The sequence below is a fragment of the Mytilus californianus genome, unplaced genomic scaffold, assembly GCF_021869535.1.
Source record: "Mytilus californianus isolate M0D057914Y unplaced genomic scaffold, xbMytCali1.0.p SCAF_2, whole genome shotgun sequence".
Classification (NCBI taxonomy): Eukaryota; Metazoa; Mollusca; class Bivalvia; order Mytilida; family Mytilidae; genus Mytilus; species Mytilus californianus.
The window spans coordinates 19,757,591-20,276,315 of NW_026262668.1; the positions used below are offsets into that span (position 1 = coordinate 19,757,591).

The window sequence follows — 518,725 nt, forward strand, 5'->3', positions numbered from 1 at the left end:
AATAAATGATCCTTCAAACTTACTTGGATTTGTGCGGATTCCTACTTTTAGTGTGGTGACAAACAGGCAAAAAGTCTGCTAAATATTGAGTTTAATCTCCCCAAATAACACAATGCTAGAACTTATGTTATATTAAACATACATATGTCAACTTTAGTTTTCCCTCTGTCGTAAGAAATTCGTTATCACAATTCCCTAAAAAATCGAATATACTATTTTGTAATTTTGTCATTCACCTATTTCAAAATGTTTATTTGTCCTTATATGCCTACATTTTCATTTAAAGAATATTTGGAATAAACATCATTCATTATTGACAATTTAAATTTTTATTGGCATCTAATCTATAAAATTATACAGTTTCAAGTTGTCGCATAATTTTCGTAAAAATATAGACATAAACTTTTTTGTTTGACCCTATATATACACATTTGTATCTTATTGTGTAATAAACTTTTTTAACATCTTAAAGGTATTCCTCATAAAAATTTCAAAAAGCAGGTATAGAAAATTATAAAGTTATTGGTGATAAAAATTAAAATTTAAAACTTCCAAGTCGAGCATGAAAATTGATCACTCATCTCGGTCATTAATTTTTAAATTAGCAATCAAGTTATATTTCAATTTACTAAGATTGAGAATGGAAATGGGGAATATGTCAAAGAGACAACAACCCGACCAAAGAGCAGAAAACAGCCGAAGGCCACCAATGGGTCTTCAACACAGCGAGAAAATCCCGCACGCAGAGGCGGGCCTCAGCTGGCCCCTAAATAAAAATGTGTACTAGTTCAGTGAAAATGGACGTCATACTAAACTCCAAAACATATAAATGAACTAAAATTAAAAAAACATACAAGAATAACAAAGGCCAGAGGCTCCTGACTTGGGACAGACGCAAAAATGCGGCGGGGTTAAACATGTTTTGTGAGATCTCAACCCTCCCCCTATACCTCTAGCCAATGTAGAATAAAGAAACACACAGCAATACGCACAGTAAAACTCAGTTTAAAAGAAGTCCGAGTCCGATGTCAGAATAGGTAACAAAAGAAACTAAGCAAAATGACAATGATACATAAATTAACAAAGGACTACTAGCAGTTACTGACATGCCAGCTCCAGACCTCAATTAAACTGATTGAACGATTATGTCTTCATAATATGAAAATCAAGCACAATCCCTCCCGTCAGGGGTTTAGTATCATACCAACATAAAATATATGAGAAGAACATAACCCGTATCATGCCAACAACTGGTTTTAGAATAAATGTGTTTATTTTTGATGCAAAGACCCTATGAGTGAATCAATATAGATACCAAAATATGCAATCCTTAATGACCTGACAACAGTATCATAACTATATCCCTTCTGTTTGTTTTGCTATTATATATAATGTTGTCCAGTTTAATGTTGTTCGGTATATACAAATATGCATTTATATGTAATTTATTAGTATTTTCGCCTTTTTGTGTACAAGAAAAAAAATTGTTTATATAAAAGCAAAATCAACCACGATCTTTCGAGTGAATTCCGTATTGATTCGTCTAGCCCATTGCACACTTGCGCTATCAAGGTTCATTGTCTTTAAGGGCGAACTCTTCGACAGGTTTTACGTTAAACTTTCTATCAATATGACCGAATATGAAAAAGTCAAGCTTTACACCAGATCTAGATGTATTCAAAGTTTTCCAAGTAATCAAACGGATTTTTTCTTCCCCCAAATAGTTTTTTTTAATCTTGCAACGAAAATAAGCAATAATTACTTCAGCTTCTTTAGAATTTTATTATATATCACAACCTTAAAAAACCTTTATCCCTATAAGATATCAGAGAACTTACTCTATCTGAATTTTTAGCTATCTCATATTGTAGAACGTTTATTTTTTTGCAAGGTGGCATTGACTGTATCGACATAACCCATGAAAAGGGGGACATATATGATTCTGCACATTATCCATGTCAAAACACATTTTGGATATTTTCTTTTTAACGGATAGAACTGGTTGAGAGTGGTCTCATTGGCATTCATAGCACATCTCCTTATTTTCATATAAAAAATATCTTGACACGAACGTTTAAATTCGTCTTTTGTTTTTCTTTATTTTATTGCTTTAAAATTTAGATGATCTGTTATTTTAAACAGTAACTATTACTTTCACTAAGTACACTATACGTTACGAACTTGAACATCAGTAAGTTAATGCTTGCCTCTTGCGCATGCAATTGCATGGGCATGACCTCTCACAGAAAATGTAACATGGCGACTGTTTCAAGTTCTTAAAAACAGATGACAGATTTACAAACAGTGATATTTTGTTTTTATGAATATCTTCAGTGTGTAAGAAAGCTAGTCGCAATGTTGCATGATCAAAAAGGTAAAGTTAACAGCGTGTATAGTTGCGGCTCCTTACTAAGAAAAGGCAACAATAATATACCGCTGTTCAAAAGTCATTAATCGATTAAGAGGAAAAAAATCCGGGTTACAAACTAAAACCGAGGGAAACACATCAACTATAAGAGGAAACCAACGGAACAACAAAAACACTGAACTGCAACAAAAACAAACGCCAACATACATAGAAACGGATTATTTGATAACAACTGCCGTATTTCTGACTTGGTACAGGACATTTTAAGAAAAAATGGTGGGTTGAACTTGGTTTTATGGCTAGCCAAACACACGTTTCTAGGCAATCCGCTCCCTGATGAGTTCACGTTAGACACAATTAATCTCAAGCCCCCACCCAAAATGATTGATTCATATCTATGTAAACCACCTCCGTGATCTCCGCTAAAATTTGAACAGATTGAAGCCATTATTACTATTATTTCCAATATGTTGTATTTCTTACAAGTACTTCACCAAGTCTCAATCATGCGTTCACTTTGCTTTGCTTGAAAGCGTAGACAACTATTCTGCATTTTAATCAGATTAATTATGTCAGTAATAAGTACAAACTTACAAGTTAGTTACTTTAGAATAGAGACAAAATGTGTAGGGTTCGTGTTGCTCAGTGTTTAGTTCTCTATGTTGTGTTTTGCGTACTGCTGTTTGAATTTTTGGTAGTGTTTCGCATCTTTTTTGTCTGTTAAAAAACCGTTTCCTACGATATCTTATATAGAACAATGTTTCTCATCCAATATGCTATTGAAATATCGTAAATAGAACTGAAAAATTGAAAAATCACATATTTAAACTCGTAAAGGTTCTGACATCTTCCAGCTAACTAAACAAGCATGATTCTGACAAAACTGGTTTTTTTTCTTCGATAGTCTGCTGATTATGAATACGTTCTGGTCTTTACAAATACTGATCATTTAAATTCTACGCTACTTAGAGTTTATAAATATGTCAGAGGTGATGTTTCTCTCTTTTTCCTATAAGTGCTAGTATCTAAACCAACATATTTGGCAACCTAATCTTGTTTTCCATAGTAATGAACACGTTCTGAACAAAATGTTCTTCAAATTAGAGGTTATTGGTCATGATGTTGGTAGCAGGACTATTTAGTTTTCCGTCCAATTGCATGTTTTACCATATATGATTTAAAAAGGCAAGGGTGGAGGTTTGTGCACACCCCTCCTGAAGTGTGAATTTCATCTGTTTTTCCTGAGGAGTTTGGGGTTGGTGTTGGTATTTTTCTATACTGTTGGTACTTAATATATTCGTTTTAATGTATTATTGTTATACTCAAAAAGGTTCGTTTGCTTTGAGCAGAATCCGTCATACACAGACTGTTGTTCATGCCATGTAAGTGAAATATGTTGTGGCATGAAAACAAGTCTTGTAATGAATGACGCAAACAATAATGATGGAGTACAGAGCTGGGAACTTTTACAAATCTGTAGTACTCTGCAAAAAAAAAAGAAAGGGCTCTTACAAAATTAATGTAAGCAAATATGACTACCTAAAAGACATTTAATTCATTCAATACCCAATTGAAACAGTGTTATGGATTAAGCCAAACAAATTCATGTTGTAAACAAATATGGCAAAATCAGTAAGATGTCATTTGTAACTTTACTTTCCTTACTGCTTTTGAACTGATACATCGTATACAATAGTGGCTGGAAACATACTTTTAAGCTTTGTCTATCATTACAAATAATTTTTACGTGAAATTTAGATTATGTGTAAAGTCAAGGTCATTTTGAATTTATATCGTTGAAAACTTCATATTTTGAGTTTTGTAATAAAAAACTTCTTTTTTAGATTTTTTTGGTGAACAACTATCTAGCATTTAGTTATTTTACCAAAATCTGCTTTTACTGAAGCCGAATTTGTAAAATTTTGTTATTGGACAGAAAATATAAGAGGAAAACAAATCATAATTGAAATCCATCAAAATTTGTTTTAAATTGTGAAGTTGACCTTTAATATAACTTTTGTTTTTAAAAAAATGGACCATGTCTGATCCTCGCAACAGACATACTCTTATAGTACTTTTTTCTCTTTCAAATGAGATATAATTTAGCTGTGTGTTCGGTGGGGAGATTAAATCCAAAACATTCTGTCCTTGGTCACCGCACTATTAGCTGAAACCTCACCTTAAGGTTGGTATTGCTCAATTATTGATGTTTCGCAGTTTCTTAATATTTAACTTCGGCAATTTTTCCGCTGTCGTCAATAATACCATTTAGATAAATAATATCATCGTGTATCCAAATATGCATAATAATTGTGTTTTTTTTTTAATTTAATAAAGGAGAGGGTCCGGTAAGGGCTAATTTTGGCCTAAAATTTGAAGTAGATGTGATGAAAGATTTTTTACATTTTTTAAAACACTCAAGTGTCTACTTTATTCAATTTAATCAGTTTATGTAAAAGATTTGAACCGATTTTGCCATTAAAGACGCTCAAATTAAGCTTCAATTTGAAAAATTTATCAAACATGCCATAAAAAGTAAAATTACAAATATATCGAACTCCGAGGAAAATTTAAAACGGAAAGTCCATAATCAAATGGCAAATTCAAAAGCTCAAAACACATCAAACGAATAGATAACAACTGTCATAGTCCTGACTTGGTACAGGCATATTTTTATGTAGAACATGGTGGATTAAACCTGGTTTTATAGCAAGCTAAACCGCACACTTGTATGCCAATCACATAAAATTCCATTATATTGACAACAATGTGTGAACAAAACAAGCAGACATAATAGGTAAAAATGTCAAAAATAGGGGTACAGCAGTCAACATTGTGTTATATTCTTAATCATTACAAAAACTGCTATATTTTGGGGCAAAAAAGGGGTCTTACCGGGCCTACTCCTTTGTTAACGCAAATTACCTACTTTCGTATTTTATAATTCTGTATTTTTTTTTGTTTCATGAATCTGAATCCAAATTTTATTATATCTAAGTAAAAATCTGAAATGTCTTTAGTTATAGAAAGTTGTTTTAAGGTTTGGTCCTTTAAGTTCATTCTGAAAATGAGGAAATTTTCTCCTTATTTATGTAGGAAGAGCTTTAGGATCCAATTATCTGTCATATCTTAAGGGGGGAGAAATGGCTTTTTATATCAGTCATATTTAGCTCTCCCGGGTTATAATCTGCTACCGCTATATGTCTTTTTTACCTTTCAATTTTCTTCTTTAAGTATAATTGAGTGACTAGATACTGTAACATTTGCTAGAAAAGTAAATTGTGGTATGATGAGGGTTTTAACTATGAGAGTTTTACATAGGATTGTGAGGTTTCTTTTTTCCATGATGTTATTGTTCTTTTCATATCTAGTATACAAATTTCATTTTTCACAATCTTTTTTATTACTGCCGTAATCTATTCTTATCACTTAACTACTGTGAAATGTATTTCATCTATTTCATTCATACAATGTTTACTTATCCAAATTCCCTCTGTATTTGTGTTTAAGATGGATCATCGGTATATATTTCCTCAAATAGAATTTTCTTATACTTTGCTAAAATGATGATTTTACTATGCTTTTTTTCAAAAATATAATAAAAAGTATGGGTCACCGTGCTATTTTTCAAGCTACCAGTCGTACAAAATTGCCCAAATTTGCATAGATTGTTCATGAAAAAACTCTTTTTTGTGAATAAAAAGAAATCTATGAGATAGAATTTTGAAATAAAATATGAGAAGATGGGTTTTATTATATGCTATAAGAAAATAAAAAGAAAAAATGGGGTCACCGACTTTGTTTTCTTGCTACAAGTAAAAAATGAAAATTTCACTATCATACCAGTATAAATTTTTTACTATAAGAGTTATCTCCCCTTAAATGGCTAAATTGAAAAATTGATTCTAAAAACCACAAATGTTTGGTATTTGCTTAAACATTTTGGATAATGCAATAAATCACTAATTTTTCTTTATACAACTAAACAGTCATATAAGGTGCAAATCTGTCTCAAAATATGCAGATTAAGGCAAAGAAATAGACCGATTATGTACTGCTATTGTACAATCCAAGATGGCAGTATACAATGAATCTACTTTAATTGTATAATCTGGAAAAAAATACCAGCCATATCTAATATACTTAATGCTGTTCAGATTTATGAAAAGTACCTGTGCCCTAAGGGGTCCCTAAAGGGTAGATAACCACCCTTTATTAAATATAGAATTATTTATATTTGTATACAAGGTTCGTATATAATTTATAAAGGGTTTATTTAAACCAAAATGTTCTAAGGTGTGATACATAAATTCCATTCAAATCGAAATGGATATTTTTCACATCAAAATAGATTTGAATTGCAATATACGGTCATTTTCGTGGTAAAAATATATCTCACCCTTCTATTTTCCAATTATAGCCTTTGTATGAGGTCGATACGAGGATATATTGAACTGAAAGAAGTATATCGATTGCGTTTGAAGGCCGTTGCCGATATACCTCTTTCGATCGATATATTCTCATATCGACATCATACAGAGGCTACAACCGTTATTTTTTTAATTGCCAATTACCTCTGTATCAATATTGTCAGTGCATTAGTTTCTGTTGTTTTTTTTTTCTCTCTCAATAGTTTTATTTTGTAGACAGTATATTGTCTCTTTTACAATTAGATCATATGAGTTCTTTTCAAATCAGTGTTTGTATTTCTCATATGTATATCGACCTAATTTTAAAGCATTTCAAGATTCTTTTGTAAATAAAGGAAGACCGTTTATAAGAAATATATGATGAATTGAAACTAAACTTTTTTCAAATTTTGAAATCACATGTATATGTTGTGTACAAGTTGTAATTTCGTACAAATTATAATTTGTACAGGGTTTTTGTACAAGTTATCAGTATTTTGACACACACCTTCTTTCACCAGGTGATACAAGTTTATTTTCAATAATTATCCAGTTTGATGTTTTACTCACAAATTTATATACTTCAACCTAACATTAAGCACTGCCATCTATGTCATAAAACTACAAATAAGGTCACCTGATTGGTTTAGATTATGTTTTTATTTTTTGACTAATACCAAATTCTATGTCCACAAAATATATTTGAGTGTTTTTATATAAACTTTGTGTCAGTACTATGTGCAAGACTGTAGCATGTAGTTGTTGAAATAAAACAGTGATAAGCTTAACCAAAGACACTGTGCTTTTTTTTTTTTAATTGTGTAAAGAGATTCACAAAATACTGATAACTTGGAACAAAAATACTGTACAATTAAAAACCAATTGTTCAAAGAACAATTGAAGGTCTTTCCACATCAATTTTCTAAATAATTGATGAGAAGCTAATTCTGGTTTACTCAAAGCTACTATTGGCGTCCAATCATAGGTTTCTTCATACTGATTCAATAAACATATGGTTTCTATATACTTTTGCCTGAAATAATGGAGATAATTGCCATCTTCCTGTTTAGAAAATGTCACTTCCGGTCTCATATGATAGCTTTATTTACACAGATTCCAAAAATATATGGTTTATATATACTTTTGCCTGTAAAAAGGGAGATAATTGGCTACTTCCGGTTTAGAAAATGTCATTTCCGGTCTCATATGATAGATTTATTTACACTGATTCCAAAAATATATGGTTTATATATACTTTTGCCTGTAAAAAGGGAGATAATTGGCTACTTCCGGTTTAGAAAATGTCACTTCCGGTCTCAAATGATAGATTTATTTACACTGATTCCAAAAATATATGATTTATATATACTTTTGCCTGTAATAAGGGAGATAATATGCTACTTCCGGTTTATAAAATATCACTTCCGGTCTCAAATGATAGATTAATGTATGACCATTCAAAAAATATATGGTTTCTATGTACTTCTTCATGAAATAAGTGCAAAAATGACTACTTCCGGTTCACTCAAGGTCACTTCCGGTTGACATTTTTCAAGGTCATATGTCACCCAACATTTTGCAAAAGATCTTATGGCTTTATCATGTACCAATATGAAGTAATAATCAATTTACCTTAAAATAAAACATTTCAGGGGCAATAACTCCAGTAAGATGTCGCTGGATTGTCTCAGACCAAATGTATCATATCTTCATCACAATATAACAAACATTTTGCACTTGTTCTTTAATATATAACATTAAAAATATCGGAGAAAATGCAAAAACAAGCAAAAGACAAAATTCAGAACATGACCTTGACCTTTGACCTTGACCTCATTTTCGAAGTTAGGATTCAAGGACCTTAAATAAAAAGACTATAGGTTTATACGGCTTACAGTTTATGAGTAACAAAAACATAACGACAAATTTATTTGATGAAGGTAGATAACTCCTATAAAATTTCATCGAATCGCTTCGATCCAAATTAGCCAAAAATTTCTGAGGATGTAACAAACAATTCAGAAAAAGAATTTTGTCGATATCTTTTTTTGTTAGGAAGGAGATGCACACACTTGATAAACAGTGAATAGGGAGATAACTCTTACAAAGATAATTGTTTGGCTTAGCAGGGTGAAATTTAAAAGTGCATAAACTATACGATACAATATGAGAAATATCTAAGCGACATATTGCGAAACAAAAATTTCAAAAGTTGGCGGAAAAAAAAAAATAATAATAATAATAATCAGAACAAATACAATAGGTCTTTCCACAGAAAAGTGGAAAAACCTAATAATTAAAAACCAATTGTTCAAAGAACAATTGAAGGTCTTTCCACATCAATTTTCTAAATAATTGATAGGAAGCTACTTCTGGTTTATTCAAAGTTATAAATAGCGTCAAAGTATAGATTTCTTCATACTGATTCAATAAATAAATGGTTTCTATATACTTTTGCCTGAAATAAGGGAGATAATTGCCAACTTCCGGTTTAGAAAATGTCACTTCCGGTCTCATATGATAGCTTTATTCACACTAATACCAAAAATATATAGTTTGTATATACTTATGCCTGTAATAAGAAAGATAATATGCTACTTCCGGTTTATAAAATGTCACTTCCGGTCTCAAATGATAGGTTAACCTATGATCATTCAAAAAATATATGGTTTCTAGGTACTTTTCCATGAAATAAGTGCAAAAAGTACTACTTCCGGTTCACTCAAGGTCACTTCCGGTTTACTTTTTTCAAGGTCATATGTCAACCAACAGTTTGCAAAAGACCCTATGGCTTTATCATGTACCAAGTTGGAGTAATAATCAATTAACCTTAAATTGAATCATTTCAGGGACAATAACTCCTATAAGATATCATTGGATTGTTTCAGACCAAATGTATCATATCTTAATCACAATTAAGCAAACATTTTGCACTAGTTCTTTAATTTGTAATTTTAAAAGTGACAGAGGAGATCAAATAACAAGGAAAAGTCAAAATTTAGAATATGACCTTGACATATGACCTTGGCCTCAATTTCATTTAAATGAACCAAGGAACTCAAATCAATATACCTTAGGTCTCTATCACTTACCATTCATGCTATACATTTATATATCCCTTATGTCAAATACAGAAGGGGAAATAACTCTCATATGGAGTTTACGTATTGCTTCGGTCAAAATTGGACAAAACATCCTGAGGATATAACGAGCAATTTGGTAAAATAAATTTGTCGCTTTCTTTTACGGTTACGGAGGAGATGCACACACAAGGAAAACAGTGTTCGGGGAGATAACTACTACAAAGAAAAGTATTCGGTTAAGCAGGGTCAATTTCAAAGGCGCATAAACTGTTCGATATCATAAACGAAACATCTAAGCGACATCTTGCGAAACAAAAATTTATCGCAAAAACAAAATTTGGCGGAAGAAAAAAAAAATTAAAAACCAATTGTTCAAAGAACAATTGAAGGTATCACATCTAATTGGCTACTTCCGGTTTAGAAAATGTCATTTTCGGTCTCATATGATAGCTTTATTTACACTGATTCTAAAAATATATGGTTTATACATACTTATGCCTGTAATAAGGGAGATAATATGCTACTTCCGGTTTACAAAATATCACTTCCAGTCTCAAATGATAGATTAATGTATGACCATTCAAAAAATATATGGTTTCTATGTACTTCTACATGAAATAAGTGCAAAAATGACTACTTCCGGTTCACTCAAGGTCACTTCCGGTTGATATTTTTCAAGGTGATATGTCACCCAACATTTTGCAAAAGATCTTATGGCTTTATCATGTACCAAGTTGGAGTAATAATCAATTAACCTTAAATTGAATCATTTCAGGGACAATAACTCATAAGATATCATTGGATTATTTCAGACCAAATGTATCATATCTTAATCACAATTAAGCAAACATTTTGCACTAGTTCTTTAATTTGTAATTTTAAAAGTGCCAGAGGAGATCAAATAACAAGGAAAAGTCAAAATTTAGAATATGACCTTGACCTTTGACCTTGGCCTCAATTTCATTTAAATGAACCAAGGAACTCAAATCAATATACCTTAGGTCTCTATCACTTACCATTCATGCTATACATTTATATATCCCTTATGTCAAATACAGAAGGGGAAATAACTCTCATATGGAGTTTACGTATCGCTTCGGTCAAAATTAGACAAAACATCCTGAGGATATAACGAGCAATTTGGTAAAATAAATTTGTCTCTTTCTTTTACAGTTACGGAGGAGATGCGTGCACAAGAAAAACAGTGTTCGGGGAGAGAACTCCTACAAAGAAAATGATTTGGTTTCGCAGGGTAAATTTCAAAGGCGCATAAACTGTTCGATATAATATACCAAATATCTAAGCGACATATTGCGAAACAAATATTTATCGCAAGAACAAAATTAGGCGGAAGAAAAAAAAAAAATAATCAGAAGAAAACCAATAGGTCTTTCCACAGAAAAGTGGAAAGACCTAATAATCAGAAGAAAACCAATAGGTCTTTCCACAGAAAAGTGGGAAGACCTTATAATAATCAGAACAAATACAATAGGTCTTTCCACCGAAAAGTGGAAAGACCTAATTATAATGTGTACAACATTACAATTTGTACACAACATATATATCACAAAATCTTTTCCATTGAACATTTTGAAAGCAAACACATTCATTATTTTAACTTCTGTTATAAATTCAATGAATACATTTATGTAACTCTTCAATTATTCTATCATTAACTTCTATGAAAAAAAAGTTGCAATTAATAGTTATATCTGAACAGTTATTAAATACTGGACATTGACATGCTGGCATAGTTGTATAGAAAATGATTGTCTACTGATTTTAACTGATTTGGTGCACATGGTGACCGTTTTTGCAATCTCAATCTATTTCATTAAATCATACACACCATCATCATCAGCCCTCCTGGTAGCAAATCATTGAACCTATTTTTGGAATTTGATAGCGGCTGTAAATCAAATGTGGCAAATAACCGGTCAATATTTCCTCAGTTCTAACGGTGAATTAGTTTGCGATAAACATGAATAATCTACGTTTCATGGCAAGAAGCCGGCTATAGGACACTGGATGTCTTATATAGTATTTTTTCACTTATTGTCTCAGACATTACTTTCTTTGTTTTCACAAGTTTTCCCACTGTATATCTTTAAAGATCCTCCGACTTTTGCCCTTTAACACTCTTCATGTGTCGGCTGGGAATCTGAGCTTCCTCCAAAATTTGGACTACAGTCGCCCTATAAGAATAATTAGTATACTCTCTGGACAGATGGGCTGCTTTGCTAATTTCAATCCTATACTAGTACTCGTAGTTACCTTGATGGTTGTGACCTAGCGGAATAATGTCGTAATAGATCCTATCTATTTTGGCTGCTGCAATAATCTAAAACATTATGGATTCAGATGATGGATATTTTTGACGAATGATCTCACAGACAAATAAAACATGCGTTTATTTAGATAAGATGTTGACCTTATTGTGAAATAGAATTAAAATAGATGTTAGTATACAAATATTATGTAATAATTTACATTGTATATGTCAAAGAGATAATTACTAAAAATTAAAGACATGTTTTGTTATGAGATAGTTAGATCACAGATAATGGCCCCATATCATATTTTACCAGTAATCTTATCTATTCTGTCTTTTCTCATTGAATCTATTTTTTTTTTAAATATTTGCAACATCCGTTTACAATCTTAACTCTTAAATGATGAATTCTAGTCAAATTGAAGGATTATGTTTGCCTGAAAATATTACATGATATAACATCCAAATTGTTATTCATTTAATTATATGTGCCCAAACATCATGTTTAGTATATTCACATCCATGATATATTTGGTATTAAATATTTGTATATGATACATAAATGCACTTGTATATTTTTAGTCAATTCATCAGTGGTTCGATATACCTAAAGCGTACCATCCGGATTTCGCTAATCCTCATAGTCATTTCTTGTCAAAGTAGTCAGGTTCTTCCTGCCTCTGCGGCTTGCCTCTGCTGTTTTGGTAATTCGCCGTAAGCAGGGCAGAAATTCATTTGATTGGTTGTTAGATTGCGTCACATAGTATTGTGGTTTTTAGATTTCTAGTTAAACAAATTTTAAAAATAACTGTGCAATATAACTTTTCTATCCTCTGTTTTCAGCTTACCTTTGAAAAAAACATATGAATATTCCTGAACGAGTAATATAAGTCACGATATACAAATAAATAATATATCACAATTAACATGTACGTGAAATGAGTCAATATATCTAGTATGACATAACAAACTGCGTTATAGCACGTTTAGTACAAATAGTAAACGGGTATTCACTTTGAACGAAAAGTTTTGAAAATGGAGGTTAATGTTAAAGTAAACTTTTATGTCTACTAAAATTTTGGAATCAACTGGTCCAATATGCGCAGTTCATTTCATGTAGGCGATAATAATAGCCTTATTATCAATTTATCTGTCCATATGCATGATGGCTCGTTTCGATGCTGAGTCATTATCACGTATGTGGTTAACCTTGCGGCATTCGACGTATGATTAACGTTTCCGCATTTTTGAAGACTCCGAAAGGATACATGGGATGCAACTTTCGCAAGTAAAAAATCATATTTTCACACAACTTGAATCGTCTTGAAATTTAGTTCTTTACAATCATTTAATAGTTTCAAAGTTTTTACATCTCTCCCGAGATGCACAAATGATTGAGTTTAGTAAATTTAAAAAAAAACAGCAACATGTCTAATATCATTGCACATACTAGGTCTTTTATATGACTATCATCATTGTGTTCCTCACTTTATGATTTTTTCATTCAACAATTATTATCTAAGGTGGAACAAAGTGATACGAAAATATATAATTGTGCATCTCTGCTTGTATTTGTGTAAGGCTGCCAAGGAAACAGACCTAAAATGAGGTGCATAAAGGATATTGACCCAACTAGATGTATACGTGGCATTGACATGTACACACGACCCGGGTTAACTTTTACGTCCGTTTAAATATATTTGGTTTGCACCCGACTGTGTGTTTTACAGAAGGAATCAACAAATTGGACTAATCAGACGTACATATAGTGCATTTATAATAGTCAATAGAAAGTTTTTCCAATTTACAAAAAATAAAAATTGTATTTAACAGTTTACAAAATTTACAACGCCAAATCCTAATGCATATATGTATTTTTTTATACACAAGGATACCTCATATAATTTTTCTTGGCATGTTTACTAGCGTACTTAAACGCGTGCAGTTCTTGAAGCATATAATAACGATAATTATTAAAAACAAACATAAAAACAGTTATTTTAAAACCAGTTGTCGGCATGATACGGGATTGTGCTTGATTTTCATATGATGAAGACATAATCTTTCGATCAGTTTAATTGAAGTCCGGATCTGGCATGTCAGTAACTGCTAATACTCCTTTGTTAATTGATGCTGATTGCAGTATGTTTTTTTTTATTCCACATACATTGGCTAAAGATATAGGGAGAGGGTTGATATCTTACAAAACATTTTAACCACTCCGCATTTCTTGCGCCTGTGCCAAGTTAGGAACCTCTAGTCTATGTTAGTCTTGTGTGGTTTTTTTTTTTTTTTTGGGTTCACTTATATGTTTCGGAGTTGAATAGTGTGACGTCAATTTCGCTGAACTAGAATACATTATTGATTAGGGGTCAGCTGAAGCCCGCCCCCGGGTGCGATATTTTCTTGCTGCGTTTAAGACCCAATGGTGGTCATGGGCTTTTTTCTGCTCTTTGGTCGGGTTGTTGTTTCTTTGACACATTCCCAGTTTCCATACTCAATTCCTTATCTTGCAAAATCATTGATTTCTAACGCAAGTCTTAAATATCCTGATAATATTTCATTGCTAAAATACGATGCTAAAAAAAAAATTGTTACACCTTTTGTACCAATCAGAAAATGTAGAGTTTGAAAAGCCAAAGCATGTCCCTTAAACATTTCTTTTTTTCTAGGAATAAACGAGGGTAAATGAATCAACTGTTTCAGTATCACATACAAATTTCTATTTTTGAATTCTCCGTTGATAAACTACAAATTATGAAGGAATCATTGTTGACCTAGCGTGTATATGTCTGTTCCTTTTAGTTTCTTTTTCCTCATATAGCTATTCTAGTATTCAGGTATTGATACAGCCTTGGCTTTCTGATTTTCGTGCGTTCCTGATATCGATAAATTCAGAAAAGAGCTTAGGACTGTCAAAATTTAAAAAGAGTTATCATTTTTTTCTAGTACTGATTCGAAAACTGGTAAGTCCCTGAGAATTTTATCAGCTCATTAGTCAATTCTTAAATACTGAATATAACAAAATTTTCTTCAATTCTAAGAAATAATTATTGGAAACTAATGTTCAAATTCCCTCTGAGAGCCTTTATTGTACTTTTCCCTCAGTTTTTTTTCAGTTTCTGCACGTAGAAACATATCCATAATAAAACCTAGTTCTTTTAAATATAATAGCTGTAATAATTTAGTGAGATGTCGTATATTCAAATACAAATGATTTGTTTCTTTTTCAGCTTGTTCATATCTGATAAGCCTGGTTACCTATTGTTCTCACAAGCAAACGAGACGTTACCACGTAGAAATGTTTGGTATCGGAGGTCCAATAATCCAAACTGTAACTGTCGGTAACAAAACAGATTGTGTTTGTTATCATAATAATTATGGTATTCCGCTTTTCTGTCGCTCATTTGGTACCATACAGTTGCCGTTGCTAAAGATATTGGCGAGATAAAAAAAGTTCGAATAACGGTAAATGCCTCTCTCTCTCTCTCTCTCTCTCTCTCTCTCTCTCTCTCTCTCTCTCTCTCTGTAGTATAATGTTTGAGAAATATATTAAAAGATATTATCATTTTTTATAATTAATTTTATGATATTTTCACAAAAACAATCTTTGTGCATTATTTATTATATTAATATCAAATTATGCCAATTAGGCAATTGCTTTTTTATATACAATGAATATTGATGGACGGCGCGATATCATATCAGTAGGTAAAAAACTTAAACACTTTGTCCAGTAGTTTTGATCATTCTTTGATACTATTTGATACGATACGAATTCTTGACCTGTGGTGTTTAAGACCGTGCCTTATTGTATACATACCTGTTTTCTCATGAAATCATAGAATTGAGAATGGAAATTGGGAATATGTCAAAGAAACGACAACCCGACCAAAGAGCAGAAAACAGCCGAAGGCCACCAATGGGTCTTCAACGCAGCAAGAAAATCCCGCATCCAGAGGCGGACTTCAGCTGGTTCCTAAACGATAATGTATACTAGTTCAGTGAAATGGACGCCACACTCAACTTCAAAACATATAAATGAACCAAATAAAAAAACACACACAAGACTAACAAAGACTAGAGGTTCCTGACTTGAGACATGCGTAAAAATGCGGCGGTGTTAAACATTTTTTGTGAGATCTCAACCCTCCCCTATACGTCTAGCCAATGTGTAATAAACAAACACACATCAATACGCGCAGTAAAACTCAGATTAAAAGAAGTCCGAGTCCGATGTCAGAATAGGTAAGAGAAAAAACTAAGCAAAATGACAATGGTTGACATAAATTAACAAAGGACTACTAGCAGTACATGCCAGCTCCAGACCTCAATTAAACTGATTGAAAGATTATGTCTTCATCATATGAAAATCAAGCACAATCCCTCCCGTTAGGGAATAAGTATCATGCCATCATAAAATATACGAGAAGAACATAACCCGTAGCATACCAACTACTGGTTTTAGAATAAGTGTGTTTATTTCCGATGCAAAGACCCTATGAGTGAATCAATATTAATTCCAAAAAATGCCATCTTTAATTCTTTAATGACTTGACAACAGTATCGTTACTATATCCCTTGTGAATAAGTCTGTTTAAAGGTTTGATTAGCATTTGTGCTCTGAATAAAATATTACCATAAACGATTGGTTGTGAAGTACCCTAACGTATAAGATGTCTGCACGTTGATTTATATTTACGAATGGTGTTCTTGTACCGATGATAACATTTAGTAAAAGCTTTGACAAGTTTGTGAATTCAAATTCTTAATGTTTTGATTCATTGATTAGTTTTTTATGACAATGACAATTAAATAATTAAAAGCCTGTAATAGTACACAATAGCAACTATATATCAACATTTTAGTGTACCCGTGTATGTAAAAAAGATTATGTTATGATATAACAATCTCGTTTAAATTATTTGTTTATCAATGACCGAATGCAGAAAAGGTACAACCATGCAGTGTGTTGTTTAAATTATTCCTCTAAATATATGCAACATCTGAATAACTAAAACCTCCTGAAAATATATGCAATGTAAAGAATGGATTTCGTTACAACACTGAACTTTCCTCAATGTATTGAGAACATGATTTATTAGTTCTTATCTTATGATATTAACAATCAAAATAAGGAGATGTAGTATGATTGCCCAGGAGACAACTATCCACCAGAGACCAAATGGGGAAGATGTTAGCAACTACAGGTCACTTATAATAATGAGTTAACCCTATACCGTAAAGCAAGCTATAAAAGATCCCGACATTACAAAATGAAAAGCAATTCAAACGGGAAAACAAACGGTCTCATTTATGTTCAAAACAACAAACGAAAGTAAATATGATTAACAGCAAAAAAAAACAACCATTGAATAACAGGTTCCTGACTTGAGACAGGCACATACAGAATATGGCGGGGTTAAACAGGTTTGAGGACGCCCAACCATCCCCTAACCTGGGATATTGGTGTAACAGCAGTGCATGGTACACACTATAAAAATCATTGGGAAAGTTTTGATTCGTCAGATTGATACAAAGCACAAAAAAACCCCAAAAAATCCCTAAAGACACAAAATACCTATCTGAGAGTACTCGCAGCTATTGTAAGCTAGCTCAAAGTCAATAATAACTAATAGGAAAAACATGTTTCCAAGACAAAATATCAATCAGAACACATCCAATGGATTTAGTGTTTAGACGTCATAAACAGTCCAGAAAAACCTAATTTTTGAAATGCGAAAACATAAGTATCGACATGATGTAGAACGGAGAACCGTCAGTGTAAATAACTGTATAGGAAAACAAATTTAGTTATGTTTTAATTTATTGGAAACAACATCAATATTATTATCGATGGAAAAAAATATTTCAAAAATCTTATTACAGTGTTTAATTGATAACATTTTAGAATAAATTTATTCCAAGGATTGATAAGCTAACATGGATCGTATCTAAATTTACGGGTTCTTAAAGCAACATCACTGTAAGAATTATGATACATCGTTAGTGATAAGTTTTCGTATTCTTCTTCAGCCAAACTTTCCGATAAAAACTTTTAATCTAGAAATGAATTTAGTTAAGGTATAAATAATTTTTGGTTTCAAAAACCCTGAATCAATATTTCATCAGTGATGCATATATTACGCTCATTGCAATCTATAACTTCACTACAATCATTGGCATAGTAAATGAGTTAGGAGATATAAATACCGTAAGATTGGACCAAAAGAACATCACTGTCAAAAAAAGGAAAGTTAACAATAGGAATAAAAAAAATCGTCCTTTTTGTCATAAATTTTAGTACAGAGTGTCACGTGTGCAACTGAAATATTTAAGTCTAGGAAAGTGCCGTTATTGCCACTTTCATTAGATTCTTTTTTTAGTTCCTTTTGGTAAATTTCGGCAGTATATTTAGCGAATTCTTGATTTTTTTAAGACAAATAGCATCAAGGTAACGGTAGCTGTTGTTGAAATTATCAGTTTCATGATATTTACACGGATCTTCACTGAGTTTGGCAATAAACTGAGGTTAATAACAATACTGGAACAAGTCTCATATCAAAGCAGCGCAATAAGTGCCCACAGGAAAAGCTACATCCTGTCGATATAATTTGTCAAAGGACCATTTTATCAAATAAGAAAACTTTTGTTTAATAAGATTGTGCGAGTCCAAAATTCAAAACTGTCAATCAAATTTAAAAGACCATCAAAAGCATGTAACTTATTTTAGACATCAAAAAAATTATTTTACACTCCCGAAATAATTCATACCATTATTTTCATATAATTTATTACAGACGTTAATGATAAGTTTTTTGATAGTGGTTAGGGAGCTAGTTAAAAGCTCCGAAAGATTAGTTATAGAACACTTAATACAGGCCGAGATGAAACGACTGTTGACGGTTTTGTGTGTAATTGAGGTAGCAAATACATAGTACGGACCTTCAAATCTTCAGATGAGCCTTAATCTGAGATATGATCATGATATGATTGTTTACTATTTGACTCCCTGTGGAGCGCACCGACTTGAATGTAAAAGATTTTGTAATTTCACTCTCAAAAACTCTCGTTTCGTATTCAAGTCACACCGCCACCACATTGTTTGCTGCTTTATCTGCCCGTACGAACACAAACCGCTTTGCGAGTACCTTAAGTTTGTTTTTTTTCTTATTCTAGAAACAGGCATATAAGCAGCCCCTTTTTAAATTTCTAAATTTTTTTAAATGTGATATTCGAATATTCACAACGTTCATACATTTATATAAATAAGAACCAAGAGCTTTTTTTATAAGATTTCTCCCGTTTACACCAACTTTTATAATAGGATATGCATTGGACCTTGTTTACAAACCAAGTTATCTATAATGCAAAAATTAGGATATGTGGTATGATTGTAAATGAGACAACTATCCACCAAAGTTCAAATCAAGTGGATATAAGACCATTTCACAATATTTTATAATTGCAGGGAAAATCAGGAGAATCAACATACGGAATATGGCAATTACAAATTAGGTCAATGATTGATGGAGTGAAAAGAAAAGTTAAATGGGACTGGGGTTACGCAAAGGGTGAGGTGTATGAGATTGTAAACGGTCTAGAGTCAAGCAGTCCGTCAATAGGTACTTTGTTTAATATTTTGTCATTGTAACTATTGCTTTATAATATTTTCATATGTTTTGTACATAATCAACCGGACTTGAGTATATTGCAACATGTCAAATATTATGTCAAAATGAATTTTTGCAGGACAATTTTCTTTTTATTTGCTACACATTGCATTTCAGGGTTTTGAATATTTCCTCGTCAGAAGAATTCGCAATTATGACTTTTCCGTATTTTGCATTGCGGATAAACACAATATCCGTTTCTGATGGTAAAATAGCATTTCACTGAGTAAAGTTTTGGAATTAGATCAAAAAGGTTTTAATTTTGTATATATGTATTCTTGGTAGGAGTATGGATTTAGAGATGTGACAATTCTTTGATGGTCTGTGTTTTTTTAATTCTCAATCTGTATAGCCTCAGTCTGATTGATAACTTAAATATGGAAACCACGCTTTTAAATTTTTTTAATTAATACCTTTTCATGTCTACAATATCGTTAACAATGCGTTTAGTTCACTTAATTCTCTGATCTCATTATTTTTCCGTTCTTTGTCCTTTTTAAATTTCTAATGATTTTTCCTACTGAATACATTATATTAAAAAATCGTATTTAATACTCCTCTCTTTCTTTCAATTCGTAATTTCTATACTGATTAAGGATATGTGTTCCTCTTTTTAACACTCCTGTGATAAGGATGATTTGTAGATTAAGTTTACGTTTAAGGTTTTCTTAGATTGTGATAAAAAATATTATAGGTTTTTTTTCCAGAAGGGTGTGGACTTTGAACCAGCTGCATAAAACATTCAAATCGTGTCTCAAGGAATTGTTATAAATTAATATTTTCATTGATATACAATGTTGACTCATCAAAATAAATACATGTATCATATATACACCAAGGTATATCTTTGTTACTCACGGGATGCACATAATTCAAAACCAATTAGAGATTATTTGAATGCAACAGCAAGCCAATTGCTAAAGTTTATATGCAAATGGTCAGTAGGTTTTACTATAAACAAGTAAAAAAAGATACTGAAAATTCTTGAAATAGATTTATCAAGTCTTATTTAACTGTAAAGGAAGTGTCTGAACAGTATTCAATGTTATGCAGATGAACATGTACTGTTAACTTATTGTCACTTTTTGTAAAAACCGTTTGAGTGCAATTTGGTCGTTCGTGCTAAGAGTTTTTGTACAATAGATGATTAAAATGATTTACGTTGTTATAGATTCAAAAATATACCCAGTACAGTTCACTTTCCAAAGTAACAATACAGCTTACCTTGAAGGACAGCCATTAAAATTCCGTGACAGTGGTTTTATCCATATCTTATCTTCTGTACCTAGAGAGTCGTTTTGGGGTCAAGGCATGACGAATGTGGTCAGTTTAGAAAACATGGAAGAAGTTGGAATTAACGAAATAGGCCCGAAGCCACATAAACCGTTAACAGCAGGTAACTAACCATACCATATCTGGCATTATTGCACGTAAGGCATGCACACTCGTATTAAACAGGGTAAGGATTCGGTCCCAGTACTTAAAATCTTTCAATCCTTTATGAGGGGATTTAACATAGATAAATAAAATCGTATAACAAAAAAGCAATGAATGAGGTTGTTAAATTTGATATATGACTTTTTGTGCTTCTTTGTTACATATTTGTTTGTTTTTATAGTGATTGAGCAATGTTGACTGCTGTACCCCTATTTTTTACATTTTTACTTATTATGTCTGTTTGCTTTGTTCACGCATCGTTGTCAATATAATGGAATTTAATGCGACTGTCATACAATTGAGAGGTTTAGCTAGCTATAAAACCAGGTTCAATTCACCATTTTCTACATAAGAAAATGCCTGTACCAAGTCAGGAATATGACAGTTGTTATCCATTCGTTTGATGTGTTTGGACTTTTGATTTTGCCATTTGATTAGGGACTTTCCGTTTTGAATTTTTCTCGGAGTTCAGTATTTTTGTGATTTTACTTTTCACTTGCGAGCAATGCACTTAGTCACGGGTACCACATATTGACCAGGATCTTGTTAACCTTCCGGAGGACCTGAGAACATCCCTAGTTTTAGGGGTAGGTCATGTCGCTAAAGTGTCTAGTTTTTATAAAGTGTTTTGTATAATGTTGTTTGTCTTTTCGTTGTGTTTCGTTTTTTACCATAGAGTTGTCTGTTGTTCCCTGACTGATGGATTTTAAACATGTTGTATGTCCTTTTGGTTTCTTCCGTCTCTTCAATCATGTATAACAATTCTAGTTGTTAAAATGCCGTGAAACTCAGGTTTTGAAATTAACTTCCCGTTTTCTCTGACTGTTTTTGACCCCTTTTCACTAAATCCATTAGATGAGTACTGATTGATATTTTAGTCTTGGATACGTGATTTTTTATTAGTTGTTATTGGCGTTGAACTAGCTTTCAATAACTGCGAGAATTCTCATATCGGTAATTTGTGTCTTATGTCTTTTTGTTTGGGGTTTTTTTTGTGCATTGTTTCGATCTGATTTTTATGGTTTGTTCTTATGTTGTGCTGTTACATCACTGTCCTTGGGTAAGGTTGGGTAAAGGGAGGGTTTGGCCACCGCATACATATTTAACCCCGTCAAATTCTGTATGTGCTAATCCTAAGCCAGGAGCCTGTAACTCGATGGTTGTTTTGTTTGTTGCTGTATATCATTTTTTTTATTGTTTTGAACATAAAACAGACCGTTAGTTTTCTAGTTTAAATTGTTTTACATATTGTCATGTCGGGGCCTTTTATTGATTGTTATGTGGTATGGGTATTCATTGACGAAGGCTTTATTTTGACTTGTAGTTGCTAACTTTTACTGCTACGTCAATTTGGTCTCTTGTGGAAAGTTGTCTCATTGGCAATCATACCGCATCTTCTTATTCTCATATTCAATGAAGAAAAACATTATAAAAGTATACACTTTTTATATTTTTTATATTAAAATACTGTACACCTGATAGTGTAATTAATTCTAAAGAAGAGATAAATGATTGAAATAAAAATACATCTCAGAAAAGAAAAATCAATTCCTAGAATATATTTTTTACTCAAGTTTCATATCACGTGCTTACATTCCTTAACTTATTTACATTTCCTACAAAAACAAATAGTATTTTATCTTAACATTTATAGACAGCCTTTGTTTTTCATTCTAATATTTTAGTACTTTTCTGGCGTATGAAAGTAAGTAGGTTTATTGAAATGATGGTCAAGCATTGGTCTTTCTTCAATTTCGGCCTTATCATATAATAATAAAACAAAGAAAATTAATTACCAAGAAACAGTATACTGAAAAACTATGAACAACTGTCATACAAGTGGGGGGATAAGCTAGCTATAAAACCAAGTTGAGCCCACCTTTTTCTTCTGAAAATGCCTATACCAAGTCAGGAATATGACAGTTATTTTTCACTCGTTCCGATGATTGGTAACGTTTGATTTTGTCAGATTTTATGGACTTCCCTTTTTTGAATTAACCTTGGAGTTCGGTATTGTTGTTATACTTTTTTATAGATTTATCCACAATGTTAAATATATCAAAGGAATAACGAATACGAAAGTTATCTCCCTTATAACATATCAATTACAATTTATTCAAACGAAGTGGACATTAAAGTTCATACTCAGTAAATAATTAATATTATGTGTATTATTTTTGTCGACACATGATTTTATTTGCACTTTTGTAATGTTCGAACTTTTTTTTTCATTTCTTGTTTTAATATTTGGTCATGTATTGGGAGAATATACTGGAGGTTTAAATTAGATATTGTTTTGGGGTCGGGCAAAACATCTACCATTTAAAAAAGGAGCTGTGGTATGATTGACAAGGTGACAAATATCTTCAAGAGTCCAATGACGTGGATTTAAATAGTTATAGGTCACCTTACGCCCACAAACATTAGGAAAAGCACACACAGTATATTCAGCAATAAAAGGCACCAACATGACAAAATGTGAAAACATTTCAAATTGAAAACAAACGCCCTGATTTAAGACAAACCAATAAACTAAAAACAAATATGACAGACAGCAACCAGCGGCAACTAATGGCTAACTTGGGACAGGCAGAATTAACGGGGTTAAACATGTCTGAGAGCGCTCAACCTTCCTCTAACATTTCTTAATTGTTTTCTTAAAATATGACTTGTTATCATTTTTAACATATATATTACAACTTGTGCTCTAAGGGAAGAGAAAGCCATCATCTTTCGGGAAATATTGGGTGTTATGTGTAACCGTATTGGTAAATCTTAAGTTAGCCGGCCAATAATTTTGAACATCCATGACTTTGTTCGAATTTTTGGCCCATCCGTGTCTTCTACATGCTGTTTGTACTGTTTAAATCATAATTATATTGCATTGAATATAAAAGGTTGTTATTTTGTTTGTTCTATTTTCAGTTTGTAGTGACTTAATATTTCCACACGTAGATAAAATCAGCAAAAGGCATGATTTTGAAAATCAGATTTTAATTTCGTTTGAGGTCAAAGTCCGAGTAATTGACATCCAAATTCAGTCGAATTCTACATTGAATTTCAGCTTGTATTATCTTCATGAAGTTAATAAAACATTCGTGCAGATGGATATCGAACCAGCACAGGAAAATGTTATTCAAAAATGGTCTCTGAAATCACCGTTGTATACCAGAGGAATAAAAATAAGCACAACAAGCCAGTTAGAAAACAACACTAATATTACTGCCATGGTCGAAAATGTAAATGTTAGTGGCTGTCCAAGCGCTATATTAAACACAGGAACACTAAATGCTGTCAGTGAAACATGGACAATTGAACCTAGTGAAAACGTACTCAAGACCAGACCTTATCTTCATGTCGTGGCTATGTCAAAATCTAAAGATCCAGTTACTCTTTTCAAAGATATTCAAACTCAACTTTCCAAGACTTTTTCTTTAACATATCAATTAAAGGAATCTCAGTACGACTGTGCGTTTAATATTGAATCGATGAAAATAAATATACAAGATAGTGAGCTCCTATTCAATATTATAAACATTACTAAAATATCAATAAAGATGGCCAAAACCTCACTATAACAATTGATATCACATCGTTGAACAAGAATGATCTTAATCGTGGAATTATGTCATTGAACAGTACCATCAAGACGGCCATTAAAAACACTGTATGTTCTGGTCAACAATTTTCTTTCAGACCGGTTCACCAGCCGAAACAAACGACTCGTCTTCCTTTTTTACGTCTAATGCCTGGATCATTATCAGTATTTGTATTGTCATTCTGCAAGTGATAACCTTATCGGTTTTGTGCGTCAAAACAATTCGGGGTCGGAATATGGCGAAAGGTAATTATAGACCATGTTTATGAAATCTATTGAATTAATTTTACATTTCATAGAGAATATTTTGGGCAAAGTTTAAAAACATTTTGTTAAGAAGTTTCAATATTGCCCTATAATATAATCAACCTATTAATTGTTGACAAACATTTCCATCAAAACATGTCACCAAGTAGTTAATTAAAATAACATTATACCGGAGATCACCACCCGGTTTTTGGTGGGGTTCGTGTTGCTCAGTTTTTAGTTTTCTATATTGTGTTTTGAATACTGTTGTTGGTCTTTTGGTTGTTTTTTTTTTTTTTTTTTTTTTTTTTTTTTGCCATGGCCATGCCAGTTTGTTTTCAACTTATGAGTTTGGATATCACTTTGGTTTCTTTCGCCACTCTTTTATATAAAGTTCGTGCGTCTGAAGCATTTGTATGAATTCACCTTCATTAGGAACGTCCAAACCTAATTTGAAAACCAGGGATACGGAAGTTGAAGCAGTTGAAACCTTAGTTTCTTTATAATTTGTTAACGTAAAAGAGTTATCCACAGAAACCTTCTTAATGCTAAAAGCTCTGGAATTATGCAGGTATTTGTATATCATAAATTACACGTTGCAAATCTTATGAATGAAATGACAAAAGAACATCCAATGAACATCCAATGATCTGCCGTTGATTGAAACGTTTTAATCAAACATTAAAACCTATGAAAAGAGTATCTAGGTACTGAGAAAAAAACAAAAGATAGTCTGAAGTGTTTTATAATCATAAGCAAATGTTACTCAAAAGTGTTAAAAAGTCATCATAATAAAAAAATTCCGTGAAACTTAAGACTGAGAAACACGAACCGAACAAAAAAGCGGGATGGGTAAGCAGATACTATTTTCATGTCAACTAAATGTATTTTCGAAATTCTGCTATTTAGCATTTCTGTTTGGTAGGCTATTTCAACTTTTGCATAAAAAGCTTCATATTTGAGTTGCAGCTGATAATTTACAATCCTACATAGTAGTATATTTTTCTTATTCTTAAAGATATCTATTGAAAACATTGTTTACTAGATTGTTTTCCCGTTTTAATGATTAATTAATTGACCAAAGACGACACGAATAATAGTAAAAAAGGAAGTGTTCTTAAAGAAAAAAATTTCATCGGTCGGGTCCAGGTTTTTTTTATGAGAACGAATGTTTATAATTAATGTTTCACTGTATTTGTATGTCATACAAGTGACAGGTTCATCTAGCTATAAAACCAGGATTAATCTACCAAGTCAGGAATATGAAAATTGTTTTCCATTCGTTTGATGTGTTTGAGCTTTTAATTTTGCCATTTGATTAAGGACTTTCCGTTTTGAATTTCCCTTAGAGCTCGGTATTTGTGCTTTTTTCCTTTTCACACATTTACGTAAGAAATGTGATAATAAATGAGTAATTGAAGTGTTGAAGCTGAATGAACTATCTATATAAAAATTTGCTGACTCCATGGAGGTTTCAATAAGTCCGCGTTCCAGAGAGGGACATAGAATGGTTCCCTTTTAGTTAATAATTTGTTTTTACTGGTTCAAAAATTATTTATTTACTACTTATAACTGTATATTTCATAAAGAATTACTTATGAAAAAGTTTTCTTTTAACACCTACTATAGGAAATGAGGAGAAAAAGTCAGAAAAAGCTTCCCAAAACACTGAGTATGGCTTGCTTTGCCTTTTGCTATTCATGGTAGAGCCCTGTTTCAAGGCAATGTTCCATAAAATGTGATTTTGAGACTCAATCGACTCAGACAATTTAATGTTTGCAATATTTCAGTGACAAAAATATGAGAGTACATACAAGGTCAAGGATGCATATGTAACTTCCCAAAATTGAAGTTATACCTAAATTGTTTTCCCCTATTAGTCTTTCTTCAATTATTCCCAAACATTGCAGAATTTATCTTTGTTTGAAATAAAGAAATACTTGGCATACATAAAGTTTTATCCTGTCCAGTACTACAGTAAACATTTCTTATAACATTTCATTGCATATAAGATAATAATCATCACCTGAAGTTAACCAATTAATTTCCCGCCTTTTCTTTCCTGTTGACAAGCTGAAGTAACCATGTCACCTCAAATTCCAAAATAGTTTAAAGAAACACTTAATAAAAAAAGACATGTGCTTTAAAACACCCAAGATATATATGTTTATATATTTTTTCGGCCCTTTATGTACCGAGAAAAAACAAACAAAAAATAGTCTGAAGTGTTTTATAATCATGAGTACATGTTACTCAAAGGTGTTCAAAAGTCATCATAATAAATAATTCGGTGAAACTATTTTTTACCATTGCAAAGACTTGTAATAGTTATTCCTTGCTGGGTAGATTACAGGACTGTTTCTGTGATTGCTTGTAAAATGATTCAAAATTAATATATTAAGGAAAAAGGTTTCTTCTGTTAAAAAAAGATACCAAGGGGACATTCAAAATTCATCGGTCGAAGAGAAACTTATAACGTCATGGCAAAAAATGATAAATGACGAATAAACAAACAAAGAGTAAAATAACAAAAATACCGACTTCCAAGGAAAATTCAAGAACAAAATACTACACACAAAACTTGATACTGAGAAACACGAACCGAACAAAAAAGCGGGATGGGTAAGCAGATACTATTTTCATGTCAACTAAATGTATTTTCGAAATTCTGCTATTTAGCATTTCTGTTTGGTAGGCTATTTCAACTTTTGCATAAAAAGCTTCATATTTGAGTTGCAGCTGATAATTTACAATCCTACATAGTAGTATATTTTTCTTATTCTTAAAGATATTTATTGAAAACATTGTTTACTAGTTTGTTTTCCCGTTTTAATGATTAATTAATTGACCAAAGACGACACGAATAATAGTTAAAAAGGAAGTGTTCTTAAAGAAGAAAATTTCATCGGTCGGGTCCAGGTTTTTTTTATGAGAACGAATGTTTATAATTAATGTTTCACTGTATTTGTATGTCATACAAATTACAGGTTCATCTAGCTATAAAACCAGGATTAATCTACCAAGTCAGGAATATGAAAATTGTTTTCCATTCGTTTGATGTGTTTGAGCTTTTAATTTTGCCATTTGATTAAGGACTTCCCGTTTTGAATTTCCCTTAGAGTCCGGTATTTGTGCTTTTTTCCTTTTCACACATTTATGTAAGAAATGTGATAATAAATGAGTAATTGAAGTGTTCAAGCTAAATGAACTATCTATATAAAAATTTGCTGACTCCATGGAGGTTTCAATAAGTCCGCGTTCCAGAGAGGGACATAGAATGGTTCCCTTTTAGTTAATAATTTGTTTTTACTGGTTCAAAAATTATTTATTTACTACTTATAACTGTATATTTCATAAAGAATTATTTAACGCCTACTATAGGAAATGAGGAGAAAAAGTCAGAAAAAGCTTCCCAAAACACTGAGTATGGCTTGCTTTGCCTTTTGATATTCATGGTAGAGCCCTGTTTCAAGGCAATGTTCCTTAAAATGTGATTTTGAGACTCAATCGACTCAGATAATTTAATGTTTGCAATATTTCAGTGACAAAAATATGAGAGTACATACAAGGTCAAAGATGCATATGTAACTTCCCAAAATTGAAGTTATACCTAAATTGTTTTCCCCTATTAGTCTTTCTTCAATTATTCCCAAACATTGCAGAATTTATCTTTGTTTCAAATAAAGAAATACTTGGCATACATAAAGTTTATCCTGTCCAGTACTACAGTAAAAATTTCTTATAACATTTCATTGCATATAAGATAATAATCATCACTTGAAGTTAAGCAATCAATTTCCCGCCTTTTTTTTCCTGTTGACAAGCTGAAGTAACCATGTCACCTCAAATTCCAAAATAGTTTAAAGAAACACTTAATAAAAAAAGACGTGTGCTTTGAAACACCCAAGATATATATGTTTATATATTTTTTCGGCCCTTTTTCGTATGAAACCGAATATGACGTACTATGATTTGGTGATATTACACCTGCATATAATATCTTTCTACAATACGCATCGTCAATGACCTGTCATGTGACCTGTACACAAAGATTATAGGTTAGGAATCTAAACAGGTTTTTTTTATTATCTCCCGCTATTTTCCTAAGCGGTAGGTGACGACTCTAGATAATGAATATTAAATCTAAAACTGTTAGAAGGCTAAATCAATAACCAAAAAAAATCACGAGCTTTGAAACCGAAATTCTATACAATTGTATCAAATCTGACTTGGGTGATTTGTAATAGAGGTAAAACAAATTGAAGCGTATTAAAACACGTTATATTAACAATACATGTACAGAAATTGTCCGTATCCATGAATTTTTAGTTCTAAAGTACTTGTTATCCTATTTTGCTAGAACATGTGAACAAGAATTATTTGTATATCACTGAAAACGCTACCGCTTGAAATGGATAAACCATACCTTAACTGTGATTAGAAAACAATATCAGACACATATAGTTAGTAACTTCATAAGAATGGAGCGTTTACAACATAAAAAACTGATTTACTCACTGTCTAAATAGATCTTTGTTTTCACTTTGTCATCAGCAAGAATAAGTGTAGGTGTAAATCATACAGAAACGGTACATCTTTCCATCTACCAGGAACACTCAAAGTTAACTAAAAATACCTTTTACGGAATTGAAAAATTCATAGACATATCTCTCATATGTTAATTGTTGATCAATATGCTCTCAAGAAACGTATACACACCACTTTCAAAAGTATAAGAAGTATAAGAATTTATCATTATTTTCTGACTGTCACCTATATTTCCTAACATGAATTACTTTTGAGATTTTTCGTTCCTACTTCTAATATCACATTTATCGGTGGAAACAAAGATAGAGTAAAACTTGATTGTAATAACACATACTTTGTTTCTTTGCAGGAGAAGATCCAATCCCTCTTGTGGGGTTCAATAACTTAACATGAGGAAGATGATTTCAATGCAGAAGTGTCAAATATGAAACCGATGGATTTAAAAAGATTTGAATATTGCTAAATTCCCTAGATGATTTATTCAAGAAAATTTGTGACATGTGTCAATTTGATTTCACAAGACTCTATCTGTTTTTCATTATAATAAGGATTTTGTTGGTTTAATTTTATGTTTATTAGCGAGGTGTAGAATGTTGACAAATATAATGCCTATCCATGCCATGAGCATTATTCCGATTCTTATAGTAAAATTTAGAACCTATAATACACGTTCGAAAGACAGCCATTTTGATTTGATAAAGCCAAAACGATATAAAAAAAACCTTTTCACGTTAAAAAATTAACAGATACATGTCAAACTACTTTTAGAATAATTTTATTATATTCCCTAGCGAGCAACACCAACACAGATGTCCATTTTGATCTCCGGCGCTGTTTAAAATACAACTGACGTTGCAATTTCAATTGTGACGTCAATCACGTGCAGCCCATGTTTTATTCAAATTAGAACATGGCTTTGTTTACAAAGCAAAAGAAGAACGTCATATTAGAATTTATGTTTAACCCCGTCAAATTCTTTGTTTGCTTGTTCCACTACAGAAGGTTGTAGTGAAGTGGTGTCTTTCAGTTGCAATATAAACATTAGAAAAAGTGGTGTGATTGCCAATGACACAACTCTTCAAAAGGTACCACAATAGAATGCTGTGTATTAAATTTGTTTTTATTTTATTTTTTTGTCACAAATCAAGCAGTTGGTCTTTTGTATGAATTGTTGCGCATGTTTCCATGGCCTTTTATTGCCGACCTTACGGTATATGTTTTGCTTATTGCTGAAGGCCATACGTTTCCTATAATTGCTTAAATCAATGTTATTTAAACTCTTTTAAATAGTTGTCTAATTGGCATTCGTACAACAAACCCTTATTTTATATGATTCACACATCTTTGAGTAGTTTAAGAGTGTATTTATATTTTCTGACTGTCACAGAGCTTTGCTAAGCTAAATTCTTTCTGAGATTTTCCATTGTTACTACTGATACCCCATTTATCGTTAACAAATATATAGTCAAATTTGATTATAATAGCACATATATACACTGCCTGTAACCGAGTACGGCAGAAAGTGATTTTCCCCCGATTATAGTACTGATTTTCCTCGATTTTGTACTGATTTTTTCATGACAAATTTTACACTATAGTTCTATTATTCAATTTAAGTAGCTTGAACTAATCAATTGGTTAAAGATCATTTATTCTGTCTGGTCAGCAGTCATTAGTAAGTGATATCCTGAGGTGGGATTGCTTTGAAGTTACATCATGACCTTCCTTATTCTTTGTTTTGATGTTGTTGTAGCTGATTTGAGTAAAAAAAAATCTGTTTTAGTCTGCTTTTAGAAAACTGGGAATATAAATTAAATTTTTTTTTCATGAAATTTTGTTCAAATATAATAATCTGAAAAATGCAAGTAGAAATTTGGACAAAATAAGCATTTAAATGGGAAAAAAACTAGCAATTAAACTTGAGCTTTGGTGTACAGATTGTCCCCGATCAGCTTGTGTTGATTACAGATTTTCCCTGATACCTATACAGATTGTCCCCGATTTTGAAAAAGCTAATCCTTCAAAAATAAAGTTAATATGTGGATCTTCATTACACTTAGGCATGTGCTAATAAAAATAGTGGAATATATGAAAAATTTTCCTGCAAACCTGTAATTCTACAATTTTATATATAAAATTGAATTAGAGATTTTTTTGTTCATTGATATTTCATTGGTTGGTTCAGAAATTTTAAACAGGTTTCTTCTTGCTTGGGGTTCATAACTTACTGTTTGTATATTTCTGGATTCATAGTTTGGTGAATTTGATAAATTGTCTGAAATGGTTAGAGATTGTGATGATTTGCCTTTTTTGATAATCTTTTGTGGTGTATTTGTTGATAAGTTACAAATTATAATTTTTTCATCTTGTATTTTAATTTTTTCTGTCTCTGTCAAGAAGTTCTGGAATGAATGCATGGTATGTTATCTTTCACCACCCTCTTCAAGTCTTCTCCAAATGACAAGTTTTTCAGATGGATGTGTCTTCTGATGGTGAGCTTCTATTTCTTCAAAGATGACATTTTTAGAAAGCTATCAAAGCTATGTTGATATTTTTTTGCAAGTAACAGTTAAAAATAAAACTTAGAATGAACCTTTTTCCTTATGATACTATAAGAGAAAATCGGGGAAAATCTGTAATTAACTTCATCTTCTCTGGGACAATCTGTACACTGATAGTAGACAATCAGTACACTGCATCAGAAATTGAAATCATATTTTTTTTAGTGTTTTCCTAATCTCCTTAAAAAAGTACTTCCAGCTCTAAGTTAACTTAATTTGCACATTTGAATAAGTATTCTATAATTAGAGAAATAACATTTAGATATTTGAATAATATAAAAAAAAAATCACTTCCCATGACTTCCTTGCTTCGGAAAAGTTTCTATTTTTAGGATTGGTCATTAAAATTCATATTGCCCATGGGAGGTCAATGATAAAAATGTATGAATGAAAAGGAAGTTGCATAATTATTGACACAGATTTTCATTAATTCATATATAATTACCCTTTTGATGTTCTCTACATAGGAAAATCGGGAAAAATCAGTAATCAATCGGGGAAAATCAGTACTGTAATTGGGGGAAAATCACTTTCTGCCGTACTCGGTTACAGGCAGTGTATATAATTCTTTGCAGAACAATACCTTTCAACTACATACTGTCCAACTATATTCAAACAATATGAGACCAAAGAAATAACTGAGATGGAGCACCTTCTCAGCAAATGCTTAGCTTTGCCATGTGTTTAATAACTGCTGAAGGTTACTTTTCATTGCATAATGAATTTATTTGACAATCAACCTCAAGGTGAAAATGTTTTTTTTTTTATTTACGTGTCCGTAACATAACTTTTTATCCTTCGAAATAAGCTTTCGATATTTGAGATATCGGTGCATCAACTCAAAACGTTGTGTTGCGTACCATGGCAGGTTAGTGTCCACTAAAACACTTCTACCTAGTGTGTTTTAATTTATTTGGTTTTGGGTTAAAGGATTTCTGTTCGGGGTTCTACTTTGTTCCTTGTGTATACTTAATAAATTCTAAAAGCATCCAAATTGAAAAAAATATATAACGTTTTAAACTTTATGGTATGTATGTATAAAAATGTATTTGAATTTTCAGTACCGAAAAAAAGCTTGAAAGCACAATTGCAGTGTTTTACATCCTTAAATCTAATTAAACTCAACACAAACACAAAAAACGATTGAAATGAATTAGAACAATAATTTTTGAAATTTATAAAAAATAGACACTCATTTCGGGAAAATTTGTATTTTTCTTATATCTTTTTTTGACATCTCAAAACACATTTTCAACCCTTAAAAAAATGTTGAAATTTTTTTTAAAAGTCGGATTATTTAACACCTGAAAACTATGAAAATGACTTTACAGTTTCAGTTTATCAAGCAATAATTTTTTCTAATAAAATTTATATGTAATATCAGACTTCTGATTTTGTACTCGTTTGGATGCCACTAAAACGCAAGTTTCTCTTTGACTTGTGGTTGGATTTTAAGTTTATGCTCAATTGTAACGAAAATCGAGCGGTCGGGCCTTAGTGTTAAACTATAGATCCCTTAGTGCGTTGCTATAAGAATGTGTTTTGTTAGAATGTACACATATATAGGAAATAAAAGTTATAACTGGTGACCCTTCTTTGGTAGCGTGATACCCTGGTGTCGTGGTACTCTGGTAAGGTAAAGACTCGGATAGAAAGTGGTAAATTTGGAAATAGGTTTTTGGGCTGTGAAAGTGTCTGTGTGTTTGTATGTAGCTCTCCGTATTTATGTTTGTAGGAATAACAGACTCGTTAAATATAAATCAACGTATATTAACTTTAAGATACATTAAATATCAACAATACATATAAATATTTAATAACTTAACAGTATTCTAGTCTAAAAGATAAATATATTATTAACCTTCCGTCGTGAATTAAAGAAAATGGATAGCGGAAAAATATGTACCCAGAAAGTTTACTAATTGTATTACCAAACGGAAAATGGTAAATCAAATTCAATGCTAAAAGATAAAGTTTAACTTAAGAAGTTATTTCCGAATGTAACTCGTAAAGGAATTAACAAACCAAAATATTTACGGACCTAGTCTCCTCAGACATGGTTATCTGTCGTCTGCTTGGTAACTGGTTCAACTGACTTGGTCTGGTAACTGTTACTTAATTTTTTTTATTTAAAACGCTTAGAATTAGTGAGAGTTACTTGCCCAGGGTAAAATATGAGCTGAAGACTTAGTGAATGTTCCGCCGTATTTTTACTTAGGTAAACCAATTTACCGATTTGGTTTACCATTTACCATTTTGGTTTACCCTTTACCACTTGGGAAAATACCTAAATTACCAAAACCTGAACTGGCAATCACCAAAATTATGTTCGGGGTGTTTGGTAAAACGTTTGTGTACCCCAATTGAAATGAACAACAAAGAGGGGTTCCGAATGTAAAAACAAAGGCAAGAATGATAAAAGTTTTAGAGTTAACAATGTTTAACTGGGATTTTCACACATGAGCATGAATAATAAAGGTAAATTCAACAATAACTGAAAGCATAAATATCCATACTTTACACAATAACTACGTAACAATAAAAGTAATTTATCGGTACAATTAAAACAATGTCAACACACGAATTTTTTGGGGGGAACAAGTTTCATTTCAGGGAACCGACAATCCCAGATGACTTATAAATTCATGACAGGCGCTACATATATCAACTTGGTGAGACATACGTGAAAATTAAGTAAAATCATATATAACGACTTTAATTGCTGGACGTCAATTTTGTTACACTTTCCCCACCTTTGAAAAATAATGTATGTCCTCAAACATAGTTTACATAAGTATTCATTGAATTTTAGAAAAAGTTTAATATCAATAATATAAAATACTTTTGTAACATACATATGCAACAGTATATAACAATATCTTTAAATATATATCAGTCTTTGAAATGTTCATTGTTCATAAAATTACAGGGCTTTAACCCCCGTTCATGACAAAAGCACAAAATTTATTTTTAAACAAGTTCATCATTTCTACAAATTTTAGATATTTTTGGTAATTTGCCAAATCCAAAATCTCACACTGTGTTTCGGTGTCTTTTTTTTTCCCTTTCTTTCGAGTTGCTGGGATCAGATGCCAGGAAAGTAGTGCACGTGTACTTACTTCCATCTGGTAACTGAAAACTGGCTGAAAAGGTAGGTGTTGTAGAAATAGGTGTGGTAACTGGTAGAACCGATGTTGTGGTTGGTGGATTGGACTCTGAATTCTTAGGTTGGGTTGATGATGAACAGGTAAAATAAGTTGGAATTTCAGGTGATATCGGACACATTAAATATTCGGAGGTCAAATCTCTTGGTTCGAGACTGACAGGTGTAAGGATGGTGTTATAATTGTCATCTCTCTTTTCACTCGGCTGTTCCTGTATTAAAGCCTTACGGGGAGGTTCGAAATCTAGGTTAACACCACTTTCCTGGCAAGCATTATAAAGGCAATCAAACTCATTACCATTTATATCAGTTGGTTCATATAGGGAAATCGGAGTTGGTGATCTCAATGGTGACAACGGATTATTTTTCTGAATTAACCATGGGTGCTGTTATGTATTGAGCATGCTTTAAAACATAAACGAGGTCCGAAATGATTTCTACTATTTGATAGGGCCCAACCTATGGGTTTTGTAATTTCTGAGACAGTCCCTTTTTCCTTGTGGTATCGTGAAACCAAACCAGTGCACCCACCGCGTATTGTGTTTTATTTATTTTAATGTTATAATTCCTTTTCTGTCGGTCACTGGCACCCTTCATTTGCTTGGAGGCTTCCGTATGGATTCGATCGAGTCTATTTATCAGGTTTGTTACATAATCGGAATTGGTGCTTGGTGTCACATGTGGTGGTAGACCTAAAAGTAGATCAAATGGTAATTCTGCTTCACGACCGAACATCATCATGCTCGGAGTTTGACCAGTACTTTCATGTTCAGACGTGTGGTATGCTAGCATCACCATTGGCAATACTTCGTCCCAGTTTTTCTGGTCACGAGAAACAACTTTAGTTAGCATATCTTCTACAGTACGATTAAATCGCTCAACAAGACCATCACTTATGGGGTGTAAAACAGTAGTGAAAGTCTTGTCAATGCGAAAAGCATCACAGATTTCTTTAAACAGTTGCGAGGTGAACTGAGCACCACGTTCAGTGTGAATTTGTCTTGGAATTCCGTATCGAGAAATAAATTCGGCAATGAATACTCTACATATGGTATAGGCCTGGATATCTGGAATTGGATACGCTTCTATCCAGCACGTAAAATAATCCGACACTATAAGTATAAATTTATTTCCCTGTCGAGACTGGGGTAAGGGACCAAGTAGGTCCATACCTATGCGTGCCATAGGCGCACCAACAGCATATTGACCAAGGCCACCTCAAGCTCTTCTAAGAGGTCGTTTGCGGGATTGGCAAACTAAGCACTTTTGACACCACAGATTAACATCTCTAGAAATATCAGGCCAATATACTCTGCTTTTGGTGAGAGCGAGAGTTCTACTGACTCCGAGGTGACCAGATCCTGGATCATTGTGCAACATTTGGAGCACCTTATCTCTCCATATTTTAGGTACAAGTGACCGTTTTATTATTTTATTTGAATCTAAATCAATGTAGTTTATGTAAAGAACAGCATTGTTTAGTATTAACTGTTTCCATTTTGACCATAAACTTAACACTTGTGTTATGGACTAAAACTTCGGACCACTCAAGTTGGCCAGAATTGGCTTCAAACCATTTCATTATGATATTTAGATCTTTATCTGCTAATTGTGCCTCTCTAATTTCTTGTTCAGATCTGGGAGACAACCAGTAGTCTACTGGTTCTTGGAAGCTGGTACCTGGTACTTCATTAGACTGGATAGCTCTGATGTACTGTTCTTGAAATTCCTTTTTTTTTGGTTACTTGGTTGCATGGAAAACATTGGCGTGAAAGTCCATCAGCGTTTCCATGCTGTTTCCCTGGGCGATGTTCAATTTTGTAGTTATAAGTTTCAAGCACTTCTATCCACCTAGCCATTTGACCCTCTGGATTTTTAAATTTACAGAGCCAATTAAGGGCTCCATGGTCGGTATGGACTTTGAAATAAGTACCATAGAAATAATGATGGAAATGTTCTACAACGGCAAGAAGTTCTCGTCTAGTAACACAATAGTTACGTTCTTGCTTATTGAGAGAACGATTATAATATGCAACAGGTTTTTCAACGCCATCATAAACTTGGGAAAGAACTGCTCCTATACCACTGGCATCGGTGTCCAAGATAAAAGGTATGTTCATACAGGGGTAAACTAATATAGGAGTTTGCGTTAACTTTTCTTTTAATGTTTGAAAAGAGGTTTCACACTCCTCTGTCCAAAGGAATTTTGTGTTTTTTCAGTTAATTTATTCAAAAGTCTGGCAATGTCGGAAAAGGAAGGAATAAATCTACGATAGTAGGAACATGTTCCTAGAAAACTTCTGACATCATGGACATTTTTTAATGGTGGCCAATTTTTAACAAATTAAATTTTTTCGTGGATCGGTAGAAACTCCCTCCTCAGAAACTATATGTCCTAAGTACTTAACCATACTACTGAACAAAGAGCAGCCCCCCCCCCCTAGGGCGTCAAGGGAGTCATTAATCAATGGTAATGGGTAACAATCACGTTTTGTTACTTGGTTAATTTTTCTGTAATCAATGCATAAAAGGTGGTGCATCCCCTTGTGATTAACAATATCAGTTCTACCTAAATCTGATTTCGACTTGGAAAAGGCAGTTTGGTATTTTAATAAGAGATTTAAAACCTTGACTTGTTGTTCTTTTCTTAAGTGTGAAATTGACCTCTCATATAAATTTTGTAAATATTCAGGAAGAACCTCTTTTTGGTTGCTAATTTGATACAGTGTATCCCTAGCATTTAATTGTTTAGACAGTCCATTTATTTCTATTGTATCACTGTTGATTAATTCGCATTGACCAATAATTGCTTTTCTATATAACTGGACTGGCTGTTTACTGAGGTTGATAATGCGGACAGGTAAGTACTGCCGACTAGGATTTACCACTGCCTTGGTAATAAGACAGCCATTTTCAGTGAGAAAAGGGCCTGCCGGTTCAATTAACCCAGTTACTTTATGAGGTATACCCTGTAATATTGTTCCCTGGATAATCATTTCACAAGTGGGAGGAATTTCTACATCTTCAACAGACGAAATTTTAAAAATAGAATTTAAACAATGTTCCCTTTGACAGGTAATAAATTGACCGTCAATTTCAACGGTTCTCTTTCCCATATCTAATATACAATTATTTCTATTTAAAAAATCATATCCAATAATTATTGGTATATCTATGTCTACAACAATGAGACGGTGATAAACAATTTTTTTATTCAACTGTACTGGAAATACAGCAGTCCCCATCGGCAAAACTACACTTCCATTAGCCATGCGTAAACCAATGCATTGATTGGATAGAACTGGCTTTACACTCTTGGACATGGTATTATACATGGATGAGTTAAGGTCTGGCTTAGTGCCGTGTTTACGTCTGCCATTTTGGAATGCTTCATATTCAAGAGCCACTTGAATGGCGTTATCAACAATTTTTGATTTGGCCTGGAAAATAGCCCATTCCATGTCAGCATCATTTAGGGAATCAATAAAACAATCACGCGCTAATTGTTCTTTAACCTCTATCGGAGCTGATGGATACGCTAATCTTACTAGACGTTTTATGTCTTGGCCTAACACAGGAATTTGTTCCGTGCGTCTGCGTATTTTATTTTTCATTTGCGCCCTGTACATTTCTTCTTGGTTTTCTGGTTAAAAACGGGACGCTAAAGTGGCTGTCAGTTGTATAAAATTGGTCCGCATCTCTGGTCTTAAATCGGTTAAAATACTTGTAAGTTAATATCATAATTACGCTCAAAAATTGGTTCATTACTAATGCCAGCATAAATTGAATTACTGGTTATTTCATCAGTACGGTGTTCATGGTCTGGACCGTTACCCCCACTCTGAATCGTCCACGGGATGTCAAAGGTAATGCTTGGTACGTTGTCCCCTGATTATGGGGTACGCCCCAGTCCAAAGTTCTAGGTTAATCACCAAAATCCCTTCTACCCCGTTGGGCATCGGATTCACAAGACGTCATGACTCTTCTTGTACTCTCGGAGTCTCCCTGAGCATTTTTCATTGCTTACTGACTCCAAACCCCATACCTAGACCCTCTGGCAGCATGGTCGGGTTCCTTTGGTAAAGGAACCAAAAGAGTTCTTGACTCTTCACCAAAATTCCGTTTTACCGTACGCGCTGCATTTTTTTCCAAATGCACAACCGTTGCCCTATTTGAAAGTTCCGCGTTTTTCGCTTGGTCATTGGCCACTTTCCTTGACGGTGATACATCATCTGACAATGGCCTGTTGTCAGTATGATAAATACCATCCTTATCGTATCTATTCTCTTGTGAGGGCCATTGATCTTGGATCACTCTTATGCTTATCTCTCCGGTCGGCGTCAGATCATGGAAAATTTCACAGGACCGAGATCGGGGGAGCACTGGTCAACCCTGGGCAGTTAATTAAAGGCAACAGTAGTATACCGGTGTTCAAAAGTCATAAATCGATTGAGAGAAAACAAATCCGGGTTACAAACCAAAACTGAGGGAAACACATCAATTATAAGAGGAAAACAAAGGAACAACAGGAACACCGAAGTGCAACAAAAACAAAAACCTAGGTGTTTCAAATTTATTTTCTACTTCCGCGCTATCCATTTTACTTGATAATTATTTATGCCTTATCTTGAATATAATTAAACTTATCTAAAGAATATAAAAATGTAGATACGTGCCTCCGCTGCCACCACTGTAACGAAAACCGAGCGGTCGGGCCTAAGTGTTAAACTATAGATGTGTATCCCTTAGTGCGTTGCTATAAGAATGTGTTTTGTTAGAATATACAAGTATATAGGAAATAAAAGTTATAACTGGTGACCCTTCTTTGGTAGCGTGATACCCTGGTATCGTGGTACTCTGGTTTTCTGCATACACCCTGGTAAGGTTGGTTCCTCTGGTAAGGTAAAGACTCGGATAGAAAGTGGTAAATTGGGAAATAGGTTTTTGGGCTGTGAAAGTGTCTGTGTGTTTGTATGTAGCTCTCCGTATGTATGTTTGTAGGAATAACAGACTCGTTAAATATAAATCAACTTATATTAACTTTAAGATGCATTAAATATCAACAATACATATAAATATTAGATAACTTAACAGTATTCTAGTCTAATAGATTAATTATATATTCTGTCGTGAATTAAAGAAAATGGATAGCGGATAACTACGTAACAACAAAAGTAATGTATCGGTACAATTAAAACAATGTCAACACACGAATTTTTTTTTTTTTTTTGGGGGGGGGGGGGGGACAAGTTTCATTTCAGGGAACCGACAATCCCAGATGACATATAAATTCATGAAAGGCGCTACATATATCCACTTTATGAGACATACGTGAAAATTAAGTAAAATCATATATAACGACTTTAATTGATGGACGCCAATTTCGTTACACAAATATATTCAAGTTTTGCAAATTTATGGGGAAAACTACACATTGTGAAACTATTCAATATGGTCAGAAGTAATGCATCCATTATTTGGTGAAGCTGACATCATCCATTCAAACATTTTACAGATATTCAATAAAGATCAATCAAATGGTAATGGCGTTCGTAAATTTTTCGACTACACGAACTCTTGGTGTATTGGCTTCCATGTGAGTTGCAACTCTCTATCAAAGAGATCATTAAAGGAATAATTCGGACTCAGCTGACATCTTAGATGTAAACATACATCACAGACGTATAACACAACTGACTAAAAAAATCATACAAACACACAAATGAATATTACAAAGAAGCCAAAGAATACGTTGTTGTGGTTAATTTGACAAAGACACCAGAAAAACAACTTCAGCACATATAATCTATAACTCAAGATCATCTTGTATTAGTTGTAAAGTAGACACCGAATATCTATCTAGTAGGTCTTGAAACTTTCCAATGAACTTTTTGAGAAAAAAGGACGTTACGTATACGTTCTTTGACAAAACCCTGGCTCAATATTTTTTTTTTCAGACACCGATGACGTTTTACAAGTATAAGTAGCAGAGGAAAGCTCTTGAATATAATATGAGTGGGAAAATGTATACTCCATACTTGGGGAAATTGGTATATGTTGTGTTTTGTGTACTATTATTGTCTGTTTGTCTTTTTCTTTTTTAGCCATGGCGTTGTCAGTTTATTTTCGACTTATGATATAAAAAAAAAGATGTGGTATGATTGCCAATGAGACAACTCTCCACAAGAGACCAAATGATACAGAAATTAACAACTATAGGTCATTGTAGGGCCTTCAACAATGAGCAAAGCCCATACCGCGTAGTCAGCTATAAAAGACCCCGAAATGACAAATGTAAAACAATTCAATTGAGAAAACTAACGGCCTAATTTATGTACAAAATAATGAACGAAAAAGAGATATGTAACACAGCAACAAACGACAACCAATGAATTACAGGCAAATACAGAATGTGGCGGGGTTAACTAGTTTGAAGGCGCCAACCCTCCCCCTAACCTGGGACAGTGGTGTAACAGTACAACATAAGAACAAACTATAAATCAGTTTGAATGTCCATATGGTATCTTTTGCCTCTCTTGCTGCTAAGGTGAGGAAAATATATAATTTCAAAATTGAAATCGTCTCGTTTGTCATAGATTCAGGTACTGCGATTACCGCTGTTGTCAAATTTGAAATAAATGTCTAGAAATGAGGAGGAAAAAGTAAAATCACAAAAATACTGAACTCCGAGGAAAATTCAAAAAGGAAAGTCCCTTATCTAATGGCAAAATCAAAAGCTCAAACACATCAAACGAATGGATAACAACTGTCATATTCCTGACTTGGTACAGGCATTTTCTTATGTAGAAAATGGTGGATTGAACCTGGTTTTATAACTATATCTAGGGCTTCCTTGATATCTAGTTCAAGAGGATATATTAATGAAACCTAATCAGAAAAGTTTGGATTGTAAATGGAAAGAAAATCATCATACCTGTATGTTTAATTAAATGATTGTCATTGATCTTCATTGGTCTGAAGAAAGTCCGACTCATATGAAAATAAGAAAAGGTCGGCAGGTTTCACAGTTGGTTCCCATAAAAGTGCCAACAACCTACTGGAAAATTCTACCTCAGAATTCAACAAATATGTTTTAAAGAGAAAATCCAGCATACTGATAACTTATTCTTTGGTGAAGCTTGTTTTATTTTCGGGCCCATTTCTAAAAAAATATTCATAATATCCCTAAAACAATAAATTTGTGGCGCAGTAGAGTAACTGCGAGTACTTTGTCTCTTTAGTACTTCGTATCTTTTTTTTTCATTTTGTTCGTTGGTATTTTTTAAAGAGGGATCTGATGAGTTTACCATTGTCAATTGATTTTTACAGTTTGTTCCAATTTTGTCCTGTTAAATCCACTATCCAAGGTTAGGGGGTGGTTGAGCGCTTGCAAAACATTTTATACCCTGTCAAATTCTTTATGTTTAATGATAGGAGAATGCAATTTTAGCAGTTGTCGTTGGGTGCCGTCTATCTTATTTATTTTTGCTGTTTGGCTTGGTTTAGTTCAGGCCATTGGTTAACACGTTTCGAATTGCTTCACATTTTATCCTGTCGGTACCTTTTACTATATGGTATAGGTGCTTTAGGAATTTCAACTAAAGATTTTCTTTCACTGTATTGGATACCTAAACTACATAAGTGTCCTTATAAACAACGTTATATTTATGAGTCTTCCAAGTGCTCCACGAACCTCTTTCTAAATCATTAACATCAATTTTAACGGCAATCAAAGCAGGACTTCAAAGTTATTTTGAAACTACCTATGCTAGAGGTGGCGTGAATCAGATGTCGATATTAAAAAATCTAAAAATCATTTAGAGTACATATATACAATCTAATAAAATTGAGAATGGAAATGGGAAATATGTCAAAGAGACAACAACCCGACCAAAGAGCAGACAACAGCCGAAGGCCACCAATGGGTCTTCAACGTAGAGAGAAAATCCCGCACCCGGAGGTGGTCCTTAGCTGGCCCCTAAATAAAATTGTGTACTAGTTCAATGAAAATGGACGTCACACTAAACTCCAAAACATATAAATGAACTAAAATTAAAAAACATACAAGACTAACAAAGGACAGAGGCTCCGGACTTGGGACAGGCGCAAAAATGCGGCGGGGTTAAATATGTTTTGTGAGATCTCAACCCTCCCCCTATACCTCTAGTCAATGTAGGATAAAGAAACACATGACAATACGCACAGTAAAACTCAGTTTAAAAGAAGTCCGAGTCCGATGTCACAATAAGACTCTTTCATCTTGCAATACTATTAAAACATTTGACTTTTCTACACTTTACACATTGTCAAGTATTTCCTATTCCAAACTAAAAGACAAATTGAAAGCGTTGGCCCTGTTTTGTTTCATAAAAAAGAATGGCCAACGTAGATACAACTATCTTGTCTTAGAGAAGGATAAATCGTACTTTGTACGATATCACTCTGATTATTAAAAAAAATATCTGAAACTGACGTTATCAAGATGCTTGATTTTTTTATTGACCACGGTTGGAGGGCGTGGTTTTCAACAAAAAATTGGCATTCCTATTAAACTAACTGTGCGCCTCTTCTTAACGACTTGTTCCTTTATTCAAATGAGGCTGACTTCATACAGGAACTTCTTAGGAAGATAAAAAGAAGTTAACAGTATCATTTAACATTACTTTTCTATATGGATAATGTTCTCTCACTAAATCATTCAAAATTCGATGACTATGTAGAACGCATCTATCTCATTGAACTTGAGATAAAGGATATAACCGATATAGTTGATTTATCCCCGGGTTTGTATTCACATGAACAACACGACGGGTGCCACATGTGGAACAGAATCTGCTTACTCTTTCTGAGCACCTGATATAAATGAATATAAAAAATTAGCAGATTCTGCTCCACATGTGGCACCCGTCGTGTTGTTCATATGAATAAAAACCCGGTGATAAGTCTAATTCGGTAGGTCACATTCGAGGAAAAGAGGGCGAGATTGTGGTTACAACAATTTGAACATATCCGTTGTCATCTGTGAAACAGACATTCCATAACGGCCAACCAACTCGTGATGATGACCGTACAATTTTCTGTTTTAATTGTTCCAACTGTTTTAGTTTGATCAACTGCTTACCCTTCCTGAGCACTTGATATAAATGAATTTAAAAAATAAGGAGATTTCGTATAATTGCCAGTCAGACACTGACATTTCTGCCTTTGAATACATACTTATTCCAATTGCTACAATACTTGATATTTATTGATACCAGTTGAAGTTTTTGATAGAAAACTATGTCTACACATCAGAAATATACTTTGACAGGTTGTAGTAGCTAATCAAAACTAAAACAAAGTTTATTTAATCAGATGTTAAATATACTAAATTGGTATACCTTGATATTTAGTATGAGGAACCACAGAAAAAAGAGAAGCCACCAAGGGGACAATCAAGTACTGCAATTTGTAGAATATATGATCCCATTGTTTTGTATGAAGACATGCTTCCCCACAGAATAAGAATGTAACCTTGTTACGTATTATTCGATTTATCAATCATGCAATAACAGTGTATATAAAGTGCGAATCCAGATAGTTCATTTTCACTGCGAGTATTACTATTGTAGAATAAAGGATGATGGGGAAAACTGTGTTTGTTTACGTTTTGAAAATACAAAATAAATGATTTGAATTTATTTTTTAACACAATTTCATTAGAAAATGACTTAACAATGTACATTATATGATTAAAGTCCAAAAATATATAATTAAAGCAACAGAATCTAGAATAATTTATTGAAAGCGATTCATTTTGACATTTGGTGCGATGCATTATCACTGTAAGTGCGATCATTTCTGATGTGGAATTTTATTAGGTGCGATGGATTTTCATTGTGGTTTTATGTGATAATTGGACATGCAAAACTGACAATATTCATTTGGTGAATTAAATATTGATGATATTTACAATTTAAAAATCCAAACTTATCGTACATGCTTAACCACCGTACAGTTGATTGCGTACGTTGTGCTTTTTTAAGCGATAAAGAACAAGCTGAGAGAAGCCGATATATGATATCAAAAATATTCTGATTTATGTACACAGTTTGTATACAAACATATATTATACACGTTGTATGCATGTTAAGTCATCAACGTTAATCAAAGAATTAGAATTTTAACTCGAACTGTACTTACTGAATGATAAACGCACGTATGTTTACAAACCTTGGTCACAAAAACTCGCTTAGAAATGCTTCAAAAATGCAAACTTTAAATACCTTTGAATAGCAACTGATATATAGTCAGGTTAGTGAGCGTATCTTCCTCCAGAATATAACCCACATACATGTACCTAGTTCATTGTAATTATTATGATTTTCTAAAAAAAATCAGTTTATGAAATTGTTTATTCTGTACCGTTGGTTGCGCGTTTTCGTAACAGTACTGTACCCTTCGAGAAGAAAATATTTTGTCTCCTTTGAAATACCCATCTTATATTTTTTTGTTACGAGTCGTCGACTTAACTATTTGACATTTTTCATATTGAAAATTAAAGCACCTGAATTTTGTGTATGTTTAATGTTGGACCAAGTAGAGGCCACTTATCGGAAGCACCTGATTGCAATCCAGTTACTGAGAGATTTCGCAAAAGTAACTCTAAAAATCTAGTATTTTGATCTTGAGGTAAAGGTCACACGAAGGTCATGATAATATGCGACACTTCGTCCTGAGTTTGCTATTAATTAGTGTATCAGGGATTCGAAAATATTCGGGAGTAGAAAATCCATGAGTGCAACGCATTTTTACGGCGAATTTTCCTTAAAAAGTTGAAGTACTTTATTAAACAAGCTTTGAAAATTTGTCAATCTGTATTATTATGTTATATACATTATGTTTACCATATCGATCGGCTTTGAGTTGTCAAAATGCACAACAAACAGTACAAGGATTTGCAATGAAAGGTACTAAACAAAAACACTAAAAACACAACGAAGCATGACGAAATTTGGAGGTCTCTAAACATGTATAAATGAAATATAACAACGGGTTTCACATTCGTTGTGCCTATTTCAAAAAGACGTGTGTATAAATTACTTGTAAACATCGCGAAACAAAGATTCTAAATGTGACCGTGTGTTTAATGATTTTTGTTGTTTAAATTAATAATGGGTGTTCATATTTTATAAAAATAAAAAATGCTGTCAGGAAGCAGTAAACTTTGTTTTCCTATTAACAAGTTATACCATAAGTCTTTGAGGAAGAATATTTGAACGTTTTATCTACCAACTTCGCTTCGCGACACAGTAACGTCCGAAATCAACTGTACGGTGGAGATACCAGTGACATAGAATCATTAAAACTTTGTAACAATAAACTGTTCTCAATATGTCATTGTAATTTCAAAATTGCGTATTCTTTTTATGTCCAAGATATAAGCACTGATGAAGTTGCATTGTTACGTGATGTATAGCTCCTTAGATTTAAACATAAACTGAAGTGAAAACGTAACCAGTCACTCAAGTGTAAAATGTAGGTCGTTGTGTGAACGCTCTTCATTATCTAAGATGCATTCATTAATGACGTTTCATTAGTATGTGATGTATAGTACACTAGATATACTAAGTAGACCGAAACTCAAAACTTCAGCATAGTTTTCGGTGGCCGTTAATTTGCTTAACTGTGCAAGGTATATGTATTCAATCATGAAATATCAATGGAATGGATATATTTAACCCTTCATGTATATCCTGATGAATTATTAAAAAAATAGAATTGAATTCTTTTAGCGATAAATGCTCTTATTTTTACGGAATTCATATTTGTAATTCTTTAGACTTTCACTCACTACGTAATCATTATCAAATCATTATGACTTCATCTAGTTTTGTCAGTGAGTCAGCTGAACTAACACTCTATTTGATGAAAATGATAAAGATTCCTACAGTGAAAATGGACGCATATACAATAGAAATGAATCGCCCCTACAGTGAAAATGAAAGTATTGTATCATTATTCAACAGGAAACATGAATCGCATAACGAAAGCAGCATAGTGGAATTCAACTCAATATCAGCAAACTGAATAACAAAACCCGTTTAAAGTTTTGCAACATTTATGATTATGTCAAAAGGTATATTTTTCTGAAAATAAAACTTTACTGCTGCTTTTAAATATCATGCACGCTCTGTTCGTGAAATATTCTTAATATTTACTTTTTTGTGTAACGATTTCACACCTTGATCGCTGTATGTGCTATATAAACCCATCTGCATCTCTTACCTATATCACAAGTTTATTAAAACAATCCATTTGATATATTATTTATTATTTTACTCCAAAATCATAAAGTTTTCGTCTGTTTATTTATCATTAGAAATTTATGGCATTTACAGTGAAAATGGTATTTCAGGATCCGCACTTTATATACACTGCAATAAGAAACAAAAAGGATTGACACGAATAAAGACTTCGCATATTTTATTATCTTATTTCACTAAATGATGGTTACACAGTATGAAATTGAAAAAAAAGGTTCTCTTCATACTGCTTTTTCGTTAAGATAATTGACTCAAAATTGATACGAAAATGAGGTGACCTTTACAGAATAGTCTACTTGCCAAGTATTTAATTGACCGTGTAATTAGATATCCATTTGTGCGAGTTTTTTTCCCGTAGTAGGGACATACATTTTCATTGAAAATGAGGAGCTAGGGGGGAAAAAGCATATTTATTCTTGTGTAATGTGTTTAATCTTTAATTTTTTATTTCAAATATTTTGGTTACATTTAATCTTTTGTTTAGGTAAAGACTTATAATTTTTTTCATTATGAATTGATTAAAACGCCGATCATGCTCTGCATGGGCAGGAGAACATTTTGTCCGGTTTAAAACCAGTCAACAATTGGCAAAGGGGAACAACTTAAAATAAAAGTGGGATAAAATCGGTTGTTGGCAGACAGACTATTGTCATAATGCATTATATGTGACTCATTTCACAAAAAAATCTTACTAGAAAAAATACTCGTAAGTCATGAACATTTCAGTATAACTTACGATCAAGTTTTGATATAACTTTTTATTCTTAAGAAAAAAAATGTTAGGCTTTCCTTCGTAAATTACCTTTTGTATGATTTTAAGGTGGAGTAGTACTAAGTTACTTGTCATATTTAAGAAAACATTATCACCAACGTTAACCTTTGTGCATCTGAGACATGCTTAACATGTTAATTGGACCATTTGTGCATGTTATGTGTTCTGGCTGTCGACCGATGACCTGGGACATATTATTAATTTTCCTATAAAGCAAAGAACAGTTACATCATAACATGGAAAAAAAGAAGACATGAGGATAATTTTAATTGCATATTGTATTAATACATACGCGTTCTCATAAAGTATAAATATATATGATACCGGTATGGTGTATGCATATTAACTAATATATCCATTCGGAAGAAACTTTTGTTTGTGTTCTCATGTAGACAGAAATTACAACTTAACTTGTTATGAACCATGGATAACATGTAATGGGATGATATCATATCATTAAGGTAGGTTAAACATATAGTTATTTCAGGTTAGTACTTGGATGGGTGACCGCCTGGGAATACCGGGTGTTGTAGACATTTTCTTCTTTTATTTTTTTACTTATAATTTTTCACTTGTTAATTTTTTTTTTTATTGGGGGGGGGGGGGGGGGGGGGGGGGGGGGGGGGGGGGGGGGGGGGGGGGGTCGTGATGCTCTATTTAGTTTATTGTGATGTGATTTAGTATTGTAATTTGTCTGTGTTGTCTGTTTTAGTGCACTTTATTTTACTTCATTGATATCATCTCTGTCATTTTATTTAGTTAGTTAGTACTGTATCTGAATATTGCTTCCACTATTTGAGGAAAACGTTATATATAACTTTAAAGAAATTGATAATATTTATAGTTGTATTTCAATGACTTGACTTTGTGTATCAAAGAACGTATAACTTTGAAATCAAGTAACATATCTTGTTTTCCTACTGAATGTCGGTGGTTCTCTCCGGGTACTCCGGCTTCCTCCACCAATAAAAACTGACCGCCACGACATAGCACAACAGTGATGAAAGCGGCATTAAAACCATTCAATCAATCATATCTTGATATGAAACAATATCATTTAAATTGATCAATTTTACCCCATTTTCGCAAATGGTAGAAAGAAAACACCGGTAAAGTATTGCTGGTAATGTTGATAGCTTTTCACTTAATTCTACAATTTTATTACATAATATAATAAGAAATTACAATGTCGGCTATCTGTAGACATTTGTAATCTACCTCATTGCTAGGATTGCACACATTTTTTTTTTATTTCAGATGAGCAATTCTGATATGACGTGTACATTATGTTCAAAGAGAGACATATCTAATGCTGCAATCGTTTTGTGTGCCGTTTGTGAGGAAAGATTTTGCCTGTCGTGTAATGAAGTACACAAATACTTAAAGACCAGCAGCAGCCACGAAGTCACAGCATTAGATGTGTATACACATTTACCAACATTTATTTCGTCTTTGAAGCAGACATGTGACAGTCATGAGGAACATTTCAAGTTGTATTGTCCTACTCACAGGGAGCCATGTTGTTACAAGTGTACAACAACAAAGCACAAGACATGTCATGGATTCCAAACGCTTGACAGTTTAATTGAACACTCCGCAACACAGTTTCTAGATTTAGAATGTACGATTGATGAATTAAGCATTAACATTGAAAAAGTCTTCAACAATCGAAAAGGAGCATTGAAAACTTTAGATGATAAAATTTTGAATATAGCAACGAACATTAAGACGACAGCAGAGAAAATAAGAGAAAAACTTGACAGCAACGAAAAGAGTATCCTCCATCAACTGTCGGTTGTTCATTCAAGGTACAAGGCCAATTTTGAAAATATGGTTGGTGAACTGCAGGCAAAAAAGGTGGAAATAAAATTGATACAGAAAAATATTGAAGAAATGAGAGAATTCGCTTCAGACTATCTAATTTTTCTTGGTTCTCATAAAATCAATTCAAAACTTGAAAAAGAAAGGAACAGTTTATGCAGATATTTTGAAAATGATCACAAATTACGACAGAAAAATGTATCTTTAAAATTTACGCCAGGGCAAGTATTAAATCAGGACAGATTTCTAGGAACGTTAGAAGTTGAGGAGGTCGATTGTGAAATTCCCTTTGCCAAAAATGCGAGTTTGGAGACAGAGCTTCCGCTGGATGTATTTCATGACATTGATTCCATTCAAATTCGAACAAATTCGCAATCTAAGATAAAAGAAGGTTCTGCGACTAGAAATCTAGCAGGTTGCACATTCCTAGAAAATGACCAAATGTTGTTAACTGACTGGAGTGAGAACAAGGAGCTCTTAGTTTTTGATGAACATGGGAACATCTTGAGAAATATCGTTCTGGATAAAAGAGCATTTGATGTAGTTTACATTGGTAATGGCTGTATTGCGATGACATTTCCAGACACGAAACAAGTTGCTGTTTTGAATATGAAATCGAAACAGGAGAAAATTCACGTTACGTTCGAAAATCGAGTCTGGGGTATCACATATTCCGAGAATAAATTATTTGTTCGAGAATATTCCGTAGGGATTCATTGTCTAGATCTAACCGGTACCATTCACAAAACAATACCGGTACATGGTTATATCACTCATATAACTAGTCTAGGTAGAAAACTGTATTACACGGAACACACTCCTGATGTTGTACATTGTTGTGATTTTAACGGAACAGAATTGTGGCATTTGCCACTGGTTGGTCATGGAGCACCAAAAGGAATCGCAGTTGGAAAATATGGTTTTCTATTCGTTGTTTTAGAAAATGAAAGAAAACTTTTAGTTGTTTCACCAGACGGAACACATCATAGGGAACTATTGAATGAAGAAAACGGCCTACACGAACCACATGCAATCAACTATGACATGAAAAGAAACAAGTTACTCTTAGTAAAAGACAAAACTAGGATGGCAGAGATATATGATGTCTTGTATTGATTTCAACAAATTTTCATTCTAAGGGGTCTTTCCTGATAATATATTGAAATGTCAATAACGATAAGGACGAAAAAGGATCAAATTAATAAATTCATGACTTGATATACGTACACTAAACCAGAGCAGACTGTCTTATGATTTAGTAATCATTGTTGATTATTATTGTTTAAAATTGATTATAATGATAAACTCATCATAGATACCAAGATTAAAATTGTGTACGCCAGACGCGATTTTCGTCTACAAAAGACTCATCAGTGACGCTCGAATCAAAAAATTTTAAAAGGCCAAATAAAGTACGAAGTTGAACAGCATTGAAGACCCAAAGTTTCGAAAGGTTTTATCAAAAACAGCTAAGGTAATCTATTCCTGGGGTAGAAAATCCTTAGTATTTCGAAAAATTCAAAGTTTTCTAAACAGTTAATTTATTATTATGACCATATCAATGATAATCCCTAAAGTTTCCACGTATTTATACATCCATAGAGTCCCAATATTTAAGTTCCTGATGAAGGTAGTCTCAAAAGCGCTTCGGACGCACGAAAAATGTGTTATTTTCATTTACTAGCACAGCTTCGATACCACTGCTGATGGTGGTGGACTGTTTTGGCCAAAGACTATCATCAGCTCAGTAGTGAGTGCATTGGTTGTTACTTAATCTATAACAAAATTTCTTAAATTCTCTGTTGATAAATTTGTAGTAAAAAACTATTTGACCTTAAATTAATTTGGCTATTCTTTCTATATCCCCTTTGCCTCTATAATTTCAACGTATTTGTACATTCCTGGCATTCAATGTCTTAGGTTAAAGCGTTCCTGATAAATTTTAATCCCGAAAATCGTCTCGGACGCAAGAAATTCGAAAAGTGTTATTTTTAATTTGACATCCTCAACATACCGAGGATTTATTTTTCGTTTCGTTTCGTTTCCATTGACAAACAATTGATTAATAAAAATAACACCGTTTTAATTTCGTGCGTTAATAATATAACATAAATATGGTCAACAACATAGGTATATCATACAAAGCTCTAAAAGTACAAAATGGTGTAAAATTTCACTTTCACCAAACACAGTAAACCAAGATCATTCCCCAAACATCATAAACAATACTCAATTAAACAATACGCCATACCCTTCATAACATTCTGTAGTAGAGAACCTATTCGAAGTAGTGGATTCGCAAACGATCGTAAACGAGCGACGGTAGTCACGAGTTGATCACCTTTTCCGTATCCACTACTAATTTATAAATTCTCTTGCTTAACTCATTTCTTGTAAAACGACCGTCTATTTAAATTTTGAACATAAATCAATGGAATAACTTAAGAAAATTTCCTTGTTTATAAAAATAAGGAGATTTGGTATAATTGGCAAGGAGACAACTATCCACCAAAGTTCAAATGAATTGGATTTGAGCAATTATAGGCAACCGTACGGTCTTCATAAATGAGAAAAACCCATACCGTATAGTCGGCTATAAACGGCCCCCGACATGAAAAATGTGAAAAAAACCAATTGAGAAAACTAACGGCCTAATTTATAACAAAACAATTTACGAAAAACAAATCTGACACGCATGAACCAACGACGACATTGTCTTTTATTCATTGATGCTCAAAAATGATTGTATGCATACGGTTCACATGTATATTTAGATATCGTACAACTAAAGTAAGTTAAACATTACTTAAAATTTATAACAAATTGATTCTGTTGAAAGTGTGTACTAAGAGGTTTTACTACAAGTACTACATAAACTTAACACTATCAATGATCAATGTAAATGAGGTTAAGGTCTGATGAACCCTGCCAGACAGATCAAAACACCTTACAATCATATCATGCACCAAATATAGTTAGCTTAACATTGACCAATAAACAATTAAAATGAGGTCAAGGTTAGAGGAACCCTACCAAACAACATGCACACCATGCAATCATTCTATACACCAAACATAGTTGACATATTGCTTAAAGTATATTAAAAATAAACGTTACCATGAAAACTTAACATTGACTAATGAACCATGAAAATGAACTCAAGGTCAGATGAACCATGCCAGACAGACGTTTACACCTTACAATAATTCCATACACCGTGGCCCTATTGCTTATAGTTTCTGACAAAAGACCAAATCAGAATGAAATGCTCCGCTGGGCGCAGCTTGATACGACCGCAGAGGTCGAATCCTGAACGAACAGATGGGGCAAGTATGGACACAACATTCAAGCTTGATACAGCTCTGAATTTGGATTGTGATTAAATATTTGACACAGCATAGGTTTCTGACACAGAATGAATGTGGTCTATGAACTTAAAAAAATTTAATTTACCTATTATGGTCCAATATCCAAAATCTAAATACATACACGGTTAGATTCAGCATATCAAAAAACCCCAAGAATTCAATTTTTGTTAAAATCAAACTAAGTTTAATTTTGGACCCTTTGGACCTTAATGTAGACCAATTTAAAAACGGGACCAAAAATTAAGAATCTAAATACACGGTTAGATTCAGCATATCAAAGAACCCCAATTTTTCAATTTTTGATGAAATCAAACCATATCATTATTATTTGCCTTTATATATAAATCAAAAATAACCAACTTAAAATGGAAAATTTTAAAGAAAAAAAAAAGGGAAAAAAAGGAAAAAAAATTCCCCCCCAATTTGTTGAACACCCTTATGATTCATCACCCCCAAACTCAATCCCAGCCTTCCCTTTGTGGTATGGTACCTTGCAGTACAATTTCAGAGAGATCCATACACTTGAACACAAGTTATTGTCTGGAAACTGTAAAAAATGCTCAAACCCAGCTTTCCCTTTGTGATATGGAACCTTGTAGTACAATTTCATAAAGATCCATACACTTACACACAAGTTATTGTCCTTAAACTAGAAAAATGCTTGTTTTTTCCTCTTTGTGGCCTCTAATTCCTAAAATTTTGAGGCAATTACCCCCAAAAATCAATCCCAGCCTTCCCTTTGTGGTATGGTACATTGCAGTACAATTTCAGAGAGATCCATACACTTGAACACAAGTTATTGTCTGGAAACTAGAGAAATGCTTATTTTCGGCCCCTTATTCCTAAACGTTTTGTGCAATTACCTTCAAACTCAATTCCAGCTTTCCCTTTGTGATATGGAACCTTGTAGTTTAATTTCAGAAAGATCCATATACTTACACACAAGTTATTGTCCTGAAACTAGAAAAATGCTTGGTTTTTTTCCCTTTTTGGCCCCTAATTCCTTAATTCCTTAAATTTTGAGGCAATTACCCCCAAAATCAATCCCATTCTTTCCTTTGTGGTATGGTACCTTGCAGTACAATTTCAGAGAGATCCATAGACTTGAACACAAGTTATTGTCAGGAAATTAGAAAAATGCTTATTTTTGGCCCCTTTTCGGCCCCTTATTCCTAAACGTTTTGTGCAATTAACTTCAAACTCAATTCCAGCTTTCCTTTGTGATATGGAACCTTGCAGTACAATTTCAGAAAGATCCATACACTTACACACAATTTATTGTCATGAAACTAGAAAAATGCTTGTTTTTTGCCCTTTTTTTGGCCCCTAATTCCTAAAATTTTGAGGCAATTACCCCAAAATCAATCCCATTCTTTCCTTTGTGATATGGAACCTTGTGGTACAATGTCAGAGAGATACATACACTAACACACAAGTTATTGTCTGGAAGTTACAAAAATGCTTATTTTTGGCCCCTTTTTTTACCCCTTATTCCTTAAATGTTGGTACCATAACCCCCAAAATCAATCCCAACCTTCCTTTTGTGGTATCAAACCTTATGGTAAAATTTCATAGAGATCCATTCACTTAAACTAAAGTTATTGTGCGAAAACCAGGGTGTCTTCGGACGACGACGACGAAGCCAACGTCATACCGATATACGACCGCAAAATATGTTTGCGTCCGTATAAAAATGAACATTGATCAATGCACCATGAAGATGAGGTCAAGGTCAGATGCAACTGCCAGACGGAAATGTACACTTTATAATCATTCTGTACACAAAATATTATAGATGACATATTGCTTGCAGTATTTGAGATACGGACTTGACCACTTAACCTTGATCACTGATCCTTGAAATGAGGTCGAGGTCAGGTGAACCCTGTCTAACTGACATGTACACCTTGCAAGCAACATATATACCAAATATAGTTATCCTACTACTTTAATAGTAAGAGTATTTCACATGACATGGGTCCTATGTCTCTCATTTTTCTATTTTCGTCGACGGTGAGGAAAAAAAAACGGACGTGATAACGAAAATTAACATTGATTAATGAACCATTAAATGAGGTCAAGATCAGATAAGCCATGCCAGTTAGACGTGATGGAAACTTTATAACATAAGGCACCTTTTACAAGGTTTGTGGCATGCAGGTCTTCTACCTTCTAAAATAGAAAGCTTTATACAAATAGTCTAAGCCATAGTATCCAAATGTCTTTCGTTGTGCCGTCGCTGGCGAGACAAACATCATGATATGCCAATATCTCATCCATAATCCTCCCCATCTACCTGCCCAGGCGAGACAAACATCATGATATGCCGATATCTCATCCATAATCCTCCCCATCTACCTGCCCAGGCGAGACAAACATCATGATATTCCGATATCTCATCCATAATCCTCCCCATCTACCTGCCCAGGCGAGACAAACATCATGATATGCCAACATCTCATCCATAATCCTCACCATCTACCTGCCCAGGCGAGACAAACATCTCATCCATAATCCTCCCAATCTACCTTCCCAGGCGAGACAAACATCATGATATGATAATATCTCATCCATAATCCTCCTTTATCTAATATCTATACAATTTAAATTAATACTTCTTTGTATAATAAACGAATGGTCAATAATCATTGCACAATAGACATATAAAGAATTCATACTATAATTCACCACAAAAAAACTGAAGTATTACCGGTATATTAAATTATCTTACCTCCTATAGATTTATAGAGATATGATTGGTTAAAGGACTACACGTGGTGACTATGTATATTTGATATAGGGTGTCCTAAAAAATATAGGATTAGCAACCATACATGGTTAGTTACCATATGGGGTTAGTAAAGAGTTACTTCCCTTTCAAAACAAAAATGATGCCACAACCCTTCATAAAAACAACACGGTGTTGAGGAAAAATCTGAAAGGATTCAACAGACGAAGAAATTGATGATGAAAGGTTGAAATAAGTTCATAAAACATAATTAAAGCTAACAAGTTGTTATTGTTGGCATAACGGGGTTATTTCCCTTTCAAAACAAAAAAAGAAATCTGAAAGGATTCAACAGACGAAGTAATTATAATACATGTAATGAACGATTGAAATTAATTCATAAAACAAATTTAAAGCTTAAAAGTTGGCATTTGTTTTCTGTATAGACAAATGGAAGTAGGATCTTAATACTAAGTATTGAAGACTTGATCACTTTGATAGGCCGCTAGTCAAAATACCACATGGAAGATAGTCGGTAAGATAAATTCGTTACATGGTGTGCTGGTGACCTAATACGATATATATGGGGTCAGTAAATTCCATATGGGGATTCGAGCTTCTCTCTCACCCCATATGGAATTTACTGACCCCATATATGTATCGTATTAGTTCACTAACACACCATGTAACTAATAATATATACACATTTTTACAAAATCATATTTATATATCTTGGTAAATTTATAATGAAATTGTCGTATTTTGTCAGGTTCTAGTCTACCAAAGTTACTTTAGAATTGTTTCTCAGCCACAATGTTCTTGACCTGCAATATGTATAGATGCAACAAGATGAGACTTTTAGGAGAATTTTGAAAACATACCGATCTTCACATTGTTTGATTACTTATCAGGAAAGTTTAAAGGGAAATCTTAATTTTCATTCTACCAAACAAAAAATCTCAGCAGAAATCTTTCTATTTGTGCTAATGTATACAATTGTCATCTTTGTAAGACAATTACTATTATGGTGTATTGGAAAATATTTATTTATATTTCTGCACTAAGCATTATTGGAAATGCTTAAAGCTTCAGAAAGACAGAGACCTGCAAGTACATAAGAAGCTATCTATACTATGCTATGGATTTATTATTATTCGTGGGGTACTCATTTTTGTGGATTTGGTATAGATGAACCACAAGTACTTATATCATCATCTAAACACAAACTTCCTGTTGGCTTTTATGTTGAATTTTCAAAAGCCGTAAAATAAAATTATACTTATATCCACAAAAATTGGTACCCACAGTATACCCAAAATAAGCTTTAATAAATTGCTTCGCCGGGCGCAGCTGGATACGACCGCAGAGGTCCAACCCTGAACAGTTGGGACAAAAATGGACACAATATTCGCGCTTGATACAGGTCTGAATTTGGATTGTAATTAAATATTTGACACATAATAGGTTTCTGACACAGAATAACTGTAGTCAAAGAACTTAGAATTGGTTATATGATTTGAATTTATATTCAATTTTTTGCTTATGTGCAATACACTGTGACTGTGCGAATTGACCCCCCACCCCCCCAAAAAATTAAAAAAAATTAACCCATTTTGTTTTGCTTTTGTGCAATACACTATGCTGTTGTGTATTGAAAACTCCACCCCCCCCCCTTTTTTTGCGAAAAAAAAAGGTGAAGAAACTTTGAATCCCCCCCCCCTTTTTCCAAAAAAAAAATGTCTTTCTCCAAGATATGGTCATAATCTAAATTCAAATTACCAATGGAGTTTGCAACCATAATTACCCATTTAAATACGGTATTGAAACTTGTGGTATAATTTCAGAGAGATCCATACACTTAAACACAAGTTATTGTCTGGAAACTAGAAAAAATGCCTTTTTGGGCCTCTTTTTGGCCCTTAATTCCTAAACTGTATGGACCATAACCCCCAAAATCAATCCCAACCTTCCTTTTGTGATATTGAACCTTATGATAAAATTTCATAGAGATCCATTCACTTAAACTAAAGTTATTGTGCGAAAACCGATGTGTCTTCGGACGACGACGACGACGACGCCAACGTCATACCAATATACGACCACAAATTTTTTTTGCGGTCGTATAAAAAGAACAGCCAAAGTTATCTAAATTTAACTGCAGTTCCAATAATTGTTTTTGAGAAAAAAAGATTTGTGTCATTGGGTTGCTGGCTCATTGATGCATACCCAATATCTCCTTTTATTCAAACAAAGAATTGTGAAATGTATTTTATATTTTTTATGATGACCAGAACTAGCTAATAGGTGGATTGTACTCTCAGAAACTAACAATTAATCAGCAGAGGTATTGACCGAGTGATAGTACATCAAATCAAATTTGTTATTATTTCTTTGTTATCAATTTTCGTGCATTCCATTTGTATAGGCTAACAAAAAATTTAGGTGTTCGAACTAAAAATTCATATAGGATTATATGAAGAATTGAAGAAATTTGTCAAAATTCACAAAATCAAGTATTCATGGAAATACCATTTTTTTGTCAGTCCACAATAATTGGTAACCAAGGAAATAAATAAATCCACAATATTCTGTGATTTATCTGGATTTACATTCACTAAAGAGCTCTTATAGTAGGTTATATCAACATTCTTAAGTAGGGGGTGATGGAATGGTCGTGATTTGAGGACAAACAAGATACAAATATATCTCAATACCGTTGCAGGGGCATCGGTGGCGGAGTAGTTTAATCTAATAATCTTAGCCGTATTTGGCACAACTTTTTGGATTTTTTGGTCCTCAATGCTCTTCAACTTTGTACTTGTTTTGGCTTTCGTACTTTTTTTATCTGAGCGTTACTGGTTAGTCTTGTGTGAAAGAAACGCGCGTCTTGCGTATTAAATTTTAAACCTGGTACCTTTTGTTAGCTATTATTCGTATGTTTCTCTGTCCTATATGTTCTCCTATTTATTTGTATTGTAGTCCTGTCATGTAATGTTGTCATTTTAATGTTATATTTAACATTGCCATAAAAGCGGGAGGTTTGGCTAGCCACAAAACCAGATTCAACCCACCATTTTTTTCTTAAAATGTCCTGTACCAAGTCAGGAAAATGGCCATTGTTATATTATAGCTCGTTTCTGTGTGTGTTACATTTTAATGTTGTGTTTCTGTTGTGTCATAGTTCTCTTATATTTGATGTGTTTCCCTCAGTTTTAGTTTGTAACCCGGATTTGTTTTTTTCTCAATCGATTTATGAATTTCGAACAGCGGTATACTACTGTTGCCTTTATTTAAGCAGTTCATCTACTGTACCACTAGCCTGTTAACACTGAGGTTGTGCATTCGAAAAGCGCATGTGGCAGATGAGTTTGACTTCAATCTTAATTGACTAGGATTGCTAGTTTCCTTCCGGAGTCCGCTATTTCTCGCTTCGTCCACCAATAAAAACTGGCCGCCATGAAATAGATAATAGTGCTTAAAGTGGCGTTAAAGACCAAATTATCAATCAATCAATATTGGTGGAATAATGGTCAAAGCCTATGTGAGTAACACGAAAGTTTATTCTTGTTTTGATGGGGTCTGTCTTGCTCTTACTTAATTTTTGTGTAATATTCTGAAGACCATTATTACCTTATTTGGTTACATTAGTTTGTCATCCTTTGATTCACATTTTTTAGTACATTTTCAGCATTTTCTAACAAATTTGTCCAATAGAAATCTAAACAGAAATGACTGTAGCAAAAGTTGTTTCATGGGTAGAAACTTTAATAATTTTCTATCTTATTGATATATATATGGTACAAAATGTTATCCTAGATCATTATATTTACAGTACTAATTTTACTGCACTAGATGCGCATTTCGAAAAATTAAGGTCTCTTCAGTGATGATAAAAGGCAAAAAAATTTGAAAAATTAAAAAACCGAATACAATTTTGCAGAGTTGATAAAACAGAAAGATTCGAAGATTCTAGATGAGTGGCAAGTGATATATTTGGTAACTTGTTGTCTACTTGCAATGGCAACCGACCAAGTGATTGTTATCAGGCATGGGGCGAATTACATTGCAATGTAATGCATTATATTACAATTACTTTGACAAAACCATGCATTAAATTACAATTACAATTACATTCATTTATCAAAGTAATGCATTACATTACAATTACTTTTGCAAAGTAATGCATTGAATTACACATTACATTTGTAAATTTTATTATTAGGTGAATAGAAAAATCAAACATTTCGAAAAACAACACGAAGTCACAAAAGATTCTAGCATATGCAGTAACTGTTCCATGCATTGAATTTAAGTATACATGTAAACAGACTATTTAATTCGGCTATTACATTTTTTAATTATTTAAACTTAATGTTGACTTTACTTTTTATAAATATTTTTTTTTCTTTTTTTGATTTCAATCAAAATATTTAATTACTGAGAATTTCTTTCCTAATTATATAATAAACATAGAGCTTAATTAATGAACAATTGTCCAATTAATGAAAATATTGATTGTAAAACAAACATATTAGTGTTTTATAACAAACTTCAATAATCTTTTATTTAATCAAGACAAGATATTCTTTGATCTTATGACAACAATATAGTAATGCTTTTCAAATATCAATCTTTTTATGCAGGAAAATGTATGAAATAAAGAATATATTCAAATAATTAATATATTCTTAGTTAATCAAGAAATCTTAAATTCTGCTTTAGATAAATCTCCAACAATATTTTAAAGATGTTAATAAAGTATGTGAAAAAAGTAATGCCATGTAATGCAATGTAATGCATATAATTACACAACTTTTTGCTAAAGTAATGCATTATATTACAATTACATGTAATGCAAAAATTGCTACATTACACATTACATGCAATTACTTGGAAAAATGTAATGCATTACCATGCATTACAATTACAAATTTGCATTACCCCATGCCTGATTGTTATACAGAGTGGCTAGTGATATACTTGGTAACTTGTTGTCTATCAGCAATGGCACCGACCAAGTGATTGTTATACAGAGTGGCTAGTGCTATACTTGGTAACTTGTTGTCTACCAGCAATGGCATTGGCCAAGTGATTGTTACACAGAGCGACTAGTGATATACCTGGTAACTTATTGTCTACCAGCAATGGCATCGACCAAGTGATTGTTAAACAGAGTGGCTAGTGATATACTTGGTAACTTGTTGTCCACCAGCAATGGCATCGACCAAGTGATTGTTATACAGAGTGGCTAGTGATATACTTGGTAATTTGTTGTCTACCAGCAATGGCATCGGCCAAGTGATTGTTATACAGAGCGAATAGTGATATACTTGGTAACTTGTTGTCTATCAGCAATGGAATCGACCAAGTGATTGTTATACAGAGTGGCTAGTGATATACTTGGTAACTTCTTTTTTTCCCACCAGTAATGGCATCGACCAAGTGATTGTTATACAGAGCGGCTAGTGATATACTTGTTAACTTGTTGTCAACCAGCAATGTCATCGACCAAGTGATTGTTATACAGAGTGGCTAGTGATATACTTGGTAGTGATATACTTGGTAACTTGTTGTCCACCAGCAATGGTATCGTCTAAGTGATTTTTATACAGAATGGCTAGTGATATACTTGGTAACTTGTTGTCCACCAGCTAGGCATCGACCAAGTTGTTGTTATACAGAGTGGCAAGTGATATATTTGGTAATTTGTTGTCTACCAGCAATGACATCGACCAAGTGATTGTTATACAGAGTGGATAGTGATATACTTGATAACTTGTTGTCTACCAGCAATGGCATAGACCAAGTGATTGTTACACAGAGCGTCAAGTGATATACTTGGTAACTTGTTATCCACCAGCAATGGCATCGACCAAGAGATTGTTATACAGAGTGGCTAGTGATATACTTTGTAACTTGTTGTCCACCAGCAATGGCATCGACCAAGTGATTGTTATACAGAGTGGCAAGTGATATACTTGGTAACTTGTTGTCTACCAGCAATGGCATTGGCCAAGTGATTGTTACACAGAGCGACTAGTGATATACCTGGTAACTTGTTGTCTACCAGCAATGGCATCGACCAAGTGATTGTTAAACAGAGTGGCTAGTGATATACTTGGTAACTTGTTGTCCACCAGCAATGGCATCGACCAAGTGATTGTTATACAGAGTGGCTAGTGATATACTTGGTAACTTGTTGTCTACCAGCAATGGCATCGGCCAAGTGATTGTTATATAGAGCGACTAGTGATATACTTGGTAACTTGTTGTCTATCAGCAATGGAATCGACCAAGTGATTGTTATACAGAGTGGCTAGTGATATACTTGGTAACTTCTTTTTTTCCCACCAGTAATGGCATCGACCAAGTGATTGTTATACAGAGCGGCTAGTGATATACTTGTTAACTTGTTGTCAACCAGCAATGTCATCGACCAAGTGATTGTTATACAGAGTGGCTAGTGATATACTTGGTAGTGATATACTTGGTAACTTGTTGTCCACCAGCAATGGTATCGTCTAAGTGATTTTTATACAGAATGGCTAGTGATATACTTGGTAACTTGTTGTCCACCAGCTAGGCATCGACCAAGTTGTTGTTATACAGAGTGGCAAGTGATATATTTGGTAATTTGTTGTCTACCAGCAATGACATCGACCAAGTGATTGTTATACAGAGTGGATAGTGATATACTTGATAACTTGTTGTCTACCAGCAATGGCATCGACCAAGTGATTGTTACACAGAGCGTCAAGTGATATACTTGGTAACTTGTTGTCCACCAGCAATGGCATCGACCAAGAGATTTTTATACAGAGTGGCTAGTGATATACTTTGTAACTTGTTGTCCACCAGCAATGGCATCGACCAAGTGATTGTTATACAGAGTGGCAAGTGATATATTTGGTAACTTGTTGTCTACCAGCAATGGCATCGACCAAGTGATTGTTATACAGAGTGGCAAGTGATATGCTTGGTAACTTGTTGTCTACCAGCAATGGCATCGACCAAGTGATTGTTAAACAGAGTGGCTAGTGATATACTTGGTAACTTGTTGTCCACCAGCAATGGCATCGACCAAGTGATTGTTATACAGAGTGGCTAGTGATATACTTGGTAACTTTTTGTCCACCAGCTAGGCATCGACCAAGTGATTGTTACACAGAGCGGCAAGTGATATACTTGGTAACTTGTTGTCCACCAGCAATGGCATCGACCAAGTGATTGTTAAACAGAGTGGCTAGTGATATACTTGGTACCTTGTTGTCCACCAGCAATGGCATCGACCAAGTGATTGTTATACAGAGTGGCTAGTGATATACTTGGTAACTTGTTGTCCACCAGCTAGGCATCGACCAAGTGATTGTTATACAGAGTGGCTAGTGATATACTTTGTAACTTGTTGTCCACCAGCAATGGCATCGACCAAGTGATTGTTATACAGAGTGGCAAGTGATATACTTGGTAATTTGTTGTCTACCATCAATGGCATCGACCAAGTGATTGTTAAACAGAGTGGCTAGTGATATACTTGGTAACTTGTTGTCCACCAGCTAGGCATCGACCAAGTGATTGTTATACAGAGTGGCTAGTGATATACTTTGTAACTTGTTGTCCACCAGCTAGGCATCGACCAAGTGATTGTTATACAAAGTGGCTAGTGATATACTTGGTAACTTGTTGTCCACCAGCTAGGCATCGACCAAGTGATTGTTATACAGAGTGGCTAGTGATTTACTTGGTAACTTGTTGTCCACCAGCTAGTCATCGACCAAGTGATTGTTATACAGAGTGGCTAGTGATATACTTGGTAACTTGTTGTCCACCAGCTAGGCATCGACCAACTGATTGTTACTCAGAGCGGCAAGTGATATACTTTGTTACTTGTTGTCTACCAGCAATGGCATCGACCAAGTGATTGTTATACAGAGTGGCTAGTGATATACTTGGTAACTTGTTGTCCACCAGCTAGGCATCGACCAAGTGATTGTTATACAGAGTGGCTAGTGATATACTTGGTTACTTGTTGTCTACTAGCAATGGCACCGACCAAGTGATTGTTATACAGAGTGGCTAGTGATATACTTGGTTACTTGTTGTCTACTAGCAATGGCACCGACCAAGTGATTGTTATACAGAGTGGCTAGATCCTAAATCAATCCTATTACACCAGAAAAATAATCACCCATTTATTACATATATGTAGTGAACTTTCTCACAAAAAAATACCGAATTCAACAGAGGCATAACTATTAAAGTTATTTCTATAAAAATTGAATACAGACACTTCCACATCTACACACCTCTGTCTTAATTATTTACAAAATTTCAATCAACCAAGCCTGCCATAGTAGTTACCTTCCTAAGCTGTCTACAGGACCATCAAAATGTTAAATTACCACCTGGAAAAATCATGATTGCATTCAAATTTCAATTACAAAATATGATTAAACAACAATCAGTGAGATGTACTTTAAATACAAGGTGTGAAGAGGTAGGGTAAAATTTTTATATGGCATTATAATATTAGGGTGAAAATACTGTGGAAATCAGATACCCTTACTTCTCTTTGTACAAAAATAAAGACAATATGTAGAAGAAAAAAAGATAACTATTTGAGCCAAACTAACACCCATATATCTACCATGAACGTAGTTGCTCAAGTAAGGTGAGACGTTTTAATATCTGTTTATCTATGGCCCCTGGGAAGCAAGTTGGCAAAACTATGATAATTAAAGAACCTTGTGTGGTCATGACCCTCAATTCTGTGGTCCTTTGTCCAGCCTAAAATTTGTGTCCTTTCTTCAGATCTGTGTCAAATGACATCATGAAACTGAAATATGTGGCCCTTTTTTTTATTCAAATCCATGTCCTATTTATAAAGCAGACTTTCAGCAATGTGACGTGACATGGGACATGCACGTATAGAATGCAGTAGGGTTAAAGCATTCAACTCTCCCCCTTTAACCTTGTAACAACACAACATAAATAACAAGTAAAACTGTGAGCTACTGCTCACTGATGATACACCCGCCGAAATATTTCGGAAAACAGGAAGTTGTTCAGTGATGAATCTGAAAACGCATCACACGGTATAGCTGACTTATATAAACCCTGAAACCAAATTTCAGAAATCCTTGTCAAGTAGTTCCTGAGAAAAATGTGACGAAAATTTTCAACTTGGCTATCATGTGTAAAATAAAACAAGTGTTCGGTAAACAGGAAATTGTTGAGTGATTAATCTGAAAACGCATCACACGGTATAGCTGACTTATATAAACCCTGAAACCAAATTTCAGAAATCCTTGTCAAGTAGTTCCTGAGAAAAATGCGACGAAAATATTCATGGGACGGACGGACTGACGGATGGATGGACTGACGGAAGGACAGACAGAGGTAAAACAGTTGAGACGTTAAATCGTTGAACATTGAGTGTTAAGAACTCTAACATCAAGTGTTCAAAAATGAAACACAAAGGCATTAAAAACTGAACACCACACATTCAATTGATGAACACTAGTGTAAACATTTGGAACACCATTACACGTTCAAAAAGTGTTACAAAAAAGCGTTCAAGCAGTGTTCTGTTTATTAACACTTAGATTTACAGTGCATTTAAACGTCACTTGTGATTTGTTCAAGTTTAAATCCCTTTATGGCACAATCAATATATATCTGTTGTATGATGTGTTTAACAGTGAGTGGTTTGTTTCTCAAAATAGACTTTTTTGTTGAACAATAACATAAGGGGGTTATACGAAGGATAGTTGAATTTCAAAAGTAATTCCTCGGGAGTACCCGAGTATATAGACAATCCCAGGGTCTCTGTGTTATGGATATAACAGAAATTGGTTACGCCAAGGAGATGTTAAATATTCACAGAATTTGTTCTGAAGAGACCTCCGACTACAATAAAAAAAAATTATTGTGTAAGAAAACAAAGAGTGTGCTTATATTTTATTTGTATTTGTTGTCCGTCTGGCGTCTCAGCTTTGTCTTTTAACGACAGAACCAAATGTTTTGACAAATTGGATTCCTACCATTTCACTATAAAAATTCTAAGCTTCACCAGATGTCTTGGAAATCAGATTTAGATGAAAGAACAAAATTGCAGAGAATTTAGTTTTGATCTGGATTATTTAAGATTAAATTTTGCTTTTCTATGCAAAGCAAGTCTAGATTCGTTACCAACAGTTCTATCAAAAAATCAATACACTTTTGGATAATAAAGGACTTCTAAGATCTCTATGCATGTATTTGCCTAGTTCTGCATAGATCACCTATACTGATCTTTGGCAGTAACTGGCGACTTGATTTTAACATGTTACAATCCTTCCATGGCTTTTAAATCTAATTAAGGTAGATCGGATGTCTTTTTCTGAGCATCCCTTCTTTTTACTTTTTTTGGTTTAAATAGTTTATAGATATAAGAAGATGCCAATGAGACAACTCTCCATTCAAGTCACAATTTGTAAAAATAAACCATTATAGGTCAAAGTACGGTCTTCAACACGGAACCTTGGCTCACACCGAACAGCAAGCTATAAAGAGCCCCAAAATGATTAGTGTAAAACCATTCAAACGGGAAAACCAACGGTCTAATCTATATAAAAAACGAGAAATGAGAAACCCGTATGAACCACATCAACAAACGACAACCAATGAAACATCAGGTTCCTGACTTAGGACAGGTGCAAACAAATGCAGCGGGTTTAAACGTTTTACTAGGTACCAACCTTCACCCTTACCTGAAACAATAGACTACATCACAGCATAGAAAGACACACTATAAAATATCAATTGGAAAGGTTTAACTCAATCAAAAGACATATTAACACAAACCTGGGACTATTAAATTAGTATAATAGTCCCAGCACAAACAAGTGAATATACACTGAACGAATAAATTTGTTTATCATGTATCATTCAATATACAACAGAAACATCTTAAACTTTGAATTTTAAGATTAAACAATAAAAAAAATAAGTGTCGTTAAGTTTATTCTAACTGTTTAGAAAAAAATCCTTTTAAAATCAAGGGCAAACTATTATATATCTATAGAATTTGATAGGACAATTTGTCTTCTTTTTTATTTTTCAAGAATGTGGCCCTTACTTTTCTTTAAGATTTCTTAAGTATCTATAAAAAGCAATTCTATCCTGGAATTTTGACCTATTCTATCTCTAAATTTTCCTCAATCAAGAAAAAATAAGTTTCCCAAAAATAACCATATAGAATAGCCAGGATTTCGTTAATTTCAATGTTTTTTGACGGGAAAAAACCAAGATCCGTGATCCCCAGTTTTTAGATTGAAATTTGACTGGACATTGACCCAGAAATCCTGTAAAGAAAAATCCATCGTCGAACATTTAGACACCCCAGTTACTTTAATATATAAATAGCACAGAGCTGAGAGGGTGATTGAGCAAACATTCTCAACCGAGGCGAAGCGAAGATTGACAATGTTTTTCGAGGGGTACCAATCTGCTCTATCACCTATTTAGCTATGTATTGTTTAATTTATTATACTAGATGTTCTATTATTATTATCTTTTAAATTTTAAATTGAAAGTACTTAACTATGAAGGCATGTTCATAACAACTTTACAGTTATAAAAAAACCAACAAGTGTGAAGCAATTTGTTTTTTTATAATTTTGACAGTCTATGAAAAATTCTGAGGTCAAAACGTAGAACTTGAACAGTGTCTTTTTTATCGATGAACATTCGATTCATTATCATTTAACCTTTAAATTGTCGATGTTTGATTGGTCTGCACGAGAGAATGACATTCAAGAAATTGTCTCCCGCTGAGCCAAGGGATAGAGTAAATTATCTCCCTCGTATTAGCCAATCAAAATCTTGCATTTTAACGTGAAGTATAGTAATTTCATTTGTCGACGTCAAAAGGTGAAAGGACCTTTTTAATCCTGTACTTTTTGTCATTCAAAAGGTCAACATCTTAAAGTTGTCCAATCCTACTGGAAATTAAATATCAAAGAGTTTAGTTTTGACTAACTATGCTCTTCTTATACATTTATGTGATAAATATTCAAAATTGCGGTTATGAGCTATCTTCGGGCAATTGTAGTTTGGGGATCTGTTTAGAAATAAAAGAGAGACGTAAGATACCAGAGGGACATTCAAACTCATAAGTCGAAAATATACTGACAACGCCATGACGTTAAAGGAAAAAGACAAATAGACAAACAATATTACACAAAACACTTAGAAAACGGATTATATTCCATAACGGTCAAACAAAAATAAGCAATCATATTGTTAGAACCTTAAGGTCACAAATAATATGCATTCAAGTAAAGATTGAAAGACTTTTTGAAAATAGCCCTGCTGTAATACAAATTCAAGGGTTGACAAGTTACCCGAGTCCTCTTTGCCACGTGTAGAAACGGTAAAATAACTGAAGTCGTAGCTTTCTTAGGGTCGCCCCGCTATTCAGTCCGACACCACATTGTTCCGACACCCCATTAGTCCAACACCCCATTAGTCCGACACATGTGCAGACCATAACTAAATATCGTACTTTATAGAATCGGTAAATAAGAACTAATGTCTACTTCCAATCGGTAAACGCGAACTAATGTCTACTTCCCGTCTGGTATGTAAAAATTACCACCATCGTATGAAAATACGGCAATCGACAACCTTGAAACGGTTTGCTTTACTACTATAACTTGTGAGCTATTTCATAAATAAAATTAAAAAAAACACCCCAGGCCTTGGCGTGCACATGATCCTCAGTTTTAAGATTGAAATTTTAATGAAATCCTGTGAATAAAATTGAGAATGGAAATGTGGAATATGTCGAAGAGACAACAACCCGACCAAACAGCAGACAACTTTTAGAAAAATCTATCGCCGAACATTAAGACACCCCAGCTACCTCCAATTCATTTGTCGACGTCAAAAAGCGAAAGGACCCATTTACCCTGTATTTGTTTTCATTCAACATGTCAACATTTTAAAGTTGTCCAATCCTACTGGAAATTAAATATCAAAGAGTTTAGTTTTGGTTAACGATTATCTTCTTATACATTTTTATGATAAATATTCAAAATTTGCCAAATTTGTCAAAACTGCTGTTATGAGATATCTTCAGGCAATAAATATAATTTGGGGATCTGTTAAGTAATAAAAGAGAGGCAAAAGATAGCAAAGGGACATTCAAACTCCTAAGTCAAAAATAAACTGACAGCGACATGGCAAAAAAATGAAAAAGACAATTAGACTAATAATATTATACAAAAAGCAAGACGGAAAACGTAAGACTTTTTTAAAATGGCCCTGCTGTGATACAAATTCAAGGGAAGTTGACACTACCTCTTTTCCACGTTGGAACGATAAAATAACTGAAGTCGTGGCTTTCTTAGGGTCGCCCCGCTATTTCGACACCTCAATTATCCGTCACACCCCATTTATTAGACACCCCAGTAGTCCGACACATGTACGTGCAGACCGTAATTAATCAAAGTACTGAAGTACTGAACATCGGATGACCGCAAGATGTGGTATGATTGCCAATGAGACAACTCTTCACAAGAGACCAAATGACACAGAACTTTGGTTTCGAGTTGAAATGATACCTATTTCTAATTTGACAAAAACGTTAGTTTGACAAGTAAAATTTATTTACCATTATATTTTGGTTGTTTTTTTTTACTTTTTATACTTTTTTCTCTTGATTGCTTTTGCATTTTATTCAATTCAATTTGTATTGCTAATAACCACTACACTTACTAAGTATGTGACAAGAAATTCAAATAAGGACAGTAAAACTGAAATAACATTTATGTGCAAAATGTGAACAACTAGTAAAACATAATAACTAAACCAATCTCAATCTTCCATTACCAGAATAATCACTTTAGATGACCGTTAAAAACACACATGTGTGTGTGTCAGATTACCATGAATATATTAAAGTTAAGCTAGTCGATGTTACAAATGGACAGTCGTACATGTATACATATATGTATCACTGAACTTATCATTGTATTAAGCTTGATACATAACGACTACAGAAATTGAGTATTTTAGGGGTTTTTCCGCTACTCAATATTGATTTTTCTGTACACCTTGTATATTTTTATGACTATTTTTCAGTTTTCATCGAAATAATTTCGTATTCGATTTCGTATTCGATTGCATATAAGATATATATTGTAAAATCCCAATTCATATACAATGCACTCTATAAAAGTGCCCGTTTAACGGATACGTTACCATACCCGTTAATTATCGGGTTTAACGGAACACTTAACGGAGACGTTAACGGGTGCGTTAATTAACGCAGGCTTTGTGAATACGAATTAAAATTAGCGGAAACTTAACGGAGATATTAACGGGTCCGTTAGCTAACGGATGCTTTGTGAATAAGCTCTCAGGACAAGCGAAATTTGTTGAATCAATTAAAAAAAACAAGTAATATACAGAAGGGCTGATTATATACAATATACATATACTTTGTATATACATAGTAAACAAATTTGGTAGCTAATTCTTTTACACAAACTGACTGTTTATTACTGACGGCTAATTTCGACATCGATAATCATTGAATTCTCATATTTTGATTTATTCAGTCGGTTTTAATTTTTTAATCGTGACAAAGGTTTTTAAAATATCTAATTTTAACTATTGCATTATTTCGTCATTAGTCAGTAAACAAAATAGAGATAACACTAGAAAGAAGGCAATTAAATCCAATACACAAATAATGCACGATTCAATTATGGAAAAAACAATTATTTCATCATGGTTATTCATAAGACATAATTGTCATTTTGTTTTCAAAATAATTAAATACATAAGAGTGTATATGCCTTTAACCTTAAAGCGCCAGTTATAAATTGTAGGATATAAACAATAAATGTACATTGTCGGAAATACTAAATGTATGTGTACTCGCTAAGAAACAGGAGAAAACCTCTTCGTTCTGTTTCTAAATCTTGAACCAAAAAGAATTTTTACAGGTTAATGTAATTACAGGTGACATGTTTGTCAAAGCTTTACCTGTAATATTGCTAATATATAATAACTGCCCCCAATAAATGTTGACATAACCGGAAAAACGTAATAAAAGTTTTTTTTAAGACTGTTCAAAACAATAAATTAATTCATGCACGAAAAAGAAATTTTAAAAGATTTCTATTCCTACGGTTTCTGTTTTATCTTTTTCTCTAATCTTTTATTCTAATAATCACTTTTGACTCGAAAACTCTCATATTTTAACACAAGACATAAAATCACAATCCAGTGATAAGAAACTGTTTCTTTGATTAGATCCTGCTCACAGGAAATAAGCCTTCTACAATAATTAATTCAGAGCTCTTCAAAATTGACGAAGAACATTAAGAAAAGAAAGAAAAGAAATTTAAAATATGTTCGTCAATCCATGTACAGAGAAAGAAGGGAACTTCATCCAGTTCAACCAAAAAATCAATCTGAATTTCACAAACTTCTTGATGATATTTGTGTTATAACAAACAAAGATGATTCAGCATATTTTTTTGTATTAAAATAACTCTACCAAGTTGTAAATTGCTGGTTCTAAGCATGGATAAAGGAGGAGGGAAGTCAATTATTTAGTTGATATATATAAGTAAAAATAAATAGATTCATAAAATTGGCAAGACAAGACAAGACAATTTATTACAACTTAGGCACACGTATGGCGCTACAAGAGGATAACGATTAAACATTAACAATTACATACATGGCGCAGTTAGCTGTTGTTTTTTTTTTTTGGCGCAAATGATACCTATAATTTTTAAATTGAAGTGGCACAAAAGTAGCTTTGATCCAAATAAGTTGTGACGCAACTGAGTTTGTTTTTGGCGCAAAAAAGATATGGCCCCTAATTTGGTAGTTAAAAAGTCACACATTTACCTGCTATAGCTATAGGACCTCAACAAGTTCCTGTTATAATTAAAGGACATTAATCAACTACCTATCAATACTATAGGACATTCAACAATTACCTGCTATAGCTAAAGGACATTCAACGAGTACCTACTATACCAAAAATATATTCAACAGGTACCTGCTAATGGTAAAGGACATTCAACAAGTACCTACTATACCAAAAGGATATTCAACAAGTACCTGCTTTAGATATTGGACATTCAACAAGTACTTGACATTAAAAAAGTTCCTACTATAATAGTAGGAAATTCAATCACCACTATGTATATCTACCACCACTTTGTATATCTACCACCACTATGTATATCTATCACCACTCTGTATATCTATCACCACTCTATATATCTACCACCATTCTGTATATCTATCTCCACTATATATATCGCTCGTTTGTAAGTTATTTTTAAAATTGGAGTTATCTTCCTTTGTCCATGATTATAGTTGAATCAACAACAATCAATGCTTTATACAATGCAATGTTTAATTTTGACTTCCACTGATAAAACACAGATCAAGTTGAATTTGGGTAGTGTCACTTTAACCATTATTGAGTTATGCCCCTTTATAAATGGAAAGATTGCAAAATTTATAGTTTCCATTCTGTAACTTAAGTTTGCCCCAACCAAACATTATGAAACCTATACACAATATTCATTACCACAAAACTAGGATCAAGTACAAATTTTTTGTTTCCGTTTTCTAACTTTAGTTTGCCTCAAACAAATGTTATGAAACTTATACACAATGCATATTACTACATAATACAGATTAAGTACGAAATAAGGTGCCGACACTTTTACCATTATTGAGTTATGTCCCTTTATAAACATAAAAATTGCTGAATTTTTTAGTTTGTCTCAACCAAATGTTATAAAACTTATACACAACCGTTCTAGAATTATGCGTGTTTACAAATAGAATTTTTAGTTTCTGTTCTCAACTTAAATTTGCCTCAACCAAATGTTATGAAACACAATGCTTATTACCACAAAACTCAGATCAAGTTCAAATTTGGGTAGCGACACTTTTACCGTTCTTCAGTTATGTCCCTTTATAACTATATGATATGCAAGCGGGGGCATCATCTGTGTCCACATGTGGACACTATCCACATTTTTTTTCTTTCATAACACAACATCCAATAAGGGTAAGCAATGATGACATCTGAATGGAATAAACGGCATATATATAAACAAGTCTAAATTGAAAACAACGTTCAAACCTATGATTGCGTTGGATAAAAACCGCAATTTTTATACGTGTGCATGCAAAACAAATTTCTTTGTAGAGGGGTCTAAATACAGCACAAACAACATTTTCCAAAAGACCAAAAAAGTGACTGAAAAGTATATTTTAACAAAACGCATTTGACTAGCAGGTCGAACAACGGATGTTCTTAAACCCTGCTGACTGCCATGGCGATTGCCACATAAACAGATCACAGATGTAACACAATGGATCTTAATTATTAATTTAATACCAAACAGAAAACAATAAACTTGCGAAAAAGATGGTATACCGCAAACATGAGGTGCAAAAATTTGTACACCATATCCGGATTTCGACAATAAATGTCTCTTCAGTGATGTTAGGAATCGAAACGGTATTTGGAAGGCCATATAAATTACCTCAATTTGGGATTGACTCTTGAATTTTGAAGAGTCGAAATAGGATGAACGGATCATATAAACCCGAAGGCAAATATAATACAAACCCAAACGAAAAATACATGTACACCATATCACCCTTGTTATTATCTATCTAGTTATTAATATCATCTTTACATTTCAGTATATCGCAAGACGCCGTACAGAAAAACAAGTTGTTATTTTGCAATTCGCCGTACAACGCCCTTCAATTCTCCGTACAACGCTCTTCAATTCTCCGTACAACGCTCTTCAATTCTCCGTACAGTAACTTGAAAATTACAGGTGCATATTCTTTAAAAAAACATCTTTTTGATAGCAAATTTCAGTAAATATATAAATATGATGTCACATTATCATAATCTAAAAAATTGTCTGGAAAAAGAATGAATATTTGGCCAGTGGGACGTCGGAGAGCGATTGACCTCGAAATTTTCTGGTACCAAGCGCACAGTTTTGAAGTATTACGCAAAATCTTGTCTTTGTTTGCTACTTGTTGGCATAAAAATTAAGCACTATATATATCAGAAAATCGTTTCATAAGCGGTAACCTCGTCAAAACGGTAGAAATGGTTTAAATAAAATGATTTCTAACCTTTTTTTTGTCTCCTTTCTCTCCGCTTCGTTGGTACCCAATTTCCGTTGGCTTTTATACTTTATATTTTGTTGATGTTTATCATTTGAATTTGTCACAAGTTTCATGTTTTACTTATATATATGACAATAAAGAATTATATACTGAATAATTTAAATTCGTATCCTTTGACATGGCATTTTCGTATAAAAAACACTGCGTTTTGCCCATGTCTGATGATGACGACTACCAGCTCAAACGAGTGTCTTCCGAATCACTACCCCATCCCCACCCCCTCTTCTGCGCCTTTTATCCAGGAAAAAATACCCTGGTGTGCTTCTTGTTTAAGTTAAATAGTAAAATTCAGTGGCGGATCCAGAGGGGGCGTAAAGGGCGTACGCCGCCCCCCCTTTTTGCTTGAATTTTTTTTTTTTTTTTCGTTAAATGATGAATCAGACTAGACTTCGTGAACTTTGCCATTTCCCGGTCGTGTATTTAATTTTTATGCAACAATTCTTTACTTATAAAGATATTTTTCGCTCGTATTTACTGTTATTTATTATTGATTATGTCAGTCATGTGTTTCGCTACGGTGGAGTTGATCAGTACGTTTGAAACGTCACTCAGTCATTTTGAAATTCAAATTACAGTAACACATTGCTTAGGCGGAGGATGACAAGCATGACGCCTTCAAAGCGACAAAGGATTGAGCAAGAACGTATTGACTTCTATTTCATATTTCCACTCAACAGAAAGTAATGCTCTATTACACTCTCATGAAAAAAAAAGTTCTACGGCAATATTATTTACCTACGAAAATATGTTTAACCCCACACGCCCCAGCCAATTAATAACATTGCTGAATAATGATCCCCAGTCAGTAAGCTCTAGATATATTTAAAGTCTAAGGTTTTGATAGGGCAGTCTGAGATATTTTAGAGAAAAAAATTCTGACCCTGATTTTTGCCTTAAACAAAAATTCTGGCCGTATCTGTAATGAAAACAATTATCGTGTCCCCTTTTTTGCTATTAGAAAAACAAATCCAACAGAATTATTCAGCATTAAATGAACATGGTGAATAAAAAACGGACGTAATTTTTTTTGGGGTCGGGGGGCTGCATGTAAATCCCATATCTGACCGGAATGTCTGTTTCGCCGAACTGATATACTGAATACTTTTTTCAAGGCCCAACTGCAAACTGCCTGCTGGGTGTGGCCTTTATGTCTCCATTTGTCGACCGTCATTCACAACTTCGTTGCCATTTGATTTTCAGACTCATTCGTAGCCGTTGGTTCACAGTGATTTGGAACTCCTGACTTCCCTTGTTGAGTGAAACATTTCAACCAAACATTTGGATAAAAATTGCTTGTTTGTCTTTGTTCGTGTCGGTCGTATTATAAACTTCATTGAATAGCCGTATATCATGTTTACAATAAGTAATCTGTGAGGTTATGCTAACTAACCATACAACAAACGAGCTTTTGAATTTTCAATGTCCATTTTTTACTGACAAATCCCACATCAAATATATTAGTACATAGCTTTAGATCCATTCAATCATTTTATAATAGACAACTAATGGGGAGAATGCGACATCAAAAATGTCCAACCCAAGCTTACACTTTAACTATAAAATACACATACCCCACGTTAGGAACCGTCACTAAAAATGTGCATTTTACACTTATTTTATGTTTTGTAGCCCAAAAAAGGTCCAAAAACATTTTTGCCTCGCTCCGCTCGGCGAATTTTACATACTACGCCCCCTCTTTCCAAAATCATGGATCCGCCCCTGTATACCATGGTCCATTTCGGTTAATATCTACTATTCAACGTTTGTGTTCGGTTTGTGATTTTCCAAACAGTTTGGCCTCGAGCATCACTGAATAGACATTATTTGTCAAAATGATTATCTATTGTAGTGACATTACATATGTAAGATCATACTTTTAGGGATCATTTCTATAGTATGTATCGCCGGGACGTCAGATAAATCTGACTGGACCTATGTAGTACCGTTTAATGTTAGCACTACGACTTGATCGATACTTCTACTGGTAAACTGTTATTCTCCGAGGGTATCAACAGCGCAGTAGCTTGGTACTTTGGTACCGGCATGAAAATGCAGGTATTGTTTTATTGAAATTTGCTGTTATTAAAGTTAAGACGTCATTTGAAATTAAGTAGATATAAGAAGATGTGGTATGAGTGCCAATGAGACAACTCTCCATCCAAGTCAAAATTTATAAAAGTAAACCATTATAGGTCACAGTACGGTCTTCAACACGGAGCCTTGGCTCACACCGAACAGTAAGCTATAAAGGGCCCCAAAAAAATTACTAGTGTAAAACCATTCAAACGGGAAAACCAACGGTCTAATCTATATAAAAAACGAGAAACGAGAAACACTTATGAACCACATCAACAAACGACAACTACTGAACATCAGATTCATGTATATCTCCCTCATGCAAACACGTTATTCCTTTTCCAAGTTTGACTATATGTTTGGTCCTTTTCAGTTATGTCTGCTTTAACCTGGAATCCTGATGAAATATTTTCGATTTTGCAAGCTTCAATTCAAATATAACTATATTCGAACCGGAAGTCCGCTTACGGTATTGAGAATATTGTGTCAGGATCCCAGACTATATCCGCTTTTCAACGTTTGTATTACGCTTTTTATTTTCAAACATTTTGGCCTCAAGAATGACAGAAGAGGCATTACTTATAGAAATGCGCATCGGGAGCAGTAAAGTTTCGGATAGTGTTATTGTACATGCAAATAATCATTGTATTGTTTTACATATCAATATTTGACAAGGCACTAGTCTGTGGGTTAGCAGTAATAGAATACGGATTTTGTTTCTTGCAATTTAGGTTTAAGCCTTCAAACTGCTTGAATTACACAAAAAAATATCGTGAAAACCAAAATTCTTTATCTTTATATTTCCTAAATTTTCTTTACTCGAAAAATACTCAGCAATTAATATTCTTAATGGTCTTTCATTTTTTCTGTAAAGGTGTTTTTTTGTCTGTTTGGTTTCTCTCTATTTTCTTTAGATTTTGCTCAAAAACACAAAAGAGGGTGAAAAAATCCTCATTTAAGGGTAATCACTCCAGACCTATGAAGAGTCGTCGGGCAATTTCCGCCATATTGTCTTAATAGTAGATCTTGTCTTACTGATCATTTTTGCTTATTTAAGATTCTATAAATATCTATTCTAATTTATTTAAGATATAAGGCAAAAACGCAAAAAATAGGTAAAAATCGTCATCAAAGGGCAACAAATCTAATAAGGAATAGACTGATGATTTCGATCATGCACATTTATTTGTAGATCTTGTCTTGCTGATCATTTTTGCAACTTGAAGTTTCTCTTTATCTATTATAGTATTCAAGATAATAGACAACAATGAAAAAAAAAATAGTAGTAAATTTGTCATTTAAGGGCAATAACTCCTATAAGAAGTCGTCTGACAGTTTTGACATAAGGGACAATTAGCAGAGCTCAACATTCTGAACATTCTGCCCCTGTCAGATTTTCTCTATTTATAACGGTTTCAAAATAATAGACAAAACTTGCATTTTACCCCTACAGTGGCGGATCCAGAGGGGGGCGTAGAGGGCATACGCCCCCCCCCCCCCTTTTTGCTTGAACTTTTTTTTTTTTTTCGTTAAATGATGAATCAGACTAGACTTCGTGAACTTTGCCATTTCCCGGTCGTGTATTTAATTTTTATGCAACAATTCTTTACTTATAAAGATATTTTTCGCTCGTATTTACTGTAATTTATTATTGATTATGTCAGTCATGTGTTTCGCTACGGTGGAGTTGACCAGTACGTTTGAAACGTCACTCAGTCGTTTTGAAATTCAAATTACAGTAACACATTGCTTAGGCGGAGGATGACAAGCATGACGCCTTCAAAGCGACAAAGGATTGAGCAAGAACGTAATGACTTCTATTTCATATTTCCACTCAACAGAAAGTAATACTCTATTACACTCTCATGAAAAAAAAAGTTCTACGGCAATATTATTTACCTACGAAAATTTGTTTAACCCCACACGCCCCAGCCAATTAATAAAATTGCTGAATAATGATCCCGAGTCAGTAAGCTCTAGATATATTTAAAGTCTAAGGTTTTGATAGGGCAGTCTGAGATATTTTAGAGAAAAAATTCTGACCCTGATTTTTGCCTTAAACAAAAATTCTGGCCGTATCTGTAATGAAAACAATTATCGTGTCCCCTTTTTTGCTATTAGAAAAAAAAATCCAACAGAATTATTCAGCATTAAATGAACATGGTGAATAAAAAACGGACGTAATTTTTTTTGGGGTCGGGGGGCTGCATGTAAATCCCATATCTGACCGGAATGTCTGTTTCGCCGAACTGATATACTGAATACTTTTTTCAAGGCCCAACTGCAAACTGCCTGCTGGGTGTGGCCTTTATGTCTTCATTTGTCGACCGTCATTCACAACTTCGTTGCCATTTGATTTTCAGACTCATTCGTAGCCGTTGGTTCACAGTGATTTGGAACCCCTGACTTCCCTTGTTGAGTGAAACATTTCAACCAAACATTTGGATAAAAATTGCTTGTTTGTCTTTGTTCGTGTCGGTCGTATTATAAACTTCATTGAATAGCCGTATATCATGTTTACAATAAGTAATCTGTGAGGTTATGCTAACTAACTATACAACAAACGAGCTTTTGAATTTTCAATGTCCATTTTTTACTGACAAATCCCACATCAAATATATTAGTACATAGCTTTAGATCCATTCAATCATTTTATAATAGACAACTAATGGGGAGAATGCGACATCAAAAATGTCCAACCCAAGCTTACACTTTAACTATAAAATACACATACCCCACGTTAGGAACCGTCACTAAAAATGTGCATTTTACACTTATTTTATGTTTTGTAGCCCAAAAAAGGTCCAAAAACATTTTAGCCTCGATCCGCTCGGCGAATTTTACATACTACGCCCCCTCTTTCCAAAATCCTGGATCCGCCCCTGAAATTCAAATATACATTTTTCATAACTATCGATTAATTCCAGTACGTGGAAAATGTTTCATGCATATTCAGGACTAAAACAAATTGGCAATAAAAGGACCTTTAATAGTAAGCATTAGCTCGGATTATAGTAACTTTCTCAAAAATCAATAGAGATCTTCCGCTCATTAAGAATGACCATAATTATGTCTAAGTAAGGTTTCAATCCAATATGTAATATCTGGTTTTCAGATATTACATATTGGATTGAAACCTTACTTCGATATAAAAGTTTTCTACACAAATTGAGGTCTATATTTATGCCCCTGTCGCTAGGCGAGGAGGCATTAAGTGTAACCCTTGACCGTCCGTCAGTCTGTCTTTCCGCCCGTACTTCCGTCCGTCCCATTTTTAAATTGCAACGCTTGAGCAGGGGCATTCGTGTCCTCAGACACTTTCTTCTTTTATAAGTAACTATGATCTTGACCTTTGACATGGTGAACTAAAAAATCAATGAGGAACTTCATCTCATTACATGCGACATATATCCCAGTAAGGTTGCAATCTCATTCTGATATAAAAATTCGAGCCAACTGAGCATCTTGAAAAAAAAGAACCGACGGACGGACAGACAGACGGACATACAGATGAACGGATTGACAGGCAGGAAAAAATCTTCATTGCAATCATAGGCGGATCCAAGGGGGGGGCCTGGGGGCCCGCCCCCCCCCCCCCCCCTTTCGTGGGAAAAATTTGGTTGATTATATAGGGAATCACTGAAGCATGACTGGAGCGGCATAAATATAGACCTCAATTTGTGTAGAAAACTTTTATATCTAAGTAACCCATCAGTGTTGTTGCAGCTGTTCTTTAACGTGCAGAGTGTATGGAATTTGCCCTTCAAGAGACATGGGATTTAGAATTTGGTGAGATTATTAACTTCTTTTCTGCAGCTAAATCCCAGGCAGGATGGATAGTCTTATACTTATTCTACTTAATATTAAAACCCCCTTTTTAGTCAAAAATTTGGAATTTTGACTGAACGTTGCAATATTGCTGTATGAAAAAAAAGAGGTCAAACACGTATGAATAATTCAAATGTTGTGAAAATCTTTTCATATAAGTTCATCTTACTTTATGTAAACCAATGAACCAAGAAAATTCTAAAGAAAAAATCTTAAGTTTTTATATGCAACTCCATATTCAACTTTACATGGTTTTCAATATTCATCATATTTTTTGTTTGGCAAAAGAAGTTTTCATAAAAGTAAAAAAATCATATTATTCTGATTTGAATTCAAAATCACATAAATACGTAATGCTTCGTAGAAAATATTTTAGCTCTACTTGTCTTGTGTATGGTCGAACAATTCATAATGTTGGGATAATTTCAGCTTATTTGGTGTAATCTGGGACCAATATTTATAAATCCAAGGTGTTAATTGATATGACATAATTTTCATTTTTCATAATGTACTAAAGTTTTTGTCATTCTGTGCAAACAATACTTATTTCATGGCATAAAAAGTGCCACAAGCCACAAATATATGAGTATATGCTGCTTATTAAATGTTTCGACTTAATGTCGCACAACATTCAGCCAACATGATATTCTTCCAGCTTCTACGTTATATGACTTAAAACAAAAAGACATTTTCCCCATTCAGATTAAATTCAGCATTTGTCCTCAACATGCATGAAATATTTGCCACTGGATGTTGAGCAAACATCAACTAATCAATCAATTCAGTATACATATTTAATTAGGAACAAAATTATTGCGGAAATTAATCCAAATGAAATATGACTTTTTTTCATTTCCCTCCATGAATACAAAACTATAGTTGTTGGCCACTTTCAGCAACCTTGGCTATATATGGCAGTCAGTCTATGGTTGGTGGAGGAAGATGGAACTAATACCCGGAGAGAACCACCAATCTTCAGCAGAAAAACTCATGCAATCCTTGTTAATCAAGATCTGAGTTGAACCCTCGCAATGATCAGGTTTCAGATTTGGATCAAAGTTGAAAGGCTAGTGACTGGTTCCATCAGATGTAAATTGAGATAGAACAAATCATTATTCAATAGCCTTAATATGAACAAACAAAAATGTCTAAAATGCAAGCTCAACAGTTAAATACCTCTCATAAAAAGTGACCTACTATAATATAAGGGATCTTATAAATACTTCTGAGCATCATACATGAACATTATCATAAACTGTTAACACAGAGATATGCCTCGCCTTTTTGTTAGTTTGCTAGTAAAATGCAAATGATATTTAACTAGCAAAACTTTAACATGCAAGTTATGCAAAATATTCAGTCAATGAACCATGACTGAAGGCACAGGACCAAACATTCTCCATGGAAATAAGATGTGCCAATGCTAATACAACATACTAATTATCATTGACCTACCACTAGTTGTTACCCATAAACTGACCTAATCACAAACTTATACATGAAAACCAAGCAAAAGTTTCAAAGTCAGTAGACAATGGCCGAGGGGACGGGGCCATATAATCTCCATGGAAATGAGATGTGCCAATGCTGATACAACTGAATACCAAATATGACCTATCACTAGTAGTGGTTCCCCATAATCAGAAAGTAGGTACCTCACAGATCTGAAAAGCTCTCACATGTTTTAACTCATCACTGTCAAGCTTTGACCAAAATGGTAGTCATCCTGTTCAGCAGTACCTGAAAAAAATGTGACGGAAAATATTTGCTGGACAAACGGGCAGACAAAGGGACAGACTGACAAGGTGAATGCAATATAGCCTTAACTCCTCGAGGAGGGATATAATACTAGGACAAGAAGCCATCATTGCTGATTTTCAATATAAACTTTTATTAAGAAATATTATTATTTCAATAACCATACACAAAACGCAAAAAAAAAAATAACATGAATGTTTTGTTATTAAAATATCATGCTCTTACTCCAAATATTGAAAATTAAGAAATAATGTAATTATTTTTTTAAGTACTGGTAATCAAATTCGAAATACTTTACCCTCCTTCTAGATTCATCCAATCTTAATCCAATGGCAGGTTTTAGTAGTTTTATTGAAAATTGGTCATAAGAGATGACTACAATTAGATGAAAGAAGCACCTGCTGTTAGATTGAAACAGAATAAACCTTCACAAAGTCTTGTTCTATCTCTCTATCAAATACGCAAATCAGATGAATTTAAAATATAAAAAGAAGAATTTAATATCCAAAAGATATCATTAAATTTCAAACCAACCCATACTGCTATTTCCAATAACTTAGTTTACAGTTTTTACTAAGCTCTACAAAATGGCAAATTTTGATTACATCTGGTGTGCTCCTATTAATGTCTAATTAATTACCTTTCACCAAAGGAAGCGACCAGAATAAGGAGGTAAATAGGTATTCCCTCCCCTTGCCATAAACTTCAACCTATTAGCTCCTCATTCATCACATGGATTTTGCTTTCTGTGTTGAAGGGGTTAACAAATGACATAGATACGCATAGAATAGAACAAGACTGTGATGTTTAAAACAATGAGAGCTGATTTATTAAATTTTGATCCATGTCATATTCAAGTGTATATTCTTTGTTCATAGATTCAAGCCATAAAACAAATCAAAGAAAAAGTAGCATCTCAAAACACTATCTTCCGCTTCCAGATTTATCTTATCTAAACCAAATGACAGGTTAATTTTGGCAACTTGTTTGAGACCAGTCTACAAAAAGTTGTAAGAAGTGCCTGCTGTTTGGCTGAAAGAAAATAAACCTCCACAAAATATCTTTATCTCCCTCACACACACCAGATGTATTAAGTTGTAAGAATACTTTTCGATCCAATACAACTTATAAATTTCAGAAATCCCATACTGCCATTTCCTAGAACCTAGTTTACAGTTTTTTCTTTTTTCTTTTTTTTTTTCTTATCTTTTGTTTACATTATTTCTTTACTATTAGCTCTACAAAATGGCAAATTTTGATAATTTAGATATAAAATGAAAATTTATGATTTAAATTTTTTAGTATGTAATATTTTTAGTGTATCCTTTTTAAAAATACAGTTTTCAATACATAATGTAATACTCATCCAAGATTTATCCAATTTAACAAATTGGTAGGTGCTTGATTATTTCAATACAAAAAGTTATAAAGAAGAACCTGCTGTTTTGCTGAAAAAGAATAGACTTTTACATAGAAACAAAAAATAGCAGTGACCGTCTATCAGTCAAACAGCTCGTAAAAAATGGAAACAATATTATGAGCTTTAAGGTTGAAACAGAATAAATCTTTACAAATGAATATTCTAACTATCTCACATTTTAACAATGAATTTTGAAGAAAAAAAAAAATTTTTAATCAAACATTGAAGATAAGCAGTGAGCTTTAAAATGAGAAAAAATAATCTTCACAAAACCTAGCTGACTCTCTCTTTGCCTTTCACACATTTCATATTTTAAAATTATATTTGACTCTATAATCCTCAATTTTATAATCAATAAATAAAAAAGTTTGTGTGTGTTGATGTCCTTCCTTCATTTTCACCTTTTTTTCAAAATATCCACAATTGGATGCATCAAACATTACCTACAAATGGAATGATAAGTTTTATCACAAGGTTCTTGAAAATAAAAAGGAGAAACAGTTTTTCTGTGTCACAATATTTATTCTTCATAATCAGGTTAATCATTGACAGTTAGGATTATGTTTTGCTGCTAAGTTCTTTATTTTTTATACCATTTGGTGTCCCAAGATTGAATATCCGTTTACAATGCAAGCCAGGTGGCAAATAATTGGTTTTAAGACGACGAAAAAGTTTCAAATGGTAAAACTTGACCATTCTGTGGTTTTTGCATAAAAAAATGAATCTTACAGTAAGATCTGAATGTTATTTCAGCCCTATTTGCAAATCTGATTTGATGATGATATGATATTGTATTTATAAATTAGTCCTGAAGAAAAAAATCTCTATATAACTATCTCCCTTGAAATAATTTTCAGCAATGCATTTCCCCCCCTTTCCTCAGTATGATTGTGTGATGCACACATTTTTACATAATTAGTATATCTTCACATTGATAGAGTTATTAATGAAAAAAATTCTCTGAGCAATGAGTCCTGTCATGTCTAGTTTTGAAGCTATAAAAATATATAAACTGGTAGAAATAAGGCCAATAACTCATCTGAATGCTTTAACAAGGAAATTTTATACAGGAATACAACCAGTCTCTTAACAATGCATTTGTGTAGTGTTTTTGTAATAATGCTGACTTACCTAAACATTAGGTAAATTTATTCCCATTAAGTTTTCATCTAATAAAGGCACTTTGTGAATACCATGCAGGGCCAGCATTGAATGAAGCTGAAAAAAATAAATTATCAAAATGTTTTACTGTTCTGAGATACTTATATTTCTTCAACTTCTAATTGGTAGCATTAGAATATTAATAAGTATATTACTCATTTCTATTCTGGATTTTATTTTCTGTTAAAGTTATCCAATCTGAGCAGCCACTTAAAAATCAGCCTTCATTAACTGCAACAGTGTTCTAAAGATAATTTTTGAAACAAGAACAATATCCCTAGAATATTGCATCCATTATTCTTATTGGATTTTTTTCCTTATGCATTTTCTCAATATAGTAACAAGAGTGCACACGCTGAAATGTCTCGCCTTCTTTACTAATCATTGATATTATGCTGATAGTCCTAAATATAAAGCTTTATTACAACTGTCACATAAACTTAACTAAACAAGAAAACTAAACATTGACCAATGAACCATGAAAATGAGGTCAAGGTCAGATGAACCATGCCAGGCAGGCATGTACAGCTAACAATTCTTCCATACAACAAATATAGTTGACCTATTGCTTATCGTTTAAGAAAAATAGACCAAAACACAAAAACTTAACACTGAGCAATGAACTGTGAAAACGAGGTCAAGGTCAAATAAAACCTGCGCGACTGACATATAAATCATAAAATATTTCCATACACCAAATATAGTTGACCTATTGCATACAGTATTAGAAAAATAGACCAAAACACAAAAACTTAACTATAACCACTGAACCATGAAAATGAGGTCAAGGTCAGATGACACCTGCCAGTTGGACATGTACACCTTACAGTCCTTCCATACACCGAATATACTTGACCTATTGCTTATAGTATCTGAGATATGGACTTGACCACCAAAACTTAACCTTGTTCACTGATCCATGAAATGAGGTCGAGGTCAAGTGAAAACTGTCTGACGGGCATGAAGACCTTGCAAGGTAGGCACATACCAAATATAGTTATCCTACTACTTATAATGAGAGAATTTAACATTACAAAAAATGTTAACTTTTTTTTCAAGTAGTCACTGAACCATGAAAATGAGGTCAAGGACATTGGTGATGTGACTGACGGAAACTTCGTAACAAGAGGCATCCATATACAAAGTATGAAGCATCCAGGTCTTCCACCTTCTAAAATATAAAGCTTTTAAGAAGTTAGCTAACACCGCCGCCGGATCACTATCCCTATGTCGAGCTTTCTGCGACAAAAGTCGCAGGCTCGACAAAAATTATGAGTTTTCTAAGGTCCCAGCCAGATAGATGACTGGGTCTTATTGATGCATTGACCATTATAAATCAACCTTCTAAAGTATTTGTTTTTAAATTTAAGAAAAGATTACCTCGTGTTTTGCATTGAACCACTTCAGATTTGAGGTAACAATCTCTTGAAAACTTCCTGTTTGCTATTTTCATCCTGAAAAAAAAAATTAGAAAAATATGCTTAAAAGTTAAAACAAATGATATAATTAGAAATGCATATAATCTAATTTTAATAATAATTTAAAATTTAATTCCTATAACTTAACTCTGAAATATTTCATTCACACTTCTCATTATCAGTGATTGAAAAGTGACAAGCTCTCAAAATCCTAGCTTAAACCCTGCTCATTATTATCATGAAATGGCACTTTTGAGATAAAACAGTATCAATTTTCCAAGTCCTGCAGCAACATCGAATTAACCTTTTTGTTTAATCTTGGCATCTCAAAAAGAATGGATCAACATTTGTAAATGAAACATACTTCACCACGCACATAATTTTTCATAATCCATTAAATGGCAAATCTGCAAAAAGATGACTAAATATGACATGCAAAAAGTTCAATTTAAATGTTTAAAAGATATTACTTTAATTTGTTCTGCTCTTTTACCTTATCAGTTAGCAATGCATTACTGGGAATAATCTAATATAATTTAATCTCTTTAATGTTCACTCAGGCCTTTGCTCTCGTCATGGAGATCTCTTGCTTGGATAACCATCATAATATTCCATTCCAACTCGTTGCAGTCGGTTGATGTCCACTTGCAAATATTTTATGCATATTCAGGACATTAATTCCAGTAGGTACCTTTTGCAAAATTGGTAAACCAGGATGAAAGGTATAAGATTTAAACTACCATTGAAAAAAGGGGAAACTTGGAGGCAGAAATTCTGTCTTGCAACAGGCAAGCTACATACCCCTCAGAGTTGTTGCCAGGGTTCTTTAATGTGCAGAGAACAATCTCCTACTTCACAATCAAATCGGATGTGACTGCATATTAATATTCCATTGCAACAAAAACAGATCCCCTTCAAATATTAAGATTTACCGCTGGAGGGGAGAAGTCCAGATGACCACATATCCCACTGAACCCTTGGGTTTCCCCATTTGAATAAAATTTTATATTAATAAGGGGTTTGGGTATTGCCTCTAAATACCACCTCCCCCCTTTTAACTTTATTTGTATTTGGCAATTTATACTCTGTTGTAAAGTTTTCTTTTCTTCAATTTATTTCTCTTTTTAATATATTCTAAATTTCTGCACATAAATGTTAGGTGAAAACCTATCGAGGAATGGACAATTCATTTTTCACTCACATCTTTCTTTGTGTTATTTTATTCTCAGATTTGTTGTACTTTATTTATTGCCCAATTAAAATATTATTTTATGATACCTATTAAAATTCTTTGAAGTTTTCCCTCCATCCCAAATATAAACCACACTCTCGATTGGCACTAAAATGAATATTTTACCCTTGCCTTACAAAGCTTCAAAGTCAGCTAGAACACAACCATTAGGTCCAAAAATAATAATACAAAATACAATAATAAATTGTGTGGTCAGGTAAGAAAACTCTACCACTTGCACATAATTGCATTGCATTAAAAGGACAAGATATTAAAATGTTCCAAGAACTGTTGCACCATAAAATGACTAGCAGTGTTTTGTTTATATTAACAAAATTATTTTTTACTACTATTTAACTTATGAAATTTTGGGGGTTTTTTGGTTGTTCTTTTGGTGTTTTTTTTCATTTAGTTTTATACTTTTACTTCAAAATTTAACATTAATATTGGGAAAAACTGGATTCAGAATATTTTTTTTTTGTCATCTGCTTGACAATATTTTTTTTCATCAAATTGGGGATCAGAATATGTTTTTAGGAGAAAACCATAACCATGCAAAATAAACCGTGAATTTAAACAACATGGAGTTCAAATTTAACAGTGCATTTCTAACCAGAAAAAAATTTACTATCTGCTCAATTTTAGAAAAAACTTCTATTCTTGATCATGTTTCTCTATATTTTTTTAGTATAATTTTAAATTCTATAATATGTCAAAATGCATACTCCAAGCAATTCTTAAATGATCATGAAGAGAAGGAAATCTTACACAAAAATATTAACTTTTACAAATAATCTAACGACGTTTTTTTTTAATCTGCTTTAATTTAAGAATTGAATATCTAAAATTTGAGAATACATTTAAACAGAAACCATTAAAGAGCTGCTATCAACACAAAATTCTCTAAATAACATAAATGATAAAAGACAAATATGGACAATAAGGATCTGGCCATCGTTTCACAAAAAATCGTACAACAATCTTAGATCTTACGTCAAATCGCAAGTTTTTGACCGTTTCATAAATAATCGTAAGTAGAATTTTATCGTAAGTTTGATCGTAAACGTAAATCGTACGATTCTTTGTGAAACGCTAGCCTGGACTTTTTGTAATGAATAATATGCACTACAATGGTTATATAATTTTGATAAAATTAATTTTGAAATAATTACGAAAAAATTCAAATTGTTACTGAATCAAATGAGACCCCATAGAAAAAACTTTTTAAAAACTTAAAACATCATATAAATAAACTTCAGAAATACATAACTAAGAAACTCTATAAAAACTATAGACAACATTTCAACTATCAAATACATGTATATGAAACCATTCAAACCAGCAAAATAGCAAGAAAACGTAAACACAACTTAGAAATGACCAATGAAGTTTAGACATATACCAATGATAAAGAAAAAATGTTAGGTCTGTTAGATTGGTGGTTAAATGTTAGTATAGAAATGGCTAGTAAGTTAAGATGTATTTCTGAATTTATTATCTGATATTTATTTGCATTATTACATTTACCCTTGAATAAAAATATTTTTCTGTCAATTTATAATGTAGTGCATATATTCCCCTTTATATAAGGTAATTAATTATGGCCATTAACACCAAAAAATATCTCGATTTTATTTAATTGCTTATTATTCACCATTAACAAATTATTACCCGACATCCAAATAGAGTTTAACATGTACCTGAAAACTGAAAACTTTTTTCTTTATTTAGCAATTTGTTGAATATGGAATATTGATAGTCTCAGCTAAATTAATTCACTTTTTCTAGATTAGTGTTCAAAGCTCTTGTCGACATATTGTATAAGACACTTTTTTTTAAATTGTTGATTGTTGGAGACCATAATTTTTTATGTTGATATTCTTTTTTTTTTGTGACGTTGGGTTGCTGTCTAATTGACCAATGATGTATTATGTATATCCACACAGCTTTTTTTGTAGTTTAACAGGTTGTGTCAAATGCCAACTTTCAAAGCTGCAATTTCCCAAATATAAATGATTGTTGGTTGCTTAACGTCCAGTGGCAAATACCAAATATAAATGAGTATAAATCTCTAATCTATTTATCATCTTTTTTTTTAAACCATTCATTTTGCTTTAGACGTCCTTGAATGAAAAAATATATGTGCTTCTATACAGATGCGCGCTAGCATACATCTGATACATTAAGGATATAAGCTGAAATAAATCTGATATGTTAGGGAGCTACCATTTGATTTTTATGGGGGGGCTAGGATTAAAAATTTTGTCCTGCATTTTTTTTAGTTGTAATTTCTGTCCTGCCTTTTTATTTCCACTCTATTCGTTCCTGCCTTTTTTTACCTAAATTGTCATCCCCCCCCACCCCCCCTCCCATAAAAATCAAATGGTAGCTCCCTTAAGGATACAGGACGAAACACATCTGATACATACATATAATACATTAAGGAATAAGTAACTACTAAATAGATTTAAATCCTTCAAGAATGAAATTAAAAGTTCGGTTTGTAGATCCTGCAAAAAATACAAACAGTCACATCCTCTAAATACCCAATTTGGTTCATTCTGAAATAAAAACAAATTGGAGGCCATCTGCAGTCACATCCTCAAGTAATGGTACTCTTTTACAAGCTCTGGGTAGGAGGCCTGTAATAGCTGCAGGGACACAGTGGAACTGTCAACTACCCCGTCCGGGTCATCTACAACGGAGCCATTCTCAAAGTGTATGACTTAAGATCTCTTGGTCCATTCTGAAATAAAAACAAATTGGAGACCGTCTGCGGTCACATCCTCAAATAATGGTACTCTTTTACAAGCTCTGGGTAGGAGGCCTGTAATTGCTGCAGGAACACAGTGGAACTGTCAACTACCCCGTCCGGGTCATCTACAACGGAGCCATTCTCAAAGTGTATGACTCTCGGTCCATTCTGAAATAAAAATTAATCTGATATGAAAAAGATACAAAGTTGCATTCATCTGATACATTAAGGATATAAGCTGTGCTAAATCTGATCTATTAAGGATACAGACTGGCATACATCTGATACATTAAGGATACAGGCTGGCATACATCTGATACATTAAGGATACAGGCTGGCATACATCTTATATAGTAAGGATACAGGCTGGCATAAATCTGATACATTAAGATACAGGCTGTCATACATCTCATATAGCTTGGGTGCAGCTGGCTGGTATATATCTGATATAGTAAGGATACAGGCTGGCATACATCTGATACATGAAGGATACAGACTGGCATACATCTGATACATAAGGATACAGACTGGGATTATGTAACATCTGATATAGTATTTTTGTATACAGGCTGGCATACATCTGATACATGAAGGATAAGGCTTGCAGAGATATCTGATATAGTAAGGATACAGGTTGCCATACATTGGATACATTAAGGATACAGGCTGGCATACATCTGATATAGTAAGGATACAGGCTGGCATACATCTGATATACTGTAAGGATACAGGCTGGTATACATTGCATACATTAAGGATACAGACCAGCATACATCTGATATAAAGTAAGGATACAGGTTGCCAAACATTGGATACATGGATTTGATTTTGATTTTTGGTGTTTTAACGCCTCTTTTAAGCACCGCTTTTGGGCTATTTCGTGGCGGCCAGTTTTTATTGGTGGAGGAAGCCGGAGTGCCCAGAGAAAACCACCGACCTTCGATAGGAAAACTGACAATCCTAGTCAATTAAGATTGGAGTCGAGTGCACCGCACGAGCGGGGTTCGAACTCACAACCTCAGTGTTGACTGGCTAGTGATTACAGTAGTAACTACTTAGACCACTCGGCCACCGAGGCCCCTTGGATACATGGATACAGGCTGGCAAATATCTGATATAGCAAGGATACAGGCTGGCATACATCTGATACATTAAGGATACAGGCTGGCATACATCTGATAGGTTAATATTACAGGTTGGCAAACATCTGAAACAATACGGATACAGGCTGGCATACATATAATACTGTAAATTCAGAAATTATTGCGATGTTTTTATTTTTGCGAAAAATGCGACAGGGTTATAATCGCAATAATTTAAACTTGCATTTTAAATTTTTTAATATGAATTAAATAGGATTTTTCACAATATCGCAAAAATTAAAATCGCATTTTAGTCTAAAATGGCGAAATCGCAATAAGAAATGCACGCAATAATTTCTGAATTTACAGTACTTAAATGATACAGACTGGTATACAACTGGCATAGTAAGGATACAGGCTGGCATACATATGATACATAAAGGATACAGACTGGCATACATCTGATATAGTAAGGATACAGGCTGGCATACATATGATACATCAAGGATACAAACTGATATACATCTTATAGGTTAAGGATACAAGTTGGCAAGCTTCTGAAACATTAAGAATACAGGCTGGTATACATCTGATACATTAAGGATACAGGCTGGCATAAATCTGATACATTAAGGATACAGGCTGGCATACATCTGTTAAAATAAGGATACAGGCTGGCATACATTTGATATAGTAAGGATACAGGCTGGCATAAATCTGATACATCAAGGATACAGGCTGGCATACATCTGTTAAAAAGTAAGGATACAAGCTGGCATATAATTTGGTTCAAGTACGCAAGATGAAAGTCTGAAAAGGTTTGAAATTATGAGTTTGTACTGTCTTTGTGGTAGAATCACACAAAATGTTTATATTCAATTAAAAGGAAGACATCAAAATCTCTATTTGAAATTTTTAACATATTTGGGAATTTATAGTGCAGTATACATTTTTGTTTTTGTCTCGTGCTTATATACTTTTCAATTGAACACGTTGAATGATTGTGCAAAACACAGTAATTATGTTATCATATATAACACTGATTCAGATTCATTATCAAATATCTGTGAATTTACATGAAAATTTCACTATATTTAAAATGTTAAAGATTTACAGGTCAACAAGTCTTTCTCTTACGGTTGTGGCCTGTTTTCTATTTCTTGCATGAATAAATATTTCTTGCATCACACTGCACGGAGTGTTTTTTAAAAAAGTTATACGAAAATCTGTGTTAATTTGATTGGCTTATCCAGCATCATGAGACGATATTACGACATTTCCATTGGCTATTCGTAAGGTCATTGATAGACTTTCAAAGGTTAAGACTATGTACATTTCATCCATGGCAACGGATATATATTTATGTTATTTCTTCCAATAATATACAAAACACTTACACTTTTCACCTGACAATCTTATTTTTATCAAATTTTATTACATTCTAAAGAGTACAAAAAGTCTTAAAATGTCCGATTTTAAAGTTTCATGACATCAGAAAAGGACATATGACGTCATACTGGAATGTGCAAAAGACTAGATCAACGATTCAAGGAATTTTTAATTTAACACAATGAGAGTGTTGACCATAAGAGAAATAGGTTTAACAATTTGTGAGAATTGGATATCGCTTGATATCATCTCTGGTTATTTAATTTAAATAGTAAACTCGCCGAAGGCTTGTTTATTATTATATTGAAATTAAATAACTCGAGTTGATATCAAGCGATATCACATTCTCACTCATATGAAACCTATGAATATCATACATTACTGTGATAACGTAAATCTGTAAGCTAACATTTACAAACTAGAAAACTGGACCCATCAAATAATGAACAAAATACTGTAAATTTGGAAATTTTTCATTCATCTAATTATCACTATTTCACAGTAGACATTGAACCTGAAATAAATTGTACACGAACATTTCTCTGTTCATTGAAAGGAACTGTGGCCAGGAAACATTAAAAATAAGTGCAGTGAAGACTTAATTATCAAAACCTTAATCGTCCAAATAGGGAACAACACCTGATAATTTTTTTCTTCTAATATGTATCGTATAAACTTACAGGCTGACATACATCTATTTAAAGTAAAGGATACTGAAGTTGGCCATCATCTAATACATTTAGAATTTGGAGGCTGGTATATAATCTCTTCAAGTATACACGATATGAAAAGCCTGAAAAGAAAAGAAAACAGTTTGTAAATTACAAGTTTGTATATAATGTTTGTGTACAACATTGTAAATATCTAGGTGTGTATTTTAGTGCTTCAGGTACATTCTCCTATGCTCAGAATGAATTATATACAGTCAGCCAAAAGTTAAGCACCACCTATATATAATTGGCAATATTTTTTTAACTATTGCGAAGAAATTATTAATGTTTGGTGTTATGAATTGCCTTTAACATACACTAAGAAAATTTATTACGACCAAAAAGATTGAACTCTGATAAACCCGTCAAACAACTTTTTATTCAAGGTCATCTGCACTTTTACAAATACACTGTTTCGATACCTTTAAATCATCTTCCTACTGTCACGCGTGCAGGTGAAATTTGACCATCATCAAGTCATTGTGTATATATGGCAAGGCGTAAGTTATCTGTGGCTGAACGTTATCAAGCAATTGGCATGTCAAATGCCTGTAGGAGTACTAGGAGCATAGATAACCATTTCAATATTATTCACACCGTCATTGTCAGACTTTTACAACGTCATGTTGACACAGGAACTGTAAATGATAGACCAAGGTCCAGAAGACCCTGTTTAACTACCCGTCGAGATGACAGACTGCTTATTCGGCGTGCTAAAGCCAATCCATTTACTCCTGCCCCGCAGCTTAGACACCACTGGCCTCCAGGTGGTCGTGTTAAGTGTTCGCACATTGATCTGTCGACTTCATAGAGGCAACCTAAAAGCACGTCGTGTTGTCAAGAGACCCGCCCTAACAGACAGGCACTGTATAACCAGGTCTCAATGGGGTAATGACCATCGACGCTGGAACACGAGAAGCTGGCAAAAAATTCATTGGTCAGATGAGAGTCGGTTTCTGTTTTGACCAGTAGACAGCAGCTAGAATACGAGTTTGGCGGGAAAATAAAACTGCCTATGACCAAAAGAACATTTGCCAACGACTGCATTCGGTGCTGGTGGTGTTACAGTATGGGGTTGCTTCTCATACTGTTGTAATCTGGGTATGCATATTCTGCAGGGTAACATGAACGGACAGACTTACAGGGATTTGGTGCTTAGAAATATTGTAGTCCCTCATTTTGACAATCACCCACTTGCGTCAAGACCCATGTACATGGACGACAACGCTAGACCACACAGAGCAAGGATTGTAACCGAGTACAAAGAGCAAGAAGCCATTGACACTATATTTTGGCCTTCCATGTCTCCAGACATGAACCCTATCGAACATGTCTGGGATGCCATTTGCAGAAATCTCAATCGCAGAGATCCACCACTGCAAAATCTTAGCGATTTAAGAGTGGCAATTGTTGATGAATGGAATAGATTTCCTCAAAGATCAGAAGGCTTATACAGAGTATGAGACACCGTGTTATGGAACTGTACCAGAAGAGAGATGGTTACACATCCTATTGACTCAAATATTGACATTAAATTTGCCGAACATACAAAAGATTATTTGTAGAGAATGTTAATGATTTTGGGTGATTAATTGTTGTAAAAAAATAAAATCTCAGTGAAACTTAAATTCCGTTTCTGATTTGTGTAATTTGCTCTATTTCTATGAACGCAAAATTTAAATGCATAGAACCTGCATAAGTGACCAAACTTAAGTTTATCGTTTGTGCAACTGGTATATGTTGGCAAAATTGCTACATGATTGTTTTCTCTTTTTCGAGGAATATCTGATTTTTTACATGAAATTTTTTTCGATGCAATACGAATAGGTGATGCTTAACTTTTGGCGGACTGTATACAAGAAAGCTTTAAAAGCATATTTTAAACTTAGAAAAGATTTATTATCTCTAAATCCTAGCTTAAAAACTAGTATACATGTTTTTGATCATACTATTAAGCCTATTCTTCTTTATGGAAGTGAAATTTGGAGCTCATTTAATCCCTTTATTGCAAAATTTAGATCTGGAAACCAGTTAACATTAGATAAAATTTATTCGAATTTAACTTGTGAAAAGCTACACAGTAAATTTTGTAAATTTATTCTGGGTGTGCACAAAAAAAACACAAATTTTGCAGCCTTATCTGAACTTGGTCGGTTTCCACTGTACTTTGACTTAGTCAAATCTATTTTGAATTATTGGCTTAGACTAGAAAATTTAGACTCCTTTCCTTTATTACAAGATGCATACCAGCATTCAAAAACTATTTTCTCAGCATAAATCGTCATGGTATGGCTCTCTCCAACAAATTTTAAAAACTCTTCCTGGGTTTGCAAACCTAAATGATGGGAAAAATATTTCAAAAAATACCATCAGGAAAATATTGAGAGAGACATGCATAAAAATTTGGAAGGATCAACTGACCAAGAATTCAGAAGGGAAGCTCCGCACTTATGTAAAATTTAAGAATAATTATGGTTTCGAAAAATATCTAAATATCATGTCCAATTTTGAACTTAGGAGATCATTAACAAAATTTAGGGTGTCATCTCACCATTTACAGATTGAAATAGGACGATACCAGGGTACTCCTCCACACCTTAGATTATGTCAGCAGTGTAACTCTGGTCATATTGAAGATGAAGTTCATTTTCTCTTTTATTGCACAAAATATAACGAAGACAGACACCATTTATATCACATTATTTCGGAATCATGTCACAATTTCATTAACTTAAATTCCCAAGAGAAATTGCTATGGCTGCGCATGCATGCACGCATGTTGTCTTGTGAGAACTTAACTGTATTAAAAGAGTTGTGTATATTCCTGGTTAAACACTGCAAATAGCAGATTTATATGACATGTTTCACATAATTAGCAATTGTTGTTATTTAAAAAAAAAAAATAATAATTATTTGTTAATTGACCGGATTCAGTTTCTCTATTTATTTTGTTCATCTGCTTCTGACACGGGGAGGATTGCTGTTATTGCCTATCGCAATCAACAGTATATATCCTAGAGCACTGTCCCTTGGTGTCTCCTGCAGATGAACAAATTTTCATCTTTATAGATAATAATTTAAGTTTGTTCAAACTTTATTATTAATACCTTTTTTTTCTTTTTATTTTTTACACTGCTGGACATAAGGAAAAAAAAAAAAATAAAAAAATACTCAAGAGTACTTTTAATGTATTTTTGTTATTAATGCTATCTGCATTGTCTATTATAATATCTGTCACGTTATATACTGTACAATGTCTCATGTTTGTTGCTTATACTATCATAATTGTTAATTGTAAATGCCCCCTGTGGGACCATGATTGGAATAATAAATATTTGATTTGATTTGATTTATAATGAACTCTAGTGTGGTAAAATATATCAAAATGTTTATAATCCCATTAGTTTAACTGTCAAAAGTTAAGGTCCTAGCAAGGAATAAAACCTGATGCAAAACAAGTGAAACTGCGAGCTACGTACTGCTCACTGATGATACCCCCGCCCAAATACTTGACTGTAAACAGGAAGTTGTTGAGTAATGAATCTGAAAACAAATCACATGGTAGAGCTGACTTATATAAACCCTGAAACCGAATTTTAGAAATCCTTATGATGTAGTTCCTGAGAAAGATGCGACGAAAAATATTCATGGGACAGATGGACGGACTAATGGACGGACGGATGGACAGACGGACAAACGGACAGAGCTAAAACAGTATACCCCCACCTTTTTTAAGCGGGAGTATAAAAATGACCTAATATATATATAGCATAACATTACAGGTTGACCATTCATCCGATACATTAATTAAGGATGCAGGCTGGCATAATTTAATCTTGTTTGAGTATTCAAGATGAAAGTTTGAAAAGAAAAGAAGTTTTTTGAAATTATGAGTTTGTATAAAATGCACATGTCTGTGTGATAGAATAAATCAAAATATTTATGATAATCCAGCAAAATTTACTGTTGAAAAATGGTCCAAACAGCTAGGGAACAAAACCTAAGGAAATAAACTGTTGACACAGATATGTCTCGCCTGTTGGCATAAATTTCAGAAAAAGACAATCTGATGGACACTCACTGCAACATGGTTTATAAATTCTGTCACTGGACCATGACCTAGGGGGCAGGGCCAAAAAATAGTCTTCAAACTGATATGCACTGATTCAACAATTGTTAACGCCATTGGAAGGAAAAGCAATCCATATGTCTCACTTTACACGACTTTCATTGCAGGGGAGATAAATTACCTGATATATAAAGTTTAAACATACAGGTTAGCCATCATCTGATAAATTAAGGATGCAGGCTGGCATATAATCTTGTTCCAGTATACAAGATGAAAGTCTGAAAAGAAAATTAGGAACAGTTTTGAAATTATAAGTTTGTATAATTTAAACTTTAAAATCAACATGGCTGAACTATCTTTGTGGATGAATCCATCAAGATATTTATGATAATCCAGAAAAATTAACCAAAAGATATCAAAATATGTATAACAAATTTCCATTTATAATTTTTTACACATTTAAAACATATTGGAGAATACATATATATAGTATACTTAATTCTAGTTGTCTCATGCTTCTAACTTTCATTTGAATGATTCACTCACACTGTGCAAAACACAATAGTTTTGTTTTTAAATATAAAATGGATTCAGATTCAGAATAAAAAATCCTTTGAATTTTCATTAAGAGTTCACTAACTTAGAATGTTAAAGATTTACAGACCAACAAGTCAGCTATCTTATATATTACTGTGATAATGTAAATATGTAAGCCAACATTTACAAATCGTAAAACTGGATCCATATTATTAAAATGTTGTAAATCTAGAAATTTTTGTGTGTCCAATTTTTGCAGTAAACATTTTTCTTTGTTTATCAAAACTCATTGTGACCATGAAACATTAGAAATAAATGCAGTGAAGATCTATCGAAGTTTTAAAGTCCAAACTAGAAACAAAACCTGAAGCAAAAAATAAACTGATGTATAGTGAAAACTTACAGAATCTCTACCTTCATAAATTTGTGGCTTTCTATTGGCTCTTTGACATCATTTGTGTCGATGGAAGATAACAAAATAAAGAATAAGAGTTGATTAAAACTGATTCTAAACACTTTCACCAAATACTTTTATATAATTCCCATCCTCACCACTGACTTCCCAATGAAGCTAAGTCCTGGTCCTGTTGTGTGAACAACAATCTGTAACTAAGGAAGATAACAAACAAAACACATTATTAAAAACAATAACATAAATAACATTATAATAGCCAATATACTAATACCACTTTCCAATGGAGTTAAGTCCTGTTGAATGAATTACAATCTGCAACAACCAAAGATTACAAACAAAACATAGCATAAAAAACAACAACATTATTTTATTTACACATGTGATTGCAAAGTCAAAATTTTCTTAAATTAATTTTGTAAAATTATATTGCAGTCAAATTTTTTTTAAATTTGCAAAATTATATTGACCTAAAAATATATTTATATTTTATTCTGAACACTTTCATTAAATACTTAAGAACCAATTAACTTGCCACTCTCCAATGAAGCTAAGTCCTGTTGTGTGAACTACAAACTGCAACAAAGATAGTCTGATTAAAACCATCCCCCTCTGCAAGTGGATAGTGGGTGCTGGTTTTAATCAGACTGCTACAAAGAAAGATTACGAACAAAACATATCATAAAAAACAATAATATCATTCATTTATTTAAACATGTAATTTGCAAAGTCAAACTTTTCTTAAATTTGTAAAATTATATTGCAAAGTCAATTACTTAAATTTGTAAAATTATACATGTATTGCAGAGTTAATATTTTCTTAAATTTGTAAAATTATATTGACCTAAAAATATATTTATATTTTATTCTGAACACTTTCATTAAATACTTAAGAACCAATTAACTTGCCACTCTCCAATGAAGCTAAGTCCTGTTGTGTGAACTACAATCTGCAACAAAGATAGTCTGATTAAAACCATCCCCCACTTCAAGTGGATAGTTGGGGCTGGTTTTAATCAGACTGCAACAAAGAAAGATTACGAACAAAACATATCATAAAAAACAATATCATTCATTTATTTAAACATGTAATTTTCAAAGTCAAACTTTTCTTAAATTTGTAAAATTATATTGCAAAGTCAAAATTTTCTTAAATTTGTAAAATTATATTGACCTAAAAATATATTTATATTTTATTCTGAACACTTTCATTAAATACTTAAGAACCAATTAACTTGCCACTCTCCAATGAAGCTAAGTCCTGTTGTGTGAACTACAATCTGCAACAAAGATAGTCTGATTAAATCCAGCCACCACTGCAAGTGGATAGTGGGTGCTGGTTTTAATCAGACTGCAACAAAGAAAGATTACGAACAAAACATATCATTAAAAACAATAATATCATTCATTTATTTAAACATGTAATTTGCAAGAGCAAACTTTTCTTAAATTTGTAAAATTATATTGACCTAAAAATATATTTATATTTTATTCTGATCACTTTCATTAAATACTTAAGAACCAATTAACTTGCCACTCTCCAATGAAGCTAAGTCCTGTTGTGTGAACTACAAACTGCAACAAAGATAGTCTGATTAAAACCATCCCCAACTGCAAGTGGATAGTTGGGGCTGGTTTTAATCAGACTGCAACAAAGAAAGATTACGAACAAAACATATCATAAAAAACAATAATATCATTCATTTATTTAAACATGTAATTTGCAAGGTCAAACTTTTCTTAAATTTGTAAAATTATATTGCAAAGTCAAACTTTTCTTAAATTTGTAAAATTATACATGTATTGCAGTCAAAATTTTCTTAAATTTGTAAAATTATATTGACCTAAAAATATATTTATATTTTATTCTGAACACTTTCATTAAATACTTAAAGAGCCAAAACTTGCCACTCTCCAATGAAGCTAAGTCCTGTTGTGTGAACTACAAACTGCAACAAAGATAGTCTGATTAAAACCATCCCCCTCTGCAAGTGGATAGTGGGGGCTGGTTTTAATCAGACTGCAACAAAGAAAGATTACGAACAAAACATAACATAAAAAAAATAATATCATTCATTTATTTCAACATGTAATTTGCAAAGTCAAACTTTTCTTAAATTTGTAAAATTATATTGCAAAGTCAAACTTTTCTTAAATTTGTAAAATTATATTGCAAAGTCAAAATTTTCTTAAATTTGTAAAATTATATTGCAAAGTCAAAATTTTCTTAAATTTGTAAAATTATATTGACCTAAAAATATATTTATATTTTATTCTGAACACTTTCGTTAAATACTTAAGAACCAATTAACTTGCCACTCTCCAATGAAGCAAAGTCCTGTTGCGTGAACTACAATCTGCAACAAAGATAGTCTGATTTAAACCATCCCCCACTGCAAGTGGATAGTGGGGGGGGGCTGGTTTTAATCAGACTGCAACAAAGAAAGATTACGAACAAAACATATCATAAAAAACAATATCATTCATTTATTTAAACATGTAATTTTCAAAGTCAAACTTTTCTTAAATTTGTAAAATTATATTGCAAAGTCAAAATTTTCTTAAATTTGTAAAATTATATTGACCTAAAAATATATTTATATTTTATTCTGAACACTTTCGTTAAATACTTAAGAACCAATTAACTTGCCACTCTCCAATGAAGCTAAGTCCTGTTGTGTGAACTACAATCTGCAACAAAGTTGTCTGATTAAAACCAGCCCCCACTGCAAGTGTTTAGTGGGTGCTGGTTTTAATCAGACTGCAACAAAGAAAGATTACGAACAAAACATATCATAAAAAACAATAATATCATTCATTTGTTTAAACATGTAATTTGCAAGGTCAAAATTTTCTTAAATTTGTAAAATTATATTGACCTAAAAATATATTTATATTTTATTCTGAACACTTTCGTTAAATACTTAAGAACCAATTAACTTGCCACTCTCCAATGAAGCTAAGTCCTGTTGTGTGAACTACAATCTGGAACAAAGATAGTCTGATTAAAACCATCCCCCACTGCAAGTGGATAGTGGGGGGCTGGATTTAATCAGACTGCAACAAAGCAAGATTACGAACAAAACATATCATAAAAAACAATAATATCATTCATTTATTTAAACATGTAATTTGCAAGGTCAAACTTTTCTTAAATTTGTAAAATTATATTGCAAAGTCAAACTTTTCTTAAATTTGTAAAATTATACATGTATTGCAGTCAAAATTTTCTTAAATTTGTAAAATTATATTGACCTAAAAATATATTTATATTTTATTCTGAACACTTTCGTTAAATACTTAAGAACCAATTAACTTGCCACCCTCCAATGAAGCTAAGTCCTGTTGTATGAACTACAATCTGCAACAAAGATAGTCTGATTAAAACCATCCCCCACTGCAAGTGGATAGTGGGGGGCTGGTTTTAATCAGACTGCAACAAAGCAAGATTACGAACAAAACATATCATAAAAAACAATAATATCATTCATTTATTTAAACATGTAATTTGCAAGGTCAAACTTTTCTTAAATTTGTAAAATTATATTGCCAAGTCAAACTTTTCTTAAATTTGTAAAATTATACATGTATTGCAGAGTCAAAATTTTCTTAAATTTGTAAAATTGTATTGACCTAAAAATATATTTATATTTTATTCTGAACACTTTCATTAAATACATAAGAACCAATTAACTTGCCACTCTCCAATGAAGCTAAGTCCTGTTGTGTGAACTACAATCTGCAACAAAGATAGTCTGATTAAAACCAGCCCCCACTGCAAGTGGATAGTGGGTGCTGGTTTTAATCAGACTGCAACAAAGAAAGATTACGAACAAAACATATCATAAAAAACAATAATATCATTCATTTATTTAATCATGTAATTTGCAAGGTCAAACTTTTCTTAAATTTGTAAAATTATATTGACCTAAAAATATATTTATATTTTATTCTGAACACTTTCATTAAATACTTAAAGAGCCAAAACTTGCCACTCTCCATTGAAGCTAAGTCCTGTTGTGTGAACTACAAACTGCAACAAAGATAGTCTGATTAAAACCATCCCCCTCTGCAAGTGAATAGTTGGGGCTGGTTTTAATCAGACCAACAAAGAAAGATTACGAACAAAACATATCATAAAAAACAATAATATCATTCATTTATTTCAACATGTAATTTGCAAAGTCAAACTTTTCTTAAATTTGTAAAATTATATTGCAAAGTCAAATTTTTCTTAAATTTGTAAAATTATATTGCAAAGTCAAAATTTTCTTAAATTTGTAAAATTATATTGCAGTCAAAATTTTCTTAAATTTGTAAAATTATATTGACCTTAAAATATATTTATATTTTATTCTGAACACTTTCGTTAAATACTTAAGAACCAATTAACTTGCCACTCTCCAATGAAGCTAAGTCCTGTTGTGTGAACTACAATCTGCAACAAAGATAGTCTGATTAAAACCATCCCCCACTGCAAGTGGATAGTGGGGGCTGGTTTTAATCAGACTGCAACAAAGAAAGATTACGAACAAAACATATAAAAAAAACCAATAATATCATTCATTTATTTAAACATGTAATTTGCAAGGTCAAACTTTTCTTCAATTTGTAAAATTATATTGCAAAGTCAAACTTTTCTTAAATTTGTAAAATTATACATGTATTGCAGAGTCAAAATTTTCTTAAATTTGTAAAATTATATTGACCTAAAAATATATTTATATTTTATTCTGAACATTTTCATTAAATACTTAAGAACCAATTAACTTGCCACTCTCCAATGAAGCTAAGTCCTGTTGTGTGAACTACAATCTGCAACAGAGATAGTCTGATTAAAACCATCCTCCTCTGCAAGTGGATAGTTAGGGCTGGTTTTAATCAGACTGCAACAAAAAAAGATTACGAACAAAACATATAAAAAAAACCAATAATATCATTCATTTATTTAAACATGTAATTTGCAAGGTCAAACTTTTCTTCAATTTGTAAAATTATATTGCAAAGTCAAAATTTTCTTTTATTTGTAAAATTATATTGACCTAAAAATATATTTATATTTTATTCTGAACACTTTCATTAAATACTTAAGAGCCAAAACTTGCCACTCTCCAATGAAGCCAAGTCCTGTTGTGTGAACTACAATCTGCAACAAAGATAGTCTGATTAAAACCAGCCCCCACTGCAAGTGGATAGTGGGGGTTGGTTTTAATCAGACTGCAACAAAGAAAGATTACGAACAAAACATATCATAAAAAATTAATATCATTCATTTCTTTAAAAATGTAATTTGCAAAGTCAAACTTTTCTTAAATTTGTAAAATTACATTGATTTAAAAATATATATATATTTTATTCTGAACACTTTCATTAAATACTTAAGAGCCAAAACTTGCCACTCTCCAATGAAGCTAAGTCCTGTTGTGTGTCAACTACAATCTGCAACAAAGACACTCTGATTGAAACCAGCCCCCACTGCAAGTGGATAGTGGGGGCTGGTTTTAATCAGACTGCAACCAAGAAAGATTACGAACAAAACATATCATAAAAAACAATAATATCATTCATTTATTTAAACATGTAATTTGCAAAGTCAAACTTTTCTTAAATTTGTAAAATTATATTGCAAAGTCAAAAGTTTCTTAAATATGTAAAATTATATTGACCTAAAAATATATTTATATTTTATTCTGAACACTTTCATTAAATACTTAAGAACCAATTAACTTGCCACTCTCCAATGAAGCTAAGTCCTGTTGTGTGAACTACAATCTGCAACAAAGATAGTCTGATTAAAACCAGCCCCCACCGCAAGTGGATAGTTGGGACTGGTTTTAATCAGACTGCAACAAAGAAAGATTACGAACAAAACATATTATAAAAAACAATAATATCATTCATTTATTTAAACATGTAATTTGTAAGGTCAAACTTTTCTTAAATTTGTAAAATTATATTGCAAAGTCAAAATTTTCTTTTATTTGTAAAATTATATTGACCTAAAAACATATTTATATTTTATTCTGAACACTTTCATTAAATACTTAAGAGCCAAAACTTGCCACTCTCCAATGAAGCTAATTCTGTGGTGTGAACTACAATCTGCAACAAAGATAGTCTGATTAAAACCAAAACCATGTTTTAATCAGACTGCAACAAAAAAAGATTACGAACAAAACATATAATAAAAAACAATCATATCATTCATTTATTCAAACATGTAATTTGCAAAATCAAACTTTTCTTAAATTTGTAAAATTATATTGCAAAGTCAAAATTTTCTTAAATTTGTAAAATTATATTGCAAAGTCAAAATTTTCTTAAATTTGTAGAATTATATTGACCTAAAAATATATTTATATTTTATTCTGAACACTTCTATTAAATACTTAAGAGCCAAAACTTGCCACTCTCCAATGAAGCTAAGTCCTGTGGTGTGTCAAACTACAATCTGCATCAAAGACAGTCTGATTAAAACCAGCCCCCACTGCAAGTAGATAGTGGGGGCTGGTTTTAATCAGACTGCAACAAAGAAAGATTACGAACAAAACATATCATAAAAAACAATAATATCATTCATTTATTTAAACATGTAATTTGAAAGGTCAAACTTTTCTTAAATTTGTAAAATTATATTGACCTAAAAATATATTTATATTTTATTCTGAACACTTTCATTAAATACTTAAAGAGCCAAAACTTGCCACTCTCCAATGAAGCTAAGTCCTGTTGTGTGAACTACAATCTGCAACAAAGATAGTCTGATTAAAACCATCCCCCACTGCAAGTGGATAGTGGGGGCTGGTTTTAATCAGACTGCAACAAAGAAAGATTACGAACAAAACATATCATAAAAAACAACAATGTCATTCATTTATTTGAACATGTAATTTGCAAGGTCAAACTTTTCTTAAATTTGTAAAATTATATTGCAAAGTCAAACTTTTCTTAAATTTGTAAAATTATATTGCAAAGTCAAATTTTTCTTAAATTTGTAAAATTATATTGCAAAGTCAAATTTTTCTTAAATTTGTAAAATTATATTGCAAAGTCAAAATTTTCTTAAATTTGTAAAATTATATTGACCTAAAAATATATTTATATTTTATTCTGAACACTTTCGTTAAATACTTAAGAACCAATTAACTTGCCACTCTCCAATGAAGCTAAGTCCTGTTGTGTGAACTACAATCTGCAACAAAGATAGTCTGATTAAAACCATCCCCCACTGCAAGTGGATAGTGGGGGCTGGTTTTAATCAGACTGCAACAAAGAAAGATTACGAACAAAACATATCATAAAAAACAACAATATCATTCATTTATTTGAACATGTAATTTGCAAGGTCAAACTTTTCTTAAATTTGTAAAATTATATTGCAAAGTCAAACTTTTCTTAAATTTGTAAAATTATACATGTATTGCAGAGTCAAAATTTTCTTAAATTTGTAAAATTATATTGACCTAAAAATATATTTATATTTTATTCTGAACATTTTCATTAAATACTTAAGAACCAATTAACTCGCCACTCTCCAATGAAGCTAAGTCCTGTTGTGTGAACTACAATCTGCAACAAAGATAGTCTAATTAAAACCATCCTCCACTGCAAGTGGATAGTTGGGGCTGGTTTTAATCAGACTGCAACAAAGAAGATTATGAACAAAACATACAAAAAAAACCAATAATATCATTCATTTATTTAAACATGTAATTTGCAAGGTCAAACTTTTCTTCAATTTGTAAAATTATATTGCAAAGTCAAAATTTTCTTTTATTTGTAAAATTATATTGACCTAAAAATATATTTATATTTTATTCTGAACACTTTCATTAAATACTTAAGAGCCAAAACTTGCCACTCTCCAATGAAGCTAAGTCCTGTTGTGTGAACTACAATCTGCAACAAAGATAGTCTGATTAAAACCAGCCCCCACTGCAAGTGGATAGTGGGTGCTGGTTTTAATCAGACTGCAACAAAGAAAGATTACGAACAAAACATATCATAAAAAACAATAATATCATTCATTTATTTAAACATGTAATTTGCAAAGTCAAACTTTTCTTAAATTTGTAAAATTATATTGCAAAGTCAAAATTTTCTTAAATATGTAAAATTATATTGACCTAAAAATATATTTATATTTTATTCTGAACACTTTCATTAAATACTTAAGAACCAATTAACTTGCCACTCTCCAATGAAGCTAAGTCCTGTTGTGTGAACTACAATCTGCAACAAAGATAGTCTGATTAAAACCAGCCCCCACCGCAAGTGGATAGTGGGGGCTGGTTTTAATCAGACTGCAACAAAGAAAGATTACGAACAAAACATATTATAAAAAACAATAATATCATTCATTTATTTAAACATGTAATTTGTAAGGTCAAACTTTTCTTAAATTTGTAAAATTATATTGCAAAGTCAAAATTTTCTTTTATTTGTAAAATTATATTGACCTAAAAACATATTTATATTTTATTCTGAACACTTTCATTAAATACTTAAGAGCCAAAACTTGCCACTCTCCAATGAAGCTAAGTCCTGTTGTGTGAACTACAATCTGCAACAAAGATAGTCTGATTAAAACCAAAACCATGTTTTAATCAGACTGCAACAAAAAAAGATTACGAACAAAACACATAATAAAAAACAATCATATCATTCATTTATTCAAACATGTAATTTGTAAAATCAAACTTTTCTTACATTTGTAAAATTATATTGCAAAGTCAAAATTTTCTTAAATTTGTAAAATTATATTGCAAAGTCAAAATTTTCTTAAATTTGTAGAATTATATTGACCTAAAAATATATTTATATTTTATTCTGAACACTTTTATTAAATACTTAAGAGCCAAAACTTGCCACTCTCCAATGAAGCTAAGTCCTGTTGTGTGAACTACAATCTGCAACAAAGATAGTCTGATTAAAACCAGCCGCCACTGCAAGTGAATAGTGGGGGCTGGTTTTAATCAGACTGCAACAAAGAAAGATTACGAACAAAACATATCATAAAAAAACAATAATATCATTCATTTATTTAAACATGTAATTTGCAAGGTCAAACTTTTCTTAAATTTGTAAAATTATATTGCAAAGTCAAAATTTTCTTAAATTTGTAAAACTATATAGACCTAAAAATATATTTATATTTTATTCTGAACACTTTCATTAAAATACTTAAGAGCCAAAACTTGCCACTCTCCAATGAAGCTAAGTCCTGTTGTGTGAACTACAATCTGCAACAAAGATAGTCTGATTAAAACCAGCCCCCACTGTAAGTGGATAGTGGGGGCTGGTTTTAATCAGACTGAAACAAAGAAAGATTACGAACAAAACATATCAATAAAAAACAATAATATCATCTATTTATTTAAACATGTAATTTTCAAAGTCAAACTTTTCTTAAATTTGTGAAATTATATTGCAAAGTCAAACTTTTCTTAAATTTGTAAAATTATATTGACCTAAAATTATATTTATATTTTGTTCTGAACACTTTCATTAAAATACTTAAGAGCCAAAACTGCCACTCTCCAATGAAGCTAAGTCATGTTGTGTGAACTACAATCTGCAACAAAGATAGTCTGATTAAAACCAGCCCCACTGCAAGTGGATAGTGGGTGCTGGTTTTAATCAGACTGCAACAAAGAAAGATTACGAACAAAACATATCATAAAAAACAATAATATCATTCATTTATTTAAACATGTAATTTGCAAAGTCAAACTTTTCTTAAATTTGTAAAATTATATTTCAAAGTCAAAATTTTTCTTAAATTTGTAAAATTATATTGACCTTAAAATAAATTTAAACACAAAAATGTAATATTATATATATATATATATATATAAATGGTCCATTTCCAAAGCGTTAGTGCATAAACCTTAAATTATGTTTTAAAGCAGCTTTCCGGCCCTTCATTTAAAATGTGGCTTTCTATTTTGTAGTAGGATTACACCTCTCCATTTGTTGCCTATTTTTAGGACTACAAGACCTGTAATGTCACTCGTTCATTTTAAAAATAAGTATGAACACATTTTTACCTACCTTTTGTTATAATATTTTTCGTCTGTTTCAGATTCGAAAATGCTATTACCCTTGTTAATGGCCAATAGCTGGAAAAAAACCATTAACTCTCTGGTATTTTCTATCGATGCTCAACGTAACATTCGTGAAGGAATTGCAAACTCAAATCGTGAATTCCGTCCAAATTTATAGATGTATGCGCAAGGAGGTTGAATCTCGGATAAAACCGTCTTTCGCTTACTTTGACCTTGACCACTGACAAAGGTTCATTCGATTTGAATTTTTAAAAAAAGTGATAGCAATAATAAATTGATTTTCCTTCGACTTGCATGACTTTCGTGACAAATATTTCATGCATATTCAGGACGATCAAGTTAATAGAAACGACTGTCCCAAAAAGCAGAAACTTGATTAACAATAAACAGATGGGGGTTTTGGAAAGAGTCATCTAATATATAAAAAAATAATTCAACGTCAGATGATATATGTATCATATGATTTATCCAAAGTTTATGAGAGAAGATTTTTTTATAAGGCGTGTTTTGATCCATAAAACGAAAATAATCTAGGGAAATATCTACCTTGTATGTGTGGCTATTCGAACAGCTACAAGGATCACATCAAAACTTGTTTACTTCTCTGAAGTATGTCCAACTTGTTCGTTTAAAGACAAAGGGCTATTTGAAACATTTCGGCGGGAAGTTTTCCACTGGGAAAAAATGAGGGTCACAAAACATGAAACCAATGAGAACCAACAAAACAAGACACACCCTCGGCATTAAAACAACTCACAAATTCATTTGACCACAGTCTTGTTGAACAATTAAATTTTGATCTCAAATCGAGCATAAAAAAGTTGCCTAGGGACAAATTATAATTAAGAGAGAACAATCATTTTCTTTCTAAATAAGAAGTACGAGAAATATTTTTTTTTAATATATATTATTTATTCTTAACAATATATATAATTATGTATACCAATCGAAGTCTTAAGTACGAACTTACCGGCGAAATTGTCATAAACAGACGTACACCTGATATCTAGTTTTCATTACAGCAACCTGATTTGAATCTATTTAGAAATAATCATACATTTATTTCCTAACACAATTTGAACAACTCCAGTGCTAAGCTGACAAGTTACAAGGGGAAATCATGCAGGGGCGTAGCTACCCGGAGGCACGGCAGCACGTGCATCCACGTCGTTTTCACAAAAAAAAAAAAAAAAAAAAAAAAAAATCAAAGAGTGAGGGACAAAGTTAACATATAGGAATTGGTCTTTCTATGTATGCATTTTAAAAACTACACAAAGAATAAAAGCAAGAGGAATACACATGCAGCGGAATTTTTAATCCTGTAAGACATGTATGTGTACGATAAATACATACAACTGGTGTAAACTTAGAGGAACTTTTTATATTACGGGCATTGTTTAGAAAATACCAGCTACATAGTTGTTGGTACCACAACCATACCGTATACTCGCTTTGAGTGTAAAAAAACATAATCCCTCTAGGGTTAACAAAAAAACTTGAAAATTATTATTTTCCGCTTCGCCCCAAAGCACACATCTTACTAGAATGAAGACTCTTCAACTCGTATCGATCAGGGAATAATGACTGTAACCTTGTGAACTAGTTCAATGTTGACTAAGAATGTAGGTCTTGACAACACGAATAGTTAATTTTCACATCACGTCAACGTATCTCGTCCTGTGTGCATGTAATATTTGCTACCGGACATTAATAACCATTCAATCAATCAATAGTTTCCGTATACTAGAAGATGAGAAGTTGGAACTGCTGTTATTATAAAAAAGTACACATTTTCAAGTACATATTTTACCGTTTTTTATTTATTTTGCAAAACAAATCTTTTATATAGATTCGATAATTCGAAGTCGTTTCTATATGGGCCGGCTATACGAATGATTGATTGTAAAACCATTTAAATTGTTAATTCTAACTCGTTTTACTGGACTATTAGGTCATTCAATTTTAAAAAGAACTGTCTGTCCGAATAGGACACTAAACTGCTGATTCTTGTTCGAAAGATACACCAAACTTTTATTACACGTATCTTCACTGTTATCATCTAGATATTGCCATACAACTGGTCGAATGCATATGCATTTGTTAATTAGCTGGCTAATTAAAAACTCAGATCATGAAAAAGATCGTGATCAAAGTACCATCTACTCTGAAAAAGTTCATTAATTTCAACTTCGAATATTCCTAACTACGTAAAATTCGAAATTCCCATCTCTCTCTTGTAGAGTTTACCCACAAAATTTTTAAACATCTAAATACATATGTTAAGCAAAATATATGAGAATGTGTCCACCAAGTATTTGGTATCCATGATGTTTATGCTAACAGAAACTCCACATATAGTATTGTGTTTATGTTTATTGTTTGTTTTTTAAATCTACTTTGCTCAATACAAATACTAGCATATGGTACAAATCTCCGTGATTTTAAAAGCTTTCACGTACAAAAAACGCAAGCGATAATGTTAAGTCTTTATTCGACTCGAAGTTAAACAAATAGTTGACCAAAAAACCACGACAAAAATGTCCAAGTTTTATTTCGGTTGTGATTGTTTTGAAACGCTATATATGCGGAGCTTCTGGGGAGGGGGGGCTTCGCCCTCCTGGCCCCCCTACAAGGGCTTTGCCCTAGACCTACTGGGGGCCTTAGGCGGCCCCCAGACCCCTCGCCTTATAGTTTGTGATTCCACTTCATTAAGAAGGTAGCTACGCCCCTGAAATGTGTGTACTTACTGAGCCTCCTCATGGGGTTTTTTTTATTATGTGATTACTTGGCCGTTTTTATAGTGATTATTTGATTACTAGACCAAGTATTTCATGATTATTCTATTATTTGATAATCTAAGACTGTATTTTTTATTATTTGATTATCTTGTTTAAAAAAATAATTAATGATTGTGTGATTACATTGGCAAAACATTTGTGATTATTTGATTACTTGGACACCCCCATGAGGGACCTCCTTACTCAATGGTCACACTTTCGACAGCATGAGAGTTCTCGCCCTACCGTGATCAAATAACCTACGTATTGTTTTGTTCTTGTCTAGAATATGCATGAAATATTTGCAACTGGGCGATTACCAAACAATATAATAAATTAATCGGTATATCTAATTGAAATTGGGAAGAAAAATAACGAAGCGAATTATTTACAACAAAGCCATACCATATGACAGTAAATGTAAGAGTCAGTGTCGTAGCAAGGAATTCCTTATGCTCTGGATACTGTCTTTTGACCATAAAAAGCTTCTGTCAAAATTTCATAAAATTCCATGAAGTGTTGACAAAATTGTTGATGTTTAAAAAAAATTTAAACCACAAACTCAACCTTCATGTTGACGACGCCGACGCCGACAGAATCTATAATATTATAGCTATGTCTCGCTTTCGAGACATACATGTCGCAGGCTCGACAAAAATGCAAATTACGTATCGTATCTCAGCAGATAATGAATTGCTTTATACAATAGGAAACATTAGAATTCATAGTAGATTCAGACTTTGACAGAAAAATGAATAAATAATATATATAATATGATACCATTTGATTAAAAGTAAATTTCGTCACTTTTAATAATTTATTAATACATTCATTAATACATTCTGTATGTGTCTGTTCCAAGTCAAGAGCCTGCAATTCAGTAGTTGTCGGTTGTTGCTGTGTATCATATTTGTTTTTCGTTCATTATTTTGTACATAAATCCGTTAGCTTTTCTCGTTTGAATTATTTTACATTTGACATTTCGGGGCCTTTTATAGCTGACTACAGCGGTATGGGTTTTACTCATTGTTGATGGCCGAATGGTGACCTATGTTGTTGATTTCTGTGTAATTTGGTCTCTTGTTGGAGAGTTGTCTCATGTACGCCCAGACATTTTGACGTAAACGTAGCTACGCGCCTGATTAGTATTCTAAATTTACTGTTATCTGTTTTGAGAAAAAAAAATATGACTTGGTCTGTTGAAGATTCTATCTTGTCAAAAATGTCCGGTGGTATTGAGTTCCAGTTAAATGGTATTCGGGATAAAGCTAAATTTGAGCGAGTCTGTTCTTGATGGTGGTCTGAGGAAATGATGTATATGCATGGATTTGGTGATTTTTCCAGATATTTTCAATTGATCTGTTTGTATATTTTTTGTTTAGTACTTTATGTAGAAGTAGTATCCTACACTGTGGGTAAATTGGGATGTTTCAAAATTGCTATTATTGTTCTGGATTTATAATCTCTATAATTTGTTGAATTAAAAGGGGCCGCTCTTTTTTTAAGTTTTATAATTTCTCCTGGAGATACGTTTGATAGGGATCCCAGTGTTCTGTATGATTTGTTATAGATTTCTTCAACTTGCTTTCCACATTATAAGTTACTTTTGATGTTTACGCCAAGATATTTGATTAATTAGAGAAATACCAGTTTGGTGCCTTTCAGGGTATAAACCAATTATACATTACTATTCTTCCTGCTTAGTGTCATCATGTGACATTTGACTGGTTAAAATCTCAAACACCATGTTGTTGCTGTCTATACCTTCCTGTTATTTGTAACAATCATTGATGGTGCTAATTTATCTATAGCAAACGCAGTCATCGGCAAATAGTTTGATTCAGGATGTATTATTTTTAGAAATTTAGTTGATTTGTACAAGAATTAATATCGGATCCAAGACCAGGGGCGGATCCAGTCGTTTTTAAAAGGGGGGTTCCAACCATATGTCCCCATTCAAATGCATAGGTCGTCCAAAAAACGGGGTGCAACCCCCAGAACCCCCCCCCCCCCCCCCCCTGGATCCTCCACTGAAGACAGTGCCTTGCAGGACACCTGAGAGCACTGGTTTTGTTTTTGAATTGCAATCATTTACTACCAATCATTGTGTCCTCTGTATTTAAAATAAGTCTATCCAATTTAATATGTTTGTTCGTACTCAATATCTACTGACCTTACTTTTTAGAAGTTCGCGAGGTACTGTATCAAATGCCTTTTTCAAAATCAAATTTAAAGATGTCAATATAAATAAGAAGATGTGGTATGTGCGCCTATGAGACAACTCTCCCTCCAAGTCACAATATCTCTTGTGGAGAGTTGTCTCATTGGCAATCATACCACATCTTCTTTTTATACATCTGATATGTCTTGGATGTTTCTTCGACTTAGTTCAAGCTCAGATTTCAAGTTAAAACTTAGATACCCATTTCTGCAGAAAAAACTTGACCAAAATTTCCCAATTTGGTTCATCTTTTACAAAAGGTTATCAGAATTCAAATTTGTAAATACGTTTCAAGCCTACGTACGCTCCGGTGATATACACCAAACATAGCAACATGGCAACAATTGATTGTTGCCCAATAAGAAAAATGGTCTATGGCAGACGTTTTATACTCCCACATTATAAGAATATCAGTAAGTCATGGGATTTCATATTTTTTTAAAGCAACAATTGATAAGTTATTAACTTTAGTTGGGCTATATGACATATTTGTCGACTGATGAGTTTATTCTCGAAATACAGTTAACATATTCTTATTTGCGAACAGTTTAATCGTGGTGTTCCAGAATTAACACTGCCGTATGAGGCTCTTATGGTCCCTTTAAAACATTTTTTTAATTTATGCAGAGACATAAACTGTATATAAAATATTTAGCCAAAAGTATGTAAGGAGTTCCTCGACTTGGTCACTCCACTATTAGTCCCAACTGGCAGTATACTATCAATGTTCAAGACATGTTATTCCAATCAAAGGGCCCATGAAGAGCAAAGTAATTTATTACAATGAGTTAGATAATTGGCACAATTATGTTGATAATCATATATAAATGTGAATACTGGGACTATTATACTGACTTAGTATAATAGTCCCAGATGAATATAAACATCTTAATTCTAAGATTCTTAACTATGATTAGATATAAGAAGATGTGATATGAGTGCCAATGAGACAACTCTCCATCCAAGTCAAAATTTATAAAAGTAAACCATTAATTATAGGTCAAAGTACGGTCTTTAACACGGAGCCTTGGCTCACACCGAACAGTAAGCTATAAAGGGCCCCAAAAATTACTAGTGTAAAACCATTCAAACGGGAAAACCAATGGTCTAATCTTCATAAACAACGAGAAACGAGAAACACTTATGAACCACATCAACAAACGACAACTACTGAACATCAGATTTCTGACTAAGGACAGGTGCAAACAATTGCTGCGGGTTTAAACGTTTTAATGGTACCAAACCTTCACCCTTATCTGAAACAATAGTGTAACATCACAGCATAGAAAGACACACTATAAAATATCAATTGAAATGGCTTAACTCAATCAAAAGACATATTAACACCAGTGAACATACACTGAACAGAATAAATTTGATATATGATACAATGCAAATACTAAAAAAATAAACTAAGGGAAGAATAATTAAAGTAACATGTTATACCGCTGTGAAATGTTAAACAATTTAAGAAAAAACAATATGCTTGAACAAAAATATCAGCCATTTGCAATTACTTTAAAACACAGGTAAATGAAAATAATTTTGTTGTTAGATACTGTACATATTTTGACATCTTATCCTATCTAGACAGAATATTTTGTGATATATATAAAGTTCCATTTATATTCTGTGACTGTATCTTGCATTAATTTGTAGGATCCTTTACAATAGATATTTCAGCTGATCTGTAACAATTCCATCTTCATGCCTTATATATCATGTACTGTATTACGACGCAGTCAACCATTGGAGATGATTTGTATAGATTTTCTCTGTTTAGAACAATCAAAGGGAGGTTATGAAAATATACTCGTGATAACTGATCATTTTACAAGGTATGCCCAGGCAATTCCTACACGGAATCAGACAGCCCAGACTACGGCTAGATGCCTTTGGGAGTTCTTCATTCAACATTATTCCTTTCCCGCACGTATACATAGCGACCAAGGCAGGAACTTTGAGTCCAGAGTCATTAGGGAAGGCACCGGCATTATTGGAAGGGGCTAAAAAAGGGTCTAGTGCCAAACCTTACCTTAAACTGAAAGTGTACACATGGGATAAGACCGAAGTCAGAACTTAAAGTAAAAATTTGTTGAAAAAGGTTGAGATCAACACAAAACAGATAAAAATATACCAATAAATAGGACACAAAAGAACGATCTGATAGTACTAGCAGTTTATAACCTAGTTAAATATGTTCAAAGCCAGTAAACTTTATAAATTTAATAAGTGTCTGGTAGTTGTTTTCAACAATATTTAAAATTTGATTAAATTGCATTAAATATGTGACTTTTTTATTGGACTACAGCCAAAAAAAATTGTGATTTATAATCTAAATTGGGATTTTTTTGGGGTAACATTTAGCTATATTTGAAATGATGGAAACTCTCTCACTTCAATATAAACACTTAGTAGATAGTGGAGTACGTCTTACACTTTTTTCAAAGATCACAAATTCTATCTGTTGCCTGAAGCCCCCTGTATCTACCTCTCTTTATTTCAAGATTATGGTTACTTATTCCGAATTGTTTCATTTGAATTCCCTGATTCCTATTGCCTATAGTCATATAGGGTTCGAAACTTTTAAAAAGTCTATATATTAATTCTTAGTTTATTTCCAAATGACATATTTTTCTGTCATCGTTTAAAAATGAATACCACAACTGATTATACTTAAATTTAGTCTGTTCATGATAAATCTTTTCAAATTGGATATATTACAGGTTAAGGGTCATATGATTTGAGATTCATCATCTATGACCTTGGAATTTAAGTCTAGGTTAAAGGTCAATTTAATAATCCAGATTTAGAACTTCTACTGGAATATGTTTAAGCCATTGAATCTTTTTGCAAGTCGAAAATCATATAATCTTAATAAATTTAAATAAGCAGCCATCTAGTACAACCAGAAGTAGTCAATTATATTGCACTTACCATATCTAGAAACCATATATTTTTGGATTCTTTTTTACGTTCGATATCTGAAGATCTGAAGACACAAAGATAGTAGGATTTTCTTTGTCTCGCAATTGATAAATTATCTCTTATTTTTACAATAAATGTACTTCGAAACCATATATTTTTGGAAAGTATAAAATCTTTCTATTGAGACCGGAGTGAAATTTTCTAAACTGGTGATAGATGTACATAGTTGTGATTGATATTCAGAGTGGTGATTGATATACATATTGGTGATATATATACAGAATGGTGATAGATATTCAAGAAAGTGACAAATATACAGAGTGTGGTGATAGATATACAAACGAGCGATATATATATAGTTTAGATAGATATACAGAGTGGTGATAGATATACAGAGTGGTGATAGATATAAACACGTAGTGGTAGATATACAAAGTGGTGGTAGATATACAGAGTGGTGATAGATATACAGAATGGTGATAGATATTCAAGGAAGTGACAAATATACAGAGTGTGGTGATACATATACAAACGAGCGATATATATAGTGGAGATAGATATACAGAGTGGTGGTAGATATACAGAGTGGTGGTAGATATACAGAGTGGTGATATATATATACAGAGGGGTGATAGATATAAACACGTAGTGGTAGATATACAAAGTGGTGATAGATATACAGAATGGCGGTAGATATACAGAGTGGTGGTAGATATACAGAATGGTGGTAGATATAAACTATTATCCCCGGCTTAGTATATTTCTAGGATTTTGATTGGTTAACCCTCTTGCTGCCAAAGGGACATTTATGGCTTCTACACACAAATCTTGTTGATTGTGTAGAACGTCAAAGGTCCATAGTAACGTCACAATACTGAGGGGCACTGACAACGTCAAAGACGGCGCCAAAAGGACGATTTTGGCGGGAATGAAGCATATTGAATAAAATGCATTATTTGTATACTTAAAACGGATGTCAAAAAATGATACAGGATCATAAGCTTGTTAGTACTATAATACCAATTTATTTAACGTGTTTACTAATTATCTAGTTCGTTATTTTCATGTAAAATGTTGCATACTTTCGAGAAATTTGTTAAACGTTTTTTTCATACATCTTTCAATCAGAATATCTCATATAATAATCGCATTCCTAATAAATAATCATAGAAAAGGTAACTGTTATACTTATTTACGCGAAATATTAATATTCACAATACACGCTTTATTTAAGAGAACTGGAAAATTTCTTTAGGGCTCAAATGCCGCGATTGAATTCTCAGTGAAGATTTTTTTTTGTAAAAGTACACAAATCTTACCCGATATACTTGTATTGCCATACGATATTTCAATACATTTTATACCCGTTTCACCATTGAAGCACTAATCTAAAAATATTTATTTTCATTCGAAATGGGGATGTTAAATTAGTACGTGACCCAATGATTTCTTTATACATATCATCCTTTCCCAGTGGCAACCTCAATTTTCAGCCATTCATCACAGATCTTTTACTTTGTTGGACCCACTGAGCAACAGATTTATTGTACATTAAATTTCAGACGTCCTTAATATTGCATGAAATACTTGCCACTGAACGTTGAGAAGAGAACAATTTATCAATCAACAGATTTTAAAAGATATTTCGTGTATGCCAATTACAGTGTGTACTTCATCATAGAAAATGAAAATGAATTATTGTTTCAGGTTCACTTGTCATGCTTGTAGACAATAGAAATTAATTTTAGAGAATTTCTTCCCTCGTTTTTCTGTTTTTTTTTAAATTTGTATTTTCAAACATTTCTCAAAAATTTTGAGCAATAAGTGGTCAACAAAATGATAATAAACATGATTAAAAAATAAACAAAATGAATATGGATAGTTATGTCTATAAAAATTATTTTCTCGCCTACCAAAACAAGGCTTGGAATGAAAATTTTAATCTGACACGTTTGATACTTTACAACAAAAAGTAGTTCATAGAATCGGCTGCTCGGAGTTTTTATTTATTTTTATTTGTTCACGCATTGTTTTATTTTTATTTTTATTGGGGCCGTTGTTTTGTTTATATAATTATTTGAGAGATTTTTTTACGGTATTTATCAATTATAACAAGGTTTACTAAGCTAATCGGTTAACAAGGATAAATATATTTTAGTATTTTAGAGGTGGTTAAGAATCAGTTATGCATTTCACTTGACAAAGATAAAACAAAAGCACTTTTAAAGCTAGTAGCAATGGGTATATTATTTTCATTTTTTTTAATGACAAGAAAGATAAAAAAAAAACTACATTTCAAGGTTAAAAGTTGTATTTTTAAATAATTTTGTATTAAAAACATCGTTTAAAACAATCTTAGAGCAATAGTTTTCTTAAAATTACTTTTACATCGCTCTTCATAATTACGGCTACGTTGACGCGGGAAAAATTATGGACGGCGGGAAAGCGCTGTTCTACAGAGAGGCACAAGTTTTGCAACGTCACAGATATGAAACGTCAAGATGCTTTTGGCGCGACAAAGCAAGAAAAAAACTCGGCAGCAAGAGGGTTAACGCACGTCGTTACAAAACCCATAGCCCCTGTGTGTTGCTAACCCATATCCCCGGACGTTGCTACCCATTACATCGGGGAACTTCACGCGCGTTTTCCTTAGTTTCATGGTTGTTCCTTATGAAATATCGAATTATGTAGATTATCCTTGATGTCTGTATAATTAGATACTTAATCCACTAACGATTTTATCTTATTATATGTCGATTATTTGCACTCATTTTAGTAAATGCATCACTATGCTGCCACATTGTCAATGAATGGGACTACTGACCTAGCTATGCAAATGACCTACGTTGACGTCACACCGACTTGATGTAACTCTCACAACATTGAGCGCCAAATTCAACCCATTTCAGTTTCTCTGTCTCTAGATTAAAAACGTCTCATATTTGTCTACCTGTAGGGTTCTACCAAAGGTAGTACCCTACACCCCGTTAAAATTATGTCAAATTCCCAAATTTCAAAAAAAGATATTTAAAAAAATGATTTAAAAACGTTGCTTTCACGTTAAACTTTGTGGTCGAATTTCTCTAAAAATTGCCAGATTTAGACTAAGACCGGGGATAAATTCGTTATCTACGTTCATATCCGTAGATATGGATATTTTAACACCCTTCAGTACCCTGTACATCCTTTGTCTGCGCCTCAGGGTGTACTTGGATACTTCAGGGTGTTAAAATATCCATATCTACGGATATGAACGTAGATAACTTATAGTAGTGGTAGATATACAAAGTGGTGGTAGATATACAGAATGGTGATAGATATACAGAGTGGTGGTAGATATACAGAGTGGTGACAGATATAAACTAGTAGTGGTAGATATACAAAGTGGTGGTAGATATACAGAGTGGTGATAGATATACAGAATAGTGGTAGATATACAGAGTGGTGATAGATATAAACACGTAGTGGTAGATATACAGAATGGTGGTAGACATACAGCGTGGTGGTAGATATAAACACGTAGTGGTAGATGTACAAAGTGGTGGTAGATATACAGAGTGGTGGTAGATATACACAGTGGTGATAGATATACAGAGTGGTGATAGATATACAGAGTGGTGGTAGATATACAGAGTGGTGGTAGATATACGGAGTGGTGATATATATACAGGATGGTGGTAGATATACAGAGTGGTGATAGATATACAGTGATGATAGATATACAGAGTGGTAGTAGATATACAGAGTGGTGGTAGATATACAGAATGGTGGAAGATATACAGAGTGGTGGTAGATATACAAAGTGGTGGTAGATATACAAAGTGGTGGTAGATATTCAGAGTGGTGATAGATAATAAACACGTAGTGATAGATATATAGAGTGGTGGTAGATATACAGAGTGGTGATAGATATACAGAATGGTGATAGATGTTCAAGGAAGTGACAAATATACAGAATGGTGATAGATGTTCAAAGAAGTGACAAATATACAGAGTGTGGTGATACATATACTTGATATTAAGAAGAAAATAAAATTTTTGCAATTTTTCCATTTATAAAGGGACATAACTCTAGAACGGTTAAAGTGACGCCACCAAAATTCAAACTTGATCTGTGTTTTGTGGTAATAAGCATTGTGTATAAGTTTCATAACATTTGGTTGAGGCAAACTTAAGTTAGAGAATGGAAACTAAAAATTTTGCAATTTTTCCATTTATAAAGGGGCATAACTCTAGAACGGTTAAAGTGACGCCACCAAAATTCAAACTTGATCTGTGTTTTGTGGTAATAAGCATTGTGTATAAGTTTCATAACATTTGGTTAAGGCAAACTTAAGTTAGAGAACGGCAACTAAAAATTTTGCAATTTTTCCATTTATAAAGGGGCATAACTCTAGAACGGTTAAAGTGACGCCACCAAAATTCAAACCTGATCTGTGTTTTGTGGTAATTAGCATTGTGTATACGTTTCATAACATTTGGATGAGGCAAACTCAAGTTAGAGAACGGAAACCAATTTCGGGACGTACGGACGGACGTACGTACGTACGTAAAGACGGACAAGGGTAAAACTTAATGCCCCCACCGGCGGGGGCATAAAAATGGTTACATTAACCTAATCATCATTAACATATATATGTCTTTATACTACTAGCAGCAGTTGTCTTATTTGTTGTTAGGGCGAATTTTCAAAAGTTCAATAAAACACCGACCATTCATCTTTTGATGGGAAGTATTCTATATATATTTAATTTAAGTATAATTCCTTATTAGAAGGAAAGTGAACAAAAAAGTTTGTTTGCATTGAATATTAGGGGTGAAATGAATTATTCATTGCGTTTCGTAATAATTTTCTTGTTATTGAGAAATAGCTTGGTTTTTTTTAAGTCGGGGAAAAAATGTTTGTCACGAGAAAAATACCATGCTCCCTAACAAGAAAAGAACGGTCAGTGCCTAAAATATAATTCAACTACAAAACTCCGCAAAGGGATCGACGACTTAAGACTATTTGGTTCTTTTGTAAGACGTTTAACACCCAAACTACAACTTTTTATGTCCAAGATAAAAAATGCAACTTTTTTTATTTTCAAGTCTTTTTGTTTGGTCTAAATTAAAAGGAGTTTGTTGAGGGCTTGGCCACCGTAAGTTATTCGGTATATCGAGAGAAATGATCGTGAAAGAATGACACCCGTGAGTTTATGGGGAACCACTTATGGTTAGTCTTTGCTATTTCGTATATGCAACTATATAAGCATTGACACATCTCATATCCATGGAGTTGGTCATTATCCCTTAGTCATGGTCTATTGACTTTGAAACTTCTGCATAGACTAGTGTACATGTTAAAGTTTGTGAGAAGGTCAGTTTAAGGTCAAACGCTTAAGGTAAGTCTTTGATATTTCGTATGCAGTTATATAAGCATTGGCACATCTCATATCCATCCCTTCAGCATATGGCGTATTATAAGGGTCAACGGAAATTTGTTGGCACCACTTGTTTTTGAAATACCGTGTATCATTTGCGCCAAGAATAAAGTATACGATTGCGCCATTTTTCTCAAATAAAAAAAAGTAATGATTTCACTTCTACTTTTTAACCGGGTATGGGACCAGCGGTTACATTGGCGAAGTTATGACTACTCAATACATAATTTTCTTAATTTTTTCCGTTGATAAATTAATAATCTATTAAGAAACTAAGGTTCCAACTAAGTCAGGCAAAGTTGACCGTAGATAAGTTTGAATAATTTAGATCATTTTTGGTCATCTAGCTCTGTACGTGTTTATATCCTATATATCATAAATGACTTTTTTTCTAATTACAATTTATAAAGGATTATTATGTACGGTAAATATATGAATACAGGTGTTATGGCGCAAATGAATTCCGTAAATTGGCGCAATTGATACCTTTGAAAAATGATAATTGACGCAAATAATACATCTTGAAAATTGCAATTGGCGCAAAAGGACTGTTGCCCTTTAATCCATAGTTGTTTGATAAACGATTCTGTATTCTGTATGTTTGTATAAGGCAGCAACCATTTGATTTTCTGGGGGGATATGGATTTTTTTATGAGACAAACTTTTTTTTTACATTGAACCAAAATAACTTGTTATTTTTTCCAGGGCCAATCAAAAACAAATAACTTTTTTCACCATCTATTGAAAACAATCTATTTTTTGTCATCTCACTACTGCATAGCATCTTTCACATAGACAGCATGGCTCTTGGTGTAGGTTGGGGGAGGGATTAGTTTCTGCTTTTTTTAAAGTCCATTTCCTGTCGTGTGATATTCCTGGAGCCCATCATACATGTATACCAAGTGTTTTGAATTCTGATGGAGCTGGTGAAATGTCCACTATTTCCATATGTAATGGCTTGGATGGTATATCTGAAAAGGTAAAGTTTTCCACACTTTAATATTTAATACAATGTGTACCAGGAGAAGAACTACTTTATAATATAAGCAAGTGGGATTTTTATCAAATAATTACACTACATTCATTTGAGTTCATTTTTGTTGTAATTGATTAATGTGTCAACTTGTATGAAGTACCTTGCAACAAAATCTTAATCATTCTTACCTTGTACTCAGACATATGAAAAGCATTTGGTGATAAATGAGAGTAAAATGAATTGAGTTGTACAACAAAACATTTTAAGAATGTAAATAGACCATTTTGTATTTAACAATAGGCAATCTTTTTACCATTCTTTAATGAAAATAAAGTCAATCTTCCAATATACTTTGAAGTTATAGTAACTAGTCTTCATTATTCTTTCCAAGACCCATATGTTGCCTTGGGCTGATATTTTTAGTCCCAGTTAGGTTCTTTGACATGTTCACCAAATCCACTATTGTCATGATTGTTATACATCATAATAATTGTAATAAAATTACCATGTTTTGGCAGAGCAATCTGATCAGGCATCTGTGTCCGACTGCAACATCCAACATCTAATGGCAGTATAAGGGGACTTCCATTGACAATTTCTATATTTTATCCTCATTGGATTGTTTGTCTCTTTGACTTAATATTCACCATTTTTACATGTATTTCATCGGTCATTTATAATTTTGCCTTTGTCTCGCTGAATACTGAATAGTTTTAGTTGAACTTCAAACTAACTACATGCATTCAACCGCTTCATATTGAGTATGGTCGAACTCCTAGGTAGATGACTATTGGGCTGCTGATATTATAAATCATAGACATTTTATACTGATAGTGATACTATATACATTTGATGCAACTATATATGCTATTAAATGATTTAATAATAGAAACAAACCTTAAACTCCCCTGTCATTTTTTTGTCAGAGTTCTTTCTTCTCTTTCAGTTGGTAAATATACACGATGTCCAACTTTTTTTTTTTCATGTTTCAAATTAAGCAACAGTTAATTTTTTTTGTCATTTTTTTAAAACAAACTTTTTTTTCTCTTCAGTGATAGTCAAATTATTTTTTTCCACATTTTCCAGAAAGAAAAAAAAAATCCATAGCCCCCCCCCCCTCCTTCTTCCAGAATATCAAATGGTTGCTGCCTAACAAAAGGTTTTTTTCATGTGTTTATTTCACTATTGCTACTGTATCTTGTGTATTACTAGTATCACCTCAGCCACATTTTGGTCATTTTTGGTTAGGGTTATATTTTTTTCATTAGAAATTGTATAAATATTAAAGTGATAGAGAGAACATAAAAAATTTATCAGCAAGATAAGATCTACCAAAAAAGTAAACATTTCTGAATTTATCAATCAACTCCTTTTAGTTTTCTTTGCTCTAAGACAAAGTGATGGTTTTATTCCTGTTTTAGATTGAAACTTCTTAACTATGACGTCACGCACATAACACTGAACGTAACAGTTATTAGAAAAATAACAGAATGGACAGTCTACGAAAAAGTTCTTCTAAGGCCAAAACAAAGACCATGAGCACGATTTTCTCCAGTTAATTATTTATCTAATTTTGTGAGGAATATAATGAATTATCTCAAATATGCATTAAGCTGAGAAAATCCCGGTTTATCTTAAAATTCTGAGATAAACCGTGATTATCTGAAAAAAATCGAGATAATCCCGGTTTATCTGAGCTTAATGTAAAATAGTGAGATAATCCTAGTTTATCTGAGATAATCTAGGATTATCTATAAAAGTGGTTCAGGCGTGCCATAAACACTATATAATTTTTACTTAATTGTCAATTTTCTGAAATTGTTAAGAAAACACAGCATGAATTTTTTTTCACACCTGTCATAAATATGCCAGGATATTGCTGATTAGACGCCGTAATTGGTAATTAGAATATCAAAACTCCTTGTAATCCTTTATCTTCAATTAATTAACATGTACTGCCAGAGGCATAAGGATTAAAATTTAAATCCTTGATCATCAATAGATTAAAAAGTACTGTAATACAGATGATTAAAATTTATTTCATATGATATTTGTAAAAAATAAATAATCTATTTAAAAAGTTATTTTGATTTTTAAGATTTTATTTCATATTTTCTTTATCTTTGAACCACGATATACGGAATTATTTGTTTCTGCTTCTGCCAGATAATGGCCACAATCAACAAACTGATTATACTGCCATGGTTTGGTGCGCATATAAGACCACCCCCCTCCCCCCAAAATTTTAAAATTTAATTCAGCTTTGTCATCGAGGCTTTAAAGGCCTCGACTGACGGTGCTGATACGACCCCAGGAGGAAGAGCGTTCCAATCCCGGATGGTTCTTGGGAAGAATGAGTGTTTGCGGTAATCACAGGATGCTGATGGTACTTGGAAGGATTTATCATGCATGTTTCGTGTCAGTCTTTTTGGTGGTATTAGACGACCTTTCTTTGACATGGCCACTTTGTTGTTTTCTATTTTGTAGAGCATTGTGAGTCTCGCTTCTTTCCTTCTTTGTTCCAGGGATGTCCATTTGAGATGTTGTAGCATCATGTTAACGCTGGAGTGGTTATGATGTTTGTTAGATACGTAGCGAGCTCCTCTTCTTTGTACCATCTCAAGTCTGTCAGACTCTATCTTAAGGTATGGATCCCATACTGGACTGGCATATTCTACAATTGGACGTACCAATGTTTTGTAGGCATTCTCCTTCACTGTAGTTGATCCTATATTTAAATTTCTTTTAAGGAAACCAATTGTTCGATTTGCCTTATTACATATGTTATTTACGTGATCATTCCATCTGAGTTTGGATGTAAATGTGCAGCCTAGGTATTTTGCACTGCTGACTGACTCAAGAATATGACCATTTAGGCTGTATGAAGTTGCAATTGTGTTGTTTTTCCTGCTGATGGTGAGTACATTGCATTTGTCAGGGTGGAATGACATTTTCCATTTTGATTCCCATATTCCAAGTTTGTCCAGATCTAGTTGTAAGTCATGCGAATCTTTGTCTGATGATATCGTAAGGTAAGCTATTGTATCATCTGCAAATAGTCGGACTGTAGATTTAATTCCATCGGGCATGTCGTTAATGTAGAACAGGAATAGTGAGGGCCCAAGTACTGAGCCTTGGGGTGCTCCTGACTCTACATCAATATGAGATGAGCTTTCTCCATCCACGACTACTGCTTGGGTTCGATTAGACAGAAAGCTAGCGATCCACTTGTTGACATTTCCTTGTGTACCATAGTGTTCTAGTTTATGTATCAGGAGACTGTGACTGACCTTATCAAAGGCTTTCGAAAAGTCTGTAATTGCGTCCATATCGGATTCCTTCATTAAGTTAACTTTGTCGTGTTTCTAGAAATTCAATGATTTTTTGTCAATAAACGGGTAAATAAAGGCAAATATGAATGAGCTTGCTTACTACTGTTGTTCAAAAATTAACTATATCAATTGGACGATGCACCAAAATTACACACACCAAAATAAAACACATGCCTTTCGAGAGATAACCGCCAAAATATCCCGACGCCAAAATTTCCCAATTTACGGTATCAAGAACCGATTCTGTTAACATTTTGGATATAGTTTCAAAAACTGTTCGCAAAAACCATTCTCATGAGAGTAGAATAAATCGCAATCAGAGAAAATTTTGTATCAACAATACAAATATTTCGGACCTAATTACTAGTTCAAATAAACTGTTATCACAGAGATATGTCTCGCCTTTTTGTAATTTTGATAATGCAAATGTTGAAATCAAAATAGCAATACTTAACATGTAAGTTATGCAAATATTCAAAGTCGAAGAATAATGACTGAAGGTACATGGCTAAACAATCTCCATGGAATGAGATGTGCCAATGCTAATACAACTGCATACCAAATACCATTGACTCATTATAAGTCGTTCCCTTTAAACAAACCTAAACACAAACATTAACTTGTAAACTATGTAAAAGTTTCAAAGTCAATGAACCATGATCAGGGGTGGGGCTATATAATCCCCATGGAACGATACTTGCAAATTACCAATAAATTTGCATACCAAATATCATTGACTTAACATTATCAGTTCATCTTAAACTGATCTAATCACAAACTACTACATGTAAACTAAGCAAAAGTTTCAAAGTAAATAGACCATGACTGAGGGGGCGGGGCCAAATAATCTCCATGGAAATGAGATGTGCTAATGCTTATACAACTGAACACCAATTAACATTGGCCTACCACTAATGGTTCCCCTTCAACTGACCTAATCACAAACTAATACATGTTAACTTAGCAAAATTTTCAAAGTCTATAGACCATGACTAAGGAGGTGGAGCCAAATAATCTCCATGGAAATGAGATAATTGCCAATGCTTATACAACTGCATACCAAATATCATTGACCTACCACAAGTGGTTCCCCATAAATTGACCTAATCACAAACTAATACATGTCAACTATGAAAAGTTTCAAAGTCAATAAACCTTGACTGAGGGGGCAGGACCAAATAATCTCCATGGTAATGAGATGTGCCAATGCTAATACAACTGCATACCAAATATCATTGACCTACCACTAGTGGTTCACCATGAACTAGACCTAATCACAAACTAATACATTGTTGACGCCGCCGTCGCCGCTGCCACCACCGACACCATCGGAAACAGCATACCTATGTCTCGCTTTTTAACTCCGTCAAGGCAAGACAAAAACAACAGCAGACAATATCTGTTAACCAATCTCTGTTCTTTACCTGTTAATAAATTACATCAAATTTTAGAGGATTGCAACACAATTCCATATTGCAGTCCTAAGTACGAAATCATTCAAATTATAATTGCATATTGTTATTCTAAACTGTTTCCCAAAATTGATCGCCCTGAAGATCATAAAAAAACATTTATTAACATCAAATATGTCAATAAAGGTTTTGATTTTGTAAATATTGCTGGTATTTTTAATGATCATTCCGTTAAAGAACAAATTCCTGGCTATTTTGATAATACTGAGCTCCCTCTTATTAGTTATGTTTACAAAAAATCTACCCGGAACTATGTGTTTAATTATAGCGAAGTGTGTAAAGATGTTAATATCAGTAACAATACACCTACGTCATGAAATTGCAGTAATTCCGAATACATTTATGGCCCCAGTTCCCCTGTTATAACAGGAGACCTTAACATTGTCCATAACCGAGAGTTGAAATCATTCCTCAGTAAAGGACCTAAACAATTATAAATTGGAATGAGTGTCGTATCATCATCCACGACTCACTCCGTACTTACTGTAGGAAATGGATAAAACGAGAAAAAGCTGACAAAAATTCCTTAGATTCTTTTTTTAATTCAGTAATGAACATAGTTGATATTTGTATTAAACATTTTAATCCTAACAACAACCATAAAAGCCGTATGTCTCGTATCAAACATAAGCTAAAAAGAACTCGCCAACTATGTACTGGCTTCTGAAGCTGCAAAACACCTTACAAATATAGATTTATTTCGTCTTCAAGCCATTGTTCCACTACTAAACTGTCTATTCTACTTACTAGTACACTTGGTACAATCAAAAACCTGGTAATAAATTGTTCAAATAAGGCCTTTGAAAATAGTGGAATTAATTACTTTTGGAGTGTCAAAAATTCATTGGATGTACTTGATAAATTGCATGCTTATATTGGTGATTTTGAATCTGTTCAAAATTTTGATTTTTCTACCCTATAAACCACTTTGCCTCATAATCTCATTAAGAACAAGCATTCTGTGAGTATTGCATGGCAATACATAGTCCCCTACCGGTTACAAATTCATTGTAATGGAACGAAATTCTCACTTGATCTATAACTTGTCATGGTGTAAACTACATAAAAAATATCAAGTCAAAATCTTCAAGCATGATGAAAAAAAAATGTTGAAAACGGATTATTTAAGTGAATTTTCTATGTCCAAAGACCATAACTCTGCACAAAATTATAAGACTGGAACAAAATTCCAACTTGATCTGTAACTTGTCATGATAAAACTATATGCTTATCAAATCAATATCTTCAAGAATGAAAAACAAACCTACCACTAAATTCTTCAAACAATTTACCAAAGAAAAGGAAAAAAATCCAAAATGTCATTTTGTCTTTTAAAAAATTAGTTATTTCCCTTTGAACAGAAATCTGCTAATTAATAAGTATTTCATCAAAAATTTAATTCTAGGGAAAGGGCTTTAACTGAATAAAGAGAAAAGCTAAAATCGTGAAAATTGAACTTGACCTGTAACTTGTCATGATAAATCAAGAAACCAAATATCAAATCAATATCTTCAAGCACTAAGAAAAAAAGTCTGGAAAACTGATTTGCCGGACTGACAGATGGACAGACAGACGGACAGACAGACAGACAGACGGACGGAATGCAAACCTAAAGTCCCCTTCGACTTCGTTGGTAGGGGACTAAAAAATTCACACACCTAATTAAATGGGCATTTAAAAAGTCAGAATGTGAATATATATATTCAAACTCTTTTAGGTCATTTTTTAATAACAACATACAAAAGAACTATGTCAATTGGACATGCTTTGATACTATAACTGCCCTTGAATGTTTACTAGATAACATTTTAGTTCGCTATGGAGAATCCGTATATCGTCAAGTTATCAGACTTCCAATGGGGACTAACTGTGCATCACTTATTGCGGACCTGTTTCTGTATTGTTATGAGTTACAACTTATGACTAAAATCAGCAAAGACCCATCGAAACAACATCTTATACAAAAATTTAATAACACCTTTAGATATTTGGATGATATATTGGCTCTAAATAATGACAACCTCAGTATGAAAACTGAAGAGATTTATCCTGCTGAACTGACTTTAAATAAAGCTAATACTAACAATGATCACTGCCCTTTCCTGGAACTTGATATCTATATCTTTAAAGGGAAGCTTTATACCAAAATTTACGATAAAAGAGATGATTTTTCATTAACCTATTGTTAATTATCCATTTTTAGATGGTGACGTTCCCTTGTCACCATCTTATGGTGTTTAAATATCTCATTCGTTCGTGTATGTAACAACGTTTTTGATTTTAACAAAAGAAATCTCTGTATTACTGAAAAATTATTACACCAGGGTTTTTGATATCACAAACTAGTTTAAATTTTATCATCGGTACAAGGACATCATTCGAAAATATAAATCAACATGCAGACATCTTATACGTTCATGTATTTCACATCCAATCTTTTATGGTAATATTCTATACAAAGCACAAAAATGTCGTCATTCACCTCAAAAGCTAACCAAACCTTTAAACAGACTTATTCAGAAGGGATATAGTTACGATACTGCTGTCAGGTCATTAAAGATGGCATATTTTGGAATTATTATTGATTCACTCATAGGGTCTTTGCATCGAAAATAAACATTTATTCTAAAACCAGTTGTTGGCATGATACGGGTTATGTTCTTCTCATATATTTTATGATAGTATGATACTAAATCCCTAACGGGATTGTGCTTGATTTTCATATGATGAAGACATAATCTTTCAATCAATTTAATTGAGGTATGAAGCTGGCATGTCAGTAACTGCTAGTAGTCCTTTGTTAACTTATGTATCATTGTCAATTTGCTTAGTGTCTTCTGTTACCTTTCTGACATTGGACCCGGACTTCTTTTAAACTGAGTTTTACTGTGCATATTGCTGTGTGTTTGTTAATTCTACATTGGCTAGAGGTATAGGGGGAGGGTTGAGATCTCATAAAACATGTTTAACCCTGCCACATTTTTGCGCCTGTCCCAAGTCAGGAGTCTCTGGCCTATGTTAGTCTTGTATGTTTTTTTAGTTTTAGTTATTTATATGTTTCAGAGTTTAGTGTGATGTCCATTTTCACTGAACTAGTACACATTTTTGTTTAGGGGCCAGCTGAAGCACGCCTCCCAGTGCGGGATTTTCTCACTGTGTTGAAGACCCATTGGTGGCTCTTTGGTCGGGTTGTTGTCTCTTTGACACATTCCCCATTTCCATTCTCAATTTTACATAGGACATTGTTGAATGGGACACAGATTTGAGAAAAGAAGTAACATAGATTTGTGCAGTCTATGACAGTATAGAATAGGACAACAAATCCTAAGAAAAAAGTAAAATAATAAAAATACCAAACTCCAAGGGAAATTCAAAACGGAAAGTCCTTTCAAAGGAAGGCAAAATCAAAAGCTCAAACACATCTAACGAATGTCAAAGACAGATTTGAAGCTGGACATAGATATGAGGCTGGACATAGATTGAGGCTGGACATAGATTTGAGGCTGGACACAGATTTGAAGCTAGACATAGATATGAGGCTTTAATACATATATGCTTGTTTGTTTGTATACCTGTACCTTGTAAAGGAGATAGGTGTATTGGTGTTGTCTCTAGGTCTTTCCAAATCTTTTTGGTAATTCTTGTTATCCTTTTTATGTAAAGCTACAATCAAATTGGACTACTTACCGTAAAATTGGTCAGGAGGAACAGAAAGGCTGATTCCTATATCCTTCCAAAAATTAGTTTGAGATGGATATAATAATTAACTATGCTATTCATTTGCATAAATGTCTTCATAATATATTTTCAAATTCAAAAATGTTGCTAAATATTTTTTTTAATAAACCACAAATTCAACACATAAACAATTGCTTTTATAACATTTTGTAAAGTCTCCAATGTAAATCATTGTATATAAATTCTTCTCAGTAGGTGGTATAAATTGTTTCAGTTCTTATAGTTGTCAACCTGCTCATATCACACAATTAAGACCTATATCCAGAGAAAGACGGATTACTTCTGAAAATGAATAAATATTCAAATTGAATAAACTATTAATACAGACAAATGCTAGACATGCTTTGCAGCACAAAACAACCAGCTATAAGCTGATTGGCAGTCATATTACTGCAGACCTGCCAACTTTTGAAAACCTCCATGGGGGATTTTCCCCGGGGAAAAAAATTGTGACTGTTTTTTTTTATAATGTCCAGTAGAAAGTATTTCATGTATATTTAGGATTAATTTTGGTTTGTTTCTTGAATTTTTGAGATTGTTTTGATGCTGTATGTATCATTCTGTGTAATGATGTTTCTTTCATTTGGTTCATTTGTTTTATTTGTTTTATTTCAGTGTTATATTTGTTTTATTTCAGTGTTTTATTTGTATTTTCACTGTATCTATTTAAAATAAATTGATAAACAATGACTTGGTTGCTTCATTAATGCATACATTGCAAACTATGTCATGAAAAGATAAACAAGGTAAATGTCATATTAATAATATTTATTCAGTAGCATTTAAAGGAGATAAAAACAATACAAAACAATAATACACAAGGAGCAAAAAAACATAAAAGCTACTAATGTTCATTTTGCACTAAGTAGAAAGCACTAAGTTACATTATCATCACTTAAAATTGTCAGCACTATAAAATTGTCATTTGGCACTAATTTCCACAGTCTTTGTTGTAAGCAACACATGCTTTCTTTGCTGTCTTCAACAAGTCTTTGTCTGGTTTTAGCTGGTAGCATGCACAGTCTGAGTTGATCTTAGTGGTAAGTAGGTCACAGAGTGTTGAGTTGTCCAGTGATGACCTGTGTTCTGTGTGTATCTTCTTGACCATACTGAAGACTCTCTCACAATCTGCATTGAAGTTGGAGGCAGACTTGGTACTGTTCTGTGCTCGTAGGTTCTTAATGTGCATTGCTGTGTTGGTGTGTTTATTAACATCATTAAGGCCACCGTGGTCTATTCTGAAGTCTTTATTACATAATTTGCAGTAAGCATGGGAGTCTCCTGTGTTGGACTTGGTCATTTCAAGAAAACGGCATGGCAAACGTTTCTTCTTGCTGGGTGGAGTAACAACCATTGTGATAGTTTGAACTGTTATGATTCAATTCCATTTTTCATATCCTTTTATAACAATTGTCTCAATGTGCAAACAGCATCCAAGCCTTTACGTTTAATTTGCAAAATTCCTTTGATCAGTTATAATTAAGATAATTATTAACTATGTTCACCTGATTAAAGAATTGTTTTAACTAGTTAACTTGATTATAATATAATTAATCTCAATTAAATGATAAGTAAAAAAATTAAAACAGTTAATTATGTAACTCCCAAGCTGATCGGTATAAATAACAAAGATCAATAATTTTATTACCAATTAAGACCCATAAAACTTTGACAAATCATTGATTTTATTGAGGCACGTGTATATGTTTACATAATACTTAGTGTCAAAACAGATCGATAATCCTCAGGTAAATCAACATGACCCGAATATCAGATACTACGATGAATTTGATTGGATAATATCTCTATGTTGTCCTCCATTACCGGAAATCGGTAAGAATAAAATTTTCTCGGGTAGAATTTATGAAAATCGGGTTTTTTGCTTGTTTTAGGAACCCGATATCGGGATTCGGGTTGAGGCATGAAAATCGGGATAATACCGCCAAAATCGGGATAGTTGGCAGGTCTGTTACTGATGTCAAAAAACCAGCAATCTGATTGGCAGTCATATAACTGATGTCAAAAAACCAGCAATCTGATAGGCAGTCGTATAACTGATGTCAAAAACCAGCAATCTGATAGGCAGTCATATTACTGATGTCAAAAACAATCAGCAATCTGATTGGCAGTCACATCACTAATGTAAAAAAAAACAGCAATTTGCTGGCAGTCATATAACTGATGTCAAAAACCAGCAATCTGATTGGCAGTCATATTACTGATGTCAAAAACCAGCAATCTGATTGGCAGTCATATTACTGATGTCAGAAATCAGCAATCTGATTGGCAGTCATATAACTGATGTAAAAAACAAGAGGCTCTAAAGAGCCTGAATCGCTCACCTGTAATTTTTTGCTTAAATCTTTCATCAACGATTATTTCTGCTTTTTAATATAATTATTAATGAGTGGCTTAAAAATTCCATTGAGATGTTCTTTGTATCTGTCATATTTTCCCCAAAAGCAAAGAAATACATTTTACCCATAGTGTCTATGTTTCTTGACGTACAAGAAAATTTATACTAGATACTCTGAAACTCATTCAGCCCAAGTTTGGCTGAAATTGATTCAGCAGTTTCAAAAGGGAAGATTTTTTAAAGTTAGAAAACATGATAAACAAATTGTGTAAAATTGTCTTCTAAGGGCAATAGTCCTTAAGGGGTCAATTGACAATTTTGGTCATATAAACTTATTTGTAGATCTTACTTTGCTAAACATATTTGCTGTTTACAGTTTATATTTATCATTAATACTATTTACAAATGATTTAGGATAATAACAAAAATGCAGCAACCCAACAATGGGTTATTAGATTCATCTGAAAATTTCAAGGCTGACTGAACTTCACCTAATGTTTACCCCATGTCAGATTTGTTCTATCGCCTTTGGTTATTAGGTATAAGCCAAAAACTGCATTTTACCCCTATGTTCTATTTTTAGCCATGGTGGCCATGTTTTTTGACGAAACAGAAAATAAAACACAAACATTATTCTAGATACCCTAAGGAGCATTCATCTGAAGTTTGGTTGGAATTGGTTCTGTGGTTTCGGAGAAGATTTTTTAAAGTTAGAAAACATGATAAACAAATTGTGTAAAATTGTCCTTAAAGGGCAATAACTCTTTAAGGGGTCAATTGACAATTTTGATCATATAAAACTTAATTGTAGATTTTACTTTGCTGAACATATTTGCTGTTTACAGTTTATCTTCATCATTAATACTTTCCAAGATAATAACCAAAAACTGCAAAATTTCCTTAAAATTACCAATTTAGTGGCAGCAACCCAACAATGGGTTATTAGATTCATCTGAAAATTTCAGGGCTGATAGAACTTTACCTTACGAACACTTTTACCCCATGTCAGATTTGCTCTAACTGCTTTGGTTTTTGAGATATAAGCCAAAAACTGCATTTTAGCCATTGCGGCCATGTTTTTTGACGAAACAGAAAATAAAACACAAACTTTATTCTAGATACCCTAAGGATCATTCAGATTAAGTTTAGTTGGAATTGGTTCAGTGGTTTCAGAGGAGATGATGTTTGAAATAGTTTACACCAGACGGACGACGACGACGGACGATGACGGATGCCAAGTGATGGCTAAAGCTAACAGCAATCTGATTGGCAGTCATATTACTGATGTCAAAAACCAGCAATCTGATTGGCAGTCATATAACTGATGTCAAAAACCAGCAATCTGATTGGCAGTCATATAACTGAAGTCAACAAACAAGCAATCTGATTGGCAGTCATATTACTGATAACAAAAACCAGCAATCTGATTGGCAGTCATATTACTGATAACAAAAACCAGCAATCTGATTGGCAGTCATATTACTGATAACTAAAACCAGCAATCTGATTGGCAGTCATATTACTGATAACTAAAACCAGCAATCTGATTGGCAGTCATATTACTGATGGCATACTGTAAATCAACATACATTTTACTAATTAAGCAATTTCTGGTTCACTTTATTGAAATTCAAGTATGTATTAAAACATATGCAAGATGTATTTTAAAGTCCATGTATGAATAAACATATATTTTGCCAATTAAGCAATTTCTGGTTCACTTATTAAAATTCAAGTATGTAATAAAATATATGCAAGATGTATTTTTAAGTCCATGTGTGGAAAACATACATTTTAACGTATGTTAAAAATCCAATAAACAGCTGTAAAACATGTGTTAAAAACAAAGACATAACAAATAAGACGTATAATTTAAAACATCATCGTTCCAGAGTGAGATTATATTGGATGCCCTTTTTACAATTTTTACATAATTTGATTAGTATATTTTCTGTCATCATGTATGTTAGAAAGTATGTTAAGCACATGTTTTACATCTCTTAAACATACGTTATAAGGAAAATGTATCTTCATTTACATGTTTTAAAACATTTGTTTTGCATTTGTTTGGAATGAACATCCTTAAATCCGACATTGTTACCACATCATGTTTTGATAGGTACTTACATTTTTACTATAAACAATTTTTTTTTTTGGTTTGTTTGTAAACTATTTCCAAAGTTTTTAATTTGTTTTGAATGTGTATTGAATTTGGAGAGTTTTTTCTTGTTCTCTGAAAATTTTTATTCCCCTTTTCATTCCCTTTTTTTCTGTAATCTATTGTTTTTCAAAAATCTGGATATTACAAATTCTAATTTCATAACTTTTTTGTCAAATTCTAATTTCCTTAATTAAACAAAATTTAACATTAATATATATATATATATATATATATATATTGTACTTACGGTGGCGATGTTTGGCCAAAACCTGTAACATATAAACAGAGTATTATGGATATACTGAACAAGAATTAATAATATTATGAATATATTGAATGTCTATAAAATAAAATTGGTATTACAGCCTCTGTTGATTTAAGTCACATTACATTGAAGACAACTATACCTTCATGACTTACTTTTCAAATATTTTATTTGTTGAGGTAAAAAGACAAACTTTCATTTTTCAATACTTTTTCAATTTAATAACACAACTTTCAAGCAAAAATAGATTCAGGTATTTTCACCGGTTGTTTTTTTTTTGCAACGTGTTCATAATAAAAATAAGAAGAAAGTAAAATAACAAAAATACCGAACTCCAAGGAAAATTCAAATTGTAAAGTCCTTTATCAAATGGCAAAATCAAAAGCTCAAACACATCAAACAAATGGAAATCAATTGTCATATTCCTGACTTGGTACAGGCATTTCCTTATGTAGAAAATGGTGGATTAAAGATGTGGCATGATTGCCAATGAGACAACTCTCAAATAGAGACCAAATAACATGGAAGTTAATGTCTATAGGTCATCCTACAGCCTTCAACAATGAGCAAAACCCTTACCACATAGTAAGCTATATAGGCCCCAAAAATGACAAATGTAAAATAATTCAAACTAGAAAAAACTAACTCCCTGACAGTTTACATGCCATTAAATGAAGGTTAATGGCATTAAATTTTTGTGAAATCAAGCAATTATTTTGAAATGTTGATACACGTATATGTATAACATTCTTGGAGCTGTACACAAACTACTGTCAAAGAAATAAATGGGGGAAATGCATTATTTTTTGGTTTTTAGCTGAACACATCGTCTTAAAATGGTACTAGTTGTTGATAGTACAGAAAGCCTTTGTCTGTAACTTCAGGCCCTGCAGTAGATTTAGCATGCTTAAATAAACAGCATATCGGTTAACCCTTGCAATTGCTTTAAAATTCATGCAACCAATTTGATTAGGTTAAAATGAATTTTGGATATCTATGATAAGCCACATGTCAAAAACACTGTGTTAAATTTGAATGCGTTTATATATGCTACTCCTACTGTATCATATGCCCTTAAATGAGGAGCAGTATATAAGAGATAAAAGGCATGGTTTGTGCACCTGCAAACATGTTCAACCTATCGCCATTCTGTATGTACCTGTCCCAAGTCAGGAGCCTGTAATTCAGAACTAGTAGGGGTTATTTGTTGCTGTATATCATATTTATTTTTCGTTTATTGTTTTGTACATAAATCAGGCTGTGTCATGTTGGGACCTTTTATAGATTGCTATGGGGTTTGCTGTTTTCTCATTGTTGAAGGTTGGGCAGTAACCTATAGTTACTAATTTCTACGTCATTTGGTCTCTGGTTTTTTTCACTTGTTATCTGTTATTATTATTAAAATAAGATTTTATTCCTGTCAATGAAACAGAAAGACATCAAATGGTGTAAATATGAACTATAATGGCCATCCAAAATGAGTAGAAACCTTTCCACTTAGCTCATTAGTTGTTACTGTCTAACAATGTTATACAGAGCCTGTAGAATTTTCAGTGAAAAGACTTTTTTCAACTAAATTCACAATTTCATGAATAAGATAATAATCACCTGGTTGTTGAGTTGATCCAAACCCTCCACCTCCAAATCCACCACCAGGACTTTGTTGTGACAATGCACCAAATGTTGGAACATTACTACTCCCTGCTAGAGCCTCAAATGTTGGACTGCTTCCTGTACCACCATATCTAAAAACAAAATTATGTATACAGCAACACTGAAGCAAATATAGGAACATGACTCCTCCCTGCTAGAGCCTCAAATGTTGGACTGCTTCCTGTACCACCATATCTAAAAACAAAATTACATATACAGCAACACTGAATCAAGTATATAAACATAATCACTCCCAACTATAGCCTCAAATGTTGAACTGCTTCCTGCACTTCAAAACCTTCAAATGAATACAAGAAAATCTGTATAGCAATGCTTAATGATGAAAAATAACATTTTATAAATTTTGATACGTCCAAAGCCCTTTCCTTGATTTTCCTTCATCAGGAATGCTCAAACACAGAAGTCAAAAGCCAAGGATGTTTAAATGTTAAAATCATGTATGGAAACAAATGACCTTGGCCAAAAAGTAAATGTTATCACTTCACAAATGCCTACTGAGAAACATTATACACTAAAAGAATGTTTGATTAAAATGTTTTAATCTGAATCATTGTAAGTATGTTAATTGGAAAGTTAAATCTGAATCATTGGGAGTATGTTAATTGAAAAGTAAAATCTGAATCAATGTGAATTTGTAAATTGGAATTTAAAATCTGGATCATTGTGAGTTTGGTTATTGAAAATTAAATCTGAATCATTGTGAGTTTGTTAACATGGAAAGTAAATAGGAAAATCCCTTACCCTGCAAATCCAGCTGATTGTCCAGGTTGTGGAGATCCAAACATAGTATTACCACCTACTGGATTACCAAAAACTGGTTGGCTGCCAAATCCTGTTGCACCACTGCCACCAAATGTTGGACTACTCCCAAAGGCTTGGCTGGTACCAAAAGCTGGAGCTGTTCCAAATGAAGGACTACCCCCAAAAGCAGCAGGAGCTCCAAATCCAGCTAAAATATATACTAAGCCTTATAATTAGTCTGTAAGAAACAAATATTCCATCATTAGAAGAATATATATGAAAAAAATCAAAACTTAGCAAGAGCTATTAAAGCAAAAAATAAGTCTTGACATTAAGTATGAACATTAATACTATTGACTTATATTAAGTTGTTAAAAAGGTTTTTCTTCAACATGCTGAGAGTCACCATACACATTGGATGTGAAATATCATCTCCCTTATTCTTACTTATCATATTTTACTTTATATATATCCAACACACTCAAAATTATGCCCCTCGATAGAGGTCTTACTTTTAAATAAAGTTCAGAGGGTCCACTACTTAATCGTTTTACATTGCTTTACATTTTTCATTCTGAGGCCTTTTATAGCTTGCTTTACACTATGGGTTTTGCTATTTGTTTAAGGGTGCACAGTGATCTATAGTTGTGTACATCAACATCTTTGGACTCTGGTAGATAGTTGTCTCATTAGCATGTACCATATCTTCTTGTTTTTATATTAGCTATCAGTCTTGTACTATTAAGGTGAAATGCTTAAATAAAATATCATTAATTTGATAAAATTGAGAATGGAAATGGGGAATGTGTCAAAGAGACGACAACCCGTCCAAAGGACAGAAATTAGTTTTTAACTAGATTTGTCGGAACGAGACGAATGGCCCCGTATCAAAAAGTTGAAAAATCTGCATTTTCAACAACACATATGGACACAAACATGCATTGATAGTATCCAGCTCTCAAGACCAATACTAGTTTGATGAAAAATTTCCTTGATCAATGAGTAGTTAAATTTCACACTATCAGCAAACAGGAAGTGGATGTACTGCAGATCTAACAAGATATGTTGAAACGACATGAAAATCAGCATAGCGGAACAAAACATAACATGATCTGTAACACACAATGGGTGACTCACAAACCAAATATCAGCCCAATATCTGAAGGCGTTTAGAAAAAAAGTCAGGTTGACTGTGATTTTCAACAATTTATCAAAGTCCAAAGTTTGTAATTTCTGCAAAAATTAGCAGAGCGGAACGAAACTTAAACTTGATCTATAACTCATTATGGTGAACTCACATACCAAAAAATCATTCCAATATCTGAAGGCGTTTAGAAAAAAAGTCTGTATAACAGTGATTTTCAACTATTTATCAAAGTCCAAAGCCTGTAATTTCGGCAAAAATAAGTAGAGCAGAACGAAACTTAATCTTGATCTGTAACTCATCATGGTTAACTCACATACCAAAAAGCAGCCTAATATCTGAAGGCGTTTAGAAAAAAATTGCGTATAATGGTTTGTTGCGGAATGACGGAATGATGGAATGACAGAATGACAGAATGACGGACAAGGGTAAAACTATATGGCCCCGACAACTTTGTTGCGGGACCATAAAAAAAAATTTGAAGTAATTAATTCAAGCATCAAATGTTGAGCAATTAATTAATTATTTTTTATTTTGTTGAACCATTTAATATACCATATGGATAGACAACAGTTATTGAAGGTCAAAATTAATTATCATAATTAATGTTTGTACATATACAATTACAACTTTATATGTAAGCATTAAATAAATTCAGATTGGAATAAACACAAACACATTTACCTTTAATAGATAGGCATTTTAGTATTACATGCATACATGGTACTGTTGGATTTTAAAGCTAGTTCGTATTTGGTAATTGACTTATTACTTACAAGGACTAGTCTGTTGTGATGCAACACCAAAACCTGAGGCAGCTACACTACCTCCCCCACTGGTAAAACCTCCTACCCCTCCAAAAGTGCTGGAACTCTTGGCTCCAAAAGTTGAACTTCCTTGATTACCAAAGATGGAACCTGAAAAAAAACCCAAAATAATCAGATTTTTATAATGTCCAAGATTATAATAACTATTTTCAATTTGTTACCTTTCAATAATCGCTAACTGCAAAAAAATAAACACACACACACATTTATTAGAAAATCAATCTTACAATATTTGGGAAAATCATATTTCTCACTACTTCACTATCTGAAGCTAGAAACATTTTTGTTTTCCTCTCTACCCAGTATCAATTACAGAAGACCATAGGTTTACTTCAAGATTTCTTTTGGGTTTTGTTTGTAGTTGGGTTGCTGTCTCACTAATGTTGACATGATTAAAATATAACTGTGTAATAAACAAGTAACAAATGTTACCTGTGGAACTCGTTGTGGTAGTACCAAAGGATGTAGAACCAAATACATTGGTGTTAGCTCTCTCTGTACTCGGTTGTCCACCGAGACCACCAAAACTTGATCCACCAAATATACCTCCACCGGAACTGGATGTGGTCGCTGTCCCGCCAAATGAGCTTAAATATATATACATAGCTTAATAAATTAATCTTTAACAGCTCAAGTATATTTGAATTAAAAATTTTAAGTGACTTTGCCACTTGGTGAGATTCAAAATATTTGAAAAACAGAATATTTCTGGATTCAAATGGTTTACCTACATTTTCTGTCATACCTTTGTATCATTTAAAGATGACAAAATTTACAAGAAATGATCATTGAATTGAATTACCTGTTGATGGTTTGTAGTGAATTAGTAATGTCTAATGGAAAAATTCCAGCTACATCCTGTAAAGTGTTCATGTTGAGGACATCAAACATATCAAGCTTCAGGCATTCAATACTGTAGATTCATTATTATTCATGGTATATCAATTTTCATAGATTTATTGGGTATAGGTGAACTACAATTTTAAAAGTTTTACAAAGTACAAATTAACTATAGGCCTGTATGCAGACTTTTGTTAAACCATAAAGCTAAATATCCACGAAAAAATTTATCTTTAATCCAAGAAAATTGGTATCCGAGATAAATACATGATTCCATATTACACTTCTCAAATTGTCATATTAAGAATTTCATATTTGTTGCGAGTCTCCTTCAGATACATTCATGAAAAGTTTTAACAATTTTTTAAATAAAAAAAAAGTTAGAGAACGGAAAGAAAAATTCAGCAATTTTTCCATTTGTAAAGGAATATAACTCTAGAACGGTTAAAGTGACGCCACCAAAATTCAAACTTGATCTGTGTTTTGTGGTAATAAGCATTGTGTATAAGTTCCATAAAATTTGGTTGAGGCAAACTAAAGTTAAAGAACGGAAACCAACTTTGGGACGTATGGATGGACAAGGGTAAAACTTAATGCCCCCGCTACGGAGGGGGCATAGAAAATACTGTAAATTCAGAACTATTGCATGCATTTATTATTGTGATTTTTGAAGACCGAACAAAAAATGCAAGATTAACTATTGGGATTTCAGGAAAAGCTGAATGCAGATGTATGTATCAGATAACAGAATATCAGTTCTTATCATTGTGATACTCACCCAGTTGCATTATTCACATTAAATAATAAAATGCTCCGCTGGGCGCAGCTTGATATGACCACAGAGGTCGAACCCTGAACAGTTGGGGCAAGTATGGACACAACATTCAAGCTTGATACAGCACTGAATTTGGATTGTGATTAAATACTTGACACAGCATAGGTTTCTGACACAGAATGAATGTGGTCTAAGAACTTAAAAATTTTAAATTTACCTATTCAAACCATATCATTATTATTTGCTTTTATATATAAATCAGAAATAACCAATTTAAAATGGAAAATTTTTAAGAAAAAAAAAGGAAAAAAAGGAAAAAAAAATCCCTCCCCCAAATTTTTTGAACCCCCTTATGATTCATCAACCACAAAAACAATCCCAGCCTTCCCTTTGTGGTATGGTACCTTGCAGTACAATTTCAGAGAGATCCATACATTTGAACACAAGTTATTGTCTGGAAACTAGAAAAATGCTTGTTTTTAGGCCCCTTTTTGGCCCCAAATTCCTAAACGTTTAGGGCAATTACCCCCAAACTCAAACCCAGCTTTCCCTTTGTGATATGGAACCTTGTAGTACAATTTCATAAAGATCCATACACTTACACACAAGTTATTGTCCTGAAACTAGAAAAATGCTTGTTTTTTGCCCCTTTTTGGCCCCCAATTCCTAAAATTTTGAGGCAATTACCCCCAAAATCAATCCCAGCCTTCCCTTTGTGGTATGGTACCTTGCAGTACAATTTCAGAAAGATCCATACACTTGAACACAAGTTATTGTCTGGAATCTAGAAAAATGCTTATTTTTGGCCCCTTTTTGGCCCCTTATTCCTAAACGTTTTGGGCAATTACCCCCAAACTCAATTCCATCTTTCCCCTTGTGATATGGAACCTTGTAGTACAATTTCATAAAGATCCATACACTTACACACAAGTTATTGTCCTGAAACTAGAAAAATGCTTATTTTTGGCCCCTTTTTGGCCCCTTATTCCTAAACATTTTGGGCAATTACCCCCAAACTCAATTCCAGCTTTCCCTTTGTAATATGGAACCTTGTAGTACAATTTCAGAAAGATCCATACACTTACACACAAGTTATTGTCATGAAACTAGAAAAATGCTTGTTTTTTTGCCCCTTTTTGGCCCCTAATTCCTAAAATTTGGAGGCAATTACCCCCAAAATCAATCCCAGCATTCCCTTTGTGATATGGAACCTTGTGGTACAATATCAGAGAGATCCATACACTAACAAACAAGTTATGTCTGGAAGTTACAAAAATGCTTATTTTTGGCCCCTTTTTGGTCCCTAATTCCTTAACTGTTGGTACCATAACCCCTCAAATCAATCCCAACCTTCCTTTTGTGGTATTGAACCTTATGGTAAAATTTCATAGAGATCCATTCACTGCAACTAAAGTTAGAGTGCAAAAACCAATGTGTCTTCGGACGATGACGACGACGACGACGCCGCCAACGTCATACCAATATACGACCACAAAAATTTTTTGCGGTCAGAATAAAAACCTCACAATAATTTCTGGATTTACAATAATAGAATTTTTTTTACTACTGATCAGAGGATACAACAAGATAATAAATTTAAACCAAATGACAGTCATTTTAACAACTCGCATACATGTAGCCATAAATTACCTTGATGTTTGTCCAAATGCAGTCTGACCAAATGCAGTCTGCCCAAATCCTGGAGCTGTTGTCTTCTGACCAAATGCTGATGTCTGCCCAAATCCACTACTCCCAGATGATACAGGTTGCCCAAATACACTGGTTCCAGTTGATGAAGTTGGTTGCCCAAATACACTGGTTCCAGCTGGTTGCCCAAATACACTGGTTCCAGCTGATGAAGTTGGTTGCCCAAATACACTGGTTCCAGCTGGTTGCCCAAATACACTGGTTCCAGCTGATGAAGCTGGTTGACCAAATAATCCTCCAGCAGGAGAGGAGGTTGTTTGTCCAAACATACCACCAGAGCTAGGAGTTGAAGTTGACTGACCAAAAAGGCCTCCAGAACTAGGAGTAGAGGTTGGCTGGCCAAAAATACCACCGGAGCTTGTTGCTGATGTTGTCTGACCAAACAATCCTCCAGAGCTTGTTGGTGATGTTGTCTGACCAAACAATCCTCCAGAGCTTGATGCTGGCTGACCAAATAAACCACTAGAGCTAGAAGAAGGTTGTCCAAATAGTCCTGTTGAAGTAGTTGTAGTTTGGCCAAATAATCCCCCTGAACTTGAGTTAGTGGTCTGTCCAAACAAGCCATTGGAGCTAGTAGTGGATGGGGTCTGTCCAAACAGACTAGATGGAGTAGAAGATGATTTTTGCAGGAACAGATTTTCAGCAGTGGTTGTGGATGTTTGTCCAAATGGGCTGGAAGTTGATGTTGTTGTACCCTGACCAAAAGGAGCAATGGTAGAAGCTGCACTACTAGACTGTCCAAACAAGGTTCCTGTTGTAGTGGTCTGACCAAACAATCCTAAAGCTGGTTTCTGACCAAATAAACCTGTCCCTGCTGCTGAAGTTGTCTGTCCAAATATTCCAGTTGTTGCACTTGATGTTTGCCCAAATAATCCACCTCCACTGGCATTACTAGTTGTAGCTGGCACATTTGAACCACTGATTTCATCTGTCACAGCTGATGAAGTTGTCACTGTTTCTTCACTTTCCTCTTTTTGTTGGTTTAAGGTCTCACTGTTGGCAGTAGCTTCTGAACTTGTAACAGTGGTAGTTGGTGTCTGTCCATCTGTTGACACTTTTTTCCCAAACAGACCAGTATTGTTAGATGTACTTGATACACTTTGACTGACCGCTGTTTTCCCAAACAGACCTGTATTGTTAGATGTACTTGATACACTTTGACTGACCGCTGTTTTCCCAAACAGACCAGTGTTGTTAGATGTACTGGATACACTATGACTGACTGCTGTTTTCCCAAATAGACCTGTTTCACTTGAAGAACTGGTACCAAATATTCCTGTGCCTGTCGAAGATATTTTAGGATCATCTGAAGATGTAGCTTGACCTAAAACAGATGATGTGGCTCCTGTATCAGGAGAACCAAATAAACTTCTAGAAACTGAAGAGCTTGGCTGTTCTTTCTGTGTTGTCTCCCCTTGCTTACATCCCGTTTCTTTTGAAGTCTTTGGTGTTGTGTCTACTCCACTGCTACCAGTTGGTGGTATGGAACCAAATGACTGCGAAAAAGAAAATCCACTCACTGGTTTGTTTTCATTGGTGGCAACTGCAAAACAAATCTAAAAGTATACTTTTATAAAATATATAAAGCTATAAGTATATTTTTATAAAATATATAAAGCTATAAGTATATTTTTATAAAATATATAAAGCTAAAAGTAATTATACATTAGCTTCATAAAATCACACAATTAGGCAATAAGACACCTAACATTCATCTTTTGTGGAGGAAGGGGGAGGGGGGTTCAAAGGATAAGCAATTTTTTTTTTACTTCAATCAAAAACTTACTTTTTTCAATAGCATACATAAACAAGAATTTTCAATGGAAACACATTTTTTGTCATTTTCTTACTGAAAATATGTATTTTTTCATAAAAATAAGTTTTGTTTGTTTGTTGGTGTTTAAGGCCACATTCAGCGACCTTGACTTTATCATAGTGGCCATTTTTTATTGGTGAATGAAGCTGAAGAACCAAAAAAAACTACAACCTTCAGCAGGAAAACTGGCATTCCCCGTCATTAAAACTCAGAGTCAAGTACACCTCGCCACGATCAGGGTTCCAATGTTACAACCTTATGTTCTTGAATGACATTCGTAAGGTAGCTCTTGAGTTCTGTATCTAACACATGATTATAAAATAGTTATTGCTCATAAATTTTCTTTTCCTCTTTAATAGAAAATTTTAGTGTGTAATCATGGCCGGGTGTGGCTCATTGGTTCAAGGCAAGGTGGATATAATTGTCAATAATGATAAAATAGCATAGAGCATAGCTAGGAGATGAAATTCACGTAGATTGCACATGTTTTAAGTTCATGTAAAAATTTTTAAAATGAAATTATTTTTTTTATAATTTTTTAATTAGTAATAGTGCTCAAGATGGATGAAAATTTAAACACAAGTCAAATGTTAGAAAATAGTCGGAAAAAGAAAATAGGATACAAAATAAATAAAAATTTTATGCTTGAGCTCATTTCACATTCATGAATACCCGGTACATTTTACATGATTCTTTTGTGAGCCAATAGACTATTTTCATATTACCGACCTTTGACTCTGGATTATATAATTTTTCAACAGGTTGCCTAATCTGTGGTAGGACATCCTGGTACTTGGTCAGGTAAGAGCAACCAAAAGAAGGAAAATCAAATATATAATCGATGCAATTTGGGAAGGAAGGTTTACTGTTGGCAGATTATTTTTTTGTGTATAGAAAAAATAAAACAGTTAATTTCTTCCCAAAATTGTACTGATTGAAAGCTTGATTTTACTTCTTAACGTGGTTCTTGCTTGACCGAGTACCAAGATGTCCTACCAAAGAGAAGGTAACCGCCAAAAAAACATAAACTCTGGAGTCATAAGTCGGTAATATGAAATTGTCTATTTGTCCTTGTAGTGTTTCAACTAGTTGCTGTTATGGTTCTGACTACCTTCAACAGTTTCCTTTGACTTTGTGGTGCTTTCACTAGATGAAGTCTTCTGAACATTGTGTTTACTACCAAATAGTCCTACAAAAAAAAATGATAAGATACAAGGCTATCTTGTAAAATTCATGGTTTCAGAATCAGAAGGATTATGAGTAATATCATTATTTGTACACCAAATTAAAAACAATGCGACACCATTGGTCAGAAAACCATTGCTTTGGACCATTCAACACACTTTGGTGTAGGCTTTTGAAAATATTACCCAGACTGCATTAGATACTTTAAGTCATGCAAGGTTGTAATGGTAAATTAGTGAATTATTAGAATAAAACACAGTACTGCTTCAAAACATAAAACATTGGAATATTTGGATCTTATTTCAATTCATTTAATAAAAATAGAGGCTCTTAAGAGCCAGTGTTGCTCACCTGGATCAATGAGCATCTTTAACTTACCACTCTCCAACATTGTAGACTAGAATATAATTCATGACTAAAATCTCTTTTTAGTTGATAACACAAAAAATAAGTAAAAATCGTCATTCCTTGGCAAGAACTGCTGACTGACGGTTTTGGCTATGCTAACCTATTTGTGGACATGATCTTGATTTATAGTAGATCTTGTCCTGTTGATAATTATTTGGATTTTAAAGTTTCTACCAAGTCGATTTTTCAAGACAATAGGTAAAAACACAAAAAAATAGTAAAGTTCATCATTTAAGCAACAACTCTTATAACATATATAAGGAGTAGACTAACAATTTCAGCCATGTTGCCTATTGTAGAAATTGTCTTACTGAAAATTTGTTTCCTATTAAATTTCTCTTTATCTTATAGTTTTAAAAATGATATTTCTTACAAAAGACTCAAAGACAGGTTTTGCTGTTCATCTGATAGGATAACAGGTATGTAAATGTGCAATCTACAGATTTTCATGAAATCACCAATCTGTAAGATCCCACTTATATGTACATGTAATCTTAAGCAGACAGCATTCAGAGGACAAATGCTGGTTGGCTTAAGAAAAAATAATGTGCTGCCTGGTGATCTAGCACATTAGAACTCTAGTTCAGCATGTCAAACAAAGCATTTGTCATAGTTATGGTGTTTGCTTTAACTGACTTAATCACAATCTTTAACATTTATACTAAGAAAAAGTGTTTAAGTCAATGGACAATGAATGAGGGACAGGCCATATAGTCTTCAGGGAAATGAGATGTGCCATTCTTAATAGAACTGCTTACCAAATGTTACTGAACATTAGTGGTTTCCATTTAGCTGACCCAATCACAAACTTCCGTAAAAGTCTGCCTAAGTCTCTCCCCTCCACAATGATGACACCTAGTGTTTACCTGTTATGTTTTGTGAACTGGATGCTCCTGCAGAGAAGGAAAACGAAGAACCAGTAGGCTTAGCTGTAATAGTGGTGCCATCTAGTGACAACTGTGATGCTGACTTAGAAACATCAGCTGTTGATTCTCCACCCCCTATAAAGATAGACAAAAATATGTTTCATCACAATTCTGTCAAATTGTGATGACGAAAGAACATATCATTTTCTTTAAAACATATGTGCTTTAAGAATTTTAACTCTTTAATGTTTACTAAACATAACACAAGTATATATGTGTGTTGTTATAAAATAAATGTATAGAAGCAATATAGTAACAGTAACAGTTGTACATCGAGATAAGACAACATCCCAAAACCAAACATTTTCCCTAATTTCAGTCTATGAATAGCTGATATGACCTTGGCCTTTTACCTATTGACCCCAAATTCAATAGAGGTGTTCCTCTGCCAATGGGAAATTAGCATGCCAAGTTTGGTAAAGTTTGAATTTTGCTTTTATATTTGAAATATTTAAATCAATTGCCTATTTTCCTACTGCACAATACAAAGTAGATCTGGAAATATAGATTTTGACCCCTCTGTTAGACAGTTTTTCTGTCAGTCTGTGAGTCTGTCCATCATTTATTTTGACAGTCAGTCAATCAGCTAACTCAAGTACATTATATCCCATTACAATCTTATGTTTATATAAAACCCTTTGATTATTTGTTTTTAGTTAAGACAGGTTACTACTACTACCAAGGTATACCTAAATCTGAAGTGCTTTTATCATTTTTTGTTTCATCTGTCTTTCTCCCAGCCGAGAAATCAAATCCTGCTGAGGATCCTGTGGTTGTAGAAAAAGATTCAGAACCAAAGGCAGAGGTACCAGTCTGTCCAAACTTATAACCAGTAGAGGGTATGTTATTAGTCGTGCTGCTGCTCGTAGATGACACTTTCTCTGCTAAACCTGTTGCTATGGATGCATTTGATTTAAAGGCAAATCCATTTGGATTTTTTGGAATGGCTCCACCATTTGAATCTGCGCTACCTCCAAATGAAAATCCTTTAGTTGTATCTGTGCCTCCAAATGAAAATGGTTTGGTTGTAGTGCTGACGTCTGATGGTTTTGGAGACCCAAACAAATTTCTGCTTGTTACTACCGGGCTTGATTTGGGCATATCAGGTCTTACAGAGGATAATGGAGTTGATGTTACCTTCCCTGAAAAATTAAAAAGATGGATGTTAGTAAATGATTTCTTTATCCAATTTTTTTCTTTGTACCTTTTCTTATTCCACTGATGAGGATAAAAGAGGAAAGGTTAGGTACTAACAAACTATTTAAACCCGGACACATGTTTAACAGATAATACCATCAACAGTACTAACAACATCAACAGTACCAATACCATCAATGGTACTAACAACATCAACAGTACCAATACCATCAATGATACTAACAACATCAACAGTACCAGTACCATCAATGGTATTAATAACATCAACAGTACCAATACCATCAATGGTATTAATAACATCAACAGTACCAGTACCATCAATGGTACTAACAACATCAACAGTACCAATACCATCAATGGTACTAACAACATCAACAGTACCAATACCATCAATGGTACTAACAACATCAACAGTACCAATACCATCAATGGTACTAACAACATCAACAGTACCAATACCATCAATGGTACTAACAACATCAACAGTACCAATACCATCAATGGTACTAACAACATCAACAGTACCAATACCATCAATGGTACTAACAACATCAACAGTACCAATACCATCAATGGTACTAACAACATCAACAGTACCAATATCATCAATGGTACTAACAACATCAACAGTACCAATACCATCAATGGTACTAACAACATCAACAGTACCAATACCATCAATGGTACTAACAACATCAACAGTACCAATACCATCAATGGTACTAACAACATCAACAGTACCAATACCATCAATGGTACTAACAACATCAACAGTACCAATACCATCAATGGTACTAACAACATCAACAGTACCAATATCATCAATGGTATTAATAACATCAACAGTACCAATAACATCAACGAAACCAATAACATCAACAGTACCAATAACATCAACGAAACCAATAACATCAACAGTACCAATAACATCAATGAAACCAATAACATCAACAGTACCAATAACATCAACGAAACCAATAACATCAACAGTACCAATAACATCAACAACACCAATAACATCAACAGTACCAATAACATCAACAGTACCAATAACATCAACAGTAACTAACATCAACAGTACCAATAACATCAACAGTAACTAACATCAACAGTACCAATAACATCAATGGAACCAATAACATCAACAACACTAATAACATTAACAGTACCAATAACATCAACAGTACCAATAACATCAACAGTACCAATAACATCAATGGAACCAATAACATCAACAGTACCAATAACATCAACAGTACCTAACATCAACAGTACCAATAACATCAACATTACCAATAACATCAACAGTACCAATAACATCAACGGTTACATCAACAGAACCAATAACATCAAGGATAACATCAAAAGTACCAATAACATCAACAGTTACATCAACAGAACCAATAACATCAACGATAACATCAAAAGTACCAATAGCATCAACGATAACATCAAAAGTACCAATAACATCAACAGTTACATCAACTGAACCAATAACATCAACGATAACATCAACAGTACCAATAACATCAACAGTACCAATAACATCAACGATTACATCAACAGTACCAATAACATCAACAATTACATCAACAGTACCAATAACATCATTGATTACATCAACAGTACCAATAACATCAACGTTACTTATAACATCAACAGTACCAATAACATCAACGTTACTTATAACATCAACAGTACCAAAAACATCAACGGAACTAAGAACAACTACAGTACCAATCACATCAACGATAACATCAACAGTACCAATATCATCAATGATACCAATATAATGACTACTTAAACATTGTAATTAATTTGTTTAAGCTGTCAAAACCTACTGTGGAAGTTTTCATCAGTAAAGTTTAGTTAACGATGATCGATTTTGAGGTGTGTAAAATCGGGAATAGGGGTGGTATTTGAGGGGGTCACATAACATTCCCCCCAAAATGTAGAAAATATAATACTAAAAAATACTAAATGAAAAGTACACACTAAGCCATGTGAATGTGGGTAGGGATGGGTAAAAAGGATGGGGAAATAAAGAAGGGGTATTTTGGAACTAGGGTAATAGAAAGAATTGAGGAATGATAACAGAGAGCTACTGTCCTATTGTTTTACTATGGACCTACATCTTGTACTAGTTACTACATATATGCTTTATATTACTTCAGTTAATTTTTATGAGACTTTTGAACAAGCAAAACATTTAATCATATCACTTATTTGCATATATAATTTTTAATAGAAAAACAAAGGATATGGGGTATCCATCCATGACACAAAATAAATACATGCACAGCAACAACAAAAAAACACACAAAAAGCAAAGGAACAGCGCTTTTATTTTATTTTAGTTTTTTTTCAAATATATAGATATTAGTCCTAGGGGAAACTAAATTATCTTTTTCAAACAAGAAGATTAAAAAATCAAATTCATCATTTGTAGAAGGGCATACAAAATCATAGGTAAAGAAAAAAAAACTTTAAGGTAAACAACAAGAAAAAAAACACACAACATAGAAACAATAAAAGTCTGAAGGGGTAAATCTATCAGATGACCCAGTAATTGTATAAAATTTAAAAAGTATCCAAAGGTGGTAAAAATACTATTTTAATTTCTTTTCTACCCATAGGTAACCTATGGTAAGAAAGTCACACTTGAAGGTAGAATGTGATTAGCCAATGTTCAACCATGATTGATATTTTTCTTACCCAAAGGTTGACTAATTTGTTGCCTTAAACAGATTTAGACATAAAAACACACCCCTTATCACAAACAATTGCAAGTTGAGCACACCTTTTTGCAAGTCAAGCACACCTTTTTTAAAAATTCAACTGTACCCTTGTTATCCATTCATAGCCCTCCAATTGATATTCCATAGGAAGAAAATATTATTCACTGTACTGGTTCACTGGTCTGATTAATATTGTTCATTTTATGCAAAAATAAAGTTATCACAAGAAAATATAAGACAGTTATAATTATAATACCACATTGGGCATAAAAAGAATTAAATGTCTTCAATTGAAAGTATATTCTGACAAATACCTTGCACTACTTTATTAGAATTTGCACATTTCAGTAATAATTTGTACCAATTTAATTTGTGCTCCTATTTGTAGCCTTGCTATCTATTTTCATAAACAGTCATGATATCAAATAAAATATGTAGATTTAGCATACTTGGTCCTAATTTATTTTCATTGGTTAATTGTTCTAAAGTTAATTTCATTCCAAATAAAAACTGTGTGCTGGAACTTGTGGGGATAAATATAAGATAACTGTGGTTAATAATTCAACATTCTATCACTAAGGGGAGATAATCCAAAGTGTACTTAACATATATAGTGATTTAAAAAAGAGATCAATTTGCTTAATGTTGGTTCCATTCAGAATTATTACCCATCATCAAACTGAATTTTCAGTAAAAATATCTCACCAAAATTAATGCTTTGAAAATGTATCCCAAATAATAGCTTTTTGATAATAGTTTCCCCCTTAGCTATTTGTCTAATTGAGGTCTCATTCCTATTTTGTTTTGTTTCACCTGTACATAATTGTAAGAAAAGTTTAAAAAAAAAACATCCTTCTTGAATTTTGAAGTTTGTGGAAGAAAGTGGTTGTTGTGTTTTTTTGTTTTTTTGTTGTTTTTTATTTTTTTTTGTATACAAAACATGCATTTTAATTTCAGAATAAAGTAAAGCAAAGGAATCAAGACAATCTTTCTACTTCATTTGTATTTTGAAACTGTTATATACAAAAAAATTAATAATGTATGCTTTATTAGAAATGGAGCATAGTACAAAGGGATGCAACTCTTACTTACAAACGACATATCAAATGAACGAATAGGAACTGCAACCTATGTGCCAGCTGCTATGAAGATTCTAAATTACCTATACAACCAACAGTCATACATTTACAGGATGAGGACTACAAATGAAAGCTTATCCTAAGTAAAGTATATTTATTTTGATATTTTCATACCCACTCAAAAAAATGCATGAACTACTTGATGTTCATAGCTTCAAATCACAGTGTTAACTTTCACTTTTAATTTCAGATTATGTTAAAAAATGAAAATAAATAACAATTTATAAATGGCATGCGTCCGAAGCACATTTTTAGATTCATCTTCATCTGGAATGCTCAAAGCCAAATATTTTAAAGCCAAGGATGTATAAGAACTGAAACAGTCAAAGAGCTATATGATCAAAAGGACATGAAAATAGCCAAATCTATCTAAGTAGATATAAGAAGATGTGGTATGAGTGCCAATGAGACAACTCTCCATCCAAGTCAAAATTTATAAAAGTAAACCATTAGGTCAACTTTGCCTGAGGGAGTTGAAACCTTACTTTCTTAATAATTCATAAATCTATAAACGAACAATTCAAGAAAGGTTTAAAAGTGTTTACAATATCTTCATATGTACTGAAATCTCTGTGCTCTTATTTTAAGATTTTTTATCTTTAAAACTGTGAAAATTCACACTAACCAGACTATTTTTCCAGCTAATTCTATAACTTTAATAAATAGGGGTTAAAACAACTCTCATGGAATATAAAACTTATGTTGTCTTCCTCAGTTTACCATTTTAATGAAGTGCTCTAAGGAGACATGATCCATACCTGACTATATATAATACAAAGCATTTTATACAATGGAGGAGATGGGGATATTATAGGATTAAACGCCTTTTTTAAAGGAATTTATTGGTGTATAAACTCGACCAATTCACTCACAAACTTCGGACTTTATGATATGTTTGTGAGTGACTTGGTACAGTTTATACACCAATACATTCCTTTAAAAAGGCGTTTAATCCTTAAAATTGGAGATAAGGAATTTTTTTTTCCACACTCTTAACCTCTATGACACGTAAATTGTATATTTGTGCCATTGAATAGGCCTGGCGCATGAATATACTGGTTAACGCAAAAATATGTACTCCATGAAATTTGCGATCTGATGAAAAATAAACTACAAAAACTCTTAGTATCATTCAAACGAATGTTTTATGTTTATTATTTAATTTAACTATTAAGACCTATCAACGCGAATTTAAAAAAAAAATTTGTTAACGTCGATCCGGATTGTGTCTTTATCGTCGCCATCTTGTTTACATTGGTCATGAAAAGAAGTTCGGTCAACGTCGTCTATCGAAAAATAAACAACGTCAAGAAAAACTACCGGAAGTCCTCTCAACCAATCGTATCAACGTATTCTCTAATATGCAAATCATATAAGAATTATTTAGGATTAGCCTTGGCTTGAACTGTTACACAATTTTCAATAGGAAATTCCCATGTGGTCTTGATGTCATACAGTTATAGCTTATGAATTACCATTCAAGTCTCCAAAATGTAGTGATACTCCTTTGACAAGACATTTAGACCAAGATTTCTGTATTAAGCCATTTTTTGGGGGGAGAGATTGCATTCACCCTATACAAGTGCTAAACATGTCATGGATTCTGTAAACACAAAACTGTATTAAAATCTTTCATAGATACAAAGATTTGGTTTGGCAATTTGGCTGTACCTATAAATGCATTATTACAAACAGGATATTACATTCTAATTTTTAGGGTGAAGTTGTTTATAGAGCCATACATTTAGATAAAACCAATGTAAGTTTTTGATCCTTTCAGAAATTTTGTGATGATTTTAATTATTAGATAAATTGCGAGGGTACAGTGGTTGTTGTTGGTAGCTGTCAATCATATTTGATTCTATTTTTTTTTTTTAGCAGAACTTAGGCTGTTTGTTTTTTTTTTAATTTTTTTAATAATTGATTCACATTTTGTTTGATGTGTTTGTTTTTTTTATTTTGCCATTTGATTGGGGACTTTCCTTTTTGAATTTTCCTCGGAGTTCAGTATTTTTGTGATTTTACTTTTTTTGTCATGCTGGGGTTTTCCATAGCTTACTATACAGTATGGGTTTCGCTCATGGCTAAGGACGTACAGTGACCTTAAGTTGTTTGTCTTATGGTCACTGGTGGATAGTTGGCTCATAGGCAATCATACCACATCTCTTTTTGAAATTTACACTTTTAACCTAGCTACTATAGTTTTAAAGATAACAGCAAAAAATGTGGAAATTGGTATAAATGGATATTTATGGAGCAATAACTCCAAAATAGGTTGCTGGATTTTTTTCAAATTCCCCAGATAGAAAGATCATTTTGTGCTGGTCATTTTTGCCATTTACAATTTAAACCTAGCTCTAAAAATATAAAATATTGACAAAACTGCAAAAATCGGTCAAATTGGATATTTCAGGGGTAACTACTCTAAAGCCAGTTGTTAAATTTCTCTAATGTTCAGGGTAGATACATCTTGTCATGATGACATTATTGCAATTTACATTTTTAATCTAGCTCCTTAAGTTTTTAACATCCAATGGCATATATTTCAAGCGTGAGAACAATTCAACAAGTCATACTATAGGAAGGTTATGCGAATTATAGTCATTTCGTACCCTAACCATTTTGTACCCCCATTTCGTACCCTGGCAAAAACCATTTTGTACCTTGACCATTTCGTTCCTTGACCATTGAATATTTACATGTATACCATTTTGTACCTCATGGAAAATTTATAGATATAGTATTTCGTCCCTCATGGAAGTTTATATGTATGCCATTTCGTACCTCATGGAAGATTTATATGTTTTTGATTTCTTGGTAAAAATTGTCTCATTGATGTGCACCCTTTCGTACCTTACGGAAGATTTATATGTATAACTTTTTTGTACCTCATAGAAGATTTGTATGTATACCATTTCGTACCTCATGGAAGGTTTGTATGTATGCCATTTCATACCTTGTGGAAGATTTGTATGGGCGGTAGAGGTCACGAGAAATACCTAAAATTTAAAATTAAAGCACCTATGAGATATTGTATCTGAAGGAATATAATAAAGTCAATAAACGAAATTTTTTGAAAACTGTAAAACTTTGTATTTAAGATATTTATTTCAAATATTAGCTAGCGCTTTAGTAACAGTTCACATTTCTGCCGACAACATTGATCTTGTTACTTTGGTATAAACTTGTAACTCAAGACACACGCCGTACTGACATATAGTTTTAAAAAGGTAGCATTCTATTTAATTGGATTTAAAATGTTTATTGAATGCACGTGCCATTTGAAATTGCAACGTGTGCCTAAATATTGAGATATATTCAATTGATTATCGTAAGATGTAGTTGAACCTAAATGTATGTATCATATGCATGGATTTTTTTAAAATAATACTTTTAGAAAATATGCAATACAAATTAAAAAAAGATATTTACCAAACATTTTTGAAATTTAGAAGGTTAGATATATATAAGGATACAAAATAAATGAACTTGTAATTTCTCAAATTGAAAAAGCCATAGCAAGTTCTTTGATTGGTCACAAAAGGTGCAAATTCTTATGCAAACATTTTTATTCATGGCTTCCTTCTTGGGTGAATATCAGCTTGTGTCCCTTTTCACTGCATTTCCTGACAAAAACAACTGTTAATAACTATAAAAACAGTTGCAGATAATAATTCCTTTGTTGGTTTATTAACCTCATACTAGTAGAGTTCAAAAATTCATTAAGGATACATCCTGCAAACAAACACATTAAAGTGTAATTAAAACTATTAAAGTTTCCAAGTGCTGCTTAATCAAACCAATCATCGGTCTTTATAACATTTCTATGGCTGGATGCATTTTATTTAGTTATATTTAAAATAAAATGCTCCGCAGGGCGCAGCTTGATACGACCGCAGAGGTCGAACCCTGAACAGTTGGGGCAAGTATGGACACAACATTCAAGCTTGATACAGCTCTGAATTTGGATTGTGATTAAATATTTGACACAGCATAGGTTTCTGACACAGAATGAATGTGGTCTAAGAACTTAAAAATTTTAAATTGGACATTCACCTATTATGGTCCAATATCCAAAATCTAAATACATGGTTAGATTCAGCATATCAAAGAACCCCAAGAATTCAATTTTTGATGAAATCAAACAAAGTTTAATTTTGGACCCCGATTTGGACCAACTTGAAAACTGGGCCCATAATCAAAAATCTAAATACATGTTTAGATTCAGCATATCAAAGAACCCTAAAAATTCAATTTTTGTTAAAATCAAACTAAGTTTAATTTTGGACCCTTTTGACCTCAATGTGGACAAAGTTGATAACAGGGCCCAAAAATCAAAAATCTAAATACATGGTTAGATTCAGCATATCAAAGAACCCCATATATTCAATTTTTGTTGAAATCAAACAAAGTTTAATTTTGGACCCCGATTTGGACCAACTTGAAAACTGGGCCCATAATCAAAAATCTAAATACATGTTTAGATTCAGCATATCAAAGAACCCTAAAAATTCAATTTTTGTTAAAATCAAACTAAGTTTAATTTTGGACCCTTTGGACCTTAATGTAGACCAATTTGAAAACGGAACCAAAAATTAAGAATCTAAATACACGGTTAGATTCAGCATATTAAAGAACCCCAATAATTCAATTTTTGATGAAATCAAACAAAGTTAAATTTTGGACCCTTTTGACCTCAATGTGGACAAAGTTGATAACAGGGCCCAAAAATCAAAAATCTAAATACATGGTTAGATTCAGCATATCAAAGAACCCCATATATTCAATTTTTGTTGAAATCAAACAAAGTTTAATTTTGGACCCCGATTTGGACCAACTTGAAAACTGGGCCCATAATCAAAAATCTAAATACATGTTTAGATTCAGCATATCAAAGAACCCTAAAAATTCAATTTTTGTTAAAATCAAACTAAGTTTAATTTTGGACCCTTTTGACCTCAATGTGGACAAAGTTGATAACAGGGCCCAAAAATCAAAAATCTAAATACATGGTTAGATTCAGCATATCAAATAACCCTAAAAATTCAATTTTTGTTAAAATCAAACTAAGTTTAATTTTGGACCCTTTGGACCTTAATGTAGACCAATTTGAAAACGGAACCAAAAATTAAGAATCTAAATACACGGTTAGATTCAGCATATCAAAGAACCCCAATAATTCAATTTTTGATGAAATCAAACAAAGTTAAATTTTGGACCCTTTGGACCTCAATGTGGACCAATTTAAAAACGGGGCCCAAAATCCAAAAACTTAATACACGGTTAGATTCAGCATATTAAAGAACCCCAAGAATTCAAGAATAAAACCCCATTGAAATTGATCAAGAAATAAGCAATTTATACGAAGTATCTTCTTTTGCACAATCTGTGCAATTGAATATTTCTTGCTATTGCGCAATACTGTACAATTGACAATTTCTTGCTATTGCGCAATATTGTGCTATTGGATATTTCTTGCTATTGCGCAATACTGTGCAATTGAAGATTTCTTGCTATTGCGCAATACTGTGCAATTGAAGATTTCTTGCTATTGTGCAATACTGTGCAATTGAAAATTTCTTGCTATTGCACAATACTTATTAGATAATAATTTACACATCCTGTTTGGTGTGTATCTCCTACCATATCATTATTATTTGCTTTTAAATATTAATCAGAAATAACCAACTTAAAATGGAAAATTTTAAAAGAAAAAAAAAAGGAAAAAAAGAAAAAAAAAGGAAAAAAAAAAATCCCCCCCCAAATTTTTTGAACCCCCTTATGATTCATCACCCCCAAACTCAATCCCAGCCTTCCCTTTGTGGTATGGTACCTTGCAGTACAATTTCAGAGAGATCCATACACTTGAACACAAGTTATTGTCTGGAAACTAGAAAAATGCTTATTTTTGGCCCCTTTTTGGCCCCCAATTCCTAAACGTTTCGGGCAATTACCCCCAAACTCAATTCCAGCTTTCCCTTTGTGATATGGAACCTTGTAGTACAATTTCAGAAATATCCAAACACTTACACACAAGTTATTGTCATGAAACTAGAAAAATGCTTGTTTTTTGCCCCTTTTTTGGCCCCTAATTCCTAAAATTTGGAGGCAATTACCCCCAAAATCAATTACAGCCTTTCCTATGTGATATGGAACCTTGTGGTACAATGTCAGAGAGATCCATACACTTACACACAAGTTATTGTCTGGAAGTTACAAAAATGCTTATTTTTGGCCCCTTTTTGGCCCCTAATTCCTTAACTGTTGGTACCATAACCCCCAAAATCAATCCCAACCTTCCTTTCGTGGTATTGAACCTTATGGTAAAATTTCATGGAGATCCATTCACTTAAACTAAAGTTAGAGTGCGAAAACCAATGTGTCTTCGGACGACGCCGGACGACGACGACGCCGGACGACGACGACGCCAACGTCATACCAATATACGACCAAAAAATTTTTAATTTTTGCGGTCGTATAAAAAAATCAAAATGATAACTTTTACAAATATATGATACGAAATAGTAAACATGTATTTAGTCTATGAGGTACGAAATGGTTGATGCAATGGTATGGCCCATAGGGTATGAAATGGTTTTTATTGTGGGTACGAAATGGTAAATGTTGGGTAAGAAATGGTAATTTTGGGTACGAAATGGCAGAGATACGAAATGGTCAAGGTACGAAATGACTTGCTCGGTTATGCAAGGTAGGGAAGAACTGGCATAAAGGGCAGGGAAATTTAAACTGACATTGAAAAATGAGGGTTAGTTGTATAGGGACAGTAATTATTGTATTTACCCGAGCCAAGAACTTCAGTTTCACTATCACTGGATTCTTCAGAAGGAATATTGTACTGGGGCCCAAAACCTTCCTCATCATCATTAGTTTCTGTCTCTGTCTCCTCGTCCTCCTCATCTTCTTCATATCCTGTAGAGGAGGGAGGTGTTATGTCCTCTATACCACTCAGGGTGGGTCTCAAATCTGAAATTATTTAATCTTGGGCATGAGATGTTCACCATTTGTGAAATAAAACAAAAATGTATGCATGAATACAAGTACTTCTTTCATGAAATATAACAGGGTTTAACTGAATTAAAATTCCTTTCTCACTTTTGTTCATTGTTTTAAAACAAGGTTAGAGTATTTTAAACTTCAAGTGATTTCTACAAGACATACTGATACTTAAAATAAAGAAAAACCTACAATTTGTTTATTCTTTGTATTTTTTGGGGGGTATAACTTAACATCATAAAACTGATATTTTCCTAATTTAAAGATCACCTGCTTTTGGTGGTTCCTAATATATATATTATTTCAAAATTAGAATTAAACTGATGCATACTCAAGGTAACGATCATAAATGTCAAATTGCTCTCTTTTCCACAATTACTATAAATGGACATATTTATAAAACGTAAAATTTCATCTATCCTCATACTATATAGGTTTCTCATATTGTGTTTAATAGCATTACCAAGGGACAGAACTCTGGGCAACTGATATTCAAATGTGTCACATTTTAACTTGACCTGGTTCCTTTGTTTTCAAACTTCTAAATCAGTTACTTAATATATTGATTGGAAACCTAAATGTTTGGTTATTGTTCTTCATTATCAAGGGACATAACTCTAGCACAACAGATATTTAAATGTGTTAGATTTTTAATTTTACCTGGTTCCTAATATGACAAATGTGAAACTGTCAAATCTAATGTCAACATGTGTTTTATAGTCCCTAACAACATTAATGAATTTCAAATGATTTTGTAACGGCTAAATATATTAGTTACCTAATGGAAAGCAATTCCAAGACATATGGATACAAATGGACAAGGATAAAGCTTTATAAAAATGACTATGACACAAAAAATACAAGAATGATCTTTTCAAAGAATTTTGTTTGAGAGATATATGTGCACCAAACGTTGATTGCTCATTATTGATTTTACCATCAGGAGGTAGTACACCATAGGAACGTTTCACTGCATTAAATCCTTCTGTCATTCTTGGTTGACTTTCAAATCTTCCACCTGACTGATTTCTGTCACCTGATACAGTCATGCCTGATTGACCAAAATTCATATTCTGTGAAGAAAAGTGAATATGTTAACAGTACATTGTGTTAGCTAATAGATATATAGATAGTTTATTCTCATAAAACCATGTAAGTACAAAGGTTACAGAGAAGTTAAAAACATGCATACAAAATATAACAGCATGTCAACAAAAATAAATTACTAGCTAGTAACAGAAATTATTTCATAGCAACAACATGTTTCATACAGCATGTAACCAAAAGTTAGTGAGCAATAATATATCACATTGCATTAGTGTAAATAAAGCTTTAAATCAGTGATGTCATCCCTTAGTGCTAACACCCTGCATCATATACAAATTATAGTTGGAAATCTGCAGGAGGATTTTGGTAGACAACCCATGTACCCTGCAAGCATAATTTCACCCAAAAAATGGAAAAAATTGAACATCCTATTATTTGTGAAAAATTTGAAGAAAATCAAAATCCTGACAATGTGCACACTCTTAGTATAGTATAAAGGTTCTAGCTTGAGAACTGAAGGAGAAGTAAGCAAAACAATCCATGTACCCCACATCCAAAATTTCACCAAAAAAGTTTAACAATCTGTCATATGTAGAAAAAGTCTTGGTAAAACTTAGACATTAATTACATAACCAATTATTTTCTAATTAGTATTGATTGGTTTTGACAGGTTTTTATTGCAATAAACGTTCGGAAAAGAGACTTCAAAGAGATTTTGGTATTTAGTATAGACAGGGTTTAGTTGTAAATAACAATATGCAAATAGGGAAATACCAGGGGACTGAAATTAGGAGGGTTTAGCGTAAATGTCTGTTTTGTAAGACTTCAGTTAAGACAGTTTTCACTGTAATATATATATATGCACACCCTTATATGTTCAAAGACCCAGCATGATATAAAAGTTTCAGTTTGAAACTGAAGGAGGAGTTAACCAGACAAACCATGTACCCTATGTTGGACAGATTGATGGATGGAAAGAGGTAGAAAAATATGCCCAGGACATTGCAGGCATTAAAACCCTGCCTCTCATAAATGTATTAAAGCATATACCAAACCTAGAATTGTGAATTTTAAGAGATGCTACTGAATGTTATGCATTCAAAGGGTTTACCCAAGATGTTCATCATTTTCACAAATGTCAATGACATCTCCAGACCTACATCAGATTAATAAAAAATTCAGGTTTTTTTTCCAGTTTCCAAGGTAGGGTGGGAAATCGGAAGAGCAGGAAGTTTAGTCTTTTGGAATTTGACTGATAGCTTACATCTACACACATACATTTAAGGTATAATCTGTCTGAATGGTCTATTTAAACTGTTAACTAACTGTAAACCCAACAGGTTGTCTATTTTCACTTACAGCAGGTTTAGTCTGTTGAAATCTGATAGCCGATCCTGTAAGACTCCTGGCCTGTTGCTGTATTGATGAAGTCTGATATTGAGGCCTGACATCAGGCTGGTCAAACTGCTGTTGAACTTTGAACCCATTTGTCACTGGAGCCTCATTTTGTACTGGTGGTGCTGAAAAAATTATAAAAGTAATGACATGAAAAGTGACAAAACTAAAACTTTTAAGGAATGCATATTTTGTTCAATTTTAACAAGTGTTAGCTTAAAAAAGGATCAATTTGAAGCAGGTTTTACAGTGTTTTCCTTCAAAAACTGATTCATGATCACATGATCACAAAGCACCTGAGATCACCCTCAGTTTTTGTTTGGGTTCGTGTTGCTCAGTCTTTAGTATTCTTCGTTGTGTTTTGTGTACTGTTGTTTGTCTGTTAGTCTTTTTCTTTTTTAGCTATGGCATTGTCATTTTATTTACGACTTATGAGTTTGAATGTCCCTTTTGTATCTTTTGCCTCTCTTTTAGTAGAACCGATCTATGGATCGTGACAAGCAAGCATTCAATGATTGATGCAATAATTTCTAAACTTATATAAATATACCTTTCTGTTGATTCCTGCTGGCAACTGTTTCCACTGTCACAATCCTTGACATTGATAAATTCTCTAAAAATATAAAAATCAACAATGTTAGAGTTTCGGTGAGTGCATAAAGTATAAAATGGTAATCTTTTCTGTCTATCAATACTACATACTAAAATAACTCTACATATGAATATTGAGTTATCAGGAAACCAAAGGCTATCTGACATAATACTGTAAAAAATACTATTTTGCAGATACTTTATTCTGTGTTTAGCCTAATCTAGTAGATCTTGCAGCAATTTATTTTCACAAATTTCTAATTTTCTTAATGTATTAATATAAAGAAAGATTTCAATTTTTACATATTTGTAATAATTTGTATTCACATTATTTTTCTACTTGCAAAGTTTGCAATTTTTAGTTGGTTTATTAGTATTGTTCAGTTAAAAGAAGCATGTTGACACCTGTAGGGTATTAGCTGATGAATTTCAGGTAAACAAATTTTACATCAGCATAATAATCATATTTTTTCATAATTATGATATTTATGAAAAAGACTTCCTCATTCTTTGTTCTGTGAATATACAGTGATGTAAAGTTGAATTATTGGCAATCAAACCACATCTCTCCTTATTTTCATATTCCTCATTCTTTGTTCTGTGATGTAAAGTTGAATCATTTGTAATCAAACCACATCTCTCCTTATTTTCATATTCCTTTTTGATGTTCTGTCATGTATAGTTGAATCATTGCATTGGTAATCAAACCACATCTCTCCTTATTTTTATATTCATCTTTGAAAATTTCAACAACAAATGCCCTTGAGCAGTTTATATAAAATCATTTGATGAATAATAAATTACCTGGCCTAGTAGATTTAATCCTGGGAACAGATCTCCTGGACAAATGTTCCCTGAGCCGAGCCATCTTTTGTGGACTTGTTGTTTCTGTGATCTTACTACTGGACAGGGGAGCAGACTTTGATTCCAGTAGTGAATCTGCTAAAGAAGAAAGCTCAGCACTCCTATAAATATAAGTCATAATCAAAGTTAATTTTCAGTGTCAAAAACAAGATGTACCATGACCAAGGTCACTAATAATACCACTCATATATCTAGAAAGTATAATTTACAATTGCTAAAATAATGTGACAAATATTTCATTCATGTGCATGACATTTCAGAGAAATAAGTTTGGGCAAACAGGAACAAGAATGCATGCCTTGTTGCACTAAGCATACCCCCGCTTGTAATTCAAAGTTTTAGTAATGACTAACTATAAAGTCATTCTGTTCAGTAGTACCTGAGAAAAGTATGACAGAAACTTGTTGGACAAAGAGATGAACAGGCAGACAGACAGATGGAAAAACAGATGGACAGGTTAATGCAATATAGCACCCATTCTTAAAGTTGGGATATAATAAATACAAACCAGAATACTTACATACAATACATTTATATTTAGCCATGAAATAACTTATCAAAATTCAATAACCTAAAGTGACTTCAGCTTTCTGTACAGTAAAATACAGAACTCGAAATGTATGACAACATACCTAGATTCATTTTCTCTACTATACATAAAATTTCTAAGGACCTAGATTTACTTTCATACCCTACTGTAGAAAACAATAATATTAACGTTTGCAAGGATTCACTTCAATTTTCTACTACTCAGTACAATATCATAGACTTACCTAGACTCATTAAAAGTATCCTGCCAAGATGAGGTCTTGTTATAAATCTTTAGTTGTTTTAATTTACTTTCAAGGTCACTAAGTTCTAGATTTTGATGAAGAATTACATTTCTGTTACTTTTGATACTACGGTAGATCAAATCTGTGGTAGGCGTGTTTATCCTGTAACCAAAAAAAAGATTTAAAAAAAAGTGAAAACTGAAGATATTTTCTTATTATGTGAAAGAAAATTCAAATAACAAAGAATTTCTGAGGTAAGTAAAAAATATGGAGCAATAATTGAATTAAAGAACTTATATAAAAAAAATGCTTTCATTAAATACTGCAAAGATCTAAAGCTATGGCCAGTAAAAAAAATGCTCATTTCTTTAAAATTTTACTACATTATACAATAGGCCAGGTGTTTTGAGGTTTAAATGTTTTTCTTATGCATATCGTATATGGTGTCTAATAAAAGGAGGTGTTTTTTAATTGAAACATGTTTTGAAAGAAGAAAAAAAGTATAGCATGAATCTTCCATTTCATATATCTAGTTATTTTGAAAATAAAATAATTAGTTCTTGTACAAAAACTGCTGAATTTTGATTGGATGATATCAAATGCTTTTTTCACAAATTTCATTCCTTCTAACTGTCTCAGTAGTATTTACCAGATGGCAATTTCATATGATGTGGTATTTTTAGCAAATAAATTTGTAAATGGAAATTAGCAAACCATTAGTATCTATTAAATGTGGTAAAGACACGGTATCTTGGTCTTTTGTCAGTTAGTTGGGGAACATTGGTATTTTTCATATTACTACTGACATCACCTAATTCAATTTACCATAACTCTATCATTCAAAAACTTCAAAGCAATTATATTTTGCTTAAAATAGCCAGATAAAAACTGTTATTGGTGCATCTATGTAGGGTGAACATATTCCAGATAACTGCAGAAGAGATTTTATCTATAAAGATTATTTTGGAAAATACAGATTGAGAGGCAATATGAACAAAGATACATCAGAAGTTTGACAATAAAATATTCATTGATTTTTACTTTCATTCAACAGAAAAATATTTGGTGGATTATAGAAATTATTTATGTTTGTGGTATTTTCCCACAAAAAAAAACCGTACAAGTTATGATGTTGGAGTATACTCAAAACAAATATTTATACAAAAAAGATGCATATATAGACAAACCTTGCATGCCTTTTATTTTTATTTTGATATTCTTGCCACTGATTATCAAGGATAGTATCACACTCCCTTAGTCCACGGTCCAATATCTGGTACTTCTGTTGTAAGGACCGAAGCCTTTCTTGGTTAGCAGGGTCAAGGGTTTTAGATCTTAACAAGTGGATATACTTTGGATCTGTATTTCTCTGTTCTCTCATCTTACATTCCTCAATCATGCTGTATGAATCTAACAACAAAGATTTGGTATCTTCAATCTCCTTTGTTTGATCCTATGTAAAATAAAAATGAAATCGTCAGAAAGTCATCTAAATATAATAAATCAGTCACCAAAGTTTAATGAAAACTGCTCAAAGCACTTTAAGGAGATCATCCAAAAAATTGAATATCACCCCTTTTTTATGAATAAAATCCCATAACTCGGAAACATAAAATCTAAAATTCATAAAAATCAAATGGGAGCTTACAACAATATATATAAACAATTTACCAAAGTTTCATGAAAACTGCTGAAAGCACTTTTGAGTTATTGACCGAAAACTGGAAAATCCCCCTTTTTTTAATGAATAAAACCCCATAACTAGTAAATGTAAAATCTGAAATTTATAAAAATTGAAAGGGAGCTTATGTCAATAGATATAAACAATTCACCAAAGTTTCAGGAAAATTGCTCAAAGCATTTTTGAGTTATTGTCCGAAAACTGGAAAATCCCTCTTTTTGTAATGAATAAAACCCAAAAACTCGGAAATGTAAAATCTAAAATTTATAAAAAACGAAAGGGAGCTCAAGTCAATAGATATAAACAATTCACCAAATTTTCATTCAAATTGGATAAAGCGTTTTTGAGTTAATGTCCGACATGTTTAAAACGGACAGACGGACAACGGTATACCATAATACGTCCCGTAAACGGGCGTATAAAAATTAAAACATATTTGCAGCAACAGGTTTCTTAAACAGTATATAATTATTATTTTTCAATAATGTATTCATACCAGGAAACATCATTAGACATATTCACAATAATTCATATTTTAGCATTAATTTTCTACTCATGAAAGTTGGAAAATAAATTGCCAACGAAAATTAGTTGGTTTACAGTATATACAGATCATTGATTCTTTAAACAAACATGTACATTAACAAGTAATACATCAAATTTTCTTTAAAAGGTAGATAATATCTGTTTTCTGTAAATTAAGGGTGAATTTATGTACTACACTACTGTTATTTTCTTTGAAAATTTACTGTTAACACAGAGATATGTCTCACCTTTTTGTTATATTGTTGGTAAAATGCAAATTTTGAAATTAAAATAGCAATAATTTAACATGTTAGTTATGCAAAATATTCAAAATCAATGAACCATAACTGGAGGTACAGGGCCAAACAATCTCCATGAACATGAAATCTGCCAGTGCTAATACAACTGCATACCAAATATCATTGACCTACCACTAGTTGTTCCCCATAAACTGACCTAATAACAAACTAATACATATAAACTATGCAAAAGTTTCAAAGTTAATAGACCATGACAGATGGGGGCAGGGACAAACCATCTCCATGGAAATGAGATGTGCCAATGCTAATACAACTGCATACCACATATCATTGACCTACCACTAGTGGTTCCCCATAAACTGACCTAATCCCAAACTAATACATTGTTGACACTGCCACCGACGCTTGAAACAGCATACCTATGTCTCGCTTTTTAACTCGATCAAGGCGAGACAAAAAGCAGATAAATGATGTGTCAAATTTTAAAAACCTGATTCAATATGTAATCATTCACTGTAAGTAATGTTATAGCAAATTTGCTGCTGCTACTTTATGGAACAGCCTTCCAAACCATTTCAGGACTGAAAATAGTTTTTCACATTTTAAAAGTCTTGTTCAGTCCTGGAATGGTTTGGAATGTCGATGTTCTGCTTGCAGATAATTCTTGAGATGTTTATTATTTATGTTGCTTTTGTTTGCTCTGGTCTAGCATGTTTTATTTCATTTTAAATTTGTTGCTAAATTTTTATTGCATGCTATGTAAGTGAGATTTAACTTCGTATAACAGGTTGTTTTATATGTCAAATTAGACTGTTTTTATGTTATGTATATGTTTTTATATTCGGTCAAAAGCTCCTTAGAGCTTGTGTTGTGTCTTTTAACTTATGCCGAATCAAAATAAAGTTTTCTTATCTTATCTTATAGCTACAAAAGAATATGACTATTTTTTTTTTAAATGGCCATATTTACAAGGTAATTTGTAGCTAACATATATATACCTTTGTCAATTTTTTAACTTCTTCATTAAACTTTGTCATTTCTTCTGTCGTTTTCTTTAATTTCTCCATTTCTCTTATATCACCAACAGCAACTTTGTGAGATAAAGTCCTATTTCGAAACTGTTTTAGTTCTTCTTCAAAATGGGTCATCTTAAATATAATAATCAATACAATCTATTACTCATGCTTCAAAATGGGTCATCTTAAATACAATAATCAATAAAATCAAATACTCATGCATCAAGATAAATAAATGACAAAAAAAAATTAGTTCTAAAATAAATGGCATGAGGATTAATATTTCAAAGTATATAAGAAATTCATTTTTGCTGAACATAATAAAAAGAGATTTAACATGTATGACAAATATACTCAGAACTTTGGTGGATAGTTGTCTCATTGGCAATCATACCACATCTTCTTATTTTTATATCAATCCACAAAAACTGGCACCTAGTAAAATAAATAAATTCAAAGTATCTGACAATAAAACCTTACCTCTTCCATAATACTTTTTGTGTAGGTGCTGTCAACTGTCTCTTCTGAAAAATTATTAAGAAAAGTATGATCAGAAATAACAAAGACAAGGGGGGTCTTTAACGACCTTGACTACCCAGGAGGACTACCACGGTCGGTAGAAATAACATATGACACACTCCATTTTTAATTAATCTATGGCCAAATAAGTCATGTAAGTAAAAAGTAAAAACTTGACTTATCAATTGTTTAGTTCAGACAGGAACGCACAGATGTTTCTTGTTATTCCAACAGCAAGATAAACAGCTGTGCCAAGAGCTCATGATATGCCTTATTGTGCAGATTAAAATTGTTTCAAGAATAAAATGGGATATTTTGAAGGCATTTAATCATAATTTTGTTTACCAATTCTAACAATTACGTAAAGTTTCCAATGAATCAATCAAGGCAAACTCCGACAATTCAAGCCTCATAACTCTGGAGTGACATTTGGAAAATCAGGTTAATTAAAAGGTAGCTTCCTTTCATCAATCCCAACAATAAAGTAAAGTTTCTTTGAATACTGGAGTATTAAAGTGTGCTATTGGTGAAAAATTCCCTTAACAGTTAAACTGGAAAATTAAAAAAATCACAAGGGAGCTTGTTTTCATCAGTCCCCACAATAATGTAGAGTTTGGAGGAAATCAATTCAGGAATACCAGAGGTAGCAGGCGATTTATGAAATATTGCCTTAAATCTAAGGGTCAAGTTCCATAACTCTAGAATGACAAATCCACAAATATAAAACTAGATATGGATGATGCCCCCCTCTGCTCTGCCATATGCATGAGTATAGTTCCACATACTTTAGATTTGACAAACAGTGATGATGAAGTACAACTTGAAATTGTTGCGCTGTCTGTAAGACACAAATGATGCCCCCGCCTGACCATAAGAAATTATAAATTTAACACTATGTATGATGATCTATCTTTAATTTTTTTTTCTGAGTACAAAAAAAATAACATTTTGTCGCAGGGCATAAAAATTGGATAGGAAGCTTTCTGCGGTCAATTCTGATGTTGTGTTAAAGTTATATGAATTGGTGAAAGTGAATTTGAGTTATCGTAAGAAGTGTTGATGGACAGAGGGACAGACCGACAAATTGATGGACTGACATTGGTATACCATAATACTTCCCATCTTTGAAGGACATATAAAACACAAGATGTGGGAAAATAAATCCGGAATATTCAAAGGAAGCCTCTAACCCTCCAATATCAATTTTAATGGAACAGCCCTTACCTTCTTGTTGAGATTGTTGAGACTGAGATGAAGGTACTCGTGGTTGAGATTGTTGAGACTGAGATGAAGGTACTCGTGGTTGAACTGTTTTGTGTTTTGATTCTTCCGTTTTAACATTTGGTTGTGGCTGACTTTGTTGGGAACCTACAAATATTAAATCATTATACAATAAATAAAGATTGTATGTATTGGTGAAAAAACAATTTATTTTACTGTTTGATTCCAAAATGTAAAGACAAATATCATGACATAATTATTGCAAATACAGGATAAACCTATTTAATTTTCTTTACTACATCCGTAAAGGGCCTGTCTCATGCCAGCAGCCTTCAGTTCAGTGTATGGATTTTGTCTTCCTCTAATACTGTGGATTCATTTATATTTGTGAGTATCAATTTTTGTGCATTGAGGAAAAACTGTATTTTCGAGAATACTTGATTTCATGGTTTTGCCAAATTCCCTATACAATCCAATAGAAAGGTTGTATTTCCTTGAACAGTTAAATTGGTGGTCCATGTATACCAAATAAAATTGGTAGACCACGAATAATAAATCCCCAGTATTCAATTTTTGTCTCCCTTTATTTTTTTGCTTTTTTTTTCTTCTTGTCACAACCTATAGGTCTTGTGACCCTTTTAAGGGACCTTGGTAGCCAAGTGGTCTAACAAGTTCATCTACAGTGGTCACTAGCCAGTCAACACTAAGACTGCTCTCGGCAGTTGGGATCTCCATAATCTAGAATGACTAGGACTGCTAGTTTTTTCTGCCAAAGGTCATGGTCCTCTCCAGGTACTCTGGCTTCTCCCACTATAAAAAATGTCTGGCTTCAGACATTTTCTTTTGAGTCTTAAAAATTTATCGTGAACATCTGTGATATATTAATTTAGCGAACAAATAGCAATAAGGTGTATTATGATGATCAAACTTGAATACAGATACGAACCTTGCTTTGACACCTCAGGTTTCCCGGGACCTCCTGTGGGTTGTTTTGGTAGTAGCGTATTACCTGGTGTAACACCACCTAGTCCAGGTCCAAGTTTATATCCTGTCTCATTAGATGATGCTGGGGTGGAAAATGATTTACTGGCCACTGGGGTACTAAACAAAGGTGTTTGAACATTGCTGCTGGCAGGTGGTGCTGATGATGATACAGTTCCACCAGAGGGCTTAGCAAAGTTAAATGAAATTGGTGTAGAGGATGTAGAACTACTAGCTAGTGTTGAGGATGTAGAATTACTAGCTAGAGTTGCAGAAAAACTAAATCCACTTCCTGTTCCAGTAGGTGCTGCAGAGAAAATGGATGTAGGAGCTGCTGTAGGAGTTGTTTTTGGTGTACTTCCAAAAATTGATGTACCGCCAACTGATGTCCCAAATAGTCCCTGTTTTGTGGATGAGGATTCACTAGTTCCTGTACCAGAAGTTCCTAAGACAGACCCATTGCCAGCTGGCACACCAAACATACTTTGTTTTGTGGCTGATGGATTACTGGATGGTGTACTTCCAAAAATTGATGCACCACTAGCTTGTGTACCAAATATACTTGGTTTTGTGGATGTGGGTTCACTTGATGGTGTACCAAATGAACTTGGTTTAGTAGAGGAAGATTCACTTGTTGAAGTACTGGTAGGTTTAGCGCCAAAATTAAAACCTGATGAAAATGTAAAAGCACAAAAATAATGAATGTGAATTGACGAAAAGTTCTTAAAACATTTTTTTTCTTTATCAATTGATATTAAATATAATGATATTAGTATGTTACTGTTTTTCCCTATGTTGAGAAAATTACCAGTTAGCATTGATTTCAAAAAGCAATCTTTTATCTTTTTGACAATATGTAAAAGATTGCCATAAAAAAATCAAAGAAGTACATATATAATAGCTGAATATCATCTCAAAGAAAAAAGTAAGCTAAACAAGTTTTGTAAAATTAAAAGGACCCCATTGGAAAGAAGCGGAAATGCTTTTATGGGCAATCTTTAAAGGCTTTTTTGCATAATTTTAGCTAATATTTTTATGTTTCATATTTTAACCACACTAGTATACATAATGATAATATCATTACTAAAGGATTTTGACCTTTTACCTTTTACCTTATATAAAGATACTTTACATTTACATATTGAGGGTCATACCTGTTGACTGAGGTGTTGAAATACCAAACCCTGAACTAGATGTTGCTGCCGATTTGTCTTGAGATGCAGCTGGTGTCACTGTAGGTGGCGCCATAGTGGACGACGTGAAACTAAACGGTGATGCTGTACCTGTGGGTGCTGGTTTAGTTGATACAAACTGGAAACTTGGTCCTGCAGGCACTGATGGCTGTGTTTGCTGTATGCCTGCTGATGGTTGTGTTCCTGGAGCTACTGATGATGCTAGAGAAAAAAAAATATTAGTGATTTACTTAAGTCAAGATTATCAATATTTTACTAAAACATACTAAGGATTTATTTCAATTCTTCAGATAATAAATTGTCGAATTGGTGGGTATAAGTAAACTACATTCAGTTGTTAAAAAAAACTACAAATTTCCTAACTACTGGTATGCAGAATTTGTTATATCAGTAAATCCAGTATCCATTAAAATTTCTATTATACCTCAATCCATGAATAAATGAAATGCACAGTTTCCTTTTAATGTTACTTGTAAGCATCAACATTTAAGATACAAATAAATAGATTTGTAAACTAAATATCATTGCTACTTTAACTTTTCAAAAAAATTTTTTACTTAAGATTTTCTAGCTTCTTCTGTTCATTAGACAATGCTATATAATTATTTCAACTTAAAATTGAATTTTATATGTTGTGCGTAAACAATGTTTTAGTGACCTGGCTCGGCAGATGCTAGTTTTTTTTTAACTTTGAAATACCTAACAGCAATTACACAATTACATTAAAAAATATGCATGTTTTAAAATTGACTTCTTCTTTATGTGTAATCGCACTGTAAGATATAACAGGAGATTCTAATGATACTTAAATTTTATTTTGTCATTGGTATTTCAATAGGAAATTTACAAATCAGCAGATTTTAAACAGTGTAAATTCAAATTTTGTTAAATCTGGCCCAAACAATTTACAAATTTTCAGTAATGTGTACTAATATGTTTTCTTGCTCAATCAACAGACATATCTTTAAATATCCTGGTTCCATCAGCAGAACTAGCAACAGGTAATAATGTCATGATGTGTGTAGATTATTTCACATCCATTAGGTTTTCTGGCTCTATCAACAGACTTTTCTTAGGTTTTCTGTCTCTATCAACAGACATAGCTTAGGTTTCCTGACTCCATCAACAGACTTACCTTTAGGTTTCCTGGCTCCTTCAGCAGACAAAACAGCAGCTGCTGATGTCAATACTGGAGTTTCTGAATGTGTGTAAACCATATAGAAAGGAATTAAGATGCCTTCTGATGATAAGACAAGTAAAATTGGGCATGGTGGCAACGTTGTCTCTTCAGCTGAAATAAAAATATTTAATTTCAATTCATGAGTGTGCTAAAAAAAATCTTGTTTTAACACACTTTATGTTAAGTGTTTCCCTGTTTGCCAGTGATTTTTCACATTCTCTTTTGACATTATCTCACAGTTTACTGCATCTGTAATTTCTCATTCATTCAATTATTAGATTGTACAATAGATGTGAATTTGAATTTTAACATTATATCTAAAAAAAAAATTGGTTTTATTTGTAGGGTTTTTATTTCTTAACTTTTCTCTTCTTTTGGTAAAAAGGGGGAAGGGTGACTTGCTGTTAAATATACAAATCAGGAATAAAATAAATTGCATGGCTTGAAATCTTGAAATCCAATGGACAGATATATAAATATCGTTTCCATGGTTACATTTGAATTGCCTTTTTTGAGGAGTAGAATTTTACTTTTAAATTGAAAGATTGTTACATGAGCTGCTAAATAACTCAAAAAAAGGATGTGTGTGTGAGAGTATCATTGTACTTCATGATCACTTATAAAATAATTTGACTCACAAAGAGGAAGAGGCATCTGAGATGAGAAGTCAATAGCTACGCCCATTGTATAAGCTTCACAATGATCTGCTGTCATTGGAATCTCTGCCCTTGCTGAATCTTCTAGATTCCATCTCTCCATTATAGTCTGTAATAACAACGATATCCTTTGGATTGCAATGTAATTTACATCAATGACAAAGATATCCTTCAAATGACAATGTTAATTAACATCAATGACAAAGATAACCTTCAAACGACAATGTTAATTAACATCAATGACAAAGATATCCTTCAAATGGCAATGTTAATTAACATCAATGACAAAGATATCCTTCAAATGGCAATGTTAATTAACATCAATGACAAAGATAACCTTCAAATGACAATTTAATTTACATCAATGACAAAGATATCCTTCAAATGACAATTTAATTTACATCAATGAAGAAGATATCCATCAAATGACAATGTTAATTAACATCAATGACAAAGATATCCTTCAAATGACAATTTAATTTACATCAATGACAAAGATATCCTTCAAATAACAATTAAATTTACATCAATGACAAAGATATCCTTCACATGACAATTTAATTAACATCAATGACAAAGATATCCTTCAAATGACAATTTAATTAACATCAATGACAAAGATATCCTTCAAATGACAATTTAATTAACATCAATGACAAAGATATCCTTCAAATGACAATTTAATTTACATCAATGACAAAGATATCCTTCAAATGACAATTTAATTTACATCAATGACAAAGATATCTTTAGAATGACAATGTTAATTAACACCAATGACAAAGATATCCTTCAAATGACAATTTAATTAACATCAATGACAAAGATATCCTTCAAATGACAATTTAATTTACATCAATGACAAAGATATCCTTCAAATGACAATGTTAATTAACATCAATGACAAAGATAACCTTCAAATGACAATGTTAATTAACATCAATGACAAAGATATCCTTCAAATGGCAATGTTAATTTACATCAATGACAAAGATATCCTTCAAATGGCAATGTTAATTAACATCAATGACAAAGATAACCTTCAAATGACAATTTAATTTACATCAATGACAAATATATCCTTCAAATGACAATTTAATTTACATCAATGACAAAGATATCCTTCAAATGACAATGTTAATTAACATCAATGACAAAGATATCCTTCAAATGACAATTTAATTAACATCAATGACAAAGATATCCTTCAAATGACAATTTAATTTACATCAATGACAAAGATATCCTTCAAATGACAATTTAATTAACATCAATGACAAAGATATCCTTCAAATGACAATTTAATTTACATCAATGACAAAGATATCCTTCAAATGACAATGTCAATTAACATCAATGACAAAGATATCCTTCAAATGACAATTTAATTTTTATCAATGACAAAGATATCCTTCAAATGACAATGTTAATTAACATCAATGACAAAGATATCCTTCAAATGACAATATTTATTATCATTAATGACAAAGATATCCTTTAAATGATGGCAAATGAGGTTGGTCCTTAAAGGGGATCACACATTTTCTTTACCATCTAGAGGCTCTTAAGAGCTTAAATGGCTCACCAGGCTAAAATGTTAGTCAAGACCATAGCCATGGTGGTCATGTTGTTTGATTGGTAAAAAAAAAAACAACACTTATACTTAATACCCTAAAAGTTTGGCGTAATTTGGTCAAGTGGTTTCAGAGAAGAAATGCCCCTTTATTGAATTCTTCAGAACAACCACAATGGTTGTTTGGTGTTTGGGGTTACGGATACTTCAGATAAATCATTCTTAACAGATAATTGAATATAAAATTTGTCAGAGGTCTGATCAAAGTATTTGATTCCAACTGATAGACAAATGGTTTCAGGGAAAAACATTTTCTAAAAAGTTAATGACTATAGATTAATGCGGGTGCAAAGGTCACTTGATGACAATGGATCACATTAGCCCTTTGAGTCAAATAGTGAATAACTTGGCAGTATACCTTGTTATCAAAGTGTTTCCCCAACACAGCTATTTCTATTGCAGTACTTGATGTAGCAGTTATCATCTCCCTGCAAGTATAAACAATACAGAATTACAATACAGAGTATAAGCACGATAAAATAAAATAGGAACAAACCAAACTACTTATTATCAAAAGTGTTTAGACTTTGGCTGTTATCTCATTCCTATCAACCAAATAGTCTATTTGTTAAGAAAGTGTTTCCCTAACACAACTTTTGTTACATTCTTTTATTTAATACAGGTGCTTCATTTTCCATATTTCCATTTCCTGCACATAAAAACATAGATTTATTTTATTGATATTACTCCATGGCTCTTCAATTCACAGATGTGGCATTATCATCAGTTTGCAAAGAATTCCTCTCAAACCGGTGCTAGGGGCCATCCTAAAGTTGCAGTGAGGTGAGAATTTTTGCGCCATGCTGAAGGCTGCACGGTGACTTTGAGATGAAGAGCAACAATTAACAGTGCTGTTCCTTTGCTTTTTGTGTTTTTTGCTGTGCATGTACTAATGCTGTGTCATGGATGGATACCCCATATCCTTTCTATTATAGGACACCTATCACTTCTCATACTGTCATGGATGGATACCCCATATCCTGTCTTTTCTATTATAGGACACCTATCACCTCTCATACTGTCATGGATGGATACCCCATATCCTTTCTTTTCTATTATAGGACACCTATCACTTCTCATACTGTCATGGATGGATACCCCATATCCTGTCTTTTCTATTATATATAGGATACCTATCACTTCTCATACTGTCATGGATGGATACCCCATATCCTGTCTTTTCTATTATAGGACACCTATCACTTCTCATACTGTCATGGATGGATACCCCATATCCTGTCTTTTCTATTATAGGACACCTATCACTTCTCATACTGTCATGGATGGATACCCCATATCCTGTCTTTTCTATTATAGGACACCTACCACTTCTCATACTGTCATGAATGGATACCCCATATCCTGTCTTTTCTATTATAGGACACCTATCACTTCTCATACTGTCATGGATGGATACCCCATATCCTGTCTTTTCTATTATATATAGGATACCTATCACTTCTCATACTGTCATGGATGGATACCCCATATCCTGTCTTTTCTATTATATATAGGACACCTATCACTTCTCATACTGTCATGGATGGATACCCCATATCCTGTCTTTTCTATTATATATAGGACACCTATCACTTCTCATACTGTCATGGATGGATACCCCATATCCTGTCTTTTCTATTATAGGACACCTATCACTTCTCATACTGTCATGGATGGATACCCCATATCCTGTCTTTTCTATTATAGGACACCTATCACTTCTCATACTATCACTTTCCATAATCAGTCAACTATAAATCTGGTTAAAATTCTTATTGGGCATATGATCTTAAAATTTCACATCAAAATGAACATGTTTACTAACTTTCAAGTTGATGTGACAACAATTTTAAATTATCTGAACCAAAAAACTTAACCTGGTTTGCAGCATCACATTTTAATGTTCAGTGTACCACAATTTGCAATATATTTTAAAAGGTTCCTAGCATAATGGAAAAGTTTTCTCAGTTTCATGCTGATGTGACTACAATTTTAGGGTAAACTACTTGAACCAAAACCTTTAACCTGATTCAGGGCAGACGAATCAACGAATACACAGATTTGAAAACATAAAATGCCCCCCCTACTATTTTAGGTAGGGGTGTATACTATATAGAAGACATCTGTGTCACAAGTAACAACATATAAATTTTTCTATGAAGCAGATAACTTAGTTCATAGATTTCAGAATGACAAACATCTTAAGACTAATAGAGGGAAAAATGGCTGACCAAAGTGTACTTTTTTGGCCTGTCCTATGGTCCTGCAGGTTTATTGGAATGAAAAATCTAATGATGCCTAATTCTTTGAATGTCCAATGGTCCTGCAGGTTTCGTGGAACAAGATTTCTAATGAGGCCTGATTCTTTGAATGTCTGATGGTCCTGCAGGTTTTCGTGGAATGAGATTTCTAATGAGGCCTGATTCTTTGAATGTCCAATGGTCCTGCAGGTTTTCGTGCAAACAAGATTTCTAATCAGGCCTGATTCTTTGAATGTCCAATGGTCCTGCAGGTTTTCATGGAACAAGATTTCTAATGAGGCCTGATTTTTTGAATATCCAATGATCCTGCAGGTTTTCGTGGAATGAGACTTCTAATGATGACCCAATCTAAAAAACTTACCATGCAGGAATATAATGAAAGAAAAATTTCTTCAGTCTCTCTTCACCTCCACCATAACATGGATCTTCAAGTGAAGTGTACTTAGGTGGGGCTTCTTTCTAAAAGATACATCACAATACTTCCTTTAAAATCTGTCTTAAATGTACAATAAAAATTAAAATAGTTTAGGGGACTTTATCGATGTGTAAAGTATAAATTACAAAATTTTAAATGACTATCTAATAAAAATTAAACTGATAATAAATAGTTAATGCCTCTATAAGTAACTTTTTTTAAATGAATAAATAAATATCCCTTGGCTCTGAGCATCCATCAACCAGCTCTAAATTAAAATGATGATACTATCTTTAGTCAAAAGTATATTACAAGTTTACAACACAGAAGTCAGTTTCACAAAAACACTTACAAGTAAGATTGATTGTAAGTCATGAACAATTCAGTATACTTACGATCAATCTTAGTCATAAGTTTTTTTTTTGGAACCAACTCCAGGTATTTACTGATGTACATTCAATGATGCTTTAAATATTTAAATCCAACCTCCAATTTACTCATTATCTTGTTAAATGAAATAAAATGCTTCGCTGGGCGCAGCTTGATACGACCGCAGAGGTCCAACCCTGAACAGTTGGGGCAAGTATGGACACAACATTCAAGCTTGAAACAGCTCTGAATTTGGATTGTGATTAAATATTTGACACAGCATAGGTTTCTGACACAGAAAGAATGTGGTCTAAGAACTTCATTTTTTTTAATTTACCTATTATGGTCCAATGTCCAAAATCAAAATACATGGTTAGATTCAGCATATCAAAGAACCCCATATATTCAATTTTTGTTGAAATCAAAAAAAGTATAATTTTGGACCCCAACTTGGACAAACTTGAAAACTGGTCCCATAATCAAAAATCTAAACACATGTTTAGATTCAGCATATCAAAGTACCCCAAGAATTCAATTTTTGTTAAAATCAAACTAAGTTTAATTTTGGACCCTTTGGACCTTAATGTAGACCAATTAAAAAAAACGGGACCCAAAATTAAAAATCTAAAAACACGGTTAGATTTGGCATATCAAAGAACCCCAATAATTCAATTTTTGATGAAATCAAACAAAGTTTAATTTTGGACCCTTTTGACCTCGATATGAACCAATTTGATAGCGGGCCCACAAATAAAAAATCTAAATACATGGTAAGATTCAGCATATCAAAGAACCCCATATATTCAATTTTTGTTGAAATCAAACAAAGTTTAATTTTGGACCCCAATTTGGACCAACTTGAAAACTGGGCCAAAAATGTAAAATCGAAATACATGTTTAGATTCAGCATATCAAAGAACCCCATATATTCAATTTTTGTTGAAATCAAACAAAGTTTAATTTTGGACCCCAACTTGAAAACTGGGCCCATAATCAAAAATCTAAACACATGTTTAGATTCAGCATATCAGAGAACCCCAAAAATTCAATTTTTGTTAAAATCAGACTAAGTTTAATTTTGGACCCTTTGGATCTTAATGTAGACCAATTAAAAAAACGGGACCCAAAATTAAAAATCTAAATACACGGTTAGATTTGGCATATCAAAGAACCCCAATAATTAAATTTTTGATGAAATCAAACAAAGTTTAATTTTGGACCCTTTTGAACTCAATATGAACCAATTTGATAGCGGGCCCACAAATAAAAAATCTAAATACATGGTAAGATTCAGCATATCAAAGAACCCCATATATTCAATTTTTGTTGAAATCAAACAAAGTTTAATTTTGGACCCCAATTTGGACCAACTTGAAAACTGGGCCAAAAATCTAAAATCGAAATACATGTTTAGATTCAGCATATCAAAGAACCCCATATATTCATTTTTTGTTGAAATCAAACAAAGTTTAAATTTGGACCCCAACTTGGACCAACTTGAAAACTGGGCCCATAATCAATAAAATGCTTCGCTGGGGCGCAGCTTGATACGACCGCAGAGGTCGAACCCTGAACAGTTGGGGCTAGTATGGACACAACATTCAAGCTTGATACAGCTCTGAATTTGGATTGTTATTAAATATTTGACACAGCATAGGTTTCTGACACAGAAAGAATGTGGTCTAAGAACTTGAATTTTTTTAATATACCTATTATGGTCCAATGTCTAAAATCAAAATACATGGTTAGATTCAGCATATCAAAGAACCCCACATTTTCAATTTTTGTTCAAATCAAACAAAGTGTAATTTTGGACCCCAACTTGGACAAACTTGAAAACTGGGCCCATAATCAAAAATCTAAACACATGTTTAGATTCAGCATATCAAAGAACCCCAAGAATTCAATCTTTGCTAAAATCAAACTAAGTTTAATTTTGGACCCTTTGGACCTTAATGTAGACCAATTTAAAAAACGGGACTTAAAATTAAAAATCTAAATACACGGTTAGATTTGGAATATCAAAGAACCCCAATAATTCAATTTTTGATGAAATCAAACAAAGTTTAATTTTGGACCCTTTTGACCTCAATATGAACCAATTTGATAGCGGGGCCCACAAATAAAAAATCTAAATTCATGGTTAGATTCAGCATATCAAAGAACCCCATATATTCAATTTTTGTTGAAATAAAAAAAAGTTTAATTTTGGACCCCAACTTGGACCAACTTGAAAACTGGGCCCATAATCAAAAATCTAAACACATGTTTAGATTCAGAATATCAAAGAACCCCAAGAATTCATTTTTTGTTAAAATCAAACTAAGTTTAATTTTGGACCCTTTGGACCTCAATGAAGACCAATTTAAAAAACGGGACCCAAATTAAACATCTAAAAACACGGTTAGATTTGGCATATCAAAGAACCCCAATAATTCAATTTTTGATGAAATCAAACAAAGTTTAATTTTGGACCCTTTTGACCTCAATATGAACCAATTTGATAGCGGGGCCCACAAATAAAAAATCTAAATACATGGTTAGATTCAGCATATCAAAGAACCTCATATATTCAATTTTTGTTGAAATCAAACAAAGTTTAATTTTGGACCCCAATTTGGACCCCAATTTGGACCAACTTGAAAACTGGGCCCATAATCAAAAATCTAAATAAATGTTTAGATTCAGCATATCAAAGAACCCCATATATTCAATTTTTGTTGAAATCAAACAAAGTTTAAATACTGGACCCTATCTTGGACCAACTTGAAAACTGGGCCCATAATCAAAAATCTAAACACATGTTTAGAATCAGCATATCAAAGAACCCCAAGAATTCAATTTTTGTTAAAATCAAACTTAGTTTAATTTTGGACCCTTTGGACCATAATGTAGACCAATTTAAAAAACAGGACCCAAAATTAAAAATCTAAATACACGGTTAGATTTGGAATATCAAAGAACCCCAATAATTCAATTTTAGATGAAATCAAACAAAGTTTAATTTTGGACCCTTTTGACCTCAATATGAACCAATTTGATAACGGGGTCCACAAATAAAAAATCTAAATACATGGTTAGATTCAGCATATCAAAGAACCCCATATATTAAATTTTTGTTGAAATCAAACAAAGTTTAATTTTGGACCCCAATTTGGACCAACTTGAAAACTGGGCCAAAAATCAAAAATCTAAATACATGTTAAGATTCAGCATATCAAAGAACCTCATATATTCAATTTTTGCTAAAATCAAACAAAGTTTAATTTTGGACCCTTTGGACCTTAATGTAGACCAATTTGAAAACTGGACCCAAAATTAAAAATCTAAATACACTGTTAGATTCGGCATAACAAATAAATAAATGTGATCAAAGATTTTACAAATCTAATGCGCCATACTGTGCAATTAAAGATTACTTCTTGAAATTTTTCAATATTTGAAATTTGAAAAAAAAAAAATATTTGAAGAATAATTCTTTTTAATTTCTGAAATCTGAAATGAGAAAAAATTGACCCCCCACAATTTCTTTTTATCCCCCCCCCCTTTTTTCCCCAAAAAAATTCTTTCCCTCAAGATATGGTCATAATCTCAATTCAAATTTCCAATGGAGTTGGCAACCATAATTACCCATTTAAATTTACCATAGTGCTAACTTAATCTATTTTATAATAGAATTAAAAATAGTGTCAAATTTTTCATATGGATTTTTTTGTAAAAAAAAAACATGCAACATTTGCAGATATTTTTACTGGTCTTCCTTTATAAATATGCATTTCTTTAAACATAATTTAAAAGCAGTGTAAGGGAAGTAACCAAAACGTTGTATTTGGATTACCTCCCTTACACTGTTTTAAATTATCTTTATTGTTCATTAACCATTACTTTATACATAATTTAAAAGCAGTGTAAGGGAGATAATTTCAATGATGTATTTGATTTATCTCCCTTACACTGCTTTAAATTATGTTTTGTACTAAAGTATTTGTCCATTAATGAGGACAACCTTGTTTTTCCCCCTTTTTTGCCCCTAATTCTTAAACGGTTTGAGCAATAACCCCCCAAAGCAAATCCTAACCATCCCTTTGTGGTATGGAAACTTGTAGTATAATTTCAGAGAGATCCATACACCGTTCCACAGTTATTGTCTGGAATCTAGAAAATGCTTATTTTTGGCCCCTTTTTGTCCCCTAATTCCTTAACTGTTGGTACCATAACCCCCAAAATCAATCCCCACCTTCCTTTTGTGGTATTGAACCTTATGGTAAAATTTCATAGAGATCCATTCACTTAAACTAAAGTTAGAGTGCGAAAACTAATGCGTATTCGGACGACGACGCCGGACGACGACGACGACGACGACGCTAACGTTATACCAATATACGACCACAAAATTTTTTTTGCGGTCGTATAAAAATTAAAGGTTTCTCAGAACCTTTTGTTGAATCACGTCACTCTTATAATTAAAAAATCCTAAACTTAATCAAATTAGTTTAGGATATATTTAGATAGGTTTAATAGACTAAGTTTATTGGGTTACAAGATCATCCTCTGCATAAAAAAGAATCCAAGTCATTCAATTTGCATTTAATTCAAATCATGCCAAAGAAGTGCTTTCATTTGTTTAGTATCAGTTTGGTGGTAGGTTTTCCATAGTTTGAGATTAACCAAATAAAATCATATTCTTTTCAAATAAAATAATTCAGATTTTAAAGGAGACCTCTGAACATATATATACATGTATATATGGCATATTTAGTGTATGGGGGTGGGGTACTTTTGCGTGATTTCCTTTCTGGCTGGCTGGAAGGTTTTGAAAATTTGACTGAAGGCACAACAAATAAACAAGAGTGCACACGCTGAAATGTCTCACCTGTTTTACTGACCATTGATTTTATGCTGAAAGTCTAAAAAATATAGGTTTTACAACAAGTATCACATAAACTTAACATTTTTGACGATTCATTACAACGAGCTTGAGGTTATTCCATACACCAAATATAGTTAACTATTGCTATTAGTATTTGAAAAACAGACCAAAACACATAAAAACTTAACATAGACCAATGAACCATGAAAATGAGGCCAAGGTCAGATTATACCTGCCAGACAGACATGTTCACCTTACATTCATTCCATACACCAAATATAGTTGACCTATTGCTTATAGTACTCGAAAAACAAACCAAAAAACAAAAACTTAACATTGACCAATGAACCATGAAAATGAGGTCAAGGTCAGACGAAACCTGCCAGACTGTACCCTTTACAATAATTCCATACAACAAATATAGTTGACCTACTGCTTATAGTATCTGAGAAACGGACCTAATCATGAAACATTAACCTTGATCAATGATCCATAAAATAAGGTCAAGGCCAGGTGAACTCTGTCTGACAGACATGTAGATGTTGCAAAGAACCCATATACCAAATAGAGTTATTCTATTACTCATAATAAGTGAGAAATACACATGTCAAAAAAGCTATAATTTTTTTTCAAGCAGTTACTGAACCATGAAAATGAGGTCAAGGACAATGGACATATAACAGACAGAAACTTTGTAACATAAGGTATCTGCATACAAATTATGAAGCATTTAGGTCTTCCACCTTCTGAAATATAAAACTTTATACAAATAGTTTACATCGCTGCCGCCGCTGTCACCAAATAGTAATCCATATGTCATGTATGTCTAGCATACTGTGATGAAAGTTGCAGGCAAGACAAAAACAGAAATGGCCTTATATACCAGAACAACAATTTGTTATTGGAGAGTTTTTATTGGTGGAGCAAGCTGGAGTCCTTGTACAGAGAACCACTGACCTTCTGCAGGAAAACAGACAATCCAAGTCAATTATAAAGATTGGAGTCAAAAGCACCTGCTACAAGCCTAACAGCCTAAGTGTTGACATGCTATTGACAATCCTAGTCAATTAAGATTGGAGTCAAAAGCACCTGCTACAAGCCTAACAGCCTGAAAATGGGGACAAGGTCAGATGAAACCTACCAGACTGACATGTACACCTTATAATCATTCCATACACCAAATTTAGTAGCTACCATACTTATAGTATTTTCAAGCAGTCGCTGAACCATTAAAATGAGGTCAAGGCCAATGGACATATGACGGATAGAAACTTCCTAAAATGAGGCTTCTGCATACAAGGTATGAATCATTAAGGTCTTCTGCCTTCTGAAATATAAAGCTTTATACAAATAGTTTACGCTATCAGCGCCACCGCTGGATAGTAATACCTATGTATTGCATTTTGTTACTTTCTTCACAGGCGAGACAATAAAAAATTTTAATGTAATATGCACTACTTTTTAAATATTCTGTCAGTTATCACCCTTCAGCTTTATAGGAAAGGGAAGTAACTCATATATAGTTATACTTACACTTCCAGTGATTAGGACAACTGTTGGTTGATCACTGGCATCAGCATTATCAGCGATGTAGGCCACCATAAAACTAAAAGTTGACAGCCAAATTATACCAACCACTGTAAAACACAATAACATTGTTCATGTTTACAGCATAACTATATAAAAGAAAAATACAGCAAAGTTTTCTTGTTGCTAGGTGACACATTAAATCATTTTTACCATTTTTGCGACCTACTGAAATAATAACATTTGTTAACATAATTTATTATATACTTAGTTGTCACCTAAATAAATATTTTGTTGAGAAAAACTGTTAATAAAGTTCAACAGCTGAATAGGTCACCATAGTCCTAGTCAACAAAACAAAGTTAAATAAACTCTTTGTATTAATTTTCTGTACATTTGTCATTTAATTAACATTTTACCTCTTTGTGGCCCAGATAATATGTTTGGACACGTCCATTCCTTCTTTTTCACTAAAGCTTGATCATATTGTGCTAAAAGTCCATCATGCTGTCCTACAACTAACTGTTTTCCTTTTGGACTCCAGCATACTGTAATATGAAGAAAATTATTATGGTAACTCAAATGTTAGGTACTGATTTAAGTGCAAGAAATTTAATTTTTTTCAAGACCTTGAATGGTTTGAATGGTTTTACACTAGTAATTTTTTGGGGCCCTTTATAGCTTACTTTTCCGTGTGAGCCAAGGCTCAGTGTTGAAGACCGTACTGTGACCTATAATGGTTTACTTTTGTAAATTTTGACTTGGATGGAGAGTTGTCTCATTGGCACTCATACCACATCTTCTTATATCTACTTGAGATAAAAAGTTCTGTAAGTCAAAATACATAATACAGCATGAAAATCAAAAAGGTCTTAAACAGAAATGATAAAAACTTTAAGACGACTTCTGCCTTTTTAAGCTACCTTCATTTATGTATAGTTCAACAATTACAAATAATGATAATTTATAGTGACAATCATCACAGTACAGTTAAGTTTTCAATTGTTTATCATATAACAAGGTTTTATTAAGTTTAGGAATTATTATGAATTCTGGACTATTTGACCATGTTGACCCTGACAATTTTTTTATAACTTTTTTTTTTTTTTAATTTGTGCCACTTCACATTTGTGAAACAATTACTCTGAATGCTGTTTATAGCATAGAAAATTACTCTGAATTCTGTTTATAGCACAGAAAATTAATCTGAATTCTGTTTATAGCACAGAAAATTACTCTGAATGCTGTTTATAGCACAGAAAATGACTCTGAATTCTGTTTATAGCACAGAAAATTACTCTGAATGCTGTTTATAGCACAGAAAATTACTCTGAATGCTGTTTATAGCACAGAAAATGACTCTGAATTCTGTTTATAGCACAGAAAATTATTCTGAATTCTATTTATAGCACAGAAAATGACAGGAATTTCTATTCACCACACTGGATTTTACATAAACAAAAATGTCAGGTGAAAAAAAAAAAAATCCATAAGTCAAAATAATTCCAAGTTCAATTAATATTTTGTTACTTGTAATTGTATACACTTATGTGTATGCAATTGCTCATGTTGTTTCACATAGTTTTGATTATCCTAAAATTATTTTTCACATTTTGGACAACTGAACAAAAATAATGTCTGTTTCATTGACTTTTCATCAGATGTTTTAAAGAGATAAAAGGTATGATTTATATTTGCTTTAATTTTTTAACAATCACTAATTTCAACAGGCAAAATAGAAGAAATGCATCCTGGGAAAATGATATTTATGACAATCATATACCAAAGTGCTGATGCAACTGTGTGCTTTGATACTGTTTGGCTTTGAAACATTCTCTCCATATTCTTATAAGAAATAAAGATTGATTGTCAGTTAAATTCGTAGTTTTGTTTGAACAAAAAAATGCTGATAAATAACAATACAGTGTTGTTTTAATCTTACCACATGTTGCCTTTGCCTGGGCAGGTACAGTTGCCTTAATATTAAGATTGTCTCCAGCTTCAAATATAGACACACTGCCATCTTCCATTACACATACAAGCATTGTAGGATTTTCTGGATTCCATGCTAAATCTGCCAGACCACAATTCAATCTTATCCTCAAAAATGGAGGAGCCTGATCACCCTGTAACAAGAAAAATATAGATTTCAGATAAATAGTTGCCAGACCACAATTCAATATGAAAAGATCTGAAAAAAAGGATATTTTTTTTCTGTCAGACCATCATATAGTATTAAAAATATTGATTTAAACAATATGTGTAGGATCACAATTCTTACTGATCCTCAAAAATAATAAAAATTCACCCATAACATGCATAATAAAACTTCCTTTATCTGATGTAATAGTGATTGTTAATTATAAATTCAGTGTTTCTTTTTTTTATTCCTGTATTTTCTTTTTAAAGAAGGGGCAGATTCAGTAAATTGTGACAGTTACTATACACCTGCCAATCTTTTTTCATTGTTGAAAAAAAGACATTCATTTAAAATATTGCAACAAATAACAAATAGATGCCTTCAAACAAAAATCTGATTTTTTGTTCCTTTTACTGCCAGATTCTGGGCCAAATACCACTCCGATCAAACACCCATGACTTCTTTCTATTGTGAAGTAACATTTAAAAGCATGGTCCATGGATTTTTCTTTAATTGGTCCATGTAGTGTATATGTGAAATGACCATAGTGAAGTAACATTTAAAAGCATGGTCCATGGATTTTTCTTAAATTGGTCTATGTAAACCATGTAGTGTATATGTGAAATGACCATTAGAGAGAATATAATTTCACAGTTCTCAGAATCTTTTTCTCACTAGTGGTCCTGGGAGAAAATCTGCTGGTCCTCGTTATTATTTCTATTGCAAAATACCATGAATACCATAATTTTGTCTGTCCTTTGGAAAATTTTGGAGATCAGGACCTTCCGATCACAACTTTTTGAGAACTCTGTTAATAAATAAATTTGAAATCAAATCTAATTTACTAGAAATATACTGAAAAAGAAAAGGTCAATCATTTTAAAAACCAGAGCATGATTGTATAGCATTTACAAAACAAAATAAAAATCTATAATTTTGTTCATGGGAAAAGGATACTGGGGAACCAAATAGAATATTTTGAGATTCAATTTAATGATATAATAACTAACGGTTAAACAAGAATACATCAGGTCCATGAAAAAAATCAGGTACTGGCTCTCTTTGGAGAAATCCTTCTCTTTAATCAAACCTATCAATTTGAAAAATTTCTATAATAATTTACCTGACTGACAAAACTTCTAGTATCATATATGTAGACTTGTGACAAATCTGCACTTTCTACAACAACAGCCAAACTAAGACTATCACAACTAAGTGCCAACAATGATGGAGGGGCAGATAACTCTATTGATGCCAGGCAAGGATATTCTTTCACAATTATTTTTGTTCTGTCTTTAGCATGTTCTCTATCTATTCTACTCAGTTCAGATGTCTGTATCACTTTAAATCCTATAAACATGATAGATAGAACATAGAGCTATGTTAATGTTAAAAGTCATTCTTTAACTTTACTTAATGATCTTCAAAAATACAACTTTCACAACATTTTACTTCAAAAAATAGAAAATAAGACTGCATTGTAATAGATTTTAGCCTTTCATTGGTGAATTACTATAATCATGTTCATGAATTGCATTTACCTTCTCTAACAGGTCTTCTAAAATATGTCGGGCATTGAAACCTAATCTGCTAATCTTTCCCAAACAATATTCATACCTTTACTTGTCCCAACAAAAATTACTCCATATTTTGAGGAAGCTGCAACTAACTGAGGACTCTTTCCCTCTACTGGTGAATTGCCATCATCTATCTGAAATCTGCATAGCTGCTGATATCTGAAATCCTGAAACAAATTAATGGTCTATTAATGTGTGAACTGTTTTCCATTTATCTGAAGTCTATATAACTCACCATTGTAGCTAAATTCCTGAGAGATTTTAATATACTTATACATTCATATATTTTATTATAAACAAAAGTGAACCAACGCCTGGTAAATCTGTGGTACGATAGAATCCCTAAAGTGGATACCTCGGGTATGCAGGGTCGTTACGATAAAAACATAAAATGTAGAAAGTCTTATAAAGACAACACTTTAGTGATTGCTGCAGTAAATTTATTCATCGACATGTTTCGGTCTGAGGATAAAAACAATACAGAAAATTGCGCCTGAAGTACAAAATCAGGAAGGTATAAATTACGTCACAATGTAACCATGGTGAGTATAAATAGAAAGTGAAAGTATACATGTATGAAAGTAAACTTGAACAAGAAAGTTGAATAAAATATGAATATCATTGAAATTAAAATGTTTGTCGATATTATCCTGCCAAAGTCTGTTACTTGCTAATAAAAAAGGAATGAATATGTGATTGTCATCTTGCATAATGGAACTGAAATATATAATAAGTTATTGTCCGACTGTGTTCAGTTTGTGTTTTACCCAAATTTGAACGGCACTTGACTTGCAATTCCGTACCATTTCGACTGGCTTCACCTGGGCAGAAGTACTTTACTTCCAATCGCGTCGGGAATGCTGTGAAGTGTATGGCCGCTGCTGGTTTGGAAAATGTTTATTTCACAAGTTATAATAAATTGATGAATTTTAATTGCACAACAGTTCATTTCAAATTAAATCAGGAATGGTGTCACCAGTACTGGTTGTTGCATATTTCATTCAGAATATTTAGGGATCACACTTCTTTGTTTCACATCGATAGGAACCGAAACATGTCGATTAATAAATTTACTGCAGCAATCACTAAAGTGTTGTCATTATAAGACTTTCTACATTAACATATTTTGTATAATTATCATGATTATTAGCAAAATTATCAATGTGTGAGAAAATTAAAGAAAATATTAAATACTTTTTCACCAGAAATAATTCTTGTAATTTTTTTTACAATAAAAGTTTATTATATAGATCTGCTGTAAATGGGATATCTAAAAGTATTCTAAAGGTTTGCTGACTTCATCCCCTTTCACAGGTTACACCTGCCTCATATTGTGGGGAGGAAGTCACCAATAACAGTAATAAATGAAATTGAGAATGGAAATGGGGAATATGTCAAAGAGACAACAACCTGACCAAAGAGCAGGTAAGTAAATCAATACAACGAAAAACGAATATATTATAAAAATCAATAAACTAATGAAATCAAAGTCATTGACTTTTTTCTAACAGTTGAGTTTGAGTATTACCCTGTTCCTGTTCTGTTGACAGACCCTGTCATGTTGTAAGTCATACGATTTTCCCATATTAGTATAACTGATTACCATAAAATGAGGTCGAACATTTTGAATTTATTCTGTTTATGTACATAATAAAATGAGTCTAAAGCTTATTCAACATACAATTTTATAGCAAACATAAAATTCTCTGCTGGGCGCAGCTTGATATGACCGCAGAGATCAAACCCTGAACAGTTGGGGCAAGTATGGACACAACATTCAAGCTTGATACAGCACTGAATTTGGATTGTGGTTAAATATTTGACACAGCATAGGTTTCTGACACAGAATGAATGTGGTCTAAGAACTTAAAAATTTTTAATTTACCTATTCAAACCATATATCATTATTATTTGCTTTTATATATAAATCAGAAATAGCCAATTTAAAATGGAAAATTTTAAAGAAAAATAAAGGAAAAAATAATCCCTCCCCCAAATTTTTTGAACCCCCTTATGATTCATCACCCCCAAACTCAATCCCAGCCTTCCTTTTGTGGTATGGTACCATGCAGTACAATTTCAGAGTGATCCATACACTTGAACACAAGTTATTGTCTGGAAACAAGAATAAACTGCTTCGCTGAGCGCAGCTGGATACGCCCGCAGAGGTCCAACCCTGAACAGTTGGGGCAAAAATGGACACAATATTCAAGCTTGATACAGGCCAGAATTTGGATTGTAATTAAATATTTGACATATTATAGGTTTCTGAATAAATGTAGTCAAAGAACTTGAAATTGGTTATATGAAATAAATTTATATTCAATTAAAGATTTCTTGCTGTTGTACAATACACTGTGTTGTTGTGCAATACACTGTGCTGTTGCGCAATACTTAGTTAATCTGTTGTCAGACTATAAACAAATAAAATATTATAACTCGGAAATGTAAAATCGAAAATTTATAAAAATCAAAAGGGAGCTTACATCAATAGATATAAACAATTTACGAAAGTTTCTAAAAAATGCTTTCAGCATTTTTGAGTTATTGTCCGAAAACTGGAAAATCCCCTTTTTGTAATGAAAAAAAAACCCATAAATCAGAAATGTAAAGTCTAAAATTTATAAAAATCAAAAGGGAGCTCATGTCGATAGAAACAAACAATTCACCAAAGTTTCTTGCAAATTGGTGAAATTGTTTTTGAGTTAACATTATTGTCCGAAAACTGGAAAATCCCCCCTTTTTTAATGAATAAAACCCCAAAACTCGGAAACCGTAAATCTGAAATTTATAAAAAACGAAAGGGAGCTCATGTCAATAGATATAAACAATTCACAAAAGTTTCATGCAAATTGGTGAAATTGTTTTCGAGTTATTGTCCGAAAACTGGAAAATCCCCCCTTTTTTAATGAATAAAACCCCAAAACTCAGAAACGGTAAATCCAAAATTTATAAAAAACGAAAGGGAGCTCACATCAATAGATATAAACAATTTACCCAAGTTTCATGCATATTGGTTAAAGCGTTTTTGAATTAATGTCCGACATGTTGACGACGGACGGACGGACAGACGGACGGACAACGGTATACCATAATACGTCCCGTAAACGGTATAAAAATGCTTGTTTTAAGGCCCCTTTTTGGCCCCAAATTCCTAAACGTTTAGGGCTATTACCCCCATACTCAAACCCAGCTTTCTCTTTGTGATATGGAACCTTGTAGTACAATTTCATAGAGATCCATACACTTACACACAAGTTATTGTCCTGAAACTAGAAAAATGCTTGTTTGTTGCCCCTTTTTGGCCCCTAATTCCTAAAATTTTGAGGCAAATACCCCCAAAATCAATCCCAGCCTTCCCTTTGTGGTATGGTACCTTGTAGTACAATTTCAGAGAGATCCATACACTTGAACACAAGTTATTGTCTGGAAACTAGAAAAATGCTTTTTTTTTGCCCCTTTTTGGCCCCTTATTCCTAAACGTTTTAGGCAATTACCCCCAAACTGAATTCCAGCTTTCCCTTTGTGATATGGAACCTTGTAGTACAATTTCAGAAAGATCCATACACTTACACACAAGGTGTTGTCATGAAACTAGAAAAATGCTAGTTTTTTGCCCCTTTTTTAGCCCCTAATTCCTAAAATTTTGAGATGATTACCCCCAAAAATCAATCCCAGCATTCCCTTTGTGATATGGAACCTTGTGGTACAATGTCAGAGAGATCCATACACTAACACACAAGTTATGTCTGGAAGTTACAAAAATGCTTATTTTTGGCCCCTTTTTGGCCCCTAATTCCTTAACTGTTGGTACTATAAACCCCCAAATCAATCCCAACCTTCCTTTTGTGGTATTGAACATTATGGTAAAATTTCATAGAGATCCATTCTCTTAAACTAAAGTTAGAGTGCAAAAACCAATGTGTCTTGGGACGACGACGTCAACGTCATACCAATATACGACCACAAAATTTCAAGGCCAAGGTCAATTGTCGTAAACAACGTTATTGAACAATCGGTTCTTACTGTGCATAATAACATAAGCATTGTGACGTAGGAAATTTATGATAAATGCATGAATTCGAAAGTCATCTATGGGATATCCTTAAAGATTCTAAAGGTTTGCTGGCTTAGTCTCCTTTCACAAGTAAAACCTGCCTCATATTATTTTTTTTGCTTCAGATGTCTTAACTTGTAAAATGTAAAAAAATTGATGGCTTTAGTAAAAAGATTAAAAATCATTTCACTGTAGGCCTATAACAGGGACTGCGGAGGGTGTTGCCAATGTCGCAATTTGCGATTTTTTTTTCAACTGGCGACAAAATATGGCTCCTGCCGATATTTCAGGCACCAACATTTTCCCATGTCAAAAACTGTATTTCTTAATTGTAACGGTAATAAAATCGACATCAGGGCAATTACATGTAAAGGTAAATAAGGTAAGGTCTGGTAGCACGTGCCAATAACCTTCTACACAGGTAAACACATTAACAAAGCGTGAATGTGTGAAATCATAATCATGGTAATTACCAATGATTGTTAATAAAAGGTGATGATTAGATGGTTACTTTAAAGTAATGAGCACTGATTAACAGGAATTTGTAAATCAATAAACATAATAAATGTTAATTAAACATTGTGGTACATTCTTTGTAAGCCGACCCTTTATAACTGCAAACTCTATCCTCAATGATTGAAAGTTCTTTTCCCTAACTCGAACCGGAAGAAAAAAGTCACAACCTTGGAGCAAATATTATCCACTGTGAATGTAAATATTCTTTACTTATTTGCAAACAGTCTGATACACTTTATTGTTGAATAGCTATAGAAACATGGTCAATCTGTCTGTTTCATATTGTGACCCGATTCCGTAAAATATTAGTAGACATGCTTGTAATTTCGTGACCTTTGTGAGTTTGTCTTAGACGGTGGCTTTTGCGCATGTGCAATAATATATAGGTCAAGGATATTGTATTATGTATTTGAACATAAAGAATAAATTTGAGATCAAATAACAAATGAATATCTCAATAAAAAGAGGAATTACCGGTAGATCATACTAACTTTTTTATTCTCCCTACAACAATTATTCTAATTTTTACACATGACTTTCAACATGTTCAATGGTCAATTGGAAAGTCCAGAATTAACACTTTAAACACGTTTAAGATAACCGTAACGATGTCACAATGTCATTAATGCATCAAAGTATTTTTTCATTCAATTTGCATTCAATGGCACAGGATTAAATCACTTTTAAGAGCTAATAATCAGCATGTTTTGTTTTATCAAAATACATCAAATCATTTTCTGATCTTAAAAAATCCGCTCACATACATGTACTCTTGTAAAAATAATACTCTTGGCCTCAAAAAACAATGAAAAAGGAAAATGAGTGCACATAACCTTAAAATAGATGATTCATTGTTGAGATGTCAATAACATTGCTGAAAGGATTTTCCAAAGAATTCAATGAAATTCTAGGAGAAGATTAAAACAGTTATCATGGTTATAGTGAAAATAGATGTTTAAACAAATAATATGCAAGACATACACAACTTCTCTTTTTAAAGCCGATATTAGTTAACATGCAATGAAAAATATCCATTAAGTTTTTTTGAAGTAGCACGTTGCCGATGATAAATAGTTATGCATGACGTCATAAAGTGGAAATCCCCAAATGTCACGAACTTACAAGCATAACGAACTTGCAATCATCAACGATATACCAAGCTGAGTAAATTGTATCAACAACTCAATTTTTTTCAAAACTGGCGACAAAATATAGCAGCTGGCGATTTTTCTGGCTCCAACGTTTTGGAGCCAGAGGCAGAGCAGCCATGCTATAATTTTATTTTGCAAAAATTAGTATTAAACATGTTATAGTTATTCATACGACTTTGTAACACCTGTCTCATTTTACACATAACAAGCAAAATTGTAGTACCTTCACGTCTCTTTCCGGAGGAAGTTCGCCAGCTGTTGCCATAATGAAAATCTACACTTTCGTTTTAAATCCTATTGCAAAATTTTATAAATATCCCATTGCAAATTTTGTTCAGTGTTAAATTCAATCTTGATAATCCTATTATTTCAATTATTTCGCAAGTTATCGAAAACGTATAAAAGATTTCGATTTAATTCCGTCAACGTTTTCATTCATTTCGAGGTAAAATCTGGAGGATAATCGAATAACGTTGTCAGGAAAAATTAACTCATGCGCACCAAACACTTCCATTAAATTCCTATACTATTCGGTACAAAAAAAATTAGAACGGAAGGTAAACAAGGTAAATCATTCCTTTATTATCGATAGATTATCGCAGTTAATTGTACTGCAATATCAATGACTTCATTTATGAATACTCTGTTGAAATTTCTCCATTTCCACCAGAAGTTAGAACAAAAAAAAAACAGTCCATACCGTATCATACAGATAAATAATTTGTTTTGGCAAAATTGGGATTCTTTCCAGCATATAATACCCTGGTACATAATATCCTCAACTAACCCCTTGTGCAGTAGACATCGCTATTTGGATATCTGCGACACTTGACCTGGGAACCTGCAACACTTGAACTATTGACGTCGTACACGTCAGGGCACACGCTAGCAGGCGACTGGGGCGAAAAAGTCGCTTTCCCGTCCGTCAGTTCGCTTTGGCTGACCGTCAAAAGCATTATCTAGTCGCCCTGGTGTTCACAATAGTCGCTTGCAGTCGCTTTCGTCATCGGCAATTTCCCCTTTTTAACAAGTCAATGAAACAGCATATTTTTCATTTAAAAGCGAAGAAATTCAGACATAAACGATTTATTTCTCCAGATTGGTTGTATGTTATTTCAGAGAAACAACTTTTATGAATCATTTTCTTTCACTTCCGGTATCTGTTACTCGAGATCGTATATATCAAAACATTCTGATTTTCAGAAAAATAAGTTTGTTACTTCGATAGAAAGTAATCAAATCTGCCTTTAGTTAATGCTTGATCCATTCATTGCATTAAAAGCGTCATATTCCTTTCCGAATCGCTTGTCAAACATTGTTTATTTTCGTAAATTTTCTTCGTCCGCCATTGAAATATTTGTACAAACCACAGATCGGAAGCGGACCAGCTATAACCGAAATCCGTATTCTTACTATAATAACTACAGACGCCTGAATTGAACAGCTGACAAAAGAATAATGACCTCAAAAGTGAAAATTACACATTCCACACGCATTAACAGACTTTTGGTTAGATCTCCTTGCTAAATGTATATATCATGTATATTTCCATGTAAATGCATGGTTTCAATTTATTGATTAAAGTTGCTTAACTTTGTTAAATTTTATATTTTTTTAATGAGAAACAATGAATTTCATTAAGATGATAAACAACATAGTTTTTTAATTGCATTTTAATTGATATATGATACTTTCTTTTCCTTTTTGATATTAAAAAGTTCTTTGTAGTGCTAGATATTTAGTTGGTAGATTCTGACAAGAGGACTATAAATGACTATAAGACATAAACTGAAACAACTGTTACTTTAATTGACTCTGGTATGAATTGAACACCTATACAAAAAAAAGGATACATATGGCCCTTTATATAATAGTAAAAACCAAATATTGTAGTGCCGCAATCGAACTAGCACTTCTCTTTCAAATCTCACCACTTCTCCCTACCAGTTTCAAAAAGAGAAATCACTTCTCCCTATGATTTTGAAGTAGTGTGAGCCCTTAATTGTGACGTCACAATTTTACAGGAACCTTTGTGATGTCCATTACACATTCCACAATTTGGAACAATGTGGGTTGAAATTAAACCAGATTACAAAAAATCCTTTTTATTATGTTTTGTGTATAGGCCACCAAAGTCACTAATAGATTGGGTTGATGATTTTGAAAAAGAAATAAGAGTGGCAATGACCATGAATTCAGATATAACAATTATGGGTGATTTTAATTTTAATTTTAAAGCACCAAACAAACCTCCTCAAAAATGGCTGAATGTTTTAGAATCGTACAATTTTCAACAACTGATTGTAGATGCCACAAGGGTAACAAAAGATTCTAGTACATTGATTGATCATATTTATGTCAATAATCCAATTATGGTACATGAATCACATGTGTGTAGATATGCAATTAGTGACCATTACCCTATCTGTTTAACAAGGAAAGAAGCAAATATAGGAAAAAAGAATACACACAGTACAATTACTTATAGAAATTTCAAAAATTTCAACCAAAATGAATTTTTATTAGATCTGCAAACTACACCTTTTCATAAAATTGAATTTGAAGAAAACCCCTCTGACTGTCTACAATTGTTTTATGATATGTTGAACAAAGCTTTAGATAAACATGCTCCTGTTGTTAAAAAGAGAGTTAAAAGGGACAGACAGCCTGATTGGTATAACAGTGAAATCATTTATGCTAGGAATATGAGAGATAAATATAATGCACTTGGTTTATGGAGTGAGTATAGATTTTGGAGAAATAAAACTAAACATGTCATAGATAGCTCAAAAAAGAATTATTATAAAAATATGGTAAAAGACTCCAATGACCCTAAAACTTTATGGAAATGTCTTCACAGTCTGAACCCAAAAGTTAAAAATACACCATATGAGTTAGCCACAGAAGATAACAATACAACTAAAAGTAAAAAATCAATAGCAGAAACTTTTAATAACTTTTTCACTTCCTGTGCTGAAAAATTAAGAGAACAAGGAAGTTATACACCTGTAAACAAAGCAGATTTCAGTAATCTTGGCAAATTTGTTAAAAATAAATTACATAAACATGATAAATTTTCTATACCACCAGTGATCATGAATGAGCTATTTAATGAGTTAACAAAACTTGATATAAACAAAGCATCTGGTATGGATAATATAGGACCAAAAATCCTAAGATTAAGCGCCCCTGTTATTGCATCACCTCTCACATACATATTTAACCGAATGATAGATACTGGTATATATCCTTCTTTACTGAAGAATGCTAAGGTAACACCAGTTTTCAAGGATGGTGACAAGCTTTTAGCAACAAATTACAGACCTATATCTGTTCTTCCAACTTTATCAAAATTAATAGAAAGGCATGTTTCTAATAACATGTACAAATACTTATCTAAACTTAACCTTTTACACCCTACACAATCTGGTTTCAGGCCGCAGCATTCTTGTCAAACTGCACTTATTAATATCATTGACAAATGGTTGCAAGAAATGAATGATGGTAATTTAAACCTAGCAATTTTATTAGATTTTAAAAAAGCTTTTGATTTGGTAGATCATGACATTCTTTGCTTAAAGCTTGAAATTTATGGATTTAGTGAGGCTACTGTTAGTTTTTTCAAGTCATACCTGAATAACAGAAAACAGCAGGTAAACATTTGTAATGTTTACTCTGAACAACAACATGTAAAATTTGGTGTCCCCCAAGGTTCTATACTTGGTCCTCTATTGTTTGTGCTATTTATAAACGACCTTCCCTTATGCATTGAAAATTGTGAAACAGACCTATATGCTGATGACACCACTCTTCATAAATCAGGGAAAAACATAGAAAATATACATGATGATGTTCAAGAAGATTTATACAGGGTTGAAGAGTGGTGCAAAATGAATAACATGTTCATTAATGCAAATAAAACAAAATGTTTGGTTACTGGAACAAAGCAGAAACTATCAATTCAGACTTATCAACCAAACTTAATAATAGATTCAAAAGTATTACAAAATTCTTCATGTGAAAAATTATTAGGTGTTAAAATTGACAGCACACTTAACTGGAGAAATCAAATTGACCAAGTTTGTGCTAATATATCATCCAGAATATACCTTCTTTCTAAAATAAAGAAATTTTTAGATATAAATGCAAGGAAAACATATTACAATGGATATATTCTGCCCCTGATTGACTACTGCTGTATTATTTGGGGTGAATGTAAAAATGAAGGGATAGCAAGAATTTTAAAACTCCAAAAAAGGGCAGCAAGATTAATTCTAGATGCAGATCCTTTATCCCCCTCAGCCCCCTTATTTAAAAAACTTGGGTGGATGACAGTTGACAATAGAATAAAATACCACAAATATTTACTTCTATATAAATGTATGCATATGGAAGCACCAATGTACCTAGTTCAAAAGTTTAAACTGAAATCAGATAATAATCCTTACTCCCTGAGAGGCGTCACTCAAGGTAATCTGATAGTTCCTAAGCCAAAAGCTGAGCTATTTAAGAAATCTTTTGTTTATTCTGGATCAGTGTTATGGAATGGACTACCACACAAAATGCGTAAAGCTCAAAACACTTATACTTTTAAACAAAGTATCAAGAAGTACTTAACACAGTCCTGATAAGATTATATTTTCTACAATGTATTTGTATATTCTTTTATCTTTATTTGTATTTGATTTTTTGACTACATGTACATCTTGAACAGCCTTATATCTTATCATGTTAGTAATATTACATTGAACTAATTGACTGTAAATTAACTTTGTGTAAATATCTGTTTTTGATTGTATTGTAATTTGTATGTGAGGGCCTCAGGGAAGATTAGTTTATTGTAACTAACTGAGTTTACCCTCTTTAAATAAAGAATTTATTATTATTATATTATTATTATTAATGGCGCACAAAAAGCGATAAGGTGTATTGAAACCCAAAGAATGCAGGTGTAATATTCCACTGCTCTACCAGCATTATTCAAACTTAAATACTGTATTGCTATTAATTTGACACTTGAAGTTGAACCTTATTGCTATTTTGGAATCAGCGACACTTGACATGAGAAATTGCAACATTTGAACTATTGAATTCATACAACAATAACCTAGTCAATAGACCTTTTGTCTTGTGACTTCAAAATTTTACGGGAACGACTGTGATGTCTAGTATTGTCAGTCAAACAGTGATAAGGTCTACATTTAATAAGCTTGGCATTTACCTACATGAATCTTGATCAAATCTAGCAGCCAGCTAATTGGCTCTCCCTCCCACATGTCTAAGTCGTCTTATAATTCTGAATTTAGAGTGTGTCTTTCTATGTTACACTTTTGTTTCAGGTAAGGTGAAGGTTGTCGCCTATTAAAACGTTTAAACCCGCTGCATTTGTTTGCACCTGGCCTAAGTCAGGAACCTGATGTTCAGTGGTTGTTTTGTTGATGTGGGTCATAGTGTTTCTCGTTTCTTGTTTTTTATATAGATTAGTCCGTTGGTTTTCCTATTTGAATGGTTTTACACTAGTCATTTTTGAGGCCCTTTATAGCTTGCTGTTCGGTGTGAGCCAAGGCTCTGGTTGAAGGCCAAACTTTGACCTATAATGGTTTACTTTTACAATTTGTGACTTGGATGGAGAGTTGTCTCATTGGCACTCATACCACATCTTCTTATGTCTATGAAAATTTTTTATACCACCGCAAAATTTTTGCGGTCGTATATTGGTATCACGTCATCGTCGTCAGCGTCTCCTGAAGACATTTGGTTTCCGGACAATAACTTTAGTATAAGTAAATGTAAATCTATGAAATTTAAACACAAGGTTTGAAACCACAAAAGGAAGGTTGGGATTGATTGTGGGGGTTATGGTCCCAACAGTTTAGGAATAAGGGGTCAAAAAGGGGCCCAAATAAGCATTTTTCTAGTTTCCAGACAATAACTTACCACAAGTTTCCATACCACAAAAGGATGGTTAGGATTGGCTTTTGGGGGTTATGGCTCAAACCGTTTAGGAATTAGGGGCAAAAAGGGAGGGAAACAAGGGTTTCCTGGTTAATGGACAATTACTTAAGTATTGGTCTTTGGATCTTTATGAAATAGATATTTTACCATTAAGCATTATATAAGGGATAGCATTCGATTGATTCATGATATTTTACAGTATATAGAGGAGAACAATATTTTTGGAATACTGCTCTTTATTGATTTTGAGAAAGCTTTGATTCTTTATGTTAGGACTTTTTGCTACTTGACTGCTAGTTCTAGTATGAATTATTTTTTAGCTGTTTCTAGAAACATCAAATACTGTGATGGAAGTATATATATAATATTATAATAGTGTATATTAAAGGGTTCAGTGGTAATATTTTTTTTTACTCAGAATTTTTTTTTTGCATTAGAGTTACCTCCCTTACATTGGTTTTATTATAAAGAAATGTTGTATTGTCTTGAGGTGATTAGCTGTCAATTTATTCATTTTTAGCTGTTTCTAGAAACATCAAATACTGTGATGGAACTATATATAATATTATAATAGTGTATATCAAAGGGTTCAGTGGTCATGGTGGTAGTAAATTTTTATACTCAGAATTGGTTATTCTTTGATTGGGGTTTTTTTTTTTTTGCATTAGAGTTACCTCCCTTACAATGGTTTTGTTATAAAGAAATGTTGTATTGTCTTGAGGTGATTAGCTGTCAATCTATTTTTAGAAGTTACTATTAAATGCTGATGAAGGTATATTATTTTTAGAAGTTACTACTAAATGCTGATGAAGGTTTTTGATTCAGCCATGCTGGATCTATGCGATCACTCTGGTTTTGGAGATGGTGCAGAATACTAAGTTGAAGACATATCATGAAACTAATTATGTGTTTTTATGACTTGCAGAAACTTTCTACACCATTTTAATCATCAACTGCCAACTTTTGACATGTTATTTGCCCTTAAATTAAGAAAAGATTGGTCGAACAACCCTTTTATTTTAGGTATACACTTGCATATAGTTCCTTTGTAAATCAAAATTTATAATGATTTCCTATTTATGAATTAATTTGAAATTTTTTTTGTACATCAATTGAATCAGTTGATAAGAATTTTGAAAGTATTATATAAGTATCCTTTGCTTGTGTAAGTTATTGTTCAATGAAATTTGGGTCAACATGTGTATTTATATATCTAAGTTGATTCCCACACTTTTTTGAAAAGGCAAGTAAGAGTTAGTTTGATTATCAACTGTCATGATTTTCAAATAATTACACTCAAAGGTGTAAGTATTAATTGGAAACAACCCCAGTCTTAATTCAGCACAATTAATATCTCAAAAGAAAATTCTCTTCAAATATTATTTTTTTTGGAAAGGGGGGGGGGGAATTTTTTTTCCTCAAGATGTAAGAAATTGTCAATTTTCCAAAGAAAAAAATTGGGGGTCACAATTTATTTTGCAAATTCTTTGTATATAGTCTGAAAATAGGTTTATTAAGTATTGCGCAACAGCACAGTGTATTGAACAACAGCAAGAAATCTTCAATTGAATATAAATTCAAATCATACACATACCTGTCAACTGACCCGGATCCTGCGGGTGTGACCCGAGATTTTCACAATTCTGAGGGGTCACCTGGAATACCCGCAGGGTGACCAAATAACCCGGGAATTAGGAAAATAACCCATTTTCACCAGGATTCCTAAGCCTTCAGACTTATTAGATATAAACTGATTTCTTTAACAAATACCAACAAATTCGTAATTCTTCCTGGACAAGAAGTTCAACTAGCTGTGTAAACTCAGCTCAAGTGACCCATTTCAGTGCATGGCTTCACTTGACAGCTTTGGTGTCAAACACACTGTTAATTAACACCAATTACCTTAGCTTTAGGTCGTAAATAATTTGTGTATTTCAAAGTTCTTTAAAAACAATTTGAGTTACTTCCCCTTTTTTGTCAATTCACAATATTCTCCTTTAACTTATGTTTTTTTTTGTAAAAAGATTAAATCTAAAATGAATTGAATGCAAAAACATATAAGAATAATACTTTTACTATTGTTCTACCTTAGAACAATTAAAAAACAAAAATTTTGAAAATTACTTTTTTCATCTATACCTCCTTTAATTGTTTAACTTTATTTTATTATACTCTAATATCAACGTCCGATATGTTCTTCTGTTTAAAAGCTGCACAAATGTATGCAAAGAAAACACAAATTGGCACATTGTATGTCATGGACTGAATATGAACAGGAATAAAGGCAATGTAACACAAATCTATCAATGGCCTCCAAGTGCAATGAAATAATAAAATGTACAATTTTAAATTACTTAACCATGTGGACATGTTGGAAACTTTGATATAAATTATAAGAAAAATGTCCCCTAAATACTGAAATTCAGCTCGAAAAAGTTTGTACGCGTTATGACCTGAGATTTCATTCTTCTATGCAGGTCATCACCTGCATTTTCATTGTCATAGGTTGACAGGTATGCATACAACCAATTTCAAGTTCTTTGACTTCATTTATTCTGTGTCAGAAACCTAGAATGTGTCAAATATTTAATAACAATCCAAATTCAGACCTGTAACAAGCTTGAATATTGTGTCCATTTTTGCCCCAACTGTTCAGGGTTGGACCTCTGCGGTCGTATCCAGCTGCGCTCAGCGAAGCAGTTTATTTTGTATGCAGAGTTATATAAAAGTCCTCTCAAGAAGCAGAAATGGATTAAGAGGAGGGCTAATTAGGCCTGAATCAACGGGTTAATGCAATTAGAATAAAAGTAAAATGTGTGACCCACTTTCTTTTGAACACCCTTTCCTTTACATGTATGTCTATGGTTATTCTGTCAACAGAAAAGGTTTAAACATGTTAAAAGGAAGTAGTTCTTTCTAATTGTGTTTACAGTGCTCTTTAAATTACATAAATTGGTAGGTTTTCAAGATCTGAATGGTCCAGGGGTTCAAATTTACTTTAGGCAATGGAAGGTCTAGGACCTTTCACCAAAATACTTAAAGGTCCTCCTTTATTCTTTAGGAGGTCCAATTTTTATTGAAAATTCAATTTATAAAAAAATAGAAAATGCTTACCATTCCAAAGCACTCATCATATCTTACTATATTAACCTCATTTTGTTCTGAATTTCATTAATAAATTCAGTCAGAAAAAGGCTTTACGCTGTGTTAAATAACACTTTGTACCTTTTAAATTGATTTGGTTTCAATTGCTGCGTTAGAACACACTGGCCTAATTGTGTGTCAGATAACAGGTTAGTTTTCAAACTTGGCAGTGATATTGTTGTCTTTTTTCAAAACTACCTCTACCGTTTTTTATTGGGAAAAATGCATATTTTTTATTGAAATTGGGAAATTTGTATATTTTATTCTAAACACATTTCCGATTTTTTGCCGACCTTTGCAGTCTTTTTTGCACTGTTTTTTCATGTATATTTTGGTTGTCAGACATTTTCAACCCGAAAGGTACTTTTCTAAGAGGGGAAAGAAACAAAAGCAATGATGGTACTTAATGCATTGAAAACCACATGTGTACAAACACCATGATGATTCTGATCAGAAAACCGGATCTCAAAAGTGCTTTCTAATATCAAAATAATAACATGAATACGATATTTACAATCATTACTACCAATGCCATCACTGTTTGGGGAAAATGTAAAACTTTTTGGGAGGAATTTTAAGCCATTTTTTTTAGTAATTGGGAATTTTCTCTAGGGGAAAAAGCCGAATTTCGGCTGTAATTTGAGGCAAACAATATCACTGCTTGGGGTCAGTGTCTTTTAACCACATCCTCATGCACATATTTTGGCAAGATATAATCATGATAATAGATGCCGGGAGGACATTTTTCATTTTTTATGGGGTAAAGTTTTAAAATTTGGTCCAACGAACCAGGGCACTTTCCTTTTCACTGTGTGTGGGAAAAATCTTTGTTCACGTTTTTCCCTGTCATATATTTAGTCTTTAGTCAGATCCTGTCTTTGGGCTGCATTAAGCCGTTTCAACAATCACACCCGCTGTATCACCCGTTTCATCAAGGTTTCTTTTGGAAGAGGTAATCCTAAAACCAAACAGACTCATACCGTGTACTAGTAATGTTCTAATATTATATTCTCCAGTTTCCCAGTATCTTGTATGATGACCGGTCACGTGACTACACATCAAATCAATTGTGAAGAAATTAAATTTAAGCAATCACATATAAGTTTCCTTTCAGTATACATTTGTAGTTGCATATTATAAGATTATTTTTAATCTAGATTTTTATTTTTTTGTTCAAAATGCTTTTGTAATTTTTATACGACCGCAAAAAATTTTGCGGTCAAATATTGGTATCACGTCGTCGTCATCGTCAGCCTCGTACGAAGACATTTGGTTTTCGCACAATAACTTTAGTATATGTAAATAGAAATCTATGAAATTTAAACTTAAGGTTTATAACCACAAAAGGAAGGTTGGCATTGATTTTGGGGGTTATAGTCCCAACAATTTAGGAATAAGGGGCCCAAATAAGCATTTTTCTAGTTTCATGACAATAACTTGTGGAACAGTGTATGGATCTCTCTGAAATTATACCACAAGTTTCCATACCACAAAGGGATGGTTAGGATTGGCTTTGGGGGGAAATGGCTCAAACCGTTTAGGAATTTAGGGGCAAAAAAGTGAGAAAAAACAAGGGTGTCCTGGTTAATGGACAATACTTAAGTACAAATTACAGTGGAAGGGAGGTAATTCAAACACAACTTTGAATTACCTCCCTTACACTGCTTTTAAATTATGTAAAAAGAAATGTTGTATTGTCTTGAGGTGATTAGCTGTCAATTCATTTTCAGAAGTTACTATTTTAATAATTTTAAAAATGCTGATTAAGGTAAATTAATTTTAGCTATGATTATGTACATGTATGTCATTTTCTATTTTAAGACTTTTATGATGCATTTAAATGGGTTATTATGGTTGCAAACTCCATTGGAAATTTGAATTGAGATTATGACCATGTCTTGAGGGAAAGAATTTTTTTTCGGAAAAAGGGTGGGGGGTGAGGTTTAAAAAAATTGGGATGTGGGGGTGGACAATAGATTTCAGAAATTAAAAAGAAAATTTCTTCAAATATTTTTTTTTTTTAAAAAGGGGGGAAGGGTAAAAAAAAAAATTTTGAACAAGGAGGGGGGTCAATTCACAACAGCATAGTGTATTGCACAAAAGCAAAAGATGGAATATAAATTCAAATCATATAACCAATTCTAAGTTCTTTGACTACAGTTATTTTGTGTCAGAAACCTATTATGTGTCAAATATTGAATTACAATCCAAATTCAGACCTGTATCAAGCGCGAAAATCATGTCCTTTTTTGTCCCAACTGTTCAGGGTTGGACCTCTGTGGTCGTATCCAGCTGCGCTCAGCGAAGCAATTTATTTTAACCTGCAGAAGTTAGAAAGTCTGCTAGGTGTAACTAACAGTGGTCTCGTTAGCCCAAAATAGAAGGGTGCCGCAGGCTGTGAACCACTTGTGACTTTCAGAAAATATCACTATCAGTGCTCAACAATAGAGGTGAAATGAAGACTGCATCCCTTGTACGTCAATAATGATAAACCATGCCTGTACTGTAGTACTGACTACTGAGCTGGTGATACCCTCTGGGCGATCAACCTATTGCTATGAAAAATGAAAATAATACTTTATAGATTTAAACATGCTAAATGGATTAACCTTCATCAGGAACGCTCAAATTCAGATATTTTAAAGCCAAGGATGTATAAGAACCGAAACATTTGAAGAGCCATATCATATGACCAAAAGGGACCTAAACATAATAGACAAATCCATCTAAGGTCAACTTTGAAATTTGTGAATTATTTTTGTGAAACAAATTATATTTAATATATTTTTACAAACGAAAGTGAACCAACGCCTGGTGAGTCTGTAGTGAGTTAGAGTCCCTGAAGTGGATACCTCGGGTATGCAGGGTCGTTATGATGAAACACAATAATGTAGAAAGTCTTATAACAACAACACTGGAGGGACTGCTGCAGAAAATTTATTGATCGACATGTTTCGGTGCCTAGGGCACCGTCATCAGGACCTTTTTTTTGTTTTGAAATTTATATCCTTTATATATCATGTATATATTTGTAAATATACAAGTTATAGATTACCTATAATGTAAAATATTGTTAATATACAAGTATATATATTTCTAAATTTAGAAATTTCAAATTTTATTTTAAAACAGGAGGTCATCATGGTCATACATGAATATATAAAAAATGTACTTTGTTTGCTATTGCAATATGAAATTTGATTAACTTTTGAGTAAATTGATCCATTAATTCCTTAATTCCTTTTCATGTTTAGTAGTTTAGTTGTTTAACCAAAATGTGTAGGTCCTATTTAATTGTTTATGTGTTCAAGTCAATAGCAAATTCAAACTGAAATATTTTTTTAATTATTTGTTAATGCTGGCCTTATCTGTTTACAAGTAGTCTTGTCTGACATGTTAAGTATTTTTTTAGAACTACTGTGACATCCTCTGAAAAATGGTGGCCAAGGAATTATTTGAATCTGGAATAATTTTGAATTCTGGAAAATTGAGAAGAAATGTATGATGAAAACTAACTAATAAAGTAAAAAAATGAATTGAAATGTTTCTTTGATCCTATGACAGTATGAAATGAAAATACAAAGAATAAGGATGGGCAAATGTAAATATAAACAACTCTTTGTCACAGTCAGAGTGGAATATCACATAAACAAAGCCAAGGTACATTTGTTACACAAACCCCTTTAAAAAGACTGGTTGAACTCTGGTGTTCATAGCTGCTTAGTGTCCAATAGATCCCAACTCCTTATTTTTGCAAAATAAAAAAAAAAAAAATATGTGTGTTTGATATATTGTGCATGACCACCATGAGTCAGAAGCTTTTTTGTTCAGGTTACATTACATTACAATATTTATTTCATTTCAGGTTAAAGGCTACCAAAATGGCTGCCGGGGGTATGGAGCCAATGGATTTAGAAGGCAACCCCTCCCCTATTGATGAACAGGACAGTAAATATGGCTGCCTTGCTAACTTTAAAATAGATAAAAAGATAGGGAAGGGACAGTTTTCTGAAGTATATAGAGCTATTAATAAAATAGATGGCAGTGTTGTAGCCTTGAAGAAAGTTCAGGTGAATATTGATAAATTGTAGAATTGCAACTTATTTTACATGTTTTACAAAATATCTTATGAGAAAAATACTTGAACAGTTTAGTAGTAATATTTTTTTGTGAAAAGAGCCCCTCGTGATTAAATTGTTAGTCATGTTAGTAGATAAGAATAGAGAATGAAAACAGGGAATGTGTCAAAGGTACAATAACCATGACAACCCGACCAAAGAGCAGAAAACAGCCCAGTATTGTATTGATGTTGAATATGAAAATAAGAAAATATGGTATGATTGCCTATGAGACGGCTATCCACCTGTTTCCAAATGGTGTGAATGTAATCAAATATAGGTTGACCACTGTATGAACCTTCAACAGTGAGCAATACCTATACAGTATAGTCAGCTGTGAAAGACTAAACACGAGATTTTAAACTAATAAAAATACTCATTTTAGTTTGATTTCTTCCATGCAGACTGCATCATATATATGAACTGCATATTTTAGATTCCTAAGTGCAATTTATTTGGTAATACATGTACCAAAGTATACATGTGGTTGAACAGTTAAAGTTTTAATGTATATGCAGAATTTACATTAAAACTGTTAAACCTATATATTTCAGATATTTGAAATGATGGATGCCAAAGCAAGACAGGACTGTATAAAAGAAATAGGTCTTTTAAAGGTAACATCAGTTTGTTTCTGTAAATGAACAAAAGGAGATGTGGGGAATCTGAGATAACAACACAAATAACCAAAAGTCATCTCAGAGTATTCCTGTTCATATTATTGTTGTGACATTCAACTCAAATTATAATGGATGGTTTAATTTTGGGAAAACACCAAGTTTATAAAGTGCTATCTTCATTATCATTAAACTATGGCAATAGATTGTCCCTAAATGTTTAATTATTACAGTCCTACTTTATAATGTGTTGTAAATCTGATTGACAATGGATAGCAATGTGATCTATGAATAATTTAATTCTCGTTAAGGATGTATTCTTCATACGTTTCAGTCTCGTTGAAATCTCGTTCTGGAATCATTTCCAAAACATGTGTTACAAGTGGAAAATAGTAATGAGTTTAATTAATATCATAATTAAACTTAACTCTGTGAAAAAATTGTGTATTTACAATAAGTAGTTTTCGAGTAATAAATTTTTCAAAGTTTATTACCAATCAAGTCAATCTTTTTAGCCAAAATTTTGAGAAAACAGGTGAGGGGTACAAGAAATGATTTTACCAGAAACATGTACATCCCATATCACATTTATAACAAAGAAGTTGAAATAATTTGCATTTTGTTCTTAAAACAGAGAAAAATCACAAATTTTCAAAATTGACAGCAAGGTAAATTTGACACGAAAAAGCATCAAAATATGATAAAACTTTCTTATATTAACACCTACCTATAGTTTTTTATGCCCCCGCCGTAGCGGTGGGGGCATTAAGTTTTACCCTTGTCCGTCTGTACGTACGTACGTACGAACGTCCCAAAATTGGTTTCGGTTCTCTAACTTGAGTTTGCCTCAACCAAATGTTATGAAACCTATACACAATGCTTATTACCACAAAACACAGATCAAGTTTGAATTTTGGTGGCGTCACTTTAACCGTTCTAGAGTTATGCTCCTTTATAAACGGAAAAATTGCAAAATTGTTTGTTTCCTTTCTCTAACTTAAGTTTTGCCTCAACCAAATGTTATGAAACTTATACACAATGCTTATTATCACAAAACACAGATCAAGTTTGAATGTTGGTGGCGTCACTTTAACTTTTCTAGAGTTATGCCCCTTTATAAATGGAAAAATTGCAAAATTTTTATTTTCTTCTAAATATCAAGTAATTTTTATAAAAATTGGAGTTATCTTCCTTTGTCCATGATTATAGTTGAATCAACTACAATCAATGCTTTATACAATGCAATGTTTAATTTTGACTTCCACTGATTAAACACAGATCAAGTTGAATTTGGGTATTGTCACTTTAACCATTATTGAGTTATGCCCCTTTATAAATCGAAAGATTGCTAAATTTTTAGTTTCCATTCTGTAACTTAAGTTTGCCCCAACCAAACATTTTGAAAACACACGGCTGATTTTTTTGCACATTATAGGAAAATCATTATATTTTACAATCATGATTGTCGTCGTAAGTGCCCGTGGTCATGATTTTCTAAAATTTGTGTTTTTACAGGGTACCACCAGATACCGTGTTGTACGGGGAATCTTGAACATGAAAAATAAAATTATTGCGTTCTTTGTTGGTAGTTAAAACAGTACCTATTATATAGTTTATATATTAAATATATCATATAATCAAATGTATCATCACAATATTTTTTACTCTGATTTAAGCATTAAGAAACAGTGCATGTGTGTGCCAAATTGCATGCGTGAAATAAAAATCTATTTGAAGAAATTAGCAATCCAAAACACAAATTAAGTCAACATTTTGATATTGATTAAACACGGATTATCTCGTGCCATTAATCATTTTGTTGCTTACACTATTAGGTCATTAACAAGGACAGAGGTCACTCAAAACATTTGTCTTTTTTGCTTGTTGTGTGGTTGTTTTATTTGTTGTGAATAGCGAGCTAACTTTATAGATTGTCACTTTGTTCGGAGAAATCTGTTTTGTGTCTGTTTTTCAAAACTTTAAACTTTTTATTGAATAAATATTTTGTTATAATTGTAGTATAAGAATCAAATCGGTCGGATCGAATCAAAATCCGGAATATGGCACATCAAAAGGCTTGTATGATGTTTCGACCTAAATCCCACTAGGTGGGAACGACAACAAAAATATACCACCGTTTGTGCAACAAAAAACCCGGATACAACAGACAGCAACCAACGGCAACCACTTAATTACAGGCTTCTGATTTTGGACAGTCATATACAGAATTTAGAGGGGTTAAACATGTTTGTGATCCTTCAATCCTCCCCTGACCTGGACAATGGTATAACACAGCATAAGAAAAATCTGCTGAAAAACAGTTTGAAATGGCTTGACTTATCAAATCGGCATGAAGACAAAAAACACAAAGTACCGATATAATAGTACTCGCCGTTAGAGTAGAATATTTTATATTCTGAAGAAAGGGATTCGGGCTGGTGGCGCGAAAATTTATTTTCACTTTTGTACACATTCATATCCTCAACTATCCTGCATTTCATGTTGAAGAGTGTTCATTCTCATCATGTCTTGTGCAAAGTCAATTATTTCAGTTCATACCAGGCCAAGTAATTTATTTTCAAAATTCTCATTCCCTCCCTGTTTTCGAAATCAAATGGGTGTTCCCTTACTGAAAACTAATGAAAGGACGTCATCAATAGTCTGAGAAAAGTATGATCATAAACATCATTACCGTAAAAACTAGCTTTTGTTATAAATCAGGCCGTTAGTTTTTTCCTCAAATGAACTCGTTCATTTTTTTCATAACTGGTCTTTTTATAGCTGACCATACGGTATGACTTTTTCACATTGTTGAAGGCTGAACGGTTGCCTATAATTGCTTGCTTCCACATCTCCTAATTTTTATACGACCGCAAAAAAATTTTGTGGTCGTATATTGGTATGACGTTGGCGTCGTCGTCGTCTGGCGTCGTCGTCCGAAGACACATTGGTTTTCGCACTCTAACTTTAGTTTAAGTGAATGGATCTTTTTGAAATTTGACCATAAGGTTAAATACCACAAAAGGAAGGTTGGGATTGATTTTGGGGGTTAAGGTACCAACAGTTAAGGAATTAGGGGCCAAAAAGGGGCCAAAAATAAGCATTTTCTAGTTTCCAGACAATAACTGGAACGGTGTATGGATCTCTCTGAAATTATACTACAAGTTTCCATACCACAAAGGGATGGTTAGGATTTGCTTTAGGGGGTTATGGCTCAAACCGTTTAGGAATTAGGGGCAAAAAAGGGGGAAAAACAAGGTTGTCCTGGTTAATGGACAAATACTTTAGTACAAAACATAATTTAAAGCAGTGTAAGGGAGATAAATCAAATACATCATTGAAATTATCTCCCTTACACTTCTTTTAAATTATGTATAAAGTAATGGTTAATGAACAATAAAGATAATTTAAAACAGTGTAAGGGAGGTAATCCAAATACAACGTTTTGGTTACTTCCCTTACACTGCTTTTAAATTATGTTTAAAGAAATGCATATTTATAAAGGAAGACCAGTAAAAATATCTGCAAATGTTGCATCTTTTTTTTTTACCAAAAAATCCATATGAATGATTTGACACTATATTTTTAATTCTATTATAAAATAGATTAAGTTAGCACTATGGTAAATTTAAATGGGTAATTATGGTTGCCAACTCCATTGGAAATTTGAATTGAGATTATGACCATATCTTGAGGGAAAGAATTTTTTTAAGGGAAAAAAGGGGGGGGGGGGATAAAAAGAAATTGTAGGGGGCAATTTTTTCTCATTTCAGATTTCAGAAATTAAAAAGAATTATTCCTCAAATATTATTTTTTTTTCAAATTTCAAATATTGAAAAATTTCAAGAAGTAATCTTTAATTGCACAGTATGGCGCATTAGATTTGTAAAATCTTTGATCACATTTATTTATTTGTTATGCCGAATCTAACAGTGTATTTAGATTTTTAATTTTGGGTCCAGTTTTCAAATTGGTCTACATTAAGGTCCAAAGGGTCCAAAATTAAACTTTGTTTGATTTTAGCAAAAATTGAATATATGAGGTTCTTTGATATGCTGAATCTAAACATGTATTTAGATTTTTGATTTTTGGCCCAGTTTTCAAGTTGGTCCAAATTGTGGTCCAAAATTAAACTTTGTTTGATTTCAACAAAAATTGAATATATGGGGTTCTTTGATATGCTGATTCTACCATGTATTTAGATTTTTTATTTGTGAACCCCATTATCAAATTGGTTCATATTGAGGTCAAAAGGGTCCAAAATTAAACTTTGTTTGATTTCATCTAAAATTGAATTACTGGGGTTCTTTGATATTCCAAATCTAACCGTGTATTTAGATTTTTATACGCCCGTTTACGGGACGTATTATGGTATACCCTTGTCCGTCTGTCCGTCCGTCGTCAACATGTCGGACATTAACTCAAAAACGCTTTAACCAATTTGCATAAAACTTTGGTGAATTGTTTATATCTATTGACGTGAGCTCCCTTTCGTTTTTTATGAATTTTAGATTTTACGTTTCCGAGTTATGGGGTTTTTTTCATTAAAAAAAGGGGGGTTTTCCAATTTTCGGACAATAACTCAAGAATGCTTTCACCAACTTGCAAGAAATTGTGGTGAATTGTTTATATCTATTGACATGAGCTCCCTTTTAATTTTTATATAATTTAGATTTTACGTTTCCGAGTTACAGGGTTTTATTCATAAAAAAAGGGGGATTTTCCAGTTTTCCGACAAAAAATCAAAAATGCTATCAGCAGTTCGTATGGAACTTTGGTGAATTGTTAATATCTATTGATGTAAGCTCCGTTTAGAATTTTATAAATTTTACATTTCTGAGTTATGGGGTTTTATTCATTAAAAAAGGGGGGATTTTCCAGTTTTCGGACAATAACTCAAAAATGCTGTCAGCAATTCTCATGAAACTTTGGTGAATTGTTTATATCTATTGATGTAAGCTCCCTTTACATTTTCATAAATTTCTAATATGACATTGAGAATTAATTGAACTTTATTTGTTAACAGTCTGACAACAGATTTACTAAGTATTGCACAATAGCAAGAAATCTTTAATTGAATATAAATTCAATTCACATAACCAATTTCAAGTTCTTTGACTACGTTTATTCAGAAACCTATAATATGTCAAATATTTAATACAATCCAAATTCAGACCTGTATCAAGCTTGAATATTGTGTCCATTTTTGCCCCAACTGTTCAGGGTTGGACCTCTGCGGGCGTATCCAGCTGCGCTCAGCGAAGCAGTTTATTAATTTTGGGTCCTGTTTTTATACGACCGCAAAAAAAATTTTGTGGTCGTATATTGGTATGACGTTGGCGTCGTCGTCGTCGTCCGGCGTCGTCGTCCGAATACGCATTAGTTTTCGCACTCTAACTTTAGTTTAAGTGAATGGATCTCTATGAAATTTTACCTTAAGGTTAAATACCACAAAAGGAAGGTGGGGATTGATTTTGGGGGTTATGGTACCAACAGTTAAGGAAAAAGGGGCCAAAAATAAGCATTTTCTAGTTTCCAGACAATAACTGTGGAACGGTGTATGGATCTCTCTGAAATTATACTACAAGTTTCCATACCACAAAGGGATGGTTAGGATTTGCTTTGGGGGGTTATTGCTCAAACCGTTTAAGAATTAGGGGCAAAAAAGGGGGAAAAACAAGGTTGTCCTGGTTAATGGACAAATACTTAAGTACAAAACATAATTTAAAGCAGTGTAAGGGAGATAAATCAAATACATCATTGAAATTATCTCCCTTACACTGCTTTTAAATTATGTATAAAGTAATGGTTAATGAACAATTAAGATAATTTAAAACAGTGTAAGGGAGGTAATCCAAATACAACGTTTTGGTTACTTCCCTTAAACTGCTTTTAAATTATGTTTAAAGAAATGCATATTTATAAAGGAAGACCAGTAAAAATATCTGCAAATGTTGCATCTTTTTTTTTTACAAAAAAAATCCATATGAAAGATTTGACACTATATTTTAAATTCTATTATAAAATAGATTAATTTAGCACTATGGTAAATTTAAATGGGTAATTATGGTTTCAAATTGGTCTACATTAAGGTCCAAAGGGTCCGAAATTAAACTTTGTTTGATTTTAACAAAAATTGAATATATGGGGTTCTTTGATATGCTGAATCTAAACATGTATTTAGATTTTTGATTTTTTGCCCAGTTTTCAAGTTGGTCCAAATTGGGGTCCAAAATTAAACTTTGTTTGATTTCAACAAAAATTGAATATATGGGGTTCTTTGATATGCTGAATCTAACCATGTATTTAGATTTTTATTTGTGGACCCCGCTATCAAATTGGTTCATATTGAGGTCAAAAGGGTCCAAAATTAAACTTTGTTTGATTTCATCAAAAATTGAATTATTGGGGTTCTTTGATATGCCAAATCTAATCGTGTATTTAGATTTTTAATTTTGGGTCTCGTTTTTTAAATTGGTCTACATTAAGGTCCAAAGGGTCCAAAATTAAACTTAGTTTGATTTTAACAAAAATTGAATTCTTAGGGTTCTTTGATACGCTAAATCTATACATGTGTTTAGATTTTTGATTATGGGCCCAGTTTTCAAGTTGGTCCAAGTTGGGGTCCAAAATTAAACTTTGTTTGATTTCAACAAAAATTGAATATATGGGGTTCTTTGATATGCTGAATCTAAACATGTATTTAGATTTTAGATTTTTGGCCCAGTTTTAAAGTTGGTACAAATTGGGGTCCAAAATTAAACTTCGTTTGATTTCAACAAAAATTAAATATATGGGGTTCTTTGATATGCTGAATCTAACCATGTATTTAGATTTATTATTTGTGGGCCTTGCTATCAAATTGGTTCATATTGAGGTCAAAAGGGTCCAAAATTAAACTTTGTTTGATTTCATCAAAAATTGAATTATTGGGGTTCTTTGATATGCCAAATCTAACCATGTTTTTAGATTTTTAATTTGGGTCCCATTTTTTAAATTGGTCTTCATTGAGGTCCAAAGGGTCCAAAATTAAACTTAGTTTGATTTTATCAAAAATTGAATTCTTGGGGTTCTTTGATATGCTGAATCTAAACATGTGTTTAGATTATTGATTATGGGCCCAGTTTTCAAGTTGGTCCAAGTTGGGGTCCAAAATTAAACTTTTTTTGATTTCAACAAAAATTGAATATATGGGGTTCTTTGATATGCTGAATCTAACCATGAATTTAGATTTTTTATTTGTGGGCCCCGCTATCAAATTGGTTCATATTGAGGTCAAAAGGGTCCAAAATTAAACTTTGTTTGATTTCATCTAAAATTGAATTATTGGGGTTCTTTGATATTCCAAATCTAACCGTGTATTTAGATTTTTAATTTTAAGTCCCGTTTTTTAAATTGGTCTACATTAAGGTCCAAAGGGTCCAAAATTAAACTTAGTTTGATTTTAGCAAAAATTGAATTCTTGGGGTTCTTTGATATGCTGAATCTAAACATGTGTTTAGATTTTTGATTATGGGCCCAGTTTTCAAGTTTGTCCAAGTTGGGGTCCAAAATTAAACTTTGTTTGATTTTAACAAAAATTGAATATATGGGGTTCTTTGATATGCTGAATCTAACCATGTATTTTGATTTTGGACATTGGACCATAATAGGTAAATTAAAAAAATTCAAGTTCTTAGACCACATTCTTTCTGTGTCAGAAACCTATGCTGTGTCAAATATTTAATAACAATCCAAATTCAGAGCTGTATCAAGCTTGAATGTTGTGTCCATACTTGCCCCAACTGTTCAGGGTTCGACCTCTGTGGTCGTATCAAGCTGCGCCCCAGCGAAGCATTTTATTATATTATACAACAAGTATTACATAAAATTAACACTATCAATGTTCCATGTAAATGAGGTAGGGTCAGATGAACTCTGCCACAAAATCACGTACACCTTGTTACCATTCCATACAACAAATATATTTAACCCACTACTATCTGAGCTTTCAACTTAATAGTAGACAATGAAACGTAATAGCTACTACTAGCTTCGGTAATTTTTATACGACCGCAAAAAAATTTTTGTGGTCGTATATTGGTATGACGTTGGCGTCGTCCGAAGACACATTGGTTTTCGCACTCTAACTTTAGTTTAAGTGAATGGATCTCTATGAAATTTTACCACAAGGTTCAATACCACAAAAAGAAGGTTGGGATTGATTTTGGGGGTTATGGTACCAACAGTAAAGGAATTAGGGGCCAAAAAGGGGCCAAAAATATGCATTTTTGTAACTTCCAGACATAACTTGTGTGTTAGTGTATGGATCTCTCTGACATTGTACCACAAGGTTCCATATCACAAAAAGAATGCTGGGATTGATTTAGGGGGTAATTGCCTCAAAATTTTAGGAATTAGGGGCCAAAAAAGGGGCAAAAAACAAGCATTTTTCTAGGTTCATGACAATAACTTGTGTGTAAGTGTATGGATCTTTCTGAAATTGTACTACAAGGTTCCATATATCAAAGGGAAAGCTGGAATTGAGTTTGGGGGTAATTGCCGAAACGTTTAGGAATTGGGGGCCAAAAAGGGGCCAAAAATAAGCATTTTTCTAGTTTCCAGACAATAACTTGTGTTCAAGTGTATGGATCTCTCTGAAATTGTACTGCAAGGTACCATACCACAAAGGGAAGGCAAAGATTGATGAGGGGGGTAATTGCCTCAATATTTTAGGAATAAGGGGCCAAAAAGGGGAAAAAAACAAGCATTTTTCTAGTTTCAGGACAATAACTTGTGTGTAAGTGTATGGATCATTCTGAAATTGTACTACATGGTTCCATATCACAAAGGGAAAGCTGGGTTTGAGTTTGGGGGTAATTGCCCTAAACGTTTAGGAATTTGGGGCCAAAAAGGGGCCAAAAAACACATTTTTCTAGTTTCCAAACAATAACTTGTGTTCAAGTGTATGGATCTCTCTGAAATTGTACTGCAAGGTACCATACCACAAAGGGAAGACTGGGATTGAGTTTGGGGGTGATGAATCATAAGGGTGTTCAAAAAATTGGGGGGGGGGGGGGGATTTTTTTTTTTTTCCTTTTTTTTCTTTTTTTCCTTTTTCTTTTCTTTTAAAATTTACCATTTTAAGTTGGTTATTTCTGATTTATATTTAAAAGCAAATAATAATTATATGGTAGGAGAAACACACCAAACAGGATGTGTAAATTTTTATGTAATAAGTATTGTGCAATAGCAAGAAATTTTCAATTGCACAGTATTGCACAATTGCAAGAAATCTTCAATTGCACAGTATTGCGCAATAGCAAGAAATCTTCAATTGCACAGTATTGCGCAATAGCAAGAAATATCCAATAGTACAATATTGCGCAATAACAAGAAATTGTCAATTGTACAGTATTGCGCAATAGCAAGAAATATTTAATTGCACAGTATTGTGCAAAAGAAGATACTTCGTATAAATTGCTTATTTCTTGACCAATTTCAATGGGGTTTTATTCTTGAATTCTTGGGGTTCTTTAATATGCTGAATCTAACCGTGTATTTAGTTTTTGGATTTTGGGCCCCGTTTTTAAATGGGTTCACTTTGAGGTCCAAAGGGTCCAAAATTAAACTTTGTTTGATTTCATCAAAAATTGAATTATTGGGGTTCTTTGATATGCCGAATCTAACCGTGTATTTAGATTCTTAATTTTTGGTTCCGTTTTCAAATTGGTCTACATTAAGGTCCAAAGGGTCCAAAATAAAACTTAGTTTGATTTTATCAAAAATTGAATTATTGGGGTTCTTTGATATGCCGAATCTAACCGTGTATTTAGATTCTTAATTTTTGGTTCCGTTTTCAAATTGGTCTACATTAAGGTCCAAAGGGTCCAAAATTAAACTTTGTTTGATTTCAACAAAAATTGAATATATGGGGTTCTTTGATATGCTGAATCTAACCATGTATTTAGATTTTTGATTTTTGGGCCCTGTTATCAACTTTGTCCACATTGAGGTCAAAAGGGTTCAAAATTAAACTTTGTTTGATTTCATCAAAAATTGAATTCTTGGGGTTCTTTGATATGCTGAATCTAACCATGTATTTAGATTTTGGATATTGGACCATAATAGGTGAATGTCCAATTTAAAATTTTTAAGTTCTTAGACCACATTCATTCTGTGTCAGAAACCTATGCTGTGTCAAATATTTAATCACAATCCAAATGCAAAGCTGTATCAAGCTTGAATGTTGTGTCCATACTTGCCCCAACTGTTCAGGGTTTGACCTCTGCGGTCGTATCAAGCTGCGCCCTGCAGAGCATTTTATTCTATGTTGTTTCGCTCTTATTAAAATTCTGATCTTTATTAACTCGCGTACTCTTATGTATAAGCTCAAATGAGGATAACGAAATCAGAGATCTATATTTTAATTAGATTGATGTTGTTTACAAGTGTTTGTAAAATACATCGATGCTGTACAAAACTTTCTTTTTGTAGATAATCTTTAACTTCATGTCAATTGTAGGCCAATTTATGTTCGATAAGTTATGTACATTACACTTGATATAAGTGTGCAAGATCGAGTGATTAGCCTGCTGTTTCTAATTCTCATTTTGTTTTCATAACTTGTAACATAAACCCCTCCCCTTTTTCACCGTTTGCAGTTTTTTTTTTTTTAATTTCTGAAAAGCAAATATATACTCAGACCAGCTAATTCAATCAATTCTGCGTTAATATTCATCAGTTTTGGAACTAAGTACTATTTGATGTGCTTCCACGTTCACCAAAAGAGAATTGGATATTTACCCAGAAAATCATGAGAACACCTTCTATCAAAAGACGGAAAAAATAACATTTTGGGAGGGCAACTCATAAATGTTAATACCTAAAAAAACATCTCTAAAGATCACTTGTATCGAATCTTATGTAAAAATTCCGATTTTGGAACTTTTAAGAGGTCAAGGTCACTGTTATTTAACAGCTGAATCAAAATTGTAAATGTGCACCCTATAAGTACAAATGTCAATCTCAAACCATATCTGGCAATAAAATTATCAAATTAGTCCTAAATATAAAAACTTTAGTTATAATCCTTTGAATTATTAAGTCTCCCAAACGAAGTTTGGGAAGACTTATTGGTTTTGCTCAGTTCTTCTTCTTCTTCTTCTTCTTCTTCTTCTTCCGCCGCTTTTAAATTTGAACTTGTCTCTTATTATTATTATTATTCTTCTTCTTCTTCTTCTTCTTCTTCTTCCGCCTCTTTTAAATTTGAACTTGTCCACACCCGTTCTCCAAAACCGCTTGTCAGATTAACTTAAGGTTTCACAATATGTTAGACTAACATGTCTAGTGGTGCAATCAGGGTTTTGTTTGTGCAATGGGGTTTATAAAGGGGTACTTTGAGGGGCAAAAAGAAAGGAGGGTTTTACTATAGAACCCTATGGGATTTTATTTTTAAAATTTTCAAATGATTATAAATTGAAAACCGTTTGTGATAGACACAATCTTTTTAATTGAAAATGTTCTAAATGATAAAGCACATTAAATGAAATACGGGGTTAGTCCCAAGGGGTCACCCCCACCCCCTGCCATTTAAGAAAGTTCTAATATCTTTAAAATGGTTGAGATCCCCACCACTAAACCATATATATTCTGGTTTGTCATGCTAAGATGGTTTGAATGATATACAGGGTTAGTCCCCAGGGGTCATCCCGACCCCCTGCCATTTGAGAAAGTTCTAATATCTTGTAAATGGTCCAGATCCCCACCCCTAAACCATATATATTCTGGTTTGTCATGCTAAGATGTTTTGAATGATATATAGGGTTAGTCCCCAGGGGTCATCCCGACCCCCTGCCATTTGAGAAAGTTCTAATATCTTGTAAATGGTCCAGATCCCCACCCCTAAACCATATATATTCTGGTTTGTCATGATAAAGAACATCAAATGAAATACAGGGTAAGTCCCATGGGGTCACCCCCACCCCCTGCCATTTAAGAAAGTTCTAATATCTTGTAAGTGGTCAAGATCCCCACCCCTAAACCATATATATTCTGGTTTGTAATGCGAAGATGGTTTGAATTGTATACAGGGTTAGTCCCCAGGGGTCACCCCACCCCCTGCCATTTAAGAAAAATCTAATATCTTGTAAGTGGTCAAGATCCCCACCCCTAAACCATATATATATTCTGGTTTGTCATACCAAGATGGTTTGAATGATATACAGGGTTATTCCCCAGGGGTCATCCCGACCCCCTGCCATTTGAGAAAGTTCTTATATCTTGTAAATGGTCGAGATCCCCACCCCTAAACCATATATATTCCTGTTCGTCATGTCTCGAACATATGAATGACATATAGGGTCATTTGGGAAAGTTCTAATATCTTGTAAATGGTCGAGATCCCCACCCCTAAAACCATATATATTCCTGTTTGTCATGTCTCGAACATATGAATGACATATAGGGTCAGTCCCAAGGGGTCCCCCCCACCCCCAATGTTCTAGTATCTTGTAAATGGTCGAGATCCCCACCACTAAACCATATATATTCTGGTTTGTCATGCCAAGATGATTTGAATGATATACAGGGTTAGTCCCCAGGCATCACTAATGCATATAACTTTACTGGACCAAACCAATTTTCACTGGACTTTGTCCAATGTCAGGCGACCCTGGGAATTACGAATTATGGGAGCTTCGTTTGGGAGACTTCGTAACAGCATCCTGTTACAATCATTTCTTGTCAGAATTTATTTTACTATAAACGCAAATATGTAGGGGTGGGCAGCTGTCTAAACGTGACTCTATGTTTTCCTTGAAATTTTAGATTTGACCTTTGACCCAAATTTAAGAAAATCGTGACCACTGTAGACAATGACGACATCAATATTTCGACGAGGCTTGTTCTCCTCTTTCCAATGATATAAAATATAGCCGTGTGTTATTCCGTTAACCCGAATCGATCAAATTTGTTGACTGGGCACCCTACTAATAGATACTACTATATAGATACTACTATATATGATTAAAATCATCTTCTCTTTATTTACAGCAACTGAATCATCCAAATGTGATAAAGTACCTGTCTTCATTTATTGAGAACAATGAGTTGAATATTGTGTTAGAATTGGCTGATGCTGGTGACCTGTCCAGAATGATCAAAGTAAGTTCCAGTAGAATAATGATATTCATATTGTGTTAGAATTGGCTGACACTGGTGACCTGTCCAGAATGAGAAAAGTAAGTTCTAGTAGAATAAAGTTCTAAAGTTATCTAAGAATGTACAAAGGACTGTCAGAAAAGAAATTATAACTTGCACACCTTTGAAGCATATTGTCATCACTTTCTGATTAACACAAAGTGTTTGTAATGATTGTAGTAAGAATTCAAACCTAAAGAATGTGTACAAAATATTCAGTAATGATTATATACATATAGTTAAGTAGGCAAGACATTTCAATTTGACCTCTCTTGCTTTTTATTATTACAAAAGAACCCATTGAGTTCTTTCAATGATTATATGTATTTTTTGTTATTTCAGCATTTTAAGAAACAGAACAGATTAATTCCAGAGAAATCTATATGGAAATACTTTATACAGATCTGTAGTGCTTTAGAACATATGCATTCCAAGAGAATTATGCACAGAGGTCAGTTCTTCAGGGTTTCACACTGCATTTATAACACCATTGAAAGTCTTTGTTGTCTATTGATAGCCAATGGCTCAATGGAATGCTCATCAAATTAGTTTGGTACAAAAAACACTTGTAGATCTTATAACTATTAGAATGAAGTGCTAATATTACAATCAATTCTATTGATCTTCACTCAGATTATCAATTTTCAGTTGTATTTTTAGATGCAGTGTATATATAGATTCTACACCTCCGTCAAGTGTGATACAATATTTCCTCCTTTCGAAGACAGTTGAATTTTTTTATATTTAATTTTAACTGTCCAAAGTTGAAGTTTGTGTGTCCCACTAGACATGGTGGTGGTATCTGTTTCTCTAATGTTTTTACAGGTAAGACATTGTCGAGGCAAATTTCAAAGTTTCCTTTTTAAGTATCTGTTAAAGGATTGAGTTATATTTACAATATATTTTTACACATGGTACAGATATCTGATGGCATATGTTTCTGGAATAATAACTATCCTCTTCTTCAAAATTGAAAGACTTCAGTTCCAAGAAAAAAGTTGCATAGATTTTTTTATACGACCGCAAAAAAATTTTTGGGATCGTATAATGGTATGATGTCGTCGTCGTCTGAAGACACATTGGTTTCCGGACAATAACTTTAGTTTTAGTGAATGGATCTCTATGAAATTTTTTAAGAAGGTTCAGTACCACAAAAGGAAGGTCCAAAAAGGGGCCCAAAACAAGCATTTTTCTAGTTTCAGGATATTAACTTGTGTATAAGTATTTCGATTGCTCTGAAACTGTACCACAATGTTTAATACCACAAGTAGAAGGTTGGGATTCATTTTAGGGGTTATGGGGCCAACAGTTTAGGAATTAAGGGCCAAAAAGGGGCCAAAAACAAGCATTTTTCTAGTTTCCAGACAATAACTTGTGTGTAAGTGTATGGATCTCTCTGACATTGTACCTCAAGGTTCCATATAACAAAGGGAAGGCTGGGATTGAGTTTGGGGTTAATTGCCTCAAACATGTAGGAATTAGGGGCCAAAAAAGGGCCAAACACAAACATTTTTCTAGTTTCCAGACAATAACTTGTGTGTAAGTGTATGGATCTCTCTGAAATTGTACTACAAGGTTCCATACTACAAAGGAAAGGCTGGGATTGAGTTTTGGAGTTATTGCTTCAAGGAGGGGTTTCAAAAAGTTGGGGTGGGGGAATTTTTTAAGGGATTCATATTTTTTTTTCAAAATTTTTAGAATTTCAAATTTTTGAAAAGTTTCAAGAAGAAATCTTTAATTGCACAGTATTGCGCAATGGATTTGTAAGATCTTTGACCACATTTATTTTGTGTCAGAAACCTATATTATGTCGAAAATTTGATCACAATCCAAATTCAAACAGTATCAAGCGTGAATATTGTGTCCAAATTTGCCCCAACTGTTCAGGGTTTTGACCTCTGCGGTCGTATCAGGCTGCGCTCAGCGAAGCATTTTATTGTATCATAAAATTAAAAACCAAAGTAAATACACATACAGAACCAGCAAAGCATGAGTTTCAACATTAGATTTTTTAAATTACAAAAATTTAATATTTACAATCACCGTTTATAAAGTCTGTTTTAAACTTTACCAGAATTTGTTAAAAATTACTGTACATTCAGAACATATTGTGAGGTTTTTATTAATGTGAATAATGCAACTATTTGAGTATCGCAATTATAAGAACTAGCACTGTGTTATCAAATACATGTCTTTGTTTGTATCTTTACTTAAAATCGAAATAATTAAACTCACATTTTAGTTCATTCTTGAAAAATCGCAATAATAAATGCATGTAATAATTTCTGAATTTACAGTACTCAAAGAATGTATGAAAGCAAATATGCAAATGAAATTTTGTTTAATGTGCAAAATAATATAATGGAACAACAATTTTCTTGTCGTTTGTTTATGTGTAATGGTAATTTAACTCTACTTGACTCCATTAAGTAATTTTAACATTTATATCTATTTAGAAGGTTTAAAATTGACATGGTGTTGTGATAAAAACATGTTACCAGTTTCTTTTTGAAAAAAAAAACCGCTAGCATTGTACTTATCTCAAAATTTTCTTTTTCAGATATAAAACCAGCTAATGTATTTATAACTGGTCAAGGTGTGGTCAAGTTGGGAGATCTTGGACTTGGAAGATTTTTTAGCTCAAAGACCACAGCAGCTCATTCCTTGGGTAAGAAATTGTTTTAAATAATGTGTATCAGTTTTATATGACGTATTGCACTTTCAGTTAATGAAAATCTGTGTCCATAGGGCAAACATCTAAGCCTTTAAGTGTCAAAAACCATGGTTCGTTATAGAAATAAGATCTTTGATATTCACCAAAGACTAAGTGATGAGGGTTGTGGTCAATATTATAACTGACAGTTGATATTTTGGGTAAAACTTAAAAAGATTGATTGATTGATATTTGCTTAACATCCAGTGACAAATATTTCATGCATTTTCAGGACGAGAACAAATTAACAATAAATACAATAGGAAAGTCCTGTAATAGAGGCCCTCCGAGATGAAGGTTGGAAAAATTTAGACTGCCACTAGAAAATGAGGGTATATTGGATAGGGACAGAAATTTTGCCTTGCAATAGGCCATCTATGGACCCCTCAAAGATTTGTTGCAAGGGTTCTTAATGTGCAGACAGCATAGCACTCTCTCTACATAAGGCATCAGATTAAACATTTCAATTCTGACCAGACTTGGCTGCATAATTAAACATCCCTAGCAGCCAAATGGACTCTCCACTTTGGCAAGGGTTTTACTGCGGAAAAAGACCAAAGTGACCATATTTCTATTCCCCAGTCACCCTTGGGGATGTTAATGTTGAAAGAATAGAAAGTAAAATATTTATTCTTTGATTTTATGACTTTTAATATAATTACTAGTGAGAAAATCCAGGTTTAATTGTCAGATGTCCTATTTTAAAGAAAATCACTTGAACAATTAGTTACCAGCAGTTAAGTTGTTAAAGAAGCTATATAATTATCAACAGGAGTAAAAACAACATATGCTACACATGAAAGGTGATGTATACACATGCTAGAAGAAATAAAGCTGTTATGTATTATACTATTCTTCACAGATACAGCGATAAGCTCAAGATTACAATTTGAAAATGTGATGGGGTTAAACCAGTTTTACGAGAACACAAACCTCCTGCTTTCCATATCTTGACCATATGTGTTTAAAGTAAAAGACACTGTGTTTGTATAGACAATTCATACTGAGTTAGATTTATTTTTATTACAGTTGGTACTCCCTATTATATGTCTCCAGAGAGAATACATGAGACAGGTTATAATTTCAAGTCCGATATGTGGTCACTTGGATGTTTACTCTACGAGGTAAGATTACGATTAAACTGAAGAAAAAAATCGTTCACCTGCAGTGATTTTGTTATATTCGTCATTTAAGAAACGATTTTCAAAATGATAAAAGTAAAAAAAATATTTGTATGTCAATCTACAATTTTACCTGGTGTCAAATTTAGAACAAATTTACAACCCAAAGATAATCAATGGCCACGACAGGTGTCACAATTTGTTGTTACAGGGTATCTGCCTTACTGATGGGTTGTAATAATCATCATTATTTATTAATTTGTAAATGGAATCGGTCAATCAGGATTTTTGATTTAATCAATTTATCATACCACCACTATTGGCAACGTTTGCCGTAGTTTCATGATACAAACATAATTAATTGAAAGACGAAAACTGTAATGAACTCATAAGAAAACCTCGTTTACTGTGGATTCATTAATTTTCGTTGGATACTAGTTTTCATGGATTTCGTGGGTACAGGAGAACCACGATTTAAATGTTCAACGAATTACAAATTTTCTAAAGGAATGAATGCAGACTTTGCCAAAACCACGAAATTAAATATCCACGAATATGCAAGTTTTCCTAAAACCACGAAAATTGGTACCCACGAAAATAAATGAATCCACAGTATCTTGAAATATGTTTAAATTTTTAAAAACAGTCATGTTTCTGTTTGGTTCTGACTAAAAAATTGCCACCATTTGTATTCATTTCTACTGTGTATAAACCTGCACTGGTAGGAGCAAACTGTTTCAAGTGAGATAACTCAAATTTATCCTTTTCGCAATACTGATAGACCAACTCAAAATCTGTCTCCATCCTTCTATAATTTAGGCTTTGGTCTTTTCAGTCCTGGGGCATAGATGGGATTTTTTTTATATATATGAGCACAATATAACTCCCTATTCCTTATTTTTCTGGTTCTTTTTCTATGTTTTTGTACCCATTATCTTTTTTCTGAAAACGACATCCAGACACTCAGCCTGACATGGCTAAGGACAGGAAACTTAACTCTTACTATTTAGATCTCTGAGGTGTATTCTATATTGACTTGTCTCAGATAAAAAGTGTTAGCAGCTCTATTTTCAGGCAAATAGAAGTTATTTTATGTTAACACTAGTAGCTATTTTATATGTCAAAAATTACTTTTTTAAAGGTGATATGCATCTTTATTAACATAACAGTTTGTTTTGTTTTAATCTGTATTGTTTTATTTATTTGTTTGCTTCTGAAATGCTGAAAAAGAACACATTTAACATGTTTTTGCATGTCATAAAGTCTATATAACAACTGCCATAGAGTTATACTGTTACTCAAAAAAGTTTGGTGACTAAAGCCCTCAGAATCCTAGGTTAAACCTATAAAACCTATATGTTTTCATGAAACAACCTTTTAAATTTTTCACAAAACTGTATTTTAATGATGAGACAATTCTATTCACAAACACTTCTTTTAATTGTTAAAAATTGTAAATTAAATGTTCAAACTATTGTATGTCAGCAAAATGTTTTAAAAAAATCAGTTTGTGTTTATCTCAAGTGAGACTGTGCAGAAAAAATCAGAAAGATTTTGTTTTGGTGATCTCTGGGAAAATTGTATTAATGATTTATAATTATATTGTTTTTTTCAGATGGCAGCTCTTCAGTCACCTTTCTATGGAGACAAGATGAATTTATACTCTTTGTGCAAGAAAATAGACCAATGTGATTATCCCCCCTTGCCATCTGATGTTTATAGTGATGAGGTGAGTTATTTCCCTTTATAGTTTATTACCCTTTGACATTTTTTGTTTGCTAGCCAGTATTCCAGCTTGGATTTCATAAGGGCATGGTGCCAATCCTATAGACATGTATAGAGGACATTTAACCCTTGAAATGATAATATGAAAAGGGCATGTTTTAATTAAGTTATTAATCACACATTGTCTTTATTCATTAAAATACTGGTTATATATATACAAACACAACATGAATACAAATTACATTTCTGAATGATTAGCCCAGATAAAACTTTATCTTTCTTCTTTTGTGCTGAAAAACTTGTCAAGCACCTTGTCACACAAGTTTTCAACGCATTGCTTTTCACAATTTTGTGCTGTGCTTGTCTTTTGACAATCAGACAAATCATAACCCGAATAATTCAGTCCATCCCATTAATTGATCTTTCCTACTTGCGAGGGCCTGAATTCCTAACACGCTAAAAACTTAACCAATCCTGGATTTTGATTGGTACCCTGTAGAAGAGGTGACCAATCAGCAATCAGCTCAATTTTATCGAGATAGGTAAATACCGAGCTAATTCCAAATGATTGATTGAAGATTTTTCATTGTCTATGCATTCAGGCGTTAATGTAGTAATCGTAGATCAGCAGAATATAACGACTGAATTATTCGGGTTAGACAAATCATGGAATCATCAATACTTTGTAACCATGGTCTACCAGACTGCCATATGGAATCAAAACCAGTTCGATGTCCACTGTTTGTTTTCTTCTTTTATTAGGGCTTTCTGTATATTCAGAAGCACTACACTCCAATTTATTTTTAAAGTGATCAACATTTTTTTTTTTGTCTCGCCTGAGAAGAAAGTCGCAGTATGCGAGACATAGGTATTACTATCCGGCAGCTGTGTAAACTATTTGTATAAAGCTTTATATTTCAGAAGGTAGAAGACCTGGATGCTTCATATTTTGTATGCAGATACCTTATGTTACGAAGTTTCCGTCAATCATATGACCATTGTCCTTGACCTCATTTTCATGCTTCAGCGACTGCTTGAAAAAAAAATTGGAGTTTTTTTGTCATGTGAATTTCTCACTTATTCTGAGTAATAGGATAACTATATTTGGTATATGGGTTCCTTGGAGCGTCTTCATGTCTGTCAGACAGTGTTCACCTGACCTCGACCTCATTTCATGGATCAGTGATCAAGGTTAAAGTTACATGATTAAATCTGTTTCTCAAATACTATAAGCATAAGGTCAATTATATTTGGTGTATGGAATGATTGTAATGGGTACATGTCAGTCTGACAGGTTTCATCTGACCTTGACCTCCTTTTCATGGTTTGTTGGTCGATGTTAATTTTTTGTGTTTTGGTCTATTTTTCAAGTACTATAAGCAAAAGGTCAACTTTATTTGGTGTATGGAATAATTGTAAGGTGCACATGTCTGTCTGGCAGGTATAATCTGACCTTGACCTCATTTTCATGGTTCATTGGTCAAGTTAAGTTTTTGTGTTTTGGTCTGTTTTTCAAATAGCATACGCAATAGGTCAACTTTATTTGGTGTATAAAAAAAATCATAAGGGGTTCCCCAGAACCCTGTGTCTCGCCTACGATTGCTGCTGTCAGTGTTTAAGTGTAATGTTGACTTAAAAAGGGAGTCCATTTATCAGTAAAATACAGAATTTTTAAAACAAATCACTTTCTCTTTAGATGCTATTTCTTAGTCTTGAAGGTTAGCTTCTGTCAAATATTCATAACAATCCATGAAGGTTAACAAACTTATCATGTCAAAACAATTTAATCCCAGACTGTCAGTAAATGTTAACTGTAAAAAAAGTCCATCCATCAGAAAAAATACTCACCGTACTTTGACCTATAATGGTTTACTTTTATAAATTTTGACTTGGATGGAGAGTTGTCTCATTGGCACTCATACCACATCTTCTTATATCTATCAAAATGAAAATATATTTTCAAAAGTTTGCTTCAGACGTTATCTCTTAATCCTAAAAAAGTTTCATAAAATTCTATGAAGGTTTGACAAAGTAATGTGTAAAAAACTTTAATCCTAGACTGTATATACTTGTTAATTGTAAAAAAAACTAAGTCCATTTATCAGTAAAATACAGAAAAATGAAAATAATTATTTTCAAAATTTTGCTCTGGATACTGTATTTTGGTCATTGACAAGCTTCTGTCCAAATTTCATATAATTCCATGAAGGTTTGACAAAGTTATTGATGACTGAAAAACTTTAACCTCAGACTGAATCTGAATGTTAAGTGTAAAAAAACTAATTATCAGTAAAATATGGAAAAATGAAAATAAATATTTTTAAAATTTTTCTCCGGATACTGTATTTTGGTCATAAACAAGCTTCTGTCCAAATCTCATAAAATTCCATGTAGGTTTGACAAATTTATTGATGTTTTAAAAAACTTTAACCACAGACTGAACCATAATGTTGATGCCGCCAATGCCAAAGACAGAATCTAGGATCGCTATGTCTCGCTTTTGTGAAATTTACAGGCTCAACAAAAATTATAAGATGTATATGTCTGTCAGACTCAATTTATCTGACCTTGACCTCATTGTCATAGATCTTTAAAAATGTTAAGTTTCTGTAATTCTTTTAGTATTTAACCTTTATCTTAAAGGTTGTCAACATTAACTCAATGGTCAGTAAAGCAGGCAGGACATTTCAGTGTGTGCACTCTTGTTTTTTTATGGACTTTCATTTTCAAAACTTCTATTAGATTTCTGAAAAAAATATTTTTTCTTGTATTTAGAATTTAGAAAGATCGATTTAAAACATCAAAAAGTTTTAAAAAAAAATCTCTTTAAATTATCAAATATTCAAATTAAAATAGCGACTGTTAAAATTAAAAATATATAACATAGCAGACTCATAGCAGTGTTCCAGCTAGGATTTCAAAAGGGCAGGGAGCCAATCATGAAAAAGGCACTTTAGCACGATGATTGATATTTCAAAAAGGGCATGTCAAACATTGTCTTATGTTAACTGCAGGGGTTTCAGCTAGGAGTTTTGAGGGGGTTTTGTCACTTTTACGCTAGATGAAAATCAACCTTATTTTGGGTAACAGTATTAAAGGGACCATGCAAGGACGTATATTACTAGCTCAGTCTATGATATAGTACTAAAAAAGTCAACCAAACTTCTGTTAGTACATTTTGTATATTTAGATTGTTTAATTTCCTCTTGTAAACGTCTTTCATGCTTATGCATTGTGATTGAATTAAGACAAGAAACACAAACCCATAATGTTATATAGATTTTTATTTAATGAGTTCACAGTATTGACAAGGAAGTTTTATTTTATAATGGGGGATGATAACAAAAAGAATAAAATAAAATATAATTGATCTTCAAAAAGGCAGGGCACCATGAAAAAGGGAAAGGGCACCTTGGAAACTGTAAAAAGAGCACAGGGCGCCACTCTAAAAAGGACTAGTGCTGCACCCTCTGAAAACTACTTAGCTGGAGCACTGCTAGCTATCCTCAAGTTTGTTTTCTTCATGTCATCTTTGTTTTCTGCTTGGCTTATCTATTGAAAAAGTCGTATGTATATATGTTGTAATAAGTACAGATTTTTTGTACAAGTTACAATGTATGTGCATTTAGAGAACCCCTTAACACAATTGGAAATAACAAGCATACTGTCTTTGATTTAGCTTTTACAAAAAATAGTCTAATAGATAACACTGATACAAAGTTTATATAACAACATTGTGAGATATATGAGGGTCCAACTCCAGAACCATGTCAGTAGTTGTATTTATTTAAAAATTAATTGTTTCTTTTTTCACTTTTGAGAAATTTGATGGAAGATCTTTAAAAGTGATAGTCTGTGTTAAATGTATTCTTATATGTTTGTTTTAATTCAGGGAAATTTAGAGCTTCACAAATTGTAAAGACACTTGTCTATTGTTCAAGACTGTATGTTGACCTTTAGAGGTCACTGGGGTTTTTGTTTTGTTATTTGATTGCTGTCTCATTGTTGTATACTTCAAATCTTTTGATTTATGAGCACAAATAAAAGTTAATATTTGTTTAATTACAGCTTAGAAATGTGGTAGCCTTATGTATTAACCCAATACCCGACCAGCGTCCAGACATTACATATGTATACAATGTAGCACAGATGATGTATGACCATTACACCCAGCCGGCATTAAATCCATCTCCCGTTGATCAACAACAGTTACAGTTACAACTTCAACAACAACAACAGATGCAACAACAACAGTTTCCACAACAACAGTTACCACAGCAACAGTTGTCACAACAACAACAAATTGAACAACAAAAACAAGTAGCATAAGTGGGTGTTTGTAACAATGTCTGTGATATTTGGAATAAATTATCTTTGAATGATATTGAGAACTTTGAAATCATAAAGGATAATTATATACAATAAGATTAAGAAGCTGAAAGATATTTTTGAACAACAAAATTGAAAAGCATAGGGACAAAATTTGTTTATCTATTTTAATAGGAGTTTTATGTGTAAGATACTTACTCTGTGTATTTATTTCTGTTTTCTATTCAAATCAAAACCTGCTTAGGCCATTTAAATGTTTGTTTCTCAAACCTTCATATTTATTTTGTTGGTTTGGTTCAGGTGTTATTTATTTCTTGGCTTTTATGCTTTTACATGCATGGTGTTCAATTCTTAATGGCAAAAGATGTTTGCCCCTTGGAAATCTTGTTGTTTCAAGACACTCTTTACCTTGTGTTGTTCGGCCACAAGAACTGTTTAGTTAAGTGTGAAATTTATTACTACAAATAACTTGTCAGACTTTATTGTTATGTTCAAGGAAAATAACTATGTAAGTACCATTTTGGTCGAATGTAAAATTTTATGCACAAATTTTCAAAGCAAATAAACAAACAAAAAATGATAAGAAAAATTATTATAGCAGTACATGTATTCCCAAGATCTTTATTGACACAGGCATGGCTTGAGAAACAAACAATTTTTACTGGCCTGATATTTAATTTTTTTTATAAAATCATACAAGGCCTTAGAATTGGACATTGCTTTATTATCACTGTAATTTTCACATCAAGCAAAAAAAAAAACAACATCTGTCTCTTTAGAAGTTTTTAAAAAATGTCTTAGAAGCTTAGAAAGATTTATTTAGTATATATTAAGTAAGGAAATATGCTCATTTAGAATAACAACATTTAGTAGCTTTTGTGATATTGGGATCTTATTGAAGAAGAAAAAACTGTGATTTGTTGTATTAATGTTATACGATTGTAAAATGTCATTTGTGACCTTTGAACTATGTGTGACTCCTGAAAATGGTCAGATAAATATACTGGCAGAGTTATATAAAAGCATCTTGATCTATAAAACCTAGTTTGAATTCATGTTCTATAGGTATTCTTGAATAGAAAACTTCATGTCACATATGAGATTTTGAAATGATTTCAAATATTATTTATAGAGGTTGTTGTGTTGCCAAAAGTTTGTATCCTCTCCCATTATTAGAATTTTATCCCCACCCCACCTAGAGTGTGATTGAATCTGTATCTCATTGTGAGTAGAATTTTATCCCCACCCCTAGAGTGTGATTGAATCTGTTTCTCATTGTGAGTGTGTAGTTGAACTTTCCATTTATCACAATTTTATCTTCATCTAGTGTGTAACATTATAGTGATTATTGTGATTCACTTAATCATTGTTATAAAATTCATAGTCCCTAATTACAGAAGTAGAATTCCATGTTAGGTTCATTGTCCCATGATTTGATGTGTCATTCCAGGAATTTTTTACCCAAGGAATTCCTGGGATCTATCTATATTATCTTTATTTTGATGTAGAAATAATTTTTAAATTTAAGGGAGGTAATTCATGCATTAAACTGTTTACACTTGCTACAGCTCCGATGGATTTTTTTACATTTCCATTTGGCCATGATGGGATGGTTACAGTGTGGGTAATATTCTAGATAGTGCCCATTCTGTTGAATGGACATTCCATTTCTTTTGTTTCGTCATATAACACCTTGGAAAGAAATGGGACAAGCTTTTGTATTCAATATTTTTACAAAAATCTTTTTGTTAAAATTCTGGGCTGCACATTGTTTTGCAGTGGAAAATATGAGATCCACTCGAGCTGTGTAAGTGTTTATTATTCAGTAAAACCAAATAAAAAATCAGTACAAAATAGTGATTTTATAGTCATTGGGTTTTAATTTACCTGCTGGCACATGATTACAACCCTCCCTGTAGGGAAGGACATCTAAAAAGTTAGGAGGTATACTGAAAAGTACATTTATTAACATTTTGAATTTTTTACTTTTAAAAAAAGATTAATTGTAATCAGTTAATAAACCAGCGTCATGGACGAGAATGGTTTATTTTCTTAAATTTTCCTATGATATTTCTGTATGATCCATCTCCCGCTACTCGAGTACTATGGGTTTATCTCAATGGAGTAGAAAAGGAATGAATTATTAGCCTACGTTATTGATGTTGCCAAAGAAAATAGTAATATACAGACTATCAATGATCTTTCAAACTCAAGGCTATCCCCCTTTGGTGAGTTTGTAGCGAGAAACCCCCTCCCATTTTAAGAACCATCAATACTCTAGATCTTTAATTGTATGGTATGGGGAAAATTTTTTAATATGGAAAGTGAAATAGATCTCAAAAATGTGTAAGGAGCCAGTAGTATTATGAGAGGCTTAGACCTCTCACTCCTCTCAGGGTAGAGTCCTAGGCCTATGTCGTGACAAATTACATCCTTAATTCCAGTAAACCTTGTGGTATTCCTGTCCAATCTTGTTCATTGACTGTGCTTGTAAATGTGAGGATGTTAATTAACTAGTCTTATATCATGTTATGTGTGACCAGCCCCTTGATGCCCAGGGAAAAAACATTATCCATGTCTGTCATTCTATTCTATTTATATTCCAAAATCCAACATTTGTCCAACTTTCATTGTATCCTGTAGATATTGAGGGGATTTTTGGTTTATGAGTGTCTGATGGTGAGTGACAAATGAAGTGTGCATATCATTTTGTCTTTCCTCTGGCATGGGACATTTGTTGTATTGATAATTGAATATTGTTGTCATGGTAACTACACTGTTTGACAACAGAAATCATGTTGTAATGTGAGAGTTTGTAACCTTAAGAATGGTTGTCATGGAAACTATATTGTTGCACAAAAAATATGTACCGGTATATATGCATGAGTTACTCCAGTTGAACTCGTGTTTGCTTGTACCACAAATAACAGGCAAATGCTTGGTTACTGCTGGCAACTCCTAACATGGTTGTCATGGTAACTTTATTGTCTTTTAGAAAATTGTTAAGTGATTTATTACTGCTGATAGCTGAAAATAAAAAGAACTCCTTCTATGTAAAAAAAAAAATCAGAATAGTTTCTATGTTAACATATTTATGTTGTGTCACATTGCAGTCTGATAATTAGTTTTCACTCTTTGCTTTGTTTATCAAATGTACTGGTTCAATTATAATACTGGAAGTTTACCTGTTGTGAGTCAGCTGATCGTTGAATGAGTATGTTATATAGTTTATCATTATTGTTGAAATCTTTATTGAAAGACATAGTAATTTATTGATGTTAATTACAATTGACTGTTGTTATATATATGTGTTTATACAAATGTATTAAAATTTATTTCAACAACAAAAAAAACCAATGTAAACAGATTTAATAGTAAAAGATATGCTTAATGTTGTATTAAATGTACACCATTTAGACAGACCCTTATTGAAGTGTAAATATTTTAAAAGAAATTTGTTTTTCTCATATAAGTTTCCCTGTTAATTGGAAACTTGTATATATCTTAGGGAAAACTCTGATAGTATATATTTGTACAATTATTTTATTTTTTCATCCAAACACAAACATAGTTCATTGTTTAAATTTTTTGTGTTCAAGTTTAAAAAAAATCTATATACCTTAATTGTTTAATGAGAAAAAGTAATACCTGGAGAAAAAAGACCTAATTTTATATCAAATTTAATGGATGTAATTTAATACTTTTACTTACACATTTTGAGCATATAAAATATGTTCATATGGCTTCAGTATGATATAAACAGTTTCTACCTAACCATGATCTTGATAAATCATTTTCTATGCATACTTTGTTTGCATCACGTAATTATAATTGTTTTTTGGGGTCCTTTTGGCATTATTTTTACCGATGTACAATATTTGCACGTGCCTGTAGAGCATCTTTACCTGGTTTATTTAACTGATTTCAGAGTGTCTTCTATTTAGCTTTATGCCTATAGGCTAACTTAAATTTTGAACACAGTTTTTAAACTAAGCTTGTTCATGATAAGTTATTTCCATCAGCCCTTGATAAACATTATTGATGTTAAAGCATATCACATCGTCTCTCTTCTAAATCTTACTTGCATAAAACTGTTTTGTGGATCATATTTAAATGTTAGGTGAAGCAATGTCAGAAAAAGGAGTTACATTTTTAGAATTAAAGATGTGATGAAATCCGTCCAGTTTGACTTTTGATAACTTCTACTTTATTATTTTTGCATGAATTTTATCACCTGTGTTTTTGAGATATTTTTCAATCATTTTTCAATCATTTTTATGTGATAAATATAAACCCCATTAATACTATCATTACTGTGAAAATTTGAAATAGAGCTGTTCTTTCTTCTTTTTTCATTTTTAACTCCTGCTATTTTAAACATAGATTTTTTTTCCATCCATTTCATCCTCGTTGAAAAGTTAATTTCATAAAAAAAATAATCATAATCAACACAAGACTTGTGCATATATCAGATACGTTTGAACTTTGACCCTTGGCTTTTTGAAAAAAAATTGTGTTTAAGATTTATTGTCTTAGCCACAACTCCTTCATTACAAAGGACAAATTGACAGAACCATTATGAAATAACTAGTATAAAGAAGCCACACTCTTAAGAATGATCAAATGTTATTCATACTGCATTCTTGTACTCACATGATCAAAGTTTGTTACACATTTTATAACCCACCCCCCTTTTTTCATGTAGGGGACTGATAGCTTCACAATGTGTTTCTTTTTCTTCAGGGCTGAAGATTTATTTTTACATTTTATATTATACTGATCTGCTTTGTTAGAACGACAACGGCTTTAATTAGGCCTGAAAAAGAAAAAAATGCCAATTTAAGTTTTAAAATAATGTCCTATCTAAAAATCTCAACATTTTGTTCACTGATTTGTGATAGTATAATGAAAACCTTTGTTGGAATGGTGTATCTTGCATACACAGCCCTGAATCCAACCCTGAGAGATAATAAATAAAGACTTTCTTTTCTTCAACTTTGTTGGTTTGTTTATTTTAAACTTCAATTGGATAATTTTTGGGGAGAAAATTGAAAAAAATAACACCAGATATGACTTACCCGCTACTAAAATTTATCCTGCTATCAGCTTGAACAGATTTTCTGTATATGTTTTTGTTTTTGTTATGAGAGAGTGATGAAGTTGAACATTCCTTTGATGATTTGTTATTTATTTTGAATTGTTATCATGTACACAGTACGTAATATATTTCTGGTAAATTTGTGCAATTTGTAAATATGACACATAACATTAGACGTGAATAAAAACAGATATAAGATTCCCTGATGCAGTTTTTTGTAGTTGTTTATTCCACTTACAGTGACCTTGGCCACATCAAGGTGTCCAGCTTTTTATTAATGGAGGAGGCTTGATTTACCTGACGGGAAATACCATCCTTCTGCAGGAAAAACGATCAATCCTTGTCAATTAAGATCAGAATGGAACACACCTTGACCTCAGAGTTGACAGACATTGTAGATAAACTATTCTGACCACTCAGTAACTGAGCCTCCTTGATGTTTTGCCATGTATACTTAAGTTTCTGATTGTTGTTTTTATTGCACCTTATTCAACAGGTAATTAGGAGCCTTTACTATTACCTAGAATCCTAACGGGCATGGTAAAAAGTGAGTAAATTTACATTATTTGTGTAATCAAAACCTTCAATTTTCAACCCAGATCCCTGAAACTTTAGAAAGAGATTACACACACATTGAAATTGTGCACCTCCTTTTATGGAACATCAGCTGCAACTCATAATAGTCATAAATGAAGCTTTTTATGGAGATAATTGAATGAGAAATGCACAACAGTCAATTTAGAACAATAACAGTTAAATCCCTTTGCACATAATTTGTTATTACGAAGAGTTACTGTGTTATCATGTTACAGATACAACTATGTATTTTATTATTTTATTCAAATCTAGATTGCTGTGTAATATCAAGTCAATATCTTTATAACATTTGTGTAGTAGATCAATTTAATAACCAAATAAGGCAATTTTCATTTGTATTTCAGAAATTTATATTTTTAATTGAAATGCTTACCTTGCGTCCGTCATCCGTCCGTCTGTCCAACTCAGTCTGTCATTAGGTGTAAATTTTTTCAAAGATCTTCTCTGAAACCACAGGACCAATTTCTACCAAACTTGGGCTGAATGATCCTTAGGGTATCTAGTATAATGTTTGTGTTTTTTATTCTTGCCCTTCAAGGAACATCATAACCACCATGGCTAAAAATAGCACATAGGGGTAAAAAGCAGTTTTTGGCTTATATCTCAAAATCTTAAGAAGTAAGAGCAAATTTGACAGGTGAAAACTAATCAGCAGGTCAAATGCTATCATTGGAGGAATTTTCAGAAAAATCAAATTCCTCAACTTTTTTCAGAAACTATAATAAATTGTAAAAAGTAAAAAGTAAAAGTGTTCAAAATTAGATCTACAAATAAGTCAAGATGGTCAAAATTGTGTTTGACTGCTTTTAGGAGTTATTACCCTTGAACAATAGTTTTAATCCAATTTTTTTTCAGACACTATTATAGATCAAGAGAAATTGTAATTAGCAAAGACGCTATTCACAATCAGATCTACAAATTAATCAGCATTACCGAAATTGTCATTTGACACCTTTAATGAGTTATTGCCCCTGAATTACCATTTTTACCCATTTTCTGGATTTATTTGCTAAAACAAAGATTGATGGCAAACAACAGTATAAAGCAAAATTGTTCAGCACATTAGGAACTACAAATCAGTCATCCTGTCCAAAATTGTCAACTGACTCCTTATAGAAGTTATTTCAATGATGATTTTTATCCATTTTTGCTTTTTTGTCGAAATATAGGTCTGGGGTTAGAGAAAAATTTAATTAAAGCGAAAAAGACCAGCACAATTAGATCTGCAAGAAAGACAACATGCCAAATTATCACGCTAGTTGTAACCCTAATCCTGACCCTAAAGATTTATTGCCATTAAATTACTTTTTGTATTTCAAAAACTTTAATAGATAGAAATAAACTGTAAACAGTAAAATATGACCATCATTACAAGACCTACAGAAATGCCACAAAAAAATTTAAAATAAAAAACATAACTGATTGTAATAGATCAAACAAATATTTTCAAAATGGCATATTCTTAATTTACCAGGTGAGGATTCAGGCTCTTAGGAGCCTCTTATTCTAGACTGGGAAACTTGGTAATCTTTTCAGCAAAATCTTTCAAAAGAATGGGGACATTTCAAACTTCATACTTCATAGTTAAAAAAAACAGCATGCCAAGATGAAAGAGTGTTGTTTAATTACTGTTGTTCAAATAAATCAGAAAATTAGTAATCATTTATCATAAACGTTTTTGTAAACTATACATGCAATTCTTATACCATACAGAATAAAGTTCTATCTAAAAATTTATTCAGTTAACTTTTAAATGATCTTGGTGTTGACCTTGCTGTAGATTTTGGTGTTCCAACGCGTCCAATGTGTGCAACTTTTTGCTGAATTGATCCCAGGCGAGTTGTAGTTTTCACTAGATCATACGGATATTCAACAGTTATGTCAATCGATTTTAATCTAGTCGACACCATTTTGATCTCGTCCTCCATGGCCTTTGTCTGTATACGAATGGCTGCTAGTTCTTGCACTGCCTGAGTATTACCAGAATTTTCTTGGATGCTGTCCAAGAGCATTTTATAGAAATTCAATGTGTTATTCTTTGTTTTGAATGCCTTTGCTTCCTTTTCGAGTTCTGTTTGTTTTTGTGTATGGAATGCATCGAGTTCTGTGGCCAAATTATCTTCCAATTCATCTAAATGGGTATTGATCTTTTCTCTAAATTCTCGAAGTCTTCCCTGTTCCAATTTCAATTGTTCATCCAGTTTCTTCTTATTTTGCATACGTCCTTGAAATAGTTTCTCCGTTTCAGTTTCTAAAGTGTCTACAGCTTTGCGCAGTCTCATAGTACTAGGGTCCATTTTTATATTGATAGCAACCTGATGTAAAAGTACTACAGTGCAACCTTTATGCATGACCTTTGCACAAATTGGACAACATGGCGTCCATTCCTCTTTGCAGAAATGAGTCATTTCTTCATTATGATGGTATTTACATTTGCGAACGAACTCAAAATTTCCAGGAGTTAGCATCTCTTTAAGTCTGACAACCGGATGTCGGAGTTTAGTTGTTGTTAAATCTTTATGATAGTCGGCATGTTCATCACACAGCGCCTGGGCACAGTAGCCACACCATGAAGAAGCCTTTGCTTCCCTCCCACGTTCCTTACAACGATTACAAGATGGCGAAGACGCACATTTTCTACTCATTAATGTAGAAATTAGTGTACTAGTTGGAAGATTCTCAGCAAATTCTTTAGCAGACATATTCGAAACAGTTGCGGCAGGCATTTCGCAAACCGGACATGAAACGTGCGAAGAAGATTTTGTATCCTTTATTTGTTGAACATAGAACTCTATACAAGCTTCACAGAACGAATGAATGCACGGTAAATGTTTAGGACAACACATGTCCTTCTTGCATAAATGGCATGTTGTAAGATTGAGAATAGACTCGAATGGCGTCTCGGACTTCCTGCTTTGGACAGAAGCAGACGAATGTTGCCTCTTCTTCAGATGTGGTCCTTTTGACGTTGTGAAGATTGAGCTCGACATCTTATCTTGCTGCCCACCTATTTTGAAGCAAATTTGCTGTAATTCTGTCCTCAAAATCTTCCCTTTTTGTTTATTGATATATCAACAATGTGTCAGCATTACTGATATCTACGTAGACAAAACTTTTGCCGTACTGAAATTACTGATCCATATTAAGAGTAACAAATACAAATATTGAATTAGTTCGTTGCCCATGAGTGATATGAGCAAGTGGAATTTAATATTTCGATATTGTTAAAACATTGATACCTTCTTTTTAAATTTTATTTTCTTTTACTTCTTTGTTTCTTTACATATATGATTATCAATATGTGTATTTCTTACATTTAATGGTACGATCAAAATTATGTGAATTTTGATCTTGACCAGACATTAAGTTAACTAAGTACAAAATAGTTCAAAATTATGATGTGTGGTGTTCAAAGCACCTTATTATATTTGTATATAAATCTTATTGTGACTAATGAGAAAATCAGCGATATTATGTAAGCACCAAAAACCTTTCATTTGATGAATAAATCTGATATGTCTTTTTTATGGTGCATGGTTCATGCAGTTTTACATTAAAGATTGAAACATATGGTTAATTTTCCATTTTAGCGTGATCTCCTCGGGTGCAGAGATCGTGGATTTGATTCCCAGCTGTGTCACACCAACGACTTTTAAATTGGTATTTGGTACTTCTCCGCCAAGCACGTGAAAATTTAGAGTAAGAGCAGAATAACGTGGCTCGACTTTGCCTGTAATATTTTCCTCTGAACGTTTGGAATCCAATTATTTTTTGTAATCAAAGTGAATATTTAACGGTATATTTTTTCGCGTGCAAGTTAATATGTGATAGCAATATAAAAGACACAAAACTCGCACCAAGTAACTTTTCTATGCATCGAAGCACATGCTTGAGGTAGCATATTGTTATATAATGGCCTGGAAAAAAGACAAAGCCTAACTTGGCCATTCTATTTTCTATCTACTAAACCACAAGACACTTTAGTTTTGAATCGTTATTTGCCAACTTGGTTCTTTATATATATGACACCCGTTCATCAGATTTAGACATCTATCCCGTACTGTAGAATTGGTAATATGTGGTAGGATTTGGAATACAGCGGTTACTTCCTTTCGATCGATCGCGCTCTCTGGTTTTATGTATATTGTGTATAGAATTCACATTTATCTATTCTTTTAATTTTTAATTCCTATATTTGGAACTGATTTCCAGCACCGTTGACGTATATAGTGCATCAAACTTTAAATTACTTGTCTTCTATATTTCGTAATTTTGTAAAGATATATAACGATCTCTAGAAATAGCTGTTTACCCTTCTGTTGCGACAGACGACATGCAAAGGAGGACAAGTACGTTTAGTTATGCAGGATGCATTAAGCGTTTCGGGTGCATCAGATTCATAAAGTGTCATTTTATTTTCTATAGCACTGGTAGATACAGCTTCTGCATGGCGGACTGCTAGTCGTCCCTGAGGTAATCATCAACTCCGCAGTCATTTCTTTGGTAATGACATGATTTATAAAATACCTTTCTACGTTGATGAATTTAGAAATTATTTAGAAACTAATGTTCCAACTCCCTGGATTTGGCTATTAACTTTTCTCGCATATTCAAGTGCGATATTTGTCACTGAGTCATTTTCTTAATTCATACATGTATCAGATCTATATATTTATTCGGAGTTTAAGTGCTTGTAATACTTTGAGCTGGACAATTAGCGTTTCCGAGTCATTTTGTTAATTCATACACATTTCAGATCTATTCAACGGAGTTTAAGTGCTTGTAATACTTTGTGCTTGACAAGTAGCATTTCCGAGTAATTTTCTTTAATTCGTAAATATTTCAGATCGATTCATTTGGAGTTTAAGTGTTTGTAATAATTTGTGTTGAACAATTAGCGTTTTCGAGTCATTTTCTTAATTCATACACATTTCAGATCTATTCATTTGGCTTTTAAGTGCTTGTAATACTTTGTGCTGAACAATTAGCGGCGAAGCTAGGTACGAATGAAAGTGGACCCTAATTCTATAAAAGCACGGGGTAAAATTGTAACAGTTATGTTACGACGACGATGTGGACGATCCAGCATACCAGCTTCGTCACTGACATATAGATAGCTACTGTTCCTGTAAAAGATGTAGTGATAATCTTGTGCTTTTGATGTTGAAAAGTGTGCCAAGTTAAAGTCGATTTTTAAACGAAATGAACTTACACGTAAAATCTTATCTGTTGTGGAAAGCTCAGTTTTGCACTTATTTCTTTTATTAGCTTCAAAGCTATATGTGTTCATTGCTCGTTTGCTTAGAAAGTTACGAGTGTGTTGAAAACATGACGTCAATCAGTTAGAAGGTATATTTTTTTTCACAGGAAAAAAAGCGCCAATAAGTATAGTCAAAATAATGGTGGGAAACAACAACTGCATGTTTCGTTCACAATTGTCGTTCTCCAAGTCGTCAGTGTATACATGAATTGTCAGTGTGTACATGGATTGCCAGTGTGTACATGGATTGTCAGTGTATACATGGATTGTCAGTGTGTACATGGATTGTCAGTGTATAAAATTGAGAATGGAAATGGGGAATGTGTCAAAAGAGACAACAACCCGACCATAGAGCAGACAACAGCCGAAGGCCACCAATGGGTCTTCAATGCAGCGAGAAACTCCCGCACCCGGAGGCGTCCTTCAGCTGGCCCCTAAACAAATATGTATACTAGTTCAGTGATAATGGACGTCATACTAAACTCCAAATTATACACAGGAAACTAAAATTAAAAATGATACAAGACTAACAAAGGCCAGAGGCTCCTGACTTGGGACAGGCGCAAAAATGCGGCGGGGTTAAACATGTTTTGTGAGATCTCAACCCTCCCCCTATACCTCTAGCCAATGTAGAAAAAACCGCACAACAGTACGCACAGTAAAACTCAGTATAAGAGAAGTCCGAGTCCGATGTCAGAATAGGAAACAAAAGAAAATAAACAAAATGACAATACTAGTAATACATAAATAACAACAGACTACTAGCAGTTACTGACATGCCAGCTCCAGACCTCTATTAAACTATACATGGATTGCCAGTGTATAAATGGATTGCTAGTGTGTACATGGATTGTCAGTGTGTACAAAAATGTCATGGATTATCAGTGTATACATGGATTGTCATTGTGTACATGGATTGTCAGTGTGTACATGGATTGTCAGTGTTTACATGGATTGTCAGTGTGTACATGGATTGTCAGCATGTACATGGATTGTCAGTATGTACATGGATTGTCAGTGTATACATGGATTGTCAGTGTGTACATGGTTTGTCAATGTGTACATGGATTGTCAGTGTGTACATGGTTTGTCAGCGTGTAAATGGTTTGTCAGCGGTTACATGGATTGTCAGCGTGTACATGGATTGTCAGCGTAAACATGGATTGTCAGTGTGTACACGAATTGTCAGTGTGTACATGGATTGTCAGTACATCTATTATCTCTTTATTTTCATAATCACAACAGCTTGTACAACTAAGCTAAACCTCTCACTGACAGTCGCATAAAATTTCATTATATTGATAACAATGTCTGAACGAAAAAAACCCAGACATAATAGGAAAAAATGTCAAAAATAGGGGTACAGCAGTCAATATTGAAACCTAGACGTTCTGAAGATGTATGAAATATCCCCTGGACGTTGAACAAATTATATTTTATCATATACACAAAGAACATAGCTTGTACTGATGCCTTTCATCTTGTCATTTGCTTGAAGGGCTATTACGGTGTTTCTGAGTATTTCGTCTGAGGCACATCAACTCCGTATCTTAGTTTTTATTTATAATGATTGATTGGGGAGGGCTTCAACGATGTTGCTGTTTACTTCGTCTTAGGCACCTGAACTCCATATCTTAGTTTTCATTTAATGTTTGCTTTATTTGTGTAGAAGCGATTCAACGACGTTTATGTGTACTTCCTCTGAGGCACATGCACTCCATATCTTAGTTTTTTATCAAATTTTTGCCTCATTTGGAAAGAAGGGATTCAACGATGTTTCTATGTACTTCGTCTGAGGCGTTGCACTCCATATCTTAGTTTTTATTAAATGTTTGCTTCATTTGGTAAGAAGGGGTTCAACGACGTTTCTGTGTACTTCGTCTTACGCACACGAACTACATATCTTACGAAAAAGGGGCTTCAACGATGTATATGATATAGGTTATGTCTGAGTCACACCAACTCTATTGCTTTGTTTCATATAAAAGAATGGCCAACGTAGATACAAGTTACTTGTATAAGGGAGGAATAAATTGTACTTCGTACAAAATCATTCTGATTCAAACAAAACATTCTCTGAAATTGGCATCAAGATACTTGATTTCTTGATTGACAACATATTTGTTACGTTTTGAGGACGTGTTTTTCAACAAACAATCTGCATTCCCATGGTAACCAAATGTGCTCCTCTTCTTACCGACTTGTTCCTTTACTCATATGAGGCTAACTTCATACAGAAGCTTCTTATGAAGTGTGAAAAGAAGTTAGCACTATCCTTCAGTTTCACTTTCCGCTATATAGATGATGTCCTCTCACTAAATAATCTAAAGTTTGGTTATTATAAAAATTATGTTGAACGCATCTATCCCATCTAACTTGAAATAGAGGATACAACAGATACAGTTAAGTTTGCCTCAAATTTTGACACATCTAGAAATTGACAATGAGGGTCGTTTGAGAACAAACCTTTACGACAAAAGAGATGATGTTAGCTTCCCAGTTGTGAACTTTTCATTTCTATGTAGCAACATTCCAGCAGCGCCTGCATATGGAGTATATATCTCCCAGTTGATTCGATATTCCAGGGCTTGCGTTTCCTATCATGATTTGCTTGGTAGCGGGTTGCTACAAGGAAGCTTATGAACCAATAGTTCCAAGTGGTGAAGATGAAATCGTCCTTTCGAAAATTTTTACGGACGCCATCACGAGTTGGTTGACCGTTATGGAATATCTGTTTCACAGATGACGACGGATATATTCCAATCGTCGTAACCACAATCCCGTCCGCCTTTCCCGAATGTGACCAACCGAATTAGACTTATCGCCGGGTTGGTACTAATATTAGCAACATATGACGGGTGTCACATGTGGAGCAGGATTTTCTAACCCTTCTAGAGCACCTGAGATCACCCCAGATTTTTGTGGCGTTCGTGTTGCTCAGTCTTTAATTTTCTGTGTTGTGTTTGGTGTAGTTTTGTTTGTCTTTTGTTCCTTTTTTTTTTGCCATGGCATTGTCAGTTTATTTTCAACGTATGAGTTAGAATGGTCCTTTGGTATCTTTTCTCTTTTATAAATTTTGCCGTGAATTTTCTCTTTTGAATTGTTTCAAATTTTTCATGTCGGTGCCTATTATAGCTGTCTATACTGTGGGTTTTTCTCATTTTTAAAGGTCGTATGGTGCTTATATCCACGTCATTTGAACTCTGGTGGATAATTGTTTCATTTGCAATCTTACACCATCTTCTTAGTTTTATAAGGAATAAATATAATAAAGACTTTCGTGTAATAATAAGGAAAACATTACTATTTAATCTTTTTTTCTTAAAAAAAACCACATCAGTTAAAAGCACATCAACCAATAAAAACTAAAATGAGTCGCACAGTTTTATATTTTAAACCAATTTTTAAACTGCAACTATCAAAAGCTATTTTTCACCACAAGATTTGTTTGAAATGAAATTATAATTAAGATATTTAAATCAATTCCAATACCAGCATCTTTCAAAAAAATAAGATGGGAAAAAAAAATTTAAAAAAAGCAGTGCATCATTAACATTGTTACATTGCAACAATAATTGGATCAATCAAAAGTCCCATTTGATAAAGACTTCTTCGGACTTCATTCTCGAGACTTCATTGTAAGGTGGATCGGTTATCTTGAATTTTCTTTGATTAACCTTAACAATGGCAGTTGTATTAACTTTAAATTATATGGCAGTAAATATTTAAAGCATATAGCAACATATATCTAATTATAAAGAGTACTTTTCGACCTTCTGAGTGTCCAGTGTCCTAGATGACGACCAAATTCTTTAATATGGACGGAACCCATTTTTGGCAGTGCCTTTTCCAAATCATGTACCGGTTGAACAGATAAGTTCGTACGTTTCAAGGTTCTCTTTCTCTGCTGTATATCACAATTAATATTTTCTGTTTGTTCTCTCAATTTAGCTAATTCTGTAACGGATTGGAGGCTAGTTGATTTTGAATGGATAGCCTCTAACATTAGTTTATAATATTTTACTGTCCGTAGTCTTGTATCAATGATCATTTTCTCTTTTTCTAAATCGCTTTTAACCTTTTCATATTTTAAGTCTAATTCCTCGTTTAAGTTTTGTTCTATCTGGTCCAGGTATTCGTCCATAACTTTTCGGAAAATTATAATGTTATCTTTTCCAGTTTGAAGTTGTTCGTCCAACCTTTGCAAATTGTGTTTTCTATCATCTGAAAGCTCTTGAGATTCACTTTCAAGAAAGTCTAGTTTCGGATCTAATTCCTTTGTAGTATGACTTCCTTTAATTTCCGGTGCAACTTCTGATATCTGTAGCACTCCTTTATTAAGGAAAAAGCAGGTTCTGTGTTGTATTTTCCCACAAATGTTGCACGTTGTTGTCCAGTCACGAGGACAAAAGAACGCCATGTCCTCTTTTGGATGATGAACGCACTTTTGGTAAGGGAATCTCAGCTTTGTGGCATCTTGTAGATCTGTTGTAGGGTGGTAGATTTTCATTGTGGTGAGCTGACGATGCAAATCCATATGATCCAAGCACAACGCATTTGCACAATATCCACACCACTTCACAGCCTCCCTTGTGCAACCATCATTAAAATGACAAACCTTTTGTTCAATGGCTGGTTCACATAACAGAGTGGAACAAACGGTACCTATCGGTAAGTTTTCTGCGTACGATTTAGCGTTTAGTTTGCCTAATGTTTGGAACACCATCATTTTGCATTCTGGACAATGTATTTCTATTTTCCCCGGGGAATCCTTGATAATTTTCTCCACATATTTTGTCAAACATGGTTCACAAAACGAATGTAAACAAGGAAGACACTTCGGTACACGGACTTGTTTGTCGCAAAGGATGCAGAGTAGAATATCCACCACTTTCGATTTATTATCTGCTTCTGTATCAGTAATGACCGGCTCCTCAGCCACAATATTTACAGGTTCTTCTTTTGGAGGTTCGTCTTTCGGCTTCTTAGACGCCATGTTGGACGTAACCAATGGTAATGATGCATTCTGCCATTTAGGTTTACAGAAATATTGATGAACGATAAAGGTCTATTCGTATTAATGGTTATTTGACTTTAAGTATGTCTCCATTGTAACTTGACGAATCGTTTAAATGTTATCTACATAGTCCTTAGTAATTTAGTAAACGGTTGGTGTTTAAAACAGTAAACCTTTTCTATACCAGACATGAACTAAACTGACATATAATATCACAAAATATATTTTAAATTAACTTAAGGTATTTGATGTTATTCAATATTTGAAAATTACAAAAGGATTAATTATACCTCGTTTCAAGTAACGATGAAATGCATTGGAAATAAATATTTATAACTAAGGTTAATACCTTTTATACCGTTACATTAGCAGTTCATCATTTTTTTTATAAATATATAAAATATCACTTGATATGAATTACAGGTGTGGGGTAAATGCTAATTCGATAGCATCCAAAAGTTTCTGCATTTTCAAGAAGTTATAGAAAGTAGAATATGGTGTATCCTTGAATTAATATTTTGGAATCGCTATTCATTTTATATCAAAATATCTTGTGCACGTTTTCAAACATAGTAGCGATTAAACTGAACATGAGATTCGATATATTCCTGAACCTAAATTGTAGGCAAGGTGAAAATGCATGTATTACTCATGTACTTGATATTGCAGTTTTCACATGATTCAGTTGATGTACATTTGTTGAAATGAGTTCTTTTGTCATTTATCAGGCTCTTTTTCTTTCTTGCTTATATGTCAATATTATTTAATGACAAGATCTCAAAAAGGCTGTTTTTCACATTTTTTTTTATTACTCCTATTGTGTTAGCTCCTAAGTGAGTTCTAATGTTTTACACACACAAATTTTATATATATTGCTTTCAGAACATTTGCCCTTGAGCGTACCTGAAGAAGATTATTCTAGAAACATATTTACACACGGGAGTTGTTTCATACGTATCTGTTTTCTTTTTTATCATGAATAAACGGTGAAACAACGAAATAAAAACATGTTTTCTTAGTCTGACATTTTCTACATGACCTTTACCATTATAATTCTATAATGATCGGTAATACTTGTTTTTGCTATTTTTTTATATATAAATCAGGCCGCTGTTTCTCTCTTTTGAACTCTTCACACTGGACCAGACTGGGTCAAACTGGTGACTTTCAATAGCTTAAAATACAGTATGGGTTTTGCTCATTGTTGAAAGCCATACGGTGATTCTATTAATTTTCGTATCTTTGTCCTTGGGTCTTTATGGATAGTTATCTCATTGGCAATCATACTTTTAGATAAATATTTAATGATTGCCAGGAATAATCTTTCTTGATCTTTCATAGGGAAAGTATGGACAAGATTTAATACAGCAATATTGGGAAAGTCTTAAAAAGTATAATTACAAATAATTGGGCGTTTTGGTAAAAAAAAATATGTAACTGAAAAATTAGCATGTTGTTAATAAAAATGTATACGTAGAGATAAGAGACACTGTATTACTTATTTGTTTTTCGTTCATTTTTTTTGTACATAAATTAGTCCGCTAGTTTTCTCGTTTGAATTGTTTTACATTTGTCGTTTCGGGGGGTTTTATAGCTGACTATGCGGTATAGGCTTTGCGGTAACCTATAGTTGTTAATTTCTGTGTCATTTGGTCTCTTGTGAAGAGTTGTCTCTTTGGCAATCATACCACATCTTTTTTATCTATACCAACAATAATTTGTCGTAAATCAGGAGCCTCGTCAGCGCTAGCCCGATATAGCTCTGACGGCTCCTGACGGCAGAGCAATGTAAAAGGCAGTGTTTGGCTTACGTGAACTTTCACTCTTTTTACTATAGGGAATATGGTGACGATAGCCTTTTTAAAATCTAATCGTGAAATTTCGATTTAGATCATATTAAGATAGAGGTCTTATAGTTTTACGTCGTTGGATTGTTGTCTTATTTCGTATTCACAACATTTTCTTCCATCTATATCCCGAAATAAAAATCATGGAAATCAATTACTTCACTGCACAATGATGCTTCGAATTCGTTTTCACATCTAAAATTTTATCTGTTCGACGCATTCCTAACGTATTTTGGACCAAGACTCTAAGCTTAACAATAATCAATGGTTAAGACAAAAATAAAATAATAAAAATTTCCGAATATTTCTACATAATTTAAATAAAAATCTCGTAAGGCATTCAAATATTTTCAGTTTTGAGCAAATATAGTGCATTCTGGTGCTCATTAGTGCTGCACAAGCTGAAACAAGGAATTAAAGAGTCGATTTTGATAGTGATGTACCCTTAAATAGGTTGGTTTTAGATCTGATGGGTGGTGGTACTGGTGCTAGTTTGTATGCTGATATCTCCCGTCTTTGTAGCGATCCCATTTTATTAATTTGTTTGAAGTATTCTGCGTAGGTTGTAATTGATATTTCAAAAGTTTTGGCTTTTCTTTTGAAGGTATGGATATCACCTTCTACATTTTTAGTTTGGTCCCTAAGCTGCGACATTTCCGTTATTGCTTGGGTATCTGGCGAGTGTATGGTTATGTTTTCCATCAGGTTTTGATAGTGAACAACAGTCCTTAGTTTAATTTCCGCTTTATCTCGTTCTTCTTCTAAATCTATTCGTGTGCGCTCGTAAATCTCCGTAAGTTCGTCATGAAGGTCATCTTCAAGCTGGTCAAGGTGATCGTTGATGTTTTGTCGTATGGTAGAAATACTTTCACGACCTAACCTCAGCTGTAACTCAAGTTCATCAAGATTTTTTATTCGGTCATCAGAAATTTCTTCTGCTTCTTCACGTAACGCATCTAGTCGTTTCTTTAAAGTTTTAGCATGTTTACTGTCTTTTACTTTAGCTGCAGCGATCGGAAGTGGTACGACACTTCCTTTCTGATTGTCGCATATCTTGTGCAACATCTTACGGCACACATGGCAGCACGGAGTCCATTCCTCTTTACAAAATAAATGCAGATCTTCTTTCTTGTGAAAATGACATTTTTGATAAGGGAACATTAAAGTGTTTGATTTTCCACTAATGTCATCTAGGCTCACCGTTGGATGGCGCTGTTTTATTGAAGTTAATTGTTTGTGATATTGAACATGCTCTTCACAAAATGCAAGTGCACAGTAACCACACCAAGACACTGCTTTATTTAAATCACTGTTACATACATTACAAAGTCTAGTCCTTGCTGCCTTTTTGCTAAGAACCGTTGAAATAAGCGTACTTGTAGGCAGAGATTCTATATATTCCCGGGCATTAATTCTGTTCCTTGATACAAGAACTACAGCATGACATAATGGACACGTGATCGTTGTTGTTTTCGAACGGTCAATCAATTTTTTTACATATGTTTCTAAGCAAGATTCACAAAAAGAATGCAAACATGGCAATATTTTTGGCATTCGCATATTCTCGGAACAGAGTGGACATTTGACTAGAAGGAACTGAGCCTCTTTTTGGTCATGAGATGGTCCGTTGAGTTCAAGATCTAACGAAACTTCAGTCGTTGCACGTGATAATGATGTGCCACTTCTTTCTCCGTCAGTTCTAGGGGAATTATCCTTGCTATTTATATCACCATTTAATTTTGAATCTTTTGATTCTTCTACATTTTCGTTTACACTAGGATTTCTCGTTTGTTCCGTGTTCCCATCATCTCTCGTTTCACTTGGTTCTTCACTATTTTTTTCTGGTGGATCTTGTGTATTTCGGGATTCAGCATTTTGACTGGATGTTCTGAACTGTTGCAGCTCTGCTCCGTCATCTTGTTGTCTACCAGTGACTTGCTCATATAGATTGTTTTCCAAATGATCTGCTACTGTTTCTTGATGATTAAGAACAATATCTTGCTGTTCTCCATCAGCCATTATTAATAGCTTATTACAATATTTTATATCCGTTAAAGAGAAACAGTATTTACCGGATCTTAAGAGCAGATCATGGGTATGAGGAACTGTTTAGGTAATTACAAGACCCTTCAATTGAATTTCCGAAAAAAAACCAACTATATTTGATTTCAATTTAAGACAAAAATGCATTTATACATAATGTATTTTGTCGACAGAAACGTGTAGATATACTTCTTAAAAAAAATAAAACAAATTTTAACTTCCTCTAACGACCCTCTTTAGTATCCATTAGTAATATGTCGTCAAAAACAAGGTACTATCAAGAACAAAAATATTTTCAAAACTATTTTCCATTTCAGTAATTAATTAGAACAAAGGTATTTAATTGTTTTATTTCAAAACAGGTCTGAATGCAAGTTAAATCGACAAAGACAGAAAATATAGTTTTATTGCATTTCAATGTTACGGATAATAAACTTAACCGTTAAAAATCTAATACGATTTCAAGCAACTAAATACTGTACACTAACTTATGTTTTTCGAGCAATTTATTGACACGATTTTTGTGAGTAGTAAAATGAATATAAATCAGCATAAATAAGCCAAAATCTTCTTTTGTAATCAATACGTCAACAAACAAAGAAACCATGAAGTATATATCGAAGCAAAATTGGCTGGAAAGACCTCATAGTAAACATGAGTTCGTGTACAGTATATTGTGACCAAACTAAAAGTCGCTTCTCATATTCATGATTTTGGACTTTAGCTTAATATTTACAGTTCTGCCATTTTGGACTTAAATTCATTGTGTTAAATTATTCATTTTATTTACTTTAGCTTAATATTTACATTTCTTATCCATACCTTTTTCTCAACATGTTTTGATTTGTTACTTAGTAATTTGAAATTCTCAGTTTGGACATTGAGTGCATAGGCGGATCCTGGTTGATTATATAGGGAATCACTGAAGCATGACTGGAGCGGGCCCCCCCTTAGGTCAGTCAGCGGGCCTCCCCTCTGGATCCGCCACTGGAGTGACATGTTTTAATCTGTCACCTACAGTGACAGTTTACCTAATTCATAATTCATAACTGTAATCATCATAATCAGATTATTACTTTACATGTATTCTTCCAAGTTCTAAAAATAGTATAATCTGTGACAGTAAACAATATCACTCAGATTAGTTGTTATTTGATATGTTTATACTTGTCAATTCAATTTTGTATAAATACTTTTTGTAATTTTGATGTAGAAGATTGGACTCGGGGACTTTACACTGAACACAGTCCATCCGAAATTAAAGTATTCCATGCTGAATTCTTGAATTATTCATCGCGGGTTCCAGAGTCTCAAGCGTTTTTCAGACCCAGAGTTGTCATTGTCATTCAGAGTATTCGTTCGTTGAGTGATCAGGCACATCACACAGTTCAGTGACAAGAGGCCATTCAGTCAGGCTCTTGTTACACAATCCTTCAATTTCCCCCCAGTGGCAGTATCTTGATGAATGAACCTTCATCACCAAAATATGCATAATATCTATATAACACGATGAACACGAGGAGTTTTAAAGGAGATGCTGGACTTTACTGCTTACCTCGCTGGAGCACATGAGCGTCAAAACATACAAAATATTGTTTAAAAATAGTAATTATTGAATTTCCTTTCGATGTTCGGTTGTCTTCTTTTATTATCCGTTTATGTTGTTCATGACCTATTTGAAGTTGCGCGTCTCGAACGCACCCTGTGAAGCCTCGCGTCTCGGCACCCGATGAAGCTATCTCCACGTGTTGTGCGTACAGCAATTCATACCTTGTACGTTTATCAGTTTATTTCGATGCTTAATCTTGGAATCATTAGTAAACAGGACCATTTAAATACATTGTTGTGTTCATAAAGCTGTTCCCGGTTTACATTTAGGATAATTTATTTAATCGACAATTCTACTGATGTTGTATATCTGTATGTTGAATCCGTACTTTCCGGAACTGTTGTATTGCCTTGTCCGTGATTGGTGTGATTATTACTTGTATCAGCCTCTTTTTGTGTTTGAATCCAAAGTAAAAGGATCATAATTTGAAAGCTCTTCGTTTTATTTATATTATACTTGTCTCTAGTCCCCCAAACCTAAGTCAGGTATATTACATGGTGGAGAACCCTAAAATCGAACAATTGGTACCTGATATATACAAGATGAACATATGAAACATTAAAATGAAGCCTTGAAATAATTGTCAACAGTAGAAAACACGTGTTTTGACTCCTCACGTTACGTGAGGACAGAAAATGGCCGTCGATGTGTACTTGGAAAAGATCCCAGAGGGGCTGGTCAGAAGTTTAAGCTTAAACAAGCAGGGCCGTATATTATTCATCGCATAGACAGTCCTCATCTTTATTCGTTAATGGAACCCAAAACAAACAAAGTTATTCCACAACCAGTTCACATTAACCGTTTAAAGCCAGCTTATATTCGCGTACCAAATCCATGTGAATATTTTATAGATCGTGTCATAAGCAAACAAGACACCGTGGATACAGCGTCAACAAGTCGTGATAATTCAACAACTGACAAATCTAGCACAAACACCGACGAAGCTCCAGAAGTGCCAAATCTACGGCGATCAACAAGACAGAGACAAAAACCTGTTCGCTTTAGAGATGACAGTTTCGTTACTTTATCAGGCACCGATACAAGTTCTGCGTCAGACGGGACATTATTGAAAGTGAAAAGATTTTTAGCAAAGAAAAATCACGATGGAAATATTCGTTACCTTGCACATTTAATTGGGGAACCGGCACAGAACGCTATCTGGATCGATGAAAATCAGTTAGGACCGAAGGCGCGTGCCTTATTAAAGTCAAGACCACCTCCAGTTATACCATAGATTTATGTCTGTGAGATTTATCTCATGACATCGCAATAAAAAGGCTGCATGTATATGAAACATTTTGCTGTGAGATTTATCTCACGCATATCGGACATATCGAAAGTTACAAAACACGATTTACTATTTGATTACTGTTAAAAATTTACCTGAACTGTTTTGAAGATACATTTTGAAGATACATTTTATTGATACATTTTATTTATGTGTTAACAATTTTATGATTAGTACATACCATTTATTGCAAACATATGTTCAAAGATGTTTTTTTTTGTCACAGAACTGTTATTTTTTTTCTTCTAATTTGAATATTACGGTATATAAAGTTTTGAGAAAAGTATTTTCATTTTGAGAACTTCCATTTTACAATTTTTATAAAACTTTCTGTTTCGGCTCATTAAGACAGTTAATTTGTTTAATTGTTAAAAGATTTAAACGGAACAGTTAATTATTTTCTGAAATACACTGAGTGCGAAAATACCGTCAAAGTTCACTATGTTAATGATTTTTTTTTGTTGGTCCACATGTACATATGTTGATTAGACTAGATAGGACAGCTATATTATAGGATTTCTTGTTGTATTTTTAAGTAGTTGAGTTTCTAATGGTTAGTTTTTTTTTGTATACCTCAACATGTGAAATATTTTGAAAAATCATAGAGGTAGAAGTTAAAGTTTTGAAATGAAGTACGGAGATACTTAAATTTACTTGTTAGTAAATATTAATGAAGATTTGTTTCGGTATGATAACGAACGTTATGTATGACTGATTGGATGGAAATCTGAGCATTACATTTTTTAAATCTGTCTGTGTACAGTAAGAAAAGAAATCTGATTTGTGTGTTAGTGGTGCAAGAGATGACTCAGAAATAACTCTGGTTGATAGTCTTGTTCTGCTGAAATTTATTTGTTTCACTTTATTGTTTTATTTACTCGAGAGCATGTGTGTATGATAGGGATGGTATACCGTGAAAGTCGGCGCAATAGTAGATTTTTTTTTTCTCTTAGTGTAACCTATAAATTTTGTTCATTATAAGGTGTATCTAACCATTAGCCAGGAGCAGGGACTCCACTGAATCTAATCTCGTACTGTATATCTACCACTTTTTAACAAGCACACTAAAATTCAGTAAAATGATGATATGCTATACTTTATAAGATTTCGCTACATCTTATTTATGTTGAAGTTAAAGAGTAACCAGCATTTGGTCATACGTATGTTGAAGTTATTTACATGTCTACGAACATGAGAAATATAAAACTAGTAATAGTAAAAGATGATGAAGCTTAAAGGTGCCTGTTATTTTGTATGTTGTATTGTCATATATAAATGAAAACTTGATTTTTGTTGGGGTACGAATTCAACATTTTCGAAAAATATGGGAATTTTTCATTTTTGGGCGGGGATGTTGTATATCTGTATGTTGAATCCGTACTTTCCGGAACTGTTGTATTGCCTTGTCCGTGATTGGTGTGATTATTACTTGTTTCAGCCTCTTTTTGTGTTTGAATCCAAAGTAAAAGGATCATAATTTGAAAGCTCTTCGTTTTATTTATATTATACTTGTCTCTAGTCCCCCAAACCTAAGTCAGGTATATTACACTGAATAATCCCTTCAGTAGGACATCATCAGATCAGAGAGACCATGCATAAATAGGCAAAAATAGAGTTCATTTGCATCTTGATAAATGAAACAACTGAAGCAGCATTAAGGTAGCAACATTGGAATCCTGATATTTCAATGAAGAAATTAAAAAAAAGAGTAAGCTAGAGTACATTTTAACGCTCGTATTGAATTATAGTCCATAAATTATACTAAGATGTCTGACAAAAATCAAACTCATATAGAACAGATTAAGAAAATATAAAAAAAAAACATACAAAAAATATTACACAGAAAATTAAATATTCAATGAAACTAACCAAACTAAATAGCAAGGTTGAAACTTTGGTGTTTCAGTTCTTGCTCCACCACCACTTGTGACAACCGTAATGAGACTCACGAAGTAGACTTCAGGTGACAATATAACGTATGACAATCATTTCATCATGTACGCTAGCTAGGATATTCGCTTGTGATATATTGGTTGTCATCTATGAAACATATTAATATATGTTCCACAAAAAGAAAACAGTTAGAACCATAAGGCTTGTTTGCGTCCATTTGGAACACAATCGTATAAATGCTAATTAACGGCCCTACGATGACCTAAAGTTGTTCACATCATTTTGTTCTTTAGTTTTTGTCTCGCCTATGACAAAATTCGAAAAATGCGAGACATAGGGATTATTATCCAGCGACGGCGGCGGTGGCGGCGTAAACTATTTTTACACAGCTTTATGTTTCAGAAGGTAGAAGACCTATATGCTTCATACCTGGTTTGCAGATGCCTTGTGTAACGACGTTTCCGTCTGTTATATGTCCATTGTTCCTGACCTCATTATCATGGTTCAGAGACCTCTTGAATAAAAATACATTTTTTTTGTAATGTGAAATACTCACTTATTGTGAGTTATATGATACCTATATTTGATATATATATGGCTTCATGTCTGTCAGACAGGGTTCGCCTGACGTCCACCTCATTTCATGGATCAGTGATCAAGGTTAAGTTTTTATTGGTCCGTATCTCAGATATTGTAAGCAATAGGCCCACTATAGATAGTGCATTGAATTATCATTGTAAAGTGTACATGTCCGACTGGTAGGTTTCATCTGACATTGACCTCATTTTCATGGTTCATTGGCCAATGTTCATTTTTCAAGGTTTTGTCCGTTTATCAGATACTATGAGTAATAGGTCAACTTTATTTTGTGTATGGAATGATTGCATTTTGTATATATTGTTTGGTAGGGTTTATCTGACCTTTACCTTATTTTTATGGTTCATTGGTCAATTTTTAATTTTCACAATTATGTCTGTTTCTCAGATACTATAAGCATTGACGCAAGGTGTATATATCTATTTGGCAGGGTTCATTTGACCTTGACCTTATTTACATTGATATTTGGTACTGTTAAGGTTATGTGTTACTTGTAGTAAAACCTTCATATTACACACTTTCAATATAATTTCATTCATGATAAGTAAAGCAGGCAAGACATTTCAGCGTATGCACTCTTGTTATGGATAGTTGTCTCTTTGGCATTATCACTATATTTCATTGTTTTTTATTTATAAATGTTATATGCAGCATAAGTCAATTGTTAAATACATGTACATTTTTCGTATTTACATCGAGTGAATTGCTCTTCACATAGAGACCACGTTCTTAACATCTGATGAATTTTTTGTTATTCTCTTAGACTGTCAAAAACTGCATATTATATCATAAAAACATTTCTTCTGCTTTTTAGTAATAAAGGGAAATTTAATCTGACTCTCTGTAGACTTAACAATAAACACAATAAATAATGCTATGCTAGTAGTCCTTTGTTCATTAATGTATCATTGTCATTTTGCTTAGTTTGAAATTTCATTTGTTACCTATTCTGACATCGGACTCGGACTTCTTTTAAACTGAATATTTACTGTGCGTATTGCTATGTGTTTCTTTATTCCACATTGGCTAGAGGTATAATAGGGGGAGGGTTGAGATCTCACAAAACATGTTTAACCCCGCCGCATTATTGCGCCTGTCCCAAGTCAGGAGCCTCTGGCCTTTGTTAGTCTTGTATGTTTTTTTTTAATTTTAGTTCATTTATATGTTTTGGAGTTTAGTGTGACGTCCATTTTCACTGAACTAGTACACAATTTTATTTAGGGGCCAGCTGAGGACCACCTCCGGGTGCGGGATTTTCTCGCTACGTTGAAGACCCATTGGTGGCCTTCGGCTGTTGTCTGCTCTTTGGTCGGGTTGTTGTCTCTTTGACATATTTCCCATTTCCATTCTCAATTTTATTGATAATTTATTGTCGATAATTAATCAAGTCTTGATTGGGGTTCTAGTTTCTAGTTGTGTGTACTTTTGATGAGCAAGCAAACGGTTGTAGATAAAGAGACCAGTATATTATGCCATGTAAATTTGCGTAAAAGAAAAATCCTGAAAGATGTCAACTGTAACTACGGTGAAGGTTATTTCGATGCTAAGAATCCTGACTGCACCCTCTTCTAAACCAGGATAAGGAGAAATAGATCGAGAAGACCGTTTGTACAACACAATTGTATACGATGAACAGCTTTAAAGGATTATAATTAAAGCAAGAAGAACGCTAAGCACTGGAGTATGCCCTTTAGTCAGTGGTGACTACTAAATTTGTTAGACATTAAACCTATGTATTCATTTAGGAAATTAGTATATGTGACGAATACAAAACAATTATTCATGCTTTTTTATTCGAGCTTTTTTTTCCCCGCGAAGATTTCAATGAGTTTTCCGGGATTTAATATTTTTTTTACATCGGTGATCCCTATGAAGTATAAGACCGTGTCCTCAGTACCAAATAAGAAACCATTTCATAACTACTAAATGAATAAGATGTTTGATAAGCAGTAAACCAGGAACTCAAGTAGCGAGAATTACCATGGGAACATGCAAAATGATCACTATAGTGTATACTTTTGCTTTACTATGTAACAAAATGCTCTTTACGTCATTTGGTAGATAGTTGTTTCATTGGCAGCCATACCACGTCTTCTTATTCTTTATGTAATGCGTTAAAACATTCATGGTCCTACATCCTATTGATACTAAAGGCCTTCATTTACGTCATTTGGTAGATAGTTGTTTCATTGGCAGCCATACCACGTCTTCTTATTCTTTATGTAATGCTTTAAAACATTCATGGTCCTACATCCTATTGATACTAAAATTTAAGCATTGCTCAAGGTCATGGTTATCTCAGACTTCTTTACACTAAAGCTGTTGGATGTGTACTCATTTTAGTGCGAGTGAACATGGCTGTGATTTGTAAGTTTGAATTGCTGTGAACTAGCTTTCAGTAACTGCGACTACTCAGAGATCGGTACTTTGTGTCTTTTGTCTTTTATTTTGATAAGTCAAATCCTAATTTTACAGTTTGTTATGTTGTGTTGGTACACCACTGTCCATATTTTTTAAGGGGGGAGGGGGTAGCGGTATGGATTTTGCCAGTTGTGGAAACCCGTAATGTGTATGACCTTTAATTTTTCACATCTTTTTCTTTTGGTATTAATAAATATTTGTCCCATTGGAAATCATACCACATTCGTTAACTATTTTAGTCAGTCATGTGTGCATGTTGTATAGTTGTGTCATTTTCATTTTATTTTTATTTTACCACTGGTATCTTGAAATACATTTTCTCTTTTTGCAGAAAAAATATATAAAAAGAAAAGAAAAAAGTCTAATAATTGTTTTATAGCTAATACATATTTAGTATTACAAATATTAACATACTGAGAATTTTAAAGAAAAGAAAATGTTAAAATATATTTGTAACACCACAATGTTAAAGTGCAAATATTCTACTGCTGTGATATTCGTGGAGATATGTTGAACTTTACACCCGCTCGAGGTGATGACATTTTGGACAAAACGCTCATTTGACGTGATGGTGACTGGGAATTTCGTAATCTAGAATATTTAGGCGCAACTACTCCGATCTTGAAAATGTTTTTAAAAGTCTCGTGACTAAGACTAACTTGTATGGCAATCTTTTGAAGTTTATATTTATCGAGTCTTAACTCATCTTCCAATCGATGCGCATTGTGTCGAATATCCGCCAAATTAGAAAGCGATTGTATGTTGGAAGCATCTTTTAGAACAACTGAAAGCATGGTTTTATACATCAAAGAAGTTTGGTGTTTCATGTCAACTATATTAGCCTCGCGCTCTAGTTCCTTCAATTTTTCACTATGCATGTTGTCTAACTCGTTACACAGTTGTTGTTCCAGATTATCTAATTGTTTGTTGATCTGAATACGGAACTCTTTGATGTTTTCTTTTTCCAAAATCACTTGCTTGTTCATGGTTTCGATATTGCTTAAAATGTCCTGTCTCATCTTCTCTGTGTGTGTCGATATGGATTCTAGTTTTCGTTTCAAGTTAGTAATTTCGCTGTGAGTTTTGATGGTTGACGTGTCGTATTCGATCAGACAAGTGTTGCACATTCCATGGAGTCGTTTGGAGCATATATTACAACAAATGTTCCAATGGTCATTACAAAATAACTTCATGTCCTCTTTTTCATGATATTTACACTTCTTAGATGCAAATCCAATATCCGGGTTCTTAATGACTTCATCGACATCAAAGACGGGATGTCGGTTGCTAGTCAACGAGAGGTGGTATTCTAAATGTTCATCGCAGAGAGTCTGCGCACAATACGCACACCAGTTATCGGCCTTAGTGTCACGTCCATGTTGTTTGCAGCGTTTACATTTTTTCTGATGTAAATCTTTCTTACTTAGAAGTGACGAAACTAACGTACTGACGGGTAAACCTTCAGCAAAGGTTTTTGTGTCGTCTGAAGCCCTTGGTACAGATATATGGTACTCACAGGTTGGGCATACCACGTGCATGTTAGTCGATTGCGCCTTTTCTTGTTTTATGTGCTTCGTAATACAGGTTTCACAAAACGTATGCAGACAGGGCAAATGCTTCGGTGAACACATATCTTGTTTACAAAGGTTACATACCACAAGGTCATTCACCTCTGCAGGATCCATGTTGTCATCTTGAGATGTAGTCGATTTCTTTCTGGAATCTTTTTTCTTTCCTTTCCCCAGATCTTGTGTTTTAGCCGATCCTTTTTCCAATTTAGTAGTTTTGGGCAACTTTTCACTCTGTTTGATAACGTCATTCTTCTTAGCATTAGACATCTTTCTGATGACTTAAATCTTAACAGCCAGATAACGTACTATTGAATGCCAGTACTGTTGTAAAATCACTCCACTGCTTTAAAGTGAAAGTGTTACATTACTTTGTCGCCAATGATTTAAAAAGTATCTTAATATATTAATTTCTTTAGTTAATACTTATGTATTGTTCTTTGTCAGAGGCACTGGATGCCCCATTTCATTTCAATAGACAAGTAGTCTAACACAATGGAAAACGTTAACTTTCTGTGTATACATAGTAATGTATAGAAAGGTTATGTTGTCCTATGTTTAAAGCATTGACCGTGTCGTTAAACATGATGTATTCAATTGTTCCGAACAAGCCTACTCGCGTCATTCATTTTTAAAGAAAGAAATATTTGTTGAAATATGAGATGCGTGAATAAAATTGATAAAGGATATATTAAAGTTCTTCTATTTCGGAATTATGTTTAAGAAACGTAATGCATTTCGATATAAGAAAATAATATTAAAACGGCTATTTCTTTTTATGTTTCTCGTCAGCGTCTCTCAGACTGAATGAAATAATAAATTTCTAAACTTTAGATATAGTACAAGTTGTTGGTTTTTATGTCCTGTTTAAATGGTGGATTTGACATGGATATTGGACGTTTTTTATGGGATTCGTGTTGTTCGGTCTTTATTTTCTATGTTGTTTTGTCTTTTCGTCGTTTTGTTATTGTCTTTGCCATGGCGTTGTCAGCATGTCTTTATCTTATAGGTTTGAATATTCCTTTGATGTCTTCCGCCCGTCTCCTATAGGACTCCTGTATATTACTATGAATATTCTGTGAAGTGTAGTTGTTTTTATTTCTTGTCCTGTGGTCTTTGGTGTAAAGTTGTCATGTTGGCAATCATACCCTATCTCTTTGTTTATATTAATTACCTTATGCTGTAACTACCTTACATGTATGATTCATTTCATTAGTATCCATCACTTTGACAAACAACAATTGAGACATTCCAAATGTTATTTCTCAATAATTTGATTTTGGATGTAACACGTCTTCTGACTGACTGAAAGTTTCTTGTCTATCAGCTCATAGAAATAATTTTGTCATGTGACCGTGACGTTATCAATGTTTTTTCATGATTTATTCCTTAAAAATGGAATTTAGAATTAAATTATAAGGAATGACTGTAATATTTGTTCTGTCTTTTCGAAATAACCTCAAAAATGTGGTGCACACTTTTAAATAAGTTATTCAGTGTGCACCACATTTTTTTATGTTATTTCTTCATAGACAGAAAAACAATTACAGTCATTCCTTAAATAAAATACAACATTGACTGCATATGCTTCCGCGCTTCATTTAAAATGTGCATTTGTCAACACTTTTACACCTATAAAATTATAAAAAGAAGCAATTCCTAAATAAAACCAATGTACATAATTTTATTTGGATCTTTTCCAACAAGCAAAACATGTCCTAAAGTTAAAAACAACGATAAAAACTAACTATTTAAAATTTTCAAACAACATCAATTATTTATTGATAAAAGATTACGCATCTTAGAAATGTTATAGCAATGTTATGGCATTATTTTCATATGACACGAACATCTTTCCAGCATTCGGAATTAATGCAATTGGCTTCCGAAAATGTGGATCCTCGGGTGTCATTATTTCTAACAGGTTTGCCTCGGGGGATACTTGGTGAACATTGTTTGAATGAAATCCACAGACAAACACATGACCTTTTGAATCAATAGCAACACCCATAGGAAGTTTGAGATGTTTGTGTGAGTATTGGAAAATATTGACTCCTTCCATATTGACACAGTTGAGAGTTCCGCGTTCGGATGAGTCGGTGTAGTAGATACGACTGTCGTCTGCAACGGCAACATACTTTACTTTATCTCCCTTAGTAGGTATTGACTTTTCGTGCATAATTTTATGCTCTTCGGTGATATCCCATATGTCTAGCTTTGACTTACAAGCCACGATTAACTTTGTTCCTGTACTTGCCAGACCATATCCTTTATCCGTGGTTTTATAGAAATGCTTTAACTGCTTTTCTAAGGAAATGTTTCCTATTTCAATAAGTTGAATTTGATTGTCCTTCGGAAAAGTAATAGCAACAACATCACGATTCTTCTTTTGGGGAAGTAGTGCTACGTCAAAAGGATTACCCGGAAGTGAAAATGTCAAAGTAGTGTCTCTTTTTCCGTATTCTGTATAGGAACGAAGTTCTTTTCCCCTGTTGTCAACCAAGAACAAGTTGGAATTTAAACTTATTCCGCCAGAAATGAAACTGCATTGGAATTTCAAAGCTAAAAACTTGTTTCGTCTTTCTCTCTCAATTATTGTACTATGAGCAGTATGGACACTAACCTTACTTTCTTCTTTGCCTTCGATTTTTGGTTTTGTTTGCCTAACTTTCACCTCGGCAAGCTGGGTGATACTTCCAATCACGTCGAGTGGAATGATATCCAGCTCACTTTTGGAAAGCATTGATTTTTTATGGTAAACATGTTCATCTAATATTTTGACCTGTTCAATAAGTTTTTCTACTTGATGATAAGCTTGTGCATCAGTGGTCGATCTACCAACAGCTTCGGCAAGTATTTTGTAATGGTCGAGTGTTGCGTCTTTATCTTTGAAACTTTTGATATCTTTATTCATATCTTCTATTTCTGCATCATGTGCTTTGCTTAGCTCTTCCTTTAGTGTTACCTCTAAGCTGTCAAGATGCTGATTAATTACGTCTCGCAAAGTCTTGATCGCGGCCTCTTTTTGGGTCTTTTGATTGTTTAGATCTGTTATATTTTGCTCTCTATTCTTGATAATATTGGCTACTTCCGATTTCATCTTGTCGACTGCCGTGACACCGAATGTATTTTTCATTGCATCTACAGCATGTTTAATGTCTGCTATCCGACATTCACTATGGTGTAAAGAACGACAGTCACTACAGCAAAGTTTTTTATGGTCCATGCAATATTTCTCCAATTTTTTACGTCCATGTTTTTGTTTGGTGCAAAAAGTTGGTGGATACACTAATGACGGGTCTTTCTCAATTTCTGAAATTGCGTTTACTTTGTGCGTATCACGTGGTGTCATTGCATTATGGCGGACAGCATGCTCCTCGCACATGGCCTCTGCACAATATGCACACCATGATACAGCATCTGTCTTTTTATTGTTTATCTGGCATGTTTTACAAGCCTTTGTTTTCAGCACATCCTGCACCATTAATGCCGATATAAAGTGATCCGTTGGAAGTTTGTTGACTAGACTGTTGACATCCTTAGTACGAGCGTCTGGAAGTGGAGCTATGCAGATAGGACATTTCAGCTGTGCCGTAGAATCTGTATCTAAAGCTGATTTAAGATTCTTAATGATACAGTCTTCACAGTATGAATGTAGGCATGGCAGTTGCTTCGGAGCCGTATACGTCTTGGTGCAAAGATGACATTTTGTTAAATCTACTCCATGGCCTGCTTTTGACTTCGATCCATTCACAGAAACAGTGGTTGGTCTCGACACATCAGCTGCCATTTTGAAAATACCAGGTTCAAAATTCAAATTGGTATTTTACCAAAGTCATTATATGAAGTTAAATTCTTCGTTGTAATTTAGGACATATACAATAACAATAGTTTAAATAATCAGCTCCCGTTTTATCTACGTCATCTTATTCATTTTGAATACGTTTTGATTCAATATCATCTCCTTTATTGAGGGTCTGTATAGGATGTTCCAGTATATAAATGCAGAACGGTACGAAGTCTTTCAGATGAGTTAGCAACTATCATAATAAGTTAATAGTTTTTTTTTTTTTAATCAGTTTCGTATTAGAGATGTATTAAATACAAATAACAAAACTAGTTGATATTTCTGGCTATGTACTAATGAAACTAACTATTTATTTAAAGAAAATATGTATTTATACATTTTACCAACCGATGCAGTTTTATTTTGAATTGCAACGTTTCTATCACGTTTTGCATGTGGTGATTAAAATGACACACTAAACTTTTAAATTCTCCGAAAGTAGTCTCATATTGAAGTTCCCTAATATTAGATCAAATTGATCTAAGACGGATTGTACTTTCTTTATTCAGAGTTTTTAAATTTTGATAAATAATACAAATCACTCTTGCACATTGTTTTACATTCTCTTATTATAATACAAATATTTGAACGGTCAAAATTGAATTTGCCTAATCGATAAAACTTAATTGACATACAGACCCCCTCCAATGCAGCCAAGCCTGGAAGATATATAACAAACCTTTGCCATGCAACAGTTATACATGGAACCTTAACGGAGTATGGCATTGCTGATCTGTCATTCGGATCTTTTAATTTAAAGTACAGTTAATGTTGTGATGAGAAGATAGCATGAACTATTTTGAAAGACTTGGTAATATTATATCTATTGTACAGACCATCAAAATGATTAAAAGGTAATTTGTCAGGTGAGTAATCTTGTAAAAGGTCTATCGTGACTACAAGTCCCTCTAACCTTCAACATTTAATTTATATATATACTGGTCTTAAATGTAAATGTATTTTCCTGTTTCATGAAAGAAAGACAAAAATCGTCTAGTTGAATATTTCATAGTTACTCACAGTAAAAAAATCATTTTAAACATACAGCATACTTTCATGTGAGAATGCCTCAAACAACGAATTTATCAATCTACTGTATTATTTTTTATTTGTTTATTTCTAAAAAAAAAATATATAAATAAACTAAAGATTCAGCATTAAGAAAACCCAACAAAATACTAAAAATAAACTCAGGTACTCCGAAATTGTAAGCGATTCTAATCCACTGGTAACACATACCGTGCAAGCTCAGGGACCGTTACTCTAATTGTCCTTCGGTTATTTTTGGTAGAATACAAAAGAACAATACACATTGTTGAGCAACATCCAGATGGCGACATAAAGGTTTCCTTTACTGTCAATCACCAAGTACAATATGTTCAAAGGACATAAAGAACCTACATCATTTAAAGGGGAAGACGTCCAAGTCACAATACAGATCCAGAGGCTGAATTCTGAAATAATAGAACTAAACCAGCAAATAAATAACTGAAGGTAAATCCAGGAAACGCTTCGGACGCATGAAATTTATCACGTTTTGTTTTCTTTTTTTTTCTATAAAAGATAGCAACTACTTTCTTAGAGGCAGAAAAATAAAAAGAGGCGGCTACAGAAAATCAATCAACATCTCAATCAACAAAAAAAAAAGGTCTACACCCAGGAAGCTTACTTAGCCTTGCCATCACAAAACAACTATTGCTTGACACCTACAGAGAATGCTACAACGCAATACAAGAATCAGATTTTGTCCAACTAAAAGTCGAACAAGCAGAGCTATGGACATTCTTCTAACACCAAGACGAAAATACTGTAGTGAAAGGTTATGGTAAGTTTATCTTATCAGACTTTACTACAACGTATAAATACAGAGTAAAATAAATACTCGAAACAAGTGATGTAGAATATATTCATTAAATACCATCTGCATTAAATATCGGCTCACACTTTCAAAATGCAGTTTATCACAAGCATTATCATCATTGCAAGCACCATTATGAACATGAAAAATGCAGCTAAAACAACATTGAAGATAAAAAGGTACACATAAAACAGGATATGAAAGTTAACAGCGTATTAACAACAATAAATAGACTAGAATCACCAAGAGCTTGTCCTTATAAATGTGACAGTAACATCATATTAACTGCGCATATTATTGCAAACCAATCTAATTAAAATTCATATCTATATTAACTTACGTGCTCGTTCGTATAAGGATACCGAAGTCAGAGATCTATATTTTGATAAGATTAAGATTGATTAGCAAATTCAAATGATGTAAATCCAAACTCAGGACCAACACATAATAACAGTCTCCTGCAGAACATGTGAACAGCCTGTGACATGGAACGATAGAGCCATAAGATGCGATACCTGTGACCAATGGTTCCATATCAACTCCCAAGACATCCACAGTAAAAGTTATAGCTACATCTCTGTGCTTTGAAGTTGTATCATTTGTGACAACCCAAACTACAATTCCTTATGGTATGGTTCGACAGCTATTTCACATTATAGCTTGAACTTATTATTAGAGGATATACTTGATATGAGTATAGCATCCCAACAAGAATATGTAAAACCAAAACACACATCAACTCCAAGGAGAAACAAGAAAACAGAAATAGACCATTTATACCATTAATGATCCTAAATGTGACCTGTCAGTCTATAAGAAATAAACAACACCTAATCCAAAACCTTATAGATAGTACAAAGTCAGATGTAATGATATTGACAGAAACCTGATTGGATTCACCAATCATTAACTGCCAAATATTCCCACCAGAATATTATATCTATCGCAAGGACAGAAAGAAAAATAAAACTTGGGGTAAAGTCATTATAGCCATACACAACAAGTTTCTAAGTTCTGAAAAACCAGAACTAGACACCAACTGTGAAATAATTTGGACACGAGTCCAACAAAAAGTCTCAAAAGACCTTTACGTATGCTCATATCATAATCCTAAAACAACTAAAAAGAGAGCCTCTCTGAATTTGAAACAGCTGTCAATAGAGCTTCACAAAACAATGCATGCTTAATGATTTGGGGGGGGGGGGGGGGGGGGGGGTGGGGGTGACTTCAACCTACCAGGATGGAATTGGACAAAAAGACCGTACGCTAAGAAACACAACATGTAGAACAACACTACCAGCTTACATATGTTCTTGATGATAATGGATTAACTCAATTAGTACGAGAGCCAACTAGAAATAAAAACCACATTGGATCTTCTTGTCACTTACTGTCCAAGTAAAATGAGGAGACTATATGTCATTCCCGGAATTTTAGACCATGATATCGTGTATGCAGAAATGAACACCAATCCAATGACAAACAACCAAAGCCTAGACAAATCAACTGTTTGAAGAGGTAAATGGGAACGCATAAAAGAAGATGTGAATTTGCTTTATATATAAATTCAAAAAGAAAGTCTGAACAAAAAGACAAACATAAATATACACTGGAATATATTCAAGGAAGGCCTGGAAAGCGGTACAAACCAACATATACCTTCCAAAATATGCAAGACCAAGAACAAAAACCCATGGATGACCAAGGAAATTAAAAATAACAAAAATTGAGACGTAGAGACCGAGCCTATAAAAAGAGAAGAAATCAAACCATGATACTGATATAAAAAGATTTAAACATCTGAAACAATCCATCCAAAGAAAATCAAGAAACGCCTATTGAAAATAAATACACTTAAGATATAATAACTCCAGAAGATAAAAAGGACATCTGTTCACCAACAAAAAGATTCTGGACTTGCATCAAACACAAGAAACGTGATAAAAATGGAGTAGCTACACTAAGAGACAGAATAGGAAATTAGAAACTGATCTATTAAACAAAGCAAATATACTATACTATAACAGAACTAACAGAAAACTATCCAGACAGCCAACAAATAATCATCACTAATAATAGAGTGGAAAAACAACTGAAAAATCTTAACCCACACAAACTAGCCAGTAAAATTGCTCCGTTCCTAACCATCAGTTACCATTTTTCAATGAAGAAAGGACAGATTTCCGATGACTGGCGAACTGCAAATGCCACTCCGGCATACACGAAAGGTCAGAAGTACATACCTGCTAATTATAGGCCGATATCCCTAACATGTATCTGCATGTTGCAAACCCAAAATAATAGAACATATAGTCACCAGTAACACCATGAAACATAGCAGAGGCGAATAACATTTTTTTCGTATGCAGTGACATAAAATCTCAACACTCCTGTATTTAATCTTATACAGTAGATTAACAAAATGTAAAACAAAAAAGAAAATATTACATATTAAAGAATATTCGCAGTTACTGAAAGCAACCTCAAAGTATTAGTCTGCTGAAAAGAAATCATGCCGCCCTACGCTTAATTTCGGTTGCTGTAATCCACAAAAACATTTCATTCAGCAACCCTATCAGACGGACTTGTTTGTAGGATTAAATATTGTCCGCCATGCAATTATGTCCACCGGACACTTTTTCACAGTAAATTGTGTCCACGGACATAATGTTATTGTGAAATATCGTCTGAACGATATTTACCTATGAAATCGTGTTCACAGGTGTGAAAAGTGTCCTTCATAGAAAGGACAGTATTTCACGTGAAAAAAGTGTCCACTCTCAATACCTACAAAATGTATACATAGCTTCAGTTCTTTATCTAAATTGAAGTCTTAAAATTAGCATGGGGGTTTTGTCTCTATTAAAACATGGCATGTAAACTGGAGTATTGAATTCATTCAAAATGTGATCATCACCATGTGTAATTAAACATAATTTGTACAATAAAACATGTACTTATACACACAAAAACAGTAATACATTTATGTGAATAACAATACATGTAATTCATTTCAATTTACAAATTCATGCAATATTCAAGAAAAGTACTCATAAATCCTGTTCTTCCTACATTTGGCCTTTCATGTTCTTTAAACAGGGATTGTGACAGGAATATCTGCGTATAGAAACTGAATTTCAGAATCCGAGATTTTTATTTTATAGTTGGATGCTTTTCTCCTGATAGTTCTTTTCTCATTGTCAGTTGAGGCTGGTGGATACTTTTTGTCGACATCTTTGTAGCTAAGATAATTGAAAATGCTTTGGAATTTAACACCTTCCATTTTTGTTTATATCAAATTATAGCTGGTTCTTAATTGGTTTGTTTTAGTAATAGAAAATTAAATATAGCTAAAACATTTCAGTGACTTTTTTTATTATCTCCCTTTAAAGGACACTTTTTACTGTGAAAACGTGTCCTCTTATTGAAAATTAACCTTTATTGGACAGAATTCAATAGTATTTTATCATGAAATTATGTCCGATTGAATGGACACTTTTTCGCAGCATCGGACACATTTAAATATACCTTGTCTGTGAAAAAGAGTCCGGGTGGACACTTTTATGGCTCAAATGAATGCCTTACAATCAATCTATATACCAATTATAGTTGGCCTGATGATTTTAGTATCTGATAAACAGACCTTATTTTCGAAGTTGATCACTAAAGCATGAAAATGATTTTTAGGTAAGTTGTAAAAACACTGTCAGATGGTACTGTACAACTCATAATATACACATAATATAGATCTATTATTTATAGTATATATGTTGTGCTGTTACACCACTGTCCTATGTTATGGGAGGGTTGAGTGCTCGCAAACTTTAGCCCCGCCAAATTCCATTTATACCTGTCCTAAGTCAGGGGCCTATAAATTAGTGGTTGTCTCTCATATCTATTATTAGTTTATTGTTTTGTCGTAAATTAGGCCGTTGGTATTTGGTATTGAATTGTTTCACATTTTGTCATGTCGAGTCTTTTCTCTTATTTTCATATGAATCGGAGTTCCTGCAGACACTTGTCAAAAACAAGAAGATCAAAGAAGCCAGGTTATTTAATTTCACTTTCAGATATATTGATGATGTTCTTTCCATTAACAACCCGAACTTTTCTGATAAGGTTCCATTAATATGTCCCCCAGAACTAGAAATTAAAGAAACAACAGACACGGCTTCCTCCACCTCATTTTTAAACTCATACTTCGAATTTGACATACACAGTCTTCTCAGTACCAGAATCTATGACAAACGAGACGATTTTAATTTTAAAATTATCAATTTCCCCCCACCTTAGTAGCAATGTACCAACTTCACCTGCATATGGGATATACATTTCCCAACTTATTCGGTATTCAAGAGCTTGCAGCTCGTACTCAGACTTTGTAAAACGTCACCAGTGTCTGAGCAAAAAGTTGATGAACCAGGGGTATGTCAAAGAACGTCTCGTCCTTTTTCTAAAAAAGTTCATCGGAAGGTACGAAGACCTTGTTGATAAATATTTCGTATCAACTTCACAAATGATACACAATGGTCTTGAAGTATATATTCTGCGTACTGACGTTGTTTATCGTCTTAATAACGTGTTATATTATTCTTTTATTTGTCTTCATTAATATTACTTTTACTGTTCAGTCTGTTTTTGTGATATCCATTTGACGTGACTCTGTACTTATGTATCCCGTCATACTTTGAACGACAAAATGATTTTATTTTATTAATATTACCATTATTGTTAAGTCTGTTTTTGTGATATCCATTTGACGTGACTGTGTACTTATGTATTCCATCATACTTTGAATGACAAAATTATTTTATATCTACCTGTGTGACGTCAAACGCGCGATTCTACGCCAGTACATAAAACCTTCCATCCTTTATGGGTGGATTTTACATAGATAAATAAAATCGTATAATAAAAAAGCAAAATGAGGATGTTAAATTTGATGTATGCCTTTTTGTGCTTCTTTGTTACATTTGTTTGTTTTTATAGTGATTAAGATGATAACACAATGTTGACTGCTGTACCCCTATTTTTGACATTTTTACCTATTATGTCTGTTTGTTTTGTTCACGCATCATTGTCAATATAATGGAATTTGATGCGACTGTCATACAAGTGAGAGATTTAGCTAGCTATAAAACCAGGTTCAATCCACCATTTTCTACATAAGAAAATGCCTGTACCAAGTCAGGAATATGACAGTTGTTATCCATTCGTTTGATGTGTTTGAGCTTTTGATTTTGCCATTTGATAAGAGACTTTCCTTTTTGAACTTTCCTCGGAGTTCAGTATTTTTGTGATTTTACTTTTTACTGTTAAGTCTTTTTTTTTTGTGATATCCATTTGACGTGACTGTGTACTTATGTATCCCGTCATACTTTGAACGACAAAATTATTTTATATCTACCTGTGTGACGTCAAACGCGAGATTCTACGCCAGTACTTAAAACCTTCCATCCTTTATGGGTGGATTTTACATAGATAAATAAAATCGTATAATAAAAAAGCAAAATGAGTATGTTAAATTTGATGTATCATGCCTTTTTGTGCTTCTTTTTTTACATTTGTTTTTTTTTTAGTGATTAAGATGATAACACAATGTTGACTGCTGTACCCCTATTTTTGACATTTTTACTTATTGTGTCTGTTTGTTTTGTTCACGCATCGTTGTCAATATAATGGAATTTGATGCGACTGTCATACAAGTGAGAGGTTTAGCTAGCTATAAAACCAGGTTCAATTAACCATTTTCTACATAAGAAAATGCCTGTACAAAGTCAGGAATATGACAGTTGTTATCCATTCGTTTGATGTGTTTGGGCTTTTAATTGATTTTGCCATTTGATTAGTGACTTTTATTTTTGAATTTTCCTCGGTGTTCAGTATTTTGGTGCTTTTCCTTTTTTTTTTATGGATGACTATACGAATAGTGTTTTCTCTCTCAATGTTGACGTCATTACGATGACCTAAATGACCTATGTCTACTTAATTTGGACCGTCTCTGTTGGATAGTTGTCTAATAGCAATAATACCACATGACTTCTTTATTATATACTTTATGTTTGCCATTGAACCACGAAAACGAGGTCATGATCATACGAATACTGTCAAACGGACGTATACGAGAATCTCAAGAAAACAAATAGCCAGCAAATTTAATAAGTACTAGTATCGGATCGTCTAGAATTGATGATGCTGATCAAACAGGATGTTATACAAGTCTAGAGATTTGTGCAACGATATTTTGATAAATGATATTGTGAAATTTGTATACGAACAAGATGAAATAATATCGTATTGGCAAATATTACTGCAAAAAAATGGCCTTTGTAAGTGGCAATCTTATTTCCAAATGTAATTATCTTAAGTGTCCTCGAATGCTCATATTGGCAGGTCATCTTTAATTTTGATCCAAATCTTAAAATTCATACATCAAACAAATCTCATGACACACCCAGCGGAAGGATCGGGGAAGATTCCGGATAAAGGAACTAAATGTCCTTCATCCAAATGGCATAAACAGAAAGAAACAAATGTTTAGGATTTATTCATCAGTTACATATGTTGTTGTTTATAATAAATTATTGCTGTATATTAACATTTTGACAGTTTGGGATGTATAAGTATAACCCACGAGTTCAGTACTGAGATTTGTTTACAGCTTTGTCTTATTGAATTAGGTGCATAGTTGTCAGATATATAAGGAATTAAACAACATCTCCTTATTTTTGTATAAAGTTTGGAAACCCAAAAAGAACAGGTAAGCCCTAAATAAAACTTTGTCTAAGGGCTTGCAACATTGATTTTGGTACAAAAATTGTCTTAGTTTCTAAACTTTCTCAACTTAGAGAGAGGGTTGAGCGCTAACAACCATGTTTAACCCCGCAACTTTATTTATGTGCCTGTTCCAAGTCAGCAACCTGTAATGCAGTGGTTGTCGTTGCATGGTTGCTGTCTGTTATATTTGTTCAGTTCGTATATTTTTGTTTTCATAAAACTGGTCGTTTTTTTCTCGATTGAATTATTTCACATTTTATTTCATGTCGAGGCTTTTTTTATAGCTGACTATATGGTATGGGTTTAGCTCATTGTTGAAGGTCGTACGGTGGACTTTAATGGCTTAAATCCACGTTATTTGACCTCTCTAAATAGTTGTCTCATTCGAAGGCATACCGCATCACCTTATTTTATATAACTAAAATGTAAATTTGTGATAGATTCCATCAGATTCCGTCGGAATTTACTGTTTTTGTTTTTGGTTGCCTGTCAGTGATACTTGACACTGGACATTACTTTGGAATCGCATGCCGGTTAATCCACGCATAATTCGTACGATGATGAGCTTGTCATGGTCTCGCATTTTTGTATTCGACCAACCTCGGCAGATCTCGGTACCCTGCATATATATAACCTGCCAAGATGTGTAGAATGACTTAATTGGAGTTCATGCGATTCTGACTGTGTTTACTCCTATTTTTGTGGTTTTGTGATATTTTACTGATACAAGTATTCTACCTTCATTTTCTGACATGCACACAATATTTTGGGTATGGAGATGAGGATGCTAAAATGATGTAAGATATATTTGAGATACAGCAAAAGTGTTTTAGTGAACAACAATCGCCACTTTAAAAGTATATTAGAATGGTAATTTGATTTCAAGTTGAAATGTAATTAAAAAAGTTACCAATGTAGCAATAGAAACTCTTGTATCGAAGAAGGACAGAACAAATCATTTGAAAAAACAGTCCAGTTAAAATGGATTACAAAAATATACAACAGTCAGAGTCTAAATCCAGTATTTCAACCATTAACATACGTGAAGAATTCATTGATATACAAGTATATGAACAAGACCAATACCTGGTCTGAACCTTAGTCGCTGCATGCTACCCGAGGTCTTTCGGACGGACGGAAAGACGTCGATGAGGCAGCAACCTCACCAATCACCAATGTACATCAGGTCTACAATAGATATTTTTTATCTTTTTATTTGGACATACACACAGCACAGCACACCAATTCGGGAGAGTACAGTGTCAATGCAATGACGTTATTTTGTGTTTGTCATATGTAACAAAAATTTTACCGTCCATTTCAATGAGAAATAATGGTTTATTGAAGTGCGAATCTTTTGGTGTTGTTACTTTCATTAGGACACCCTCGGGACTTATCAAATGTATATTATTCGAGTAGTATGCAGCTACATACACATTCCCGCTTTGATCTAAGACTACTCCCATTGGCATCCGCAGATTATGATGACTATAAGCAAAAATATTGGTGCCATCTAAAGTTGTGCAAACTACAGAACCTTTGTCTGCCGAATCAGAATAATAAATCCTGTTGTCGGCTGCACAGACGTAGTTCACGTGATCCCCTTTGGTCAAAATGCTTCTCTCGAACATCAAATTATAGTCCTCGTCCATTCGCCATATTTCAAGCTTTGTATGACATGCAACTATAATATATCCATCCATATACGATATTCCGTAGCATTTTCCATTGGTCTTGTAATAAGCTCCTTTTGTATTGTGGTCATCTCCGAACTCCAGAACTTGCAATCGATTTTTCAGAGGAATTGTAGCGATCACCATTATAGTCGAGCGTCGTGGTGGTAGAACTGTGATGTCAAACGGGTTTGCTTCCGATTCCGCTTTAAACGAGAAAACCTGTTTTTCCTCTCTATGACCTTCTATTGAATAACCGCGTATTTCTTTACCGCGATTATCAACTAGAAGAAGTGACGACTTCAATGAACACCCTCCTGTTATTTTACTGCTGGAATATCTTAGAACAAGAAAGGTATTGCCCTTTTCCCGCCGCGAAGGATGGAGAAGTTTAGATCTTGGTGTTAAGATTCCGCTGTGTTTTGGTCGTGATTCAAATGCTGTTGGAGGAGTTATCGGCCTTTGTTTGATTTCTACTTCTGCCAGCTTTCCCATGTTTCCAGCTAAATTATTTGAAACAACAGAAAAATCTGTGCGTTTGAGTTTCGATATTCTATGATGCAAATTTTCGTCCAGGATTTTACACTGGTGTCTAATTTTAGCAAGTTCCGTCAACGCTAAGACATCTGATGAGTTCTTTAAGACACTTTCCAATAAAAGCTTATAAAAGGAAACACTTTGTTGTTTATGTTCAAAAAGTTGGACTTCCTTTTCAATCTCTTTTGTCTTTTGGCGATGAATTTTATCAAGATCATCCATCATGCTACTCTCAAGTTTGTCCAGATGTTCATTTATTTGTTCGCGCATTTTTTTAACAGATTTTTTCTCTTCTGATTTCTGGTGCTCTAGATCATCTATATTTCTCCTCCTGTCTTGGAGAATATGTTCTGAATGTGATCCCATAATTGCTAAATCCCCAATCAGCCTGGTTGTTTCGGGTTTGTTCTTGACGCTAGATGCGGCCAATTCCAAAGATTCAACATCGCATAACTCATGACTTGATTTCCAGCAGATCTCACAGCAAGGAAATTTATGGTCTTGACAAAAATATTTGATCCTTTCGTATTCATGAATATTACATTTCCCGGAAGTTTCCGCTATCTGAGGATTTTTCTCGATTTGTGACATCTTAAACACATGATGTATGGATGGTGACGTAAGAGCGTTGTGGTAAGACAAATGCTCAGGGCACAAAGTTTCTGCGCAGTAAGAGCACCATGAGTCGGCTGATGTTCTCTTTCCAGAATTGTTACAAGGTTTACATTGCTTTTGTTTTATCTGTTTCTGTACTAACAAAGACGAAATGAAAAGACTCGGCGGTAAGCTTTCAGCAAAAACTTTGGCGTCAACGTAATTACGCGAATTTGAAACTGGAATTTCGCAAACTGGACATCGAATTTGACAATGGGGATCCTCATCTTTTAGGTTTGCCACATTAGAGGAAATACAACCCTCGCAAAATGCGTGAAGGCATGGAAATTGCTTTGGCGCAGTCATCTCCTTGTCACATATTGGACAAACCATTAAATCTGCTTTTAAAACATCGGCCATTGATTTTGCAGAAATCGGTCTTACTGGTCTGTTTGTCCCATTATCGTGTTGTGGACTGACACCTCCTATTGGATATGAAACTGATTTAGATCCATTTGGTGTCATTTTGTCAGGAGTGCGTCCTGGTTTCTCTTCAAATGGTGATTTTAAATCCATACTTCCGGTGGTTTCACCTGCATTTGTTGGCATGTTTGTTGCCGATCCTGTTTCATTCTGTTTCGCCTCATTAACAGGCACAGTACCATTTGTTTGGTTAGTTGTACTGTTCATGCTATCATCTGGTGTTTTTAACACGTTCCCAGGATTTGCAGGCAAAGGTGCAGGACCACCAATTCCTGTCTTATCTGGTGGACGAATGCTGGCAGACATACTGGAACATGGAAACAGTAACTAATTGGCGATAGAATATGTGTGTACCTTAGATTGATTTAAAAGGTGATATTTGTCAAATGTACTAGTCACACTTGAAACAAATTAGATTACTATCACGATTTATTGTTCTATACTTTAATCATACCTGTTTGTTTCAGTTTGTACCAACGTTGATCCAAAAAATAACAACTTAAAAGGAAAATAAAATAACAGACACACATACAGACATATAAAAGTCATTTGATAGTATGAAAATACTGTGAATTCATTTATTTTTGTGAATGCAAATTTTCGTGGATTGAGGAAAAATTGTATAATTGTGGATATTTAATTTTGTTGTTTTGCCCAAGTCTGCATACAAGCGTATAGAAATTTGGACAAGGTTCACTTTAGGCCTTGAATTTCAACTTTATCATAAAATTTCAAAATTGCTAAAATTTGGTTCTCTAATTTTTAAATGGATCTATTTCAAAAGCCTTACTTCTTTATTAAGATAAATCTCTTCATAAGAGTACATTCTTAGCTTCAGAATCAGCACATTTTTGATATAAATTGTCAAAATATGAGACTTTTGTGCATTTGTCGGACCTAAAAGCTTGAGAAAACACTTGGCCGCAACCTAGGATTAATGTTCTGTAACCATAAGTTGCCAATGATGATATTGAATCCCTAAACACAAAAACCTTCTAGATCATGGGTGCCGGACAAAGTAAATTATGCAAAAAAACTGATAAGAATTATTGAAAAATTTGACCAAACCTGACGTTACAACACAAATAATGCACACTTAAGGAATCAATACTTCGTCATTTTTAATGTGATGTGTCAAAATGAAGTTATTTTGTATTAATAGTAAAATCACAACTATTTCTATATGAAATTTGTAGTATTTGGCCTGATTAAAAAAACATCAAAATCTTTGCCAATTTTAATCCTCCGAAAACCTACGCCTTTGTACTTGGTTGAACATTTAAAATCGTGGTGTACCTAAGAAATACATGTTGATCCAGGATTTTGAAAAGGGGGGGGGGGGGGTGTAGACCAAGTTTGGAGTGGAACCGGTAAAAAGTCTGGATTAACCATAAATGTAGCTCGATAAGGGGGGCGGGCACCCTGCCCCCAACCCGAAATCCGCCTCTGAAATTTGGTATTAAAGTTGAGATATAAGATCGACTTCGTATACCCCAGTAAGCTTGCTTTAACTTAGGGACTGAAAAGACGTTACTACAAAGGAAAGACTGTAAACTAGAATATACTATAGAATAGATATAAGAAGATGTGGTATGAGAGCCAATGAGACAACTCTCCATCCAAGTCACAATTTGTAAAAGTAAACCATTATAGGTCAAAGTACGGCCTTCAACACGGAGCCTTGGCTCACACCGATCAGCAAGCTATAAAGGGCTCCAAAAATGACTTCAATTTTCTTAGCACCAAAACCAAATTCTTATGTAGTAATGTACCATTTGTCCCAGACTATTGAATTTTGCATTCCCTCATTATGGCATTTAATACAGGTGTACTCTTATCTGACGGCTGTAGCAGGGTTATGAGAAAGTGTAAATGGAGTTATTTCATGATATGAAAATAACTTTATAGAGGTATGACTGAAGAGTTTTCTGGATTTATACATCTTCACCATGAATGCTAAAAAAAATTGAAAGCGAAAGATGTATAAATACTTTAAGACGTGAGGAAGCTATACGACCATAACTTGTATGATCATCATATATAATTTGTTGATATTTACATCGTCTGGCCGGCTGTCGTCGGTAGGAACATGTGTCTTTATTTCTAACATGTTCCTGTCAGTGGAACAGTTTCCAGTGTTTTGCTTTCATGCTTGTTTGTTGGTTTCTTCCCATAGACTATTTGACTTGACTTCAGCAGAGACATATATACGTGTATATAGGTCTCTGGCTTCAGTATACGTTCTGCGTATATTGCTTGAGAATGTCATTATGTCCGTTTCAAATAACTCAATTTAGAATATTTACGGTTTATTTATCGTGTATATTTTTATCACCAAAGTCGATCTTTTTTTTTTATATAAAACTTAAGACCATCGTTAAGTTTGTCATTGGATACAAAATACAGATTGAATCTATTTTAACCAGATTGTGCAAATTAATCTAGATCATCGTGTGTCTATTGTTTTAACATAAAAGAATGTAACTGCGTTTTAATTACTAGAGTCAAATTTAAATGTATAATCAAAGGAGTAATAATCAACGCTTGAAACAAACTATAATCCTTTAAATAAAACCATTTTCAAAACTAAAGGCAATTTCAGACATAGAAAAAAGAAATTTCTTACTTTTTAGATAAATCTCATTATTGTAAGAATTCACAAGTATATTTTTGTATATCGTAAATCAATTCTTAAATTTTCAAATGTTTATTGATTCTTGCGCATGAATGCTACATACAGAACGAAAATTGGAGTAAATGAACATATTTGTCACATTTTTGTTTAGGTGCCAGTTGAAGCCCGCCTCCGGGTGCGGGATTTTCTCGCTGTGTTGAAGACCCATTGGTGGCCTTGGGCTATTTTCTGCTCTTTGGTCGGGTTGTTGTCTCTTTGACACATTCCCCGTTTCCATTCTTAATTTTATATAAGTATATTTAATAAATTGCTAGGCCAAGCGCAGCTGGATACAACCGCAGAGGTCCAACCCTGAACAGTTGGGGCAAAAATGGACACAATATTCGCGCTTGATACAGGTCTGAATTTGGATTGTAATTAAATATTTGACATATAATAGGTTTCTGACACAGAATAACTGTAGTCAAAGAACTTAGAATTGGTTATATGATTTGAATTTATATTCAATTTCTTGCTTTTGTGCAATACACAGTGCTGTTGCGCAATACTTTGTAAATCTGTTTTCAGACGATATACAAAGAGTTAGCAATTGTGACACACAATTTTTCTTTTGAAAATTGACAATTTTCTAAACCTTGAAGAAAAATTGACCCCCCTCCAAAAAATATTATTTTGTTTACCCCCCCCCCCCCTTTTTGGTAAAAAAAAATATTTGAAGAAATTTTCTTTTTAATTTCTGAAATCTTGATAAAAAATTGTCCCCATCCCCCTCCATTTTTTTTTACCCCCCCCCCCCAAATTTTATTTTTTTAACCTCCCCTCCCCTTTTTCCAAAAAAAATTTCTTTCCCTCAAGATATGGTCATAATCTCATTTCAAATTTCCAATGGAGTTTACAACCATAAAAACCCATTTAAATACATCATAAAAGTATTGAAATAGAAAATGACATACATAATCATGGCTAAAATTAATATACCTTCATCAGCATTTATTAGTAACTTCTAAAAATAAATTGACAGCTAATCACCTCAAGACAATACAACATTTCTTTATAACAAAAACATTGTAAGGGAGGTAACTCTTAATGCTAAAAAAAAACAAATGATATTGATCACAAATAAACAATTCTGAATATGAAAATTTATTACCACTGAACCCTTTGATATACACTATTATTATATTATATATACTTCCATCACAGTATTTGATGTTTCTAGAAACAGCTAAAAAATAATTCATACTAGAACTAGCTGACAACTTTACATAATTTAAAAGCAATGTAAGGGAGGTAATTCAAATATAACATTGTAATTATTATCTTTTAAGTTTTATTTAATGTTTATTAAATCAAACAAAACAAATTTTATAGCCTTATGACCAAAATTTGGACCAATTAGAAAATGGGCCCAACAACCAAATACACAGTTAGATTCAGCATATGAAAACAATTGTAATACTAATAGCATGAAAAATTGTAATACTTATAGCAAAAAGTCCCAACATAAAGAATCAAAGCTTTCTCAAAATCAAAATCCCAAAATATTGTTCTCTTCTATATACTGTAAAATATCATGAATCAATCGAATGCTATCCCTTATATAATGCTTAATGGTCCAACATCTATTTCATAGAGATCCAAAGACCAATACTTAAGTAATTGTCCATTAACCAGGAAACCCTTGTTTTTCCCCCCTTTTTGCCCCTAATTCCTAAACGGTTTGAGCCATAACCCCCCAAAGCCAATCCTAACCAACCCTTTGTGGTATGGAAACTTGTGGTATAATTTCAGAGAGATCCATACACTGTTCCACAAGTTATTGTCTGGAAACTAGAAAAATGCTTATTTGGGCCACTTTTTGGCCCCTAATTCCTAAACTGTTGGGACCATAACCCCCAAAATCAATCCCAACCTTCCTTTTGTGGTTTTAAACCTTGTGTTTAAATTTCATTGATTTCTATTTACTTATACTAAAGTTATTGTCCGGAAACCAAATTTCTTCGGACGACGCTGACGCCGACGACGACTTGATATCAATATGCGACCGCAAAATTTTTTGCGGTCGTATAAAAATACGTAAAAGTCAATGGCTATTATATCTATGATTAGAATATAAATAAAAGGGGTCGTGAGGTATACATTAATGATACATTTACCCAACAACATACCCCTAGTCACGATGGTCTATTTCAGACAAAGAATAGAATAAGATGATGACTTTATCATTGTTTTCGGAGATTTATCAGACAAAGAATAGAGCAAGACGACGAATTTATCATTGATATTAGAGTTTTATCAGATAAAGAACAGAACAAGACGATGACTTTATCAAGTTATTGGAGTTTTATCAGACAAAGAATCGAACAAGACGATGGCTTTATCATTGTTATCAGAGTTTATCAAGGAATAGAACAAGACGATGACTTTATCATTATTATCGGAGTTTTAACAGACAAAGAATAGAACAAGACGATGATTTTATCATTGTTTTCGGAGTTTTAACAGACAAAGAATCGAACAAGACGATGAGTTAATCATTGTTATTGGAGTTTATCAGACAAAGAATAGAACAAGACGATGACTTTATCATTGTTATCGAGGTATAATAGTAGTGGTTTTTAGGATTTAAAAACCACGATATGGACCACGCTCTGATTGGCTTATTTATTTTTCATTTTTGTTATCTATCATACAATTGGTTCTTAATGTAACTCGGATTTATTCTACGAAAAAGAGAATTTCCGAAGTGTACTTTCTGTTTCGATTTCACGTTATATTTATACTGCTGTTTACTGACGGGTAAGTGAGTCCTAAAGATGCAGAAAAGGGTAAACACGAAAACAAAAATTGCCTGTTTACGACCAAATAATAAACATACCTTTGCTTTAAACATTTAGGCCAAAATATCAGGCTCTGGTCCAACCTGTGATTTATAAAATTCCCTGTATAAGTTAATCACTATAAGTCTTATAACTAGTGAGTAGTGTGATCATGTTGATAGTAAGAGTTTTCCCCTGATATTCATGATTATATGATTACACGGTGTGATTATGTTGATAGTTAGAAGAAATTATTATTCATGATAAGTTTATCACACATTCAAATCATGTTGATCGTTTGATTATTGCTCTAAATATTCATAATCATCATAATCATATTATTCCACAGATTGACCATGATGATCGTTTAAATATTGCCCTTTATGTTCATAATCATATGATTACACAGTTAGGCCGTGATGATCGTCTGAATATTGCCCTTGATAATCATGATCATATGATTAAACAGTTAGGCCATGATGATTGTTTGATTATTGCCATTAATATTCATAATCATATGATTACTCAGTTGGGCCGTGATGATCATCTGATTATTGCCCTTGATAATCATGATCATATGATTAAACAATTACGCCATGATGATTGTTTGATTATTGCCATTAATATTCATAATCATATGATAACTCAGTCGGACCATTATGATTGTTTGATTATTGCCCTTAATATTCATAATCATATGATTACACAGTTAGGCCGTGATGATCGTCTGATTATTGCCCTTGAGAATCGTGATCATATGATTTAACATTTAGGCCATGATGACTGTTTGATTATTGCCCTTAATATATATAACCATATGATAACACAGTTAGGCCATGATGATCGTCTGATTATTGCCCTTGATAATCATGATCATAATTATGATTAAACAGTTAGGCCATGATGATTGATTGATTTTTGCCCCTGATAATCATGATCATATGATTGAACAGTTAGGCCATGATGATTGTTTGATAATTACCATTAATATTCATGATTATCTGATTACGCAGTTTGACTATGATGATCGTTAGATTATTGCCCTTAATATTCATGATTATTTAATTGCATAGTTTGAACATGATGATCGTTTGATTATTGCCCTGAATATTCATGATCATCTGATTACACAGTTTGAACATGATGATCGTTTGAATATTGCCCTTATATTCATGACCATCTGATTACACAGTTTCGAACATGGCGATCATTTGAATATTACCCTTAATAACCATAATCATATGATTGAACAGTTAAACATGATAATCTATTGATAATTGCCTTTACTATTCATGATTATCTGATTACATATTTTTGATTATTGCCCTTAATATTCATAAATATCTAATTTAAGGTTTGATTATTGCCCTTGATATTCATGATAGATTAGATAATGTAATATCACACTTTGATCATGTTATTCATTTGATTATTGCCCTTATTATTCATGATCCATGATTCCAGGATTTTGAAAAAGGGGAAGAGGCCCTATGGAAAACCAACGTTTGGAGCAATATGTTTAAAAGTCTATACATTTATCATATATGAAGCTCCCTGCCCCCTCTAAATCCGCCTTTGATGATCATGTGATTACAGGGTTTAATCATCACCATCATTTCGAATCGATTGTTTGATTATTGTCCTTTATAACCTGGTTTAATCATGCAGATAGTTTCGATTTCTGCCCTAAAAATTCATGATCATGTTATTATATCGGTTGATCATTTTATTAGTTTGAATACTCCCCTAATGTTTATGATTATGTGGTTACACTTTGATCATGTTAATCATATTAGTAGTTTGATTACTGCACTGGAATTACAATATATATATATATAAAGCCTGTACCTAAGAACCATATCAACAATACATACATGTCATATAGACTGTACCTAAGAACCATATAGACAAAACTTATAACCTGAACCTAAAAACCATATAGACAATTAATAAAGCATATATCTAAGAACCATAAACAATACATGTACCCTATATCTAAGAACCATATACATGATATATGATACATATAAACTAAACATAAGAACCATAGAAAATACATTAAGCCTATATCTAAGAACCATAGAAAATACATATAGACTGTACCTAAAGACCATAGACAACATATCAAGCTGATATCTAAGAATTATAGACAATATATAATGCCTTTATCTAACAACAATATACTATACATATAGACTGAACCTAGGAACCATATAGACAAAACATATAGTCTTTCTCTAAGAACCATAGATAATTCATATAAACTAAACCTAAGAACCATAGACCATACATGAAGCCTTTATCTGAGAACCATAGACAATATATATAGACTGAACATAAGAACCATAGACAATACATATAGACTGTACCTATAAACCATAGACAATACATATAGACTGAACCTAAGAACCATAGACAATATATAAATAGTCTGAACCTAAGAACCATAGACAATACATATAGACTGTACCTAAGAACCATAGACAATACATATAGACTGAACCTAAGAACCATAGACAATATATATATAGACTGAACCTAAGAACCATAGACAAAACATATAGCCTATATCTAAGAACCATAGACAATATATGTAGCATATATTTTAGAACCATAGACAGTACATATAGACTTAACCTAAGAACCATAGACAATACATATGGACTGAACCTAAGAACCATAGGCAATACATATAGACTATATCTAAGAACCATAGACAATACATAAAGACTGAACCTAAGAACCATAGGCAATACATATAGACAATATCTTAAGAACCAAATACAATACATATAGCCTATATCTAAGAACCATAGACAATCCATATAGAATATATCTAATAACCATAGACAATCCATATAGACTTAACCTAAGAACCAAAAACAATACATATAGACTGAACCTAAGAACCATATACAATATAGAATATATCTAAGAACCAAAGACAATCCATAAAGACTATATCTAAGAACCATAGACAATACATATAGACTATATCTAAGAACCATAGACAATACATATAGACTATATCTAAGAGCCATAGACAATCCATATAGACTATATCTAAGAACCATAGACAATACATATAGACTTTATCACAAAGCCATAGACAATTCATATAGACTAAATATAAGAACCATAGACAATAAATATAGACTATATCTTAGAACCATAGACAATACATATAACCTATATCTAAGAACCATAGACAATACATATAGCCTATATCCAAGAACCATAGACAATTCATGAATAATATATTTAAGAACCAAAGACAATGAAAGACAATGAATATAGACTGAACCTAAGAACCATAGACAATCCATATAGAATATATCTAAGAAGCATACACAATCCATATAGACTATATCTAAGAACCATAGACAGTACATATAGACTAAATCTAAGAACCATAGACAATACATATAGACTAAATCTAAAAACCATAGACACTTCATATAGAATAGATCTAAGAACCATAGACAATACATATAGCCTATATCCAAGAACCACTGACAATTCATATAGACTCTACCCAAGAACCACAGACAAAAAACTGAGACAATACAAATTGCATGTACCTATGAACTTTAGAAAATACACAACCTGTACCTGAGAACCATAGACAATACATATAGCCTGAATGTAAGATCTATTGCTCAAGCATGACATTCACTCTTTGGGGGACACTATACAATGGCTTAGTACCACAAGCATTATTGGTAAACTTAATATAAATATAATTGCATTCCAATTTCTTCTGGCATTCTGGCTCCCTCGACCAACAAAAATTGTCCTCCTTGAAGTAAGTCAATCCTGCAAAAATCAACCTAATCAATAGATTTAAATTTAGTCAAGCCTTAGATGTGAGGAATGTTAAATCACACATGATTTAGAGGGGTATAGAACATACAGCCAGCACAACATATACATCTTGTTTCCCACTTTACTTGTGCAGGCCTAAGTTTCTTTATTTCTTTTGGTAATAATGATTCATAAAAATAAATGGTAGTGCATAATACATGTAATAGCTGTTCTAGTTTGATAAATAATTTACTAAATTTATTTATAGGACCAAGAAAACAACAAGGAAGATTGGGAAAAGGCGAAGAAGCTGGTTAGTTAAATTTAAATAACCCAACAATTTCTACTAGGAGTTCTACCTTTGATACTTTAGATTTATACATGCAGCTACATCCATTAATTTGGATCAATTTTGTTTTTCGTTGATTGAGAAAAATCATACTTTAATGGATATTTGGATTCATGGTTTTGCAAAAGGCTGCATTCAAGCTAATACAGAATGGCTTCTTTATTAAATACAAAGTATTTAAATTTGTAATAGCGGTTTACCCATGCCCAAGAAATCGACAAAAATGTGTATTCCACAAATAATTATGAAGCCACAATCCTCAAAATTTGATATAGGTCAAAATATCTTATGTTTGGCATTTTGTTAAATTTGTTATACATCTAAACTGATAATTTTGATCAAATTGTTCTTTTTAAAAGTTTACATTGACCAAAAATAATAACAGAGAAGAAATAGATTTTTACCTATGTTTTCTAGGTACTCTGAACACTTGTTCTGTCCAAGTCTTTTTGGAACATTTCTTTTTACTTCCAGGTGAATAAAATGTTCGAAAATGGTGAGACCGTGGTGTCAATTATATTGAACAAAGAAACCAAGTCCATTGAGTTTTGAAGTAAGCACACAAATGGTACAATATCTATAGGGAGTATACTACATTGATTAGGAAATACAGTTGTGGCATTAAATGATCACAAACCATTAAGGACCTAAAGTACATGTTGAAAAACAAACAAACCATAATATATCGAGAAAAAAAACATATATTGAGATTTTTTTAGCTGAGGCAACTATCCATCAGATACCACATATCTGAGCAAGTAAATGTCATCATATGGTCCTGTAACAATAAATAAAAACTATACTAGAAATTAAGCTATGAAAGCTAGTAACATGACAAAATGTCCTAGGACAATAACTTACTAAATGAGTACGGGTTAACCATGTTAATGAGGGCTCAACCTTCCATTAACCAGAGAAAGTGGTGTTACAGCACAAATTGAGAACTAGCTGTAAAACCAGTTGAAAAAGGCTTGACTCATCAAATCAATACAAAGCCCCATTATTCAAAACCAATTAAAACAAATTAAAAAACAGGTTTTCAAGACTGAAATATCAATCAGTTTACCTCCAGTGTATTTAATATGAAGATGCAATTACCAGTCTAAGAAAACCATGACACTGTGCAATTCCAAAACTTAAGTATCAAACAATATGTAGTTCCTGAAGTTTTCACAACTGTATAAAAATACATAATTAGTTATGTTTTAATTTATATATAACAAAATCAATTAAAGAACAGATAAAAATTGTTAAGTTGATTACCTTTTAGAATTAGTATTAAAAGAATGGATAACTTTACATTTATTCATGTCTGGTCATGTACCAGTATGCACTATAATAGCTTTTTGAGATAAGTGTTTTTAATTTTAGTCAATGTGTTTCAAAGGACACATTTTTTAATTTAGCTACCTTTGTACTGAAAGAAGATCGATGACAACTTTTTATGTGTAACTATACATTTTTTCTCCTAGATTTTATATGTGTTCTAATTGTTTTACAGAATGTGTAGGGCTTAAAACACATCAGTCCAGAACATCCAGGTTTGAACATCCTCAGGCTATTCTTCAGGGTGTTTAGAACAGAACAATGCAAGTTGCTAAAAGACTGCCAATGGCTGACAAGAGAAATGTGTGACATAGTGGGATGCCATTAGCTGGTACAATTGTCATGGAGAATAAGGTGTTCAGCGTGTGGCAGGTGGTCACACTTTTAATGTGTCAATACAACAACACATGAGGGACATGTAGTATAATAGAAAGTGAAAGCGACAATTCATGTAAAAAAGAAATATTCTTTTTTATGCCCCACCTACATTAGTAGAGGGGCATTACATTTTCTAGTCTGTTCGTTTGTCCGTCTGTCCCGCTTCAGGTTAAAGTTTTTGGTCAAGGTAGATTTTGATGAAGTTGAAGTCCAATCAACTTGTTACTTAGTACACATGTTCCCTTTGATATAATCTTCTTAATTTTAATGCCAAATTAGAGTTTTGACCCCAATTTCACGGTCCACATAGAAAATGATAGTGCGAGTGAGGCATCCATGTACTATGGACACATTCTTGTTTTTATATGCATACATTTTCAGTGATGTATTTAAGCTAAAAAGTTTGTTGTAATTAAAACATCTTAATAATCCATATCTCAATTGATTTTGAACAGCACAAATTTCTAAGATATTTATGTAATTGATACAAAATTGATTTTTCATGTGACAGGAAATTTTGAAATACAACCAGGGGATAAACTTAGAAAATAAATATTTGTGAATTTTTTATTTGTCTTTTTATATCTTTGTATATGGCATTGTTTAGATTGCATGACCAACCAACCTGTATTAGGTTATAGACTCTTTATTCATGTTTGATTTGCTTTTATTGTATTTTAAATGTTGTAAAATATAATTGGAAAGCCAAAATATTGTTTACTCAGTCATCTAATTATTTACATGTATCAAAATTATTACAAATGCAGCCTTCTTCCTACAATGAAAGCACAATCCCAATTTATGAGCATTTACTTGTACTGGCTAATACTGGGAAAAACAGTTGACCATGATATGCCCAAGTCTGCTGCAGAGCCAAAACAACACTTTGATTCTGTCAAAATATTATTGAAATTCACTAACAAAAAACTGTTGAAATATACAAACATACATAACATTAAGAGTAATTAAGGCGAGAATACATTGAGGACTGTAAAGTTATACATACAACCTGTGACCAATTATCTACGTTAGACCATAAAACTGTGTGAAAATATCGTATACACTACCAAATGCAGCCAAGTGACAAAATTCTAGATGTGAACAGTGTCTCTTCATAACCATAGCCTATATTAATACTGTTGTGTAATGTTGGAAGGAATAACTGGTTGAATTTTCAAATAAAAATACAAAAGGCGTATATTAATCATATATACTAGTATATCTAAGGTTCAAATCTACAGGTTCTTTTTACATGGTTTATATATATATATATATATGGTTCTCATATGAAGTAGTTTTTATAATGTGGAGTTCTTCGATACAGGTTGTTTTAACAGGTAGTTCATGGTTCTTAAAACAAAAGGATTCAAATTGGTATGTGTCTTAAGTACTGGTTATGTAAAAAAAGCCTTGTAAGGTTCTTCAATACAGTTAACGTTTTTGGTGGGTTTCATGTTGCTCAGTCTTTAGTTTTGTGTTTTGTGTTTTGTATAATTTTGTTTGTTGGTCTTTTTTTTCCCCTTTTTTAGCCATAGTGTTGTCAGTTTATTTTCGGCTTATGATAGATATAAGAAGATGTGGTATGAGTGCCAATAAAACAACTCTCCATCCAAGTTACAATTTATAAAAGTAAACCATTATAGGTCAAAGTACGGTCTTCAACATAGAGCTCACACCAAACATCAAGCTCTAAAGGGCCCCAAAAATGACTAGTGTAAAACCATTCAAACGGGAAAACCAACGGTTATGAGTTTGAATGTCTCTTTGGTATCTTTTGCCTCTCTTGTCTATACATAACATGGTTTTTAGATACAGGTCGGTTTTAAAAGAAAAATAGTTCAATATGATGGATTTCTATACATAGTGTGTTTCTGGACACACGATGTCTATAATATCAAGATACAAGTTGTCTGGGTATGGTTCCTAGATTCTAGTTTTCTATATTTCGTATGGTTCCTGGATACATGTTGTCTATATACGGTGTGGTTCCTCAATATGAGTTGTCTACAGATGGTGTGGTTCCTAGATACAAGCTGACTATATATTGTGTGGTTCCTAGAAACATGTTGTCTATATAAGGTGTGGTTCCTCGATCTAAGTTGTCTATAGATGGTGTGGTTCCTAGATACAAGTTTTAAATAAATGGCATGGTTTATAGAAATAAGTTATTTATAGAAGGTATGGTTCCTAGATATAAGTTATTTATATAAGACGTGGTTCCTAGATATAAGTTGTTTATATGTGGTTTGGTTCTTAGATACAAGTTTTCTATAGATGTAATGGTTGCTGGATACAAGTTGTAAATACATAGTATGGTTCCTAGATATAAATAAACTCACCATAGATACCAGGACTACATTTTTTATTTACGCCAGACGCGCGTTTCGTCTACAAAAGACTCATCAGTGATGCTCGAATCCAACAAAGTTAAAAAGGCCCAAAAAGTACGAAGTTGAAGAGCATTGAGGACTAAAATTCCTAAATTTTTTGCCAAATACAGCTAAGGTAATCTATTCCTAAGGTTATCTTAAGATGGTGTGTTAAAATGGCGTGGTTCTTAGATACAAATTGTCTATAGATGGTGTGGTTCCCAGATACAAGTTTTAAATAAAAGGTATGGTTTCTAGAAATAAGTTATTTATTGAAGGTATTGTTCCTAAATACAATATATGGTATTGTTTCTGGATACGGATACAAGTGTCTTTAGATGCTATGGTTCCAAGAAATTACTTAGTCTTATGGAGATGAAACGCACGTCTGGCGTATTAAATTATAAGCCTGGTACCTTTGCTAACTATTAGCATGTATTATTGTATTGTTAATTTGTGTATTTCTTTGTCCTGAAAGTTCTTGCATTTATTTGTACTGTAGTCCTGTCATGTAATGTTGTCCTTTTAGTGTTATATTTAACATTGCCATAAAAGCACGAGGTTTGGCTAGCCACAAAACCAAGTTCAACCCACCATTTTTTTCTTAAAATGTCCTGTACCAAGTCAGGAATATGGCAGTTGTTATCTTATAGTTCGTTTCTGTGTGTGTTGCATTGTCGTTTTGTTTTTTGATGCACTTTAGTGTTTCTGTTGTTTCGTTGTTTTCCTCATATAGTTGATGTGTTTCCCTCGGTTTTATTTTGTACCCCGGATTTGTTTTCTCTCAATCAATTTATGACTTTCGAACAGCGGTGTACTACTGATGCCTTTATTTATCTATATATTGCTTGGTTCCTAGATAGCAGGTGTCTACAGACGGTGTGGTTACTAGATATAAGTTATCTATATATGGTGTGGTTCCTAGATACAGGTTATCTTTATATGGTTTTGTTCCTCGATATAAGTTTTTTATAGATGTTGGGGTTCCTAGATACAAGTTGTCTATAGATGATGTGGTTCCTTAGTACATGTTGTCCATATATGGTGTGGTTCCTTGATACAAGTTGTGTACAGATGGTATGGTTCCTAGATATATGTTATCTATAGAATGTGTGGTTCTTAAATTTATACAAGTTGTCATTTATGGTGTTGTTTCCTCGGTATAAGTTGTCCATAGATGGTATGGTTCCCCGATACAAGATGTCTGTAGATGGTGTGATACCTAGATACATGTTGTCTATAGATTACTCTACCACTTGGAACTCATAGGTCAATATCTTCCTTTTAAGCAGCTATTCCCTATTAAGGAAATCATGATAGGGAATGCAAACTTTTGAATATCATATCAACTGTGAGATAAATAATCTATATGCAGCTGCTGCTGGGATGTCATTACATAGAAACGGAAAATGTACAGTGGGAAACTGAATCATCTCTATATTGTCGTCAAGTTTTGATCTAAGCCGATACTCATTGTCAATTTTAGATATAAGTCATGATATGAGGCAGATTTATCTGTATATTGTGTATCCTTAATTTCACGTTCGATGGGATAGATTTGTTCAACATAGTCACCAAACTTTGAATTATTCAGTGAGATGACCTCATCTAGATAGCAAAAAGTGAACTCATAAATTAATGCTAGCTTCTTTTCATTCTTCCGTAGAAGCTCCGTATGGAGTCTGTCTCATGTGAATAACGGAACAATTCGGCAGGAAGAATAGCCCAGTTCCTTTCCATGGGATTCGGTCGATAGTTTGTGGGAAAAAAAACGTCCTCCGAACGTGATATAAATTGTATCAGAGTTTTTTGTTTGTTTACAAAGTACGATTTATTCAACCCTAAACAAAGACTTTTGAAGCTACGTTGGCCATTTATTTTTCATGAAACGAAGCAGAATCCATTAAAAGCTTTAATAATAAGTGTATGTACTGTAACACATTATAATTTTATTCAACAAATAATGCTTGTTACAATTACTATCAAGATTCAAAACTTCTCTTGACGTACCCTTTTAATTCGAATAATCTCTTACAACACTCAATTTATACTGTTTTAAATAGCTACATATCTTATACCAGAATTAAGATCCAAATACCTCAGACAACAATCATAGAATCAATCAAATAGCCATATATACTTCATACCTCAAGGTCGAATTGTCTCAAAACTTATAGACTGTACTAAAAAACAACATACCTTATACAATTAGGTCAAATAACCACATGCAACACTTATAGAAGAGGGACGAAAGATACCAGAGGGACAGTCAAACTCATAGATCGAAAACAAACTGACAACGCCATGGCCAAAAATAAAAAGACAAACAGACAAATAATAGTACAGATGACACAACATAGAAAACCAAAGACTAAGCAACACGAACCCCACCAAAAACTGGGGGTGATCTCAGGTGCTCCGGAAGGGTAAGCAGATCCTGCTCCACATGTGGCACCCGTCGTGTTGCTTATGTTATTACAAATCCGGTAAATAGTCTAATTCGGTAAGTCACATTCGTGAAAAGGGAGGGTATTGTAGTTACGACATAAGGAACATATCCGATATCATCTGTGAAACGGTTATTCCATAACGGTCAACCAACTCGTGATGGCGTCCGTAAAATTTACGAAGGGATGACTTCAACTTCACCATTTGGATCTCTTGGTTTAATAGCTTCCTTGTGAGCAGCAATCCTCTATCAAGGAAATCATGATAGGAAACACAAGCCCGGGAATATCGTATGAATTGGGAGATATATACTCCGTATGCAGGCGCTGCTGGAATGTTGCTACATAGAAATGGAAAGTTCACAATTGGGAAGCTGAAATCATCTCTTTTGTCGTAAAGTTTTGTTTTCAACCGACCCTCATTGTCAATTTCTAGATGTAAGTCAAGATATGAGGCAGACTTAACTGTATCTGTAGTATCATTTATCTCTAGTTCGATGGGATAGATTCGTTCAACATAGTCACCAAATTTTGTATTATTTAGTGAGAGAACATCATCTATATAGCGGAATGTAGAGTTAAAGGATATTGCTAACTTATCTTTCTTCCTAAGAAGTTCCTGTATGAAGTCAGCCTCATAATAACAAAGAAACAAGTCGGCAAGAAGAGGGGCACAATTGGTTCCCATTGGAATTCCGACAGTCTGTTGAAAAACACGTCCTCCAAACGTAACAAATATGTTGTCAATCAAGAAATCAAGCATCTTGATAATGTCAGTTTCAGAGAATTTTTTGTTTGAATCAGAGTGATTCTTTACAAAGTCTTTATAGACTGTACCAAATAACCATTTACCTTATACCATAAGGTCCAATTACTAGTACATCATACAACACTTAAAGAATTATCAAATGACCGTATACTTTGTATCATAAGGTCCAATTACATCATACAAAACGGTACACACTTTTTTCATATTATATAATTACCATGTAAATCTTTGAATGATGTTTTTTTTCGTGTTAATATTGATTTTGTTATCAATAAGTTAAAAGCAAACTCAATGATATTATTGTTATATATATACACACACTTTCATTGATCTACAATCTATCGACTCTCGTATCTTGGCATTGCACAAGGTCATGTTTTTCTCTGACTGTTTATAATGTCTTTACACTAAATCCATTGGATGGTGGATGTGTACTGATTAATAATTTAGTCTTGGATGAATGATTTTTTTTTATATAAGTTGATATTGGCTTTGAACTAGCTGCCGGTAACTTCGATCGAGTACTCTCAGATCTGTACTTAGTAATTCAGTGGTTGTCGTTTTTTGTTGTGTTACATATTTGTTTTTCTTTCATTTATTTTGTACATTATGCCGTTAGTTTTTTGTTTTTTGAATTGTATTACATTAGTGATTTCGGGGCCTTTTATAGCTGACTATGCAGTTTCAGGCTTTGTTAATTGTTGAAGGCCGTACGATGACCTATAGCTATTCATGCCAAGAAATTGCCTCCGTTGAAATTTTGCAAGCATCCCATAGAGCAAATTACATGGATGATTAATTTTGACCATTTGGTATATGGCTGTGTTTTAAGTGAGACGTACACGCGGGTCATAAATTAATTTATTGAATGAAATCAAATCTTAAACTACTAATGGATGCCGTAGGAGGTCGACCGGAATTTTTAGCGAGGATTTCTTGGCATGTAATTTCTGTGTCATTTGGTCTCTTGTGGAGAGTTGTCTCATTGGCAATCATACATCATCTTCTTTTTATATATATATTCCTTTTTTTTTAACTGAACTAGTATACATTATTTTAGGAGCAAACTGAAGCCCGCCTCCAGATGTTGGATTTTTCTCTATTCGTTAAAGACACATCGGTTGTCTTTTTGACACATTCCCTGTTTCTATATAACCTCTATTCTAGATTTACCTATCAACCATAGACAACATATACAGACTGTATCTAAAACCTACAGAGAGCATATACTGGCTCTGTCTAACAAGCACAGACAATATATACACACTGTATCTAGCAATCGCAGTCAATATCCAAGGACTATAAAAGAACCACAGACAATATACACAGAATGCATCTAATAACCACAGACAATATACACAGACTGTATCTAAAACCCACAAACAGCATATACTGACTGTGTCTAACAAACACAGACAACATATACACACTGTATCTAGCAACCACAGACAATATCCAAGGACTATAAAAGAACCACATACAATATACACAGAATGCATCTAACAACCACAGACAATTTAAACAGACTGCATTTGACAACCACAAACAACATATACATACTGTATCTAGCAATCACAGACAATATACACTAACTGTAATTAAGAACCACAGACAACATATATAGACTGTATCTGATAACCACAGACAACATATACACCCTTATCTAGCAACCATATACAACATATACACACTATATCTAGCAACCACAGACAACATATACACACTGTATCTAGCAACCACAGACAACATATACACACTATCTAGCAACCACAGACAAACATATACACACTGTATCTAGCAACCACAAACAACATATACACACTGTATCTAGCAGCCACAGACAACATATACACACTGTATCTAGCAACCACAAACAACATATACACACTGTATCTAGCAACCACAGACATCATATACCCACTGTATCTAGCAACCACAAACAACATATACACACTGTATCTAGCAACCACAGACAATATACACAGACTGTATCTAAGAACCACAGACACCATATTCACACTGTATCTAAGAACCACAGACAACATATACACACTGCATCTAAGAACCACAGACAACATATACACACTGTATCTAGCAACCACAGACAACATATACACACTATATCTAGCAACCACAGACAACATATACCCACTGTATCTAGCAACCACAGACAATATACACAGACAACATATTCACACTGTATCTAAGAACCACAGACAACATATACACACTGTATCTTAGAACCACAGACAACATATACACACTGTATCTTAGAACCACAGACAACATATACCCACTGTATCTAGCAACCACAGACAATATACACAGACAACATATTCACACTGTATCTAAGAACCACAGACAACATATACACACTGTATCTAAGAACCACAGACAACATATACACACTATATCTTAGAACCACAGACAACATTAACAGACTGCATCTAACAACCACAGACAACATATATACACACTGTATCCAACAACCACAGACAATAAATGCAGACAGTATCTTATAACTGCACTATTGGTGTGCCTTTCCCAAGTAAGGACACTGAAGTTCAGTGGTTGTTGTTGGTTCATGTCTGTCATATTTGTAAATTGATTTGCTATAAGTTAAGACATTAGTTTTCTCAATTGAATTGTTTCATTTTTTTTCATGTCGATGCCTTTTAATGCTGACTATATGGTATGGGTTATTTTTCTCATTGTAGAATTCTGTATGGTTGTCAATAACTGCTAACATCATTTGAACTTTGGTGGATAGTTGTCTCATTGGCAAACATACCATATCTCCTTATTCATATGCAGACAATTTATATAGTCTGTATCGAACAACTGCAGACAGTGTATATAAATTTTCTGGAAGAACCACAGATAATATATATAGACTGTATATAATAACCACAGCTAACAAATATTTCAGGTTTATATTATTTTCTCTAATTCTTCGTCAATTTATCCCTTTCTGCACCCATTGTATAAAAAAATTTAATCAACGTGTGGTTCGTTTGATCTCAGTTCTTCATTGGTTAAAATCCGATTATGACATCGAATTTTCTTGCTTTCCTCTGAATTTCCTATTGTGACGGTATGAAAAAAGGCGACCATGCCTGATGACGTCAGATAGAAAGAACACATCTTTTTGCAGATCATTCGAAAAGAAGGAATAAGTTTGCCTGCATATTGTTAGAAAATCATTAGAGAAACAGATTCCACCACCAAATCTCGTGTAATACGATATTTATCCACTCTCAACAGTTAAATTTTAAATATTTAAAACGCTCGGCGAGCCTCTCGTTTTAAATTTGAAAATTTAACTGTCTCGAGTGGATTAATATCGTATCACACTCGATGCAGTGGTAGAATCTATTAGTTGTTTATAAATATGTTTATACTCTGTAAACAACAGAATTGTAACACAAATGTGTTTAATACCTTTGTTTCTGTTATTACCTGTATTATCTAAAACTAATGTGTTTATAAATATGCCTTTACGTCAAAATGTGTTTTTAATATAACAAGTGATGGCCTCATTAAGTATTCAGCTTATATAATTTTTTTTACTCATTATTGAAATATAAGCATAAATATTTACAAACAATCGATGGTATTGATTTTATTGTTATACTCAATTATGCTTCGATAAAGATGTAGGTATCATATTCCAAAAGTAGTATACATGTTTACTGTTTGTTTAGTTAGTTTTCATATTATCTAAGCAGAATTTCCACCTACCATCTCTTTTATCCAATGAAATTTTAAAAAAAGCTTCAAGAAAATTTTCATGGATAATTTAAATATTACAAAAATATTTTTAAAATAGGTATTTTTTTCATGTCATTATTATATACTAGACAACTTGTAAATAGTTCTTATAATTAAAGACATCAAAAGTTTATAATTTTCATATACATTTATGTGCAGTGCCTATGAAAAATTTCAATAGTTCATGTATTACAGAATGTTAAAATCTTTTGTTGTTGTTTTGTTCAGTTATTCTGCTCAACCAACTGTGTGCTAACTCCTTGAGGTTTTATGTGAACTTTGACATAGTAGATGTTGAACAACCTGAAATATAAAATTCTAATGTTAGAATGTGTAAGCTCTCATTAATTCTTTTAGAACTTAAACTATAAATTTTCAAAGAAGTCAGACAGAACACATTGCATTTTGAGAAGAAAGTATAGAATTTGGTGCATGAAAGACCTGAAAAGAGCAAACTCTCTAAAACTCATTACTGTATAGCAGTTGACCACATTCTGTCAAATGGCTTCTGACGAAAATATCTTTTTTTTCATGCATGATCTTGCAGAATTCATATAATTGGCAAGCAAGAGGTTTTGTGAGTTGATACATGTCTTTTCATCTTTGTTATTCATGTAAATTAATCATTGAGTGATAGATTTCTCTTAGAAGATATTTAAAGGTCCCAGTGAATAAACTATAAAGAGACTTATAACTATTGTAATTATTCAATTGGTAATAGAACAGATAAATGTTTAAATATCTTGACCAAAAGAAGATGACCCAATGTAAAAGTTCCATTAGGTTTGCAAGAAGATCAATATTACACTCTTGCATAGAATAACATTCTTGTATAAATAAACAAGGGTTTCCTTGCCACATATTTTATAATGTATATATTTTCTTGTGTTAGAAATATATAAAAGAGTAGATTAAGAAATATCTTTTCTGACCATTGCAACAAGCTGAAAGTGTTTCAAATTGATGATTACATGTGTAAGAAAGTATTAAAACAGGACACTTTTTGTTTATCTTTTAATACAGAAAATTGCCCAAGACACTTCAATTATGTAAAATGGAGGTTGTTGTAAAAGTGGACAAATGGTCAGGATTTCAACCAATATTATAAGCCTAGGAAACATAAATAGCAGGGCCTTGCAGACTTAATTTTCAAGCTAAATATTTCATTTGTCACAACAAACATGATCAGAAAAATCTTTTTTGATGATAAATTGGCTCCAGTTGTTTTTGTGGTTTAATTGTCATGTTTGTATTGATCTGATGAGTTAGGCCATTTATCAGCTGAACATTTTTATTTGTTCTTTAATGGGTTTGCTCATTGTTGAAGGCTGTACAATGACCTTAAGTTCCTTACCTTTATGTCAATTAGTCTCTGGTGGCAATCATACCACATCTTTTTATTTTTATACCTATGTTTCCAGTCCAAAAACCTATGGAATAATTCATAGAGAAAAAGGGAATTTTTAATTTTAAATGATGGGGTTTCAAAATTAATGCATAGGGCACTTACCAAATCAAAAAATAAAACAATATTTATATTGTCTATATACATACCAGTATCTAATACATCTGGTGTGACATTACAGAGTGTGTCCAAAACCTTTACAATGTGATTTGTTAACTATGAATGAATGCACCAAGTCTCCTGGAACTCTGTAGACAGAAAATTATTGAATTCAATATAACAATTACTACAGGTAATGTATAAGCTAAATGTATTGTCTATGGTTGTTACATTTGGATTTATATACTGTCTATGGTTCTAAGATACAGGCTATATGTATTGTCTATGGTTCTTAGGTTCAGTCTATATGTATTGTCTATGGTTCTTACAAATGGTACATATGTATTGTCTATGGTTCTTAGATATGGTTTTTAGGTTCAGTCAATATGCATTGTCTATGGTTCTAAGATACAGGCTATATGCATTGTCTATGGTTCTAAGATACAGGCTATATGTATTGTCTATGGTTCTTAGGTTCAGTCTATATGTATTGTCTATGGTTCTTAGGTTTTGTCTACTTGTATTGTCTATGGTTCTTAGGTATAGGCTATATGTATTGTCTATGGTTCTTAGATAAAGGCATTATGTATTGTCTATGATTCTTATGTATAGAGTTTTTATGTATTGTCTATGGTTCTTAGGTTCAGTCTGCATGTACAGTCTAGTGTTCTTAGATATAGGCTATATGTATTATCTATGTTTCTAAGGTACAGTCTATATGTATTATCTATGGTTTTTAGGTACAGTCTATATGTATTGTCTATGGTTATTAGGTACAGTCTATATACATATAATATGTGTTGTCTATAGTTCGTAGGTTCAGTCTATATGTATTGTCTGTGGTTCTTAGGTAGAGTCTATATGTATTGTCTATGGTTCTTAGGTTCCATCTACAGTCAAGGATATAACTCTATAGGATTATTAGAGAAAAATAACATATATTTGTTATCGTGGACTAAAAAATCAAAGAACTGTGATAACATATGTTTGTTACATGTTTCAAAGGGACAATATACATAATTAGTTTTGTTAAAATGTTTACAAGTTCTATCGATAATTACTCTTGTCCTATGTATACACAACTATAGAAAGATATAACAGTTCATAGTTTGCCAAACATGTATAGTACATCTATGTAACTTGTTATTACAGAAAAAATATGCCTGTAATAACTATTTAAAAGGGTGTTATTACAGCTTCTCTACATCACTCCAAAGCATTTGCTCAGACATACATCAGGCTTAATTACAATGTGTTTTAGTTTATTGTAAGAAATAAGGATCAGAGCATGTAATGAGGTTCTCTGCAAGCTTCCCAGTAATTCCCAAGTGTCTCATATAATAAGTCACATGCTTTTAATATCTAAGCCTTGTTATTACAGCTAAGTTTATCCCTTAAAAGCCTCATCACATTGATTTTACATGGTTTATGAAAATTAAAAAATCAGTTTTCAAGGCTATGCATTTAGTTTTCCACAAAGTTTCAAGAGTTCCATAGAGCCCACTAAATATTAAAATGTTTATGATTTATTTTACTAATCACAAACATATGTTCTCACAGATTTAGACAATTAAAGGATTAAAGAGTAGACAACTCATGAAAGTATATGTAATAACACATGTAAGATATTTTCTGGAATAACCCTGTAGAGTTATATGCCTGACTGGTCTATATGTATTGTCTTTGGGTCTAGATAAAGGATATATGTATAATGTATTGTCTTTTGAGTCTAGATAAAGGATATATGTATTATGATTGTCTATGGTTCTTAGGTTCAGTCTATATGTACTATGTATTGTCTATGGTTCTTAGGTTCAGTCTATATGTATTGTCTGTGGTTCTTAGGTAGAGTCTATATGTATAGTTTAGGGTTCTTTTGTTTAGTTTATATGTATTGTCTATGGTTCTTAGATAAAGGATATATGCATGATATGTTTTGTCTACGGTTCTTAGGTTCAGTCTTTATGTATTATGTATTGTCTATGGTTCTTAGGTTCAGTCTATATGTATTATGTATTGTCTATGGTTCTTAGGTTCAGTCTATATGTATTATGTATTGTCTATGGTTCTTAGGTTCAGTCTATATGTATTATGTATTGTCTATAGTTCTTAGGTACAGTCTATATGTTTTGTCTATGGTTCATAGTTTCAGTCTATATGTATAGTACATTGTTGTTAGAAATAGGCTGTATATATTGTCTATAATTCTTAGATATAAGCTTATTATGTTGTCTATGGTGTTTAAGTATAGTCTACAGTATATGTGTATTTTCTATGGTTCTTAGATATAGGCTTTATATATTTTTCTATGGTTCTTATATTGAGGGTATATGTATTGTTTATGATTCTTAGGTTTATGTTATAAGTTTTTTCTATATGGTTCTTAGGTTCAGGTTATAAGTTTTGTTTATATGGTTCTTAGGTACAGTCTAAATGACATGTATGTATTGTTTTGTTGATATGGTTCTTAGGTACATGCTTGATATAAGTATTGCAATTACATTGCAGTGATCAAACTATTTAACTATTTAATGATCAACCTATTTAATAACATGATCATGAATTTTTAGGACAGAAATCAAAACTATTGGCATGATTAAACAAGGTTATAAAAGACAATAATTAACCAATCAATTTGAAGTGATGATTAAACCCTGTAATCACATTATCATCAAAGGCAGATTTAGAGGGAGCAGGGAGCTTCATATATGATAAATGTATAGACTTTATAAACGTATTGCTCTAAATGTTGGTTTACCAAATGGCCTCTACCCCTTTTTCAAAATCCTGGATTATGTACAATAAGGGGAATAATCAAATGATTTACATGATCAAAGTGTGATATAACATTATCTAATCTATCATGAATATCAAGGGCAACAATCAAACCTTACATTAGATAATTATGAATTTTAAGGGCAATAATCAAAAATATGTAATCAGATAATCATGAAAAGTTAGGGAAATAATTAAATGATCATCACGGTCAAACTGTGTAATCAGATAATCATGAATTTTTATGGCAATAATCAAACAATCATCATGGCCTAACTGTTTAATCATGATTATCAAGGGCAATAATCAGACGATCATCACGGCCTAACTGTTTAGTCATATGATCATGATTATCAAGGGCAATACTCAGACAATCATCACGGCCTAACTGTTTAATCATATGATCATGATTATCAAGGGAAATAATCAGACGATCATCACAGCCTAACTGTTTATTCATATGGTTATGAATACTAAGGGCAATAATCAAACAATCATCTTGGCCTAACTGTTTAATCATATGATACTGATTATCAAGGGCAATAATCAGACGATCATCACGGCCGAACTGTTTAATCATATGATCAAGATTATCAACGGCAATAATCAGACAATGATCACAGCCGAACTGTTTAATCATATGATCATGATTATAATGGGCAATAATCAGACGATCATCACAGCCTAACTATTTAATCATATGGTTATGAATACTAATTAAGTGGGTCTCATTAGGGTCTAAGCGTGACCCGGTATTGGCTGATTTTTTTAAGCATGACACGTGATGGTCGAATAATTAAGCGTAAAAACAGGAAATGAAGTCCGGCAGGACACAGGAAATTACATGCGCTATTATGGCAATGAGAAGAGGGATACGGGATTCTCACTAAACAATAAGTGGGATCCAGGATCAGAACACCCCCCCCCCCCCCCAAAAAAAATGAGACCCGCTATACTAAGGGCAATAATAAAAAATAATAGGGGCACAACTGTGTAAACATATAATAATGAATATGAGTATCTCTTATTATCAACATGCTCACACCACTCATTAGTTATAGACTTATACTGAGAACTTTTGAGTTTATAAATCCAAGGTTGGACCAAATCCTGATATTTTGGCCTTAATGTTTAAAACAAAGGTATGTTTGTTATTTGGTCGTAAACATGCAATTTTTGTTTTAGTGTTTACCCTTTTCCGCATCTTTAGGACTTCTTGCCCGTCAATTAACAGCAGTATAAATATAACGTGAAATCGAAACAGAAAGTACACTTCGGAAACTCTTTTTTTCGTAGAATAAATCCGAGTTACATTGAGAACCAATCGTATGATACATAACAAAAATGGAAAATAAATAAGCCAATCAGAGCGTGGTCCATATCGTGGTTTTTAGATCGTAAGAACCCCAACTATTATACCTCTGTTAGCGGAGTTTTATCAGACAAAGAATCGAACAAGACGATGACTTTATTATTGTTATCAGAGTTTTAACAAAGAATAGAACAAGACGATGACTTAATCATTGTTATTGGATTTTATCAGACAAAGAATAGAACAAGACAATGACTTTATCGTTGTTATCGGAGTTTTATCAGACAAAGAATCGAACAAGACTATGGCTTAATCATTGTTATCGGAGTTTTATCAGACAAAGAATAGAACAAGACGATGACTTTATCATTGTTATCGGAGTTGTATATGACAAAGAATCGAACAAGACGATGACTTTATTATTGTTATCAGAGTTTTAACAAAGAATAGAACAAGACGATGACTTAATCATTGTTATTGGATTTTATCAGACAAAGAATAGAACAAGACAATGACTTTATCGTTGTTATCGGAGTTTTATCAGACAAAGAATCGAACAAGACTATGGCTTAATCATTGTTATCGGAGTTTTATCAGACAAAGAATAGAACAAGACGATGACTTTATCATTGTTATCAGAGTTGTTTATGACAAAGAATCGAACAAGACGATGGCATTTATCATTGTTATCAGATTTTTATCAGACAAAGAATAGAACAAGACGATGACTTTATCATTGTTATCAGTGTTTTATGAGACAGAATCGAACAAGACAATTAAAACTATCTTCCTACTTATTAAGTCACTTCAGGATCATTTCTGGTCATTCATTACTACGTTGATTGTTATTGACATACCACTAATATATCAAAATCTTCTCCAAAATCGTCCCGAATATGCATGAAATATTTGTCACTGGACGTTGAGCAAACAATAATCAACCCAACCCCACTGTTCAGATAAATGCAAACAGACATGGAATAATGGCAAGAATGAACAGCAAAAGGAGTATTACCATATCTTTCAACAAATCATAAATCTAAATATAAATACAAGTGGAGTATTACCATATCTTTTGACAAATTATATATATGGTGTGTACAAATTGTAATGTTGGACAAATTATAATTTGTACAAAAGTTTTGTACAAGTTATCAGTGTTTTAAGAACCGCTTATCACAAATGGATGATACAAGCTCACAGTCTTTTGTTTCACATATTTCTGTCCTATTTCCATGACTACATGACACAGTCTACATCTGAGAATTGCTACAAAAACATTATAAAAACACAAAAAGACTTTTTTATGGATATGATTTTGGTATAAGGAGAAAAATAAAAATATAATTTAAACCATTCAGGTGTCCTTTTTTCCAGTTTTAGGATAAGGAGAATAGCACTAAATGTTAGGTTGAAGTATATAAATTTGAATTTAAGACATCAAGCTGATAAATTTTAGAAGATAAACTTTTATCACCTTGTGCAAAAAGGTATGTGTCAAAAATCGTATAACTTGTACAAAAACCCTGTACAAATCATAATTTGTACAAACTTGCATCTTGTACACAACATATACAAACGGAGTATTACCAATGGCATGCAAAGTGTCTCCTGTATGCATTCATCAACTATCATGTGAATATAAAATAAAATGCTCCGCTGTGCGCAGCTTGATACGACCGCAGAGGTCGAACCCTGAACAGTTGGGGCAAGTATGGACACAACATTTAAGCTTGATACAGCTCTGAATTTGGATTGTGATTAAATATTTGACACAGCATAGGTTTCTGACACAGAATGAATGTGGTCTTAGAACTTAAAAAAATTTAATTTACCTATTCAAACCATATCATTATTATTTGTTTTTATATATAAATAAAAAATAACCAACTAAAAATGGAAAATTTTAAAGAAAAAAAAAGGAAAAAAAGAAAAAAAAAAAAAAAAGGAAAGGAACCCCCTCCCCCATTTTTTGAACCCCCTTATGATTCATCACCCCCAAACTCAATCCCAGCCTTCCCTTGTTGTATGGTACCTTGCAGTACAATTTCAGAGAGATCCATACACTTGAACACAAGTTATTGTCTGGAAACTGTAAAAATGCTTGTTTTTTTGGCCCCTTTTTGGCCCCAAATTCCTTAACGTTGGCAATTACGCCCAAACTCAAACCCAGCTTTCCCATTTGTGATATGGAACCTTGTAGTACAATTTCATAAAGATCCATACACTTACACACAAGTAATTGTCCTGAAACTAGAAAAATGCTTGTTTTTTGTCCCTTTTTGGCCCCTAATTCCTAAAATTTTTAGGCAATTAACCCCAAAATCAATCCCAGCATTCCCTTTGTCATATGGAACATTGTGGTACAATGTCAGAGAAATCCATACACTAACACACAAGTTATTGTCTGGAAGTTACAAAAATGCTTATTTTTGGCCCCTAATTCCTTAACTGTTGGTAACATAACCCCCAAAATCAATCCCAACCTTCCTGTTGTGGTATTGAACCTTATGGTAAAATTTCATAGAGATCCATTCACTTAAACTCAAGTTATTGTGCGAAAACCAATGTGACTTCAGACACTGACGACGCCAACGTCATACCAATATACGACTACAAAAATTTTTGCGGTCGTATAAAAGTATTTAATACTTGTTCTTTATAGAAATGAGGATCTTGATTGAGTTTACAGAATAGGGAATAATGGACAAATAGTGCAGAATAAGGGCAAAATGAATAAAGAATATAGAAAAATAGGCAAAAATAATAAAAGAATAGAGAACAATGGGCAAAATAAACAAAGAATAGAGAAAAATGGTCTACAAAATTAAAGAATAAAGGACCCCCCCCCCCCCCATCCAGACCCTCATAAATTGCCTATTTTTGTATAACCAATGCTATATTATTTGATAACATTCAGGATATAGCATCATTGAAGGTCATACCCAACCAGTATGGATGTTTAAAGGCATTTGAAAAGAAACTTTATAAGGATCGATGGACAAATGTTTAATGTCCAGTGGCAAATATTACATGCAGGATGTGATAATAACCGGAACCCTGCTTTCCGATAAACCAACAAACTGAGCAGGATTTTTTACATGTGTGTTCACAAGGTAACAGGCCACAGGAGACGTGTCACTCTATGCAGCATTCAGGAGTAAGAGCAACAATTTGTCTGATTAAATCCAAATAATGTGTCCGGATAGGGTGGCATGTCCTCCTGCAGACTGTTTACAAGAACCATAAGAAATTATAACAAGAACCATTAGAAATTATCATGCAACTTGTTTAGAAAATGTAGTAAAAGTGCCCTCTAAATTATGCAGAACTGAATAAGTTGCTAAAATCAAAGGTCATGAAAAAGGACACAAGAGGGTATTTTACTCATGAAATATGGAAAGTGATAAGACTAAGTGGATATTGTTTTGATATGACTAAAGAGACTAGTTGGCAGAAGATAACAGACACAGAAGATGGATGACACACCATACAATGGTAAAGTTCAAGGGCCTGAAAGCCAATTGAAACATTGTTCATTGACAAGATAGTGGTAATCCTGTTTATAGCTAAATTTATAGATGTTTTCTTGTGTTTAATAGTTTTGGCATGTGACACATGGGCAAAAAGGGGGATGGGGTGTGCCCTTGAAGCTGTTTAAATTCAACACATTTCTTGCCTATATAAAGTCAGGCATTCAGGACTAGATTTTGTTTTTTAATATTTGCCTTTGTTTATACGTCCATTTTGTGTGAGGAGTTGGTTGTTATTGGGTGGTGAGGTCTGTTGTACCGTCTTTGGTAACGCTCTTTTTTTGTATTACTATCAGTTTATCAAATGTATAACAACTTCAACTTCTGGCTAATAGCTTCATGAAGAAAACAATAGAAGGTTCAATAAAAAATGAAAACAACACGTTATAAATTTCATGCTCCTGAAGTGCTTTTCTGGATTTACCTTCATCGGGAACGCTCAAAACAAAATATTTGAAACCCATGGATGTATAAGAACCTAAACAGTTGAAGATCTATATGACCAAAAAGGACCTTAAAAAAATAGCCAAATCGATCTCTGGTCAAATTTGCCTGACGGAGTTGAAACCTTAGTTTCTTATAATTCTAAAATTTAGTAACGAACAATTTTAGAAAGGTTTGTTATAAATCATGTCACTATGGAAGTAAAGATAGGAATTAACATGCACAGAGTATGTGATTAAAAAGTATTGAAATTAAGATGGTACACAACAAAAAATAATTTGAGTTTTGCAGATTTACTTGCTTAGTGATATGATCAAGAAAACAAGTGATTAAAACTATGAACATACTACTGTGGATTCATTTATTTTTGTGGATACCAATTTTCGTGGATTGTGGAAAAAACTGTTTCGTTGTTTTGCCAAAATCTGCATACAAACCTATATAGTAATTTTGTACTTCGTTGAACATTTAAATTCATGTTTTTTTTTTACCTACGAAATCCATAAAAATTGGTATCACGCAAAAAAATAATAATGAATCCATTATACATTATTATTTATTCAGTTGAAAATCCAGATAGTTTAGCTCCCCCCCCCCCCCTCCCATCTAACAGAGTTGGTAGGGGTGAAAAATTGACCCCCTCTATCCCAATCCATACCCTACAGCTTTAGAACATACCTAGCAATAGAATTCAGACATCTGTCAGACTATATCACTCTACCTTAAATAGGTGATTTGTATTGAATTTGTAGTGAGCTTTTGCTCCACACTGAATGTCTGACTAATACTTGTAGATGAAAAACTGCAATAAAAGCTCTTTTATGTTGCTTTTTGATACTGTCAAGTGCAGTAGACATTTTAAGTCAAGACTAAATACACTTTATCCATCATTTCTATTTGGCCAAGAAAGAATTGATAAAAAGACATGTACTGTGTTGAAATAACATTTAATCATACTTTAGACTCTTACTTAATGACTGTATCTCATCAGTAATTAAAGTCCAACAATCTAGAAGTAATGGCAACGCAGTTACCAACATTTAGACATAATGGATAATATCTCTGTTTGTTGAATAAGAAACAACTTTTTCATTATTTTCAGATATAAATGAGATGAAATAACTTCCACTGAAACAATGTCTAAACAGTTCTCTCCCTTTGTTGAATGAAAAATCAAGACAAATCTTTCAGTCATCCTCTTCTGGAGCTAATCCACCAAAAACTTCTGTTGGTACATGTTGCACTTGCACTTCTGTAAAAAAAAAAAAAAAGATGATAGAAGCCTTATTTTTACATGTACTTTATAAATAGACTTTGTCACTATTTGGGAACAATCACTTATGGATTGTGGCATCAGACATTTTCTTTTGTGACTTCAAAACTTTATGGGAAGATTTATGATGTTCAGTAATGGCAGACAAATTGCAATAATTTGTTCACCTATATAAGCATATTTATGTATAATATGCATATAACTAAGTTGTCTGAAAATTGAAGTATTCATTTTTTTTTTCTTCAAATAATTTGAGATAAATTTTGTTCTCTTAGGGCTATTCCATTAAAAAGAATGTACCAGGGTCGGACGGCAATTATAAAAAATCCCGTTGGTTGTTGATGTGTTGAAGCGTTCATGGCCAGTGGCCCTTGGTGTTTTGAGAAACTAAGTATTGTTGGTTGTTGTTCTTCTTTGACAGTCAGTTTTCATGACTGTCGGTTTCATTGTGTTACTTTTCGTTATTTACTATTATTTGTTTTGCAAGGACTTGTTTTTGTCTCCTGCTCTTATCGTGATATTTTGGAAAACATTACTGTTCCCGCGACTTACGCAGCGGCAGGCGCAACGTTGTATTCTACCTAAGAACCAGTTCCGGAAGTGCAAGAGTTACTTCCCTTTAATGACAAGCGCATGGCGAACGATGTCAAATTCTATTGAAAATAATATTCGGAGGTTCAAATTAGCGGTGGTCCGAGGTCTGCGACCTTCCACTATTGCAGTCTGACTTTCGTTTTGGTTACTAGCTAGGCTAGCATTCCACAGGCTCCAAATACCGGACCCATTCCTATTGACAATGGCAAATACCCTACGTTTTCTCCAATTTTCAATTTGGGACCAAAACTTCCAAACGATCTCAAAATTTATTTTTATCTTTATTATTCATAACAACGATGCTCATTTTGTTCAACTGCTAGCTTTATACTGAAAATCGCCAACAAGTTATGTGTAAATACGAGTAAAATCGTATCTCCAGTCAAAAATAACATTGAAAAACAATGGATGCCCTAAACCGGAAATGAAGACGATTATTATACCGGATAAGATTCCGGGATCGGATAAGGGTAATTCCGGGTTTGCCGATCAAATACAATAAAAAAAATAATAATTCCAGGCAAGTGATAAAATACATCTATGATGATGAAATATAAACACTAGAATTGAAAACCAAAAGATATACGGAAAAGAAAGAAAAAGCATGAAATATTTTTAATATACAGAAACTCAAAATAACTTTTAGTTCACAAATTTTCATGTCAAAATCCAATGAAAATTATGTGACAGTAATTTTTATCATTAATAAATGTTGATATTACATGTAGATGTTTTTATAGAGTATACATATATCTACAATTGCAAGAGGTAATTTCTTGGGTGGGTGTATCATCAGTGAGCAGTAGCTCGCAGTTTCACTTGTTGATTCTTCGTATCCTTTTTCCGCGTCATCGTTAACTTTTTTCAAACATCTCTGAGCCAACAACGCCAATTGGAAGCAAACGTGGCCAACATATATTAAGTTAACAGAACAATCCATTTGCAGTTCTATAGACCACAGTTCTAATTTTCATCAGTGATTTTTATAAGATTTGAAATGTTTCAAACCCTGGTGACCAAATTATATTTTTCATATTTAAGATTTTAAAACACAATGAAGTTTGATCTCATTTCTTCCCTCCAACCCCCCCCCCCCCCCCCAAAAAAAAAAAAAACCTTCCAGTTCCCTCCCCCTCATTCCCAGGTTCCCTGAACCCTGTCCACCCCCTCTAAATTGTCCAGCAACTATAATGTTTAAATAACAATTCCTTTGGTTGTGGTAAATTAGAATAAAATAAGTTAAATATATTCCAGTTGGTTCTTGTATTATTATGAAACGACTTCCTGTTGGTTGGTGTTAAGATACATGGTACATTCCTCTTGGTCATGGGGGTACTTAAAAATTGCCTTCCGACCTTAGTAACTCCTTTTTAATGGAATAGCCCTTAGATAAAAAGTGAATTTCTAATGCCTCTAATCTAAACCTATATGGTAAAATTTATGCTTGTATTCAAACTATGATTATTGCAATCACTAACAAATTCATATTTTATATTAAAAAATTACATACAGAAAGTTTTAATTCTGTTTAAAAAAAAACAAAAAAACATGCTTATATCACTTCAGACTTTTTCTTTTCTGATGTGTATGAAGTTGTGTACAATAATACTCTACCTTCTACGTTTTCATCCTCATCACTGGAGAAATCAGAATCAATGTTGATCTCATCAGGATTAGTTGTTTTTGTCATCTCTCCTAACTCTTCATCTGTAGTATTACTCCTAAAAATAAAAAATGTTTCCGATTAATTGTGTTAACTTAAATTCAAAATTTGATAAACTAAAATTTAATTGGTTTCTGAAAAATATTTTACTATCCTGAGAATTGATTGTACTTTTGGCATATGTAACTATACATAAATATCAAAACACCACAAGTTACGATACTTCATACATGTTAAAATATTTTCTCACTTAAAACTGATTTACAAAAAAATCATAATACATGATCTACATAACGGCAGAAAACTGAAATTCTATTATCTCTACCTAAAGGAGTAAGCCCGCTAAGAACCCTTTTTGGCCCCAAAATACAGCATTTTTACTTGTTGAAATGTAAACTTTCAGCTATTTATTGGAAAGTAGAATACTTTTGTTCCATAAATATGGGTTGTTTTTGACAATACATTGCACATGCATCAGGTACTAGCATCATAAATTCATGCAATATTACTCAGATCTTCACAATTTTAGCATTTGTACTAATTTAAGACAGTTTTTGTCTAAAATGAAAGTGGCTGCATTTGTGTTCAGTCTTAATATTTAAATATATGTTGTTATTGATGATAATGAATAACATATATAAAGTTTGAGACTGAACACGAAAGCAGCCACTTCCATTTTTAGACAAAAACCATCTGAAAAGTGACGTTTGATGGCATATTTAATAGATTTTTCATATTTAAGCTTTAATTTGAGCGTCTTTAATGAATAGGAATTGCAATACCATGTTTGAAGAGTTGCTACTGTCAATTGGGATTTGACAGTCACAAATGCAGTTTTTTCTGGCAATACTGAATTCCTTAAATATATCAATTGATATAACACATGTATGATCTCTATCAGATTTCTGAACGGGGGGACACAAAAACATACTTATCTGGTTTTCATATACAAATCCTTTAAAGTACAATAACAATACCTGACAAATAGAATATTTTTATCTGGTTTGGGTTGATCTCGTAATGATTCCTCTGCCAATTGTTTAGCTTTCTCTTCTAATCTCTTCATGTCATCTGTTGATTCTGTGAATAGAAAAACACATGTCAATATCTGAAGACCCATCGTATCATTTATGAGATACCAATTTTCCAGGATTTTGTGGGTATAGGTGTACCACAAGTTTAAATGTTAAAAAAATACACAATTTATATAGTCTTGTATGCAGACTTTGGGAAACCATGAAATCACATATTCTTGAAAGTACAAGTTAACCTAAATCCATAAAAAATTGGTACCCACACCAAAAAAATAATAAATGAATCCACAGTATATGTAAAGTGTGGAAAGCCTCTTATAAAGATATATTTATATAACAGACAGTTGTAGCATATAGAAATCTTGAAAAAAAATTTCACCAATCAAGGGGCTGTCTTTAGTTTGAAATTAGGAGTGAGTGTTTGCTCTTTGCTCCTTGTTGAAGGCCTCACAGTGGCTTTGCTGTGTTCAATTACTTTCATTTATTCCAAGTGCTTGTAGGGATGTAATGTCATAAATGAAATTGAATACAGATGCTCCCTTCTTTTCTATTATTTTAAACGTTTAATAAATGTGTTTTGAACAAGGGTGTGCTAAAAGGTTATAGGTATGATGTATAAGGAGAAATCTGCTTCAAAGTTATTCAAAGACAATGTAACAGATGCACTTACATCCACATCATTTGGACTCCAGTGGAGAGTTGTCTCATTTGCATTCATACCACATCTTCTTATTTTTATATGCAGAAGTAATAGCTTCAGTCAGAACTTCAGAGTGAGGTGACAATTTAGAATCTTTAAAACTCCTATTCTTATTTCAAAAAACTAACCTGGATTATCTCCCTTGGACCCTGCTGCTGCAGCTAACATCTGAGATGACATGAAGTTCACCTAAAAGTCATAGAATTATTATTAGATCATCTTTCAAACAATTTGTTAACAAGAATATGCATCACAACAAATTATATTTAATTACACTGTAATAAAGTTAACACAACAACAATGAACCTTACACCACTGCATCTTGGGTAGACAATGACAATGTCTTTCACAATGTTCGCATGTGCAAATTTTGTGAAAAAGATACACATGTATACTATTTCTTTTATAACAAAAGTCCACATGCTGATTTGTCTCACTTGTTACTAACCATGATTGATTTTATGTTGATAGTCCTTAAGATAAAGTTTTACTACAAGGATGAAAATGTGGTCAAGATATGAAGCATCTGGGTCTTCTACCCTCTGAAAAGCTTAATACAAATAGTTTTCACAGCCGCCACTGGATTGTAATCCCTTTGTCTTGCATTCTGCGACTTTCATAGCAGGCGAGACAAAATGATTTGTTGGCCTGTCCAGAAAAAATGGATATTGTCAGAACTATACGTTGGGAGAATTTCTAAGCTGTTCTTGTAGCTCTTTCGATTAATTCGTTAAAATGTTGTGCTAGCCAGTATCTTACCTGTCTATTACACACATCACTCACCTGTGTATTATACATAGCTTGTACACTTCTCTTTATACGTAACATTTCCCTGACAGTGTCTTCATTACCATGTTTAATCTCAAACTCTTTCCACACTTGCCAAAAGTTAGGAGCTACCTATGAAACACATAATTGTAAATTAATAATATGAAATATCATGTATACAGACAAATTGAAATAGCAGAATAACTGATAGGACTGCTAATTTTATCTTTCAAATTTGAAACAAGTTTTTTCACATTTTACATGACCACATATAGTTAATAGAAGATAAAGAACTATTCAAAAAAAGTATAAACTTGATATAAATTCCATCTTTTGTACTTGATAAACTTCAATAAATATAACTTTCAGAACTAATTTCAAGGAGAGTAGCTCTATTTTAATAATGATTAGATCTAGCTTGTTTCTGGCTTCCTAGGTTGCAGTAACTGAAGCTGAATAGCAGTATAATTGACAATCAAGCTGTCAAGTGGGCACGTTTATTTGTGTATTTAAATTACCCCCTTTATATTTACTGTAAATCCAGAAGTTGAACTGCTTTTAATAATGATACATGTCTTTGCTTTAAAGGAGAAAAGCCACAAATGGCTAAGATGAAACAACAGAAGTTCAACTCTAAAATGAGTATCTTATGTACAGATATTTAAAGATTTACATTTCTACAATTATACATCAGCCAGTTTTGTGGTGTAAAGAAACCTGACTAGTAGGATAAAATTCCTTCTATATGTTAATCTACATGTATATCAAATCTAAATGTTGCAAAAAATACACAAAATTTAGACTGAAATAAAGATGACAAATATGTTTTGTGTTTTATATGTAAGTATTTACAAATAAGTATCTACAATTGCATCTTTACACTAAATCTGTTGGAAGTGTACTGATTATTATTTATGTCTTAAAAACATAATTTATTTATCTATTAGGTGTAATCTACTTTGAGCTTGTTTTCAGTACATATCAGTACTCTTAATTGGTACTTTGTGCCTTTTGTCTTTTTGTTAGTTAATTTTCGTGCTTAGTGTATAAAGCAGAAAAATATCATGTCTCATTTAAAGCCAACATTGAAAATTGTGTGTTATAAACAAATTGGTTTTTGGTTGTTGTAAAAAGCTCCATTTATTCAGAATAAATAGCTCTAGCTCTATTATAATACTAACTCGAGGATCACAGATTTGTGATGCATGGGAATAAATAGCTCTAGCTCTGTCGATCTCTCCTAACTTTCTCTCCAAATCAGCAAATCTTATACACATCTCTCTGTAATTAAACAGTAAATATAATGTATAAAATACCATAACTTTCTCTTCAAATGCTTAAATTACATTGAAAATAATGAAATTGGCACTGACTGCTCAAGATTACCTATTTGTTGAATTGATTTTTTACAATAGTAAATTTTCTCACAAGAAATTTAAAATTAAGAATAAATAGAAATCCATTCAAATTAGATAAAATGCTCCGCTGGGCGCAGCTTGATACTACCGCAGAGGTCGAACCCTGAACAGTTGGGGCAAGTATGTACACAACATTCAAGCTTGATACAGCACTGAATTTGGATTGTAATTAAATATTTGACACAGCATAGGTTTCTGACACAGAATGAATGTGGTCTAAGAACTTAAAAATTTCTAATTTACCTATTCAAACCATATCATTACTATTTGCTTTTATATATATAAATCAGAAATAACCAATTTAAAATGGAAAAGTTTAAAGAAAAAAAAAGGAAACCCCCCAAAAAATTTTTTGAACCCCCTTATGATTCATCACCCCCAAACTCAATCCCAGCCTTTCCTTTGTGGTATGGTACCTTGCAGTACAATTTCAGAGAGATCCATACACTTGAACACAAGTTATTGTCTGGAAACTAGAAAAATGCTTGTTTTTTGGCCCCTTTTTGGCCCCTTATTCCTAAACGTTTTGGGCAATTACCCCCAAACTCAATTCCAGCTTTTCCTTTGTGATATGGAACATTGTAGTACAATTTCATAAAGATCCATACACTTACACACAAGTTATTGTCATGAAACTAGAAAAATGCATGTTTTTTGCCCCTTTTTTGGCCCCTTATTCCTAAAATTTGGAGGCAATTATCCCAAAAATCAATCCCAGCATTCCCTTTGTGATATGGAACTTTGTGGTACAATGTCAGAGAGATCCATACACTAACACACAAGTTATGTCTGGAAGTTACAAAAATGCTTATTTTTGGCCCCTAATTCCTTAACTGTTGGTACCATAACCCCCAAAATCAATCCCAACCTTCCTTTTGTGGTATTGAACCTTATGGTGAAATTTCATAGAGATCCATTCACTTAAACTAAAGTCAGAGTGCGAAAACCAATGTGTCTTCGAACGACGATGATGCCGGACGACGACGATGACGCCAACGTCATACCAATATACGACCGCAAAATTTTTTGCGATCGGATAAAAAACAATATTTACTGAATATTCAAGAATTTTAGTGTGGACTTATCAATTAAAGAGACAATTTTTTTCAGTTTTAAGGAAATTCTGCATAAAAAAGATGCTATCATGATTTAAAACATGAGTTTTCAATTGTGAGGAACTTAAATCATTTCCAAATTTCGAAATAATAAAACACATCACAAAAATTTCTGAATTTACAGTATCAAAGCTTAAAATAAGTGTATTGTGGAGCGCAAAATAAGGCTGATTATTAAATACAATGTGTAAGTAAAACTCTTTTCTGTTGAAAAGTTTTAAATATAGACATATTACTGACCTTGCTTGTTCATCAGGTAAAACTTCTAAAGCTTTTTCATAAATAGGTCGAGTATAAGTCACGCCATAAATCTCAGCTGCTCTTTTTATATACACATTAAACATCTATAAATTGAAATGTTATCATGTTTTTAAGGTAATGGTATATATTGTGCATTGTACATACAATTTAATCATTAAAATGTCAAGTTATTTTGCTGTTTTAGACTTTTTCACTCAAATAGCCATGGATGGTAAAGATATTAAATCAAACATAACGATTACACAAGGATAAGGCTATGGTATAACGAAAAATTATTGCAAAGGCAAATTATAAGAACCAATTTTAATCATTATCATGCTTGGCAGAAAAAACAGGGCTCTTCATCATAAAACTTTACTCAGTAATCAGAGTACAAAATTTGTGTTCCAAACACCAAATCCAGTATTTTAATTGGTTGATTTCTGAGTCTGAGTAAGATAATTGTGTTTGAAATGTTTATGACTGCAAGGCCGAGTGGGGATGGAGAAAAGGTTGAGAACTTCTCATAGGCTTTCATTGTTCTTACATTTCAGTTTGAAGCCTGTACATGTACCCTAGATCAACCATGCTAAAACAAAGTATCATATTTTATTATCTCTTACAAAAATTAAATTGAAGAAGTAAATGTCTTGAAGATCTTTTCCATTTGTTACCTCATATCTTTCCTCTGGGAGTACAGCTTTTGTAGCTCTGTCATACACAGCCATAGCATGTCTGGCTAATCCATGTTCCTCTTCTAACTTGGCATATAATAAAAAGATAGCTACAAGGGAAAAGAAACAGAAATAATCAATTGTGAAGACAGAATACCATGTATATTGAGAATTTTTAAGGGGGTGTCTAAATTTGAGTATAATTGCCAAGCACATTTCAGTGAGAAAAATGTACTTACGGCAAATTCACCATCTCTCTACATGGCATTGTTAATCTTGTGTAATTGTGAATTATAAGCTCAGCTTAAATATGGCCTAAATGTTTAATGTCAATATATGTCAATAAAAGCCTAGACAAACAAGTGAAACTGCGAGCTACTGCTCACAGAGGATGATACCCCCAGCCCAAATATGCATTTGTTGTTGAGTGATGAATCTGAAAACGCATCACATGGTATAGCTGACTTATATAAACCTGGAACCAAATTTCATAAATCCTTATGATGTAGTCCTGAGAAAGATGCGACGAAAAATATTCATTTTGGTGGATGGATGGACGGATGGACAGATGGATGGACGGATGAACAGACTGACGGACGGATGGAAGGACGGACAGACAGAGGTAAAACAGTATATATATATATGGTATGATATTTCAATACACATCTGTATACTAGTATATGTTTGTATTTCTGTACAGCAAAAACAATTCTTCTGTTAATAAATTTTCTTGCAAATAGTTAACTCTATTCATAAATAAAAAAGATGAGACAAAAATCCAAGGACAAAAAAGGAAAGTCATCTAGAGGTCAACATTTGTCTTCATTCTGAGACAAGTGTCAACACAATATTCAAAGCTTTAAATCAAATCTTAAAAAAGTTGGTGTATTCATATTTTTAATGATGCTTTTTGAAACAGGTGAGAGTAATTATATATACAAAGTTATATATATAAAGCAGGTATATTAATGAGAAGAATAACATCAAAGTAGTGGATCATACCTTTAGCAAACTTCTGTGGACAGTTTTCCAAGCATTGTTCAAACAAATCTCTTGCTCTTTCTAATTTAGTTCCTCCCTAAAAAACAGAAATGTCAGACATTCCAATGATTCATTTATACTCTAGCTTCTGGTAAAAAATATTTCCATCAAAAATACAAAACAGTTACCTCTATATTAATGAAAAATAAACAAATCAGTCCATTTTAGTTATTATTTCAGTATAAAATATCATACAACAAAAATTCCGCGAAATTATTTTATTGTCATTTGTGACTAAACAAGTTGACGTTGAATAATATAATGTTATTTATATCATTATATGGTGGGTTAAAGGGAACAGCCAAAACAGTATTACCTGAACATGGCTTTCATGGTTGACAAAATTACTGTATGTGTCCTATTCGATTCCAAATAATTCATAGCAGCTGTAGAGTTGATTTAAAAAAAATCATGAACAGATGAGTCTGATGAAGTATCCAGTGAAAAGAGTAAAATATTTGGAAAACTGTGACATCCACAAATTGTCAACTTAAATATGTCACAGGCATCAGTTTCTTATAAAATTCATAGAAGGCATGGACTATTGTCAAATTGTTTTAAAATTATTGTGTAGAACAAAATAAAACATCAGTTTTTGATTTTTACGGCAGTGAAGTTAAGCATGGGTGCAATCTAGGTACTCCTCATTACAGAATCTTGAGGCATTTTGAGTTGGGTTCAAGCCCATTTTTCTGGGATTGAGTATTGATTCAAAATTAAATATGTGGAAAAGTAAATAAGATACAATCTACAAACTAAACACATAATTTAAACTTTTGTCTGTTTCTTAAATAAAAGCAGTTGAAAAAACTGTCAAAATAGGTGTTATATATATGGGTACCCTCATGTTACATTCATTCCACTTATGGTTTAGTTAAACCAGTCTTGGATGATTTTTTTAACATGATTTTCTGAAGACAACCTAAATACTCGCACCAAACTAACTACCAATGTTTACTTACATATCGTTCTATAAACTTAACCAAGTACGTGTTCCATATGTCGTATACATTTGGCCATTTAAACAAAGCAATTCCTTTCTCATAGCCTTTGAAAGCTTCTTCAAAATAATTATTTTCTTCTAAGAACAACCCATAGTTTATAATGATCTGTGGTGTAGCGATCCGTAGTTCTATAATTCTGTCATATACAGCTTTACAAGTCTGAAAATAGACACATATTTATATTGTCAAGAATAAAAATATAATTATATACAGGCCTCTCTCGTTAACTAGAAACTGACGAGACACTGTCACTATTTTTAATGATCTGAAGTTTGACTCAAGGGATGCTGGTTGAATATCATGGGGAGACAATTCGAAATTGCACATAATAAAACCATTATTGAGTATGCTGTTGATCTGATTGTACATTGTTTTAGTGGACATGGATTCAAAGAATGTTTTTCATTTCAGGGGGAGTTTATGTTTTCTGTATATATCAAAAAACTGTATTTTTTTTAAATATGGCAACTTTTTATCTTTTTAACAGACTATACTAATGAACTAGTAAATCACTGAATACAGTCTAAAACATATTTGCTCAGTAATAGGAAATGTAATTTGATAAAAAGAAGCATCTGTATGCCTTTGACAGTGACTTGTTCTATTGTTATATATGGTTAATCATTAGTTCTTTTCAATTCACTGGTTTATAAAAGTTATCTCTGATATTAACAGGTTTTATTGGAACTGATGACCTTAACATAAGATAAGTACTTTTCCTGAACTTTTATTATACTTTTTTTCATGAACCCATGTTGTTCCATTACAGAAGATTAAAAGGATTTGGATATCAAAGGAATATTTAGGGTAACAATGTTCATGTGCCTGACTGAATTGTCTCATTGTTGGTTGTATCTATGGTTATATCTTATTACTTTTGTCATTCAGGGAATTTCCTGTTTATGGTAGATCTTTGATAGTCTCTTTAAATTCACTCACAACTTTTCTAAACTCTAGGCAAATAATACTGAATGATGTCATGTTTACCTTTCCCTTATTTTTCCATTGTATACGAACCTTGAATGTACCAAAACTTTCCTCTAAATCAGCATATAATGACCAGACTTTCAAAGATTTATGTACTCTGTCTTGTACTGTTTCTGACTGTAAAATAAAATATTGTAAATAATTGTAAAACTTCTGATGTTGTTTCAAAATATTGTAATGTTATGTAAATAGTGTAAAAATTGCTCGACATTTACATTTCTTAAATTGGAAGTTGACAATGGACAACCAAAGTTGCGCATAATTGAAATGATTCAGACTCTCCAGAATCTGACTTCAATGAAAAATTTCTGAAAAAGGTGCATTTTCCAAACGTTACAGAATAAAAATATGTTTAACCAACAATTGTTTCATCACAAAATGCAATTTTGATATCCATCTCTAAATAAGTAAGGCATACTATATCATGCACCATTATATATGTATTTCATTTTGTACACAGTTTTTATGGGGCATGTTTTTGTTCTTTACTTTGTAAAGCATTCTATTCAAAAAATTTAATCAGAACTTTTTTATAGCTTTTTATTTTGTATACACACCTGTCTTTTGTTGAAGACTTGATTTCTTGATGTTTTTATTTTGTATAGACACCTGTCTTTTGTTGAAACAGTTGATCTGTTGATGTTTTTGTTTTGAAAAGACGCCTGTCTACTTCTTTAATGATCATGAAGTGGGATAGCCAAACAATATTTATACAGCATAGATATCTATACACACAGAACATTTTTATTTGAGTAATTTTTTTAACAAGAGTTACAAATAGATTGTATTTTTATTACGTTTGGAAATTAATGTCACAACAATGTTAAAAATTGGGGAGGGGGAGGTGTAATATGGGGAGACAATTTGAATACAGAAGGGATTACCTCATCATGATAAGAAACTTTACGTGTGGGAGGTGCTGTTACTTTCTGCATCAACTTCAGTGCTTCATCAAAATGGCTGTAAATAAAAAAAAAGTTTCAAAGGGAGATCATTATTTATAATTTCATATGAATATATATATGGAGAAAATTGTCTTGCAGAGTTTTGTGCTCCTTACTATAACTTCATTTAACAAAGAATCTAAAGTTACAAAAAAACTCCATTTCTGACCATTAAATTTAGAACGTAGCACATATGTTGCATTCATATGTTGACTTCTAGATGTCTTTTGGTTTTTTGTTGTTGTTGGGTTGCTGTCTAATTGAAATATTCCCTGTTTTTCTTAACCTGCCAGAGCACCATATATAATTACTATAAACCAACTTAAATATCGTGACTTTCACAAGTTGAAAAAATAACACTGATATAAATATAAATGATCACAAATACAATGTATGTCAAAATAAAATTTTCTCATATAAGAATACATTTGTACATCAACAAAGTAGTAAATCATGAAAATGTTTGCAAAGTCAATTAGAATAGGTTAAATGGGAAAAAATATTTGTGAATCAAAGATAAGTTAGTTGACAGCATTTTAAAATATTCAAAGAATATTGCATTGTACAAGATTGATTTTACTGTTAAGATTGTTATTTTATCTCCTTCCTGTAGATATTACATTTTGGATGTTCTTTTGAATTTAATAAAAATTTTGACAAAATATGGCCTGTTTCTGTGACTGACTATGGCTGTTGGTCCTAAAATCGTAAAACCAAATACTAAAACCAGTCCTCAAAGAAGGCTGTTGAAAACAGTTTCAATATGCCTCTACAGCTGTTTACTCTCTTTTTAAAGCCTGGATCATCTATATGTTTGAATCAATGCAAGAATAAATAGATTAAACAAACATTTTAATGACTTACTCGTGTCTGATTTCCATTTCCGCCCATTCACACCATACAGATGCTAAATCATCGACATGTTTATACGGCACCTTTACTGCTTTATCAAATATTACTCTTGCCTAAAATGAGTCGTTTAAATTTAAAATATTATATATCTATAATAATTTTTCAGAAGTATCATATTATTCAAGAATGAGATTTCTCTAAAACTGTAATATTTTACCCAAAAGAAGCTGCTACATGCTACACTGTGATGGTGTATTACATTTGCAGGTATCAACATTACATTTGCAGGTATCAACATTACATTTGCGTATGAAAATCATTAATTTATCTTTATATTTAACTGTGTTATGAATGCACGAAAATGTAATAAAAAGCTGTGCACAAACGTAAAAAAAATTCGTCCCTAAATGCATGCAAATGTAATGCCCCCGACTGCGAAAGGCATAATAAACTCCTGATTACCAACAAACCATAAGTTTAATACATGTTCATATCAAGATGAGCAACAAATTATGATTGCATCACCATATAAAGATCATTAATCCCTTATATCAATTCAATAAACTTAGTGTATTTGACACAAAAGAGATTTTTAACGTTTCAGCCAATCAGAACCCCTGGGGACCATGTTAAAATGTCAAATCAGATTGAAAATCATAAATTCTGACATGGATTATACAGAGATTATTATTTTTAATTTCTATGGCAAAGTATTTTTAATGAAGATGCTGGTATTTACATTTCTCTTACAGTTCTATGTTAAAATATGTGCAGTGGTGGTAGCCATCTTTGATTTAAAATCAATATCAAAATAAAATTTAACAAGCATTCTGAGAGTATTGCATGGCAATACATAGTCCCCTACCGGGTAAAAATTCATTATACTGGAACAAAATGCTAACTTGTTATATAACTTGCCATGGTGTAAACAAAAAGTAAGTATCATGTCAATACCTTCAAGCATGACTAAAAACAGTGTGGAAAACTGATTATATGAGTGAATTTTTCAAGTCCAAGGACCATAACTCTGCACAAAATTATTAGACTGAAACAAAAATTTGAACTTGATCTGTAACTTGTCATGATAAAACTATATACCAATTATCAATCAATATCGTATAAGCATGATGAAAAAAACATTAGATATGATTAATAGTTCTCTAAAATTAGATATGATGTAATACAGTGTATATCTATTTTCAAATTATAATAAAATATAATTAATAGTTCCAAATATTTTTTCTTTCATTTGTCACAAACTAATATAGATTTGTCACTTATCTATAAAATGTCAACAACTTTTATCTACACAATGTAATGTATTGAAATATATACATAATAAAAATATATTATTATCTAATTAAAGGATTTCTCTTCATATTTTTTTTTTTATATATAGCACACAGAAAATTAGTTTATACTAAATAACTAACAAACCTGCCAAAAAATTCTTCAAATAATTGAACAAAGAATGTCTTTAAAAAAATTAGTTATCTCCCTTTGTACAGAAATATGGTTTAACATAGTACTCTAACATTAGATATGGTCCAGAGTTATGGTCCATAACTCTAGATTAAACCATCAGACCGGAACAAAATTTGAACTTGATCTATAACTTGTCATGATAAAACTATATACCAAATATCAAATCAATATCTTCAAGAACGAAGAAAAAAAGTGTGGAATGCTGATTTGCCGGACTGACAGAAGGACAGACAGACAGACAGACAGACGGACGGAGTGCAAACCTAAAGTCCCCTTCGACTTCGTCTGTAGGGGACTAAAAAGAGATCATAAAAATAGTCACCAATACATGATCAAGACAAGCATACTCATTTATATTCAATGTAAAAATTGTCTTACTCATCATTATATAACTTTAAAATACCTACATCTTCAATCTGTCCAGCTTTTTCATAAAATTTAGCAAAATCCACCCACAACGTATGTGGCTTCCCTGTGGCTAACTTTGGGTCCACAGTCTGCACTGCCTCTGTGTATGTGTTTATTATCTGCAAAAAGTTAAAAAACAAAAATACTGTATTCCAAAGAAAATTCATAATGGAAAGTCCTTTATCAAATGGCAAAATCAAACGCTCAAACACATCAAACGAATGGAAAACAACTGTCATATTCCTGACTTGGTACAGGCATTTTTTTATGTAGACAATGGTAGATTGAACCTGGTTTTATAGCTAGCTAAACCTCTCACTTGTACAGGCATTTCATCAAACAGAAAGATAAGTCAACCCCATTTACTTTGTGTTTGGATGTCAAAGAGGCAACTAATGGGGTTTGTGTAGTAATACCGTGGATTCAATTATTTTCATGGATACCAATTTTCCTCAATTAAGGAAATATTGTATTTTTGTGGTTATTAAATTTCATGGTTTTACCAAATTCTGTATACAAGCTTAAAGATAATTTGTACTTCATTGAAAATTTGAATTCATTGTTAAACTATACCTATGAAAATTGCTATTCCACGAATAAAAATGAATCCACAGTAATCACAATATTATTTCCATGGTTATTACAAAACTAAAATGTCATTTAATTTTTTCATAATTTTTGGTAAAACTTTGTCAACAGAAAGGTCAGGAATTGATACTTTGTAATCAAACAATTATTACGATAAAGAGCATTATTACGATAAAAGGGTTCATTACGATAAAGAGTATTATTATGATAAAGAGGTTTTAATATGATAGAGTATTATAACGATAAAGAGGTTTAATGATTTGCTTACCTCTCTTGGTTTGTCTTTAAATAATGTTACTCTTTTGTGCCATTCATGCACATTGTGTGGATTCTGTCTTAATAACACACTGTCAATAATAAACATATTTAAGATGAATTATATGACTAGGTTGTGCCATTCATGTACAATTAGTGAATTATGTCTTAATAACACACTCTTATTCATCAACAAGTTTAATTGTAAATAAAATGACTTGCTTATTCCATTTGTGTGCATTGTGTGGATTCAATAGCCTACTATCGTTCATAGAAATATTTTAATGTAAGTAATGTTACTCCTTTATGCTATTTCTATATTGTGTTAGTTATGTCTTTGTAACATCTAATAACAGATTGCACTGATGCTACAATTAAGCATACAATGTTGGTTCAATGGGTTTTTGTGTGTGCATATTCTAGCCATTAGAATTACACACTAGAAAATTGCTTAATTCACATAACTGTTCAATGTTGTTTTTTAACTTGTGTTTTCTTTGCAATTTCTAGCAATGAGAATTAAGCACAACAAAACTATTAAACTAACAGACAGAATAAGACTTTATCAAATCAAAATTTTCATTATTTCAACAACCAAATATTTTTCATTTATTATAAAAAAGAAGATGTGGTATGATTGCCAATGAGACAACTCTTCACAAGAAACTAAATGACACAGAAAATTAACAACTTAAGGTCACCGTACCATTATTTCTTTTCTGAAAACCATCAAATAGGTGAAAAAAGAAATAATTGTGGATGTATAAGTACCCTGCCACTTCCACTTTTTGTTTTTGTTAATTTTTCTGCTTTGTATCCATCTTTTGAGTTAAGCTCTTTTCAACTGATTTTTATAGTTTGATCTTATGTTGTACTATTACACCACTGTCCCGGGTTAGGGGAGGGTTGGCGCCTTCAAACTAGCTTAACCCCACCACATTCTGTATGTGCCTGTCCCAAGTCAGGAGCCTGTAATTAAGTAGTGTCGTTTATAGCTGTATATCATATTTGTTTTTCTTTCATTATTTTGTACATAAACCAGGCCGTTAGTTTTCTCGTTTGAATTGTTTAAATATGTCATTTTGGGACCTTTTATAGCTGACTATTCGGTATGGGTTTTACTCATAATTGAAGGCCGCACAGTGACCTATAGTTGTTAATTTCTGTGTCATTTGGTCTCTTGTAGAGAGTTGTCTAATTAGCAATCGTACCACATCTTCTCATTTTTATATAATGAGCAGATGACCAAAAGACAACATACCTGTTTAATAGAAGTAATCGTCTGTCCATTAAATTTTCTAATCTGGCTAATCTAAGTTCAAGGTCAAGATCATCTGAAAATGAGAAACATCATTTGGTCAGACAGTATGTGACCCAATTCCCGAATTATTATGTTAATACATATTTAATTTTACCATTAAAAAAGATAATATTTGCGTGTAGAAATAATTCAAAAACTTGAAATCAGAAATTTTTCTTATACTGAAAAAAAAGACGAAAAAATATCAGGGAAAATATGAGCTAGAGAAAAATATGTTACCATTTTATTGTTTCCAGTAAATCTGATGATTTTTTTGCAATACTGTTTGTTCCATTGACTTTTAATTGGATGATTCAAATTTCTAAGAAATAAAACCCTTGTTATATGAACCTTTGGGGCCCTTTATAGCTTGCTGTTTAGTGTGAGCCAAGGCACCATATTGAATTCTGTACTTTGACCTATAACTGTTTACTTTTTACACATTGTGACTTGGATGGAGAGTTGTCTCATTGGCACTCATACCACATCTTCTATTTTCTACTTAAATTCATTCCCAATCACTGAACTAACAGGCAATGGATAAGATATAGTTTCTATTTATTTTAACCACAACTTTGTTCTACTTGGGTGTACCTAACATTCAACACTCATTTACATCCACTGATTTGGAGAAGACATACCTTCTATTCAACTTTTTTAGACTTGAGACAATTTACAGCTTGACATACATTGAACAGACACTGTTTTATGTTGAAGACTGCATGTTGACCCTAGATGTGTCTTGGTTATTGGTGTTGTAGGGTTGCTGCCTCTTCTCTCATTGATATACATTGCTGGAAAATGATATGTATGACAAATATAACCAGTGTCCTATAATTGTTAACTTCTATGTAATTCAGTCTCTGGTGGGGAATTGTCTCATTGTAATCATACCACATCTTCTTACTTTTATATAGCTATAACAAATACCTTCATCAGAAGCTCCAGTTTCTTCCATGGTCTGAATTTTAGCACCAATAACATTTTTCTCAAACTCAGCATAAGCATCAAACACTTGCGTGAAATCTCTGACTGTTAATACTGTCTCTATAGCCTCTTCATATATATCTCTTGCCTGTGATATAATAATTGATAGATTAATTGATGCCTGCTTAATGTCCAATGGCAAATATTCCATGCATATTGTAATATTGTAATTGTTGCATACATTATTTGTATATAAAACTGGATTTCTCTTATAACTGATTCAACTGTTTTTTGTCATTTGGAGAATTTGGTGTCAATGGTAGATCTTGATAATCTCTGTGAAACTTAGACACAGTTTTTTTAGACTTGGGCAATTTAGAAGATTGCAAATTCTGCAGACACCTGCCTATTGTTAAAGAAAGTAAGGCGACCCTTGTATGTCTTTTGGTTCTTTTGTGTTGTTGGGTTTTGTCATTTTGATGAGTATCATTACTTTGATTCAACAGTTTCGTTGTAGTATACCGGTACACACTTTCATGGTAAGAACTATAGATTATCGATAGTTTTTCAAACGAGAGGGTGTTTCTCAGCTACAATCTCATCAAAGGGTGACAGCCCTGAGATGAGATGTGGCAGAGAAACATCCTCGAGTTTGAAAGACATTGATAATCTGTTTATTGCTATTTTGCCTATGACGTCATTGATGTTTACATTGTCTCTTGGGCCCTTAGTTTCTAGCGATAATTTTCTATCTCAAGCAAGTAGCATGATATGAAAATTATCACAAAAAAAAATCAAAGGAAATATACACAAAATAGCCATGACAACAACTATCATAGTTACCCTTTCAAAATGTCCTCCTCTAATGTAATAATCTGCCATTGAATTCCACAAGACACCTATCTGATCAGTGTAGCGTTTCAATCCCTGTCTTATGATTGGTTCAATTTTCAATGATGTCACTTTGTCTGGATTCTTAGCAACCAGTTCACAGAGCTCATTCCAAAGCTGAAATAAAAAAAATAACAAACATAATGTCTGCCCATATGCAACACAAGTAACTGTCCGATGTGAGTTTTAAGACAAAAACTCTAACGGGTATTTCTTTAAATTCTTAATACTATTGCAATCATATTAACAATGTTAGTTGATGAAAGGATTATCTATAAATAGCTTTTTTGTAAATCTAAAAAGTAGTTCAAGTAAAATGTTACCTCCAGTGTTTTCTGAAGATTTCATATAGCATCCTGGTGAATAGGGAATATGAAATACAATCTTGTTTATAAACATATATATATGTGTCTATATATAGCAATAGCATCACAATCCATAACACAATCTATAAGAAAACCATTACAGATAGTATCACATTGAACCAATATAACATCACATTTCCTTGATGATAAAATCCCTAGACACCCTGTTAATAACCAAAGATAGGACAGGACCATTTGTTCTCAAAACTGATGTTAAAGATTATTTATGCCATTGGTGGACACTTGTATGCAATATTCAACAAGTTGGATAAGAACAATCTAAATTACAATTATGTTCCATAATCTCCCACTCAAACCCAATTATTTCAAGTGCTGCGATTGATTACTAATTAATTTTTATGACATGTAAGTGGTAGCTGTGGAACAGTAATTCTAATGGTCCTTTTCCGATTTGTGCGGACAATGGTCAAAAATATCATAAGGACCTAGGGGCTACAGTTCTGCAGCTATGTTAGTGGTTGCTTCATTGGCAACAGCCCCATCACTGTTGTCTATCCCATCATGCATTGTATCATTTGAAAGACTGGAAAAGATATGGGGAAATAAATTCTCCTTTTATTTGATCATGAGTTACAATAATTCTACAATCTCACTAAGCTTGCATCTTGAATTATACATTTAAACTATCAAAAATGGAGAAATATCTTATCACACTAACAAGAGAAGGAGAATCTGTGTTTCCCTTGCCTTATATAACAGTACCTACTGCAGCTGAAGTAAAGATTATCTCCCTTATTTGATTCTTAGATTTTCCTTCACAACTGTTATTCATATTATCTCCATTTCCTAATATTGAAATTAACCTTACAAGATGTTTTTTTACATTTTCACCCTTATCTGGTTCTGTCTATTGTTAAAATTATTTTACTTTCCCTCATTTCCAGAGTATTTCAACATACTAATGTGAAGATTATTTCCCTTTATGTGATGTCAATTATTTCTTTAACCCTGGGCTGACATTATTCCTTCCCTTAATGTGCATATTACACGCCTTTCCTGATGTGCAAATTATCCTCCCTACCTCAGTACCTTATATGAAGGTTTTTTTCCTCTGCCAGGTGTGCAGATTATCCTCTACCTGATTGAAGTTTTTTTCTGTGCCACATGTGCAGATTATCACTCCCTCCTTCATACCTGATGTGATAGGTTTTTCCTCTGCCAAGTGTGCAGATTATTATTTCCCTTACCAGATGTATAGGTTTTTTCCTCTCCTTATTGTAGATTATTTGTCGTACCTGATGTTTCGATTTTCCTTCTTTAGAGATGTAACTGTCATCATCAATGATGTTGACCAATCGTTTAGCTGCCTCATCTAACCAGTCAATGGATTTTAAGTATTCTATATAATCTTCGGTATTCTCCTTTTGTAACTTAAAAAAAAAAGAAATATATGAACAACTTTGATCCATATATTAACAGTCAAAGTGCTTGTCAGAACTGAAGAGTAAAGATTGCATTCATTTTGCAGTGGGAACTAAAAACTAAACATTGCATTGTATTAAGCATTTGAAGCCAATACTATGAATTGGGAGATATCTTTCTTTATCCATTATCATAGCTGGTTCAACTACAATTATGGACAAAGGTAGATCACTGCAATTCTAAATATTTCTTTAATAATGACATCATTAACATTTTTAGAACAAATACTAGATTCATGCATCATGAACTATTTATGTATTTTTTTTTACAAGTATGGTCATAAACGTGCACATCATTTTGTTACTTGACTATCTAAGTATATAATTCATTGATAAATATCTGGATGTTCATGGATAGGATGTAAAGAATGTTGTGCTCAATGCAGTAAATTGTTTTTTTTAATCTCAAAAGTAGAGATAAAGTCTGGAAAATTGATAAATATCAATTCAGCAACATAAGGGTTTTGATTGCATAAGACAAAAAACATTAATAAAACTGCAGTGTTTTTATATGATAATGTAAATATAAAAAAAAAAAACTTAATAAAATAGTATTGAAAGTGTAATTTTTATTTATAGTCATATCATTTGTACTGTAAAATTTGAATTTGTTTAATTTGTTTAAATAAAATATCATGCATAAGTCTCAAATGCATCTACCTCAATTTATTTGAAAAATCACTCTCAGTTTGTATCTGGTATATTGGTTTTTTTTATTATCAAGAACAGCTTGAGAATGATCTAGGAATAATACATTAATTGGTGTAATAGTCCCAGGAATGATTAAGCAATTTAATTTATATCAACAACAATTTTGTAATCCAGGACATGGATCCCAGGACATTATGTCAGTTGTAATTTGAGATTCCCTGAATGATTTGCGGCCTATAAATAAAAGATATCTCCCAATCACATATTGATTAACTGATAAAGAGCTATTTTTTGTTATAAAAGAGATCTCTTATTAATGGAAACTAAACAAGCAGCTGAGCACAAGCTGACCACGCATCATACATTTGCAATCAAATTATCCATCAGCTGTTTTTTTTTTTTTACATTTAAAGTTTAATTCAATTAATAGCAAAAAATCTTTAGTTAATTTTCACCTCTTAACCTACCGCATATTACCACTGTTCAGCTTGTAATAAATGAATATAAAACAAATCAGCTGAGTGATTATGCAACATCTTGTTGTCTCCCTTATACTGATTCTGATAGCAACTTGACTTTGCCATGAAGTAAATCAGCTGCCGAGTTTTATTAGCAATTTAAAAACAATTTTGGCGACTTATATCGTCATTCCGCCAGCAAGATTATGGCCTGGGAACTCAAATAAAATGCATGAACAAAAAATCACTGTGAAGAAAAATGGAAAATATTGACAATTATAATTTCTACTATGTTAAATGAGCATAAAATGCGGCTGGAAGAATTATTTTGATTCTTATAGGACAAACACATATCTATTGAGTTCCAAGCACTTTTCTTGTTGCTAAGTAATGTTTGGTTATTCCCCTTTTCTCCCATTTTGAATATGTTTATTGAATGGCATATAATTATGATGTAAATAAAGGCAACAGAAGTATACCGCTGTTCGAAATTCATAAATCAATTGAGAAAAAAACAAATCCGGGTTACAAAATAAAACTGAGGGAAACACATCAAATATAAGAGGAGAACTACGACACAACAGAAACACAACATTAAAATTTTCTTAAAAGCCAACTAGAATATCAAAAAGTTTTTACAACCAACTAAATAATGTATTATATCAGGAATGACATTTTAAGAGTACAAGAACAGGCCAATATCAAGTTGTCGCATGTGTTACATACCAGGAATGACATATTATGAGTACAAGAACAGGTCAACATTAAGTTGTCGCATGTGTTACATACCAGGAATGACATATTAAGAGTACAAGAACAGGCCAACATTAAGTTGTCGCATGTGTTACATGCCAGGAATGACATATTATGAGTACAAGAACAGGTCAACATTAAGTTGTCGCATGTGTTACATACCAGGAATGACATATTAAGAGTACAAGAACAGGTCAACATTAAGTTGTCGCATGTGTTACATACCAGGAATGACATATTCAGAGTACAAGAACAGGCCAACATTAAGTTGTCCCATGTGTAACATACCAGGAATGACATATTAAGAGTACAAGAACAGGTCAACATTAAGTTGTCGCATGTGTTACATACCAGGAATGATATATTAAGAGTACAAGAACAGGCCAACATTAAGTTGTCGCATGTGTTACATACCAGGAATGACATATTCAGAGTACAAGAACAGGCCAACATTAAGTTGTCGCATGTGATACATACCAGCACTCATACGTCATATCAGAAACATATTTTGACTTCTGTAGTTTTGACCTGTGGTTATTTTAAGTTGGGCTTTTATTAGTATGCCACTCTTTTTGCTTGAAAGTCAGACAGGAGGATTTTGTTATCCATTTAGTCCTTTCCCAAAGCTTTACTCTATACAGTATATTCTCTTGTAAATTATATGCTCATGTATGTAGCTAACATAACGAAATATTGTGAAAAGTGCTCTGTTCTGTTTTTCTGCTAACAGATTTAAGTTGACATACATTTTCTAAACAGATTATATATACCTTTAAATTTCTTCTGTATATTCTAACTGCACTCTCTGGCAGATCATACATTTTTGCAAACTTCAGATATAAAGGCCAGATCCTATAGTGTTGTGTTATTGGTAAAGCTCTGAGGGCTTTGTCAAAAGTACGTCTGGTCTTAGTTATTCTACACTGGTCCATCAAATACTGACAATAGTCCAACCATATTCTGGGCATCTGTAATGAAAAATATGAACTTGTAAACATGGGAAAGCTTGGAGGGCTGTCTCAAAGGTAAAACTACACTGGCCCATTAAAAACTAATAAAAGCTCTAATCTTATAGTATTCATGATAACTATTGCACATGTGTAATTATGGTTAAATTCAAAGACATCATTCAATGGTATGTGTGGTTAACAACATGGTAAACAAGATCTATTTTAAGATATAAGAAAGGAACTAATAGTTTAACACTACCGGTAGTTCATTTCAAACCTGTGCTTCCTTCTACACACAACAAAGTAATCAGTAAATTTTTAAAGTCTCAAATAAAAACTGGGATGAAAAATATTTATAGATCACCATACAATGCCGTGTTTGTTTGTGATGCAGATCCATGTGATTATCTCCATTTACCTAATGATGTTTTAGGTAGATTGAGGGTCTAAATTAAAATCCATAGAATTTTAAATAATTTGTCAAAATGTAGTTTATATCATGCCTTTTTCAAAAATATAATTAAATAAAATGCTTCGCTGGGCGCAGCTTGATACGACCGCAGAGGTCGAACCCTGAACAGTTGGGGCAAGTATGGACACAACATTCAAGCTTGATACAGCTCTGAATTTGGATTGTGATTAAATATTTGACACAGCATAGGTTTCTGACACAGAAAGAATGTGGTCTAAGAACTTCAATTTTTTTAATTTACCTATTATGGTCCATTGTCCAAAATCAAAATACATGGCTAGATTCAGCATATCAAAGAACCCCATATATTCAATTTTTGTTGAAATCAAACAAAGTTTAATTTTGGACCCCAACTTGGACAAACTTGAAAACTGGTCCCATAATCAAAAATCTAAACACATGTTTAGATTCAGCATATCAAAGTACCCCAAGAATTCAATTTTTGTTAAAATCAAACTAAGTTAAATTTTGGACCCTTTGGACCTTAATGTAGACCAATTTAAAAAACAGGACCCAAAATTAAAAATCTAAAAACACGGTTAGATTTGGCATATCAAAGAACCCCAATAATTCAATTTTTGATGAAATCAAACAAAGTTTAATTTTGGACCCTTTTGACCTCAATATGAACCAATTTGATAGCGGGCCCACAAAATAAAAAATCTAAATACATGGTAAGATTCAGCATATCAAAGAACCCCATATATTCAATTTTTGTTGAAATCAAACAAAGTTTAATTTTGGACCCCAATTTGGACCAACTTGAAAACTGGGCCAAAAATCTAAAATCTAAATACATGTTTAGATTCAGCATATCAAAGAACCCCATATATTCAATTTTTGTTGAAATCAAACAAAGTTTAATTTTGGACCCCAATTTGGACCAACTTGAAAACTGGGCCCATAATCAAAAATCTAAACACATGTTTAGATTCAGCATATCAAAGAACCCCAAGAATTCAATTTTTGTTAAAATCAAACTAAGTTTAATTTTGGACCCTTTGGACCTTAATGTAGACCAATTTAAAAACGGGACCCAAAATTAAAAATCTAAATACACGGTTAGATTTGGCATATCAAAGAACCCCAATAATTCAATTTTTGATGAAATCAAACAAAGTTTAATTTTGGACCCTTTTGACCTCAATATGAACCAATTTGATAGCGGGTCCACAAATAAAAAATCTAAATACATGGTTAGATTCAGCATATCAAAGAACCCCAAGAATTCAATTTTTGATGAAATCAAACAAAGTTTAATTTTGGACCCTTTTGACCTCAATGTGGACAAAGTTGATAACGGGGCCCAAAAATCAAAAATCTAAATACATGGTTAGATTCAGCATATCAAAGAACCCCATATATTCAATTTCTGTTGAAATCAAACAAAGTTTAATTTTGGACCCCGATTTGGACCAACTTGAAAACTGGGCCCATAATCAAAAATCTAAATACATGTTTAGATTCAGCATATCAAAGAACCCTAAAAATTCAATTTTTGTTAAAATCAAACTAAGTTTAATTTTGGACCCTTTTGACCTTAATGTAGACCAATTTGAAAACGGAACCAAAAATTAAGAATCTAAATACACGGTTAGATTCGGCATATCAAAGAACCCCAATAATTCAATTTTTGATGAAATCAAACAAAGTTAAATTTTGGACCCTTTGGACCTCAATGTGGACCAATTTAAAAACGGGGCCCAAAATCCAAAAACTTAATACACGGTTAGATTCAGCATATTAAAGAACCCCAAGAATTCAAGAATAAAACCCCATTGAAATTGATCAAGAAATAAGCAATTTATACGAAGTATCTTCTTTTGCACAATACAGTGCAATTGAATATTTCTTGCTATTGTGCAATACTGTACAATTGACAATTTCTTGCTATTGCGCAATATTGTGCTATTGGATATTTCTTGCTATTGCGCAATACTGTGCAATTGAAGATTTCTTGCTATTGCGCAATACTGTGCAATTGAAGATTTCTTGCAATTGTGCAATACTGTGCAATTGAAAATTTCTTGCTATTGCACAATACTTATTATATAATAATTTACACATCCTGTTTGGTGTGTATCTCCTACCATATCATTATTATTTGCTTTTAAATATTAATCAGAAATAACCAACTTAAAATGGAAAATTTTAAAAGAAAAAAAAAGGAAAAAAAGAAAAAAAAAGAAAAAAAAAAAATCCCCCCCCCCAAATTTTTTGAACCCCCTTATGATTCATCACCCCCAAACTCAATCCCAGCCTTCCCTTTGTGGTATGGTACCTTGCAGTACAATTTTAGAGAGATCCATAAACTTGAACACAAGTTATTGTCTGGAAACTAGAAAAATGCTTGTTTTTGGCCCCTTTTTGGCCCCCAATTCCTAAACGTTTCGGGCAATTACCCCCAAACTCAATTCCAGCTTTCCCTTTGTGATATGGAACCTTGTAGTACAATTTCAGAAATATCCAAACACTTACACACAAGTTATTGTCATGAAACTAGAAAAATGCTTGTTTTTTGCCCCTTTTTTGGCCCCTAATTTCTAAAATTTTGAGGCAATTACCCCCAAAATCAATTACAGCCTTCCCTTTGTGATATGGAACCTTGTGGTACAATGTCAGAGAGATCCATACACTTACACACAAGTTATTGTCTGGAAGTTACAAAAATGCTTATTTTTGGCCCCTTTTTGGCCCCTAATTCCTTAACTGTTGGTACCATAACCCCCAAAATCAATCCCAACCTTCCTTTCGTGGTATTGAACCTTATGGTAAAATTTCATGGAGATCCATTCACTTAAACTAAAGTTAGAGTGCGAAAACCAATGTGTCTTCGGACGACGCCGACGATGACGCCAACGTCATACCAATATACGACCAAAAAATTTTCAATTTTTGCGGTCGTATAAAAAATGGGTCACCAGGCTTTTCTTCACGCTACAGGTTGTGCAAAATTGTCAAGATTTTGTAAAGATTATGCATGGAAAACCCAATTTTGTGTGATAAAAAGAAAACTACACCATACTAAATGCCTAAATTCATAAAATGCCAGTAACATATATATTAGGCGAGACTACTATTATACTCAACCAACATGAAGATGAATCACTGTTTATTTCTAGGTACCTTATGCATGAACACTAGCGCCCTCTCATGGGCATTACATACATCCTCTACGGCTGGGTCATTTATACACTTTCCTTTCACTTGTCGTCTCCGTAGTTTTAAATAATTGTACCATAATTTGTAGCTGCAATGTAAGTGAACAATGTCAAAGGTAGTCATAAAAAGTCACAAATATTTGGAAAGCTACACAATTAACATGTATGGTATGCAGGGGGTCTCATTGGGGGGGTCTGATCCGAATCTGGCTTATTGTTTTGTCAGATTCCAGTATCTTGCTTATCATTTTAATAATAACGCTTGTAATTTCATGTGTCCCGCCCAACTACTTTTCCCATTTTCAAGCTTAATAATTTGACTTTTCACGTGTCAGGCTTACAAAAAATTGACCAATCCCGCATCACGCTTAGACCCCAATGAGACCAACTATACAGTATGTCAAATTGTCAATTTACAGTTGTTTCTCAGCAACAAAATATCATAAGATACTGCTACAGCAGACATTTTAGTGGGAGTTCTAATTTTGTTTAAGTCGTGCATAGAGATTATGTATTTTTTTTTATATAATTTTTGTGTAGATGAACAACATAATTTATAAACCCAATATTTAAACTGGCTTTTTGCTAAGGAAAAGATATCAAAGTTTCTATTAAGAAATCAACCATCAAAATTAGATTAAAACAAATGAAATAAAATGCTCCGCTGGGCACAGCTTGATACGACCGCAGAGATCAAACCCTGAACAGTTGGGGCAAGTATGGACACAACATTCAAGCTTGATACAGCACTGAATTTGGATTGTGATTAAATATTTGACACAGCATAGGTTTCTGACACAGAATGAATGTGGTTTAAGAACTTAAAAATTTTCAATTTACCTATTCAAACCATATCATTATTATTTGCTTTTATATATAAATCAGATATAACCAATTTAAAATGGAAAATTTTAAAGAAAAAAAAAGGAAAATAAGGAAAAAAAAATTCCCTCCCCCAAATTTTTTGAACCCCCTTATGAATCATCACCCCCAAACTCAATCCCAGCCTTCCCTTTGTGGTATGGTACCTTGCAGTACAATTTCAGAGAGATCCATACACTTAAACACAAGTTATTGTCTGGAAACTAGAAAAATGCTTATTTTTGGCCCCTTATTCCTAAACGTTTTGGGCAATTACCCCCAAACTCAATTCCAGCTTTCCCTTTGTGATATGGAACCTTGTAGTACAATTTCAGAAAGATCCATACACTTACACACAAGTTATTGTCATGAAACTAGAAAAATGCTTGTTTTTTGCCCCTTTTTTGGCCCCTAATTCCTAAAATTTTGAGGCAATAACCCCCAAAATCAATCCCAGCATTCCCTTTGTGATATGGAACCTTGTGGTACAATGTCAGAGAGATCCATACCCTAACACACAAGTTATGTCTGGAAGTTACAAAAATGCTTATTTTTGGCCCCTAATTCCTTAACTGTTGGTACCATAACCCCCAAAACCAATCCCAACCTTCCTTTCGTGGTATTGAACCTTATGGTCAAATTTAAAGTGCGAAAACCAATGTGTCTTCGGACGACGACAACGACGACATACCAATATACGACCGAAAACTTTTTTTGCGGTCGTATAAAAATTGTCCGTTATCCAAAAAGATTTAGGTAAGAGGTAAGATATTAGTAATTATAAATTAATGACATTATTAATTGTTTAGTTACCGGTAATCATTTACCTTCCTGGCAATTCTTTCAGAGCTCTTTCGTAAATCATATTAACAACATTTCGCGAAGCTTGCTTCTTAAACTCCAAGTAACGAAGCCAACATTTAACCGAATATGGATTTCGTAAAATATCTTCTTCATATGGTAGATCATCTTCTTCCTACAAAAAAAAGAAACAAAAAAATTGCAACTTTTTTTATAATATTATTTTCATTTTTATAATTCGATTATTTCCCTTTTTGAAAGGACTTTAAAAAAATTATTTTTAAAACCTGAATTCAATTTTGCTTGTTCTGTTTTATTTAATTTTTGCTTTACATGTACAAGAATTTATTTCAGTTTTTCCATTGAATCTTTAGATGAATTTAAATAACACTCCAATGTTCAGATATAAATTCTTATACGATATATATATATATATGCATAAACTGTTAACACAGAGATATGTCTCGCCTTTTTGTAATTTTGATAATGCAAATGTTGAAATTAAAAAAGCAATACTTTAACATGTAAGTTATGAAAAATTCAAAGTCAATGAACCATGACTGACTGTACATGGCTAAACAATCTCCATTGAAATGAGATATGCCAATGCTAATACAACTGCATACCAAATACCATTGACTTCTCATAAGTCGTTCCCTTTAAACAAGCCTAAACACAAACATTAACTTGTAAACTGTGTAAAAGTTTCAAAGTCAATGAACCATGATGAGGGGGTGGGGCTATATAATCTCCATGGAAACGAGACTTGCAAATATCAAAATATCATTGACTTAACATTAGCGGTTCATCTTAAACTGATCTACATGATCTAATCACAAACTAATACATGTAAACTAAGCCAAAAGTAAAATAACAAAGTTACCAAACTCCAAGGAAAATTCTAAACGGAAAGTCCCTAAGCAAATGTCAAAAGCTCAAACATATCAAACGAATGGATAACAACTGTCATATTCCTGACTTGGAACGGGCATTTTCTTATGAAGAAAATGGTGGATTAAACCTGGTATTATAGCTTGCTAAACCTCTCACTTGTATGACAGTCGCATAAAATTCCATTATATTGACAACGATGTGTGAACAAAACAAACAGACATAATAGGTAAGATGTCAAAAATAGGGGTACAGCAGTCAACATTGTGTTATAATCTTAATCACTACAAAGACAAGCAAATATGTCAACAAAGATAAAAATAAATGTGGATAGTGTCCACATGTGGACACAGATGATGCCCCCGCTTGCATATCATATAGTTATAAAGGGACATAACTGAAGAACGGTAAAAGTGACGCTACCCAAATTTGAACTTGATCTGAGTTTTGTGGTAATAAGCATTGTGTGTAAGTCTCATATCATTTGGTTGAGGCTAACTTAAGTAGAGAACAGAAACTAAAAATTCAGCAATTTTTCTATTTGTAAACACGCATAACTCTAGAACGGTTGTGTATAAGTTTTATAACATTTGGTTGAGACAAACTAAAGTTAGAGAACTAAATAAAAAATTCAGCAATTTTTATGTTTATAAAGGGACATAACTCAAGAATGGTAAAAGTGTCGCCACCAAATTCCGTACTTAATCTGTATTATGTAGTAATAAGCATTGTGTATAAGTTTCATAACATTTGGTTGACACAAACATAAAGTTAGAAAACGGAAACAAAAAATTTGTACTTGATCTTAGTTTTGAGGTAATGAATATTGTGTATAGGTTTCATATTGTTTGGTTGGGGCAAACTTAAGTTACAGAATGGAAACTAAAAATTTTGCAATCTTTCGATTTATAAAGGGGCATAACTCAATAATGGTTAAAGTGACACTACCCAAATTCAACTTGATCTGTGTTTTATCAGTGGAAGTCAAAATTAAACATTGCATTGTATAAAGCATTGATTGTAGTTGATTCAACTATAATCATGGACAAAGGAAGATAACTCCAATTTTAAAAATTACTTGATATTAAGAAGAAAATAAAAATTTTGCAATTTTTTCATTTATAAAGGGGCATAACTCTAGAACAATTAAAGTGACGCCGGTTGAGGCAATCTTAAGTAAGAGAACGGAAACTAAAATTTTTGCAATTTTTCCATTTATAAAGGGGCATAACTCTAGAACGGTTAAAGTGACGCCACCATAATTCAAACTTGATCTGTGTTTTGTGGTAATAAGCATTGTGTATAAGTTTCATAACATTTGGTAGAGGCAAACTTAAGTTAAAAACGGAAACTAAAAATTTTGCAATTTTTCCATTTATAAAGGGGCATAACTCTAGAACGGTTAAAGTGAAGCCACCAAAATTCAAACTTGATCTGTGTTTTGTGGTAATAAGCATTGTGTATAAGTTTCATAACATTTGGTAGAGGCAAACTTAAGTTAAAGAACGGAAACTAAAAATTTTGCAATTTTTCCATTTATAAAGAGGCATAACTCTAGAACGGTTAAAGAAACGCCACCAAAATTCAAACTAGATCTGTGTTTTGTGGTAATAAGCATTGTGGATAAGTTTCATAACATTTGGTAGAGGCAAACTTAAGTTAGAGAACGGAAACTAAAAATTTTGCAATTTTTCCATTTATAAAGGGGCATAACTCTAGAACGGTTAAAGTGAAGCCACCAAAATTCAAACTTGATCTGTGTTTTGTGGTAATAAGCATTATGTATAAGTTTCATAACATTTGGTTTAGGCAAACTCAAGTTAGAGAACGGAAACCAATTTTGGGACGTACGTACGTACGTATGTACGTACAGACGGACAAGGGTAAAACTTAATGCCCCCACCGCTACGGCGGGGGCATAAAAAAAAAGGCATATAGACAAAGCACATTAGCAAAAACGAAATCAAGAATACAAAAATTTACCATAGCACAACGCAATGACAGGATGTACAAGTAACGAGCCACGTCAAATGGATACTGCCAAAAATAGGCTAAACAGTAAAAGTAATAAATTACAAAGACAAATAAAAGAATAATATAACACTTTATTAAGATGATAAACACATCAGTATTTGACATACCCTTGGTTCATCAACTTTCTGCTCAGACACTGGTGACGTTTTTCAAAGTCTGAGTAGCAGCTGCAAGCTCTTGAATACGGAATGAGTTGGGAAATGTATATCCCATATGCATGTGAAGTTGGTATATTGCTACTAAGGTGGGGGAAATTGATAATTTCAAAACTAAAATCGTCTCGTTTGTCCTAGATTCTGGTTCTGAGATGACCTCTTATGTCAAATTCGAGGTATAAGTCCAAAAATGAGGCAGAGGCCATGTCTGTTGTTTCTTTAATTTCTAGTTCTGGCGGATATATTAATGGAACTCAATCAAAAAAGTTTGGATTGTTAATGGAAAGAACATCATCAATATATCTGAATGTGAAATTAAATGATCTTGCTTCTTTGATCTTCTTGTTTTTGACAAGTATCTGAAGGAACTCCGACTCATATGAAAATAAGAAGAGGTCAGCAAGTAGAGGCACACAGTTCGTTCCCATAGGAATGTTGACAATTTAATGAAAAAGTCTACCCTACAAATTCAACAAATATATATGTTGTCAATAAGAAACTCCAGCATACTGATCACTTGCTCCTCTGTGTAGCATGTTTTACCTTTTTGTTCACTATTAACAAAATATGCAGTTTGGTATCCCAAAGTAATAAATTTATAGCCTTTGCTACCATTTTTATGTTGAAAAGCATTGTGGATTATTTCTTTTAGACGATTTTTCAATTTCACATGGGAATAATGGTATAGAGGGTTGAAAAATCAAACGTTTTGATAGAACTAATTTCAGAGAAAGATCGAGATTTAAAATTATCCAGAATTTCTTTAGAGTTTTTCAGAATCCACATATGGTTTAGGTTAATACCACTACACGAGTAAACAGTTTCACAGTATTTCTGAAGACCCTCTTTCACTGCGGACAGAATCTTTGTCAATCTAATGGACAATTCTTTAGTTGAACAATCAGATGAGCCAGTAATGTACCGTAGTTTGTATGAAATTTTGTGAAGCTTAGATATCCAATAAAACAAGGTAAGTCCTCCGATTTGCTGTTCAATGTAATGTTCATTGAAGCCATGAAGGACTTATGATTCGCCAAAATCTCATCCTTGTCAAATGATATGTTTTTGTATGTGGGATTACCTGAGTGCTCATTTATTCCTAATTCTTTTACAAGACACTCGTAGTAGTACGATTTACATACAAAGACAATATTATTTGAAGCTTTGTCCGCAGGAACAACAACTTACTTATCGTGAAGAGATAATAGACATTTCACAGCCTCTTTGTCTCTGAAAACGAACTTCGGTCGATCATTCACACAGTTTTTCAACTTATGAATGTGATGTTTTATCAGAGACCTGATTGTTTTGACCCATTCTGACAAAGTGTCCAGTTCAACTTCTTCTCATTTAGCCAATGCTCTAGTGTAGTCCTCGATGGAATCCATAATTATTTTGAAGTTATGGTTCCAATTGATGTGTTGGGGTTCTCTAAACTTAGGACCATGAGATATCACCTTTCGGAGATGTTCATGTTGAATTATGTTTAGATCCCCGGTAATAACATGGCCAGTGGGGCTGTAAATATAAGGTGAATGGAAAAAAAGTATTAAAGTCAATAGACCATGACTGAGAGGGCGGGGCCAAATATTCTACATGAAAATGAGATGTGCTAATCCTTATACAACTGCATACCAATTAACATTGGCCTACCACTAATGGTTCCCCTTGAATTGACCTAATCACAAACCAATACACGTAAACTAAGCAAAAGTTTCAAAGTCAATAGACCATGACTGAGAGGGCAGGGCCAATTTATCTCCGTGGAAATAAGATGTGTCAATGCTTATACAACTGCATACTAAATATCATTGACCTACCACATGTGGTTCACCATTAACTAGACCTAATCATGTAAACTAAGCAAAAATTTCAAAGTCAATAGACCATGACCTTGGGGGCAGGGCCAAATAATCTCTGTGGAAATAAGATGTGCCAATGCTTATACAACTGCATACCAAATATCATTGACCTACCACAAGTGGTTCACCATAAACTAGACCTAATCACAAACTAATACAATTGTTGACGGCAGAAACTGCATACCTATGTCTAGCTTTTTGACTCCGTCTTCATGGTCTTGCGAGACAAAAATGTGCAATGCCTCTTTTTGCTTTGTTGAATCAAATTATTTTAATCAAAGTCCTTGTGAGCACTGGAGTGTAAAGATTGTTTTTATTTCGTTTATTGTTATGTAAAGTTTATGCTTGTGTTGTGCCATTATACGACTTTCCCAGGTAAGCAGGTAAGGGGGAGGTTGGCGCCTTCAAACATATTTAACCCGGCCACATTCTGTATGTGCTTGTCCCAAGTCAGGAGCGTGTAATTCAGTGGTTGTTGTTTGTTGCTGTATATCATATTTGTTTTTCGTTCATTATTTTGTGCCATTAATTTTTTCATTTGAATTTCACATTTTTCATGTCGGGGCATTTTATAGCCGACTATACAGTATGGGTTTTAGTCATTGAAAGCTGTCATTCTCAATAAATCCGCAAAAATGGATAGATCAACACTAAGTTGGACATTGGACAACACCACTATCCTTCCAAAGAAACAACCCATCTGGGAATCATAACATCAGAACTAAAAGAAAACAACCTTAATATTGATGCTAGAATGAGCATAGCCAGGAGAACACTTTATTCTCTAATTAAAACCGGAGTACATGGAACTAATGGATTAAACCCGGCAACATCTTATAAAATCTACCAGTGCTATGTTTTACCAAGACTGATTTATGGATTGGAAATTTTACCACTAAACAATTCCCAGATGGACAAATTAAATATATTTCATTTAAAGAACTTGAAAAGCTTCCAATCTCTACCTATCAGGACAGCAAACTGTGCAGTATTATTACTTATCGGAGCATCGCCCCTTGAGGCAGAAATACACAAAAGGCAACTGACATTCCTCCATAATATACTTTCATGCGAAAACAGTACAATTAGGGATCTCTCTGAGCGTCAAATCCTCATGAATATGCAAAATCCAACAAGCTTCTTTAACAGGATCCAATCGCTTCTATCAATATATCAATTACCAGAGATAACTGCTCTCCAACAACGCTTGCCCACTAAGCTATCGTGGAAATCTACAGTCAAATCATCTATCCGAGAGTTCTGGACACAAAAATTAAAATCTGATATATCACAAAAATCTACCTTAAAACATTTAAGTCAAAACTGCCTAACCTTTGGATCCACTCACCTATCCTGGAGCAGTCTAAATTCAACTATCTCAGATATAAAGAAAGGCACTGTAAAAGCACGACTAATTACTGGAACATATCTTTTACAAAGTCTAAAATATAAATATTCTGGAGGAAAGGAAGCACCTACTTGTAAATGCTGTGGATTGAGCGATGAAGATAAGATTCATTTCTTGCTAGACTGTCCGGCTCTATTTAAGCAAAGAAAAGAAGCTTTTCAAGAACTGAAAATGTATACAATAAACATCATTGGGCCACAAACTTGGAAAAACACTTTCTCAAAGAAACAAGATATTGTAATCGACTGTAGCCACTTCTGTGCATTATTCAAGAAGGAGGACATTTTCAATATCCATAATCTCTCGACAAGTCTATGCTTTAAACTTCATACACATAGAATCAGACTTTTAAAGTAATAACTCAGATATATAGGATACAAGGAGATGATCATAAACTGACATTGTATATAATGTGGCTACTGAACAGTACTTTGCTAAATTTTTGTTTGTATGTATATAGACAGATAAACAGGGAGAGACAGGGTATTCTTCCCGCTTAACTTATACTGTATAAAGTATCCTTGTATAACTTTTACTGTATAAAAGTATCCTCTTAGATTTTAAATTTATTCGTATATAGATTTTAAAATTAATTTCCCCTATTTATACTGTTTAAAAGTGTCCTTTTAGATTTTAAATTTATTAGTATAAATAAATTTTAAAATTGTGTGACACATTTCAATACACATACACAGCTGTATGTGGTGTTCCATGAATGGAAGGATATCCATGCAACAGAAGAAGAAGAAGAGAACAGAGAAGATGTATATTCCCAAGCCAAGGTTCTAGCGGCTGTACATTGACAACTAAAGACCATTTAACAATCGCTTATATATTGAAAAAAGGTAATTTACAAAGAAAATATCTTTCTGTTTTTCCATTAGTACTGGCATCCTTTCGTGTAATGTCTTGAGTTGAATTATAATTTCTCTTAGGTTTTCATGGGCGCTGACATATTGGATCGTATAAAATGCGTTGTGTGAAATTTTAAAGGGGTGTGCCAATTTGTGAGGCAAAATATTTTAAAAATTTATCGAGGCCAAATTGATATACAAACAAATATTTATTGAATAATAAAAATTAAGTGTATCATAAAATTACACTTTCATCACTGTTAGGGTAAACATTAAAATTAAGAGTTTAAGATAGGAACATGACTCCCCTTAGTATCATATGGAATATTCCATCTACCTTAATCTCGTTTGTTACGAGAGATGATTAAACTTCCCTCCATCTAAACAATTCTGGAAAAAAAGACTAAGAGGATTAGGATATTGTCGGTAAAAAATATAAATGGTAGGTATTTGGGTGTTGTCATTCCAAGTTGTAGATGTCTTTGTTTTTTTGGTAATGTTACATTATAGATCAATATATTGCAATTGATATTTTTGTTTGTTTTTTAGTGAAATTAAAATATTGAAATCCAAATTATGGCAAATTTGCATACAGCTGCATCTTGATTCATTTGTTCACTCGCTATTCGCTCCTTGTAACATAGAAGGAATTCATGGAGGGTACCAGTAATTTGTAAATTGCAGGGGTTACTTAATCCTACAACTTGAATTATCCTATTTTAAGGTTCATGTGGACCCTTTGGCTAAAATGACTGCATTTTCACCTCAAAATTTACTCTGAGTACAGACAAACCTGCGCATCTGGAAAAGTTTTAAGGCATAGCATGCCCTAGATAAATAAACTTCTAATGCATTGTATGTTTTAGAAAATTTAAAACTTAACTGGATTTAGGAGTGCACTTTTTTTCGTCCCTGCAGAAGATGATAAAATTAACAAACAGTTGAGTTTCACTTGATATGGTCCACTCAGGTACACAGTTTAAATCACCAATTATTGTCAGGTATCTATTGTCAATCTATTGTCCATGTCAATCAAAACAGTTCACTTCAATTATTACCTGTGGGGAAGTTCTCAAACCTCTTTCCCAACTTAGTTTATTTTGGCACCTTCTGGAGGAATGAAAAAAAGTGCACTGCAAAATCCGGTTAAGTTTTTAATTTTCTAAAACATAAAATATATTTGAATTTTATTTATCTAGGGCATGCTATGCCTTAAAACTTTTCCAGATGCACAGGTTTGTCTGTACTCAGAGTAAATTTTGAGGTGAAAATGCAGCCATTTTAGACGAAGGGTCCACATGAACCTTAAAACAATAAAATGACATTCATATTTTTTTACATTTTGACATGATTGACAACATATCATAGAGGAAATTGGATAAAAATTAAAAAATCTGAATGCTTTATTTAAAAGTCCATTCTGAGCATAGAAATGATACAAATCACCAGCATTGACCAGTTCATACATCACATGCATCTAAAATACTATGTTGGGAGTAATGAATTCAATAAACAGTCAGGGGTGCTACTTAAACAAGTGATTTCATCATCACTTATTTCAGTGATTTGATAAATTCAGTTATCACCTATTTTAGTGATTTTAGTGTTTTCTTTGATCTTCAAATGCTAATTTCATTGATTTTCCATATTTTCACAATCTTTTCTATAATTTTCCTACATAAATCAATTATCCCTTTTTCTTTGTAGTGTAATGGTGGTCACTTTGTTTACTTGTTATTTATTCTATTTATTTGGGGAAATTGGTTAATGTTAGTATTATTTATAGTTCCGTAACTCTTTCTTCCGAGACCGGCCATGTAATTATTCTTGTCGGGACTTCCTGCCTCTTGCACGTGCCTGACATCCGGCCCGGCCGGGCTCGTTGTCCCTAGGAACTATAAGTATGACGTCACTCACCGGGTTCAGGGCAGTCTACACTTAGGATTTGAAATGAGCAGACGCTCATACCGTTTGGCTTGCAAATTTATATAGAACTTTACAATGACAAGTAGACTAGCCACCACCGTATATTTTATTATTCTTGTATGTAACTTATATTCAACCATAACGTATGTCTCTTAATAAACATCATCTTTATGTTTACGTGGTTTTAGTTGTCCAATATCCCAGAACTTGGGTAGACAACGGGAAAACGAAGCCAGTGGAAACTCCACTCCCGTTACATTGGGGGCTCGTCCGAGGGATATTTTAGGATAATAATTAAAACAAACGTATTGTTTGTACATTATTTCTGCAATATGGCTGGAATAAAAGGGATTTTTGTATCCCTAGGAGTCAAAATCGAACAGTTTATTGTTCGTCTTCTTATCATTTCGGCCGTTTGTGCCGGTCCGACAATGACCAGTACTGCATTCAATATTGTTTTGTACAATAAGATAAGTAAAGGTGACTTACCTTCAGAAATTGAAATTAGAAATCCAGCAGGGAAAATTAAAATTGGAGCACAAGGTGAATATTTTGTTCACGTTCCAGAGGAAAAATGCAGTTCTTGCATAAAAGAAAAACAGACACACCATGTTTGTACTAATTTACACAACAGCAAAATTAAATATTTAACTGCATTTTATTGCAGGATAAAGCTTATTATGGCTTTTCAATTTTCAGGAAGTCCGTGATTTATCACGCCATGTTTACAAAATGACGTCACATTTTTGACGTCAAAACACATGACATCTAAGGAATGTGTGTATGGAGGTACCAATAGGGAATACTCATTGTCGTTCTAATTATGAAAACGCTGTTTAATTTGTTATTTCCGTTTAAGTGATTCGTATTTATATTTATTGTCATAATTGGATTTGGAAAGTCAAATTATTTGTTGGATTATACTTGAAATCGTTTTGGATTAAAAAGTACATTTTGTACTTGCATTTCTGTCAGTATTGTCTGCATTTATGTCTTGTGAGTGTGGATGTAATAGCAATTATTTAGCTTTCTTGCATTGAAAGGAGGGAATTAACAATACACAAAACTTCAAAGTTATATCGTATGTAAAAGGCTATATTGTGCCATCATGGATTATATTCTGGAAATTTGTTCGGTTTATATTAATCTTGAAAAAAGGATTAAAAGTACAGTTTTGTACTAGAATATGTTTTATATAACATCATCATGATGTTCATTTTTACTTTGGTCTTTTGGAAATAAACTGAATTAATTTCAGTTTGGTGGGGTTGTTACGTGGAGGGAAAATAATACTGAATCTTTTCAGTAGTTAAGCAATGCGTATGAAGGAATTGTGGATGTAGTCAGAATTTGGATTATAATGACATTTTTGTCATACAGCTGGAATAGGGTTGTCTTGTACGAGTTGTGCTGGATTATTGCTAAATAGAAGAAAGTACACTCAGTATTTTAGCTGTGGGAAGCTGCTTTCGGTGGTACATACAGGCAAATTTGGAAATACCTTATGTGCTAGAGAATGGCACTAGGATGGGTATGGACTATTGGTTAGTCTTGTTGCGTATGTATTTTTACTACCTAATTATTGGTTCACCATGGGTATGCTGTCTGCATGGTTAAGGATATTGTTTGGGGATTACTGGAATACAAGGGATGATTTATTATATAGTCCAATTGTTATACGACCGCAAAAAAATTTTGTGGTCGTATATTGGTATGATGTTGGCGTCGTCGTCGTCCGGCGTCGTCGTCGTCCAGCGTCGTCGTCCGAATACACATTGGTTTTCGCACTCTAACTTTAGTTTAAGTGAATGGATCTTTTTGAAATTTTACCATAAGGTTAAATACCACAAAAGGAAGGTTGGGATTGATTTTGGGGGTTATGGTACCAACAGTTAAGGAATTAGGGGCCAAAAAGGGGCCAAAAATAAGCATTTTCTAGTTTCCAGACAATAACTGTGGAACGGTGTATGGATCTCTCTGAAATTATACTACAAGTTTCCATACCACAAAGGGATGGTTAGGATTTGCTTTGGGGGGTTATGGCTCAAACCGTTTAGGAATTAGGGGCAAAAAAGGGGGAAAAACAAGGTTGTCCTGGTTAATGGACAAATACTTTAGTACAAAACATAATTTAAAGCAGTGTAAGGGAGATAAATCAAATTCATCATTGAAATTATCTCCCTTACACTGCTTTTAAATTATGTATAAAGTAATGGTTAATGAACAATAAAGATAATTTAAAACAGTGTAAGGGAGGTAATCCAAATACAACGTTTTGGTTACTTCCCTTACACTGCTTTTAAATTATGTTTAAAGAAATGCATATTTATAAAGGAAGACTAGTAAAAATATCTGCAAATGTTGCATCATTTTTTTTTACAAAAAAATCCATATGAAAGATTTGACACTATATTTTTAATTCTATTATAAAATAGATTAAGTTAGCACTATGGTAAATTTAAATGGGTAATTATGGTTGCCAACTCCATTGGAAATTTGAATTGAGATTATGACCATATCTTGAGGGAAAGAATTTTTTGGGGGAAAAAAGGGGGGGGGATAAAAAGAAATTGTGGGGGGTCAATTTTTTCTCATTTCAGATTTCAGAAATTAAAAAGAATTATTCTTCAAATATTATTTTTTTTTCAAATTTCAAATATTGAAAAATTTCAAGAAGTAATCTTTAATTGCACAGTATGGCGCATTAGATTTGTAAAATCTTTGATCACATTTATTTATTTGTTATGCCGAATCTAACAGTGTATTTAGATTTTTAATTTTGGGTCCAGTTTTCAAAATAGTCTACATTAAGGTCCAAAGGGTCCAAAATTAAACTTTGTTTGATTTTAGCAAAAATTGAATATATGAGGTTCTTTGATATGCTGAATCTAAACATGTATTTAGATTTTTGATTTTTGGCCCATTTTTCAAGTTGGTCCAAATTGGGGTCCAAAATTAAACTTTGTTTGATTTCAACAAAAATTGAATATATGGGGTTCTTTGATATGCTGAATCTAACCATGTATTTAGATTTTTTATTTGTGGACCCCGTTATCAAATTGGTTCATATTGAGGTCAAAAGGGTCCAAAATTAAACTTTGATTGATTTCATCTAAAATTGAATTATTGGGGCTCTTTGATATTCCAAATCTAACCATGTATTTAGGTTTTTAATTTTGGGTCCTGTTTTTTAAATTGGTCTACATTAAGGTCCAAAGGGTCCAAAATTAAACTTAGTTTGATTTTAACAAAAATTGAATTCTTGGGGTTCTTTGATATGCTGAATCTAAACATGTGTTTAGATTTTTGATTATGGGCCCAGTTTTCAAGTTGGTCCAAGATAGGGTCCAGTATTTAAACTTTGTTTGATTTCAACAAAAATTGAATATATGGGGTTCTTTGATATGCTGAATCTAAACATGTATTTAGATTTTTGATTATAGGCCCAGTTTTCAAGTTGGTCCAAATTGGGGTCCAAAATTAAACTTTGTTTGATTTCAACAAAAATTGAATATATGAGGTTCTTTGATATGCTGAATCTAACCATGTATTTAGATTTTTTATTTGTAGGCCCCGCTATCAAATTGGTTCATATTGAGGTCAAAAGGGTCCAAAATTAAACTTTGTTTGATTTCATCAAAAATTGAATTATTGGGGTTCTTTGATATGCCAAATCTAACCGTGTTTTTATATGTTTAATTTGGGTCCTGTTTTTTAAATTGGTCTTCATTGAGGTCCAAAGGGTCCAAAATTGAACTTAGTTTGATTTTAACAAAAATTGAATTCTTGGGGTTCTTTGATATGCTGAATCTAAACATGTGTTTAGATTTTTGATTATGGGCCCAGTTTTCAAGTTGGTCCAAGTTGGGGTCCAAAATTAAACTTTTTTTGATTTCAACAAAAATTGAATATATGGGGTTCTTTGATATGCTGAATCTAACCATGAATTTAGATTTTTTATTTGTGGGCCCCGCTATCAAATTGGTTCATATTGAGGTCAAAAGGGTCCAAAATTAAACTTTGTTTGATTTCATCAAAAATTGAATTATTGGGGTTCTTTGATATTCCAAATCTAACCGTGTATTTAGATTTTTAATTTTAAGTCCCGTTTTTTAAATTGGTCTACATTAAGGTCCAAAGGGTCCAAAATTAAACTTAGTTTAATTTTAGCAAAAATTGAATTCTTGGGGTTCTTTGATATGCTGAATCTAAACATGTGTTTAGATTTTTGATTATGGGCCCAGTTTTCAAGTTTGTCCAAGTTGGGGTCCAAAATTAAACTTTGTTTGATTTTAACAAAAATTGAATATATGGGGTTCTTTTATATGCTGAATCTAACCATGTATTTTGATTTTGGACATTGGACCATAATAGGTAAATTAAAAAAATTCAAGTTCTTAGACCACATTCTTTCTGTGTCAGAAACCTATGCTGTGTCAAATATTTAATAACAATCCAAATTCAGAGCTGTATCAAGCTTGAATGTTGTGTCCATACTTGCCCCAACTGTTCAGGGTTCGACCTCTGCGGTCGTATCAAGCTGCGCCCCAGCGAAGCATTTTATTTTATATGACTTACTAATTTTTGAAATATTTGATAAACAAACAATCAGTTTGTATGGATTCCAGTATAGAAATGTATGTTCTATATGTTTATATTAATTCCATGGGCTATATGCTTTCGGAGACGTATACAAATACATATTGGGGCACCCGATCAAGTGGTGCAGTGCTTGTGTATTTAGACTATTATAGACTCTTGGTGAGTCAGGATTTTATAAGAAGAATGTGCTTCTTAATTATTCCAGTGTCTGATAAAATATGGGAGATTAAACTGAAATTGTTTCAGTGCGTGGATAGCTGGCCACAATGAGGGAACATTGAAATTTATATTGGCCTTTTTGCCGATAACTTTAAACGTAACTAAACCACATGGAATTAAATGTTGGGGAACACTTACTTGGACTACTTTACAGATTTGGAAAATCTACTGGACGACTTTTACCATATTTACCTCCCTGGAACCTTGGACAAGATGTGTATCTGGATTCTCCGCTCAAACTTTAAAATTGGATTCCCTACTCCGTGATGATGTCTCGTGATGTATTTGTGACTTTTGAACATTTAGTTAAAGACCGTTGAATATCTTGAACTATTTTTGAAATTATTTATTGACATTAACAGTAAATTGATTAATTTGTTGATAACTATGTGTGTCTGTATACGAAATTTGGTAAGTATACCTGACCGATCTTAGGACTAATGTGTGGGCACATTATGTCTTAAGAGAGGGGGAGTGTAATGGTGGTCACTTTGTTTACTTGTTATTTATTCTATTTATTTGGGGAAATTGGTTAATGTTAGTATTATTTATAGTTCCGTAACTCTTTCTTCCGAGACCGGCCATGTAATTATTCTTGTCGGGACTTCCTGCCTCTTGCACGTGCCTGACATCCGGCCCGGCCGGGCTCGTTGTCCCTAGGAACTATAAGTATGACGTCACTCACCGGGTTCAGGGCAGTCTACACTTAAGATTTGAAATGAGCAGACGCTCATACCGTTTGGCTTGCAAATTTATATAGAACTTTACAATGACAAGTAGACTAGCCACCACCGTATATTTTATTATTCTTGTATGTAACTTATATTCAACCATAACGTATGTCTCTTAATAAACATCATCTTTATGTTTACGTGGTTTTAGTTGTCCAATATCCCAGTACTTGGGTAGACAACGGGAAAACGAAGCCAGTGGAAACTCCACTCCCGTTACAGTATATTAATTTCACCAGTGCGCTTGGGCAGTAAGTTAGTGCGCTTGGGCAGTAAGTTAGTGCGCTAAAGCTTTTAAAAGTACCCTTGGGAATTTTTCTGTAATCAAAAATTCATTAACTACTCTTACTATCAGACAAAGATCAACAATATTAGGTAACCTGATTGGTTTTCTTTAGAGTTAGAATGATCTACTTCAAGGTTATGACCTGATCTACAAACTATTCCAGTTTTTGCATATTTTAAAAAAACTGTAAAAGTGTCAGGCTTATCAAGCAAAAGACAATTTCTGCATGTACATAGTTGTTTTTTCAATGGAATTGTTGTCTTTTTACCAATAAAAAAATCTTGCTTGTGGGAAAAATATCAAGAAAATGTTATAAACACTTATTAAAGTGATTACATTTTAACTTCTAAAATTTCTTGTTTCAGTGATTTTAAAAGTCTGTGTGAAAATTTTTAATATTTCACAGCCAAAATCACTCGAGGAAGTGATTCTGAAATCACTTGTTTAAGTAGTACCCCTGACTGATAAACATCGCCTCGAGAACAATTTAGCATGTGTTCTTGTTCCCAAGTACAACTGTACCACTTCATGCCCCAAAAAGGTCTGTTACCAGCATGTATTCATTCCCAAATGAAAATCTATATTAAGAGTTTTTTTAAAAACTCACCTTTCCAGTTATATTGCCTTTAAATAGGATAAACGGGAGTACTCTTTTGGCGATGGCATTCAGGAATTCTCAATGATTTTATTGTCCAGTTGTAAGAAGTTGAATTGTGATATCATATTTGGTAAACTTGAATGTTAAGCTTTAAACAAATTACAGGTTGAACACTACATAGAATTATTCTGTTAAATTTGTGAGAAAGCTGACTGATTAATAACGTATAAAAAATGGAACCATATTTAATTCACTTGTAAAATCAGTGTCATAATCATCATAATTGAGGTGGTATGGGAGTGTAAATTAAAAATGATAGAATTTGTTCATACTTTGCCAAAACTAAGCATATATTGTGGTGCATGTATGTTCAAAAAAAAAAAAAAAATGATAGGTCACCGAGCATTTTCTCAAGCTACAGGTTGTGACAAAATGACACATTTTGTATGGATTATACAGGAGAAAACATCATTATATGATTAGAAGCTAAACTAAATGATAGAACTGTAAAGGTGTAATACCACCAAATCATAGTACGTCACATCCGGTTGCATAAGAAAAAGGGTTGAAAAAAATATTCCCTTGAATTTGACAGTTGTAGGAAATTAATCCTACATTTCATTGCAGTAAAAAATTTCTAAGTCATAAACATATATCTTGGGTGTTTCAAAGCACCCTTATTTTTATACGACCGCAAACAAATTTTTGTGGTCATATATTGGTATGACGTTGGCGTCGTCGTCGTCCGAAGACACATTAGTTTTCACACTCTAACTTTAGTTTTAGTGAATGGATCTCAATGAAATTTTACCATAAGGTTCAATACCACAAAAGGAAGGTGGGGATTGATTTTGGGGGTTATGGTACCCACAGTTAAGGAATAAGGGGCCAAAAATAAGCGTTTTTGTAACTTCCAGACATAACTTGTGTGTAAGTGTATGGATCTCTCTGACATTGTCCCACATGTCCCACAAGGTTCCATATCACAAAGGGAAAGCTGGAATTGAGTTTTGGGGTAATTGCCCAGAAAGTTTAGGAATAAGGGGCCATAAAGGGGCCAAAAATAAACATTTTTCTAGTTTTCAAACAATAACTTGTGTTTAAATGTATGGATCTCTCTGAAATTGTACTGCAAGGTACCATACCACAAAGAGAAGGCTGGGATTGATTTTGGGGGTAATTCCCTCAAATTTTTAGTAATTAGGGGCCATAAAAGGGCAAAAAAACAAGCATTTTTCTAGTTTCAGGACAATAACTTGTGTGTAAGTGTATGGATCTTTATGAAATTGTACTGCAAGGTTCCATATCACAAAAGGGAAAGCTGGGTTTGAATTTGGGGGTAATTGCCCTAAACATTTAGGAATTTGGGGCCAAAAAGGGGCCAAAAAACAAGCATTTTTCTAGTTTCCAGACAATAACTTGTGTTCAAGTGTATGGATCTCTCTGAAATTGTACTGCAAGGTACCATACCACAAAGGGAAAGCTTGGATTGAGTTTGGGGGTGATGAATCATAAGGGGGTTCAAAAAATTGGGGGGGATTTTTTTTTCCTTTTTTTTCTTTAAAATTTTCCATTTTAAATTGGTTATTTCTGATTTATATATAAAAGCAAATAATAATGATATGGTTTGAATAGGTAAATTAAAAATATTTAAGTTCTTAGACCACTTTCAGTCTGTGTGAGAAACCTATGCTGTATCAAATATTTAATTACAATCCATATTCAGTGCTGTATCTAGCTTGAATGTTGTGTCCATACTTGCCCCAACTGTTCAGGGTTCGACCTCTGCGGTCGTATCAAGCTGTGCCCCAGCGGAGCATTTTTTTTTATTTGGTGTTTCTATAGAATATTTTGGAAACTTGAGGTTACATGCATGGTTACTAAAGCTTGTACACAGGAAAAAAAGGGGTGAAATTTGATTGGTTAACTTCCAGTGATAGTTCTTCTTCTTCTTCTGGTAAGTGGCCACCGTCAACTGGTTTACTATTCTGCCACATTTTGGAGTGAGCGCATGAAATTTACACAAAAATAGGTGCAATTTAACTTTATATACAGGTGTTATTTTCTTATATGCAATGAAATGTTATGTGAATTTATTTTGTCTATAGTACTGGACAGGATAAAACTTTACTCATGCCAAGTATTTCTTGATTTGAAACAAAGATAAATTCTGCACAATTTTTTGAAAAGTGCAAATTTAACAAAGACTAATAGGGGAAAATCAATGGTGGTATTGCACCTAAAATAAAATACGAGAAGATAGCTTTTAGACAATGCTTTGAGAATATCAAAAGAAAAGATAGGGTCACCATACGTTTTTTCTGGCTAAAATATAAAATAGCAAAATTTCATGTAGATTCCTTCAGAAAATGCAATATTTCAGAGATACCTCCCCTTAAAATGCCAATTTAAAAATTTTAAAATCAAGCAAAAAAAATCTACTCTTGTAAAAATATTAATATTTATAAGTTGAAATCTTATAACATGTATAAATTTATTCTTTTAAATGAAATCACATTAGTTATCTGCATTCCTCATCAATTTTGCTAATTTGATTGAAAATCTGGACCTTAGCTATAGGTTCTCTGTTATTTACAATCCAAGATGGCAAAAGACACCCATACTACCTTAATTATCAGTAATTTGGTTGAAACAATAAACACAATTGCATAACTCTTACCTGAGCATTTTCTGATATAAATTTATTGTATATTCACTATTATATAGCTATCCCTCATGAAAAAAAAATTCTGAATATTGTCTGAATTTGTCTGAAAATGTCTGAATTTTTTCTGAAATTGTCTTACATGATAAATGATGTCTGAATTTTTCTGAATCCCGATATTTCTATTCTGAATTGATGCTGACAATTCTGAATTTTTGCTGAATATTTCTGAATCAATAAGAATTTTATTCAGACAAATTCAGAACTTCTGAAAGTGTCTGAATTGTTCTGAAAGTGTCAGAATTATGTTCAAGAAGGTAAGACGAATTAAGAATCTGTCTGTATCAGTAAGAATATGATTCAGACAAATTCAGAACTTCTGAAAAATGTCTTAATTTTTCTTAATGTGTCAGAACTATGTTTAATAAATTGTTGACACAGAGATGACTAACCTTTTTGTTATGTTGACACTAAAATGTAAATGTTGAAATCAAAATAGTAATAGTTAAACAAAATATTCAAAGTATATGAACCATGACTGAAGCTACAGGGCCAAACAATCTCCATGGAAATGAAATGTGCCAATGCTAATACATATGCATACCAATTATCAATAGACCATGACAGATAGAGCAGGGTCAGATTATCTCCATGTAAATGAGATGTACCAATGCCAGTTAAACTGCATACCAAATAGCATTGACATATCATAATGCATTAACTGACCTTATCATAAACTAATACAGTTGTAAACTTAGCAAAAGTTTCAAAATCTATAGACCATGACTGAGGGGGTAGGGTCAAATAATCTCAATGGAAATGAGGATGTATTTATTATGCTAGTTCAACTAGTGGTTCCCCAAAAACTGACCTAATCACAAACTAATACATGAAGACTTAGCAAAAGTGTCAAAGTCAGTAGACCATGACAGAGGGTGCAGGGTCAAATAATTTCCATGGAAATGAGATGCACCAATGCTAGTTTAACTGCATACCAAATATCATTGACCTACCTCTAGAAGTTCCCCATAACCTGACCTTATCAAACTAATACATGTAAACTAAGCAAAAGTTTCTCAGTCACAAATTAACTTGTAATACGTTGTTCAAAGCCACTGCCGCCGCCGATGCCGGAAACAGCATATACCTATGTCTCGATTTTTGGTTTCTTCAAGGACAGACAAAACTGTAAGAATTATCTTTTCTGTATTCCCGTGTATAACGAAATTTTCAATGTGCAAAAATATCAAGTATAACAGAATAAAGTGGGTTTCATTGGGGTCTAAGCGTAACGCGGGATTGGCCGATTTGTTTTAAGCGCGACACGTGAAAGTCAAATAATTAACGGCGTGAAAACGGGAAATTACATGCGCTATTATGGCAACGAGAAGCGGGATACGGGATTCTCACTAAACAATAAGCCGGATCCGGGATCAGACTCCCCCCCCGAATGAGACCCCCAATAAAAGGAATACCATTTTGTAAATGAAACAAAGAGAAATGTCGTTCTTAGCAATTATATCAGTTGATTGCAAACATGTTGCTCCGTGAAATAGGACCCCATTGATATATTCGAAATTCCTAAGAAGTGACCCATTTTAGGTACAGAGGTGTTGCTGGTATTACAAACCCCATTCATCTTCATTCATTTATTTCTTAGTTATCACCAGGAACATAGTTCCCAGATTATCACATATATACAATTTGGATCTGATCTAATTGAAAGATACCCGTTGAAAGCGGTACAGTATATATGGAGAGCCGAAGACCCCCATTATTTTGATACTCTTTCGAGGTCAAAACAGATGACGTACTCAAACGAAAGAATAGCTTAACGATGTAAAATGTTTTCAGACAATTACAGACAAGAGGAAAAAAGAAAATATGGAATATTCGTTGACGAGTGTTAATAAAAATTAAATACTGATGTCTGGAATGTTTTTTATATTAAAAAAAAAAGGTAAATGGTTTCTATGAAACCATGTGTCTCGCACTTTTGCTACTGTCAGAATAAAAGTGCATTGTTGTTTGTCAAAAACATACGTCCACTTCGGGAGTTACCATTTGATTTTTAGGGGTGGGGGTGGGGGTTAAGATGAAAAATGTTGTCCTGCATTTTATTTAGTTGTAATCTCTGTCCTGCCTTCTTTTTTTCGCTCTAATCAGTCCTGCCATTTTTTATCCTGACTTTTTTATATAAATTTTCATCCTGCCTTTTTTTTGCCAAGTTGCTCATCGTGTCTTTTTTTACTCAAAACTCTTTTTTTTTTCAAATTCCATCCTACCCCCCCCCCCCCCCTTCCCCCCTAAACATCAAATGGTAGCTCCTTTATTAGTAAAATTACAGGAATTTTTTTTCTACTACTATTTCTAGATCTTGAGATAAAAGTGTAAGCCAAGTGATAACATTCTAATATCGTTATTTCTTTTTTTAAAGAAAATGAAAATTTCGGCACTACTTTCATCAGCAATGTTTTGTTTTCAATAAATTCAACAAATATAAAAGTTTGGGTGAATAACAAACAGTTTTCATCAGATTCAGATCGCCCTTATTCATTGTTTTTTTTCACCGACAAGTTTGAAAATTCCAAAAAAGATTAAATCATTGATCTACTGAGTAAAAGTCAATTCCGTTTTTAAAAGGTAATATTTATTGCAGAAATTATGCAATCAACTAACTTGACATCGCTTACAAAAATTTCGTTTTTTAAACGATTTGTTTATTGCATAAATTATACAACCAACTACTTGAGCATTGGAACTTGACATCGCTTACAAAATAGAAATGTTAAACATAACTGACATCGAAATACAAAAGCGTGTCGACTGCACGAGGTAACATTGGTGGGAAATTTAGATATCGGGTTAAATGTTTACTTGATTGACAGGAATCAATTATCGTTGAGGCTCCAGTAGGGAAAATATGATGAAGTTGCCATTATTATAAAGTGGATTATATACGATCAGTTCAAACAGGGACAGCCTATACTAACGATTTGGTACCCAACCAGATTTTATGTTCGGACTCCAGGACGTTTTTCTCACAAGGACTCGGTTAGCAGGTTAATTGTGTTTATGATAAATGCCTAAAAAAAACCCGTTTTTCCTGTCCAATTGTATAACTTCCTACGTAAATACGACTGTGGTAAATACCTGGGACTATTACAATAACAGTTAGTATAATAGTCCCAGTAAATACATTATAAACGTATTTAACGTCGGTTAATTAACTTTCCATATTAGATTCAGAAATAAGGTACGAATTTCCTTGTATGATTTATTTACTCTGCCTACGATTTAATAGAACTTATCGGTGAGCGTAACAGACTATAATCCGGAAAATGATCCGGAGTCGGTTTTCATGTTAAAACACTGCTGAGATCTAGAACTTGTGACGCAGACGACGAAAGAACGCTGCAGAACAGATAAACAAGAACCTTTGTATATATAAAACAGCTTCATAATCATAGGAAAAGATGACGTCTGCCATTCAGAAGATGGTTTTCAACTTGCCCAGAAAATTGACTTAACAACTTGTGAACTGTCAGTGTCAATCCAACCGCACATACAACTAATGCATGAATGAACTATCCACCACAGGCTAAGAACAATGTCTCCAAACGGGTATGATGAGTCCATTGACAATTTTTTGATTTGGAAACGGCCATTTAATATTGTGGGTGGGAGCAGGGGATTTGGAAAATGAATAATCTTGCCTTGCCCTTAAAGATATCAGAATGAAAAATTATTTTACCCACCAAAATAAAGGATATTTAAGACTTTATGTGTGAAAATATTTTTTTTGACAACAAAAAAATAAAACAATCGGGAATCACAAAATAAATATTCCAAAATTCATCCTGCCTCCCCCTGTAACAGAATATTGAATGGTTGTACCCTTATACAGTCAGATTATACCATATTTATTCAATGCAAAATTCAAAACAACATGTAATATGATATGGGTAAACATAGTCCCAATCATTATGAGGTCTTTTAGTTTTAAGGCTTATGTTTAGTCTTGCTGGGAGGAAGCAAGGTGTCACAGAAAAGCAATGAAATGACTTACCATACAATATACAATAATGTCAATATAAAAATAAGATCTGATTGCCAATGAGACAATTCTCCACTGCTACTGGAGACCAAATGACATCAAAGTAAGGAACAATAGGTCAATGTCTGACAATTACTGATTTTTAATAAAGATTTCACAAAAAGTGTTACTGTAAATTCAGAAATTAATGCAATGTTTTTATTATTGCGAAAAATGCGACAGGGTTGTAATCGCAATAATTTAAACTCACATTAATGATTTTGAAATTTTGTATATGAAGTAAACATGATTTGTCTCAATATCGCAAAATCTAAAATCACGCTTTAGTCGAAAATGACAATATCTCAATAATAAATGCACGCAATAATTTCTGAATTTACAGTATTTTAATTACAAATTACAATACACCTTATCACTATTTGTCGGCCATTACTGGACATCACACAGGTTCCCGTTAAATTTTGACGTCATAATACAAAATATCTGATGCCACAATGGAAAAGTGATTGTTGTATGAGGTCAATAGTTAAAGCGGGACAGATTCTCGGGTCAGGCGGGAATAGTGATAAGGTGTATATAAAAAAGAGACCAAATGACACGGAAATTAACAACTATAGGTCACTGTACGGCCTTCAACAATGAGAAAAACCCATACCACATAGTCAGCTATAAAAGGCCCCAAAATGACAAATGTAAAACAATTCAAATGAGAAAACAAACGGCCTAATTTATGTACAAAAAGAGAAAGAAAAACAAATATGTTACCCATCAACAAACGACAACCACTGAATTACAGGCTCCTGACTTGGGAAAGGCACATACATACATAATGTGGCAGGTTAAACATGTTAGCGGGATCCCTCCCCCCTCCAAACCTGGGACAGTGGTGTACCAGTACAACATAAGAACGAACTATAAAAATCAGTTGAAAAAGGCGCTTAACTCATCAGATGGATACAAATAAAATACATCTAACAACAACACGGAGTGGACGTGGCCGGGTACTTGTATATCCCAACAACAAAAAGACACTAAGTACTGATCTGAGAGTACTTGAAGTTACTGACAGCTAGTTCAAAGCCACTAAAAACTAATAAAAAAAATCATGCATCTAAGACTAAATACAAGTATATCATTATGCACTTCCTAATTTTCTTATTTTTGTGACTTGTGTGTGGACCATACAACTTATAGCTATTTGTCCACCATGACTGGACATCATAAAGGTTCCTGTAAAATTTTTATGTCACTATTTAACTATGAGGCAAACCTATACCATTTATTGGACGGCTACATGTATAATTGGTCCTGACAAGAAAAATATGAAACAATTCAATTGAGAAAATTGAAAGTCCAATTTATTACAAAACAATTAACGAAAACAAGAGATAATTGACAGTACATGAAACAACAACAACCACTGAACTACAGGCTCCTGACTTTGGACAGGCACATATAGAATGTGGAGGAGTTAAACTAAATTTGAACGCACCAACCGGGACAGTGGTGTTATGGCACAACATTCGAACAAACTATGCAAAACATTAAAAGAAAAACAAATATGACAAACAGCACAACAACCACTCAATTACAGGCTCCTGACTTGGTACAGGCACATAGAATATGGTACAATTATTGTAGGCTATTAAATACCTACCCTAACTTTTTTTTTAGATGTAACTAGAACCACACATACTATTTTATAGAGTACATAGGTATTGAACAGATTGTTGTAGCTTAAATGTGCATGTGTTTAAAAGTAATATTTAGTATGGTTTTAATTGACTGATAACAAAATCAATATTTATACCAATAAAAAACAATATTCACTTCTTTTAAAAGAACTGGTCCATTTGAAGTTAGATGAAAGATGATCTGCATCATTGCGTTTATGATAATGTGGGGAAATACCAATTGTTTTGAGGTAAGAATGACACAGAAGAGACACAAAATAAATCACAGCAACCTTACAATTTATAAGAATATACAAATATTTGATTTTTCACCTTGGCATAGTCGATCAGTATATTTAGTGCCAAAATCATATAGCGTAAGCTCTATGAAAATAGTACTTGTCAAACAATGAAAACTTTGTGAAAATTAATTTCTAACTATATATTTACACTAAAAATGGTTATGCTACTTGTAATGATCACAGTTTATGATTGACCTATTTACTTTTCTAACTTGAATTCATAATGGATAATGCAAAAAACAATTATTTTGTCTAAACAGTAACGTAAATGTCAAAGAAACAGGAACCCAAAAACACAAATAATCAAAAACGTTTTGAATGCAACATAGATTTTACAACAATAAACAGAGGTGCTACCGTGTATACATGCTCTTCTGTATTAACCGTACATCAATAAGATGCACACCTTGACCCTATATAACTTTCAATGTCAATTTTTTCAATTTCAAACATTTACGGGGGGACTGTAACCCTAACACATTTATGCCATTTAGGAACAAGCACTGATAAAGTAAGACTGATTCCCTAGTAGTAACCAGATAAACCTGCATAAAAAATGTTAGTAAAATTAAATGAAATTGCCTACCTACCTACCCTATTTTTATAAGCCCATTTATGGGATGTATTATGGTATACCGTTGTCCGTCTGTCCGTCCGTTGACAACATGTCAGACAATAACTCAAAAACGCTTGAACCAATTGGCATGAAACTTTGGTGAATTGTTAATATCTATTGACATTAGCTCCCTTTCGGTTTTTTATAGATTTTGAGTTTGTGTTTTTGTTGTTTTTTTTTCCATTAAAAAAGGGGGATTTTCGTGTGTGCAATTCAAACCATATTTTAATGAAATACATATATCAAAATTTTATTGCAATGCCTTGACAAGTGTAAAAATCAGTTCAAAACAAACTATTTTTAAATGAGTTTTTCCTGTTGCAAATATAAATTAGGTAAAAAATTGAAATTGTAAGCAATCTCAACTTGCATTGTAGGAGAATAATAAAATTTATTGTGAAATTTGTATAAGCAATATATGGGACAAGTCGAAATATCAGAGGTTATGAATTATTTTAACAGGCATGACAGGAGTTAAGTCTCTTAGAAATGTTAATTTAATATAGAAAATAGCACTCATATGTACAATTCATGCCAGATTTTTATAAAATGTATATCAATGGCTTACATCATCAATGTCAAGAGTTGGATTTAGGGAAATAGAAAGAAATATTATAGAGAATTACTAACAGTTCAAACAAGAATTTGTGGAATTTTAGTTATTGTCCCTGGGCAGACAAGACATATGCTTGTTTTTTATTTACTCAGGTATAAGATACCTGCACCTACTTGATATAATTTTTATGTGAAATGATCCATTCTATTTTGAAGGGAATTTACTCATAAAGAAAAGAGAGCTGGAGACTCCGAGAGGCAGGAAAAGAACAGACCAGGGAATCACAGATCCATATCAGATAATAAAATTGAATCGAAAATTTAAAGTTTGAATTTTATGTTATTGAAAGTATTAATTTACAAACTTCCTGAAAATTTGGATTTTTTTATTATTGTTTAGAGGCTATGGATATTTGACCATCATCAATGTGTAAGCACATTGATTTTCATTCAACTTCAAGAACTTCTTTTTAGATTTTTAGGGGAATTTCTGTTGTATAAGTTTCAAAGTTTTGTATGGATATCCACATTTTGAATCATTCTGAATGTTTTCTGAATATATCTGAATCCTTCTGAATCTGTGTGAATCCATCTGAATGTTGTCTGGATATTTCTGAATGTTGTCTGGATGTTTCTGAATGTTGTCTGATTATTTCTTAATCTTTCTGATTAAGTTCAGAATTTTTCTGAATTCATTCTGAATAATGTCTTAATTTATTCTTACATTATTCTGATTTGTGTCTGAATGCTATTCTGATTTTTGTCTGAATGTTTGTATGAAAATTCTGAATTTTTCCTTAAAAGTCCGAAATCCAGCAAAAATTCAGACATTTGCATAAATGTAAATTATTATAGCCATTCAGACATTATTCAGAAAAAAATAAGAAAAATTAAGAATACTTGTCAGACAGAATTCAGACACCATTTTTTCATGAGGGATTTAACAGTAATTGGAATTATCTCAGCGTTAGGTAATTGTGCATGTATATTTGAAATTAAATACAGGAAATGTATTTTTTCCTTAATGAAGAATGAACACCAATTTAGATAAAAAATAGTAATTTATTTTTGTTGTTGTTGAGAAAGAGCATTTTTAATGCCTCTTTAAATTATTAAGCCAATTATTATTAATGGCATATAAAAAATATGCTACACATTTGAAGATTTCCCTTAACATGCTTAACATTCTTTCAAAATCATTGAATTTAAAATGTTTCTAAAAAAAGAATATGTTAGAAAATCTGCCAGTGTCTTCAATTGAAATACCAAAATAATTTGCATCAATATTGCAAAATTCTCCATCTTTGGGCAATAGAATAGAAATTTTACAATGAGATTATGAAAATGAAAATAAAAGAAATATTGAAAGTATGGTAAGAAAAAATGTCAAGACTAGCTACAAAATTGGCTGGATCACAACATCCATGATGCTATGATTTAATTTCTTGTCTCTTCTGCAACCAAAGGGATTACTATTCAGTGGATAACTATATTTGATATGGGTTCCTTGCAATGTCTACATGTCTGTAGGCCAGGTTCACCTGACCTAGACCTCATTTCATGGATCAGTGATCAAGGTTAAAGTTACCTGATTAGGTAGCAATACACAGTTAGGAGTTTGGTTTCGCATTTTGGCCCCGGTGGATTTTTCAAATATGAAAGTTATTGTGTAATAAAATTCATTTTTAGACAGCTGAGTACTAATTTAGCCTTCAAAGGTGGTTTATAAGAACATCAAGATTATTTTTTACATGTTTTATGGGCTATTTTCTGTTTGACTCTCCGTATTTTCATAGCTAGACCGGTCATCGGTCCAGAAATTAATGTAATGTTTACAAACACTATTTTTCTACACGAAGTTTTTGACGCAATTTTACAAAAAAATGAGACGAAAGACATATGATTTTCATTGGATTTATTGAAAGATATATGTAAACAGTTTCAGAAAAGGTATTACTTGAAGTGATTGAAATTCTACTTTTGGTCAAATTTTGGGGAAATATGTGACATCTTTTCCCCCCTTTTTGCTATATTTTATAACAAAAAAATGCAGATTGTTGCCATGGATACACCAAGGAGAAATTATATTTTACCATTTCATATACTGGATATGAAATCTATGGAAGATTCTGATTACATACATATGCACATATATGACACAAAACAGTAAGCTTAATATTGCAAGAAGGCAATGAAAAGGGGATGGTAAAATTTATGAGGGAAAATTTTAATATTTTTTCCTAACTGTTTATTGCTACCTTATGGCATACTTACCAAGCTCAGAATTGTACAATTTAAGACTTTTCATACCACAAATCTATTGATATTTAGATTCTAAATCAACTTCTGATGGGATTAAGCGTTTAAGAATGACAATACATGTCAATTTTATTGTTTACAGTCCTTAGCAACCAAAATTAGACATTTTGACACAAGGCTTATAATTGTACTCTATTTGCTTAACCCTTGCTTCTGTAGGATTGCGCAGTATGTAGTAGCCTAAGTATTGAATGTTTTGTATTTTTTCTTGCGAATATATCAAATTATTATTTTTATCAAGATTTCATGTTACATTTTGACATATATTAAATGTATAGTTGATTCAGCTGTAAGAAATTGATTCCCCATTACCAAGTGTTTTAATCAAGTCTTTGGTATACATTAAACATAAAGATTAACATTTTCATGCTTGAAATTGTTAAATTTTGTACAATTTTGCATCATCAGAGGTTTTATAAAGATTTTCAACATTAAAAAACTGACAAAAGAGGTATAGTTTTTAAGATTTTGCCAAAAATTGAGGTAGAAACAAGATTTTACACTTTGACTTGGCACCTTTCTTTAAATCAGTTTTTGTCGCGTTTCAGTGTCAACTGCTAACCTTCATAAAATATTCATTACTCAACCAATTTTCAAAAATAAAAGGCCATTTTACTCGTTTTAGCTAGCAGAACACAGAAAATTAGTTAAAGGGGAGAATTTGAAAAAAATATTTACTATTAAGGTAGCAATACACAGTTAGGAGTTTGGTTTCGCATTTTGGCCCCGGTGGATTTTTCAAATATGAAAGTTATTGTGTAATAAAATTCATTTTTAGACAGCTGAGTACTAATTTAGCCTTCAAAGGTGGTTTATAAGAACATCAAGATTATTTTTTACATGTTTTATGGGCTATTTTCTGTTTGACTCTCCGTATTTTCATAGCTAGACCGGTCATCGGTCCAGAAATTAATGTAATGTTTACAAACACTATTTTTCTACACGAAGTTTTTGACGCAATTTTACAAAAAAATGAGACGAAAGACATATGATTTTCATTGGATTTATTGAAAGATATATGTAAACAGTTTCAGAAAAGGTATTACTTGAAGTGATTGAAATTCTACTTTTGGTCAAATTTTGGGGAAATATGTGACATCTTTTCCCCCCTTTTTGCTATATTTTATAACAAAAAAATGCAGATTGTTGCCATGGATACACCAAGGAGAAATTATATTTTACCATTTCATATACTGGATATGAAATCTATGGAAGATTCTGATTACATACATATGCACATATATGACACAAACAGTAAGCTTAATATTGCAAGAAGGCAATGAAAAGGGGATGGTAAAATTTATGAGGGAAAATTTTAATATTTTTTCCTAACTGTTTATTGCTACCTTAGGTGTGTTTCTCATTTACTATATTCAGTAGGTCAGTCATATGTGTTGTATGGAATGATTATAAGATGTACATGTCTGTCTATCAGGTATCATTTGTCCTTGACCTGATTATTATAGTTCATTGGTGAAAGTTAAGTTTCTGATGTAGGTCAACTATATTTGGTGTATGGAATGATTGTAAGGTGTACATGTCTGTCTAGCAGGGTTCATCTGACCTTGACTACATTTTTCATGGTTCATTGGTAAGATTTAGTTTTCCTTGTTAAGTTTGGTTCTTAGATAAAGTAATATAGGTCCAATATATTTGGTACATGGAATAAGCTTATGGTATACATTTAAAATAAGAAGATGTGGTATGATTACTGAGACAAATCTCACTCAGAGACTAAATGACAGAAGTTAACAACTAATAGGTCATGGTACAGCCTTCAACAATGAGCAAAACCCATAACACAGTCAGCATATGGTGTACATGTCTGTCTGGCATGTTTCATTTGAACTTTACTTCATTTTTATGGTTCATTGGTCAAGATTTAGTTTTCCTGGTTAAGTCTGTTTCTAATTAGTTACTATAAGAAATAGGTTAACCATATTTGGTGCAAGGAATGATTGGAAGGTGCACATGTCTGTCTGTCATGTATCACCTGACCTTGACCTCATTTTTATGGTTCATCAACAAATTCATTGGTCAATGTTAAGTTTTCATGGTTTGGTTTGTATCTTTGATACAATATACAAAAGGTCAACTACATTAAGTGTATGGAATTATTGTAATGTGTACATGTCTGTCTGTCTTGGTTTATTCAGGGTTTAAGCTAGGATTTTGAGAGCTTTAGTCACTTTTGTGTGGGATGAAAATCAACCTTATTTTGGGTAGCAGCAAGGTACCTAGGATGTATATGACTATCGATACATCTTTGTCAGACTTTGAAGGATTTGGCATACTAGGCAGTTACTGCATGATTTGACTGATGTGGCACTTTTAATACGAAGATAAGGATAGAAGATCTAGAAATCTAGTTCACAATTTCACTTCAGTTAGTTTCAGGGTACATTCCCAATCAGCAAAAGTTGGGATCCATTTTTTTTTTTAAACCAGGAATCACAGCATAAATGAACTTGTAAGGACTATTTCACTGCATTATTCATACTCATTATCCTTGAAAACGTTTTAAAGCGATATTTAGAATTAATTCTATAAAGTTGGAACCAAGGATTTGTACAAATCCTTATTGGAACAATTCTAATGACTTTAACATGTTTAAATTGTAAATTTATCATGAATAGATCACGTTTACTTTCGATTTCCAAATGAAATGAAAACGGGAAGTGACAAGTGGATAATAAATTCAGAATGAATCCGGATTCATCTACGGATTGGTTTGTGTTTAAAAAAGGCAGGAAATTATCATTTATTTAAATTAAATTTGCTAAATAAGAACTATATTTGTCTCTCTCGTTTAGTTTGATACTTAAATATTTCGTATTTTACGTTTTAGTGTCTTTAAATTCATAAGAATACTTTCGCGCATGCGCAGTTCATCTTAAAGGAAGCACCTGTTTGACTCGTGAAAACATTTCTGAATGTTATGAATAAAGTTAGATCTTATTAATCGAAATTGTCGAAAGTTTTTGATTAAAAGTTATACCAAATATGACGAAAATACGTTCATTTGATGAAACTACGACAAGCGAACTGCAAATTGTGATCGTTTGAGAAATATTGAAATTAAAATGCGAACTGTCCGTGGGAAAACTCAAATGACGAAACTAGGACAAAAGAACTGCAAATTGTTCTCGTTTGATAAATATTGAAATTGAAATGCCGACTGACTGATTTTACTGGGGAAACGAAAATAATTTTGATGATCAATTATGAGGTTGATTAAATAATTAACGGATTAGTGACCCATCCGATGGCGATAAGCGGATTATCTGTAATCACAACTTATAACACCTGTTGTAAATGTTAATTAGCTGAGGGTCATAAACTTGTCAGAAACAATAAGACAGGTAGAATTTATAGTATTTTCATGCGAAAATATATTTACTCTTTCCAAATTTAAGTGACGAAATTGATTTGGAATACTTTCGTCATTTTGAAAACCGTTTCGTAAATGACGAAAATGACGAGCGCTAGCAAAATCACTGGTTTATTTGACCTTGACATTATTGTCACCAATCATTGATAATGTTAAGTTTATGTGATACTTGTAGCAGAGTTCTCGAAAAGTGGTGGTCTTTAGGTTTCGACCACCAAAATTTTGCAAAGGACTGACACAATGTTGTTATTTTGCAATAGAAATTGTAGCGAGGACCAGCAGGCAAAAATAGATTTTGAGAACTCTGTTGTAGTAAAATCTTTATTTTTATGCCCCCGCCGTAGCGGATGGGGCATTAAGTTTTACCCTTGTCCGTCTGTACGTCCATCCGTCCGTATGTACGTCCCAAAGTTGGTTTCCGTTCTCTAACTTTAGTTTGCCTCAACCAAATGTTATGAAACTTATACACAATGCTTATTACCACAAAACACAGATTGAGTTTGAATTTTGGCGGCGTCACTATAACTGTTCTAGAGTTATGCCCCTTTATAAATGGAAAAATTGCTGAATTTTTTGTTTCCGTTTTCTTACTTTAGTCTGCCTCAACCAAATGTTATGAAACGTATACACAATGCTTATTACCACATAATACAGATCAAGTTCGAAATTGGGTGGCATCACTTGTACTGTTCTTGAGTTATGCCCCTTTATAAACATAAAAACTGCTGAATTTTTCGTTTCCGTTCTCTAACTTTAGTTTGCCTCAACCAAATGTTATGAAACTTATACACAATGCTTATTACCACAAAACACAGATCAAATTTGAATTTTGGTGGTGTCACTATAACCGTTCTAGAGTTATGCCCCTTTACAAATGGAAAAATTTCTGAATTTTTCTTTTCCATTCTCTAACTTTAGTTTGCCTCTACCAAATGTTATGAAACGTATACACAATGCTTATTACAACATAAAACAGATCAAGTTCGAAATTGGGTGGCGTCACTTTTACTGTTCTTGAGTTATGCCCCTTTATAAACATAAAAACTGCTGAATTTTTCGTTTCCGTTCTCTAACTTTAGTTTGCCTCAACCAAATGTTATGAAACTCATACACAATGCTTATTACCACATAATACAGATCAAGTATGAAATTGGGTGGCATCACTTGTACCCTTCTTGAGTTATTTATATTTTCAACATTAAATTCATCTTGGTCAGTAAAGCTGGCTAGACATTTCAGCTTGTGCACTCTTGTTTGATCTATAAACACCTTTTCAGACAAGATGCAGCACTGATGTGCCCCTTTGCCCTTAAACCCTAGCTGTTTGTTTTGTTGAATTTTTGTCTCATTGACTTTTCCCAATTTCTCTTATTATTCCTGTTTTAAAAGATATTGATGATAGAGGAAGGGTATTTTTATGCCCCGCCGTAGGTGACAGGAGCATTAAGTGTTACCATTGACTTCTGTCTTTCCCTCCATCTGTCTGTCCGTCCCATTTTTGTTCCAGCACTCTAACTTAAGTTTGGCTCATGCAAATTTTATGAAAGTCATACACAATGCTATAAAGAACCCAAACTAGCAGATATATTTGGAATTTGGTTAGTGAGTCACTACCTTTTAGAGTTACGCCCCTTTTTAACTTTTTAAAATTGCAAAGCTTGAGCAGGGAAATTCATTTCCTCAGACACATTCTTCTTTTATTTATATTTATAACTACTAATTCATGTATGATGATATGAATTGGTATAATTTGAGAAACTATGTTTTAGTTATAGTAATAAAAAAAACTATGTCACCAATTGCAAGGGTGCAATAAATCAAAGCACTATCTCGGGTAGATGACTTGAATTACTTAGCTACTTGTAGCTTGGATTAGAGACAAAGAAACATCTTGGGTAGATGGCTTGAATAACTTAGCTACTTGTAGCTTGATTAGAGACAAAGTAACATCTAGAGTAGATGGCTTGAATTACTTAGCTACTTTAAGCTAGACGACAGACAAAGCAAAGACTAGGGTAGATGGCTTTAATTACTAAGCTACTTGTAGCTGGATGAGAGACAAAGCAAAGACCTGAAGACTAAGGTAGATGGCTTGAATTACTTAGCTACTTGTAACTACATGAGAGACAAAGCAAAGACTAGGGTAGATGGCTTGAATTGCTAAGCTACTTGTAGCTGGATGAGAGACAAAGCAAAGACTAAGGTAGATGGCTTGAATTACTAAGCTACTTGTAGCTGGATGAGAGACAAAGCAAAGACTAAGGTAGATGGCTTGAATTACTTAGCTACTTGTAGCTACATGAGAGACAAAGCAAAGACTAGGGTAGATGGCTTGAATTACATAGCTACTTGTAGCTACATGAGAGACAAAGCAAAGACTAGGGTAGATGGCTTGAATTACTAAGCTACTTGTAGCTGGATGAGAGACAAAGCAAAGACTAGGGTAGATGGCTTGAATCACTTAGCTACATGTAGCTGGATGAGAGGCAAAGGAAAGACTAGGATAGATGGCTTGAATTACTAAGCTACTTTTAGCTGGATGAGAGACAAAGCAAAGACTAGGGTAGATGGCTTGAATTACTTAGCTACTTGTAGCTGGATGAGAGGCAAAGCAAAGACTAGGGTAGTTGGCTTGAATCACTTAGCTACATGTAGCTGGATGAGAGGCAAAGGAAAGACTAGAACAGATTGCTTGAATTACTAAGCTACTTTTAGCTGGATGAGAGACAAAGCAAAGACTAGGGTAGATGGCTTGAATTACTTAGCTACATATAGCTGGATGAGAGGCAAAGGAAAGATTAGGGTAGATGGCTTGAATTACTAAGCTACTTGTAGCTGGATGAGAGACAAAGCAAAGACTAGGGTAGATGGCTTGAATTACTTAGCTAAATGTAGCTGGATGAGAGGCAAAGCACCGACTAGGGTAGTTGGCCTGAATTACTTAGCTACTTGTAGCTGGATGAGAGACAAAGCACCAACTTACTAGGGTAGTTGGCTTGAATTACTTAGCTACATGTAGCTGGATTAGAGACAAAGAATCAACTAGGGTAGTTGGCTTGAATTACTTAGTTACTTGTAGCTGGGTGAGAGACAAAGCGCCGACTAGGATAGTTGGCTTGAATGACTTAGTTTCATGTAGCTGGACGAGAGGCAAAGAACCAACTGGATGATGGATAGATGTATTGGTGTTTAATGTTCAGTTAGCCAGTTTACATTCATATTGGGGCCAGAACATTTGGTATAATTTGATTATAAAAACATGTGAAATTTAAGTCAAAACCCTAATTTGGCATATGATCATGATCATGATGATGTTTAAAAAAATCACATCATAATGAACATGCATGTGTTCTTATTTTTAAGTTGATTAGACTACAACTTCATGCATGGTAAATAACCTAGACCAAAACTTTAACCTACAGGACAGACAGCTGACTGACAACTCACACATACTGTGGATTCATTTATTTTCGTGGATACAAATTTCGTGGATGAAAGGTAAATATCTTGTATACATTATGTTTATCTGTCTTTATTAAATAAAAACAATGTCACTGTATTTAACATGGATATTAAAGTAAGTGCTTAGAAAATGTATAGAGCATAACAGTCTGTAGTTTTGATTGGTTCTTTGTAGGATCTCTGAAATGACTGGAGGAGAATTAAACAAACAGGGATAGAGTCCATGGAATCTAAAATGGTAAGTGCTTTCTTTTATAAATAGATTGTAAACATGGTAAAGATTTCATGTTTTATCTAATCAGATTCATGCATTATTCAGAGATAATTTGGAATCAAGATTTTGAAAAGAATCATTACAAATAACCAGTGGAAACTATTTATATTAAGTAAAAATGTTTTGTTTGATTCTGAACTGACTTAAAAGTTATTTTGCCAACCCCAAAAAAATTTGATTTACCAACTCTTGCATCTTGGCAAAGCACAGACAAGAATGAGCTGCTGTTTGTTGTACAGTACAGGTATAAAAATATACTTGCTAAATAATGCTTCATACTAAAAAGATGACAATGGTACAAATGTATGTATGAGCTGATATGAGCTGTGTTGGATAGAAATCATCCTTATGCAAGTGCACATATATATCTACATGTATAAGACTTTGATTGATTTTGGGACATTCAAATACGAAATAAAAGATGAATTTTGGTCTGTTTTGTAGCTATATAGGATTCTTGGATTCTTGTATCAAATCAATTTTCAAACAGTCACATACTTTGCATAGAGTTTTTCAACCCGTAATAGGTTAATAGATGTATTGATATTGATTTGCATATTAAAGGTCTATTTCTATCTGACGCAGCTCATTTATCATGTATATGTCTTAGTTGTTTGCCTTGAAAGTCACTCACTTCAAGTACATAATTGAAATAAGTATGTTACCCACTTGATAGTAGTTTTGAAAGTAGACAGGAAAGTATTATTTTCAAAGTTTTGCTAAATTCAAATGTAATAATGTGATTTTTATACGACTGCAAAAATTTTTTTGGGTTCGTATAATGCTATGATGTCATCGTCGTCCAAAGACACATTTGGTTTCTGGACAATAACTTAAGTTTTAAGTGAATGAATCTCTTTGAAATTTTACAAGGTTCAATACCACAAAAGGAAGGTTGGATTTGATTTTGTGGGTAATGGTACCAACAGTTTAGGAATTAGGGGCCAAAAAGGGGCCAAAAACAAGCATTTTTTGTAGTTTCCAGACAATAACTTGTGTGTAAGTGTATGGATCTCTCTAAAATTGTACTACAAGGTTCCATACTACAAAGGGAAGGATGGAATTAAGTTTTGGGGCTCCAAAGTGGGGGTCAAAAAGTTTTGGGGGGGGGATTTTTTTTTCCAATTTTTTGAAGGGGTTCAAATTTTTTTTTTTCAAAATTTTTCGAATTTCAATAGATTTTTAAGATCTTTGACCTCATTTATTTTGTGTCAGAAACCTATATTATGTCAAAAACTTGATCACAATCCAAATTCAGACAGTATCAAGCTTGAATATTGTGTCTAAATTTGCCCCAACTGTTCAGGGTTCGACCTCTGCGGTCGTATCAGGCTGCACTCAGCAAAGCATTTTATTACTGCTATAAAATGGTACGGTGTATACAAGATTTACATCAATATTCTCTGGGACTTCCATGTCAGACAAAAATACATTCAAAAATCTTCTCATCTAAATAATTTAATCAATATTGACAAACTTTATGTAATCATCTGTTGTCTGTGACAACCAACTTTGCCTGTACATTGCTGTATTTACATATTAAACACTAATATGTTATTTTTCTTTATTTAATGCTTTAGAACATCTATATACATGTAACGTCTGGTGAAATATTAACATGCATATTCTGGATAATTATGTAAACTTCAGAGCTTAAATATATATATTTATAAATATGAAAGTGAAAAGTTTTTTGGTACAGTAATGTATATTTGAAAAATAAATATTTATGAAAAAAAGATGAAGAATCATATGGTAATAATTGTTAAGCGCTTATGTCTCATTGACATATTCATCCCATCCACATTTAACCCTGTAACATCATCATGCTGGCCTCTACACACAAATGTGTTCTAGTTCAGTGGAAATGAACGTCACACTAAACTCTGAAACATATAAAAGAACTGAAATTGAAAAAAATCATTCAAGACTAACAAAGGCCAGAGGTTCCTGACTTGGGACAGGTGCAAAAATGAGGCGGGGTTAAACATGTTTAGTGAGATCTCATTGTGCCTGTCTCATGTCAGTAACCTTATGATTGGTTGTTATATCTAAATGTGCTTTTCTTTTTTGGGATTTTTTGATGATTGCAAACTTATGATACTGACTGTTAATAACATGGGACAATTTAAAACTTGACATATTGTTCAGTCAGCTGTTGATTATTGAAGAACATATGTTGATCTCTATATTTCTTCTTGTTTATTTGTGTGGTAAGGTTGCTGTCATTGATTAATACCAGACATCTTTTATTCATATAAATACTAAAGAAAATATGGTTGACAACACAAAGGAAGCTTGAATCTCACCAGAATTATTATGATTTTAATTTGATGTATTTGAAGGTACTGTTAAGTCTATTGATTTTTCTGTCGCCAATTGATTAAAACAAACTCTACTAATGGAATCTTCATCTGTTTCTGCAACAGTGTGTTCTTAAAGGTTTTTTTTGTTTGCCGATTTTGGAGATATATTTACATTTTTGATATTAACGTTTTGTGACAAGCATCAGATTGTTATAATTAAGCATACAGTATAATAACACAGCAGTATTGATTGGTTGACTTAGATTTTTTTGGGGAACGGACAGCAATGGAATAAATCCTATAGCAGATATGATTGCCTTATAAATCAATATCGCCATCTACGACGATGCAGGATTTTGGTTACTTATATGTCAGTCATGTAAGTTTCTTATTTTCTATACAATATCTGCTTACTCAACATGCGACCATTTGTAAATTTTAGGAATCTATCATCTTGTTTGCTTTGTTTACTTCGAAAATTGTACCTAACAACTGAGCAAATTATTGTTCAAAATGAAAAAAAGATATTTCTATAGCTACTTAAAAAAAACCCAGATATTTATAAATGTCACAAGAAGCTTGTCCTTCAAGCCCCCAGTTCATAAGATAAAACATTTATTGAAACTGGAACTTGAAATTTTTAGTAGTGGGCTTAAATTTAAACTGCTTTGCTTTAGCCTTTGACACAATTTCATGGCTTTAATAGTGTTTAATATTGATGATTATATTGCCATTTTTGACAGATTTAAAAAAAGTAAAAAAAGTTTAAAAGCATGCAGATTTGTTTTTGTTTTTTTTTGGAATTACTTATTTATATACATATTTTAAATTGATTAAACTCTTAGAATAAGTGGTTTGGATAAAACTTTGAATATCATTCTACAAAATAAAATTATAAGAGAATAAAAAATCAAAGTGTTATAACTTATATATCATGTATATATAGATATTTCGTGTTGATTGACCTAATATTATTTAAAAATCTTTTTACTTGAAATAAAAAGTCCATACTTCTGTCAATGGTAAACAGTTCAAGTATTTCTTAGTAATCTAGAAAATCAGTGACAACATTTCCCCCTTTATGAACATTGTTCATTAATATACCATTGAATGACAGCCACAGTTAAAGAGTTGTCCCCCTCTTTGAACATTGTTCAATAATATACCATTGAATGGATGACAGCCACAATTAAAGAGTTGAACCCCTCTTTGAACATTGTTCAATAATATACCATTGAATGACAGTCACAATTAAAGAGTTGTCCCCCTCTTTGAACATTGTTCAATAATATACCATTGAATGACAGCCACAATAAAAGAGTTGTCCCCCGTCTCTGAACATTGTTCAATAGTATACCATTGAATGACAGCCACAATTAAAGAGTTGTCCCCCCTCTTTGAACATTGTTCAATGATATACCATTGAATGACAGCCACAATTAAAGAGTTGTCCCCCCTCTCTGAACATTGTTCAATAGCATACCATTGAATGACAGCCACAATTAAAGAGTTGTCCCCCCTCTCTGAGCATTGTTCAATAGTATACCATTGAATGACAGCCACAATTAAAGAGTTATACCCCCTCTCTGAACATTGTTCAATAGTATACCATTGAATTATTGCCACAATTAAAGAGTTGTTTCCAGTTGTTCATTTAACGTTTAATGTCAGATTTTAGTTAATTTTAAGGTGAAATGTAAATATTATACTTAACGTTTATTTCACACATTTTAAGATATAAATGTCTGTTGCAGTATCAACAGATTAGACAACTATTGTATATTTCTTGTAGAGAACTTTCAATATTCCTCCTTAAATATGGACTTGTTAAAAAATCAATTCAGTGGATTGTAAAAGGATTTCAATGTGTTTCATTTTCTTCATAACAAATTGGTTTTATGTCTTGTAAAGTGATTTTTGTGAACTGATTTTAAAAGCTATTGTCAGTTGATTGTGTTATGAATTTATATAGCACACAGAAAACTTGAATCACTTTGATTAAGACCTGGCAGAAACAATCCCATACTATAATATAGCTGCACTTGTCATATAGCACATTGAGAGAATTTTTTATTAAGACCTGGCAGAAACAATCACATGCTATAATCATGATAATATAGCTGCACTTGTCATATGGCACAAGGAGAGAATTTTGATTATGACCTGGCAGAAACAATCCCATGCTATAATCATGATAATATAGCTGCACTTGTCATATGGCACAAGGAGAGAATTTTTGATTAAGACCTGGCAGAAACAATCCCATGCTATAATATAGCTGCACTTGTCATATGGCACATTGAGAGAATTTTTGATTAAGACCTGGCAGAAACAATCCTATGCTATAATCATGATAATATAGCTGCACTTGTCATATGGCACAAGGAGAGAATTTTTTATTAAGACCTGACAGAAACAATCCTATGCTATAATATAGCTGCACTTGTCATCTGGCACAAGGAGAGAAATTTTGATTAAGACCTGACAGAAACAATCCCATGCTATAATATAGCTGCACTTGTCATATAGCACAAGGAGAGAATTTTTGCATTTGTATTTTCAGTTCTGGAATTAACTTAACTTCAAAAAGTTAAATAGATTTATTTTAACATTAGATAATGCTCACAAATAAAATAAACTGTCTGACAAATAAATGAAATCTTTGATGTCCTTTAGTTGATATTGTGTTGTTAGATTACTGTCACATAAACTTTAACCTGATATTTCCTTTTATGATACACTCCTTTGAAGTAGAGGGGTTATATAGATTCTACCACTGCATCGAGTGTGATACGATATTTATCCACTCGAGACAGTTAAATTTTCAAATTTAAAACGCGAGGCTGGCCGAGCGTTTTAAATATTTAAAATTTAACTGTTGAGAGTGGATAAATATGGTATTACACGAGATTTGGTGGTGGAATCTGTTTCTCTAATGATTTTCAAACAATATGAAGGCAAACTTATTTCTTCTTTTCGAATGATCTGTAAAAGATGTGTTCTTTCTATGTGACGTCATCAGGCATGGTCGCCTTTTTTCATGCCGTCACAATAGGAAATTCAGAGGAAAGCAAGTAAATTCGACGTCATAATCGGATTTTAACCAATGAAGAACTGAGATCAAACGAACAACACGTTGATTAAATTTTTTTATACAATGGGTGCAGAAAGGGATAAATTGACGAAGAATTAGAGAAACTGGTTTACATCTGTAAGCCCAGGGAAAATGTGTCACATTTTTCTCAGGCACTACAACGACCTTCCTGATATTTGGTAGGACTAAGCTTCATGAGTATATAAGGAGATGTGTATGTGATATTCTGGGCACCAGTTGGTGACCTGTAGTTTACATGTACAAGGAGATGTGGGTGTGATATACTGGGCACCAGTTGTTGACCTGTAGTATACATGTAAAAAGAAGATGTGGATGTGATATACTGGGCACCCGTTGTTGACCTTGAACCCTATATCCACAGTATGGTACAATATCATCAGTGATATATACTAGACACCTATTTTCGACATGAATTATACATGTAGATCTGTACCTGATATACTGGGAAGCAGTTTTTATACGACCGCAAAAACATTTTTGTGGTCGTATATTGGTATGACGTTGGTGTCGTCGTCGTCGTCCGAAGACACATTGGTTTTCGCACTCTAACTTTTGGATCTCTATGAAATTTTACCATAAGGTTCAATACCACAAAAGGAAGGTTGGGATTGATTTTGGGGGTTATGGTACCAACAGTTAAGGAATTTAAGGGGCCAAAAAGGGGCCAAAAATAAGCTTTTTTGTAACTTCCAGACATAACTTGTGTGTTAGTGTATGGATCTCTCTGACATTGTACCACAAAGTTCCATATCACAAAGGGAATGCTGGGATTGATTTTGGGGTTAATTGCTTCCAAATTTTAGGAATTAGGGGCCAAAAAAGGGGCAAAAAACAAGCATTTTCTAGTTTCATGACAATAACTTGTGTGTAAGTATATGGATCTTTATGAAATTATACTACAAGGTTCCATATCACAAACGGAAAGCTGGAATTGAGTTTGGGGGTAATTGCCCAAAACGTTTAGGAAAAAGGGGCCAAGAAGGGGCCAAAAATAAGCATTTTTCTAGTTTCCATACAATCACTTGTGTTCAAGTGTATGGATCTCTCTGAAATTGTACTGCAAGGTACCATACCACAAAGGGAAGGTTGTGATTGAGTTTGGGGGTAATTGCCTCAAAATGTTAGGAATTAGGGGCCAAAAAGGGGCAAAAAAACAAGCATTTTTCTAGTTTCAGGACAATAACTTGTGTGTAAGTGTATGGATCTTTATGAAATTGTACTACAAGGTTCCATATCACAAAGGGAAAGCTGGGTTTGAGTTTGGGGGTAATTGCCCTAAACAGTTAGGAATTTGGGGCCAAAAAGGGGCCAAAAAATAAGCATTTTTCTAGTTTCCAGACAATAACTTGTGTTCAAGTGTATGGATCTCTTTGAAATTGTACTGCAAGGTACCATACTACAAAGGGACGGCTGGGATTTAGTTTGGGGGTGATGAATCATAAGGGGGTTCAAAAATTTTGGGGGGATTTTTTTTTCCTTTTTTTTCCTTTAAAATTGTCCATTTTAAATGGGTTATTTCTGATTTATATATAAAAGCAAATAATAATGATATGGTTTGAATAGGTAAATTAAAATTTTTTAAGTTCTTAGACCACATTTATTCTGTGTCAGAAACCTATGCTGTGTCAAATATTTAATTACAATCCAAATGCTGTATCAAGCTTGAATGTTGTGTCCATACTTGCTCCATGGGGGTAATTGCCCAAAACATTTAGGAATAAGGGGCCAAAAGGGGCCAAAAATAAGCATTTTTCTAGTTTCCAGACAATAACTTGTGTTCAAGTGTATGGATCTCTGAGAAATTGTACTGCAAGGTACCATACCACAAAGGGAAGGCTGGGATTGATTTTGGGGGTAATTGCCTCAAAATGTTAGGAATTAGGGGCTAAAAAGGGGCAAAAAAAAAAAGAGCATTTTTTCTAGTTTCAGGACAATAACTTGTGTGTAAGTGTATGGATTTTTATGAAATTGAACTACAAGGTTCCATATCACAAAGGGAAAGCTGAGTTTGGGGGTAATTGCCCTAAACAGTTAGGAATTTGGGGCCAAAAAGGGGCCAAAAAACAAGCATTTTTCTAGTTTCCAGACAATAACTTGTGTTCAAGTGTATGGATCTCTCTTAAATTGTACTGCAAGGTACCATACCACAAAGGGAAGGCTGAAATTGAGTTTAGGGGTGATGAATCATAAGGGGGTTCAAAAAATTTGGGGAAGGGGGGTTTTCCTTTTTTTTCTTTAAAATTTTCCATTTTAAATTGGTTATTTCTGATTTATATATAAAAGCAAATAATAATGATATGGTTTGAATAGGTAAATTAAAATCTTTTAAGTTCTTAGACCACATTCATTCTGTGTCAGAAACCTATGCTGTGTCAAATATTTAATTTCAATCCAAATTCAGTGCTGTATCAAGCTTGAATGTTGTGTCCATACTTGCCCCAACTGTTCAGGGTTCGACCTCTGCAATGGTATCAAGCTGCGCCCCAGCATTTTATTACCTCTTACATTCTATTTATATATACGTATAGCGTTGTCATTTCAAAGAAATCTGATTTGGATGTACTGGGTACCAGTTGTTGATCACTTTCCCTCTGTCTTCACTGCTGTATTATAATGAGATCTGGTTGGGATGTACTGGGCACCAGTTGTTGATCTCCTACCCTCTATCTTCACTGCTGTATTATAATGAGATCTAGTTGGGATGTACTGGGCACCAGTTGTTGATCTCCTACCCTCTATCTTCACTGCTGTATTATAATGAGATCTGGTTGGGATGTACTGGGCACCAGTTGTTGATCTCCTACCCTCTATCTATACTGCTGTATTATAATGAGATATAGTTGGGATGCACTGGGCACCAGTTGTTGATCTCCTACCCTCTATCTATACTGCTGTATTATGATGAGATATAGTTGGGATGTACTGGGCACCAGTTGTTGATCTCCTTCCCTCTATCTATACTGCTGTATTAAATAATGAGATATAGTTGGGATGTACTGGGCACCAGTTGTTGATCTCCTACCCTCTATCTTCACTGCTGTATTATAATGAGATATAGTTGGGATGTACTTGGCACCAGTTGTTGATCTCCTACCCTCTATCTTCACTGCTGTATTATAATTAGATATAGTTGGGATGAATCTTCAATGTTGTATTATAATGAGATCTAGTTGCGATGTATAGAATAGTTTTCATGGAGCTGCAGTTGTTATAATAACAGAACATTAATTTTCTTTGGGAGACTTTTGGATACAATATCATTGATGGAACAGATAAAAATTCTGAGAGGCTAATGGTTAATTGACTTTAACACAAAATTAGGATTAGTTTCATGTCATCTGTCTTACAAGAAAGTCGGATCAATACACAGCCATAACACAGGAAATGGACATTTTTCTATAACTACTTTATAAAGATTGTGATACAATCTCTCCTCACTTTAAGTATGAAATTATGACAGATAAGATCCTAGATGAGAAAGTGCCATTCTGAAAGTGTTTATGCAAGATTGTGGTCATTTGGGAATAAAAATAAGTGCTTGATTAAATATATGCTGTAAAAATAAGTTAATTGATTTAAGTAATGATGAATTTGGGAATTTGTTTGATTAGCTAACATTGGTTGTTGATCCTTATAGAAGTTAGTTACATTAAATGATGATTGATACTTATAGGAATTATTGATCTTAACTGAAGGTTGATCCTTATAAGAGTTATTGCCCTTAAATGATGATTGATCCATATAGGATGTTTTGCCCTTAAATGATGATTGATCCTATAGGAGTTATTGCCCTTAAATGATGATTGATACTTAAAGGAGTTATTGCCCTTAAATGATGATTGATCCCATATGATTTATTGTCCTTAAATGATGATTGATCCCATATGATTTATTGTCCTTAAATGATGATTGATCCTTATTGGAGTTATTGCCCTCAAATGATGATTGATCTTATAGGAGTTATTGTCCTTAAATGATGATTGATCCTATAGGAGTTATTGTCCTTAAATGATGATTGATACTTGTAGGAGTTATTGCCCTCAAATGATGATCCTTATAGGAGTAATTGCCCTTAAATGATGATTGATACTTATAGGAGTTATTGCCCTCAAATAATGATCCTTATAGGAGTAATTGCCCTTAAATGATGATTGATACTTGTAGGAGTTTTTGCCCTTAAGTGATGATTATTCCTTGTAGAAGTTATTGCCCTTAACACTAGTTAATTGATTTTAAACTGAAACAGCCATTTTAATCTGAACTGCTCTTAAAACTAAGACTGAATCATAAATTATTAAGTCTGACATGTCAGTCTTTCATTAAATTTTCAGACTTATCCACAGAGGTTAATTATACCGCTGATTTAAAAAAGTGGGGATATACTGTTTTACCTCTGTCTGTCCATCCATCAGTCCATCCATCCATCCGTCCATCCGTCAGTCCGTCCGTCTGTCCCATGAATATTTTTCGTCGCATTTTTCTCAGGAACTACATTACAAGGATTTCGGAAATTTGGTTTCAGGGTTTATATAAGTCAGCTAAACCGTGTGATGTGTTTTCAGAATCATCACTCAACAACTTCCTATTTACTGAACACTTATAACATCATTGTACAAATGACATCCAAGTTGAAAAATTTTCGTCACATTTTTCTCAGGAACTACATTACAAGGATTTCTGAAATTTTGGTTTCAGGGTTTATATAAGTCAGCTTTACCGTGTGATGCGTTTTCAGATTCATCTCTCAACAACTTCCTGTTTACCGTCAAGTATTTGGGCGGGGGTATCATCAGTGAGCAGTACTCAGTGACAGTAGCCCACAGTTTCACTTGTTCAGTACTGTTCAGACAGTACGCTTGCAGTGTACAGTTTCTGACTTTCCATTACATATGTATCTTCAAAACTATTTTTGATCAACAGAATCTGTAATCAGCCAAAATGATCAACAATACAAGATCCACAAGTAAGTCACTTGATGGAAACTACAAGTATGCAGTTTAATTTGGGAATTACAAAAGTGCACAAACCAATATAAAAATAAGAAGATGTGTTATGATTGCCAATAATACAACTCTCCACCATAGACCAAATGAAGTAGAAGTTAACAACCATAGGTCACCATACAGCTTTCAACAATGAGCAAAACCCATACCTCATAGCAAGCTATAAAATGCCCGGAAATGACAAATGTAAAATAATTCAAACGAAAAACAAAAATGATATACAGCAACAAACAACAACCTCTAAATAATAGGCTCCTGACTTGGTACAAGCATGACCTTTTAACCCCATTTGCCTTTTTTCGTCAGCTGATTGGCTATCCCACTGGACATTTTAATCCTAGGTTCAGAAACGATATTCTTAAATATTTAATCTAGGGTAGATGCTAAATATATAATAATTTACAGAACGACTTGGTCAAGCAGTAAATATAACAATTAACTGGCATTTTTCATTGTATATTGTTAGAGTTTGTCAGTGATTTACCATAGGCTGGCCTGCACTCATTGTCAATGTGCTTCCTAAGCCAATAAAACTGTAGCTACATGTATTTGAAAACTATGTATGAACAACTGTCTTTGGCTGAATGTTCAATATACCCTTTCCAGGAATGAGGGAGTTTATTTACTGGTTAACATCTGTCTCTCCTTCTGTGTTTCCATCCATACATCCAGTGAAATTTTCATCCCATCTTTCTCAGGAACTATGCATCAGAGCTTCCTTTTTTTTGGAAGCATGCTATATCGTGTGAAGCATGCTATATCGTGTGAAGAAGCATGCTATATCGTGTGAAGCATGCTATATCGTGTGATGCATGCTATATCGTGTGGTGCATGCTATATTGTGTGATGCATGCTATATCGTGTGATGCATGCTATATCGTGTGAAGCATGCTATATATCGTGTGAAGCATGCTATATCGTGTGAAGCATGCTATATCGTGTGATGCATGCTGTATCGTGTGGTGCATGCTATATCTTGTGATGCATGCTATATCGTGTGAAGCATGCTATGTAGTGTGATGCATGCTATATTGTGTGATGCATGCTATATCGTGTGAAGCATGCTATATCGTGTGATGCATGCTGTATCGTGTGATGCATGCTATATCTTGTGATGCATGCTATATCGTGTGAAGCATGCTATGTAGTGTGATGCATGCTATATTGTGTGATGCATGCTATATCGTGTGAAGCATGCTATATCGTGTGATGCATGCTATATTGTGTGATGCATGCTATATCGTGTGATGCATTTTTCTCAGTCATTGCTTATATTAACATCCTGTTTACTGAATACTTATAGTGGGGTATCATTCAGGGTCCCCACATCTAGGAGAGGCCACAGGGTTTAGACCAGTTTTGTATCACTCAGTTTTCCCACCTAACCTGTGCATGTGTGGTGTTATAACACAATAATAAACCTATAAAGCAATGAATATGATGTCGGATGTACTTAGGTGAAATTAAAAAAATCTAGAATTTAAAATTGATACTATAGTATAAGTCAGAAGAGCATTAGTTAAGGAACAGAATTAGCTCATAATATTGATAGGTTATGGAGCTCCTTTTCGAGATATTTAATTTAAAAAAAAATGTCTGGAAAAGGCTGACCCGGACTTTTACCATACATTTGTATTGATATAATTTGGGTCCCAAATCGAAAGAAAGGAAATCTAGAATCTGACAAAAATTCCTAAACCTCACCTAAGTACATCCTTAATAGACATGATAGAGGGATACTGACTGCCAAACTGATCAGCTGATTCACCAAGATAAAATCAACTGTTTCCCTTTCAACAAGGACAGAGCACATCTGAGTAGATAATTGATATTTGTTTATTTGGAAGCAAACCGTTATTAGAATTGCTGTCTGAAATATTCCTCTGGGTATTTACTTTAAAAAGTAATCTCACTAACTAATTTGTCTTTTTGTTAAATGGAACAGAACAGTGCATATAGTAATAAAAGAGTCTAGATTCTGAAAAAAACAGTAAATGAACAAAAATGTCTCCATGGACAAGCAGAAATTGTCATTGTCTGGGAAACTTTAATAGAATGTAGCAGTCATTTTATTGATGGATAGTCATTTCAAATTCAGTTAGAACAGATTTTTGTACATCATAAAATAATAGCTAATTTACATAGCTGTAGTTATTGATTTATCAGGCCAAGACAACTTAGATCTCTGATTCTATTAAAGTTATTGAGAGAAAATAAGGCCAAGAAAACCTAGACCTTAAGTTCTGAATGATTAATCATAGAAAATAAAGGCTAAAAATGATCAGCATTAACAACAAAAAAGTCCACTATGATCTCGGGCATCTGTCAAAATTGATTGAAGTTTCAAGTTAAATTGTGATGGTACAGACATCAATGTGTACCCCATGTGTTATTGGCATTAAAAGCATGGCTTTGTTTACATAGCGAAAGAAGGATGTGATATTAGAATATATAATCTGTACTCCCTTCTGATAAGATGGATCTTTCCTCCTCTTTTATTTTTATCTTGTGAAGGTTTAGTGTTCTCCACATTGGATATCAGTATTAGGGCATGGTCAAGGTTCTCTCACATTGGATATCAGTATTAGGGCATGGTCAAGGTTCTCTCACATTGGATATCAGTATTAGGGCATGGTCAAGGTTCTCTCACATTGGATATCAGTGTTAGGGCATGGTCAAGGTTCTCTCACATTGGATATCAGTGTTAGGGCATGGTCAAGGTTCTCTCACATTGCATATCAGTATTAGGGCATGGTCAAGGTTCCATCACATTGGATATCAGTATTAGGGCATGGTCAAGGTTCTCTCATATTGGAGACTACATCTCTGTCCTCCACACCAATTAAAACTGGCTGCAATAATATTATAGCCAAAGGCAATGAAAGTGGCGTTCAAATACCAACTTGTAAACAAACAAACAATAGTATTAAAACATACCCTGATGATACATGTTTTGCCCTGCTCCTCTGAGAAATACAGTTGAGCTCTTGTCAGATTTTCTCTATTTGTAACAGTTTTCAAAATAATAGACAAAACTTGCATATCTAATGGAAGCTAGGCCTTAAAGCTTTTCTAACTGCACAGGTTTGTCTGTACTTATAGTAATGTTTAGAGTAAACACAGCCATTTTCGTCCATTTGTTATGATGAACCTTAAACATTAACCAAGATCATAAATTTATGAAGTCAGAAGGGCTTGCACATAAAAAAAAAATGTCACAAATCAAATGTACCAAAGAATTACAATTGGTGTCACACTTGCACAGATTCAAAATTGATTAGGTCTTCCCAACTATGGACGAAACGCTAACGCAAGTCTTGCTAATATGTTGTTGATTTTTTTTCAACCGATGACGATGTGAAGCCGAAACAGAAAAATCATGACATACTATACCAGGCGTCGTTATTTGAAGATCTCTGACAGGTCAGCTGAAGTTTGCCTAGGACTACAACTTTTTATACGACCGCAAAAAAATTTTTGTGGTCGTATATTGGTATGACGTTGGCGTCGTCGTCGTCGTCGTCGTCGTCGTCGTCGTCCGGCGTCGTCCGAAGACACATTGGTTTTCGCACTCTAACTTTAGTTTAAGTAAATGGATCTTTATGAAATTTTACCACAAGGTTCAATACCACAAAAGGAAGGTTGGGATTGATTTTGGGGGTTATGGTAATAACAGTAAAGGAATTAGGGGCCAAAAAGGGGCCAAAAATAAGCATTTTTGTAACTTCCAGACATAACTTGTGTGTTAGTGTATGGATCTCTCTGACATTGTACCACAAGGTTCCATATCACTAAAGGAATGCTGGGATTGATTTTGGGGGTAATTGCCTCCAAATTTTAGGAATTAGGGGCCAAAAAAGGGGCAAAAAACAAGAATTTTTCTAGTTTCATGACAATAACTTGTGTGTAAGTGTATGGATCTTTCTGAAATTGTACTACAAGGTTCCATATCACAAAGGGAAAGCTGGGTTTTGAGTTTGGGGGTAATTGCCCTAAACTTTTAGGAATTTGGGGCCAAAAAAGGGCCAAAAAACACATTTTTTTCTAGTTTCCAGACAATAACTTGTGTTCAAGTGTATGGATCTCTCTGAAATTGTACTGCAAGGTACCATACCACAAAGGGAAGGCTGGGATTGAGTTTGGGGGTGATGAATCATAATAGGGGTTCAAAAAATTTTGGGGGGGGGGGGATTTATTTTTTTTTCCTTTTTTTTCTTTTTTTCCTTTTTTGTTTCTTTTAAAATTTTCCATTTTAAGTTGGTTATTTCTGATTTATATTTAAAATCAAATAATAATGATATGGTAGGAGATACACACCAAACAGGATGTGTAAATTATTATATAATAAGTATTGTGCAATAGCAAGAAATTTTCAATTGCACAGTATTGCACAATAGCAAGAAATCTTCAATTGCACAGTATTGCGCAATAGCAAGAAATCTTCAATTGCACAGTATTGCGCAATAGCAAGAAATATCCAATAGCACAATATTGCGCAATAGCAAGAAATTGTCAATTGTACAGTATTGCGCAATAGCAAGAAATATTTAATAGCACAGGATTGTGCAAAAGAAGATACTTCCTATAAATTGCTTATTTCTTGACCAATTTCAATGGGGTTTTATTCTTGATTTCATGGGGTTCTTTAATAGGCTGAATCTAACCGTGTATTTAGTTTTTGGATTTTGGGCCCCGTTTTTAAATTGGTCCACATTGAGGTCCAAAGGGTCCAAAATTAAACTTTGTTTGATTTCATCAAAAATTGAATTATTGGGGTTCTTTGATATGCCGAATCTAACTGTGTATTTAGATTCTTAAATTTTGGTTCCGTTTTCAAATTGGTCTACATTAAGGTCCAAAGGGTCCAAAATTAAACTTAGTTTGATTTTAACAAAAATTGAATTCTTAGGGTTCTTTGATATGCTGAATCTAAACATGTATTTAGATTTTTGATTATGGGCCCAGTTTTCAAGTTGGTCCAAATCGGGGTCCAAAATTAAACTTTGTTTGATTTCAACAAAAATTGAATATATGGGGTTCTTTAATATGCTGATTCTAAACGTGTATTAAGTTTTTGGATTTTGGGCCCCGTTTTTAAATTGGTCCACATTGAGGTCCAAAGGGTCCAAAATTAAACTTTGTTTGATTTCATCAAATATTGAATTATTGGGGTTCTTTGATATGCCGAATCTAACGGTGTATTTAGATTCTTAATTTTTGGTTCCGTTTTCAAATTGGTCTACATTAAGGTCCAAAGGGTCCAAAATTAAACTTAGTTTGATTTTAACAAAAATTGAATTCTTAGGGTTCTTTGATATGCTGAATCTAAACATGTATTTAGATTTTTGATTATGGGCCCAGATTTCAAGTTGGTTCAAATCGGGGTCCAAAATTAAACTTTGTTTGATTTCAACAAAAATTGAATATATGGGGTTCTTTGATATGCTGAATCTAACCATGTATTTAGATTTCTGATTTTTGGGCCCCATTTTCAACTTTGTCCACATTGAGGTCAAAAGGGTCCAAAATTAAACTTTGTTTGATTTCATCAAAAATTGAATTCTTGGGGTTCTTTGATATGCTGAATCTAACCATGTATTTAGATTTTGGATATTGGACCATAATAGGTGAATGTCCAATTTAAAATTTTTAAGTTCTTAGACCACATTCATTCTGTCTCAGAAACCTATGCTGTGTCAAATATTTAATCACAATCCAAATCCAAAGCTGTATCAAGCTTGAATGTTGTGTCCATACTTGCCCTAACTGTTCAGGGTTCGACCTCTGCGGTCGTATCAAGCTGCGCCCTGCGGAGCATTTTATTATAAACTCTATATTCATATAAAACGCGTGTGGTATCCACGTGCTATTGTTTACGTTTTATGTCAGCTTTGTGCATCAACTTCGAAATCTCTAATCTCAATTTACTATATGATCTAGTTTTAGATTATCTTCTTCTTCTTCTTTTAGGTCAACAAGGCTTCAATACTGAAGAATACATGTTGTTGCGCATGCGTGATTGACAAAAATTTATAAATTTGCCATAAATGCAACCTATAAGGGATTTATATTTTGTTTGGTTGGGTTTCTGTCTTTATGATGTATATACCCTATATTTTCTTATATTCATATTGATATTTATTTAAGGCTTAAATAATGTTATAGAAAATTAAAAAGTTTTTCTGTATCAAATTAGTCATTCAATTAATATTAAAAAATAAATCAATATTGTATGGCATAATTCAAAAAATAAAATTATTTAAGAGTTTACTAAAAAAGGACTTTAGTTTTGAAATGTCAGGAAATTCCAATAAAATAAAAACAATTACATGAACTTTGTACTTCATGAAAAGTTAAATATTAGGATTAAAATTTATACATAGGAAACAACAAACTGGATACATAAATATGTTAGAAGTTGATTCAGACTGCAGTAATGAAGAGGTATTTAATGATTTAATTAATTTTTACATGTTGTGCCACAGTAAATCCTAATATTTAACTTTGCAAGATTAATATTGCGATTTCAGGAAAATCTAATCCTAAAGATATATGTATCAGTTATCAGCATTTTTAATAAAAACCTTGCAAAAGACACAATAATTCTGAATCTACAGTATTTCACTTCTCTTGAAAAATGATTTTTGCTGAAAAGTAAACATTAATTAGGTAGCTGCAAATTTAAGTTTAAGAAAATTTATGTAGAATTGTGCAGAATTTCAAAAATTCTATAACAAAATTTGTTGATATCGCTTGCAAAAGTGCTTGAATTATTTGTTCCAGCTAAACCATCAGATCTGCTATGTTAATTGAAGTAAGGAAATAAATAAAATGATTTGATAGAGTTTATATAAAAAAGATGGTCTACGTTATTTGTTATTTAAGGATAAATCAGGCTGCTGGCTTTCTCTATTTAATTGTTACCAATTTTTGCCATGCATGAGTTTTTTTTATACGCCCGTTTACGGGACGTATTATGGTATACCGTTGTCCGTCTGTCTGTCCGTCCGTCCGTCTGTCCGTCCATCGTCAACATGTCATACATTAACTCAAAAACACTTTAACCAATTTGCATAAAACTTTGAAATTTCTGATATGACATTGAGAATTAATTGAACTTTAATTGTTTATAGTCTTGACAACAGATTTACTAAGTATTGCGCAACAGCACAGTGTATTGCACAACAGCAAGAAATCTTTAATTGAATATAAATTCAGTTCATATAACCAATTTCAAGTTCTTTGACTACATTTATTCAGAAACCTATAATATGTCAAATATTTGATACAATCCAAATTCAGACCTGTATCAAGCTTGAATATTGTGTCCATTTTTGCCCCAACTGATTAGGGTTGGACCTCTGCAGGCGTATCCAGCTGCGCTCAGCGAAGCAGTTTATTATTAGTTTACTATACAGTATGTGTTTGTTCATTCTTGAAGGCCATGCAGTCTCCTATAGTTGATTACATCTTTGTCCAATACAGACAATAGCCATTTATTTCTGCACTATGTGTTAAGCTCTAGTTCAAAGTGTCACCAGGTCTTCATCGATAATCAATAATTTCTGTACCATGTGTCAAGTTCTCTTTCATAGCAGAAGGTTTTCTGCAATAGCCATGAGTATCTGTACCATGCGCCAAGCTCTAGTTCATAGTGGTCTTCATCAGTAGCCATTATTGTAAGTACAATGTGTCCAGCTATAGTTCATAGTATTATGAAATCATCTTTAAAATTAAAACCATTAATACATGTACCTGTTCCATGTGGCAATCTCCAGTTCATAGTGTCATTAGGTCTATATCAATAGCCATTACTTTTCATGTGTCAAGCTCCAGTTCATTATGTCATTATATCTACATCAATAGACATTACTTGTCATGTGTCAAGCTCCAGTTCATATTGTCATATTTTCTACATCAATAGCCATTACTTTCCATGTGTCAAGCTCTAGTTGATAGTGTCATTAAGTCTACATCAATAGACATCTTTTCATGTGTCAAGCTCCTGTTCATAGTGTCATTATTTCTACATCAATAACCATTACTTTCCATGTGTCAAGCTCTAGTTCATATTGTCATACTTTCTACATCACTAGCCATTACTTTCCATGTGTCAAGCTCTAGTTGATAGTGTCATTAAGTCTACATCAATAGACATCTTTTCATGTGTCAATTAGCTCCAGTTCATAGTGTCATCATTTCTACATCAATAGCTATTACTTACCATGTGTGAAGCTCTAGTTCATATTGTCATACTTTCTACATCACTAGCCATTACTTTCCATGTGTCAAGCTCTAGTTATAATGTCATAATGTTTTTTTCGATAGCCATTAATGATTGTTCCATACGTCTAGCTTGAATAAATTCTACCCAAACTACTCATACCTGTCATCAGCAGAACTGTGACAGAGTATATGTAATGAAACAGCAACCCAACAACTCGACCAAAAGTCTAGAAGGCGGACATAATCTTTGATTGTTAATGATATTGATTTTTTTATAACAAAAATAAACAAGTAAAATTTATTTAATGAATAATGTGATAAAAACTTTTATTGGAGTTTTGAAGTTCAATACTTCTTAGGAAATAACATATCTAATATAAATAAATAGATAATTAGAACCTAAAGCTTGGTATTGATCGAAGTACTTAATGAAATGTATTTTATCAGGTGCACAATTTGGTATTGATTTAGTTGTTTTTAATGATCATCTTAATGTTTTGAAGTCTGCTGATGAGATCTGTTTCTAGTTTATAAAGGTAGGATGATAAAATTTATTTAAAAAATTCTTCAATGGTAATTAAACTGAAATTGTTTTACCAATGTCGATGCTGTCAACTGATTGATTGATTGGCTGCAGTTTAATACCATATTAGATGACACATAGACTATGCATAGGGTTGTCATACAACATTTATAGTTTGATTAAAATATTGAACAGAATTCCCATGATGTTGCTTAAAGTTGCTACTCGAAACAATGTCAAATATAAGGGAAGAAGAAATTATAATCTATTTTCATAGATTTTTTTATTGAATTGTGATGTTCCTAATTGTTAGTATGAGAAATCTATTCAGGACACATGTCTATTGTTGATGATTGTATGTGTACCTTAGAAGTCCTTAGGTTATTTGTGTTGTTTGGTTGCTGTCTCAATGATGTGTTCCCCATTATCTTGTTTTATTCATGTTAATGGTCTCAAGCTGTAATACCACCAACACATGGTACGTCACATCCAGTTTCATACAAAAAAGGGTTGAACAAAAAAATTCCCTTGTGTCTGACAGTTATAGGAAATTAACCCTGCATTTCATTGCAGAAAAAAATTCTGTATCATAAACATTTACTTTGGGCAGTCTGCACCAAAATCTTTTCCAACTTGAACAACTCATCCGAAGACAAATATTCCAACATTTGTCTTATGTGTCCCAACAAAGTTTTGCAATTATTTACTAGTCCAAATAAATTTTACTAGTCTGGGGCATTAGGACTAGTGGCTAACAATGTAGACTGTTGGGTGATTTAAAGCACCATTCTTTTTATATTTAATGTTTCTACAAAATATTTTGGAAACTTGAGGTGACATGGTTACTTAAGCTTGTAAACAGCAAAAAAAGGGTGAAAATTTGATTGGTTAACTTCCAGTGATGGGTATTATCTTGTATACAATGAAATGTCATGTGAAATTTTGACTGTAGTACATTGTACTGGACAGGATAAAACTTTACTCGTGCCTGGTATTTCTTTATACAAAAACAAAGATAATATAAAAAATTTGTAAGGGTTCCGCGGAACCCAGTGTCTCGCCTACTTTTTCTGTTAATTGCAGGCTCAACAAAAATGAGGAAGTAAATCAATAAAAATATTCCACTTGATACTATCTTTTGATTGTAAGAAGCTTCTGTCCAAGTTTGGTAAAAATCAAGGATAGTTTATGAATCTAATAAATGTTTAAAAACTTTAGCTGCAGACTGAATGTTATGTTAACTGGAAGAAAACAAAATTTCCTTCTAGATACTAGCATTTGATCATAAACAAGCTTCTGTCCAAGTTTGTTACAAGTCCAAAATAGTATAAGAAAGTTATTAAAATTTTAAAAACTTTAACCACAGAGTGAATGTGTTGTTTCCTGGCAGAAAATCTAAGTCCATTTAAAAGTAAAATAAGGAAAAAATGGATTTATTTTTTTTACAAAATTTACTTCTGGATACTATCTAATGATCATAAACAAGCTTCTGTCCAAGTTTGTTACAAACCCAGGATAGTTTAAGAAAGTTATTAAAATTTCAAAAACTTTAACCACAGAGTGAATGTAATATTTCCTGGTAGAAAAACTAATTCCATTTATAAGTAAAATACGGAAAAAATGGAATTTTATTATTTACAAAATTAACTTCTGGATACTATCTTGTGATCATAAACAAGCTTCTGTCCAAGTTTGGTAGAAATCCAGGATAGTTAAAGAAAGTTATTAAAATTTCAAAAACTTTAATCACAGAGTGAATATTTGTGGACGCCGTTGCGCCGACGGAATCTAGGATCGCTATGTCTCGCTTTTTCGACTAAAGTCGAAGGCTCGACAAAAAGAAGATGTAGTATGACTGCCAACGAGTCAACTCTTCACAAGAGACCAAATAACACAGAAAGTGACAACTATAGGTCACACACAGTACGGCCTTCAACAATGAGCAAAGCCCATACCGCATAGTCAGCTATAAAAGACCCCGAAATGACAAATGTAAAACAATTCAAACGAGAAAACTAACAACCTAATTTATGTACAAAAAATGAACGAAAAACAAATATATAACACTGCAACAAACGACAACCACTGAATTACAGGCTCCTGACTTGGGACAGGCACATACATACAGAATGTGGTGGGGTTAAACATGTAAGCAGGATCCCAACCCTCCCCCTAACCTTGGACAGTGGTGTAACAGTACAATAACAATCCATAAATTCAATATTCTGCATAATTTTTTTTTTAAATGCCAATTTAACAAAAACTAGTAGCAAAAAACAATAGTGGTAATTTACTCCTCAACAAAAATAGCAAAGCAAGAGGACTAATCTTTTAATGTTATAAGAAGAGCCAAGTTTTGTCAGTGAAATTTGATACTTCCTAATAAAATTATGATAACCAAGTCCAATTAAGATTTCCAAAAAAAAAAAAAAAAAAAAGGTTCATGTGTATTGCTTATGTAACTTTGTCTTGTAAAGTATTATGTTTATTGATACATGTATCATAATGAATAATTACAGCAAAACCCATTGATTATATTACAGTAAAATCTATTGACTGTATTACAGTCAAACCCATTGTTATATTACAGTAAAATCTATTGACTGTATTACAGTCAAACCCATTGTTATATTACAGTAAAATCTATTGACTGTATTACAGTAAAACCCATTGTTATATTACAGTAAAATCTATTGACTGTATTACAGTCAAACCCATTGTTATATTACAGTAAAATCTATTGATTGTATTACAGTAAAAACCATTGATTGTATTACAGTAAAATCCATTGATTATATTACAGTAAAATTCATTGATTTTATTACAGTAAAACCATTGATTATATTACAGTAAAATCCATTGATTATATTACAAGGGATTTTCCAACCCTCATTTTTGGTCCGAATTTGGGCTCCAATCCCAAAGAGAAATATGCTTTTTTTCCCCAATTTTCAGCTCTAAAATTCCCAATCGTATAAAGACATTGTACCGAGATTTTGTTGGTGTCATATCATGGTTTTTCTTGGGGGGGATTGGGCATGTCCCCAAAGCCCCCTAGCAAGTTGTACATGATGTGCCCTTCAAATAAACGGACTAATATATTTTCCCCAAAGCCAACATTTCAAGAACTTTTATTCCCAATTGCATGGGCCCTGGGCCCCTTCCCCTAAGCACTAGGAAAATCACTGATATTACAGTAAAACCCATTGACTGTATTACAGTAAAACCCATTGATTATATTACAGTAAAATCCATCGATTATATTGCAGTTAAGCCCATTGAGTGTATTACAGTAAAATCCATTGATTATATTACAGTAAAACCCATTGAATGTATTACAGTAAAATCCATTGATTATATTACAGTAAAATCCATTGATTATATTACAGTAAAATCCATTGATTGTATTACATTAAAATCCATTGATTATATTGCAGTAAAATCCATTGATTATATTATTTTACAATTTACACCATTTAACGTAATTATTTTGAGTGTTAATAATATAATTATTGGGAATTATTTGGGATCAATTTCTATGAACTTGTTAATGGATCCATGACATTAACTACGAGTACATGTGTTCTTTGGTCACTGTTGTGGACATATATTCACTGTTTTATTGCCTGTAAATGTGAGTACTAATATCAGATTTCAGATTTGGTATTTTACATTGTTCTTTTCACATAACTTAGCAAGTTGTAGAAACATTCTTGGGTTAACATTTCCAAGTTTTGACTGAAAATGATTTCATTTTGCGGATAATATATATTAAGAAAATAAATGAAATTAAAAATTCTTTTTTGGATTTATCTGAAGGATAATTAAGATGGCTTATGTTTTGAATTTGTCCTCCTTCATTATCTGAATGCTATGAACAGATTCTTTTCTGAAATTAGACTGTGATTTTTTTATTTAAAAATAAGTTCAGTCATGATTAGTTCAGCAGACGAGACATTCCAGCGTGTGCACTCTTGTTTTGATAACATTTGTGTGATTTCATATGTAAATTTATTAATGCTGGGGGAAACATGTCGTTCATAAGATAAGTGTTTATTTTGTTGATGCATGTATAGCAGGAGATGCTTTCCTGATCAACACATCTGTTCTTTAACTTGTGGAGTTCATGTGATTCCCTCAGTGTTCGTTTGTTATCTTGATTTGTCTCTTCCTAATCAATTTCTAAGATTTGAACATCGTTATACTACTGTCAGTTTAACCTAAATTTATACAAAAGAAATATAAATTAAAAAAATGAAGCATCTGATATGGGAGACAACTTTTCCTGAATTTGTTAGACAAAACTTATTACATAGATACATGGGAGACAACTCTTCCTAGACTTGTTAGTACATAGATACATTGGAGACAACTCTTCCTAGACTTGTTAGATGAGTACATAGATACATGTGAGACAACTCATCTTAGATTTGTTAGATGAGTACATAGATACATGAGAGACAACTCTTCCTAGTCTTGTTAGATGAGTACATAGATACATGGGAGACAACTCTTCTTAGATTTGTTAGATGAGTACATAGATGGAACGGGGACCCAGTTATTTCCCCCATTGAAACGCATTGAAAATCATAGTAAATAAATGGGGTGCTGTCCAATAAATAATTTTGATAGCCACCTTGGGACTTCTGTTTCACGTTAGGCATTTGTTTCAAAGTTTCTAAGTGCAATCTCAGTGCCTCATGACCGGCATTCCGTTGCACAATTTTGTTTTGATTGACAACAGAGTAGGTCGGTCTACTTCCGGGGAAGAATAAAGGCTAGAATTTAGGCAATTTACTCTATGTACCGACGCCAGATTACATTTAAATCAATCAAAATTTTTACAGAAATTCAAGCTAGAAAGCCTACCCATTCAATGAAAACTACATTCAGTTACAGAAATTGTGTAATAATAAAACTACACCATTTTTATACGACCGCAAAAAAATTTTTGTGGTCGTATATTGGTATGACGTTGGCGGCGGCGTCGTCGTCGTCCGAAGACACATTGGTTTTCTCACTCTAACTTTAGTTAAAGTGAATGGATCTTTATGAAATTTTACCACAAGGTTCAATACCACAAAAGAAAGGTTGGGATTGATTTTGGGGGTTATGGTAATAACAGTAAAGGAATTAGGGGCCAAAAAGGGGCCAAAAATAAGCATTTTTGTAACTTCCAGACATAACTTGTGTGTTAGTGTATGGATCTCTCTGACATTGTACCACAAGGTTCCATATCACTAAAGGAATGCTGGGATTGATTTTGGGGGTAATTGCCTCCAAATTTTAGGAATTAGGGGCCAAAAAAGGGGCAAAAAACAAGCATTTTTCTAGTTTCATGACAATAACTTGTGTGTAAGTGTATGGATCTTTCTGAAATTGTACTACAAGGTTCCATATCACAAAGGGAAAGCTGGGTTTGAGTTTGGGGGTAATTGCCCTAAACGTTTAGGAATTTGGGGCCAAAAAGGGGCCAAAAAACCAATTTCTGATTTATATTTAAAATCAAATAATAATGATATGGTAGGAGATACACACCAAACAGGATGTGTAAATTATTATATAATAAGTATTGTGCAATAGCAAGAAATTTTCAATTGCACAGTATTGCACAATAGCAAGAAATCTTCAATTGCACAGTATTGCGCAATAGCAAGAAATCTTCAATTGCACAGTATTGCGCAATAGCAAGAAATATCCAATAGCACAATATTGCGCAATAGCAAGAAATTGTCAATTGTACAGTATTGCGCAATAGCAAGAAATATTTAATAGCACAGGATTGTGCAAAAGAAGATACTTCCTATAAATTGCTTATTTCTTGACCAATTTCAATGGGGTTTTATTCTTGATTTCATGGGGTTCTTTAATATGCTGAATCTAACCGTGTATTTAGTTTTTGGATTTTGGGCCCCGTTTTTAAATTGGTCCACATTGAGGTCCAAAGGGTCCAAAATTAAACTTTGTTTGATTTCATCAAAAATTGAATTATTGGGGTTCTTTGATATGCCGAATCTAACTGTGTATTTAGATTCTTAAATTTTGGTTCCGTTTTCAAATTGGTCTACATTAAGGTCCAAAGGGTCCAAAATTAAACTTAGTTTGATTTTAACAAAAATTGAATTCTTAGGGTTCTTTGATATGCTGAATCTAAACATGTATTTAGATTTTTGATTATGGGCCCAGTTTTCAAGTTGGTCCAAATCGGGGTCCAAAATTAAACTTTGTTTGATTTCAACAAAAATTGAATATATGGGGTTCTTTGATATGCTGAATCTAACCATGTATTTTGATTTTTGATTTTTTGGCCCCGTTATCAACTTTGTCCACATTGAGGTCAAAAGGGTCCAAAATTAAACTTTGTTTGATTTCATCAAAAATTGAATTCTTGGGGTTCTTTGATATGCTGAATCTAACCATGTATTAAGATTTTGGATATTGGACCATAATAGGTGAATGTCCAATTTAAAATTTTTAAGTTCTTAGACCACATTCAATCTGTGTTAGAAACCTATGCTGTGTCAAATATTTAATCACAATCCAAATCCAAAGCTGTATCAAGCTTGAATGTTGTGTCCATACTTCCCCCAACTGTTCAGGGTTCGACCTCAGCGGTCGTATCAAGCTGCGCCCTGCGGAGCATTTTATTAATAAAAGTTATATATTTTTTTTAAGAACTACATTCGTGGGTACCGGACTGGTTGCCGTAACTGGGATCCTATTCCTGTCAGACTTTTATTTTTTTTCCAGACTTAAAACTGCACTTTTAAAATAAAGATATACATCTCAGTAGTTATTGTGCAAAGTTTCAATAGATTTGATCCAACAGTTACAGAGTTATTGATCCTTATCTATGACATCTCAAATACCAGAAAATTGATCGGATAAAATCATAAATTCATGAAGAAAATATGCTTAAAATCAGCAAAACTTTTTTATTTTAAAAGATATTTACATTCTGTAAATTGCACATGGTAGATAAATTTATTCTTGATATGGAAATCTAGTTAAAAAAAAAATTCTGCTGAAAAAAAATTAATTATAATTATTTTTTTAATTAAAAAAAAAATCTTATAAGAATTACATATGCAAAGAAGCATACCCCATAACAAGGGTATAAATCATGAGACTTAGTCTTCAAACAGTCAGCTTAGTTCATTTAATATACAATGGAAAAGGCTAGATGCAGAGAAGTTCTCACTTGTAGCTAAAACCAGTCAAGACGGCACCTCCTACAGTTTAACAAATGTCAAGGGAAATCCTGGATCTGCCTGAATGCTTAATGCTACTGTGCGTTGTTATACTTGTGACTGCTCTAAATGTCCCAATAGTTCATACGTGTGTGGTGTTGGACACTCAAACTGTTGGTGGTTCATAGGAGATCCATGTACTTGGGTCCAAACAAGTTAACCAACCTGAATATGGATAACAAGGACAAGTTAATAATGCAGGAACTTTTAAAAATGAAACTTAGCGAAGAAGCATTAATGAAAATGAAATTTAATCATAACACTCAAAAAGGTGAATCTGTTAACAGAGCACTAAGTGTTTCCTTACCAAAGAATATGAACTTTTCTAGAAATTTGAAGGGAGGGAGGGCATCATCAATAATTCACACTTTGAATAATGGTACAGCTTATTCCTTGTGACAAAAAGCAGAATGTATTGGTTTTAAAATCTCAAAAGGTTCATTAAAACACTTCGACAACATGTAAAGGGAGTGTGAACGGAACAAAGTAAACCAAAATACTCCAGAAAGGAAAAAGAAAAATTTACAACGCAGGGGATAGAAAACTAAGGTTCATGTGGAAGAAAAGGATCGAAGTAAATATACAGATAGATATAAAAAAGGGCAACCTGATCCAAAACTAGATGCTGCATTTGTAAAAGCATAATGGATGATCATTCATATGGTAGAGTAATACCTGCTAAGAAGAATATACCTACCAGAAGCTGTTCTTCAAAAGTTCCAAAATCAAGGAAGATATAGCTGCATTCATCTACTGCTGAAAAAGATACAGACAAAATTAACGGTCCTTTTAAGGACCACCAAAATCTTTAAAAAGGAGTCTAAAATTGTTGTACATTCAGTTAAAATTGTTTATATAAGCTATAGCCCTACCCCTTATATATCTTCCAAAAAAATCCAGGCCCCAATCTTTAAAATTGGAGAGCCCCTGGCAAAATTTTCTAAGTTTACAAAATATTCTGTCGTTATTTATGTGATGCGGCTCTTCAGTAATGTGAGCCGCATTCCCACACAAACTTTTATGACACATAAAATGGCATAAAGTGTTTTATTTAATATTTAAAACTTAACAAAAACTAATTAAAAACCATAAAACTGAATCTATGGGCTTTTTTCTTTTTCCAGGTCCCAGAAATAGGATACCGGAAAGAAATAAGCCCATATTTTCCATCTTTTGTTGTCCCCTGATCCCATATAAGACATTGGTTATTTCTTGCCAGATGGCTCTTTTCTAATATTCTTTGCTGATATTTTTCGAAAAATCCCTCCATTTTAACTTACAAGTGTATGAATACATAATATCATCAAAATGACCTTACTGTAACCCCTTTTGAAACTTTAAATTGAAAAACAAACTTTTAAAAAATGTCATAAATTTAAATTTCAATTTAATTTAAAAAGTTGAATTCAAATTTTAAAAATAATTACACCATTGTTTTCCTTATTGAATTTTGAAGTTTCTAGCCAAATTTCATCTATGTAACTCAACAAATAAGCTTACAATTGCAGATTGAAGTGTTCAAAATATGCCCTCTGACAGGAACGGGGACCCAGTTATTTCCCCCATTGAAACGCATTGAAAATCATAGTAAATAAATGGGGTGCTGTCCAATAAATAATTTTGATAGCCACCTTGGGACTTCTGTTTCACGTTAGGCATTTGTTTCAAAGTTTCTAAGTGCAATCTCAGTGCCTCATGACCAGCATTCCGTTGCACAATTTTGTTTTGATTGACAACAGAGTAGGTCGGTCTACTTCCGGGGAAGAATAAAGGCTAGAATTTAGGCAATTTACTCTATGTACCGACGCCAGATTACATTTAAATCAATCAAAATTTTTACAGAAATTCAAGCTAGAAAGCCTACCCATTCAATGAAAACTACATTCAGTTACAGAAATTGTGTAATAATAAAACTACACCATTTTTAATAAAAGTTATATATTTTTTTTAAGAACTACATTCTTGGGTACCGGACTGGTTGCCGTAACTGGGATCCTATTCCAGATACATGGTAGATTACTCTTCCTAGACTTGTTAGATGAGTACATAGGTACATGGTAGACAACTCTTCCTAGACTTGTTAGATGAGTCCATATCTACATGGGAGACAACTCTTCCTAGACTTGTTAGATGATTCCATAGATAATATTGACTTATGATTTTGTAAACAATCTACATTTGAATTTGTCATGAAAACAATAATGCATGACAGTTTGTGATGATTTTCATGTTATTCTTAATTCCCAATAGAAGTAGAAAAACATTGCCATCAAATTGATTAATAAGTTTTGTTGTCTTGTGGGGACGGTTGATAGTTTTTAACTGAAGATAATATATTTGTTGTATCAAGGGAATAAGCTATGTATGGAGGATGTAGATCTTTGATGTCAGATGTAACATTCAATAGATTTATTCATCTCTACAGGATATAATCATGATAATAAAGCAACAATAATAATGGTAGTTGATTAATAGTTGGTCATCTAATTATTTAAGTTTATTAACTGTCAAATTCATGTTCACCGATTTGACTCAAATTCTCATATTTGATTTATAACACATTAAAATGTATATCCAAATTACAATAAGTCAGAAATAAACAATAAACAGTGCATGGAATCGATAATATATATCAGAATTTAGTGTGTATTTTAAGAGACATGGATTGTCGAAATGCACATCTGGTGCAGAAAAATTGGTACCGTTTATGTTATTAGTCTAGACGCCATTTAATTAACTATCAAGATGACCTCTGAAGACTGCCGAAGGTAACATAACCCAATGTAAACATATATATAAATATAAATAGATCATAGCGACCTCGTGCAATTGAACTTTTCTAGGTCTGTTTGATTTCATGTTATTGGTTTAAAAAAATAAGTTAATCATCGTTTTTACCTGCAGTATAAGAATGAATTTTGGTTGATCGAATCAGTCAACAAAATAGTTCACCTTTGTTTCACATCAATGTTGATATCCTTTTTCTTTTAATGGCCTAACAGGACTAATACATGCGTAACCAATCTCTAGCTAATGGGTTATTTTATAGAAGGTCACATGAATACAGATTCAATGAGGTGGAAATTATTCACTTGCAAGTGAATAATTATCAGCGATGTTTCTTAGCTTATTTTGATAAAATTGAACTAAACAAACTGGCTCCTAAAAGGGAATTATTATTCTCTTTTATTAATGATTGAACCAAAAAAAAAATCATATTTTACTTTTTTAAAAATCATTATTTTTTGTTTTGTTTTTTTTTTTATATATCTCATACATGTAGCTAACGTCCTTTAAGAATTTGTAAATGAATGTGGAATTTCAAAGATTTTGTATAATCATGAAATGTTCTCATAAAGGAAAAAGGAATAAGAATTTTTTTAAAACCTGTAAAGATGACATTTGCTTTGCTGAGATCATCTAGTTTGTTTTGATGGAAATCATATACTACAGACTGTTTAAAATCATTGAACTGTTCCCAGGAGTGTTGCCATATCCCTTTTTGTGCTTTATAAATTATAATTCCATGCCTCATGTTGACACAGACTTCTATGCAGACTTCTGTTAAACTGAGTTTTACTGTGCGTATTGCTACCGTATGTGTTTCTTTATTCTACATTGGCTAGAGGTATTAGGGGAGGGTTGAGATCTCACAAAACATGTTTAACCCTGCCGCATTTTTGCACTCGTCCTATGTCAGGAGCCTCTGGCCTTTGTTAGTCTTGTATGTTTTTATGCCCCGGTGGTAGCAGTGGGGGCATTAAGTTTTACCCTTGTCCGTCTGTACATACGTACGTTGAACGTACGTCCATACATCCCAAAATTGGTTTCCGTTCTCTAACTTGAGTTTGCCTCTACCAAATGTTATGAAACTTATACATGATGCTTATAACCACAAAACACAGATCAAGTTTGAATTTTGATGGTTTCACTTTAACCGTTCTAGAGTTATGCCCCTTTATAAATGGAAAAATTGCAAAATTTTAAATTTCTTCTTAATATCAAGTAGTTTTTATACGACCGCAAAAAAAATTTGTGGTCGTATATTGGTATGACATTGGCGTCGTCGTCGTCGTCGTCGTCGTCGTCGTCCGAATACATATTGGTTTTCGCACTCTAACTTTAGTTTAAGTGAATGGATCTTTTTGAAATTTTACCATAAGGTTAAATACCACAAAAGGAAGGTTGGGATTGATTTTGGGGGTTATGGTACCAACAGTTAAGGAATTAGGGGCCAAAAAGGGGCCAAAAATGAGCATTTTCTAGTTTCCAGACAATAACTGTGGAACGGTGTATGGATCTCTCTGAAATTATACTACAAGTTTCCATACCACAAAGGGATGGTTAGGATTTGCTTTGGGGGGTTATGGCTCAAACCGTTTAGGAATTAGGGGCAAAAAAGGGGGAAAAACAAGGTTGTCCTGGTTAATGGACAAATACTTTAGTACAAAACATAATTTAAAGCAGTGTAAGGGAGATAAATCAAATACATCATTGAAATTATCTCCCTTACACTGCTTTTAAATTATGTATAAAGTAATGGTTAATGAACAATAAAGATAATCTAAAACAGTGTAAGGGAGGTAATCCAAATACAATGTTTTGGTTACTTCCCTTACACTGCTTTTAAATTATGTTTAAAGAAATGCATATTTATAAAGGAAGACCAGTAAAAATATCTGCAAATGTTTTCATCTTTTTTTTTTACAAAAAAATCCATATGAAAGATTTGACACTATATTTTTATTAATTCTATTATAAAATAGATTAAGTTAGCACTATGGTAAATTTAAATGGGTAATTATGGTTGCCAACTCCATTGGAAATTTGAATTGAGATTATGACCATATCTTGAGGGAAAGAATTTTTTTGGGGGAAAAAGGGGGGGGGGATAAAAAGAAATTGTGGGGGGCCAATTTTTTCTCATTTCAGATTTCAGAAATTAAAAAGAATTATTCTTCAAATATTATTTTTTTTTCAAATTTCAAATATTGAAAAATTTCAAGAAGTAATCTTTAATTGCACAGTATGGCGCATTAGATTTGTAAAATCTTTGATCACATTTATTTATTTGTTATGCCGAATCTAACAGTGTATTTAGATTTTTAATTTTGGGTCCAGTTTTCAAATTGGTCTACATTAAGGTCCAAAGGGTCCAAAATTAAACTTTGTTTGATTTTAGCAAAAATTGAATATATGAGGTTCTTTGATATGCTGAATCTAACCATGTATTTAGATTTTTTATTTGTGGACCCCGTTATCTAATTGGTTCATATTGAGGTCAAAAGGGTCCAAAATTAAACTTTGTTTGATTTCATCTAAAATTGAATTATTGGGGTTCTTTGATATTCCAAATCTAACCGTGTATTTAGGTTTTTAATTTTGGGTCCTGTTTTTTAAATTGGTCTACATTGAGGTCCAAAGGGTCCAAAATTAAACTTAGTTTGATTTTGACAAAAATTGAATTCTTGGGGTTCTTTGATTTGCTGAATCTAAACATGTGTTTAGATTTTTGATTATGGGCCCAGTTTTCAAGTTGGTCCAAGATAGGGTCCAGTATTTAAACTTTGTTTGATTTCAACAAAAATTGAATATATGGGGTTCTTTGATATGCTGAATCTAAACATGTATTTAGATTTTTGATTATGGGCCCAGTTTTCAAGTTGGTCCAAATTGGGGTCCAAAATTGAACTTTTTTTGATTTCAACAAAAATTGAATATATGAGGTTCTTTGATATGCTGAATCTAACCATGTATTTAGATTTTTTATTTGTAGGCCCCGCTATCAAATTGGTTCATATTGAGGTCAAAAGGGTCCAAAATTAAACTTTGTTTGATTTCATCAAAAATTGAATTCTTGGGGTTCTTTGATATGCCAAATCTAACCGTGTTTTTAGATTTTTAATTTGGGTCCCGTTTTTTAAATTGGTCTTCATTGAGGTCCAAAGGGTCCAAAATTAAACTTAGTTTGATTTTAACAAAAATTGAATTCTTGGGGTTCTTTGATATGCTGAATCTAAACATGTGTTTAGATTTTTGATTATGGGCCCAGTTTTCAAGTTGGTCCAAGTTGGGGTCCAAAATTAAACTTTTTTTGATTTCAACAAAAATTGAATATATGGGGTTCTTTGATATGCTGAATCTAACCATGAATTTAGATTTTTTATTTGTGGGCCCCGCTATCAAATTGGTTCATATTGAGGTCAAAAGGGTCCAAAATTAAACTTTGTTTGATTTCATCAAAAATTGAATTATTGGGGTTCTTTGATATTCCAAATCTAACCGTGTATTTAGATTTTTAATTTTAAGTCCCGTTTTTTAAATTGGTCTACATTAAGGTCCAAAGGGTCCAAAATTAAACTTAGTTTGATTTTAGCAAAAATTGAATTCTTGGGGTTCTTTGATATGCTGAATCTAAACATGTGTTTAGATTTTTGATTATGGGCCCAGTTTTCAAGTTTGTCCAAGTTGGGGTCCAAAATTAAACTTTGTTTGATTTTAACAAAAATTGAATATATGGGGTTCTTTGATATGCTGAATCTAACCATGTATTTTGATTTTGGACATTGGACCATAATAGGTAAATTAAAAAAATTCAAGTTCTTAGACCACATTCTTTCTGTGTCAGAAACCTATGCTGTGTCAAATATTTAATAACAATCCAAATTCAGAGCTGTATCAAGCTTGAATGTTGTGTCCATACTTGCCCCAACTGTTCAGGGTTCGACCTCTGCGGTCGTATCAAGCTGCGCCCCAGCGAAGCATTTTATTTAAATTGGAGTTATCTTCCTTTGTCCATGATTATAGTTGAATCAAATACAATCAATGCTTTATACAATGCAATGTTTAAATTTGACTTCCATAGATAAAACACAGATTAAGTTGAATTTGGGTAGTGTCACTTTAACCATTATTGAGTTATGCCCCTTTATAAATCGAAAGATTGCAAAATTTTTAGTTTCCATTCTGTAACTTAAGTTTGCCCCAACCAAACATAATGAAACCTATACACAATATTCATTACCACAAAACTAAGATCAAGTTCAAATTTTTTGTTTCCGTTTTCTAACTTTAGTTTGTCATGTCCCTTTATAAACATACAAATTGCTGAATTTTTCGTTTCCGTTCTCTTACTTTAGTTTGTCTCAACCAAATAATATAAAACTTATACACAACCTTTCTAGAGTTATGCGTGTTTACAAATAGAAAAATTGCTGAATTTTTAGTTTCTGTTCTTTACTTAAGTTAGCCTCAACCAAATGTTATGAGACTTACACACAATGCTTATTACCACAAAACTCAGATCAAGTTCAAATTTGGGTAGCGTCACTTTTAACGTTCTTCAGTTATGTCCCTTTATAACTATATGATATGCATAGCGGGGGCATCATCTGTGTCCACTATCCACATCTATTTTAAAATATTTTACATGTTTTATTCCTACCAGGTACTTATTAATTCATTATAACTGCATATAAAGATGATATAGCTATGATAATTTGAAAATCTGAGATCTATTATTGGGGGGGGGGTGACACGGTCAGTTTGCCCTGGTAGGAGGTTCAACTCCTCAGTTGTTAACGGCTAAGACGACAATGATGTTGACCCTCTTCATGCTGCCCGATAGACACATGTGTCCATATATTTATTTTTTGCAATCAATTATTCATTACCACATCTCTTTTAAATAAAAGACCAAAGATTTATCTATAGTTTAATCTTTTTCCGAGGATTCAATAGGTCTCCAACGTTACATCATCAGGGCATGAAGTCATGTATCAAATGATGTCTAAGTTCAACATATGACGTCCAGTTGCCGTATTTTCTGGCTTGATACGAAATGTAACCACATTAAAAAAGCGCCAGCAAGAGGGCTAAGTAGCAGTTTGTTAGTGCAGGACCATCTAGTTTTGAGGGGAGGGGAGGCTGGCAAATTTGGGAATATTTATTTCAAACATAAAGGTGGCCAGATTATTTAAGTTCACTCAGACCAGGCCAGAAAATTTATTTTCTGCTCATCCCCAAATTGACTCAAAATCTGCCCCTCTTCGCCACCCATCAGCTTTCAACTTTTCACCCCTAAAGTAATTTTCTTTTGTGATACAGATCACCTTTTTATAGGATACAAATACAACTTCAAAGATCTTCAATCAAACAAATAGAGCAGTCAAAATGAAGTCTCAAATAGATATATTCTAATACCGTTATATGAAAATATAATACCATTACAATGGAAGATGGGTCCAAAAAAAGAGGGGTGTTATCCAAAATGATAAAATTTCTGGCAAGCGTTGCTTGTAAATTTTTTGTTTGGAAAATTTCATATACAAAATTACATTTATACAGGTCAAACGTTACTGTGTATCCCTCAAAACAACCATTGATAATACTTCTTTGCTGATTTTCTGTTGATATCGGATATCTTTTTAAATGATAACAAAAATGTATTTGGGGCCAGAATATTTATTTTCATGTGTGATCAGGCAAGATTATTTATCTTACCATGAATGGGGGCCAGAATATTTATTTCTAAAATCTACCAGGCCCCCACCTCAGAATCAAATGGTTGTCAACTTATATATCATGAATCTGATTTTGTTAAAATATATGATAAACAGATCAATACATGATAAAATTTGTATCGCATGCTGTATCACCACTCAATTAATTTCAGCCCTCTGGGCATTCAGCCCTCAGGACTGATATTGGTTTCTCGTGGTGATACAGAATGAAATACGGATTTTGCCATGTATTATTCTATATATAACATAGCTGGACTAGCTATGACAATTTGAAAATCTTGAGTTTTCCATTGTAGGGGATTCAATTTTCCATGGCTGATTAAAAAATACAAAATATTTTCTTACATGTTTTTTTTTATTCCTACCAAGTACTTATTACTGCATTATAACTACATAGTATAGCTGGAATAGCTATGACAATTTAAAAATCTGAGGTCTATATTATAAGGCTGAATGAATTCAGTATAAAATGTGATAATGAAATCTTGTCTGTTGAATAACTTGACATCTTTGATAGGCTGAATGATTTCAGTATAAAATGTGATAATGAAATCTTGTCTGTTGAATAACTTGACATCTTTGATAGGCTGAATGAATTCAGTATAAAATGTGATAATGAAATCTTGTCTGTTGAATAACTTGACATCTTTGATAGGCTGAATGAATTCAGTATAAAATGTGATAATGAAATCTTGTCTGTTGAATAACTTGACATCTTTGATAGGCTGAATGAATTCAGTATAAAATGTAATAATGAAATCTTGTCTGTTGAATAACTTGACATCTTTGATAGGCTGAATGAATTCAGTATAAAATGTGATAATGAAATCTTGTCTGTTGAATAACTTGACATCTTTGATAGGTTGAATGAATTCAGTATAAAATGTTTAATGAAATCTTGTCTGTTGAATAACTTGACATCTTTGATAGGCTAAATGAATTCAGTATAAAATGTGATAATGAAATCTTGTCTGTTGAATAACTTGACATCTTTGATAGGCTGAATGAATTCAGTATAAAATGTTTAATGAAATCTTGTCTGTTGAATAACTTGACATCTTTGATAGGCTGAATGAATTCAGTATAAAATGTTTAATGAAATCTTGTCTGTTGAATAACTTGACATCTTTGATAGGCTGAATGAATTCAGTATAAAATGTTTAATGAAATCTTGTCTGTTGAATAACTTGACATCTTTGATAAGCTGAATGAATTCAGTATAAAATGTGATAATGAAATCTTGTCTGTTGAATAACTTGACATCTTTGATAGGCTGAATGAATTCAGTATAAAATGTGATAATGAAATCTTGTCTGTTGAATAACTTGACATCTTTGATAGGCTGAATGAATTCAGTATAAAATGTGATAATGAAATCTTGTCTGTTGAATAACTTGACATCTTTGATAGGCTGAATGAATTCAGTATAAAATGTTAAATGAAATCTTGTCTGTTGAATAACTTGACATCTTTGATAGGCTGAATGAATTCAGTATAAAATGTGATAATGAAATCTTGTCTGTTGAATAACTTGACATCTTTGATAGGCTGAATGAATTCAGTATGAAATGTGATAATGAAATCTTGTCTGTTGAATAACTTGACATCTTTGATAGGCTGAATGAATTCAGTATAAAATGTTTAATGAAATCTTGTCTGTTGAATAACTTGACATCTTTGATAGGCTGAATGAATTCAGTATAAAATGTGATAATGAAATCTTGTCTGTTGAATAACTTGACATCTTTGATAGGCTGAATGAATTCAGTATAAAATGTGATAATGAAATCTTGTCTGTTGAATAACTTGACATCTTTGATAGGCTGAATGAATTCAGTATAAAATGTTTAATGAAATCTTGTCTGTTGAATAACTTGACATCTTTGATAGGCTGAATGAATTGGATATAAAATGTGATAATGAAATCTTGTCTGTTGAATAACTTGACATCTTTGATAGGCTGAATGAATTCAGTATAAAATATTTAATGAAATCTTGTCTGTTGAATAACTTGACATCTTTGATAGGCTGAATGAATTCAGTATAAAATGTGATAATGAAATCTTGTCTGTTGAATAACTTGACATCTTTGATAGGCTGAATGAATTCAGTATAAAATGTAATAATGAAATCTTGTCTGTTGAATAACTTGACATCTTTGATAGGCTGAATGAATTCAGTATAAAATGTAATAATGAAATCTTGTCTGTTGAATAACTTTACATCTTTGATAGACTGAATGAATTCAGTATAAAATGTGATAATGTTTAATGAAATCTTGTCTGTTGAATAATTTAACTTGACATCTTTGATATGCTGAATGAATTCAGTCAATAATGGGAAGCCTTGATGTTGCACTGGTTGAATTAATATCATTCATATTAACTTAGGACACTAGCACAGTCTTGTAGCTTTACTTGTATCATCCATCATCAGCAAAGCTATATCAGTTGTCTGGGAAAAAATAGATTCTTTTTTTGTTCAAGCAAGGAGATGTCATTTAAGTCATTGTTATTATAAAGATTGCTTACAATCCTTGATGACAGCTGTGCCGTTTGTATACATGATGTAAAGTCATTTAGATGGAGATAACAAAGGCATCTCAGAACATGTGCAAAATATACAGGAGGACCAAGATCAGGAAAAGATGAGTTAATCAAGAGTAGTTGTTGAATTAAATATAAATCTTTTGGAAAAAGTGATGAATTTGAACATATAAACCTAACCCATCTGACTGTTATTAATTTCATTGCTGTGAAACAGTTGCCTTGATCCATGAAATTTAACACAGATTTTTGGTTTTGATATAACTGGATGTCTTTGACTGGATCAAGTTCTTTATCATCAGTGCATTTGCTTAAAGCATAATATATAATATCTAATGATATCAAGTAATTTCTATGATTATAGAAGAATGAAGCTAACATCATCCATCCTGATATTGCATCTGATTGTGTTCCTATAACCAGATGACCGAGGTCACGTTTGTACTTGTAGTACTTCTGTTTGTTGTTTGATCTGAGTTGGTTTTGTGACTTTTGTGGTACAATCTGGTGTGCCCTGACCAGATGTATTGTAAATATATCTCGGGAAAGAACAGTTTTAGAATGATGTAGCAAGTTATATAGCAGGCTATGATACTTAGAAAGTATAGTCCATTGTCGTGTTTCAGATATTATTCTAAAATTTCCTTTCATTGATTCGACTTCACAAGTTAGTCCTTTATAATCATTCAGAGTTTGTGAATATTTAAAACACTGAATTCCTTGTTTATATAAATTAATCAGGATTCCAATCAATTTGTCTTTGTTTGTAGTATTGAATCTTGAATAAAACAAGTTATTGTCAGGAATGAAATAATGTAATAATGTTTCATATTCAACACAGTACAGTAGTCTCTTTAAACAAGCCATGAAGCATGGTATGATATTGTCTGGTCTCCATATTGATGGGTCTGATTCTTCTGATATCCAAAACATTAAAGTCTTTAGAAAGTAGGAACACAGTAAACCTTTCAAATCCTCACATTTATCCACAATTTCTTTGAGCAAGATTTTCAATAAAGCATAGCATAAAAACTGGGTATGCCTGAAAGAAAATATGAGAAATTTTTCAGCTACCGAAAACGAAATTCTCCACTGGAGATTTTCATTGCAGGATCCTTTCAAGCCAATTGGAACAAATAATACACCACATGAGGTTATTTTTGAAATAATGTCCACTGGTGGCCATGTTTTACGTGGTCTGTATATCCATGATTTGGCTTGAGATATCCAGTGGTCACATTTTAGGCAGTATGCAACATCATATAGATCATTTTCGTCTAATAAACAAGGCCCATGAAATTTGTTAATTAATGCTAATGATATACCTGAATACATATTCATACAAGACATTTTGTATAGTTCATTTGAAAGTAGACTTCCCTGAGAGTTATCTTCTACCATTTGTTTGAGTTCAGTATCTTCCTCATAAATATTATTGAAAAGACGTAGTAGCGTGAAACAGGGTGAAGTATCTTCTGTATCCATAATCAAAGGAATGTTATCATGATTGAAACTAACCTCTCTATATGTCTATCCGACTCATAAACTTTAAATCTAGGATCAACAAACATCATATCAAAATCACTGCCACTTAGATTAAGTCCTTCACCTTTACTACCACTAGTTATACAGGCCATCGTTCCAATGTCACTTATTACGTAAGTTAATCTCCTGACTTTTACATTCTCCTCAGATCCAATCTTTTGACAGAGGTACTTGTAGTAATTAACTGATAGTTTTTTATCTGTGGACATTTTTAATCTGAAATAGAAAAGTTTACTGACATTTAAACTCTTTTTTTACTTATGAACAAATAGGAGTATTCTTCAGTAAGACACCAACCTAGCAATACACCAAGAACCAAGACCTACAAGAGGTCTTTTATTGTTAGTTCTCTGAGTTGGTTTTTTAAATACAACGTCCAACCTGGAAGTTAAAGATAAGATGAACTTTCAAATGTAATTTTTTCAATCTACCAAATTGCCAATATATCTGAAACCAAATATTTACCCCTTATAGTTTACTTAGTCCCTTAAGTGATGAAAAATAAAATAACAAAAATACCGAACTACTAGAAAATTTTAAACTGAAAGTTCCCAAGCAAATGGCATAATCAAAAGCTCAAACACATCAAAAGAATAGATAACAACTGTCATATTCCTGACTTTGTACAGGCATTTTCCTATGTAGAAAATGGTGGATTAAACCTGCATGGTTTTTATAACTAGCTTAAAGCCTCTCTTAATGTTGAATAACTTAAACTGACAATACCTGTGAACCAAAGGGATGGGCTGGAGGCTTTGAAGATTTTGTTTATCATTTTCCCCTTGAATTACTGGTAAACTTGATTATCAATCTGGGTAATTATGTTTACCAGATTAACCATTCAGGCTTCATGTAGCCTTTATCAGTTTATAAACACAAAATTTAATGTAGGACAAAGATATTGGAGAAACACAATTCTCCTTTTGTTCCCATACAAATTTTTCTCAACTTTCCTGTACTGAGTTGTTGAAATATTTTTTTCCTATTTTCCCATTTTATATTTCCATATACAGATATCATTGCATGCACTAATTATTGCGATATTTTAAGAATGGTCATATAAAATGCAAGATTAATTTTTGCGATTTCAGGAAAAGCTACATACAGATATATGCATCAAATGTCAGAATGCGAGTTCTTACTATTGCAATACTTGCCTAGTCGCATTATTCGCTTTATAAAAAACCTCGCAATAATTTCTGAACTTACAGTATTTTTTTTAAATTTTCATTATATACAATTCACAGAATCATTTTTTGCAACCCTTTCATTTGTTCTTTGTTCCAATTTCTGTATATATGAGAAACTAGCCCTGAAAAAATTCATCCTTTTGCTTTTAGACAACAAAGTAATATGTATTTCCCTTAAGTTTGTTATATATATAGAAATAAGGAGATGTGGTATGATTGCCAATGAGACATCTATCCACCAGACACCAAATGAAATGGATGTAAGTAATTATAAATGTTTATCTTTACAAATTCCTCTTTTATAGATGGACTGTTCCTGTATGGAACTAGCCCTGGAGGGAGAGAGGCTATGTAAGGCTGGAGACTGTCAGACAGGGGTCCAGTTTTTCGAAGCAGCTGTCCAGGCAGGGACAGATGATTTGAAAACTCTCAGTGCCATATACAGTCAGCTTGGCAATGCTTATTTCTACCTCCAGGAGTATGGCAAGGCACTGGATTATCACAAATTAGATCTCACTTTGGCCAGGTAAGTCAGGAGTATGGCAAGGCACTGGATTACCACAAATTAGATCTCACTTTAGCCAGGTAAGCGAAGGTGAAAAGTTTATTTTGTAGGAGAAGATGAATTTGAGAAGAGTTTCAGACAAATGGACAACGGTCATCAAGTGAGGACAATAGCTCACACTAACCCTGTAGACCTTGTGACTAGAAATAGTAATATTACACTTATAAGAGAATTTTAGGGAACACAAGGAAACTTTAAGGTCCTGTATCAAGCCAAATTGTCATTTATGTACCAGTAAGTTCAAAACCTTACATTATGCATGCAACAATCAATGAACCAATGAAAACTTGTCAAGAAATGTGCAGATAAAAACAATGACAAGTGTATAATATGTTAGATACATCTTACAATGTAGGCACATTAGAGAGTGTATAATTTGGTAGATACGTCGTACAATTTACGTAGGCACATTTAGGTGATTGAACTACACATATCCTTGTCCCATTTCTGTGATCATATTTGATTAGAATTGAAAAGATTGATCACATTAAGTCTGTCAAATGAGGATATTTAAATCTTTTTGAGTAACCTGTGATGCTTAAAGAGTTTTCTGAAAATAAGCCCTTGTAAGGGTACATATTGTTAAAAATGGATGGCCTAAAGATAATAGATATAGGAAGATGTGGTATGAGTGCCAATGAGACAACTCTCCATCCAAGTTACAATTTATAAAAGTAAACCATTATAGGTCAAGGTAACATTTATATTTAGAAATCACCAACATAATTATTTAGTAAATGGTTCTTCAGCAAAAAATACTCAGTTTTCCATAAAAAGTATGTCATTTTAAATATGCATGTTAGAAGTATGCAATCAAACCATAAAAAGAGAAAGCAAGAAGAAAGAAAAGAAGATAGCTAGAAAAAAAAAGTAATTTTGAATCTTTAGATGTGATTCTGCCATGATTAGTGTTGTTCTATAATTTATATCAGATAATAATAGTTGAAAAATGGAAAAAGTTAGATAATTTTGAAAATGTTATGCTAAAGACCCAATTTTTATGCCCCTACCGTCACCAGGAAGGGCATTAAGTTTGAAAATAAATAAAATCATTGTCTGTCTATACAGACGTCTCACAATTTGTTTTTATTCTCTAACTTTAGTTTGCCTTAACCAAATGTTATGAAACTTATACACAATTTTATACTACAAATCACACAGATCAAGTTCGATTTTGGGTGGCGTCACTTGTACGGTCTGGAGTGATGCCTTTATATTGTTATATGCAATCCAGGCATCATGTGTGGACACATTCCCATTTATTAGTCCCCTACTGACGAAGTCCAAGGGGACTTTAGGTTTCCACTCTGTCTGTCTGTCTGTCCTTCTATCTGTCCATCCGTCAGTCCAACAAATCAGTTTTCCAGACTTTTTTTTCTAAATGCTTGAAGATATTGATTTGATATGTGGTGTATTGTTTTATCATGACAAGTTACAGGTCAAGTTCAATTTTCACGGTTTTAGCTTTTCTCCCTGTTCAGTTAAAGCCCTTTCCCTAGAATTTAATTTTTGATGAAATTCTTATTCATTACTAGATTTCTGTTCAAAGAGAAATAACTCATTTTTTAAAAGAATTGTTGAAGACATTGTATTAAGATAAATGACATTTTGGATTTCCTTTAGTTAATTGTTTGAAGAATTTAGTGGTAGGTTTGTTTGTTATTTTATGTAGTTTACACCATGACAAGTTATAGATCAAGTCAAAATTTCATTCCATTTCAATGAATTTTTAACTGGTAGGGGACTATGTATTGCCATACAATACTCACAGAATGCTTGTTTATTTTGAATCAACTGAAGGGCTCTTTATTTTTAGAACCTTAGGAGATATGATTGGTGAGGCCAAAGCCAGTGGCAATTTAGGCAACACGCTCAAAGTTCTACAAAAGTTTGATGAAGCTATCGCCTGCTGCAACAGGCACTTAGAAATATCCAGACAGCTTTCAGATAAGGTAAGCCTAATGAAGACATCACTTGCTATAACAGACATGTAATAACTTAAAAATGATCATTCTCATGCAATGTTTTAGTATCAATCGATCTGATTGGATGACAATTATCAATCAATTCTCATTCAAAGTTAAAAAGGCGAAAATTCTTGATGTGTGATTTTTGTCAGGCTGCATTGGGAAAGCAAGACACAGCCTAGTTTCTGACATCGGCTTCACGTTAAAGTTTATTTACACATCAATAACTTTGTCAAACCTTCATGGAATTTCATTAGATTTGGAAGGAAGCTTGTTTACAACCAAAATACTAAATCCATAGAAAATTTTGGTGTTTTTTTGGAATTAACTGATAAATGGACTTTGAATTTTTATACGCCCGTTTACGGGACGTATTATGGTATACCGTTGTCTGTCTGTCCGTCCGTCTGGCTGTACGTCGTCAACATGTCGGACATTAACTCAAAAACGCTTTAACCAATTTGCATAAAACCTTGTGAATTGTTTATATCTATTGACGTGAGCTCCCTTTTGATTTTTATATATTTTAGATTTTACATTTCCGAGTTACAGGGTTTTATTCATTAAAAAAAGGGAGATTTTCCAGTTTTCAGACAAAAAATCAAAAATGCTTTCAGCAGTTCTTATGAAACTTTGCTGAATTGTTTATATCTATTGATGTAAGCTCTGTTTAGAATTTTATAAGTTTTACATTTTACATTTCTGAGTTATGGGGTTTTATTCATTAAAAAAGGGGGGATTTTCCAGTTTTTGGACAATAACTCAAAAATGCTGTCAGAAATTCTCATGAAACTTTGGTGAATTACTATATCTATTGATGTAAGCTCCCTTTACATTTTCATAAATTTTTGATATGACATTGAGAATTAATTGAACTTTAATTGTTTATAGTCTGACAACAGATTTACTAAGTATTGCGCAACAGCACAGTGTATTGCACAACAGCAAGAAATCTTTAATTGAATATAAATTCAATTCATATAACCAATTTCAAGTTCTTTGACTACATTTATTCAGAAACCTATAATATGTTAAATATTTAATACAATCCAAATTCAGACCTGTATCAAGCTTGAATATTGTGTCCATTTTTGTCCCAACTGTTCAGGGTTGGACCTTTGTGGGCGTATCCAGCTGCGCTCAGCGAAGCAGTTTATTTTTTATAGTTTTAACATTCAGATTCGGTCTGTGGTTTAAGTTTTTTAGTCATCAATAACTTTGTCCAACATCAGGGGATTTTATGAAATTTGGACAGAAGCTTTTATATGACCAAAAGACTGTAAGCAACTTGGCTGGTGATACAGCCATGGAGTAACAGTTAACTAGCAGCAGGAATGGTGAAAATCTCATTATGTCTATAAAAAGGAGAAACAATGGCTTTGTTTAATCAAAGGAATGTTAATTTCTTTACAGGTAGGACAAGCGAGGGCTTTGTATAACCTTGGTAATGTTTATCTTATTACAGATAGGACAAGCGAGGGCTTTGTATAACCTTGGTAATGTTTATCTTATTACAGATAGGACAAGCGAGGGCTTTGTATAACCTTGGTAATGTTTATCTTATTACAGATAGGACAAGCGAGGGCTTTGTATAACCTTGGTAATGTTTATCTTATTACAGATAGGACAAGCGAGGGCTTTGTATAACCTTGGTAATGTTTATCTTATTACAGATAGGACAAGCGAGGGCTTTGTATAACCTTGGTAATGTTTATCTTATTACAGATAGGACAAGCGAGGGCTTTGTATAACCTTGGTAATGTTTATCTTATTACAGATAGGACAAGCGAGGGCTTTGTATAACCTTGGTAATGTTTATCTTATTACAGATAGGACAAGTGAGGGCTTTGTATAACTTTGGTAATGTTTATCTTATTACAGATAGGACAAGTGAGGGCTTTGTATAACCTTGGTAATGTTTATCTTATTACAGATAGGACAAGTGAGGGCTTTGTATAACCTTGGTAATGTTTATCTTATTACAGATAGGAGAAGGAAGGGCTTTGTATAACCTTGGTAATGTTTATCTTATTACAGATAGGACAAGTGAGGGCTTTGTATAACCTTGGTAATGTTTATCTTATTACAGATAGAAGCGAGGGCTTTGTATAACCTTGGTAATGTTTATCTATCTTATTACAGATAGGAGAAGCGAGGGCTTTGTATAACCTTGGTAATGTTTATCTTATTACAGGTAGGAGAAGCGAGGGCTTTGTATAACCTTGGTAATGTTTATCATGCAAAAGGCAAACATATGGGGAAGTGTGGAGACCAAGATCCAGGGGAATTCCCTCTAGAGGTCAAGGAAGCCTTACAAAAAGCTGCTGAATATTATGAGTAAATGAATTTTGACTTTTATTTTTTTCTCAATTGTGACCATAGACATGTGTAGGATTCTAACCTAGATGTGACCCAGTAAACTAATTCTATTATACAAATCAAGTAGTCATTTACTGTGCTTATACAAATAGCTTTGACCCTTCAGAATACAAATATGGTAAATTAGATCTACAGTAGTTTACCCATGTTCAAATCTCGTAAATCAATTAGGAAGAGACAAATCATTGTTACAAAAACATAAAATGAGGGAATCGCAAGACCAGTTGCATTGACAGGTTAAGCATCCTGCTATACATCCATCACCCACATGCCAACTCACACTAAGACAAAATGTCATAATTGGAAATTGAACACAATCGGTAAAATTAGATGCAGTTACAGAATTGAATGCATTCTTGGTAATATTTCAAAAGCGTACACCAAAACATTATGATTGGCTAACAACGTACTAAACAATGATATTCAACCAATGATGTGATGTTATTTTTATGCCTCATTTATGGGCATTATGTTTTTTTTCGGTCTGTACGTCTGTTCGTGCGTCCCTTCGTCCGTTTGTTCGTCCGTCCGTCCGTCTGTCTCTCTTCAGGTTAAAGTTTTTAGTCAAGGTATTTTTTGATGAAGTTGATGTCCAATCAACTTGAAACTTAGTACACATGTTCCCTATGATATGATCATTCTAATTTTAATGCCAAATTAGAGTTTTAACTAAATTTATCTCTAATTAAGATATTGATATTTTTATTTATTTTTTTCTTACATGTTTTCCGTTTACTTTCAAAACTATTGCCTTAAAGAGAAAAACAGCTAAATTAGCCTTACTTTCAGATCTAGTCACTTATATCTAGATATTAGAAACATGCATACCAAAAAAGATATTTGGCCACACAATGTATTGATTGATCAATGCTTGCTTTACGCCCACATCAAAATAGTCTCCAGATGTTGATGTGAGTAAAAAATACTTTTGTGAAAAGCTGTTGTTCATATATATATTTATATATATATATATATATCCGCTACAATAGATAATTCAGCTGATCTGTTATATTACATCTTCATGCCTTATATATCATGTACTGTGTTACGAATGCTAGATAAAAACTGACGAGGAAAGGTAACACCCGGCCACCGAAAGCTTGATTTTGTTGAGCCTAGGTGGTCAAGTGGTCTAGCGCGCCGGGCATAATGCAAGGCGATTTGGTGCCACAATATCTCAGTAGCATGAGTTTGAATCCCGGAGAGGGAAGAACAAAAATTTGCGGACAGATCTAACATTGTTGGGCTGTTATTTAGACAAATTATATATACAGAATGTGTTTTCAGCCCTGTATCACCATCACTGGTGATCCTGTGGATAAAATCTGTCGTAGAGTTGTCACTGGTTCAGTCGTATTTATATATATATACATCTCAACTAAACTTTATGTGTTATGTATCAACTACATGTTTTGTGTTAAATGGTAATTTCAAGGTAAAGTTCAATTAATGTAAGTCTTTTTCAGAGAAAACCTACGATTAGTTAAAGAACTTAGTGATAAAGCTGCTCAAGGTCGAGCGTGTGGTAACCTTGGTAACACACATTACTTGCTGGGTAACTTTAAATTAGCAATCCGTTACCACGAAGAAGTAAGTATGTTTTGTATTATTGTTTTTTATGCCACACCTAGGGGCATTATGTTTTTTGGTCTGTTTGTCCATTTGTTCGTTCGTCTGTCTAGCTTCAGGTTAAAGTTATTGGTCAAAGTAGTTTTTGATGAAGTTGAAGACCAATCAATTTGAAACTAAGTACAAATGTTCCCTATGATATGATCTTTCTAATTGTAATGCCAAATAAGAGTTTTGACTTCAATTTCATGGTTCACTGAACATAATAAATGATAGTGCTAGTGGGCATCCGTGTACTATGGACACATTCTTGTTAATATATACACAAACAAATAAACAAAAATGGTTTTGTGTACAACTTTGAATATTAGGTTCTGTTAACTGTAATAAAATGGGCACTCACTACATAGTTCCTTAAATTGATTTAAAAATAAGAAATGATTGAACAGATTTAAAATTTCTTGTATCTATACAGAACTACAGCAATGATATGTTTCACTGTTTTCTTCCTGTCAATTTTTAACTTTCAAACTGCAACTAATTGAACCAATTCAGTACCTGCCAAGCTATTTAATTGGGAATGAAGAATTCGCCAAAATAAAAATGGTGAAATTTTTAACCCCCCCCCCCCCCCAAAAAAAAATTACCTCTATACAACATAATCATAAATTGTGAATAAAGAGTGATGTGGGTTTTACATCAATGATACAGAAACCCAACAACAAATAAACAATTGACCTATAATGGTTTACTTTTACATATTGTGACTTGGATGGAGAGTTGTGTCATTGGCACTCATACCACATCTTCTTATATCTAATAAAAGATATTAGAGATTGAGTCAGTTAACTAAATTAATTTCATTTTTTAGCAAACTTTTTATATTTCAGAGATTGTCCATTGCTAAAGAGTTTGGAGACAAGTCTGCAGAGAGAAGGGCCTACAGTAATTTAGGAAATGCTCACATATTTCTCAATGAATTTGAGACTGCCTGTGATGATTATAGGTATAAGTAATGACATTAAACCAAGGGGGAGATTTGAGACTGCCTGTGATGATTATATTACTATCGAAATGAAAATGTTGAAAAACTGCATAGTGATGGTGCAACCATGGAAATTAAAACATCAAAATTTCTTTACATCATAGCCATATGAACTTGCTCAAAATTAATCATGAACATGTATAAACAATTAACAAATTTTGAATTCCATAATTCTATAAAAACCAGCTTGTTGTTGAAACAAATCTTGTGAAGATAGAATGTAAAAAGATTATTTGATGGGCTCTTCACGTTGAATAATTGTTTAATGAATGGCAACTTAACATCCAGCAGGTTAATTATCAATAACCAAATAGTATTAATTTACGGAAGTTTATTGTTTCCAATATCATGGAAGACACATAAATTCTTTAGCTTGTAAACAAAACACCAAATGAATAGGAACACAATATTAAGTTGTAAAGGGTTTCTTTACGTAGGTTTCATTGTACTTTTCATAAGTAGAAAAAAAAATCAATAAAAATGTATTTACCAGCACTACAAAAGTCTAAAAGTCTGAAAAGACCAGTTTTTGTCTTAATTTGCATGAACTTTTACTCGACATTCTCCAAAAGTATGACTTGTGTCTTAATTTTTCTTGACAAATTCTCATTTATATTAAATTTGTATGAAATTTACTCGACATATTCTCGACATTCTGAATATGGTCTTAAAATTTCTTGACAAATTCTTGACATTTGAATACTGTCTTGAAATTTCTCGACATTCTTATTTTTTCTCAGTATGGCTTGACATATTCTGAACATTTTGAATCGTGTCTTAAATTTACTTGACAGTTCTGAGTTTTACAAATCATGACCAATATTCATGATATAATTTTAATCTTTATTTCTCTTTATATGATATACTGTTGTTTCAAGTTACACTTCTTTACAACAAAAATAAAAGTTGGGCATGTAAAATAATTGAAAATTTGGGTATATAAATAGAATGTAGGACAGAAAGTCACAGGACAAAAAGTCACGGACAAAAAGTCACAGGACAAAAAGTCACAATTCAGTTTTGAGATTATTTTTCTTTGAACAAGAAAAAACTAATTTAAAAAGAAATATTTTGTTTTTTTTCTTAAATTATTATTTATAAAGCAACTTTGTAATTAAAATTTATGCAATAAATATTAATAATGATCAAATAATTGCTATGAAAACAAAATGTCAAAGAGGCTTGATCCTTAAATGGCTTCATGGTGCCAAGAAATATATCCTTTGCACGATTAAAATTTAATAAATTTTCATTTATCAAGGCTTATGAACAATTTCCTAAACTTAAAAATGAATATATGTAATAAAAAGAAAATATTTCAAGATCTTTCTCTTACATATTCAAACAATTGTCAACAAACTATTTGTGACTTTTTGTCCTGTGACTTTTTGTCCTATCAAATTTGTGACTTTATGTCCTGTGACTTTTTGTCCTGTGACTTTCTGTCCGTTTACCTATAAATATTTTTACAAATTCAAATATGGCTATGAAATCTAAAGTATAAAATAATTCAAATGTGGTTGTTTTGATATAAAACAATTTCAATGTGGGTTTTTAAATAATTACAAATTTTGATTCCTAAAGCTTATAAATTAGATGATTCAAACCAATCATACTGTAGACATATTTCATTCTACATGTACATTCATAATATTCAATGTTGATATGGTAAATAATTATTATACCAAAATGTGGTTTATATAAATAGCAAATTATGATGATATACAAATCATTCATTTAACAGAAGAAAAATTTGTGTAATGTCATCTGTTGGAATATATTAAGTATTACACATGGACAGGATGTTCCCCATACAATTAAGGTATTCCACACCCCAGAGTACACGCAACTGTCAAATAGAAGTTATTGCTTTACCTGTAATCAGCCATACAACTTATCAGTTGACCGACCATGCCACTACAATTTAAAAAGTTTGTTGATAGATGAAAATGAAAATCATCATTTTGATGAAAAAAAATTGAATTGAAATGGATTTTCTTCATCAAAATTATGAAGTTAATTATTTTAACATAAAAACAAATTGAATAATTCCCAAAGATTAAAAGAAAATTATTATCTACTCCAGGAATAATAAAAAAATGTATTTATAATGGGTCCCATCAATGATTTCTATAGAAATGGTTCTCAAACAGACATGCATAATAGACCTAAACATTTTTTTCTTTTCAGGAAGGAGTTTTTTTATTATTTATTAATATTTATTTTTGATAAAAAATTATAAAATTCAACACTCAAAATAAAAAATGTTTTTGGGTTGTTCTAAAAAATGAATAAGGGTTTTGAATCAAGATGGGAACAAATTCTTTGACCTAAACGAAAGCCCCCCCCCCCCCCCCTTTTTTTAACTACACAAACCCAAAAGATGAATTGTGGGGTCCAAAAGAGATACAAGACACCTATTTTAGTAAAGCAAATTTGACTGGCAGTTTTGCGAACGGCAAAAATCTAAATGCTGTTTGTCAATACCTTCTACTTACATTCCAAGTGAAAACAATTACTTAAATGTTTAATAAAAATAAATCAAAATTAAACTACATGGGGGATTATTCAGGGTATTACAACTTAGTTGCACCAAAAGGGTATCTTACTATATATACCAAATTAATCCTTGATTCTTCAAAGTTTAGTTTAGCCATAATAAAAAGGAGTATATAACAGCAATAGAATGTCATAAACAGTGCAGAATAAGTCTGTTCACATTTCAGGCGAAATTTATACTGTTGAGATAGTGTCAAGACATATTTAAGACTGTCAAGAATGTGTCGAGACATATTCAGACATTATTTAGAATGTCAAGAATATGTCGAGACATATTCAGACATTATTAAGAATGTCAAGAATATGTCAAGACAGATCGAGACAAATTTAAGACAGTCAAGAATTGGTCGAGACTAATCCAGACTCTTATCAGATGATACAGGAAGTGTCGAGAAATTTTAAGACAATGTTCATACTGTCAAGACACTTGTCAAGAAAAATCAAGAACCTTATTAGACAAATTCATACTATGTCAAGAATTTTTAAAAATTATTCAGACAAATTAAGAATGTCGAGTAAAAATTCATGCAAATTCAGACAAAAACTGGTCTTTTCAGACTTTTTGACTTTTGTAGTGCAGACTATCTTAATTATTTTAGCTGACCTGGTGACTCTTTTTGCAAATTTTATAAAGGTGGCATTTAAATAATTTAACACAATCTTGCTGACTTGCTTATCCTAATTTTTATTCTACTACAACTAGAAGCACCAAAGAAGTTTTGAACCTTTATCTCTCAGGGCTATTCCATTAAAAAGAATGTACCAGGGTCGGACGGCAATTATAAAAAATCCCGTTGGTTGTTGATGTGTTGAAGCGTGTATGGCCAGTGGCCCTTGGTGTTTAGAGAAACTAAGTATTGTTGGTTGTTGGTCTTCTTTGACAGTCATTTTTCGTGACTGTCGGTTTCAATGTGTTATTTTCCGTTTTTTACTATTATTTGTTTTTGCAAGGACTTATATAACCGATTATTTTTGTCTCCTGCTCTTATCGTGATATTTTGGAAAACATAACTGTTCCCGCGACTTACGCAGCGACAGGCGCAACGTTGTATTCTACCTATGGTACCAGTTCCGGAAGTGCAAGAGTTACTTCCCTTTAATGACAAGCACATGGCGAACGATGTCAAATTCTATTGAAAATAATATTCGGATGTTCAAATAAGCGGTGGTCCGAGGTCCGCGACCTTCCACTATTGCAATCGGACTTTCGTTTGGTTACTAGCTAGGCCCAACGGACCTTCGATTTGAAAGAAAATAAAAATTAACTTTGACGACCTTTTTAACCATCAGTATGGTCATTTTAAAGCCATATTACTATTGAGATCGTACACCCCTCTAGGGATTTTTCTAGCATTCCACAGGGTCCAAATACCAGATCCATTCCTATTGGCAATTGCAAATACCCTACGTTTTTCCCAATTTTCAATTTCATGAATTTGGGACCAAAACTTCAAAACGATCTCAAAATTTATTTTTATCTTTATTATTCATGACAGCGATGCTCAGTTTGTTCAACCGCTAGCTTTATACTGAAAATTGCCAACAAGTAATGTGTAAATACGAGTAAAATCATATCTGACTGACAAAAACAACATTGAAAAACAATGGATGCCATAAACCGGAAATGAAGACGATTACAATACCCGATCAGATTCCGGGGTCGGATAAGGGTAATTCCGGGTTTGCCGATCAAATACAATAGAAAAAATAATAATTCCAGGCAGGTGACAAAATACATCTATGATGATGAAATATAAACACTAGAATTGAAAACCAAAAGATATATGGAAAAGAAAGAAAAAGCATGAAATATTTTATACAGAAACTCAAAATTACTTTTAGTTCACAAATTTTCATGTCAAAATCCAATGAAATGTGACAGTAATTTTCTTTATCATTAATAAATGTTGATATTACATGTAGATGTTTTTATAGAGTATACATATATCTACAATTCCAAGAGGTCATTTCTTCTCAATTTTGAACGGCCAGTAAAAATCTGGAAGTTTCTTACTTTATTTTTACAGAGCTAATATAATAGTGCAACTAGATATGATACATTTAAACAGCTTTGAATTTGAACTATTACTTTAATTGTATACTCGGGTATGAATTGAACAATATAAAAAAAAAAGAGATACAAATAGCCCTTTATATCATAGTAATAACCAAACATTGTAGCTCCTTGACCCTGTCCACCCCCTCTAAATTGTCCAGCAACTATAATGTTTAAATAACAATTCCTTTGGTTGTGGTAAATTAGAATAAAATAAGTTAGATATATTCCAGTTGGTTCTTGTATTATTATGAAACGACTTCCTGTTGGTTGGTGTTAAGATACATGGTACATTCCTCTTGGTCGTGGGGGTACTTAAAAATTGCCTTCCGACCCTAGTACCTCCTTTTTAATGGAATAGCCCTCAGAAATTATTGGACTTGTTTAAACTAATATAAATATTTCAATATCTTTCAGGAAATCATTACAGATAGCCAAACAATTAGGAGACAAAGCTTTAGAAGCCCAAGCTTGTTACAGTTTAGGCAATACTTATACATTACTTAGAGACTATGAAAAAGCTATTGAATATCATTTAAGACATTTAGAGATAGCACGCGAGTTAGAGGATAGAGTAGGAGAAGGTCGTGCATGCTGGAGTCTAGGAAATGCACACAAGGCATTGGGGCACCATGAAGAGGCATTACCATATGCAAATAAACACTTACAGATATCAAGAGAGGTAAGAATTAAGTAGAAATTTATATAATATCTATCAAGGGGATAGAAAACCTGTCAGAAGTAGACACTCATAGATAAAAAGGAGGTAAGATTCTTGTCATAATTTGACACCGAGCTGACATATAAATGTGGAACCAAAAAAAAACATAGTCAAATTTAAACTGGGATCATTAACAGCTGTGTACAGACTTGCACATAATCATAGACCAGGAAAAAAGTTTTGTTTCCATTCAAGTAGAAACCACAAAATAAAATCTAAAAAAAATAATTGGATTGTTTTAATTTCAGAAAGAGAGAAATCTTTAAAATATGCAAAAACAATGTTTTTAGTGATTTGGATTTGTTCATTTCTGAACAACTACAAATTCACAAATTATTTTTATGCATTTGTTAGATTATTGACAAATGGTAATAAAATACAAAATTAATTAATATTTGTTCTGGTAATTGACATATTAATTTTGATATTTAATTTAAAATATGAGTTTTGATACAATTAATGTCACATTAATAGTGCAACAAAAGATAATCACAACAAATTTGTGAATTAAAGGTTATGTATGATGTTATGATTGTAGATAGGAGATGAAACTGGACAGTTAACTGCAGAAATGAATTTAGTTGATTTACAAAAAGCTTTAGGTATCACAGATTTACAAGATATGTGAGTGTTTACCTTACTGAAAGGATTCAGTTTAAAGCTATTTTTCAATTTTTACAATCCACCATTGATTTTGTCTGTGTTGAGGCAAGGGTCATACCCTCTCGCCTCATATCATAAATATTTAAATATATTTAAAGCAATTAAATGATTCCTACCCACTTACCATATATATAAATAATATATTCCTACCCACTATATGATATATAAATTATTTTTAGTTGCAACATAATACCTTTCTAGGACTAAATGCAATTGATTGACCTTTCCTTCACTTGAGTGATGTCTAGAAATGAAAGAAAGACACATGTTTTAGTCCTTAAATAGTGCCATTTAGTTTTTAAATCTTGATTATGTCTATTTACTTTAACACAATTTCCATAAATAAATGAATTAAAGTAAAACAGCAATAACTTGCCTGTCATGAAGCTGGTTAATATGTTTGCCATGATTTATACCTGTATTGGAAATTAAGGAAGAGAGAATTAACCTAATGATTTTTTTTTTCAGCAAACTACAAACCAAAGATGAAACAGATTTACCACTGTGTGAGTATCTATTGTTAAACATTATGTATGATTTAGGATAAATATACAGATTCCAAAATCTTCTAGAAAGTTGGTCTGTTTCTGGCAAGAACAAATTTATTTTATTTCATTCTAGACTCTTATCGAAGTTAAAATACTTATTTGCTATGTAGAAACATAAAAAGTAAAAATATGTATTTTTGTGCTACTTCAATGCTAAAAAACTATTTGACCCAAAGTTTGCAAACTGGTAGAATTATTTGATTTTTTATCACCATTACTTGACCATACTATAGCCTTAGTTTTATTTGACAATTTTAACGGAGATATGGGACTTGGATCATTTTTGTGGCCCCTTTTGAAAGCAGAAAAATATAGGCCCTGAAAAGTTGTACCATAAGTAGAAGACATAAAGCTACATGCTTACTATGAAATGACCTTAACTTGTGATAAACATCAGTGTTATACATATATTTACAGCAAGAAGGCCATTTAGACGTCACAGTATGGAAAATATGGAGTTGATGAAATTGACTCCAGACAAGAAGGTGGGATTTAGATTTTTTTTCTTTATTTTCATATTTGTAGATGTACATTTCTTCAGAACTCGTCTATGAGTGGTTTAAATTTAATGATATGGAATTGCGTTTAATAACAAAAATCATGCTGATTCTAGAAAGCTTTTACTTTAATAGGTGTAATTAAACGGGCACACTATTTTAAGTACTTGTAATTTCAAAAACAACTGTAACAAATTTAACTGTCCATGTAATCATTTACTTAATAAAACTTACAAACATATGAAATCTGCAAGATCTGTGATCTTTTGAAATATTTGTCTGACATGAGACAAAGGGGGTAATCTGGTTTGTTATTGTTTGTTGAAGATTCCTCAGGAAAATTAAAGGGGCACTAGCTACGAGATATATAAAAAAATCTAAAAGTATGATTTTGTTTTGTTCAATCATTAATGAAAGTGAAATAGTGAAATAGTAATTCGCTTTTAGCAGCCAGTATTGTTAAATTTTGTCAAATTAAGCTAAGAAACATTGATAATGAATTATTCACTTGCAAGTGAATAATTCGACCTCATTGAATCCGTATTCATGTGAACTTCAATTTAACCCCTTAGCTATAGATGGATAACACATGAATTGTGTGTGTTTGGTTATTTAAAGGAAAAGAATGTCAACATTGAAAGTGAAACAAAGGTAAATCATTTGATTGACTCATTCGATCCACAAAAAATCATTCTTATACAGGTAAAAACCAATGATTAACATATATTTTTAATCTATGATATGAAATTAAACAGACCTAGAAAAATCCAATTGCATGTGGATGCTTTCTATTTATATCTATATTTATGTTTATATTGCTTATCTGACCATCGGAGGTCTTCAGAGGTCAACTTGATAGTTAATTAGATGGCATCAAGACTAAAATACACACGAAACGAAGCTACATATTATCTAGCCCATGCCTTGTAAATTGTTTATTTTAGACTTTTTATAATTTGGATAAATGTTTAACATGGTTATAAATCAAATATGAGATTTTGAGTCAAATCGTTGAACATGAATTTGACAGCTAGTGCCCCTTTAAGATTTAAGAATATATTGAATTTATCAAAAAATATCTTGGTCCAGATTTTCAACTAGGCCAACATTAATTGGAATATTCTTAGGTTTACGTTTTTTTACATTTTGTTTTCAGAGCAAAAAAGTGAGTATTTTGCCAGTATACTTTTATAAATGTCAAGTACATTTTCTTTATGTAGATTTGTATATGGCTTAGATATATTCTGGTCTGGAAATCTGATTAATATTACCTTCTCATAAGTTACAATGTCTTTTGAAGCCTTTCTTTTGATAGATACTTATGTTCAACAATAAATTTTTTGTTTTCATCATTAGCACTTAAAGGCATTGTAAATTATTGTGAAGGTTTAGATTTTGACCTGAAAATAGCATTTGATGTCCAAAACAAAAATTGCTTTTGCAGTAAAAATACAAAACATATCGTACTTCAAAATTAGAATCAAAATATATACCAAATTATATTTTAGACGTCTCCCATGATGACAGTTTTGATATATGAAATCTTGACAGCTTAACTTTATTTTATGGAAAGATAACCAACTCCTAATCATGAGTTACATCCTACTAAATTTATTCAATAACATATACTAACTTCATTTTCTATTTTAGGCTGAGTTAATGAATGGTGGAGCGAGACCAAAAGTCCCTAAATTTCAGAAGGCTGCAAGTGTAGCCACTGAGTCAGATTTGTCACTTAACAACAGAAATAAAGAGAAACTTCAGTCAATACAACAAGTAAGGCTTCCCAGTTATCTGACAAAAATAGCCCATGTCTGATATTTACTATCTGACAAAAATAGCCCATGTCTGATATTTACTATCTGACAAAAATAGCCCATGTCTGATATTTACCATCTGACAAAAATAGCCCATGTCTGATATTTACCTTCTGACAAAAATAGCCCATGTCTGATATTTACTATCTGACAAAAATAGCCCATGTCCTTTATTTACTATCTGACAAAAATAGCCCATGTCTGATATTTACCATCTGACAAAAATAGCCCATGTCTGATATTTACCATCTGACAAAAATAGCCCATGTCTGATATTTACCATCTGACAAAAATAGCCCATGTCTTATATTTACCATCTGACAAAAATAGCCTATGTATCTTATTTACCATCCGACAAAAATAGCCCATGTCTTATATTTACCATCTGACAAAAATAGCCCATGTCTGATATATTTACCATCTGACAAAAATAGCCCATGTCTTATATTTACCATCTGACAAAAATAGCAAATGTCTTTTATTTACCATCTGACAAAAATAGCACAAGTCTTTTATTTACCATCTGACAAAAATAGCCCATGTCTGATATATTTACCATCTGCCCATGTATGATATTTACAGCCAACAAACAATGATAGCCATGATATAGCTACGGGCACTGAAAGTAGCAATAAACACCAACAAACAAACCAATATATATTTTTGTTGAACATCAAGGAAATTTTTAGTGGAACTTAGAATTTTGTAATTCTCAACAAAAGCATGTTCATTTGATACTCTGAAGTAAAGCATTATTCATTGGATATTAAGTTTAAGAATAGGCTTTCTGTAGAAAACTTTGATACAAATACTTTCCAAGGGAAATGATGATGTTGAATTTGATGTACAGTCACTTTGACTTTCTCTACATGTTGCCCATTTTTTTACAACAATTTGAGGGATCTTTAGGAGGCCTGTTGTAAGGCAAAATTTAGGCCCTTACTAATAGTACCCTTTTTTCCAGTAGAAACTAAATTCCGAAGTCACCACCTTTCCAGATCTTAACTATTGACTTTATTATAAATGAGTTCAAGATTTGAGTATGCATGAAATATTTGCCGCTAGACAGTTAGCAAGCAAAATTCAAATAATCAATCTACAAAAAATGGATATGAGATCAATGCTTAGATAATGTTACATTAGCTTTTTATCCATTACTACCACGGCCAATGAAAAGGACCATCTGAGGTGGTAAATTATTTTAATGAGTTTTCATTTGCTTCAGGTATCTTTTGATGATGAAAGTTTCTTTGATTTGTTGTCAAAATTCCAAAGCAGAAGGCTCGATGACCAACGATGTTCAATCCAAGTAGAACCTGTTACTCCGAGAACTGGTATAGATAATAGTAAACGTGTAACAGGTATTGTCTTATTAGTACTAATATTGATATTATAGACCAATAGTAACAGGTATTGTCTTATTAGTACTAATATTAATATTACAGACCAATAGTAACAGGTATTGTCTTATTAGTACTAATATTAATATTACAGACCAATAGTAACAGGTATTGTCTTATTAGTACTAATATTAATATTATAGACGAATAGTAACAGGTATTGTCTTATTAGTACTAATATTAATATTACAGACCAATAGTAACAGGTATTGTCTTATTAGTACTAATATTAATATTACAGACCAATAGTAACAGGTATTGTCTTATTAGTACTAATATTAATATTATAGACCAATAGTAACGGATAATATATACTGTGGATTCATTATTATTCATTGGATACCAATTTTCCTGGATTTCGTAGTTACCCAAGAACCACGAATTCAAATATCCAACACATAACAAATCTTCTATAGGAATGTATGCAGACTTTGGCAAAACCACGAAATAAAATATCCACGAAAATGCAAGTTTTCCTCAATCCACGAAAATTGGTACCCACTAAAATAAATGAATCCACAGTAGTAGGTTTTTGTTTGTTTTAAAAAACAGATCTATATACAAAACTTAAAATACATCTTAAGATAAGATTCTTGGACACATCTTGAATGTAAAGTGCATTTGCAGATAGAAGAAAATTACAGTTTTTTTCTGTAAAAATCTATTATTTTGTGATTTATAGAATAAATAAAGGCAACAGTAGCATACCACTGTTCAATAGTCGTAATTCGATTAAGCAAAAACAAATCTGGGTAAATAAAGTCTTTCACACAGTTTAATTGAATTTACCTATTTTCCACTTTTGCAACATAGTGTTTGTTTTATACAATAAATCTTCATCATCATGTTTAGAAGTAAATAATTATAATTCCATACTACTTGCGTTCATTTTAAACTACTAAAGGGGGGACAAATAGGGTTGTTAGCCACTTATTTATATTTTTGTTAAAAATATCCAATTCATTTATCATTTACATGACAGTATTCGTCCAATGACATTATATTAATCTTACAGGAATGATTTTGTACCAGTAGAAAACAACTTAAACATTCTGTAAATTCAGAAATTATTGCCATTTTTTTATTGATGTGAGAAATGTAACAATGTCAGGTTCACAATAATAAAAACTCCCATTCATAATTTCAGTAGTGATCTTCCTTCATAAATCTTTGCAATCACATTAATTAGATCTTTCATTTTTACCAGTAATCAGTGATTCACAATGATAAATGCATGCATTACTTTCTGAATTTACAGCAGTGTATAGTTGAAAATACAAAATGATTTTGATTTTTTTTTAGAATACAATTTTGTTTCACGTGTCTAGATAATGACTATTGTAATCATTACTCCTTGACATTCAAATGATTATTTTTTTTTTTATATTTCTTGAATAGAAATGTTAGAACTGATAAGAAAACTAAAAGGTAAAAATAGCTGTTACATTTAGATGTCACTCAAATTCAGTGCATTATTTACTAGTAATTGATGTAAAACCACGCATCCTTAACACTTGAACTCGTGTTCACATTAAATGTAGAAGTATGTCCTGAAATCAACTTCACAGTAGTTTCACATTGATATTTCACAGCATTTATTGAGATGCTAATTTTAGCAAGGTACTGTCCAATGACCAAATAGTGATAAAGGCACCTAGCCACATATACACAATTTAAACAGCAGCCTATCAGCTGTGGTCAGTTTGACCCTTGCTTTGGGCATTTTAATTGATTTGTGTATGCCCTAGTTATGTTATCAGGTGTCACACCACCTATTCAGATCCCCATATATTCAATCATTTTTTTTTCAATTTTCACAGCTCTCTAAATACTTTTACTTAATAACTTCATAAGAAACATGTACATATCCTGAATTGTATACCTCTCTGTGCAAATTTTCAATCAATGTTGAAAGTCTTGTAGCGAGACATGACGTTATGGAAGTAACCTATTTCTAAAAATAGCACTCTAGTTTTCCGAAAATCTTAATAAGCATACTATGTACCACATCTACACTAAAATTGTAATGTAAATTCATGCACAAGTAATTTTTGGGTCAAACTATATTTCTATTTCAGCAAAAGTTTCATCATTCATATAAATTCATTGACTAATTTAAGTAAACACCAGGCACCAGAGGCATCAAGTGTTTCCCTTCACTGTCCATCTGTCCTGTTTTCTCGTTTCTGCACGCTAAGTTAAGTTTTCCTCATCAAAATTTTATGAAACTCATACACAATGCTGAGAACCACAACACACAGACAGAGTTTGAATTTAGGCGGTAGGTTGTTAATTGTACCAGAGTTATGCCCCTTTAAAATTTGGAAAATTGCTAATTTTTCAGTTTCCGCACCCTAACCAATTTTCATAAGTTTGTCTCAACCAAATTTTATGAAACTCATGCAGAATGCTTAGAACCACAGTACACAGAGTTTAAATTTGGGCAGTGAGTTATTTAGAGGTATGCTCCTTTTTATACGACCGCAAAAAAATTTTGTGGTCGTATATTGGTATGACGTTGGCGTCGTCGTCGTCGTCCGAAGACACATTGGTTTTCGCACTCTAACTTAAGTTTAAGTGAATGGATCTTTTTGAAATTTTACCATAAGGTTGAATACCACAAAAGGAAGGTTGGGATTGATTTTGGGGGTTATGGTACCAACAGTTAAGGAATTAGGGGCCAAAAAGGGGCCAAAAATAAGCATTTTCTAGTTTCCAGACAATAACTGTGGAACGGTGTATGGATCTCTCTGAAATTATACTACAAGTTTCCATACCACAAAGGGATGGTTAGGATTTGCTTTGGGGGGTTATGGCTCAAACCGTTTAGGAATTAGGGGCAAAAAAGGGGGAAAAACAAGGTTGTCCTGGTTAATGGACAAATACTTTAGTACAAAACATAATTTAAAGCAGTGTAAGGGAGATAAATCATCTTATCTCCCTTACACTGCTTTTAAATTATGTATAAAGTAATGGTTAATGAACAATAAAGATAATTTAAAACAGTGTAAGGGAGGTAATCCAAATACAACGTTTTGGTTACTTCCCTTACACTGCTTTTGAATTATGTTTAAAGAAATGCATATTTATAAAGGAAGACCAGTAAAAATATCTGCAAATGTTGCATCATTTTTTTTTACAAAAAAATCCATATGAAAGATTTGACACTATATTTTTAATTCTATTATAAAATAGATTAAGTTAGCACTATGGTAAATTTAAATGGGTAATTATGGTTGCCAACTCCATTGGAAATTTGAATTGAGATTATCACCATATCTTGAGGGAAAGAATTTTTTTGGGGAAAAAAGGGGGGGGGATAAAAAGAAATTGTGGGGGGTCAATTTTTTCTCATTTCAGATTTCAGAAATTAAAAAGAATTATTCTTCAAATATTTTTTTTTTTTCAAATTTCAAATATTGAAAAATTTCAAGAAATAATCTTTAATTGCACAGTATGGCGCATTAGATTTGTTAAATCTTTGATCACATTTATTTATTTGTTATGCCGAATCTAACAGTGTATTTAGATTTTTAATTTTGGGTCCAGTTTTCAAAATAGTCTACATTAAGGTCCAAAGGGTCCAAAATCAAACTTTGTTTGATTTTAGCAAAAATTGAATATATGAGGTTCTTTGATATGCTGAATCTAAACATGTATTTAGATTTTTGATTTTTGGCCCAGTTTTCAAGTTGGTCCAAATTGGGGTCCAAAATTAAACTTTGTTTGATTTCAACAAAAATTGAATATATGGGGTTCTTTGATATGCTGAATCTAACCATGTATTTAGATTTTTTATTTGTGGACCCCGTTATCAAATTGGTTCATATTGAGGTCAAAAGGGTCCAAAATTAAACTTTGTTTGATTTCATCTAAAATTGAATTATTGGGGCTCTTTGATATTCCAAATCTAACCGTGTATTTAGATTTTTAATTTTGGGTCCTGTTTTTTAAATTGGTCTACATTAAGGTCCAAAGGGTCCAAAATTAAACTTAGTTTGATTTTAACAAAAATTGAATTCTTGGGGTTCTTTGATATGCTGAATCTAAACATGTGTTTAAATATTTGATTATGGGCCCAGTTTTCAAGTTGGTCCAAGATAGGGTCCAGTATTTAAACTTTGTTTGATTTCAACAAAAATTGAATATATGGGGTTCTTTGATATGCTGAATCTAAACATGTATTTAGATTTTTGATTATGGGCCCAGTTTTCAAGTTGGTCCAAATTGGGGTCCAAAATTAAACTTTGTTTGATTTCAACAAAAATTGAATATATTAGGTTCTTTGATATGCTGAATCTAACCATGTATTTAGATTTTTTATTTGTAGGCCCCGCTATCAAATTGGTTCATATTGAGGTCAAAAGGGTCCAAAATTAAACTTTGTTTGATTTCATCAAAAATTGAATTATTGGGGTTCTTTGATATGCCAAATCTAACCATGTTTTTAGATGTTTAATTTGGGTCCCGTTTTTATACGCCCGTTTACGGGACGTATTATGGTATACTGTTGTACGTCCGTCTGTCCGTCCGTCCGTCCGTCTGTCCGTCGTCAACATGTCGGACATTAACTCAAAAACGCTTTAACCAATTTGCTTAAAACTTTGGTGAATTGTTTATATCTATTGACATGAGCTCCCTTTCGTTTTTTATAAATTTTAGATTTTACGTGTTATGGGGTTTTATTCATTAAAAAATGGGGGATTTTCCAGTTTTCCGACAATAACTCGAGAATGCTTTCACCAACTTGCAAGAAATTTTGGTTAATTGTTTATATCTATTGACATGAGCTCCCTTTGGATTTTTATAAATTTTAGATTTTACGTTTCCGAGTTATGGGGTTTTATTTATAAAAAAAAGGGGGATTTTCCAGTTTTGGGACAATAACTCAAAAATGCTTTCAGCAGTTCTCATGAAACTTTGATGAAACGTTGATATCTATTGATGTAAGCTCCCTTTAGAATTTTATAAATTTTAGATTTTACATTTCTGAATTATGGGGTTTATTCATTAAAAAAGGGGGGATTTTCCAGTTTTCAGACAAAAACTCAAAAATGCTTTCAGCAATTCGTATGAAACTTTGGTGAACTGTTTATATCTATTGATGTAAGCTCCCTTTAGAATTTTATAAATTTTATTTGTTTATAGTCTGACAACAGATTTACTAAGTATTGCGCAACAGCACAGTGTATTGCACAACAGCAAGAAATCTTTAATTGAATATAAATTCAATTCATCTAACCAACTTCAAGTTCTTTGACTACATTTATTCAGAAACCTATGATAGATGTATGTCAAATATTTAATTACAATCCAAATTCAAACCTGTATCAAGCTTGAATATTGTGTCCATTTTTGCCCCAACTGTTCAGGGTTAGACCTCTGCGGGCGTATCCAGCTGCGCTCAGCGAAGCAGTTTATTTAAATTGGTCTTCATTGAGGTCCAAAGGGTCCAAAATTAAACTTAGTTTGATTTTAACAAAAATTGAATTCTTTGGGTTCTTTGATATGCTGAATCTAAACATGTGTTTAGATTTTTGATTATGGGCCCAGTTTTCAAGTTGGTCCAAGTTGGGGTCCAAAATTAAACTTTTTTTGATTTCAACAAAAATTGAATATATGGGGTTCTTTGATATGCTGAATCTTACCATGAATTTAGATTTTTTATTTGTGGGCCCCGCTATCAAATTGGTTCATATTGAGGTCAAAAGGGTCCAAAATTAAACTTTGTTTGATTTCATCAAAAATTGAATTATTGGGGTTCTTTGATATTCCAAATCTAACCGTGTATTTAGATTTTTAATTTTAAGTCCCGTTTTTTAAATTGGTCTACATTAAAGTCTAAAGGGTCCAAAATTAAACTTAGTTTGTTTTAGCAAAAATTGAATTCTTGGGGTTCTTTGATATGCTGGATTTAAACATGTGTTTAGATTTTTGATTATGGGCCCAGTTTTCAAGTTTGTCCAAGTTGGGGTCCAAAATTAAACTTTGTTTGATTTTAACAAAAATTGAATATATGGGGTTCTTTGATATGCTGAATCTAACCATGTATTTTGATTTTGGACATTGGACCATAATAGGTAAATTAAAAAAATTCAAGTTCTTAGACCACATTCTTTCTGTGTCAGAAACCTATGCTGTTTCAAATATTTAATAACAATCCAAATTCAGAGCTGTATCAAGCTTGAATGTTGTGTCCATACTTGCCCCAACTGTTCAGGGTTCGACCTCTGCGGTCGTATCAAGCTGTGCCCCAGCGAAGCATTTTATTAACTTGAAAAATTGCAAAGCTTGAGCAGGGGCATTTATGTCCTCAATCACATACTTCTTTTATTTTGTCAGAGTAGGACTGCTTTTACATACATTTGCTCTCAAAGTCATGTGATGAATTGGTGGAATGACACTTTCTTAGTGTTGATGAATAAAATATTAGAATACACCTAAGATACTATAATAGACCTTATCGATATTTGAGAATCTGCGACACTTGACCCAAGAATCTTTGACACTTGAACTATTAACCTCGTACAACAATCAATTTTCCTTTGTGGTGTCAGACGTTTTCTATTGTGACATCAAAATTTAAAGGGAACCTTTGTGATGACCAGTAATGGCCGACAATTAGTGATAAGGTGTATTGTAAAAAAATATTTTTTTATTAAAACAAAATAGAAATAAAATCTAAAATTTAGTAATAAAACAACTATTTTATAAAACTGTAAATTACAGGATAGAAACTTTTCCTAATAAAAAAATGAATTACTTTTAAAATGTAATTCTTAAATTAATATTTGATAAGAATGAACAATACAGGATAGAAAGCTTTCCAGACTGAAAAATGAAGTTACTTCTTAGAAAATGGTTTATAGATAGATTTTTGTAAACCTTTTTTATTTACTATGTTTATAGTGTCCTCACCTGGTGCTCAAGAGTTTTTAGATATGGTAGCTGGTATCCAGAGTTCTCGAATGGATGATCAGCGAGCAGATTTACGATTCCCAGGATTAAATTCTCAGGATGTGATTGATCAAATTCTACAACAGAAAGAAGAAAATGTCCCAGATGATAACTTCTTTGAAATGTTAATGCGATGTCAGGTAAATTTAAGTCATTAATTAAGAATTCAAAATAAAACGGCACCTTTTGGAATTGTTAATGTGATATCAGGTAAATTTAAGTCATAAATTAAGAATAAAAAGATCTTTTGGAAATGTAAATGTGATGTCTGATAAATTATAGTCATAAATTAAGAATTTAAAACAGATTGTAACCTTTCAGAAATGTTAATGCAATTTCAGGTAAATTGTAGTCACAAAATAAGAATTCAGATTAAAAGGAACCTTTCAGAAATGTTAATGCAATATGAGGTAAATTTAAGTTTTTAAATTAAGAATTAAAAAAAAGAAACTTGAAAAAATGTTAATGTTATGTCAGATACATGTATAGCCACAAAGTTAGGAATTTAAAATGTTCCTCTCACAAATGTTAATGTGATGCTCAGTGATGGACTGGACTACCATACAAAACGTGGAAAGTGTAAAACACTTACTTCCAAACAAAGTATTATTATGATATATGATTGATAATTAAGTATTTGTAAACCTCTATTTTTGCTTGTATTTATTTATACATGAGGGCTTCAGGGATGATAAGTTTTGTATCTGACTGTGTTTATCCTCTTTCAATAATGAACGTATTATTCCATTTTGTTATATGAATATAAAAATTCTCTTTTCTAATTGGCTAAACATGTAGGTAATCTCTTTGATAAAAGGATATATTAACTCGAACAGCTAACATGTACCTATAAATAGGTTTTTCCCTTGGCAATGTCAATAATGTAGGCTCATTACTTCATGCACATTCTCATTTTTATTTTAATTAACCTTATTAAACATTTCAACTTCTAAAAGGTTTAGCAACTGTCAAAGCAGATAATATTTTTAGTATAAAAGGAGCAGTTAATATTTTGAGGAAATACTAGAAATTGGAGATTGAAAAAAAAGTAATGTAATAAAACAATTGTTGACTTTTGATGTCAGTTATACTAGATTTATCAATCCCATTTATAAGACATTCACCCTCGGCCATTGGCCTTTATGGAAATGATATCTCTGGGTTTGATAAATCATTGTATCAACCTCATCAAAAGTCAATAATTGTATAATAATATATAACAACATTACAATTGTCCTGCCTGAAAACATTTTAATATAAAAAAATTTACTTAATACGGTTACACTTTTGTTTCTTGCTGGTTATGATATATTATGCACTAACATGTTTCTTTACAGGGAACCAGAATGGAGGATCAGAGAAGCTCAATCCCTGTTTCAAGGCCAGCTCCTACAGTACCAGATGAAGACTTTTTCAGTTTAATACAGAAAGTACAATCCAGTAGATTAGACGAACAAAGGACTCAAGCACCAAAACAACCACCCGATCCAGGGAAGAAAAATAGGAAAAAATAATTTATTTTTACATAATTTGTTATCATCTTTTCATTTGTTTTTTGTTGATTTCATCTTTGAAAATGTATCATTGTATCAAGGGCCTTTGATATACTTCCGGGTTCCCTTAAAAGTAAACGAAGGTCATATCAAGTGCTAAGAACATGTATCATTGTATCAAGGGCCTTCATATACTTCTGGGTCCTCCTAAAGTAAATGAAGACCATATCAAGTGCTAGGAACATGTATCATTGTATCAAGGGCCTTCATATACTTCTGGGTCCTCTAAAAAAGTAAACGAAGGCCATATCAAGTGCTAGGAACATGTATCATTGTATCAAGGGCCTTCATATACTTCTGGGTCCTTTAAAAGTATATGAATGTTGTATGAAGTGCTAGGAACATGTATCATTGTATTATGGGCCTTCAAATACTTCTGGGTCCTCGTAAAGTAGATGAAGGTCGTATCAGGTGCTAGCATTTAATTAGGTCTCACAAAAAGTGATTCGTTGAAAATTCTTATAATCCGAATTGATTAAGTTATTTTGGTGGTTATTCCAGATTTTATCACTTTATATTACACAAAGAACTGTGTACTCAAGAGAAAGAAATGATAAAAATCTTACAGTATGTATTTATTTATAGATCATTTGATATAGTTACAAATTTGACCTGAAACTGACTTTTTGTTATTTTGTCATTAGTAAGTGCTGTACATTTAAGTATATGGTGAACTGAATTTTATTTCATTTCACTTATATCTGCTATCTTTTCCAGTGTTCATATATCAATGGAGATTATACAACTACTAAATGTTGGTTTGTGTATTTTTTAATTGGTCGCCTAATTTCGTTGATTGAGGAACTTTTTTATTTTCGTGGATACTTTATATTTCATTGTTTTAACAAATTCTGCACATATGTCTAAAGGTAATTAATATTTTAGTTGTAATTTAACATTTTAATTTGCAATTCACCTATAAACAAAAAATGAAAAATAAAAATAGTACCCTACGAATGATAATGATTCCTCAGTGTAACATAGTCTAGGTAATTTAGTTAATTTTTTTAACCTGGCATGACTTGTCTAATTAAATGCTAGCAGTAATGTTATGATTCTACAACGATGATGGTCATATGGGAGGAAACCTATCAATTCCATTTTCTGTGTTTTAGATTGTTAGTGCTATCTGCTTCAGGGTATGTAAAAGTTCTGTCTCATTAAGTAATATACAATGCTTGTATTTTTTGCAAGTGCTTCAAGAAGAAAAAAAAACATTTTACAAACTAGTGAAGTGTGGTACTGGTAACTTTTGAAGATAATTTTTGAAGTTTTTCATTTTATTGTTGATTGTATAGTGTAGGCATTAAGTGTACATTTGGTTTGTAGAATAAGTCATAAGGTTGAGTCACTTTACACAGGCTTTTATGAGGGGCCTGATGGGTTATTTTCGTTCTTCGTGATCGGTGCATTTTCGCTATCGTGATCCGTTTTTCTACAGATTTTTTTTTTTATATTTTCGTGATCCGTGATCATGGAAATTTATTTTCTGTGAATCGTGATTGACAAAAAAATCAACTCGTGAATCGTGATGAGACCCCCCCATCAGGCCCCTCTATTATGATAAGGTAAAAAAACAATATCCAATCAAGAAAATTATTTGCTGCTTTTGCTTTTAAGAGTGAGTTGTGGTTATTGGGACATATATATAAAAGATTTTTTTGGGGTTATCAGATGTTTATGACGCAGTTAACATTGAAAAAATATTTTTTAAACAATCATAATTTTTGGAATCCTGAAATTATACTGGAACCAATTTAATAATAAAAGCTCCAGCTGGAACCAGTTTATATCATTTATGGCGATAGTTGGAAATCTAAGTTTGTATTAATTATTTAATATTTGTGTACACTGAATATACCACATCAGAACTTTCACCGATAGTCTTTAATGGCTTGGAGAACTTTCAGTCTTTAATGGCATGGAGAACTTTCACTGATAGTCTTTAATGGCATGGAGAACTTTCACTGATAGTCTTTAATGGCATGAAGAACTTTCACTGATAGTCTTTCATGGCATGGAGAACTTTCAGTCTTTAATGGCATGAAGAACTTTCACTGATAGTCTTTAATGGCATGAAGAACTTTCTCTGATAGTCTTTAATGGCATTGATACCTTTGGAAAAAATATTGGACATTGTTGGTCTTTTATTTAACTATGACACAATATATTTCTCCACAAATAAAAATTCTACAAATAAGGATTGAATCTCAAAAATATATATGTTTGTAACAGGGATTTTTTTATTCAATAAAATCTATTTCTATTTTTTATGTTTTAATAAGAAAGTGATTGAAAAGTAGTTATACAAATCTCTGCAACTCTCAACATGGAGATTTATAGTTGTATTGCTAAATCACAAGATACAGAAATGAAAAACATCAGCTTATTTATTTAGGAAACTTCTGTAGAATGCACTGTAAACAACAAAATCAATCAATAATTCACCTGTTGTAACACATTTGACTTTTATAAATATTTTCATACATTTTGAAATCTCCAAAGAAAATGTATTCCTGTGATTTTAGCCATAGAAAACTTTTCATCATATACTATTTAATTGTGTTTCAAGTACATTATGATTATCTGTGTTCTTCATTGGTAATAGGTCAAATATGAAGTCACATTTTGTGACGATCTCTGGTTTTCCTATTATGTTTCTTGATCTTGTTATGGATCTTGATGACATCATATAGAACACAATTTTTACAGATCAGCAGAAAAAATGTCAAAGTTAAATTATTAAATTTCATTCATGAATCGGATTTCTTTATTTTGTGTTTCATATATATCCTTCGACAGTTTAATATCAAAATTTAAATCACATGGCCAGTTTAGTGTTTTAAATTTTGAAAATTTAAGTACCTCAGGCGCCTGAGGTGGATGAATATAAGTATTTAAAATGCTAACCCAGCCAACTGTCTTAAATGTAAGAACATCAGGTGGATTTATCAAGATAGTTGTAAAATATTGATAAGTTATTGTCATTCAGTAGCACAGTCACATTAAAATTGCATGGAAAATTATGGTTGGATGTTTTATGTTGACCTGTTTTTTTTTTTATAAAATTGATTTTCACAGTTTGTATATTTTCACATGTATTAATTGTTAAATCAGTCACAAAATGTTATTTTTAGTTTTCATGGAAACACATATACAAAACTAGTTAAAAATAGGATTTTGGTTCATACTGTTCAGAATGTTGACAATCATTGTACATTTAGCAATAATTTTTTAAATGTTTGTTAAAACAGAGCTGATCTTTGACATTAAATATTAAATGGAGGAATAAAATCACACACTAATGACAATACTTCAGTTATGACAGGCACAATAATAAAATATCTGCTGCATGGTTTTTTTTCTGTACATATGAAAACATATAATAATGTAAATGCATGATGAAGATGTAAAAAATTAAATGTCTCTTCACTCAATAGGTAAAATTTAGGGATCAAATCAAATTACTTAATAAAAAAGATTTTCAAGAAGTGGTGAATCTCAACTCTTATTAAATACCCTTAGAACATTGTAATAATTATATACTTAAGTTATTCCTCTCTAAAACTATAGAAATACTTAAATGTCAATTTTGCTGACTGATTGGCTTAACTGTTGGGTAATATACCCCAGTCTGACCACTCAGTATTATCCATGAAAATTATCATTGTGGTGAAAAAGAAGAAAACCTCAGGAATTATAATGTAAGGGCTGTTTCATTAAAACACATGGTACCCATTGAAGATACTATGGAAATGGGGTAGAAACATAGAGGAGGCAATTTTATATTTTCACTTATATTTTTACTTTACAAAAGTAACTGATACCCACCCATAAATGAAATTTCTAAGTGCCTTTCCTGGGTCCCATGTATTTTTTTATGGAACAGCCCTAAGGCCTCTTGATCTTTTTTGTAATATTATACACTCTCACCTTTGAGTTTTGAAATGTTGGTTTGACTCTGTTATATATTTTATGTGTAAACATGTAATGATTGAAGACTAGAAAATAATAATAATTTATTGTTATCAACATTCCAGGAAAGGAGTTATACTTAATCAGACTTTGTGTTCAGTACTTTACTTGAATTAATCATGTAAAACAATCTGTCAGTCAAAAGGACATCATGTCATGTGCAATATTCACAGTAGAAATTTTTATGAATTGTAAATATATATTTCCTGCTGTTTTGTGCTGAGTAAATAGGAAAATTAGAAATTTTAGTGTTATAGTGATGCATGACTTCAAATACATTTACTAGAGATATGTTGCATATTCCCTTTTCTCTTTACATTTAAATGATTGCTTATTCTTTACATGCTGACCAGAAAGAGGATTTAAAAAATACTATCTTGTGTCCAGACATGCCATGCAAACATTTTTTTCTTAAATTTACTGGCTTGCAATTAAATTCACATACACTGCAAATAGTGTAAAAAAAAAAAATTTACCCCCTAAATGGACGAACAAAAAAAATTATAAGTTAAGTAAATTTATATCGCTAAAGATAACTTTTTGTGTCCATGGGTTACTGTCTCAGTGAAAAACAAATCTTCATCCTATCTTCATCTCTATGGGCTAGTTATTTTTGATTACCTAGGCTTTCAATGCAGAATTTTCTGTTGGTAATGATAAGATTACAAAGCATCAGATACTTTACTGGTAACAAGGTTTACATCAACACCTTGTAATTCAGATACTTTACTGGTAACAAGGTTTACATCAACACCTTGTAATTCAGATACTTTACTGGTAACAAGGTTTACATCAACACCTTGTAACTTTACTGGTAACAAGGTTTACATCAGCACCTTGTAATTCAGATACTTTACTGGTAACAAGGTTTACATCAGCACCTTGTAATTCAGATACTTTACTGGTAACAAGGTTTACATCAACACCTTGTAATTCAGATACTTTACTGGTAACAAGGTTTACATCAACACCTTGTAATTCAGATACTTTACTGGTAACAAGGTTTACATCAGCACCTTGTAATTCAGATACTTTACTGGTAACAAGGTTTACATCAACACCTTGTAATTCAATTACTTTACTGGTAACAAGGTTTACATCAACACCTTGTAATTCAGATACTTTACTGGTAACAAGGTTTACATCAACACCTTGTAATTCAGATACTTTACTGGTAACAAGGTTTACATCAACACCTTGTAATTCAGATACTTTACTGGTAACAAGGTTTACATCAACACCTTGTAATTCAGATACTTTACTGGTAACAAGGTTTACATCAACACCTTGTAATTCAGATACTTTACTGGTAACAAGGTTTACATCACAACACCTTGTAATTCAGATACTTTACTGGTAACAAGGTTTACATCAACACCTTGTAATTCATATACTTTACTGGTAACAAGGTTTACATCAACACCTTGTAATTCAGATACTTTACTGGTAACAAGGTTTACATCAACACCTTGTAATTCAGATACTTTACTGGTAACAAGGTTTACATCAACACCTTGTAAGGGTTAAAGGGCATTTTGATTATTTTAGTTCCAATAGAAAACAATAGATTTTTTCCATTGGTCTCGTTTCAATTATTTCATTTGACTGATATGTTAGAGGGCAAAATGGATGATTTTCTTATTCGTCTAAACAAATTTAAACATGCTATAGAAGAATGTCTGATAACAGGTCCTTACTAAATCATAGTGATGAGCTATACAGGGGCTAAACCATGAAAATTGTTCAGAAAACAATTTTTGCTAGTATCTAGTGGTCAGTTTGGATAATTTTAGCAATTGGTGAACGTTTCCTTCCAACACTGTGGCAAAGGAAATATATAACTCAAATTTCTTCAATGGAAGGCTAAGTATCATTTTTTCAAGTGTGTCTCCTTGATGGAACTTTGAATTGTAACATATATATCTATACATATATATATATATACATTTGTTGTATACTTTAAGTAGTATTAATCAAATAAGTTCAAAACCAAGTTAGTTCAAACAGACCGTATACTATAGATTCTGTTTAGGTATGATTATGAACAGAAATATAATGTTCCTAAATGAGGGTCTGGATGAAGTTAACAGAATAGAGAATATCTCCCAGAAAATAAGGGATCGATAAAAAATTAGCAAAGTAGAATAACATGGTGCACAAATATAAAGAATACTGTGTTCCACATTCCTTGGTCTCCGGCAGGGTGCACAAATATAAAGAATACAGAATACTGTGTTCCACATTCCTTGGTCTCAGGCAGGGTGCACAAATATAAAGAATACAGAATACTGTGTTCCACATTCCTTGGTCTCGGGTGGATAGTTGTCTCATTGGTAAGATACCTCATCTCATTATTTTTATAGTAAATAGGGAAAAGTGGTCTACAAAATTAGAAGAATATAGAATGAGGCTCTTAATCATCCAGATCCGCCGTAATGTGTTTGTTCACACTAAAACAAAGACAAAAAACAAATTAGATTTTGACCATGGATCATTAAAGCTGCATTATCTACATGAGCTCCTGGTGTTTACTTCTTTTTTAAAAGCTAAAAATAAAGCAGATTTCATGCAAAAGAGGAACAAAATGAAACATGTTGAACAGTAAGTGGCTTTCTATACCTGCCATTGTCCCTATTCATCTCTGGGATTTGATAACAGTTTAATAGTATATAAAAGGTACACTTTATTCACAATTTGTTTACATTTCCCCTGAACAGAATTTTCTTCCTCTTCCCCTTTCTAATGTGGGTAACTGATTATCCATTGATGGTTTTGGTGTTCTGTTACCATGTTTGTTTGCTTACAACCCAGTCAATTAGTCTCCGATGAATAGTCGTCTCATTGGCCATTGAAACACGTCTTCTTGTTTAGTTTTGAGACCAGAATGTGTGCTTCAATTCTTTGCACATATCCCTCCCACAAATTAAGTTTGTAACTAACGTGGGGACACAATGCACTAGCATTTTTATGTCACAAAATTTGGCATAATAAGTCTTATTTTCCATGATCATAAAAAGCAGTGCTGAAAAAAAATGACTGGTGATAATTTGATTCGTACATCTATCAAAGCCAATACAATTTAGGACAGGGGAGCAGTTTATGAACAGCAGGATCACAATTAAGTTTGAATTATTAATTTTTGTATCATGTTGAAAAGAGGGACATACAAAAAACTTAAAATTATATGTCTGTGCACCCAAATGAATAAAAGAAATTTGTCTGTGCACCCAAATGAATAAAGGAATCACATAAAATGTAGATATATTTGTTTATTTGTCCTTCTGATTAGAAGGATGGTGTAAAACTAAGAATTGTTTCATTGTTATAGTAGAAGTACATTATGTAAACAAACTACATAAAGATGTAAAACATGAATTTCTTGTTATCTGTTAACATTAGCCTTGTGCCATTTTTAATTTGTGTAATCCTAACACATAGAGGATGTGCTCTAAGGTATAATGTGTTTCGGAAGAGTGATGTTTTCCTGCTGACAGTTACCCTGTGAACTATAAAAATAAAAAGATGTGGTATGATTGCAAATAAAACTACTCTCCACAAGAGACCAAATGACACAGTAATTAACAACTATAGGTCACGGTACGGCCTTATCAATGAGTAAAACCCATACTGCATAGTCAGCAAATAAAGGCCCGGAAATGACAAATGTAAAAAAATTCAAACGAGAAAACTAACGGCCTGATTTACCATGATAAAAATCCGACCCATCTTGTCTGTTTAGGACAAAGCAGTGTTCGTGATCATATCACATTAACTTGTTGTCATCCTGATATGCATGTCCTAGTGGCCATTGGACAGTAAACACCAATCAATCCCCCATCATCTCTTTTTATAAATGCAAAGAACTAGTTGAAAATTGACCAAATCCTATGTATATGTCATCATAACATGATAACATGAACAAGTGGCTTTATCGCATCATAAGCGCATGTTTGATGATGTAAATAAAGGCAACAGTAGTATACAGCTATTCAATAGTCATAAGTCGACTAAGCGAAAAAAAAACCGGGTCACAAACCAAAACCGAGGGAAACACATCAACTATAAGAGTAAAACAATGGAACAACAGAAACGATGTTATCTTAATGTAATAGTCACAGCTTTATATGCAATACCCTCTGCATGCGTTTTGATTTTCAAATTCAACGGACCAAAAAAGATCTTTATTGCAGATTGGATTTATACTCAATGGATATTTGGAGATTCGAGATCTAAATTTAGTGTACAGCAGTTTACCAATGTTCCAATCTCACAAATCGATTAAGACGACAAATCAATGTAACAAACATAAACTGAGGAATAATATAACATAAACATTAATCCAAAAAGGAGCGAGACCAATTGTGTCTAAATCTAATTTAAGTTTCAGTTATTTTACAAATATGTATATTGTAAAGGACATTATTTCGACAGATTTTAAAGGAACATGTTTATGTTAATTTCCAATTCATATACAACAAAACAGGTTGATTAATTGATTGATTGTTGTATGCGTAATGTCAAATAACAAATATTTTTTTCGAATATACATTTCATAGAAGAATACAAAGTATAAATTACATAAAAAGACAGAACATCCAGCAAATTACAGTCTTCAACAATTGACAGGTGTCAAACAAGAGAAATTCAATAAAATTAATAAATTAACTGCTTTCAACACCTTATTCTCCAAATGACAGATGAACACATTGAAATACGACCTCTGGGAATATTCTTGGTTCATCTGGCGCAATTAAAAATTGTTTGAGACACCAAATGATTAGAAATATACATGTTCTGTATTAAATAGCTAGAATTTACTAAGAGCAGGTCCAAGGAATTTATCCTGCTACTAAGAAATCATGAGGTATATCGGTAACTCTACTTCAAAATAAATTCCACGCAGCTAGTCATAAATAGACCAGGAAGACATCCTCTTATATCGGTAACTCTACTTCAAAGAAAATGTCAATGCAGCTAGTCATACATTTGTAAATAGTTCAGGAAGACATCATCTTATATCGGCAAATCTACTGCAAAGAAAATGTCCATGCATCTAGTCATAATGAGACCAGGCAGACATCCTCTTATATCGGTAACTCTACTTCAAAGAAAATGTCAATGCAGCTAGTCATAAATAGTCCAGGAAGACATCATCTTATATCGGCAACTCTACTGCAAAGAAAATGCCCATGCATCTAGTCATAAAGAGACCAGGCAGACATCCTCTATATCGGTAACTCTACTTCAAAGAAAATGTTCATGTAGCTAGTCATAAATAGTCCAGAAAGACATCCTCTTATATCGGTAACTCTACTTCAAATAAAATGTCCATGCATCTAGTCATAAAGAGACCAGGCAGACATCCTCTTATATCGGTAACTCTACTTCAAAGAAAATTTCCATGCATCTAGTCATAACGAGACCAGGCAGACGTCCTCTTGTATCGGTAACTCTACTTCCCAGAACAAACTATACAGAAAGACAGAAACAATCAATCGTAAGATTAGAGACTCGATGCCTACATGGTGATTAGAAATAGACAGTAGAGTAAAAACTTATATATATATGTGATATCAGAGACAAATGAGAAATTTTAATATCTAGATTTAAAAGAGAATGTTAATGTTTGCTGTGTAATGAGTTCAAGTGGGTAATTTCCATTTGTATATTTAGAAAAATCTTGATTGTCTATACAGAAACTTAAGCAGTGTTTCTTGGGCTTTGATAAATTGTGTCACAGATTGTGATTCATAGAAGAAAAGATAAATCTGCACTAGGAGTGTTTAAGTTATTATCCATTGAAATAACAATCATAAGATGATATACTTTATCTACAAGAAGAAAAAAATTATTCGGAAGCAAAACGTAAATAGCTTCAATCATTTCATTGAATGTCTAGTCAAGTTTTTTGACAAAAAGGAATTGTAACGAATGCAACAGATATAGTTACATACAGAATTATCAAACGACCATATGCTACCGATCTTTTAAGAGACATAGTAATCGTATGTTGCACATGAATTAATCATTGAATTCTGAATAGAATCTATTACAATCTGTGAAACGTGGGCGCCGCTGAAGATCCTCGCCACGTAAAAAATAAGAGGTGAAACACCAGAAAATATCCCGTAATCATATAAAACATCAATATAAATAAAAACAGTGTCAACAATATATAATCTATGATTATTTCAAGAAAATTATCAATGCATTTGAGCATATAAGTATGGAAAGCAAAACAAATACTTTTAAAATTACCAGTGCATATGAGCATATAAATATCGAAAATAGATCAATACTTTCTGCTTGGGTGGGTTTGGATGACTTTTAAATAAAACATAAATATTGTAAACCTACTGTTGGCCCATTTGTTTTGAAATTTGCTCTATAATGAATTTGAAAACTTTATTAGAATTGTTATCACTTAAATCAAGGCTAGAAATTAACTTTCCCATCCAAAAATTTAACAGTTTAAAACAAGCTAATTATTTATAACTTACATTCTGAATCTCAATTATCAGGCACTACAAGCAAAATAACACAAACTAACACTGGAGGTTATACCAGGTTACTATTTAAAGTTGATGTAACTGGTTTTTTTTTTAAATAAGTTTAATTTTTACACTGTCACATATGAAATTTATCAAAATACCAGCTGGAAGGAAGTATTTTTCTTTCTTGTTAGTCAGTAATATGTTACATCAAAAAAGATTTTATCTAGTAACTTTCCTCTTTATAAGCACTTTTTCTTTTATTCAGTGATCACAGCAACTTCAAAATAGTTAAAATCTTGATTGTTTTTACAGAAACTTAAGCAGTGTTTCTTGGGCTTTGATAAATTGTGTCACAGATTGTGATTCATAGAAGAAAAGATAAATCTGCACTAGGAGTGTTTAAGTTATTATCCATTGAAATAACAATCATAAGATGATATACTTTATCTACAAGAAGAAAAAAATTATTCGGAAGCAAACCGTAAATAGCTTCAATCATTTCATTGAATGTCAAGTTAAGTTTTTTGACAAAAAGGAATTGTAACGAATGCAACAGATATAGTTACACACAGAATTATCAAACGACCATATGCTACCGATCTTTTAAGAGACATAGTAATCGTATGTTGCACATGAACTTATCATTGAATTCTGAATAAAATCTATTACAATCTGTGAAACGTGGGCGCCGCTGAAGATCATCGCCACGTAAAAAATAAGAGGTGAAACACCAGAAAATATCCCGTAATCATATAAAACATCAATATAAATAAAAACAGTGTCAACAATATATAATCTATGATTATTTCAAGAAAATTATCAATGCATTTGAACATATAAGTATGGAAAGCAAAACAAATACTTTTAAAATTACCAGTGCATATGAGCATATAAATATCGAAAATAGATCAATACTTTCTGCGCTTGGGTGGGTTTGGATGACTTTTAAATAAAACATAAATATTGTAAACCTACTGTTGGCCCATTTGTTTTGAAATTTGCTCTATAATGAATTTGAAAACTTTATTAGAATTGTTATCACTTAAATCAAGGCTAGAAATTAACTTTCCCATCCAAAAATTTAACAGTTTAAAACAAGCTAATTATTTATAACTTACATTCTGAATCTCAATTATCAGGCACTACAAGCAAAATAACACGACTAACACTGGAGGTTATACCAGGTTACTATTTAAAGTTGATGTAACTGTTTTTTTTTTAAATAAGTTTAATTTTTACACTGTCACATATGAAACTTATCAAAATACCAGCTGGAAGGGAGTATTTTTCTTTCTTGTTAGTCAGTAATATGTTACATCAAAAAAGATTTTATCTAGTAACTTTCCTCTTTATAAGCACTTTATCTTTTATTCAGTGATCACAGCAACTTCAAAATAGTTAAAATCTTGATTGTTTATACAGAAACTTAAGCAGTGTTTCTTGGGCTTTGATAAATTGTGTCACAGATTGTGATTCATAGAAGAAAAGATAAATCTGCACTAGGAGTGTTTAAGTAATTATCCATTGAAAAAACAATCATAAGATGATATACTTTATCTACAAGAAGAAAAAAATTATTCGGAAGCAAAACGTAAATAGCTTCAATCATTTCATTGAATGTCTAGTTAAGTTTTTTGACAAAAAGGAATTGTAACGAATGCAACAGATATAGTTACACACAGAATTATCAAACGACCATATGCTACCGATCTTTTAAGAGACATAGTAATCGTATGTTGCACATGAACTAATCATTGAATTCTGAATAGAATCTATTACAATCTGTGAAACGTGGGCGCCGCTGAAGATCCTCGCCACGTAAAAAATAAGAGGTGAAACACCAGAAAATATCCCGTAATCATATAAAACATCAATATAAATAAAAATAGTGTCAACAATATATAATCTATGATTATTTCAAGAAAATTATCAATGCATTTGAGCATATAAGTATGGAAAGCAAAACAAATACTTTCAAAATTACCAGTGCATATGAGCATATAAATATCGAAAATAGATCAATACTTTCTGCTTGGGTGGGTTTGGATGACTTTTAAATAAAACATAAATATTGTAAACCTACTGTTGGCCCATTTGTTTTGAAATTTGCTCTATAATGAATTTGAAAACTTTATTAGAATTGTTATCACTTAAATCAAGGCTAGAAATTAACTTTCCCATCCAAAAATTTAACAGTTTAAAACAAGCTAATTATTTATAACTTACATTCTGAATCTCAATTATCAAGCACTACAAGCAAAATAACACAAACTAACACTGGAGGTTATACCAGGTTACTATTTAAAGTTGATGTAACTGGTTTTTTTTTTTAAATAAGTTTAATTTTTACACTGTCACATATGAAACTTATCAAAATACCAGCTGGAAGGGAGTATTTTTCTTTCTTGTTAGTCAGTAATATGTTACATCAAAAAAGATTTTATCTAGTAACTTTCCTCTTTATAAGCACTTTATCTTTTATTCAATGATCACAGCAACTTCAAAATAGTTAAAATCTTGATTGTTTATACAGAAACTTAAGCAGTGTTTCTTGGGCTTTGATAAATTGTGTCACAGATTGTGATTCATAGAAGAAAAGATAAATCTGCACTAGGAGTGTTTAAGTTATTATCCATTGAAATAACAATCATAAGATGATATACTTTATCTACAAGAAGAAAAAAATTATTCGGAAGCAAAACGTAAATAGCTTCAATCATTTCATTGAATGTCAAGTTAAGTTTTTTGACAAAAAGGAATTGTAACGAATGCAACAGATATAGTAACACACAGAATTATCAAACGACCATATGCTACCGATCTTTTAAGAGACATAGTAATCGTATGTTGCACATGAACTAATCATTGAATTCTGAATAGAATCTATTACAATCTGTGAAACGTGGGCGCCGCTGAAGATCATCGCCACGTAAAAAATAAGAGGTGAAACACCAGAAAATATCCCGTAATCATATAAAACATCAATATAAATAAAAATAGTGTCAACAATATATAATCTATGATTATTTCAAGAAAATTATCAATGCATTTGAGCATATAAGTATGGAAAGCAAAACAAATACTTTTAAAATTACCAGTGCATATGAGCATATAAATATCGAAAATAGATCAATACTTTCTGCTTGGGTGGGTTTGGATGACTTTTAAATAAAACATAAATATTGTAAACCTACTGTTGGCCCATTTGTTTTGAAATTTGCTCTATAATGAATTTGAAAACTTTATTAGAATTGTTATCACTTAAATCAAGGCTAGAAATTAACTTTCCCATCCAAAAATTTAACAGTTTAAAACAAGCTAATTATTTATAACTTACATTCTGAAACTCAATTATCAAGCACTACAAGCAAAATAACACAAACTAACACTGGAGGTTATACCAGGTTACTATTTAAAGTTGAAGTAACTGTTTTTTTTTTTTAAATAAGTTTAATTTTTACACTGTCACATATGAAACTTATCAAAATACCAGCTGGAAGGAAGTATTTTTCTTTCTTGTTAGTCAGTAATATGTTACATCAAAAAAGATTTTATCTAGTAACTTTCCTCTTTATAAGCACTTTATCTTTTATTTATAGATATATATTTATATTTTTGAATCATTGTTTCATATATAATGAAGAATTGTTTTACTAAGCAAGGAAATTTCTTCGTACCATTACATTTAAAAGTTTGTCGCATGAATTACTTGACTTTCGCGCGATTATCATCAGTTCCTTTCAGGACTTTGTGGTTGCTCAGTAAAACAATTAACTTGACAACAGAAAAATGTAGAAATGAAATTCCATATTCTTGAAATGCAAACATTTCCACACATACTAAAGACAAATGGTAATATGTAAAAATGACAATACCAATTATATCCCACTCAAAAAAAGGAAAAAAAGTATTTTAAAACAAAAGATAAAAACAAAAAGAAAACATTGCCGGTTCGATACGACTCAAAATTAAAAAAAAAAGTTCAATATACAAATGATAGGCAAGTGTTTATGTTATATATCAATTTAGACACGGCGTGCATGAAATCAGGGAAAACCTAAAATCTGTTATACCTGAAGGAAGTGAAAGGATGGATAAACACAATGACAAACACTGACCTTGCTTGAGACAAGATTTTGAAAATAAACTAGGGCCAAACCAATTAAGTTAGTGCTTGCGCCACCTTCTTTCATCTCGAAACGAAAACCGTAAAAAGGCACACGAAATGCTATTATGCATTTATTGCAGATCTAATTGTCTATTTCATGCATAAATTAAATTGATAAATTTAAATATTCAACTCCAGTCTGTGTAAAAAAATCGTGATAAACTCAGGAACCGAAGGATGAGTTCTGTTCGTGACTTTTCAATAATTCAACACAATTGATTTTCTTTTCTTGGTATCTTCCGCCTCTATCTAATAAAAGAAAGGCGAAAGATACCGAAGGGTTAGTCAAACTCCTAGGTTGATGACAAATAAACTCATCAAAGATACCAGGCTTAAAATAGTGTACGCCAGACATCTTCAAATGACTCATCAGTGACGCTCGAATCAAAACATAAAAAGGGTAAATGAAGCACAATCTGACATCGCCATGGCAAAAGACCCAACAAATCGAGAAACAATTCTTCCTTTAAATAGATGGCACTTGTTCATTAGAAATATATGGTAAGAACGGGGTCAAAGGGGGCATGGTTCCATTTAAATTAGATGTACGGTAAATGTAGATGTTTATCTAGATTTTGGTATTTCTAGGGACAGGGAGGGTTTGATCAAGAAAAAATATTTGCCTCTTTACTTAGATTACCTCTTTTCATACCCCCAACCCTCTAAATTTCATGCATCTGTTTGTATTTTGTTCGATTCATTGAAACAGTAATCCACTGGAAAATTTCCGAAAGACATCGAGAGCGCAAAATAAAGTCTTCAACAATAGATACGTTTAAACAAAATGTAAATCTCTAAATTGTCTCACGTCTAAACAAAATACTTATTTCTAAATTGCCCTACATCTAAACAAAATGATACTCTCTAAATTGTCCCACGTCTAGAAAAAATGTACAAAATTACTAGAAACAATCAATGATCTGCTATCAACACCTAATTCACCGAATTACAAAAACCCCATACATTTGAATATGATAACATCTACTGAGATTCCCGATTCATTGAGCAGAGTTAAACTTGTTTGATAGTAAAAGAATGTTTAGTGGTATTCAAACCAGGTTAAAAGAATGTATCCTGCTGATAAGAAATAATGGTGGCTTACACTCTTTACATTGATAACTCTACTTAAAAGAAGATTTTCAGGCAGCAAATGGAACAGGATGACATTATATCCCGTAATAAACAGAGAGACATAAGACACTTTGTAATGTTGTTTTTTTTTCAAATTAATTGTGACTTTAGGTCTTTACCTTAAAAATACCAATCACAGTGATTGCATTCTACCGTTTGGTTTTAACGTATTTTGCCAAAGAAAATGATTCGACGGATAATTTCTAACCATGTTAGCTATATAAATAATATTACTGCCAACTTATAGTTGGCTGATAAATACATGTTTTAGTAAAATCCTCTTGCAGATGCAATCGAATAATGATAATTATATCCCAGCTGTAAACGTATTTCATTGATTATGTTTTTTTTTGTTGTTTTTTTTTTTACTTTTTACGTCACTACAAACATGCGCATATTGAATAAAACTGAGAAATGTTCACTTCATAAGCAGCGGAACATCACCATTAACAATAGGAAATGAAAGTCGTGACGTCCCGTTCATCAAAAATTTTAACAAAGAAAATTGCTATGAACACGTTTTATGTTAAGATCTAAAAAGGTTATAAATGTGTGATGCTTGATGAGTTCAAGTGGATAATTTTAGGTTGTATATTTAGAAAAATCTGGATTGTTTATTTATTGACTACAAATACCCTCTAAACATCTGCTGGATAAACATATTAATGTTTTCTTTGGCCTAAAATTGTGATTCATAGTAGAAAAGGAATAAATCTGCACTTGGAATGGTTAAGTTAGTACCCATTGAAATACCAATCAAATGCTGATATACTTTATCTACAAGACCAAAATGATTATTATCTAGCAAAACGGAAGTTGCTTTAGCAAGTTCGATTAATGTTTAATCAATTTTATAACTGAAAATGGAGTTGTAACGAAAACAACAGATATACTAGTAGTTACTCCCAGAATTACCAACACACACCATACTCCACTAATCTTTCTATAAACCTGTTGATCGTAAGTTGCGCATGAAAGAACCATTTAAGTCGTTTTTTGTCTAAATCGTATAAGGAACGCAAAGGTCCATTTGTTTTGAATATGTAATAAATTTTGAAAACTTTATAGAATTGTTATCAGCTAAATCTTAGTTCCCCACCTATTAATTTAACCTTAGGCGAGCTTTTCTTCTTATGTATCCTTTCGTATTATAGCTTATCAAGAATTAAGTTTTTATTCATCCTGGGCTCTTCCTTTTTGGGAGTTGAGCCTTCCCTATGAAGGCAAATAAAGAAAAGCGCTTCGGACGCAACAAGTTATAAGTTGCAATATTCATAACATTGAGATCTTCCGTCACTTTCTCATTCAGGTTTTAATTACATACAGATCTGTCATTCTATCATTGAGGTTTTCATTGAGATGATATACATAGAAGTATTTGCCACGGAAGTAGACTTGCTCTTTAAACACCACTACATTATAATTCTAAATCATGTTCACGCAATGAGAAAAAAAGACGGCACCTTTAGAAATGTATTTAACATACAATTTAATAATCAGATGTTGTATGATTGCCAATGAGATAACAATTCACCAGAATACATAGAAATTACATTAGCAACCAACGAGCGGATCTTTCCGATGAAGCAAAGTTCAGGCCGAAAAATAGACTTTAATACAGGATTTGATCAATATGTATAACTTACATTCTTAATCTCAAGTTACTAGCACCACAAGCAATATAAACTAACTCTGGTGGCTATATCAGGTTATTATTTGTAGTTGATTTAACTGGTTTTTTTTAAATTACTTGTATTTATACAATTCGTAGAACTCTCCAACATATGAAACTTATAAAATATATATTGGAAGGAAGTTTTTTTTAACTTGTTAGTCAATCATATGTTAAATCAATAAAACACTTTCTCGAGTAACTTTCCTCTTTATTAGCACATTGACTTATAACGTCAATCCCGTCCTCTTTGTCCTGAATGTGACTTACCAAATAAGAGTTTGTATCTATTTAAGCAACACAACCGGTGCCACATGTGGAGCAGGATCTGCTTACCCTTCCGCAGCACCTGAGATCTCCCCCGGTTTTTTTACGAGGTTCGTTTGGCTCAGTATTGTGTTTTGTATACGGTTTTAGGTCTTTTTGGTCTTTTTCGTTTTTTGCCATGGCGTTAACAGTTTTTTCGATTTATGTGTTTTAATGTCCCTTTGTTTTCTTACCACTTTCTTTTACATATAGATATATATATATATTTTAATTTTGAATCACTGATTCATATGTAATGTAGAAGTGTTTTACTACGCACGGAACTTTCCTCATCCCCCTTATTTATTAGTCTGTTGTCGGCAATACTTTTCAGTTCTACTTTTCCGATTTTCGGTTATGAAAGGTCTTCAACTTCGTATTTGATTTGGCCTTTAAACTGTTTTTAATGAGGTAATAGTAGACAAATCGCGTCTGACGTACACAATTATAAGTCTGGTATCTCTGATGAGTTAAATGTAGACGAATCGCGCGTCTGACGTACACAATTATAAGTCTGGTATCTCTGATGAGTTAAATGTAGACGAATCGCGCGTCTTACGTACACAATTATAAGTCTGGTATTTTTGATGAGTTAAACGTGGACGAATCGCGAGTATGACGTACACAATTATAAGTCTGGTTTCTCTGATGAGTTAAATGTAGACGAATCGCGCGTCTGACGTACACAATTATAAGTTTGGTATCTTTGATGAGTTAAATGTAGACGAATCGCGCGTATGACGTACACTATTATAAGTCTGGAATCTCTGATGAGGTAAATGTAGACGAATCGCGCGTATGACGTACACAATTATAAGTCTGGTATCTCTAAAGAGTTAAATGTAGACGAATCGCGCGTCTGACGTACACAATTATAAGTCTGGTATCTTTCATGAGTTTAACCTGACATTGGCGCGATTATCATAATGACAACTTTTTAACGAATATACAGTTCACCAAAAAAGTCAAAGTACAAATTCCATATCAAGGCAGAACTTCCAGCAAAATACAGTCTTAAACAATAGACAAGTTCAACATATAGAGAAATTGAACAAGATAAATAGAAACAATCAATAATTTGCCTTCCACACATAATTATCCAGATAAATAAAACAAACATTAAAAAATGACCTCTGCTGAGATTCCTGACTCTTCGTCGCACTTAAACAATGTTTGAGATATCAAATGAAAAGAAAATAAAATGTACCCTAGAGTTACTAAAAGCAGGTTCAAAGATTTATCATGTTTATAAAAATCATGCTATCCTACTTAAAAGAATATTTTCATGCAGCAACATCATAAATAGAACAGGAAGACGCCATCTTGTGCAATGCCCAGACTGAACTTTACAGAGAGACATAACTAGGTTTGTGACTTAAGTCATATACCTTAAAAATACCAAACACAGTGATTGAAACACTACCGTATAGTTTTATCCTTTATCAATAGAGAATGATTCGAAAGATAAGTCTTGATAGCTATATAAATAATATTACTGTCAACAAATAGCTGGATGAGAAATTCATCTTATATGAAATTCCTGTAGGTTGAATCAAATAATGATAACTTTATCCCAGCTGTTGGTATTTCATTGAGCTTTTTTTTTACGTCACTACAAACACGCATATAATGAACAAACTGAGAAATGTTCACTTCATACGCAGTGGAACATCACCATTAACAATAAGAAATGAAAGTCGTTCATTACATAGAGATCTTCCGTCACTTTTTCATCCAGGTTTCAATTACATACAGATCGGTCACTCTATCGCTGATGTTTTCATTGCGATGATATACGTAGAAGTATTGACACGGCGGTAAACATGCCCTTTAAACACCGCTACATTATAACTCTAAATCATGTTCACGCAATGAGGAAAAAGACGACACCTTTAGAAATGTATTTAACATACAATTTAATAATAAGAAGATGAGGTATGATTGCAAATGAGACAACAATTCACCAGAGTATACAGAAATTACATAACCAAATAATGGCAAACAGTTGACAATATTAGACTTTATCGACGAAGCAAAGTTCGGGCAGAAAAATAGAATTTAATACAGGATTTGATAATTTTGTATAACTTACCTTGAATTGCAAGTTACTAGCATCACAAACAATACAACACAAACTAACACTGGAGGCTACAACAGGTGACTATTTATAATTGATGTAAAATGTTGGTTTTTTTCTAAATTACTTGAATTTAAACAATTCGTAGAACTCTCCAACATATGAAACTTATAGATTATAAATTGGAGGGAAGTTTTTTTCTAACTTGTTAGTCAATCATATGTTACATCCATAAAAGATTTTCTGGAGTAACTTTCCTCTTTATAAGCACATTGACTTGTAACATCAATCCCTTCCTCTTTTCCCCGAATGTGTCTTACCAAACTAGAGTTTGTATTTATATAAACAACACGACCGGTGCCACATGTGGAGCAGGAATTGCTTACCCTTCCGGTACTCCTGAGATCACCCCGTTTTTGTTGGGGTTCGTGTTGCTCAGTCTTCAGACTTCTATATTGTGTTTTGTATACTGTTTTATGTCTTTTGGTCTTTTTTTATTTTTGCCATTGCGTTATCAGTGTATTTTTGACTTATGAGTTTGAATGTCCCTTTGGTATCTGTCCTCTCTCTTTTTACATACAGATATACACATATATTTATATTTTTGAATCATTGTTTCATATGAAATGTAGAAGTGTTTAACTACGCACGGGGATTTATTCATACCACTCATTTATTAGTCTGTCGTCTGCAATACTTTTCAGTTCTATTTTGTTTTTTGGTTATGAAAGTTCATCAACTTCGTATTTGATTTGGCCTTCAAACTGTTTTCATTCGAGTTCTACTGATGAGTTAAATGTAGACGAATCGCGCGTACACCTTTGATGAGTTTTCACCTGACATTGGCGCGATTATCAAAATGACATAAACAAATATTAAAACATGACATCTGCTAAGATTTCTGATTCGTCGGCACAATTAAAAAATGTTAGAGACACCAAATGAAATAAAAATAAACATTCAAGAGTTACTAAAAGCAGGTTCAAAGATTTATCATGCTTATAAAAATCATGCCATCTTACTTAAAAGATTTCAATGCAGCAAGTAATAAAGAGAACAGGAAGATATCCTCTAAAGTCTTTATTCAGTAAATATTGTAAGGAACTTACCGTTACCCCGTTTGGTTGAAAATATTATTAGAATGTTAAAGTTAAATCTTGTTAAAAATTATTTATATAATATATTAGTAGGAGACACTTTGGAAATACAGCTGTTTACAAACCACGACTCTTTTGGGGAGATATATAATTTTCATAGATATTTTGTTTTTTTTACGTACTGGTTCCCACATATGATCACTATGTTTCATCTCATAGGGAGATAACTTGGGAATGTTACTAGTATAAATACACATGGATAGCAGCGAAATTGAATTATGAGGAAGACCCAAAGTGAAGGGAGGGGTGGTACAGAATTTTAGTATAAGTTTAAACTCCCAGAAGTTCGGGGCATATAAATACTGAAAATATGCCGCACAGCCCTATGTTTTGACCTTTGAAAAAATTCTATGATATAACTTTTTAGGAAGCTTCATAGTAAAAGTGGCACAGTTTAAGCCGTAAAAGGAGTTCCTATGGGAATTTGCATTGTCTATATTTACAGAAGTGTAACCTATAGTATTGTTAGACTCTAAGTTTCTCACCCACACATTTGACCTTAGGTGTGCTGAGCTTTTCTTCGTATGTCCTTTTCGTTATATAGCTCATCAAGAATTAAGTTTTTATATCCATCAAGAGTTTTAAAAGTCGTCATATTTCAAACCAAAGAGAAATGAAAAAATGACAATACCAATTAAAACCCACTCAAAAAAACAAGGAAAAAAATCTATAAAAAAAACTTAAAATAAAAACAAAAACAAAACATTGCAGGTTGGATACGACTCAAAATAAAAAATAGTTCGACATTAAAACGATAGGCAAGTGTTTATATGATCTGTCAATTTAGACACGGCGTGAATGAATTCATCAGGAACAACCGAAAATCTGTCATAACTAAAGGACGGGAAAGGATAGATACACACAATTAAAAACATTGACATTGCTTTAGACAATATTTTGAAAATATAGTGGGGCCTAACTAATTAAGTTAGTGCTTGCGCCACATTTTTTATCTCGAAAAGTGACCTCCAAAAAAGGGGCACGAAATGTTGAAGTTTTGAAGTCTCCTGATGAGATCTGTCTCCAATATACAAAGGTATGATCAAATTTATTTTAAAATTCTTCAATGGTAATTAAAATGAAATTGGTGTATATAGTTTGATGCTGTCGGCTGATTGATTGATTGACTGCAGTTTAAAACAACATCAGAAGACACATAGACTGTGCATAGGGTTGTCAAAATAAATTTAAAGTTTATTGAAAAGTTGAATGGTGTTGTTAGTATCAGATATCTATTCAAGACACATGTCTAGTGCTGATAACTGTAACTGTAGATGTAATACCACCAAACGTGGCACGTATCATCCGGTTTCATAAGAAAAAAGACTGAAAAAAATATCCCCTTGAATTCGACAGTTGTAGGAAATTATACCTGCATTTCATTGCAGTCATAAGCATATATCTTGGGTTATTCAAAGCATCATTCTTTTTGTATTTGGTGTTTTTATAAAATATTTTGGAAACTTGAGGTGACATGGTTCCTGAAGCTTGTAAACAGCAAAAAAAGGGTGGTTAACGTCCAGTGATGGTTATTATCTTATATTCAATGAAATGTTATGTGAAATTTTGACTGTAGTACTGGACAGGATAAAACTTAACTCATGCCGAGTATTTCTTTATTTGAAACAAAGATAAATTCTGAACAATTTTTTGAAAAATGCCAACAAACGGAATTCTATCTGCGCGGGTTGCCTTATCTTTGTATTCCATGAGGATATCTCGATCTTTTTCTTGGGCTTTATCAAAAGCGTCTGTGATGTTTTTGGTTTTGTATCCTCTTGATTTTAGTTGTTTTTTTAGTTGTCCCAAACGACAGTTGAGTTCTGGCTTGCATTGGTAGTCGCTACGATGGCCGTTCATTCGTTCGTGAAATGGCTGTTCTGACTCGCCAACATACTGTTTACCACATTTACACTGTAGAAGATACACAGCATTTGTTGTGTTGCAATTAACATTGCAAAATATGGTGTATTCTGTACCGGTGGAGTGACTGTTATATATATATATATATTTATATTTTTGAATCATTGTTTCATATGTAATTTAGAAATGTTTTACTACGCAAGGAAATTTCTTCATACCATCACATTTAAAATTTTGTCGTATGAATTACTTGACATTCGCGCGATTGTCATCAGTTTCTTTCAGGACCTTGTGGTTGCTAGGTAAAACAATTAACTTGACAACAAATAAATAGAAAAGGAATTCCATATTCTTTAAATGCAAACATTTCCTCACATACTAAAGAGAAATGGTAATATGTATAAAAATGAAAATACCAATTAAATCTCTCTCAAAAAAAAAGAAGAAAAAAAACTAATTTAAAACAAAAAATAAAAACAAAAACAAAACATTGCAGGTTTGATACAACTCAAAATAAAAAAAAGTTCAACATACAAATGATAGGCAAGTGTTTATATGATATGTCAATTGAGACACGGCGTGCATGAAATCAGGAACAACCGAAAATCGGTCGTAATTACAGGACGGAAAAGGATGGATAAACACAATGACAAACATTGACCTTGCTTTATATAAGATTTTGAAAATAAAGTGGGGCCAAACTAATTAAGTTAGAACTTGTGACACCTTCTTTCATCTCGAAAAGAAAACTGCAAAAAAGGCACACGAAATTTTATTATGCATTTATTGCAGATCTAATCAGTGGTGTCTATTTCACGCATGAATTAAATTGATCAATTTAGATATTCAACTCAAGTCTGTGTAAAAAAAAGAGCTACAAAAACTAAAGCCGAAGAGAGGCAGTAGACAAGACGATAAACAACATTCCAAACATCGATATACAGAAATTAAAGACCTGGAACACAAAATAAACCAGAAATCGTGATAAACTCAGGAACCGCAGGAGATGTTCTGTTCCATATTCAAAACAGTGACTTTTCAATAATTCAACACAATTGATTTTCTTTTCTTGGTATGTTCGAAGGGTTAGTCAAACTCCTAAGTTGATGACAAATAAACTCATCATAAATACCAGGCTTAAAATAATGTACGCCAGACGCGCTCTACGTCTTCAAAAGACTCATCATTGACGCTCGAATCAAAACAGTGAAAAGGCCAAATGAAGTACAAACTGACAACGCCATGGCAAAAAAAAAAAAAAAAATCGAGAAACAATCCCTCCTCTAAATTGATGGTAAGACCGGGATCAAAGGGTGCATGATTCCCCTCAAAATTAGATGTACGGTAAATGTTGGTGTTTATCTAGATTTTAGTATTTCTAGGGACAGGGAGGGTTTGATCAAGAGAAAATATTTGCCTCTTTACTTAGGTTATCTTTTTTTATTCCCTCAACCCTCTAAATGTCATGCATTTGTTTGTATTTTGATCGATTCATTAAAACAGCAATTCAGTGAAAAATTCTAGAAAGACATCGAGAGCGCAAAATAAAGTCTTCAACAATAGACACCTGTCTAAACAAAATGTAAATCTCTAAATTGTCCAACGTCTATATAAATTGTTAATCTCTAAATTGTCTGACGTCTAAACAAAATGATAATCTCTAAATTATCTAACGTCTAAACAAAATGATAATCTATAAAATTGTCCAACATCTAAACAAAATGTTAATTTCTAAATTGCCCACATCTAAACAAAATGTTAATCTCTAAATTGTCCCACGTCTAGAAAATTTGTACAAAATTAACAGAAACAATCAATGATCTGCTATCAACACCTAATTCTCCGAAATACAAAACAAAACCAAAAATTAAAATATGACAACATCTGCTGAGATTGCCGATTCACGGGGCAGAGTTAAACTTGTTTGATAGTAAAAGAATATTAAGTGGTACTAAAACCAGGCTAAAAGAATTTATCCTGCTAATAAGAAATAATGCCGTCTTACACTCTTATCATTGGTAACTCTACATAAAAGAAGATTTTCATGCAGCTAATAGAACAGGAAGACATCTCTTGCGCAATGCCTAGAACGAACTATACAGAGAGACATAAGACACATTTTAATGTTGCTTCAAACTATTTGTGATTTAAGGCCTATACCTTAAAAATACCAATCACAGTGAAATTGAATTCTACTGTTTGGTTTTAACATATTTTGCCAAAGAAAATGATTCGACGGACAATTTCTAGCCTTGTTAGCTCTGAAATAATATTTCTGTCAACTAATAACTTTACGTTTCGCTATATAAATGATGTTCTCTCACTAAATAATACAAAATTTGGTGACTATGTTGAACGAATCTATCCCATCGAACTAGAGATAAAGGATACTACAGATACAGTTAAGTCTGCCTCATATCTTGACTTACATCTAGAAATTGACAATGAGATTCGGTTGAAAACAAAACTTTACGACAAAAGAGATGATTTCAGCTTCCCAATTGTGAACTTTCCATTTCTATGTAGCAACATTCCGTCAGCGCCTGCATACGGAGTATATATCTCCCAATTGATACCATATTCCCGGGCTTGTATTTCCTATCATGATTTCCTTGATAGAGGATTGCTGCTCACAAGGAAGCTATTAAACCAAGAGTTCTAAATGGTGAAGTTGAAATCATCCCTTCGTAAATTTTACGGACGCCATCACAAGTTGGTTGACCGTTATGGAATAACCGTTTCACAGATGATATCGGATATGTTCCTTATGTCGTTACTACAATACCCTTCCCTTTTCACGAATGTGACCTACCGAGTTTGACTATTTACTGGATTTGTAATAACATAAGCAACACGACGGGTGCCACATGTGGAGCAGGATCTGCTTACCCTTCCGGAGCACCTGAGATCAACCCCAGTTTTTTGTGGGGTTCGTGTTGCTTAGTCTTTAGTTTTCTATGTTGTGTCATCTGTACTATTATTTGTCTGTTTGTCTTTTTATTTTTGGCCATGGCGTTGTCAGTTTGTTTTCGATCTACGAGTTTGACTGTCCCTCTGGTATCTTTCGTCCCTCTTTTACTAGCTGGCTGATAAATACAAATCTTAGTAAATTCATTTGCAGGTGCAATTGAATAATGATAATTATATCCCAGCTGTAAAAGTTTTTGGTATTTCATTGAGAATGTGTTTTTACTTTTTACGTTACTACAAACACGCGCATATTGAATAAAACTGAGAAATGTTCACTTCATAAACAGCGGAACATCACCATTAACAATAGGAAAGGAAATTCGTGACGTCTCGTTCATCATAAATTTTAGGAATGAAAATTACCATGAAAATATGTTATGTTAAGATCTAAAAAGATTATAAATGTGTGATGCTTGATGAGTTCAAGTGGATAATTTTCGGTTATATATCTAGAAAAATCTTGATTGTTTATATATAGACTACAAATGCCCTCTAAATAATCTGCTGAATAAAAATATTTATGTTTTCTTTGGCCTTAAATTGTTATCCATAGTAGAAAAGGAATAAATCTGCACTGAGAATGGTAAATTTAGTACCCATGGAACTACCAATCAAATGCTGATATACTTTATCTACAAGACCAAAATGATTATTATCATGCAAAAAGGAAGTTTCTTTAACAATTTCGAGTAAAGTTCAATTAATTTATAACTTGAAACGGAATTGTAACGAAAACAAGAGATATACTAGTTATTACACCCAGAATTACCAACAGACCATACTCCACTAATCTTTCTAGAAACCTGGTGATCGTATGTTGCGCACGAAATAATCATTAAAGTCTTTATTGTCTCAATCGTAGAAGAAACGCAATGGTCCATTTGTTTTGAATTTGTAATACATTTTCAAAACTTTATAGAATTGTTATCAGCAATTCTATAAAGTTTTGAAAATGTATTAAATAAAGAAAAGCGCTTCGGACGAAACAAGTGTGAAAATTGCAATGTTCATTACATAGAGATCTTCCGTCACTTTTTCATTCAGGTCTCAATTACATACAGATCGGTCACTCTATCATTGATGTTTTCATTGCGATGATATACGTAGGAGTATTGACACGGCGGTAAACATGCCCTTTAAACACCGCTACATTATAATTCTTAATCATGTTCACGCAATGAGGAAAAAGACGACACCTTTAGAAATGTATTTAACATACAATTTAATAATAAGAAGATGTGGTATGATTGCAAATGAGACAACAATTCATCAGAGTATACAGAAATTACATAACCAAATAACGGCAAACAGTTGACAAGATAAGACTTTATCGACGAAGCAAAGTTCAGGCATAAAAATAGAGTTTAATACAGGATTTGATAATTTTGTATAACTTACATTCTGAATCGCACGTTACTAGCATCACAAACAATACAACACAAACTAACATTGGAGGCTACAAAAGGTGACTATTTATAATTGATGTAAAATGTTGGTTTTCTTCTAAATTACTTGAATTTATACAATTCGTAGAACTCTCCAACATATGAAACTTATAGAATATAAATTGGAGGGAAGTTTTTTTCTAACTTGTTAGTCAATCATATGTTACATCCATAAAAGATTTTCTGGAGTAACTTTCCTCTTTATAAGCACATTGACTTGTAACATCAATCTCTTTTTTCCGAATGTGACCTACCAAACTAGAGTATTTATATAAACAACACGACCGGTGCCACATGTGGAGTCGGATCTGCTCACCCTTCCGGTGCTCCTGAGATCACCCCAGTTTTTGGTGGGGTTCGTGTTGCTCAGTCTTTAGACTTCTATATTGTGTTTTGTTTACTGTTTTATGTCTTTTGGTCTTTTTCATTTTTTGCCATTGCGTTATCAGTTCATTTTTGACTTATGAGTTTGCATGTTCCTTTTGTATCTGTCCTCTCTCTTTTTACATACAGATATACACCTTGTTGAAGGCCGTACCTTGACCAATAATGGTTTACTAATATAAATTGTTACTTGAATGGAGAGTTGTCTCATTGGCACTCATACCACATCTTCCTATATCTATACATATATATTTATATTTTTTAATCATTGTTTCATATGAAATGTAATAGTGTTTAACTACGCACGGGGATTTATATACCACTCATTTATTAGTCTGTCGTCTGCAATACTTTTCAGTTCTTTTTTTTTTATATATTTTCGGTTATGAAAGGTCTTCAACTTCGTATTTGATTTGGCCTTCAAACTGTTTTCATTCGAGTTCTACTGATGAGTTAAATGTAGACGAATCGTGCGTACACCTTTGATGAGTTTTCACCTGACATTGGCGCGATTATCAAAATGACAAATATTTTTCGAATATACAGTTCATATAAAAAGTCAAAAATACAAATTCCATATAAAGACAGAACTTCCAGCAAAATACAATTTTCAACAATAGACAGAAACAAATATTAAAACATGACATCTGCTAAGATTTCTGATTCGTCGGCACAATTAAAAAATGTTAGAGACACCAAATGAAACAAAAATAAACATTCAAGAGTTACTAAAATTAGGTTCAAAGATTTATCATGCTTGTAAAAATCATGCCATCTTCTTAAAAGATTTCCATGCAGCAAGTAATAAAGAGAACAGGAAGACATCATCTAAAGTCTTTATTCAGTAAATATTGTAAGGAACTTACCATTGCCCCATTTGGTTGAATTTGCAATGAATTTTGAAAATATCATTAGAATGTTAAATCTTGTTAAAAATTATTTATATAATATATTAGTAGATGACACTTTGGAAATATAGCTGTTCACAAACCACGACTCTTTTGGGGAGATATATAATTTTCATAGATATTTTGTTTTGTTTACGTACTGGTTCCCACATATGATCACTATGTTTCATCTCAAAGGGAGATAACTTGGGAATGTTACTTGTATAAATACACATGGATAGCAGCAAAATTAAATTATGAGGAAGACTCAAAGTTAAGGGAGGGGTAGTACAGAATTTTAGTATAAGTTTAAACTCCTAGATGTTCGGGGCATATAAATACTGAAAATATGCCGCACGGCCCTATGTTTTGACCTTTGAAAAAATTATATGATTAAATCTTTTAGGAAGCTTCATAGTAAAAGTGGCACAGTTTAAGCCGTAAAAGGAGTTCCTATGGGAATTTGCATTGTCTATATTTACAGAAGTGTAACCTATAATATTGTTAGACTCTAAGTTTCTCACCCACCCATTTGACCTTAGGTGTGCTGAGCTTTTCTTTGTATGTCCTTTTTGTTATTTAGCTCATCAAGAATTAAGTCTTTATATCCATAAAGAATTTCAAAAGCCTTCATGTTTTAACCCAAACAGAAATGAAAAATTAACAATACCAATTAAAACCCACTCAAAAAGACAAGGAAAAAAATCTATAACAAAACTTCAATAAAAACAAAAACAAAACATTGCAGGTTGGATACGACTCAAAATAAAAAAATAGTTCGACATACAAATGATAGGCAAGTGTTTATATGATCTGTCAATTTAGACACGGCGTGAATGAATTCACCAGGAACAACCGAAAATCTGTCATAACTAAAGGACGGGAATGGATAGATACACACAATTAAAAACATTGACATTGCTTTAGTTATAATTAAGTTAGTGTGCTTGCGCCACATTTTTTATCTCGAAAAGTGATCTGCCAAAAGGGACACAAAATGTTGATATATATTCATTGTAGAATTAATCAGTAATATGTCTATTTCATGCATGAATTAAATTGACCAATTTGGATATTCAACTCCAATATGTGTTTAAAAAAGAGCTACAAAAACTAAAGTCGAATAGAGGCAGTATTCAAGACTTTAAACAACATTCTAAACAACAATATTCAGAAAACTAAATTCCAGGAAGACGAAACCAGTCGGAAATAGCCATTAATGTCTGAACCATGTGTCAAGCTCTAGTTCAAAGTGTCATACGATCTTCTTCAATAGCCATTACTGTCTGAACCATGTTTCAAGCTACAGTTCATAGTATCATTAGGTCTACATCAATAACCATTAATCTCAGGCTGAACTATGTGTCAAGCTGTAGTTCATATTGTCATAAGGTTTTCTTCAATTGCCATTAATATCTGAACTATGTGTCAAGCTATAGTTCATACTGTCATTAGGTCTTCTTCAATAGCCATTACTGTCTGAACCATGTTTCAAGCTACAGTTCATAGTATCATTAGGTCTACACCAATAGCCATTAATCTCTGAACGATGTGTCAAGCTGTAGTTCATATTGTCATAAGGTTTTCTTCAATAGCCATTAATATTTAAACCATGTGTCAAGGTATAGTTAATAGTGTCCAAATGTCTTCTTTAAAAGCCATTTATACCCTTTTCATGTGTCTAGCTCTAGTTCATAGTGTCAGAAGACTTCTGCAATAGCAACAAGTGTTTGTTCCATGTGTCAAATTCTCTTTCATAGCTGAAGGTTTTCTTCAATAGCAATGAGTATCTTTACCATGTGACAACTCCAGTTATAGTGTCATGAGGTCTTTAACAGTTGCCATTATTATAAGTACAATGTGTCATGCTTAGTTTGTAGTATTATGAAATCATCTTTAAAATAAAAGCCATTAACACCTATCCCATGTGTCAGGCTCTAGTTCATAGTGTCATAATGTCTATATCAATAGGTTCTATGCGTCTAGCTCTTGTTCGCTTTTAGTCTAAATCGTTTGAATTAAGGCTACCAAAACTATTTTTACCTGCCATCAACAGAAGTGTGGTAGAATATATGAATATACATTAAGAGACAGCAACCCAACAGCTCAACAAAAGTGTAGAAGGCGGACATAAACTTTGATAAAAATTATTTAAAAAATAATGGCATAAAAACTGTTATTAGAGTTTTGAAGTTCAATACTTCTTAGGAAATAACATATCTAATATACATATAAGATGATTAGAACCTTAAGCTTCGAAATGATTTAATTACTTAATTAAATGTATGTAATCGGATATTGCTTTAGTGGTTTTAATGATCATTATGAAGTTTTGAAGTCTCCTGATGAGATCTGTCTCCAATATACAAAGGTATGATCAAATTTATTTTAAAATTCTTCAATGGTAATTAAAATGAAATTGGTGTATATAGTTTGATGCTGTCGGCTGATTGATTGATTGACTGCAGTTTAAAACAACATCAGAAGACACATAGACTGTGCATAGGGTTGTCAAAATAAATTTAAAGTTTATTGAAAAGTTGAATGGTGTTGTTAGTATCAGATATCTATTCAAGACACATGTCTAGTGCTGATAACTGTAACTGTAGATGTAATACCACCAAACGTGGCACGTATCATCCGGTTTCATAAGAAAAAAGACTGAAAAAAATATCCCCTTGAATTCGACAGTTGTCGGAAATTATACCTGCATTTCATTGCAGTCATAAGCATATATCATGGGTTATTCAAAGCGTCATTCTTTTTGTATTTGGTGTTTTTATAAAATATTTTGGAAACTTGAGGTGACATGGTTCCTGAAGCTTGTAAACAGCCGAAAAGGGGTGGTTACCTTCCAGTGATGGTTATTATTCTATATTCAATGAAATGTTATGTGAAATTTTGACTGTTGTACTGAACAGGATAAAACTTAACTCATGCCGAGTATTTCTTTATTTGAAACAAACAAAATTTTTTTCGAGTGAATATGATCAAAAATGTAAACAAACAGACTTCCTTTCTGGTAAAACGCGAAAAAAGATGCTAGAACCTTATATACAAGATCAAAGAAGGTAAATTAGTATCTCTGATAAAAAGATATTATCAACCCTACATTATTTTGTTTTAAAAACGCAGTTTAATTTAGCCTTACAATGCTTTATTCCAAAATATAGATTAAAGCCATTTTTATACACATACCAATGCAAATGTCAACGGAAATGTGCACATGGAATCTATATCAACTTAGATATACATACACTTTACAAAAAATCTTATTTTTGCATTGAAAAGGACATTTTGGAGAGTAAATTCATTTTTTTATGTCCGTGTTTTTTCGAGAGCAGTCCGTGTTTTATCGAGTGAAAAAAATGGCTTAAAATGTAATGTCATTGCATTTACGTTTAAAAAAACAATAAAAAGGTTCAAATAAAGTACTTTTCAAAGCACGAAATAATGCATTAAACCAGTTTGATAATGCTGTCTGAACACGTACATTTTATAAAAAAGTCATTGTTCATTTGCATTCAGAAATCTTCATGTTAGTGTACCGATATGAATTTCATACAGTAAATATTTCGTGATGTAAACAATCTTTATGTGAGCTCAGACATGTTGGACTGAGACGTACGTACACATGGTGTGTAAAGCGGGTAAATGTGCTTTTTTTACAGAAAATATATCCTTAATGTTTCATTTACTATTTGTCTTGATGGTAATATTAGCTATCTTGGTGTAATAAGGAGTATACAGAATTTTACACCGGTGTTGAAATTCTATACACCCTGAGGCGCAGCCGAAGGTCGTATGCATTTTAAACACCGGTGTAAAATTCCGTACACCCCTGATTGCACCAAGATAACGAATGTATTTCTTATTTAGCATTCGATTACTATTTTTATTCCCGGGAATAAAATAAAAAAAAAAAAATTCTGATGACGAACTTCCACTACACATTTTTCAACACCGATATTGCTGTGCATTGTCAAATATTATCTATTTAATTTCTTTTTAGTTGTGGAAAATTTGAAAATTTTAATATTCGGGAAATATTGGAGAATATTTTCAAAATTTTATTTTTTTGAAATTTAAATCTTATTTTTTTTTTATTATTATTATTTTTTCCAAAATTTTAATTTTCATAATTTTGGCAAATATTTTATTTTTTGGAAATTTTGGCATATTTTTTTATCCCCTGGTGAACTAGGGTGGGGTGTTATTTACACCCGGGCAATTAACCAATCAGATTGCAAGATTCTTGCTTCATAAGAAATAATATTTTATCGTTCTAGAAATGGAAATCAATAACACTGTGACGAGGAGTCTGATCAAGCGTATGCTATACTTGGTCACACAGTAATAAAGCACCAGCATAGCTTCATTTCCATCAGAAATTAAAAGAATAAAATTTGACAATATATATTTGTGAGGTGAACGCGTATTATATGTACACATTTATTCTTTTAATTTCTGATGGAAATGAAGCTATGCTGGTGCTTTATTACTGTTATTATTATTTCAAAAGGATCGTATTGAAGCTTACAGATTATTTATTTCGTTGTTTATTAAATACATTGGACAAGTCCCTGAGTTGATCATCAGCTCAGTAGTCAGTACTTCGGTATTGACATGATTTATAACAAACCTTTTTAAAATTATTTACCTCCAAGGGGGACAGGGGAGTAGAAATTTGATCACTTAAGTCCTCTTCCAACCGACCCTTGCCAAAGTGGGACATCCGTTTGGCTGTGTGGGATGTTCAAGTACGCAGCCACATCTGGTCAGAATGAGGCGTGTAGAGAGAGTGCTACGCTCACTGCACGTTAAGAACCCTTGCAACAACTCTTTGAAGGGTCCGTAGGTGGCCTGTTTAAGGCAACATTTCTTTCCAAATCCAATATAACTTTCATTTTCAGTGTGAGTCTAAATTTCCCGACCTTTCTCCCGAACGTCCCCTGTTACAGGACCTCTTTATTGGATTTATTGTTAATTTGTTCTCGTCCTGAAAATGCATGACACATTTGCCACTGGACGTTAAGTAACCAACAATCAATCATTTAGAATTGTCCGTTTATAAATTAAAAAAAATATAAAGAGGCTAAGGTTTCAACTCCATGGCATCAGGCAAAGTTGACCTTAGATGGATTTGGCTATTTTTTAGGTCCTTTTGGTAATATACCATCAAACTATAAAGTGTTGTTTTCTTTTTTTTATTAGATATTCCATTCAATTCAAATTTTTTTGTATTTTATTATTTTATTATTTGGAGGGGGGCTTCTTTTAGTAGAATAATTGGGTTTATATTGAATTTTTCTGATTGTTTACTCCTTTTGTTTAGTTTTCTTGCTCCTATGTTTTTTCGTCACTGTAATATATATCATTCATAAAACATTATTGACTGTAAAAACAAAGGTAGCATGCGATGAAATTAAAAAGATTATGAGTCCCTGTACTCGGTTCTTAATATGAAAATAAGGAGATGTGGTATGATAGCCAATGAGATCATATCTATCCACCAAAGTTCAAATGAAGTGGATGTAAGCAATTATAGGCAACCGTACGGCCTTCAACAATGAGAAAAACCCATACCGTATGGTCGGCTATAAAAGGCCCCGACATGAAAAATATGAAACAATTCAATTGAGAAAACTAACGGTCTAATTTATAACAGAACTTGGGACAGGCACATAAAGAATGTGGCGGGGTTAAACATGTTTGTGAGCGCTCAACCCTCCCCCTAACCGTTTTAAAAAGGACCCATTGATTTCTTATATATTGTAATACTGCATGTTATGGTAAAATGTTTTCAAAACAGAAAGTTGTCATTAAATTGAAATGGTTAAATTTGATCAACATAGTAATCTGTTTTTGTGACTTATTGAGAATATATAATATTGTCCTTCGCTCAATTACAGTTACAATATAGAAAAAGTCAGTTTTGAATCCAAAGAATGTCTTCTTTCTACATATTTTCTTCAAAAAACCCGGACATTTGTTGAAAAACACGGACGTTTTAAATGTTGTCCTCCAAAAAAAACAGACAATATAAAACACTATATTTTAAGTAAACTACAAGAAAATTTTGCGTCGTTTGTGTTCAAAACATGTATAGCATTCAGAATAAGATGAACAGTCACGAAAAAAACTATTATACTCGCGAAATAGCAGTAAATCGATCTGATCGCATGTTAATTCACTCGAAAAAAAACCTGATCTACACTCGAAAAAAGTGGACCAATTCGCGCGAAAAAACACGATCTCCGCCGGACACTATACCTACCATGATGAATCTGAGAAAGTAATTTTCCAGCAACTCTAAGAGACACATACATGTAAGACAAATGTGAAAAGCTTTTTTGAATTATCCTCCTAAAAATCTATTAAATCGTCAATCTGTCTAGATTGGTTAAACTGAATTAACATAAACCCATAGAATTCGATTTTTTTTTTTTTTAAATATATATATATATATATATATACATATAACTAATAAGAATTAACAATTATATGTAAGGAATTTTACTTGTAAACACTTTGTGTTTGTTGCTAAAAATGTTTACTAAGTTTTAGCATATATATATGTATATCACTAATTAATAAGTAATCATTCAGATTATAACACAGATTTGTTTGTATAACAACAATCAGCCTTTTCCTTTCTATAAGTGTTCATGACATGTTCCCTTAGGGTGTTTATTTAGCATTATGATTGTATCACAATAAAAATTTACAATTCACTAAAACACTGCAATAAAATGCATTTTTTTCAAAGTTTGGGTTATTGAAACATAGCATGGAAGTTAACAAGGTATCCTAAAATGTGCAAAACTTGAATTCTGCCTTCATAAAATTAGTGGAGAAAAGGAAGAAATTGAATTTTGATCCTCAGAAAATGACCCTCAATAGGTTTCTGTATAAAATGTATATATTAAGCTATCATATCATTAAAATGACAACAAGTCTTTACTATTCTGTGTAAAAATAGCTTAAAAATCATATTGCCTAGTTTTGCCCAGTATTACCCGTTTCTGAGAGTATTGTCCAGCCCGTGAAAACCCAGACCCGTCCGGGTGATACTTTGCCAACCCTGCTCTATCTTGTGGAGTTTATACGATTCCCTCAGTTTTTGTCTGTTACCTTGATTTGTCTCTTCCTAATCTATAAACAAGATTTGAAAATCAGTATACTACTGTCAGTTTAACCTTAACAAATATGACTCACAGCAGCGAATTACAAGTCCCTGACCTGGGACAATCAAATACAGAAAATGACTGGGTTTAAAATGTTAACAAGCCACTTGACCAGGGACAATTGTGGAACAGCACATCAAAAGAACAAACATAAAAAAAATCAGTTAATGAGGGATTTTGAACCACTTTCAAATATGATAACAACTATAATAGTTCGCGCTTGATTGTTGGGTTAGTTTTGCTCAAACTTTAGTTTCTGAGGAGACTTAATTGTAAATAATTGCCAATTTTCATAATCTACATTGGATATATTAAGCACTTTTCAAAATATGTTTATAATGAAAAAAAAAGTAACTGAACAACTATAACAGTTCATGATTGATTGATTGTTATTGGTGTTAAACCCCACTTTCAGTACACTTGTGAACAGTTTTTATAAGGTCATGGTGCATGTGTTGAATGTCATGTCCAAGTCATTTCTATTTGAAGGGCTTTTTTAAAATCTTAGTCAATATACTTTAAACAATATCATTTGCATGGGTCATGACTGAACGAAGGTCAAACCTTAAAATCGAGGTCAAAACTTAAGATCAAGGTCAACATATAAATGTGTTGAAATCTTGATCAGGAGTAGAAGAGGGACGAAAGATACCAGAGGGACAGTCAAACTCATAGATCGAAAACAAACTGACAACGCAATGGCCAAAAAATAAAAAAAAACAAACAGACAAATAATAGTACAGATGACACAACATAGAAAACTAAAGACTAAGCAACACGAACCCCACCAAAAACTGGGTAATGTTTCACAAAAAAACTTACGACTAAGATTGATCGTAAGTATACTGAATTGTTCATGACTTACAACCAATCTTTGTTGTAAGTTTTTTGTGAAACCTACTCCTGGCCATTATGCTGTCATCTTACAACTAAGTGATACTTCAAGTATCTTTGATTTGACTCATTTGACTTCAGACATTTTTATGCCAATACTCCAACCAAATGTTATGAAACATATACACAATGCTTATTATTAGGGATGTCAACTCGGTGAAGATTTACTAATCGAATACTCGTTGGATTTACCAAGCAATACTCGAGTACTCGCTCGGTAAAATATTTACAAAATGGAAACACAAAATTATACTCATTTTATGTATTGTGGGTCGTTGTCTTATGAACGTAAAACCTCCAACATTTTTACCTAGGAATAGATGATTGTCCCAAGAAATTTTATACCATAATTAATAGTTCATTTACTACATGTACTAATTATGTAAACTGGCAATAATCTACTTAATTAATTAATAGACATTTATAGAAAAATGTTTTACTCAAACAACAGTATTTGGGAACCGTAAAAAACACATTTAGTTATCAACAAAGGGGTGATGATTAGAACTTTCTGATGCCTTTAATCATTTTCTGAGGGTAGACACAGGGTGAAACGAATTTGTTCTTAATATTTAAAAATATTATCTTGTCAACTATTTCTGGAACGAGGCGATTTCTTGACTTTGTTTGGTAACTAACAGTCCTGCTGATGAAAATATATGCTCTGACGGTACAGAGGTTGGGGAATGACTAAGATTAGCTAAAAGTGTAAGCCTTTGAAAAGTGCTCTTGTTCATAGCCTACATCTGTTTGAAGGAATTTTAAATGACAGTTTGACGCAAACATTCGAATCGTATTTCAGTTTTTATCAATATTGATTAATTTAAAATTTCCCGGGACGCACTCTCAATAAAAATATTTTTTGTTTAAGCTTAAGAAAGCAACAACATTCTAACAGGAAACCGATTAGTCGAGTATCATTTACTACCAAGCGATACTCCAGTACTCGAGTACTAGTTGACATCCCTACTTATTATCATTCAACACAGATCAAGTTCGATTTTGGGTGGTGTCACTTTCACCATTCTTGAGTGATGTCCCTTTATAAATGAAAAAAATGCTAAATTTGTCATTTCCACACTCTAACTTTGCCTCAACCAGATGTTATGAAACCCCTACAAAATGCTTATTACCACCAAACACAGATAAAATATCAATATGAGTAGCATCATTTTCACCGTTCTTTAGTAATGTCCCTTTATAAATGGTAAAATTGGCAAATTAGCTGTTTCTGCAATTTTACTTTACTTCGTCTGTACCTAATGTCATGAAACTTACACACAATGCTTATTACCACCAAATACAGATCAAGTTCAAATTTGGTGTCACTTTCACCATTCTAGTGTTATCTCCCTATATAAATGGAAAAATTTCTAAATTTGCTGTTTCCAAACTCTAACGTTAGCTTGCCTAAACCAAATTTTATGAAACTTATACACAATGATTATTACCACCAAAAACAGACCAAGCTCGAATTTGGGTGGGGTCAGTTACATTTTTCTTGAGTTTTATTCCTTTATAATTGGAAAAATTGCTGAATTTGGAGTATGTTTACAAGTGTGGGCATCTGTGTCCCATTGACACATTCTTCTTTCATTTAAAGTAAAATTTTCCGAATGAACCTGTAGTACCTATTACTATGACTTGAGATTAAGGTGCCAAGACAAGAACAACATTTAGCTCAATTTTAATATATTAGATTTTTTCACCAAATTATGAAAAAAAATCATGTTTAATTATTTTTGTAAGATAGAATGGAGATTTATATATAAATGTACCACATTTTTAATGCCTTGTCGCCAATTAACATTTATCTTGATTCGCTAGGTTAAACCTTTAAAATACAAAAAAGTTATCTCCTTATTTAAATGGGAAATATTTATGTGACCTATGTATTTTATACTTGTTACTGCAATATCACAGGTGTGTTTTATACCCGTGTCATATGGAAAATTGAACCCCCTGAAATTTGTACCTGGGGTCAAATTCAATAGCGTGAAATTGACCCCCCCCCCTTTCCCCTGGAACATTGAGCCCCTTTTATTTCTTTTAAATGAATGTCAAATGTACATTAGCTTAAGCATGATAACTATATAAAGAAGTTTGAATAGCAATGACAATTTGAAAATCTGAGGTCCATAGAGAGGGGTTCAATTTTCCATGGCTGATCAAAAAACAATTTATTTCTAACATGTTGTACTCCAACCAAGTACTAATCAATACATTAATACTAACCAACATAGCTGGAACAGCTGTGGACATTTTAAAAATCTGAGTCTATAAGGAGGGGGGTTTCAGTTTTCCATGGTAGGGGACTTAATTTTCCATGGCTGAGTAGGAATGCTTAAGAATATTTTCTAACATGTTTTATTCCTACCAAGTACTTATAAATTAATTTTTACTATATAATTTTGTTGTAGTAGCTATGACAATTTGAAAATCTGAGGTCTATTCAGGATGGGGGGGGGGGGGGGGGGGTCATTTTTCCATGCTAGGGGTTCAATTTTCCATGGCTGAGTAAAAATTGTTTAAATTTTTTTTTACATGTTTTATTCCATCAAAGTACATATTAATGCATTATAATTACTAATACTACAAAAATAGCTGCAATTGCTATGACAATTTTGAAAATGTGATGTCTATAGGGGGTGGGGAGGGGGTAGTTTTCCATGGTAGGGCGGTTCAATTTTCCATGGCTAAGTACAAAAGTTTAAAAATATCTTTTAGCATGTTTTTCCTATCAGGTAATTATTAATGCATTATAACTTTATAACAAAGCTGGAATAGCAATGACAATTTGAAAACCTGAGGTCTATTATTGGGGGGAAGGGATTTCAGTTTTCTATGGTAGCGGGTTCAATTTTCCATGGCTGAGTACAAAAGTTTTAAAATATTTTTAACAGGTTTTATTCCTGCAAAGTATTTATTAATGCATTATCACTATTTATCATATATTTAGTACTAGATACAGAAATTTTGTATATCTTATAAAGGTATTTTTCTCCAGTCTGTATTATCTTACCCTGTATCGCATACCCCGTATCGCATAGCTAAACCCGTATCACATACCACGTATCGCACCCCTTTTGGAACATCTCTAAATTGTTTCCGGAGCTCCTTAGTTGTTACCCGCTAAGACGACAATGATGTTGACCCTCTTTATGCTGCCGGATGGACACATGTGTCCATATATTTAATTTATGCAATCACTTCTCTTCCAAATAAAAGACCAAAGATTTATATATAGTTTAATCTTTTTCCGAGGTATCAATAGGTCTAAAATGTTACGTCATCAGGGCGTGACGTCATATATCATATGACGTCCAGTTTCCGTATTTTCTTGCATGATACGAAATGTAATCACATTAAATAAGAGCCAGGAAGAGGGCTAAGTAACAGTCTGTTAGAGGACGACCATCTAGTTTTGAGGGGGAGGGGGAGGCTGGCAAATTTTATGAGGTCAGAATATTTATTTCAAACATAAAGGCGGCCAGATTATTTAAGTTCACTCACACCAGGCCCCCACCTCAGAATCAAGTGGTTGTTTCCTTATATGATATGGGTTTCTCGTAGTGATACAGAATGCGTACGTATTTTGCCATGTATTATTCTATATATAACATAGCTGGACTAGCTATGAGTTTTCCATGGTTGGGTATGCAATTTTCAATGGCTGAGTAAATAAAATCAAAAATATTTTTTAACATGTTTTATTCCTACTAAGTACTTGTAAATGCATTATAACTATTTAAATAGTTTGAATAGCTATGGCAATTTAAAAATCTGATGTCTATAGGGGAGGGGGTCAATTTTCCATTGATGAGTGATTGCTTTTTTAAGATATTTCCTAACATGTTTTATTCCTACCAAGTACTTATAAACGCTTTTTAAGTTCATAACATAGCTTGACTAGCTATGACAATTTGAAAATCTAAGGTCTATAGAGCGAGGGGGAATGAGGTGAGGGGTGGGGGAGATCAGGTTTCCGTGGTTGGGTGTTCAATTTCCATGGCTGAGTGATAAATGTTTAAATTTTTTTTTAACATGTTTCATTCCTACCAAGTACTTGTTACTGCATTATAGCTACATAACATAGCTGGAATAGCTATGACAATTTGAAAATCTGAGATAAATTAGGGGTGTTCTGTTTTCCATGGTAGAGGGTTCAATTTTCCATGGCCGGGTAACACAAAAAATTTCTTACATGTTTTTCCTACCAAGTACTTATTAATGCATTATAAGTACATAACATAGTTGGAATAACTATGACAATTTGAAAATCTGAGGCCTATAAGGGAGAGGGTCAGTTTCCATGGTAGGGGGTTCAATTTTACATGGCTGTATAAAAAATGTTTCAAATATATTTTAATATGTTTTATTCCTACCAAGTTCTCATACATGCCTTATTACTATATATTATAACTGGAATAGCTATGACAAGTTGAAAATCTGAGGTCTACTAGGGGTGGGTGGGGGGGGGGGGGATAGGGCTTTAGTTTTCCATGGTAGGAGGTTCAATTTTCCATGGCAGAGTAAACAAAATTTTAAATATTATCGAACATGTTTTTCCTACCAAGTACTTATTAATGCATTATTACTATATAACATAACTTGAATAGCTATGACAATTTGAATATCTGAGGTCTATACGGGGGGTGGGGTGGGTGAGGGGGGATGTGGTCTTCAGTTTTGCATGGTAGGGGGTCAATTTTCCATTGCCGCGTAACACAAATTTAAATATTATCTAAAAAATGTTCCTACCAAATACTTAATAATGCATTATAACTACATAAGATAGCTGGAATAGCTATGACAATTTGAAAATCTGAGGTCTATAGAGGTGAGTTCAATATACCATGGAAGGGGGTAAAAATACCATGGCTAAGTAAAATTTTCCATGCATCTTTATGAGCATGTGTAGTACATACCAACTACTTATTGGAGTATTATTACTATGTAAAGGAGTTAGAATAGCTATAATTTTTGAAATTGGAGGTGTATAGGAGGGGGTTTGATATATCATGGCAGGGGTATCAAAATACAATGGCTAAATAAAATTTTCCGAACATCTTTTCCACCATGTTTAATACATTCCAACTACTTATTTGAGTATTAGTACTATGAAAAGGAGTTAGAATAGCTATAATTTTGAAATTGGAGGTGTAAAGGAGGGGGTCAATATACCATGGCAGGGGGGTGAAAATACCATGGCTAAGTAAATTTTCCAAACATCTTTTCCAGCACGTTTAATACATACCAACTAATTGGAGTATTATTACTATATAAAGGAGTTAAAGTAGCTATAATTTTTTCAAATTGGATGTGTATAGGAGGGGATTCAATATTACATGGAAAAATTGGGGGGAGGTCAAAATACCATGGCTACGTAAAATTTTCCAAACATCTTTATAAGCATGTTTAATACATACCAACTACTTATTGGAGTTTAATATGCCATGTTATATTGAACACCCTCTTATACACCTCCAGTTTCAAGAATTATAGCTACTTTAACTCCTTTACATAGTAATGATACTCCAATAAGTAGTTGGTATGTATCAAACATGCTGGAAAAGATGTTTGGAAAAATTTTACTTAGCCATTATATTTTGACCCCTCTGCCATGGTATATTGAACCCCTACTATACACCTCTAATTTCAAAAATTATAGTTATTTTTACTCCTTTACATAGTAATAATACTCCATTAAGTAGTTGGTATGTATTAAACAGCCATGGTATTTTGACCCCCCTGCAATAGTATATCAAACCCCCTCCTATACACCTCCAATTTCAAGAATTATAGCTATTTTAATTCCTTTACATAGTAATAATACTCCAATAAGTAGTTGGTATGTATAAAACATGCTGGAAAAGATGTTTGGAAAAATTTTACTTAGCCATGGTAATTTGACCCCCTCCCCCCCCCCCCCCCCCCCCCCCTGCAATGGTATATTGAAACCCCCTACTATACACTTCTTATTTCAAAATTTATAGCTATTCTAACTCCTTTACATAGTTATAATACTCCAATAACTAGTTGGTATGTATTAAACATGTTGGAAAAGATGTTCGGAAAATTAGCCATGGTATTTTGACCTCCCTGCCATGATATATTGAACCCCCTCCTATACATCTTCAATTTCAAGAATTATAGTTATTCTAACTCATTACATAGTAATAATATTTCAATAAAAGAGGGACGAAAGATACCAGAGGGACAGTCAAACTCATAGATCGAAAACAAACTGACAACGCCATGGCCAAAAACAAAAAGACAAACAGACAAATAATAGTACACAAGACACAACATAGATACCTAAGACTAAGCAACACGAACCCTACCAAAAACTGGGGGTGATCTCAGGTGCTCCGGAAGGGTAAGCAGATCCTGCTCCACATGTGGCACCCGTCGTGTTGTTTATGTTATTACAAATCCGGTAAATAGTCTAATTCGGTAGGTCACATTCGTGAAAAGGGAAGGGTATTGTAGTTACGACATAAGGAACATATCCGATATCATCTGTGAAACGGTTATTTCATAACAGTCAACCAACTTGTGATGGCGTCCGTAAAATTTACGAAGGGATAATTTCAACTTCACCATTTGGAACTCTTGGTTTAATAGCTTCCTTGTGAGCAGCATTCCTCTATCAAGGAAATCATTATAGGTAATACAAGCCCGGGAATATCGTATCAATTGGGAGATAAATACTCCGTATGCAGGCGCTGCTGGAATGTTGCTACATAGAAATGGAAAGTTCACAATTAGGAAGCTGAAATCATCTCTTTTGTCGTAAAGTTTTGTTATCAACCGACCCTCATTGCCAATTACTAGATGTAAGTCAAGACATGAGGCAGACTTAATTGTATCTGTAGTATCCTTTATCTCTAGTTCGATGGGATAGATTCGTTCAACATAGTCACTAAATTTTGTATTATTTAGTGAGAGAACATCATCTATATAGCGGAACGTAAAGTTAAAGGATATTGCTAACTTATCTTTTTTCCTAAGAAGTTCCTGTATGAAGTCAGCCTCATAATAATAAAGAAACAAGTCGGCAAGAAGAGGGGCACAATTGGTTCCCATTGGAATTCCGACAGTCTGTTGAAAAACACGTCCTCCAAACGTAACAAATATGTTGTCAATCAAGAAATCAAGCATCTTGATAATGTCAGTTTCAGAGATTTTTTTTGTTTGAATCAGACTGATTCTTTACAAAGTAGGATTTATTCTTCCCCAAGACAAGATACTTGTATCTACGTTTTCCATAATAAGTAACTGATATGAAATAAACATGCTTATAAAGATGTTTGAAAATTTTACTTAGCTATGGTATTTTTGACCCCCCCCCCCTGCCATGGTATGTTGAACCCCCTCCTATACACCTCCAATTTCAATAATTATAGTTATTTTAACTCCTTTTCATAGTAATTATTCTCCAATAAGTAGTTGGTATGTATTAACATGCTTGAAAAGATGTTTGGAAAATTTTATTTAGCCATAGTATTTTGACCCCCTTGCCATGATATATTGAAACCCCCTACTATACACCTCTAATTTCAAAAACTATAGCTATTCTAACTCCTTTACATAGCAATAATACTCCATTAAGTAGTTGGTATGTATTAAACATTCTTACAAAGATGTTTGGAAAATTTTACTTAGCCATGGTATTTTGACCCCCACTCCCCCTTTTGTCAGGGTATGTTGACCCCCCTTCTATACACCTCCAATTTCAAAAAAATTATAACCAACATATTGTACATTAGATAATCTGCAATACTATTTATATGAAACAGGGGGGTTCAATTTTCCATGGTGGGGTTCAAAATACCATATTGGAAAAATGATCCTGGTAAAAAAAAAATTAAATACTTTCTAACATGTTTAATCCTACCAAGGTCTATAGGAAGGGGGGTCAGTTTTAAATGGTAAGGGGTTCAATTTTCCATGGCTGCGTAAAACATGTTTAAAATATATATTAACATGTTTTATTCCTACCAGGTACTTATTACTGCATTATAACTATATAAAATAGGTGGAATAGCTATGAGAAGTTGCAAATCTGAGGTCTATAGAGGGGTGTTTCAGTTTTCCACGGAAGGGGATTCAATTTTCCATCTTTGATAGGCTGAATGAATTCAGTATAAAATGTGATAATGTTCAATTAAATCTTGTCTGTTGAATAACTTGACATCTTTGATAGGCTAAATGAATTCAGTATAAAATATGATATGAAATGTATAATGAAATCTTGTCTGTTGAATAACTTGACATCTTTGATAGGCTAATTGAATTCAGTATAAAATGTGATAATGTATAATTAAATATTGTCTGTTGAATAACTTGACATCTTTGATAGGCTGAATGAATTCAGTCAAGCTTGGAAAGCATTGATGTTGCACTGGTTGAATTATTATCCTTCATATTTACTGGACACTGGCATAGTCTTGTTGCTTTATTTGTATCCTCCATCATCTGGAAAGCTATACCAGTTGTCTGGGAAAAAATAAGATATTTTCATAATAAAACAAGAAGCTGTCATCAATGTCTTTTCTATTAAGGATGTTCGCAACTCTGTTTCATAATAACAAGCTTTTTAAAAGATTGTTATAAATTGATATTATATAAATAAAGGAACTAAATAAGCAGAAAAAAATGAAGGTTCCTTGTGCTTGTTTTCAAGATATAAGCCATTTAAAATTTGGTGGGAAATAATTCTCTCTAGATTTTTCATATATTTAACATTGGCACCATTTTTCTTTCAAAAACTACGAAAAAATAACAAGGATTTTATAAGATTTTCTAATATGGCTTTTGAAACTATATGGCACTACATGGATAAAACCAGAGGATTCCGAAAATCTGGCAAAAATTCAAAAACAAGAGGAGCAAACTTCCTTAAGTTTCTTACTTAAATAATTCCTGATTAACATGATTAATGTTCGTGAAGTTTGAAAACATGATGTAATGTCATGTACCGGTAGATGGCGATAACAAAGCATTCTCAGACTATGTGCAAATGCTACAGGAGAACAAACAGAAATAATAGAATTTCGGGCCTTAAAGAATTGTTGGTTCATTAATTGTAGTTCTTGTGGAACAAGTGATGAACTTGAACTAAACTTAACACTTCTGACTGTTATTAATTTCATTGCTATGTAAATCTTTTCTTGGTTCATGAAATTTAACACAGATTTCTGGTTTTGATTTAATTGGATGTCTTTGATAGGGTAAAGTTCTTTATCATCAGTGCATTTGCTTAAGGCATAATATATAATATCTAATGATATCAAGTAATTCTTATGAACATAAAAGAAGGAAGCTAATAATAGCCATCCTGATAATGCATATGATTGTGTTCCTATCAGCAGATTACTGAGGTCACGTCTGTACTTGTAGTAGTTCCGTTTGTTGTTTGATCTGAGTTGGTTTTGTAACTTTTGTGGTACATCTTGGTGTGCCCTGGACAGATATAATGTAAATATATCTCTGGAATGAACAGTTTTAGAATGATGAATCAAGTTATATAGCAGGCTATGATACTTAAAAAGTAAATTCAATTCTAATGTTTCTAATATTATTCTAAAATTTCCTTTCATTAAATCGACTTCTTTAGTTAGTCCTTTAAAATCCTTCAAAGTCTCTGAATATTTAAAACACTGAATTCCTTGTTTATATGAATTAATCAGGATTGTAATCAATTTGTCTTTGTTTGTAACATTGAATCTTAAATAAAACAAATTATTTTCAGGAATGAAATAATGTAATAATGTCTCATATTCAACACAGTACAATAGTCTCTTTAAACATGCCGTGAAGCATGGTATGATATTGTTTGGTCTCCATACTGATGGGTTTGATTCTTCTGATATCCAAAACATTAAAGTCTTTCGAAAGTAGGAACACAGTAAACCTTTCAAATCCTCATATTTTTCCACAATTTCTTTGAGCAAGATTTTCAATAAAGCATAGCATAAAAACTGGGTATGCGTGAAAGAATATATGAGAAACTTTTCTGCTACCGAAAAGGAAATTCTCCACTGGAGATTTTCATTGCAGGATCCTTTCAAGCCAATTGGGACAAAAAACACACCACATGAGGTTATTTTTGAAATGATATCAACTGGTGGCCAAGTTGTACGTGGGCTGTATATCCATGGTTGGGCTTGAGATGTCCATTGGTCACATTTTAAGCAGTATGCAATATCAAATATATCCTTTTTGTCTGATAAACAGGGCCCATGCATTTTGTGAAGGATTGACATTGGTGAACTTTGAGTTAGATTCATATAATACATTTTGTATAGTTCATTTGAAAGTAGACTTCCCTGAGAGTCATTTTCCACCATTTGCTTGAGATCAGTACGTTGTTCATCAATGTTGTTTAAAAAGACGTAGAAGCGTGAAACATGGTGGAGTATTATCTGTATCCATAATCAGAGGAATTTTATTATCATGGGAAATAACCTCTCTATAATTTCTATCAGATTCATAAACTTTAAATTCAGCAGCAACAATCATTATATCAAAATCACTGCCTCTAAGATTAAGTCCTTCACCTTTACTTCCACTAGTTATACAGGCCTTCGTTCCAATGTCACTTATTACGTAAGCTAATCTCCTGACTTTTACATTCTCCTTAGATCCAATCTTTTGACAGAGGTACTTGTAGTAATTAACTGATAGCCTTTTATCTGTGGACATTTTTAATCTGAAATAGAAAAGTTTACTGACATTTTATTTTTCAGCTAGGAAGTTAAAGATAATTTAACTTACATATATATGATTAACCCAAATGATTAAGTTGTTATTGCCTGTTCTAGGATGGCTTTATTAATGTCTAGTTAATGGACAATTGTCAATTAATCATTAGGAATCACCTCTGCTTTACATATGATAAATTTTAACATTTCTTCGTATCATCTTGAACATTTACATAGATATAAATATAGAGACAAAGTTTAAACAGCAAAACTAATCAGCAATTAATACACGATCTACAAAAATGCTAATTTGTCTGAAACCAAAAATTAACCTTTTATTGTTTGGCTCATATATATGATGAATTTGTAATAACTTGAGTGTTTAATTAACAGACAACATCTGTGAACAAAGGGTGTGGGCGGGAGGCTTAGAAGATTTTGTTTATCATTTCCCCCCCTGAATTAAACATGATTATCAATATGGTCAATCATTTTTATCAGATGAACCATTCAGGCTTTATGTAGCCTTTAGTAGCTTTCTACACACAAAAGTAAAGACATTAAACCAAGAAGAGAAAACTTATATATTTCTCAATGAATTTGAGACTGCCTGCGACGATTATATGTATGAGTTATAACATTAAACCAAGGGGAGATAACTTATATATTTCTCAATGAATTTGAGACTGCCTGCGATAATTATAGGTATGAGTTATAACATTAAACCAAGGGGAGATAACTTATATATGTCTCAATGAATTTGAGACTGCCTGAGATGATTATAGGTATAAGTTATATTTTTATTCTTGAAGACTACAGAAACTAGAAATAATCGGTAACAGTTCCTGTAACTAATAATGTCATCGTTGTATAACAGCCAAAAAAAATATACATGGTCATGTGGCAAAAATTGACTTAAAATGCTAACGAAGTGATTGTTTTATTATTGAAATAAAAATGCCGAAAAACTGCATAGACGGTATAACCATAGATAAAACATTGACATTTCATTACATGACGGCTATATGAACGTGCTCAAAATTAATAATGAACGTGTATAAACAATTAACAAATTTTAAATTCCATAATTCTATAAAAACCAGCTTGTTGTTGAAACAAATCTTGTGAAGATAGAATGTAAAAAGATTATTTGATTGGCTCTTCACGTTGAATAATTGTTTAATGAATGGCAACTTAACATCCAGCAGGTTAATTATGAATAACCAAATAGTACTAATTTATGGAAGTTTATTGTTTCAAATATCATGGAAGACAAATAAATTCTTTAGTTAATTTTTTATGCTTGTAAACAAAACACCAAATGAATAGGAACACAATATTTAGTTAAAAAAGGTTTCTTTAAGCAGGTTTAATTGTACTTTTCATAAGTAGAAAAACAAAATCGATAACAATGTGTTTACCAGACTATCTTCAATAATTTTAGCTGACCTTGTGACTCTTTTTGCAAATTTTATAAAGATGGCATTTAAATAATTCAACACAATCTTGCTGACTTGCTTATCCTTATTTTTATTCTATCACAACTAGGAGCACCAAAGAAATTTTGAACCTTCACAGAAATTATTGGACTTGTTTAAACTGATATATATATTTCAATATCTTTCAGGAAATCATTACAAATAGCCAAACAATTATGAGACAAAGCTTTAGAAGCCCAAGCTTGTTACAGTTTAGGCAATACTCATACATTACTTAGAGACTATGAAAAGGCCACTGAATATCATTAAAGACATTTAGAGATAGCACGCAAGGATAGAGTAGGGAAAGGTCGTGCATGTTGAAGTCTAGGAAATGCACACAAAGCATTGGGTCACCACGAAGAGACATTACCATATGCAAATAAACAGATATCAAGGGAGGTAAGTCTTAAACGTTTAAACCAGCTGCAGTTTCATACACCTGTCTTAAGTCAGGAGCCTGTTGTTCAGTGGTGGTCGTTTGTTGGTGTGGTTTATAAGGGTTTCTCGTTTCTCGTTATTTATATAGATTAGACCGTTGGTTTTCCTGTTTGAATGGTTTTACACTAGTAATTTTGGGGGCCTTCATAGCTTGCTGTTCCGTGTGAGCCAAGGCTCCGTTTTAAAGGCCGTACTTTGACCTTTAATTAAATAGGCATTACCATATGCAAACAAACACTTACAGGTATCAAGAGAAGTAAGACTCAAGTAGAAATTTATCTAATTGTCTATCAAAGTGAGAAAAAAAAACCTGTCAGAAGGTAAAAAGGAGGTATGATTCTTGTCATTATTTGACACTGAGCTTACAGATAAATGTTGAGCAACAAAAAAAAAAACATTCAAATTCAAACTGTGATCATTAACAGCTGTGGACAAATTTACACATAATCATAGACCAGGAAAAAAGTAGAAACCACAAAATAAAATCTACAAAAAAAATAGTTGAATTGTTTTAATTTCAGAAATAGAGAAATCAATAAAATATGCAAAAACAATGTTTTGAGTGATTTTGGTTTTGTTCATTTGTGAACAGCTGCTAATTCACAAATTATTTTTATACATTTGTTAGATTATTGATGAATGATATAAAATACAAAATTATTCAATATGTGTTCTGGTAATCAACATATTATTTTTTATATTTTAATTTAAAATATGAGTTTAGATACAATTAATGTCACATTTATAGTGCAACAAAAATATATTGTCTGCTCTTTGGTCGGGTTGTTGTCTCTTTGACATATTCCCCATTTCCATTCTCAATTTTATTCACAACAAATTTGTGTATCACAGATTTACAAGACATGTGAGTGTTTACTTTACTGAAAGGATTCAGTTTAAAGCTATTTTTCAATTTTTAGAAAAAATACAAAACCAAAATAGACAAAGCAAAATCTACATGAGATGCAAAAGATGGCATAGTATAATCCCTATAAATTGTATTACAAAGATAAGATATTCAAAATCAGAGTCTTTTTTTCAAACTTTTTTTTATAACTAAGATTAAGATTCAGTGCACCCTCTTTGTAAAGGCCTTGACATATTTTCAACGGGGTGTAGAGTACTACCTTTGGTAGAACCCTACAGGTGTCAAATATAAGACGCTTTTAATCCAGAGACAGTTAAGCTGGAATGGGTCGAATTTGGCGCTCAATGTTGTGAGAGCTACATCATAGACGGTGTGACGTCAACGTGGGTCATTTACATAGGTAGGTCAGTAGTCCCATTCATTGACAATGTGGCAGCCAAGTGATACCTTTACTAAAATGAGTGCAAATGATCGACATAATAAGATAAAATCGTTAGTGGATTTAATATTTAATTACAGACATCATGGTAAATCTAAAGAATTCAATATTTCACAAGGAACAACCATGGAACTAAGGAAAACGCGCATGAAGTTCCATGGTGTAATGGGTAGCAATGTCTAGGACTCTGGGTATATGGGTTAGCAACAACCCGGGGCTATGGGTTTTGTAAGGACGTGCGTTAACCAATCAAAATCCTAGAAATATATAAAGTCGGGGATAATACACATTATCTCTATTTGAGAATCTGCGACACTTGAACTACTAATGTCATGCAACAGTCAGTTTTTTTTTTGTGGTGTCAGACATTTCTTTTGTGACGTCAAATTGTTAAAGGAACCTTTGTGACTTCCTGTAAACCAATATTTTTTTAATATTAAAACAAAATAGAAATAAAATCTAAAATTTAGTGATAAAACAACTATTTTATGAAAATGTTAATTACAGGATAGAAACTTTTCCAAATAAAAAAATGAATTACTTTTAAAATGTAATTCCAAGAATGAACAATACAGGATAGAAACTTTTCCAGACTGAAATATGAAATTTCTTCTAAGAAAATGATTTATAGATAGATTTTTGTAAACCTTTTTTATTTACTATGTTTATAGGGTCCTCACCTGGTGCTCAAGAGTTTTTAGATATGGTAGCTGGAATTCAGAGTTCTCGAATGGATGATCAGCGAGCAGATTTACGATTCCCAGGATTAAATTCTCAGGATGTGATTAACCAAATTCTACAACAGAAAGAAGAAAATGTCCCCGATGAAAACTTCTTTGAAATGTTAATGCGATGTCAGGTAAAGTTTAGTCATTAGATAAGATTTCAAAATTAAAGAAGACCCTTTTGGAAATGTAGATGTGATGTCTGGTAAATTTTAGTCAAACATGTTAAAAATTCAAAATAAAATTGAAACCTTTCAGAAATGTTAATGCGATATCAGGTAAATTTGGTAATGTAGATGCAATGTCTGATAAATTTAAGTCATAAATGTAGAATTCAAAATCAAATTAAAACCTTACAGAAATGTTAGTCACAATTTAAAAATTGATGGTTTCCAGAATAAGAAGAATATTTAAATATATGAATATCACAATAAAGTGTCAGTGTTCTATATCTCTGTGAAGAATTTGAAAAAAGTGCTTCAATATCAAAAGAGTTATCAGAGTAACCAATCAGAATAAAGAAATAGAAAACCAAGGATGTAAATACCTTAGTGAATAGAAAATCAAAGTACTGCCATACTGTATACTCTGTCAGAGTCAGTCAATAGGTCAATGCATGAACAAATATATACAAATACTATTTAATAAAAGAAATAATCAATTCAAGCTGTACTACACAATATTAAAAGGTTCTGCAACTGCCAAAACCGATATTATACTTAGTTTAAAAGGAGCAGTTAATATCTTGAGCAAATACTAGAAATTGGAGATTGATTAAAAAAAGTAATGTAATAAAACCATTTTGGTCTCTCTGAAAATGAATTCCTGGGTTTGATAAATGATTGTATCAATCTCATCAAAAGTTAATAGTTGTAAAATGATATATTGCAACATGCAATTAATATCGTCCTGCCTGAAATCATTTTATTATAAAAGATTTATTAAATCAACACTTTAGTTTCCAACTGGTTGTGATATATTGTGCACTACATTTTTCTTGACAGAGAACCAGAATGGAGGATCAGCTAAGCTCAATCCCTGTTTTAAGGCCAGCTCCTACAGTACCAGATGAAGACTTTTTCAGTTTAATACAGAAAGTACAACCCAGTAGATTAGACGAACAAAGGGCCCAAGCATCAAAACAACCTCCTGATCCAGGGAAGAAAAATAATTTGTTATCATCTTTTTTGTTGATTTCATCTTTGAAAATGTATCATTGTATCAAGGGCCTTTGATATACTTCCGGGTTCCGGGTCAAAAGAAAACGAAGGTCGTATCAAGTGCTAGGAACATGTATCATTGTAACTAGGGCCTTCATATACTTCTGGGTTCTCTTAAAGTAAACAAAGGCCATATCAAGTGCTAGGAATATGTATCATTGTATCAAGGGCCTTAATATACTTCTGGGTCCTCTAAAAGTAAACGAAGGCTGTATCAAGTGCTAGGAACAGGTATCATTGTATCAATTGGCCTTAGTATACTTCTGGGTCCTCTAAAAGTAGATGAAGGTCGTATCAAGTGCTAGCATTTAATTAGATCAACACACCTAGACACGTGCAGTATTATAGCTAGCACATGGTCAGGGAACCAGAATGGAGGATCAGCGAAGCTCAATCCCTGTTTTAAGGCCAGCTCCTACAGTACCAGATGAAGACTTTTTCAGTTTAATACAGAAATTACAATCCAGTAGATTAGACGAACAAATGGCTTAAGCATCAAAACAACCTCCCGATCCAGGGAAGAAAAATAATTTGTTATCATCTTTTTTGTTGATTTCATCTTTGAAAATGTATCATTGTATCAAGGGCCTTTGATATACTTCCGGGTTCATTCAAAAGTAAACGAAGGTCGTATCAAGTGCTAGGAACATGTATCATTGTAACTAGGGCCTTCATATACTTCTGGGTCCTCTAAAAGTAAACGAAGGCTGTATCAAGTGCTAGGAACATGTATCATTGTATCATGGGCCTTAGTATACTTCTGGGTCCTCTAAAAGTAGATGAAGGTCGTATCAAGTGCTAGCATTTAATTAGACCAACACACCTAGACACGTGCAGTATTATAGCTAGCACATGGTCTCACAAAAAGTGATTCACTGAAATTTTTTATATTCTGAATTGGATAAGTTATTTAGGTGGTTATTCAAGATTTTTTACTTTATATTACATCTATAACCAAAAAATGATAATAAAGAAAGTACCCTACGAATGATAATGATTCTTCAGTGTTACATAGTCTATGTAATTTAGTTCAATTTTTTAATCTGGCATGACTTGCCTAATTAAATGCTAGCAGTAAGGTTATGAATCTACAACAATGATTGTCACATGGGAGGAAACCTATCAATTCCGTTTTCTGTGTTTTAGATTGTTAGTGCTCTCTGCTTCAAGGTATGTAATATCAAAGTTTTGGATTTTCCTAAGAGTTTGGTATTTTTGGTATTTGACTTTTTTCTGTCTCATTAAGTAATACATAACACTTACATTTGATGCGACTGTCATACAAGTGTGAGGTTTAGCTAGCTATAAAACCAGGTTCAATCCACCATTTTCTACATAAGAAAATGCCTGTACCAAGTCAGGAATATGACAGTTGTTATCCATTCGTTTGATGTGTTTGTTTTTTTGATTTTGCCATTTGATTGGGGACTTTCCTTTTTGAATTTTCCTCGGAGTTCAGTATTTTTGTGATTTTACTTTTTATTTTACACAAGTGCTTCAAGAAAAGGAACAAAAAACATTTTAAAAACTCATGAAGTGTAGTAACTTTTGAAGATAATTTTTGATGTTTTACATTTTATTCTGAATTGTATAAAAAGTGAGGGTATTTAATGGACGTTTGGTTTGTAGAATAGGTTATAACGTTGAGTATCTTTACACAAGGCTCTTGTGATTCGGTAAAAAAGCAGTTTCCTGCTTTGATATTCAATTTATTTGCTGCTTTTGCTTTAAGGATTTAGTTGTGTTTGTTTGGAGATATTATGATTGTTTTGGGTTATCAGATGAGGGATTTTAAACACAAGAGGTCCTATTGCATACCTATCCGTGTCATTAGTGTACCTAATCAGAAATCCATGGTTTTGAATCAGTATCCATGTGTTTGAATGTGTTTTTAATATTCTGAATTCCTTTTTTGAAATATTAGTCTAAATAATTGAGTTTTAAAAGGGTCAAGTCTACCCTCTCATTCGGGATATCCCCCATAAAGCGAGAGAGGTGGCAGATGTGACAATATATTTCTCCACAAATTAAAATTCTCCAAATAAGGATCGAATCCCACAAATATATATGTATGTTATGTGGATTTTTTGTGCAATGAATCTATTTCTATTTTTTATGTTTTAATAAGAAAGTGATTGAAAAATAGTAATACAAGTCAACATGGAGATTTATAGTTGCATTGCTAAATCAAAAGATAAAGAAATGAAAAACATTAGCTTATTTATGAAGGAAACTCCTGTAGAATTCACTGTAAAGAACAAAATCAGAGGGTAAATAATTCACCTGTTGTAACACATTTTGCTTTTATAAATATTTCCATACAAGGGTTGATGTTTATAGGTTTTTAGAATGCTCACCCAGCCAACTGTCTTAAATTTAAGTACATCAGGTAGATAAATCAAGACAGTGGTAGATATTGATAATGGAGCTACTATTTGATTTTTAAGGGGAATTAGGATGAAAAATTTGTCCTGCATCTTTTTTTTTTAAATTTTTTATCCTGACTTTTTTTACATAAATTGTCATCCTGCCTTTTTGTATTGCAAAGTTGCTCATCCTGACTTTTGTTTTTACTCAAAACTCCTGTTCTGCCTTTTTTCAAATTTCATGGAAACACATATACAAAACCAGTTAAAAATAGGGGTTTTAGTTCATACTGTTCAGGATGTTGACAATCATTTTACATTTAGCAATAATGTTTTAATTGTTTCAACAGAGCTGAACTTTGACATTAAGTATTAAATGGAGGAATAAAATCACACGCTAATGACAATACTTCAGTTATGACAGGCACAATAATAAAATAACTGCTGCATGGATTTTTTCTGTATAACATAAAATAATGTAAATGTATGATGAATATGTAAAAAAATAAATGTCTCATCACTCAATAGGTAAAATTTAGGGATCAAATCAAATTACTTAATAAAAAGAAGTGGTGAATTTCAACTCTTATTTATTACATTGTAATAATTATATACTTAAGATCCACTCTATTACTATAGAAATACTTAAATGCCAATTTTGCTGGGTCATCGGCTGCATTGTTGGGTAATATATCCCAGTCTCACCACACTTCACAATCCATGAAAATTCACATTGTGGTGAAAAAAAAGAGAACCTTAGGAATTACAATGTAAGGACTGTTTCATTAAAACACAAGGTACCCAGGGAAAACACTATGGAAATGGGATAAAAACATAGAGGGAGACAATTTAATATTTTCATTTATATTATTACTTTACAAAAACTATTTGCCACCTACCCATGAATGAAATTTCTAAGTGCTTTTCTTTGGTCCCATGTACGATTTTATAGAGCCTTTGGGTCTCTTGATCTTTTTTGATATTATACGCTCTCATCTTTGAATTTTGAAATGTTAGTTTGACTCTGTTCTTTATGTTATGTGTAAACATGTAATGATTGAAGATTAGAAAATAATAATAATTTATTTTTAACAACATTCCAGGAAAGGAGTTATACTTAATCAGACTTTGTGGTCAGTACTTAACTTGAATTAATCATGTAAAACAATCTGTCAGTCAAAAGGTCATCATGTTATGTGCAATATTCACGGTAGAATTTTTTATGAATTGTAAAAATGTATTTCCTGCTGTTCTGTTCTGTGCTTAGTCAATAAGAAAATTAGAAGTTGTGAGTTATTACTTAAAACACTTATTAGAGATACGTTGCATATTCCACTTTCTCTTTGCATTTAGAATGAATGATTATTCTTTGCATTCTGACCAGAACAAGAATTAAAAATATACTATTTTGTGTCCAAGCAACAAAATTCACGTACCCTGCAAATAGTGTAAAAAAATAGAATGAACCCTCTCAGTGGACAAAAAACAAAACCATAAACTCAAGTAAATTAAAGAATTTTTTTACTGAACTTGTATTGTCATTTAGTTGCTGTCTCAGTGAGGAGATAACATTTTAAGTATCTACGCATCAATAGGGTTGGTTATTTTTTTGATACGAAGTCTTTGAATGTAAAATTGACTGTAAAATTCCATAATATTTCAATGTTAAATTAAAAAACAAAGCATCAATTCAGATACTTTAATGGTAACGAGATTTACATCAACACCTTGTAAGTGTTAAATGGGATTTTTATTATGTTATCTTCAATAGAAAACATTTGATTTCTTTCATTGATGTTATTTTAGTTAATCCCTTTTTGATTTTCTTATTTGTCTTACTAAATTTAAACATGCTATACAGGAAATTCTGATAACAAGTCCTTACTAAATCACTGAATAAGGTCCCTACCCATCCAGATCTTCCTATGTGTTTGTTCACACTAAAGACCAAGAACAAATCAAATCATCATTAAAGCTGTATTAATCAACATGAGCTCCCTTGTGTTTACTTTTTTTTTACAAACTGAAAATAGTTTAACTAGAGTTTATACCAAAGAGGACCAAAATGGGACATGTTTAACAGTAACAGGCTACCTATAACTGCCCTTGTCGCAATTTTGATTTGAAAACAGTTTAACAGTATTTAAAGGATTACTTTATTCACAATTTGTTTACATATCCTCTGAAAAGAATGTTATTCCTCATCCCCTTTCTAATGTGGGTAAACCTTTGATGGTTTTGGTGTTCTGTTTACCATGTTTGTTTGCTTACAACCCAGTCATTTTGTCTCTGATGAATAATCGTCTCACTGGCCTTTGAAACAAGTCTTCTTGTTTAGTTATGAGACTAAAATGTGTGCTTCAATTCTTTGCACAGATCCCTCCCAAAAATTAAGTTTGTAACTAGCGTTGGGACACAATGCACTAGCACACATTTTTATGTCACAATATTAAAAATAAGTAATATTTTCCATGATCATAAAAGGCAATAGTGATGAAAAAGATGACTGGTGATAATCTGATTTGTACATCTATCGAAGCCAATACAATTTGGGAGAGGGGACCAGTTTATGAACAACAGGACAACAATTAACTTGGAATTATTAGTTTTTGTATCATGTTGAAAGGAGGGACATACAAAAAATTGAAAATTGTATGTCTGTGTACCCAAATAAATAAGGAAATTCGTCTGTGCACCCAGCTAAGAGTCAGTATAATGTGTCTTGGTAGGATATGTTTTCCTGCTGACAGTTACCCTGTGAACTATAAAAATAAGAAGATGTGGTATGATTGCCAATGAAACAACTGTCCACAAGAGACCAAATGACACGGTAATTAACAACTATAGGCAACGTATGGCCTTCAACAATGAGTAAAACCAAATCCACATAGTCAGCTTTAAAAGGCCCGGAAATCTCAAATGTAAAACAATTCAAACGAGAAAACTAACGGCCTGATTTAGCATGATAAAAATCCGACTCATCTTGCCTGTTTAAGACAAAACAGTGTTCGTGATCATATCACTTTAACTTGTTGTCAACCTTGTGATGAATTTCCTAGTGGCCATTGGACAGTAATCACCAATCAATCCCCCATCAACTCTATTTGAAGATGAAAAGAAGTAATTGAAAATTGACCAAAACCTATGTTTATTTCATTATAACATAAACAAATGACTTTATCGCATCATAAGCGCATGTTTGATGATATAAATAAAGGCAACAGAAGTATACCGCTATTCAATAGTCATAAGTCGATTAAGCGAAAACAAAACCCGGTCACAAACCAAATCTGAGGGAAACACATCAACTATAAGAGGAAAACATAGGAACAACAGAAACAATCTTAATGTAATAGTCACAGCTTTATATGAAATACCATCTGCACGCGTTTTGATTTTCAAATTCAACGGACTAAAAAAAATCTTTATTGCAGATTGGACTTTGGAGATTCGAGGTCTAAATTTAGTGTACAGCAGTTTACCAATGTTCCAATCTCATAAATCGATAAAGACGACAAATCAATGTAACAATCAAAAACCGAAGGAATAATATATCATAAACATGAATCCAAAAAAGAGCGAGTCTAACTGTGTCTAAATCTAATTTAAGTTTCAATTATTCAACAAATATGTATATTGTAAATGACATTATTTCCACAGATTTTTAAGGAACATGTTTATGTTAATTTCCAATTCATATTCAACAAAACAGGGTGATTAATTTATTAATTGTTAAAAATGAGGAAATAACCGTTCAATCAGTTACCTCCAATGAGATATCAAAACTGGTTTCACAACTGAAAAAACGGAAATCTGGAGATATAGACGGTTAAACATCTGAACATCTTATATACGGAGGTTTAGCTTTAATTGACTACTTGACAACTCGCATTAATTACATCTTCTATACAAAACATGTACCTGATGCTATAAAAAAGGGACTTCTAACTCTAGTCCATAAAAAAGACAAGGACCTAACAATATCATCACATTATAGAGGAATAACTGTCATTTCGATCATTTGTAAAGTTTTAAAACTCTGTTTCAGAGCTAGGATTTCAGGCACTTTAAACAAACAACAAAATAGACTGCAAAAAGGTTTTACAAAAGGTGCTTCCTCAGTAAATATTGCTCTTTTAATTACCGAAGCCATCAATAAGGCAAAGGGTAAAAATGGAAGGCTCATTTTAATCACCCTAGATGCAGAAAAGGCCTTCGATGTCGTAGATCACATATATCTTTTTTGGAAATTATATCAACAAGGAATCACAGGTTCAACCTGGCTACTGATCAGAGAACTATATGATAATACATCAACCCAAGTAAAATCTCACGGACGTATTTTAGAAGCATTCACTAACGAGCAAGGAGTGAAGCAGAGAGGTATTTTATTTTTTACAAAGCTTATGATAAGAATATTCTAGATACACTCGAAGCAACAAATATTGGTTTTAAGATCGAAACCAATTATATGGGTTGCCCAACATGCACAGATGGTATTATGCTATGTGCAACATAGGAGCAGGATGCATTTCAAATCCGCATCATTGAAAGCTGTACCAAAACTGATCGAGTTCAATAGTAAAAAGACTGAAATACTGTTGATCAACAAAAAGAACAAAGAACCTAACCTTGAACTTTTTAACGCGAAAAACAGAACACAAAGCACCTGGGTATTGAGATACTGGACCGAAATATTTCAAATGTAGTAAAGAGATTCTCTACTGCTAGAGCAACTATGCACTCACTCATGGGAGCAGGTCTACATGGAATAAACGGAATAAATCCATTGATATCGTTCAAACTTTGGCGAACTTGTGTCATACCCAGAATGATATATGGTATTGAAATTCTTAACTTCACCACGACGGACATTTTAAAACTAGAAAACTTTCAAAAAAAGACATTTAAACAACTACTGTCTCTACCACAAAGGACAGCAGATGGTTGCAATCTATATCTTGCTCGGGGAAGAATCGGTAGAACAACTTATCCACAAAGCAATGATTTCTCTGTTCCTTAGAATTTCAAAAAATACAAATTCAATTGAACATAAGATAGGAATAAGACAATTAGCAACAAAAGATGACAACTCCAACAGTTGGAATATAAAAGTAGATAATATTCTCAAGTCATTTGAATTACCATTTGCACATGAGATAATCTTAAACCCAAAGAGAAAATGGAAAAAACTGACTCATGATATGATAGATGCAACTTGGAAACAAAATGATCTGGGATAGCTGATACCAAAACATCACTGAATTATATGGATTTTCCGAAAACCTAATACATGTTGGAGCAGTTTCAGAGACAACAAGCGAGATGTTGCTAAAGGCAAAATAAAGTCCAGAATATCAAATGGGACATAATTCAACAAAATCTGCAGAGTGCAAATAGCAGCAACCCTCTATCAAGGAAATCATGATAGGAAATACAAGCCCGGGAATATCGTATCAATTGGGAGATATATACTCCGTATGCAGGCGCTGCTGGGATGTTGCTACAAAGAAATGGAAAGTTCACAATTGGGAAGCTGAAATCATCTCTTTTGTCGTAAAGTTTTGTTTTCAACCTACCCTCATTGTCAATTTCTAGATGTAAGTCAAGATAAGAGGCAGGCTTAACTGTATCTGTTGTATCCTTTATCTCTAGTTCGATGGGATAGATGCGTTCAACATAGTCATCAAATTTTGAATTATTTAGTGAGAGAACACCATCTATATAGCGGAAAGTAAAGTTAAAGGATATTGCTAACTTCTTATCTTTCTTCCTAAGAAGTTTCTGTATGAGGTCAGCCTCATAATAATAAAGAAACAAGTCGGCAAGAAGAGGGGCACAATTGGTTCCCATTGGAATGCCAACAGTCTGTTGAAAAACACGTCCTCCAAACGTAACAAATATGTTGTCAATCAAGAAATCAAGCATCTTGATAATGTCAGTTTCAGAGAATTTTTTGTTTGAATCAGAGTGATTCTTTACAAAGTAGGATTTATCCCTCCCCAAGACAAGATACTTGTATCTACGTTCGCCATTCTTTTTAAATTACACAAAAAGGCAGACCATCCAGCAAACTACAGTCTTCAACAACTGACAGGTGTCAAACATGAAGGGAAATTCAACAAAATTAATTCATAAACTGCTTTCAACAACGAATTCTCCAAATTACAGAAATACACATTAAAATATGAACACTGGGGAGATTATTGATTAGTCTAGCGCAGTTAAAAATTGTGTGAGACAGTAAATGATTAGAAAAGAGAGGCCAATGATACCAAAGGGACACTCAAACTCATAATCTGAAAATAAACTGACAGCGCCATGGCAAAAAAAGACAAACAACTGTACACAACACAAATAGAAAACTAAAGACTGAGCAAAACGAACCCCAAGAACCGGGGATGATATCAGGTGCTACGGAAGGGTAAGAAGATCCTGCTCCACATGTGGCACTCGTTGTGTCGCTCATGTGAGTACAAATTTCAATATAAAAATATCTAGCTGAAAAAGACATCTTTTATATTAATTTAATTTAATTCATGTCGGTGAAATTATATTAACATATATTTCTATATCTGTTATAAAAGTTAGTGGACAATTTAATACAGAATGATAACTATATGAAGTATTTTTTATTATTTCCTTGAAATATCGAATGTCACATATTGAACCAATGAAAATTGTTCACTCAATAAACAGCGGAAAACATCACTATCAAGTTATCAACAGAAGGAAAGGAAAGTCGTCCAGTTTATTATAAATTTTAAAAAATGAGAGATTTTAATATCTAAATTTAAAAAAGAATTATTAATGTTTGCTGTGTAATGAGTTCAAGTGGGTAACTTCCATTTGTATATTTACAAACATCTTGATTGTTTATACAAAAACTAAAGCAGTGTTACTTGGGCCTTGATAAATTGTGATTCATAGTGGAAAATATAAATCTACTCTTGGAGAGTTTGAGTTATTGTCCAATAAAACATCAATCGTAAATGATATTCTTTATTTACAAGAACAGAATAATTATTCTGAAGCAAAACGTAAATACTAATCATTTCATTAAATGTCTAATTAGTTTTTTTTACTGAAACGAATGCAACAGCAAGAATTATCAAACGACATATAATACCGATCTTATAAGAGACATATGCTACTAATATTGTAAGAGGGATTGTGATTGTATGTTGCTCATGTACTAATCATTAAAGTCTTTATTATTAAAGTTAATATTGTAAGGAACTTACTGTTGGCCCCTTTGTTTTGAACTTTGCTTTATGATAAATTATGAAAATTTTATTACAATTGTTATCAGTTAAATCTTGGCTAGAAATTATTTGTTTCCAATCCACAAATTTGACAGTTAAAACCAAGCTTATTATGTATAATTTACATTTTGATCGTAAGGTACTAGCACCACATGCAAAATAACACAAACTAACACTGGAGGCTAAATCAGGTTACTATTCAAAGTTGATGTAATTGGTTTTTTTTTTAAATAACTTTAATTTTTACAATTCGAAGAACACTCCCACATATGAAACTTATGAAATACAAACTGGAAGGAAGTTTTTTTCTTACTTGTAAGTCAATCATATGTTACATCAAAAAAGATTGTATCTAATAACTTTCCTATTTATAAGCACGTTATCATTTATATTTATATATTTAATCATTGTTTCATATGTAATGTAGACGTGTTTTACTACGCAAAGAAATTTCTTCATACCATCACATTAAAAAGTATGTCGTCTGAATTACTTGACATTTGCGCGATTATCATCGGTTCCATTCAGGACTTTGCGGTTGCTTAGTAAAATAATGATTTACACAACAGAAAAATGTAGAAATAAATTTCCATATTCTCGAAATACAAACTTTTCCCGTAATACTAAAGAGAAATTGTAATATATAAAAAAAACAATTAAAATTCACTCAAAAAAGAAGAAAAAACCTTAAACTAAGCAAAAGATAAAAAACAAAAACAAAACATTGAAGGTTTGATACAACTCAAATGAAAAAAAAGTTCAACATCCAAATGATAGGCAAGTGTTTATATGATATGTCAATCTAGACACAGCGTGAATGAAATCAGGAACAATCGAAAATCTCTCATAACTGCAGGAAGTGAAAGGATGGATAAACACAATGCATATGGCAAAATTTGGGGTACTTTACTAATTTGAATAGCGGCCATATTGCTTTATCAGGACGACAGCCATTACATAAGACTATACATGCCCCACAAATAAAATTGCAAATATGCCAATTCCTTATTCAATCTAACAATTTGTCCGCATATAGGTGAATTCAGAGACATATATACACACATATATATATATATGTCTCTGGTGAATTGTACATGTTTTTGCCTTCTGTTCGTGTACAATTGAACATTGTCTACTTTGAAAACTTTCGGCATTTTCTGTATAAAAAGTCGGAAGCGTAACCGTTGTATTATTGCTATATAAAATAACGAAAATCGCAAAAATGCAAGATTCAAAATAAAAATAAGGATACAAGAAGAGATTGTTCATGATTTGTCCGCATATATAGGAAAACACCTTGCATGCTGAAGTTTCAGGTTAGATAACTTTTATCTTACCTGCTTTCTAAAGTTTTCGGCCAAATTATTTTAAAAACATGATGATTTCATCCTTCTCATTTCGTAAATAGTCAAATATTTAGCATTTTTCATTAGAATTACACAACATATTTGTAAATATCCGCCAAAAGAAGTTTTCAAAGACACGTTAGCTTTAGATCGGAAAAAGACTGGATTATCCGCAAATTTGAAATAATTTATATTTTCTATCTAACACTAAGGGAAGTAATTTAATCAAAAGGGTCAAAGTCACGTGGTACAAATCATATGAATAAAGTACCTAGGATTTTGCCATATGGACAAACAATAACACTGCTTGAGACAAGATTTTGTAAATAAAGAAGGGCCAAACTAATTAAATAAGTGCTTGCGCGATGTTTTTTCATCTCGACAAGTAACTGCCACAAAGGCACACATAATCCTATTAGTTATGTCTATTTCACGCATGAATTAAATTGACTAATTTAGATATTCAATAGCACATATCGGTAGATACGTCACTAATTTGTAATGAAATGCATTTATCAGTCACGTGACCGCACCTCATGCAAACAAACCAGTAATAACAATGGCATCCACTCATGATTTTATGAAAATAAATTTAACTAATAAAGATATTCCTGGGGCAAAAGTACATTTAGCTGGTTTAAAACTGTGGAAATGTCCAACTAAAGAGATGGATACAGTGCCGTGGTATTAATACTTCTGGAAAACGATCTGAACTTCTACTAAGGCGAGTGACCCGTAACGATACGCCCATATATTTCTTTTGTTGACATGTCAAATAGTCGATCCTTTACATATAGGAACGTGAACTTTGTCACCAGGCTTTGATTGGAAGTTGACATTTAAATGACACACCTTTTTCATTGACACTGTGATAATTATGGAAATTATATGCAAACACATGTACGCAATCCTTTGTCTACATTTACGCTTTTGCTTGGTGTTTATAGAACTTAAATAAACTACTCGATAGGTAAAATCAATGAAATATTCATTTATCTAATATAAAAATGAGCTGCGTCGGATAGAAATCGACCTTATGCAAGTGCACATATGCATGTACATGTATACGACTTTGATTGGTTTTGGAACATTCAAATACGATATAAAAGATGAATTTTGGTCTGTTTAGTAGGGTTCTTATATCAACTCAATTTCGAAACAGTTACAGACTTTGCATTAAGATTTTTTTCAACCCTTAATAAGTTAACAGATGCATTGATAATGGCAGATATCTATTTGCATAAGGTCGATTTCTATCCGACACAGCTCATATATCAAATAAATTATAGAAAACTACGAATATAAGGAAAGAAACTACCATTTTATTGTTAGTGGAACCAGTATATACTGGTATATATGTCTCTGGAGAAACATATTAAATACTCCTATTTATTACTGCTGTAAAGGTGTAATACCCGGTGTTAAGGTAGCTGTGGAAATGTAACTCTTATCATTGTGAGATATTTTTGACAATTTACAGATTGTAGTCCGCAAATTGTAAAAAAAATTATCGCAAGGAACTAAGAGCTACTACGGTTCCGCAGCTAGCGAAAAGGCACACCATATTGAATTCAGCGTCGATGGTAATAAATAGTACGATAGAATAAAAAAACAACAACAGTGAAAACATTTCTGTTGAGAATAAATGAAATAATTTCCTAACCATCCGATTCCACAAAATTTCAACTATGGTCATATATAACCAGTAAAAGATTACTTTCTATAGAAATTCATAGCAGTCCTGATAAAGCGATATGGGACAAAAGAGGACACTGAGTTGTCACATATGACTTAATAAACTTAAAACCTTAAAGTGGCAGATTCTCCAATATCATGGACACAGTTAAAAGTTGTACATGTTATTACTCTTTGAAAGCTAAAGTTGATGCATCAATGAAAAAGGAAGAAATTAAAGACTGTCCATGTGAATCTGTCAAATGTCAGTGTAGCTGTTCTGGATACAAGCTGCACTTGTCCTGTTTCAGCATTGGCGCAATACAACTATGTTGCAGCAGTACTTTTATTTATTAATAAACATATTAAAGATAATGATATGGATCCCCTATCTTGTACAGCAAAGCCTTGTGAGTAGAATCAAGGGGGAAAGACTGGGGGAAATCCATCTACAATTAGTGAAGCAATGCATACAAACAAAAGGCAGCAATGATTTGGGATTTTGACCTTAGGCCTCAGCACATGCAGGAGACACGCCCTCATATCTATAAAATTAACTTTTCCTATGTATATGTACTTAGAGTTATCTAGAATTGGTTTAGGATGAGGGATATATAAATACACTACCACGTTCGATCTGTGTTTCTTGTTTTATGTTTTCTTCTGCTATGTATCAATCTGATGAATTAAGCCCTTTTCAACTGATTTTTATAGTTTGGTCTTATGTTGTTCTGTGAAACCACTGTCCCAGGATAGGGGAGGATTGAGCGCTCACAAACATGTGTAACCCCACCGTATTCTTTATGTGCCTGTCCCAAGTCAGAAGCCAGTAGTTCAGTGTTGTCGTTGGTTCATGTCCGTCATATTCGTTTTTCGTAAATTGTTTTGTTATAAATTTGGCAGTCAGTTTACTTCAATTGAAATGTTACATATTTTACATGTCAAGGCCTTTTCTAGCCGACTACACGGTATAGGTTTTTCTCATTGTTGAAGGCTGTGCAGTTGCTTAAATTTGCTTACATCCACTTCATTTGAACTTTGGTGGATAGTTGTATCATTGGCAATCATAACACATCTCCTTATTTCTATATTACTCAATGTAAGATAATATTTTTTTGTTTAGTAATGAATACTTTGGTCAGTATTAATTTTTGTACTTGTAAAAGAAACTAGCGTGTGCTTGTTATTCAAATAGTGCGTGTATTTTTAGAAAAGAATTATGGAGCTGAGTCTGTGTTCCTTATAATTATAAAAGGTGTTTCGGTTAAGGTCGTATGGACCTAGGCCTATCCTCATCAGGTAACCCTGGCCATCAGTTTTCATTTTTGTAATATTAATAGAATTAATATTGAGAATGGAAACTGGGAATGTGTCAAAGAGATCCGACCAAAGAACAGGACACAGCCTACGGTAGCAATACATAAAGAAGTTTAGCATTTTGGCCATGGTGTATTTTTTAGGTATGAAAGTTTGTGTACAATAAAATTGATTTTTAGATAGCTGAAGAATAATATAGCCTTCCAAGTGGGTTTATATGAACATCAGTTTGTGTTAAAAAGAGCCACAAAAACGTAAGCCGAAGAGAGGCAGTAGACAACACAACAAACACCATAAAAAAGAACAATATACAGAAAACTAAAGATCGGAAAGAAAAACCCAACCGGAAATCGTGGTAAACTCTGGAACCGAAAGAGAAGGCAGTTCGTGTTCCATATTCAAAAGGTGACTATTCAAACTTCAACAAAAATTTTATTTTTTACTCTTGTGTCCTCCGCCTCTTCCTAATAAAAGAGAGGCGAAAGATATCAAAGGGACAATCATACTAATAGGTCAAACTGATAATGCCATGACAAAAAAAAAAAAAAAACGACTTACAGACAAACAACAGTCTACAAAACACAACACAGGAATCTAAAGATTGAGCAACATGAACCTCACCAAAAACTTGGATGATTTCAGGTGCTCCGGAAGGGTTATAAAAATAATAAGAAAATGTAAAAAAAAAACAACTGTGAAAGTCTTTTCCAACAACGGAAACAAATTGATTAATTTATTGATTGTTGTTTGCGTAACGCCAAAGGTAAAATATTTTTCTAATTAACAGTTCATGGGGAATGACGATGTATAAAGTCTGCAAAAAGACAGAACATTAAGAGACCAATATTTGAAATACCACTGCAAAAACCGATTAAAATCGGGAAACAATCCTTGCTTTAAATAATGATACAGTGTCACTAGAAATAGATGATTAGAACGGGTCAAAGAGGGCCTGATTCATCTTAAATAAGGTCTCCGGTAAACGATAATGGTTATCTAGAATTTGGTATTTCTAGGGACAAGGAAGGATTTCATCAAGAAAAAAATTTGTTTCTTATTAGATTACCTCTTTTTGTAACTCTAATCCTCTCAGTTTTATGTTTTTGTATGTATTTTGTTCGATTCAATGAACCAGTAACTCGGCGACAAAATTCATAAAATATATCCAGAGGACAAAATACAGTTTCCATCAATAGACACGTGTCTTAACAAAATGTTAATATGTAAATTGTCCTACGTCTAGAGAAATTGTCACAAAATTTATAAAAACAATCAAGAATCTGCTCTCAAGACATAATTCTCCAAATGACAAAAAAACAAACATCAAAATATGATAACCTCTGCTGAGATTCCCATAGTTGAGCTTGTTTCAGAGTATAAGAATGTTAGTAGGTATTTAAAACGGGCTCAAAGATTTTTTTCTGCTTATAAGAAATAATGCCGCCTTACATTTTTATCATTGGTAACTCTGCTTGAAAGAAGATTTTCATGCAGCAATAGCAATAGAACAGGAAGACGTCATCTTGTGCAATGCTCAGAACGAACTATACAGAGAGACATAAGGCACATTTTAATGTTTTTTTTTCAAACTATAGATTTGTGACTTAAGGCATATACCTAAAAAATACCCAACACGGTGGTTGAAACACTACCGTATTGTTTTATCATTTATCAATACGCCTATTTAGCCAACGAGAATGATTCGAAAGATAATTCCTATCCTTGATAGCTATAAAGAATAATATTACTGTCAACAAATAGCTGGCTGATAAATACATATTTTATTATATTCATGCAGGTCGAATTAAATATGATAAATATATCCCAGCAATGGCATGTCAAACGTTTCAGTTTTTAAAAAAATAATATTGATTAAAAAAGTGTTATGTTCATAATGAAATAAAATATTGCAAATAAAAATTCATTCTTTGAAAATATATAGAAAAATATTGCATATTTATTTGTGTAAGTTTTGAACATAATTTTTTTTTTTAATATATATATAGAAAAATATTGGATATATATTTGTAAGTTTTGAACATATTTTCTTATTTTTTGAATATAAATAGTAAAAATATTGAATATATTTGTAAGTTTTGAAAATATTTTTTTTAATTTTTTTAATATAAATAGTAAAAACATTGCATATATATTTGTAAGTTTTGTGTAGAAATTATTTTTTGAAATATATAGAAAAATATTGCATATATATTTGTAAGTTTTGAACATAAAATTTTAATTTTTGAATATAAATAGAAAAATATTGCATATATATTTGTAATTTTTTAACATACATTTTTTTTTAATATATAAAGAAAAATATTGCATATATATTTGCAAGTTTTGAACATAAGTTGAATATAAATGGAAAAATATTGCATATATATTTGTAAGTTTTGAACATATTTTTTTTTAATTTTTTGAATATGAATAAATCAGGAATAAGAAAGTTGGTTTTTTTTCAATTCTTTGAATTGGTTGGTTAACTTCAACTATTTCTGTTCTTATACATTCTTGGCTTACAAATACTCGGCTTTGAGCGTTCCTGATGAAGGTGAATCTAGAAAAGCGTTTCGTACGCATGAAATTTATAAAGTGTTGTTTGTATATAGCCTAACTTTTAATTTGTCCGTTTTTATAGAATTTCCCCTTTTTGAATTTACCTCCGAGTTCGGTATTTTTGTTCATAATTTTACGGACGTAACAAGTATGTAAATTGCAATTTCCATTACATAGCGATCTTCCGTCACTTTCTCGTTGCGGTTCTGAAAGAGAGGCGAAAGATACCAAAGGAACATTCACAAAACACAACATAGAAAACTAAAGACTGATCAACACGAACCCCACCAAAAACTGGGGGCGATCTCAGGTGCCCCGGAAGGGTAATCAGATCCTGCTCCACATGTGGCACCCGTCAGAATTCTAATTGAGTTGAACTAAGAGGACGTATTTGCCACGAGGGTAAACATGCTCTACATTATAGTTCCAAATCATGTTTACCCTATGAGGCAATTGACCTTAGGTGTGCTTAGCAATGTTTCTTGTGTCCCTTTTTGTCATATAGCTCATCAAGTATTAATGTACTTAAACACCCTTGGCTTTCAAATGCTTTGGGCTGATAGCTCCTGATAAAGGTAAATCAAGAAAAGCGTTTCGGATGCAACAGGTATATAAATTGCAATTTCAATTGAATAGCGATCTTCTGTCAATTTCGCATTGAGGTTTTCATTACATACAGATTTTAACTTTATCATTGAGGCTTTCAGTGAGATAGAAGTATTTGCCACGGAGGTAAACATGCTCTTTAAACACTCATACATTTTAATCCCAAATTATGTTTACGCAATTAGGAAAAGATGACACCTTTAGAAATGTATATTTTAACACACAATTTAATATTAAGAAGATGTGGTATGATTGACAATGAGACAACAATTCACCAGATTATACAGAAATTATATAAGCAACCAACGGAAAAAAGTTGACAAGAGTGAACTTCTCTGATGAAGCAAAGTTCAGGCCGGAAAATACAGATTCATACAAGCTTTGATAAATATATATAACTTACTTTCTGAACCGCAAGTCACAAGCACCACAGGCAATACAACACAAACTAGCACTGGAGGCTACGTCAGGATTATATTATGCTGATGAACTGGTATTTTCTTCAAAATTACTTGAATTCATACAATTCTGAGAATACTCCCACATATGAAACTTATAAAATTTAAACTGGAAGTTTTTTCTTTCTAGTTAGTCAATCATATATTACATTCATAAAAGGTGTTATCTAGTAACATTTCCTCGTTATGGGAACATTGACTTTTATATATAGATATTTGATTCATTGTTTCATATTTAATATAGAAGTGCAGAAAATTCCCTATATAATCACATTTAATAGTTTGTCGTCTTGAGTCCTTATCAGTTCTTTTTTTCAGATGTTTGGTTCTTAAAACTTTTCAACTTCGTGTTTGATTTGGCCTTCAAATGTTTAATGTGAGCGCCACTGATGAGTAACATGTACTATAAGCCTGTTATCTTGGATGAGTGTTTACCTGGCAATCGTGCGATTATCAATAGTTCCTTTTCGGACTTTGTGTGTACTCAGGGAATCACGAAATTTCCCAAAAGAAAAAAAGTAGGAACAAATTTCTATATTCCTGATATGCAAATATTCCCACACATACAAAAGAGAAATGGTAAAATGACATTTACCAATTCAAACCCACTCCAAAAAAAAGAAAGAAAAAGTTTGATACAACTCAAAATGAAAAAAGTTCAAAATACAAATGATAGACAAATGTTTATAAAATATATATATAATATGTAAATTTGAACACCGCGTGCATGAATTCAACAGGGACATGGAAAAATTCATCACAGTAGAAAGAAAAAGGATTAATAACACAATGTTAAACAAACCGCAAATCGTGGTAAACTTAAAAAAAACGAAAGAGAAAGCAGTTCCTGGTCCACATTCAAAACAATGACCTTTCAATAATTCAATACCAATGTTTGTACTTTTTAGGTTTTCAAGAAAATTCTGAAACGTTGTTCCAAATAGGGCTCATGTAATCTATACCTGGTGGGCGAGAAAAACCTATTAGACGGTAATTCACACTTTGACTTCAATTGTTATGTTATAAGACATGAGAAAAATGATAAATCAACTCGAAAAAGTTCTCTTCTTCAAAATTGTGAGGGCCTTCGGTGGCCAAGTGGTCTTAGTAGTCCAACTACTGTATCACTAGCCTGTCAACACTGAGGTTGTGAGTTCGAATCACGCATGTTCCAGGTTCGTTCGACTTAATTGACTGAGTTATTATTGGAGGGCACTTAGTTAGTCTTCTAAAGTTCTCAGAAGACTTAACTAAGTATTGTTGTAAGAGACTCAGCGGATACTGAGTTAGTATTCTAAGGAAATCAGAGGACTTCACTTCGTGTTTATGTAACGTGCACATGGGATGACGGATGATGGAAAAAATTATTATCAAACGCACGTGTATGCAGTCGTATATATTAACAACTTAAAGACAAATATTTTGCAAAGGTGGTGGTTTTTTTTAATCGGGCTGAGTTCAGGCAAAATAATGCAAATTACAGGGAAATACAGGTAAATACAAGACTTGTTAGTTATCTATTTCTTACAATTTGAACCGCCAATTACTTGTGACACAATCGAGACAAAACTAATATTAGTGTCTTACCAGTTTGCTTTTTAAAGTTGAGGAAGTGGGATTTTTAATCTGAAAATTAATCAAGTCATTAAATTCTTAATAAGTAACCATAGATAAAACATTTTTATAAGGAAGCTTTACTCTAAAAGCTGAATCCATCATATATGACCTGTCAAAAAGATGTTATCTATGTACTCTCCTTTTATGGAGAAAAATGTAGTTTCATTTCTAGTGTACAAGTGGTTTAATCAACATTAAAGTATGGTTGATTTCCTGTTTATTTTTGAATAATTAATCCCCCCTAAAACATAACATCAAATAGACTGTATTCATTGCCATATATATACGAAAACTGTGACTCCACCACGTTGTGTCAGTACCAGACAGACAAACGAACAAACAGGCTAGTTTAGTCTCAGTCATATTTGGCACATCTTTGGGTTTTAAATTTTAATACTCCTGAGTTTTCCAACTGTTTTAATTCTAGCACCACTGATGAGTCTTATGTGGAGGAAACTCACTTCTGACGTTCCAAATTATGAGCCTGGTATCTTTGCTGAGTTTTTACAACCACTACGTCAATACCACTGCTGGTGGCGTTTCGTCCCCCAGGGTAGAAACAGCTCAGAATTCAGCACTTATATGCTGACATGAAATTTTATCTAAATGTTCATTCTTTGTAAATTTACTGTTGATACAATGTTGAATTATTCAAAATACTATGGTATTTCTTTCCCAAGTCATCGATTGCCATAGCTGTATTTGGTATCATTTTTGTCTAAATGTTTGGTTTCAATGCTCCTCAAATGCCTGTACAAAGTCAGGAATATGACAGTTGTTTTCAATTCGTCTGATGTGTTTGACCTGCCTGTACAAAGTCAGGAATATGACAGTTGTTTTCCATTCGTCTGATGAGCTTTGACCTGCCTGTACAAAATCAGGAATATGACAGTTGTTTTCCATTCGTCTTATGTGTTTGACCTGCCTGTACAAAGTCAGGAATATGACAGTTGTTTTCCATTCGTCTGATGTGTTTGACATGCCTGTACAAAGTCAGAAATATGACAGTTGTTTTCCATTCGTCTGATGAGCTTTGACCTGCCTGTACAAAGTCAAGAATATAACAGTTGTTGTCCATTCGACTGATGTGTTTGATATGCCTGTACAAAGACAGGAAAATAACAGTTGTTTTCCATTCGTCTGATGAGCTTTGACCTGCCTGTACATAGACAGGAATATGACAGTTGTTTTCCATTCGTCTGATGAGCTTCGACCTGCCTGTACAAAGTCAGGAATATGACAGTTGTTTTCCATTCGTCTGATGAGCTTCGACCTGCCTGTATAAAATCAGGAATATGACAGTAGTTTTCCATTCGTCTGATGAGCTTTGACTTTTGATTTTGCCATTTGTTATAGGGGTTTTCCGTTTGGAGTTTTCCTTGGAGTTCGGGATTTTTGTTATTTTACTTTTTTCTAAACTTTGTATTTGTTTTGCCTCCCAATGGTTTTGTTTCGAGAACCACTGATGGGTCTAATGTTTCGAGCACCACTGATGAGTCTTATGTTTCGAGAACCACTGATGGGTCTAATGTTTCGAGAACCACTAATGAGTCTAATGTTTCGAGAACTACTGATGAGTCTAATGTTTCGAGAACTACTGATGAGTCTAATGTTTCGAGAACCACTGATGAGTCTAATGTTTCGAGAACCACTGATGAGTCTAATGTTTCGAGAACCACTGATGAGTCTAATGTTTCGAGAACCACTGATGGGTCTAATGTTTCGAGAACCACTGATGAGTCTAATGTTTCGAGAACCACTAATGAGTCTAATGTTTCGAGAACCACTGATGAGTCTAATGTTTCGAGAACCACTGATGAGTCTAATGTTTCGAGAACCACTAATGAGTCTAATGTTTCGAGAACCACTGATGAGTCTAATGTTTCGAGAACCACTGATGAGTCTAATGTAAATGTAATGCGCGTCTGGCAAAACACCGGGTCTATTCCACTGCTGGTGCACTATTCGACTACGGTAGTATCATCGTGCAAGTAGTCAGCACTTTGTGTTCACATAAACTATAATTGATATGTTGATTTTTGTAAATTTAATGTTTATACATGTTGTATTATTGGAAACACTAAGGTATTTCTTCCCTAAAGCATAGATAGCAGTAGCTGTTTTTTTACTACTTTTCGGAATTTTCAGTTTTCAATTCTCCGTAATTGATTTGTCCTTCTAACTGTTTAATTCAAGCGCCAATGATAAGTTTTATATATATAGACGAAACGTGCATTCAGCGTACCAAATCATTAGCCTTTTACTCTTTGAGAGGTATTACAAGCACTGGGTCGGTTCCACGAAGGTAACACCAGTTCAGAATTCAGCACTTCCTCCAGGCATAAATAACCTTGGCCGTTTTTTGCACAGCTTTACAAATTTTTAAGTTTTAATGCTTCATTATTTATTTAGAATATAGCAAAGTGCTCTCGACCAATGAAATTGTAGGATCTGATGCCTCTTAGTTGTGAAGAATGAATGCAAATCATGTTCTTAGTAAGGGATTATCCTATTATTTGGGTCTATTTACAGTTCAAAACAAAGAGTTTCTATAAATGAGTTACAACTGCCCCAAAGCACATTTATCAGATTGAAAGGATTTATCACACAGTGATTGAAACTGACTAAAAGTTGAATTGTGAAACAAAGAAAAAACTCAAAATAAGTTGAAGTTTACTGTGCAGTAAAATTGGTACCGTGAATGTTATTATGAAAATATTCTTCAAATTTCTAAATAATTAAACAATATCAAAGTATTTGCAAAAAAAAAGAAAAAAAAAGCTTTGAAATAAAAAAATAAAAAAACTTAATATTTAGTTTTCAAAAACTTTGATCACTGGATCAGCGGTTTGGAAGAATAGTTATTTCCAATATTCCGATAAAATAAAAAAAAAAAACAGGAATTTAATTTAAGTTTTGAATATATTAAAAACTTTTAAAGGTATTTTATTTGAAAATTTCCCTGACATTATGAAATAGTATTTGATGTAAAAAGCCAGACCAAAATATTGGCTGTTAAATAAAATTTAGTTGTAACTCAAATGTATCATTTGATTTAAACTGTAAATTAAAAAAAAGGATAATTCCTCACTAAAATATTACATGATATACATTCATACTCACAATCAGGAAACATATACAATTCCTACATTTTATTTGTTTTGTTGTGTCACCTAATATCTATAACGCATATTTTTAAAAATATTTCCCAAATGATAAGAAAGTCCTTCCATCACTAAAACTTATCCATAAATGAAATGCCTAAAAAGGAAGTCATGCATTAATTAAAAACATTGCACTGACAATGAAACTAATTCTTAAATACAACCAATTAAGAGATCATTTGAGAACCTTGACCACTTTACAATATTCTAAGTTTGTAAGAGAATGATAATCCCTTACTTCATGATAAGTACTCGCTAACGCTCGTACTTAATCATGAAGAAAGGGATTATCATTCTCTTACATATACTTGGCCTTCAAACTTTTTGATTCGAGCGCAATTGATCAGTCTAAAACACTAGTCTGGCGTCCAAAATGATGAGCCTGGTATATTTGATTAGTTTTTATAACCACTGAGTCGATTTCAATTCTAGTCGACTTTTCGTTCCTATGGATATCACTAGTTAGTAGTCAGCACATCTGTGTTCACATAAATCATTGATTTGTTGATGTCTGTAAATTTACTATTTATAAAAAAATAATGTAAAATCATTCGAACCACTTAGGTTTTTTTCCCCATGCATAGATAGCCTCAGTAGTGAACCGATGTCCCTTTGCCTGGTGTCTTTTGTCATTTTGTGTATGATAACGGGCGATTGTGTTATTTATTCAACTGATAACTTAATTAGCGGTTACTCGTATTGTACCGGTATGTAAATTTGCCTGGAATATAACGGAAATACAAAAAAGAAATCACTCTTTTAATTAATAAAGCAGAAAAGCAGAATGGTGAATATTACCTATAGAAAAAATGCAAAAATAACAGACTATGAGTTTTCGTATGTACAGTTTGACTATGGTTATTCAATCGGACTGGTCAAGTAAATCCTACAGTGTACGAATAGATCCTATAAAGATAGATAGCACATACGGGGAAGCCCAAGAAAGTTCGCATTAAAGATGACACAGAAATGGTCACGTGGTACTGGTTCAAGTAAAATAAACTAAATACTAGTAAATGATTCCGTATCAATGAATACTTGCAGTTAAAAAAAATGCCAGTTCAAAGCACCTAATACATGTATACATCATTATAGAAATAAGAAGATGTTGTATGATGGTCGATGAGACAACTATCCACAAGAGATGACATGATGTACAATATGAAAGTAACAATAAGTTACCGTATGGCCTTCAACAATGAGCAAAACTCAATACCATAAAGTAAGCTATAAATTGCCCCGAAATGACAAAATGTGAACGAGAAATCCAACAGCTGGTCTACATGAAAGAAAATAAACAAAACACAAATATGATAGACGGCAACGAACGACAACCACGGAATTATAGACTCCTGGGACAGGTACATGCTCACTGTTGCGGGGTTTAATATGTTTGCGAGTGCTCAACCCTCCACCTAAACCGGGACAGTGTTGTATCAGCACAACATAAGAACTAAAAAAAAAAGTTGAAAGAAGCTTGACTCATCAGATCGAAACATAGCACTTAAATCAAGCAACAAAAAGTAACGGCACAAGGCACCGATCTAAGAGTACTCACAGTTCCTGAAAGCTAGTTCAAAGCCAATTGCAACTAATGAATAAAACATGTTTTTCAGTACTAAATATATTTTATTTTAATACCGGTAACAGCAATTCCGAGTAAATTATATACAACAATGGTATGAACAGGCAAGATAAACCAAGGTTGTATTTCTGCTATTCTTTTTGAGATCGTTAAGAATATACTGCTGTCCATTTCTATATTTCAAAATCATATTCTATGGACATTGTTATATTCGATGTTATATATTGATATCATCGATATATACAAAACTCATAAATGCTTAATGTTAAACCGACAGTAGAGTACATAACACTGTAACATGCTGACGTTATTGTATCAAGTTGATTATATACATGTGTTCTTGTACGCATATGAAATTGTACATTGTGAAGACGCCATTTATCAATTGAAAGATGAATTCAATAACTATTTTATTTCTTTATGTTGCGATGACGATGTTTGGATTATCGAGAGGTATGTCTGCATTTTAAATTAGGAGATATTTTGTTAAAAAATATAAAATGAAGGTTGACTTGAACAGACCGCTTGGCCTAAAGAAAAAAAAGACGAGAGATAAGTATTCCATGAGGAAAATAGAAAGATCTTGAAGTAAGAGCACGAATCCCTGGGAATACTGAAAAAAGAGACAATAATGACTTTACAAGTTTAATCATTCTAAAAAGTTACGGAGTGCTTCACAATATCAATATAACGTCGGTGTTTGTGTTTGGTGTCATTTTTTTGGTGGAAACATTCGGTACAGACGTCAGGCTAGGGTTTAAAAACCACCACAAATTCATATTTGTATTTCAAAATCCCTACACATAGATATAAGAAGATGTGGTATGAGTGCCAATGAGACAACTCTCCATCCAAGTCAAAATTTATAAGGTCAAAGTACGGTCTTCAACACGGAGCCTTGGCTCACACCGAACAGCAAGCTATAAAGGGCCCAAAAATTACTAGTGTAAAACCATTCAAACGGTTTTATTTTTTTTGGTGGAAACATTCGGTACAGACGTCAGGCTACGGTTTAAAAACCACCACAAATTCATATTTGTATTTCAAATGCCTACACATAGATATAAGAAGATGTGGTATGAGTGCCAATGAGACAACTCTCCATCCAAGTCAAAATTTATAAGGTCAAAGTACGGTCTTCAACACGGAGCCTTGGCTCACACCAAACAGCAAGCTATAAAGGGCCCAAAAATTACTAGTGTAAAACCATTCAAACGGTTTTATTTTTTTTGGTGGAAACATTCGGTACAGACGTCAGGCTACGGTTCAAAAACCACCACAAATTCATATTTGTATTTCAAAATCCCTACACATAGATATAAGAAGATGTGGTATGAGTGCCAATGAGACAACTCTCCATCCAAGTCAAAATTTATAAGGTCAAAGTACGGTCTTCAACACGGAGCCTTGGCTCACACCGAACAGCAAGCTATAAAGGGCCCAAAAATTACTAGTGTAAAACCATTCAAAAGGTTTTATTTTTTTTGGGTGGAAACATTCGGTACAGACGTCAGGCTACGGTTTAAAAACCACCACAAATTCATATTTGTATTTCAAAATCCCTTCACATAGATATAAGAAGATGTGGTATGAGTGCCAATGAGACAACTCTCCATCCAAGTCAAAATTTATAAGGTCAAAGTACGGTCTTCAACACGGAGCCTTGGCTCACACCGAACAGCAAGCTATAAAGGGCCCAAAAATTACTAGTGTAAAACCATTCAAACGGTTTTATTTTTTTTGGTGGAAACATTCGGTACAGACGTCAGGCTACAGTTTAAAAACCACCACAAATTCATATTTGTATTTCAAAATCCCTACACATAGATATAAGAAGATGTGGTATGAGTGCCAATGAGACAACTCTCCATCCAAGTCAAAATTTATAAGGTCAAAGTACGGTCTTCAACACGGAGCCTTGGCTCACACCGAACAGCAAGCTATAAAGGGCCCCAAAAATTACTAGTGTAAAACCATTCAAACGGGAAAACCAACGGTCTAATCTATATAAAAACGAGAAACGAGAAACACTTATGATCCACATCAACAAACGACAACTACTGAACACCAGATTCTTGACTTAGGACAGGTGCAAACAATTGCAGCGGGTTTAAACGTTTTAATGGTACCAAACCTTCACCCTTATCTGAAACAATAGTGTAACATCACAACATAGAAAGACACATACATATATTTCATAGGAAAATCTACACCCATTTGTATATTGCCTAGCTATCAGACATTCAATTGACATCTTAATAAGATATTAACGATAAGATAAAAAAAACAAGTTCACAGTTTAAACAAACATCTTAACAGAAGATAAATATTTATCCCCCATTGACAATATATTTCTACCTATTGTTATATTTAAAAAAAGGTACCCATACCAGTGGCATGTCTGTGTGAACCTAAATTAAGGAAGAGCCTCTCACTCCCGTACTCTTATCAAACAATATGTATCTAACGCGATCCTATTTCAATATAATTCATGCGATCGGGTCTTTAATACCCATAATGTTATTCTCTTAAGTATATGATTTCTTCGCCTCTCCGTATAACTCGAATAATTAGAGCGCCCCCTTACGGTCATTGTCCTCCAGAGAGTTAATGTAGCGATCGAAGTGAGTGAAATATAACGACTGTATTATTCGGGTTACTCTCCGTAAGGCATTCTCAATTTCTTTAATCCATTTAAGCCAATATAATCTAAGCAACATCATCAGGAAACCAATCAGAACTAACTTTTGTTGCGTTATGATTTCAAGATGGCGTGTATATCGTATGAAACTAATACTAATAGCTTCGCATTGTGATGCAAGCAAAAAGAACGTCGGCGACGATATTCCCATCTTAAAAAATAAAACCAAAGATTAATTGTGAAGAGATTTCAGGGGCGTAGCTAGAATAAGTGAAGTGTACTCACATCATTTAAAGAGATTTGTTTAACGGTTGGAAGTTTTAGGGCCTCATACTTATTAAATGCATGGAAAATCTATTCTGAACAAAGATTTAAATATCAAGTCGAACCAGAGACATTTTACACTACATACAAATAGACATTTTCGAAAAGTCATCTACACAGACACTTATACCGACACCGATACCTACACCGAATAAAAAAATAGAGGGACCGTATCAAAATGTCAAAATATACTGAATGAATAACCTCGTAAAACTTAGTTGGAAAAATATAAATTTATTATTCTGTAGTTGGTTTTATATAATTTTTTACACTTAGTGTAATCAAATTTTATAAGTATAATTAATAGTTCCCAATATTTTTTCTTTCATTTGTCACAAACTAATAGAGATCTGCAACTTATCTATCAATGTCAACAATTTTATCTACACAATGTAATGTAATGAAATATATCCTTTAATAAAAATAGATTATTATCTAATGAAAATGATATTTGCAAATCACAATTTCTGTTCAAAGTCAAATAACTCAATCATATAATAAGTACATATTTGGAATTCTAAAAAGTCGAAAACTCAAAAACGACAGAAGCTAAAATCGCGAACATTGAACTTGACCTTCATTTGGTCACAAGAAACAACATATCAAAATTTGAAAAAAAATCGTCAAAGCGTTTGCATGTTAATGAACGGACACCGTTTGGCAGCCGCCCGATCGCATGCCCGCCCGCCGTACATCCCCAAATCAATGTTTCCTTCGAAAATCAGTTTAAAAATGGGCAGTAATCTTATCCAAAGAGAAAATCGGGTACAACGTTTTACGTTCAAGTGTGTATTATTTGACTGTTTTGTCCAGAAAACGTATAAAGCAAAAATATGTACCATTATCTTGCTTCAGATCTATATTTCTTATATATTAATGCTACATTTTTATATAATAACGTTACAAATTCACAGTACCAAAACATGAAATATATCGGTCATGTGAAATACTTTCTTATATGCCAAAACAACCGAGTAGGTGTGTTTGAATAACAAAAGAAAAGCTTCGTGCTACTTCATATGTTTA

The 518,725-nt window shown here is 32.8% G+C and overlaps 10 protein-coding genes, 8 long non-coding RNA genes and 1 pseudogene across 24 annotated transcripts; 8 read left to right on the forward strand and 11 right to left on the reverse strand.

Moving 5' to 3' along the window:
* Positions 1-20,979: 20,979 nt before the first annotated feature.
* LOC127728769 (uncharacterized) lies at positions 20,980-25,086 on the forward strand. Its single transcript, XR_007994365.1, has 2 exons — positions 20,980-21,201; positions 24,168-25,086. It is a non-coding gene; the product is annotated as an uncharacterized LOC127728769 (long non-coding RNA).
* A 23,702-nt stretch (positions 25,087-48,788) lies between these two features.
* LOC127728770 (uncharacterized) lies at positions 48,789-51,578 on the forward strand. Its single transcript, XM_052236393.1, has 2 exons — positions 48,789-48,896; positions 49,693-51,578. The coding sequence occupies exon 2, from the start codon at positions 49,693-49,695 to the stop codon at positions 51,370-51,372; it is 1,680 nt and encodes a 559-aa protein (XP_052092353.1). The 5' UTR covers positions 48,789-48,896; the 3' UTR covers positions 51,373-51,578.
* Positions 51,579-76,459: 24,881 nt separating this feature from the next.
* LOC127731276 (small nucleolar RNA U3) lies at positions 76,460-76,536 on the forward strand (annotated as a pseudogene).
* A 7,356-nt stretch (positions 76,537-83,892) lies between these two features.
* On the reverse strand, positions 83,893-86,751 carry LOC127729451 (uncharacterized). The gene is made up of 3 exons (XR_007994636.1): positions 86,219-86,751; positions 84,809-84,895; positions 83,893-84,120 (listed from the first exon to the last, which is right to left on the reverse strand). It is a non-coding gene; the product is annotated as an uncharacterized LOC127729451 (long non-coding RNA).
* Positions 86,752-131,457: 44,706 nt separating this feature from the next.
* Positions 131,458-195,005, reverse strand: LOC127729434 (nuclear pore complex protein Nup214-like). Of its 2 annotated transcripts, XM_052237260.1 has the most exons (32): positions 194,891-195,005; positions 188,984-189,110; positions 188,490-188,716; positions 187,169-187,352; positions 185,646-185,774; positions 185,233-185,336; positions 178,407-178,504; positions 176,143-176,212; positions 174,134-174,260; positions 173,451-173,606; positions 172,277-172,516; positions 171,088-171,792; positions 170,145-170,288; positions 168,882-168,925; positions 168,384-168,533; positions 166,107-166,372; positions 164,920-165,081; positions 164,087-164,247; positions 163,242-163,304; positions 162,656-162,816; positions 161,187-161,322; positions 160,037-160,219; positions 148,890-149,342; positions 148,141-148,275; positions 146,793-146,870; positions 143,809-145,408; positions 140,976-141,130; positions 140,493-140,633; positions 138,573-138,780; positions 137,766-137,902; positions 136,140-136,161; positions 131,458-131,657 (listed from the first exon to the last, which is right to left on the reverse strand). In XM_052237260.1, exons 1-32 carry the CDS (start codon positions 194,930-194,932, stop codon positions 131,624-131,626), a joined length of 6,642 nt encoding a protein of 2,213 aa, XP_052093220.1. In that variant the 5' UTR covers positions 194,933-195,005; the 3' UTR covers positions 131,458-131,623. The 2 variants fall into 2 exon arrangements, with proteins under 2 accessions (XP_052093220.1, XP_052093221.1); XM_052237261.1 differs by lacking the exons at positions 131,458-131,657; positions 136,140-136,161 and having other exon boundaries at positions 137,857-138,005; positions 194,891-194,997.
* A 128-nt stretch (positions 195,006-195,133) lies between these two features.
* LOC127729443 (serine/threonine-protein kinase Nek7-like) lies at positions 195,134-236,872 on the forward strand. The gene is made up of 9 exons (XM_052237273.1): positions 195,134-195,233; positions 207,632-207,836; positions 208,439-208,501; positions 221,534-221,644; positions 222,023-222,131; positions 224,241-224,348; positions 225,423-225,517; positions 227,130-227,243; positions 231,308-236,872. The coding sequence occupies exons 2-9, from the start codon at positions 207,648-207,650 to the stop codon at positions 231,566-231,568; spliced, it is 1,050 nt and encodes a 349-aa protein (XP_052093233.1). The 5' UTR covers positions 195,134-195,233; positions 207,632-207,647; the 3' UTR covers positions 231,569-236,872.
* Positions 211,361-214,122, forward strand: LOC127729450 (uncharacterized). Its single transcript, XR_007994635.1, has 2 exons — positions 211,361-211,509; positions 213,942-214,122. It is a non-coding gene; the product is annotated as an uncharacterized LOC127729450 (long non-coding RNA).
* LOC127729452 (uncharacterized) lies at positions 213,742-354,136 on the reverse strand. The gene is made up of 2 exons (XR_007994637.1): positions 353,227-354,136; positions 213,742-213,898 (listed from the first exon to the last, which is right to left on the reverse strand). It is a non-coding gene; the product is annotated as an uncharacterized LOC127729452 (long non-coding RNA).
* LOC127729441 (E3 ubiquitin-protein ligase TRIM36-like) lies at positions 249,668-251,473 on the reverse strand. The gene has a single exon (XM_052237271.1). The coding sequence runs from the start codon at positions 251,404-251,406 to the stop codon at positions 249,802-249,804; it is 1,605 nt and encodes a 534-aa protein (XP_052093231.1). The 5' UTR covers positions 251,407-251,473; the 3' UTR covers positions 249,668-249,801.
* On the reverse strand, positions 259,595-261,313 carry LOC127729442 (E3 ubiquitin-protein ligase TRIM33-like). The gene has a single exon (XM_052237272.1). The coding sequence runs from the start codon at positions 261,074-261,076 to the stop codon at positions 259,721-259,723; it is 1,356 nt and encodes a 451-aa protein (XP_052093232.1). The 5' UTR covers positions 261,077-261,313; the 3' UTR covers positions 259,595-259,720.
* On the reverse strand, positions 262,471-264,739 carry LOC127729438 (tripartite motif-containing protein 42-like). The gene has a single exon (XM_052237268.1). It carries the CDS (start codon positions 264,594-264,596, stop codon positions 262,617-262,619), a length of 1,980 nt encoding a protein of 659 aa, XP_052093228.1. The 5' UTR covers positions 264,597-264,739; the 3' UTR covers positions 262,471-262,616.
* Positions 273,043-276,927, reverse strand: LOC127729437 (E3 ubiquitin-protein ligase TRIM33-like). The gene has a single exon (XM_052237267.1). The coding sequence runs from the start codon at positions 276,879-276,881 to the stop codon at positions 274,551-274,553; it is 2,331 nt and encodes a 776-aa protein (XP_052093227.1). The 5' UTR covers positions 276,882-276,927; the 3' UTR covers positions 273,043-274,550.
* Positions 281,813-288,454, forward strand: LOC127729449 (uncharacterized). Of its 2 annotated transcripts, none has more exons than XR_007994633.1 (4): positions 281,813-282,009; positions 286,102-286,146; positions 286,657-286,735; positions 287,684-288,454. It is a non-coding gene; the product is annotated as an uncharacterized LOC127729449 (long non-coding RNA). The 2 variants fall into 2 exon arrangements; XR_007994634.1 differs by having other exon boundaries at positions 282,003-282,038.
* On the reverse strand, positions 297,078-302,830 carry LOC127729447 (uncharacterized). Its single transcript, XR_007994632.1, has 3 exons — positions 302,714-302,830; positions 298,797-298,895; positions 297,078-297,545 (listed from the first exon to the last, which is right to left on the reverse strand). It is a non-coding gene; the product is annotated as an uncharacterized LOC127729447 (long non-coding RNA).
* LOC127729436 (pre-mRNA-splicing factor SYF1-like) lies at positions 307,739-344,202 on the reverse strand. Its single transcript, XM_052237266.1, has 23 exons — positions 344,090-344,202; positions 336,912-337,060; positions 335,189-335,312; positions 331,411-331,608; positions 328,593-328,727; positions 326,924-327,088; positions 326,084-326,228; positions 325,115-325,187; positions 323,867-323,945; positions 323,010-323,129; positions 321,130-321,230; positions 320,206-320,281; positions 319,352-319,438; positions 318,293-318,493; positions 317,292-317,367; positions 316,290-316,399; positions 315,616-315,719; positions 314,024-314,123; positions 312,858-312,974; positions 312,203-312,263; positions 311,318-311,420; positions 310,292-310,398; positions 307,739-308,062 (listed from the first exon to the last, which is right to left on the reverse strand). The coding sequence occupies exons 1-23, from the start codon at positions 344,126-344,128 to the stop codon at positions 307,998-308,000; spliced, it is 2,535 nt and encodes an 844-aa protein (XP_052093226.1). The 5' UTR covers positions 344,129-344,202; the 3' UTR covers positions 307,739-307,997.
* Positions 344,439-438,512, forward strand: LOC127729439 (G-protein-signaling modulator 2-like). 2 transcript variants are annotated; one of them, XM_052237270.1, is made up of 15 exons: positions 344,439-344,531; positions 371,667-371,729; positions 412,297-412,517; positions 414,373-414,508; positions 416,718-416,860; positions 418,369-418,492; positions 419,362-419,477; positions 424,549-424,813; positions 425,391-425,476; positions 425,984-426,021; positions 426,481-426,548; positions 428,211-428,336; positions 429,603-429,738; positions 436,687-436,874; positions 438,072-438,512. In XM_052237270.1, exons 2-15 carry the CDS (start codon positions 371,715-371,717, stop codon positions 438,246-438,248), a joined length of 1,839 nt encoding a protein of 612 aa, XP_052093230.1. In that variant the 5' UTR covers positions 344,439-344,531; positions 371,667-371,714; the 3' UTR covers positions 438,249-438,512. The 2 variants fall into 2 exon arrangements, with proteins under 2 accessions (XP_052093230.1, XP_052093229.1); XM_052237269.1 differs by lacking the exons at positions 344,439-344,531; positions 371,667-371,729 and adding an exon at positions 374,276-374,450.
* A 4,389-nt stretch (positions 438,513-442,901) lies between these two features.
* On the forward strand, positions 442,902-445,637 carry LOC127729444 (uncharacterized). Of its 4 annotated transcripts, none has more exons than XR_007994626.1 (3): positions 442,902-443,047; positions 443,355-443,579; positions 443,672-445,637. It is a non-coding gene; the product is annotated as an uncharacterized LOC127729444 (long non-coding RNA). The 4 variants fall into 4 exon arrangements; XR_007994628.1 differs by having other exon boundaries at positions 442,902-443,002; XR_007994629.1 differs by lacking the exon at positions 442,902-443,047 and adding an exon at positions 443,137-443,264.
* LOC127729446 (uncharacterized) lies at positions 442,913-443,716 on the reverse strand. Its single transcript, XR_007994631.1, has 3 exons — positions 443,596-443,716; positions 443,144-443,323; positions 442,913-443,061 (listed from the first exon to the last, which is right to left on the reverse strand). It is a non-coding gene; the product is annotated as an uncharacterized LOC127729446 (long non-coding RNA).
* Positions 445,638-483,776: 38,139 nt separating the features above from the next.
* LOC127728919 (uncharacterized) lies at positions 483,777-485,607 on the reverse strand. Its single transcript, XM_052236499.1, has 2 exons — positions 485,371-485,607; positions 483,777-485,255 (listed from the first exon to the last, which is right to left on the reverse strand). The coding sequence occupies exons 1-2, from the start codon at positions 485,605-485,607 to the stop codon at positions 483,777-483,779; spliced, it is 1,716 nt and encodes a 571-aa protein (XP_052092459.1).
* Between the last annotated feature and the right edge of the window lie 33,118 nt (positions 485,608-518,725).

Excerpts from the sequence above, each read along its gene's own strand:
- LOC127729439 (XM_052237269.1), top strand. The coding sequence starts at position 374,418 with ATGCAGGATTTTGGTTACTTATATGTCAGTCAT. Across the intron at positions 416,861-418,368 it reads AAAGCTGCTGAATATTATGA|AGAAAACCTACGATTAGTTA; the intron begins GTAAATGAATTT and ends AGTCTTTTTCAG. Across the intron at positions 418,493-419,361 it reads CAATCCGTTACCACGAAGAA|AGATTGTCCATTGCTAAAGA; the intron begins GTAAGTATGTTT and ends TTTATATTTCAG.
- LOC127729442 (XM_052237272.1), bottom strand. The coding sequence starts at position 261,076 with ATGTCTAATGCTAAGAAGAATGACGTTATCAAACAGAGTGAAAAGTTG.
- LOC127729441 (XM_052237271.1), bottom strand. The coding sequence starts at position 251,406 with ATGGCTGATGGAGAACAGCAAGATATTGTTCTTAATCATCAAGAAACA.
- LOC127728770 (XM_052236393.1), top strand. The coding sequence starts at position 49,693 with ATGAGCAATTCTGATATGACGTGTACATTATGTTCAAAGAGAGACATA.
- LOC127729437 (XM_052237267.1), bottom strand. The coding sequence starts at position 276,881 with ATGTCTGCCAGCATTCGTCCACCAGATAAGACAGGAATTGGTGGTCCT.
- LOC127729434 (XM_052237260.1), bottom strand. The coding sequence starts at position 194,932 with ATGGCAACAGCTGGCGAACTTCCTCCGGAAAGAGACGTGAAG. Across the intron at positions 173,607-174,133 it reads TCAGATGCCTCTTCCTCTTT|CTGAAGAGACAACGTTGCCA; the intron begins GTGAGTCAAATT and ends TTTTTATTTCAG. Across the intron at positions 148,276-148,889 it reads TAAAAGCACTTCAGATTTAG|GGGGTGGAGAATCAACAGCT; the intron begins GTATACCTTGGT and ends CTATCTTTATAG.
- LOC127729443 (XM_052237273.1), top strand. The coding sequence starts at position 207,648 with ATGGCTGCCGGGGGTATGGAGCCAATGGATTTAGAAGGCAACCCCTCC. Across the intron at positions 224,349-225,422 it reads CACAGCAGCTCATTCCTTGG|TTGGTACTCCCTATTATATG; the intron begins GTAAGAAATTGT and ends TTTTTATTACAG. Across the intron at positions 227,244-231,307 it reads CTGATGTTTATAGTGATGAG|CTTAGAAATGTGGTAGCCTT; the intron begins GTGAGTTATTTC and ends GTTTAATTACAG.
- LOC127729438 (XM_052237268.1), bottom strand. The coding sequence starts at position 264,596 with ATGGCAGCTGATGTGTCGAGACCAACCACTGTTTCTGTGAATGGATCG.
- LOC127728919 (XM_052236499.1), bottom strand. The coding sequence starts at position 485,607 with ATGTCCACAGATAAAAGGCTATCAGTTAATTACTACAAGTACCTCTGT. Across the intron at positions 485,256-485,370 it reads CTGATAGAAATTATAGAGAG|CAAATGGTGGAAAATGACTC; the intron begins GTTATTTCCCAT and ends ACTGATCTCAAG.
- LOC127729436 (XM_052237266.1), bottom strand. The coding sequence starts at position 344,128 with ATGCCAGTACTAATGGAAAAACAGAAAGATATTTTCTTT. Across the intron at positions 331,609-335,188 it reads CGCTAGTGTTCATGCATAAG|ATGCCCAGAATATGGTTGGA; the intron begins GTACCTAGAAAT and ends TTTTCATTACAG. Across the intron at positions 323,130-323,866 it reads TTAAAGACAAACCAAGAGAG|ATAATAAACACATACACAGA; the intron begins GTAAGCAAATCA and ends AACTTTTTGCAG.